The sequence below is a fragment of the Trachinotus anak genome, unplaced genomic scaffold (assembly GCF_046630095.1).
Source record: "Trachinotus anak isolate AG129_WGS33_773 ecotype Australia unplaced genomic scaffold, CSIRO_AGI_Tana_v1 ptg000010l, whole genome shotgun sequence".
NCBI classification, from domain to species: domain Eukaryota; kingdom Metazoa; phylum Chordata; class Actinopteri; order Carangiformes; family Carangidae; genus Trachinotus; species Trachinotus anak.
In genome coordinates, this window is record NW_027273861.1 from 10998600 (window position 1) to 11521510 (window position 522911).

The 522911-nt window shown below is 41.1% G+C and overlaps 19 protein-coding genes and 1 non-coding gene across 55 annotated transcripts; 11 read left to right on the plus strand and 9 right to left on the minus strand.

Moving 5' to 3' along the window:
- Positions 1-14167: 14167 nt before the first annotated feature.
- On the plus strand, positions 14168-28526 carry rgmd (RGM domain family, member D). The gene is made up of 5 exons (XM_071487511.1): positions 14168-14260; positions 18767-18807; positions 20514-20662; positions 23930-24441; positions 26848-28526. Exons 2-5 carry the CDS (start codon positions 18770-18772, stop codon positions 27544-27546), a joined length of 1398 nt encoding a protein of 465 aa, XP_071343612.1. The 5' UTR covers positions 14168-14260; positions 18767-18769; the 3' UTR covers positions 27547-28526.
- Positions 28527-32064: 3538 nt separating this feature from the next.
- Positions 32065-212467, minus strand: celf5a (cugbp, Elav-like family member 5a). 13 transcript variants are annotated; one of them, XM_071487508.1, is made up of 12 exons: positions 211989-212467; positions 195639-195721; positions 115976-116024; positions 68630-68758; positions 65746-65825; positions 57962-58108; positions 50577-50712; positions 42429-42644; positions 42035-42121; positions 40716-40859; positions 38089-38252; positions 32065-37573 (listed from the first exon to the last, which is right to left on the minus strand). In XM_071487508.1, the coding sequence occupies exons 1-11, from the start codon at positions 212344-212346 to the stop codon at positions 38125-38127; spliced, it is 1557 nt and encodes a 518-aa protein (XP_071343609.1). In that variant the 5' UTR covers positions 212347-212467; the 3' UTR covers positions 32065-37573; positions 38089-38124. The 13 variants fall into 13 exon arrangements, with proteins under 13 accessions (XP_071343609.1, XP_071343604.1, XP_071343605.1 ...); XM_071487503.1 differs by having other exon boundaries at positions 42029-42121; positions 42429-42641; positions 50556-50712; XM_071487504.1 differs by having other exon boundaries at positions 50556-50712.
- Positions 212468-213215: 748 nt separating this feature from the next.
- On the plus strand, positions 213216-223338 carry LOC139626945 (uncharacterized). Its single transcript, XM_071487513.1, has one exon. It carries the CDS (start codon positions 219774-219776, stop codon positions 222924-222926), a length of 3153 nt encoding a protein of 1050 aa, XP_071343614.1. The 5' UTR covers positions 213216-219773; the 3' UTR covers positions 222927-223338.
- A 179-nt stretch (positions 223339-223517) lies between these two features.
- LOC139626948 (uncharacterized) lies at positions 223518-263501 on the minus strand. Of its 4 annotated transcripts, XM_071487517.1 has the most exons (8): positions 241407-242348; positions 239392-239460; positions 239093-239168; positions 235029-235706; positions 234498-234653; positions 233790-233882; positions 232240-232524; positions 223525-224934 (listed from the first exon to the last, which is right to left on the minus strand). In XM_071487517.1, the coding sequence occupies exons 4-8, from the start codon at positions 235128-235130 to the stop codon at positions 224605-224607; spliced, it is 966 nt and encodes a 321-aa protein (XP_071343618.1). In that variant the 5' UTR covers positions 235131-235706; positions 239093-239168; positions 239392-239460; positions 241407-242348; the 3' UTR covers positions 223525-224604. The 4 variants fall into 4 exon arrangements, 3 of the variants coding, with proteins under 3 accessions (XP_071343616.1, XP_071343617.1, XP_071343618.1); XM_071487515.1 differs by lacking the exons at positions 233790-233882; positions 234498-234653; positions 235029-235706; ... (1 more) ...; positions 239392-239460; positions 241407-242348 and adding exons at positions 247567-247851; positions 255366-255958; positions 262983-263501 and having other exon boundaries at positions 223518-224934; XM_071487516.1 differs by lacking the exons at positions 233790-233882; positions 234498-234653; positions 235029-235706; ... (1 more) ...; positions 239392-239460; positions 241407-242348 and adding exons at positions 247567-247851; positions 255366-255650; positions 257610-257703 and having other exon boundaries at positions 223518-224934.
- On the plus strand, positions 250292-254036 carry LOC139626944 (uncharacterized). The gene has a single exon (XM_071487512.1). It carries the CDS (start codon positions 250490-250492, stop codon positions 253640-253642), a length of 3153 nt encoding a protein of 1050 aa, XP_071343613.1. The 5' UTR covers positions 250292-250489; the 3' UTR covers positions 253643-254036.
- Positions 258289-261812, plus strand: LOC139626946 (uncharacterized). Its single transcript, XM_071487514.1, has one exon. The coding sequence runs from the start codon at positions 258289-258291 to the stop codon at positions 261439-261441; it is 3153 nt and encodes a 1050-aa protein (XP_071343615.1). The 3' UTR covers positions 261442-261812.
- Positions 263502-274984: 11483 nt separating the features above from the next.
- On the plus strand, positions 274985-281231 carry creb3l3a (cAMP responsive element binding protein 3-like 3a). 2 transcript variants are annotated; one of them, XM_071487518.1, is made up of 10 exons: positions 274985-275144; positions 275561-275677; positions 275873-276116; positions 276816-276949; positions 277798-277899; positions 277998-278104; positions 278838-278906; positions 279142-279226; positions 279828-279921; positions 280456-281231. In XM_071487518.1, exons 1-10 carry the CDS (start codon positions 275124-275126, stop codon positions 280770-280772), a joined length of 1290 nt encoding a protein of 429 aa, XP_071343619.1. In that variant the 5' UTR covers positions 274985-275123; the 3' UTR covers positions 280773-281231. The 2 variants fall into 2 exon arrangements, with proteins under 2 accessions (XP_071343619.1, XP_071343620.1); XM_071487519.1 differs by having other exon boundaries at positions 274995-275144; positions 275857-276116; positions 280456-280919.
- Positions 281232-290837: 9606 nt separating this feature from the next.
- Positions 290838-293036, plus strand: rxfp3.2b (relaxin family peptide receptor 3.2b). Its single transcript, XM_071486687.1, has one exon. It carries the CDS (start codon positions 291122-291124, stop codon positions 292322-292324), a length of 1203 nt encoding a protein of 400 aa, XP_071342788.1. The 5' UTR covers positions 290838-291121; the 3' UTR covers positions 292325-293036.
- Positions 293037-322280: 29244 nt separating this feature from the next.
- Positions 322281-329482, plus strand: LOC139626950 (elongation factor 2b-like). Its single transcript, XM_071487520.1, has 13 exons — positions 322281-322412; positions 323722-323936; positions 324157-324338; positions 324591-324802; positions 324982-325160; positions 325416-325521; positions 325835-326087; positions 326204-326399; positions 326536-326902; positions 327046-327399; positions 327570-327752; positions 328016-328148; positions 329119-329482. The coding sequence occupies exons 1-13, from the start codon at positions 322410-322412 to the stop codon at positions 329310-329312; spliced, it is 2577 nt and encodes an 858-aa protein (XP_071343621.1). The 5' UTR covers positions 322281-322409; the 3' UTR covers positions 329313-329482.
- Positions 325677-325744, plus strand: LOC139627281 (small nucleolar RNA SNORD37). Its single transcript, XR_011692550.1, has one exon. It is a non-coding gene; the product is annotated as a small nucleolar RNA SNORD37 (small nucleolar RNA).
- Positions 329483-331367: 1885 nt separating the features above from the next.
- On the plus strand, positions 331368-336489 carry hmg20b (high mobility group 20B). Its single transcript, XM_071487521.1, has 9 exons — positions 331368-331502; positions 331849-331974; positions 332696-332896; positions 333268-333388; positions 333513-333565; positions 333665-333731; positions 333930-334145; positions 334435-334567; positions 335839-336489. Exons 2-9 carry the CDS (start codon positions 331894-331896, stop codon positions 335849-335851), a joined length of 885 nt encoding a protein of 294 aa, XP_071343622.1. The 5' UTR covers positions 331368-331502; positions 331849-331893; the 3' UTR covers positions 335852-336489.
- A 1148-nt stretch (positions 336490-337637) lies between these two features.
- On the plus strand, positions 337638-384660 carry unc13a (unc-13 homolog A (C. elegans)). 5 transcript variants are annotated; one of them, XM_071487522.1, is made up of 43 exons: positions 337638-338045; positions 343034-343063; positions 343178-343277; positions 345084-345201; positions 347894-348017; positions 348685-348755; positions 348998-349052; positions 349746-349775; positions 350351-350546; positions 351818-351937; positions 353482-354288; positions 354851-354944; positions 356045-356091; positions 356287-356365; positions 358272-358346; positions 358447-358666; positions 359669-359896; positions 360169-360310; positions 360819-360988; positions 361143-361258; positions 362438-362601; positions 362701-362854; positions 363087-363155; positions 363490-363579; positions 363801-363935; positions 365620-365753; positions 365954-366039; positions 367185-367311; positions 367453-367549; positions 368357-368500; positions 368662-368739; positions 368988-369065; positions 369213-369301; positions 369445-369591; positions 370179-370302; positions 374043-374072; positions 375394-375450; positions 375562-375642; positions 376663-376810; positions 377573-377629; positions 380994-381086; positions 382819-382978; positions 383076-384660. In XM_071487522.1, exons 1-43 carry the CDS (start codon positions 338024-338026, stop codon positions 383362-383364), a joined length of 5475 nt encoding a protein of 1824 aa, XP_071343623.1. In that variant the 5' UTR covers positions 337638-338023; the 3' UTR covers positions 383365-384660. The 5 variants fall into 5 exon arrangements, with proteins under 5 accessions (XP_071343623.1, XP_071343624.1, XP_071343625.1 ...); XM_071487523.1 differs by lacking the exon at positions 377573-377629; XM_071487524.1 differs by lacking the exons at positions 374043-374072; positions 377573-377629.
- Positions 384661-386193: 1533 nt separating this feature from the next.
- On the minus strand, positions 386194-401163 carry LOC139626954 (unconventional myosin-Va). The gene is made up of 35 exons (XM_071487527.1): positions 400892-401163; positions 400053-400163; positions 399772-399940; positions 398840-398984; positions 398517-398673; positions 398258-398401; positions 397986-398067; positions 397724-397831; positions 397449-397561; positions 397043-397311; positions 396879-396960; positions 396320-396460; positions 395904-396035; positions 395641-395724; positions 395428-395544; positions 395222-395319; positions 395031-395117; positions 394060-394380; positions 393443-393599; positions 393002-393241; positions 392687-392896; positions 392453-392546; positions 392162-392310; positions 391847-392062; positions 391534-391634; positions 391313-391427; positions 390952-391057; positions 390441-390557; positions 389460-389611; positions 389061-389150; positions 388774-388906; positions 388387-388687; positions 387502-387676; positions 387338-387418; positions 386194-387250 (listed from the first exon to the last, which is right to left on the minus strand). The coding sequence occupies exons 1-35, from the start codon at positions 400916-400918 to the stop codon at positions 387089-387091; spliced, it is 4986 nt and encodes a 1661-aa protein (XP_071343628.1). The 5' UTR covers positions 400919-401163; the 3' UTR covers positions 386194-387088.
- A 134-nt stretch (positions 401164-401297) lies between these two features.
- Positions 401298-409477, minus strand: mbd3b (methyl-CpG binding domain protein 3b). Of its 4 annotated transcripts, XM_071487540.1 has the most exons (8): positions 409327-409392; positions 406395-406463; positions 405564-405723; positions 404120-404257; positions 403943-404033; positions 403570-403747; positions 402865-403017; positions 401298-402631 (listed from the first exon to the last, which is right to left on the minus strand). In XM_071487540.1, the coding sequence occupies exons 1-7, from the start codon at positions 409338-409340 to the stop codon at positions 402870-402872; spliced, it is 798 nt and encodes a 265-aa protein (XP_071343641.1). In that variant the 5' UTR covers positions 409341-409392; the 3' UTR covers positions 401298-402631; positions 402865-402869. The 4 variants fall into 4 exon arrangements, with proteins under 4 accessions (XP_071343641.1, XP_071343642.1, XP_071343640.1 ...); XM_071487541.1 differs by lacking the exon at positions 406395-406463 and having other exon boundaries at positions 409327-409477; XM_071487539.1 differs by lacking the exons at positions 406395-406463; positions 409327-409392 and adding an exon at positions 406790-407099.
- A 421-nt stretch (positions 409478-409898) lies between these two features.
- Positions 409899-412421, minus strand: LOC139626959 (cytochrome b-c1 complex subunit 10-like). Its single transcript, XM_071487543.1, has 3 exons — positions 412263-412421; positions 411114-411255; positions 409899-410079 (listed from the first exon to the last, which is right to left on the minus strand). The coding sequence occupies exons 1-2, from the start codon at positions 412322-412324 to the stop codon at positions 411135-411137; spliced, it is 183 nt and encodes a 60-aa protein (XP_071343644.1). The 5' UTR covers positions 412325-412421; the 3' UTR covers positions 409899-410079; positions 411114-411134.
- A 313-nt stretch (positions 412422-412734) lies between these two features.
- On the minus strand, positions 412735-440141 carry tcf3b (transcription factor 3b). Of its 11 annotated transcripts, none has more exons than XM_071487535.1 (21): positions 439614-440141; positions 436472-436568; positions 434534-434606; positions 429037-429110; positions 428271-428343; positions 427716-427756; positions 427348-427480; positions 426524-426570; positions 422127-422226; positions 421932-422032; positions 421480-421603; positions 421276-421334; positions 420478-420553; positions 419961-420022; positions 419542-419739; positions 418599-418707; positions 418185-418329; positions 417790-417843; positions 416686-416921; positions 416417-416565; positions 412735-416295 (listed from the first exon to the last, which is right to left on the minus strand). In XM_071487535.1, the coding sequence occupies exons 2-20, from the start codon at positions 436544-436546 to the stop codon at positions 416423-416425; spliced, it is 1923 nt and encodes a 640-aa protein (XP_071343636.1). In that variant the 5' UTR covers positions 436547-436568; positions 439614-440141; the 3' UTR covers positions 412735-416295; positions 416417-416422. The 11 variants fall into 11 exon arrangements, with proteins under 11 accessions (XP_071343636.1, XP_071343630.1, XP_071343631.1 ...); XM_071487529.1 differs by having other exon boundaries at positions 416686-416951; XM_071487530.1 differs by having other exon boundaries at positions 416686-416951; positions 418599-418710; positions 421932-422029; positions 439614-440140.
- Positions 440142-455225: 15084 nt separating this feature from the next.
- Positions 455226-473565, minus strand: zbtb7a (zinc finger and BTB domain containing 7a). Of its 3 annotated transcripts, none has more exons than XM_071487545.1 (4): positions 470661-470795; positions 460479-461042; positions 458499-459385; positions 455226-456386 (listed from the first exon to the last, which is right to left on the minus strand). In XM_071487545.1, the coding sequence occupies exons 2-4, from the start codon at positions 460962-460964 to the stop codon at positions 455951-455953; spliced, it is 1809 nt and encodes a 602-aa protein (XP_071343646.1). In that variant the 5' UTR covers positions 460965-461042; positions 470661-470795; the 3' UTR covers positions 455226-455950. The 3 variants fall into 3 exon arrangements, with proteins under 3 accessions (XP_071343646.1, XP_071343645.1, XP_071343647.1); XM_071487544.1 differs by lacking the exon at positions 470661-470795 and adding an exon at positions 473443-473565 and having other exon boundaries at positions 455810-456386; XM_071487546.1 differs by having other exon boundaries at positions 455810-456386; positions 460479-461038; positions 470661-470716.
- A 658-nt stretch (positions 473566-474223) lies between these two features.
- map2k2a (mitogen-activated protein kinase kinase 2a) lies at positions 474224-483798 on the minus strand. Its single transcript, XM_071487548.1, has 11 exons — positions 482893-483798; positions 482487-482697; positions 481070-481216; positions 480843-480920; positions 480384-480435; positions 478158-478282; positions 477340-477553; positions 477074-477138; positions 476859-476920; positions 476171-476216; positions 474224-476063 (listed from the first exon to the last, which is right to left on the minus strand). Exons 1-11 carry the CDS (start codon positions 482979-482981, stop codon positions 475953-475955), a joined length of 1200 nt encoding a protein of 399 aa, XP_071343649.1. The 5' UTR covers positions 482982-483798; the 3' UTR covers positions 474224-475952.
- A 3653-nt stretch (positions 483799-487451) lies between these two features.
- pias4a (protein inhibitor of activated STAT, 4a) lies at positions 487452-501059 on the minus strand. Its single transcript, XM_071487547.1, has 11 exons — positions 500909-501059; positions 498196-498577; positions 497985-498069; positions 497832-497873; positions 497446-497536; positions 495945-496073; positions 493451-493556; positions 493164-493237; positions 492901-493061; positions 491109-491260; positions 487452-490977 (listed from the first exon to the last, which is right to left on the minus strand). The coding sequence occupies exons 1-11, from the start codon at positions 500933-500935 to the stop codon at positions 490703-490705; spliced, it is 1524 nt and encodes a 507-aa protein (XP_071343648.1). The 5' UTR covers positions 500936-501059; the 3' UTR covers positions 487452-490702.
- Positions 501060-503821: 2762 nt separating this feature from the next.
- foxq2 (forkhead box Q2) lies at positions 503822-505719 on the plus strand. The gene is made up of 2 exons (XM_071487549.1): positions 503822-504457; positions 505224-505719. Exons 1-2 carry the CDS (start codon positions 503951-503953, stop codon positions 505593-505595), a joined length of 879 nt encoding a protein of 292 aa, XP_071343650.1. The 5' UTR covers positions 503822-503950; the 3' UTR covers positions 505596-505719.
- The last annotated feature ends 17192 nt before the right edge of the window (positions 505720-522911 follow it).

Sequence of the window (522911 nt, forward strand, 5' to 3'; positions counted from 1 at the left end):
ACAAATACAAACTTTGAACAAAGGAAGGATGGAGGAATCTGTGCTGAAAGAATGTGACTCCTCTTTCAACTGTTGGTATGCTCGCGGCACCTCCTGTCAAGAGAAGAAAAATCCCAGGAAGAAACAAACTGAAGAAATGCAAAACAATGCCAACCTCCTGCTGCCTGCCGATTGATTGATTAGGACTTGTCGCATTTCTCTCCTTTTCAAACTGCTGAAGGCATAAGGGAAAGGGTAAATTTAGATCTCTGGTGTAATTCACATGAAGACAAAACAGTTTAAAAATATAAAGTTGTAAATTTTTATATTATTTATTAACAGCATTTCAACGACAGCCATTCCAGTGTACTGTATTTAATTACCTCTCTAATTTGTGGAAGGGTCCACTATTCCTGTGCTGGATTCAAAGTGCAAAAATGCAAAAATGTCCTGTCAAATTTAAGTGAAGCTAGATATGAGCTTTATTTTGCTTGAAACAAGCAAGTTTGGCTGGCAGTGCAATAAGGGATTTTCACTTTTTAAGATTTTTTTTTAAATAAAGCTGGATGTCCAGAAAAAAACAAATTACTTAAATCATCGATATCAGCCTCACTGTTCACTCCTCAATCTTTTACAATCAATCAATCAAACTTAATTTGTATGGCACTTTTCATACAGATTAGTGCAGGTCAAAGCCAAAAAATACAAATGTAATAAGAAAGCTGACAATGAGATACAGTAAAATAGATTTTAAAAGCTACAATAACACTGACAAATAAATCAACAACAACAAAACAAAACATCCGTATAATATTATTTATAATAAAAGAACATAAGAAATAGAATAAAATACAATATAAAATATAGATACAGAAAATAAGTGAATAAAATAAAGTGTATAATGACTAAAAACATTCTTAAAAAGAAAAAACATTCTTAATGACAAGCCAGGCCGAGAGGGCCCATTTTGAGTTTATGTTTAAAGATTTCAACACTTCTGGCTGCTCTCAGGTCCTTGGGGAAACTGTCCCAATGGCTCAGAGCATAAAAGCTAAAAGCCACCTCACCAAAGATTTTAGTCCTGCACTTCAGAACAACTCGTGCCAGAGGACCAAAGGAGCTGTACTGGTTCACAGAATGTAAGCAATGTCAGAGTTGTATTAAGTGTTTATGTTAATACAAGCCAAACATTGCTGTTGCTAGTTCACAAAAACTAGATGGCGTTTATTGTGAAGCAATCACAGGTCACATTTGATTCCATGAATCAAGACAGTGAGTTTTTTTCAGTTTTTCTCAAGTTTTTGACAGCAGGTCATTTTTTATTTTTGCATTGAGCCACCACAGTGAGTTGTTAGATGATGAGCTGCAGATAACAGGATGCATAACTCCAACTCCACAGTAAGGTCATTAACATTACTGCATTCTGCTGTTGTGTGGAAAACTGGTGCTGCAATTATATTTTGAACAACAAAGTGAGTTTGTTTGGCTGCACTGTAAACAGTTGCTCTTCTGTTGTGTTTCTGACAAAGTAGCTGCTCATTGAGTGCCTGCTGCAGATTAAACCATGCTTGCTGTTACCATGGAAACCATGGGTTTCGCCAAATCAAACAGGATTGAAATATTAAGGATGAAAACTTAACAGAGTTGAAATTGTGCAAACTAAGATATAATTTAGGAGAAGTCCTGGATCCATTTAATGAAATAAATCTTTTCTAAGCTTTTTTTCAAGCATGGGAAAATCTTAGTACTATTTTCAAACCCTTTTTGTAAGAGAAAATCTGAGTCAAACACAAAGCCGTTTGTTGGCTTATTTGTTCTTTTCTTCTTGTTTTCTTTTCCTCTCCTCAAGCTGCAAATCCTTAGTCAGAGCTTTGCTTTGACAGGTGAAGATCAACTGGAGTCATCGCTGTTGGCAACCATGTGGGATTGGAGGAGAGAGGTGGTCGCGGGGTCAGCGGCAGCAGAGTTATTCTATACCTATGCAATAACACACGACTGGGGCAGAGTTCACAACATGCTTTTATCCTCCTCCTACAAACACACTGTAGCACTATTTCATATTTAACTCCAGGGGCATCAACAAGGGATCCACTACTTATTTGCTACCTGTGATTATTCCTCTGTCCTGTCAACAGGAAATGATGAATGGCACAATATAAGTACCTGTATTAACTTAACTGTGCTAGCTTTCCTTTCAAGTGTGCCATTACAAGAAGACAACTACTCTGTATCCTGTTTTCCTGTTTTGATGAATGGTCAGAGAGGAACAGTTGAGCTTTACTGACTTCCGTTACAGACACTTAAAAAACAGCGGTTGGAACGATTAAGCCTCAATCACATTTGTAATTATGATAATGTCAATTGAGCTTGTCAAGGATGAATAATTTCAGGGGAGACAGTAAAATATACCTAACAAGGCTTTTCTCAGCGGTAAACATGGGGCTTTTAAAACTGTAATTAGCCTTTTAATGTCTAACACATGGCTTACAAGCCATCCATGGGCCCAACTTCCCTTCTCTCAACCACTTTCCCTGTCTCTCTGTAGGATACACTTTTCACATAGCTGGAAATCTAACCACACAAATAGGAAGCTCTCTCAGTGGGGTCGGGGGTGAGCACAAGCAAGCGTAATTCAGCAATTGTGGGACAAATTGTTATTTTCCTGTGCTTGAAATAGACAAGCAGGAGATACATTATAACATTTCTACTGGGTTTAACTTTGGCTGCATGCACTGAATTCAATGCAAAACATTGTCTTGGGTGTTATGTGCTTTAATTAGCTATCTAAAATGCAGAGGGAAATTCTATGTATTCACTGCAATGCCTCTAAAAAGTTCTAGGCCGGAAACAAAGACAATATCTGAAACTAACGAATGCAGCACCCTGTTCCCCAACCACTAACAATGCACCCCGGCTATTTCTCTCCCACAACTGCCCTTTATGTATCCTCTCTGTACACCCACCCAAAGTGTTCAAGAATTCCCCCTTGAGAGACAGACACAGATAATTGGTCACAGATTTTTGTTGGCAGGACACAAAGGGACCTCCTATTCACCCCTGCGCAGCTGTCTACTTCCCATTCTCCCATCTCTGCTCCCCACTCGTTGAGTCCCCTCCAACGGTTCCCCCACCACCACCACTACCACCAATGGACCAGAGCTGAGCTGCTCCTCACCCCTAAAACACAGCCCCTTTCACTGCCACAATAAAGCCATCAGGACACATGCCTCTCATGACCCTGACCTAAAGTTCTAGCCTCCTTACGCCCCAAGGCCTCAGTGACATCCATGAGACCTTCGAGTCTGTTACCAACTCCCTTTGATAAAAGCTTTTCCACTAATTAGGGAGCCACTGGCCTTGATCAAAGCACCTGTGTGTGATGACCCAAAGTGTTTTCACAACCAGGATCTTATCCATGATGACACAGTGTAAATCCTTTTTTGATATGGGTTTGTGGTATTATAATACTGTATGAAGAGGACACTACTCATGTCTTTACTCATGTTTAGATGCAGGTGCATCTATGGCAGCAGGATGTTACCAACGCAATTACCATAAATTGTTTCAGCTGTTAATTATAGAATATTTATGATGCTCCAGAAGAGGTGTGGGCTCCAATCAAAACTTCTGACACCAGATCGATACTGTATATAAAAAATGGGCTGAAATACTTAAAATACTTCCTTTCTTTGTGCAGTGTGGAGGAAATACAAGTATTTATTCTTCGGGCTCAGAGAATGCACACACACTATATCCACATACTGAAATGTCTGTAGCGTTTCCACTGCATAAAGGACGTATTAATTGTGAACCTGAATTATGCCTCAGTGTTTTTCAGTACAAAAACAGGATAGAAGAACAGAGTTAGATTTACAGCTCCCTGGGCCTGTTTCCACACAGACCTCTGAGTGTGTGTGTGTGACAGGAGTCACAAGTCTATGTTGAATTAAACTTACTTACCAGGCGCGTTGAACACTACAGAGAGTAAATGTATCATACAAGATATCGCACATACTGATTATACACACTGATGTTATATAATTGATTATGAACAAATTAAATCCATTAAAATAGTCCAACAACTGTAGTTCTGAATGGCCATGTATGTATATAAATGTATGCAGTGGTGGAAGAAGTGAGTAGAAGTACCCATACAACAGTGTAACAATCTACAGCCATGCTAGCAGATCTGTGAGACTGTAGAGCGGAGCAAGGGCTAACTGCTAAAATTGGCATGCTAATATGCTCACAATGACAATGCTAACATCCCGATTAAGCAGATAAAATGCTTACTGTGTTTAACATAGTTACACATAACATAGCATTTTACCATTTGTCAATTACCACAAAATACAGGTTGATGAATGTCATCAGTTATGCAGGTATTTGGTTACAAACTAGATCAAATTTAATTAAATTTTGATCTGATGAAAGTGCTTGATGAAATGTCCTTGTCCCACAGCATCCAATAATTGTTGAGATAGTTCACTCAAAACCACAACAACCTCATGGTGGAGCTCCAGGGAAAGTTAGGGGCTCGTGAGAGACAGTGGGATTCATCCTCTGGGGAATTTGATGGCAATCCATCTAATTTTTGTTGATTTCAGTGGTGGACCAAATAACCAACCTTCAGACCTACATTGCCATGAGCCGTACTAATTTATACTTAATATATTTTATTACTTGTTAATTCAAGACCTCATTTACAAGACAGACCTGAGAAAAAATTACTTTTATACAACATTACAAGACGATTCAGCCACTGACACATCAACAGGCAAGAAGCATCTAAATGTCACAGCTTGTTGAGGAGGAGCTAATTTGAAGTAGTTTGAAGTAGTAGAGGAAAATGGAAACGCTCAAGTGAAGTACAGAAGTTATGTAGTTACATTTAGACAATATTCACTGTGTGCCCTTTAACTCAAGTTAAACCAAATGAGTGCAAAATTGTTGACCAAGAATATATTCAATAGATGTTCCTCTACTTATTTTACAGTATAGTGGCTCACTAAGAAGGAATCTGTTTGAGAATGAAAGCACATCTCCAAAGTCACTGCTGAACAATATGGCAATGATGATACATTTTGGGAAGCCTCAGAGAGTAAAAATGTGTTCATGCAGGGAAAACAGTAAAGTAGAGCAACACGTTTCAGCTTCCTGTACTTTCTCCCTCTTCTACCTACCATAATGGATTGCATGTGCAGAGCTGGTGTTGCACTGAATACTAAGAGGACTAAAACAGACACAAGACAGAAAGAAAGAGACACAAATAAGAAAGTGAGCAGTGGTGAAAGAAGGGAAACAGAGAAAAGAAAAAAAAAGAACAGTGAGAATTCAGTTTGGAGGAGACAAAGGAGAATAAAGTGATTACAATTCCAGTCACAACTAGCACAGCAGTTTGCGCAGTGATCCTAGATTTCTTGAGCAACGGAGCAAAGCTGTTCCCAAGGGGCTCATGGGAAGGCATAGGTCAACCACCCCTTTCCTGACTCACCACATGTTAAAGGAATTCAGCGGTGCATTGTGGGATATGACACTGCTAACCCCCACAACTAAGTTTCCAAATTACTAACACATACATTCTCCAACCTGTCTGCAATTTCAGGATTGGAAAAATGACAAAGGTTGATGTAAAATGGTAATGTGTCATGATTCTAGTGAGAATGCACATGCAGATCAAAACCCACGCACTGAGTAATGGAGAAAATGATTATACTTTCTTAGTTGATGTAATTCTCAGTGCAAAATTAAGACACGATAGTCTATTTCTCTTTTTATCTCGCCTGTGATGGCTCATGACGACCTCATTAATGGATGACTTACTAACACAAGAAGTCCGGTTTTAGGTATTTAACAATTGCTTATCACAGTGCTATTATTCTTATCTGTTTACCAACTGGAGACGGTACGAGCTATTGTACCAGAGAACAAAGATAAGACAGACAAACAAGATTGTTCTTTTAAATTCTCTTCTCTTCTCTTCTCTTCTCTTCTCTTCTCTTCTCTTCTCTTCTCTTCTCTTCTCTTCTCTTCTCTTCTCTTCCTAACATGAAGGTAATTACAGGTTATTAGTAATCTTACCTAAAGGTTATGAGCTGTAACTATCTGCTGCTTGGCCGGAAATTGAGTCAGGGAGATACTGAATGAAAACTGAGTCTTTAAACTTTTCAAAATCAAGGGCACAAAATTGCTCTATTACAAGCATTAATGTTGAGAAAGTTTCTTATCACATTGTGCAGTTGTATTTACCAGAGCAAAATGCAAGTCAGTGATGGGAGAGTAAAGAGGAATCACAACAAACTGTGACAATAAACAATTTTCGTAGTGCTGAAAGGAAGGATTGTTCAGATCATCACAAATATCATAACAAATGTTACAAATGTTTGGCTACAAAAAAAGTGTCTTTTTAAACAGGATGAACATCTTGACAGCTAGGACAGTGGTTGTCCATTTATAAGGCTGTGCACCATAGCCAAGTGATTGCCAGTTTCTTGTCGCATGGTGGGGCCTGGAGCTGTGTTGGGGTGGGGGTAAACGATGGAGCTGATGGACATCTGTCAGCCAGCCACAGCAAAAGGAGGTGAAGAAGAAACAAACCTGCAGAACTGACAGAAAAGAGTAGAAAAGATTGGAGAAAGAGAAGAAGTGATTACTTAGTGGTCTCTTTTGGATTAAAAAAAATTGTGAAGAGTTTATAGACAAAAAAGAGGGATCCATCCGGCCTGGCCATCTCTGACACCCACAGGCTGAATCCCTGTGAGCCCAGAGGGACTATTTGGAGCCACAACAGGCCTGAGGGAGGGCTCTGCCACAGGTGGTGTCCAGCAGCTGCTATGTGTCTATATACACAAACACACACCGCCTGCACTAATGCACATTCTCTGAACATGCTCTGTCACACACACACATGCCAGCATACTGTGTGTATATAAGAGCATGCCAACATATTTGTGTCAATGGAAGATTCATAGACAGAACCACAGGTATTTAGATGCATGGCACAGCATTCACACACACATACATGACTGATACTATAAGATAACAAGACATGTTTGTACATATGCAATATATTCTGTACGCACACAGACATAGGCACACCCATGCACTCGTGCAGATATTTCATGCACAAACATAATCCAGTGCTAAGCTGAATGATGTACACTGTACAGAAACACTCTTGCACCAGGCTATTATTTTAAATATTCTACCCACATCTGGTTTGCACACGTCAGTGCTAAGTGTGAATGTCGCTCAAAACCGATGGTTTGCCACAATGGTATAAACACACAAACATATGCTTGAAAAAGAAAAGAAAAAAAATCTACCTCTTTTTCTCTCCCTCAAAAAAGTGGAGGGTATTTTTTCATGTGCACCCATTCTCACACCCACACAGATTCCTGTAAGGAAACTCTAATGCTGCTGTCCATCTTTCAGCTGTAATGCTAGACACACACCCCAAGGAGGGAAAACCCGCAACTTTACAGTTTTACTGGCTGGAATTGACTTGATTTCTGGGTTATGACAGTCTGCACCTCAACTGCCGACATGCCTTTCTTACTGGCAATTTCAGTTTTGAAAAAAGTCAAGTATGCATATCCCGAATGTGTCGTGAATTTCACTAGCCTTTTCTTTGGTGTAATACCACAACAGTAAATTTCTACACTAATTTAATTATATGGAGTTAGATTTCCAGTTGGTGATACATATAGTAGATTGCAAATGCGATTGTGCTGAAATATGGAGTGGTTCAGTTTGAGATTCCTTTTTCCTGAGGTGCAAGCAAAATTCCTTCTGTTAAATAAGACAGAACAATAAACTCTAATAAATATGGTAAACACTCAATAAACCAAGAAAGACTAGCCATTTTGTAAGCAAGATGAACAACAGCAATTTATCCTGGATTCCAGAGCAATGAGGCCACAAATTAAAACAGGCATTAGTGGTGAATTTGAGCTCACTTACAGAGTAACAAGACACATGACTGACAGAAACGTTATGCAAACCCTCCCACAATTGTCCCTTTCATTGGTCCCAGGATTCAGACTTTTTGCCTTCCAAATGTGTGACTCAAGGAAAGAGAGAGAGAGAGAGCTACGACTAGGTGGGTGGGATTTATATTAAAAAAAAAAAAAAAATGGTAGACAGCAAATTTAACTCCATAACAAAACAACTAAGATGCTACATGAGACACATAAAACGGACATGTAGCTGTATAGGAGCTTCCGACCACCTTCACATGTTTACTTATTAGCATCCAAGAGTGTCATGTGTTTTCTCAATGCACTAAAGTGAATCAGTGCAGCCTGATGTTTCTGGTTTTTAGTGTGTTTGCAACTAGGCTTTCCTGACCACCACCCTGAACGAAGAGTCCCATCGGGCCATACCTCTTTACCTCTGATTGACTGCTTACATGCAGTGGCACAAAATCCATTTCATCAGATTGTTCTGATGAGGGGCAAAAAAACAGAGCAGGACCTGCATCAGCTGGGTTCATAAGATCCTCTATACAGATGAGGCCCAGGGAGAAGAACTGGGACGCATCGTTGCACCTAACCTCCTACTGCTCACCTCTAACCCTCCTTTATAGTTGCTATAAAGACAAGACACTGCCTTTTGACAGAGGCCTTAATAATGTCAATAAAGCATACTTTCTTTCCCAGTAACTAAGAAAATGTGATTATGATTAAGAGACTTAGATTTACCATTGCATTTCCATAACATAACTAACAATGGACAGTTTACAATAAAAGGAGCCCTGATGCAGCAGAACTGTAAATGTTGTTGTTTTTTTTTTTTCTCCATATTTTTTTTCATTGTCATAACTTGGTGCCCACATTACCCACAATGCAACCTAACCACTGACAGTTAAATTAGAGATTCAGGTGTGTTATGCCAGCAGCCGCTGGTGTAGCCTGGAGCTGAGATGAGAAGCAGGCAACAGAGGACTGGTAAGTTCACTTCATTTTTTTTTAATGCTGTTTTTTCTTTAACTCTTCTGCCACAACTGGTATATGCCACAAGAGACAACCCTTGAGGTAATTGAACATATCTTACTCCCTCTGGAGTCACAGAAGGCTGTACACAACTTGTTTTCATATATGCAGTTGTCCTCCCCAAGACCTGTAAACTGACTTAGATGTGTGAAATTAAAGCCAAAATATCCAAGTTCTGGAAATCAAGTTAGCGCTAGCATGAGGTTGTACTGGTTGTATAACCTTGAGAGTGAAGCTGTAATTTATGAGGTGTCTAGAGAAAGATAAACTTTTTTTCTATTTATCCCTTTCTTTGTTTTGGCTGAGTTGTCCAAGGTGAGTGACGATGATGGATTTAAGGTGTGTGCAGGTTGTCAGGGATTTTGACTCTACAAGCAAAGAGTAAATGAATGTGCTGAACATTTGGATCAGTAGATTCAGTAATGCTGATACATGAAAGTTAGGTGGGTGGTTATTTGTCAATACTGCAGGCCTTGTCTTGCCCGTCTGTGCTCAGACTTTATGCTGTATATCTCTCATCACAACTCCGCTGGAGGGAAAGAGTAGAGCAAGTATTCATGGGAGCCTGTTTGAAATGGTTGTTGTGCTCCTCAAGTATTTTTGTATTTGTCTTTCTGGAGGCATGGGGTAAAAGGGGAGGAGGAAAGGGGGGAGGGGGGCAACTCTAAAATCTGACAAATTGCTGAAAATTGCCTTCACACAGTCATTCCTGTTTGGACACACTTGGCACATCTGGTTGTGATCTGGCAACAAAAGCGCCGTGGCGGAGGGCTCAGCTCTCAGAGTGGTGCCACATATTATTCCCTCCTCCTTCTCCTCTTCTCTCCTGGTTTGGTCTGCAAACATACTGATGTTCATCCCACCCTGTCCCCCTCTCCACTCTCTCTCTTTCTCTTCCTCTCTCTCTCTGTTGGGCACTAGGAGCTGATGGTGTTGTGTAGTGATGCTTGGCAGTTGCCCCATCAGAGCATTCCTGAGCTCCTCTCCAGCTTTAAGGCTATCAGTGGGTTGTAATTGAGGCGTCTGCAAAGATGAATGCAGCACTGTGACACTGCAAGCAGCGCATAGTTTCAAAGGGGAAAGCTGCTCACAATCTGGCAACTATAAACGCAGCCAATAAAAAGATTGCAGAGATAAATTCTCAGTGTTTGGCACGATGTAGCACACACGCCTCCTCACACACACGCACGCACACACATACACAGATGATTAGTAGTTCAAACATGGAGCATCACAATCTGCAGAGATTTTTCTGTCGGTATGTGACTCTGATCACAGTGTGTGGTGCAGCAACATCATCCAACAGTGTCCTATAAATCTTCACCTCATTGTTTTACTGTAGTCTTTGCTAATCTCTGTGCTCTGGACAACATCTGTTGGGATGATTGCATGTTTTCCATGTTATTGCTGCTCGTGTTCTAATGTCTCCATGGAAAAACACGTGACATGACTGAAAAGTAAGCTGCTCCACTGACTCAAACTGCTCTGGAAAGAGATGCCAAGCATAACTTAAAAAAAAGGCTTTAAACAATATTTGGCATATTTCTTTGCATCATAGGCTATTCATTTTTTTTTTATCTTACCTTTCATAAAAGCTTGAATTGAGGAGATATTCTTGTATATATTCTGTTGTAACTTATGTGTCAAATAAACATGCATTGGATTGTGAAGTAGAGGAGAGGTCATGGGTAAATACTTGCAGTATTGTCAATTCTGCAGCTGTGTGGCTGGGAGAGGGAAACTGAGTGCACAGCTGCAGACTGAGGCCTCAGCTTCTCAAATTGCTTCTGCCTCAGTTTCCTGCCCTCTTTACCGACCAGGCCAAACCAGGCCCTTATTAGACCCACCCCCACCTTAATAATCCATGATGTCACCTCAACATCACTTTTTTGTTTTTCTTGATTTTTTTTTTATCCTGACTGCTGGTGCTACCCCCATTGTTTGTTAAATATTAACAGGTGTTGGAGCAGGGGAGGAGGAGAAATCACCACATTCTGCTACGGGCCTTCGGTTCCATCCGTCCGTCTATCTGTCCATCTACTGCTATCACCACATCTGCTTCAGTTTTGACTTCCCCTGGTTTGTTTGTCCATCTGTATTTGTGTTTCTTCCCCCTCCTTTTCCTCTGTCCCCCCTTTTCAGTGGAGGGAGGCTGAGGAATGATCAGTCAGGCTTTGATGCCGCTGGCCCCTGCCCTTGCTTTCCACAGCACATGAGCCCGGGCAATTACGAAAGCGCTCCTAGCCGACTGTTATTACTCGGTAATGCTCCTGTCTGGAGAAGGAGGAAGAGGATGAGGTGGAGTAGAAGATAGATGAAGAGTAGGAGAAGGAGGAGGTAGCAGAGAAAAAGAAGGAGAGGGTTAAGGAGGAAGAGGGTGTTTGATTTGATACAGCACCACAAACTCTATATAACATTTTATCAATACAGAGGATGCATTTCGCAGGTAAAGTCCATACATTTCTAAATATTTAAATTAACAATAAGGAAAATTCATCCTGGCCTGCAACACTGTGATTGGCACCTTTCTCACTCAACCACTGAGAGAAGAAAAAATGAAGTATATGGACGTCTGGATGCTGCAGCGCACATGTGGCAGACAGGAAGTATGTGGGGGGGTGAACAGGAAAGATGATGGCCCCTTTATCCCCAGCAATCATTAGACAAGACTCCAGAGGAAGTCAGAAATCACCATCCCATATGATCCATACTTCCCGTCTTCTCAGAATATAGGACCAGTGCTTTTCAAAAAGTGAAGTGTGTGTGTGTGTGTGTGTGTGTGTGTGTGTGTGTGTGTGGAAAAAGTGAGTCCACAGCTGGTTAAAGCCTGCCATTCAATGTACATAATGGTCTGTCTGTGCACCATCCATTACAAATAAATCATGTGGATCATCTCTTTGGTTAGGGACAATTATGCACTGCTCTGACAGAGTGATGGCATCTGCTGAGGAGAATGCACAGAGAGGTAGAAAGAGCAAAGGAGAAACAAACAGAGGAGCAAACTTTATATATATAATGGTGGTAACTATTTCAGTTTGTGGACGGTAAACAAAAAAACAAGGCAGAGAGTTGTTTTAACTTGAATCCACCACATATCATAGATTGAAATTTATTTAATTGGAACATCATCAGCTTAAGGTGAAGATATAAGGAGAGAGGTTTGGGATATAATTCAGCCAAACGTTTGATAGTTGTCCTGAAAACGAAATACATTTTGTGCCATAAATGGATGATAATCCTGCCACATTTCAATTAAAGTTGTGCAAAATAAAATCAGATCTCATTCTGCTTCCTGAGAACTGAGAATGAATTGCAGTGATAAGACTTGGCAGCAGCAGGGATGTTTGCTTGTCTGGAGAGTAGGAAAATAATAGCTTGTTCAGCATTTCACATTGCAAATGAAAAAAAAGCTTGGTATTGGAATGCTATTGTTATATTACTCAGAATATCTTCTTTCTTTTCTATGAATTAGTTGTTTTTTTTTTTTTTATTCCAGCATCTGAGTCATGATAATAACTTGGCTCATCCTCGATGCAAGATTTCTGCAGGAAAGCTATATTACATCTGTAATTTTCTGACACAGGACACTGCTCTTCTGCAGCCCAGCTTGACTTCTAAATCCAAGTCAGTGTGTCTTCTCATCGCACCACCCTCAGCTTCTGCTCCAGCACCTACTGTTTGACTCTGCCAGCCTCTCGTTGATTTGTTGAATCTCCCTCTAAAAGAGCTTGTCCTTTTACCCAAGGCCCTCACTCTGCAGTTGACTGAGGGCAGTGATAGTTAAACCAGTTTGGCACCATGGATGTTTGTTGCTCTGTTTACTAGTATTAGAAAATGTTAGAAAAAAAAACACAACCATCAGAATGACTCTTTCACATATGGCAAGTATAATTCTATCATGCTTCATAAATGAGTATGTATTTGTGGTGTGCTGGAAGCCAAAGTGCATGGCCAATGGTTTAATCCCATTAAATTTTCTAAATCATTTCCAAAAGAGCACACACATTTGAAACAATAGAAAAGCTGTTCTTGAGACTGCAGATCACCCAGCACAACACCCCCGCCCAGCCCAGCTCCATCACACCCCACCTCACACCTGCTGTGTGCCGTGAGAGGAGGGAACAACTGGAGGCATGGTCAGTGTGCGAGTGTGTGTGCATATGTGTGTGTGTTTGGAAGACAGAAGCACAACTGGGCACGCAAGCTCTTGTATGAATGTATGTGTTTACGTGTGCGTGGACACATAACAATGCGTCAGTGCTTGTGGCACAAGGCACGGCCTCGGCTCGATTTAACCCTCAGCTGAATGCCACTGTGACGCCAGGCAGACTTTGTGTGGCCGCATACCTCCACTGAAGAAGATATGGAAAAAATCTGTGGACCAGTAAGTCTTGGAGATTACATGGCTCCTCTCGGCTCTGCCCTCAATAATGCCTCAAATCCGACGGTGCCATGTCACTGCAATTTGGGGCTTTTGTCTTTAGAAAAAAAGGGAATGTCCATACCATCTCACCATCATCCGTCCCTGACACTCTCGATGGGGCTGTTCATAAGCATGTGCGTGTAATACGCCTGAGAAAGAGCTGGTGTGTGCGTGTGTACGTAAAAGAGAGGGGAGGCATGAGAGGGGGGGATTATATGTAGAAATAGCAATGGATCAACTGAAACACAACATTGGCTTGATTTTTTAATTGCCTCTCGGCTGCAGTGAATGGCCGATTGCAGCTGTCAGCGTGAACAGCTGCTTGCCTAAAGAGATTGGACAGAACAAACTCTGGGAGACAGGAAAGAACAATGCTCGATGAATCATATGCAGCCTATGAGGTATTTTGCAATTTCACAACTTTGAAAAATGCATGCAGGATTAAGAATCACTTTTATTGGAAATTCACATCTGTTCCAAGGCGCATTTCCCAGGGTGCTTGCAAAGATACATTTTCTATGCTGTCTGGGCAAGACAAAAACAGTATGGTGTATTACTGCAAAGTAAACTTAAGCAGACAATGTTTTTTTTCCTTCTTTCAGCTTTGTTAATGTGGAATCTGTGAGTTTACAAGTTGCAATTTACAACTGTGGAAGAACCAGGGGGTCTGAAAGATTTGATGGAGCAGTCTGTATGGATTTCCTGCAGAATATTTGTCAGACTTGCATTAAGTACTGTTGTTTTGCTCTCTCCCTCTCTCTCTCTCCCTCAGCCTGAGGCCTTGTGGCTGACTACTCCACATCTATAAATCACCAGGAACGCATGCTTATATCCCGGAGCGAGCACGCTGAGTCAGTCTGGCAAGGTTAATCACATTCACATCTCTTCAGCCTGTTTGCAGCAGCCAAATGATAACCAAACACACATTATGGGGCATGATCCCTCTTGCTTATGAATTCAGCTCATATCATGCTTTAACAGTGACGCCACATGAAAGAGCTGGATGGAGGTGAAGCTGTGGCTCCACAGTGTTTCGGTGTTTGAACAACAAAAATAAAGCTGAAATACAGAAAGAATTTGTTGTAGAAGGACAGACACCGTAGGGGTGGGGCTGGGGTAGGAGAGGATGAAGATCGACCATAATAACACACACACGTCTCATTCACGTTGCACACTTGCTCATCGGTGTGGTCGCCTGCGCTCATATCCTTCTGTCTGTTTGTTTGATGGACTTTTAGAGAATATGGGAAGCTTTCCAAGTGTGACACATGGTTTCAAGCCCACGAATATCTATGAATATAAGTAGTATAAGTGTAGTATAAGTGTGGGTGTGCATGTTTCTGGCTATGCACGCATGTCATTGTGCCTTCAATCTTTTTTCCATTCAATGCTTTCACTTTTTTTTTTTTCCTCCTCTCAGAAGTGCCCTACCCAGATATGTAGGAATTAGGCCACATCGCTCACTACCATCCTGCTCTAATCAAAGTGCCGATTCTTGAAACAGACAGCTGTTGTCATGTGCCTTGGTTCCAATGGCTATCTGTCCCTGTAGCTGCCCAAGTTCTTAGTTGGCCAGCTGAAGTTGTTGGGGGAACGAGGGTTCACAGCGTCTGCCAATTCAAACTCCAGTTAGAGCAGTGCTCCAATTCACAATACAACATATACCAAGGTAATCCAAGGTAAGTTTCTTTTTTCTCCTCTCTGGCATGACTCAGATCATCCTCAGATTCAAAAATGCCTGAAGATGCTAATCAAGATTTCCCACTGATAAGATAATGTGAAAAGAAAACCTGGCTGTCAGTGTTATTTTTATTGTGTGTCTAATCACAATTCTTGCATGATATAAAATACACTAATACAGTAGTAAAACTAATATCTATTAGAGCGTAACAGCGTGTTGATGGCAACTCACAAACAGAAAACGTAGCAGGTGATTTTTTTAATACTAGGTTGTTTACGTGTGCGTTCTGTAGTGTACGATATGTGTGATCCCACAAAACCAAATAAGGACTGACTCTATAGACTAAATGTGAGTGTGAGAAACATCTGCTGTAAGGCAAAACGGCGGGGAAAAACAGCCATATCAATTTCCTAAAACTTCGTGCAGACGTTTCCCCACCAAACAGATCTGTGCTCAGAGTACTGTATATAACAGCGAGTCAATCAAACCTGACTGTGAGAAGTGTTCAGCCTTTCCATGTTCCTCCACATTTCACTGCCTTAAAGCAACTGAAGCAGGAGGGAACATTCTCCAAATGCCTTCTTGGCTAAAAATTTGGTAGATCAAAATGGCTAAATTTATACTCTCATGAGTTATTGTCTTTCCTTCTATTCCTGGTTCAGGGCAGTTGTCTGGGTGGGCCAGGGCAGAAACAATACCAACTGTTGCAGACTAACTGAAGGACACGCTTTATCGCAAACACATCTGCAGATTAAGCCTCAAGCTGTCAGGTGTAAAGGGCAAAAAGTGTATGTGGAGGAAAAACCTAAGGCAGCTTTTAAAATACCTGGCGTTAGGCTTAAGATTTGAAAAGGGTCATTATCTCTATGACCCCTAACATGTGAGAGTTTAAAGTAAAGAATAACTCCAAGTCTATCTCAGTCTACAATTGAAAGACGAGAGAAAACCCTTCCATGAAATATTAATCCACTGCTAAAGATGCGTCTGTGAAATGTACCAGTGAAAGATTGAAAGAAAAAATAAACCACATTTTTTAAATATAAGAAAGTGTATTTCCCACACTGCGCAAACATTCTTTCACACCTTTGCACAAACTGAAAGGTGAAAAATATTGAGTATTCATTCTTGAGCTGGCGGGTGCAGAGGCACATGAGCTTTTCAATTTCTCAGAGCAAAGAGAGTTGTGATAGGTCATTACAGAGCAATTTGTTCCCTGTTTCCATGATGCATCATGGCTGTAGACTAAAAGCGAGGGAGTGTTGTCATGAAAAGAGAAAGACGAGGCATGTTCAAACAAAGTTATGCATTGGAATAAGCTTCACAGGCTGCTCAGTGAAGCCGTACATTGAACTGTTTTTGCTACTTGATTTATTGGTTTAGAATAACTTGGCCTAGAAAAGAAAGACAGAAAAAATATTAGTGAATTCAAGTTTGGGGAGAGGTTTAACACACACACAAACACATAAGCAGGGCTTAGGTCAGGGGTCAAATGGCCCTGAACTCTCTCCCTTTAGGCTGCGGACATCAGAGGTCCCTCAGTGTGCTGCTCTCCATTTATTTTACCCATCATCCCTCATCAGTGTGGGATGACCCTGCGACCCCACAGCTAGGGTTACCTGTCAGTTGACTGTCTATTCATGAGCACGGGGCTTGACGCTGTGTCAACATTTGCTCTGTGAAAAAGGAGGCAGGAAGAAGAAGAGAGGAGTTTGGTTCAGTGTGGTGAAGACAAAAGTAACAAACAAAAGCAAGTGAGACAGAACTAGTTCTCTAGTTGTTAAAATAAGTGAATAAAAATCTATCTTCCCTCATGAGTTCAGATTTCAGGGAGTGCAGAGCCCTGACCAGCACCCTCTCTGCACAGATGACACGCATGTGCGATAATTTGTGTTTGCTCAGAGACAAAGATCCAAAGGAACACAGCAAACAGATGCCTGCATGGATGCCTACTGAGGGGTACCTACGAAAACACCCCCAAAAGCCCTCCCCTCCATATGCTGTCAGCTATCAATCAGGGTGCCGTAAGTGGGATCCTTGAATGGAGATGCTATCAGCGCTGCCCCGTATACACTCACACCACAGTTTCCCTTATCTCTGCCGAGATAACAGATCCCCTCTAACAGCGAGAGGCCTGAACCAGAGACACTTGCTCTCTGCATCTCTCTCTGTCTCTCTGTCTCTCTCTCTCTCTCTGTCTCAGCTGTGCTATAGGTTACTTCATTTCAGACAGGGGTCCTCAGAAAAAAAACACTCAATTTGCTCTGGTTCCTGTTTAAAATTCAATAAGTGTGTCTCTTATATTGCAACCGTGTGGTGCTGGTGGAGGCTACAGAGGACGCGTGCTACTTCTGATTCCAATCTCTGATGTTATCAGAGCTTGAAGAAACATGATACATGTCTCAGTTGACAAATCTAGATGGGCATGAAATTAAACAGAAATCAGAAGCATGAAACATGAACAATTTCCTGCAACTGTACTTTTTTTTATGGTTATTTGGTAAACATTGTATTTCCAGAAAAACTAAATTTTTTAAGGTTTATAGTCTTAATAGCCAAAGAGAATGGATGGTTCAGGGTTGTGTAGTTAAGTGGCATTGTATTTACAGGTCCATCAGATTTATCAGATTAAATCTGAATATGAATTTTCCATGCGTATAAATGGATTCCCTGCAGGTTGTGGAAATACACTGCATTTTCACCATGTGGCCATACAGATATGTGAAGTCAGTGGCGTTATTTTTTCCTCGGTTTGAGGACAGTGAGCCGAGGAGATGGTCCTGAACTGGCCCTGTTTTCAGGCTTCCACCAGACCACAGCACGTTAGGCCTAATAACAAAAACAAGCATCCCGGTGTGGAGCTGGTCCCGCAGTGTGAGGACCTTAATGAGGAACATGTGGAGCTGCCCAGACTCACAGTCAGAGGAAACCCAATCCCTCACTCCCTCTTTTTCTCCCCCTTCCTCCTCCCTTCCCCCCTTTCTGCCATTCTTTCTTTCTCACTCTCTCTTGCTTCACTCTCTACATTTTCTGTCGCTAAGACTGAAGTTTTAGTGACCAAGCACTGCTTTTAGGTCTTCAGTTCTTCTTTGTGTTTCTGTTTCTGTTGATATTTTTAATATTTGTACAAAACTCAAAACTCAGTCCCCTTCTTGCTGAGGTTGATAGAAAACCGGCTATTCAGACTTTATTTTTCTCGATTGTACCAGAACAAGTGACCCAGTGTCAGCAGGAGAAATATGCCGGCCTTGTTTTTTACCTGATACACAGTTTTGTAATCCACCCACAACCTGGCTCTCTCAAACTTGTTTCAGAGTTGGTAGTGTATACATATTTGCTGGGTCATGCAATGCAATATGCTGGTAAGGAAACGTGGGAATAAAGAGGTCTTTCTCCACCCATCAAGCCTGACAGGCAGTCTCAGAGTTTCTTTCATGTGCTGAATTCATCCTTACCATCCACCTGGATCAATTAACTGTTTGCTTCAGTGGTCATCGGTGCTGCGGTGTGTAACTGCAGTTCTTCTAATAGACAGCAGCTTATTGAGTGAAACTATGGCTTTGGTTTTGTTGTCTTTTATTTAACGCACATTAGGCGAACACATGTATTTTTCCACCACTGCTACTAAAACTGAGCATTTTCTCATCTCCAGCTGTTGTAAATTGAATTAAACAAAGTGTTTTCTTTCCCCAGGAAATGTCATCAGTTTCTTCTGAAGGCAAACACTGTAACAGGTGAGACACGCATTCACAGATCTCCCTCCGCACTGCGTCACTGCCCTGTCTCCAAGTTGTCATGGGAAATACGAAGTGTAACCTGTTTGAATGGGATTTAAATGTGACCATAAAGCACAGCCATAAAGCAGATCAACCAAGCAAGCCTCCAAAATTAGCTGGACAAACAGAGTAAGGTAGAGCCCTCTGGGGGGATAAACTTGGCACACTGGATCCAGTGTGACAGAGGCCCCTCTGGCAGCTCAGAACAATCCAAACGTTCCACTTGGGTTGAGCTGTCTTCGTTTCCCCCTCCACTATATATATCAGCCCCACATCAACATGGGCCTGTGAAGACCTTTCACAAGACTGACAGGCCACCTGAATCACACAATTGTGTGGCCGGAGGAGCCTGCATGTGTATAGAAAAACCAGTGATCCAATAACTGTCTGGGTTCACTTCTCTCTCATAAAGTCAGGAGGAAGGCGCAGAGGGAGACCCACAGCTACAAACCAAATGTCCCATCAGCACCAAAAACAAAGCCTAAACGTTTCATCTAAATCTACAAACTACACAAACCGTTCCTGTTGATTTTCTTAATACCAGTGTTTTATTCAGTAATTGGCTGTTGCATTAAAATTCTTTATTTGCATGGCACAAAAACCGCACAGTGTGTCTCAGGCAGAAAGGCTGAAAGCTGGTGAGTCTGTGTGCCTTGCAGATGGTCTGGCCTCACAGCAGCTGTGCAAATGAAAGACGGAGTGTCGCTGAAGGAGTGAGAGAGATGGAAAGTTGGCCACAAAAGGAAAAGAGTAACACACAAGTTGCTAACTGAAAATGTAATGGAAAAATGAATAGCACACTGAGATTTGCTGAGAGAAAATAATCGAGTCAGAGGATTTTTGTACGTGACAAAAACAGACAACAGCCACATTTTTGGCAACAAGGATAAAGGGACTTTAGGGGGAATTTACTGCCCCCCAAATAAACTACTATTCAGTGTAAGGCAGAAAACCCCACATTATAGTTTACCTCTCTTCACTCTCTCCCTCTCAGTCATGGCTTTTTAGTCATTAATGTCAGGATAATGCCAACTCTAACTTCAAAATAAGGGTTTCAAGCTCTTCATTTAACATATTCACTAGATAGACTCGAAAAGATAAGTTAGTTCACACCCACAACTGTCAATCAAAGCCCATTATTTTAGCTCGAAGTCTGGAGTGAGAAAACAACAGGTGACAAAATCCTGCTTAATGCTGAAAACACACAAACATTTGTCCTCAGGAGGAGGAGGAGGAGGAGGGGGGGGGGGGGTCCAAACAGGACAGATGCCCCTGGGTGCTTTGTAGTGCAAATAGTTCAAATTTAGGCAGGAGAAAAGTTTTATTACTTCTGAATATATGCTTTTAACCTCAGCTCAAAAAACACACTATGTATTGTCCATGTGCATTTACTACCAGTTGTGTAACTATTCTTCAATCACAATTATAACTTCTGGCCGCCCCCCACTGCTGCTGAGGACACACTGTCCACATCCCCCAGTAATTGCCACTACATGTAAATATCAAGCGGTTAGTGAATAATTAGTATTTCATTGGCCAGCAGTCACCTCTGGGCCCCGTCTACACTTTAGACCCCTCCCTCGTAGAGCCGCCCTGAAGACAGGGGCCCCTTTTGAATGACAGCGCTTGGGAAAGAAGACGAATTTTTGTCTGATTTCCCGCAGCCGCAGCGTCGATGAGAAGCAGCCGAGGGTCTCCCATCTAACTGCATGGCTGGGCATGGGGAGAAGCGGACCTCACACCACGGCTAAGCGGCAGCTCTGGGACTGTGTAACGTTGACGATGGTTTTACTTTCGCTGCTGTTTCGACCAGGTAAGTGCTGCCTTTTTCAATCCGTGCCCCTCCGCTCCTCTCCTGCATGCAAAGCCGTGTCCCGCACTCCCCGAAATGGAGGTGGAGGTGGAGGTGGAGGTGGGGGGGGGGGGGGGTTAAAAAAATAAAAAATAAAAAAGTTAGTAAGTGTGGCTAAACTCAGATTCTGTGAGGATTTTACGTTTTCTCGCGGATAACTCCTGCGGTTTTAGAGAGAGGGAGGACGAGCGGTCGCTGTAGCTCAGCGGCGCCGCGTCCTCAGCAGCAGGCGGGGACGGAGCCTCCCAGCCCGCAGCGCGCAGCGCAGCACCGGGGTCGCTGCCGGCCGAGCGGCACCAGTCAACTCACGGACCTCTCTTCCGTCCGGTCTGCCGCGTTTCTCCCCCCTTCGCTTTCACAAATGTGTTGCCAGCCGCTCAGCAGTTAACTTATTTTGACCAAACACATGCATCGCTGCTGCTAAGTTTTCACCAAGTTGTGTGCAGCCTAGCTCTCCGTTAGCATAGCTCGCTAGCCTCTGGCGTCCAGTCAGACCAGGAGAAAACCACCGAGCTTGTTGCTTTTTCTTTTTTTTTTTTTAAGCCAGAAAATACCGCAGATAGGAAGCCAAACTGTTACATGTAGTGCGTATTTCTGGGCTGTGGCTTTTACATCCAGTGTGGGGAGTGAAAGCTGTCGTCGAGCCTGCTGGGAGCACGATATCCCCCTGCTCAGGCTCCATGTATGAACTTTGTTAGCCACCATGCAGGGGGGTCCAACTTCTTGGCCTCTGAGCGTGTGGGTCTGTCCGAGCCGGAGACCAGGACCCGCAAACCCGATCCACATTAAATCAGCATGTTTTCTTTGGATTGTGATTTTCATTTATTTATCATGTTGTGTCCAGTTCCCCTAAGGTGCTGCTCAGTGTTGAGTTTTAAAGTTACCACACTGGAGACGCACACTTCATTAGATTTTTTATTTATTTATTTAACAGCTTTATGTTTGTTTTCAGCTGTTTATTTCAACAGTTGTGATGTTACACTTAGTGAATCAGTAAAAACTGTTTATATACACCTGGCCTCATCTATGGCCATTAACGATATGCTCATTATTAGTATTAAAAGTATTATTTGATAAGGATATGTTTAACATTAAATGTTTAAACGTACATGAGAAAAAGCTGTCAGGTATTAAATGACATAATATAATTGTATTTAACTTAAATGTTAATTGTTTGCATAACTATGCTTTGATTTAAGAAATCAGTCCTGATAACATTATATGTAAAGATGATAAACCGTACTATTGGAGCTATGTCTTGCAGCATTTCTGAAGATCCTTGGGGCCCTCAGGTTCCTCTACATTGTTGTGGTACTTTCTAATAGCTTGTTGTAACTTGATTTTCCTCTCAAATTTATTTTTAAGTAGTGTGTGAGTGAAGTACTGTGATGGTTGAATACACTAAAATGGTTACTGAAAGGCATTGTAGAACTTGGTTATACAAAAACCCCCTATATTGCACATACACACGAGGTCATCAAGATAGACCTAGGTCCAAAACATCTGTGAATTTCTTCATGTTTGAGTATTTGATTTACACATTGTCAAAGTTTAATCACTATGATTTCACTGAAGCCACCATATTTGTTTTAAAACTATTTATCTATCGATTAGAACCATGTAAAAGTTTTTTTTTAGCATTGTTTTGTGCTGATCTTGAGTTATTACTAAGCCACACATAGTGGCTATGTTGGTACAAATACGATTTAACACTTGTTGCAATGCATCCCTCAGACTTGGCCGAAACCACTGAAAAACAGTGCCTTTTTCTCCCTCTATATCTGGGTAACTGTAATCTTCTAATCTATAATATACTAATACCAGCGCTGTTTGTGTGGTCAGTTTGTATTGTCCTTTTTCTGCTCTCACGTTTCCCCCATGGTCCTCACACTTGTTGGTAGCTTATTAAGTGCCGGAGCAAAAAGACCCTTTAGGGAGATGCATGGTTGTTGATGGCCTCACAGGCAGTGATTGTCAAAAAGTGTCAATCACAGCAGAGTTGGCTGACCTAGCAGCGAGACGGGGGAGCCCTGTTGGAATTCAGAGGAGGGATGCAGAATGGCTCTAACTTGACCTCTCACACTCCACCTCAGTTTTATCAGGGCTGGTGCTGAACTGCAGCGACTGAGATGCATTAATCATCTGCCATGCTGCCTTGGTGCATCAGATGTAAAGTGAAAGTTAAGAAATGATTTGAAAAATATTCATGAGCACTTGGTGTGAAATATCCATTCTTATCTTGTCGTCTCTGTTTGGGCGGTTGGGAGATTTGACAGAGCTTTGGAGTAAACAGAAGAATCCTCTGTTGCCATAGAAGAGCAGTGTGTTGCAACCGACCCCGGTCTTGCAGTGGTAGTGATGTATGTGTTGTGGATGCTGTCTGTTGAAAATGGAAAATGAAATCCATCCCAGTCTGCATATGAGACATCCCACCCAAAAGTAACAAACAACTGAAATGAACTCGATGAATATCCACGCTCTTATTTCCCACAGAAGTAGTTGTAATGCTTTGCTTTGCTTTGCTTGGAAATGTAATGATAATATCCCACATGGAGTCCTAACTCAACCGGAAGCCCTGTGTTCAGGCAATACCACCCAAATATCACATGCTGTGTCTGCAGCCCCCACCCCCGCCCAGCCTCCAGCTTGGACCCTGCATTGCTGAAGAAGCATCATTCTTTATGATATTCCTCTTGTGATCCTCTTGAAGTTAGCTGCCCCTTTACACCGAGCTCTGCTGTACCATGTAGAGTAGCTTAATGGATTTCAATTACTTCAGCAACAGCCAAACCACATTCAACACCCTCAGGCAAACTAACACAGGTTGGTTTCCTCCTACAGTGAGGCTACATGCTATTTCTGTGAGGGCTAGTTGGGGGAAATAAGTTCTGACTGACTCTGGAGCACAGTGTGGGATCATGGCCTCGTGAGCTCACGCATTTGGGTTTTAATGGCTCTCCTGATTGAGCTAAACTTGATAGTGGAAAAGTTTTGACTCTGCTGCCTCAAGCACCGAGCTGAGGTAATGTGTTCGTAAATGTCAGACAGATTTTTAGATTCTTATTAGGAGTAAACTTTGTTTTGGTCCAGACTGGAGGATCTGGTCAGCATCATTTTTGCAGGGAGGGAGGAAACAGAGGAAAATGACTAGACAAACATTTTCATAGTGATTCTAACTTCTAGGTATTTCAGAACAAAATGCTGATTTTCATTGTTTTTGTTTTTCAGCTCACTGCCAGCAGTGTCGAATTCAGCGCTGTAATGCAGAGTATGTGGCTTCTACCTCACCCTCTAGTGGCCTGCAGGAGGACGTGGCTCTGGATGTGGACTACTGCATCGCCCTGAGGGCCTACGCCCTGTGCACCCGGCGGCAGGCACGCAGCTGTAGGGGTGACTTGGTTTACCACTCAGCTGTCTTCCGCATTAAGGAGTTATTCTCTCAGCATAACTGCTCCAGCGAGGGGCCCACCTCCTCTGCCAAGGTCCCCAGCACGTCTCGGCCGGCCGTGTCAGAGCTGTGTGACTACGAGAATCGGGTCCTCTTGTCGGGCTCAGCGGGCCAGCAGAAGAAATACGCCCACTGTGGATTATTCGGAGACCCGCACCTACGGACTTTCCGAGATGAGTTTCAGACCTGTAAGGTGGAAGGGGCGTGGCCTCTGATCGATAACCGTTTCCTGTCAGTGCAGGTGACCAACGTGCCCGTCGTCCTCGGCTCGAGTGCCACAGCAACCAGCAAGGTAAGAATGGTTTTATACCAGGGGTCCCCATATTTTTTGGCCTGTGATCCCTTAAAACGAAGAAGTGTCTTCTTGCAGCCGCTGTCACAGTTTGTGTCTCCCTTATTCTGTAATTGTGTTTCAACCAAAAACCACTTTCATTTCTTGTATAGTTTCATTTGAATACATTTTGGAGGCACGAATAAATAAATATATTCCACATATCGCAAGGAAAAAAGCAAAGATAAAAAAAAAATTTAAAAAAAGACACCTGGGAAAAATAAACCTAATTGATTTTTCATCCTACAGATTTATATTCTAACACTTTGGGGAGGTCCCAAACCCCATCTAGGGAACCACCAGTTTAGAAGGTGCAGTGGATTTAGCATCCTGTATAATGTGATCACAGTGCTGGTCATTGTTGTTTTTAATGTAAGATTTTCAGCATTATGAGTGGAAATCTACATCTTTTTTCACTAGAACCATCTATGTTAGAAGTGAGCACACATTATACAGAGTGTGAATCTCATGGCCTATATGAGCAGACTGTTTCTGGGTGCTAGCTTGCGAGCTCAAGCATTGCCATAAAGTATCAAACATGTGAAGTTAATCGTCATTCCACGGTGCCTCTCGAGCCTCCAGCATTCCTCTTGTCTTGGAGCTCCTTCAGATCTGTGAGGGGAAAAGAGAGGAGGGGAGTCCTTAGTGGTGTTGAATCACAGACATGCTTGAGCGCTCTACCTTTAACACATGGGTGGTCATATGGTAGTGATTAACGCTCACTCAAACATTTTCCTCCACCGCCACGATCTGGAATGTTTTTTTCACCCCTCTGGTCAAATAATTAACTGGGCGCTTTTTGTGTAAATATGGAATAATGTGGAAAAATAAAGGAATAATTGGAAAGCAGCAAGCTTTTTTTTTTTTTATTGTTAACCAAGTAGGCTGACCTTTAAAGCTCTAGTTTTTTTATTGTCGAAACCTTCATCATATCGATATCTTGAAGTGGTTCTGAAAGTCTCATTGGTATATAAGTCTCACTGTGCACAGGCTGTGTCTATTAAAATAGGTTCAATAAGCTGCTTTTACGTAAATTTTATGCTTAAATGGTAAAGAATTTGTTTCCCACCATTAGGTAGTGTCCCCGGCTTTCCTGAACTTAACAATTCTCCTGTTTGTCAGCAAACCATGTAAAACAATAAACTGTGTCATATTGCACCAGGGATTTCAGAGCAAATGTTTTCAAAGGCATCTAATGCAGCCTACTGCAAACCTGTAGAGTGCGTACAGTCTGCGTGTCTGTGCCAGCACCCGCATGGACCCATCATGCTTTTTCGAGTTGTTTTCAACTGCCAGACTTAAGACAGGAAATCATCCATCAAATACAGTATCCCCGTAAGTGTAAATGTAACCGCAGCCACAGCTTTGTCAAGATGTTTTGAAGAAACAGAGGTTAGGCCCCAGTTTTTCAAAGCTCAGCTGGAATACAAATCAGTCAGTCACTGAGCAAAAACCAGCAGTGCCGGTGTGGAAGGGATGGAAGATAATGGATAATTGAGCTGGTTATGAAACAGTGTTTTTTGATTCGACATCTAGTGGAGTCATTGGTGTTAGTTTGGTTTAGCTGTTTAGTGTTTGTTATTTGGTGTGTGTGTGTGTGTGTGTGTGTGTGTGTGTGTGTGTGTGTGTGTGTGCTTGTACTTGCTACATAGTAAGGACCAAAAAAAGTATTTTACTAACAGAGTGAGGACATTTTGGCCGGTCCTCACTTTTTGAAACACCTTCAAATCACATTTTGAGGGTTAAGACTTGGTTTTAGAGTTATGGTTAGAATTAGGTTTAGATTAAGGTCAGGGTCAGGGTTAGGGTCAGGGAATGCATTATGTCAATGAGTGTCCTCACAAAGATAGAAGTACAAGTGTGTGTGTGTGTGTGTGTGTGTGTGTGTGTGTGTGTGTGTGTGTAAGAAAGGATGGATGATTGTAAATACAATTCAATGATTTTAGTTGTCATTGATGAGAGGAGTTTGGTTGGGTTCAAACCAGTAGACGAGTGAGAACAATCTGCTTGCATCCTTTGCTGTAATTATGAATAAATTGGCATAAGATTATATCAGAGAGAAATTCACTGTTACTCTATGGGGAAAAGTCAGGGAGGCCCATGAACATGCGCCCCAGTCTTTTTAAATTTGTGGTTTCCTGCTGCCACCTTGTGGCTTTAATCAATGCTGCTCTTATTCAGGATTTATCTAAGCACGCTCTCTGAGTGAATCATTACTTTCAGGCAATGATGTGACCTTTTCGCTCAGTTATCAGTAGCTTTATGTATGGAAAGATATTCACACTATAACATAAAATACAAATTTGTCTTGTCAGATGTTTAAATATGTCATTTGATACAGATTTTATTTGTTTCTCCACATTTCAGATCACAGTGATCTTCAAGTCCTATCACGGCTGTACAGATCAGAAGGTGTACCAGGCCACAACTGAGGATCTGCCGTTGGCTTTTCAGGATGGGACTCGCAGCGGTGGTGAGAGCGGCAGCCTGACCATCGTAGAGCGCGGCGGCTCCGGAGTGGGCCGGCAGGTGAAGATTCAGGCCCGTTACATTGGCACTTCCATCATCATCCGGCGAGTAGGCAGCTACCTGACCTTTGCCATCCGCATGCCAGAGGACAACCTGGACTTTTCGGAGGACAATGGGGGTCTGCAGCTCTGCCTGCACGGCTGCCCGCGCAACGAGCTCATCAAAGAGCACACCCTGGCCCGGCAGAGCCAGCAGCCCCGCCTGCAGGGCACCAACACAGAGCTCGGTCCTCTGCGGCCTCCTCACCAGGTCTACACGGTGGAGCGGGCCACGGCCAAGTGTAGAGAGACTCTGCAGGTGGAAGATGTGTACTTTCAGTCCTGTGTGTTTGACTTGCTGACCACAGGAGACCCCGAGTTCTCTATGGCAGCCTACGGCGCTCTGGAGGATTTAAAGGCCCTGCCGCCCAGTAAACTGAAGCAGAACTCCCCGAGGACTCCTCATCTTTACAGCCGTGGGGTGTCACAGACGTCGGCTGCAGCAGCGGCCAGCAGTCCCCTGCTCACACTCCTGCTCCTCATTCTGCTGCTTTTGTAAAAAAATAAATAAATAAATATAAATGATTTTAAAAAAGAGAAACATGGAAGCAAACAGAACGTGGAAGCATTATCAGCTTGAGGAAAGAGTGACTAGAGCTCAGACATATATATTTGTTTTGGGGTTTTTTTGTTTTGTTTTTTCTTGGAATTTTTGAATGTTTTCTGTTTTTGTCATTTGAAGGATTTTCACACTCATGAAAGATGACGTTTGTTCCCACTTTACATTTTCTGTGGATTAATACGTGGATCACATCATCGGAAGAAAGACACATATACATACAGTCATGTGGTTTGTTCACCATTTTCACATACTCACTGTTCATTGGTTTACATCAGTCTTTTCAAAGGTAAAACTCGTAATTGTTTGCTCACCTCAATGAAGCTGAAGAGAATAAGTTTGTTTTTTTTTTTTGTAAATATTTCATTTTTACTGAGAAAATGCACAGTCTCCAAACACTCCACTATGTATGGAGCTGCATAAAATGCCATAAACTGAAAGCTGTTCCTATATATGGCTTCTAGATCCTGTATTATCCAGTAATATCAATAGCACTTACAGGTTTTAACAGCAAGTTGTGTGTATTTAAATGTTGTTTCTTTGTCTATTTCAGAAGTCGGCATGCTAAATACACAGGATCCAACAACTGTATGTAAAAACTACCTATCCATAATATATGATGTGTCAGTGTGATATTCTCGGCAGTTCTCATCTTCTGTGAAACACTCCTCTTCAAGCTGTTTGGCTTCCAGTTTTAAAGGTTAAAAAAAAACAACAAATCTTTATATAATAATATATTAAAAGAGTGTATATATGTGTTTTATATTGTGTACATTTGCCTGTGTATAGATGTTTTAACTGTAATATGTTTTACATTTGTTGTGTTTAGTAGGTTATTTTGAGACATTGTAAGAAAAGTAAACTAATATTTGTTGTGTTTTATCTGTAATTTTCGGTATTAAAGTGTTGGACACTCTGGACCAAGGACTGTTTTTCCTCCTTTTTGCCATTCGTTTGTGAACATTGCAGTTATTGTAGTATTAATGGGAAAATGTATGCAATGTTTCTGGGTTGAGACTTCACACAATCATAAAATGACAAGCAAAACATTTCAAAAAGTGATAGTGTTTCACAGTAATGGCATTTCCCAACTCTGTGCCTGTAATGCCACTTGTGTCCTGTTGGGGTCCTCAGTCTATAAGGCCTGACAGCGTGTAGTATAAAGACAGTTTTGACAAGCTGGCTATGTAGCTGTAGGGATCCACAGTATGTTCTCAGTCTCCTGTGTAAATGTTACCTCCGAGTGCTGAGTTGGCTGCTGGCTTTGCTTTTGTCTGCCAGAGTGCTGCACGGCTCCAAATAGGATTTAGTCTGTGGTTAACACCAGGTTAGAGTCAACAACAGCAGCACACGGTGCTGATATTTGCACTGTATATGAACAATGAGTGCTGTGACCAGAGAGGGATGTGATCAGCTTTTATCACCATCAAAAATGCAATTAAGAAAGCTCCTGCATACTCCTTATGAAGACATTAAGAATTAATGCTCTATAATTAGTAGATGTAGATTTCATTTTTATCTTGAACTGAGTTAAAAGTGACTCTGAGTGACAGTATGTTTCGTCACACGTGCAGTCATACTTAATTCCCATTTAAATCCCATTTCTTCACATGAAGACGACACCTCAGTGAGTTGCGTGGTTTGGGAGACGGCTGATGAAACGTGGACTCAATTTAAGATGTTTACATGTGAAGCCTATTTCAGACGGCCTGAATCAAGTTCATCACCTCCCGCCTAATTTTAGGAGGAAGGAGGAAGGTAATTGTGGATCGGTGTGGTACATTTACTCAAGTACTCAACTTAAGGACAGTTTTGAGGTACTTGTGCTCAATTTGAATCTTTACACTTCCGCACCACATTTCAGAGGTAAATATTGTACTTTTTATTCCACTACATTTATCCCTGATATAGATTAAGATTAAGATTAAGACAGACTTTATTAGTCCCACAGTGGGGAAATTTGCAGTTACTGGTTACTTTTCAGATTTAGTTTTACATTAAAAAGACAAGTTTATAAAATACAAAACATTTTAAAAGATTAAACCAGTGGTTCCCAGTGTTTCAGCTTGTGACTCCTTACAAAGGCCCTCTGTCATGTCCACGACCAAAAGAGCTACAGTGCCAAAATTGTTGTCAAAAATGTTCCAGATTATTTTTCTGTCGATCAGCGCAGTCCCCTCAGATTTATCTGGTGACCCTTTGGAGGGCCCCAACCACGAGGTCGGGAACCACCTAACTTGTTTAAAGTGGTTTGATCCAGCTGCATGTAACCAGCTACAACAGGGAAATGCTGTAGACGGTGATGCATCAGAACTGACAGTCTAATAAATGACATATGTATCAGTCACAGGGAAAACTTTACTTGATTGTAAGTACCTTTACTTTTCACATTTTGCTGTACTTTTACTTACATTGGAGTGCAGCACCTTTACTTGTCACAGAATATTTTTACACTGATGTTTTTATTTGAAGTTAATGACCTGAATAATTCTTCCTCCTCTGGGCTCACTTTACCACCTTTCATCTAAATACATCGCTGCTGCTCTGTGTGTTGCAGCTGATGTTCCTCCAGCCTATGTGCTTTATGGTTTTAAACAAAGCTGAAAAGCTTCAGGCCTTGTCTTGATTCATGTTACCTGTTGACATGCTGCCATCTGACGGCTCTGTCAGACAGTACCAGCCTTATATAATAACCCCAAGTGAGAGCGCCCTCTCTGTCTGCTGCAAGGTGATGAGTTTCTTGACAACTTGAGGACGTTTAAAATGTGAAAAAAAAATTACATTGACATTGAAAACTTCTATTATAAAAAAAAAAAAAAAAAATCAGAAATAAAGAATATGTAAAAAGTTCAACACTTCACAGACAGTGGAGGAGTCCTGACAGGTTTGCAGTAAACTGCTCAGGCCTGTATAGATTGCTCGTCCACCCTCTTTGAGCCATCCTGTCTTGACTTTCCCCTGTAAACAAGGACAATTACCAAGCTAATGAGTTGAGAAAAAACTGCTTGAGTGATTGATTCTCTCAATGGGGAAATTAATTTGATATTAATAGAGCACTTGGCAAGATAAATAGATAGTGGTGTGTGAGTCCTCTCCTTGATTGATAATGGATAGATTGATGGCTGTCTTAACGCAAGATCTTCCTTATACTTAACTGAGGTGGCCTTGATGAGGAGACTTTTGTATCACAAGATGATCAAGTGTGGAAAGCATTATGAGGCTTAAATTTACTTTGATATTGATATTTAAGGTAATACCTCAGGTTAGAGAAGAGCTTGTAGACCTCAGATACATATTATATGACAATAACATAATAAAGGATCATGTACAGGCTGAATAGTGATTCCAAAAATATGTAGAAAACATCTTCAATGAGTTGAATTTTTGCAGTTTATACTGTTGCTTGATTTATTGGTGCTAAATGACGCAGGTGTCAGTCAGCCACAGCTTTAAAACTCATTCAGCTGCTCTTGTGAGATTGTGTTTGCCTCCAGTTTCACAAGTGGCTCCTTAAATGATCCCCTTGCATCATTCCCGCAGCTCCTGACGACTCATGAGACCCTCTAACCCCCTCTCGGTGAAGCATTTTGCTTAATGATGCACTCAAGAGGCTGATTTTTGCACCGAGCAGAAGACGTCCAGCGTGTACATACATTACACCCTGTTACATGGGTCACTGCTGCAGAACAAAGAGCAAGAAGTTACTCATTTCTCAGGGAGTTTGTGTGTGTGTGTGTGTGTGTGTGTGGTTTTCAGACAGCTCTAGTCGCAGCGATTATACAGCTATCTCATACCACAGGCTTTCTCATACCTGACCAACCCAATCTTTCTGTGTCTCCTCAATAATCAGAGTGACAGCAAGCAACTAGACACACCTCACCCACTGGCTCACTGCAGAATGGGTATTGACCTACATATCAAATCATATGCTCCTGGCTTGTGTGATAGAGATTTTGGAGGGGGTGGGGGGTGGGGGTAGCACTGTATGATTGGCAGTCCCACTTTAGTAAACACATTGCATCCCCTGGGTTTCTGCCTCATCGTATGTATTCTCTGTTGCAGGTAAAACGCCACGTCTAAGGATAAATCCTACAAGCTAGGAGCTCCTGCCATTGCAGCAGCGTTTTCCCTGCTACTGTAACAGTAGAGAACAGCTGAGAACACCTGGCTGTCTGAGTGTGTATTTTTATTAACGAGCCTGTGTCACCAAACTTTTAACAAATGGCCCCCCGGCACCCTGACGCCCCAAAAAACCCAGCTCGGAAATTAAGCATCTGCATCATAAATCTTGGAAAGTTACAATAATTTGCAATTCACTCCCTCATCAAAGGCAATATTACCCTAATTTATTATCTCCCTGCACGAGGGGCGCGCAAAGGCCGTGGAGATAAGAGTTTATCAGGAGGGGGATTGATTTTCATTAACTGATTGTAATAAAGATGAACTGCCTGCCGTGCACACTGACCAAGAGCCACACTTTATTGTAATTGGGACAATTTATTTCATGAGCCAGTGGCTCTACTTTTTTGTCCCTCCCATTCTTTTTTTTTTTTTTTTATCTCATATGCTCTTCAAAACGTGAATGCGGTGTCTCAGCTGTGCTGCTTCTGTTGCTACAGCCAGTGTTGATGTATGAAGACAATGATTACAAAGTGTATGTGCAGACGCAAGTCAACTGTCAAGACGTTGCATCAGATTTAGCTTCTGGCATCAAAGCTATGCAATAGTTATGTAAACTTGACTGATACTCAGCGCCTTCCTTATATCAATTTACTGCTTGTCAAGTTGATAATGTTATTTGTTCCCGTCTTTCTATTACAGCTTCTCCGTGACACCTCCCAACTGAGATTGTCTGTCTGTTTGTGTGGATGTCTGTTTCTGTTTTTGTATTCTTTTACTATCTTACACAATGTGTCCTGACACATATTTCAGTTGTCTCTCTGGAGCAGAGCAGCATCAGGTGACTTGCTAACTGGAAAATCCTTCAGTCTCCACAATAATAGGTAATCTAAATCATCCTACACATGGAGTTTCCACAGGAGGATGAAATGGGTACATTTTCACCACTGGAGCGTCCAGCATTTTAAAATGAACTATTTTTGCCACAAAAATATGAACTACAAAATGTTTTTTAGAAAAAAGCTGAAGGGATGTGTAGAGTGTGTAGCAGTGACCCTGGTTATCCTTTAAAGGGCCATGACCCACAGTTTCATCGCTCAACATGGATGAGGTGTCAGTAACAGATTCCAAGGTGACGAGCTGTAAGAGGTTGCAACATCTGCACCCTGCAACTTTCACGGTCCTGGAGGGGAGCAATTCCTTGTGCAACAACTCCCCCTCTCTTTGCGTTGTGGTTCAACACTTCATTCAATATTAGTGTGAGAAACAAAACATCCAGTTTGAATTTTTATTGTAAAATTGGAAAAAAAGGAGAGAAAGAGAGAAAAGCCCCAATAAGCATTTCTTTTTGATACATATCTTTATCTTACCATAACCAGAAAAGAAAAAAAATAAATAAAACTGGCTAAATAAATAATAAATAAATAAAAATAATAAATAAATAAATAAATAAATAAATAAATAAATAAACAAACAAACATCAAGTTACATACTTGAGCCGATAATTAAATATAAAATTATTAAATCATTAATCATTAATATGAAGTAATCTAAGCAGCAAGTATTAAGAAATTTCAACAGGGGGAAAAAAGTTTGGTTTCTCAGGCTAATACAGAACACATAGTTTTGTTTTGTTTTTTTAAATATTAAGGTTTTTTTTATAAAAAAGATACTGCTTTCCCTGTCAGTTAATCCATGCTGTACTGACGCTGCCACAAAAACAGGTGGCGCTCTCCTTTAAAAAGAAAAAAGAAAGAAAAACAAAATAACCTGTAAACAGCATTTTCTCCTCCAGGTTTAAAGAATAGTACTGAGATTCCTCTTTTTGCGCCCTGTATGTCAGTAAAGTCTACTTCACAGACTCCATACTGCTGTTTATAGGCTATGTTTTTGTATGCTTTGTGCTGAGAAACCAGAAAGTTAAGATCTTTATAAAGCGAAACCCTCCCCCCTCCCCAGCCCTCCCTCCATTTCAAACCCTAACCTATATTTACCCAAAGAAAGGTCCTGTGCTGATTTTCCATAATATACAGATTTCATATTTATAATAAGCTACTATCCTTAGCATTCAACCATAGTTAAAGAATCATTTTGTTAATACGAGTAGTACCATAATCATAATCTTTAACCCTCCCTGCCCCCATTGAGCATGCTCAGAGATTGAAAGGGCACCATGGTAGGATGACAAACATTTCAAAAAATGATAAAAATGAATGCAAGAGTGAAAACAATGTAAGAGATAAACTTCAGCTTGACCACATGCAGATTATGTATAACACTAATGGAATCATTACCGCCATTTCCTTTCTTTTTTTTGTCGGTTTCCAGTCAGTTCTGATGATTCGTAAATGTTAAACAGCTCAGTTCATTTCTTGGATTTTGGTCCTTTCATTACTTTCCTTCCCCTTTTTCTGAATCATATAGCAGATATGTATATCTAGGCTTATGCACTACATACACAACCGCAAACTCAATCAGGTTGGAATCTGTCTCCATCCACAAACCTTCACCGTTTTAATTGCACTCAATCAACTTTTATTCATTTTTTTTTCCTTGGCAGAATGAAATTAACTCAACATCTTTTCAAACTCATTAAATTTCAGCCACAGCTGGCATCTTTAATTTGCATTACCCAAGCTGTTGTGAAGGCCAAATTTAATTTGATTTTAATAATTTAAAAAACTCTCCAGTAGAAACCCCATAAGAAAAGATTTTTGAGCGGGTTTATAAGGCCCTGTATGGCCCGGGGAAAGGCGGGCATATATCACAGCTTCCTAAAGCTGCTGCGCCCTGACAGGAGAGAGGAAACTAACAGTAACTCACCAGGGGGGGAAAAAGCTGTCGTCTGGCAAATATATATGAAACCTACCCTTTCCACTGGAAAAGCCTATAGGTGCTATTGTATATCATAACAGCCTGAACTGACCCTCTGCCTACACTGTTATATGATATCACAAAATCAAATATTTCATTCTACTATTGAACATTTCCTGAAAATGAACACATTTATAATACGTTATCATAAAATTTCAGGAAGGAATCTGGCACATTTAAAGTCCGATGAGGAGATGCAGTGGATATGCTTGCATAATTTGGCAATTCATGATGATAAAAGGCATTTTCAAAGATTTTCTTCTTACAATATCTAAGTATTTCCTGCAACAGAACAATATACAGTGAATCAGAGTTACATTTGTGAAAGGTTTACCAATAAATGAAGCTTCCCCTCCCTAATAGTACTGATCCAGTGAAGCAGAAAAATAATAGGCATGGCTGCCCACAGTAAAAATAAAAGAAGGGATACAGTCATCAGGACCTGGGCAGTCATTTTGGTGATAACATTTGTTGTACCAGACTACAGAGGCATAGTAGTCATGTTTTCTGAAGACTCTACTTGTGTGGATGGGCCCATAGAGACAGCATTGTGATTTGATGACTGAAGCACTGATGTGTCTAAAGTTAGAGCGATGATCAGAGCGCTGAGGTCTCACAGAGTCCTGAGGGGCAAGCTGCTTCAGAGAGCAAACTGAGCACATGAACGGCTTGCTGGAAAAAAATTCAAATTAAAAGACAACTGAGAGAATGTTAACTGAGCAAATCTGATACTAAAATGGATAAATAGTTTGTTGTTTAAAAAAAAAAAAAGAAAAAAGAAAAGGTGAATCAGGAAAAGCAAAGAACTCATGAAAGGCAGATTTCATCTCGGACGTCTTCGGTAAAAAGCATCACCACAGATGATGCAAGTTTGGTTAATTAGTCATATCTGATACGGTGTGATGTGTCGTGACCACACTGTATAGGAGCCATGTGTGACCGGCACTAATGGTAAGCTGTCATCTTGTTGAAGCAGCAGCAGCTGTAGCAGCCACACTTGCAGGCCTGCTGCTGTCTAATTGATGGATCATTTTGCTCTTAATTTGACCTCCTAAGGCTGGTAATGCCAGGCTGTTCCTCACCGTGTACAAGCTCTTACTGTGCTATTATACCCTTTGGAAAAAAAATACAGCTGCTTTTCACTGAAGAACTTGTACAGTCTACTCTAAACTAGATATACAGATTCTGTTGCAGCCTTTGAACCTTTTTGTTTCTTTGCGATTATGACGTAGATTTAAGAGCTTTCAACGTGTCCCACAGGACATGCTGCCTCCGTCAGGTTTGGGGTCCCCTCTGAGACTGTGGATGATAGTAGGAGAGGGAAAAGACTCCCATCCAGCTACTGAGAGAAAAATGAACTCTGTCACTTAGTCAATTCATTCAAAATGCCAATGTGTAATTGATTGTGCATCTCTTGCCCTGCGGTGCTGCTCCCCATCTGATCAATATTATCATTATCCTAATTATGCTGTGGGTTAGCTCTTGGGCCCCCGTGAACTGATGGTCCCTATTAAGAGAGAGATATGCTGGCACTTGGAGGTGAGGAGAGAGGGAGAGAGAGAGGGGAGGAGAAAGAGGAGGGGAGTCTGCTCTCGCCTGCTGAGAGCAGCTGGAGGAGCTTGGCAGCGAGAGAGGGCACGACCTGGCAGGGACCACTGTGACACGCCGATGGAAATTTTTACAACTGCTGTCAGGCTCATTTGTATATTTTATTAAGCAGTTACAGATGCTGTGCTGTTTTACTGCTGCATATCCAGCTCAGCTGGGTGGCACTTTTACCACACTGTTTTATGGTCAGATTATCTGTAATATCAAGGTTGTAATGATGACATGGGATGACTCTTGTTTCAATTATGGAATTGCAATGTGCTGACGAGAACAGAGGACAGCACGACATGGCTAAATACGCTACAGATCTGTGATGTTTGCTTCGCGAGGCTGTTATTGTGTCACTTTTGGCACTACAGGACTTGTTTTCTTCCTCCTCTGACACAATAACACCGACAGATCACACCTCCGAGATGAAATACTGCGATAAGATGGAGCAATGAGTGGCAAAAGAACATATCTGAACATGCCCGAAACAATGTCTATCCCACATATTCTACGCCACTAAAATAGTATAGCTTTATTTTTTTATACATTTTTTTTCTGTTTTGCTTTAATATTCTCAAACCCAGTAGCTATAAATGTAAAAGGAAAAGAAACCAAAACCCCTTTCGTCTTTTTTTCAACCTGAAGCTAGTATTTCCTCTTAAGTTTAACTTGTAATATTATTAGTAGTAGTTTGTAGTATTAGTATCATTAATACTATATATTACTGTTCAGAACAATAAAAATGTTTGGTCCTTTGGTCCCTTAGGGGTGAAAGATTTGCAGTTCTACTGTTGCTAATGGAAACCTCAGTGACCTCCAAGAGTCATAGTTCTGCGCTTGCTGAGAGAGACGGTGAGAGAATAAGAGAGAGAGGGAAAGAGAATGAAAGTCTGTCAGTGGACGTACAGAATAGCTTCTTTTTTTCCACTGCTTTTCTTGATCTTCAAGTTTTAACCCTCATTTGTCCAGTACAGTAAAAGCCACAAGCGCCTCTTTCCTTATATATATGTGTATATAATATGTATATAGAAATCTATTTGTTGTTGCTGCTTTTTTGTTTGTTAGTTTGTTGCTTAATTAACAATTCAAGTCTCAACAAGAAAAAGTTCTGTTGTTCAGTCTCATCACATCTTTTGTCAGTTTCTTTTTTTTTCTCTTTTTGTCTTTCTTGCACTGTGCCATCTGTTACTGTTAAGTCCCCCGGTGAAGCGCCTCCTCCTCTTTCGCTTCTTCTTTTTCTGCCGTAACCTATATCTTCATAAGTAAATGCTGATATGTCTTCAAAAATTCCTTATGTGTTGATTTTTTTAAAACATATTTTGCTTTCAAAGAAAAAAAGTTTAACTCCTCCGAGATATCTTCATGTGTCCTCTAAAACCTGGAAATAGAAGAAAAAGGCAATTTCAGATCTGACTGCTCATTAAACTGTCATTCCAGAGATCCATTTCTTTAAACTTTGGATAGTTCAATATGGCTCTATTATATCAGTGTAATGGTCTGGAGAGAGCTAACCCACACTGGCACACCAATCAATCTTTGTCAATCACGATGATGACAGATTTTTCCATAATTAAAACGCCTGCTGAGCTGCATATGAAATCCAATCTTCAATTTCTACTTGTCTGCAGATACTAAAACCTTAAAGGATTGAGCTTTACATTCACTGAACATACGGTATATTTAATACCTATCTGTCTAATAGGTAAGAAAACTATAAGCTCTTACGTTCAGACCACCATAAGAATGGGAAAGTACACATTCTGGCCATCAACATGTCAGGGAAAATCCAGTCACCCTCTTTAAACCAGAGTTAAACCTTCAGCTTCAACAGTAACAATGCTGAGGATCTGAATGTCGAACCAGTGACGGTGCGCTGACACTTTGTGTGCTCACCTGTGCTGCTGCAATGAATACTGAAGGTAGGCTGTGTCAGTAAGGGCGGCTGGCATCCTTCGGTCTCTTTAGCTGGACTTTCAACCTCTTCATGCCAATCTGAAAGCCATTCATGGCTTGGATAGCTGCCTGTGCACTAGCAGGGTTGTCGAAGCTCACGAAGCCTGGGAAGAAACAAATTAATTAACTCTAACGAGAATAAGGTAATTATGAGTGTCACAAATGATCAATTTCAGTCAATATGTACAGATGATATTTATAATAAATTACTCAACTGGCAGTCAGAAACAATATGCTATAAAGTTGTTTGACCAAATAATCTTCCAAGTCTTTAGAGAGTTTAGTGTAAGGCAGCGTTTTAGAACTGGATTTTGACCAGTTGCTTCTTTTCATCAAGTTAAAGCTAACATAACAAACAATTGTGAGACTCTAAATGCAACAAGTGTGTGTGGGGGTTACTGTCTAAAGGCACCACTGTCCGTATGTCTCCTGTATGACAGGTTTTGTCTGGATGAGATTTAATGATTTAATATCAACGTGCTTTGTGATCCCTCAGAGAGAATGATGCAGCTGCTGATATTAAAACAAGAATAAAATAAAACTGAGTGAAATATTTTGCTTTTGTAATGAATAAACAGACTGGGATTTATCAGTATTTGGTAGAAGTGAGAGGATTAAAGAGAGCTTTTAAAAAACTTTTTTAGTGTTACATTTTACAACATTTGTAAAAATGTTTAACAGCACAGATCAACTCGTGATCTGAATTACATCAGCAGATTCTAGTCCACTGGTAACCAGTGTAGTAACCAGGTCATCCCTCTCAATATATTTATTTCAAATTTGCTGTTTTTAACTTAATAATGTCCTTTTCAGGGTGGCTTTTTGACACCCCTAGAAAGCCCAAAACACATAAATGAATGAGGACAAGTCAATGCCCAAAGTAGTTTGGGTAAAACAAGAGCAAACATAGTTCATCATGAGGAGACAGGTCTGCTGCAGACAAAAAAACCCCTCGGAGCATTTCCCCAAAATACACCCCTCCTCAAACCTATGCTGAACATCCTGTTTCCATCATGTGCAAAAATAAAGCCTTGAGAATCTAGTGACCAGAAACTGCAGTGGAGTGTGTCTCCGCTTGATGCGCTCCCCTGTGTCTGTGGTGTCATTAGGAACAGTCGATGACCCATGAAAAACAGCAGGAGTCTCTCCACGTCCACAGCCACCTGGGGGAGATGTCTGCCTGGCCTGCTCGGCTCTTGGTTGGCCCATTAGGGCCAGGGCTGGCCAACTAAGAGGAAGACTGAATGGAAGTCTGAAGTAAGTATAGAGGCAGGGAAAGGAGGTGACCTCCTAACCCACCATCGGGTTAACACATTCGAGCTGGGGAAGGGAGATGAGATGGAGAGACGATGCGAGCTTAGAGCTCTAAGCCCTCAGCTCAGTCTTGTCACACGAGTGTGCTCTCTCTCTTTCTCTGTGTTTCCCAGTCTTTTGCACACCATCAATCTAAGTTTATCCCCTCTTTCTCTTTTCTAGATTAATTACACCAGTGTGCTCCATCCTTCCCCAGGCCTAACATTATGTTGTAAATGCATAGTGTACAAGTCAATACTGCAAATAGCTCTTCTTTCATGAATTTATATGTTATTAAGTCCCCCCAGGGAGTCAGGACCACCGATCAATTTTGCCCAGGGTTCTTAGGTTCCCTGAAGTGAAAACAAATGCTGATCCATAACTGTCCTTTGCCTCCCTTTCCCCCCCCAACATCCCTGCCTACCTCCTCAAAGTTTTTATAAGCCCTGAGGCTTGTTGGTGTGCGCAGGCTGACAGCGCTAAATGGGACAGGAGGTGTGGAGGTGTGTGAATCAGCCTCAGCAGTGAAGGTATTGACAGATATTGGGGTTACAGAACGGTAATGTGGATGCTGATACAGCACCTTAACGTTTCCAGGTCACACAGCTGCCAAACAGAAACAAGGACATGGACTCTGATTGACTCCATCATGGCTAGTTTGGTCACAATGCACTCAGCACATTTTTTTCCATGGTGCCAAAACACAACAGTCATCAAGATGCAAATTCAGGTCAGTCAGTCAGGGCTAGGATCATAAGTTCATTCAGTCCTCTGAGTCTGCGTGCTCAAATGTCATCAAAATCTCCAACATTTAAGATATGTGTACATAGTTTTTGTTTTGACAATTTTAGTTTAGAAATAAAAGCTTCAATTCATGCAAAAACGTTCATTCGAATCTTCCTGTTTAAGCTGTGTCATTCACTAATATCTGAATAATTTGAAAAAAATACAGTAGATCAGATTGCAAACTGCAACTGTTTAGTTGCAACTGGTCCACTCTGTATTTACTTTGAATGTATTTATTAAAATAGGCAGTAATTCTTTTTTCCCTTGTATGGATCTCTACTCCTTTACATCTTATAAAGCAGAGTAGAGACCTGTGCATCCAAACCTGCCATCATTTCATCTTTATGTGAGAGACAAAGTATAAAAAAATCACAGTATAATCATGCCCTAAAAAATATTACAAAACAACATTCAAAGCATTTTTTAAGACGTCAGTAAAAATGTACAGAGACAGTAAAAGTCAGTGTGAGAACCAGAGAACAACATACCGAAGCACTTGCTCTGGTTGGTTGCTCGGTCCATGAAGACCTTAGAAGAGATGACAGTGCCGAAGGGCAAAAACATCTGCATGAGTTCATTGTCTCCAAACTCCTGTGGCAGGTGGTAGATGAACAGGTTACAGCCCTCCGGGCCTGGATACAGAGAGAGGGAGAGACAAAGAGAGAGAGAGAGAGGGTGTTTGAGTGGGTGAGGGAGAGAGGAACAGCTGTGAATTTGTTATTTTCATCTATGCGGTCCCTCATGTCGACTAAATTAAGATAAGTGGAAATAGATTTCCAGGATGTCTGTGACATTATCAGTGATACAGTGATTACTGTTCTTAAACACACAAGAATAAATTGAAAAGTTTTGCCTTGATTTGCTGATACCATGTGGATATTGAGAATATATTTAAAATTTCTATTTACAGTTAACCAACTTTAGATGTAAATTTAAATTTAAATATGAAGAATATGAAGGACTAAATCTAGATAATGATAACAATCTTTAATGAGTAACTAGTGTGATCTATGAGCTGCATAAGAAAATAATTAAATAATAATACATACATTTATATATTTATTTTTCTCATTCTCCTTACTCTCCCCAACCCACCAGTGGCTACGTCCTTGTACATGAAGCGCAAAACTGAGGGCTTCTGCTGCTTCCACACCTCCTGTGTGACACAGTTATTTCTAAATTTGAAAACTAAATAGCTGCTGTTACTAATTCAATGCAAAATACACGATTTCAGTGCAACCTGAATTAATATTTATTCAGCAAACCTGCAGCAGGTGTGAGCAAAAATCACCACGCTGCTTACTTTTAATATATTCAAATATGCTACCACAGTTTTCTTGCAACCTGTCTACCTACATTTTCATTTCTTTTATCCACTGCCACTATTCTCTGCTAGCTAAGAATATGGTTATATAAGCTTTAATTACTGCATATAAGAAAAAAGCATGGGCCTTTGTAGATAATGTATAAACTATTTTCAAGATGAAGAGTATAATATAGTTGTATTAACATTATTCTATCATCCTCATGCTTTATATATCTATTACCTAAGATGTGATGTGAACTGCATTCAGTAATACTGTTCTCTCAGCCGTTCCACTTTATTTATCTATTAGAGAGAATGAGATGTGTACAGTGTTAAAGTAATAGTCCTCTGTCACCCTCTCGTTCTTTATATATGTATTACACAGAATGAGGTGTGCAGTGTAAAAGCAATATCGGTCTCTCATACTCATCTTCTTTATATACCCATTACACAGGATGAGATGTGTGAAGTGTAAAAGTAATAATGTTCTCTCACCCTCACCTTCTCTCTGCTGCTGCTGCTGGATGACCTGGGGTGGTTGGGGCAGTGTCTGACCAATGGGAGTCAGCGTGGTGGCTGGGTAGATTGCTGCAGGGAGGTAGAGAGAGGGAGTGAAAGGAGGGAGGTGGATGTAAAGGAGAGAGAGGAGTGTAAAAACGGGGATCCTACAGAGAATGGTGTCAAGGATGCTTAAGGTCAATCACACAAGCATAACATGTGTAATCAAAGACTCTCTGATGTTATGTTCTAAGGCAGTGTCCTACATTATCTGAATACACACATTCTCACACTCACTACTTACCCTGCAGTAACTGTCTCCTTGCTGCTACTCATTTAGCATTTACAGCAGATTGTAAAAATACAATATAGTAAACAGAGTCTTCCTGGCTCTCACCTGTGTATTGCTGTACTCCGGTGAAGGCTTGCTGGAGGGTGTCAGCAGCGGTAGGGCTCTGGGTGGAATAGGGCGGCAGGCCATTGGTGTACACGGTCTCAACGGCAGGATGTCCATTGGGCTGATGAGGGATGCCGGTGAATCCGTTGACGATGGGCGTGACGATGCTGGGCACGGCGGAGGTGGTGATGTTGGCTGGTGGAGAACTGAGGCCTGCTGGGGAAAAAGGTTCACTGTTACTGGATCAGGAGGGCTCCATTGGCAGGGCTCTACATGACACAACAAAACAGTAATAATTTGTTCAGACATAAACAAGGTTATTGTGTACAGAGAGTAAAGATGCAAAGTCGCACAAGCAGATAAACACACACACACACACACACACACACACAAACAAAGCTCGTGACCAGAGGCTACACTGCGTCTCCTCTCTAATGCAAGGACACGCGTGCGATGTGAGTCTGTCACATATCTGCCGTTTGTCGTGACACATCCTGCAGGATAGCTGGGAAGTCAACCTGTGAAAAATGAGCCTGTCTGTAGTGTTTGTGCGATACCCTGCTGGCTCCTACTGCTCGAGATGATGAAACCACTATGCAACTTCTGAGAGGGGAAAAAAAAAAAGATCTGGACTAGATAGAAGGCGATTACAGAGGGAGATTTGCTTGAATGGGCAGGTAGCAAAAACACAACGTTGCCTGTTACTTTTATACATCATAAAAAAAAGCCAAAAAAACAACAGTTGGCAGTTTGACAAATGGGTGGGTCATCACATATATGGCACACGCCTGAAAGGCAGATGCAGGAAGGTTCATGAGTGGACTCGAAATTGGATGCTCCCTGTTCTCTCTCATTCAATGCATTTTAAAAGGACCCTCCTTGAAAAGTGTTTCCAATTATGCCAGGAACGTCAAAGTACCCATTTTGAGCAGAATCTCACTGTGTGATGGTCTCTCTAAAACGGCTGCTCCGTGGCAAAGCATCCAAGCTTGTTGAAGTACAGCTCCCCTGAGGACCACCTCTCAATCTGGAAACCCTCGTTCTGATTGGACAGAAAGCCCAGGTTGTCACGGAAACCCTCCAGCATGCCATATCCCCACAATCTGGTGCCTCAGTAAAGAACCCCCTGTGAGAGGTGGTCCAGATAGGGTAAACAATCACATCCAGAATACACATAACATAGGCTGAGATTTATGCTAATGTAACGGTAAATATGCTGTACATCACATGCTGAAACCTCCCACCACTGAGCAATATCATCTACATAGCCATATGGGATTTCTTTTCTCATTCTCCTCTCCTCTCCTCCCTTTCCTTCTTCATCCTCCTCTCCCTGTCTCAGCATTTAAGACATGAGGAGTCTGACAGTCATGCCGACTGCTGTGGTGGCCAGGGGAATTGCCCAGGTCTAGTGAGAGCTGTTGTGTCTTTTGCACTGGTTTCTTTTTTTTTTTTTTTGAAGCCTCCCCACGATTGCTTGTTTCCTGCGGAGCTGTGATGAATTAGACTGCAGCTTCAGCCCATTCTCCTACCAGGACCCAGGAGACTGCCGTTCCTATTCTGAGGACTAGAGACAGCTAGTCTGCCCGGGCCACACGCACTCTACTGTACCGCCAGATAATGCACCCTCTCCATCATCAGGCAAATTCATTTTCCAAGGCTTAGCAAGGCTGGGGGAACGTGCGTCTATGTATGTGTGGTAGTAGGAGTAGGAGTGGTAGTAGTAGGTGGTAGTGTGGACACCTTACATGCAGTTGCACAAGATCCAGGGTCAGGCAGTTGGACATGATGTCTATGGTAAATTGACAACACATGTCACAAGTAACAGATTGGGGCCACTGAGTCCAGGCAGGTTATCACTTTGGAAATGTCACAGCGGGGAATAAGCATAAGAATCACAAGTGTAATAAGGTGGCATTGATACTGCAGTGAGGCAAAGCTCTGAAACATTTCACACCCAATAACTAAACTAAACTAAACTAAACTGAATGCTGAAAAGGACAACAGTGGCTGGCTTATGCTTGTACTGGGTCAGAGAATGGGGTCATGATACAAGAAAAAAGACAATAAGCAACACCATGCCCGATAAAACAATGATTACACTAGAAAGCAATTTATGTAGCCTAGTCATCATCTTTATCCTCACTGCCACAATGGCCCAATATCCAACATGAGCAGACCCTGAAAATGTTCTCCTCAGTTGAAATGGGGAAGTATTTCCTACTATCCTGAACTAGAAAATAACAAGACATTTTCATTTTATACCTCAGTGGACATATAGTTCTTGCATTGTGGAAAATGTATTCATAGCCAGTTTACAATGCACACACAAGAGTGCAGATATACATGTGGTTGTCAGTGTGTTCTGTGTGTATTGGCCTGTAATAATGACGTGTTGTTCCTCACGCTGGCAAGGCTGAATACGAAGCTATGGGTCAGCAGATTACATATTCTATACAGCGAGCACTTAACTATCACTTCTCCCCTCTGGAAGTCTGCAATGCTAAACAGTATATATATGTGTGTATGTCATATAAATTTATGTTACAAGAAGCAGAATTACATCCATATTCTTGCAGGCTGCTTCTTAGAGGGGAAAAACTGTTGATTTGCTCCGTGCAATGATTGCCTCACTAAAGAAGTCCTCACATGCCACAGATGTATTTATTATGCTAATTATACATTCAAATCAACGAGGAATGCTATACCCATACTGGAGAGTGCAGTCATTACCAGCACAAGGACTGTCTTTTGCTGGAACAAGTAATAAGCACTCAAAACAGATGCTTTCATCTAACTGATTTAAAATGTCATGCATTTAGACTCAGAGAAAATGTCTGTCTCCTTCTCAAATGTGTGAATAATAAATCTGAATATGGGAAGGGAAGCTTCTTCAAAAGCCAGTTGGTATACCAAAAAAAAAAAAACATGTCTTTGAATACTGTCCTTAAGACAGAACTGATAAATACTCATAAATATTTGAACATTGAGCAATTAAAATGTGACATAAAGTGAATAAGATACCATACCATACCATATTAACTTTGTGCCTCTCACTTTTATGCACATTTTTCTATACATCTATGAAACATTCCAATGCACATTAAAATAGATTTTTAAAGTTGATTAATGCAAAATTTGTTCCTGCATTAGATATAGGATGAATCTTACCAATAAAGTCATGCACAGTAGTTAGGATCTATAAGGTCCTTCCACTTGAAGGCCCTGAAAACCTATTTTCTCAATCTGCTTCTTAGAACAGAACAGTGGGGAAAATTTTTGGTGTTTCATTTTAAGTTTTAAAGTTAATTAAGAACTTGTCGCCATTATAGCAAATATCAGTGATATTCACTTGAGGAAGTAGCATTGGTACCTAAATTAATCTGTTAAATTTTCTCCACTGATGAACTTATTAATGTTTGACAGAATGCACTCGTATGCCGATGATGCATGTTAACCTGAACAAATTAAGGAACAGATACCTAAGGAAGCAAATAAAAATGTTATTTTACCATCAATATTTAAAGTCTGTGATGCTCTTTGCTGCTTATTGTTACTCCTCTCTGGGAGTAACAATAAGCAGCAAACTGCAAGGTCCTAATCAGCGTTGAGGTTTGAGGAGAGTTGCAACTTAACTGAGTTGAGCCACAATCTATAAAGCAGAGGAGTCTCTGAGTGTTGTCATGCAGTTGGGAGGTACTCGCCTAAACCTGCTTGACAATATCCTGAGGAAAACTCTAAAAACAGTTGGAGCAGACCAGGACACTGCTGGTTTCCCTGCTGTTAAGGTCTAATACAAGCTGCAAACCCATCAGTGGACCTCCATGCTCCACCATATGTCAGGCGCTTCACTGCTTGCCTATTGCGATGTCTCCTTCCAGTCTAAACAAGACCTCCTTGGACAAAAGATTCCTCTATACTCCTATTACAATGTGGACAAGCTTCTCCTAGCAATGTGTTATACATACATAATATACATAATAATAACACAAGTATGTGTGATTTATTGTCAGCTGACGTTACAAGACGACAAGGTGAAACTTCAACCATCAACCTTCAGTACTAAATACAGCAACTTTCTGCACTACTAAGCCTCTAGTGTTGTCTGCTCCACTCCTGAGGCTAATGTACATACAATGCACTGACCATACTGATGTGCCTGACTTTCAGATCCCAGAGCAGACCAGATGGGCAGCTTGTGAAGCTCTGCTGCTCGTGCGGAGCTCAGTTTTGCTCACACAGACTAGATTTGGTCCAGGCGAGTGCTGTGCCTGTACTCTCTGAAAAGTACTTGCACACACCAGGAACAGGGGTACCTATTGCTGTCACCCAGCTGCTCACTTCCACTGCTGGGATTTGGTATGCTTCTGATGCAATAGGCCTGATTGAAACTGAAAGAGAGGACATTTATATCTGAGGGAAAACTGCCCTTTTTTTTGGCCCTGTGTTTATAAGTTGATATCTTTGTCCTTGAAGATAAAATTGTTGTAAAATTCATCTTGGGAAGAGTAAAGTCATAAGAAAGCAACTCCAGAGAAAACACTTTGACTGTTTGAGATGGGCTGTAAGCTGGAGGTCACATCATCAATTAAGACACACACGTGTTCATCTCCCCAGCTGTTACATCTGTAGTGCTGGTTTTTTGATATTTTGTTGTGGGTTAGTTAACATCTAACCTTATCTGCCATCAGCATTTGTTTCAGAATTAGACATTAAATATAGTGTCTAAAGAGTCAGTATGACATGTGTGATGCGTCATGGAGGGCAGGTGCACATACTGACAATGAGCTGTCTAACAGCTCATTAGTTTCATGGTGTTTGTCGCCATGGAAATGTTCCTCATCAGTGATGTAACCATGCTCGTCTCCAGCAAGGATGTTAAGACACATCCAGCCTGCCTGTGAGTGGGTTGTCTCTGGATGTGGAGCATCTGCAGTATATTTTGTGTAATGTGGGCATGTGCATGTAGATCTTCAGTGTAGAGCAGCACCATGCAACAGAACATTAGAGTGACTTTGATTACACACTTCTCACATCCTAACAAAGCATCCTTGACACTACGTGTTCCTCACCACATATACCCAGCGGGATCCGCATCTCTCTGCGTTTCTCCCTCCCTCTCCTTTCTCACCCTCTTCATCTCCCTCTCCCTCTCTCTCTATTCTGTTGCTCTGGCTCTTCCCCTCTCTCCCTTGTTTTGTTTAACTTTTATTTCTTCTGCAGCACTCAGGGAGCGGCACCTGGTGAACATTATTTTCAAAAAGCATCATCATGCATCATTGTAAGGATACATGCTCTAATCAGCTGAACCATCTGGCAAACGGCTTATGCACCATCAAGCTTAAATGCTTTGCATCTGTTGATCAAATGGATGTCTCATTGTTTTCAGAGTAACACCCTTAACCTCTGAGCCTCTTTGCGCCTCAGCTTGCTGTCACAAACAAGATTTTTTATGTTGCAGAGGTTATACTGATCATTTAAATAGAAGATTAATGCCACACATTTACCTCAGGAAGGTTTTTTCATTTATTAAATTACTATTGGAGCTTCATGTTAACACCGAGCGGAATGTGTAATTCAAGAAGACAGTAGTGTAGCTATCAATGGCCAAACACCCTCATTTTGGGAATGGGGACATTAACCTCTCTACCTTTCATTCTCTTTATTTCTACATTTGCTGCCAAATGTCAGCAGTTACAGATTTGTTTTGAGATGTAATTTGGTTGATGAAATAACTTAATGCATAAATTAAACCTCTGTCACAGCAGAGAAGCACTCTGCTCCCAGATTCTGATATTACAATTAATTATTACACCGACTCTGTGGCAGGCATCCTACAGTCTCTCTGTAGTGTCAGAGTCTCTTGCCTACTTATACAGACAGCCTTGCCAGTAATGTTATGTATTCTTTCAATGAACTCTGAATAAGTCATAGCCACAAGTGTGAAAAGGGGGAGAGAAAATAGCTTTGTATACCAAAGCAGCAAGCTACCACTCCTGCATCTGCTGGCAGCTACACTCAAATTAATGAACGAAGAAATAAAACATTTCATATTTATGACAGTCCTTGAATATTAACCAAAGCCATGCTTTCTCTGAAGGATTAATAATATATTACATTCAATAATAAAAGGTAATTAGTCGACTGTGGTTTACACAGAGGCATGTCCGAAAGCACATAAATGGCACTACTTCACACACATCAGATACACAGACTAACAGACACTCTCTTCTCATCTTCTCTTTCTGTCTCTGAATCACAGGCATAGACATGCTTTTCCTTGCCTAAGCCAAGTTGTTAGCATTGCCAACTGATATGAAATTGCCTTAAAGTTCTCTATACATGAGTAATTTTGTTTAGCTTTTGCAAAATATCCAACAAAATTCAGTAATAACTCCTTTCAAATAAGGCACCGGCTTTCAAGAGGCTACAGTTCAAAAGAAATACACAAACAATGCAATCAGGCTGGATAACAAAGCTCCTCTCTCTCTCTCTCTCTCTCTCTCTCTCTCTCTCTCTCTCTCTCTCTCTCTCTCTCTCTCTCTCTCACACACACACACACACACACACACACACACACACACGGATTAAGTTCCTTGCAATACCGTTGCGCTATCTTTCATCAGCACTATTGTGTTGCAAAATACAGGTATGCGTGCTGAAAACAAAGATCTGAATTGCCTTGCTGTCAGTGCTTTACCCATCAAAATAAGAGCTTCACAGCAATATTGAGCTCCACTTTTAATCACTGTCTGATTGATTATGCCCGCCCAAAAGTGCACACTTTGCACTGAAAACATCACCGTGAATATTTGACAAATGGTTCTCTTGTCTAGATATATTGCCTGATGTTGAAAATTATATATTGTACACCTACAGCATGTGTGTCCACTGGCATGTTCTGTCATCTCATTTTATGTACACAGCTCCTTCAGCTTTAGGTGGAGACATGCTTGATTAATAGGTTAATATTGGTCTTGTTGCATTTATTTCAGCACCTGGTCCACTACGTGTTCTGCACATTGTAACTCAAAACTGTGTTGAGAATTGAGTTAAACAGGACCAAACATTGTACAATAACACTGTACTTTCTGTGTCTCTGGATGAAGAAGTGAACAGAATGCCAACTTAAGGGAATATTTTTCTTCCCCACAGAAACCACAGTGCAGAGAGAATTTGACACAGTGCAGCAAGTTTGTAGTATGATGCTCGTTTCCTGGTGATGGCTATAAAGAAAATCTTAAATAGGCTTTGTTGCACTGATGGCGGTTCTCTCCTCATGCTGATTGGTTTAAAGTTACCAAAGTCATCACCTTAAAAACTCAACGCTGCAGTGTAGACAAAGTAGGTGAGTGGAGCACAACAAAGCCTTGGATACTCCTGTATTATTTATTTCGGCTCATGCTTTTGTTGAGTGGAGAATCTTCTGTTTCCTCTGTCTCAAGGAAAATGAAGCACCGCTGAGTAAGCAAATGTTATGCAGTGGGTAGGTATTTCAAAGTCCTTCTCTTTCCTCTGTAATCTATCTGCATAGGAGGTGTTTGTTATGGAAAACAAAACCAACTGCATGCAGATCATGTGCAAGTGGTTCAAAGCACAAGGTCAAAATACTACAGGGAAATTAGTGTCTTATCTGTAAACTTACTTATTGATATTCCTTATTCGACTGCTACTATCCCCAAATATTTTCTGCATCCACAAACAACATAAACATGCAAATCCCATTGAATGTATTTTTTCATCTTAGACTCTCTTTCTCTCCAGTGGAATAATTTTGGATTACCAGTAAGCAGGCGCTCTTTCTTTTGGCCTTGCTGCCGCTCTAATTTCTTTCTTTTTTTTTTATTCTAAAGCACACACACACACACACACACACACACACACACACACACACACACACACACACACACACATGCACAGCATTCAAATATTCAAATATTCATACAGACATTATAAAAACCTCCTACAGGAAAATTACTGACACATATAAATACATACATAGAACCTACACACTTACAGTAAGACGTTTAAACAAGAATACAACAGGCCCCTTTCATCACTAACACACACACACATACACACAAACACACAGACAGAGGAGGAAAGGGAATGAAACTGAGTGCTCACCCAGGGCTTGATGAAACTCACCCGACACCGGGGTCATGGGAGTGGGTGGGAGGCTGTTGATGTTAAGCGCCCCCATCTGGTGGATCTGTGTGGCGGGGAAAGCCACACTAGGCGTGAGGTAACCTCCGTGGCTTGCTGCCATGATGGCTGCCTGCTGCTGCATGAGCTAAAGAAGAGGGACACGGAGAGATGGGTGGAGGAAAGGAGGGTTGGATGGGGTGTGCGAGAGAGCAGGAGGGAGAACGGGGTGCGACAGAGGTGAGGGGAGGACAGATGGTAATGAAAAATATAGTAAGTTGGGAAGGAGTCAGACAAAGACGGGAGAAGGGGAGAGAGAGAGAGGAGAGAGAAACATTGCAAGGGTAGAACAGAGGGAGGGATGTATGTTGAGGTTGATGGATGGATAGTGCATGGGAAGTACAGAGAAAGTAGAGCGGAATAAAAGAAAGAGAAGAAAAAAGAAGCCTGTCAACCTATGTTTAGTGAATCTGTCTATTCTCCCAGCAGGAAGCCTGTCACCAGCTGCAGAAACAATTTAATAGCTGTCTGTTGAGCTCATACAAATCAAGGCATTGACATGTGCACATTATCTCTGTGCTTAGGGAACAGGCAAAGTTTGCAGAAGAGTTGCAATTCTTTTTCTTTACAATTGTCAAACTTCACAATATTCTGTTTGGCTGTATAGAAATGCCACAGACGTCTCCCACTCTTGCCTGTTTTCCCCTGGATTCATCTCTAATTTTTCTGATGTATTTGTAATGATTGCTGCTTATAGCCCGACATCCACCCGGAGTTTAAAATTTGCTTTGTTTTATAATTCAGTGGAAAAACCACTAGGCCTGTCTCTGGGCCACTCCTGCCAAAATAGAGGGCATTTTGCAAACAGAATACATTTGGGGTTGGAACTTAATTGTATGGCCAGAGTCATTGCTTGTGTGAAAAGCTGTTTTAGAGACACAATTTTACCAAACAACATTGTGATCTTTTATAATAACAGTACAACTCCACTATGGCTGTTTTGAGAAGTCACTGAATCCAGACCCTGACTCGTTAAATTAAATTTTTAAAGCAGGCGTAGCTAGCAGCTCACATTCCAAACCATGTTAGTAATACAGTTGTGTGTCTGAAAAAATTCAATGGCAGTTGATTTTCACCCATTGGACTGTCCCACAATGAGATAAAAATCAATATGCTTTCATTCACCCTGCACTTCTACTTAGCATGAAGTGAGAAGTGAGAGCTGAAACTATTTTCCATCAAACGCAGCCCACAGAGTGTGTATTCATATGCATAGGACATGCTCACACGCACTGTTGCCCTGCACTGTGCTCACAAACAAACACACACATACACACACAGGTACACACAACATGCATGAAGAGCTGTAGACACCATTTGAGTTTCCGCACTCAGCTTAAATTCTCCCTTTGCAAACCTAATGCTGAATGCCTAATTCAGAAGAAAATCCATCATTGTACAATGGCTTTTGCAGCTTGTGAACCAAGGGGTTTATCTGGGGAATCAATAATCTTTTGCAGGCTATGTAGCTGCCCATCAGGCATGCAGACGTGTGTGATGTAGGAATACAAACACAGATGGACCAACCTCTTGCCCCTGACTCTGCATCTGTTTAATACTGCATCGCTGCTATGTGTCAGGGGAGCTTCTGAGACTGACTCGTATAAGCAGAAATCAAACTCCTCTGCCACTGGCACTAATGCTAATGACGATATTGTGAGACAGTGCAACTATAGAATGCCACTCTGCTTGTATTTGCATGGGGACCCTGCAACGGAAAAGCCAATTATTTTCCCTCAGTGCTCCTGTCAGGTAACCTGAAAGTGTCCCGCTGTAGAGTGCCCAACACTGGCATCCCATCCATTAGCCACATGCCTTGCCATTGCTATCTATTAACGCCTTTTGTCATTTGCATAATTTTATCATCGTGACAAATGGGGATCATCCATTCCCTTCCAAATAAGATGAATTGAGCCTTTAAGGGGGCACAGCTACAAAAGACAGCAAGGGAACAAGAAACTAAACAAAAGCAATGACATAAAAAACAAACAAAGAGGTCCAGAGGATCTGGGGCTCCCTTGCTTTGGCAACGCTGTGACTGCCCCCCTATTAGGATGTGAACGGGGATGGACTTCAGGATGAAGGGTCTGACTGGGCTGGTATTACAGAATAAATACACTGTCACAGCACTCACTGTTTTTTTTGTCTTTTCTCTGGCTCCATTCACTGCTTTCAGTGAGGACTGGGGACTTAGGGTTGATTCTAATAAGCCTGCAGCCTATTCATTGTGGGCCCTGTGGCCTAATGCAAGCTGGAGGCCTGGGTGGAGCAATAATGGAGTGGGAGTGAATACTAGTGACTTCAGAATACCAGCCCCTCTCCCAATGCATGTCTTAGATAATGCAATCCTTAATGCCATCCGTCAGATTGTCATGGATAACAACTCTGGCATTCATTGATGCTTCGTTCCAAATTAAAATGCAGCAAATTGGAAACTCAAGCATGTAATTATGTCGGAATTCAGTGGTTAATACAAACTGGCTCTGATAAAAAAAATAAATAAAATAAAGAACAAAAAACAGAGTGGTTATGTTGACAGAGATATTCAAAGTCATTCCATTTTACTTTTCGTATGCATATGCTTTTTTCTTCTTTTTCAAATTTTCAAAGGCATTATATTCAAAAGCCATTCCCATTTCTTTATTTATGCACTACCCAGCAGATAGCAAATGTCTCTGGCGGAGAATGAGCACAACTGAGTCTTCATCATCATAGACACAACCTTTTCTGCTTCCTCTTGAAAAGAAAGGAAGAGGGAAGAAAAGGCAGACAGAAACAAGGGGGACAAAAGAGAAGCGCATGAGATGAAAAGGAGCAAAGAAAGTTGCCTGGGCTCCAGTAGCATTCATTTAGTGTCAGACATCTGCTTTTTTATTGCAACCTGATGGCATTACTCTCCCCTGGTGAGAGCAGGCAATCACCTCTTTATCACATGGCAATTATCTCTGTAGCGCTGCTCTGTGACTCGCTGACTCTCAGCACTGTCACATGTGACCCCTTATAGCCCAACCAGGCAGGGACGGACAGAGGGACGGGGGGAAGAGAAAGGTAAAGCGGGAGAGAGAGGGTGCAGAAGGTTGAAAAAATGAGAGAGAGGGGGAGGCAGTGGGTCATTGAGGTGAACTAAAAGACTGAAGACAGAAGACTGAAGCTCAAGGGCCTCATTTGTTACCCCGATGCTAGTAGTCTGTATCTCCACACTAAGATTTTAATAGGTTTTTTCATCTCTGCTGCACTTTGTTATGTGACTGTGTGTGTGTATGTGTGTGTGTGTGTGTGTGTGTGTGTGTGTGTGCATATGTGTGTGTGCGTGCGTGTGTGTGTGTGTGTGTGTGTGCGTGCATGTGTGTGTGTGTGTATGTGTGTCACATGCATGACCAGTCAAGAGCTAGTCCTCACAAGTACAATACAGCTAAACCAGGTCACACACATGCTTGTGTGTGTCTGTGTGTGTGCGGGCAGTTCACTGAACAGCCAAATGATGCAGTAATCTGTTACCATCATTCCTCATGTGGGCTGTGTTGCAAAAAGCTCAGTTTCGAATGTGAGTCCCTCCAACAGGGGGAGATGTTTCCTAATGTGAGTTTACTGTCGTCATCCTCCCCCTCATCCACCCACACACTGTCACTATTAGCACCAAGTTAAACCATTTTCTCTCCTCTCGTTTATCTATCTCACACTACAGAATCTTTGAGGGAGGCAAGAGGGGCACGGTGCTGGAGAAACTTCTCTCTTGTCCACGGACACGGCAGGTAGTCCTCCTCCTAAAGAGAAGCTAAAATGGCTGTCTTTACCAAGAGACATAGCTTTAGAAGGCGAGGGAAGAAAAGTGACTTGAATCAAATCTAATCATGTACAAATATGATGTTTGTGTCTTGAAGGGGAAATCCAAAAGGTAATAAAATCTGGTTTTATTACTTGCATTCAGCAATTCATGGGAGAACTATTATCACTTACCACGAACAGTGGAATGAAACATGGAATCTCACACTCTCGCTCTCCTTCTGCTTGTGTTTTATGAAATCACCTTTTTGCAAATAGGATGTCTCCTGTCAGAGCACACCGGTATCTGTGTCTATCGTGAAAATGGCACATTTCTCATTTTTGGCATATGTTGTCAGTGTTGTACCCCTCCAATTTGTGTTCAGAGCCCCCTCCTTCTCCTAAAATCCAATTTACTGGCTGTCAGCTCAACTCTATAATCCTTTCCACTGCTGTAGTGGAGAGGTAGCTCTTTGAATTTACCATTTACTGTACTCTGGTTATAGCTATATATACCATCTCTCCCCACGTCTGTATTCTATACTGCGCTACCTCCTCTTCTCTTGGCCAGTGTATATGAAGAGTAGGCGAACATGTAGTGTGTCTTTGGAGATAAAGTCCTTTTTCTGTCACTGCAGGTTTTTCGTCTTGGGGGAATATGTGTAGTTTATCTTGCCGTAAAGAAACATTCATCGTATCACTTCAGCACATTCCCGGTGGCTACAGGGGAATCAAGGCTGCACACCATGTGCATGCAGCTGGTGCCAATGACTGTAATGTAATCATAACCACTGTGCAAGCTGGACACCCACACTGAAGATAACTAATATTTGCCTTTATTCCACATTATTACACACCTAGCAGTCTGAACCAGTATTTAGATTCATTAAATAAGTCTTTAGCGTGATATGAAAACAAGACCCTTGCTGATAATCCATTACTGCTTCTTGTGAACTCATTACTTTATCAATAGTTGGGGTGAGTTTATCTCCAAGGTTGCCTTGCCTCAGAGTTGCTTGGTTTATTTGCTGAATTCATTATATGCAGGTGCATGGCATCCAGAGTCTCTGTGATTCATAATACTAATACAAGGAGAATTTCACCTTCACTACCATCATTCATGCTGTATAATCTTTGTGTCGAGAAACCACATACGTGCAATTTCTCCTCCAGATTTAATGGTAATTGATTCTCTCTAATGCTGAAGTATCCCACATGCCCTTGTTACTTTCGCTCGGAACTCAATTTCCTAGCATCATCCTGCTCTTTGTCATATTATATGTATGTATGAGAGAGAGTGAGGGAGGGGAAAAAGAGAGAAAGAAAGAACATTTGCTGTGCGGTGTGTGTACACTCTTGTGCGCGTCTGTATGAGTCGACACGGGTCTCTGCCACAGTAAATAAGAGTCATGGCCAACCTGAGCGGGGCACAATGGTCTCCCCGCAGACCGCCACTGCCTCCACCACCCCTTAAACATTTGCATTTCTCCACATTTCCTGGGAAAGGGCTGCATTTCATGAATGGTAATGAAGGTAGGAGTTTTACTGGAGAGAGCACAAGAGATGGCCTCGCAATTACTCTGGGATGGTCAATTTGCACATTTCACACTGGGTCCCATGGCTGTGATATGAAAATGAGGGAAATGGATAAGCCCCCAAGACCTGGCTAACGTCAACAATTAATCCTGGCATTTAAAGGCTGCAAAATATGTAACTTTTACATCCAAATAAGTACAGGAAAAGAAGAATTTGTGTTCCGCCTTTTCTGTAAATAAATACTATAAATACTGTCTATGTGTATTTATGCAGTGTGTTGTGACAGAGGCCCAGGTTTTTATCTCAACGCTGGATAGAAAGCTTTTCTTAAATTCATTTTAGCCTGCTTTAAGTAGGTTGTGCCCATGTGTGTGCATTTGCTTGTGTGTGTGTGCTCTGCCTCAGCAGGGAAGAAGAAAGTTTGTGTGCAGATAAGTTGCCCATGGAATATTCTGAGTCAACTGTGGCCCCTGAAGCATCTCATGGGCCCAGAGGGAGGGACGGGGGAGGGAGAGGGGAATGGTAGAGACTCAGTGATAGAGGATAGAGGGGGTGCATGGTGAGAGGGGCTGCATAGGCTGTCTGAACTCATCAAAGAGCCAGGGGTCTGCTGTGTGCGTATGGTGCCATGCCCTGGGGGGGTGGGGTGGGGGTGGGGTTTACAGTACGCGGGGGTAGGAGGGCAGAGGGAAGCTGATGAAGGGGTTGGAGGGTACAAGCCAATGTGCCTACGTGCTGAGGGTAGTGAATGTAATGGCATGGCAGCAGTGCTTAGGAGGAGAGCAGTAGAGAGCTGTGACGATAGTATGGCAAGCTAAGTTTCACTTACAACATTATCTACCAATTAGGGCCCGAAACACAAAAAGATGTGCCAGAAAAAAGTTTCTGTGTGGAGTTATAAACTGCAGTGGCAGATATTCCGTGTTAAACTTTCTGATGTTTATTTGGACCAATCCAGTATAAATATCCACAGTTAAATTGTTTATCCTGTGTGTGATATGAATTCTGACACACAAGTGGCCCCACTGCAACACTGATCACTGATCTAGAGCTCAATGGGGATTCATCTAAAATAAAAAAAAAATTTTGATCTATGTGATCTTATTCTGATGGCATATATTTCTGTTTGTAGAAAAATGAGGGAATCCAAGCAAAATGAATACACTCAATGTGTTGCCTTCAGTCTATTCATTTTTGGATCCACAGGGGGGGATAGTTTAGTACGACTGGGCAGCTCCAGTGGTATTGGAAATTTTCAAAATCTACATATGATTGCTTAAAGCATGTTGGATACATCAAATATAGCCTGCAAGACTTTTTATGTTGGTAAAGTTGGTGAAATAAAAGATATGAAAAACAAGGTGTAAACACAAACACGACATTAGCTCCATATCTGCTAGATAGGGAGCTCTGTTTCTAGCAGATATGGAGCAACATTATTCAATATTCGCTCTGGTTTGTTTTCCACCAACTCCTGAGGGACATATATGACTCTTAGGCTACTAAATGTGTCCCTATCTTCACCAGCTAGTCACTAACTTTGTTTACCTGATGTTTGGTGCTGGACAGGTAGTGTACCGTAGGGTTTAGCTGCTGCCTCCTGTGGCTTAAAATGACGCCATGAGTGGTGGGACGGGACCAAAACATGCATCCCATGAAACCAACACAATGAGCTGATAGACACTGAAACGCTCCACACTGTGTCAGATCTGAGGGAAACTGCAGTCAAGTGATAATTCTCAACGGGTTCATCACTTTGAGCAACTTTCACACATGTGTAGTCATTTGATTCATTGTCAATATTAAAATATATTATAGCAGCTTGAAGAACTCAGATAAAATGAATTGGCAGTATGCCAACACCCTAAAAATGTGAAGGTTTCAGAAACACTTGGGATGTTTTCTTACACCCATTGTGATTTCATTGGTGAATGTTTACTGTGGGTAAATACATAATGCCTTTGGATAGACAGACTCTTAATGTATTTAAATTCTGCTGTGTGTCTATGTCCATGTTTTTTCCAACTCACCGCATGTGCGTAAGAGCTGTAGGTGCTGAAGGGAAGGGCGATGGCTGGGTTGAAGATGCCAAACTGCCCAACCATCTGCTGCATACGTCTGATGGTGCGCTCCTTGTCTGTGTCGGCAAATTTGACCACCAAGCTGGAGGAAGCACCCTGAGGGCGGCAGAGGGAACAGAAAATTAGAGGAAAGACAGCAAGAACAGTTAACCACTGCAAGCACCTTTTACACTGACATGCAGTCAATCAACAGAAGGAACACAGTCTTCTGTACATCCTTGTGTACATCCTCTGTCCCCAAAAGGTTTTGCGCCACTTCAGGGAATAATTTGCTCATATGATTGTATATGATTTCCTGCATATACAAAGACAGACAGTCACAGAAGGCTTAAAAAGTGCATGAGGAATGTTCTTCATTATTATTTCTGATCTCTTAGTATGGTGTTTTCATTAGTGACAACAACTGCTGTTAACATCAATACCTAGTGAGCTCCTCTAATTGCATGTCAGTTGCACTATAGATGCAACATCATTGCACCTTTGTATTATTGCAGAGAATCGTGCCTCCTTATTTTATGGCTGGAAAACATGAACCCAGCATAGATATGTGAAGAACACAAATATTCTATTATTGTGTGAACAGCTCTTGTGCAGATGTGCAGAGAGAAACGCTCCATTCCTTCAATCAGTGTTTAACAAATGTACAAAGTCACTCAGGGCAAAGCAGCCTTGCCGTGCATGACATAAATACTTCATATCTTCCCCCAGATTTCTCCATCCAGTACAGTACATATATGTAACCTTGGTGCTCCTTCCCACAGTTAAGGTTAAAAGATCTGCCACATACAATGATTTGAAATAAGAACTACGATTGGCAGCGCTTCCTATTGACCTTGTTGAGAGTGCTCTTCAAAGAAAATGCTGCTTTTTTGGGCAATTTCCCTCATTCTGTCCTCTTTCTGTTGTAGCCTCCCTCTTCTTCTCTCTGTGGCTATCAGCACTAATACTTCCTTTCTGTAGCCCAATAATGAAACCAGCAGGTGTGTCTGCCACACACCCTTCATTAAGAATCTTCAAATGATTTAGCGCTACAGTTGACCTTTTGTGTGCTCCGCCTCTCCTCCCCTCTGCGCCCCCAAACTGGCCAATCGATCCACATAAAAGGCCGAAATATTACTCTGATCTGACAGTGTAGAAAGGTTGTGTGTCAGTCACAATAAGAGGCCCTCTGAAATTGATGCAAGATTGTCAATAACAGTGGTGACTTGTGAAGTGCCGGGACTGAAGGTTGGGGGTTGGGGGTTTTAAAGGTCTAAAAGGGTGTTTCTTGGTTGGCTTGGATCTGGGTGAAACCTGGCAGACTTGGACTGAGCTGAAGACAAGCATTTCTAGATGACAAATGTGATGATAATTTTTATAAATTGCATTATAGGTTTTCTTTCTTTTTCTTTGTATTTTCTCGTGACTGAGACTTGAGATTGTCTGCTAATAAAGACATCTACAGAGATGTCTAGAGATGTTCAAAGACAGGCACTGGACCTTTCCACTCTAACATATAGATTTTATCCTCTTCCTTTCTCTCTCCCCACCACTTTCCTCAATATTCCCTCTAGCCTTCTCCTCCTGGCTTGCTCACTGGTTGAATCACAGGGTTGAAGGATTGTAGGTGGATGGCCAGTTAGTTCAGCTGACTGACTAAATGGCTGAATGTCTAGTTGGGAGAGTGATTGACTCCCTCTGATGGTTGATGGTTGGCTAACTGGCTGACAGACTAATTGTCAGACTGTGAAGATGGCTGACATCTGTACTCTGCCCAGATGGGTGACTAATTGTTTTGATTCTTAGTGTATGCACCATCCTGCCACACTGGAACAACACTTTTCCTGGTCATTGAGAGCCAAGTTTGAAAAATATGATGCAAGCAAGAGATAGAACAACATAACCTAAAGAGATACGCTGTTTGCATCTCACTCTCTTCAGCATCATCTCATACAGTGCTGTATATTACTAGTGCACTTGGTCACTTTGATGTTAACTTTGGCACAGTTGCAGGTTTAGGGTTTATTTGTTGTGTTTGTCCAGCTTTTTACTATCTACATCGTTAAATTTATTACACAGTTTAACTTTGGTAGAGTCCTGGACAGGGCATTACACGACCAGAATACAAATACAAATGTAGAATATTGAATATTTTAACTCCCTTTCAATGGTCCTGCTCTGCCTCTCTAATTTTTAGGGAAGGCTGATTTTTATAACCTAGGGATATTAAGTTGGAAGTGTGCCTTCAACAGTTTTTTTTCCATCTAGAACTAGACGAGAGTAATAGAAACATGGTTTACTGCGAATTGACCTGTCTGGTTGTATAAGAGCCTTGTGCAATTCTCTTTCATACTCTTGCATGTATGTCTCACACTCTGCAAAGCTTTTTTCAAGGAGGTCTATACAGTGAGTTTGCTCTCCCACTGGTTCTCCTCAGTGCACCTGAATCTTATGGCTTGTCGGCTAAGCATCCACTGCCACATTTGTTTATCTACTAGGTTTTCCCAGTTAGGCTTGTCAGAATATCAGTGAGCAGAATCTCCATCACTATAAAGGGAGAAGGATGAAGTGTGAAGTAAAAGTCTCATTAAATTTTTAAGCTGCCAAGTATGAGCAGAATCTCCCTGCTGAGCGGCTCCCGGCTACCTCGAGAACCACTGAAGGGAAGGGAGTTAAACAGGGAGGATAAAATAGGGACGACAGAGATTCAGAACCACATAAGGAAAGTTTGAGTCTTTACAGTTCCTCCTCATTGCCAAGGAGGTTTGGTTTGTGTCCAAGCTGCACTCCCTCATGTGAATAAAGCTACTTCTCTAACTTTATACATATATAGGCTTTTCTCAATCTCAACACAGACTGCCAAGTTCAGACTCCTGTAGTTGGGAGTTGGACTCAGAAGTCCAGACTCGTGAAGATGAGAGAAATATTTGCAATAACAGTAGCGATATCTTCAGTGATAGTTTGCTAATATCAGCAGGTCAGCTGGTGATTGCACTTCAGCACAACTGTACCTGACTGAACTGTGACAAAATAACCTAAACTCAAGGTCCATAAACAGACTTTTTCAGGGAAAAAACTGAATTGACAGTGAGTGTAGTAAAAGGTACACTTGATAGCCAATCTGTAATGCATATAAAAAACCCTAACAAAATTCAATTTAGTCTGCGCTGCCTCTGTTAATTTTCATTTATATTTATTTTTATTCAAATGTGGTGGTATACAGTATCTGTAAATATAAAAAATGCAGTCCAAGGAGGCAGCACTGTTATTAAACTGTCCAACAAATCATGTATTTATTATGTATTCAACTTCATCTTCTCAGATCACTGGCAGCAAGAAATATCATATTTCAACTCTGAGGAAAAATTTCATCTTCCAAAAGGAATTTTATCATATATCAGAATGCTACAGACAACAGAGCCAGTGGTGAATATCCAAAGGGCTTGCTGAGATAAGATTGTTCTCCCTGAACGACGGCACACATTGAGGTGACCCTGGTCTCACCCGTGAAAAAATGAACAGGCTTTATTTGGATAAACTGACCACATATTCAAAATCTAAACTGTTACTTTCTCGCCTGAAAATACATCAAAATTCAATAAAGTGATACAATAACCCTCATAATAACAACTAGGATGAACATCAGTGCAGCTTTGAGCCTGGCACAAAATCTCCACTGGTTGGTGCGCAGCGCATTCTGGGACACTTAGCTGCCTTAAGTCCACACAAGTTAGCTCCCAAAGTATCCTTGATAAAATGGGCGGAGTGAGCAATCTGAACTTAGCTAGATGTGGACTTTGAACTGGAACAGTACTTGGGCTGTCACCTTTCAAAAATCTGCAAGAGCCCAAGTACAGAGAAGATTGCAGATTGAGAAAGGCCCATCACATACCAACTTGAGTTAGTTTAGGGTGACGCTAGAGGGAAGGTTGGTCCTGTATTAGTATGTAGCTGTACTGGTTTTTAAAGCGTCACCTGGCAAATGTCTTAATGGTGTCCCAGTCTCTACAGTAAAACAACAATTTAAGAGGTTACATCCCATTTATCCCTTTCTGATAAATGTGATTTCAACATCCTTACAACAGATATGATTTTGAAAAAAATGCCTCTTTTAATCAGCACTTTAGATATACCTGCCCATCTCTCCATAACATATGGCCTCATATTCCATCCACATTGCTTACAACAGATTAAAAAACAATTTTACATTCAAGAAGTTAGGATTTAATATGAAAAATTAATGAATTTGAGTGTCTTCCTCAGCAACATGAATGGGTAGCCTGTGCTGCTCATCTGTTTATTTTGAGGCTATGGTGAGTTTCACATATCATATACAGTATATGCTAAGACTTATTTCCATTCAAAATTGAAACATCTGTGACTGCATTTTTGTGCCCACAGTAACGCATGGCAAAGCTGTATACTGATGCTGCATATACAGTTACAAACTACAGTACATATCCCACAATTCATGCACTTTACATGATGCTATGCTCCTGACTGTATTTTAAGAAGCCATTACCACCCATTGCTCCACCCCAACTACCCACTGAAATCATACTGTATAAATACACATCGTCTTAGAGCTTGGCTAGTAAAGTAATGGATGACGATAATCTATTCGGTTATTAGGATGTAAATTCAAAAAATATATACAAGTATAAAGGCAGAACATTGTAGAAACACAACAATCCATCATCCTTGTGAAACACTGACATTAAAACTCTGCATCTTATTGAATACAAAATGAGATCATATCTGTTTTCTAACTGAAACCAGATTATATACAATATCTGCTGCCTTTTTTGCCTTTCCTCCTTTCATTTCATTATTGTTACAGGCAGTAACATGCAATCTGTCTTATTGAGTGGCACTCATGACACTTGCATGTTGCATGTTCACTCTGAAGTAATACAGAAGATCCCACAGCTGCGGAATCACATTTGGATGCTTTTTTAAAAAATCGTCTTTACTCCTCCCTTTACTCTCAATCATCAAGCTCTCTCTTCTGTGCAAACTTTACCTCATTTGCTTTCCTTTGTTCTGCTCTTATCCTTCCATCATCCTGCTCCAGTGTTTCTATCTCAGGCCCTGTGTCAGCTGAAACATCCCCAAACTCAGGCTTTGCTGAGGCGGATATGGAGTGAAAAAATCAGCACGGCTCTGTGGACCTGACCCGCATCCCCCCTCGTTTCGGTGTAATTCTGTCCCGGGACTTACTTCCTACACGGCCCTGCTGAATCACAGCAATTTGCTTTACAGCTCTAGCGTTTAAATGTTTAATTGAGCCACTCATATCCTGAACTGTAGCAGTGTGTGTGTGTGTTCATGTGCGATAGCTGAAGGAGGCTGAGGGATGGTGGTGGTGTGTATGTGGAGGCTGAGGTCTGCATGCTTAAAATATAAAGGGTTAGAGTGTGATGGAGATTAAGTCAAGGTCTTATATATGACCTGCTGATGCACGTGTATAATTCATGCACTTACTATCATCATTCATACACTGACGTTACGTGGTAGTTGGTGATTGGCAAATAATTTTTCATTTGGTATCCATCAAAAATGTACAGTTGAACACACGGAAGCATGTGCACTCCCACTCATTGTATGCATGCATAAAGTATAACTTTACATGCACTGAAAGTCATTTATGTACACATACTCCACATACGTGCACACTCTCCATGCAGATTTTCTCTCTCCTTCCCAACTCACACATACAATACATGCAAAATGCCCACTCCCCTTCTACATGAATAACACAAATGTATTCAGCTCAAGTCCTCCGGGCTGGAAAATAAGATCAGTCAGGGAGCCTTTGACCCTAGCCCGTGGCTGTACGAGCATGTGACAGTGAAACAGTGAGAGGAGCAATATAGAAAGTGAGTGTGTGTGTGTGTTTGCGTGCATGTGTGTGTGTGTGTGAGCACCCAATGCAAATGTGCTACCCATAAAGTGCTTGTGTTTATAGATGTTTATCTATTCACAAGCATGTATTCGTGTGTGTGTGTCTGCACTCATAAACTCTAAGAAGTCAGTGTTCATGCTTTGGGGGATTGGCAGTAGATCTATCAAACTGCTGTAGTTAGTCGCAGTGTTAATATTCGGTGCACTTCAACACCTCAGCTATCTCTCTGACTCTGCTCATCTGCCACAGCCTTGGTTGGGCAGCAAATATGCACACACATACATATGCTGGCTCACTTTGTCTTAGCTCATTAGAACAATTAATTGTTTCTATTAGCCTAAGAGAAGAGAGAACACAGCGATTGCTTATAACAGATGCCAAAGAGAAGCAGTGAAGGCATCCATTGATTATAGTAAGTATTGTGACTGCATTGTTGCTGTCAGTGGTCTTTCATCCTTTAGTTACTTCTTTATTTATGCAATCCCAATGTGCTGTAAACAAAAGATTATTTATTCATTCCATCTTCTTTTTGCAGCGTTGGCTCACTGCAGTCAACATGAACTCAGACAGAGGATGTATGGGCCAAGGTTTTTCCAGGATCTTTGCTTCACTGATGGACATTTTGCTCTGAATAGCACTGTCCTGCTGAGGCGTAATGGTCCACCGGTGGTCCACTAATCTCTGCGAGGCAGGCACACTGTGCCCTCTCCTCCAGCAGCCACAGGATATGAGATGCTGATCAGATTTCTATAATCAATTTACTAGAGCAGGAGGTATAAATCCTGTCCATTCACTCATTCTCCCTCTGCCCCCGCCCCTCTCTGTCTCTCACTCTCTCCCCAGCTCTTCCTCCCCTCCCTTTGGCCCCCTGCTTATAGTTAGATGAATAATTCAGCAGCCAATGTGGTGAAAGGTGGAGTAAACAAGTCTATTGCCTAATATCCCGAGAGGCTGCCAAAAAGAGACGAGCGAGGGCAGAGAGCTAGCAGAGATAGGGGGATGGAGCAATAGAGAAGGAGGGTATCTATGAAGAATGGACATCCAGAGTCTTTCCTCCTGACCTCCAGTCATTTGCACTTAGATTGACTTGGAGGTTGTGCCAAAATGGCACAGCTGGTTACTAGCGTTTCTCTCCGTGTTCCTCTCTTCGAGCCACACATTGGCAACCGTTAATAATGAAATCATACAGTGAAACACAACACCTGTGAGATAGGGTGGGCGAGAGTTCAGGTCTCTGCTTCTCTGAGGCGAGGGTTCCCAAAACAAAAATGAGGATAAAAGCAGAATATACTTCAGACAACTGAATAATATGGGACGTGACTCCTTGTCGGCTCGCCTGATGTCAAAGAGAATAACTCTATTCAGATTTGGAGTGCAGAGTAAGTAGCTTTTATTTTGACACCATCAGGTATACAGCGACCATGCCAAAACATGAGACACATACAAATGAGCAGTACAGCTTCTGTGCTCATAGTAAATCCAATACAGAGGACACGCTATGCTTACATAACAAGCAAATGTAATCTCACACTGGAGTTATATTCACTGATTATGCAAGCAGAACTACTGATTGATGACTCACCCAAAATTCAATTATCATTCTAAACAGTTTTATCTGGAAATTAGATTTGGATTTTTTTTTTTTTAAGTAGCATGTTAGGTAAAGGGACAGGGGGTGTATTTCTGGTTGTATCTGCTTGCATCTTTTTTTATAATAAACTTGGTATATTTATAAAGATTATTGCACTCTCTAAGTTTATTAGAAGTAAAAAAAAAATTCTATTTGGTTTGCGTATGTTCCTATTTGTCTATGTGTGTTTGTGTACCAGAGAAAGAGAGCTGTACTCACTGGCATGGTCTGGCTGCCGTGGAGGGCACTGATCGCAGACTGAGCCTCAGTATGTGTGGAGAACTTGACGAAGGCGCAACCTGGAGGAGAGAACAGATGCATACCACACACATACAGGTATACACACACACACACACACACACACACACACACACACAGCATTGATATACAGTAAATATATTCAATTGAGTGAGTTTAAAAGCCTACGGTATATTAATAAAGGATGTTGAATTCTATTTGACACCACAGAAATCACTGTGCAGTGAGAGGCTCTCATTGCACAGCAGGCTGCCCCACTCCGGGTATTAGGCAGGCAGACAAGCAGGCAGAAGCTTCAGGCTAAACATTGCACTGATGAAGCAGAAAAGCATGCTATTTAGCACCACATGCCTGTCTGTGCATATTAAATACTAGCTAATCTGACTAATCTCATAATGTTTTCAGATAGAAAACAACCACGTCTGAGATTTCAGTAAAGTTTATTGTTCCTTCAACAGGATGTTCTGATCAGTATTTGTGAATATGAAGAACAAACACCAGAAACCACAGAACCAACACTTTTCACTCTAATGTCCTTGAGGAAATTGTCAGAGGTAGATAAATTATAAAAAAGTTGAAGATGGCTTGTGGTTCCACAAAGTGCATTATTCAATTATTAGACTGAAGTGTGGCCCCCATTTCAGTACTGGAAAATAGATATTATTATAACTCGAAGCGTATACAATTTGATAAAATATTTAAAAAAAAAGACTCAAATTCTCATTGCCGTGGTATAAACTGCTCAACTTGAACAAAATCTTAATTCTTCTTTAAATAAACTTGTAAACATACTGTAGCACACTAAATCATAACATACTGTAAACTCCCAAATCATAATTTGATCAATTTGAAGCCAGTAAAAATACCAATATTCATTATATTTATACTGTCTTCATCCAGGTGTCTTCCTGTACGCACTGGGTGGAAGGAAGAGACCACAGGGGCACATGACCAGTTTTTTACAAAGCTAATAAATGAACACATGTTCAGATTATACAGGAGCACCCAATCTGTTGCTTTTGCATGTCTTTGTAGTGAGTTTATCAAATTTGAAGAGGGTTTAAGAAACCAAAATGAACAAAGACAACACCTTTACTGTCTACACAGAAACATATGAGGACTGAACCAGGGTCTGTTGCAGTGAGGCAGCAGTACTACTACCACTGAGCTGCCATGCCCTCTTATAATTACATCCTATTTCACCTAATTTTATTTCATTTTAAGTTTCTTTTCTACTCTTATTTAATCTTTCACACTTTATTCTGCTTATCATCTATCCTGCTTGACCCAGCCGCCCTGCCATTCTTCCTCTCTTAATGGGCTTACCCCTGTGGACACCAGCCAGTCAAGATGCCCATTCAGCTGTCAAACCACTGCCCCCTATTGAGATATGGATAGAAAAGAGCTCGAGCTCAGCATGACCTGTACAAGGACTTTGCTACAGTAATGTAAGTATAGTAAGTAAACTATAATTAGGCATTTAACTCCTGACATACTGGGACTTTGCAAGTCATGCATTGCCTGCGCTTTGAGAAATAAACCAAACAAGACTGTTGAATGTGAAATAGATAAAATATTCTGCTATCAAATTTATACTGCACTAAATTGCACTAAATTCTGCACAACTGTGAAAGCCAAGCGCAAAACAAAACTGTTTTTGAGAGGAATAGAGATATTTCATTTGTTTATAACATCAGAAACTAATACAGACACCATTAATGGACAAAGATGAATATAACAGTAATGGTTAGAGTCTGATGTTGTGAGTGTTTCAATCCTAAGACTTGACTTAGAAAGAGAACAAAATATATCAGAGCCAAAAAAGGAATGTAACTTCCCTTGGCTGCCCCCATCCTCACAGTGGGGACACTTGAATTGTTTTGACATCCATCTTTCCCTTCTACCCCTCCAAACCACTGCAGAGTCAGAACGCTCTGGCTTCAAACCCCCTTAGATATAATTCCACAACAATTTCCATAAGCGCTGGACGGGGAATAGGCTTTAGAGACAAGAAAAACCACTAGTCCCTTTGCTCTTTGCTGCATGTCAGAGGGAACTGATGTCTTCAAAAGTTTTTGGCTGCCTTAAAATAGCCTGCAAGATAGCAACACTACAGTACCTGAGTTACAGTACGGGCCTGCAGTACATACATAGGAAAAAAATGTTTCAGATTAACACTTGAGGACAGTGGCAGAACAGAAATCATGGCTTTGTAATGTAGAAGAAGGTTTTTTTTCCAGAAACGAGGTACAGTATATGCGGAGAGAGAGTTTGTGATGGCAAAGTCAGCATTTTCAAACTACTCACATTTTTTGAATCATTGCTTTGCTGTAGCTGATGGCATTACAATTGCTGATAATGTGGGGTGTCCTGTTTTGCTGGTGACTTAAGAGTGCAGTGTCCTGGTTTGGAACCTGGCCTTTGGATTATAAAACAGATTACTCCTCTGTCTATCCAAATGCTTCCTGTCTGTATTTAAAATATTACAATGTTTTAAAACTTTTGGATTTTGAGTAATTACAGCAATAAAAATGACACAAATTTCTCTAAAAAACAAGTCAAATAAACTAATTACCCATTTGACGTCTCTCTCTGTTCTCTGTAAAAGTCAGATAATATTTGATATTTCAGTCTTATTTTTTTTTGCCAAAGCTTGCAGCCATCTAGCAAATCAAACAGTGTGTTATTAAAAATGTTTGTGATAATGTGAAAATGCATCTTGACCCACATCTGATGCATGTGTCACAAATATTTTACATACCCCGGCTGTCATGGACACTGACACACACTGTCACTTCTCTGTCAGTGACCTAAATAATGCTGACAACTGTATCATGGCTCATACCTTTGCTGTTTCCATCAGGACCTCTTAGGACCGTGCACTCCTCAATGACTCCGTAGGGTTCGAAGAGGCGGTAAACATCCTCCTCGGTCTGTTGTTTGTTCAGCATCCCGACAAACAACTTCCTGTCTTCTGGAACAAAAAAAGAGACAAAAGGTTAAATTATAACTTTGACCTCAATTATGAAACTAATTTGAGAACATACAGGAGTGAAGTCTCTTTTCCCACAGAAACAAACACAGAGACACATTCCCAGAGCCTTGGTACAGTAGAGTAACTGTCTAGATTATTTAGCGCTAGTGGAACTCGAGTCACATTGTATTATCTCTTTTCCAAGACTGATCATTTTAATCTCTAGTATAAGTGGGTTTAGTCCCATATGGGCACATGTACTGTGGCTGCTGGGGGTAAGTGAGTGGTCAGGAGCCGGAGGGAAAGAGCAATGGGAAGACTAATGAAGAGGTTACACACACACAGACACACAGACACACAGACACACAAACACACACACACACACACACACACACTCAGCACAGAGATCCCAAGACAATGAGCAAGTCTTTGGTCCTTTAAAAGCACCAGGGGCTCCAGGCAGCTCCGACTTCCTACACACTGTACTGAACTGGCTAGAAAATCACGCTCTCTCTCTCTCTCTTTTACTCAGTCTTCCTTGGTCGCTCTCTCTATTCATCTGTCTCCACTCTCTCTTTTCTGCTCTTCTTTTTCTCTCGCTGATTCTACATTTTTCCCCCTCATTTTTTTCAACTGCCTCCCTCCTTCCCTTCTTCTCTTTATCTCTCTCTTACTCTACTAATTGCTGCTGATCCAGTGTTTTTTGTGTAGCCAGAGAAATATTTCAGTGTGCACTGGCGTGGCGAACAATGGCATGTCTCTCCTGCTAGCAACAAAGGCAGGGAGACATGCCATGAATAACGCTGACTTTTCAATAGATAGCCTGTATGCTATTGAGTCCTGTTAAATGCTGTGGGATCTGATCTTTACCTTGACCTGACATACTGTGTTTACTGATGTACTCTGGCCTTGTATGATTAATGCTACTGTGCAGTGTGTCTCTGCTGGCAGCAGAAGCACTAAAACCTTCCCTTTGTACAGATTGTTTCTCCAACTCTGACCTGTGAAGTCACAGTGGAGAGACCGAGTGAGAGACAGGATTGGCGGCCGCTGCTGTGAATCGGTTGAGAGCGGCATAAATTGCTGCCAGAGGTATTGCAGTGTCATGGTAACCTGTTATGACCACTGAGTATGTCGCGTTGTTGTTATTTCCTGACCCAGACACAAGCCAATACCCACATTCCTGCAGCGGGCACAGTGGCGAGCATACATGAACACGGTGCCCAGTTAGGGTTTCAGCACTCAGCCCCACCAATGATGCACCTTTAAAATAATCACCCATGTCAGAGTGTTGTCTAGGGAGGGGCGTCCCTGGTGCTGGCTCCTTATTGCAAGTGGCAGGATCAGAGGCAATGTATCAAAATGGAAGTGATGCAATGTGACATCTGTCAGGGTGGATTGGAGAGCATTTATCTGCAAAAAAAGGAAAGCCCTGAACTGGAAAATGAAAGGCCAAGATGGTCCTTCCTTTTGCTGGAGGGAGAATATAAATTCTGAGGTTGGATGGGGAGATGAGTCGAGGAGAGGGGGAGGGGCAGGCCTGCACAAATTTCTCTGAATGCCGCCAGACCACATCTTGTATACACTCCTGTATAGAGCCAGAGAGCCACACACACACACACACACACACACACACAGCACACAGAACCACCCATGCAACCACACTCATCCTTTGGGCACCCCTACTTTGGCTGTAACTCCCTTGTTCGAGTAGATGATGGGGGCTTGACAAGTTTTGAATTAATGTATGACCTTTATCAATTCCATTTGAGCTGCACTCTGACAATCACACTGTGAACAGCTCACATGTGGCCTGTTTTAAAATACGACACTGCATCCATCCCTCAGCTCAAAGACTGCAAACTGGCAAGTCACCTCCAGCTGAATGGAATAATATTTATAGGGCTCCAAGTATAACATATCATTGGCCACTATATATCACATCCCTGTGTAATATTGGTTCACAGTGAGCTACACAAAAGCATTACACACTGTAGTCACGTTCAATGTGTGGGCGTTTTTTTTTTGGATATCTGAAAATCTGAACACACATGCAGGAGTTGACTGAAATGTAAGAAAGATGTGACTTTAAATGAATTTTATTTTTACAGCAGTAGCATTTAGTCGCAGTTCTTCATCTGTGGCTGAGAGAGAGATGGAGTGCATGTTCTGAGTGTGCCTTGAAAACAAGCTAACCATGCATGAAAACAGATCATCTATGAGATCTGTTCCACAGTCTACGATTCTGCTGTGGCTGCTCTCAACTAAAATGCTACCTTGGGAATTCAGGTCTTGTGTTCATCGCCAGAAGAAACATTATCTCATTTATCTACAACACTGCAGCACAGGCAGTGTGCAAACAGACACACACAGGGTGCTAAACACCTACAGTCCAAATTACATGCACAAACTGGGATACCCTCTCACACCCTGACCTAGAGGGTTAAATATGTGAGAGATCCCTCACTATTACCACACACAGTATAACATACAACAAGTCACATCTCCCACTGTTAACTATCTCGTAACTATAGTGTATTGACTTTTTCTTCAGGGCAGCTGTTCTTTAGATTAATATTGTTTCACTTGTGTTGCTCAGAGTACAAAAGAAAAAGCTGTGGAGTCTCACAGACACAATCTTAACCCAAATGATGCATTGTTACTATCTTCCATTCACTGCCATACAAGCATCCCACCACCTCAGCCATCACCATTTTATCAGATTAACGTTATACTAATGGCTGAACTGCTGCTGGTTTCTACTGTTGCTACTGCTAACTGCTATTGCTGGTGGCCACAGCCGCAACACATCATCAATAATCCTTTTTCATCTGTTTGTTATTCTACTGCAACACAAAGATTGGTATACAAGGCATGATATTCACCTAAATTCAAGCAAAAAACCCCCCCCCCGAAAAAAACATTTGTTGTATCTCAGTGGGGGTTCCCTAACCAATCTGTGTGTTTCCACAGAGTCTGAAATCCGGGTATTTATCCTGACGCATCTTTACTGGAGTTCTGGCCTCTTTGATCTGAGCATGGCAGTCTCAGTCTCTGCAGAAACCTAGACTCCTCAATGCTCAGTTTTTGCCATAGTTAATCTGTAATTCTGCCTCATCCATGCAGCACAGTACATGCTGCATAAAATCTCTGTCCAGTGACATATTCCATATGTATGGAGACTGACCCCCCCTAACTGGGGAAACAGATCTCCACACTCTGCAGAGCAGTACAGCAACATATGTTAGCCTTCATGTACATGTACAGGTAAAACTGAACAAGAGTTGTGCCTTGGCTCCATTTAAGCTTTTCTCATTAGGGGATTTTCACTGTGAAATATAAAATGGCTTTCTGACGATAGCTAATAGTAAGTCGTGATAAGAATGTTTCTGATTGAATCATGTTTGAACCATCAGTCTCACACAACCCTGAAACATTCTGTACAGTTTAAACATTATTAGTGGGAAAGGCTGTTCTGAGTGTCTCTTTTCTCTTCTGCAGTCTTCAAAAGCAGCTGAATCATCTTTCCCTTACAGCCCGTCACCTGTGGTAAATGGCCTCTACTGTATAGATGAGTACAAAATAAGACATGAAATTAAGAGCTTTTTTTTCGCGCTTACATCACAACATAGCAAAGCCAACATTAATACCATCCTAAATTAGACCGGCTCTCTGCTTTAGCATTTATATAGTGAAATGTCATCACCTAAACCATTCAAGGGTCTAATAACCACCAGCAAGTTAACTGTGAAAACTGTGCAGCCTGCTGGCATTAGGATACATTTACAGCTCACTGTGGCAGAGTACTGTATTGAACTTTATTGTGACACACCACTGCTGTCCTGAAATTCACCCCCCATCATGTTTAATTTACTCTGAGTTATTAAACAGATGCTTGTTTGGAATAAATGCATTGGAAATTAAACTCCAGAATAATGAAATGGCAGTGTGCTGCCTGGTTATACATACTGAAGTTTGCTGGGTCCATTTGGACCCTTTCAAATCAATATAAGCTTTTCAGTATGAACGCATTGGCCTTGTGTGAAGTCTTTGAGTCACTGCGCACAAGCAAATTAAATCAGTAATATTTCATATCTCTGATCTTCATGCTGTAGCCTGACTATTACAGCACACGCACGCCAGACAACACCATTATAATTCTTATACTTATGCACATGCTCCAAATCTCTGCACAACACCATCTTTTGTTACATAATGTTTAATTCCACTACAAGTTTGAAGGATCTCCTGTCCATACAGCACACATACACACTCTGCAGCACAGTCCACTATGCTAGAGACTTATTACTGTATGTTGCATGATAACACTGCAGACTGCTGAGGATTTTGACAGTGAAATGAGACTTGCTGAATAGCAATGGGGTAGAGTAGGAGTTTTGGAGCAACAAGAGAAAGAAAGAAGAGGAGAGCGCCAAGGGAAGCAGAATTGAGAGAAAGAATGGAAGAGAGACAGAAGAGGAGAGATGGAGACAGTGAATGTGTGGGAGAGTGAGAACGATGTGACCATACTGTAAGTTGCTGTGCATACAGTCCTGCAGTCCTTGATAAGCCAGGATGGATGAAAGATGTGCACCACAGGAGTTGGTAAATCATTGTCAGGGGTGGTGGTGTTGGTGTTGGTAGATTGGGAGGGGGTTTGGGAGGAAGATGGGGGTGAAGATTGGAAGAAAAGCATACCAACTGCCTTAGGTGCTCTCTGGTTTTCAAATTTTCCTCCTCTGTCTCTTTCTTAGTCGTTGCAACAGCAAGGGAGCGGAGATGGAGGGAGCGAGAGAGATATTGTGACAGAGGGCGAGAGTGTGCTATAGAGAAAAAGCACTTGTCACAAGGATGGGGAGGTTGCTATGACAACTACTTATACAGCAGGCTGTCAGTCATGTTTCATTGGAGTTTGGAGAGGAGGAGAGGAATGGAGGGAGGAGAGGAGTTAGGGAAGGAGGGGTTGGAAAAGGGTCATTTCTCCATCTGTCTGCTGAGCCGGAGTGCAAATTTGACTGTCAGGCTTGGAGATAAGGACAAATTATGAACAATATTAGCTGGCCGATAAAAGGGAACAATAATGAATGGATAAATATATTAAAACCAAATGAGATAGCATCCAGGCAGAAACAGGGGCCCTGAGAAGCCATCCAGGTTTTCTCATTTGGAGGGGAAGATAAGAGCTGGAGAGAGGCTGTGAGGAGGGGAAGGATCCACCATATTAGAGCTAGCTACTGTAGCGTACTTCCTCGTCAAAAGGAAGAAAGAAAGAATCAAAATCACTTTGTAGCTGGAATACCATACATTGTGGCTTCCTCTCCCTCCTTCTCAAGCCTATTATACTTGTCCAATGAGCAGGATGCCACACAATAACAGTGTCAGCATGTGTTCAAGCATAAAAAACAGACAGAATGGAATGAAATTAATTAACCCTAAGAGATCACAGTGCTTAGCCAGTGGAATTTAATCCAATTTATTACATATAGGGATCTAACTAGGGTTGTGTTTGCATTAATGAGATTATGTGTATAGAAGTGTGTATGTGTGCGTGTGCATGGACAGTACATAGGGGTGTACAGGATGTGTGCCCTGTTGTGTATAGATGTGCTAAGGTCATCCTCCCACCCTGCGTACAGTAAGGGATTAGTGGTAGGAGTGGCAGAGACCAACGAGGGAGGGAGTCTGAGGTTTGGCACAGCCTTAGGGTGAGAATAGCCTGCCAAATTAACTCCTGAATAATGAGCCTTTCATGTGCTGCGTTATCACCAGCAAGAGGATGGCCACGTATTTTGTCATAACGCTGGAGCCACTTCAGACAGAACCCAGTTAGTAGGTTCCACCGGCTCACTGTCATCTGAGGAAGAAATGTGGGTTGATAGAATAGTTTGTTTACCAATTTCTAAAGTAAATGAGGACTCCTGTGCAAATGTGTGTGTGTGTGTGTGTGTGTGTGTGTATGCTGTATATGCAGCTGTCTTTTGAAGTTTGCATGCTAACCCATTGAGTTGACAGCACAAATTGTAAGGCCTACCATGCACCGGCCCTAATGAGGTAGCTTATTAACGCTGTTTCTCTCACAACTTTGGAGCTGTTGCTTAGAAACACCACTGCAAAGAAAACAATACTGTAGTTCTCACCAAAAAGCCGTCACAATTTGAACACCAAAGCGAAGCAATATGAACTTCTGTTGAAACATAAATGACTGAGTAATAATAAGTAATAATTCATTGTGATTATCATCAGGTTGCTTGTAGAGTCCACACGTGAGGTATATATTCAGCCCATGATCCAGTTTCCACATGTTCCCTTTAGTAGCTACAGCAACCTGCGTCTCTAACTCCAGCAGCACCTACAGTGACACAGGCGTGATTTCATGTCATAGTTTCATCATTCTGGTGTCAAGGCTGCTCATTGGCAGCTCAGCTGCAACCCATAAAAGCCATCAGTAAAAATGCCATAGAGCACTGCGTGGAGGGCCTTGATAGCCATGCTGCAGAAACAGCGCATCCCTCACTAAGCACTCCTCTGGGATGGATTAGGCCTCACTGCTTTCACACACGTGTAAAAACACAAACACACTCTCACAAGATTGCTCATGTATGCATGCACACTGCAAACATGTGGGCAAGTACACACAAAGTAACCATGAAATTGCATGAACACACACTCACATGCAGGCTGTCATAGTGAAATAAAACAGCTTGCAAATACAAGTAACTATGACAACAGGCATACATACTGCATAGACAACACATATACAGACTGTACTGCACATGCTGTGCCGTGTATATACAAACATATGATATCAAGAGACATCTAAAACACTTTCTACAAACAAAATATCCCTGCAGTGAGTGGGAGGTTGCGGTTGGTTAACTGTTGCATCACAAGCCCTATAGCTTGTTAGTCAGGCCAAAGAGCTTAAGACCAAACTATAATATGATGCTGAACAGCAGCCTCACAGGAGGAGAGCTTGGGCATTCTTACTGTACACATTTCCTTCACACACACCCAACGAGTCACTTTCATCTCAGAGGGAGTTCTTTCTGTACTGCTGGAGAAAAGGATGATGGATATTATATATGACACCTGAAAAACTCACCCACACTTCTCTGTAAGTGCACATATGTGTTCCTGTGCACATATAAACATGTAAAATGTACATACAACACACATGACCTCCTGTATGTCACTCACTATTCTCCAAAGATCTCCACAGATTTTATGCACCAGTGCAATCTAATGGTTGCTCTGTTATGTGCTGCTGGCTGGGGGATTTCAGCTGCATCTTGGCCCTGCTGGAAGCCTTGAAAATACAATTACAGGCTTCTGACTTGGTTCTCTCCTCCCTAAATGCTTCACGTAAAACCTCTGAGGTGTGTAAGAATAACTGCTGGTGCGCATGTGTGTTTTGTGTGCTCTTTTCACTCGCTCTTCGTATAGTTACATTGAGCTCATGGCCCAGTTGACAGCTTACACCCACCCCCCCCACCACCAGAACGAGAACAGCTGAAAGGAGAGGAACAGAAGGAGAAATTGCTTAAAATATTTTATCTTCACCATATACGTCTCAGCAAATTTACACTCAATATGATAACAAATGTGAAATATTACTCACAGCCTTGTGTCAACTACATTGTATTATGGCTACGGTCATAAATCCAGAAACTGCTGTGCAATGTGTATATGTAGCTACTGTATATAAACATTTACAATATGGCAGTGCTATTTATATTGTCTCCCTTCATAATGCCATCTGAAGGGCATTTTGGCATCCGTTATGATATGGATTTTCTCTCCCCCATTTTCCTCTGTCCCATTTATTGCCATTCTTCTTTCCCGTCCAGATTGCGTTTCCATACAGTAGAATAGGCCTTTTACCTTTGGCAGTATTTAACACAGCGCTAGCCTGTTTCTTAATTATTTTCTCATCGCTCCACTGACACTGATTCATGAGGGTAATGTTGGACACACCCCCTCGGCCAGCCCCCTCAACCAACCCCCACCTGCCTTCTTCTCCGTGCAGTTTCTCTCTCTTTCCTTCCTCTTCTTTACAGCGGAGTTGCTCTTAGCTGCTCCTCCTATCATCTCTCTGACATATTTTTCTTTCTTTGTCTGTTCGCTCATTTTTTTCACCATCTCCTTCTGCCGTACTATCTCCATCTCCCTTCTTTCTCTCATATTACCTTGTGATTATCTTGGATGGTTAATGAGTTACCTTCATGGTAACTCATTAGCCTTCATGGCTGCTCTCAAGTAATTACCTTTTTTTCTCATACAGAAGGACAAAATTGACTACAGCAAGAGACAACAAACTTCATTATACAGTGAGCCCTATGTGATATCTTCGCCCCCCTGATCGTATTGTGTTAAATATAGAGTACAATACCAATATCCTCTCACCTCCTCACCTCTGGACAACTGCAATATTATGAAATATAAACTCATGCTGGAACAAAAGCCCCTATCTTAGAAAAGACAATAGAAAGGTTGACAGTCAGACAAAGCCGAAATGGCAGAAAACTGTAAGATAATACTTAAAGGTTACGGTATTACTGCTCAATTACTACAGAGAGCAAAACAGAAATATCTAGGTGCAGATATAACAAAAGCAAAGAGAATGAGAAAATGTGGTGGTGCATGAGCACAAAAGAGAGACAGAGAAATGAAAGGGAGGAGGCTTAGGAGACAGAGAGCAAGGGGCTATGACCAACTCCAGCTCAAGAGAGAGTGAGGATGTACCAGAATATGGGCTATCTCTCTGAAGCTTTGTCTGCAAGAGCAACTGAGCTGGCAGATGACTTTGCTGCACATGGACAAAAGAGGCTTACAGACCACCCTGCATGTCAGCTTTCTCCTGGCCCAAAGTGTGAGAGCTGCAGGGGAATATAGGGTGCACTCGAGGACTCACCTGCCTAGACCTACATAGACCTTGGTGAAAGTGGATTCAGATTTGCTGTATACGTGTGACATCAGCCAGCAGCTTCATTTTTCATACACTCCAGTTTAGCACAGAGCATCTCTTTTCTGTGTAAAAAACTGCAGTGTTAACAGTTATGAGATGGAGGGAAGTGCTGCATGAGGTAAAGTTGCAAATACATAAATAAATACATAAGCCCTAAAGCGTGTCACTGGTGTACTTTTATACTTTACCATTTCCATATTATTAGTTGGCACTGATTCTTGATGGGAGGCACGATGCTAAACTTGGAGCTTTTTCACTCTCTGTGCTGTCGTGTGCTTTTTGTATGCATGGCCTCTGTAGTGCTGATGTGACTGCAGGGGGAGAGCCTAACCCTGTCAGTCACACTGACAGCCAGGCTGTCTTATCTGCTGTCTGTTGGCGATGGTGCACTTTAATTAGGCTAGAAGGTCAATCAGCACTTTTTTAGAAGATGGGATTCTACTGAAAGCTTTTCATATGTGGGACAGCCATAGTGTTTTGGTAGCCTAAGGCAAACACGCATATGAGACTCCCTTACCCTCTATTCTAACTTTTTTTTTTTTTATTCCTACTTGTCTGAATAATCAGATGTACTTGTATCACATATTTCCGCAGAGCAGTGCACTGCTAAACTAATGAACTGCTGCAACGGTTCCCACAACATCTTGTATATTACATCTGTAAGAAAAGAAACGTGTACAAAATACTGTAGGTATCTTTCCCTGTCAAAGACTACTATAGATGCAAAAATTCACAGTATATAGCTTATCTTCAAGGTTCCTGGCAAAAGAACTTGACATGACCTGCTTGCTGTTGAAAAAAGTATAGCATTATCCTTTATTATCAATGTGAGAAGAGAATGTTACAGGTTCGGCAGCATCACCATTATCACAAGAAAAAGATGTGTTGCCATTATCATTAGTGCAAACATAAGTGGACAAAAGCAAGCAGAGGCAAGTTGTTCTTTTGTAGCACTTTTCAACAATAATCCACTGTAGAGAGAACGAAAAACTATTTACATCCCGTTTTCATCTTTTTGATTTTGTTTGCCCACTTGGATAAAAACATTTCAATGTTGTCACGGTAACTGTTATGAGAAGCTGTACCATCAACTATCAAATTGGCAGGTGCATATGATTATTGACACAAACATGGTAACAAGAGTCTCACAGAAAGCAAACAAACACCTGAGACTGTGCTTAGCGAATATCATCCGTCTGCAGTGCTGTAGTGCCAGTAATATCAAAGCGGAAGTTTCAGTCAAGCATGTGCCACCTGTTGGCAAGAAAAGTCCCTGCAGCAGCAGTTGAGACCTGCATTTGCAGAGATGCAACAGCTACAGGCAATGAAAGTAATAGCTTCTGAAGGAGTGAGTGTTACAACTGTGTCGTTCATTTCTGGCCACATCTTTTGATCCAAAGACCAGCACATTGTGAGAAAGAGGATACAGACATAAAACGTATGAGCCATTTATAATCTCGCGTCATGTCCAAATGCATAATATAATAAAAACATAAATACAGGATGGGGAGAAGATTTTATATGTGCATAAACAGAAGCGTGATTGTAAGACAGAGACATGTAAGAAAACACATGCATTTGTGTTCGATTTGTTGTAAGAATGACCCCCACTATCACACATACATACACACACACACACACACACACACTGGAGGGACGGCTCACTCTGTCTCTCTTTTCTCTCCCCTCTGCCCCAGTCTTCTTGTCAGCCCATTTGTTTTCATTTCCAGGATATTTTGCTTGATATCTAATGAAATAAATATCTATATATTGAACAAATCATCAAGAGAGGAGGGCGGTATTCTCATCAGATGTCAGTTACATTTTCACGTTGCTGTTTTACCTCATGCATCAGATATATTGGATTTATTTATTGTCATACCAAATCATCTAGTGGCCTGGCACACAAAGAAATGTATTGTAAAGCATACAGTCTGTGTTGATAGGAGCATTGAGCCATAAAGCTACTTTACTTTTCAATTTTGCATGCTTAATACAATCTATATCTTGGAATATGATAGATATGTGAGACTGTAGAAATTTGGACCTGTCAGGCTAACACCTAATAGAATTGTACTGCAAAAGACAGATTTAATTCTCTCGTCAACTTGGACTAAACTATCAGGCAGATGGCCTTTTCCTCTGCCCCTCTATCTCTTCCTATCTCTCTCTCTTTCTCTCTCTCTCTGGCAAACTTTACAATAAGCATTTTAATTCCCCCTGACCTTTACCTTTACTTGTCACCCAGGCAGTTTGGCCTGTTGCTTGAAGCCAAAACAAAATGAAATTTGAATTTCAGCTCAGAATAATTTAAGATAATCTTTCTATGCAGGGAGTCTTAACTATTAATTTGGGTGCTGCCAAGTGGACTTTCCATAAGCTCTTGCCTGTGGTACTCTGGGATCATATACAGTGTGATGTGTATGTGAGAAGGGGGAAGACAGGGGAGAACGAGCGAGCATAGCGCCGCCAATATTCACATGTACGCACATGCACTGGCACACTAACACGGCCATGCTCCAACTCTTGTACACTGAGCACCAGAGGGCTTTGTGTGGAAGGCTGAGAAATGCCATGTCAGCACACACCACATGGAAGTTTAGAGGGGAGGGAGAAGCTAAATAGTATAAAAAAGGGAGAATGTGATGAAAAATGCATAGAGGGGAGATGGGGACACTGGGTCCCTGTACACAGTTGTCGGCTACGAGGCCCCTGCAGATCCGCTTCTCCTCTTTATCCAGGTGCCTTCAGTCACTGCAGCACTGACCACACATATCTAAACAGATGACTGTACTCAGATGCACAAACCCTGCAATGAATGCATGGCTACCGCCTTAGAGGTAAAGAATAAATTTAAATGATTGTCGGCTACCAGATTAGAGCCTTACTTGTATGTTAGCATAACAAATGATGGCCACTGGCTGCCATTTGGATTTCCCTTACTGTAGGTATATGCATGTTTGCATGTTTCATTTAAGTACATTTAAGTTTTTCTGCCCACTCTCTATTCTAACTCTATTCCCAGCATGCAAATCTTCAACTTACTGCAGAGCTTGCACAGATGTGCAATGAGCAACTTGAATAACAAAGTAAAGATATGGATATGATAACTATAACAGAATTAAAAGGCTTGGGTATTATGTTATATGGTTAATTGTAAATATGTAAATTGAAAAAATATGTCTATGAGAGCTTTCCTTGTAAAAGGAGTTATTAAAAGCTGCTCCACATTACACCCTAACTCCATTCCTTTCATTATACATATTGACCAGTGTAATTTACTCATTAACTTGCTACTATTACCTCTTAATGCTTTGGAAGCAAAGACTGTTGAAGTAAATTTTTAATAAAGTTTTGTTTCTACACACATCTGTGCATGTGTATAATAATGCATGAAATATCATAACTGATGTCAGACCGGTGGAAGCTGAGTCAAGGCCAGCTTGACAAGCACACTTTGGTTATAGCTAGTCAACCATCAAAGATCCCAGGATTATCCTCAATGCGCATGTGCAAACATTCAAAAAATGCTGTTCCCCCCTCTGCTTGACAAGCACCAGACTTCAGTCAACAGGACATGGTCATGCAGAATCATAGAAACGTAGATGCAACAGCTGGTAGTCAAGCTAGCTTCCAGAGAAAATAGTCTGCTGTGGCAACAAGAGGGCAGTAAAGAACAGTAAAGAACAAGACGAATGCAAACGGGCATCAGATCTTTTATGGGACAGAACACAGTTCTGAGGAGAGATATCACTTCCACTGCTTGCCTTGCTTGGCCCCAAGGCGTGCCAATGGCATACAGCATGTTGGCCACATATTGGAACTTACTGGTGAACTGGTAAAATGGAAAACAGCAGCCTCTACCATGAGAAATCAGCAAGTACTGACCCAGCACAAGAAAAGAAATATACTATAAACCCAGACCCTACAGGAAATATAATGAAACGGGTGGGATGATTTTGACTTGAGAATTAGTTGTATTTGTATTTGTATTTCTTGGTCCACAGTGTAATGCTATAGTGATGCTAAAGGACCACTTAAGCATTGTAGCTTCTAACTTTTATATCTATACATTATATATGGCCTATGCTAGCTAACTATTTTAGCTTGCTTGACTAACTTCAATCCCAAACAGTTTTATCCTCAAAGCTAACTAGATTAGCAAACTCTATTTATAAAAAAAACCCAAAAAAAACAGAAATAATAAAATAGAAACTAATTACAAACAAATGGTCATTTATAATGTGCTCAGATGGTTCTTGCCAAAAACATACCTACCTACTACCTACCTATTTACCCACAAGCAAATATAAAGTGAAAAATCCTAAAAATGTTGTTTCAAAGCCAAGCAAAGCAACATGGAACCAATGCTCAAAAAAGCTCCTAAAAACATTTCAGTTTAGTGGATTGAGAAACCTGTAGGCTGTCAATTCTCAGTCCAGCGCGAGCTGTAATCAAAGGAGCCATATTCAGCTCCATTCTCCTCAACAACCTCCACAAGACTCCTTAATCACTCAGTGGAGGTGATGTAATGATAGAGAAACACTGGTAATTAGACACCTGCAGAACAACTCAATTAATTTCAAGAACCTAAATCTTTTTGTCCAGTTGTCATTCAACATATTTCAATCACTCAAGTTCTACGTAGGTACACATGGCAACATATGTACTTGCAGTATGTGCATCCATTTTTGTACAGCAGATATTTTGGGTTCATTTCTTGTTTTCAGAAAACACACTGATGGCTGATGTCAGGTCAAGCTGTCAAGAGTTTCTTCTATTGCTATGAAAACAGCATGTTGTCCTTTTCACTCTACAGCTGTCTGACAATGTTAATCTGCAGGAGGATGCAGGACCATGTTGACAGAACACATCATGTACCTTTAGGGTGGAAAGGTTAGGCATCAACACAGAAACAGAATTTAAACTGGCTCCTATAAGGAATGAGCTTTTATGGGCAAATGCTTGATAGACGTAACCCTGTCCTTTTAAATGAATTCATTATGGCTTGTGCATACTGTATATGCAGGCCAGTAAGTGCAGTCCATGCTTTAAGTAATGTCACTGTTTATATGTTATGTGTACATAACTGTATGTGGATATGAAGGGGTGTGTTTGTGCACAGCCATGTCGAGCTGGAAAATTATTTTAATCTTGTCAGAGCTCCATCAGCATTTTATCAACTGCGCCACCTTTACCTCTGGAGGTTTGAATGTGTAGCGAAATGACAGAAGTCAGAGACGAGGGGTGTCTGCATTTTAAATATCAATTGCTGCTGTCAGCACGGTCCAGTATGGTGAAGGATTATCTGAAATTAGTTCAGTTAATTTACCATTTTAAAGGGCAGTTGCTTTGCCGCTGATTAGTTATTGTACACACTTGTCAATTAAGGGTCCCTGGAGAGTTTGCCTCATGAGGACTGAAGCCAACATCAAATACACACAGGGAAAGGAAAAAAAAGAAAAATAGTAAGTAGTAGTAGTAATAGTAAGAGGGTCTTTGGCAAATTAAGGACAGAAGAAAACACAGAAGGAACGAGGTACAGGATAGACCCTACCACAACCTAATGTATTTCATATTTGAATCTCTGTTGTGCAATGTGAAATAAATGTTTTTTGTCTATAATTAGTTAGACATGGCCTCAGATTAAATTAAAAGGAAGGCATTAAATATTTTTCTGTTTGTGTGCAGAGGTGGGTGTTGTGAGGCAGAGGTGGTTATAGATGTTGTGAATTAGAAAAATCAATGTGCGAGCCTTTGTACAAAGAGGCCAAGTGGAGGCCATCACATTGACCTCTCCACAGGTTTCTATTCCCATAGTTACTGTTGCTACGATACAGGGTTCAGCTCACCAGGCTATAAATGGCCAACTAGAGAAACCCTGGTAAAAAAGCCTGTCAGAGAACAACTGTGAACAGAAGTGAACATTATGTTCCACAACGGGCAGCTTTATAGAAGTAGCTCCTAGTTAGGATTTGACATTTTCAGTCGATTTCCTGTATTTTGAACAAATTATAGATCTAAACGTGACTTTTCTAGATGTATTCATAAAAAACAATATATTTCCAATATTCACCAGAGAATATTACTCCATTTTCTCCAGTAGTTGTTTTTTAAAAATAACTATGAGGTAAATATCTCAGCCCAAAAACTAACTAAAAAAGAACTTTACTTTTAGTTTATTCAGCACTGAACAAGCATTTCTCTGTTCCCCATAATTAATTCATAAAGTGCTTTTCTGGTTAATCCAGAAACCCATAGGGAAGTGTGAGAGACAATGTGCCAATTTTATTCAAGGATATGTAGTAAACACACTCTTATTGGACAAAAAAAAAATAGGCATTTCGAACCTGCGTGTTTCAACAGACACATTTTTGGAAAATACAATTCATCTGGGAAAAACAAACACTATGATATATATAAATTCAAAATGTTTGGGAGAAGAAGAATGGAGTTTAAAATTTGCATATCTTAAAACAAAAAAAATACAATCTAAAATGCTGATGTACATCATGTTGCAAATCCTACTTCATACCACTTCACACCTGATACAGTAACACTGTTTAGTTCATCATCGCTTTTGTTTTTCAGCAGGATTAAAAACTTTCTGAGCCACATGCTTCTAATGCCTTACAGTATACTATAAATACATGCTGTATGTTTTGTCACCACTGATATTGCACTCAACAGTGGTCGTTAGTGCTGTTCCCGTTCAGTACTGCTCCTGTTTCTTAATCCTACTAGCTTGTTGAATAAAGTTAATTACATTCACCTTTCATCCAAAGTGGAAACCAGTCCCTGATTAGGTGTTTAGAATGAAAAAGCTACCTATTTAATCCTATTGGGACTGTGGCATTGCTACTCCTCATTCATGAATGCTTTGTCCCTTTTCTTTCTCTTAAAGATCCCCTGCAGTGAAAATCGCACTTTCAGAAGTTAAAGGTGATTCTTGCAGCACTGTAACCCAACAAATACGAGATCGTTATTTTGCAGTTCTCTTAGATCGCAGAATTATTTACCAAATTAAATCTCTTTTGAATTTTTTTTAAGTTTTGATAACAATAGTGGACATAAAAGTTCCTATTTTTTACAGCAGGCATTTTTACTTGTCATAGCAGGAAAGACACATGTACATTCAAGAAACAGTGTGATGGTGAGGCAGGATGCACAATACCAGAGCCCTGCAGCTAAATGGAATTCAGCCATCACTTATTTTATTACAACTGTGCCTTTCCTACTATGATAAAAATGTCTTCTGTGAAAATAGCATATTCTCAAACAAATGTTGTGTGGTAATTTTACTTTTAGTTAGCACTGGAAATATCTGCTGTGTATGTGTAATGTTATTTACAGATAAAACAAAATGCGCAGTTACTAGATTAAATCACAACTAAAATATGTCTTGGTTGTTTGTCAAAAGATACTACATTTAATAGAGAACGTGATAGGTTGTAGAAACATTGATATACACCTTAGACATGTCATACTGAACAGCTCAGTTGGAGCTTCAGGTAATATAGCAATCTATGACACTCTATAAGAAGTAAAATTTGCTATTGAGACTTTCACTTTTATAGTTAGATACATCTTTTTTTACTTCTAGAGCGCGAGAAATTGTGTTAAGTGGGTTTTGCAAGTGACTCCAATGCAGACACTTTGCTTGAAGCCAATAAAGGGAAATTAATATTTAGAGTGAGCTATCTACACTGGGTTGCTTTCAGAAATGAAAATCAAGGACCAGAACCATTAGAATCACATGACTCTAAGCTTATCATTCCCTTTTGTCGATGTCACCATATTTATGCATGGCAAGACAATAACGTCAAACTCATGCGTCTAAGCTGCTGGAAACTTGCAACAAGAGGGAGTCATGGCTGAGAAGAACAAACGGTCCCAAGTGTGGCTTCATTTCACAAAGAAAGAAAATGACAGTACTAGCTGTAATGTCTGTGAAATGGTCATTTCCAGTAAGGGTGGACATGCCAGCAATATCCTAAAACATCTTTCTATACAACATGGGCTTAAATTCCACAAATGCCATGTATTTGACACTCCGCGTAGATAAAATCACTCTGTTTCAACTTAGGTAAATCTTACATTAGAACAATTTAATTCACTCTTTTCAAAGTAACTAATTTTTGTCCACACTCCTGTCTGAGTTGCATGCACTGCAGTCAGTGAGTGGGGACTAGAGGCTTCTCTGTGTGCAACTGCCTAACTATCCTCTACTATTAGCCTGAATGTGAGGTGCTGAGGGAACATCTGTCAATAGTAGCTACAGAAAATAACGCTGATTACACTCTCCCTCTCTAACTGGACGAGTCTCTGTATGCACATGGGTCACACACCAACCACCACAAGTAACACTGTGAATGAAAAACAATGGTTGAACAGTGGACCCTTTGCACACCTGAGGAACATGCATGCCTTTTTCCTACTATGTCTCTACACACTACTTTAATGTCAATGCAACTTTGTGCGTTGACACTGAAAACCTGTGTAGGCTTACTTTTTTTCCCCCACACAGAAAATTGATCAGGAATCATTAAGGAAATCGATAAAGAATTGGACTGATGAGCAGAATTGATAATGGCACTGGTATCAATGAAATCTTATCAATTCACATCCCTGATTGCTTTTACTGAAGACAGGTGGGTAAGGAGGAAGGTCTGCGCGGCCACAAATCTTCACATTTTCATCACACAGATATGTTAGGAATAGTGGTGAAACCTATAGAGCCCAGTTAGAAATCAAAGCTTGTGTCAGACTAACAAAACGTTGAATACAGTGTGTCATGTCAACCCAGTCGGCCTTGTTCAGCCAAGAAGGCCCCAAACTACCTTCACTCACTTTGCTGTTACTCTAATACCTCACCCCTTTCCCAAATGTAAAATATCCCAGCAAGCAGTCCAACAGAATTTGACCCAATGTTCTCCTTGTAAAAGCAGAGTTGGCCCCATGTGCACAGAGGGAGGGCAAACGGCAAGAACAATGCAAATCAATGCAAACCAATGTGGTCCAAAATCACAGGGGTGAATGGAACCTTTTGCACTGGAGGACAGTATGATTAGGGAGGCCAAAGTCAGAGCAGTCATTTACTGCCCTGACAGCTCTTCCCATTAGCTTCAGTGTGGACTCATGAAAATACAGAGAGGGTAAGAAAAAATAGAAATTGCAGAAAAACTAAATAATGGTATTTCTACAATTTCCAATTCAATTTTCTCTTGCTGACCTGCAGTAACAAGAGAAATCAATGCAGCAGGGAGTAAACCATTCTAAACTGAGCAAAACCAAAAGACCATCTTTGTTTTGGAAGATAACTCTGTGAAAAATAAATCACTCAGAAGTAAAATACTGGCACTTTTGCTGTCTGCAGAAGTAGGCTCTAACCCAGACATATGCACTCTCCTCCAAGTGTGCCCTATAGAGATGGCATTATTATATAACTGATTTTAACTTTCACTTCTACCCTGTGTAATGTGTCCAGTCTGGTATAGGATGAGTGTGGAAAGAAAGAAAGAAAGAAAGAAAGAAAGAAAGAAAGAGAGAGATTCTGCACAGAAATACACATTTATTCTCTGTATGAAGCAAAAGACAAATTAATCATAAGTGTTTCAGTGTAAGCTGCTGCAACAGAGGAAATTTGCACAAATGTCAATAAAGAAAACCACCTGCAATTTCCCTCTATTTCCTGTCACATCTTGTGTTTGTATTACCTGAAAAAAAGCAGCAAACTGAGAGATCTCTGCCTTTCTCTCCACCTAAGGCAAAACACATCCATCACTGGTGTTGTCAACACAACAATCTGGCCTGTAGGATCGTGGTGTGTACACCCTTTCCAGGTTTAAATTAAGCCCTTGATCAGAGGTGTTACCTAGGATTAATGCAGGTGCCTCCATTGAACACAGGAGGCTTAGACAAGAAATCCGGCTCAGAATTATGGCCACAATATCTCTCTATAGACATCAAAGACGAAGGGGTAATAGGGAAACGAGAAGGAGAGAATAAGCACTGTCTCCATGGCAGCCGGTGTTGGAGGTACTGCCCTCTGAGACTGTTAGTGCATCACATCTGGCCCCTTTAGTGACAGAGTAGACCTTGAACTGCACTTTGTCCTTACTTTGGAAGAACAATAGAATAAAATGACAGGCTTCATAGGTTGACAAGAAATATAATGTAGAAACCAAACACAAATTTCTAACATAGCATCGATTTAGCAAGTTTTTAATGTAAATTAATGTGACAGATATAAATATCTGTAATCATTGAGTCTATTTAATCTATCCATCTTTGGGGTTGTTTAACATGAGATGCCATTTTATAGATTTACAGTCGATGCAGAGACATGAACAATGCACAAGATGTTAGATTAGATATGAGATACACACAACACACAATATATTACTACCAGGCACATGCAACCAACAAATGATCAGGTAGCACAGGTTTACAATTGTACAAATACGTGACCTCAAACATTTGCTCATGTCCATAGTACCCAGAGTAGTCATTTGCTGTAGCAGTGTAGTGTTTGTGACCATCTTCATGCTGTAATCACACTTCGCTGAGTAACTGTTCACCTGTGAATGAGTCTGCTGTGTTATGTCAAGAGGAGTGAACACAACTACTTACAGTAGTAAGGTGATTGACTCTTTTTCTTTAACATTACGACTATGATTTGGAATTAGATAAGAGCGCACAGTCCTTATATCAATCATTAAGGTACTACACTTAAAATCTGAAACAGTAAGTGACGTTCAATGGATTGGATGGATGTTGGCTGATTGTGCAGCAACAAACGGAAGCAGTATAATTATACATGTTTTGGAACAAATTTCAGGATTTAGAACATACTGAGTATGTATAAGAGCAGATTAAGGTGAGTGGTTTGAGTAGGTTTTTGTGCAGTACATTCCACATGGCATGAATTTTGGTTGACCAAAGCCTCTCTGAAAGCCACAGACCGCTCTGTAAATAGTGAATGCAAAACCCTGGTGCAAGAAAATAATGGATTTCAATCTGAGATGAGGGAAAATGGCCTCAGTAGCATTATATGTTCACTCTAACCTGACTATAAATTTACAAAAGTCCAGTCCACTTTTGCTTTTGTGCCAAAGCACATGTATGGTTCTTCTAAACATATCTTCAAATGTGTCTTTCAACCAACACCTGTCTTCACAGCCAAAAAAGGAACTTTTGCTTTGAAAGTCTGGGAGAAAATGGAAGAAGGTGACTCCGTGACCACAGAATAGGGGAAAAAAAGGCCAAATAACTGTTGAAGTGTGAAAGTCTGAAAATTTTATTTTCCCTTTCGAGGTGCAGAGATTGTGAAATGTTACTTTTCATCTCCCTTTTCTTAGGCACAAGGAAACCTGCAAAGCCATGGTTACAGCAGTTTAGTAACCATCCTATTTCAAAATTGAGGTCTTTGTAGATGTTGTGTGCCATTCAGACCTCCTGGGATTCTCTGCAGTCTGCTGTATGAGTGCTACCATGTCTACTGACTGGATGAAATAGTGAAAAGCTTTTTACAGCATACCATCCTGTTTTTCCTTTACCAGCCATAGCTTAGGCTGGAACCATGCTGACTGTCTCCCTTGTGCAGTTTGAGGTCTGATCTGTTCTCATGTGAAGTCCTCCATCCCACCATCCCCTCCTATTGTCTTACTTACCCTCTTACATCCCCTCTTGTTTCTCTTTAGATGCATAACTTTAGCTGTACATTGATATTTAAAATTCTATTCCGCCATGTATGACAAGTTTATCTCCTGTATGTATTTTTATATCTCATCTCAACTCTGTAGTTAAGTATGTTATGTTGCTTTGGCTGGTAATTTCCAAGCTCTGAGACATGCAGTAAATGTTTGGGCTGCTAGATGCCTTATCTGCTGTGACAAATAACAGTTCAGAAGCAACAAAAACAGCAGATTGCCATGCAGAACAGAGCCTTTAATGCAGCAGCATTACAAAATGAAATAGCTGTGGAGAGGCAGATGTTATAAACCACTCACTTAATTTGCTCTAGAACAGTTTTCTTCCATCATATTAGAGCTATTAAACGGGACAGTGTTGCACAGAAATGTTATGTCTCCCCTATATAAAAACTCATCCTCTCATCACAAGAGCCTCCCAAGACTATTGTCTTCACTCATCAGTGGATGAACAATAAACCTCTGGTGCTCCAGATATCCTTGATAACCATCTTAAAAAACACCACCGGGATTACTCCTGTCAGCCGGCGTATGAAGTGTACATTATGGTAATGCAACCATCAGAAAAAATATTATATTTCTTGATTCTTACTTAACCTTCTTCCCCACCTCACCCATCCTCGGCTCCAAGAGACAATTTAGACTTGTCCTTGGCTCAAAGGCAGCACCACTTAAAATACCTTTAGATTTGGTGCACACACACATCAAAGAGACCAGAAGCTTATTTTCAAGTATTTTGCACCCGGAGGCAAGGAGCTACTTCTGAGGCTGCTGTATTCCCTGTAAATAGCTTGGTTTTCTGTTCCACAGATCCCAGCAAAGCACCATCTACCAGAGAGCTGTGGGCATGGGCCTGCGTGCTCTCCTATCACCAGGGGTAACTGGGAAAATATCACTGTGCATAATAGTTCTGCCAATTGCTTTCCTTAGGTGTTGATCAGTAACGCTCACAACAACTAAACTCAAACTAAGTCTGCCAGGGCAAAGGCGTGCAGACTATGTTGTGCTTCTTGCCTTTGAAAGATTAAACTTCTAGTGGTGCGTTTGATGGCGCGACCCTGTGATGTGCTAGAAGTTTCTGCGCATTCAGTCTCTTTTATTCTGTGATCTTGTGAGGACATAAACAACAACATACTGTACATACTGTAAGGAATAGGCCATAACAAGGATTTTACTATCTGATGCAGTTATACTGTTATCACTAACCAAAAAACTTTAAATAAGTGTACCCTCTTAGTTTTTTGTTTTTAAACTCAAATATAAATGTTTTTTTTTTATTACATAGCTTAGTTTCTGGACATTGCATGAATTAAGAAGATTAATTAAACTTAATCATAACTTTATATATGTATACAGTATATACCCACATATCTATACATTGTACATACATAAATATATGTTGTGATGTTTGATGTGACTTTACTCAATGTCTCCCCTCAGTAATCCTGGCAAAATTGGTGTGATCCAGCTCTGCTCAGAAATTGACCAGGCTGGGTATAATCATTGGAAAGAATAGAAAAAAAATAGGCCAAGACTTGAATGTCAGAAACTCTCCCTTTCCTATCTCTTTCAAATAGCATCAATCAACATTAAAGATAATGGTACCTTCACTTGGTAGTGGAAATGTGCCTTTAAAGAGAGCTGTTTCAGTCTGCTGTGCCTATTGCTTTGTCTAAGATCATCCCTTCTACTGTGATGCCCTTCTTCTTTGTAATGACTGCTGCCAGCCAGCAATTCTGATGTCTCGGAGTGCATGGCATCATTCATGAGAAGACTGCTTGCTGTGATTAGGCTTATGCCTTAAACCATATATGGAAATTCATTTTAAATGTCCTTTAAAAACCCATAAAGCATCCATATTGACTTGGGGCTGCCATGCTGTAGGGTGCTGCTAATCAATTCCCTCTATGGTCCATTTAGCCTCTGTGTCATTAAAGATAATACAAATAAAATAAGTGTTAACATGGAGGCACTTTGAATCCTTCCCCTAAAAGAAAAAAAACCTGCCTCCCTTCATCCCCTCACCAACTGTCAATAATTTGCACTAGAATATTTTTTTTTAGTTTCCCACGCCTACAGTGTATTTGTGCTGAACAAATTCCAGTTAATTACAAGGCAAAAGGTACAAAATGTGCTCTGTGACCATTACAATCCTATTTGCTATGCTCAGCAAGGATGCATCACTCATCACACCCACACAAACACTTGCACGCACAGATAAATGAAAACACAGATATGAAGACTCCAGTTAACACATGTACATATTTCTGTAAATCACACACATGCACATTGTTTTCTATCTCTCCTGATTAGACACAAGCATTGTTTTAATCTCTCAGCTTCACGCAGATGTAAAATTTCAACACTTTGCTCTACCCTCTCTTGACTTTGACCAATATTGTGAGATAGCAGTATTCCAGCAATGGAACTTTAATGAAAGGTTTTGCAACGAGGCATAGACGCTTGGTTGATCTAATGAGATCCCTAACTGTTTCTGCCATCTGCCAGACCCAAGTCATGACATTAACTATGCAGCCATGCTAAGCTTCAAACCTCTCTTCGATGAAGCAACCCTTATCCGCTCTGTGTCAAGTGCTGATGCACGAAGGCTTACCTCACAGAAATCACTGAGTGCTTTCAAGAACATTATAGGTATATGTGGCTATATAGCACGCTGTAGAACATGGTTTGAAATTCATTGTATTGTATACTCAGAAAGAAAAATGCCCCCGTGGCCTCTGTCCAATGTACTGTTTTTCTTTGATTTCACTGAGCTTTTTAGAAGTATTGATGTGCCCAGTATTTAAGGCCTTGCTTTGAGTCAAACTCATCTGCAGTTTTTGAGGGTGCCATTGTTCGCCTGGCTGGGGAGAGGTCACTGCAAGAGAGGAGAATAAATGTGGGGTGATTGACTAGTCTCTGTTGGAGAAATGAGTTCTCCATTCATTCCCAGGCTTCCAGAGGTGAAACGTCCTTCAGGAAAGTAAACACAATCTGACAGGGCCCTACAACAGAAGCAAAGGCACAGCATGCCACAGTCAGTAAGGACAGCACTTTGCTCTGCTCTCCTGTGAATCTACTTTCCTTGCAGCCCTGAGTCTCTACAGTGACCCACAACACATCGGTTCTCATTTCTGAATTCACTGCTGAATTTATAGATATATGCAATGATCATAGTCAAGCTCACACTTAACTCTGAAATAAAAATGGGATACATGAATCTTGAGGGACGGGGTGATCATTCATAACGATATTAGTGCAGTTTTCTCTGTAGGCTACCATCCCAGGTCCTACTAGATCTCAGGTCCCTCCTAGAGAGTGAATTGAAAACCGGAGTGCCCATTAGAGACCAGATTAGGCTGTTTTCCCGACATGCTTAAATTGCAGTAATCTTGAATGCAGATCACATCTGCAGCTAACTGATGGATTTGCCAAAGGATCTGAGAGTGGTTGGGCTCCACTGTGAGTTCCTGTTTATTTTCAGAAGGCAGATGCTTTAACCCTTCCCTGGCTGCTGACAGCAAGAACCTCAAGGCAAGTGAATCTTGGAGCGAGCAGCATGGCGTCATCAACTGTGACACAACTGTCCGAAGGCTTAGCCTAACATTCAGCCACAAACTGCCTGATTAGAGAGATAGATGTGCCTGGGTTTCTGGTTTACATTGGTTTTGCATGAATAATTCAAAGCACATATGGCTTACTGTTCTTCACTCTCTCTCTTGCCATTTATGGTAGAAGCTCTAGTGAGTATACAGGTGCCTGTCATTAACACTTACAGAGGAAGTGTGGTATGCAGCTCATCACAGTATGGTCACGTACAGTTCTGTTAGCTGCAGCCATGAAAGTTTAAATCATGGCTACCTTGATCAAGGTTGACGATGTCAACAGTCAGAACTGTTTAAGGCAGAGACAACTCCCTCTATTTGCAGATAGAGACACACAAAGGAACACAACGAGGCTTTTAGAGGGTCAACCTAAAACTGAAGATCTGATTCCAAAGAAAAAAGTGAAAGTGTGTGCGTGTGTGTATCAGAAAGAGAGAGGGGAAATAAAGAAATGCTGTAGATACATTTGCACGTGTAAGTGTTTTTGCATGTGATTGCACAAAAAAATGCGCAGCCACTGTATGTGTTTCGGGATGCGCTGTGTGTTGTGGCTGTGCCAAGCAATGATCTATTTTTTCCCATTACCCCACTGCATACGTGTGGTTCATTTACATTCATGGTTATCCAGATAATGAAGCTTTCAATCCGGGGGATCCTGTGGTGAGAACAATGAACCCAATTACCTCCTGCCGCCTGTGAGATGGGATGGCAGACTCTGAGACAGATGGGAGAGGCTGCACTCGGCCGGCAATCCAATCACATTCATCTCGCTTGCTTCCCGTTTCCCCCGTTCATGTGTTCTGCAGCAACTTATCAACAGGCAGGGGCCAAAGAACCTGGGATCATTACATCACACACGCCAACAATTCTGCAAACACACACACACACACACATTCCCTGAGGTCCACTCAATCCCTGCAATCCCCCGCCCCTCCGCTCCCCACCACTAACATGCACCTCAGGTTTCTCTCTTCCGTCAAGCACAACGTTGATCTGAAGAACTCACATACTTCACCTGCTGGAGGAGGAGAAGGAGGTAAGGAAAGGGTTTTGTGGGCGAGATAATATCTACCTCAGTCTTGATCTCCTTATCAGCTAGCCAGGGGTCTGACTAAGAACATCCCTAATGAATTATGTAAGATACTCAAGTTTCCTTTTTCTATCCTAATATTTCAGTTCAGTATGCTCTGACTGAAATCATTCAAAGATGTGCTCAGTGAAAGTTAGTGGCTACATTATCAACCCTTGTGTGGATGTGCAATATGATGGAAGAAAATGGAAATAGTGTTGATCAAGAAAGAAGTTAAACAAGCGTGAAGAGCATCTTTTTTGATCATGTCTCTGATGCAATCCTATGAAATTAAATGAGCAAGGATGGCTGTTGAGTGAGCTTTAGTATAACCTAGACTTGTGTCATCTGGCACCATGGGGATTTACTAGATGGTGATATCCAACATAGAAATGGCAAAAATAATAATTCAAAAATAAAAAACAAACAACCAAACTATAAAAAAAATGTAGGTACAAACTTCTTCCTTTATCTAATTCATACACGAAATAATCATATCAGTAATCCTCTTCATCTATACGTCAGGGCTGCTGTCTATACATCTCCTGGAAGTTTTAGAGGTAAGAAAAAGTATGAAGTACGTATGAAGTATGGAGTTCCTTTAAGAGAGGACTTGACATTCAACAGTATCCAGTGATAGAGAGTGTGCCTGGACCTAGACGGTGCTTGAGGGAATGTATTCCACTACTAGATAATTAGCTGGTGATTGCGTGAGAGCTGATACCAATTCTGCATAATACTCCAATATTTTCAGCATTTTTCATGCAAAATAAACCCTTATCTCACCCCCCCCCCCCCCCCCCCCCCCCCCCCCCCATATGGCCCCTAATTTTGACAAGGTGATCAATAGTAATTGCATTTGTGATCGACGTGTCTCTTGAAGTTTTCCATCAGTCTGTAATACCAACAGTTGTGTCAACACTATTGTAAGGCAGTATGGTTTGTTAGTGGGGATCTGCATGCTAAAGCTTATAGCAGCTCCCCTGAGTGGCATATAGGTGTTTTTATGTTAATGAATGTCAGGAGAAGAGCTCTCGTTGGTCATCCCTTGGTACACACAGGTGTGTAGGTACACACACTCACACCTGCCCAGCCATGCGTGTATGCTTCCTCACACTCACATACAGACACACACACACACACACACACACACACACACACACACACACACACACACACACACACACACACACACACACACACACACACACACACACAGATAGACTGAGACTGCATACCCACTGAACCCTTGGATGCATTATTGATAAGCTACTAATTACGCTTGTTGCAATTTCAGCTGACCTTTCCCGGGAACATCCCGGATCATTATAAGCTGCATTCTCTCTTGAAATTGCAAAGGTAATCTACTGTCCACCTCCCTCTTTCTCCGTCTCCCTCTACCCCCAACACCACCCCCTCGCTCTCTTTCCTCGCTCCACTGCTGGATGAAGATGTGTTGTTATATCCTGAAATAGTTGGAGAAATTGTTTAAGAAAAAGAAATGGGGAGTTAAAGCAAGGGAGAAAATGGCAAGAAAGAGGAAACACTGCAGTACAGCATGCAGCTGAATAAATGTTAACTTGAAGATCAGGTTTGCACTTGAATTTTTTTTTATATATTCAGCTTGACATCAAGTCAAGTAGAATATATCATGTGAGCAGTGACTCTGAAATGAACTTTTAGAGTTCTTCTTAACGTTTATGGTGATGCGCAGTATCATCTCATTCTGTTAAAGGTTAAAAATGACACAATCTTGGGCTATTTCACCTGTTTGCATGTCATTATGACACTTTAGTCAGAAACATTCTCATCATGGTTTACCATTATGGCAAATGCGTTAGTGTAATGGCTCTGTTTAAAGCAGTTTGCCTGCTCAGAAAGTCATCCCATATTGGATCGGCCAAATGCTGTAACGTGGGAGGTTAAGTAGCTGGTGCCCAGGAAGAGCAACTGATGATCAGCTGATCTGAGTGGTGCAAATGACCCAATATCGCTGCCTGCACATACACACAAAAGATTTTTCATAATTTGTTAAATGCTTTTTTTTGCGCATCAGCAGCAAAGATGAATTTTCTTATTTCTAAATACTGCAGCTGAATAGACTTGATATTTCAAATGAAACACATGGTCACAGTCCTCAACAATTGAGATATCGATCTAGGGGTTGGGTCATTTGCATGAATTTGATATATTACGTGTGGTAAAATTTGTATATGCAAAACATGGCATGAGTAACACTTAAGACAACATGTGCTTATTTCTTTTAAAGCTGAAACAACAACACATAACAGGAACACAGCCTGAAAAAAGTAACAAAGTCAGCCTGTGATGACAAAGCTTGAGAAACAAAAGCCTCCAGTATAAGGTGCTAAATACTGACTGCATGTTTTCTTCTATTGTTCTTTAATGACTCAGTGCATATATGAGCACTGAATAGCCTTGCTAAACCAGGCCAATGCAAATGATAATCCTCCACCTGAAAGATGAATAAATGCAGGTACGTATATAGAATAATACCCAGAGTAAACTTAGCATTTACAGAAAACAGAAAACACCACATGCATTGGTATGATGCTGGGGTACTAAGAAAGTAAAGGCAATGAGGAAAACAACTTCATCCTTGGACATTCAAGGAACACTTTCAAAGGAAGGATTTATTTGCCTGGAATCTATTAAGTTCTTTCAATCTTTCCATCTATAAAGTGTGGGCATCGTGTAGACTTGAAACATGTCCCCCAAGCCCACATGGAGAACATTTCACTACTTGCATGATATTTTCCACTAGTGGCAAAAAAATGTAGGTTTGCGGTACTTGAAGATCAATGAATGAGGGACATTTCAATTTACATGAGGAACACACAGACTTTGATTAGAGTTGAGGTGCTGCCAGCTTACCTCCTGTGTTAGTGGTTAGGGCTGGGCAATATGACTTCAAACTTGCAAACTTTTACCTTGATTACAATTAATGAACGATTACTTTGGTGCTCATCGGTCTCTGTTTTTTTGAGCCATGCACTCTTCATATTCGACAATGTGAATGATTAAAAAAACAAACATCAATGTTTTTTGTTACCTTTAGTTCCTATCCATGTTGTATTCACCGTTGTCTTGTGGTCGTGACTAATAAGGCCCAATCAGAAGGTGAAGCAGGTGTCTGCATCGTAACCTGAGGCTCAGTGTTGGCGCTCATGTCATCTGTATTGCCATCTTCGCTTTGAGTGAACACGGGCTAACAGGGAGGAGGCACATGACTGAACAGGAGGTAGTAATTTTTTTAAAGGGGATAGTTCATGAACGCACACATCGCGGAAAGTATGAACTAATGAATCAACATGAGCAAGATTAAGTCAGTGAGAGGTTCTAAATGTTGGTTTTAATATTTTTTTGGTTAATTGCTCAGTCCTTCTTGGATACGCTCTTGAATTTTCAAATTATGTAGCAATAAAATATTGTGTACAGTAAAAGGTCAATATCCCCCGAGCACTGATCTAAGACCTTGCACAGTCTAGAGTTATCTGTCCAAGATCACACATCTAATATAAGAGCATTCTGTTAAAAGGCGGGATATCTCCTTAAGGGGAAAAAATTATTTATTTTCTCAAACCAATATGTGGTAATTCAGGGCAAAGAGATTCCATGCGACTGGAGAAGATGTGTCATTCAAAAAACAGAACTGCTGTATGAAGGTTATGATGACAAAAGTCTGCAAGAATTTCACTCTGTCATCTTTACTAGTTTACCAGCTTTTATCCTCCCACCTCCACAGCTTTCCTCATTCTTTGAAACACACACACACACACACACACACACACACACACACACACACACACACACAAATTCTCACTGAAGGAGGTCTATATGCCTAAAAAGTTATTCGTATTTTGTTGGTGAAGAGAGCTGACTCGCAACCAAAATTAATTGATGGAATGGGAGAAAGGCTAGGAGCAGCAGTTTGCTAGCAATGCTGTGAACCAGGTGATCCAGTGCAGGCAGGGACGACATCAGCCAAAGGATTAATGGTCCCAGGGGAAGCCAAGGTAAGCCTGCTGCTCCTGCTTGACATCTTTGTACTTGTAAGAACACAGAAATTAGCCAGGCAATGCGGTGAGTAATGGCCAGGGTGCTTCCATCAGTCCCATTTAACAATGCATGCAAAGCCAACAGAGGAAAATGCAGCAGGAGAAAAAAGTAAATGTTCTCTCCTGGGCATGTGCGCTGAGTTGCATGAAGCAGTTTATCAGACAAGGCCTAATGCTGTGAATGCAGCAGGTGCATTACACTCATGTCCTGACTGTTTAATTACAACAGAAATATAGTGTTTTCACTTGATTTCTTACAGAAGCAGAAATTGCACTGAAAAAATAAGAAATAATGGACTAAAGAAATTAATATACATGAATGCACATTATGGTGCTCCGGTGTTATAGAGTAATTAAGATAAATAAGGTTTCTTTCACCACCCTAGTTTTCACCACCTTTGAACTAGCACTGTGCATAGAGACATTTTCATCCTACAGGACCACTATTGTGAAACAGTGTTTGAACATCAGGGTGCTTATGAATCAGTGGGAAATTAGGTATCAAAACATTCACAGAAACTTCTCAAACCCCTCCTGAAGCTGAGTCCGCTTCTGCACTCTCCACCCATTTGTTTGCTCCAGTCATTGTTTGTCAGCATTTTGTCTGACCTCAGGCATTATTGTTTGTAGCCAAAAGCAAAGTAACCACGGGCCTGTGATACTCCAAAGATCACTACAAGAACTTAATCATGCTTTCAATAAATCTTTCCAAAATTCTGTTATCATTTTATAAATTTTCTGCTTTAATTTAGCAAAATGTGTGATTAATCTAACTGCAGTTAAGGCATTACATATTTGCTCTTCGAACTCATGTTTTGTTTGTTTATCACACATTTTCTACACTTTAAAAATATCTACAAACTGCTTTTAAAGTTTTGACACTGCTCAGTGGCATGTCCCGTAGCTGCCTTTTGAAGTGTGATTTAGTTATTTGAAATGTAATGCCCTTGATACTTTCTCACCCCCTGTATATCCTTGCAACAGCTGAGTCTTCCCCAACAAGCCTCCCTTCTGCCTAATCCATAAACAATGATGGAGGAAAATGTATTATGTATGTATTTTCCAGATAGATATAGAGCTATAATAAAAACCAGGGACAGCACATCATGATGAGTGCTGACACCGGTCCACAACTATGTGGTGCTGGGCCCCTCCAGATGTTCACACACTGTATCATAGAGACACGGGCCCGCTCTCCCCACTCCACTCAGCAGAGACTTATGTCTCAGCACACACCAAATGTCAGTGACTCATAAGTCAGATGGTATCACAACATGCTCAGAGTTTGTGCGTGCAAGCACATGTGCGCGCACACACACACACACACACACACACAAATCCTCCTTTTACTAAATTCCTGGGGACCCGTCATTGACATAAAGCATTACCCAGCCTCTTACCCAAACTGTAATCATCATTTCCTCTGAACCCTAACCCTAACTTACAGCTAATTATAGCCCTAAAACCAGACAACCATATAAACATGTGGGGTCCAGTATGTTGGTCCCCACCAAGCTGTCACACCACACAGGTATGGTGTGCTCCGGGTTTTTGGATGCACAAATGTAGTAAAACAAGCACACAGACATACTCATACATACAAACAAAAGCAAAAATTAGGGTCTATGTTGAGATATGAATTTCTATCTTATCTAGATTTTATTTAGAATTTATATAGTTCATCTTTCAATTTTCCTGGCACCCAAGAATGAATCCATATTTCTACAATATTTTGTTCTTTCACAAAGAATCTATTCAGCAAAAATATTCTGGATGCAAATACACTAAAAGATTCTTGATGTGAAACATTTGTATGATTTCGACTTTGGCTGCATCAAGGTCATACTTGCTGTTAAAACAAACTGTATCAGTACAAAAGGAAAAAAAGGTGCAGTGGCACATCCTAATCCATAGTGTGGATAAGTTTGTAAGTGGATCTTGGTAAATTCTTCACAAATCTGTTTCTCAAGGGCAACCCTATGTAACAGGGCTGAAATATAACAACCAGTGGCAACAATAAAGTTGTAAACAATTGCACTTTAATAATAGCTGTCCCCTACCATTGAATGTCTATCTTATTAAATTATAGAGACAAAGGGTTGTGTTTGTAATATCAAAACTTTGTAAAAGCTAGCAAAGCTAAAATGTCCCCCTTAAACAACATATTTTTGGATAATCTGTCAATCTTTTAAATGCTCCAAAAAATGACCCAAGCTTCACTGTCCTCATCCACAGGTCACTTCCTTCTGAGTTTGTTTCATTATCAATTTGATAGAAACCGTGCACTCCCACCTTTTTTCTATTCCTAGCTTTCTCAAACACATAGCCAAAAAAAATCCCTTGTGTGAAAACTACATACTTCTCAGAAGCCCACACTGTCTTTCCTTTCTCCTTCCACACCTGCCACATGGGACTGAGCCTTTCTTAGTCTTGCATGAGAGCCAAGGAGGTTCAGAAAACAGAATCCTTCTTGGCAGGGATGTGGGAATGGAAAGGGACGCAGGAATGAAGGGATGAGGGGTGATAGAGGTCTCCCAGCTGTTTAAAACCCAGGCTTGTCCCAGCACACTGGTTCTCACTAATGACCAGAGGCCCTGAATTCCTGTGGCTCCCCTGGGACAACAGCTGCTGCCATCTCCAGCTTCTCTGCAGGCTTTGAAGGGGACGTGGCAGCAGTTGAGCTGGCTATGCTCATGCCTAGCAGAGCAGCAACTCAGGGATGGGGACAGACAGGCTCGTTGTGCCAGTAGGGTGGCTAAGCCTGCTGAAACCCCATCCAGCCAATTACTCCCTCCGAATGCCAAGCCGGCTCTCTAATGGAGAAACTGGGGACCACACACTGTTAGGTTCTCCCACAGGTTTACAGGTTTTACAGGTAAGCAGTAACACTCCCACTTCAGGTCAGGCATTTTTTCTATCCGTTCTGACAGTTAGGACTAAATGGGGAGAAAAGCTCAGTTTGATTCTCTCCAAACCAATTTGTTTAAAATGACAAATTCCTTTTAGAGCTCTTGTTTCTCTCTGTTGTCCATCCACTCACACATAGCCCCTGGTTAGGCTTACCCTTTAGACTATTTGCAGAGAGCGAGAGAGAAACTGCTGTATAGAAAAGTCATGAAAATGGCCAGGCTAGGGGGGTGGACGCCTATGGTTAGACTACCTAATCATTCTGTTCACGTTCCTGCTGTTCAGATAAGCAGCACGGTGCCTCCAGTGAGCCTTCCCTCCATCGACGGCATACATATACTTTAACACAGCTAATTTGTGCAAGTCTTGCAGCGCCTGCACACCATTTAGAGATACACTTCAGATTTCACTAGAGACCCAGTGGACCGTATGGCGGGATGGAGGTCAGAATAAATAGAGCTGCTACAACCCAGGAGAAATAAAATTTAAAATATGTATTGTTTCAGCATTCATTGTTCTCTGTGAGAGCTGTTGAAGTAGCAATCAACAGTACTGTTACTTCAAATGCAGTGTAGCAGCTGTAGGTAAATACAGTAAAACGGGAGGAGTTTTCCTGTGCCACACAACCTACACAAAACTTACATCTAATTAAATCCTCTCATTTAATGCTAAAGAAACGGCATTTTCTACCCCACAGGATCAAAACAAATTCAATCAGAGAGAAATATAGAATTACAGGCTGGGAAAATTCATTTTGTTATATGTGACAGCTTCTGGACCGTTCTTTTTTCCTCTGTGTTTACAAAACAATTTGTGGGAGTCCGCTTGACCAACTTTACTCTAACAGTGCGTTATCAGACAGAGAAAAACAAGAGAGAATCAATAGGACCTGTGGTCATGTATAATTTGCAGGGCCAGCACCTGGCTGCCAACAAATAAAGATTTTTTTTCCCCTGCACGTTGCATTCAAGGATATTGGACAATTTTGTTGGAGGTAGGCAGCTATCTTCACCAAATTCTCGCTGCAGGTCAGCTGAAATGATTGAATCTCAGTAAGCTCTGTGGGTTGCACTGTCCCCATGTAAACAGGAGGTCTGGATGTGTTCTTTGCACTTCTTTGCATGTTATGTTTGTATCCATACACAAGCTCAGCTGAGACTGACAAACTGCATCGTGTAGAAGTCATAGCCAAACCACACTGACAGTGAAATAAATCTTTTTAATTGCATGGATAGTAGTGTGTGATTCTCAGCAGTTTTTCTGTGTACAACCTTCTTAACCATGCATTGTGTGTGTGTGTGTGTGTGTATCAGGTTGGTTGGCAGGCTCTGAGGCTGCCTTGGCTAGTCAGAGAGCTCTTCTCCCTGAACCAGCTGGGCCCTCCTGCCCCCCTCCAAAGCAGTCAGTGCAGACCACATGGTCTCACCCCCACTCTGAAAGGTGCCATTCAGCCTCACACAGCTAGACACACAAGCAGACACACACATGCAGACACAGATACACTGGGCACAGAGAGAAAGAGAGAAATATTCAAAAACTTCTTCTGCCCGCACTCAGCAAACTAACCTGTTCAGCCGAGTCATCCATTCACAATAATTCTAATCTAACAAGCCAGCAAAAACAGATACATCATCCACAGTCAGGAATCACAGCAATATGAATGCAGTGTTAGTTATGAGCCACACCTCACATGAACTGCAAGGAAATGTCTTAGATGGCTATTCCACAGTGTCCCTTGTAAATATTTCATTGTATAAATATGCTTTGCATTTAACTTTTTTGTTCTAATATTTATTATTGTACATTATGTAGAGCTTCCTTATTTACTGAATAAGACTGGGTCTCCATATCGTATTGTTGCTATTGCTACTCAGTACATACACTGTAAAACTGCATGTCTGTTTCTCTTCATGTGGTTTCTGATTTTTTTTATCCTGTAAAAGGAGAATTTCCTCTCATTTCCTTTGTTTTACATTGTACACATTACAAATCCCCAAAAGACAAAGCTATGATTTTGGGCTACATAATTACATTTGACTTGGCTTAAAACATACATTTCTATGAAAAAAACATGTTCGTTAGCAGCTAGTCCAAAAAAGAATTATGATATAATAATTATTATATTCTACTATGCTTCAGCATGATTTTATACTGTGCATAAATCAGCATTTGCCATTTTTTCTTGGCAGGTTTATTTTGAATTAATGTTAATTTTTCCTACTTCCTCCATTCTGCATGACTATAAATAGCGCTAGGTAAGAGGTGATTGTAACTTTAGTATTTGGTCCCCTCAGTTGCATAATAGAAACATGCTCTGTTTTTTGTGTTCAGAAAAGGGCCATATTGGTAATTTGCATTGTCAACAGTGTTATTCTGCAAAACACATGAACCTTTGAACTGAACCATATTTTGCGGAGAAGCTGTTCGCTCTCAGAGGTCTGTTCTATCAGTCTCTCTGGATGAGGTCAGTGAGGTGGGCAGAGATAAAGAGATGTGTTGTGGAGAAAAAAGGCAAAGAGAAGGAGAAGTGCAAGAGCAAGATGTTGGGAGGTCCAGGTCACATGGTGGGCCCTGGGACCTTGTGGTGGAGGTAGCGCACTTCCCCTGAGCTACATTTACCCTTTAGCTGCAGTCAGACAGGCAGGGCGAGTGGACAGAGGTAGGTGGGGGGCACTGGGGGAATGGGGAAGAAAGCGAGATGAGTGAGCTAGAGAGAGAAATGTAGCAGTGAATTCTAATGTCAGATCAGAGCTGAGCTAAGATCTCTCCTGCCAGCAGCGTAAGAACATGCATCAGTATCGAGGGTAAAATATTGTGATCTTTGATTATTCCCTCTTTCACCTTTCATTAATGTCATCCAGATAGAAGGCAAGGCAGGTTGCCGTGCACACACCAGTGAAAAAAGGATTTCACAGACACACTGGGTGAGATAGTGCAGGATTTTGACAGAACCCTTTGTTTCCTCTGTGTTGTTGCTGTACATTACTTCTCTATAGTTGTAGGTCACATTCACTTCATACTGAGACAGCTTTGTCTGTCTGTCTGTCTGTCTGTCTGTTTTCAGGTGTTCTGTTTGTGGGGTCATGTAATCTTCTCATGTAATGAGAAAAGAAACAAGCAATTAGTCCTCATCATGTGCAATAAAGACAGAGAGGACAATAATAAGTGGGTTACTAAGTATAATCACTCACGCATGTGGTGTGACAACAAAAAGGGTAAAATATTATAATTTCTGATTGTGATATCTATCATTGTATGTTAGATACATGCAAAAACTCAAATAAAATAAACAGCTGTCCAAAGCAGTGAACTGAGTTCTTCTGTTGTGTGTTAAATGTGTAAAACACAACCCACTTAATTTTGTTAGTTTTTTATTACCGCTTTCTCTGAATAATTAATTTGGACAAAAGGAATTTGTAGAACTATAACAAAAAGTTATGATTCAGATTAAACTAAATAAATTATAATAGAGAACTATTGCAGAGCTAGGTGGGGATGAGGTAAAATTGTCATGGCTGGGTTTGTACATTGTTTATTTTAATAGAATCAAATGGTACAAATAAAATCCTGTTTCGCTGTCGTGCAGGGATCCCATTTCTGCAGATAAATAATTCAGATTGTACATGCTGGGAGGCCAAGAATAGATTCCTAAAATAACAGGAGGATGGAAGGGACAGGAGGAAAGAGGACGACAACTATCTGAGGGGGCTGACAGCCAGCGAGCCAGGGATGTCGTCATCCCTCAGCTTCTCAAACTCCAGTCTCTCCTTGACCTGCGCGAGGGAGCATCTCCCGATACCACTGCTATCATTACACCCACCATGCAGCCAAAAGACGCCGTCCTACGCCTGTCTTACGCCTGATAGGCCCAGATTTAACATGTTCCCCCTGTCATTGGCTGCTGCCCCTGCTGTCAGACTGGTCTTGTTAAACTGAGCCACTATAGATTAAGAGGCCTCATCAGATTAGGATGCCAGGATCGCCTCGCAATACCACCCCTCACTCCAACAGTCAGAGTAGGATGGTTGCAGCAGTGCTTCAAGGTTTCACTTTAACATTCAGGAATCAATCCCCGATTCCAATCCTGCATATTAGGTTGATGTGTGCCAGCAGTCCAGGCAGGCAGCTGTCGAGGGCTGTACCTTTCCCTAAAGCACATTGTGCCTGCACAGCTCCCCGATTCCCTGATAACATTAATGCCAGGCACATGTCCCTGAACTAGTCCCAACATTTTCTTAATATTAGAGTTGTAGACTGGCCTCCTTTCTTTGCGCCTACCAAATTCCTTGACAAATCTCCTGTGGCTTTTAAGAGCAACACAATATTGACCCACAATATCTTCCACATCAACAACAGCCAAGCTGTTCGCTTCCCTAATGGTAGGAAAATCAATAGGTAACGAATGGGCTTATTTATATTTCAAGTGATGATGTGTCATGTTTTGGGTTTTGTGACAAGTTTATTGCTGTAGGGAGATACTGAGGATGTGAGAAAGTGAACGTGTGATATAATAAAGGTAAAAAAAAAAAAAAACACACACACACACAACTGTGGATCTGTATCAGCTGTTGTCATTCCACAGCAAATAACATCTGTTCCAGATGGGGATCTTGTCCTTATCAAGACACTGCTCCGCCTCTGTCATTTGTCCGAGTCCAACTCAGTAGCTAATCAAGAACGAAAAGACAGTTCAGACCCTCAGATCTCACCCAATAACACCCTGCACTATCAAAGTGTTCTTTGAAGTTCATGTTCTATAAAACTGGCTCAAGTGTCAGGTCAGAGTTCCTGCAGCTGAAGGTACAGCAGCTATTTGAAGCCTCATTCTTCTCTCTAATATTCCCCAATGCAACTTTGGCTGCCTTTGTATTCTGTATCAGGGGCCCTCTTCATGTTTTGTGCAGAGACAATCAGGATGGCCTGTGTTTAGACCTGGCTAAAACCTCTTAAGAACTGAATTGTCTGGGGATGCACTTATTTACTTCTTTGTACAGGGACCCATTCCCCAATCATTCTTGACACCCCCAGTTTGCCTGATAGACTCATCAATGAGAGGGAGCCAGAGGAAAAGTCCTGAGATTACAGAAATAAAAAGAATACAGGAGAGCAAAGGCAAACAAAGCACACATTAGAGGACAGGATAAACCTGATACAAATATCAGTGAAAGCTGTAAGGGATCTAGTGAGAGAAGAGAAATATAAGGTAAAATGAAAAAAAAAAAAAAGGAGAAAATACAAACTCCCATCACAAGTTACCATGAACCATGGCAAGGCCAGGGCAGTCAGAGCATGACCACATCGACACTCGTACTTCAGGTGGCAGTGCTGTAATAATGACTCAGTCAGAAATACACACATACACACACATACACACGAATACTTATGAATAATGTTGAACCACTCCTCCTTCCTTCATGCACCAAAGCAAAGGTTACCCCAATCATCTTTTCGGCTGCTGCAGTTTTACAGCCCCAGAATGACTGCTTCTCTCTCCATTACCTCTGCACTCGTTTGACTGGCAGATGGGTGGAAAGACGGTGGATGGAGAGTGGGCGGGTGGGTAATCATGGGGCTGTGTGTCACAGTGCGTGCATGTTCGCAGCACTATTTGTCGTCTCAGCAGGTGAGACGGAAAAGGCAGGTGAGACGTGGCTGGGCCTAATTTAAAAGCCTCTTTACGGTGCCCACTGAACCAACGTTGGCATTCCCTAATGGTGCATCACAGGCGCGTCATCCCCGTCCTGTTCCTCGCCGTCCCTATGTCCTATGTCCTTGTCTGTTGTCATTGCTTTAATAGCTGCCACACCTTAAGTCGCAGACACTACATAACCAAATTTCTAACAGATTTAATATTCAACTAAGTGTTGTATTTTTGTGGCCTGCAGGTGGACTAATCTCTGTATAACCCACTGCCTCCATATCTGTGCTTGAATCATTCAGTTGGAGCAGGTGTCCTTTCCAGTCCAATGGTAGCATGACACAGTGATTTAAGTGAATGGCATGGACTGACAGTGAGAGAGACAGAGGGTGATATGAGAGGCTAATGGAGTTAATATACTGAGATAGAGGGATAGAGGAAAGGAGAGGTTAGATTGGAGGGACAGACATGGAGAGCTAGCTGAGGTACAGACACTGAATTTGAATGCAGACCTAATTTTGCATAGGTTGTTTCCTCCTTAACTTTTTTTCGTGTTTCTTTAACTGTCTGCTGCTGAAACTGGTTTATACCTGTAGAGCTGAGATGTATTCAAACATATGCTACTGTCATTGTGCATTCACCTAATGTGTACCGTTTTGAATTTATATTTAAAAATATGTATTCAAATATATGAGCTAGCATTTTCATTTATTGGGATTTGGCTTCTTGTTATTTTCACTTTTCCCACACTTAAGTGCTCCACCGACATTTTCATAGTAAAGTTGTAGTGTGCTGTGTTGTGTAAACAAAAATAAAAAGAAGTGACTGCATTGCACATATATCAAGTTCTCGTTTATACTGAGTGGAGAGGCATTTTTTTCTGTCCATATCCCGAGGTGGAAAAAGCTCTTGTTTTCTTCTTTCCTGTCTCTTCCTTTGTCATCACTTATTTGCCTCGCCATTCTTTCTCTTGTGTTTGCTCTGTCTCTCATTTTCTATTTGTCACTCATGCGCTTTTCATGTCCCCACTCACGAGAGATCCAAGGTCATTTTCATATAATAGCAACCATGGAAAACTAGAATTTCCATCTTGTGGCTGTTTGCCTCTACCAACCAGTCAAGTTGCAGGAAATATGGTCACAACTTCCCCTTCTGTTCCTGAGTTACAGCGTTGAATAACCTTTGACCTTTGACCAATTGGATGTAAAATGTCCTCACATCATAATTTTATCCTATTAGTGTTAAATTGTGTCATAATTAGCATATGAATTCTGGAGTTATGGCCAAAAAAATTGTTTTGTGAGATCACAGTGACCAAGTGAACATCTGTACCAAATTTGAAGAAACTCCCTTATGGCGTTCCTGAGATAGCGCATTTACGAGAATGGGATGAACAAACGAACAACCTGAAAAACACATTTGAAAAAGGAACAAGATTTCTCTTCTTATTAAACACACTGAAAAACAATGTCAATGTGTAAACACAGTCACACCTTGCAAATACCTCAAAGCTTATCATTAGGTACAAACAGCTATTAGCTCTCAACAACTAACAACTGTAAACTTCAGTTTGCCTTGTGCTCACCAATGCATATCAGATTATTAGAGCCTGCTGAGCATGTTCGTGTGTATTCAAATGTGCCGGCGATTGTTGCAGAGCATTGTCAGTTTTTGTACAAACCAAATATCCTAATAGTATTTGGCCTCTCTCAGTGAACAAACAGGACATTTTTTGTTCCACATGGAGTGTAAGGATCAAAGGTCCCACAGAATTAGGGCACAGAATTCAGTGCTGGGAAGAGACCAGACAGTGAAGAGAGGAGGGCAGAATCTAAAGACTATTGTTGGTCTGAAAATGTTCAAACCCCGTGAAAAATACCTCACTAACATTCAATTATCTATATGAATAATTATTCATCTGTTGTATGCTGTAAATACAGACTTCAGAAACCCAATACTGCAAACCATTACCCTTGTCCAACTTGTTTCTAGGAGTGAGTGTGTGGTGTGTGTTAATTTGCTTGTCTGCATGTGTCTCCAGTCTGCTTTAATCTCCTTCCATCTGCTGGTGGACCTCCTCTCCCTGTTCTGAGGCCTGCCGTGCCCCGCCCGATCTGCCGCACCTGACCTCACTGTGCATATGTGTGTGTGGTGGGTTGCTTGATGAGCCTGGTTCCTTATGAAGTGGTGTCATTAAAGCAGAGAGAGGGAGCAAACGGGTGATTGCAGTGATTTGGCAGAGGTTGCATAGACTATGTCCTCCAATCAGAGCCTTCGTCTGGCCTCTACAGCTCCACTGCAATCACAGAGCACCAAGTCCACAGAGAGCACACACACACACACACACACACACACACACACACACACACACACACACACACACAACAAAAATCCACACCACACTAGTTTATCAAGTAGGGGCTTGTCATTGCCATTATCTGCTTCTTGTGTGTGGATACATACACCAGAAGATTTCTCATCAGCAGGTCACCGTCAACTTCTAACAGAGATGTCAATAATAAAAGAACTGCACACATTTTATGATAATTTGCACAATTAATAGCATGTTGAATATTCTGTGTCAACACTTGTTTAAATCCTATATTTTATTTATTGAAATCCTATATTTACAAAATTCAAGTTAAGGAGTGAGAAAGGAAGACGTAGAATAAAATGTGCTGTTACAGAAGCTGTTTTTCCCCTAATGCACTGCACACAGGTTATTCGAAGTGAATGGAAATGAAATGGCCAATAAAATGAAAAAGGCTCACAAACCAAAATGTAAATAAGGCAAGTCTTAAAAAGGTCAGCTCTCTCCATGTAACTGTATACATTCTAAATAGGTTAGCATAGAAAGCCTTTTTGCTAATCTAACTTGCACCATGACTGGAAGATACTATGCAGTGTGCAACAGCGTTGCGAGAGTATTACTTGCAATCCGTCAATCATGCACAACAGGGAAATGTGACTCTGACTACTGTACAGTACAGTACCATACTAAAGACTATGTTGCATAAATTGAAGAATCACATTTAAAGACAACTCAAAATGCTAATAATGGCCCACTTTGTTACAACAAAACAATTAAGTCTTTGTCAAAATACCTAGTATCAATAATATAATGGTTTATTCTCTTTTTAGTCATACTGAGATATAAGATTATGCCTCAAAAACTGACAATTCAAACATTAAAGTGCCACATTTATGTGGTACAGACCTTAGTACTCGTCACTGTCAGAGCAATTTGGACAATTACATGTTTTGATGTGTTTAAAGGGTACAAAGAAAATCAGCATGAGAACACAGGGGAACAAAGAGAGAGAGAGAGAGATAGAAAGAGAGAGAGAGAGAGAGAATGAATTATAAAGTGTAGAGAATTGAGCACTAAATTGATCTGTAGTCTGTCTGTCCCCAAAGAGAGGTTGAGGTGCTGTAATGAGAATGGCAGACCAGATGCATACAGGGGCCGTCTCTTCCCCATCTCCGTCCCTCTCTGAAAGAAGACAAGTTTGTTTCTCAAGGTGATTGTTGCGGTGATAAGGGAGAGGGTGTTATTAAGGGTGACAGCGGAGGGGCTGAGAGGCAGTGGCTGACTGGATAACCTTGTCCCCATCCCCGCCTCGCTTCCTTCTGCATGAGCATCTCCACCACTGGCCTGCCCTGCCTGCTTGCTCGTCTGAACACAATCTGCTGGCTGGAATTACCTCCCGGCCCCAGGAAAACTAAACATGATTTCTGACCTTTCCGTTCTGTGTTCAACAGTAACCTTTGCTGATCCGCCTACGCTACGAGACCATTGCAACGAGCGAAGGACGGAGTGGATGAGTGCATTTTTTTTTTTTTTCAATAAAAATAAAAAAAAGGGGGAGAGGATGAGGATGACTGTGTATTCACCTGAATTTATGTATGTGTGCATATTCACAGAGGAGTATAGGAGCAGATGCAATAACTGCAACACTTAAAAATTTACAAAATCATGCAACAATGACCAATATACTATGTCCAAATTTTATTTTCAGTTCTTTTTGAGTTTGCAATGTTGAAAGTGCTATAATATAAGGTGTTTGTTATTTTGTCTACCCTGTGTAAGTTGCTGCTGCCTTTGTACTGTATGTGTATGTGCAGACTGAGTGTACCAAAGAAGTTGCAACAATAGTGTATTTTGTTGGAAAAAGACACTGTGTTTGCAGAAATACTGCATCTTTCAACTAGCTGAATTCATTACATCATCACTCTGCATGCTCTTCCTGTTCTTTGCAGTGTCAGCAAGTTTTGCACTGGTATTATCATCAGTAGTTTGTTAGATAAGGCTAATTGATCTCCACCTACCCAGAGTATTAGCGAATTGTTGTGATCTACTTCTTCCACTGAGTCTGCATAACTGCTACAGCCTCAGCACAATCTGACCCTCAGGAGCAAAGCACGTCCCTATAGAAATGATTTCATCATCTCTTTCTCTCCCTGTGTTTGTCTGTTGCTCTCCTGCTTTCTCTCCTCTTGTCAGTCTTCCATAAACCCAATTCACCCCACCCCTCCCCTCCACTTCAAAATAACAAACTGGTTTGTGCTGATGTGAGGGTAAATTTAAGAGCTTACAGGCAGAGTGACCTGAACATCCCCGGCCGGCTTGGTGGAGTTAGCTGACTGAACTCTGGGACAGCAAAGGCCTGTGTTTCAGTATTGTTTGTGTAAGAGCACCGGAGAGGATTTGGACAAGGAGTGTGAGCTCTGAATGTGTGACCCACAGCTGGCCTTACCATTGGATTAGCTCACCCTGATCCGCACAGCCTCTGAACATGCTACCTACTATTTCAAGATCTCTCCATTTATGCCCAGCCAAGCACATTGCGACTAGTAATCTATAGTTTTCTTCTTTCCAAAGGGAGAAGATATACTGTTCAGCTTTTTTCTTTGCCCCTGCTGCCCCTCCCTCTCGCTGGTTTATCCACACTTTTCTCTGTTTATTTTGCACTTCTCTCCCTCTGTCTCCCACTTTTAGTGTATCAGAACAAATTTCCTTCTTTCACCTCTCTACTCTCACCATCCATCTTGACTCCCCTCATTCCTTTCCCTCTAACTACCCCTCTCTCCTACATTCCTCCTCTCCTTTCGAAAGGGGATCAGTGGAGCTTAGAGGCCTTCGTGCTCGGTTCATTACTGAGCTGCTCTGACATGGGAGCTCGTCTCTCTAGTAAGAAAAGGAGAACGCCACTGATGTTTAATACATGGACCACTCTGTTGTCTTTTACGCCAGATAAATTCATCATCAAAAACTGAGCACAGAACAGCAACAGAGCATGTAGCTCTGTTCTCTCAATCTAGATTCCCAATCTTTCTTTCTTTCGCTTTCTTTTTTTTGCCCTCTCTCTCCATTTAACTTATTGCCTTTCTCTCTGTCTCTCTCTCAATCTCCTCCTCTCTCTCTCTTTGTTCCGTCACATCTCAGTGAACTGGAGCAAACCTTCTCATTGTCCTTCAGTTGGAGTAAACACACAAACACAATGCAACGCTGCTGGTTGGCCCGCAACATGAAACACAGCTCCTGAAAAGAAAATTGACCCATTCCTTCTAGCATATGTGTACATGCGTGTGTAAATATCTAACATATACTGAACGTGGCCCTCTGTGTACACACGTGTTCCTATTATCATGTACATCCAATTTCCCACTGCGTATATGTGTGTTTGCATGAGAGAAAGCGAGAGAGAGAGAGGGAGTGTGTGTGTCAGAGCCTTATGGGTATGTATGTGTTTGCCCGTTTGTCCTCTCTGTGTGGGTGTGCGCGTGGGCGGCAGGCCTGCCTTGATAATGCCAGAGCCTGTTTCTAATCCAGGCCTCCTCAGTGGGCTGTAGCTCTAGCTGTGCCAGGCAGGCCTGCTGTAACACCAACAGAGCCCCAGCTGACATCTAGCCTGCTTCTCTCTGCTTTCTGGACAATCTCTGAGCTCAAAACTTTAACAATGGGTTAAGCTGGGAAATGAGAGGAGCCATGAAGTAAGAGAAAAATGCACAGAAAAACAATTTAGCCTGCGAGCACGACATATTTTTTAAGATGAACTAAATAAAAGATGGTACAAAAGTGGAAATCAAATAAAAGGACAGCCTTCAAAAAACAGGAAACAAGCAGTGCCAGTAAGTAATGGTGGACTGCTATGGAGGGAGCTGCTAGTAAAGGGTTTAGGATGAAATCAAAGAGGTTAAAGCTGATTTATCCTGTGTAAGGATGCCAAGCTCTCTAAGGAGGCACTGAACAGCCCTTCACAAATAAAATATCAGCAGCAGTCTGTGCCACATGTGATGGAAAATCAGAGACCTGTGATGAGAAAATGCAAGACAAGTCCCTGCTGCCTCCACACTGCGCCTCTTTTCCCTAACTCCAACATCCCAGAATGGTCTGCGTCATCGGTGACGGAGACATTCATGGTGCTGGTGGCTCAATGTGTAACGGCTGCTGTTCTGCTAGATTAGGTAGGTGATTGGCCATTAATATTCATTTCACAGTGTGTCTTTGCGAGGCAGCAGCAGGCGCTGACAGAGTGGTTGAATGGATTTACTCTACCATATATTTCCTGTTAATTTCTATAGGCAAGGTAGTTTGCTTGTATGGCCTCAGTGAAGCTACCTAGTGGCTGGATGTACTCTCATTTTTACCAGTTTGTTCTTAGTGTCCAACACCGTAAAAGTTATGAAGATCTCCACTGGAAAACTGCTCAGTTTTGCTCAAATGTCCAAGAGTCATCAAATATTTAGAAGAATTAGTTGGAGGAATATGTTCTACTGTCTTCCTGTTTGATGACTATAGGCTGCTTCATTTTTTACTGCAGCAGCAACCAGGGATGGCACAGTGGTCTGGTCTGTGGCTGTCTGGTCTTAATAACAGCAGAGAGTTGCTCCTGGAGGAGTGGAGGTCCAGCAGGCATAAAACCATAGTACCAGATCTTTCCCTAATGGATGGCCCACCTGGCACAGGTGATCTGAACTGTCCTACCCATAATGAGATTAAGGGACTAATTAGTATGACTGTGTGTTGTACGGTGACTGTGCGCACTGAGGAATATATGCCCCCTATTGGACTAAAAGTGGCCCCTGAGAGAGAAGGACTGAGAACTAGGTCTGTCCCTGGTGTCCCTCCCTCTGTGAGGTTAATTAATTTTTTTTTTCCTCCGCTCTTCCAGCTCCTTTACATCATGCTGCAGTTATAGTCCTGAACTTATTGATCTGGAATCTGGCAACAGCAAGCTAATAAGAGTCAAAATAACAAAAATTTCATCTTGACAGTTTTGACAGTGTGAAATAAGGAGAGTAATGAAATGGAATCCTCTTCAGGCTTTTACAGCAAATAAGAAGCAAAGGCTTGTCTAAGTAGGCCATGGAGGAGCATCAGCAGCACAGTCCATCAGCGAACAGTAGGAAGAGCAGCTGAAGGAACCAGATATGGAGAAAACCAAAATTATCTTTGCCAGTGATTATCACAGAATACACAAAAAGAATTAAGGCCAGCAGATTAGAAGCATAGGAGAGTAGGAGATCTAAAAAAAAAAAGAACATCAGATTCATTCCCCATCTACCCCTTACATTTCTACTTCCTAACCCGTTAAAGTCACACTAGTGTTTGATTGTCCCTGCGGCGCCAGTCTGACCTGTTCATTTAAGATGATGTGCAACTCTCAGGCCTGTTCCAGCACTCATTTGTTCCTCAGCGGGGTCCCCATGGCTGGCCAATAAGAGGACCCCATACTGACCAAAGTGCCCTGGGAGCTCAAACTGGCCACTCACAACCAAGTAAAGAGACAGCTGAGTGTCATTGTTAATGTGGACACACAGCACTACAATGGCAAAATCAATGGAGCTATAGGAGACATCAATCTTGGCAGCACAAGACCCTTCTGCTTGTCTTACCACTCCTCTAAAGCTCTGAATGAATGGTTGGGAAGAGGGAGAAAGAAAGAAAGAAAGAAAGAAAGAAAGAAAGAAAGAAAGAAAGAAAGAAAGAAAGAAAGAAAGAAAGGGCGACTGACAGTGATCTTTATTGGCCTTTCCTCCATCCATCTCAAGGGGTTATGCTGTCCTTTGAAGATTGTGTGTATTTGACAGGCAGCCAAGTGGCCAGCCATCCTAATTCACCCAAAACAGGCAGAGGTTTTTAGGTAAAGCCTCAGAAGTGCAGCACAGCAGCTGGATGCAGTTGGCATCATTTATGCATTTTCTCTCTCTGCCCATTTTTCACTTCCAAATCTCTATCTGTCTCTCCCTCTACCAGGATGAGAAAGGCTGAAAACAGCCTTCCTCCTTTAAATAACAAAAAGGCACTTGCTTTGTTATGGGGTGACACATGAGATGCACACCAAAAAATAACAGCGAGGTTCATTGTCTCTGCCATTGACTTGAAGGATGCCTCCTCATCTCATTAACATATATGCAGATAGGCAGTGAGTAAATGAAAGCCTCCAAAAATGGAAGAGATCAAAGACAACAGAATTAAGGCCAAGTAATGAGGATCTTGGCAAGAACCCTGCAAATTTATTGATTGTTTGGCAAGCTGTACGTGCTCCTGCTCCATTTTTCCCTCCCTCTATACCATTTACTCTTGCGTTTCAAATGCACACAGATCAAGCAGTGTGGGCTTTGCGTGTCTATGGCTCCAGAATTGAGCCCAAACACCATCTAATTTACAGTGCAATGATAATGTACTTGGCATAGGAAACAAGAAAAGGGAGAGCGACAGCAGGAAAGCCCATCAGAGCCCTACATCCTTTCAATAACACAGACTTTTTAATCAATTACAAAGAGTACAAGGGCACAGGCAGGATGAGGAGAAAAGAGAGAGATTATTCCATAAAGCCAGTGGATTTGAACCAGTGACAAATTTTTAAAAATGCTACAATAAGTAATTTAGTTTCCACTAAAATTTGTTACTAACTTCCAAAAGCTGAGAGACATGCAGAAACCTCTTTGCGTTAGACGTCACATAATGTGTTTAATATACATTCAGACTCAGTTTCGTTTAGGTTATTTGTTAAACTTTCTTTGCAATGATCAAATTGCAACAATTACATATGTAAATCCAGCAAAATAAGAACGAAAAAGATTTGGAAGAAAGATTAAAAAAAAGAGAGAGAGCAAGACATTGCATTGAGAGCGGTGGAACAGATGAGATCAGAAGGAAAGAATGAAAAGAATAAGCCTAGATAAGACAGATGAAAAGGGGAGATGAATAAATGATGAAGAAAAGAAGACAACTACCTCCACGGCTCTCGCTGTCAGCTGGTTTCACCTGGATGGGGCGAGTCATCTGGAGGAGAGAGAAGAAAGGGCAACAGAGAAGTTAGTGCTGGCGACTCGGGCTGTCGTTGATACAACAAGAGGCAACAAACCAAAGGTGTCAGGGCCCTCTCTCCCATACTAATAGCTGCTGTGCGATACTGATCAAAGTTCCTTGGCTGGAGAGGAAATCAAAACGCCATCATGCAGCTAAGCTGACTTGTCACTATAGTGTTTCTGCTGCCTGTTATTCAGTGTAAACAAAACAACCTTAGCTCTCTCGGTCACACATAAAAGTGTGTGCGTGCGTGTGTGTGTGCGTGTGTGTGTGTGCCTGCATTTATATTTTTGTGGTTTTTCATGGCAGGTGCATGGAGAGGTTGAAGGGGTGAATATGTGTGTCTAAGTGAGAAACGCAGAGGCAGTCCTAATAAAAGTGAATCCAGCCACAGGAGGAGAGAGATCAATGCAGGCCTATTGATCCAGGCCCTTGGGCTGTGGAGAGTGTCTGGCGGGGAAGGATTCTCTGGTTAGGAGGCTCCCTCTAATCCACTGGACCCTGATAAGAATGGCATTGCCTGGATTAGATGCCTCTGTCATCACAGTTTTTGTGTCACGCTCTCCTCCTTCCCCAATTTTACCTCCTTCTTTTTTCATTATTGTTGTTCAAGCTGAACAATTTTACCAGACTTGGGCCCGATTTGTTTGGAGGAAAAAGTCTGAAAGGTGCAGCTGTGATTTGCAATCTGTTTTTTACAGCTGCAGCACCATTTTTTTTTTTTACTAAACACATGCATCCTAGTCACATATTAGCACACATATTGAATATATATACCCTCCTACACAAGCACATAATATACATATATGTACTATAACTGTACATAATGCTTACAAGATCATTCATGTTGACAAATTGGTGCCAGTGACCCTCCCCCTTTGATTCAGCCAAAAACAAATAGATTTAATAATAACAAAACACACATTTTAATACATCTGGAGCCAAATGTAGCACACACTTATAACAAGATTACTGGAACATAAAAGCAACCTCTTAGACCAGACTCAGCTATTTACAGTAACCCATTTGTAGCTGCTATTTAAGCATATTTTTATTGCTTGAAACTATATGCCATTACCTGACATCCCAGTCAAACTGTAATCCCAGTCACTGAACCATTCAGCACTGATGTTTTTATACTTTCATATGTATATTTTGTTCCATTGTCTTGCCATGTATCTTTTTTTTCAGTTCAATTCCAGAGCAGGGCTGAAAAGGTCAGATTTAAAGACAGGGCAGTCCAATAAAAGCATGACATGTTCAAGGAGAAACACCATAATGGGATTTTAAAATGTCTTAATAACATGCTGATATATGGGGGAGAGGCCCAGGCCCGATTCATTAAGTGCTAAACGTATCCATTTTCACCTTGAGGAACTGAGTAACCTTCCTTCACTGAAATTATTCCATAAATTTACCCATCGTAAATAATAACTAGCAGCGGCTAAGTCTTTGTAGGAAAACAGGGAGGATATTATGCTTGTGAAGGTTGAGGTTTTAGCTACTTGTTTCTTGGCTCGCTCCCCACCCTTCTCCTCCTCCATCTACAAGTGCTTTCTTTTTCTTGTACAACATGAGCAAAGTAACCCAACAGTATGCTAATGCCAAGCCACAGGGCACACTGCTCCACAGCATGTACGGATAGATTACAGAATCAACCGCAACGCTATCGCACACGTGTTCAAAGAAACCTCTGAGACAGAAGCACCTCCAAATGGAGGAGAAAAAAATCATCCGCAAGACAAATTCACAGTTAACTTTAAATCCTCTGCTCCTTCACAACACAGGAAATCTTTGAATTTGCCTTTGACATGTCAAACGGACAAAAGATGCTTCCATCCTGCCAGCTAATTTTTGTTTTTACATGCACGATGGAGGAGGCCAAATCTGCGGCTGAGGCTCCTTTACCAAGCTATGATCTCAGCCGTCTCTACGGGATGCCAGTGTGTGGGAGGCAGCTCTCTCTAAAGCTAGTTACTGTTCAGCCTCCGACATGCCAGCTTAATGGTCTATTTATTTGCCTGACAGCAATGCATTATGGTCCTGAGCAGTCACTACTGACGGCTCTCAGTTTGTTTTATTTCCCTTAAATACATGAAGAAAATCATGTGATTCCAGCAGAAATTAAATGCATGCTACAAAGCACACTTGTACTGTATTCATGGTCACACATGCACAGGCACGGTGACTTTTAAGTAAAATTTATCAAGCGCTGCTGTAACCATGGAAACCATTCATTAACTTCAGATACTGCAGGGTATGTTTTTACTATGTCCTTTGTGGGCTGGAGCTAATAGCTTCTCGACACACCCACAGGGACCTGAGTGATGCTGCTTTCTCTACAAATAACACACGTTTCAGTCGGGATGTTTTTCGTTATGGCAGTGGTTAGGTGAGCCAGTTGGGAAGCAGAAGAGCAAAGAGGGAGAGATTGTGGAAAACGACAACAAGAGATAGAGAGAGGGGTAAGAAAGATACAGTACATACAGAGAGAAAGCAAGGGAGAGAGCCTGCAACTCCTAGATAAGATTGCTTCTTGTGTTGAGTGGCGTTTCTACAGCTCTGGCTCCACCCTCCTGCATTTCACTTTCAAACACACACTAAAAAAGACACAGCACAACTGCTCTCTACAAATACTATATTTACAAATCAACCACCTGCCTCCCTATCGCAACGCAGCTAAAAAAGTGCTGCATTTTGCAGGACATTAATTATTAGTTGACCAAATGATGAAAATGAAAACAGTTACAGAGAGAGAAACTTTTATTGGACTAGTCTGATATTCTGTTTCCTAATCATGTTTATCTACCTCAAGGTGTATATGTGACTTAAATACCGTGATGTATTGAACAAGGTTCTCCAAACCCAGCATGAAATAACTGGTGTTGATAAAATATAAATGCATTTTTCAAAATATGAAAGGTAGGGATGTTTTCAATCCAATTGTGATATTCAGTGAAAATCAGAGAAATAATGTGTCCAATCCAAATATTTGTTGTTTCTGCATTATTTGCATTTGAATACCCATGAGGAAAACACAGATGTCGTCAAATGAAGACACTTTCTTAAAAGACAGTGTTTTTTTTTTTTTCATGTTTCAGCCCTAAAAATCATACATTGTATACATCAGCAATTTGTAAAGTGTAGTATGCTGTTGAATGTGTTTTTTCTTTAGTTTTTTTTGTCTTCCAGAAAGCCATGGGGGGAATGTGAGGTCAAGCAAAATAGAAAGACTCATTTGACAAGTCTGTGCTTTACTCGTTGGTGACAGGCTGAAAAATGCTATAGATACTATGTTGAAGAAAACAGCCACTCATGTCCATGTATACATGGGCATAGGGGGCACTTTCCTAAGGACACTAGAGACATTTTTATTTCTTTTCATTAGGATCATAACCAGGTTTACCGGTAATTGAATATGGGCTGAATGTTTTCAATACTGTGAATAAACTAGCTTATCTGATGATTCACAACATCTTAGTGGCCTCGCAACTTTTTAAATTAGTTACTGCTCTTCATTTTCCTCCTTAGTATAAAATATGTTTTGTGTTTTCCTAGTACGAGGCCCCTGTCTTTGTCGTTTCCTCACTCAACAAGCTGTGCTGCTCTGAGGGCTTTGGCAAATTTATAGTTCCATATGCTTTTCTTGAGCCACCTCATCTGCCCAGTTGAGCCTTCAGTCATTCGAATTAAAGCTCTTAGCCATAGTATGCTGCTGTTTTATATGTAGGGTGAGATAGAAACCTCAAGGCCTACAGTGCATAATGTAGTGTGTAATAGGCCTGGAATACACACACATTGTTCATTGGTTTGTTTCTGCTTTTTGTTTGCTAGTCTTTAAAACTGATCGTCTGTCATTCTTGACTGAAACTGGCTACAAAATGATCCACCTAAACATGAGCACACTGGAGCAATATATGAACACCCCACGGATGTACCATTTATCTGATTTTATTTTAGAGTATCTCCACTATTCTGGTAAAGTTTGGCCTGGCTGGATAGCAAACCTCTTTTTACTAAAACTATTATTAGCCACAAAAAGGACTAAAGGCCCTGGGCTCCGACCACAAAAGACATTCCAATGTCTTATTTCAAATTACACTGAGATAGTCAAGGAACTGTAGTCAGGACTTGGCCTGTTAGTAGTGGGGAGGATTTAGAGTCTACTTTTGGCACTATCTATGACACTAATGAGTTCATGACTAGTAGACTTTAGCAGGATGGAGCAGTATAGAGTCCCAGAATCCACACTGCTTAAACTCCAGAGAGAGGGCCAGTAGCAAGACAATAATACTGCTTTGGAAAGAATTTCAAAGACCTGGTGCAATTCCAAGCCCCAAACTTTGCTGGTCTTTAACTTTCACATTATCCAAAAAGATGAACCTCCAATACACAGGAACGCAGTAAACGGAGATAAAATTGCAGTAAATCTTGTCCTGGTTTTACAGAAGCTCATATCTCAGTAGTAAAAGTCTTTTCACAACAGTTACGCAACAGCACTTACTTACAGTGCTTGCAATAAAAAAAAACTGTAATAGTCATTCACTATGTGTAGTGCCTTCTGACTTTCACTTTTAGATTTAATATAGAGTAATGTTTGTCCTGGGATCATTAATACGTATTAGCGGGCCATCAAAGCTCATATTGCTGCGCTGCTCAGTAACAGGAGCATAAACAGCCCCCTTCTGACTGGGCCATCTATGCTGATATAATTAATATTTCCAATTATTGATCTGAGGGAGTGCTGAGTGGTAACTGTCCAGGGGCTCCAGCTTCAGCTAATAAATCTGAACTGTATACAGTAAGAGGGACACAAGAGATAGTAGGGGAGAGAGAGTTACAGTGAGAGGCAGTAAGAGAGAGAGAGAGGGAGCTAGAGGCATGGTGGAATGATTTACAGTTATGAAGTGCTTCATTGCAGTCACAATAATTGTTCATTAACAATAAAATTACAAATAAAGATCAAATTTAAAAGGCTTACTCAAGCTAGTAATGAACAACTTCTTAATATTGTACATTTAACTGGATACAAAAAGAATCTCATCACTTTTACATGAAAATGTGACAACATTATTGTGTAGTGAATAATATCATCACAATGCATTTCTCAACATAACAATGCACATTTTTAAGTTGATAATAAAACACTCTGACAATGTTAAGAGTCTTAACATTAACATTGTTTAAGAGTCTTTCTAATAAACAAATACTAGGACTTCTGCATTTATAGCCAGAAAGTGCACTATACTCAGCGTAATCTGCATGTCAGTAATTCCCCTGTGTAGACTCTTCATATGACATATATGTGGGGTATTGAAGCTGAAACTAGACAAAGGTAGAGAATGACCAGGCTTAAATATACATCTGTTCTCCTTCCTTTTCTTCATTATCTTCACACATTTAATGCAGGCTGTATATATGGAGAGAGATTATTTCGGAGTTCTGCGTACTGCATTATTTTTGTTATTGATTTATCTGTCATAAGGTGACGTTTTTAAATGGATTAGTCTTTTTTCCTAACAACAAACAACAGTCCACAACCTAAAGATATGCTGAGCAAAACAACAAATCCTCACATTTAAGAAACTGGAAATCAATTGTTGCTTGATATAAGACAGGTCATTATCAAAACTGTTAAGTTTTTGTCAGCTAACTAATTAATCAACAGTTCCAGCAAAGCTTTTCTCCAGCTACTAACATGCATTAGTTGCAAGAAATATACTGAATCAAAAGATAAAATAAGCTGTTGTATATTTTCTATATACTATATTGAAGATATTAGTATCTCCTTCACACCTCAGGTGGAGTTGTGCATTTTCTGAAATTCATGATCTGGTGAAATATACAAGTGGGTATGTGCAGGTGCATTTCTGACAGGGTCATTAGTGCACTTTTGAATTAAATGTACTCATGCTATAGCAGCCCTGCCCTGTGTATGTATTGAATCTATGTTACAGGTATATATATGCGCTTGAATGCATGTGGGATAATGTTTGTGCAAGTGATTTATAATTTACCCATATGTGAAAATGTGCTGGCGGCAGCAGTGTGGTGGTCCTGATAAGAAGCATCAGTCAGTGCTGAGGAGATGGCAGCCACTATAAGCTTTGGGATTCCTATCAGAACCAAGAGGATTTAGAGCTTGAGGCGCTGACATGGACTGAGAGACACCTGCAGACCTCAGCTAGTCAGTATCACATTTGTATGTGAGAGAAAAGTTCTCCATAATGCTCTATCCATTTCGAATAAGAAAAACCCCATAAACTTATGATTTATGATTTCCTGAAGCAGAGAGATTGCATTCTGTAAAGGTGAGTATTGTCATTCAGTGGAAACAATGCATGGTCTTGTTTAGAAAGTGCAATTAGTTTTTGCTTTGTGGTTGTTTTGCACAAGTGCTACTTTTTCCAAAGGCTGAATAGCTCCTTTTGGAACAAAACTGTTGATATCCATCTGTTACACTGAATGCTCCTTGTAATACACCAATTAGCAATGAGGCCGCAGCTAACTCACAAGCATGTGCGATCTGTAGTACCATTACTACTAGTACCACTACAACATCTCTGATTAAGACCATTAGACCTTCTGTTGTCTGATGCCATCCAAGTTCCTGTTTATCTCTTTCCCCAAAACACTAACTGCCGCCCAGACAGCCTGAAGTCCATCTACCAAATGCTTTCCAACCCTCTATTATCATAGCTTTACTAGCTGAAGTGGTTGGCCAGCTGTCTGACTGCTACAGCCCTCATTATACAGACAGCAGAACTCAGCTCTCATCAAGATTTCATGAAGGTGAATGTCACACATCAAAACTACCTCATTTGTGGCGCCCCATGACTCAGCAGAGTTGCATGGTATGAGTGTGCTGGTTCTCATCAAACTCTTTAATACTTTTGTAGAGTCTGATTAACTCAAAACACCATATAAAAATCTCACCCTCCACCTCTCAGTTTGCTTATCACTGTCCCAACTCTTCGCACAGATACTGTCACTCCCTCTCACACCAATGCTTGTCTGTTTAGTTGATTATGTCTTGTGCAGTATAAGCTCTCTACCAGTATTTGTATAAGAGACTCTGAGTCCTGCAAGACTCGTGCAGTAGACTAGGATATGTGGGTGACAGAAACAGTGTGCAATCATGAGGGGGAGTAGATAGGGGGATTGAGCTAATGCCTAAATCCTGTCCTACTGAGCCTGTAGCAGGGCGTCCAAGAGATAAAGAGAAACAGAGGGAGAGAGGAGTAAGAGACTAAGAGATGGAAGAGGGGGGAGGAAAAGGATCTTAGAGAAGTGACAGAAAAGAGAAAACTAATGAAAAGATGCTTGAGAAGAGATTGAGAGAAAAGAGTGGGTGGGGATTTATTAATAAGAAAAAAGAGAAACAAAAAGACAAAAAATCTTTTTCCCCTCTCCTACCCCTCCTTATTCTCCACTTCCTGACTTATGAGCCACACTTTGGTTATCAGGGGAAGGGCATCACTCCCAGACATCTTTGGCACGGCTGCTTTTCAAGCCCAGAGAGCTATTGACATGGCGTGTTACTGTAATGCGTGAAGCAGTGGGAGACTCATTGTAAATCTGTGTCAACAAATGCTGGAGCAGCAGCAAGCTCAATCTCTCTCTCTCTCCGTGTCTGCCTCGCTTTGCCTCTCTCTTGCATTTACCAACCTATCTAATGAATCTTATCTGCACAGCACACTGGAGGCTTAAGCTTTTGGTGGGCTCACATCTCTCCCACACACACACACAGACACTCTCTCTCTATCTCTCTCTTTCTCTTTCTTATTCTGCTCGCTGTTTGATGTGGTTTACGCTCTTCAGTTCATTTTGAGGAACTGTCCTAAGACAGATAAGATCATGACGACAGACCCAACCCAGTGGCTTCAGAAGGGCAGCATCATGCCAATCTCAGCACGCGCCACAGCGAGGGTCCGGAGTGAGCAGGAAGTAACGAAATGGCAGAGGATATGTTCCGTGACAGAATTACATATCTAGAGTTGTGTGAGGCTTTAATGCTTAAAGGTGCCCTTATGCACTGACGCCATGTTCCCTATCTGGCTGCTGCCTTGATATTTGCTTTGAAGATTATGTCCTGACTGACTGTCGGTGAGTTTCAGCTATGGTAATGATGTACAACATCACAGCACGAGTACATGCTAGCAAGTTCTTGCAAGTGTGCATAGGGTGAGGTGATATGACCTGCAATCCACCATTGAACCATTAATAATAGTAATAATAATAATAATAATTAAACATATTCTTTGTACTGACCAATAAACGAAGTTGTTCATAATAACTATATGTAACATTTATTTCTATCACCACTACATTATAGGATAGGGAGAGACATCAGGAAATGCTTGTATAATAAACTGAAACATGGAGAAGTGCGTATTTTCTTTGTTCTTTCTTGTTCATACCGTAAGACACTGTTGTGTTTCTGTTTATGAAACAAATTGCTGATGCTTCCTTTACAAAGCGGAACTATTTTGCCACAGTTAAACTGGGCACAAATGGTGATTAAAATTGCTTTAAACTTTTGGGAGGAACATTGCTGACTTGACTTCCCCGGTTTGGATTAAACCCAAAGAATTGACGCAAGAACAGTGATTAGCTTTTTGCATTTAGGATTAGGTGTGATTCACGGTTGTACTTTCAGGTGCATCAAAGAGGTTCGCTACATTGACAACTTACCAAACAGAATCAATTTACTAAACAACACAACTTAAATTAAATCTTGAGTCACGATATATGCATAATGTTGGTTTTAGTAGATTGTCTACTTGCATGGCCTTACATGCACTCAACCACTCTCACACTGGCTTATACATGGAGACACACGCACACAGAGACACACACACACCCTTAGCTGCATGTTTCCTTTACCCTCTGTGTTGAGCCCAGAATGCTCCCGCTGCTGTCACAGCAACTCCAGGATTGTGACAGATTACGGCCTGCTGCCCTGACCAATAGGAGCCAAGAAGTGTTGCCTGCCCACTGACTCATAATTCTTGGCATACCTATGCCGAGTTGACGTTTCTTTAATGGTCCCTAGACCTCCAGTAGGCATCCTTGTCCTGAGCACTATGATTGCCTATTAGCAGTTCACCAGCACTTGCACTTTTTTTTACCCCTACACTCCCTATGCCACCCCTCCTCGGAGGGGAGAGGACCAGGAGAAGAAGAAGCCAGAGGAGGATAGAGATAGACGGAAGGAGGGAGAAAGAGAGGGACGCAGCCAAGCATGTTGGCTTTAGCTTGGAGAGAGGTCTGAGGGGTGCCAGAAAGAGAGAGAAAGAAAAAAATGGAGACAGAAATGTAGATAGTAAAACAATACATCCCTCAACCTACCGCATAATTTCAAATATGGTAATTGGTTGTCTCCCTTAACTCCTCGAGTCCCTTTCACTGTACATACAATTTGCTTTCAGTCTCTACACCCTCTTCCCAAAATCTGGCTGTCATCTCTGATATGCCACTGGAGGACTTCTCCATTTGGTCTCATTAACCAGCCACATCTGCCATAGCTACAGATCAGTACGACATACTGGTTATTAATGATAGGATGATCGACCATTTGTTATCCTATAGGACTGTCATCAAGTTGGTAAAATATGGACTTGGCACTTGTGTGTGTGTGTCTGTGTCCATCAAAGGGGGATTGCGAGAAGGAGCCAGAGCTCACAGGATCGACACAGGGCCAGCCTGCTCTGTCCATCTGCTCCGAGCTTCATTCCCAGCATATCAATACCCCACGTCTACACACGCACACAAACACACGCACACACACAGCATTCTGTCACCAGTGACTTCTGCTGGTTCCATCACTCTCCCACCACTCCAGCTCTTGGCTGTGAAGCCTGCTTATGTTTCATCCTGACACTTAGAGAAAATCCCTGCTTGTCTATAAGCGCATTCAGTACCAAACAAAAGGGACAGGCCTGTCTTCTAGCCCCGTCTCTCGTCTCCTCCTCCTCCTCTTAAGTCTGACGCTGCAACACAGATAAATTGTTTGCTAAATAAACACAAAAACCCCTCTCACTGTGTCTAGTTCAACCTTGAACTGCACAGAACCTGAGGGCCAGACAAGCAGCACACCGGCCTGACCTCTCGCCATTTCTCCCAATCTGCAGCAAACACACTCTGACGAAGTGAGAACAAGAAGCACTGGAGCGGAAAACACATTGGAAGTGTCTCTGCCAACTCCCACTCCTCACTGGCCCACACTCACCCCCCCAAGGCCTAGGGTGGCTTATTTCATTGTTGGGGTTTGGAGTGGGTGAGTTAATATGGTTTGGGGCTAGTGTTTGTGTGTGTTCATGTCTAAATTTCATCAAAATTTTACGAAATAAAAGAAGTTGTGTCATGTTCTGTATATAAAAAAAAAGATGAGAATATATGTGCTGCACTTACACTGCAGAGTCATCAGTAGTTGGGACAGTAGGGGAGGGATTTGTGACTTATAAGATAAGAGAAATACGGTTTTTTAGGGGCCACGAGTACATGTAGCAGCCACACAAAGATAGGTACACAAAAATCCTGTGAAACTCTCACAACTGATTGAGGACTAAAAGTGTTTGTGTGTCCAAATCCTTCCCGTGACCCCAGTCTGACTGGGTCCAGGTAGGGTCCTGTTCTATTACTATGGGTTCTGAAACTCCTTGGTTCTCCCTCATATGAGAAAATTTATGCCTGGGTCTGCTTTAGACCTGAGGTGCAATCAAATTGCTACACACCTTGTCTACTCCACTATCCTCACCACTAACCTCAAATCATAGCAGCTTCCTTGACAGCCCATGCCCTCACCTGCCCCTCATGCCTCCCACCGTCCAGGAACATTTGTATGCATGCATGTATTCATGAGCCAGTATTAAATTTAGACATGTTTTTTACAGTCACTGATATACAGCTAATGCAGGCCAAGAAGAGAGAGAGACAGACAGAGGGAGGCAGAAAGGGAGACACTCAGTGCACTCTGTATGAACTCGAGCTAAATCACGCTCACAAGCCTCCCACACTTCCACCCCTTCCTTGTCTTAGCTTTCATTATTTATTAATTTATTCATTTTAATGATGTTCATCTGAGCACATTCGTCTAACAATTAAGACTTAAAGGTTTAACATCATGCATTATTGGACCTTAAATTGTACAGAAATTACATTTGGGATTTAAGATGCATTCTCTCTTTCTTCTCCCTCCTCCTCATCCCTGCAGTCGTAAGGTGGATGTTGTGCCTGTTGTTCCATGAGGTCAGGATTGTTTTCCTCGATTCTTTGCCTTTGAGGTCAGTCCTGGGTGCTCTAATGGCTTGTTCACACTCTCTGCTTTGCATTATTTCCTAACTGCAAATACCAAGGGGCCATGTCACAGAAAGAGCTCTCCTAAAGTACTTACCAATGTAACCCACATACACTCAAGCATAGACAGAAACACGCATACCTAGACACTAAAGCAAGAACATAAAGCACGCACGCACACACACACACCAACACGTGGAAATGGAGGATGGTGGGGGGCTCTTAACTCAAGGGGGGGGGTCACACAGGGGACACTTTATTTGCTCTCAGACTATGCCACCCACAGAGCTCAGCTAATACAGTGTACAGCACTTATTCCAAAGTAAAGAGGACAGAGAGAAAGAGAGAAATAAGATAGGAGAGTGCATAGAAAATGGAGAGGGCCAAAGAAACTGATTTTGCCTCATAGTTCATCTTCATCTGGGTGCCCTGTCCCAAACCCCACTTCATGAAATAAGTCCTGCTGAAAATCAATGGCAGTCGGAGCCGTGTAAAGGTCAGCCATTCAGCAGCGCTGGCCTTGGTGGACCAGTCAAGCCCAGGCTTGTACTGTGAAGCTCAGCTAAGTAGAATTAATGGGGGGATCGATTATTCTGCACACAACTTAAACTGAACTGAGCAGAGAATCATTTTAAGGCAGGAACTGTACCATGACATAGAATGAGATGCGTTTGCCACATAGCCAACCCCAGAACTCATTTAGCAAGCACAAAGCAAAGGGTGTGGATAAAAAAGAGATTTGAAATAAAGGATCTCACACTCTCTCCATCTCATCCCTTCTTTCTGAGTTCAACCACTGTACACTAACCTCCTGATAATACCCTGAACCCACCTGGGACTCAACTCATAGATTTGATACATAGAAGCACTTTTCCTCTTTTCTCTTTCCTCCCCCTCACTCTCTTTCCCCTTTACCTCTTTTTTTTTTTTATTATTTCATGTCACCTCCGGCACCTCATTCTTCTTGTATTTTTCCCTTGTTTAAAACAAAATCAATATGGAACCGGAGGAGACAAATCAACGTACGGTGGCACTGCAGGGGGAGGCCCAGCAGGCTCCCGTCTCTCTGTTCACATGCTCCTCGCTCGCTCCATGGTATGGGGGAGGGGCGGAATAAGTGAGGGAAGGTAGGGTGGATGGGTGGAAGTAAAGATGTAAGGTTTGACTTATGGAAGGATGAAATGATAAGAGACCAAAGGGCTGGAGAGGGATGAAAGGGAGCTGGTGAGGGATGAAACAACACTCCAATGGGAGGGCATATGGAAGGAGAAATGAATGGAGAGAGGGATCAGAGAAAGAGAGGAGAGGAGTGGGCGGCAGTGGGGGTTGTGGTGGTGGTGGGGGGCACATATCATGGAAAATTCTGCTCCAGTGACTGGAGTGCAGAACGGGAGCCCTCATCTATAATGTATATCATGGATCCGTGAGAGATTTTCATACATATAAAATGGAGCAGCACCAGGAAGTGTCTCGCTGCCACAGCATAGCCGAGAATCGCCCGTGGGGGCAATTTCAATATTCCGTTCTGTTTGTACTTTCATACTGTTAATTCATATATACCCATGTGTTCCTTAGCGTTGCTTCATACTGTGTAAGTCAAAAAGGATTAAAAGACTCCATGACTATAAGTAAACACATTTTATTCAAGATTATTCAAATACCTCCACAACGAGAGAAGACGTTTTTTATGTATTTAACCTATCTCTACTCTTAAAGAGAACGTGCTCTATTCTAACAACCAACTCAACTTAGGAAAGTTAAAGATTGAAAAGTTTATTAAACACAACAGAGAATAGATTATATAAAGTACTTATATAGCCATCACAAGCCCTTGTCTCTCCCTCTGGTCTTCCATTTCTATCTAAACAACTTGGACAGCAAACATAGGCATCATGTGGGAATCAGATAAAAATGAAATAAATAAACATGACAAGTGGCCACTTAGCCACAGCCTTCCTCATTGAAACCTGATGAGGGCCCTGTCTCTGCAAACTTCAACAAACGCTAAGTGACATGCTTAAGTGGGTTCAGGTTGCGCATCCGGGGTAATTCAGTAAAAATACAAATGAGGCTGGCTGGGAAAACAGATCACTATGCACTCATTCAAAATAGAGGAGAGAGAGAGAAAGACTTTCATTTCTTTTCTGTCCTTCAGAGGATTCTCTCAGTCTCACATTGACTGGCTAGCACGCGCACGCACACACACACACACGCACACACACACACACACACACCTTGCCCAGCCATAAACAGCACTATATAGAACTGGTGATTTCCCTCATTGGGAATCAATAACAAATAACCTCACTTTTCACTGGCCATTACAGTCGGTGTCGACCATACCCAGTTGTCTTTATCTGCACGCCAGTGTCACGCCTGACCTTGAGCTCTCCTCTCTCTCTCTGCTCCCCAGGTAGATTTCAAGCAGAGGGTTCGGCCCTGGTTTTTGGAAAGGTTCAAATTGAGCCCTATGGGAGTGAGGAGCAGGGAGCAGCCATCTCCCATGACAGATCAATGGTGGGTCTCACCACAGGGCAGGGGGCCAGCGACTCGCACAACCTGCTAATAGAATCCCAATGTCATTGCTGACACTACATCGCCGGGGCTGCTGGAGGTTAGCCTGAGGTAGGACAGTAGGACAGCCACAGTTTAAAATGCCTCCAAGGTCTCCATGTTTCACATTCCTGTGCCACGCACGTGTATGTGTGTGCAACTGTACATGTAAAAGAAAACAGAGGGCAGAGAAATTGTTCCAGTTGTTCCACAGTGTGTGTTGACATTTTCAGGATATTTGCCACAAATTCAATATATGATGCTGCATGGAAAGCAAAGCAGTCTACAACTTCCTTTAGCCTCCCTGCAGAAGCTTCGGTCTGTGCTTCTTTCCTAAAGTAAATTCAGGCTCTTGCCTTCTCTCCTTTTGCATTTTTTAAATTCTTGTCTCTTCTCCCTCGCAGTTCAAAGATAAAGTGGCAATTTTAGGCCATCATTAACATCCCAGACATCCCACCACAGTGCAGAGCAGTGAAACCCATGATTCATGGCACAAATCATTTCATATGTTCCACTTACAGGCAGGCTGCAGTGGCTGTTAAGCCACTATAAACACCTATGCACACACATACACACACAGATGTATGAGTGAGCGATGAGTGCAGGGGAAATCTTGGTCACCAGAGGAAACTTGTCTCAGAGAGTCTTAAGAGCTCCTGATGAAGATGAAGAGAGGATTTAGACCTTTGCATATTTTACTCCCACTTTTACTCTCTCTCTGTTCTACTGTGTGTCACACATACCCAGCATATATTGTATAGGACTTTAGAGACTTTTCTGCTGCTCTTCTTTTACTGGATTTTCTCTTCAACACCGTTGAAGAGTTTCAGAAACTTTGCACTGGGGCTGAAGCTACATGTCACATCTGCTGTCATGGGTCCTGGCCCATAGTGAAACAGACATTTGTGACATGTGCAACAGCCAATATGGGGTCATGTAATATGATAATGTACCAACTATATCAAGAGTCATTTCTCTCTCTAACAACCTTAATTACCCATTGACCCATCTAAGCATAGCATCTTCCTCCTGTCAGTGGGAGTCATGACATTTGCCAGTTGCATAGCATGTCAGCCCCCAGGGGCAACTTTGAGGTCCCCAGCAAACAGCTACTGTACGTTAATTAATTACCATGAAATTAGAGTACCGTCTTTTCAAATGGCTGCCTCCATTACACTCTGCCCTCCATTTCCCCATGACTTCCACAAACCCATATGCCCCTTACATTGCATCTATACAACAGAAATTCATGTGTGCTCTGTCACTCCCATTCAGGACAAAGACAGATGGACAGTAAAGACATCTGACGAGATGCACACAGACATCGACAAGCAGAGAGAAAGAAAAACATTCACAGGATTGGAACATGCTACAACCTGGGCGATGCAAGATTCTAGAGGCTGAAACCAATACATAAGAATAATAACTGAACACTGAAGACAAACCAATAAATCTGGGCCAATATTTCCGCCAGTATTAGCTTTTGTATCAATATTGACATATGTGTCAGCAAATAAGCAGCAGGACATTGCTGTAGGGAAATGCTACAGTCTGTCCACCGGAGAGCACTGAGTGACCCACTCAGTCAAAATTCATTCAAATAATAATAATAATAATAACTTTATGGTATCCATCTAAAAATGTTTGTTAATATTATCTACAAAATGAATATCAGCTGATATAACTTAATAACATAATAATAAAATATATATATCCTAAATATTGACTTTGCTATAGACTTCATTCATTGGCTACAAAAACGCATAAAGATATGACTAAATAAATGTTTTACAGAAGAACAAAAACAACTATTATCTATATTTAACCAATCTATACCAATTTATACATGCATACATAATGAGGTATGTGAAGGTATGTGTGCCTGTTACTGGTTGCATTGTGTTTGTCTTCAATACCAAAATTTCAAGAGACTTCATCATCATGTTGTTTGCAAAAGCAAAAATGGTATCTGTGATGACAGCAGCAAGCACATGGGCTCCGCACTGGAGTGATCCCATACAGAATAATATCCATCTGTAAATAAATCCAGATGGGTATGGATGGTTGGTTAATTTCAGTGCTCAGTGATGTAAACAAATTCAAATGCAAACCAACATGCACACACACACACACACACACACACACACACACACACACACACACACACACACAGACATATGCATTCACAAACCAACACTCTTGACACTTGCTTCTAGACCAGGCAAGCAGAGAGGAGTTGTGTGTGCTTCTGCCTGCATTAATTCTGTTAATGATCACAGAGGGTCAGCCTGCCTGTGATCCCTGTCCTACCATTAAACAAATAAAAACAACACTGATTACCAGGATGTTCACTGGATGCATCAATCTTGAGTAATTAGAGAGTGGTGTTTTGACTCTCTCCCCCTTTCTTTTTTCTCTTTTCTTTGCCTCTTTCCCTTGCTTATACCAAAGTCAGGCAGCAGCGACAGACTCCTTTTAATGAACTAATAAGGCTGCGTGCTTGGCTAACCAAGAATGAGACAGGAAAGAGACAAATAAGCAGGAAGAGAGGCAGCTTTAGCAGCCATATAAAGCTGGTACAAGCGCTAGCACTGCTGCCTTTATCTACGAGGGTTCATCGCTCTCCTTTCTAGAGTAGAGGAAAGTAATCCTGTATTTTGTGTGGAGATCCTCAGTTATGTGTGTGTGAGTGTGTTGCTGCCTGGAAAAGGACACAGCTGTCACGTTAAGATCAAGCCTTAATCTGCCTTGTAAAACCTTGAGACCGAGAGTACTGTGGTACTTAGGGCTATAGTGTACATAGTGTGTGTGTGTGTGTGTGTGTGTGTGTGTGTGTGTGTGTGTGTGTGTATGTATGTGTGTGCAGTCAGTGGTTGCATGTGTAAGGAAGGAGTGAGATGAAGATGCTAGTAGGGCATATGGCTCAGGATTCAGATCCAGATGCTCACGCAAACTGATGGCGTGAGTGTGTGGTATGGGAGGAAACATGATGGAGGAAGAGAAGCATAATGTGGGAGGTTGGATGTAAGATTGGAAACTGGGGTTTAAATAAGAAATAAGGGATAGAACAGAAAATAAAGGAAATGAAGAGAAACAGAAAAAAATGACAGAATGAAGATAAGGAGGTGAAAGATGAACTTTAGTGTAGTGCGGGGTTGTTGCTTTTACCGTGCTGTACTGTACTATGCTGAGCTGTGTTATTCCTTCAGTGTGATGTGCAGAGTTTGCTAAGCTGTTTGTGTGCTATGCTAACCTGACTATGCTGTTTCTATGCTATGCTGTGCAATGCTGTGCTGTGCTGTGATAAGCTGGCTATGTTGTTTCTTTGCTGTGCTGTCCTGGGTGGTGACAGCCTCAGCCACTGACAGGTCCTTTAAATTCACCACTGCCAATTAGAGTCACTCCAGACCTGGCGGTGGGTGCGTGGAGGAGGAGGGGAAGTGAAAAAACTGCTGGGACGATGGTTGCAGGCCTGACAGGCCTGATGTGGAGATGGAAATGCGGTAATTTGGAGTAATTCGGCAACTCGCTGGCGCTTGCCTTGCCTGCCTGTCTGTCTGTCCGCTGAAATAAATGGGGTCAGCAGCGTGTGATCGGCAACTTTCATTTATATGTAAATGACCCCATCGTTGCTGCAGCAGCTGCTGTGGAAGCTGCTGCTAAGTCTGTACACACACTGAAATGCTGGGCCAGAGAGAGCAAGTTGGCCAGCATGGATGAGTCCTGTCTCTGCTTCAGCTTCTTCCTTTCTCTCTCTCAGTCTTTGCTGGTCTCTTTGTTTCACTTCCTCTCTGTATACACCATAGTCAAAATAATCCACACATAAACTAAGAATAGTTCCTAACTAGTCTTCTTTCTCAGTGTTAATAAGTGATTATTTTTGCACACAGTCCATTCCACAAAGCAGTGGGAACACACATTTCAAGGAAACCCTTGTATATATTTGTATATTAAACAGTAATAGTGCAGTTAACCATTTTGTAAAATAAAGAAAAAAGTCAAATTCTTGTCAGTAACAAGAACATGCTACAAAATGTGATGATAGGCTGTGCTGAATTGGCCCGATATACTGTCAGATTGCATGCTTAATCAGTTGTTTTGTCAAAATATGCAAATGCATCATCGGAAGCCAACTTTCACAACTTCTACCGAGTTTTCTGCAAATGTAATGCAAAAGGAACAATACGAACAGGTTCTGTTTGCAAATTGTCTTGTATGTTGTCTGCACAAGAAGTGTGGCACTACAATTTATAGGTGTTTTTACAATCGCTTAATAATCACAGTTTTCCAGAGCTCAAGGTGTTGTCAACCAAAACCCCAAAATATTCTATTTCTAATTAGATTCAACAGAAATACAGCTACTCTCCACAAATGAGAAAATGGAACCAGTGAATATTTGACATTTTGCTTGATAATTAAGCCACTTATCCGTTATCAAAGTTGATGGTCATTAATTGTGTCATTCAACTAAGTGATGAGGCTGGCATTTCCTGAGATAGGTGCCAGTGGTGTAGAATAGTGTAGCAAAAAGCAACATTGAAAACAGTGGAGCAGATCAGACACTGTACTGTAGGGCCTGGAGGTGTGTTTGCTTCATTACCTAGCTAGCCATTGTGCTGATGCAGAACCGGGGTCCTGTAAATTCCTGCCTGCTTGTGACACCATAGATAATTACACTTCCATAAATAATGGAGTGTGCCTTGCCCACTTCCTATAGAACTCTCCTAATGAGATTAATATACAGGGGGCAGCTGAAAACACTTGGCAGGTAAATCTTAAATCTTTTTTCTTTGTGTTTTCGTTCAGTTTAAGGAATAATCCACCTTGAAAAATTAACAATGTTATAAACAATTACTGACGGTGTATTATCTACTCCTGAGGCAATTTCAATGCAATCTCCTCTACCACAAATTGGATTATGTGAGAAATCCACAAAGAGGACAAGTCATTTGCATCAGTCCCTAATGTGAAAAGGTTATCCGAGTGAACAAGGCTGGCATTAAAGCTAGAGTTAGGATGAAGCAGCTAAAGCATAAAGGTAAAGTTAGGTGTCTACTGTAAATGAGTTTGACCAGGTAAGTCTTTGATCAGGTTTCTCTCCAGACATCACAAGTACTTCTTCAAACTCAAGAGACCATTCTCCATTATGGATTATGATAATTGGCCAAATGTTGGCTGTGCAACATCGTGCTGGTATTTTCTTCAGTGCAGCTACAATGATGTTTAATGGGAGAAAAGTTTTCAGTTTTCAAAAACATCAATGGCTATCTGCAGGTTTTGGTGTCAGTCCCTCAGAATAAAAGCACAAAGGATTCATTTCCAGGCTCACTCACTCCTGTGCACTGAGAAATAACACAGAGAAATCTGTTTCTAAAAGGGAGATATGCAATTTATCCATCAGCAGTCTATAGAGTATGATGCAATATAGTATGTTATAAATAGGACATAACTTTTACTTTTTTTTTATGGTAATAAATGGTAATGACAGATGGGCTGGTACATAGTTACCACCTACATCGTCATAAATTACTTATTAGCTCTCTAATGGACAGTCCTGGACACATTAAAATGAGCTTTTATGTGTATTTCTGCATTGCTTTTTTAAATTTTGCCTTGCCTGTGAGTCATATTTATTTGTCATAACTAATTCATGAAAGAGATGCCTTTGATGATACGTTGATTTCATTATCAAAATCTTTAAGTTATCTTTCATCTAGAGTGTGTCTCTTATTTATGTCAAGTCTTGGAAGCAGAAATGTGTGGGAAGATCTAATTTGGCTTTCTGGACCAAACTGTTTTGGATTAAAGATGAGTGAATAATTCATGTGTTGAAATAGTTCCATCTGGTATACATAAGAAGAATGGCAAACATACAGAGGAGAGTCACAACTCTGTTGTGAAAATGAGATACCTTTTAATAAACTTGCCCCTTTTAAGAAAGAGATCTTAACATGCCCCACAGGCTGATCCAAGATCTGTTCAAAGTGTGATGATAATCCCACAGAAGATGTTTCAAAGACAACTTTCAAAAACTTTATCTGTCTGTGCCAGATCTACGGTGGGAATGTCCGTGTGTGTGCATGTGTGTGTGTTTGCATGGAGTCATCAATGAGGCCTAAAGAGTTTTATGGGTTATTATTGGAAGATGTACCATTTTTGTCACAGTGGTAAGCCAACACATAAAGTACCATTCTGCAGCCTGTGAAAATACCTCCAAGAGTGTTATGACCACCACACACACATCAAAGTGGAACAGTGGTAATGAAAGCATTCACTTCAAAATAAATCAATGCAGGGTTTTTCCTGCATAAAGCCATCATCAAATTTTGTGTTGCCTCCAGCTCTCGACGTACTGACGGGTAATTTTCTAACAAGTGACGCACTATGCAGATTTTTGACCTTTCTAACTGCAGTTGCACCATTACCCGATTTGGTGGCACTGTATCGTAAACAGCACAGTGCACCAGGAAAGGCACTGCCAAAACTGCAGAAGAAGCAGGGAGCCACAACACAAATTTCCTCCACAGAGCGTCTGTTTATTCCCTACAGCAGGAATGGGTCAGGCAGTGGCGCCCTGATATTTTGTGGCTGTTCAAACAGCTGAATATTGTTTATTTTGCATCCAAGCACGTTCAGTTTCTCAAAAAGGTTTCCTACATTCATGTTACAACCCAATCAGCCATTACTTTAAGGCAAGTTTGTGAGGAGGTGACTCATGAGGGCAGGTGAAACAGTAATGACATCACTTGATTATTACAATATGTCATGTCTGAAAGTAGAGCACGACTGCAAAGAAGTGGAAGTGACCAGTGATGGAGGGGATCCAAATCAGACTGCAAGACAGGACGAGGAGCTAAGGTGAGGGTATTCAAATATGAGCTGGAAAAATGTTTAACAGATACAGATTTCAAAAACTCCAGACACTAACAGTGAATTTGTAAATGTGACACAAAGACATGGAAATGTTTGTTGTAGGGCTGAAAGAAAATATTATGTTCATTCTTGATTGATCTGTTGCTTATTTATTTAAATAATCATTTAATTTAGTCTGTAAAAGGTCAAGAAATTGGGAAAAATCCACAAGGTGACATCTCCTAAATCTGGAAATAAAAAAACTGGAAATGCAATGTGTGCATGTGATCAGGATGGTATCACCTCCACCTCATTTTGAGACAGTAAAAACCCTGTGACCAGTCTTATTATAAGTCATAAGCTAATCACACAAAGTGACTCTAAATCATTTCAAAATGTTTGAACATTTTAACCCAGGAAGTTGAGTTAAGATGAAACGGTTAAGACCACAAGCTTGACTCAGTGCATCCTACACCAACAAATTTATATTCCTCAGGTTAAGGACAAATTAATTTGTGAATATTTTTCTTGAAGCCAAAAGGCAAATGAAGCGTGTGGTATGTCATCAAGTAACATGTGTGGAACACGTATAATGTGAATTACCATATTAATATTCTGCATCAGTATCACCTATTACATGTTTTCCCTTTTAATAGGTGATGCTGATGTGTGTGAAGGTGGATGTTTTGTGTGTAAATGTGTGTGCGTTTCCATGAAACTGAATACAGTACATGATAGTGTATTCTACACACTCCACACACACTCCTTAATGACACCACACAGTACTATTAACACAATAAACCATGTGTGCTTCAAAGAGGATAGGGACTGAGTGAGGGGGAGATGGGTGGAAATAAGGTGAGGGAGGGAAGGGGGTGGGGAGGGGAGGCTGCCTTTAAACTCAAACCACAGCTCCCCAGTATCCCATCACTGGCTTAGGTAATATTGAGGGAGAAAATAGTTCCACTGATGTCTGAACACTCAACCACAATGTCTGGCTGTGGTGGGGAAATAAAGAGAGGGCCTAATTAAAATTTCAGAGGTACCAGCTGGGTGTCTGATTCTCCCCCCTCCGCCCCCAGTGTCCTTGTGTCTGGATTGAGACACACTCACCTTGATTTCTTCATTTATTAACCTTGACAGAAACAAATCTGCATCCCCACTCGCAGTGCCACAAAGCGTGGATAATGGGGCAAGTATGCAAACATACAGTACAAGCACACACTCCCTCCTGTATCCACACAAAGCTTTGCATACACGCATACCAATGTACATACACATTTCCACTTATACACACAGAAATGCTCTTGCGGGCACCCCCACACATAGATACTGTACACACATTAATGTACCTGCGTGCACTCACACACACACACACACACACACACCCTGTAGGCACAGACAAGGCCGTTCCTTAATGAACAGCTTAATGGGCAAAGAAAGATACAACAAAGCCGTCTGGGAGGACTGTTTGTAGTGAAGTGATCAAATACACTCTGCAATGATATCCTTAGCATGAATAGTTATGATGATAAGCAGATAAGCCGATGAATATGAAATCAGGTTCATTTTCACTAAATTGAAGCATCATTCTGCCACCGGTGCAGCACCCAGGGACAAGCAGATCTACTGGAAAACTCATTCCTCATCATTTATCTAATGTAAAATGTACAGCCGATGAAAGATTTCAGTGTCACTTAGTATTTTCATTTAGTTTTGTGCTTGATTGCTGTTTCACAGCTATTCTGTCTGTACATGGAAACTGAGAGAGTGTGAGCAGCACAATGTGTTGGCATCTGGTTGTGTGTGTGTGTGTGTGTGTGTGTGTGTGTGTGTGTGTGTGTGTGTGTGTGTGGTGTTCCCCCAAGAGTTGCTAAATTGAGGGGCCACGTCTTCATTTGGCCTGCCGGATGGCGACCTTGCAGCCCTGCCTCTGTGTGTTTCGTGACTGCCTAATGAAGACTTCAGGGCCAGGCAAACAAATTGTAAAAAAATTGCTGTGCTGTGACTGAAAAGTAGCTGTTCTAGCACACACACATATGTACAAATATAGAGATACACATACTGTATACACACAGTGCACACAAAAAGATCTATTAGCACACACACACACGCACAAACACACAGGTACACACCTGCACTCATTGAATATTAGACAGTGCATTAATTCTCATCAGCTTGGGAGCAAGAGTGGATGTGACGGCGTGTCCTGTGAATGCCTCCTGTTCCAGAGCTGCTCCTTTCTCACCAAACAAGCTCCTTTAATAAAAACATCACAATCGATATCTGATATCCCAAGTGAAACGTTTAAGAAAAAACACACCCACCCATTGGCAAACCTTCAGCCAACCTTACACAAGAGAAAATGGAAGAAGTCTTCAGAATGACAAAAGAGGAGAGATACGCTATAGAGGGGGGAGAGAGAGCAAAGGAGTGAAAGGGTCAGGCATGTGTGAGAGCTAAATGTTAGTTTGAGTTTGCACCTGCATGTTTGTTTTTCTGCAGAGTGTGTGTATGTGTGTTGGGAGCGGTAGTTGTCACCACAGCCATGTCTGACCTTTAACGGTGCTCCGAAGTTAGGTGAAGTTGTCTTTCTTCTTCACTTAAAGGGGAGTGACATTTAATAGTCCCCACAGGTCAAAGAGGGTAACAAACACCAAATAAAGGCTGCCAGAAGCCTAAAAAAGGAAAAATCTCACTCTGTGTAGTTGAGTGCAAATGTCTGTGCCTTTTTAACATATTACAGTGTAGGCCAGCCATTCAAATAATACTCCTACACTCCACCAAGCTACATCATTCCATCTTGTCATCCCTTTTCTCTCCTCCTAAATTGTTCCTCTTCTCACTTTCACTCAGTACTATTCACATTTCTTTCCCTTGTTAACCCCAACACTTTTCCCTGCTACTGTACTTATCTAGCCCCTGTTCTGTTGCAATTAAATGTAAGCAATGGAGAGGCGGTGAGATGGACGGACAGAGAGGAGTGATGGCCCAAGGCATGCCATGCACTCCACCAGACAGACCCTGTTGCCATTGGTCACTGTAACAGATCCCAGTCTCGAGAGTTTTAAATGATTCAAACATTTGCCCTTCGCTGTTCCTGTGGTGGGCAAAGATGTGTCTCGTCTCCTCTCCTGCTCCCACTCTCCCTCCCCTCCTCTTTTTTGTCACTCAGTTTCTCTGCCACTTCCATCCATTTATCTGTCTGCATTTGCAACTCTGTGGAACACACTTTTTCTTGCAAGAAGGTCACTGGTTAAGAAATGTACTACTTTCACTTTGTGTTGCTATAGTCTTTCTCATATATATTTATCTTCATGCTTTGTTCCACTGCTAAAGCCCCAGCTGTGTTGCTTGAGGTTAAGCATATGAATTTGAAAACAGCTCACTCGAATTTCCTGGATACCCATAAAGTTTTAAATTCTTCTGTCCAGAAGAACAAAATGATCCTTCTACAGTTGTTTTTGCTGGATGTACAGTCTAATAAACATCCATATGCATTTATACAGCATATACAGTACAACAAGTTCCAGGTGGACAAAAGCTTCTTAAATGTTTGATACAATATAAATTTGGCTACACAACTACAGACTAACAGGAGACTGCAACAAATAAAGCAAGACCATCACCTAATGACCCTGAAATAATAATAACCCACACCTTGAACTCAGAGCCTGGAAATGAGTGAAATATATTTATATATAATTGGCAGACTTTCTCAGTTCTTGGCAGGCACGATAGTGGACTAAAAATGAGATGAGAAATGTACTGCGTTGAGTTGACAGAGCTCCAGGGAGGTAAGTCGTTCATTCCCCAGAACTAAGCAGCGGAGGTGAGCAGATGAGGGGAGCCCAAGGGTGCAGCAGGGCAAACAGCAGCGCAGCAGCGCAACAAAACTCCCAAGCCCTAATGACTGACAGACCAAGAGCAGATGAGCTTGCAGTAAATACATTAATTACACAGACCAAGGTCAAGCAGAGCTGAACTGAGCCGAGCTGAGTTGAGCTGAGCCGGGCTGAGCTAGGCTGAGCTGGGCCGAGTTGTCTCTCACTAAGCTGAGTTAGGCCTCAGTGCAGGGCTAGTGGAGGATGCTTGGTCTCTGCGGAGCGTGCTTTGCAATCCCCGGGCCTCATTAGGGATGCAGAGAGGTTCTGACTCCCATCACCTGTGAGCTTTTTATATCTTGCATAATCTCTTAGTAGATATTTCTTACATCCAATAATGAGCAAGTTATTACTCCATACAACGGAGAGAGGGAGCAGAGAGGGGAGCAGGGGAAAAGGAGAGACGGAAGAAGGGAGGAGGGAGGGAAGGAAAAAAATAAAGTGAGCAAACATAAAGAGAGCTGAAATAGAGAGAGAGATGGAAAATCCACTCAGATTTAAAAGGCAGTAGCGATAAGGAGGCATCCCTATTCAGTTTGGTTGTTAACATCAGTGCTGTTTACAGCATTATGACCCTGGTGAAATCAAATAACTTGACAGCCCTTCTGCCTACTGCCTAGTTGGGCCTCGGAGGGAGTGGAGGGAAAAATGGGAGCACAGAAGGGGAGTAGCACGGCCTAATAAATACATAAATAAGTGCATAAATAAACAGAGCATCAGACCTCTGCCTGACATGGCAGAGACAGCACCTGAAGCACTAGAAGACAAGTCATCCCTCTCCCTCTTTCTCTTCTCTCTGCTGTCTGCATTGATTGATGTGAAGGAGGAGGATCAAAGGCTGCTGAACGGTAGTACTCAGGAAGATGGAGAGATAGAGAGTGAGGGAGGGAGGAGAATGGAGGCGAAGGGGGGAAGAAGGATGGCAGGGGAAAGGGGGGAACAGATAGAGAAGTTCAGGGCCCTGCTGTCTGTCAGTCAGCTCCACGAAATGACCCTCTAACTACAGGGCTAAGTCAGACATTAAGGCCTCTGGAGTCAAAGAGGATTCACTCATTGTCATTCTCCCTCTCTGTGTTCACCTCATTCCCTCCCTCTTTTCTCTCTCCCCTTTATCTTTTCTCCTCTATGTCCCATCCTGAAGAGGAGGAGCAGGGCCAAGCACCATTAATCTCCTATCTAATAACACTGGTAATGTTACACATTATTGGAAAGAGATGGGCAAAATGAACCAATAAGTTATCTGATATGGGTCTCCCTTCTCTACGCACGCTCCGATCCCAAGGACATTTAGGCAAAAGAAGAGACACAAATGCAGTGACTGGGGAAGACAGAGAGAGAGAGAAGGAGAATCAGTGATGGAAAAAGGGTGGGCAATGTGAAATATTTCCTGCTATCGACCTCTTGGCCAGGGACATGCATAGATTTCTGTATGTGGAAGATAAGTGTCTTTGATAAAGTAGGTTAGCATTGATTAATCCATGAAATCTTGGGGCTGTGGACTTGAAGTTAATGAGTAAGGTTTTCTATTTTCTCTGCAATCTCTCACGACATACGTTCTCAGCACAGCCCGGGGACCCCGCTGCAGCAGCACACCAGCCCCCCTCATTTTAAACGTCTGTTATTTTAGCCTAAGATGGCCAATCAATGAACTTGGCATTTGTTACTGTGAAGGATTCACAATGCAATCATGGGATAGGGGTTGTAAGGGCCTGGTAGGTGCATATAGAAGGGGTGGAAAGGTCGTGGCTAATCTAAAGGGAACAGGAGTTATTTATCCATACACACCAGAATAAAAAGGAGATGAGAGACGCAATCTATATATACAGCCCCTGGGGGGTTATGGAGCCATCGCACACACATACAGGCACACACACATACACACACAAACAAAGCATCCTATCTGCTGCAAAGTAATTTCCCCCCCTATTTCAATTGGTAATAAACACTGTGCATCAAGTGACCTATCTCGCAGCCCATAACTGAGTTTTGTAGCAGCGTTCAACAGCTCACAAGGATGAGAAAATTTGAATACGCCATTAAACACTCACCCCTATATGAGGTTAGGCTTGAGATAACCCTGTTTGAAACGTCCATCGGCATCATTTGTGCTGCGTGTTTTTCTGCCACATTTAATATGGCATGACATTCTTTTTGCATGCAGCTGTAGTGAACGAAAGCAAAGCAAACAGCACATTGGCTGTACACATCAGTCACATTTAGAACAACCTTGAAACAAATAGCACTATGGACGCATCCTCAGGCACGGGGTGCTTGGAGAAAGAAATCAAGGGAGACAGACAGGCGGGCATTGCAGGAAGGCAAACAGTCAGCTTTCTCTTTCTTTCCCTCCCTATCTTTCTCACTGACTGTACATCAACACCTCTGTTGCCCACACTCTTTTCACATTCTAGCCCCCCCCCACTCACATTAATCCATCTCTCTCTCCGCTGTAAATCATCCCTCTCTTCCTCAACCTCAGCAGTAGCTGTGCGGAGGAGGTAGAGTGGATGTCAAAATATTTGGCAGCCATCTCTTGTGCCGGTGTAGCATTTTAACCTCCGTGGTTATTACACATACACAGGTTTGTCTGACATCCCCCCAGGCATTAGCCTTGAAATCTCTCTCTCCCTCTCTTTCTCCCACTCTCTCCCTCTCTCCATTCATCACATCATTATCCTTACAGCAAGGATACACAAACAACAAGCTCACCCCCACCCTCACTGCTCAGCGCTCTGTGAATGGCTGAAGCTTTACGCCAAACACAGCATGCCCCTAATCCACCAGAGTAAAAACTGGAGTAAGGCAGAGGGCTCACCTTCTCAGCTCACTGCAACCACTAGATTGAGGATGGACAAGCAGAACGCATGCACTCAATCTTAGGTCTTGTGTAACTGTACGCCACGCCCCCCACTGCACATACACACACACATTACTAAATACTTCATGGTTCACTCTCTCTCTCTTACACACACACACAAAGATATTTTCAGCAGCTAATTATCTAATTCCTTCCTTCAGCATTGACACAGAGTGTGTAAATCATGGGTGTTGCAGGAACTCTCACCCCCAGGCTCTGCCTCCACATACATACACACACACACACGTGTAGCATCTCCACCCTTAGGTCTTTGTTTCAGAGGAGGTGTAGGTTATTCCAGGAAGAGAAGACAGGCCCACAGGGCTCTTGACAGCCCGTGTAAATCAAATGTCATAGAGAGATCTAATGGTACTGCATGGACCTGATATACAGTTCTGTAGTGTGCTGACAGTTGCATGTACTGTGTGTGCAACATACACACACTACACACCAATATACATGGACACACACAAGTGAATTTATACACGTGCACAAAAAGCACGCTATATGTACGCTAATGCAGTACATAACGTGCAGCTTAAATGTGACTGACAGTTGCCTTGCTCAGCAGTACAATGGCCGTATGTTGCCTTGACTCCACTGAATGTGTCTTTTTATTGCACACAAAGCTTTGAACACATATACACAGGTACACATGTTCATACAATACAGCATGTTTGAGCAAACTGTTTCTCCTCAATATGAAATATGTCCAGCTCTACTTCACTTCACCACTGATTGGGTAAAAAAATATTTCACTAATCCCTTACAGCTTATTTTCCATAGACCAAGAAAAATGCTACACTAAACTGAGGTAATTAATTTGTATTTTCACTGCAGTTTCCCCTATTTCAAGGATCCGCTTGAGATAATTAGCAATAACATGCAAAAGGGAAGGTCAGTGCAATCAAGATTACCATTCGATTCAAGAATATCCTGGAAACAAGTTGTTTTGCACGAAACGAGTGTAATTATTTCACACCATTTTTACTTATCTAAAAAAAAGATGTGAGGATTAGCAGAGGACTGAAACACGCCTTATTAAAATAGATGTCCTCCATGTACATGTACGCATACAAAGGATCTGCAAACACACATATGAATATAAAAAAAAAGAGAGAATAAACATTATTTTTGCCCATGTTTGTCTGTACAGTTTTGTTACAGTAGATCAAGGAAAGCGCAGGAGCCACTGATGTTATTATTGTGGTTAAGATGCACAAACATATCTCCTCCTTTCTGCCCCATTAAAACCTGTTCTCCTCTCCTGTGCCCTATTATCGCCAATCCTCCTCGGTTCTTTTGTGTACCATCAAAGATATTTCCCTGCAGTGCGTAATAGACTAACTAACCATAAAAAATACACTTGTTAGCACACTTCTTAGTATACGGTGACACTACCACAACACACTAAAAACACAGTGCGACAGTAAAGCAGCCACAGATTCACTGCTATGGAAGACAGGCTAACAAAAAATTTGGCACTATGCGCTGAAGTGCCTATATACAGCCAGTACAAGGGTGTATGAGGGCATAGTATTTTGAAGTGGATTATGGAATGCCCCCAGAAAGGCTTAGGCTGAACTATTGAGTGGTGTGATTTAATGCAGAATTAAATATATTGACTGATTTTTAATGTAAATTGGAGTCTGATAAATTTTACATGCGCAGCAACCAAATTTCACAGTGTAACACTCCCACTAATCTCTGTTCCAGCTGTGTTCACACAGCACAGATGACTATACACGTAGATACATGATGGAATGACAACAGGTACCATTTAACAACAATGCAGATAAAGGGTTAGAGAGAAAGTAGACAAGAACTGTGACACCTGAGATGTTAAAGCTTGCAGGTTCACAAGTGCATGGCTGTAGCTGTCCAAGTTAAATTTATAATTTTCCCCATCTGCCTGATGCTTACTTATGCACATCATGCTTCAGCCTGACAACTGATTTGACAGAGGAACCAAGCGCAGAACGTGATGACCTGTAGGCTCACCACCCCAAGCATAAATATTTATAGAGAAACCAGGAGGCCAAGGAGAGTCATTATAACCTTGAATACAGCATCCTTGAGTCAGAAATCTTGTTTTTCATCATCTTCAGATAATAGTTACTTCTGCTGGTGTCATTAGGAAATTATAAATTGAAAGAGAAGCAATGATAAAGTAGGAACAGTCTTGATGGCCACAGCAGAGGCTTAGTATACTACTGAGGGGGGAGAAAGCCACACTTGGAGCAAGAGAGTAAGTGTGGGGGTGTGAGATGAAACAGTTGGGGTGAGGGGGGTGAGTGACGATGATAATGAAGTATGAGTATATGGAGTTGGGCTGTGAGACAGAGCTGGATGCAGAAAGCAGCTTACTCAAACTGGTGGTGAATCATTGTGCCCTGCCTGATAAGCTCTGACTCACTGAGAGGAGGGGAGAACAGACGAGAAAAAAGCAGAGTGTAGGTGGAAAACAAGCAGTGTGTGTGTGTGTGTGTGTGTATGTGTGTGTGTGTGAGCCACATACTGTACAAGCTACGCCTGCAAGAACATGGAACCGAGTGAGTGCATGGATGTTTGGTGTGTGTCTGTGTGTGTGTGTTTGCTGCTGTGGTGACAGTGAAGGTCAGTAGCGTGGGTGTGTCTCAGGCCTCCCAGCTGTGGCCCGGGGCTAAGGAGCCATCACTGTCACATCTCTGTCTCGCTGCTGTGTGCTGCTGGCCCTGCACTACAGCAGCGCACTGACTCACAGACACACACACACAGCCCTGTGGCTCTGAGCACTCTCACACACACACACACACACACACACACACACACACACACACACACACACACACACACACACACACACACACACACACACACACACACACACACACACACACACACACACAAAACCCTCCCCAGGATACATAAGCACATGGAGACACACAAGAGTGAGATGTCATATGAGCATATATTGCACATGCTCATTTATAGCAACTTTAGTTTAGCTACAGTACGTGAGCACACACATACACACAGACACACATCATCAGCACACCCCCTTTATATTCCTTTAGACGAAAAGCATAAAGCATGTCCCTTCTCTAATATCTGAACCTGAAGACCTTGTCCATGCTCATTCAATCACCAGTGGAGAGAGCACAATTAATCCAGCTGTGAGCTCTGTAGTCTCTGTTGTATCACCCCAGCCTTCATCTACAACCTTGTATGGAAGTTGTATGCTCCATCTCCACAGGTTTGTTTCTTTTCTTTGAAAAATAAAACTCTTTTTAAAAGAGTCCACCTTAGATCCTCTGCTGACATGTAAGTTCAAACAGATCAAAAGGAAATGAATTCCAAATCGTCCTTGACTTGAAAATACGAAGCGCTAGATGTAAATTTGACATAGTAACAGTAAACTATGACTTACTATACAGCATATACGTATAGGCATGCAGCCAGTTAAAGTGACTGCCTCTTTCATTAGCCCTTTCAGAGAAATACAGAGGGGGGTTGGGCCACTTCACTCCCCTTCAAAAAAGAAATATATGTGACCTCTGGCCATATTGTAGCTCTGAAATGGGCCGATGCTATAGCTCACACCTCAGTGTCCCTCTCTCCCAGCCATCCTCACGCTGGCCTCTTTATGGCCCAATGCATGGCACATAAAAAGAGGAGCACATTGCACAATTACTGGCTAATTAACTGGCCGATATTTTATGTGGTCGGTGAGGCCGCAGACAGACTGCAGATCATTTGCCAGGGTTTTAGAGGATGTGAGTCTTACTGGACCACTCTTAAGGTGATTTACTGACCCTCACAGCTAATGCATGCGTGTGTCTTAAGTGTGTATGTATGTGTGTGTGTTTGTCTACATGTGAGCTTGCTTAAATAAAAGAGGGCACGTACTGTATGTCTTTGGAAGGAGTAGGCTATTTGTCTGAGTCATGGTTTATACTCTACTCCGCTCCCCAACCTCCTCCCCTTTCCTCCTTCCATCCCCACCTCTCTCCGCCCTTAACAGCAGCAGGTTTGCATTGGGATTTGAGGTGTAATTAAATTCAATAAATAGGCGAAGGTGAAGAAATAAATCAAGCGGAAACTGATGAACAACAGGAGATTAAATGCCACTGAGCCGTGCAAACAAATATTTCAATAGAATTTTCAACAAAGGGCACTCAGGGCCCCCCTGCAGACCTCGAAAACTTTTTAAACTCAAAGTCAGCTCTCCGAAGCCGCCACTGCTATAATTACATTTGACGCCACTGTCCTCATTGACATCATAATATCGCACACAATAAGGGAATAAATAACTACTTGAAGGACATAGATTGTAGGAGTTGACAGGTTATGTTCTGTGCCCTCTGTCCCTCACACACCTCATCATCCTCCTGCATCATCGTTTATTCAGAGGCCAGCCAACTCTTTATTAATGACTATTGAAGTAGCAGTTAATGCTGCATAATACATGAACTACAGCTGTGCAAATCTGAATAAAGTCTGATTAGGTTCTAAAGAGGACAGGGAAAATACTTCTGGTGCATATTAATGCCACCAATTTAAAGAGGGAGGTGGGGTTAGTAGGGGGCAGCTCTTGGTGCCGGACCGGACCAATGAGGCCAACAAAGCCCAGCCAGTCCTAAAAGGCAGCCACCTAGCCAGTCAGTAACAACGAAAGGGAGGGAGACCATAGTACCCATGCTGCTGTTCAATTTTAAGCAGTGTGAGTCACAGTGCCTTGGTTCACACACTGATTTGCTTGCTCTACTCTATACCACACCATACTGGCCTCCTGGGCATAACAAGCCTAAGTGCTTAAAGTCCCCTGAATGGAAATGAGGTCTTTTTTTAACAGGCATCGTTCAAGGCCACACCTGGTGCACTGAAAGCACCCGGGTTCACTGCTTTATGAATTAATGAAGGATCCTAGCAGCAGGGAGGACAGTGTCTGACTCCAGCTATTCATTCACAGACCTCAGACCAGGTATAAGAAACCCCAAAAATATCTCTAACGCTAGGTAGGTGTGCGTGTTGCTTGCCTACTCATTTTCTCTCCATCGTCTTCATTGAGACATTGCTGTCCAACTCCCAGATTAAAATGACAAGGACAAAAGTGCTTCTACTCAGGCCTTTTGAAATGATTAGCCATGTCCGTTCTTCTCTCCAATCTACTCTCTCTCTTCCCTTCTGCTCTTTGGCCACTCAATAAATCTTTAATTCCTAAAAATACAATCTCTAGTCTTCCCGCAATCTCCCTCTCTCCCTCTCACTTTCTCAGGCTCCCTCTCCCACTCTTTCCTTCTCTTTTCTCCTCCACTCTTGTCCTCTTTTGAACAGCTGCTCTGCCTTTATTATGTTGCGTTCTCTCTCTCTCGCCCTGCCTGGCCTTTCACTCTAATCCTCCAATGGCCTTTCACATGCACAATATTCCCCCCTGAGCCCCCATTCCTCTGACAGGCTTTCACATATTAGATTAGCCTTTGCTTTGTTTATTTACTTATTTATTTATTTATTTAGTGGAGGCCATTGTCTCTGAAATATTTGCCAACCCCAATTCTCCCAAAGAAAAGCCACTGACTGTAATTTTAAGCTTGTTTCTCTGTTCCAGCAGCATCATTCTGTTACATATCAATCTGGCTTGTGTGTACAATACTGAAATCATTCTTTGGTGCTAGTTTTTGCCAGTGAACATGGCAGCAGAAGCAGAGTGTTTTAGAAGAGGCTGTCTAATGGAAGCTTGCAGCATTTTGTGGTTTCCGATCATTCGGTGGTAAAATACATGGCAGCAAATGGGTTGAGCGGTCACCCATTAAGCCAGTCACCAGCACCTCAGTCTAATTGCAGTAATGAAGTCCAGGCTGACCCTATAATGCAAGGTCCATGCATACTGTCATTCTGACGCTTTTATAGACCCGACCTGAGTTATGATCCTCTCTCTGATAGGCCAGTAGAGAGAAAGATGGAGAGAGGGGTAGAAGGAGGGCGGGAGAGGGAAGAGGAGAAAATAAAACAGCATGGGAGAGCACAAGAGAGAGCAATAGACTGCTAAAAAGTCAGACAATGACAGGCAGGACAGGAAGGCATTTCCACTAAATCATTATAATGAAATGAGTCATTTACCTAAAGAACAGTATAGCTCCAAGAACTGTTATTGAAGAGCTCCATTCTGGCCTGGACCAAACCTTCAGCCTTGCCCCTTTGGCCCATTAGCCCTGGGGCTGGCCTTCCATCTCTCTCCCCATCTCTGTAACCTCTCTAGTGAGCCGGCCCAATCAGGAATCAATAGCCATGTCACAGGGAACCAATGCTGCTTTGACACCAATGGATACGACAAAAAAGTCTATTACACGGCAGTTATCTCCATTACTGCTGAGCAACTTGGTCTCGAAGAGGCATAGAATGGAGGATGGCAGGCTGAGGAAATCAGTGAGGGTGGTGGTGCTGACGGGTTGTGAAACTCTAATTCAGAGCAACATGTCTGATTAACCTGCATCTCTCCTTTGGGATCTGGTGTGCGTGCCTGGCAGAAGACAGAACACAAATGCTCCAAAATGGAGAGACTGACACATTTATGTTCACTAACTCACCTATTCCCCCCGTTCTGAACATGCATATAATGTCCCTTACCTTGGCTTAATAGAGGAGGGAGGAGCCACTGTTTCAAGAAATATTCTGAATTCCCTTTTCAAATTTTTCTTTCCGTACCATCCTCAGTCTTACTCAACACAGAAATATAGCGGTCTCCTGGACAATGTAAAGATCTTATAATTATTTCAACTTTGTTTTTGAGAAGTCATGTTTTTTTAACACCAGCTTGCCATGGTAGATGGCTCTAAAAACTACAACATCCATGAGCCTTGGCCACTGTTGCTATGGAGAAAATGCCAGTTATAAGTGTGAATAGGTAAGAAAATTAAAGCACTTTATCATTGCAGTTGTGAGCAAAACACAGAACAGTTGAATTCATCCAAAACTGACCCTGAATTGATTCAAGCTGCAGATTGTATTATCAGTTTCCTCCACAGTATAATCTTTAGATTCTACCAACTGTTAGCAAGGCACGTTAACAGGATTTTAAGCTCTGTGATGGGAATTCTCTTACTGAAATGCGCCTTGGGAGTAATTTCTTGCATTTTTTTATGTACATAGATTGTGCCTTCAAACTTTTATCAAATGCCGCCTTTTCTAAGCAGCTCTTGATTTTTTTGTACTTATGATTCAACTAGGAGAGTTTCATGCTCATCCGCACCATGAAACTACTCTTACCTAATATTGTCCAAAGAGGTAAGGGGGCTTTTCCTCATATCTAAACACCAAAGTAGATAACTTTTGGGATAACAATTGGTCATTTCAAAAATGACAAATGTCCCATGGTCATGAGCCTTTTCCATTCTGTTGCCCATAAGGTTGAAGTGTGCTACTCTTATAAACAGAGGTATTTTGATAAGGATATAAAAATATAAAAGATACCACTACTACATAACAAAACCCAGTAACTGTCTGGGTGTTATATAGTGTATAATATAAAGGTTTCAAATCTTGCTTGGTACAACTATTTCCACATTTTCTACTGAACATAAACTGTTTCAAAAAACAAACAATGTTGTTCTTTTTCTAGAGACGACAGCTCTGTGACCACAAGACACTGCATGTCAGGAAAACATACAGCTAGACCATTTTAAGAAGCACCAATGTTGACATTTTTCTGGTGAGGATAGCGTCAATGTACAGAGTGTATTAGTGCCCCACAGGGTCCATGCTGAGGGAGACCTATGGGACAGAAACCATAAAGCAATGTGACACTGTTCATTGGGCTTCACCTTGGCCCAGTAACCTTGATCAGTCAGGGCATCAGTCAATGTTTAATTGCTGAAATGTTATGTGTGCGAGGTGGGTAGGGTGGGTTGGTCTATTCCCAGAGGGGGAGACTGTTTCCTCAGTGGGTTTCCTCTGTGCAGCCCTCTGTACCCCCTCTTGCCTCTGGCTCGCTTTATGACACTCATTTGCCTGATTAGCTAAACAAACGCTGACTGCTCCACCTCACTCACATCTACAAACATGCTCGTGGACCTTCACTCTCTGTTCACTGCCTGTGTCTGCAGCATGTGCATGCAAACCACGCACACATGCGTTTACTCACATATTTCCACGTGCAGCACTTTAGAATGAACAATGTGCATGAAGAAAATTATCAGCTGTAAAAGTGCTCATAAATCATTACAGGGTCTGAATCAGCAAACAGTGGCATTAATAAGTGGCTTTAGCACGGACACTATACGATTAATGCAATCTATTTATCTTCATTTAGTATGTGTGGGATGAACATACTGTACAAGCTCTGTGCTTTATTATGTATGATTGGTTCAGAATGAACTAGAAAGATTCTAATGTTTTTATCCAGTGCTTTGTGTACGCAGCATGCCTGTATAAGGTATGCAAATGACCATTCAGACCCTCCCACCTTCGAAGAATCACGACATAACGTTTATCTTAGTAAAATATAGCCTTTGATGCACAGAGCTTCGGTGGTAATGAAAGCAATAGGTCTCTGTGAGTGGAGATTGCTTTTCCAGAGCTTCATTTTACAGCCGGTTGTTGAATACACTCCTCTGGCAACTCCTCTTGAATGTTTCATCACAGACCAGATCCCAGGGGTTGGTAACACCCCCTCATCACACATACACACTCACTATGAGGAGCCTTCACATCATGCATGTGGAGGATATGAGAGTCAACTGGATGCCATTTCATCTGCTAGGGGAGCGATTTGATTGCATATTCAATGTGGGAGGATACAAACAAGATAGAATGTCAAGCCAGGCAGCTACAGTAGCTACACTCGCCCTGGTGTGTCGAAATAGCTTTTGGAGGTGTCAAATTATCCCTTTTTATCTATGGTGGAAAGCTTAAATACAACTCTCACATGGCCACACGCACATGGTCACATTTGTGATAACATGCTATTATAACACTATAACAGCAATTTCTGTGCTGTCTTATAGGTGGTTTGATTTTCCTGTTTGACACCTAGTTTTGTGGCCCATTAAAACAGCTTTAGACAAGAGGGAAACTACGTTAGCTATAACTTAATAAGTCTGTTTATTTTCTTGCCAAATACTCAGTCATACAATCTTAATATAATTATGCCATCCATAAATATTAGCCACTGCCAAGAAGATGCCAGATGGCGTACTGAGGGATTGTGACTGACGCATCCCTGTACAAAAACACTGATTTTCTTCTACTCAATATTTCAACAGAACTATACAGGACATTCGTCTCCGAGAACAGACAGACAAGAATGAAACACAGCCAGTGGAGACTAATCTTTGAAGAGTGTCAGGACTGTGTCTTGATTAAAACCACCTACCTGGGGGAAAGCCTGTATTTTGGTGTTTCTGCGTGCACGTCTGTCTGCATGTATCAGAGCATGTGAATGAGTGTCTGTGTAGTCTTTATGCTTGTTGTGCACGAATTCCAGCGTAAAGCATGTGGGTGTGGGCACAATGTTTGTGTAGTGTCAGATGGAAGAATTTACGTTAGTGAGCTGGAAGCACATGTATGCTGCTGCCTCTGAACTAGTCTTTAAAGGTACACTTGGCAGCTGCTTTCACTGCGCTGCACACTGGGCCATGACTATAACCCAGAGGTGTGTGAATGGCAGTCCTTCACCACTAATACACACATACACCAACATTAAGTACACAAACACAGATGAGAACATCGATAGAAAAGATTTAAATTCATATGAATGGGAAATCCTAAGGCATGCATAAATAGTTGTTTTACTGTCCTGTCCTGTCCTGTCATGTCATGTCATATGTGCTGTGAAGGTCTGCACGACTGGTATAAAGACAAATCTACAGGTCTACAATTTTGTTAATGATTAAAATACTGACTTGAAAATCATGTGCTCTGGAATAATATTCCCGTATCAGCTTGTCAGACATCAAAATGTGCAGTAATGCACAATACTGTTAGAACTTTGTTAAGGAGGTCTAGTGTTGTATTATTTCACAGTATTCCATATTAACCTGATGCCCTTTTCACTAAAAAAGGGAAAGAAGTCAATAGTCAGATATTAGTGGGTTACATGTGCATGATGGATTAGAATATCTGCTACACAGAATCTGTGTGAACACTGCTGTCACGGTTAGAATTGAACACATTGCTCACAGGCCAAAGACTGCAATTAACAGCATAAACTCTGTCTGCACTGAAATCCCATCCTAAAAAACATAAACACAAGCAAGTGAAAAGTGAATCAGTCTGACCCTCAGCATATATGCATATATGTTGGGGCCAAATTAAATGAGAAGGAAATGAATAAAGAAAGAAAGAAATGAGAGAAAAGGGTCTGACGCTTCAAACATAAGCACACAATAAAGGCTAAAGCATTCAGCTTTTAATTAACATTAGTCATATCAGCATGGAGTAATTTGAAATTGTCTTTAGGACTTCAGAGAGAAAGAGTGAGAGACAGTGACTTTAAACCATTAAGCTCAGCTGATAAACCATACCGGTGGAGTCACTATCTCTTGCTATAATTTGATCTCTTTCACTTTGTATTTTGCTTCTTTTTTAGAAACACATGGTACTTTCCTTCCTTCCTTCCTTCCTCCCCCTTATCTGTTTGATCCAGCCCCCTTTTCTTTCCACATTTCTCTTCCTTCAAGCTTCATCTTTTTTTCCACATTCTTTTTTCCCATGTTCTTTATTTCTTCTTGCTCTCAGCTTTTCTCTTGCTTTCATCTACACTTCATACAGAATAACTGTGCAGCTTGGTGAGTATAATGAGGCTGTTCCTCTACAACTTCAAACCTTCCCTTCGCCCGTTTGCCAGGGTTCTAAAACAAACCCGGAACAAATATTTTGACATTCAGACACAAGGGTAGACGTGTGCAACGATTCCAGGCATTCTGATTCATCTCCTACTAAAACAAAAAAAAAGTAATATGGAGAAAAATCCTTTAAAATACCGTAAAGTAAATGAGAAAGAGAGGCCAATGAAATGCTGATGTTTTTTTTTTCTTTTCAACTGTGGTGATCTCTTTGATCCTGATATTAGCTGTCCACTGTGAAATTAGTAAGCATGATACTGGAGCTTATTGAGAGTGAGGGTAATTAAAGCCAAGGCTCTGTATGGTATACTGTAAATGATGTAGCAGGCCAGCAGTCTACCACATTGTCATGTATCACAGTAAACTGGCCTGGGCAGTTTATTGTGCAGACACACAGTCACTGTGGCACGTTTATAACAGTAATTGCTGTGAATGAAACGTCTACGGTACTGCATAGAACGCCACTCCACAATAAACTTGATTATTATGGTAATTATATAAGTATAAAACACTTTAACATGAGGGCCTAGATTTATCATCACAATTGCTTTAAGTGCATTTACAGAGATGGGAATTGGGACTCTGGCAATTCAAAGGCCAAACCACTGAGTTGATGGGAGTTTAGCATAATTAGAAATCCATCTGGAGAAAAGGAAACTTTCTTACCATTGTGATGCTAATCATTTTTCTTGTTCTTCTATTGATTTAGCTTTGGATGCTCTGGTCGCTTTCTCAAAAGGACAGCGAGGAAAGGGAGTGGTTAAGGCGGGATGAAAAGATAGAGGGATGGTGGGATACGGGGGTGGAGGAGGAGGGTCGGTGATGAGTCTAGAGCTGCCCTAAGCAGTAATGAGGAAGCAGTAAAAATGAGATGGCATTGTGTTGTACTTTAAGGTAGTTCATCTTTAAAATGAATAGTCCCTGAAGGGCCAGGTGGTTAATGCCATTTATTAATAGACAGACAGGGCTAGCAGTTTGGGCTGTGGCCCTCTGAGAGCCCTTAGTCAGGACGGAGAGAGTGTGTGAGTGACTAAGAGATAAAGAAAAAGACTTTCGGATGGGGTGGCAGCGATGCAACTCAGCAAATGAAGGACAGAATGGTAGACAAGGATCGTGCTGAGCCTGCCTATTGATTGCAAGGATGAGCAACAAAAGATGTTAGGGTGTTCCCAACTGTCAATAAAGAATATTTTGATTAAAAGGTGATGGCATTATCAACTCTAATGCCAGCTAATCATTCGAGACACATTTCATCTCAGTCCTGTTAGCCAAGGCCAAAGGGTCAGAGGTCAGGGCTTATTTGGGACTTGATTATTAAAAGAGCATTCAAGCACTAATGGATGATATGGGCGAATGAAAAATTAACAGGTCGCCAGGGAGCAGAAAGGAAATACAAGAAATTTGTTGTAACATTTCCATTCTGTATTTGTGCATGCATGCTTTTGTGTGTGTATATGTATATGTTATCTGTGCATATCTAAGAGACCAGTGTATCTGTCCATCAGCTCCAGAGCGAGGAGCGTAGAGCAGTGTATGTCTGGTCCTGAGCCCACGGTGACCTATCCTGCTAATGAACCAACAGGCATTACCTCCCTGTTAGCCTGCTTAGCGCCCCACCATTTGTCATAAACCGGGGGGAGCTGTCACAGGAGGGCTGAGGACTGAGGAGATGCACCACACATTGGCAGGAGCACTACAGCTGCCTGAGCTGAGCACTGAGCTGTTTTCAACATGAGCCAGAGCATTTTTAGCTCCCTCCCAGGACACCGCATAGCGACAGCTCTTTCCAAATAGCTTTCATTACATGGGAAGTATCAGTCTTGATAAAAGATCCAAACAAAGGAAGGGAGGTGGATTTACTGTGCTGCTCCACCTGGGCTCTGATAATATTGTTGGTGTCTGGAGTAAAATATCACTGCTGCCATTTGCACACATCTAAATCTTTGAGTGTAGACAGTGTCAGTGTGTAGCTAGCTACAGGCCATATTGCTATTGATTGGTGGAATGATAGAACAATTTCTTACCTGATGTTGGAGATGCACCAGAGGCGAAGGCATGGGGGAGAGCAAGAGAGAGAATTTGATTAGTGGTGGCCTTGTACTGTATACAGTACATGCTCAATAGGGAAGTACTAAGGAGGCTGAGGACACTTCATTATGACACTGTTGCAATCAAAGTCTGCAAACTCCACCCTTAAAATCAATTCAACACTCCTACTGTGGTTTTATTACATGAAGTGCAATCTGACACTTTTATTTAAAACATCCTAAAGAATATTTCACTGTTTACTTCTCTAAGTGAAGAGCAATACCACAAGATGAGTCAAAACTTATTATGTGGTTTGACTATTACTATTTGCTTATTTGTGTGTTGACGTATGTCTCAGTGTCGCAACTGCGACTTACCCAATTGACTGAATGACTTTATTATAATTTTTTAAAATAACATGTCACTATATACTGCATTACTAATATTGTTATCTGAGTTCTACTTATGCCATTTTTACTGTCCTACTCTTTGTCTATTTACTTTACTGTATTATAAATAAAATAAATAAAATCTAAAAGAAAGGTATACCGTCCACTTCCTTTCACAGAATATTTGAATTGTATATTCATGTTCCAGTTCCAGTGATAAATACAAAGACATTTTAAGCCATAAAGCCAGCTGAATAGAAATCCTCATCCCCCTAAGCCACACTCCAATGCCCCTTACACCCCCCTGACACTCACTAAGGCTCTGAGTCAAAGTCTTGTTCTCATATCCACAGGAGCCTCCCACCACAAATGTGCTTTAAACACATAAATATTCATTGGCATTGCACATAAACCCTACCCATACGCCAGCAGAAACAGCCATCTGCATTAACAGGACCCAAGCTGTGAGCTAGGCTCCATCCACCAACCTCCTTCATACGTATAGACATCACTGGGAGCATGGGCAAAGCCAAATCCCAGCACCCAATTCCAAAGCAACCTACACTTGGCAGGTGAGATGGTGAAAAGTAGAGCTCAACTTCTGATGGTACAGTAGCCCTCTTCCATATATAGCTGTTCCACATGATCTTAGTTTGGAGTGTTTAGTGGGCGAGTGTTACTTTTATGTTAGTTTTTGAAATGCCTCCACACAAAGCTGTAGTTTGAAGACTATAGCGTTTGGTTTTGTTTGTGTACTTTGTTGCGTGTTGGCAAAATATGAAGACAGAGAACACTGATTATGTATAGTGTTAAATCTGTTTCTGCCAGTTCCTGTCCTTTGTTTCTCCACCCACTTTACCGCACACTGTGTAAATGGCAGCACTTTACCACATCGAAGCAGAAGGCTCTGTAGATATTCTCATAATGCATCTTTGACTAAAACCACTGGATCTAGTTTGAAAGTCAAGGCCTTGTGGCTTTATTAAACATTAGTTAGGAAAGCAATTGAAGACCTGTGGGAAAAAGTTCACCTTTACCAAAAAAGGTGTAAAAATGTGAAATTACGCAATTTTTCAAGAATCACCCAGCCACAGAGAAACCTAACCTCTGATCTGCCTAAACTCTTAAGTATAGATCATCCTCTTTTTTTCAGACCCTGTCACTCAGGGCTCTCTCAGCTGACAGATTCCCCTTACAGATAAAGCCTGGGGATCTCCAACCAGATACAACGTCACTAGAAAGCTGTTTTTCCCACAGATTACATCAGGCTTGGTTTTAAACAGCCAGGAAAATCGACATGGAGACACACAAGATGAACACAGCTTCGCCTATCAGTATCCTGCTTTAAGACGGCATAAACTGCTGCACGGTGAAGGGGTTATATTTCACTGAGCTCTCGGTTCCCATTCGCCCACTCTGGAGGACTTCTGTGTGTAATTATTTAAAGGCCTTGTATTACAGTCTACAACAGAAGCGAGCAGAGAGAGGGAGGGAAAGATAGAAGAAAGGATGGATGGAGGGATAGGGGGAGGGATCAGGCGCCTGCTGAGACAGAGTAAAGCCTTTCAAGTTGGTCCTATGCAGAAATAGGGTGGGGGCGAGTTATATGATGTGTGTTACCTCCATGTTGCCATGCTGTGAGGCTGCAATAGCCTACAGCCAACAACTGGCTCCTGGGATCAGCCACAGGGATGAACTAACTCCCTCTGAAATTAGAAATGAACCAACAGCACCACTGCGCACGCATGCGCACACACACATACACATCGGCACTAGTCAGGCTGCTAATTCTGATGCAACAACCTGGAGCTACACTGCTTCAATGATGATAAACAAACAACATTTTGGATGGGGAGGGACGGATGTAGGGCTGGATGGAGAGAAGAAGAGAGGGAGGGAGAGAGTGTGGCAGTGCTGGGCAAATAAGACTCAGGGGCTTTTTTTTTCTAACATGAGATAGTTTCGGTTCTTTTAAAATGTATGTTTGAAGTTGGAGCTCAGCTGAACACAAGCTGTTTGAAAAGGACTGATGCAAGAGTGAAGCAGGAGATGAGAGAGAGGCCAAGAAAGAGGGATAGTGAAAGGGGGTTGGAGGAAGACAGAAAAGCATCCATGAGAAAAACATGCCGGACACAGTGGGAGAAAAATATGGAAAGTGCATGAGGTTCTATTCCAGGACAAGAAAAGAGAAAAGAAAGGAGGCCTCCAGTGGTGCAAGGTGGATGTTGCAGCAGATTCAAAATGCAGCTGATATGAAATAAGATGAAAAATGAATAAAGAAATTAAGGGCCAAATAGGAAAGTGTGAGTGAGGCAGGGTCAGCCCCTAGAGGCATTATTATACTTTCTAAAAATGTTTTTTAAAAAAGGCAAAAATTGATAAGTTTGAGAAAGAAGTCTATCACATTGCAATAACGTTACATTTGATTCAGTAGATTGTGCATTGATTCTGTTCTTGTTAAGGAGGACTCTCGTGTGGGAAGGTCAAAGATGACAGTGTCTTTTTTCTTTTCTCCCATCCAAAACCTTTCTACTGTCCAAGAGACACACACACACACACACACACACACACACACACACCCATTTCTGCGACACTTTAATCAGAGCGTGGCATGCTCTCAGTCCAGACAAAGCCCAATCAGGGTGGTGATAATTTGGCCTCTCCTTCAATCAGCAGCACCGTAATTGCATCAGTCACAATCTCCATTTCATCTTTCATCTCTGTGTCAGGGTGGCAGACAGGAGACAGAAGGACACTCTGAGGCTCAGACCTATCATTAAAACAGACAACCAGCAAATCCAGGGGAAGAGACATGGAGAACAATACAACAAATTGTTGTAATTTCAAAGAGGCTCACTCAAGTCCTCCCTAGCATCAACATTCATGGTGAAAAAGTCTACAACAAATGAATGATTGTATTAGTAAGTAAGTACTTGCTTCACAAGTGTACAGTTGAAACCAGAAGTATACATACACTATATAAAAAGGGAAATAACCTTTTTTTTCTCACCATCTAACATAAAATCAGATTAAACTTTTCCTGTTTTTGGTCAATTAGGATTACCAAAATTATTTCTATTTGCTAAATGCCAGAATAATAAGAAAATAATTTTTTTAGACAATTTTTATTACTTTCTTCAAAGTCAGAAGTTTACATACACTAAGATTACTATGCCTTTAAACAATTTGGGAAAGCCCAGATGATGATGTCATGTCTTTGGAAGCCTCTGATAGGTTTATTGACAACATATGAGTTAATTAGAGGCACACCTGTGGATGTATTTTAAGGCACACCTGAAACACACTGCTTCTTTGTGTAACATCATGGGAAAATCAAAAGAAATCAGCCAAGATATCAGGAAGAGAATTGTGGGCTTGCACAAGTCTGGTTCATCCTTGGGTGCAATTTCCAGATGCCTGAAGGTGCCACGTTCATCTGTTCAAACAATTATACGCAAGTATAAACACCATGGGAATGTCCAGCCATCATACCGCTCAGGAAGGAGACGAGTTCTGTGTCCCAGAGATGAACATGCTTTGGTCCGAAATGTGCACATCAACCCAAGAGCAAAAGCAAAAGACAAAGACAAAAGTGAAGATGCTGGCTGAAGCTGGTAAGAGTGTGTCATTATCAAGAGTGAATCGAGTCCTGTACCGACATGGGCTGAAAGGCCACTCTCCCAGGAAAGAAGCCATTACTCCAAAAGAAACATAAAAAAGCCAGATTACAGTTTGCAAATGCACACAGGGACAAAGACCTTAATTTTTGGATACATGTCCTGTGGTCTGACGAAACTAAAATTGAACTTTTTGGCCATAATGACCATCGATACATTTGGAGGAAAAAGGGGGAAGCTTGCAAGCCTGAGAACACCATCCCAACTGTGAAATATGGGGATGGTAGCATCATGTTGTGGGGTTGTTTTGCTGCAGGAGGGACTGGTGCACTTCACAAAATAGATGGCATCATGAGGAAAGAACATTATGTGGAAATACTGAAGCAACATCTCAAGACATCAGCCAGGAAGTTAAAGCTTGGGCGCAAATGGGTTTTCCAAATGGACAATGACCCTAAGCATACTGCCAAACTGGTTACAAAGTGGCTTAAGGATAACAAAGTCAATGTTTTGGAGTGGCCATCACAAAGCCCTGATCTCAATCCTATTGAAAATCTATGGGCAGAGCTGAAAAGGCATGTGCAAGCAAGGCAGCCTACAAACTTGGCTCAGTTACACCAGTTCTGTCAGGAGGAATGGGCCAAAATTCCTGCAAACTATTGTGAGAAGCTTGTGGAAGCATATCCAAAACGTTTGACCCAAGTCATACAGTTTAAAGGCAATGCTACCAAATACTAATGAAATGTATGTAAACTTCTGACTCTCAAGAAAGTAATAAAAAAAATTATCTCTCTCATTATTCTGGCATTTAGCAAATAGAAATAATTTTGGTTATCCTAATTGACCAAAAACAGGAAAAGTTTAATCTGATTGAGAAGAAAAAGGTTATGTGCCTTTTTATATAGTGTATGTAAACTTGGTTTCAACGGTATATAAAAATTAAAGACAATAAATTCCAACCAACAATTGTAGAAAAAGTAAATAAATAAATTACAAACAACGTAAAACAATCGGCATAATATAAGTAGACTTTAGGTAACAGTTATACCAATAGTCCTTCATCAGTGATATGTATAAACTAGCAGTGGAATACATCAGTCAAACAGAAATCATGCTGTGATCTATCAAATCAAAGCCATCTGTTTCAAAATTTAAGTATGATGATGACAAAAAAAAATGTATGCAATGGCACTCAGGATAAAGGCAGAGCGCAAGACGGAGTGATGGAAAATGAGAAATGGGGAGTGAAAGGACAAAAAAAGAAAAATAAAGATGAGAAAGAGTGTGTGTGATAAGTGAAGGAAAATGTATGACTTCTCATTACTTTTTTTTCTTTTGGCAAAATTAGTCACATATATGTTTTGCATGTAGCATAATGTATATGTCACATAAGTGAAATGAGATCATGAATGATTAATGGGAAATTTAAAATTTTCATAGGGAGCACTAGGCATTGAGAACGAGGAATCTATTATATATTAGAGAGATCAAGGTAGGCCTGTGGATCTATAGCTATTACCACACATGTTACCCATTAATCTGTACAAAATTAGCATGAAATGCTAATTATTAATTTCACAAAATATTCCAACAAGTAATTAAGACATTAAGCCACATACAAAAAGGCTGGATTCAAGTTTAACTTCACTAGACCAAATTATTGGAGCCCCGCTCTGAACAAAATGAAGGGATCCATTATTGGTGTGATGGAAATACAGGTGATCAGTGTCCGATGTACAATGGCTTCCATGCCCAACACACACACATCCTCCGCAAAACACAAGTACATCTGTCCCGTCTTGTCTATACATAACCTAATACACAAAGAGCTTGTGTGTCACTCCAAACTAATGGATCCATGGTGGGCAGCATAGATAAAAGCAGACAGAAGGATCAATTTAGATGATCTATGAAAGTTATTAATAATGACATTTATGAATATTTTATGGAAGGTAGAGAATGTCATCATAAATTTTTATATAAGGAAATGAGGCAGGAATATAAAACAAACAGCATTAAACATTGAACGTGGCCCCCATGTCAAAAGGATTGTGTCCAGAATAATGGGTGAGTTGACAGGGAAGAGGGGGAGGAATGAAAAGAGAGACGACAATCAGTCGTCCTGGATATTTCTGCTTCTTTGTAGATGGAAAGGTCAAGCCAGTGCACCTAACCACCATTAGAGAGGACGCCAGGAAGAACCATGTTGTACTGGTTTGTGTGTGTGTGTGTGTGTTCAGGGGTTCCTCGAAAGTAAGAGCCATCATCATTTATTCATTTATTGATTTGATCTGTCCCCACCAGTGTATTGTCCCTTTTAATGTATTGCATTCAAAATAAAAGGCAGCAAAATGTTTTACACTTAACATGCCTCGCCCGGGTATTAACATGCATTTGCAGCACTTTCATGTACTAGGCAGAGCGAGAGAGGAGCCAGTCAGGACATTATGGTTCAAACAGCCTGGATATACTCAACCATGTGGAGACAAGAGACACCTGATCCACCATTTCAGACTACACCACACTAACTCAGAGGACTTCTACTGTCTTGTCTATGTGCTCCTGCATGAACCGGCTGTATTAAGGGAGACGCTTTTTCCTAAAAAGTTAGTGCTACTAGTGCTTAAGGCTTCCCAGATTCTTCTCTGTCTTCTTCCCACCTTGTGCTCACCTTCTTCAACTCCATATTTACATAAGAGTGAGTAGACCGGTGTGTATCCTCCTGCGTATCCCTGTCATGTCAGATGAGGTCTATTAAAAGCACAGCTGATCCCTGGCACAGATGGCCAGGCAAAAGTAGAAATAAAGAGATATTGCTCATTTTTGTTGGGATGGCACTCAAGCAAAGACAGTGAAATGCGCTATAAATTCAGGTAGGGGACCTGACATTTTTACTCCCAACCATAGTCAAAGTGCAGAAGCCAAGGTAGTACGCACTGATGTCCTTGCCTCAGTTAGTGTATATCACTTTAAAGAGGCTATATTTTGCCATTTAGTGCTGACGTGAGCAGATTTCGTAGGGACAGGAGAGGCATGGAACATCTGGACAGCGTTTAGGCTGTTTATAAAGACAGGAAGTCCTCTCTGACCTGTTTTTCACACTTCATTTAATGCCATGGATTGATGTCAAATCTGTGTGTGTGTGTGTGTGTGTGTGTGTGTGTGTGTGTGTGTGTGTGTGTGTGTGTGTGAGAGAGAGTCTGCTCTTGCATTTCTGTGTATGCAGACTAAGCTCATCTACACACATCACCATAAGGAGGAAAGGATGCCATGCCATAATTCACAAATATGCCTACATATACACACACACACCCCACTGTACATGCTCAACAAAATCTCTACATTTTAACTACACTTGACATCCCACAACCTAACATCTCTGGGCAGCCTAATTATTGTCCAAACGCATGCAGCTCTGAAGGAGTGCGCAGCTTTGGAGTGTCTTTCCTTCTGCCAGTGACAGTTGGTTTGTCAGAGGCCAGGCAGAAGAATAGCATGCGGCCAGAGGGAGGGGATTAGCATTCACATGGCACCTGTTGCCAGCCAGTGTGCCCATGCAGGCTACAGATAATTACAGTGATTTTGTGGGGGAGAGGAGTGCAGGGGTAATTGTAGTCTTGGCAGAGCAAAGAGAGAGGAGAGAAAGGAGGACAGCACTTTCATTATCTCACGCCACAGAGCTGTTGACGAACACACCCGCTCGTGTGTATGTGCACATTCATACACACACAGATATAACGCTGGCTAAAGCTCAGGGCCATGTGCACACGCACGCCAACATACAAACACATATAAAAACCATAATTAAGCCTTAGTTGCCATAGCAACTCTTTGCTGGACGGATGATAGTGTTAGGCTAAAGCGGCGCAAACATTTAGAATGGTAATCAGAAGACCTAATGGCACTGATGTCTGTGGGGCTACTGTAAGTAGACCTGCCAGGACTCTCAGCTCTCCGCCATAGATCTGCTTTAATAAAAAACAACCCTCAGCCATAAAACACTTGCCTCTGCTCACTCACTTAGCAGGCATGTTGTGTCATCACTTCAGCCATTACAAATTATGTTATTTAGTAAACGTCTGCTGCGACACCCGAGGGATGGCAGCGGGGGTGGAAGTAGGGGGTGGATGAAGGGAACATATAATATTACATAAAGCGTTAGCACGGTGTAAAGCTTCAATGATTGGTGTTAAGGTTTTCATTACACAAAATGAGTAATTGCTTGTCATTTGGAGCTGGCATATCCCACAATCATCCTCACTTCTGTGCCATCAATCAAGCGTTTAAGTGCTGATGACTCTCCTCACATTTAAAGCAGGGCAGCCGAGCCACAATGCACTGGGGAAACTCATTGTTTGCTTCGTTACTCCTAAAAGCTCAGCTACTATGTGTGTGTGTGTTCCTGTGTACGTGTGTCTTTGTCTGTATATGTAGTTAAGTGTGCTTATGTGTGCGGAGGAGAAACGAGATTGGGATGTGGTCTTGCGCTCCTAAGTAGCACTTCATTCCTTAGTCCGTAATATGCCAGGCGATGCTGTGAAGTAACTCACAAAGCATACCTAAGGGCAAAGACAAAAAACTGTTGACTCACAGTCTACAATTTATATTTCTGACTGTGCATGTGTGGTCTTTCACATATGTGTGTGTGGTCTGCGAGCAAAAGCAGGAGAAAACTTACTGGGGCTAACTTTAAAATTTCATAAGCTCCTCATTGACTGTAAAGTGGGACAATCCCCCCAACCCCCCCCCCACCCACCCACCACACACACACACACACACACACACACACACACACACACAGCAACACTCACAGACACACTTCATTTGGATTATGCTGCTGGAGTGGGGCCACAAATTTGCCCTATCTGTACCCACACAGCTCAGTGATCTAGAAGTTGTGGTGAGTTATCATTACTTATACCTCTGCTCATGACCAGCAGGACATGGGGGAAACAGCCTCCCCACCCCCAACACATAAACACACACCCTTCTCCCCAATCTAGAGGAGAGCGGCAGAGGGCAGAATGGGACAGGAGATGAGTAGACAAAAGGTGGAGGAGGGGGTGGGGGGCAGGCACCACGCCAGTCAACCAAATGATTTGCTCAGTAAAGTAAAACTCAAGTGGAACAACAGCTAACTCTCCAGTCAAGCCTGAGCCATCATCTCTGTCTCTCTCCTCTCTCACCTCTCGTCTTCCTCCCTCATTCTCCCCTTTGCTACCGATTCCCCCAAATCTCAAGCTTGGTTTGACAGCAATAAAGAGTGCTGCTCAGGCAGGGAAAGCTAGTAATATTTCTTTTTTCATACAGATCATTTTGGACTGCGATATAGCCAGAAGGCAGAAGATTAATATAGTATACAAAACGATGACAAGGAATGAGTCAAAGATAAAGATAGATGGAAAACAAGGGACCTTCACACCAACACATGAAATCCTTTAAATGGTATTAGTACAAAGTTATAAGCATGCAGATTCGATCTAGTACTCTAGACTTTGGGCAATAAACAATCACATTCTGAAAAAGATGATATATTCTAGTTGTATCAGAAATGCAGCTACCTCTTTTGCAGTAACCAGCTCAGTCAGCATCTCTGTTTTGTTGTGCAGTGAGCAATCTGCTCCTCTTTGTTTATCCACTATGCACTAGCACCATGTTGAGAGATGTCTGAAAAGTTATTCACCCGCTGTAACAGCAGAGGATAGACGGGCAGACGGACAGACAGCATGAGCCCAGGGCCTGGGCAAAGTAAACAGGTATTCAAAGCTAGTACAGGGCCAAAAATGAGGCAGAGGGAGATCAATAGCTTAATGGAATTAGCCTGGCTTTGAAACATGACTGCCAATCATATTTACTGAAGGCTGTTTATGTTTGCTATCGAGTCTGGCTCAATATTTAAGAGCTAAGCACAGAAACTTGTCCAAGCCGACAACAGGAAGAACAAAATCTTCACTGGTTCTTTAACACAACAGCAGCTGTCTGCAGTCATTTATCTCTGAAGGAATAGCAATGAGATATGAGGCCACATTAAGCTCAAAGACATGTCCAAGGCTGTTTCACTTGGATTTCATGTCATTTCATGTCTAATCTATTGTACCAACAAAGAGGTTCAAATCAAATTCAGTAGCCCAGTCTGGAGCCATAAACACAGAGGCCTTTATCGCAGGACCATCATCAATAACATTGTCCAGCTTACTGTATAACAGTGAAGTAGAAGAACATCATAAAGAACATGGACATACCCAACCCTGTGAGAATGACTGCACATGTTAACCTAAATCTGTTTGCTCATGTTCCTTGTCAATTATCTATAAGAAGCGATGACGGTCTGATTTTGTTGACCCTGCATGACACAGTCAATAGTCTTACATCTTCCTCTGGTTAGGATAAAAGATGTTTTTGACTTAGTTGCATTGCTGTGAACAAAAGGTGGCAACCAGTGACTAAGCTTCTGTACTGCAGCTCTCTCCTAGTGTGGCAACCCTGTCTGTAGTAAGCCTGCAGCCTGCAACAACGGAGCAAATCCCTCTTACCTCTGACTGAAGGTGGCAGAGAGATGACCCACCAAGACACCCATACTGTACACAGATATAAATACATCTCTCTACTCAAACACACACACATACACACAAAAAGCCAAGCTCACCACAGGGATGGTGGGTGCGGCAAGTGATTAAGGGCATGGAACAGATGCCCACCTGCTCCCCCTGAACCTGGCCATGCCTCAGCTATGCCAGGGTGCCCAGGGTTGCCCCTGGGTGCCTTAATACACTGTTTCCATCTGTTGCCTGGAAAGTGAAGGGCAGAGATGTCCAAGTGCATGGGTATTACCCCCCTCTCTCACTGTCTCTCTCACACGCTTTCTTTGTCAACCCTTCCTCTCTAAGCCTGCTGTCTCTGTTGCATCCACCTACCAATCCGCTGTGAGGGGAAAATTGTACATTATTGGAATAACACAATGTCTGACTCTTCCCTTCAAGCCATCACACCAAGTAAGCAGCGTCTTCAGCTTTCAGCTGACAGACCAGTTCTGTACATTTAGCATAATGATGGTATGAAGGCAGGGAGGGAAGAGATGAAGAAAGCTGCCCAGCATGTCTTCTTTGATTTAGCTCAAACTCACCCATTTATCAACCAAAGGCCTGTATTTGCACACTGAACAAAACAGCAGCAAGATGAAAAAAAAGGCTGCCCATGAGCAGAGAGCAGTGTGTTTACAGACAGGATAAAACATTAATAACTACATATAGTTTGCTGAACTGCCTGTCCATCAAATAATAGTGATTCTGGATTTTTTTTCTCTCTTTTACTGCAGTTGTAAATGATTATTATCAGCACAAAGCCTGCCTTTATTCTAATTACCTTGTAAATAAACTTGCTTGTCATTACTTTTCAAACCAATTACAGGCTGCCTAATGGAAGCGCTTAATTAGCAGACACTCTACCGGAAAAAAAAGAGAGAGACAGGAGGAAGAAAAGGAATGAATACAAAAAAGAAAAAGGAAAAATGCTGGTGGGGGGAGGGACTGCATTCACTATGTAATTATACAGTCATCAGATGTTTTTTTTTCATCTCCTCTGCTGTTTTGCAACGCTGCCACAATAGAGGTTGGACCTCTCTCTCCCCTCTGTGTCTGTTAAGCGGGCAGCTGACAATGGAGCGCTCGGCAGGCGGTGACCCGGACCCCCTAATAGTGCTGTGGCAGCCGTGGCCCTCACAGCTGGAGGACAGGAAACAGCAGAATACTGCATGTTAGCCAGCCCACCCGCCCCCACTGCTACTGCATGCCTCTTCCAAACTACAACCCCCCTATATATCTCCAGTACACCATCCTCAACACCCCATCATCACCCCTATTCACAATGATGCAATGCCTACAACTAAGGACATCTTCTTCCTGCATAATAATGTCATCAATGCCATCTGAACACTAGTCCTGCTTTGTTTGATTTTGGAACAGAATTAACCGTTTTCCATTTAACTGCACTATCAATTAACAATTTAGGATTGGGATTGTACTTTGGGTATTTTGCTGTCCGAAAACCTTTAAAAAGCCGCCTGACATTATACAAGACAAACAAAATAAAAGTGATTTGTTCGCTGACAATGATATTGCCATGTTTAGGATAATGGCAGGCTTTTCTATTATAATTAGAGTCCATTTTCCTTGACAGAGAGCTTTGGGAAAGGAGAATGCCCCTCTCTCATTAGCAGAAGATGTTCCAGCCCTAGTAACTGCCTCCTGAAAGGGTCGTGACTAAGTAGCTGAAAGAACAACTGTCCGGAATTTCCACAGCATCCCTTAAGCAATTTCTAATGAATAAGGCAGAAGGTAAGGGAATATAAATATAATCTATACAGATGAAAATGGAATATGACACTATATTCTATACTGTTGGTGGGCTAGGAAATGGGAGACTCAAAATAATGTGTGCTGCTGTTAACTGTGACATGTATCCCCCCATTATAACCTCAAAGATGCTCAGAGTAAGTGTGAAATGCATTAAGGAAGAAAGAGGAAAACAGCTGTAACTATCGCCAAGCTGACAGGAGCGCTGGCCTATTCCATGGAGGGAAGAAAATGTTTCTTCAGCGGTGCCGTTATCAGGAACAGTACATCTGACTGGGGGGGGGGGGCTGGGGAGGAGAGGGGGGAGGCTGGGGGAGAGAGAGGTGGCGAGGGGTGTGATTACAGCCATGTTAAGACCTGAGAGAGAGATCTGTACCCACAGAGATTAGACGCTCTTCATTCACAGAAAGGTATGGATGAAAGGATAAAGGGATGAGGGGTGGAGGAATGGCGATGGAGGTGGCAGCAGTGTTATACTGGTGTTTGCGGTTTAATATAAGAATTCTGCCAGCATAATTGCGTTTCGGCCCTTATCCTCAGCTGCATCAGGCCTCGTTTGGCGACAGTTTCGGGCGCCTTATCTGCTGCCATTCTCTCCCTATCCAGACCCAATCAAATTTGCTCCGGCTAGCTAGGGACAGGCAGAGGAGGGAGGAATACAGCAATGATAAGGAGTTTGGGGAGGTGGGGGGCTGAGGGTGGGTGACGACTTGTATTTTTTTATGTGTGAGGAGATTTTTTTTTTTTTTTTTCTAATTTGAAATGAACAGTTTGCTTGGCATGCTTATCTTGCTTTCATTAGTGGGCTGTCACACTGTGAAGGCAGCCACAGACTAAAGCAGGAGTGCAGGCAGGGGAGAGAGAGAAAACAGGCAGACAGGCTGTTCGAGGAGTGTGGAGTCATGCAGGTAAGAAAGGAAGACCGGCAGGAAGAGGAAGAGAGGCAGACAGACAGCCCTGGGAGAAGGGATGCAGGCAGGATATAGACTATAGACAGGATAATGTAAGGCCCTTAACACATTCATAGTATCTGAACAAGAGCTTCTTAACAGCAACATGTCATAAATGATGACTGAATGATTCAGTAATCTAATGAAGTCTGACAAAGGAATTTAATCTCTATTTGTAAATATGCCAAGAAGCGTCACTCAGAAAGAGAAAGAAGATGGACCTCCAGAAATTTCACAGCTATAGATAAGTTCCAATTTATGTCACTTAATGGCTCAGATCACAATTATCTAATAATTTTATTTGGCAGTAAAACCAAGTGTGTGGTAATAATGTTACTATACAACTCTTTCAAATACTCTTCCAAAACCAAAAACTCTTTATGTTGCGGTTCTCTCATCAATGAACTTGGTGAGGACAATGTTACTATTCGCAATTACATTCAGGTTGTATGAAACTCGAATACTATCATATAAAAAGTTTTACATTATAGTATCTACACTATAGTGGTCTGTATCTGAGGCAGAAGATCAGCTGCATTAAACCACAATGTTGCCTGATGTCCATTACCAGTCATAATATGATGTATCAGCCACCTACTAGGGGCCTAGAGCAGCCCATAACTGTGCACCCACGCAACACATGTGCGCACACGTACACACATGCTTTACAACTGTGCTATTGTGTAGGAGGTCTGCGATCTGCCTGTGCAGTTTCCATTTTAAAATGTATTCTTCCTTGGACCATAAAAAATTGTCTCCTCCATGCTGAAAATATTACCTGCCATTTTCCTAGCATTTGTCATGGTGCCGTCTGAGAGAAAGGTATGAGGAAATCACATAGGGTGGCAATGTAAATGCCGCATGTACTGCATGACTGTGTATGTTTATGACAAGTCACAAAGAGGTGTATGAAATGTGCACGCATGTGCATATGTGTGTCACTTTGCTACTGTACTCACCATAAAGAATAAGCAGTTCTGTCCTCATCATTTGGTTAAATAATTCATTTAAGTGTAAAAGAAAAAAGAAGCCCTTTGAATACAAAAATTAAATAAACACACATTGATAAATTCTAATAAGTAAGGGAGAAGCCCTGAGGACTGAGAGATGGGCTTGAATTTTAAGGTTAATTTGTGCAAAAGAAATACAAAACACAATTACACTGGCCTTGAAAAAACTGTGTGCATTGAGATGTACAGTAATATAAGTGAACATGTTCAGCAGTCTTGGGTGTATCCCCCATCATCATGATATTAGCTCGGCTGATTGCAAATGAAAAGTTGGTGTGTGTACAAGCTTTAATTAAAAAATAAATTGATTTCTGTCTGCATCGGATTATTACCTTCTGAATGAATTTAACATGAAAGAATAATATACAGGTATATCATGTAATACTACAGTACAGAAGAGAGGGCATATCTGCGAACAACATTATTATTTTAATGGCACATATTTTAATGATGTAAAGTTGTCTTATTTACTCATATTTTACCTTGAACTGTGACACGCATTTATGCCATGGTGCTGCTTAGGATACTTTGCAGAGCCAAACCTGTTGTGAACAGTAGCTGCAAACCTTAAATAACTTATTAATTTCATAGTTCTCCAAGTGAAATAATCTGCAAGTTGATGCAAGAGCTGTTCAACAAATACAAGGGAAAAATGTGCCTGGCATGTTATCAACAGAGTGTCAGGGGGCACATGCAGCATAGATTACAGAATGAATTAAAATGAGCTGAAATGAGCATGAAGTACATTTTTGTTCCTAGCCCGCAGTTTGTCTATATTTGGGCATAGGAACATTTAATAATGCAATCACGTTACGCAGTTGCACTTCAAAGTATTTACTGACTCATTGCCTGGGGTTAGGATTTAAATTCTGAATAAATGTGTTTATGGATGAGGCAGGTAGCAGTGGATCTAATCTGACAGATTGGAACAGAAGAGTAGAATGTATGCTCGAACCAGGTGAAGGTTAGCATAGCCCCACAAGGCATCAATCTCCATGACAGAGCACGACAGACAGATGGAAAGCAAGTGGGGCCCAGGATGGAGAGAGTAACTAAGGAGAGACTGATAGAGGAAGGAAAAAGTGAGAGCGAAGTGAGAGTGAAGGCGAATGTAAAAGGAGATGAGGGCTGGCTAGATCAATAGAGAAGTGTTGCCATGGCAACAGGTCACTGAGAACCATCATTGTCATGTTTTTTTCCCCTCCTTTTTTCAGCACCATTTTAACAAAAGAAATCATGTAAAAACAAAATATATAAACGAGGTGTCATCTTAAAAAAACGAAATAGGTGTTACAACACAGAGACTATGGATACACAAGCCTGAAGTAACATGACAGACATTTATTTGAGAATGTTTGATTGCAGGACTAGGAGCCATTTTCTGGTAACAATGTGTCTAGGCTCAAAGTGGGACTGCTGTTGGTAAACGAAAAGGTGGATGGATTAGATTGAACAATGTCCAATCAGACTAAAGAGGCCTCTCCTGCAGGTTCAAGGGGAAATTTCAGTATGTAGTAATCACTCCTCAGACACTGACAGCTAAACTATACATAAACACAAGACACAAGTAACTCTTACTACTCCATCCCACACATCTCAAATCAACTGCTTATTCCCAAAAACATCAGACAACTGCACATAAGAAAAACCTTGAAGACATTCTTTGATCAACCACTGCAACTTTTGTTATGTGTGGAAGGTTGAGACGCCCCACTGTTACTTATTGTAGTTATTAGCTACTAGAATTCATTCTGTGGGTAGGTCGTGTACAGTTGATGCTCTAATCGCCCTGGATCTATGCGATCCATTTTTCAGCTGGAGAGAAGCTGCCGTCTTCCCCAGGCCCAGATGGTGTCATTACTGTGGTTGGGCTGAGTGATTATACACCGCTCACACTGGGAGAAACAATAGTTGAGAGTTCTATAGGCATCTTTCCTGACAAATACTCCCCCTCCTCTCTCTTTCACACCCGTCTCCTCTCTTCTCTCACTCTCTCTATTCTTTGTAGTTTGCTTTATCATCTTATTTTCTGTACTTTATAATACCTCTATTTCTACATTTTTTTTGGTCCTCTCTCCATGCCACACTTTCACTTTCTCTTACTTGGATAGAAAATTAATATAAGGAGTCCAAAAGGTTATTTGGGTTCACACACATAAATATGAGCTTGCCCACATGCACGCACACTCACAGCCAAATCTCAACTCAGTGGCAGGTTGAGATAGGGGCAGCTGACTGGAAGCCGACAGGGTGGCATGGTCACAGCGCATCAGCTGGAGCTTTTGTTGCCAGGCAATCTTGTCAGTCCTAGCTGGCAAGGAGAGAGCTGTGAGCGGAATAATCTCTAAGACAAAGGTCAACAAGTTGAGAGAGTGGCGGAGAGAGCCGTGACACACCTGTCACACTTCTGACAGACCAGGGGTCAGAATGGAGGGTGTGGGAGGACGGAGAAGGGGAGAGAAAAGAAGGGGAAGAGGGAGGGAGGATGCCGAGAGCAGGAAAGAAGAGTCGAGAGAGCAAGGCAACGAAGGAAAACATTACACCCCCAAAATCCCCCCAAAAATATATGAAACGAAATAAAAGATAAAGGGAAGCAAAGGGAGCCAGTGGTTTGAAACACAAAGGAGTGGAGTGAAGAAGCGAGTTAGAGCTGCAGTCTGTGAACCGCTGGGAATTGGGGAGTGGGGAATGGAGGGGAGAGGGAGGGGGTCAGATTTTGTTATTTTTCCCTTTCATGGTCTATTTGGTTTGCCAGACCATGCAGCTTAAATACCCTCCCTCCCTCCCTCCTCCCCTTACCAGCAGCAGTGCAAAATTTATGATTGAGACCAACACACTCACACTTCTATAGACGGCAGATACAGTGTCATGCATGTAAACACACACAGATGGATGCATTTGACATGCACATACAGTACCAGCCACCTCAGAGGTGGACAGTGCATGCTTCAGAGTATTACAAGATATCTAAATTATTAATAACACACTGGAGTGACACTTATCGTGTCCTGAGTGGTTTGGAACATGCTTTCACACGAGGTTACACTTGTGACATAAAACACACATACAGCACACAAAATCATACAAGTATAGACACACTTTCCCAGTTTTCCTTCTAAGCCATTTAATCCCTCATCGACCCACTCGCTTTCTGGGACTTCCTGACTCTCTGTTGCATGTATACTGTACTATATTCTTTTCTCAAATGCATCACTGCCTTTCACTCATCTCTGCACTCTCCCCAGTCTCCCCTCCTTTGCCAGCCACATAAGACCTTCCAGTCTGTCTTTTCAGAACCATCCAGCCTTTGACACACTCACTCTAATGTTTTCTTCTATATTTCTTTATGTCTCTCTCAGTATGTCTGTCTGTTTTTTTATGTCTTGTCTATCTCCCCTCTGTCTGTCCCCTTTCCCTCCTTCCGGTGACAGAGAGCCTTCATCGTCTCCAGCAGAAGCCCACAGTTCCCTAGCAGCAGCATCTGCTTATATAACTCGGTTAGTTTGTGTATTTCAGTTGGTGGTTTGCTCCTGGTAACCCTCATGTCTTTCCTTTGTTGTTCTTTGTCTCATACCTTCCCGTCTCAGTCGTTCCCACCACACCACATTCTTCTCCACCTGTGTTTCCTTTTCACACTTTCTCATTTTAATGTCTTTTCGTATTACAATTTTCTCTTTTTCTTTCCTTCAACCACATCTCTTAGCCTTGCTCCCCCCCTCACTCCCCCCCTCACTGTGCCCCCACCCATTTGCTGTCTGCACTCATTTTCATTCTCTCTTGTTCATCTCCACTCTCTTGCTCTCTTCCTTGTCACACTCTCTCCTCTCTTTTCCCTTTATTTCCTTTCTGTCTTTTTCCACCCCTCCCTCTCTCACATGCTCTCCTCTCTCACACCTCTTTCAGCATGTTGAGATGGGAATCGCACCATGCCAGTGAGGAGAAAAGGGTGCCATTTCTACATAGTATTCACACTTCTACCGGTGGGGACGCGAGAATGCTGCAATGTTTGGAAGATGAAAATATGTGGCAATATTTGACACAACTAAAGGTTATTCAGTGCCACTGGTTCACATTGATGTAACTGCAGAATATTCATGAGTATAGATTAAAGTGCATTTGAGCTACTGACAAACAATTTTGTATCCTTAAATCCAAAGTTTGACTTACACACTCTACAAAGCAACCAAAGCCATAATTTGGTGCCATCCAGGATGCAGTATTGCTGAGAATACGGCGTCTCTGTCTCTACACGCAAACATGGCAAAGTGCCTAGACTTCTCATAAGGATGTGAGGAGCGAGGAGCAGCGCGGGGGGACAAAGAGGAGAGAGAGAGGGGTAGAGAATTGGTAATGCACTCCCCCAGCATACAACGAGACGCATGGAGGAACCAGATAAGACACCCTGGCCCCTGCTCTGACTGCTGGAGTAAAGCCTCTCCACCGACACAAGCGATGACTGCAAGGCTTTGGCCGATGCTTCGCTCTATCCATCTATAGCCCTGTGATGCCTCTATTACAATGGCTGCCCCAGAGCTACGTGGGCCCACGCCAGCTGCACAGGATTATAATTAGAGGAACCATGAAGTGCCCTGGACACTGGCAATTGATCTGACTGACAGTCCAATATTTCCACCAGGGAAATAAACCTTAGTTTGTGACTGAGACAAAGTGGGGATAGGGGGTTGGGAGTGGGAGTGCTGGGGGGGGGGTGAAATGGTAGAGAACTGGAGGGGTGTTTGGGAAATCTTTCCCTGCTGCACTCTTTGAGTTTTCAACTCTCACTTTAAGTTTCTGACAGAAATGGAAGTTTGATTGAGTACACATGAGCAAGTCTATGCACAACAGTGTGTGTCAGTGTGAGTGTGTGTGGTGGACCCACTATGGTGCTCATGGTGTTATGATTGAGTCTGATTCCTATTCCCACTTTAAATTCAAGTAGCGCCTTCTCTTGTCTTTAAACAGCAAAGTCTCATGTGTTGTAGTTACTCTTGCTCTTAATAAAGTCTAGCCTTGACAAGGGTCTTCCAGAAGATACGTGAGGAGGTGCAGCAGCATCTGAAGAGGGGAACAATGTCAAACCCATCTGCTTTTCTATCTCTCAAAAAGCAATATGTTGTGTGGTGACAGCTTTCTATGGTAAGACTGAATGCTGTTTTGAGTAAATCCAGGTCAGCCTGACAAATACACAGGTTTGTGTCGACATTTTGAGGTTGTTCTAATGTTTCCTACTGTTGTTTCCTCTGAGACTCTGGGGAGGCTTTCAGCTTGACAGCATCACTACAGTTCCCACAAGTCTGCTGCTAGGTCACATGTCCACAGAGAGAGAGAGAAAGAGAGAGAGAGAGAGAGAGAGAGAGAGAGAGAGAGAGAGAGAGAGACAGCTGGAGAGTGGAATCAGAGAGAGAGAGAGGGAGAGCAGCAACTCACTCCACAAAAATGGAGGATGATGATAACTTTTGACAGGTTTTAAGGCTGTGAAATGTTGTGGGGATACACACTGGTCTTGCTTTTTATAACGCTCGCCTAACTACTTCATAAATATAACTATTCCTGGTCTAGCCTACCCACACACAGACAAGTGTGAGTTTCTGTTTCATAATGAAATAGCTCACATGACCATCCACACATTTGGCTTTTCTGTCATTACATCCCTTTTCCCTGTATTAAGCCAGATGGAGCTGTAGGAGGTGTGCTTTTCAAAATGGAAGCCTCTTTTATTAGCATACTTACAGTATCATACACATCAAACTGAATTTTTATGGCAACCCCATCATTCATTTACTTTGATTTGTCACTAATAACTACTTTTGTGTAACTATGTTTTGTGTGTAGCATAGTTAAAATTTGAATAACGTTTTGAATAATATTTTTTTTTACAGAATTTTAAAATCTGAGTTCTAAAAACTCTCTATTTACTTATAGAAACAAACTAAAATAAATGATGAATATAGCCTGATCATGAAGAGACACAAACTGAAATATTAAAGGTAAACAAAATTTTAATGATATATGTTAATATTTTTTAATTGTAAGTTTTCCAGGTACATATTAAGCACTGTGGAGTTTATACCAAAATGAGCAATTAAATTAGATCCCATTTTATCTGCTCTCTGTCAAAGCATTATTTACTATCAATTTTGAATAAAATATGAGAAGCAAGAGAAAACAGAGGAACCAGTGATGCAAACAAGAGCCTAAAAGTCTGTTGCTCAACCAAATGCATGTGAAAAATGAAAAGGAAGATTATAATAACAGATTATATTTTTTAAGATAGAAAGAGGACTAGAGAGGTCGGCACATTAATTGAAAGGATTTGTATGCTGTATCCTTTTCAGCAGAACCTCTTTCTAAAGTCTGTTGCACAAACTGATGTAATCCAATATTGAATAGCTGCAAATATTTGGATCACAATTTTCAAAATTTTGAATTCAAATCATTACAGACAGTACTTTTATTCCAAACTCTTGGTTTGCAAATTTATTTTGGGTCTAACAGGACAAATGTGCATTTACTTATAGTGTCTGTATTTATAAAACTGTGCCGCTTTCAACCAGAATCTCAGATTTAATACTTCTTGACTGCAGCAGAAACCAATCTTTCTGTACTGATTTGTTTACTAACTCTCTCAAGGAGAGGCTACGGACAAGCATGCAGTCGCTTTACAGGATATAATAAATATTGTGCTTTTTCTGCATCTCCTTTGTGGCTCTTTGTTTTGTGCTATGCTGCTCCTTTTTGTTCTACTTTTCTTTTGCTTCATTTCTTTTTCTTCTCTAAATTTACTTTGATCAAACTCAATTACTCATCTCTTACCTCTCTTGCTCTTTCCACGTTGCCTTCCCCTCTTCCCACATTTCTTCCTCCATTTTTCTGTCTTTTTTCCATGCCTCTGCTACCCCTAGCACATCAAGGCTATTCAAAGCAGGCACCCGGTGAAAGCTTCATGTGTCATCTGCCAGGGTGACAGTAATGCACTATTTCTTTTCATCTTCAAGCAATGCCACCATTATCAGTGTGTAAGATGTATGGCAAGACAATATTAATGGTCTCTTTCTCCCGTGCGAAATGAAGGAGGGCTCGGCAAAACAAACAATCTGCTCTTTCTTCTCAAGGCAACTGAGCAGGTATATCAAAGGAGAATAAAAAATGACCACTATGTGTGCTGTTTGTCTCTGCTGGGTCATGAGAGGGATGGCTTTCTGCAGCAAGAGTGAAGCCAGTGAGCCTCTGCTCACAGCCTCAGCTGTACTTTAGATGAGCAGGATCCTATTCTGCATGGAGCCGTGAATGAGCACTGACACTATATAAGATGATAAGGCTTTGAGAGTAATGCTTAGCAAGTATCAGAACTCTCAAGTAAAGCAGAATGTGATGCTGACAATGCAGAATATTAATAAGATAAGTAATAAAATCAATTGAATCCTAAGATTTTGTGTTACTGTGCATTGAATCATACAGTATATCACCAGTGTCAGCATTATGCATTCCCCTCTCTGTCAGAATCCATATCCATTCAGAGTCCATCTTTAGTGGTATTAGAGTACAAAGAATCTGAACGTACTAAAGGTAGTGACTTTTTTTACCATGAAGCTTATGCACATTGCAACTGGCTCTGTAAAGCTCGGGGTCTATTTGTCAGGAACAGGGCATGACTATAAAGGACAGAGCTGTCCCTCTGCATTAAAAACAAAATGTACTAGTATAGGGGGCTTTCTACGTGAATGAGTAGGCACAAAGTGTCTTAATTTCTCATGCAATGTGGTGGATTGAGTAAAAAAAAATGGTTCAGGGGCAAATGAGAGGCAAAAAGGATTGAAATTAAGGCATGGAACCCTTTTGGCTAATTATAAAGCATAAGCTTAATTGGAAACCAAAACGGTTATTTCATATCCATAATCCAGTGAACGCATTTTTTTGTCTATTTTTTCTATCTGCTCTACTTATGCAGATCTAAGTTTTAATGAGCCTCTCTTAAAAATTATGCACAGAGAGCAAGCCAGTCTGATGGAGAATAGGTTAGGAAAAGTGCATTAATAAATTACCCATCCTGTCTGTATTCATTCTTGTCAGGGTCTACTTTGCCTCTGCTGATTCTATGCCTTCATTCCAGCTTAGAATAAGATCTAAACAGGAAGGCGGGGTAGATTAAATCCCTTTTATTTATTAGACATAGACGTTTTAATATTATGGTGTTATTGGAAACCTAGCGCTGTATTCAGCTGCTTATAAGTGCTTTCACACACTGGTAATGTATGGAAGGGCTATCTGCTGCTGAGGAGATATATTACAGTGGGAGATACCTCCCAAGCAAGTTATTAAAAACACTAAACCATTAACTGGTGGAGCTCGGGCTCACTCCTCCTTCACTCTCTTGATCTCCTCACTGCTCTCTTCTCCCGAGAGCCCAGAATTAGACAGAACATCCCTGACACACACACACACACACACTGTCACAGCAACACCCTAGCCTGCACACACATCCACAAACACACACACACACACACACACACACACACACACAACTATTTATAGTACATTACCATAACAGTGACCTATTTGTTTGATTTCTAAACTGTCTGGGCTGCACATTTTGTACAGTACATTTTAAACACACTATGTGCTGAACATTTGAGATTCAATAAGAAGCTGCATTATGAGGGGCACGCCAGTTACAGGAATTTGAATTTACATCAACTGGTTTTAAAAATATTTTAGACAAACTGGTATACTGCAGACTACTTTGCCCTATATTGGAGAAACAGATCCTTTGTCTGCCGTCCATTGATACAGAATACAAATACTGGATGGCTGTACTTTATTTAAGCAGGACTAATACAAAGGAGTCCTGTCTGGTCTTAGACAGAGTGTTTGTAGGCTACGCTCTGGCTCCAGGGAAGCCTGCGGCGCTCTAGCACCCACGATCCCGAGAAGAGTGCCACCACCGCTGAGTGTCGAGAAAAATGGCTTTGGGACACAGAGAAGGAAATATGAAGAAAAGAGAAGAGAGGAAGACACAGAGGGAGGACGAAAAGGTGAGAAAAACAAGGGAGACAGACGAGAAGGATGATGAACAGAGGATAGGAATGTGCAATCAGACAGACCCCTAAAATATTTGTCCTAAATATGAAGACATAAAAGACAAACATACACAATAGCATACAGCACTTAAGTAGGTGGTAAAATGCAAAGGTGTCATAACACTCATTCATTAATTTAGCAAAATAAAACAAAAAAGATGACTATGCGGACGAAAATGTTTAATCCAAAATGTTTAATCCTTAAACAGCTCAGGGAGTGCTAAAAAATCCCGTTACAGCCAGGCCCACATGGGTTCAAGTAATTCAAAGGAGTTTGGCAGCATGACAAAAGACATAAATCAAAAGGTATGCATTTTGGTTTATACAAAGGCTGAGCTAAAATTACAGGTCAGAAAAGCAATTACTCTTTTCTGAGGCTGTCAAATCGAATAAGAAATGTGTTTTAGACAAAAGACGGAAAGCAGTCGACTAGATGGGTGTCATAACACGCTGCAGTTTTGCCCTGAGGTGGTAAGAATTGTTTTGCCTTGCAAAAAATATTTTCTTTTACGTGCATTTTCACACCAGATATTCTATGGCTCAAAACACACACATTTCATTCAGGTCACATGTATTGAACTGTGGACTACTGTGCTTCTACTACACACTGTGTCTCTTTATTACTACAACTAAACGCCAGATAGATATCAGAAGGACAAAAAGAGCTAAGTTCATATAATTCACACTAAAGAGAAACAGACAAGTTCATATGTAGAAAACAAACAGTGCCTATGCCAACAGCCATTTCAGCACCATGGACAGCACCACAGGCAGCAGAGTGCAGTCCTTTCTTGTTGCAACGGATGCTCAAATGTAATGTTACACTGTGGTAAGCAGTAGGATTCACCGTTTGTGTCATAGTATAAGCCACCAAAATAACTTTAAGACGTAAAAACAGCAGCAACCATAAAATATTGTGTCAGATGCCACAGATATTTGATTAGGAGCTTAAACCTATAGCTACATGACAATGTAATTGCAGCTCCACCATCATCTGCGCACCCTGTGATTATCCCGCTGCAAAACAACACATAAGCAAACAAACAAACAAGCAAACAAACAAATTAAAATAGCAGGCTACAAAAGCATATAGGCCTGATTTCAGAAGCCAGCACTCCAGTTAAAACCTCCATCTGTTGAAATGAATTCCCGAGGTGCTCCTAGAAACTGTGAACGCCCACACACTGAAAACTCTGCCAGGAGAACAAAGACAAACATTTCAGAACCCCAATGCACCTCTCGCACCACAGCGCATGGAGAAGAAAAAAGCTTCTCCCCCTGCTAAATATATGGGCTTGACGTGGGAGCGTGTGGGCTGGTGAAAGCTCAAGATGCAATGCTTTACTTCAACACAGATCTGCAATATTAAGACAGCCGTATCTCTCATCATTTCTTCTTACTCTGAACAGTACTCACATTCCCACAACACGTAGCCTGGTTTTGTAGGATACATTTATGTCACAATATTTTGAGAGGAACAATGAGAATGTGCTGCCATTGATGATATAATTAATTTTCTAATAGCTTTGTTGAAGTAGATTTCAATGAGATTTAAGAACACGGAAGCCTTAGATTTTATGTGCTTAAATCTCTTGATAATCTGTGGTCCCCTGTTGTCAGTGTTCCTCTCCATAAACATCCACAAACAATTCTGTGAAAAGATTTCTATACAATAATAACCACAGCCCCCAGTCCATTCATATTTATAGTCAACATCAAAGGGAAGATGCAATGCATTAGAGCCCATTTTGGCTCAAGGGGAGAAGGCATTTCCACAGTTTCTCAACAGGAGAGTAAAACTGCTTCATCCTGTAACCCATGGCAATCCTAAATAACCCAACCACTGTGATCAACAGTCAAACAAATGATGTTAATTTGATTTGAGTCTGAACCAGTAGTTCTTAATCAGAGGCCCAAGAGCCTTAAGATTTAACTCTCCAAGCTCAAAGACACACAAAGGACACACAAAGCCCTACAGACAGGTACCACACAGGGTTGAATTTGCCTTTATGTCAGCTCTGCACAAACATTTGTACTTTCCATGAGCACACATATACATGAGGACACAAAAACCCAAGTAGGCGTCAAATTGTAAAGGTTTGTCAGATATATGTCAAATCAATGTCAAAGTAAAGGATGAAATGTGTAAAGGGCTAAACAATATAGTTCAATTTAATTATAACCAAATCATTACAATTTCTTCCCAACATTGATAGTTACTGTATATCCAGATATTTATGCTAAATTATAAAACTGAACAATATACACAATTATTATTTAAAAAAACAGTATGTTATAAATGCTGAAATTTTATGATCATTTTACTAAAATACAATTCCACTGACTGTCAAATATATTATTGAATCATCACGCAGCCCTAATCACTAGACATATTCATGAATCCTTGTATAACCCACAGGAAGCAATGCAACCTCAGATCAAATGCACAAAACCTTAGTGACACTTTAAGAATGAATGCCAATCCAAACATATTTCTTTCAATTAAATCTAAATCAAATTTGAAAACCAAGAATGTGTGAATTTATACCTGTTCTTGAGTCAGAATAAGCTACAGCAGCTGAGCAAGTTTTAAGATAATCTGAATGATATGTTACAACGTGCACATGTACTAATAACTTCTGTCCACCCATTGTTGAGGATGCACAAACTTAAAATGGACCTCCATTTTGTTTGTTCTGTTTGCAACTCACAAGGGGACACTAAGAAATCCCATCCACCTCTCTGTGAGAAGAAATCAAACCAACACTGACACTTAGTGTGTCAAACACACAAGCAGCACATAATTTATTTCACAACAGTGTGATAGCTCCAAATGGTGACTGGTGAATAATTTCTGCTTAGTGTAGAAATATGCACAATTTGAAATCACCGGAGGGGGGATATTTAAATGATTGTGTTGTCTTAAATCTCAGGAACAGTTTTTGCCTTTGGTGATGATTCCTGTGTGCATCACTCACTGTGGGCTTTTGTGAGTGAGACTGCAGCCACAATACAAGATCTTTTTTTATTAAAAAAGTAATCATTTAAAAAAAAAAAAAGTAAGAAGAAACACATTCAGGGACATTACATCTGTGACTAGTAAAATGTTTTGACAACACTTGAAACACGAGAAACCTATCAACGTATTTCTATGCAGATGTTTAAATTGGTGTTTTTGAATGCCCTTGTTTCTGAGTCAGTCCTGTCTCTTCCTGTCTTCCGGGCAATAAAAGAGGATGTAGCATCCAGGGCTTTGTTGTTCTCCCTAATGTGAGTTAATCTGGACACTGTCACATCAAACACAGGGACATCTTAGGTGTTATGTAGATAGTGTTAATAGAAACTTAGCCCGGCTCTGTCCCTGCGGGCCCCTCTCTTGCCTTTTCATTTGGATGGAGGCAGAGAGATAGGCCATCTTCAAAGCCCTCTGTGTCTTCTCTGTATCGACCACTCTCCTCTGTAGCCCTAGAGGCTTCCTATTAGAAAGGATTTGTTTTACAAGCTCAGTGTGCTGCCACTCACGTTAAAGAAATAAAATAAAAATTGAAAGAAAAAACATGTTAGTAGGTGTGTTGCTCAGCAGGTCGATCTTATTCCCGAATTTCAATATTACACCTTACTGGTCTGCCAGCATACACTACGCCTGTAGAGACATATCTGTCATGGCAAGATATCGCTGTGTCTGACCGACAGACCCACATCCTGCTATAAAACACACACTTAACCATCATTGCTCCATTCGCACATTCATCCAGGCAATGTGTCATTGTTCTCATTTATTGCAAGAGGGAATAGATCTTTCTGCCTATTTGGTTTAAACCAAAAATATAAGCCAGGATTTACAGCTCTGTGATCCTGTCTTTTGATAGGTGTAGGTCTGAGGGGGGCCGACATTCTTTGATATTTGTAATTTCTTATTTTCTCTTTAGCTGCGCTCTATGCTGATCCTCAGATAACCTGCCATCTCTTCTGCCTTTATTACTGTATGTCCTATTTCTGTAAGCTATAGCCAGACCACTATCAAGCATCTTCAATAAAGGGGACTGGGCTGCAAAAGATAGCACTGTTGACAGAGAAAGAAAGTGCAGGAGAGAAAGAGTGAAAGAGAGAGTGGAAGAGAGAGAAAGAGAAAGAAAGGGCTTTTATTTTCTCTCTTTTGCCAAAACCTGAAATATACTCGGGCAGTACAACTATACTGGCCACCCTATATCCACAGGGCTCTCACTATGTACCGACACTATAATAAATCTGGCATTATCAGATCCTGCTCATACAGCAAACACAGCCTAAGTGCTTCTAGATGTGTAAGTGGACATGACAGACTTTCACTGCCCCACCGATGACTTCCTATTCATCTAGTGTTAAATTAGTTAACAGTCCCCTATAGAGCTTTAAATGTTCATAATTCTGGTTTTCTTTATACACAGCATTTTTCAACAAACTGACAAACACTGAATGTATTTTCTACTTCATGACGCAAACCTGCACTGTTTGCGTCTTCTACTCTTTTATTCGCACACTAAGAAGGCATTACCAACCCCAACTTTCAGCGCCCTCCACAGGCAGCAGATATATGTATCATGTCAACCCCATACTCCTAGTATGGCATGTGCATCATTTTAGAACATCTGATTCAAATACAAAAGAGACATCACATCAAACCTTTGGTACAGAGCACCACTAGTGGTCAAAAGCTCTAGAAAGTAGCTTTGAACTCGTTAACTGGTAGGACAAGAGAGGAGTATGGAGAGGATATTGAGGAGAAAGAAGTAGTTAGAACTGCAGCAATGGAAGAGTAGATGAGGAAGTGGGTTGGACACCATGCCATGTCCTTTCCGAGTCTTGAAAGAGGGGCACTGAAGAGTAGTCTTTCAGGAATATATTAATAACACTGCAGTAAAAGCACACCCATGGGTACAAGCTGAACCCATCAAATTAATCTGAGATAAATTTGCAAGTCATCATCATAATTTAAAATGTTTTAGAGACGGAATAGAAGATCAAAGAATAGAAGGAACTAGTCTGATGACAAAGATGTACGATAGAAAGAGATGAGAGGCAGAATGAAAAAGAAAAAAGTGAGAAAAGGAGAAAGAGAGAGTTTGATGGGCAAAGAGGAGGCCCTGTAAGGCCAGACAGGCAGACAGACACATAGAAACTGGCAGATGGGAGAAAAGGTGGGAAAGCAGCCAAACCCTATATGCTGCTGCAGTGTCATACAGACTGATAGATTCATAAATAATTAATCAAGAAAAACAGGTAAAATAAACTCTGTAAATAAATGTGCTGTCTCCTCCTCTGCCCTGGCGCCTAATGGATTGTGCCTGTGCACATCTTTGCTTCAGTCTACATTTATGTGTGTGTGTGTCTCTGTGCATGTACACTCATTTCAGCAGTATGGTGGCCCTTGCTGCCATGGCAATCATTTGCCTGAGCCCCATTACTGATGTTGTGTGATGATGATGAGAGACAGCTTTAGCATACCTCATAGAAACACTTAACAGACACATGTGCATCCTTATGCATGTCTGTCAGACAGCAAAATCCATGCACTCATATTCATGTGATGTTTTCTGTAAATAATAAAATATACAGCCAGATTTAAAGAGACACTTCATATACTGTACATCATAAAACAGCAAAGAGGAGTATGTTTTTTCGGATATGGAGACCGAAATAAAATCAAAACAAGGCAAATTCAAGATCATTCACCACTAAAAATTCCAGGTATTGCCATTTATATTCAGAGTGAGCTTCATCACCGCAACAGCTGTGCACAATCAAACAATCAAACTGCAGACGTGTGTAAACACTTATTTCCCAGTAGGTAATTTGAGCAAGCCTGGCAGTCCCTTATTAAAGAAAACTAAATTACAAAATGAAGTACCTGCTTCCTCATATTTTAAATATATTTCTTTAAATTCCTGAGTTTCCAGGGGGTTTTTAATGCAAAGATGAGAAGTGGCATGAAAAGCTACTGTTTTCATATGATTTGTAATTATCAGTGGGTGGATATCAGTCTGCTGTGGAATAAGGTATGACCTATCTGTCCTACACTGCAAATGTAGATGAAACAGAAACAAGTTCAAACTGCACATTTTTGCCTGAATCCAAATCCATCAACATTTAATTCACACACTTCTCTTCGGTAGCCAGTGTAGCTGATTAAATTTATCATTATACACACAAGCAGAATAATTAAGCATACCAGCATTAAAATGGCAAATTTTATATAACCAATATACAGTGGCATATTGTTGCATAGACTGATTCCCAAGTTACCACAGTTATTTGGTGAGTAAATACACTGTCATAAATTTAGTACACAAGCAAAAAAACAGAGGCACAGTAGTAAGTGCTTTGGGTCTGTGCTTTATTGAGAGAATTGCTGCAAGACGTTTTATGGGCCCTGTCAATATCATATATTAATATATTGACAAAACAGAGCAAACAATGGACTCTGGTTCCACATGAAAAACATGGATTATCAAGGGGATGTGCAGGGATCAAAGCTGGATGATTGCCTTGATTTATAAGTATTTTGTTTATTTTGATTTCTCCTGCCTTCTTTTCTCTCCCTTTTCTCTTTATACATATATAGGCAGTGCATATTCAACGAGTGAGCACCACACTGTCAACTAATGATTGTCTACTGAACCCCTTTGGGCTCTGTCATGGGACTCAACAAAAGAAAAGACCACAGCTGTGCTGATTTTTCTCCTGTTTCATACCGCACAGGTTAAAACCACCAGTCCTTATCAGGCAGTGAGGCCGTCCATCAGTACCTCCCACTCTCCATTTCCCTCTATCCCACTCCCTCCATCTCATTTCTTAATCTTCACAACTCAGTGATTCAAATATCTTTCCTCTTACTTCTCATTTCAGTCTCCCCGTCTTTTTGACCCATCCCCACTCTTTCTCCTGTCTCTCTCTCTCTCTCTCTAATCCACACATCTACATCTTTTTCTCCCACTTTTCCATTTTCTCTTTTCTATCTCCAAGCTGACTTCACAGAACCACCTTCTGTCTGAGAACTTTCAGAAAGCACATTAAATGATGCACACTTGGCAAACCCCACAGAGCAGCGTGACTCTAAACTGCATCCTCCAAAACATGCCACACGTACATGTATGTATGTGTGCCACCACTGTGCAGGGAGCCACGAGGCCTGACAATAGTGAACGACAATGCAGTTTCTGTTCACTGCACACTCACTCTGTCTCACACAGAGTCACTCTTACACGGATATATAGACACATGCAAAGCTCTGCACAGTGCCAAAAAACTCCCTATAAGCCCTCCACAGGTATGGGACTCAGTCCCGCCATGGTTTTGGAGTTGTGGTGGGAGTGAGGGGTAGAAGGGAATTTAGTGTTTCACCTATACATGAGCTTGCAGCCTGGAAGACATCTAGTATACTGTTTTACTTTAAATTATTAAAAGCTGCCTCTTATTGCAGCTGAGGCTGAAATAGTTTAGAGGTTGCAGACTATAGCTGTTGGCAATAACTATAAAATTTATATTCCCAGCTATTCTGAAGTCATTCAGCTTATTGTAATTTTCTATATGAAAGGCTTTAAGGCTGCCATGATGGACAAAACAGAACCACTTAAATGAAGTGTCAGGTAAAAGCTAAGTTAATGAAAATGAAAAAAAAAGATGCACCAAAAAAACTTGCAGAATCCACACAAGGAAGTTTATAAGAATATGTTTCATCTTGCCAGTGCTAGTTCAGCTATATCCAGTGACTGCAGGGCAGATGACAGAGGATTTCACTGCTAGCGATCACCCTGACACTGGCTCTCTGAGCAAGCTCTGCTGTCAGCCCTCCTCTGCAATGCAAATAGCCACTTCCACATGAACAGGCCCATCACTAGCACTCCCCATACACTTGTATTCCATGTCATTACCCCCAGGGACCCTCATACACACTGTTCCTCTCCTCTACCCTATGCCTCATGCTGCTGCCCTTATCTGGGATGGGAATGGGGGCTGGGGCTTAAAAACAAATCAGTTTGCCTGGCTGATATGTTGGTAGCCATGATGGAGGGCTACCACAGGCTGTTTCCACTCAGGCCTCCTGTCAGTCACATTCCTCTCCTTGCCCTCCAGCCATGTGTACTGTATTTCATTAGTCCTGATTTTTGCTGACAAATGTTGCCTGTCATGCTGTGCAGCCCCCTTACCCTCTCTGTGGACACTACACCAAAGCACGGCTAGATCTGCCTTACAAATGAGCTCCCTCTGGTTCCACCGCACAAGTGTGCCATTTCAGTCAAGCACAGAGATACAGCACATGCTGTGTGTGTATACACACATACAAACACACACAAAGACAAGGGACGGGTTGTTTTAACTGTGAAGGTATAACTTCAGGCTGTCAACATGACCCTGTGCCATCTTCTCCCTCTTTTCGTCTTTTCTCAATATTTCAACTATTCTTTCACTTCATCTCCCTCTAATCTCTCAAACACTCCTTACTCATCCCCCTCTCTCTCCCAAAGGCACAAGGTCCAGCGAGTGAGATGTCAGCTCCGATTAGCCACATTGGGTGATGCGTTTTAAGTGTGCCCTTCATTACTGAGTAAAGTGACATGTTCTCAGCAACATTTGCCTGTACGCCCTAAACTGTCGTCTTGTCTATTTAGATATCAAGTTTTTGTAAGCTAATTTTTTCTCCTCTCTCTTCAAAATACACACAAGGACACCTACACACCAACACTTACACACACCTATATTCAGGGCCATAGTTTATCATCCATGTGCACTCACTCCTACTCTTTCTCTTTGTGTCTGCAGGCACTGACACACCTGTACAAGGCTGTACAGGGACCCACAGATGGATTGTCAGTCGGTATCTGGGCCTCTGCACAGCCATGCCTGCCGGGCTGGAATAAAACCAGACTCATCTGCTCCGGCCCCGCTGGTACAGGTGATGCTTCACAGTGCCAAACTGACATTAGATCATCTGAAATGCACGTTAGTCTGGTTTACAGGCAATGACAATCAAAGTCAAAAACAAATCTACCTACACACTTACACAGTTTCCCCCATTACACACAAAACCTAGCTCTATAACCCAGATCACAGTCGTGTCACATGATTGAATCTCACAGACAGACAGGCGAGCAGTCTCCAGCCACAACCAGAAATAGGTTAAACAGGCTAAAAATATCAAAAACATTAATAATTCAGCTTTTTTGCTAACCTGTACCTCAGAAAAAAATAGCACACTTCTCACTGTGAAGTGGCTTAATGGGCGGGGTGTGCAGTGGATTATTTTGGTATTTCAAGCAACGTCTCCCCCGAAGAGTCGGTTAGCAAGATACCCTGAGCAGTGAGAGGGGGAGCGGCACTGTAATGTCATCAGTGCTAATGTCACAGATGGGGTCAAAATACGGTCATCTCCAATTCTCAAAAAAAAAAAAAAAAAAAATACAGTTTTGGTAGACTTTTCATATAATGGCAATGTATATTTTTACTGTATGTTATTTTTGCATATGAATGTAGTAAATTATGTATGAAAGGAAATTTCATGATGAAACACATTTTCATTGTTTCAGTGGATGTTTTTTTATTCTCCAAAGGCAGGAGCAGAGTGCAGATCCTGCTCTTTTTTCCAAACACCCTTGGAAGCCAATCCCCTGGGGAGAAGAAAGCTTCTCTAAATATGTGGCTAATCTACCACATGGAAAAACGAGCTGAACAAAGGAGATGTGTGTGTGTGCGCATGTATTTTAAAGGGGGTACCAGAGGAGCAACAGCGAGACAGATAGACAGAAGGTGGAAAACAAGTAACATTGTGATGGCTCCAACAGTTACCCTGTGTGTTTTAGTCTATTTCTAGCTCCTCTGCTTCAGGGGTGTGTATATTCAAGTGTAAGTGTGTGTGTGTGTGTGTGTGTGTGTGTGTGTGTGTGTGTGTGTGTGTGCGTGCACACACGTGCGAGCATTAGTGCACATTCTAAGGGTGTGGGGATTCAGTTCCCATGAGAGCACTCTGGTACAGCATTTCTTTACTGTGTGTACATTACACCAATATGCCATTACAGCAGACACACACACACACATACAGACTGAGAGAAAACGAGTTTTGTTGAGCTTACATACTGTTGCTGGCACTATAGTAATACCTGTAGCAACCTATAATAAGTAGGAGTCACAATGAAAAATGTCTACTCACAACAGCTCCAGACATTTTATGATACCACTGCTCCTTCTATTCATCAGTGTGATTTGACTTGGGTAATCAGTTCAGAGATAGGTCACGTTATAGACATAAAGCCATTTGAGTACCAGGATCTACAAAGCCCTCTTTATTCTCATCTCAGTGTATCAACAAAGGTTATAAAACAGAGACATCAGAAGCAAACTTTTGTAGCTTCTGAGATCAGCTGCAGCCATTGAACTTGTTGTAGTGCTGAGGTCGGCTGGTGGTTTTTTCCTACGAGAAAATTCCCACCACAGGGTGCTGAAATGTTCTTACATATGTGTTTGTTCATCACAGAGGCACAGAGATCTTATAAAAGTGAACCCCAAATAAAACATCTGAGCACCCAAGGCTAGGATTAAAAAAGGAATAGCATAGTATAGGTTTGGTAGTAAAAATGCATCACCATTTTACTTTAAACTCAAATGTTAAATTCACTGCACATTTCCTTGTATAATTCATACAGCAGAAAAAAAAATTTTTTTTAAAAAGAAAAAGACCTTGATCATGCCTGTTTCAACTTCCACTCCACTGTGATCTTCTTCCTGACAACACACACACACACACACACACACTTGTGCTACCCATAGGCTAAATTCTAATGAGTCCCCTCTCCCTGACTACAAGGCCTCCAATCCTGCCAGCACCGATTGGCTTCACGCTGACCGGTCCGCTCCACTCCCGCCCCCACAACACAGGCACATACAGTACACACACACACAATCATAGAGTACACTACACTCACACACCGCCAACCTTCACAGAGTGTAGCATTGAATTATTCAGCCTTTGCGGCAGCTAGGCCAGCACACGGGAAAGCTTGGCTGTAGTTGATAAACAGGTGGGTAAGTACACACGCATGCAGAAGTATGGGTGTATATGTTTTGTTTGCATGTGTGTACATGTGTGTGCCCAACTGTGTGCACAAAGCCCAGCGGAAAAAGGCTGGGCGTTTTACGGCATGTTGAGGAACGGCTCCGTGGCACGCCAGCCTCATTTCCACAGCACAAGGTCGGCAACTCTCCACAACACAGCCAGGCTCTGCTTCTCGCTCCTCATACATCTTATTATGGCTGAGCTGAGCCCTGGCACATGCACACAACTACACATACTAATCCATGCAAACACATGCACCCCACATGCATACAAACACACAAGCATCTATGTGCACTCACACAGCAGACTAACAGTGCAGGTATGTGTGTAGCAAAGGCCACAGCACAAGAGTGAGAGAGCGGGAGAGACAGAAATGGAGACAGAGGGAGACGGAGGCAATTGAGAGGGAGGGGATCTACTTAGAGTGTTGACATTGCAGGAGCCCACATGTGTGTGCCGGAGCATAATCTTCTCCCTGCTCTCATTGGGTTTTTAATGCGGGTGCTATTTCCATAAACCTGCCTCCTGAATCACTGCCAGCCTCTTACACTCCCCCCAGGTCGAGCTGTACTAATACTAGGAGTAAATGCATGCAGCAAACACATTTCCACCAATGCCTCTCCAAGACAATCACTGTTGAACACAATGCTAGCATGACAAAAAGGGGAGGGTGGTATGTTTTTCTGTGCTACAGCAAATAGACTTGCTGCAGCAACTGAGATTATTTCTCGGATCTGCTGGATTTGAGGAGTGGCAGTGAGAGGACAGAGAGTTGGGGGGGGGGTCAAAGAAGGGGGATGGTCGGGTGGATAGTGTGAAGGATGCAGGATTTTGTCATGATGCTGAGCTGGGTGGAGTAAATCTCCTGCGGACTTGTATAGAGAGCTGTGACACGCACAAGCACACACACCAACTGCTGTAGAAACAGCTACCATGGGCCTTAACTGTCATTCTGTTTCTGTTCTCTGTTTTTCAAGAAGTATGTCATAAAGGGATCATCAGGAAAACATTTCAACAAGTCATCAGGGGATGCTCAGATTTTACTTGGTGAGAAAAAAAAGACTCACACTCAAGTTTTAAAGTTAACACACACAAGCATATTCACATACACAGAGGCACTTGTGTGGTTACGTAACAGAAAAAGTAGTGCATCTCCATCAGCAGCAAACAAGCACGAAACAGCACACAAATAATATATTCAAGCCTCACTGTAGTGGGTGTTGTGTGATCACGGCAAGCTGCCATGTGCACATGTTTTTCTTCCCACCTTTATACACTGCTATCTGTATGTACATAGGGCTGGCTGCAATGCAAAGCCAGCTTACCACATGCGCACAAACACACACGGCTAATAGAGCCAAGCAACGCACACCTGGTAAACTGTCAGAGCTTCTCCTATTCAGTGGCCAAACTTATGTCAGGCACTCATGTCCCCAAGGCTCCCATCACACTTCACCACAGGAATCTATATTCCAGTCCAGTACACTTCCATTAGGCCATACTGTTCCTTTCAGCAGCTAATGTGTAACAGGGGGACACGGATAATAACATCCAAAGACACCAGCGCTTCTTTCTAATAATAAGAGGGCACCAGGTTGTGTGTGTTGCAAACAGTGCCTCCGTGCTAGCATCTAGGTTTATGCAGACATACAGTATGCATAACAATCATGTGCATTTCCAGCATAATAATTTTAAAAAGAAATACAATCCTTAAAGTTTGAAACCTTAAGATTTTATTCATCAAGCCAGATTTTCATTATAATTTATAGCCAGAATTTTATTTGTATTATATATATATATAATACAAATTCAATGTATTAGCATTTAATATTTGCCTTTCTGCACTGTATAGTAGTTTTCATTCCAGTCATTCTTTCCTGCACAGGATTCAAAGTGCACACACACACACACAGGCAAACCAAAGGAAACAATCCATACACATACTGAAAGTGATGTGGAAGTTACAAGCCAACTTCATTTAATCATGAGTTCAGCAGTAGAAGAACAGATTACACAGTCAACTGTGTCTTTCAATATATTAAAACATGACTCAACCCACAACTTTAACTTTACAACTTAAACCCACTGTTTATTTGTTTGCACAAAGCAGATGAACAAGCTGTTCATGTTTCTCTGACTATGTGACAAAGTAACATGTTTGCTGCCTGAGGGACCAGTACAACTGTCATTTCTGGGCTCTAAAATGTACTTGCCACTACCACCAGTAACCACAGGTGATGCCAAATCAACCAGGACTGAAATCTTAAGGATTTAACATTTAATGTAATTTTCTCTTGGCTGCCTTAACAAGGCACAAGTGAGGGATTCAATGCTTTGCCCAAAGACATTACAGCAGACACGATGTGAACCCAGGCCCTCCAGCTGGAGACTTTCTCAGAAATGCTCCATCTCATAAATTCAAGTATGTTTCTGTGTGTGTGGTAATGCTGGTATCCATGTGTATGCTGACATGTGTGTGTGGGGGGCTTGTTTTGTTTGTGCTCAGTGTTCAGCAAATAGCTGACCTTGTTATGTGGTACAATTTTCAACAATTTGCAACAGAAGGATTTAGGTGGTTTGACATGAATTCTGATTCAAAAATTTAAAACAACACATACAGATGAGTCGCCACGCCTGCAAGAGAACAGCCATCCAGGGGTTAATAACAAAACGCAGACATTAAAAACTCATAACTCATCTCTGGAGAATTCATAGTTTACATTAATTACACCATAGCCCCTGGCAAACTGCATATCAAGCAGGATTCTGCAAACAAACAACTGGCATATCTAGTTACCATCAAGCAGTGAAGCAACAGGGGTCATATCGCAAAAGATTTAGGAGCAGGGAGGCTCAAGAGAGAAGGACAGGAGAAGCAATGGGAGGCAGTCGAGCACAAAAACACACACAATGCAGCATGTATTTTCTATCTTATATTGTTGAAAATTATGCTTCCAAAAATTTACAGTTTTTATTTATAAATCCCTCCTCAGCAGTTGCTCCATCAGCATGTAAAAAAGGTCTGTAAGATAGCTTGTGAAGCCGGCAAGCTACGGTGATTAGATGAAGCCAGTCTTGTACCTGCTTGTGCTATGTGTGGCTACAGTATTACAGCACGCGCTGCCTGCGTTTCCTTGGCCCACTGGTGTTTGCCTGTGTGAGTGAAGTTGAAGGGAAGGGAACAGCAGAGCAGCCTCGTCTGTGAGGCCTGACACCCATCAATGTCTGCCTGTTACATTTCTATGACATGCTCTGTCTCAGGAAGAGCAGCGGCAGTGGAGCAGTGGGAGAGAGGGGAGACAGGCGGAAGTGGGGTGGACAGGACTGGGTGGGGTAGAGGTGAAGTCAGCAGGAGGGTTAAAGCAGGACTGAAAGGTACAAGAAAAGGGTTTCATTTATCACAAGCGATAGCACGGCAACTTTCAGAGACACTGGATGTATATGCATGTGCACGCACAAAACTAAAAGCTTTCAGAAGGCACGTGTGGAAAAATGCAACATGCAAGGTTGCATTTGTTCATTCTGTAAATACTCTATGCATCAAGGCTGTACATTCATTAATGTTTTTTTTTCAGCAAGTGATGCTGCTTATACCACTCCATTCAGATGATTGTTAAACCTGTCAGAGTCCAGATTTAGAGATCTGCTATTCTCTCAGAACACACTAAGAAAAGGAGGAGGAGCAATGGGTGATAGCAGAGAAGAACACTAGAGACTAGTTGGCTTCTGTGACTGTGCCCTCATGCCCCTTGTTTAAACATTCAGGGGCAATATTAAAGACTATGAGACATGAGAGAGAAACTTACTAGAAAGCCAGACCCCACACAAAAACAGAAAAACAAATCAAATCCTCCTTTTTTAACACATTGCTAACTTCTCTTGAACACATCCTCTGGCATTATGTGAAATAACTTTTTTCTTCTCCCTCCGTCTTCCATCTTATTATTCAAATGCAGAGGAAAAAGAGAAGAATAATGTCCTCGAGCCTCACGCTTGGCTAATTTGCAGGATAAACGAAACAACCTGTTTCTCAAGAAAGCCACCAGAAAAATGTTCAGAGTTGGCGGTAGTTGTATTTGCATGTTTAATATGAAACATGAGGGACTGGGTTTCTGGGCTCTTTGTCTTCCATCGGAGGGCGGCTTGTGGTTGAGGGGTAGGGGGTGAGTTAATCTTTACTGATGTTTCTCCCTGGTGTGGACTTGGTCTGACCACGTTAAGCCATGCTGCCTCTATGGGGAGCCACTCTTTCTTTCCCTCTGTCATTGTCTTGACACTAATAGGATCTCATACAGACACTATGCACAGAGGTGTACATACACAAAAAAGCATAGACACCAAACAAATGACATAAATATAAATAGCGATGAATAGTACCTCAATAAACACAAATTAAAGAGCAATTCAGGGATTTTCTCTTCATCAAATTAACTGAATGAATCTAAACTCTGTAAGACATATTTTCTGCTAACATCAACTCTCCAGAATTGCAGAGCTTTGCCGCCCAAAAAATGTCATTCTATGCTACTGCTTTAAAAGTATGAGGCAGAGTGAGTCGGATCAATGCTGGCAATATCCCCTAGAGGACAGGCACATGGAAAAGTTGAAACCAGGCCTTCAAAAGGCTGAGCTATTGATTGAATTGCTTTCCAAAGTGTTTTTCATCTCTGGGACTATACAAGGAGAATGCCGGCTGGTGTGCAGCCGGGTGCAGATGGCATTGCTGACCACCATAGAGAGAAAAGAGGGAGAGAAAGCATGAGAGGGGGAGGCAGGGAGAGACAGACAGAGAAAGAGAGAGAGACAGATTCTTACCCCTGGCAGTGTTTTCTGTTCATGGAGGGCATTCTGCGCTTTGATGGCCGACTCTCGGGCGCAGTAGGTGAGGAATGCACAACCTGCAACAGAGGTACACAAGGTGTAAATATCATAAGATTCATATACATTTAAATGAGGACTAAACAAAGTAAGTAATGTACAAAACATTTCGAAACATGACAAAATCGTGTAGTTATTTAAGAAAAATATCAATAAGGTATATTAGGACAGTAATTAAAATTGAGTACAAAGCTATTGGATGATTACTGAGCAATTAAAAACACTAAGGAACCAGATCTGTATAAAGGACCTCATGAATTAATGAAAATACGTTTCATGCAAACATTTCTTGGAAATAACTGAGCAAGATCATGAAAGCAGGCAACTGTGCAATACAACAAGCTACATGTGGACAGTTTTCTATGGTGGCACAGGGAGAGTAGCAAAAAACAACACCACAATATAAATGTAGGAGATGAGCTGAGAATTCTTTGGATGAATTGCCAGGCCTGTCCAGCCGCACCATCCCCAATAACATGTCCTGTCCAAAGCTCCTAGCAGCCTGGCCAGTGTCCCCACCCTCAATGGTTGTGACAAGAGCGGAAGGAAGGAACAAAAGAAACAGGACTGGGGGGGGGGGTGAATCTGTGTAGGGATGGAGGAAGGATAGAGATATTCACAAACAAGAAGGAAAGACAGGATGTAATGTTAAAATGTTAAAAGTCTCCAGGGTAACTGCATAACTGCAAATTACAAGTATGCCTCACACACACACACACACACACACACACACACACACACATACAGACACATACAGACACATACAGACACACATCACATCACACACACCCATCTGTCAAATTCATTGGAGAAGAGAAGAGAAGAGAAGAGAAGAGAAGAGAAGAGAAGAGAAGGCAGGGAGGACAAGAGATGGAGAGAAACCAGATGGAGTATTGAGGCAATCATTTTCCCCCTGACTGTCTGAATAAATAGATTTGCTTGTGTTCTATTAATGAGGTTCATATGGGTTACCATGCATCATATTTCTGCCACTCTGAAGATAGTTTATTAGCACCACTGCATTTTGGATCTCATTTCAAGAGCCGCATGTATTCAGTGGGTGGTGATGTATTAAGTGTCTTTTCACGGACAATATTCCTACCCGGTTTCCTTGTTGTGTATGAGATCACTTTTACCCACAGAAACAGTGTGTGTGTGTGTGTGTGTGTTTGTGTGTGTGTGTGTGTGTGTGTATCTTTTTAGCAATTTCAATAAATGTCTCCACTGTAACCTCGGCAGGACTGCATCAGAAAGCAGGGTTAAAATGTCACTCATTGATCCACTGATTGACCTGTAACCTGTTTTGTGTTGCTGTTCTAAACCTAGATGACTGCACATATGTGTAAGTCCTTGTACATCTGCACATTTACATACAACTAGTGATTGACCTTTCTTACTAAAATCAAATTAAACTCCCTATGTTCTGTTTCATGAAGCTCTTCCTTCTGTTTGGGACAGTCCATAGACAATCCTGCCTTCCTTAAAGTATAAGGACAGTGATTGACTCTGTCCAAGGTCGTGACCTTTGAGGTGGCTGACTGTTGCATTGGTGTCAAGGTGCAGCCCTCCCTATAGCCTTCCTTGTCCCAGCACCCCTAACCTAATGATTTCCAATGGCCACCAAACAAATCATTCAATCACTCACACAGCTGTCTAATTCCCTTTCTCTTTTCTGTGTCAGCTTGTAAAGAAATACTATGACTGCGAAAATGTCATTGTTGTTTCGGGTCTGTTTGTTTGTTTGTTTGTTTCTCAAATGGGTGAGGGTAATGGGAGGGAATGGCTCAATTTTTGTGGTTGTTTTTCTCCCTCTTTCACTCTCTCTGGGCTTGTTGTTGGTTTACTTGACAAATGCTGGCCCCATCTCTGAATAAGAAACAAGCATTTTGCATTACAACCACAAACACGATTTATTTGTTAATGTGCAATGCACTGGGCATTGAGAATAAATTAATAACAAACACAACACTGGCAAACAAAAGAGAAACATGAACTCCATTTAAATGTGATTCTGTGCTCTTTAATGTATGGCTTAATAAGAATTTGCAGGCCACAGGCAAAAAAGCTTTAACAACTCCATAATAGGAATCCAAACACGTACAAATTGCTACAGCTGCATTGCATACCAAGTGCAAAATTGGGGGGGGGGGGGTGATGAAATTGTTTGAAACACAACAAAAAGCCACTGTAATCAGAGCCTGCTGACACAGCAGTGGGGGAAGCCTTCCCACTGTGAGGAGATGATCCTCTGCAGCATCATCTGATAGAAACCTAAAACAGCCTGATCTTACGCACTGATTTCTGCTCCAAAGAGAAGAAATTCCTGCTTTCCCTTTTGCTCCCCTTCGTTTTTGTCTCCTCTCCTTTCCCGACTTCTTTCTTTTCACCGATGCTAACTCTATTCCATTCATCTCCTATTTCTTAATGATAATTTTTAAGTGTGCACAGTGTGTGTGCTCGGAAATAGGGCTGAGTCTCTCCATCTCCAATGTATTGAATTGGCATGTAATTAAAGAGTCTTACATGGAAGAGAGAAAATGAGTGAGGGAGACAGAACGGGAGTGCGCAGTGGAAGGTATTGTATAGCTGCGGTGACAGCAGTCGTTTAGATTCACCATGGCCCAGGTTCTCCATTACCAAAACTGTGGCTCTGTCTCTAGTATGTGTGTAAAGTTTACAGGTGCTGTAGGTTAGAACACACACACATCTGATCCTGGTCCTCTCTCTTACCATGTCTAAGCACTTGGTTTAGGCACACAATTAGCACACTGACTGACCCAAATCCATATTACACACTAAACATATACAATGTACTATGTACTATACAAAAATGCTCACAGTATACCAATTTGTAGTTGGTTCATAGCAAGTGAACGTACTGCTCTATACTAACAGGAAATTATACTTGCGTCGACAGACATCGCCTCTCCACTGCCAATTTAAATTTTATAAAGAGGAAGTAAAATGTTTACTTAGATTTCAAAATGTTTAGATTTCATACTTAATTTTGTTTTCCGGGTGCTCCTGGAGCGGTATCCCTTCCATACACAATTTGTTTTTCTGCAGCTGTGAGCAGCTCCTCAATTTCCTTTGAGCAATGCTCTGTGGGACATTAATGTCAGTCAGCTTCAGAAAATCTAGCTGATTTCGAATGCAAACTGACATCTTTGATTGTACTTTATTTTGTCATGCACTTAGTGCATTCACACTAGAAAACCGGCCCAAAATGACTATGCAGTATCATATGAATAGACACAAACACGGGGCGTATACACTCAAATGGTAGACACGGTCATTGATATGAACATTGATACTCCACCTACTAATACATGTTTAACTGGAGTCATCCTCTTTGTTGCACACACAAAAACCAGAACACTGATGAAATAGACACTTCAAGTCAGTCAACTCTATGAACAGAATGTCAATATTGGACAATTCTGCAAAAGTCTTACCAATATTTGCAAGACACAATATTGGTAAAGACGTGGTCACAGATATGAAAATGCAACTCAGCTCCTAGAGAAAAGTCATCATCATCACTGTTACAGTACAATACAGCCAACACTGACATCCACACTCTTTTCTCAGAGTAGCACAAGGCTTCTACTGGTGCTAACAATGGGGCATGGTGCTTTTTTGGGACACATCACCAAGGTAAGTGAAACCTTTTACAGTGTCATTCCTATTATACGGAAAAGCATTCAGCTCCGCATTGTGCGCTCCAATCAATTGCTTACAATGCAGCTACACTATCCCAAATTTGGCACATAAGTAATGAACTTTATTAAAATCAGTGTTAAAACTACTGATATTTTGACCTCAGAGCGAAAACATACTGTCCCATAAATAGAACACATAATAAGATAATAGAACATATTATCCTAAATTATCTTGGAAAATATAAATACACAGCATATCAATCGAAAAAAATCACCTTCCACTGCAAATTCTGCAATCTTTAGCTCAAAAATACACAGATGGCGTCACATTAAGTGTAAAGAAGATTAGGGTTATATAATTTAAATTATTTACAAAAACAGTTTTCCACTTATCTTTTTTTCTTTTGTAAATCAGAATCACTACTACTAGAAGAAGTGGTAGTAGTGGTCTGACAAAACCTTCATATAGTTACCAACTTACCAAGTTACAGCTAAACACTGAGAAAATGCGCACACACATAGGAGCTACATAATGTAAACAAAATTAGCATTTAGCATCAACTCAGAAACAGTTAGCTAACTGCGCTAACTGTTTAAGGTTTAAGGTTTGAAGGTTTACGAATAATGTATGGATTTTTTTTTTTTTCATGACTCACCAAGTTCAAAGAGCTTTCGGCATTTTGGGGGAATAGCTCCTCCTTAGCGCACAGCTGTCAGCTCCCAACCAAGAAGAGTCTGATTTTACATATTTAAGGAAAGTGCAGCGGATTATTTTCTATTGCTCCGTGGCAGTCGTGGTCCACAGTGACACCGGTAACGGTCAAACGCTGCTGTCATCTGATTGGCTAATTCAAATTCAAATTAGTTTTATTGCCAAAAGTGGCACTGCCAAAATTGCTTAACTGGACATTGTTGAATAATTCAGTTTTACACAAGACAACAAAATAGGTAATTACAAGAAATAACCCTTGTTCCTCTCTTACCAGTCAATGATAAGAGTGCTGAACATGTTGGGGTTAACAAAGTTAAATTAGCAGCACAATTGGCAGCTTGTTTTTGAACAGTGAAATGTAGATATGTCACTAGCATGAGTGTGTGTTTTACTGTAAATTTACTGTCTTGTAAAACAACTAAGTCTTTGTCTGAGGTAAAGTTGCTAACACTTACTGAACAGCACTAACATTCATAATAAATATCTAAATCATTGTCTTTCCTGAATATGTTATTACAGTAATGTCCACTTGTCTCAACTTAGCTCTGAACAGCTGGAAGGACAGTTGAGATGTGTGTTATCCCTATATCCTATACAACCTGGTGAATATCCCCCAACATTATTGAGGAAATAAAACAATATCATTAAAAAATTGATGAAACAATTCTGATATAAATTTAAATAAATACATTTGCTGTATTTATATCAGTTACTAACTTCACTGAGTAACTTTTATTTCCCAACTCATCGTGCTAACAAATCCATGAACTGTTTCTGAAAGTCATTCATTTATCACTCTAACCTCTGCGGGCTCACAAACGGTCTCTTCTTTTATTTGCTGATTTCGTTAATACCCATAAATATAGTGTGCAACAAAATGTAAAAAATCATTTCTTTTTTTTTTCGTTGTGTGTATGTCTGTATCGTTTTTTACATGGTGTCTGACATTGTGTAAATTTTCTTTGATAACATTTCACAACAACCTAACTGCCTCAGCAGGTAATGAAACTGATATATCCAAGCAAGACCACGAAGAGATTAATTTGTGCCCGCCACTATGGCGTCTGACTGCTACGAGCCGTGACGTCAAGTGCAGGAGCTCAATGTGAACGTACTACTTCTTCATTGGCATTGGGCATAAATCATGTACTGCAGAATCGTCAAATATGAATGCAATGCCTAGGAGACCTGGCTGCTTTAAACCACAACCTCTCTCCTTTCACTCCCCCTTTCATACCCTCTTTGCTCCCTTTTCTCCATCTCCTTGCCCCAGAGGAGCCAAGCTGCCCCAGTGTAATGAAAAAGTGTGAACTTGCTCTCAATGTGGCATTTCCTTGGCCAGAAAGTGTAAGGGTAGCAGAAACCGAGCCAGTCCTGGCACCAGTCTTGCCTGCTCCCTCACACATCATTTGCACTCTTTGGAAAATGCTATCACTGTGGGTAGATTACTTGCTTACTTCATTTACTGCCATGTGGGGCTCCGGGGGAACTGATAGCCTTTTTCAGAGGGGTCGGAAGCTGAAACACACATCATCAGCACTGATACAATGTGATTATGACCTGAATCATTGCCAGCCAGGGAGGCAGGGGGCTCAGTGGCGCAGATTGACCGTGAGGGGGGTAATCAGTCTGGTCTCGGAGAAGCTTTTAACTCGTATAATCACTCCCTCACCTATGAAAAAAAGACCCTCGATCTGTTCACACACTCAAACAATCAGGGAGAAGGAGGACAGACAGAGGGAGGACAGACAGAGATGTATAATAAAGAAGAAGAGCTGGAGCACAGAGTTGGCAAGGACTTTCCAAAATCCTCTCACTCATTGTTCTGACAACAATATTTTCTCTGCCCAGGGCTAATGGGCTTGTAATGAGTGCTGTAATATAAGCAGTAGCCTAGCGTAACCTGTAAACCTTAATTAAGTCAGACAGCCACCTTAAAGTGAGCCAGCGACTGTGCTCAGTCACAATCTCCTGATCCTGAAGCTAACTACACTCTTCTATCACTCTTTCATCAATCATCCCATCCTTTCATCTCTGCTACGTCCAGCTCCAAATCCTCCTCCATTTCTCCTTTCACTACCCCTCCCATCATCCCTTCACCTTGAGCAATGGCTGGGGGAGGATAAACGTTGCAGAGCACTAAGGAGCATCAGTGTCCATCATGAGGGCAAGAAATAGTCCCCGGACCCTCCCTGGTATCCTCTCTGACCCCTGAGTAGGAGACTTCAGCCATTGATTTGTTGCTACTTGCTCACATAGACTACACTAACCTCCAAGCAGCAGTCAAACAGATCCATAGGCAGCACATCCCAAAGGACTGCCTGTGTGCATGTGTGAGTGTGTATTTACAAAATGTATACATGCACATGTCATTGTGTGGCTTGCATTGCCTAATGAGTGTGACAAATGCAATAAATTCTTTCTGAAATGCTCGTTCCATGTTGCAGGATCAATACTGGGGCAGAGAAGCCTTCATAACAGTGCAGGGAGACAGACTTTGACAACTTCACACTTCACCATCTATTGTGTGGCACTGAGGTTAAACAGTTCTCTCAAGGCATAAGTGGTGCTTCATATATAATCCAACTGTGGAGTATTTCTCTCAAAAGCTCACATATATACTTATGACTATACACTGTAGGCGCACCAGCATAAAGAAGACTGAAAACAGTAACACAGTTTCAACTACTTCCTGATGAAGTTCTAGATTAATGCCTTTTGGCAGTAGGCAGTTTTGGGAGGTGATGTGATCGACTGCAACCGACCATCCATTCCCAGTTTGGCCTGAACTCTGTTAGTACAGTATGTGGCTCCGAATAACATTTACAACACTTTGGCATCTCCCACTGTGCTGTAGCCGTTAAAGTCGGCCTTGGCTTTTGTAGACTATTTGGATACTTCATCCCCTCTTCTGCTATTACAGCCAGAGCCAGATCTATAAGTACATCTAGTGGCCTGCATCCCTGATGAGCAAGCTAATTGACACTGTTAATGGATGGAGTTTCACAGAGCTGTAAATAATGTGTAGGTTCACACTTACTGCGTCCTGCTGTGTTACTTATGGAAGGGAAATAGGAGTTTACCTGCCAAGTCCTATCTCTCCAGCCCGTTGTCCCTCCTCCTTCAGCCAAGTCTACTTGGGCCAAGGGATTCTCCCAGAAATCAATAGAAGTTTCTCTGAACCCCCCCTCCCCAGCCCCCCAGCCCCAGAAAGTCAGATAACTGAATCTCCTCCTCTCCATGTACTGAAACAACCTCTTAGAAAAACAAGCAAGTCCAGGCAAAGGGAAATAATAAAATTACTTTCACTTGGCTCACACCCATTTCCTCCTGCTATATTGTACAGTACAGAACACTAAGTTTCCACTGATGCAAAGTCTTCATGTAAGGCACCTGACTGGCATATTTAGAGCAGTACTCCTAACAAGGCTTGCCCACTTTCGAAAGGTGAAAGGCATTTAAACCTTTGAGACAGACCAATTGATCATGCAAAGCCACAATCATAGATGACTGGCAGCTGCAAACTGACTGTGGACTGAGAGACGGATCAGGTTTTCAGTCACTTTGATTTTACAAATTGAAAGATACCTTTAAAGACAGAGCTTCAAAGGCCCAGAGGTTGCCTGGATGGAGTGATTGAAAGAGGAATAAGGAAGAAAGACGTGAGGTGGAGAGAAACCATTACCCGGCTGTACCACACACTCACATTCTTCTTCATTATACTGCTATACACCTAGAGAGGAAACACTAACACATATTTTCAATTATGCTTTGCATGCCAAAAAATACGACTTTGTGTCCTTGTCCCGGCTTTCTTTCATTCTTTATTTATTTCTCTCATGTCACCACTGAGCTGGAGAAGAGTAATAATTAACACTAATGATCTGACTAACAAGCAGGCACCAGGGTGTTAATTGAACTGACGTATATTTCCTTGTAACTACATTCAGCCTAGAGGTTTCCAGAAATACTGTTCTACTAATGACCAACCAAGAAATGATAGATAGATAGATAGATAGATAGATAGATAGATAGATAGATAGATAGATAGATAGATAGATAGATAGATAGATAGATAGATAGATAGATCAGAAAAATAAAGAAGACAGTACTCTGATTTGAATCCAAAGAGCAGACAAAATGATATGAAAATCCATCAGCCATTAATTAATTTGAGTAGTCTTTTTTTATTAAGCCAGATCTACTGTTGAATAGTGAACCATAGATCGGGTGCCATGTTGGAACTCACATTAAGTCCACATGCTCTGCTCATTCAACCAAATTAACATTTGATCATCAAAAAAGGAACACAAATTCCATCTTTCATGTCTCTCTTCTGCACTATTTGGCTTTCAATTTGCTTGTATCACACTAAAAAAAAAAAAAAAAAAATTGTGGACGCCGATACATCTCCAGTACAAAGCCCCTGACCAGTTTGTGTCTCTGGCAATAAAGCACAGAGACTGTTAGCTACAGCGTTGCTCCTTCAGTGGGAAAGATAGATGGAAGGAGCGAGGGGAGAGATGGCTGCGTGATGGAAGGGACTGGGCGTGAGGGGAGGGGAGGAATGGCGCGTGAGATGAGGGGGACACGGGCCTACAGTCGCCCACAGATGCTCCCTCTGTCTCTCCCTCATTCTCTCCCAGCACAGTATGGGAGCAGTCTTTTGGGGGAGGCTGGCAGGCAATCAGTGATGTCACGCCAGCAGTGCAGCGATGGCAGCTTAACCTATTTTCGGAAATACCACAGAATTTCTATTTATAACCGTGCTGAGCAGCATGTATCTTCGCACATCCCGCACGGACCTGAGCATTCATAGACAGTTTCCAATCTGAAATATGTCTTCATCATAAGAAGGGGATAGCTTAATATCTCTAAGAAAATGGTCTTAATGTTGATAGTGCTGTTTACCATTGTCATAATTGCCATTTAGGGAGGTAATGTGGAGAATTATTCATGTTGTCATGTTGACATCATCTTCTGTTTTGTTGTGTCAACTAATAACAGTAAATCACCTCTAGAGCCAGTGGTAGAAGTAGCAGTATTAGCAGTAGCAGCACCAGAAATAATATTGGAATAACTATTACTAGTGTTACCAGAGGGATTTTCTCAAGAAAACAGCTTTTAGGTGATTATTTTATACATCTACCAAAACTTGGCCTCTGCTTCTCCTCCTCCACCCTCTATGCATCCCACCCCCCTCCCTCCCCCGGTGCCCAAACAGCTCTCAACCTGTCAGAGGGATCCTCCATGTCCCAAGCTGAGCCATCACTCTATTCTCCCACTGCCTTGGGATAAACGCAACCATTTGTTTCTGCATCTCTGACAAACACTTCATCTTTTCCCCTCCACTTATCCATCTGTCCATACATCCATTGTTCTGTGCCCATGTGTCTGTCTGTCATTCGCCTTATGGGCCCTGCTGCATACACGTGCCATCCTCCCTGTCCAATTCCTCTCTGTCACAGTGGGCTGTGTGACAGAGAGGGATCGAGTGACAGCGCGAAGTCATACCCGTTCAGTTTTGTGTTCACCTGCACTCTCAGGCAGATACATGTACATGACATTTATGCATTGTTCATTCACACCAGCATCAAGGGCTCAACCATTTGGCAATCAGAGAGATGTGACAGCTTGACTAATCTGTGATTGTTTTTTGGCCAAAACATGGGGGTTAGCGAGCCCTCCAAGGGCACAGTACTATAAGGCAAGACAAATAACTTATTATTTTCCAGGCTTGTACAAGGCTTTATCGCATGAGTTGTCCTGAACCATTCCAAAATGGAGAGGGATTATCACAAAACATTGCATTAAAATCTCCTCTCTCCCCTCTCCCTTGTTATTTCATTTTCCTTCTAAAATGAATCTGTGCCCAGTCAGGCTCAAACACAACATTAAAGAGCTCATGCTATTCTAACAGAAACCACCAACCCCCTCCTCCCTCGCTCCCTCCTTTTTCTTCCCGTCTGTGCCTTTAAAACCCCCCCTCAAAAGAGTACACTCTGCTCTGTAGGCAATGGCACTCTCTGCTAAGCTGCCCATACAAAATAGATAGGCTTCTATCCCTCTATTTAGACTAAGGAAATAGCTGTGACCTTTGTGGATGAACAAGAAGGCGGTACTCTTCTAGCGACTCTACCTTTAGAGGAAAAATTTGACCTGAAACACACCAAAAATAATTCAACCAGACATCCTCTCTTTAGAGTTTGAAAATAATGTCATCACAGGCAGAGGAAAGTACCCTGACAATTTTCTAATGAATTCAAATTTACTTCCTTTCTATATCAATAATATTTCTAATATCAATTATTAGACCTCCCAAAAATCAATACATCTGCCAACAATGTTTGGTCTTTTTTAAATTCTTTTTGGACCAGTGCTACAGTCTGGGCTATATTTATTGGTATTAACATATAACAGCAACAGCATCATCAAAACCTTTGCATCAACAAACTCTAGAGAAACACATAGTAAAGAAAGTATTACCGGTGAATTTACTTTCAGGTAACCGAGTACTGAAAAACACGTCTTCAAACACGAGCACATAAGCCATTAATCTCATGTCTCCAAATGTGACACTGTTCACAAAGCCCACAATCAAACTACCACAGAGCTTTTTTTAGTCCATTTAATGAAATATTAGGAAATACACAGGTGCTGTAGGTAGTATCTCTGGGATAACATTGGTCCATGTTTTCCCTGAAACCTCACAGTACATCCTCTCATGCCTATCCCAGCTCCAGACGCCCATTAACAGCAAACATATTCCACAAAGGTCAGGGAGTAAACGCGCTTCCAATATACTGAAAGCAAAATATACTGCAAGCCATAATGAATGTTGCATTGGTGCAGGAAATCAATCCATCTGAAAGGCTCTCTTGGGCAGGGATTAAGGGGAAAGAAACGGAGACACAATAACAGCCAGGTGAGTTTGGCGTGCGGACACTAACCTCCAGCAGAGCGCGGCCTTGTCGGCATCCTGAGATTGGCAATCTCCTTGGAAAACCAACAGAAAAGTGGAGAAGAGAGAGGGAGGCAGCACTCCTCATCCTGAAGTCAAGGCCCATAGCGCCTGTCAGTACCAGTTGAGCTGCTGCATCTTTTATGAGGAAAGCCCTGTTGCTTATTACAATATTTACAGACGTTTAAAGATTGCGATGCGAGTGTTGTTACTGCATTAGCTTGGCTCGGTGGCCTTCGCTCACTAGCCCTGACAGAAGATTTTATTCCAGATTTGTTAAATCGAATCACTGCACAAAACTGCAAGGAGAGTGATAATTGTTTTTCCTGCCACTCAGTGTTCCCATACGCAGGTGGAATGGAATTTATTTTTTCTTAAAACCTTTATGAAATTGTTTAGTTTCATTACCAATCACACAATGGACTTATGGTCAAAAGCCCTTTGCTGCACTGATGTCTGTATGATGAATAATATCACAGTATGTTTATGTATGTATGTATGTATTATCCATGTCACTTCTACAGCTCTGTTTATGGTCCATAACTGAATTTAGTCCATCTGTTTCCTCAGGGGGGATGCTGTCCTGCAGCAGTGCCGTGATCTTTGACACTTCCCATAAGGAACCCACAATATGGAGACGTGTAGATGCACTCACACTTCATCACATCAAAGAGGAGAGAGAGGCCTCAACAAGCCAGAGCTCACTTTAATCAATGCTAATGCCTTTCAGGTTTAATTATATATAGGAAAACTTCAGTCTCGTATTAATACCGTGTCATTTTGGTTTGATGCATATGCTACGTTTCAACAATTTCTATTTCCTGCCTTGTCTCCTTTTTATTGGGAGGACAACCCACAGAGGAATGCTATCCATCAGACTGACTCCGAGGGAGAAAAAATAAAAACTTGAATAAATATTTCATTAGATTATTCTGTGATTTACTGTGCTTCTGCTTGGCTGAGGTCTACGGCAATATCTCTGGTCCATTTATAAAGGCATTAACACAATGATACCCGACACTAGCTTAATATTGATACTGGGCTGCCTTTTGCCAGCAGATTGGAGCAGCATAGGGATTGTTTTTTCTGCCTGTGCTGAATCACACCTGCAGGGAAAAAGTATTTTTTCCCTCCTCTATCTGTCTCCTTTAGGTGCATGTTAACTTAACTGCATGAGGGAAGATTAGTCAATCTCAACCAAACTCATAGGATATAATCTGTCTTGACAATTAGAGCAATTCAACACAAATCTACACTGAAAAAGATTCAGCATTGAGAGGTCACATCCAGTTTTTCATAGGAGAACTGCCAAAAAAAAAAAAAAAAAAAGAAAAGAAAAGAAAAACAGCCACCTAAACACATGAAACAAAATACAGAGTATCTTTGGTTCTGCAGACATGCATGTGCATAAACAATAAAGTGTGTGTTCTGCATGTGCTATAAGTGGAACCTAATTAGAGCCAAGGGGAGAAGTTTTCACAGTCTGTGATAAATTCAACATCAGGAAATCCTCTACCTATTAATACCAATTGGGCGACAATAATTGGCAGGCCATCGACAGCGTGGGCAGAATTAATCATTTGAAGAGGCAGACTAGACTGAATTTTTAATTGGCAGAGGCAGCCACTGTTTAGGGAGGCAACCAGCTGATCACCCAAGAGACTGCTGCTTCAGACAATGCACATTTGCTAATCCTCTTGAGTCAAGTTATTATGGCCATGCATTATTATCACGCTTTACAAACTAATTCCATGTTTTCCCTCATGGATTACCAAGGGAGAAAAAAACAGTTGCATAACAAAAGAGGAAATAATAAACACACAAAGCACAATGTGGATGAAATGAAAATCAAAATGACAGAATAAGTGCAAGGACTACAAATGCACAACACTTAGTATGATGAAAACTCTGCGTGTGTGTGTGTGTGTGGTCGTTTATCCCTTTGTCCATCAATGTATTTGTCAGGCTGACTGTGCCTGTTTGAGGGTGCTGTTCCACTGTTTCCATTGGGATCCATATTCATAATCCTTTCTGCTTAATAAAACGATTAACTATAAAATAACCTCATCAGAGATCATTGACATATTAGGGTTTGATTATGTATTGTTAATTGCGTGGTCAGAATTCATTACATTCTAAGCCATTTATTTTTACAGACTTATCTAAAATTAATTAGTTGTTTGTAAATTAATTATAGGGGGGTAAAAATTCACTTTGAGAAGTACATTGTACATTCAGAATTAACTTTTTATTATATTTACTCACTTTAGTGAGATGAGCTCATACCTGCATTAATGTTTTTTTTGTTTGTCTTTTTAATCAAACTGAATGGTAACAAAATTTAGGATTGACATACAATGCATATCAATGTCCACTGGATCGTTTTTGTTTCTATTTTATACACTAACAAATAGGATTGTGCTTTGTTACAAGCCATCTTTTGCATTTGCATTTCAAACTGACAAGGGACCTGAGGACGAAATTTGTCTACTTCAACACCCAGGTAATACTGATGTAATAAACCAATGATAGTTATAATAATAATACAAAGAAAATGTAAAACAGCTCAGCAAATAACTCACTATTCATGCTAAACTATACTAATAATAATAAACTCCAGCATGTATATCATAGCTGTAATTAAACCTGAATTAAATGCAGATTTATCAAAGCTCTATTGTCTCTCCATGGACGCACATCTAAGAGCCTAAATTGTCTTTGCCCTGACACCATGGTGAAGCCACAATGACTCAAGAGCTAAATACTGCAATCATTATGCAACATAGGGCAATGACATTTTAGTGTATGTATGCACACACATGCACAACCTAACACATACCGATGAACGCCAAATGAGCGCTATAGTGAAAAACTGTCTTCCTGTCTACAAGCTGACAATATCAACTTTAAGATCAGACAGGAACAGTTGCCATCCAGGCATGTGGCTTCGTGAAATATGTGGCACACTCTAATGCTATAGCTGTGTCTGATATGAAACCTTCACTAACTTTAACATTTTGTGATCCAAACGTGATGACAAACTGAAAAAAAATATATTTATGTATTATGTTTATATATGTTTATATATTTGTTCATTTATCTTACTCATTTATGTCACTTAAATTCCATTAATGATAACCTCACTCTAGTTTCTTTGTCTGTTTGGTTGCTGAAAAACTGTGTCTTCTGTCATTTGTAAAGGACTCGATACATGAGCTTTATTACAGTTGTGTGTAATGCTAACAAATTTCATATCTTCTGATGGTGATTCCATGTCACAGAAGACACGACATTGTTTGCAATGTTTGCAAATGCCATTTGCATTACTGTCACAGATTGTTATTTGTCTTCTCTAAATGTCACCGCAATAAAATGCTTATCTTCTGTACTAACACCCCTCACATATCAACATCAGCTCGGCAGGAGTGCAAGAAGAAGAATCCAAAATGGCATTCAGACAGAGCAGTACTGTGACAAAATGACAGTCGTGGTTATGTCTGTGGTCTGTAACATCTGTGGGGCAGTTTTAGAGCCACACATTAAACCATAAATGTTACACAAAAGAATAAAGCATGTCACAACTCTTGTTCACACAGTGTTTTTTTTTTTTTTCGTCCTTTGAATCATGGGTATGGTGTTGCAAGCAATATCAATATACTGACCCAGTATGTTAAAATTATGATTACAATGAAAGCAATAATTGTGATAGCTAACTGGTTTTCATGAAAGTCTCCTTAATGTCCCTGTGTCGTTTTTTGTTTTTTTTTTTCTTGCCAACATACAGCCCTACAGTCCTCAATGTGCAGATACAAATGAAATGTAATTAACAAATTTGAAGTTGGTTGCAAATGTTGTGGTGATGACAGATGATGATGATGATGATGATGATGATGATGATGATGATGATGACGTCTACACTGCGAGGATCGACTGTGTGTGTGTGTGTGTGTGTGTGTGTGTGTGTTGGGGGGGGGTATTGTGAAATGGTTTTTCCCACCCAGGCTGCTTGATCTCTAAACCCGTGTATCCTTGATGACCAACTTCATTAGGGAAGGTGGAAGTTGTCAGTGTATACAGTGAGCCGGGTGGATTTACACCCTCTCTGCCTCCCTCTGTCTTCCATTTCAGCAGAGGCAGCGCAGCATCACTGCCCACTCTCCGTGGCGACGTCCGTCATCTTGTGACAGTTCTTGCGCCCTTTGGAGACGCCGTAGTACTGAACTGATTTCGCTGTGTCGGGTTTGCACCCAGCCCGGCTCCGTGGGAGATGTTAAAGAAAGCATATGGATGAATAAATGATGCCGTCCCTCCGCAAGAGATGGGACTGGCAAGGGAAGGCTCTTTAAAAATGCATCCTCTCCGAGCGCCTCTGCCCCACTTAAGAGCGCCTTCAGAAAAAATTCTTCAATTGCAATAAAATAAAATTAAAAAAAAAAAAAAAAAACACACACACAACACAGTTTGTCACCCTATCATTCGTGAGACGGAGTGGACTCATAATATTTGTGAATCTCCCATTTTTATAGCCCGTGTAATAGAGAAAAGTGTCATTCTGAAGATGGAAATACAAAGGCTCGGGCTGATATCCAGCCGCCCTCAAACATCAGAACTTAAAATAACAAACAAAACAAACAGACCTGGGTCAAAATGCCAAACCTCACCACTGTTGGATGAAAATATGTGAGCAAAGATACACATGATGACACTGATGAATGTTTTTTTTGGAATATCTAGTAGACTGACAGCCGATTATTTCTGGATAAAGCCTGATAACATGTTTTGTTTTGGGTTTTATTTTTTAAAAAAAAGTGACATACATCCGCGTTTTCCGAGGTAGGCCTACTATTATTATTATTTTTTTTCACACAAATCCGTTCAAGAGGCACAGGTAATAATGAGCGATTATTAAGCTGTATACGGGCCTCGCAGCCATTCGAGGGGCGACACGTTACCTTTGTGCATGCCGGTGTATCGGTCCTTGAGAACTGTCAGTTCGTGGATTTTCCCAAACTGTTCAAACAGGGGCTTCAGGTCTTTTTCTTCCAAGTTCCGCGGTATCTGCCCGATAAACAGCTTAATGGCATCTTGGTCTTTCATGTTGCCGCTCTCCGGATGAATTGAAATGGGTTCTGACCCGTTCATGGGTTTCGGAAATGTGATCTGAGGGTACTGGTGCTGATGTGGGACAAGTAGTAGTGGTTGTTGGGTCGGCGGTGCCCCCGGTCCGGTGAAAACCAGGCTGGAGTGAGCGGGCTGGGGCTGCTGTGGATGGTGCTGCCTTCTTGTTTCAGTCTGAGTGAATCTGGCCATTCTGAGCTGGGAGCAGAGTGGATAATAATGACAACACACACACACACACACTGTGAGAGAGCAAGCACTCAGCTGGAAACCAGGCTGACTTTCTATCCGACACACAACACACACACGCACACACAGTACAAGGCAGAAAGGGGGGGGGGGGGGGGGGGGGGGCGATAGAGGCGGAATAAACGCACAGGAGCGATATGAGACGCTCTGGAGCGCCACCCAGTGTCCCTTATGGGGTACTGCAACTCGGACAGCTAAGAAGTAGGCAGGTGTTGACTGACATGTGGGCTCTGACCAGCTTCCAGAGCACGACCTTTGGACCTTTTTTCCTTACCACACATTTTGACTTGTTATAGCAGGAGACGTGCAGGTGTCACTAATGACATGATCATGTCATCCACGTCAGCCATGACAGCCGTCATTAATTTAGCCATTTCTGTTTTTTCTGAGACATCAGAATGAATTTCTTCCATGAAAAGGCTGATTGCAAGTAAAAGCCCTTCATTTAAAATGAAAGTAAACAACATTGAGTAGTGAGTCATACTAGGTTGTTTCAAAGCCCTGATGTTTTAATGTGTCAACAGTATTTCGGCGTAGGTCACATGGGTCGTGCTGAGTCTTAATAAGTACAGTAAAGGAAACTCTACAAAGTTACTGCTGTGGTTGGATAAAACTTAACTGACAAGGACAGAAACATTGTAGATAAATGAAGCAAAGCACAATATTTCCCTCTGAAATGTAGTGGAGAAAAGTATTGCCTCACAAAGTTTGAGGTGCTAAAAAAAGCAGTAGCCTACTTCAGTAATGCTTGATCTCAACAGTACCTGAATCAAGTGGGGTTTTTTTTCTAAAGATGCGGCCTTTTTACAATATTCCCTCTTTGTGTTAGGCGGCAAAAACACACGGGGGGATTTCCAGGGCAAAGCCACTGTATTTTAGCAGACAACCAAACAATTTGTCTAACTCTAAACTTCTGAATCCTAGTATTAGGTACTGAATTTTATACTGTAGTTTTTGCACAGAATGAGGCCTGTGGATTTTGTCCCTCAGTTTTCACCCTGTTTTTAGTTACCAGTAGTGAGCAGAGAAACTACTGCAATGATCAGTAACTCAGTGCTTTCAGTGCTTTCACTGAGTTTTATTAAGTGTACTGTCATGTGACCATTGTACAGAGATACTGCTGAAGAAACAACTGTATCCTTCAATAGCCCCTATTTAGCAAAATAACTGATAAGATATAAAGTGAGGTTGGAGGCCCATTTAGATGATTATGCACCGCATTGTCTGAAAATTACAGCTCAACTAGTTAATGAAACAATGCTCAAACGAGAGGAAAAATGTTATATTTTAAAACTTACTTTGTCTCTATGATAGAAAAGAGACTCATTCCACATTTTTCTGACTTTATAGCTCCTCATCTCTACTTTTTGCTCTGTTGCCAAGATAACTGGACCAAGAGATTTGCTGGAGAGTGGGCCTGCATTCAAAGGTTTTAGAATACAATGAAATAATGTTAAATGTCTTTCTTTAACTTTAAGAGATACAACTAATATGGACTACTGCATATGCATTTAACTTAAAAACTGAACATTGCTTTATTATCTAAGATATATATCTAAAGATTTGACTTATAGCTGGCATGTGCCTCTGCTAACACAAAGGTAAAAAAACGCTTGGTGAACAAGTTGTACAGTAAATGCTACTGGTCACAAGCACACTATTTATAAGGCAGGTGGCATTGTACTCAGAAGCCGTTCATTAGATTGAGTCAAGAGACCAGCAAATATTAACCACAATTAGGGGACTTACGGTAAGTAATTTTCAAATAGCAAGGAGGCTAATCCCCCAAGAGAGGGTTTATTTGTATCATTTGCCTTCTCAGCACTCAGACCCAAATCCATCATCTAAATAAAACACTTAAATGAGGACAACACTGACAAAACTAATGTTCAACAGGCAGTGCAGTTTGACTTACAGCTTGGCCACAAACCAACCTTTAGCTAAAACACATCTGCTGGACAGCTTTCTAATTGCAGCCTATTTAACAGTGGATTAAATAAAGTGATATACTCTCTGTGACAGCAGGCTCAAGGCTGCAAGGTGAATCAATACTGCTGCTGTTTCTCCTACTGTGGAGAAGTGGCACTGCAGGGGTCGCCCAGAACTTCGACTTACGTATGGCTGCATCGCTGTGCGAGAGACCGGTCCTCTGCTGCCTCTGTTGCTCTGGATTCAGCAGCAAACCTGTAAAATGAGGATAGGCTCACATCCAAAGGGCCATGGTTTAGAGTGAGAACAGATTGGTCAACAAAGTTCAGTGTTGAGAAGCTGTCCAGAACAGATGGTTGTTTTCTTTGGAAGCGAAGTGGGGACAATTTCAGCTCTATTGAACTGTGCTCATAATATTTCTTTTTGCAAAGTTCAATAAGTGCAAGTGTGGAGGGAAAGACATGAGCAGGCAGGGGTACACATTGACATGACCAGTCAATAAAACAGTGGGTGGTAGCTACACAGACGGGCCTTTTTTTATTGTAAACTTGTTCTATTGAAATGTGAATGTAATTCTGTGAAGCAGTAGGTCTCAGAGTGCAGAGTAAGATACAGCTGCTGAAACTGCTGTCTGCTTTCGATTTGCGCGACCAAGTCACAGCGTTATTTTATGCCCAGTTCATCGTGTTATAAATTTATTGATTAAAAGAGGCAGGGTACTCACTGAATGTGGTTGGCCATCTGAATAGGAGTTGGCAGGGACAGGGGTCGAAGTAGATGTGTTTGGCGGATGCCTCAGCATGTTAGCCTGCTTACATCTGCAGTGAGGAAACAAACAGTGCAGCTCATATTGAATAAGAGCACTGAGCTGTCATGGCACTGGCTCACCCGCCTCTGAGGGAGGTTGAGAGGCTATTTTTAGGGATGTGGTCAACACAGGGGGAGGGGTATTGAGAACTTCCACTTCATGGTTCTTTATTGACCAATGCCATTAGTGTTTTGCCAAGCTGAAGGCAGAGACAAGAAATCAATAAAGGTCACACTATTAGTGCGAACTAAAAAGTTACATACAATTTAACTGGCTGGCGTTTATTCTGCTGCTTGTTAACCAGTCTGGACCCAGAGAGGGAGGCAGCCTGGCTCGATCTGTTCAGCTTGGGAAGTCTGGGGGGTCCAGAGGGAGACAAAGGCAGCAAAGGGAGTCATTTTGCATTCTGTGTGCACTTGGAGCCACACAGTCAAGACAGTCTGACAGACACACTCACACACTCACACACAAACACACACACACTTCCTAATTACTCAAATTCAACATTATACTTCACATCCAGTACCTCACTTGCATATTGTGCAAACACAGCAATGCTCATAGGCAGAAAAAACAAACACACATTTTAACTTGCCATATGCCATCTAGTTATGAGCTGAAGTCAGTTAGGAACTTGACAAAACAAAAACGTGCTGCACTTTGCTGTTAAGGGAAAGCTTCTTCTCTGCTTGGGCTGGCATGGTGAAATTCTGAAAATGCAGTGGTGGTTTAATAAGCGGTGAGAGATGGAGGTGTCCCCCGGGGTGTAATTCACCATTGCACTTTGGTTATGCATTGCAAGGCATGTGTGTTCAACTGTAAGGTGTTGTTCAAGGAAATTAGGGTGTGATGTGATGATGGGATATCACACTGGAGACAGTTTTTGGACCAGTGACTTAACAGGCTGATGTGATGTGATAAGAGCCGGCTGAACTGTGGCGTCAGCGTGCCGCACCTTGCTCCTCAGGCCTCAGGTTCCTGGTTTAAAAGTAGAGTTGAACTGTTTGATATTGATCAGAGCTTTTCCAATAAAGAACACTGCAGTATGATGGTCCTGTTGCAGTAGGCTCTAAAACAGGCTCTTTGGAATATGATAGAGAGAATAAACAAAACTTGCACTTACATACCTGAAACAGTTATTGTTCAACAGGTCCTATAAAATCTCTGTCCCTGTCTGTGAAGTGTAAATAATCAAAAGAAGAAGATGAATACAAAAGCGCACAGACTAGACAAACATTTATGCATCTCAATGTCATGCATTTCATTCCAACAAGGAGGGAGCATAAATGTAGGCAGAGAACTGGCTCTTGCAATTGGACCCACTGTAACTAGCTGTCTTAATAATAATTTACTAAACTATGATTACAACAACTTTGCTTCAACCGCAATTCATTAACAAAATATCCTTTTTGAAAATATTACACTTGAACTGCATCAGGGGAATTTAAAAAGTGTCTCTTTCTTCAGATTTACCCAAATACCGTGCCTGATAATCTTTTACCATTGCAGATTTAAATGTTTGAATGTAACTGAAATTCCTAGTCATCCCAGCCTATTTTGGATATTATTTGATTCTGGTTGGTTTATGGCAGCAGGTGGGTTCAGCGACAGCTCTACACAAATCCAAATACCACGTGTACCTTCCTCCTACTGAACAGGTTGTTCTCGGTCCACAGAGAGGCTCCTGCACCAGGTCTCTTGCAGTGCGTTATATGGCTTGCGTGATAAGAGAAGGGCAGGAATCATAGGAAAAGATGAAGCAATTTTGACATTTTGAAGATTAATTTTATCATCCAAAACCCTGCCTGTAAAAGAACCATCTCACCCACTGTGGTTGTTACAGCTTTGTTGTACAAGAAAGAAATGGCAAGCCTGCAGAGCAATCTTGTTTTTTTTTTTGTCACTGCTGTGATCTGAGAAGCCTCTACAACTGCCTCAATTTTAAGATTATCTGCACTGCTGCTGTTTTAGTATTATTACAATTATCTCTTGAGAAACATCATCATAGCAAAAGACTACATGGTGTTCAAACTCCCATGTCGTCCCTTCCAGCATCCTAGGCTCAGTTTTGTCCATTTTATAGAAAGAATATTTGTCTATCCCATTAACAAGACAAAACTGAAAATCAGTATCTAAATCTGATGATTTAGAGGATGTACACAAGTTACTATGTGAGAATGATAATGATCCAGGTTCCTACATATGAATCCTCATCTATTTCTGAGGTTGTTTTTTTTTTACCTTACATTATGGCAACTATCAGTAATGAAAGTCTAAATCCTCGTCGTAGCCTTAACACGCATCTTCAGAGCACACAAGTCACAGTGATTTGGGGAAAGTGGTTTTCTGATGATCTTTGATTATCTGGATTATATGGTCATTCCATTGTAGGCTACATTCAACACGACAGCACATCAACATAGAAGGAAATATCAGTGACTCTTCATCCAGTGTTGAATTTATACTTACAGTTTCTAACCACCAGATGGAAGCTTTGTTCCGTTGTGATTTTCCTCTCCAGTCCTACCAGTCATGTAAGGACACAAGAGTCTAAATAATGACTAACATTTAATAAATTGTTGCCAGTTCCCCTGAGGCTGTGTCTTAAATATCACTTTTGCTGTTACTAATCCATATCTGCAGAAATCAAACCACAAGCCAAACAAGCATGGCTTAGAAAATAGCTCTGGATATTTGGCCTCCTTTGCTGATTATCTCTCTGCTTTGGCACAGTGTATGCAGATGAGGCTGTTGCATAACTTGTATACAGTGTTACTAAAAGCAGCTGTGGTGGGAAAGTTTGTTATACTGAAGTCTTGTGTCATAATGGTAGCATGGCATTTAAAGGTGATGGTATTTATGCAAGTGATAGTGTGGAAATGTGTTTGGCTCGGTTGAATTTAGGTAAACTGAGATGGGGCTGTTTCAGGATCACTGAACACTGCTATTTGCAGGCTTCAAGGAGACATTGGCAGGTGCCCCAAACACTCCGCCCACACAAATGTCAATATCAGACAGCATGTTTTTCAGCCCTCATTATTTCTATACCAGTCATTCAAGAAAGTACATTTGTGATTACTTTAATGCCTCCACAAATAACACATATACATGGAATTACAATGGTCCTGAGATGTAAAACAAAACTGCTAAGAGTAACATAAGTACAAATGAGAGGTACTTTAAGTATTTCCATTTCATGATGCATTGTTTTAAATGAAACTACTTAACAAATCCAATTAATAAAAAAGTTAAAATCAATGCCACCTTGACAACACTAAAATACCATGTACACATGCATTAGCATTAACAATCTGATAATACATCACGTACCAGGGTAACACTCTGTCCCCCTGTAAAAAATTACCTCAAGGGGTCACCTGTGCAGGCAGCTTATTAAGACCCACAGTTACATTTTATTGTTCGGTGACCTCTAATGGCCGTAGTAACTGTGATGGGAGAAAAGAAGGAAGTTTGCCACGACAACGCACAGCACTCACCCAAGAGAACACTTTTCATTTTCCATTTACAACTCATGTTGCAACGTTGCTTCTTCCGTAGATGACCAGTCCACAAATTTAATTAATAATAAACTGTGTGTTTATTATTGTTACCCAAAATGCCAAAGGCCTGGTACACTTGCTACACTTGCCACTTATTTATTTGTTTGTTTTTTAACTGTGGGAGAAAACCGGTATGTATCTGGGCATAGGGACAAGCGATAAGGACAAGCAACCTGTTGGTCAGAGGGGCCATTATTCTGCACCGAGCACTTTTACTTTTTATACTTGTAGTTTTGATACTATCCTTTAAGTAGACCTGTCAGGATAACTATTTTTGGCTGGACTGCAACAATGGTGCAAGCCCTATAATGGCGAATGTCCCTGACTGACTGACTGACTGCCTGACTGACTGATCATATTTCCACCATTGGTCACCCAAATTCCATGTGACTGGACCATATACAGGTCCCAAACATGGGCTTAGGGCTACATTTCTTGTTACAGGAGGTCACTATGGGAGGAATGACTAAACATCCGACACAGGGAACAAGCCAGAGCAGGACAGTGGGAGGGAGAGAGAGTAGCCATCAGGAACAGCTAAGCTAAAGAAACTGCCAGAGGGCTTTTAATTTGAAAAGATGAAAGGAAGTGTCATCATTATAGGAGTCTGCATGGAATCCAGTGACTTTATCACGACCAACAGGAGAGACTCAAAATGAGGCTTCATACTAAAATAATGCTAATGCTATCACATGAAAATGCTTGTTAATGTCTGTGGAGAGGAGTCACGAAGGGAGGAAAGGTTTCACAAAGCTGTTTTAAGAGTGAGAGCGAATTCATCTGCCAACATGGCAACCTGCAGCGGGGTGGACACCTATTGCTCATGACATCACATTGTGATGCCATACCATTGTGATATCACACTGCCACAGTGTGTGACATCACAACTTCAAAGTGTTCCATGTAGTAAGAACTTCAAAGCATTCTATGATGATGTCATCAGGATCCTCACAAAGTGTTGCTTTGTGAGTTTGTCATTCACATCTATTATCACTCAGTCTGTTTAACAGTGCCATGCATTTAACTTTTAGTACATTCTAAAATCTGCTGACAGAGAGAACAGACATTTTCAGATGGATGCTAATCCCAACCGATTTGCAGCTGTTGTACAAACAGCTGCTGAGAAAGATAACATACCACCTAACATGAACGAGGCAACTTTACCTGCCTCTATTCGTTTCAGGAACAGACAACTCCAGATAGAAAAATATGATGTTCTGTCTGGTAAATTAGGCGATTACCTCATAGAGGAACTCCTAGGAAAGGGGTCATATGGACAAGTTTTCCAGTGCATTAAATTGGACACCAAAGAGAAAATTGCAGTGAAAATTATGGGCAAAGATGTGGGCTGGGCTGGTAAAAAAGAAGTGTCCATTCTTAATAGTCTCAAGAAGATTGACCCAGACAAGAACAACTTGGTCAGGTTTACCGACCATTTTGAGCACAAAGGACAATTTTGTCTGGCATTTGAAATGCTGGACATAACTATAGAAGAGCTCATAGAGAATATAACTGTCAAGCCACTGCATCTATCTCAGATTCGAGTAATGGCACAACAGATGCTGGTGGCTCTGAATGCCCTGAAGAGCATAGGTCTGGTACATGCAGACATCAAGCCAAACAACATTATGTTGGTCAATCATCACCGGCAGCCTTTCAAGGTGAAACTGATTGATTTCGGTATGGCTATTCCAGTCTCCAAAATACGAACTGGCACTATAATGCAAATCACTGGCTACAGGGCCCCTGAAGTAATCCTGGGCCTTCCACTGAATGAGGCTGTAGACATGTGGAGTCTTGGCTGCATTTTGGCCTTTATGTACCTTGGCCGGGACCCTTATCCATTACACTGTAAACATGAGGTAATGAGAGTCATCATACAGCTGCTGGGTCAGCCTGATGATCGTATGCTGAATTCAGGAATTTATACTAAAGACTTCTTCAGCAAAGACCAAGACTCCCCTAGTCCTTCATGGAGACTGAAAACAGAGTGCGTGTTCCCATGTTGCAAGAATGAAGACTCCATTACCAGCCAGCATATGGGTGCTTTTCACAAGTTTAACAGTTTTGATGACATGGCAAAGACTCGCTGTGGGGTGAACGATGCTACCGAGTATGAGGACACGCAGGCGTTTTTAAGCCTCCTCAAACGGATGTTACATGTAGATCCCGCAAAAAGAATCACCCCCAGCGAAGCACTGGGACATCGTTTCATTACCATGAAACACTTTCCTGCTGATGCTAACCCCAACGCTTATATGTCATCAGCATATTTAACCATAAAACAATGCGAACTGGCGGAATCATCGGTTGAATTCAAGCGCTTTGTAACGTCCAGTGAAGTTTTAAGCTGGAGTGGAGAATCCATTACTAGCTTGGATGACTCACTTTCAGCTGACGAAGAACCTGTTGTTTGCACCAATGATGAATCACCACCAGCAGATGGCTTAGATGAAGCCAGCAACACTTGTTTGAATTATGGAACCCCAGCTACAGCTGACACAGCCACTGCTGACAATAACACACCACCAGGAAAAGCTCGCTTAGATAACACCACCACTGCTGAGATTGCTAAGAAACCACCTGGAATGACTCAGACAACTTCACCTGCCTCTGTGAGTCATAAGTGTGACAACAGGCTTCTCCAGATAGAAAAATATGATATTCTGTCTGGTAAACGAAGTGGCTACCTCACACAGAAGCTCCTGGGGAGGGGGGCATTTGGGCACGTGATTCAGTGCGTAAGATTGGACACAAAGGAGAAGATGGCCGTGAAGGTTCTGGGGAAAGACGAGGCCTGGGCTGGTAAAAGAGAAGTGGCCATGCTTAAAAAACTCAATAAACTTGACCGAGACAAGAACAACTTGGTGAGGTTTACAGAGCATTTTGAGCACAACGGACATTTTTGTTTGGCTTTTGAAATGCTGGACGTAAGTATCGAACATTTCGTCGAGAAGATGACTTCCAAGCCACTGCATCTGTCTGAGATTAGACTGATCACAGAACAGATTCTGGTGGCTCTGAATGCCCTCAAGAGCATAGGCCTGGCACATGCAGATATCAAGCCAGACAACATAATGCTGGTCAATCATCACCTGCAGCCCTTCAAGGTGAAACTGATTGATTTCGGTTTGGCTATTCCACTGTCCAAAATGCACCCTGGCACCGTGATGCAGGCCATTGGCTACAGGGCCCCTGAAGTAATCCTGGGCCTCCCATTGAATGAGGCTATAGACATATGGGGTCTTGGCTGCGTTTTGGCTTTCATGTACCTCGGTCAGGATCCATATCCATTACACTGCGAACGTGAGGTAATGAGAGTCATCATGCAGCTGCTGGGTCAGCCTGATGATCGAATGCTGAATTCTGGTATTTATACCAAAGACCTCTTCAGCAAAGACCTAGACTCCCCTGGTCCTTCATGGAAACTGAAGCCAAAGTGCACGTTTCCCTGTTGCAAGAACGAAGACTCCATGACCAATCAGCCTAGTGGTGTTTTTGATATGTTTACCAGTTTCAATGACCTGGCGAGGACTCGCCCTGAGGTGAACCATGCCACTGAGTATGAGGACACACAAGCATTTTTAAACCTCCTAAAACAAATGCTCCATGTAGATCCTGGAAAAAGAATCACCTCACATGAAGCCCTGGGGCACCGTTTCATTACCAAGAAACACTTTCCTGGTGAAGCTAACCCCAAGCCTTGTATGACATCAGCCTATTCGACAATAAAAGAATGCAAACTGGGGGAATCATCAGTCGAGTTCAAGCGCTCTGTGACGTCAAGAGAAGTTGTCAATTGGAATTTAGTATCCATTACTAGCTTGGATGACCCACCTTCAGCTGATGAGGAAACTGTTGCTTGCACTCACAATGAATCACCACACAAAGATGGACGAGAAGCAGCCAGCAACACTTGTTCAAATTCTGGAACCCCAGCTACAGCTGACAGAACCGCTGCTGACATTAATAACAGACCACCAAGCAAAGCCGTCTTAGATGATGCCACCACTGCTGAGCCTGTTAAAAAACCACCTGGCATAAATGAGGCATCTTCACCTGCCTCTGTTGGTCATGATTCTAATGGAGACAACACCAACACTGACGGAGAAACTACAGGATTTGTCGAAGTTAAAACCCGGAAAAAGTATTTGAAGAGGATTCGTCGATTCTTCTCACAGCTGTTCAAGAAAATAAGTTGCTGCAGTGTAGATGTTATTGACTGAAGACACATCACACTTGATTTAAGATACAGTGGGGTCCAAAAGTCTGACATCACAAAGTGGTCTCAGACTTTTGGACCTCAGAACAGCATGGGCATGGGCAGCACAGCAGTGCAGTGGTTAGTACTGTCACCATAAACAGTAAGACGGCTCTTAATCTGGACCTGTCCCTCTATGTAGAGTTCATATTTTCTTCCCATATCTGCGTGGGTTTACTCCGGGTGCTCCGGTTTTCTCCCACAGTTAAAAAACAAACAAATAAATAAATAAAATAAATGAAAACTTTAAATTTCCTGTTGATGTGAGTAATTGTCTAATTGTGTTTGCCTAATGATTAGCAGTTTACCTATGTAGACTCAAATTATTGATCACAAATAATTCCAAATGAACAATATCTACACTCAAAAAATTAACTTTAAATTTATTTCTGTATTAGGTTAGTTAAAAACAAAATTGTTAAGGTCATCTAATGTAATGAACTTGTATTAGTTACAAAATGATTGTACATTGAGCCAACTTAAAAAAATAAGTTCTGTTCAACAAGAGATATTTAAGCTTACCCAAAATCAGTTATGTTACATGGACTTAAAGAATATATGTACAGGCTACCTATCTTATATTTGTCATTTCAACATATATCTTAATCGTATTAGTAAAATAATAGAATTAAGTTAAATTATGTAAAACATTAGGTTTTCATCCAATTTATGTTTTACTAATTAGTTTGACATAATTCTAGTTAGTCAACAGGTTCCACGCAAATTAATTTTGTACACCCAACATATTTTTATTATTTCTTTTATTCACCAATGCAGCACTGATTCTGGTAACATTTTAGTGGTCCAAAACACGATCCAGTAACATTTTTGGGACCGAAAGTGTAACGCATATACTTAGAGTTGCAACTATTAGTCCATTGATACATCAAAATAGTTGGTGATTCATTTTCTGTCGCTGATTTTGACTTGTTTTATAAGAGGGAAATAAATGCTAAAATTCTTAAATGTGAATGTTTTCTGGTTTCTTTAGAACTCTATCTCCCAAAACCTCAACATCTAATCGCTTAACAGAAAAAATTAATTGACAGATTAATCAATGAAAACAATTGTTAGTTACAGCCCTACATAATAAACCATACAACAGCGTGGTCTAACACTAACAGTAAACTGCCTTAATGCAGCATAATTGTCAATATTAAAGTCTAACAACACAACAGGTTGGCAAATTTTGTAGCAGCATAATTGTCTAACAATCTAACGACAAACTTGCCACTATCAACTTTTATTTTAGCATTGTCGGGAAAAAAAACTGAGATGTAAACACTCAAACACACTTGAAGCATTTTTTTAAAGTAGTCTTTGCTTTTTAAGTTGTCAGTATATGCAAAATGGTGTGACAATCCAACTGACTTGCAGTAGTGTTTTAGGTGCAACTTTGTGTTTAAAACAGCCGCAAAATATCAAATCAGCTGTCAACAATTTAGGTGCAGCATGGTCTCTCAATTCAACATCCTCTGACTTTTTACTTCGTAGTCCCACTAAAATACCATTTTTCATTTATGGTAGTAGTTTTCCTCAAGTTTGCAAAACCAATGCTTATTTTTCTGAAGTGTAGTTTTTTCCTGCTCTGCTTCTTTCACACAGGTATTCATTTATTCAGTATCAGCCAGAACACAGAACATTCATTGGTTAGCTGATTCATACAGTTTGTTCTTGAGCATCTGTACCTTGGTTGAGAGTCTGCAATCATCCAGCTGTAGGAAGAACTTCTGAAGTACTTCAAAGAAGGCTTTCAGTTCCTGGGGATAACTGAGGTTCAGTGCATATATTACACCCATTAAGAGTGCACATGCAGAGGCGACGTCTCCCAAGTCAGGCAGAACCTCAACACCCTCGATCACTATTCCAACATCGGCTGGAGGAGTGGTGGCATCCCCTCCCTCAACACTGACGCTGTAGATGCCAAAGATGAGTCGTTCCAGCTCCCTCTGAACAGCCGTAGCATCTGAATCCTTTACATAGGAGAGACAGAAAGGACAAAACCAAACGATGAAATCAAGAAACAGATTCTTCAGAATTCCACAGAATAAACTTTGCATTTCAGATTTCCTTTATATAACAATTTGATTAAAATAGTGTTAAACTTAAAAAACAGTGCTATGTGTATAAAAATGACAAGCTAAAGAGATATGATGTTACATTATTTAATATACAGTCACAAAGCACTTTATAAGGAACACTGCAATCTATTGAAATCCAATGCAACAAGTTGATCAACTTGTCTGGTGAGACATATCACCTATCCTGTGTTTTGTGCGTGCTGCTGACATTGGACTGCCAGTCCATTAAGTGTCTCCGCTTGTGTTTGGACTTGAACTTTGAGTGTTGTGACGCTCACCTCGGTTTCTGTTTTCATCGTGGCTATTTCCGTTTTCAGAAGGACTGAAATGTCCATGATCTGTTAATCTGTTTTAACCCAAATACCAGTTTTCATTGTGTACAGCTCTGAATCTAGAGAGGCTATTGTGACTAACACGACATTTTCATTTGTGTCACATGTGTTCTCTTCACTAACTTCATCCCAAGGCAAGGCCATGGTTCCACCTGGGCCTTCTTTGGCAGAGTCACTCTTTGGCTTGTTTCCCTTTTTTGAAGTCAGCATTGTCTGGTCCTAAGCATAATTTTCTAACTTACACACCCTGGATGTTAGGCTGTCATAAAAACTACATTGAAGGTGTCCTTATTGTGATGAAAATAAAGTGTTAGGTTGAAATCATTGAGAGCTACCATAAGGCACATCCTATTCGGTCATTGCTACCCCAAATGTCGAACTGTTATTTTTCTAATCTTGATAATTAACCTGTGACAACATTAACTAAGGATGTAAGGACCATGATAGTGTACAGTACTTGTTGGTTTTGTTTAAATATGCCAAATTGTAAATTTCTAATCTATTGTTGTTCACAGAATTTAGCTAAACCAGCTAGTATAGTCTAACGCCAGGTCACTTGATGCCATAGCAATGACAGTTGCATAGGATCAAGCTATAAAGTAAATAAAGATAAGGTTTCATTTTATAATATTTATCTTTGAAGTTATTGGAATCTTTGGGTTAATTCTTTTTTATAAAAATATAGAAGTTTTAAGAATTGAAAAGATGACAGGAAGTGTCATCATTACAGGTGTCTGCTAGGAATGCAGTGACTTTAACACGACCAATGGGAGTGACTCAAAACGAGGCTTCATAATAAAATAATGCTGATACTGTCACGTGAAAATGCTTTTTAATGTCTGTGGAGAGGAGTCATGCGGGGAGGAAAGGTTTCACAAAGCTGTTTTTAAGTGTGAGAGCGAATTCATCTGCCAACATGGCAACCTGCAGCGGGGTGGACACTTTTTGTTAATTTAGTGACTATACACTCAGATACAGTTTTTTAATTCTTCCAGCAATATTAATCACAAGCACCACTGAAAAAAGAATGCCTTTGTATCTTGCAAAGTCAGTATAGGCTGAAATTCCCTCTCTTTTTCCTCTTTTTCTAACTGGAGGCGAGCAACATGGACTTGTTACTGCACATTCAGCTTAGAACCAGGAGTGGACTCAACAGAGACGGGATCCAATGTTTTTTCCTCTGCTGCACCACATGGATTGTGTAAAACTAATCAGCTGGTGCTCGGGCTGGCTCCTCCACCAGAGGAGCAGAGCGACTCACAGTTGAAGACACTGTGGCCATTGGCCTTAGCGTAGGATCAGCCACAAATCATTTGATTGATATCCAACATAATATGTAATAACTCAGAATTACAGAAAAGTATTAGCGACTAAGCTCACCTGTCACTTACTACTCTGAACAACTTACCTGCTACTACCAACAACCTCACATCCACCAGTGGCAAATAGAGCTCGGCGAAACAAACTGTCATGCACACTGTACGAATTAAACCACTACTAGACTTATTAAAAAAACAACAAACTTCTCTGAGCATGCAAGGCTTGGGATGACTTTGTTGTTTCTTAAACAGCGATGATGTGAAGATGATGAAGGAAACTCCGCTGACACCATCTTGCTTGTATATAAAGAGGTTTATTACAAAGAAGTCCAGCATCAAATCAGGCACTCGAGATTGCCTGAGAGAGGAGTTGAAGCCAATATGAATCTCCTCTGAATATCAGCTCTAACTACTCGCTTATAAAGGTTGGTGTCATGAAGCTGAGACAAGATATATGGTCCATATCTAAATGGACCTCATTTTCTAAGACACAGAAACGCTCATCTCCTATGTCCTTTTGATCTAGGGCCCCTAATTAAATGTACCAGACCCAGGAAGTCACATAACATATGGAAATTAAGACATTACAACATACAATACCCAGGAAGTCAAATAGCATATGGAACTTAGGACACTACAACTTCAACAGCTGAACCTCAGCGGCCAGGGAACTTTGTCCCCACCCACAATTACTCCTAAAACAAGAAAGGCAAAATGATAAGAGGGCCCAACAGAAAGGCTGAACACAGCCCAGCTGGACACTCACCTGTGTATACACACTTAACAAGGCTAGATGCATGTCTTGTAAGGTAGCATGTATTTTAATGTATTGTGCCTATTGAGATAATAATTACAAATATTTGATACAAAATTATGTGGCAATTTAACTTCCAAGCAGTGCCTGAAATATATCAACTAGCGTCTTCACTTATTCCCTGGTAATTCTTCAATTATGGAAAACACTGTATAGTGGGTGAGTGACAGACTGACTGGACAAGTGGATGAAGTGACAGCCACAGTTTGTGACATCACAGTGTGATGTCATCACACTGTGATGTCACAAACTGCCACACTGCCACAGTGTGTGACATCACAACTTCAAAGTGTTCCATGTAGTAAGAACTTCAAAGCATTCTATGATGATGTCATCAGGATCCTCACAAAGTGTTGCTTTGTGAGTTTGTCATTCACATCTATTATCACTCAGTCTGTTTAACAGTGTCATGCATTTAACTTTTAGTACATTCTAAAATCTGCTGACAGAGAGAACAGACATTTTCAGATGGATGCTAATCCCAACCGATTTACAGCTGTTGTACAAACAGTTGCTGAGAAAGATAACAAACCACCTAACATGAACGAGGCAACTTTACCTGCCTCTATTCGTTTCAGGAACAGACAACTCCAGATAGAAAAATATGATGTTCTGTCTGGTAAATTAGGCGATTACCTCATAGAGGAACTCCTAGGAAAGGGGTCATATGGACAGGTTTTCCAGTGCATTAAATTGGACACCAAAGAGAAAATTGCAGTGAAAATTATGGGCAAAGATGTGGGCTGGGCTGGTAAAAAAGAAGTGTCCATTCTTAATAGCCTCAAGAAGATTGACCCAGACAAGAACAACTTGGTCAGGTTTACCGACCATTTTGAGCACAAAGGACAATTTTGTCTGGCATTTGAAATGCTGGACATAACTATAGAAGAGCTCATAGAGAATATAACTGTCAAGCCACTGCATCTATCTCAGATTCGAGTAATGGCACAACAGATGCTGGTGGCTCTGAATGCCCTGAAGAGCATAGGTCTGGTACATGCAGACATCAAGCCAAACAACATTATGTTGGTCAATCATCACCGGCAGCCTTTCAAGGTGAAACTGATTGATTTCGGTATGGCTATTCCAGTCTCCAAAATACGAACTGGCACTATAATGCAAATCACTGGCTACAGGGCCCCTGAAGTAATCCTGGGCCTTCCACTGAATGAGGCTGTAGACATGTGGAGTCTTGGCTGCATTTTGGCCTTTATGTACCTTGGCCGGGACCCGTATCCATTACACTGTAAACATGAGGTAATGAGAGTCATCATACAGCTGCTGGGTCAGCCTGATGATCGTATGCTGAATTCAGGAATTTATACTAAAGACTTCTTCAGCAAAGACCAAGACTCCCCTAGTCCTTCATGGAGACTGAAAACAGAGTGCGTGTTCCCATGTTGCAAGAATGAAGACTCCATTACCAGCCAGCATATGGGTGCTTTTCACAAGTTTAACAGTTTTGATGACATGGCAAAGACTCGCTGTGGGGTGAACGATGCTACCGAGTATGAGGACACGCAGGCGTTTTTAAGCCTCCTCAAACGGATGTTACATGTAGATCCCGCAAAAAGAATCACCCCCAGCGAAGCACTGGGACATCGTTTCATTACCATGAAACACTTTCCTGCTGATGCTAACCCCAACGCTTATATGTCATCAGCATATTTAACCATAAAACAATGCGAACTGGCGGAATCATCGGTTGAATTCAAGCGCCTTGTAACGTCCAGTGAAGTTTTAAGCTGGAGTGGAGCATCCATTACTAGCTTGGATGACTCACTTTCAGCTGACGAAGAACCTGTTGTTTGCACCAATGATGAATCACCACCAGCAGATGGCTTAGATGAAGCCAGCAACACTTGTTTGAATTATGGAACCCCAGCTACAGCTGACACAGCCACTGCTGACAATAACACACCACCAGGAAAAGCTCGCTTAGATAACACCACTACTGCTGAGATTGCTAAGAAACCACCTGGAATGACTCAGACAACTTCACCTGCCTCTGTGAGTCATAAGTGTGACAACAGGCTTCTCCAGATAGAAAAATATGATATTCTGTCTGGTAAACGAAGTGGCTACCTCACACAGAAGCTCCTGGGGAGGGGGGCATTTGGGCACGTGATTCAGTGCGTAAGATTGGACACAAAGGAGAAGATGGCCGTGAAGGTTCTGGGGAAAGACGAGGCCTGGGCTGGTAAAAGAGAAGTGGCCATGCTTAAAAAACTCAATAAACTTGACCGAGACAAGAACAACTTGGTCAGGTTTACAGAGCATTTTGAGCACAACGGACATTTTTGTTTGGCTTTTGAAATGCTGGACGTAAGTATCGAACATTTCGTCGAGAAGATGACTTCCAAGCCACTGCATCTGTCTGAGATTAGACTGATCACAGAACAGATTCTGGTGGCTCTGAATGCCCTCAAGAGCATAGGCCTGGCACATGCAGATATCAAGCCAGACAACATAATGTTGGTCAATCATCACCTGCAGCCCTTCAAGGTGAAACTGATTGATTTCGGTTTGGCTATTCCACTGTCCAAAATGCACCCTGGCACCGTGATGCAGGCCATTGGCTACAGGGCCCCTGAAGTAATCCTGGGCCTCCCATTGAATGAGGCTATAGACATATGGGGTCTTGGCTGCGTTTTGGCTTTCATGTACCTCGGTCAGGATCCATATCCATTACACTGCGAACGTGAGGTAATGAGAGTCATCATGCAGCTGCTGGGTCAGCCTGATGATCGAATGCTGAATTCTGGTATTTATACCAAAGACCTCTTCAGCAAAGACCTAGACTCCCCTGGTCCTTCATGGAGACTGAAACCAAAGTGCACGTTTCCCTGTTGCAAGAACGAAGACTCCATGACCAATCAGCCTAGCGGTGTTTTTGATATGTTTACCAGTTTCAATGACCTGGTGAGGACTCGCCCTGAGGTGAACCATGCCACTGAGTATGAGGACACACAAGCATTTTTAAACCTCCTAAAACAAATGCTCCATGTAGATCCTGGAAAAAGAATCACCTCACATGAAGCCCTGGGGCACCGTTTCATTACCAAGAAACACTTTCCTGGTGAAGCTAACCCCAAGCCTTGTATGACATCAGCCTATTCGACAATAAAAGAATGCAAACTGGGGGAATCATCAGTCGAGTTCAAGCGCTCTGTGACGTCAAGAGAAGTTGTCAATTGGAATTTAGTATCCATTACTAGCTTGGATGACCCACCTTCAGCTGATGAGGAAACTGTTGCTTGCACTCACGATGAATCACCACACAAAGATGGACGAGAAGAAGCCAGCAACACTTGTTCAAATTCTGGAACCCCAGCTACAGCTGACAGAACTGCTGCTGACATTAATAACAGACCACCAAGCAAAGCTGTCTTAGATGATGCCACCACTGCTGAGCCTGTTAAAAAACCACCTGGCATAAATGAGGCATCTTCACCTGCCTCTGTTGGTCATGACTCTAATGGAGACAACACCAACACTGATGGAGAAACTACAGGATTTGTCGAAGTTAAAACCCGGAAAAAGTATTTGAAGAGGATTCGTCGATTCTTCTCACAGCTGTTCAAGAAAATAAGTTGCTGCAGTGTAGATGTTATTGACTGAAGACACATCACACTTGATTTAAGGTACGGTGGGGTCCAAAAGTCTGACATCACAAAGTGGTCTCAGACTTTTGAACCTCAGAACAGCATGGGCATGGGCAGCACAGCAGTGCAGTGGTTAGTACCGTCACCACAAACAGTAAGACGGCTCTTAATCTGGACCTGTCCCTCTATGTAGAGTTCATATTTTCTTCCCATATCTGCGTGGGTTTACTCCGGGTGCTCCGGTTTTCTCCCACAGTTAAAAAACAAACAAATAAATAAATAAAATAAATGAAAACTTTAAATTTCCTGTTGATGTGAGTAATTGTCTAATTGTGTTTGCCTAATGATTAGCAGTTTACCTATGTAGACTCAAATTATTGATCACAAATAATTCCAAATGAACAAAATCTACACTCAAAAAATTAACTTTAATGAAATTTATTTCTGTATTAGGTTAGTTAAAAGCAAAATTGTTAAGGTCATCTAATGTAATGAACTTGCATTAGTTACATAATGATTGTACATTGAGCCAACTTAAAAAAATAAGTAAGTAAACTGCCTTAATGCAGCATAATTGTCAATATTATAGTCTAACAACACAACAGGTTGGCAGTTTTTGTAGTAGCATAATTGTCTAACAATCTAACAACAAACTTGCCACTATCAACTTTTATTTTAGCATTGTCGGGAAAAAAAACTGAGATGTAAACACTTAAACAAACATGTAAACACACTTGAAGCATTTTTTTAAAGTAGTCTTTGCTTTTTAAGTTGTCAGTATATGCAAAATGGTGTGACAATCCAACTGACTTGCAGTAGTGTTTTAGGTGCAACTTTGTGTTTAAAACAGCCGCAAAATATCAAATCAGCTGTCAACAGTTTAGGTGCAGCATGGTCTCTCAATTCAACATCCTCTGACTTTTTACTTCGTAGTCCCACTAAAATACCATTTTTCATTTATGGTCGTAGTTTTCCTAAAGTTTGCAAAACCAATGCTTATTTTTCTGAAGTGTAGTTTTTTCCTGCTCTGCTTCTTTCACACAGGTATTCATTTATTCAGTATCAGCCAGAACACAGAACATTCATTGGTTAGCTGATTCATACAGTTTGTTCTTGAGCATCTGTACCTTGGTTGAGAGTCTGCAATCATCCAGCTGTAGGAAGAACTTCTGAAGTACTTCAAAGAAGGCTTTCAGTTCCTGAGGATAACTGAGGTTCAGTGCATATATTACACCCATTAAGAGTGCACATGCAGAGGCGACGTCTCCCAAGTCAGGCAGAACCTCAACACCCTCGATCACTATTCCAACATCGGCTGGAGGAGTGGTGGCATCCCCTCCCTCAACACTGACGCTGTAGATGCCAAAGATGAGTCGTTCCAGCTCCCTCTGAACAGCCGTAGCATCTGAATCCTTTACATAGGAGAGACAGAAAGGACAAAACCAAACGATGAAATCAAGAAACAGATTCTTCAGAATTCCACAGAATAAACTTTGCATTTCAGATTTCCTTTATATAACAATTTGATTAAAATAGTGTTAAACTTAAAAAACAGTGCTATGTGTATAAAAATGACAAGCTGAAGAGATATGATGTTACATTATTTAATATACAGTTTATAACAGCCGTTCTCAATAGGCGGCCCCCGGGACGAATACGGCCCGCCGGCCACCTATTTGTGGCCCCCGAACTGTTATTTCTTCAGTATGTGTTTTGGTTGGGTCAACACGTATACCTATCGGGACTTGTCTCCATGCCAACGATACACAAACAGCCTGTTAATGGGTCGCGCTGCGAGCGCATTTTTAAGTTTCACTTTCGCTTTTGAAGCCGTTCGCATTGTCACTTTGCCAGAGAGCAGGGGAGGGAGCCTCGATTGCGCACGAAAAAAAAAAAAAAAAGGTTGCACGAAAATGGCGTGTTCCAAATTATCATCAACCTACTGCTGCGAATCTGCGTTCTCAACAATGAACGAGGTGAAGAACCAGCACCGCAGTGCACTCACAAGTGAACACTTGCAGCAGTGTGTTGGCCATCACACCATTTGAGCCAAAGTTCCAAAGACTGGCAAAAGACACAAGATGCCATTTCTCTCATTAAGCTGTGTTTCACACTGAAACACTTAGAATGTAAAATAGTTTTTCATTATATTTGATTCCCGAGATCTTGATATGTTTGTTTGTTACCTGTTACGACTCTATGGAGGTGCTGATTTATTTTTGTTAAACTTAATGGTAAACTGGCCTGACCGACCTCAATAAATGAACTTTGAGTCACTGAAAATCATCTTTGTGGCCCTTGAAGATGTGTATTTGAGTACACCTGGTTTATAAGGAACACTGCAATCTAATGCAATCCAATGCAACAACTCTGACATAGATTTGAACTTTTCCTAAACTTTTTATTTTCAGTTTTTGCTTACATGGTGTTCCTAATACTTTGCCCCTTCATTACATAAATGGGGTGGACACAATATTAGGAACTCTCTTAAATATAATGCACCCCAGTACACCACCACCACCACCACCACCACCTACTATGACCTCAGTAATCAACATAAAGTGAAATTATTGCCTTTCTGACAATGTCAGCAAAAACTGAAAATGTATAAGCTTAACAAAAGTAGAATGTATGGCAGAGTTGTAGTATTGGACTGCAAGTAAGAAGAATTACCGACCAGGTATTCCTTGAAGAGGATGTTCAGGTCTTCATTCAGGTAGATACAAAGTGCCCTGAGGATGCATTCCCTCTTCTTTTCAACAGTTTCATTCTGAAGTTAAAAAAAAATTACAGAAATACTTTAGGACTACACATGCAAACACACTACACCTCACATTTCAGTGGAATAGATGACATCAGAGACAGACAGGTATACAATAACCAATTAATCATCCCATGGACATTAATGGCTACTTGTCAAACAAAGTTACCACCACTTTATAGATGTCCACATTAAGCAGGGAAGAGAAATTAAAACCAGTAAAGCATCTTCCTATTTTGTTTTAAAATCTCTTTCAAGTCCAAAAATAGAACTTTTCAACCCTATCGTTTCACAACACTCACTAATAGATCAACCTGAAAACAGAGGCCTTGATTTTATAATGTGAGCCAGGGAATTGTCATCATGCTGTATCTTGAGAAGCAAACTTTCTGTTACTCATTCCAAATGTCAATACATCTGATCCCTAAAAACAGTTATGGTCACAGATCTGCTGTTAAATTGTGAGGTGACTGTAAATAAAAAAATAGTAATTTGTTTGAAAGAAGCATAGGTCTTGTGAGCAACCATCAAATCACAATTTTCTGACTGTTTACTAGTCCATATAAATGTCAAAACAGACTAGTCAACATCAATTCATTGTTTTCTACCAACAGCAAAACATACCTGTGCAATTGGGACCAAATTTAAGCTAATTTTCCTCCCTGCAGAGCCTCCTTTCTTCTTGAACACTTTGATGAGCTGGGCAGAGTGTTGGTCAAGTTGTGCAAGGAACTTTGAGAAGAGGGGAGCAATTCTGATCCTCACAAATTCTGCCTCCACCTGCAAACATAATGTCCACAAACAAAAAATATTATTGGTACCTACTAAAACATTCAACCTCATAGTTAGACCTCATAAAAGGTTTTTCTATGTTTTGCCATATTTCTAAATTCAGAACAACTCTGTAACTGCCCCTAGTACTAAGAGACTTGAACAGAGATGCTCTCACAAGACTATATAAAACCAGACTGTGCTCTATGCAAGTCAAAATGTGCCCTGGTTACATTGGACACAAAATGATAAACATTCCCATATGCTACTGAAATTCTGCAAGCCATTACAGCTGTTTCACATTGTCATTTGACACATTCTATCAAATGTATGAATCCAATGACAAAAATGTCAATTATAGCCAGTTTAAGAAGCCATTCATACCTCTGCCACAGTGAACAGTCCTGGCCATCTGATCTTGAACTCGGCGATCATGGGCTTGTCTCTGACGACCTCCTGCCTCCTGTATGCAAAGGTCTTGGCCATCTTCTCTTTCACAACTTTATCATTATGTCTCTTCTTGCCAAAAATAACAATGCAATCAATACAATCTTTCACCTTCAAGGCTCTCCTGGGTCTCTCCAGCAGGATAGGAAGGACAAAAATTTACCTCTGCCTTTCTGGGTTTTTTGACCATAGGCATGATAGGCAGGCTTACATCTATCTGCAGGTTTGTGCTTGAGGGAATTAATGCTCAGTTCTGACGACCCCAAGTTTCTAAGCTTTGTTCTGTAGTTTGCCATCTTGTACTTAAGGCTTATCTTCCATCCATAGAAACCACTGGAAGATCCTAGTTCTCTCAAACATGGGTGTGCTTTGATTAAAGCTTCAGCAACAGATTTGAAGGGTATGCCTTGAACTTGATGATTTGCTCAGCCAGACTCTCCAAGATGTGTGATTTAAGTTTGTGACTACAATTCAGAACAACTCCATTTGATATGAAGGCCTGGTTTGCACTGTGAAGTTGCATCTCCACATCATATGGAAACAGTTTTTCAGCATTGTTGGCACCAAGGATAATCCTCAGTTTTACTGGTGCAGCCATCATCCAAATTATTCAGTCTAGAAAAGACAAAAATACAAGTATAAAGCCATTAAATATGTATAAATCAAAAACATTAAAATTGGAAAGTCAACAAACATCTTTGATCATATGTAAACTGATTTTTTAATGTCTGAGTATTTGACAGTTGTTTCTGGTGTTACTGGATTGTTCTAAGTTGTCTTAGTGACTTAAAATATAAAATTGGTATTTACTTTTGGACCCACACTTTGACAGGCCAGTATTTCCTGATATATAAACAGTGGCCACTTTATTAGGTACATGTGTACAATCTAATGCAATCCAATACAGTGGCACTGCTGTAAAATCTACCTTTGTTAAGCTTATAATGTTCCGTTTTTGTTGAGATTCAAAAATCACAAACACCTCAGTTTAAAGCAGAACATATACACATCTCAGACTGAATGCCATCAAAAATTATATTAAAAGTTCCTCTGTCTTAAAAGTTGTACAGATGTACCTAATAGACCGATCAGATTCAACCAGTGCCAAGGACTTCGTGCATGCACAGAAACACATTAATATACAGCCAAGTGGACATAGATGATGGGTGTTATGTTAGTATTAGGTGCTCATGCTAGTGAGAATAAATCGTACACTTAGTAAGCTATCAATTACAGGTGTTTACTTACATATTCAATACATGCTTTTAATATCAGGATATCATTTAAACATAATCAGTCGAAGGGGCCCAATGAAGTAGTCATGTAATGGGTACTTCTCTGCCAGTTCATCATGTGTTATCAGGGACATTTTGTCAGTTGGACATGGTTGCAGTTCAAAGGCTCTGTAGTGCTCCCTAAACCAAGCTGAGAACATCCTGACAATGAAATTCAGTGTATCCTGAAGAACACATATCCTTATTATCTCTGCAAATTCAGGTAGCCCATCAGTAAATCCACAGATGACTATCATTCCCTTTTTATAATTGATCCCCTTAAAATCTGCACTTTTAGCCATGTTTACTTCTGCCATGTTTGGGTACATCTGATGGATAGGAAAAGATACATCATCTTTCAGCACCTCAAGAGGAACTCTTGATACACTTGACGCTTCAACTCCAGGTTTCTGTGCATGCAATGAGTGTAAGTGATAGGCAATCATCAGCTGGTGCTTCCTTGACAGTGTTAGAGCAACATTCTTGAAACACTTGGTATGATGAGCAACTTCCCTAAAAAAAACTGTGTTTACCCTCAAATCGCATGGTCCAGACTAGAGGGCCAAAACATTGGATCATGTGAGGGTAATGCTCTAAGTAGTGATGCTTTGGCAAAAGTTTTTGGTTAGGAAATGCTTCTTGATATTTCTGTCTGTGATCAGAAATTTTGAACCAAAGATATCCAATGGATTCTTCAGTATGGATCTGGGCAACGGCAAATTCAACTATCTCTTTTAAATCCAAAAGTATCTCCCACACTGGTTCACCATGAGGTATAACATCTCCAATCATGAAAGGCAGCAATCTTAAGAGAGTCCAATTTTCAGCTGCATTGCCACCTATTGTGTTTTTGCTTAAAAATGTTTGTGGCTCAACATGAGGACGATTTGTTTTATCATCTCCCTTGTAGGGAAAATTGAGAATGACCTTATTTAAAGTATCCAAAGAGAGGTATTTTTGGGATATTAACACACCCAGACACTATGCAAGTTCCACTGGAACAATACCCTCTAACAGATCATGGAGTATGTCCAGGGGATATCCAGTTGTTACATCAAAATGAGAAAGATTTTCTGTCAGCACACATGGCCTTTTCACTCATCTTTGGATTGGACACTAAACTCACGCGACATAACCTGCTTGGACTGAAACTCAATGAAACGTCCTGTGCAAAATCGACAAACGTACTCTCCTGAATAACTCTCCACAAAGGGCTCCCAAATTGTCAGCGGCTACACATTGTACTGTGCTTTTAATATTTTGTCCAATCTGTGGTACAAATACACCTTGCTCTTCCAAGACAACCAGATCATGCAAAAGAGGTTCAAGCACTTTTCCATATCCATATTCCTTGATGTAGCTACTTTTACACATTACTGCCAAGTAGATGGAGGACAAAGAGGAGTGCTGGCCTGGAGATAAGTTGCTCAAAATCTAGTACATCGCGCAAAGTTTGTGCTTCTTTCTGGAAGTACCCAGAGGGTTGCACACTTCAAACTCATCAATATAAAGGGTTACTCTTATTCTCAATTCTCCATCCTGTCCATCCAGAAATGATTTGTATTCTTGTGCACATTCATTTGAGTGAGCACTATACTTTTCTACTACATCATCAATCATACCATCTTTGCTCAGGAGCTGCTGCAATGACTGCAATAGTGGTATGTATTGGTAGGTATGGTTGCGTTCCTTATCTAAAAATATATTCAACTGGTTCAACTACTTGGAACTTGTCGTTGATGTACCTCCAATTGCACCAATCACCAGAACAAATTCCTTGTATGTGGAAACATACTTGGCAATAAAACTGATTCTGATTCTGATGTACTGTTTCCATTTAAAAGCAGTGCCAAGTGGGCCCTGATCTCCAATTGTTTTTGTCAATGGATTTGAGATGCAGACTGCATCTGTCGCATTAAGACCAACATTATGCTTGGTACAAAAATCTGAGACAATTGCATTTATAGTAGTCAGCGATGTAGAACTCATCAGGAAGTTCAAGTCCTGTACAAGCTCATCGACAGCACTACTGGGAACGTGGAGTATGTTTTCCAGCTTAAGCAACACTGCTGCAAATTTCTCTTCTATCATCATTTTCTGAGCTGTCTGTAAACTAGACTGCACTTCTAGCTGGTCTTCTAATACTTCACTGTCTCCATGTTCAACTGAAAGACTTGGAGTTTCAAAACTCTCTGTTACTGCAACTATCCCAGGTTTAAAGTCACTGTAAGAATAACCAAGGGGCTTTCTGTTTTTATGTGATTTAAATGTCCCATAGATGTTTGTCCTAAATGTACACCCCTTGAACATGCAGGGGACTGTTTCATTGGCTTTGAGATGCAAATTGATATGAGTAAAATACTCCTTTTCAGAGGTAACTTCAGAGAATCCACAAATATGACAACTGAATGTGGCCAATGACAATGTTTGCTGTGATGTCTCTCTGTTATGGAATCTACAAAAATGAGACCTGAGCACATTCCATGACTTAAATGTACATGGACAACTAATATGTGGGCAAGGATATGGTACCTGCGCCCATTATGTGGATGTTTTAACCTATAATGTTTAAGTAATTGGCCCCTTGTTGAGGTCTTTGAACTGCAACCTTTACGCTGCCACATTCAAATCAGGAAAAAACAGCAACAAAGGAAATTAGTTAAACTTAACTTAAAACTAAAAGTTCTCTTCAGAAAAACACTAACTAACTAATAACTGTTAACTTACCACATGCAAGCTCAGCAGTGCCACCTACACCACATCAATGACGGAGGTAGCAGATAAAGGGTATCACAGCCAGGATCTGAAATTCAACATGTTAACAGATGAATTAGAAATTGAAATTAGAAAACAAAATTAACTAATGAAATGTATTACTTGCTCTTAAGGTGAACTATAGAGCTAAAAATGAATAAGTTATTCAGAATGAGAGCAAGATAATGAAGCTGTCATCTAATAAATGTTTCTAAAAATAAAAATGCTGACAACCTGATTTGCAGTAATTAAGTAGCTAGTTGTGATCATACCTGTTATGAGTGCAGTGCCTTGGCCAGACAGGAGGGAGCATGAATCATCAATGAACAATCATTCAGGACCTGAAGTATTGCAACGATGATGATTACAAAAACGGATAAGAAATAAACTAAAATAAATTTATAGAGATGTTAACAGATTAATTATTGGTGCACTTTTCATTTTCCAGGGTCTTTTAGAGCTACAATCAATTTTTTTTTTTTTTTTTTTTTTTTAATAATTCCTTGCCCTGACTTTCACAGACTCAACCCAATTAAAAAAACAAACAAACTAAAAAAAACTGTAGTGAATGAGCAGGGGACAAAGCAAAGTATTTTATAGTCTAACAAATGCATAAAGTAAGCTTTCAAATTCACCACAATTGCGTGGATGGATTCTGCCCTACTGCTTTGAAATAGAAGATGAGTGCCATGCATTGTTGCAGCTAACCATGCTTCAGGTCCACAAATGTGTACCTTTCCTAGTGTTTATCTGTGTTGAATGCAGAAAGATGGCTTCAATTAGTTTATTGTACTATGAATATGAACAACCTTCCGTCTGGCTAAAGATACATTGACTTTATCCATATAGAGTGAGCACAGTAAAATACCACAAGCCTGATACAGTATATCATTGCTGGACCAGTAAACACATTCTTCTGAACTGCAAATCATAGGTTCACTAGAAATGCCACTCAGTGATTCAACCTGCTCAACATGTATTTAGGTATGATTTCATTCATTCACCAATGGTGAACTGTAGCAATGGCAATTCATAATCTTCACTGACATTACAACATTACAACACCACAATACATAACTTCTCATTAGGCCTATGGCATTAACGATCTGTGTTACACTTGAAAAATAAGCCTAAATCCCCTTTAGCTAAGCATAAAAATAATTTAAAAAATCAATTTAAAAAAAACATTGTTGCACCTTTAAGAAAACATAATACAAAAATAAAACGGTAAGTTTACAGTTAATACACTTCCATATAACGTTATGTGCTCAAAGAGATTGATGGACAGCCTTAACTTATGTCCTTTACCTGGAAAGGGGAGAGTGCGATATCTAAACAGAAAGATTTAGATATTGTAATTTGCAGCATTAAACTGAGGCAGGTCTGCTCCCTGAGGCGCCACTCTTTTTTCCATGTATGTTAGCATATAGCTTTCAGAACTTTACAAGGGTTGATTCAAGTTATTAAACAATAAAAACGCAACATATTGGCCGAGTATAAGACAGCTCTTATTTTAAGATGTGAGTGGGATGTGAGACGTTACCTCAAGCCCACAGCCACTTCCCATTGCTTTTGTTTCACTGTCATGTTTCTGTTGGTCCGCCAACCCACCAGCCCAAAACATCTGGTTGTTTAAAATTACCTGTTCTACTCTCATGCAGACACGTAGCATTTCCTGTACTGTCCTTCATAATAAAAGCCTCCCGCTAGTTTGCCGTAGTGAAGCTTTTAATATGAAGGAGCAGCAGGAAGGTGGTGGGTTTGTATCAGCGGTACATTCAACAGCTCTGAAACGGCTGACGGATCAGGCACCGGTAAAATAAGGCAGATATCAAAGTGGCCCAGAGACAGGAACACCAGACTCAGACTAATGAAACCGCAGAGGCTGGGTTACAAAAGCAGCCAACTCAGAGCTAAACACAGGCATGTACAAACACAGCTTCCTCTGTGGTCACAAGCACAAACTCAGATTTTGAATGGCCTGTAAAAAGTTTTGCCATCGCCTACAGTGAGAAACATTTATAGACTGAATATAAAGTTATAAAATGACATTTACATATCGGCTATGGTTTCACAGTGGTAATGTGCTCATGGATCGGCGGGGCTCGGCGGGATAAAGGCTGATGGACCTGAGTTCATGCGGCTAAGTTAGCAAGCTAACATGTCCAACCTACAAAAGCACGCCAAAATATAGAGCACGTCTTATATCAAAAACCCAAAATACAATCATGCTCAACATTGAAACACTACAAAAAACAGATATGGATGAAAAAAAATACCCTCTTACCTTTTCCAACTCAGGAAACAAAAACCATCAGCAACTTTTCCGCCAAAATTAACCAACGGACGATCTGGGGGTCAAGTGTCCTGACGCATGTGCAGTCCGACTCACCTTCATCTACTTCTGAGTTTTATGGCAGCTGGCGTTTTATTACTGCCACCTTCTGGATGTAAGAAGTGTCTCAATCCTAATTCACTTAAATGTTTTTTGACGAAACCACACATTGATATTTTGTAAAGATAACAAGAGACAACATTAAATGGACTTTATTAGAAAAAAATATTTTAACTTAACAAAAACATGTATTTTAAGTAAACTGAACATTTAAAAAAAATGTAAAGCGCACAACCCCACTGATTCATTTTTTTGAACGTACTATCCCATTTTAGTGTAATGTTACATAACTCCACGACTAATATTTTCTGGACACAACTGTCAGTAATGCTTAATTCCTCAGTAATCAAAACTATTATTTTTCTTGTCAGAAGTATTTGTATTGTGAAAAGTAAATTCTTGATCAAACATGGCATTCTTATCTGGATATCATGCCATGTATCACTTTTTTTAAGTACACAGACATACCTCAGACAGATACATATCACAGACATTATCTGTGAAGTACAACATTTATCAGCCATCAACAAAGAAAATATTCTTCACAACACCAAACAACAGAACAAGAGCAAAGCTACTTATTGTGATGAAAATAAAGTGTTCAGTGAGAGCTACCATAAGGCATGTCCTATTTGGTCATTGCTCCCCCAAATGTCGAACTGTTATTTTTCAAATCTTTATTTAACCTCAATTAACCTGTGACAACATTAACTAAGGATGTAAGGACCATGATAGTGTGAAGTACTTGTTGGTTTTGCTTTAATATGCCAAATTGTAAATTTATGATATGTTGTTGTTCAGACAATTTAGCTAAACCAGCTAGTATAGTCTAACGCCAGGTCAATTATGGCAAACACTGTATAGTGGGTGAGTGACAGACTGACTGGACAAGTGGACGAAGTGACAGCCACAGTTTGTGACATCACAGTGTGATGTCATCACAGTGTGATGTCACAAACTGCCACACTGCCACAGTGTGTGACATCACAACTTCAAAGTGTTCCATGTAGTAAGAACTTCAAAGCATTCTATGATGATGTCATCAGGATCCTCACAAAGTGTTGCTTTGTGAGTTTGTCATTCACATCTATTATCACTCAGTCTGTTTAACAGTGCCATGCATTTAACTTTTAGTACATTCTAAAATCTGCTGACAGAGAGAACAGACATTTTCAGATGGATGCTAATCCCAACCGATTTGCAGCTGTTGTACAAACAGCTGCTGAGAAAGATAACAAACCACCTAACATGAACGAGGCAACTTTACCTGCCTCTATTCGTTTCAGGAACAGACAACTCCAGATAGAAAAATATGATGTTCTGTCTGGTAAATTAGGCGATTACCTCATAGAGGAACTCCTAGGAAAGGGGTCATATGGACAGGTTTTCCAGTGCATTAAATTGGACACCAAAGAGAAAATTGCAGTGAAAATTATGGGCAAAGATGTGGGCTGGGCTGGTAAAAAAGAAGTGTCCATTCTTAATAGTCTCAAGAAGATTGACCCAGACAAGAACAACTTGGTCAGGTTTACCGACCATTTTGAGCACAAAGGACAATTTTGTCTGGCATTTGAAATGCTGGACATAACTATAGAAGAGCTCATAGAGAATATAACTGTCAAGCCACTGCATCTATCTCAGATTCGAGTAATGGCACAACAGATGCTGGTGGCTCTGAATGCCCTGAAGAGCATAGGTCTGGTACATGCAGACATCAAGCCAAACAACATTATGTTGGTCAATCATCACCGGCAGCCTTTCAAGGTGAAACTGATTGATTTCGGTATGGCTATTCCAGTCTCCAAAATACGAACTGGCACTATAATGCAAATCACTGGCTACAGGGCCCCTGAAGTAATCCTGGGCCTTCCACTGAATGAGGCTGTAGACATGTGGAGTCTTGGCTGCATTTTGGCCTTTATGTACCTTGGCCGGGACCCGTATCCATTACACTGTAAACATGAGGTAATGAGAGTCATCATACAGCTGCTGGGTCAGCCTGATGATCATATGCTGAATTCTGGAATTTATACTAAAGACTTCTTCAGCAAAGACAAAGACTCCCCTGGTCCTTCATGGAGACTGAAAACAGAGTGCGTGTTCCCATGTTGCAAGAATGAAGACTCCATTACCAGCCAGCATATGGGTGCTTTTCACAAGTTTAACAGTTTTGATGACATGGCAAAGACTCGCTGTGGGGTGAACGATGCTACCGAGTATGAGGACACGCAGGCGTTTTTAAGCCTACTCAAACGGATGTTACATGTAGATCCCGCAAAAAGAATCACCCCCAGCGAAGCACTGGGACATCGTTTCATTACCATGAAACACTTTCCTGCTGATGCTAACCCCAACGCTTATATGTCATCAGCATATTTAACCATAAAACAATGCGAACTGGCGGAATCATCGGTTGAATTCAAGCGCTTTGTAACGTCCAGTGAAGTTTTAAGCTGGAGTGGAGCATCCATTACTAGCTTGGATGACTCACTTTCAGCTGACGAAGAACCTGTTGTTTGCACCAATGATGAATCACCACCAGCAGATGGCTTAGATGAAGCCAGCAACACTTGTTTGAATTATGGAACCCCAGCTACAGCTGACACAGCCACTGCTGACAATAACACACCACCAGGAAAAGCTCGCTTAGATAACACCACCACTGCTGAGATTGCTAAGAAACCACCTGGAATGACTCAGACAACTTCACCTGCCTCTGTGAGTCATAAGTGTGACAACAGGCTTCTCCAGATAGAAAAATATGATATTCTGTCTGGTAAACGAAGTGGCTACCTCACACAGAAGCTCCTGGGGAGGGGGGCATTTGGGCACGTGATTCAGTGCGTAAGATTGGACACAAAGGAGAAGATGGCCGTGAAGGTTCTGGGGAAAGACGAGGCCTGGGCTGGTAAAAGAGAAGTGGCCATGCTTAAAAAACTCAATAAACTTGACCAAGACAAGAACAACTTGGTGAGGTTTACAGAGCATTTTGAGCACAACGGACATTTTTGTTTGGCTTTTGAAATGCTGGACGTAAGTATCGAACATTTCGTCGAGAAGATGACTTCCAAGCCACTGCATCTGTCTGAGATTAGACTGATCACAGAACAGATTCTGGTGGCTCTGAATGCCCTCAAGAGCATAGGCCTGGCACATGCAGATATCAAGCCAGACAACATAATGCTGGTCAATCATCACCTGCAGCCCTTCAAGGTGAAACTGATTGATTTCGGTTTGGCTATTCCACTGTCCAAAATGCACCCTGGCACCGTGATGCAGGCCATTGGCTACAGGGCCCCTGAAGTAATCCTGGGCCTCCCATTGAATGAGGCTATAGACATATGGGGTCTTGGCTGCGTTTTGGCTTTCATGTACCTCGGTCAGGATCCATATCCATTACACTGCGAACGTGAGGTAATGAGAGTCATCATGCAGCTGCTGGGTCAGCCTGATGATCGAATGCTGAATTCTGGTATTTATACCAAAGACCTCTTCAGCAAAGACCTAGACTCCCCTGGTCCTTCATGGAGACTGAAACCAAAGTGCACGTTTCCCTGTTGCAAGAACGAAGACTCCATGACCAATCAGCCTAGCGGTGTTTTTGATATGTTTACCAGTTTCAATGACCTGGTGAGGACTCGCCCTGAGGTGAACCATGCCACTGAGTATGAGGACACACAAGCATTTTTAAACCTCCTAAAACAAATGCTCCATGTAGATCCTGGAAAAAGAATCACCTCACATGAAGCCCTGGGGCACCGTTTCATTACCAAGAAACACTTTCCTGGTGAAGCTAACCCCAAGCCTTGTATGACATCAGCCTATTCAACAATAAAAGAATGCAAACTGGGGGAATCATCAGTCGAGTTCAAGCGCTCTGTGACGTCAAGAGAAGTTGTCAATTGGAATTTAGTATCCATTACTAGCTTGGATGAACCACCTTCAGCTGATGAGGAAACTGTTGCTTGCACTCACAATGAATCACCACACAAAGATGGACGAGAAGCAGCCAGCAACACTTGTTCAAATTCTGGAACCCCAGCTACAGCTGACAGAACTGCTGCTGACATTAATAACAGACCACCAAGCAAAGCTGTCTTAGATGATGCCACCACTGCTGAGCCTGTTAAAAAACCACCTGGCATAAATGAGGCATCTTCACCTGCCTCTGTTGGTCATGACTCTAATGGAGACAACACCAACACTGACGGAGAAACTACAGGATTTGTCGAAGTTAAAACCCGGAAAAAGTATTTGAAGAGGATTCGTCGATTCTTCTCACAGCTGTTCAAGAAAATAAGTTGCTGCAGTGTAGATGTTATTGACTGAAGACACATCACACTTGATTTAAGATACAGTGGGGTCCAAAAGTCTGACATCACAAAGTGGTCTCAGACTTTTGGACCTCAGAACAGCATGGGCATGGGCAGCACAGCAGTGCAGTGGTTAGTACTGTCACCATAAACAGTAAGACGGCTCTTAATCTGGACCTGTCCCTCTATGTAGAGTTCATATTTTCTTCCCATATCTGCGTGGGTTTACTCCGGGTGCTCCGGTTTTCTCCCACAGTTAAAAAACAAACAAATAAATAAATAAAATAAATGAAAACTTTAAATTTCCTGTTGATGTGAGTAATTGTCTAATTGTGTTTGCCTAATGATTAGCAGTTTACCTATGTAGACTCAAATTATTGATCACAAATAATTCCAAATGAACAATATCTACACTCAAAAAATTAACTTTAAATTTATTTCTGTATTAGGTTAGTTAAAAACAAAATTGTTAAGGTCATCTAATGTAATGAACTTGTATTAGTTACAAAATGATTGTACATTGAGCCAACTTAAAAAAATAAGTTCTGTTCAACAAGAGATATTTAAGCTTACCCAAAATCAGTTATGTTACATGGACTTAAAGAATATATGTACAGGCTACCTATCTTATATTTGTCATTTCAACATATATCTTAATCGTATTAGTAAAATAATAGAATTAAGTTAAATTATGTAAAACATTAGGTTTTCATCCAATTTATGTTTTACTAATTAGTTTGACATAATTCTAGTTAGTCAACAGGTTCCACGCAAATTAATTTTGTACACCCAACATATTTTTATTATTTCTTTTATTCACCAATGCAGCACTGATTCTGGTAACATTTTAGTGGTCCAAAACACGATCCAGTAACATTTTTGGGACCGAAAGTGTAACGCATATACTTAGAGTTGCAACTATTAGTCCATTGATACATCAAAATAGTTGGTGATTCATTTTCTGTCGCTGATTTTGACTTGTTTTATAAGAGGGAAATAAATGCTAAAATTCTTAAATGTGAATGTTTTCTGGTTTCTTTAGAACTCTATCTCCCAAAACCTCAACATCTAATCGCTTAACAGAAAAAATTAATTGACAGATTAATCAATGAAAACAATTGTTAGTTACAGCCCTACATAATAAACCATACAACAGCGTGGTCTAACACTAACAGTAAACTGCCTTAATGCAGCATAATTGTCAATATTAAAGTCTAACAACACAACAGGTTGGCAAATTTTGTAGCAGCATAATTGTCTAACAATCTAACGACAAACTTGCCACTATCAACTTTTATTTTAGCATTGTCGGGAAAAAAAACTGAGATGTAAACACTCAAACACACTTGAAGCATTTTTTTAAAGTAGTCTTTGCTTTTTAAGTTGTCAGTATATGCAAAATGGTGTGACAATCCAACTGACTTGCAGTAGTGTTTTAGGTGCAACTTTGTGTTTAAAACAGCCGCAAAATATCAAATCAGCTGTCAACAATTTAGGTGCAGCATGGTCTCTCAATTCAACATCCTCTGACTTTTTACTTCGTAGTCCCACTAAAATACCATTTTTCATTTATGGTAGTAGTTTTCCTCAAGTTTGCAAAACCAATGCTTATTTTTCTGAAGTGTAGTTTTTTCCTGCTCTGCTTCTTTCACACAGGTATTCATTTATTCAGTATCAGCCAGAACACAGAACATTCATTGGTTAGCTGATTCATACAGTTTGTTCTTGAGCATCTGTACCTTGGTTGAGAGTCTGCAATCATCCAGCTGTAGGAAGAACTTCTGAAGTACTTCAAAGAAGGCTTTCAGTTCCTGGGGATAACTGAGGTTCAGTGCATATATTACACCCATTAAGAGTGCACATGCAGAGGCGACGTCTCCCAAGTCAGGCAGAACCTCAACACCCTCGATCACTATTCCAACATCGGCTGGAGGAGTGGTGGCATCCCCTCCCTCAACACTGACGCTGTAGATGCCAAAGATGAGTCGTTCCAGCTCCCTCTGAACAGCCGTAGCATCTGAATCCTTTACATAGGAGAGACAGAAAGGACAAAACCAAACGATGAAATCAAGAAACAGATTCTTCAGAATTCCACAGAATAAACTTTGCATTTCAGATTTCCTTTATATAACAATTTGATTAAAATAGTGTTAAACTTAAAAAACAGTGCTATGTGTATAAAAATGACAAGCTGAAGAGATATGATGTTACATTATTTAATATACAGTCACAAAGCACTTTATAAGGAACACTGCAATCTAATGAAATCCAATGCAACAAGTTGATCAACTTGTCTGGTGAGACATATCACCTATCCTGTGTTTTGTGCGTGCTGCTGACTGTGGACTGCCAGTCCATTAAGTGTCTCCGCTTGTGTTTGGACTTGAACTTTGAGTGTTGTGACGCTCACCTCGGTTTCTGTTTTCATTGTGGCTATTTCCGTTTTCAGAAGGACTGAAATGTCCATGATCTGTTAATCTGTTTTAACCCAAATACCAGTTTTCATTGTGTACAGCTCTGAATGTAGAGAGGCTATCGTGACTAACATGACATTTTCATTTGTGTCACATGTGTTCTCTTCACTAACTTCATCCCAAGGCAAGGCCATGGTTCCACCTGGGCCTTCTTTGGCAGAGTCACTCTTTGGCTTGTTTCCCTTTTTTGAAGTCAGCATTGTCTGGTCCTAAGCATAATTTTCTAACTTACACACCCTGGATGTTAGGCTGTCATAAAAACTACATTGAAGGTGTCCTTATTGTGATGAAAATGAAGTGTTCGGTTGAAATCAGTGAGAGCTACCATAAGGCACATCCTATTCGGTCATTGCTCCCCCAAATGTCGAACTGTTATTTTTCTAATCTTGATAATTAACCTGTGACAACATTAACTAAGGATGTAAGGACCATGATAGTGTACAGTACTTGTTGGTTTTGTTTAAATATGCCAAATTGTAAATTTCTAATCTATTGTTGTTCACAGAATTTAGCTAAACCAGCTAGTATAGTCTAACGCCAGGTCACTTGATGCCATAGCAATGACAGTTGCATAGGATCAAGCTATAAAGTAAATAAAGATAAGGTTTCATTTTATAATATTTACCTTTTTTACCTAGAAGCTTTAAGAATTGAAAAGATGACAGGAAGTGTCATCATTACAGGTGTCTGCTAGGAATGCAGTGACTTTAACACGACCAATGGGAGTGACTCAAAACGAGGCTTCATAATAAAATAATGCTGATACTGTCACGTGAAAATGCTTTTTAATGTCTGTGGAGAGGAGTCATGCGGGGAGGAAAGGTTTCACAAAGCTGTTTTTAAGTGTGAGAGCGAATTCATCTGCCAACATGGCAACCTGCAGCGGGGTGGACACTTTTTGTTAATTTAGTGACTATACACTCAGATACAGTTTTTTAATTCTTCCAGCAATATTAATCACAAGCGCCACTGATCAAAAAGAATGCCTTTGTATCTTGCAAAGTCAGTATAGGCTGAAATTCCCTCTCTTTTTCCTCTTTTTCTAACTGGAGGCGAGCAACATGGACTTGTTACTGCACATTCAGCTTAGAACCAGGAGTGGACTCAACAGAGACGGGATCCAATGTTTTTTCCTCTGCTGCACCACATGGATTGTGTAAAACTAATCAGCTGGTGCTCGGGCTGGCTCCTCCACCAGAGGAGCAGAGCGACTCACAGTTGAAGACACTGTGGCCATTGGCCTTAGCGTAGGATCAGCCACAAATCATTTGATTGATATCCAACATAATATGTAATAACTCAGAATTACAGAAAAGTATTAGCGACTAAGCTCACCTGTCACTTACTACTCTGAACAACTTACCTGCTACGACCAACAACCTCACATCCACCAGTGGCAAATAGAGCTCGGCGAAACAAACTGTCATGCACACTGTAAGAATTAAACCACTACTAGACCTATTAAAAAAACAACAAACTTCTCCAGCTCCTGCCGTTGCCAAACTTAACCTGCTTGTCTTCTCTGAGCATGCAAGGCTTGGGATGACTTCAACAGCTGAACCTCAGCGGCCAGGGAACTTTGTCCCCACCCACAATTACTCCTAAAACAAGAAAGGCAAAATGATAAGAGGGCCCAACAGAAAGGCTGAACACAGCCCAGCTGGACACTCACCTGTGTATACACACTTAACAAGGCTAGATGCATGTCTTGTAAGGTAGCATGTATTTTAATGTATTGTGCCTATTGAGATAATAATTACAAATATTTGATACAAAATTATGTGGCAATTTAACTTCCAAGCAGTGCCTGAAATATATCAACTAGCGTCTTCACTTATTCCCTGGTAATTCTTCAATTATGGCAAACACTGTATAGTGGGTGAGTGACAGACTGACTGGACAAGTGGACGAAGTGACAGCCACAGTTTGTGACATCACAGTGTGATGTCATCACAGTGTGATGTCACAAACTGCCACACTGCCACAGTGTGTGACATCACAACTTCAAAGTGTTCCATGTAGTAAGAACTTCAAAGCATTCTATGATGATGTCATCAGGATCCTCACAAAGTGTTGCTTTGTGAGTTTGTCATTCACATCTATTATCACTCAGTCTGTTTAACAGTGCCATGCATTTAACTTTTAGTACATTCTAAAATCTGCTGACAGAGAGAACAGACATTTTCAGATGGATGCTAATCCCAACCGATTTGCAGCTGTTGTACAAACAGCTGCTGAGAAAGATAACAAACCACCTAACATGAACGAGGCAACTTTACCTGCCTCTATTCGTTTCAGGAACAGACAACTCCAGATAGAAAAATATGATGTTCTGTCTGGTAAATTAGGCGATTACCTCATAGAGGAACTCCTAGGAAAGGGGTCATATGGACAGGTTTTCCAGTGCATTAAATTGGACACCAAAGAGAAAATTGCAGTGAAAATTATGGGCAAAGATGTGGGCTGGGCTGGTAAAAAAGAAGTGTCCATTCTTAATAGTCTCAAGAAGATTGACCCAGACAAGAACAACTTGGTCAGGTTTACCGACCATTTTGAGCACAAAGGACAATTTTGTCTGGCATTTGAAATGCTGGACATAACTATAGAAGAGCTCATAGAGAATATAACTGTCAAGCCACTGCATCTATCTCAGATTCGAGTAATGGCACAACAGATGCTGGTGGCTCTGAATGCCCTGAAGAGCATAGGTCTGGTACATGCAGACATCAAGCCAAACAACATTATGTTGGTCAATCATCACCGGCAGCCTTTCAAGGTGAAACTGATTGATTTCGGTATGGCTATTCCAGTCTCCAAAATACGAACTGGCACTATAATGCAAATCACTGGCTACAGGGCCCCTGAAGTAATCCTGGGCCTTCCACTGAATGAGGCTGTAGACATGTGGAGTCTTGGCTGCATTTTGGCCTTTATGTACCTTGGCCGGGACCCGTATCCATTACACTGTAAACATGAGGTAATGAGAGTCATCATACAGCTGCTGGGTCAGCCTGATGATCATATGCTGAATTCTGGAATTTATACTAAAGACTTCTTCAGCAAAGACAAAGACTCCCCTGGTCCTTCATGGAGACTGAAAACAGAGTGCGTGTTCCCATGTTGCAAGAATGAAGACTCCATTACCAGCCAGCATATGGGTGCTTTTCACAAGTTTAACAGTTTTGATGACATGGCAAAGACTCGCTGTGGGGTGAACGATGCTACCGAGTATGAGGACACGCAGGCGTTTTTAAGCCTACTCAAACGGATGCTACATGTAGATCCCGCAAAAAGAATCACCCCCAGCGAAGCACTGGGACATCGTTTCATTACCATGAAACACTTTCCTGCTGATGCTAACCCCAACGCTTATATGTCATCAGCATATTTAACCATAAAACAATGCGAACTGGCGGAATCATCGGTTGAATTCAAGCGCTTTGTAACGTCCAGTGAAGTTTTAAGCTGGAGTGGAGCATCCATTACTAGCTTGGATGACTCACTTTCAGCTGACGAAGAACCTGTTGTTTGCACCAATGATGAATCACCACCAGCAGATGGCTTAGATGAAGCCAGCAACACTTGTTTGAATTATGGAACCCCAGCTACAGCTGACACAGCCACTGCTGACAATAACACACCACCAGGAAAAGCTCGCTTAGATAACACCACCACTGCTGAGATTGCTAAGAAACCACCTGGAATGACTCAGACAACTTCACCTGCCTCTGTGAGTCATAAGTGTGACAACAGGCTTCTCCAGATAGAAAAATATGATATTCTGTCTGGTAAACGAAGTGGCTACCTCACACAGAAGCTCCTGGGGAGGGGGGCATTTGGGCACGTGATTCAGTGCGTAAGATTGGACACAAAGGAGAAGATGGCCGTGAAGGTTCTGGGGAAAGACGAGGCCTGGGCTGGTAAAAGAGAAGTGGCCATGCTTAAAAAACTCAATAAACTTGACCAAGACAAGAACAACTTGGTGAGGTTTACAGAGCATTTTGAGCACAACGGACATTTTTGTTTGGCTTTTGAAATGCTGGACGTAAGTATCGAACATTTCGTCGAGAAGATGACTTCCAAGCCACTGCATCTGTCTGAGATTAGACTGATCACAGAACAGATTCTGGTGGCTCTGAATGCCCTCAAGAGCATAGGCCTGGCACATGCAGATATCAAGCCAGACAACATAATGCTGGTCAATCATCACCTGCAGCCCTTCAAGGTGAAACTGATTGATTTCGGTTTGGCTATTCCACTGTCCAAAATGCACCCTGGCACCGTGATGCAGGCCATTGGCTACAGGGCCCCTGAAGTAATCCTGGGCCTCCCATTGAATGAGGCTATAGACATATGGGGTCTTGGCTGCGTTTTGGCTTTCATGTACCTCGGTCAGGATCCATATCCATTACACTGCGAACGTGAGGTAATGAGAGTCATCATGCAGCTGCTGGGTCAGCCTGATGATCGAATGCTGAATTCTGGTATTTATACCAAAGACCTCTTCAGCAAAGACCTAGACTCCCCTGGTCCTTCATGGAGACTGAAACCAAAGTGCACGTTTCCCTGTTGCAAGAACGAAGACTCCATGACCAATCAGCCTCGTGGTGTTTTTGATATGTTTACCAGTTTCAATGACCTGGCGAGGACTCGCCCTGAGGTGAACCATGCCACTGAGTATGAGGACACACAAGCATTTTTAAACCTCCTAAAACAAATGCTCCATGTAGATCCTGGAAAAAGAATCACCTCACATGAAGCCCTGGGGCACCGTTTCATTACCAAGAAACACTTTCCTGGTGAAGCTAACCCCAAGCCTTGTATGACATCAGCCTATTCAACAATAAAAGAATGCAAACTGGGGGAATCATCAGTCGAGTTCAAGCGCTCTGTGACGTCAAGAGAAGTTGTCAATTGGAATTTAGTATCCATTACTAGCTTGGATGAACCACCTTCAGCTGATGAGGAAACTGTTGCTTGCACTCACAATGAATCACCACACAAAGATGGACGAGAAGCAGCCAGCAACACTTGTTCAAATTCTGGAACCCCAGCTACAGCTGACAGAACTGCTGCTGACATTAATAACAGACCACCAAGCAAAGCTGTCTTAGATGATGCCACCACTGCTGAGCCTGTTAAAAAACCACCTGGCATAAATGAGGCATCTTCACCTGCCTCTGTTGGTCATGACTCTAATGGAGACAACACCAACACTGACGGAGAAACTACAGGATTTGTCGAAGTTAAAACCCGGAAAAAGTATTTGAAGAGGATTCGTCGATTCTTCTCACAGCTGTTCAAGAAAATAAGTTGCTGCAGTGTAGATGTTATTGACTGAAGACACATCACACTTGATTTAAGATACAGTGGGGTCCAAAAGTCTGACATCACAAAGTGGTCTCAGACTTTTGGACCTCAGAACAGCATGGGCATGGGCAGCACAGCAGTGCAGTGGTTAGTACTGTCACCATAAACAGTAAGACGGCTCTTAATCTGGACCTGTCCCTCTATGTAGAGTTCATATTTTCTTCCCATATCTGCGTGGGTTTACTCCGGGTGCTCCGGTTTTCTCCCACAGTTAAAAAACAAACAAATAAATAAATAAAATAAATGAAAACTTTAAATTTCCTGTTGATGTGAGTAATTGTCTAATTGTGTTTGCCTAATGATTAGCAGTTTACCTATGTAGACTCAAATTATTGATCACAAATAATTCCAAATGAACAATATCTACACTCAAAAAATTAACTTTAAATTTATTTCTGTATTAGGTTAGTTAAAAACAAAATTGTTAAGGTCATCTAATGTAATGAACTTGTATTAGTTACAAAATGATTGTACATTGAGCCAACTTAAAAAAATAAGTTCTGTTCAACAAGAGATATTTAAGCTTACCCAAAATCAGTTATGTTACATGGACTTAAAGAATATATGTACAGGCTACCTATCTTATATTTGTCATTTCAACATATATCTTAATCGTATTAGTAAAATAATAGAATTAAGTTAAATTATGTAAAACATTAGGTTTTCATCCAATTTATGTTTTACTAATTAGTTTGACATAATTCTAGTTAGTCAACAGGTTCCACGCAAATTAATTTTGTACACCCAACATATTTTTATTATTTCTTTTATTCACCAATGCAGCACTGATTCTGGTAACATTTTAGTGGTCCAAAACACGATCCAGTAACATTTTTGGGACCGAAAGTGTAACGCATATACTTAGAGTTGCAACTATTAGTCCATTGATACATCAAAATAGTTGGTGATTCATTTTCTGTCGCTGATTTTGACTTGTTTTATAAGAGGGAAATAAATGCTAAAATTCTTAAATGTGAATGTTTTCTGGTTTCTTTAGAACTCTATCTCCCAAAACCTCAACATCTAATCGCTTAACAGAAAAAATTAATTGACAGATTAATCAATGAAAACAATTGTTAGTTACAGCCCTACATAATAAACCATACAACAGCGTGGTCTAACACTAACAGTAAACTGCCTTAATGCAGCATAATTGTCAATATTAAAGTCTAACAACACAACAGGTTGGCAAATTTTGTAGCAGCATAATTGTCTAACAATCTAACGACAAACTTGCCACTATCAACTTTTATTTTAGCATTGTCGGGAAAAAAAACTGAGATGTAAACACTCAAACACACTTGAAGCATTTTTTTAAAGTAGTCTTTGCTTTTTAAGTTGTCAGTATATGCAAAATGGTGTGACAATCCAACTGACTTGCAGTAGTGTTTTAGGTGCAACTTTGTGTTTAAAACAGCCGCAAAATATCAAATCAGCTGTCAACAATTTAGGTGCAGCATGGTCTCTCAATTCAACATCCTCTGACTTTTTACTTCGTAGTCCCACTAAAATACCATTTTTCATTTATGGTAGTAGTTTTCCTCAAGTTTGCAAAACCAATGCTTATTTTTCTGAAGTGTAGTTTTTTCCTGCTCTGCTTCTTTCACACAGGTATTCATTTATTCAGTATCAGCCAGAACACAGAACATTCATTGGTTAGCTGATTCATACAGTTTGTTCTTGAGCATCTGTACCTTGGTTGAGAGTCTGCAATCATCCAGCTGTAGGAAGAACTTCTGAAGTACTTCAAAGAAGGCTTTCAGTTCCTGGGGATAACTGAGGTTCAGTGCATATATTACACCCATTAAGAGTGCACATGCAGAGGCGACGTCTCCCAAGTCAGGCAGAACCTCAACACCCTCGATCACTATTCCAACATCGGCTGGAGGAGTGGTGGCATCCCCTCCCTCAACACTGACGCTGTAGATGCCAAAGATGAGTCGTTCCAGCTCCCTCTGAACAGCCGTAGCATCTGAATCCTTTACATAGGAGAGACAGAAAGGACAAAACCAAACGATGAAATCAAGAAACAGATTCTTCAGAATTCCACAGAATAAACTTTGCATTTCAGATTTCCTTTATATAACAATTTGATTAAAATAGTGTTAAACTTAAAAAACAGTGCTATGTGTATAAAAATGACAAGCTGAAGAGATATGATGTTACATTATTTAATATACAGTCACAAAGCACTTTATAAGGAACACTGCAATCTAATGAAATCCAATGCAACAAGTTGATCAACTTGTCTGGTGAGACATATCACCTATCCTGTGTTTTGTGCGTGCTGCTGACTGTGGACTGCCAGTCCATTAAGTGTCTCCGCTTGTGTTTGGACTTGAACTTTGAGTGTTGTGACGCTCACCTCGGTTTCTGTTTTCATTGTGGCTATTTCCGTTTTCAGAAGGACTGAAATGTCCATGATCTGTTAATCTGTTTTAACCCAAATACCAGTTTTCATTGTGTACAGCTCTGAATGTAGAGAGGCTATCGTGACTAACATGACATTTTCATTTGTGTCACATGTGTTCTCTTCACTAACTTCATCCCAAGGCAAGGCCATGGTTCCACCTGGGCCTTCTTTGGCAGAGTCACTCTTTGGCTTGTTTCCCTTTTTTGAAGTCAGCATTGTCTGGTCCTAAGCATAATTTTCTAACTTACACACCCTGGATGTTAGGCTGTCATAAAAACTACATTGAAGGTGTCCTTATTGTGATGAAAATGAAGTGTTCGGTTGAAATCAGTGAGAGCTACCATAAGGCACGTCCTATTCGGTCATTGCTCCCCCAAATGTCGAACTGTTATTTTTCTAATCTTGATAATTAACCTGTGACAACATTAACTAAGGATGTAAGGACCATGATAGTGTACAGTACTTGTTGGTTTTGTTTAAATATGCCAAATTGTAAATTTCTAATCTATTGTTGTTCACAGAATTTAGCTAAACCAGCTAGTATAGTCTAACGCCAGGTCACTTGATGCCATAGCAATGACAGTTGCATAGAATCAAACTATAAAGTAAATAAAGATAAGGTTTCATTTTAAAATATTTACCTTTTTTACCTAGAAGCTTTAAGAATTGAAAAGATGACAGGAAGTGTCATCATTACAGGTGTCTGCTAGGAATGCAGTGACTTTAACACGACCAATGGGAGTGACTCAAAACGAGGCTTCATAATAAAATAATGCTGATACTGTCACGTGAAAATGCTTTTTAATGTCTGTGGAGAGGAGTCATGCGGGGAGGAAAGGTTTCACAAAGCTGTTTTTAAGTGTGAGAGCGAATTCATCTGCCAACATGGCAACCTGCAGCGGGGTGGACACTTTTTGTTAATTTAGTGACTATACACTCAGATACAGTTTTTTAATTCTTCCAGCAATATTAATCACAAGCGCCACTGATCAAAAAGAATGCCTTTGTATCTTGCAAAGTCAGTATAGGCTGAAATTCCCTCTCTTTTTCCTCTTTTTCTAACTGGAGGCGAGCAACATGGACTTGTTACTGCACATTCAGCTTAGAACCAGGAGTGGACTCAACAGAGACGGGATCCAATGTTTTTTCCTCTGCTGCACCACATGGATTGTGTAAAACTAATCAGCTGGTGCTCGGGCTGGCTCCTCCACCAGAGGAGCAGAGCGACTCACAGTTGAAGACACTGTGGCCATTGGCCTTAGCGTAGGATCAGCCACAAATCATTTGATTGATATCCAACATAATATGTAATAACTCAGAATTACAGAAAAGTATTAGCGACTAAGCTCACCTGTCACTTACTACTCTGAACAACTTACCTGCTACGACCAACAACCTCACATCCACCAGTGGCAAATAGAGCTCGGCGAAACAAACTGTCATGCACACTGTAAGAATTAAACCACTACTAGACCTATTAAAAAAACAACAAACTTCTCCAGCTCCTGCCGTTGCCAAACTTAACCTGCTTGTCTTCTCTGAGCATGCAAGGCTTGGGATGACTTCAACAGCTGAACCTCAGCGGCCAGGGAACTTTGTCCCCACCCACAATTACTCCTAAAACAAGAAAGGCAAAATGATAAGAGGGCCCAACAGAAAGGCTGAACACAGCCCAGCTGGACACTCACCTGTGTATACACACTTAACAAGGCTAGATGCATGTCTTGTAAGGTAGCATGTATTTTAATGTATTGTGCCTATTGAGATAATAATTACAAATATTTGATACAAAATTATGTGGCAATTTAACTTCCAAGCAGTGCCTGAAATATATCAACTAGCGTCTTCACTTATTCCCTGGTAATTCTTCAATTATGGCAAACACTGTATAGTGGGTGAGTGACAGACTGACTGGACAAGTGGACGAAGTGACAGCCACAGTTTGTGACATCACAGTGTGATGACATCACACTGTGATGTCACAAACTGCCACACTGCCACAGTGTGTGACATCACAACTTCAAAGTGTTCCATGTAGTAAGAACTTCAAAGCATTCTATGATGATGTCATCAGGATCCTCACAAAGTGTTGCTTTGTGAGTTTGTCATTCACATCTATTATCACTCAGTCTGTTTAACAGTGCCATGCATTTAACTTTTAGTACATTCTAAAATCTGCTGACAGAGAGAACAGACATTTTCAGATGGATGCTAATCCCAACCGATTTACAGCTGTTGTACAAACAGCTGCTGAGAAAGATAACAAACCACCTAACATGAACGAGGCAACTTTACCTGCCTCTATTCGTTTCAGGAACAGACAACTCCAGATAGAAAAATATGATGTTCTGTCTGGTAAATTAGGCGATTACCTCATAGAGGAACTCCTAGGAAAGGGGTCATATGGACAGGTTTTCCAGTGCATTAAATTGGACACCAAAGAGAAAATTGCAGTGAAAATTATGGGCAAAGATGTGGGCTGGGCTGGTAAAAAAGAAGTGTCCATTCTTAATAGTCTCAAGAAGATTGACCCAGACAAGAACAACTTGGTCAGGTTTACCGACCATTTTGAGCACAAAGGACAATTTTGTCTGGCATTTGAAATGCTGGACATAACTATAGAAGAGCTCATAGAGAATATAACTGTCAAGCCACTGCATCTATCTCAGATTCGAGTAATGGCACAACAGATGCTGGTGGCTCTGAATGCCCTGAAGAGCATAGGTCTGGTACATGCAGACATCAAGCCAAACAACATTATGTTGGTCAATCATCACCGGCAGCCTTTCAAGGTGAAACTGATTGATTTCGGTATGGCTATTCCAGTCTCCAAAATACGAACTGGCACTATAATGCAAATCACTGGCTACAGGGCCCCTGAAGTAATCCTGGGCCTTCCACTGAATGAGGCTGTAGACATGTGGAGTCTTGGCTGCATTTTGGCCTTTATGTACCTTGGCCGGGACCCGTATCCATTACACTGTAAACATGAGGTAATGAGAGTCATCATACAGCTGCTGGGTCAGCCTGATGATCGTATGCTGAATTCAGGAATTTATACTAAAGACTTCTTCAGCAAAGACAAAGACTCCCCTGGTCCTTCATGGAGACTGAAAACAGAGTGCGTGTTCCCATGTTGCAAGAATGAAGACTCCATTACCAGCCAGCATATGGGTGCTTTTCACAAGTTTAACAGTTTTGATGACATGGCAAAGACTCGCTGTGGGGTGAACGATGCTACCGAGTATGAGGACACGCAGGCGTTTTTAAGCCTACTCAAACGGATGCTACATGTAGATCCCGCAAAAAGAATCACCCCCAGCGAAGCACTGGGACATCGTTTCATTACCATGAAACACTTTCCTGCTGATGCTAACCCCAACGCTTATATGTCATCAGCATATTTAACCATAAAACAATGTGAACTGGCGGAATCATCGGTTGAATTCAAGCGCTTTGTAACGTCCAGTGAAGTTTTAAGCTGGAGTGGAGCATCCATTACTAGCTTGGATGACTCACTTTCAGCTGACGAAGAACCTGTTGTTTGCACCAATGATGAATCACCACCAGCAGATGGCTTAGATGAAGCCAGCAACACTTGTTTGAATTATGGAACCCCAGCTACAGCTGACACAGCCACTGCTGACAATAACACACCACCAGGAAAAGCTCGCTTAGATAACACCACCACTGCTGAGATTGCTAAGAAACCACCTGGAATGACTCAGACAACTTCACCTGCCTCTGTGAGTCATAAGTGTGACAACAGGCTTCTCCAGATAGAAAAATATGATATTCTGTCTGGTAAACGAAGTGGCTACCTCACACAGAAGCTCCTGGGGAGGGGGGCATTTGGGCACGTGATTCAGTGCGTAAGATTGGACACAAAGGAGAAGATGGCTGTGAAGATTCTGGGGAAAGACGAGGCCTGGGCTGGTAAAAGAGAAGTGGCCATGCTTAAAAAACTCAATAAACTTGACCGAGACAAGAACAACTTGGTGAGGTTTACAGAGCATTTTGAGCACAACGGACATTTTTGTTTGGCTTTTGAAATGCTGGACGTAAGTATCGAACATTTCGTCGAGAAGATGACTTCCAAGCCACTGCATCTGTCTGAGATTAGACTGATCACAGAGCAGATTCTGGTGGCTCTGAATGCCCTCAAGAGCATAGGCCTGGCACATGCAGATATCAAGCCAGACAACATAATGCTGGTCAATCATCACCTGCAGCCCTTCAAGGTGAAACTGATTGATTTCGGTTTGGCTATTCCACTGTCCAAAATGCACCCTGGCACCGTGATGCAGGCCATTGGCTACAGGGCCCCTGAAGTAATCCTGGGCCTCCCATTGAATGAGGCTATAGACATATGGGGTCTTGGCTGCGTTTTGGCTTTCATGTACCTTGGTCAGGATCCATATCCATTACACTGCGAACGTGAGGTAATGAGAGTCATCATGCAGCTGCTGGGTCAGCCTGATGATCGAATGCTGAATTCTGGTATTTATACCAAAGACCTCTTCAGCAAAGACCTAGACTCCCCTGGTCCTTCATGGAAACTGAAGCCAAAGTGCACGTTTCCCTGTTGCAAGAACGAAGACTCCATGACCAATCAGCCTAGCGGTGTTTTTGATATGTTTACCAGTTTTAATGACCTGGCGAGGACTTGCCCTGAGGTGAACCATGCCACTGAGTATGAGGACACACAAGCATTTTTAAACCTCCTAAAACAAATGCTCCATGTAGATCCTGGAAAAAGAATCACCTCACATGAAGCCCTGGGGCACCGTTTCATTACCAAGAAACACTTTCCTGGTGAAGCTAACCCCAAGCCTTGTATGACATCAGCCTATTCGACAATAAAAGAATGCAAACTGGGGGAATCATCAGTCGAGTTCAAGCGCTCTGTGACGTCAAGAGAAGTTGTCAATTGGAATTTAGTATCCATTACTAGCTTGGATGAACCACCTTCAGCTGATGAGGAAACTGTTGCTTGCACTCACAATGAATCACCACACAAAGATGGACGAGAAGAAGCCAGCAACACTTGTTCAAATTCTGGAACCCCAGCTACAGCTGACAGAACCGCTGCTGACATTAATAACAGACCACCAAGCAAAGCTGTCTTAGATGATGCCACCACTGCTGAGCCTGTTAAAAAACCACCTGGCATAAATGAGGCATCTTCACCTGCCTCTGTTGGTCATGATTCTAATGGAGACAACACCAACACTGATGGAGAAACTACAGGATTTGTCGAAGTTAAAACCCGGAAAAAGTATTTGAAGAGGATTCGTCGATTCTTCTCACAGCTGTTCAAGAAAATAAGTTGCTGCAGTGTAGATGTTATTGACTGAAGACACATCACACTTGATTTAAGATAAAGTGGGATCCAAAAGTCTGAGACCAATTTGTGATGTCGGACTTTTGGACCCCACTTCATCACAGCATGGGCATGGGCAGCACAGCAGTGCAGTGGTTAGTACTGTCACCATAAACAGTAAGACGGCTCTTAATCTGGACCTGTCCCTCTATGTAGAGTTCATATTTTCTTCCCATATCTGCGTGGGTTTACTCCGGGTGCTCCGGTTTTCTCCCACATTTAAAAAATAAATAAATAAAATAAACAAAAACTTCAAATTTCCCATTGATGTGAATAATTGTCTAATTGTGTTTGCCTAATGATTAGCAGTTTACCTATATGGACTCAAATTATTGATCACAAATAATTCAAAAATACCAAAATCTACTGTCCCATTTTAGTATCAGTGTAATGTTATGTAACTCCACGACTAATATTTTTTGGACACAACTGTCTGTAATGTAAGTTCCTCAGCAATTGAAACTATTATTTTTCTTGTCAGAACTATTTGTATTGTGAAAAGTAAGATTCTTGATCAAACATGGCATCCTAATCTGGATATCATGCCATGTATCACTTTTTTTAAGTACACAGACATACCGCAGACAGCTACATTTCACAGGCAATATCTGTGAAGTAGAGCATTTATCAGCCATCAACAAAGAAAATAGTATTCACAACACCAAACAACAGAACAAGAGCAGAGCTTCATAATCTCTGTGGCCGTAACTAAAATGGCCCAAACCCACCCCAGGAAGGCTATCTATAACATTGCCTTCAGTACGGGTTATCGTGTATACAGGATTTGAGATCTTTTAGCCTTTCAGTTATGAAATCTTCTCACAGTTCATTTTTAAGAATAAATCTAATTCTCTCTAATTGCAAAGTGTCCGTCAACTAAGTTGACCAAAGTTTAAGTGGAGGCACTTTCCTTCTTCCAAACTAGAAGTATGAACTTCTTAGCATCGAGAATTCTGTAAGAAAAGAGGCGCTGTTGGGCCGCTTGCAGTCTTTCTAATATACCTAAGATGATTAACACAGGGTCCAGTTCTATCTCCACACCCAATAACTTTGAAAATAGTTTTAAGTAGACAACCCAATATAACACTAAGAAGAACATCATCTTAATTTAAGTCATAACCTCTGTGGCCGTTACTAAAATGGATAGGCCGCATATAAAGTAGAACCAGATAACCGTCCCATTTTCTCTATCCTGGTCAGAAATCACTTTCAGCATAAGGAAGATCCTCCTTCAAGTCAATGAACAACCACTGAATTTTTAGAATCAGGTGCGTTTCAGGTTCATCATCTTCCGACCAGTGCTCTCTGGGCACGGTTGATAATAGGTTTTTCCCGAAGTTCCAAAACTTCTTTTAATAAACCTGCTGCGAATTCGATGGGGGTCTATCAATGCTCTGTCCACTCTTTTAGACCACCAATTGTCAGATTCTGCTGCTTTGAACATCCTTTCCAGCTCAAGGCATTTTCCATTAAGTTGCTCAACTTGTCTGGTGAGACATGTCACCTATCCACAACAATGTGTTTTGTGTGTGCTGCTGACTGTGGACTGCCAGTCCATAAAGTGTCTCCGCTTGTGTTTGGACTTGAACCTTGGTTTCTGTTTTCATTGTGGCTATTTCCGTTCTCATGATCTGTTAATCTGTCTTGTCACAAATACCGGTTTTTATTGTGTACAGCTCTGAATGTAGAGAGGCTATCGTGACTAACACAACATTTTTGTCACATGTGTTCTCTTCACTAACTTCATCCCAAGGCAAGGCCATGGTTCCACCTGGGCCTTCTTTGACAGAGTCACTCTTTGGTAACTTACACATCCCTGGACGTTAGGCTGTCATAAAAATTACACTGAAGGTGTCCTTATTGTGATGAAAATGAAGTGTTCGGTTGAAATCAGTGAGAGCTACCATAAGGCACATCCTATTCGGTCATTGCTACCCCAAATATCGAACTGTTATTTTTCTAATCTTGATAATTAACCTGTGACAACATTAACTAAGGATGTAAGGACCATGATAGTGTATAGTACTTGTTGGTTTTGTTTAAATATGCCAAATTGTAAATTTCAGGTCACTTGTTGCCATAGCAATGACAGTTGCATAGGATCAAACTACAGTATATAGTAAATAAAGATAATGTTTCAATATGTAATATTTACCTTTGAAATTATTGGAGTCTTTGGGTTAATTGTTTTTTATAAAAACAAGTTTTAAGAATTGTACTGGAGAGAATGACCTTTAACACTCTTTGATTATTCAAATTAATAATTCCTGATACCTTGTTATATTATCACTTCTTTTTTCTTTTTTTTTTGAATTCCAATAGTTTAATGATGTTATCTAGAGAATGAAAAACCAACCTTCTTTTAAAATCTGTTCATCCTGAGTCCGGTGTGATTTGTGCATGCAACACACCCACACTATGATTCCCAGTTTCAGTGCTAATAGTAGCCATTTTTGGACATTTCCAGAAGTTTAATGTAAATTTGTAAATACAATTTTGAGGTATTTGTACTAAACTTGAGTATTTATTTTATACAGTACTTCTGTCATGTACTATATTACTTTATTTCAGTTCAGTACATTTTAGAAGGAAATATTATTCATTGACTCAGTTTTTACATTTACTTACAGCTACAGTTCCCATTTATGCTGAAGATTTTACATACAAACACATTAAACAGATAACTAAGTAAAAATCTAAATGCTCAGTCCACCACTTGTTAAGCTCAAGCTCATGCTGTTAGACTCAAATTTCATCAGCCTCAGTTGTACTCTGTTAGGCTCATCTTAGCGGTATTTTGAACCTAATGCTTATTTTAGCATGCTGTATTTTCTTTTGTTACCACAATAATTCAGTCCAGCAAATGTTTAGGCATATTCCACTTTCATTTCATATTGTAAAAACGGCATACTCTGCCTCCACATCAGCCTCCATCATATAATTATTTATTATTACTTATTAACAAACACTTTAATTAACACAGTCACCCACTAATGAGACTACATTCATTAGTGATTGTCTATTCACACTAATTGCGCCATAAATTAATAATCTCACTCTCACCCAATGCATCACCCAGTTAAAACTCAAAGAACAATAATGTCTAATTTTCAGAGATCTTACTGCTAAAACAAATCTTTCTCCTAATCCCCTCTGAGGCCTTACTGAGGTTGTCAATATTGGGTATGACAGTGTTTCCTCTCTTCGCGTAAGAAGCTCTAAATCCATCCTCTGACAGCATGATGAGTGGTGGACACACAAGCCTGCACACACAAAGTCAGAGGAGGAAAACAAATACTGTTATATGAAATTAAAGTGGGAGAACCCAGTTCAGTCCTCAGCAATCAATTTAGATATGTGGCAGAGAAAACAAACTACACTGTGGAGAAACTAGAGAATGTCCCCAGCTAGGATTTTGGTTGTAAAAAAAAAAAAAAAAAGAACAGCGACAACAAAAAGGACAATATTTTGAGAAAAAGTGAAAATTCATGACCCTGGGAATCCCAACTACCAGCCACACATCATAATATGCTACTTGAAGACCCACCAGCTACAATACAGCCAGACCCCCAGTTAAATTGCCCAGCAGACCCGGAGTCTTCTATTACCTCCCCTGTTTTGGTGAGGCATTCCCATAGGACTGCATCAGGCCCAAACCCTTTACTCAGACACAATTCGTATGGAGGCCATCTGCAAATTAGAGGCATAACACTAAAAATAACATCCCCCAGAGCTTTATTTTTCTGCCATCAGGACGGTGAACTTGTGGTTTTGAGTGAAATATCTGGACATTGGATGGACTGCCTAGAAATCTGGTTCAGACATTCATGTCTCCTCAGACTTTACATCACCATCATCCAGTCAAATTTTCAGTTTCTCTACCTTAACGCTCCACCTTAGGCTACCAGAGAAAACCATGATTTTTATTCGATATTTTATATTTACACCACTTAACTATGTTGGTGTCAGTTGTCAGTCTGCTGCTGCTGCTTAGATGTCAGGATAAGTGATAACAAAGACAAAAAAAGTGAAAAACAAGTTTGTGAATAGACACATAACCAACTTAAAAAGAAAAGGTATTTACTACTCAATGAAGTTTGCATAATACAGTTTCACGCTTGCAATAATAACACAAATGATTACTGAAGAGTGTACCTCCATGGTCAAAGTAATTACATAAAATAAATAAAAATAAAAAACAAAAAAACAGCAGAGTGTGGTTGCATGGTGCCGCAGTTCCACTGGGAGGATCCCATCCTTACTGTGGCTATATTTTAAGTTGGAGGATGAAGATGGAAAATATCAAAGCTCTATTTGAAGAAGGGGTATTCCTCATTTTACCAGGATTTCACCACTGTGTTTTTTGTTTTTTTATTATTATTATAAATACTGTGAAAGTGCTTTCATATGGTGCTCCTTTCTATACAGTATATAGTTCAGTCCAATCGTGGAGGTGGATAGAATCCTTATTAAATCTATAGCAGTCATATCAAATCCAGAGAATTATATCACTTCACAGTTTCAAATAAAAGTACATCAAGTCTCAGCTGATATGTTGTCTACTATTCAATTCAATTCAATTTTATTTGTGTAGCGCCAAATCATAATATACATTATCTCAAGGCACTTTACAGGGTAAGGTCAAGACCTTACTTTGTTAAAGAGAAAAACCCAACAGTTCCCACAAAGAGCAAGCGCTTGGCGACAGGGGGGAGGAAAAACTTTCTTTTAACAGGAAGAAACCTCCAACAGAACCGGGCTCAGGGTGGGCGGCCGTCTGCCTCGACCAGTTGGGTTTAAGAGAAGATAAAAAGAGGGGGTGGGGGGAGGAGAGAGGAGAGAAGCGAGAGAGAGAGAGACCAGGAACAGCTGTGTAGGTAATGGTGTTATCAATAATTATGACAGGTAACAGTGGTTAATAGTAAAGATGAGTAGTGGTGGATCTGGATCCTGCTGCTCCCAAGGCAGAGATACCTGCAGAATGAGGACAGAGAGAGGGAGAGAGAGGAGAAGCACAAACTACGGGAGAGAAAAAAAAAAACAAAGTTAATGGCATAAAGTAATCGAGAGAGAGAGAGGGAGAGAGACAGAAATAGAGAGAGAGAGAGAGAGAGAGAGAGAGCCCAGTGAATCATGGGAATCCCCCAGCAGTCTAGCTCTATAGCAGCATAACTAAGGGATGGGTCAGGACATACCTGAGCCAGCCCTAACTATAAGCTTTACTAAACAAGACAGTTTTAAGCCTGATCTTAAAGGTAGAGAGGGTGTCTGCCTCCGGAACCCACACCGGGAGCTGGTTCCACAGGAGAGGAGCCTGATAGCTGAAGGCTCTGCCCCCCATTCTACTCTTACAAACATCATTCTACTATCACATCATCATTAGTGACAGTATATCTCACAGCTGCATGGGTAATAAGTCAACAGCCGTGGAAGTAAAGAGTTCCATTTACTCTGTAACAAAGTTGTGTTACTGTGTAGTCTACTTTAGTGGTGTTTTTTTTTTTAATCAGTAACTTTACTAGTAACTTTACCAGCTGCTTTAAGAAGAAGCTGCTGATTTGGACTGAGGAGTGACCGACAGGTGCACGGCAGGGTCTGGTTAAATGTTAAATGCTAAAATACTGACGGCGGATTCTTCAGCTCAGTGTTTGAAACCTTGGAGGAGCTCGGTGGCACGGAGAGCCTGGGTGGACTGCTTATACTCTGCAGTGAGAGTGAACTAACAGAGGAGCTGGATTCAGAGCAGACTGCAGAGATGAGACGTAGTGACGTTCAGACAGGTGTGACAGTTCGCCCTACAGCGTCAGCAGTTGCAGTGTTGCCTAGCAACGTAGCATTTTGTCTGTGTCTGTCTGTGATGTCCTGCTGGTGTTTGTGTAATACACCTGAACAGCAATACACAAGACATTAATTAATCAACAATTTGTATTCGACTGCATTAGTTTTAGGGTGTTAATTTAGGTGTTCCCAATAAACTTCCAAATGAGTGTATATTTGTAATTAGTTAATTAGTTAATAATTAATCAGTTGTATGCACAGACTGCAAAGGGCCTCACTGGAGCTTTGTGGTTCCAGTTCTGACCTGAGAACAGCAATGAAATACCAATGCATATATGCCTGGTAGCCTAAATATATTATCTAATTTAATAGTTTTCTCATTATTATGACCATATATTATTCCCTTCCCTCTTCTAAAAATGTAAGGCAGTAACATATACTCAGTACTCATACATTTTAACTGACATATTATTGTACTAATACCAAGAAATTGAACTTTTACATGACTAAATTTCTTTTAAGTAACAGTAATTTTACTTGAGTACAATTTTCCAATAGCCTGCTCTTTCCTCCCCTGGTAATCAAACAGGCACTGAAACAATTGTTCAAATAATTGATTAGTCAATCTAAAAAATAAGGTGGTAAGGTGTTGGTAACTGGATGAATTGTCTTAGACATTTTCAATTCAAAGAATGCTGCTAAGTTGCCCCTCTGCAGCTGAGAAGATTCATGGTGAGTTTGATAATGAGAGAAGCTGCTACAAGAAAACAGCATTTCTGCCACTTTTTTCAGGGTAAATTGTAACCACTAGAGAGCAGCCATGATTCACTGAAATACCTTGAGTTTAATGCCAGTCCTGCTTGAGTGTCCGTTTTCCCTTAGACGTGTGTTGTTTGTCTTCCTCACCGTGTTAGTGACAGTGGCACCGTGCCTCTCAGCAGGCCAAGAAAGTGTGCCTACTCCATGTTTCTCCATGATTTGTTATCAAACTAATTCAAATCAGTGGTGTAGCAGCATAGCAAGATTGTGATCTCTGTCACATTCAATGTGTTTTCCTGGTGCACAGTGAGATAATGGTCAATTGCAGAGACTGCAAAGTGAATGTGGTAGGATAATAATCAGTCACCACAGGAAACACTTGTGTTGTAATGTTGCTGTTTGTCCATCTTTCTCTTTATTCTGTATTCTGTCAGCCTCCTTAGAGCGAGGTGGGGCCCAGCCTGACAGCAGCAAGACAGAACTGCTAAAGGAATTCAGAGAACTGAGACAGAGGCTGGAGGCCAGAGCCAACAAGGCCGCCTCTGCCCCCTCATAATCAATCCACTCACTGTCTGCTGTCTCAAAGTGACCACAAACTGCTGTCCATCTTCATAGCATCACAAAAGCATCAATTTATTTCAAACAAGCTAGTACTACCGAAAAAAAGAGTTTATCCATTCAAACAAGTTTAATATAATCAACCATTATCTCATGAAAACCAATCTATTCCTTTAAAAATATAGTACACACCTCTGAATTTATTATCACACCAACTTCTATTTAATGTTAATTTGCATATGTTCATGTTTATCATTGAGATTAATATGGATTTTGTCTTACCTGCAACATGGAGGTTAGGATTGTTTCTTGGTTTGTTTGTCAGCACGAGTATTGAAATGATTTGCACCAAACTCAGTGGAGGGATGGGATATGAGCCAGGAAAGAACCCATTAAAGTATGATGAGGATTTTTTTTTTTTTGTACTTATCTAAACATTGCTAGATAGGACATTTTTCAACATTTTCATCAATTTCCCAGCAATGAATCTACAGATGTAGATGTAAAAAGATCAGAAATATTAATGGCATTGATATCTGACTTTATTTGTTGCTGATCCAGATACTTGATCTTGATCTCACAGACTAGTGTAGAGCTTGTGTTTAGCCTTGGTGGAATATAGGTATGCATTTTACTGAGAGTCTTCTACTGTTCATATTCCAGTGATTATCTACTGTCGTACCTGCAGGTAAAGGCTTAGTTCCTCATGATCATCTTAAAGAAAAATGTATGGTTAAGTTTGTTAGCATTCATCACCTGTAACTCTCACTTGGCAGAGCTTTTGTTGCTGCGACTCACTGAAAATGTTCATGAATACCAACAAAATAACTGAATCTTGGTTAAATAATGGCATATTTGTTCCTATTGTGTCTCATAATACTTTGGACTTATATCGACAAATGCCCATCGCTAATTACCAGATCCCAAAGTGATCATATAATTGCTAATTTTGTGAAACAATAGTAAAAGGCTCAAAGGAATTCATTTGATATAAATGATATGATCAGAGAAAAGTAAGCTAATCTTAAGCTTAGTATTTCAAATGCTTAAACCAGCAAAAGTTTTGTATTTTTAATTCATTAATGACTGTAACAATTAAAAGACGGTCACAGTTGTCTATGAATAATTATCTGTTGATCATATAATTGACTCATCTATTCAGTGCTATTGGCAAGTAGTGCTGAACTTAAGGTGTTAATACTTGCAGCTGTTTCGTCGTGCTATGACAAAAAGTGTCTTTTTTCTTCTTGTTCAACACTAGAAGTGACGGGGACCCTCTCCAAAAAAACATGACATCACACAGAGTCATTCATTCAGCCTGGATGTGGACCATATCTCGCACAAGAGAATAAATGCAAATGAGCCAACTGTCACATAGCTGGTCTGATAAACTAATGATATCTGTAGAGTCAGACCTTGAGTGGTACTTTATATGCCTGTTGCACTATTAGCTGCCTCCGTGGTGTATTAGTCACAAGAATTGTTTGTCCCTCATTTATTTAACTACTCTGGCAATAGAAGAATCCTCAACATGCACAACTGTTTCAAAAGGAGTTGATAAAGAGGATATAGTAATATCCAAAAGTAAAATGCTGCATCAAGATCTTTTACCCTCATTGTTAAACATATACCAGAGAAAAAAAATGAATGACTAAAATGTAATGTTCAGTCATACAGTGGTACTTCAACACAACGTTCAAATACAGTATTCATGTATGCACAAAATGTTTTAAATAAATGCATTCACCAAATATCACATCTGTCAGCCAAGCTATTGTGCCATAGTCAGATCATATTCCGTAGTATTTATTACAGTATGGAGCTTAGTTTTCTTCAGGAGAAATTAGAGTTTACTGGGATTTTTATTTGAAATTATGCACGGCACCTGGGAGGTCTCGCAGTGCATCAGCTCTTGTCAGACTGGCATTTACTGTAATGATTGGCATTTGGCCTTCAGGATCTGTAAATCTCAGTGTGGTGTTGTTTTCAGAGTCTCATTAACATATTTTTTCCCCCAACTTTCAAATAGGAATATGTTGTCATCTGACCCTCATGGATTATGAAACACAACAAGAGAGTAGCATTCAAATGGGTAATTAATAGGTCTATGTCAAATGTCATAACAACTCATCAGCAACAGGCACTATCTGAGCACCTGTCTATCCAATTAAATGTATTTATTATGCACATTTAGCTTCTCTGCAGGGTTTTCATCGTAGCAGAAGGATAGCAACGATCAATCCCAAAAACATCCCTTAAGATTTGGAAGAGAAATGATCTGACATACAATAAATTGATTTAAAAAAAAAGAAGTTGTAGTAATGGTAAGTGAAGTATCTGACTGCATCCCTCCAGACACCTTCAAATTAATATTTCACAGTGCTGTCAGACTGCTGACCTTGTAGTTTGAAGGCAGTGTCCCCTGAGCCACAGGTGAAGGCATGCGCATGGCAGTACAGTATGCTCTTCGCATTTATACATCCCACACAGCAAAACATGCAGTTCTAAAAGGAATAAGTAGTTTAGCTGGAACACCTCCATGTATTCTCTGGTTATTCTTGTTTCTTTGTTGGAGAAGAAAATATTTTATTTTCCTGAGATATTATGTTACTGGCCTACAATGACCTTGCAGAAAACATTATGATTGTACAAAGTTTCATATTAATTCATCCAAGAATTGTAGGCTGACATTGCCATTCATAGAGCCGGCACGCTGCTAGCATAGCAAAAATCTTCACTTACTTCAACATTTAGTACAGTATTTCATAACACACCTTACAATATACATCACATTTGTCTTTGCTGATACTATTGAACAATTACCACTGCATTTTAAAATAACAATTAAAAAAAATGTATAACTGGAAAGGTATAATTGAAATAAATGCCCCATCCCCCTTTGATTGAAAACACATCTATCACAGATTGAGTGAGGTTATAAATTCCTGGACTCAAAACACAAGTAGTCAGTGAAAAGCACACACACGCAGTGAGAGATAAGTGGGTAGACACACTGGTGGCACATTAAACACATCTGTCTCTATCTGACAATGGTGCTGATAATGAAGACAAAGTTGAGGTCATGACACAAGACCATAGTAGTTTCTTACTGTACATAACTCTGTGTTTGTAATAGATACTTCTTTTCATGGAGATTTTTTTTAAAGCTGACAACCTTATGAAGTAATTAGGCCTACAGAGCTTTTGGACTTTGTAACCTTCCTTCATTAGATAACAACGTCATAATGATTAGGTAATGCTTCTTTTATGAAAACCCAATGGACTAGTCTTGGCAAGACACTCTAACTCTGTAATGTGTCAGCTGACAGCTAGCTTATCATACCTGTGAGGGACTGAGCTGGAAGGCATGAGGAGTCACAGGTGGATTTTCAAAATAGGGGTTTTATTTCATCAAAAATGAGAAAAATGATCTAATAAAAACACAAGCAAGTTCTGGGCCCTTAAAAAATGTCAGATGAACAGAACTAAACTCAGGCTATGATAATAAGTTAACTTAACAAACTTATTGAACCAACAAAACTCAACTGACCTAACAGTCAAAGAACAAAAGGGACATATACTGTATACTGGCTGATCAGACTAAGTATACACAAAAGGGGATAACAAAACACTAACACATTAACTAACACTGAAAGAAGCAAAACAGAATAGATAGTCTATAAATCGAAATAAACATCCTATTAATCAAAGCCAAAAGTATCCAAATACCAAAATTAAGTCTAATGAAATACACAAAATAACCCCAATGTGGCAGCAACTTGGTACATCCTTACTGGCACTTCCTGTTTTTAGAACCATACCTTCCTGCGGCCCATCCTTCTGCCCAATCCTGACCAGATGATAAGATAAGATAAATCAACATAATGTTGAATACACAAAAGTACAACAAGTATATCATGTACAGTCTACTTAATTTTGTTTTGCTTTACTGTTGAAATGGGAGCTGTCCCAGCAGCAGATCTGTACCACCAAGGCAAATATATATATATAATATATATTATATTTATATATAAATATTTGATGATTACTGGCTGTGACCTCATTCCACCTTTCTACCTGGAGGTGAGATCAGAGAGGATGTGGGGGTGGGATTTTAGTGGAGCAGAGGTGGTTCTGGAATATTTTGTGCCTCACGGGCAAGATTATGACGATATGACATTTTTTAAATAACTATTACAGCAATTCTCCCATAAATTCATTTGTAGTGGTCAGACTTATGGAGGGAGTTTCATATAAGAAGCATGGTAAGAAGCAATGGGATTCAAAGAGATAGTCTGACATTTTGAGAGTTATGCTTACTGACTTAGTTGTTGAGAGTTAGATGAGAAGAACTGTGCCACTTTCATGTATGTAATACAGTAAATGCAACTAGAGCCAGTAGCTGGGTAACCTAGCTTAGTATAAAGACAGAAAACAGGGGAAACAGCAAGCCTAGCTCTGTCTAAAAATTAACAAATTCCATCTAAGAGCACCTATCAATCTCACAAACTAACACTTTTTTTTTGTTTGTTTAATCCATACACGATTAAAATGTGTAAAAACGCCACATTGCGGTTTAGAGGTGCTGGTAGGTGGATTTTATTATCCTTGGTTTGAGCAAGACTGACCATTTACCCCTGCTGTATAACGTCATATTTGCCGAGTTTTAAGCTTGGCTGAAGAAAATAACTAGGCTCTCAAACAAAGACGGTGCAAATTGTCTGTGTAATTATGTTTTCAACCAGCAGTACATTCATGTTTTTAAGCCTCTCAATGCTTTAAAGGCTGATTAGTGCTTTAAGCGGCTCCAGAGAGCTTTGTCTTATTCTTCTACAGATAAATTATTCCCTTGGTAATCCTATTTCCTCAAACTGTCATAACACACCAATAAGCAAACTATGTGCATTTCTTTAATTTATCAAACAACTTAATGTAGATTTTTTTTTTTTTTGGTACTCAATATTATTTGAGACACACATTTCCAGACTGTTAACACCACTATCTCTCCTACCACTAGAAATGGTATTATGATGGCTGCAGATGATGGGAAATGCTCTGCTTTTGATACCATTGCTCAACGTATTCTATTAAATAGGCATAACTTTCTGCGTCCTATGTTGTTCTCTTTATACATGCTGCCTCTTGGACAGATTATTAGCTATTACAGCAGCATCTCTTATCATTTCTATGCCAATGAGTCCAGCCAGCGTAAGTTCACATGTTCTCTCCCATTGAGAAACCTGGCTAAATTACGATTTGCGATGACCAAGATTGAGATGAAGATTATTATTCATGCTTTTATTTCTTCTCATTTAGATTATTGTAATGCTCTTTTTTTAGGTTATGTTTTGGTTTGCACAGTAAGAGAGGGACAGGAAAGTCAGGGAGAGACAAAGAGAGGGGATGACGAGCAGCAAAGGGCAACAGGTCAGACTCTGACCCCGGCTGCTGCAGTTAGGAATTAGACTATACTTGCTCTAAAAGGTGAGCCACTGGGACGCCCCCTGTAACACTCTTTCGACCTGTTAGAATCAAACTTCTTTGAACTGTCTCCAAACCAATCCAAAATGCAATTACTCACCTTATAACTAGAAATAACAAGAGATAACAGACAACAACAATTTTATCATCCCAGCACTGGCTTCCAATTAAATCCTCATCCATTTCAACCTTGAGAGCTTTGCACATTCAAACACCCCATTATATCTCTGACCTCTTCCTCCTTTATACAGGCAATCAGGCTCTAAGGTCTGTTGAACAAAAATTACTGTCTGTCCCTCAACCTGGCTATAAAACCTGAGGTGACCATGCTTTTCAAGCTGTTGTATCCAATTTATGGAATGCCCGCCCCTTATCACTGCGACCCTAGACTCCTGTGGGACATCTTTTTGAAGCCACTGAAAATGTTTTTATTCAGACAAGCTCTTGGTTAATACCTTAATAGCTGCTCCATTTTTATTTTATTGCTTTTAATTTGCCAATTTCCTCTTATGTATTTGGAATTTTGGACTTATTTATTGATCTAAAGCACTTTGGGATGTAGTGCCTATATGAAAGGTGCTATACTAATATACTTTACTTACTTACTTACTTTTTAAAACCAGTGTTGTTGACTTTTGTTTTCTACAACCTGGCCATTGTATGTTTATTGCGTTATGAATATATGCCAAAGGTCAGAGATATCTTTGTGTCAATATGCTATCAAAAAAAATAAAAGGAAAAGAAACAACAGACTTTGACCTCTCTGATGTTTTACATCTTTGTGGAGACTTCTTGTCCTCTGTCTCCAGATAGACCAATTTGTGAAGTTCCTTAGTTGTGTGCTCCTGGCTACCAATCAGATTATATCTCCTCATAGCCAATGGGGACAAAGCAAGCTGGCTGGCTGGGTGTGTTGAGTTGGAGTTTAAACTTTGGACCTGAGAGAAAGAGCTGAGAGATACAGTGGAGACTCTTTAGGAACTAGAACAAATCCACTGCACAACACAGTAAATTGGATATTTTGACTGGATCCTTGTTCTGTTGGGTGAGCTTCTCTGGCGTGCCCTACAAACAGAAGTTATGGAGCACTACCCAGATCAGGTAAATAACAAAATATTTTTTAGTTGTTTGTTTTCATTGTAGTTAGCCAGATATGGGTTATGGGGGAAGTCCCGCAGAGCAAAGTTCAGGCTTGAGAAGAAATTTTAAATATATCTAAATATTAAATCTACCTAAATCTACAGACAAATGATGGTTTTAGAATGGCATTAAAAGAACATAACTATTAAAAGTATTATTCATGAAAACTGTCCTATCGGTGACAGATATCTACACAGATTAGGGAGAACATATTGTACAGTACAGTGTGTTCAAGAAAGACTCATGACTTATGGCCAGTAAAAAAGGAGTCCCCAGCTGTGATAGTGTATGAAACCTTTATTGTCTTTTTGTCTATGTTTCTAAAAGCATGAAGACAGTCCTGTGTGTTGTCATTAAATGTTACAATCTCATCTCAGGGGTGTGACGGCATCGAGCTGCTCGACTGGCTGTTTGATCAAAACGATGGAATTCTCCGTCATGAGGAAACAGAACACCATGGCAATCAGCACCCCTGGCCAATCCAGGACCCAAATGTGCGTGAGACTGTGGGCTCTCCAGTGTCACTCATACATGCTACAAATACCCATTTTCTTTCTATCTACTGTATAGTTCATGCTTGGCATACTTTATAGGTCTTTATCTGTTTTTAAAAGACTGTCCTGTCTCTCGTCATGTTGTCATCTCACACAGACAGACTAATGATAGCATTTAGGGTTGTCACCCAGCAGATGCTGCCGCCGCCCGAGCAGGCAGATGATGACTTCCTCAACGCGCTCCTGAGTGGAAGTGATTCTGTGTCAGGCTCGCCTCTCTGGTCCCCATCTCCCAGTGACAGTGGCATCAGTGAGGACCCTCCCTCAGACCAGATGGACAGTCCACAGCGCCCAGAGAGCCCGCCAGGAGACGCTCAGTACTTCAGTAAGAGGCCACAAACAAAGGCAGACCTGGAAGCTAACATCTCCATTGACCTCAGTAAGTCATGATTATCCGCAAGAAAAACATTCATAAAGGAAAACATTAATACATCTGGGGCTGCAACTAAGAGATGCCTTGTTTTGTCTTAACACCCATCCCACAGATATTCAGTTCACTATCATAGAAGAGTAAGAAAACCAGAAAACAATCACTTCTGAGAAGCTGGAGCCTGTGAAATGTTGCCATTTTTGCTTGAAAATTGCTTAAATAATAAAAATTGATTTGCAGATTTTGCCAATAAATTTTATGTAGATCAACTAAACTCTAATAAAACAATTTTTTTCATTCTGATTGCACTATGTTAAATAATGTTCTCAGTCATGGTTGTGAGCAGGGAATTATCATTGACAAAAAATGGTGAATTTGGAATTTCACTCAAAGTATCTTCTGGCTTCGTTCCTGCACATGAATCTCAGTATCTCAGAGGAGAAAGTAGGTTATCATACATTATTTGAGACCGAGTACAAGAGTATTCAAACTATCCGAGACACTGACGTTATTGCAAATGAAAAATCAAAGTACACGTGTTAGGGATCAACCAGACTAGTTGGTATTTGAGCAATGTTCAAGCTCCAAATGTCACGTCTTAGTATTTTATTATTATTCATCACAGAATCTAAACAATGGCACTTGCATGTCTTTTTGGTGTCTGTTTGCATGTACTTTATGCGTATCCTTGTGTCTGTGTGGGTGCAGATGGCTGGGACCCCAGCTTCCCAACGGACAGGACGAGGATTACACAATATCCTTCTGATGCACATAGACCACAGCTGTCCTCTGGATTCCCACTAACTGTCAAAGACCTACTCCTGTCTGGCACACCAGAGCCAGTAAGTGTATTCTGGTTGTTATGGCAGTTTGAGGCAGTGTGGGTGGGACAGTAGCAGCAAGGAGGGGTGGCAGTAATGTCTTCTGTGTGTTTGCCTGACTGACTCATGCACAGAACCTGTTGTTTACTTGTTGTTTGCATTAGTGTGGGAGTGTGTATGTGCACTTCCCTGAAAACAAGTGGGTGATTACACTGGCCGAAATCATGGTTATTACAAAGAGGTGGGGCCTTTGGAAATGCAAATGATCAACAGCAATCCACTTTTTATGGTGAGAGAAGGAATAAATAAATATTTTGTTAAAGTTGATATTTTTCTTCAACTTGCCCATAATTTGTTGATTCTTGAGATAAAACCACTTTAAGGTGTGGGGAGTTTCTACATATTTAAGATTGCTAAAGTTCTATGATGCTAATGGGTCCCATTAAATACTATTTGTTACAATCATTTAATTTCCAAAGAAAATACTCCTAAAAGTGGAGGTCAACAAGTGAATATAGAAGATCACCACAAGCAGAAAGTGTTTGTGCCTCAGAAATTTGAGGGTATAAGTTGGATTTCAGCACACTCCTGGTATTGATCCCATCTTCACAGCCCAGTTTAATAAGATGGAGGAGACTGGCAGAATGCAACTTAGGTTCCAACACCATAATTGCTTTAAGGTAGTCATGAAATGAGAGTGATGAAGGTGGCCTGATAGTCTGCATTCATGTAACTACTTCCTGTGTAGCTCTAGGGAGAGAGGGTGTGGTGGCAGAGAGGGAGGAGGAAGAGCTGTGGGGCCAGAAAGAAAATTTCATCAAGCAGCAGTGATGATGTTTCAAATATTAGTATTCATATCTCACCACCAGCCATCCCAACCATCTATTCAAGAGCTGATTCTGAATGAAGATGAGAAGAAGCTTTTAGCAAAGGAGGGGGTGACTCTACCCAGCCAACTACCTCTCACAAAGGTAAACTGCTATCACTACCTTAACAATGAAAACAATTATGGGCTTCCTGAGTTTATCCTGTAGAGGCACACAATGAAAATGTTCTTTCCTTCAATCAGTATGAAGAAAGGATTTTGAAGAAAATACGCCGAAAGATTCGCAACAAGCAGTCAGCCCAGGAGAGCCGAAAGAAGAAGAAGGAGTATATTGATGGACTGGAGACCAGGTGAGAATCTAACTTATACAAAAGTAACAAGTGAAATGACTATAGATTTAATATGCTTTCCATTACTGTTTTCCCACTTGTACCCTCAAGGCAGCCCCTGGTCAATTTATTTCAGTATATTATGAAGGTCACCTTGTGGTATCCTGATGGGCCAGTCGTGCCATATAGCTCTGACTCCCCTGTTTGTTTGTGGCCTTGTTTGATGCACCAGATGGTTTGTTACACAGAACCATCTGGGAATACTTTGTTGGAAACAGTCTGGAAAAGGGCAGACGCTTTCAATAAATATTTGGCAGTTGATTGGATGAACCATCCGTCTATCATCTTCTATCACTTCTATCATCTAATTCTCACTTGCGAGAAATCCAAATTCCTTGCAAGGTTATAGTATATTAGCATAGTATGATATGTACTTGTGAGAAGAGACTGTTTAGAAATTTCGTCATACATGTGATGTTTGAAAGTCAGCTGCTAAAAAGGCAGGAAATTAATGTAAGGTATGGTAGCGTATGCTTTGGATAATATGTGACAGTAATCCAAAGAATAAAACATCTGTACTCTCAAAACAAAACTCTTCCTGAACAGGCGGCGTTCTCTTGGCTTTAAATTATTTGCTTAATGGGACTTTGAAAAGTTGTACTTTTTTTTCGGTGTCAGAAATAAGTTTTTGTCAGTGAGGGATTTCACCTTGTCCTTCTTCTCCTGTCTCTCTCCTGTGTGCTAACTCCTCCAGGATGGCTGCCTGCAATGCACACAACCAGGAGCTGCAGAGGAAAGTGTCACAGTTGGAGAAATGCAACATGTGAGTGGTTTTAAAATAGAGTTTCTCTTCCATTCTGCAATCTCCTGGCAATGTTTGTTATGATATTTCTTCACTCAGAAATTGCCTTCAGCAATTTGCCTTCCCTTGTTCCCTCAAACCCTTGTTAATCCAATCCAATTTTCTTTCTTGTCTTTTTTGTTCCACTGTCTTTCTTTAACTCTTTCTTTAACTCTTTTTGTGTTTGTCTTTCCTTTTACCACCATCCTCTCTGCAGGTCATTAATGGAACAGTTGCGCAGGCTGCAATCTCTAGTCATGAATACATCGAACAAGCCAGCCCAGACTGGGACATGTGTACTGGTACGTACGTCCTCTGTGTGTGTGCCAGGCAGATAAACAAGCTGCCCAGACCCTCCAAATGACTCATCATTGAAACAAAATTCACCCTCACAGGTGGTTCCTCAACAGATGGATTAGCCATCAAGAACGGCCTTTCTAGATATGTACACAATGGACAAGCCAATGCAAAGGACACAAAAAGGCACAGTCCCCATAAAGAGAAAAGCATAGTTTGAATAGAAGTCATTTATTCACTTTCATCACTGCAATGGAATAAAATGCAAGACCTGAGGCAACATGAGTGGACAAGAATTATAAAAATTGAGTTTTGAATATATAAATCTGAACAAGTCTCAGTTCCCAGTAACAGAATACTTTATTCCATCGTAAGATTACTGTTTCTTCTGAAAATAGCAATCTGAATGCATATTCACAGAGGGAATATATGAGCCACTAGCCATACAAAAGTTCAACTTTGTTGAACAAAAACTTTCAAATACCAACTTGAATGAGTTGAATGCAGCATGAATAATATAGTTTCCACCTATTCTGATCATCTTTCTTCTAACTATTTCATTTTCTCTGTCCCTTGCATTTGATTCTTTTTTTTTTACATTCTTAGGTGCTCCTGCTCTCCTTCTCCCTAATCCTGTTCCCCAGCCTCAAGCCCTTCTCTGACACCAAGGTCAGCCAAGGAGACTTTAGTCCAGTCAGAAGTGAGTATCCTTCAGCACCAAACAGATTTGTGCATGTCCACCTACTGACTAATCCAGAACCTTTCTGTCACAGCAGCTGTATCAGTTCTCACCTGCAGAGCCTCACAGCCTGCTCTGCCTGTCTAAGGATTTGTGTCAGTTTAAAAAAAAAATCTAAAGACTAGACCACCTACATAGAGAACCATGTATTATCATTCCAGCAGCTTCTGTTTAATTACCAGTAATTATTACTTTATCATCAAATTGGCACAAACCCACACACAAAATGTCAAGTTTTAATTATGAGGCAAGATGAGGATTTGCACAGTAGCAAGGTGTATTTTTTTTTTACCAATATCTGTTTGACAGCCTTGAAAAATCTGAACACTTAAGACTTTGTAACAAGTTTTCAACAAGAGTCTTAACTATCTTTGAATTTGAATATGATGTACTCACAAGGAAGACCATGCACACACAATAGACAGTAGTAAACCAAGCTGTATGTCTACAGTGGCGTGAACTTGCTTCTTTTCTCGATATCTTTTTCTCACACAGTCCAGTCACGGTCCCTCCATAACCTCCAGGCTTCCCGTGTGCTGCATGTCACTGACGCCCCGTTCTCAACTGAGGATGAATCAGAGCCTCTGCACCAGCATTTCCCAGGAGGGCAGGCATTGAAAGATATTACCGCACTGATGGGAAAGCTGGGAGTGAACCAGGAGCAATCCAGTCTGGAGACCATGTCTCTAAACAGCAGTGAGGAGGAAAGAATCGACCATTTCCATGTCGACCCAATTACTGGTCATATAGCCACTGTGACCCTGGATCCTCACCGCTCTGCCAAGCTGCGACCACATGCTGATGACATGTAAGAGAGATACCGAAATTATCACCATATGAATTCCCCAAATATTCCTCCTCCTACGACAGAGCAGGGAATTATGTGGGGCCGCTGTTTACACAGACAGGGAAATAAGATTTTAATCATTCCTGTTTTGCCTTTAATATATATTCAGTCTGTATGCATTTGTGTTTTTTGTTATACTGTTTTATATCAGTATAAGGATTTGAATCTTACATTGAAATTGCTTGTCAAGATAAACTGTGTATCATTTGCCTTTGGCTTTGATAAAATGCCAGTGTAAATTAGTGTGTTTGAAACTGTCAGAAGCTGGGGAAATAGGGCTGTGATGATGTGTACAGTTTTGATCTCAATGCATAATTTGTAAAAATGCTAAAAGATTTTGAAAGCATGTTATCACTGAAGAATTGAATGGAACTATTTAGATTTATTCATGGATCAAACTGTCTCAAATAAAAGACGTCAAAAAGAGATTGGTGGGATCAAAACAGCATGGATTCATTTTCTCTATGAAGTTTCTGAACTTCATTCATTAAAAAGTAAAAAGCAAAATTTTCCTTGACAGTGCTGCTTGAAAATATGTGAGCCATCCATCTAACATGTAAGGTCTGACTTGTTCAGATCAACGTTTTCTAAGATTAGCCAGGCTTAACTTCAAGGGAGAACTGAGATTCTGTTCTGTGACTGATTGACTCCCTGTAGAAACTGACTGGTCATTTTTTGACTGAACAGAATAACAAAACGGGAACAAACCACCACTGGGGTTCACATTAAAACAAATTAATCTCAAAATAGAAAGACTTTATAAAAATATCCCTGACACAAGGATTTTGGAAGTCTTTCTGCCCTTTTGTTTGGACAGAGAAATCAAAATATGCAACTTTAATTGAACCTTAAAAAACAGAGTGTTTTTTTAAAAGATGTTTCATATTGTATCAAAAGTGCAAAAGGGAATTTTATATTCCTAGCAACCCCACCTAACTTCAGCTTCTTTTACTTCTTTATGAAGCTGGCACATCAAACCAATGGTAGGCTGTCAGGCACCCTTAGGCTGTCTGTAGCTAACCAAATCAGCTGTCAGCTGATAATTGGCTGAAGCTCCTGCAGTGTGTTCAAGTGAAATTGTAACATAAAGAAGTGAGGCAACATCAAGTGACGAACCACTCGATCTTTCCTGGCATTATTCTTTGAAGTTGGCGTGTTAGGTACCTGAAGGCTTCAACTTAAGTACTTGTCAGACACTGTATGTTTCTAAAACTGGCGCTTCAGTCATACCAACTTCACACTGTAACTAGCCAGGTAGGCAGAGGTAAAGAAGACTTTGAGTTTACAGCCCCGCAAGTGGCTGTGTGAGGACGTACTTAGGCATGGCAGTCCTAAATGCTAATGTCAGGAATGTTAATATGGTCACAGTGACAACACTGCTATCATCTTCATGACTAGCAGGTATGATGTTTAAAATCTTGACCGTGTTAGTTTGACATGTTAACATGTTAATGTTATCTTATTAGCAGTAAACACACAGTCCTGCCGAGGCTGATGGGAATGTCATTAGCTGTGCATGTATCTGATCATAAACCAGAGTACTGGAAAAATTCAAAGTTTGACATGATAATGGGGCTAGAGGAAAAGTCAGACAATCACAGGAATTGATGAAATTATTCAAATGAATTCTTAATTTTATGAGCATCCAATAGTAGTTGACATATCTGACTAAGATGAACATTTCCACCCATGACACACTGCAGCCACTCTGCTTGCATGGCTAAAAATTGTATAGAAACAAGTGCAAGAGTATTAATGCTTTCATGGAAAGATTGTCCAAAAATGTGAATCGTTATCCCAAAATCTGAGTGATTATCTCTTTATTGTACAGACTAATCTCCTAACCACACGGTATGTAACCTCTGCTGCTAGTAATCTCTTAATCAGGGGTCTATCAATTAAAACAATAACCAAAAACAGCATTTGGGGACTTGGTAAAGTAGCGTGGGATCATGGGAGTTATCTCCACCACCATTGCTGTAAGCTTCTCCCAGTTTGGATTCCTTCAGTGTCAGTCGTTCAGGAGGTTTTTACCAGCAGTCAAATTATCCACAGAGGTCTCCTCCTCTCCAAAACAAACAAACCAGGTAATTATAAGGTAAAAACACTGAATAAAGCAGTTTCACATGAAAAGTCTGTGTTTCACCGACGCTGTACAGCAGACACAGGACATCAGGGAAGGGCTAGGAGCTGAGACTGCTGACCTTTGTTTCGATTGTTTCGCTGATAACCTCCAAATAGATTCAGGAGGTTTTTACCAGCAGCCGAATTATCTGCAGATGTCTCCTCTCCATTACCAATGAACCGGGGGATTAGAACTGGCAGAAACACTGAATACAGCAGTTTCAAAATCGTTCAAAATCAGTGATTCACTGATGCCATTTGGTGGACACAGGAGGTCTCAGCGGGGCTGGGAGCTCAGTTGCATAATATTTGATTTTTCTCTGATAACTTAAAATCCGGGAGTCCCAAGACCAAAATCCAAGGTGTAAAAAGTGTATATTGAAAATGTGCCTGAAAACTGGATAAAAAGTCAATTTTGACCACTTCTAGCAGGCAACCACTACGCTGACACATGCACGTAGGGCGTATGACCCCATTGACAGGCGACCAAATGATTGAAATCATGGTCTCAGGAGGTTTGCTGGAAACATTTGGAATAAGTACACAACTCAAAAAATATACACACAGTTGTCTATGTCATGGTCGAGTCTTTTTTAGACATTTCAATGTTACATATTATAACTTTAAGTTGACTGAAATAAGTCACAGCTGTTGATTTTTATCTGTTAATAGTTTAACTTTTGTGGTTTTATACACAGAACTAGAAAATTAGTTTCTGCCAAACATCAAACCTTTAGTGGGCATTGTTATATGTTTTTATTGGTACGTATAAATAATGAAGGATTATTCTTTGTAGCTGGCGGCTTTCTTTCCTCCAATCTCTACAAAACCGATTAATTATCACCTTTTGATTTCTAAATGGCTGACTTTGCTCTGGGCTTGTCCCAAGTTTTTTATTTACATGCAAATTATGATCAACTGTCTGCATAGAAGGATACTGTGACTGTGTTTACTCTGTAAAACTACCAATTCAGTATGTTCCAAATGTTATATCAAAGTAATAAGTACAATTTATGTGCCTTTTATATACCCATGTGTTCTGTGTCATCATGGATTCATGATATATGAGCTGGTTGACTCATCATTTCTCTTTCTCTGATTTCCATCTGTCTCCTGTCGTCTTTTATCTGACTCTATCTTAGTCTGTCTTTAATCAGGGTTAAAGTCCCTTGACCATCAGCATCTCCAATCATCACCTTAAGACATGTCTTTGATGAACCAAATCCCTGTGGAGCCGAAAGGTCTATACATAGATCTGCACCCACTGAGTTTGGTTAGCCATAAGGGGATGATGGTAAGACTGAGTGAGCGAATCAAAGAATGCCCTTCTTCTCTTTTATCTACAAATGGGCTTTTTCTTTCAAGGTGTGAAGCTGACCCAGATAAACTTACTGTGTTACTTGTTTGGTGGAGCTCCAAACTTTCTTATTAACAAAATTGATTTTCCAATTTCAGAGAGAGAAAGTGGGGATTAAAACGCAGAACCCCATACTGCACACTCAGACTTGAGATGTGTGGGACCGATTAAAGTTTTACTTCTTCGGTCTTTTTTCGTGTTGTTTTTTAGGCATGGTGCAATGGGCTTTTCGGTTAAAGCACTGATCTGAAAAATGTGCTCAGCTAATAGGACTCCAGCTGCAGCTTTTTTAAACATTTTAAAAGTGAAAGTTTTTTGCATATACACGTGTTGTCTGTCAAAATGGTACCATACACCATTCAATAATATCAAGCAATATATGGGATATATGAAATGTCAGTAGGCCTGCAGGATAAAACACTATTGTACAATGTAGCTTATACTTCCTTTGGTTGAGCTCATTTTGTTAATGAATTAGATTAACCTTTGTTGTCACAGTACTGCTGGTATTAACTGCTCCTCATTTTTCAGCAACCTCTTAATGCCACTTATTTTCATCTCTACTAGACACTGTCAGCTGTCCAAATATCAGCGCTTGACTCTCGATCCAAGGCACACATCAGCACAGGAAATTATCAGTGACGTTGCCCTGGAATAGATTAACTGCCTGATAATGAAGGTCTCTATGAATTACATTTACACTGAAACTAGGTCTATTTCATCCTAGTAAGTGTTCCTCAATTACACATTATTTATACATATGGTTAGCATTAACTGTTTACAACTATTTATAGCAAGGGTGCCTTACTCAACATGAGTGAGGAACTTGTGAATAAGAACAAATCCATGTATGAGTTAATTGAATATGCAGACATCAGACATTGGTGCAGCTCAACACGAATAAGGAAATGACTCATACTCTGGGTGCCATTAGTTTGCCGTCGCGACTTTATATCTTTGCACATAATGATTGTCCATTAATTACCTGTGCAGACTAGAACATTTAATTAAAGTATTACTTAAACTGTGGGATTTAAGAGTGCATAAATGCAGTTTCCAAGGCACAGAAATTTATCAGCCAATGGGGACATAAAGTGTAAATTCATTGAAACTGATTAATGTATTAGACTATGTTAATCTTTAAGGTCAGAAGTCAGGGAAATTTGCTGTTTTCTTCTCCCAAATCTATTATATAATAATGAAGTACAAATTAAACAAGCACTGTATGAAACTATAATAGAATACAAGTAAAATAAATATTGTACAGGTAAATACTATAATATATAGGACTGCAATCTTTTATTCTCTCTCTCATAAACTATGATCCCCACAGATAAGTTGCATAGCTGTTGGCCACATTTTAATCAGGGTAAAGGGCATGCTATTCCAAACAGGGCTCATGTAAAATCATATGGTGGAAGTTAACTCAGTTGAATCAAAACCACTGAAAATTTGCTAGTTGTTTTGTATCAATTTAAATAAATTAATGGGATGGGTTAAGGTTCTAGGACTCTAGAAATATAATTTATTCATTGGTGTACTTAATTTATGTTTATAAAATGTATTTATATAGCCTCATTTTACAATGTTAATATATTTTGAAGAGGCAGTAAACTGTGCTGCATGAGTCAGATTTTTACCCACAGCTAAATAGAAATGTGAGAGGGTGTTATGTGAAGAGCAAAACATACTGTTCTTGTTTGTTTGTCATTAAAGTTACTGTGATGCAATTTTCTAAGCTGTGTAAACAGACTGGCCTTGGCAAGACTGGCTTTCAGCTTTAACTTGACAGAATGACACATTAACTTTCAGTGCAGACATGCATCCAAGGATGAACCAAATACAAGTGATCACCAAATAAATAAAACAACAGCTGTCCCAAAAAGCAATTGTCATCTTTACACAGTTGGTGCAGCTGCTTTTTTTTTTGCCCAAATTTGGTCAATGCAGATAAAATTACCCCTGACAGCAATTTTTGCAAAAGGCTTGGATGGCAGCCTAAAAAAAACAACAACAGTGAGTTGCTGTAAAAAGCTCATACTGGACTGGATGGAGACATGTAAATAGACTGTGAAGGCACAGACGGTCTGAAAATGACTCAAAGTGACTACAATTACATCAGCCTCTGATCACTATGTCAGGACTGTGGGCAGGACGAGAACTGTAAAATGTTAACAGAGCAGACACCTCGCTGTGAGTAGTAGGCATTTTAAATCAGCTTTGGATCCAGTCCCGTTCTTCAGATTTTTGGCAGTTTTAGAAGTAATGTGTAATCGGTGCACTCCTACACTTAACAGGGTAAGCTAACACATAAACAATATTTTTAGCTCTTACCCTCTGAAGAAGAGTGATGAAATTTTGACTGGCTGGTTGAATAAATAAATGAGACTCCTGCATAAAGTTTTGCTCTTAGAAGGCTGTTTTGCATCAACATATCAAAAGTATATGAACTTATAACCTGTAACTTATAAGAATTTCCCTTTCAAGTTGCCCAGTGCCTCGTGGGATTTGGAGTAGTTAATGAAATGCAAAAACACAAAATTTTCTAATTGGGTTTTTCTTTCTTCTGATTCTTCATTTAAGTAAGGGACATGTTCATTTATCAAAATGGCCAATTTCTGCAGGGTTTTGAGGTAATTATTGCCCATTTTGGAGATGACCTGTTGAGTAGAATACACAGATATTCTTCTAGGAATTTAGTTTCCAGTGAGCAAATGACTCATTACAAATAAAACAGACTACACCTCAGTCCAGTCAGGCCAGCTGCAGCATGAATGACAAAGGTGCATTTGGATGCAGGTGTGCGATGTGGTGGTGAGGTCAAGGGTGAGTCGACACACACCTACACACAAACACACACACAGTGCAAACAAATGAAGGTTTCCTTGACCTGGCACTGTGTCACCCCAGAAATGGTGGCTCCACTTGACACTAAAGGTCATCCTAAAAAAGGCTCCATAAACAATCCTGTAACACACTTCAAAAATTCAAATCCATGTATTTGCAAATGCTAAAGGTACAAATATCAGTGTAATCTCCACAGAGAGATGTAATGGCAGCAGAAATATACCAAGGAGCAGAACAGCAAGACTGGTACTCTGTTTAAATGCGAACTGATTCTGTGTATTATTCAATGGAATTATATTAATTATTTTGGAGAATAAATAAGTGTAATCTTACACTTTTATGTTCTGAACAAAGGACAGACACAGTTTAACTTGTGGCTCAGACTGGTGGACAGAGTGTAAATGCATTTAAGCTGTCCTTAAAGCACCACTTGATGTGGTGTCTGGTCGTAGATGAATGTTTGACAGCAGAATTGCATCCCCAGAGTTAGGCCTACACCAAATATTAGCCTAACAGATGACAATCTTAAATTGCTCTCTTTAAACGAATCATTCTCAAGGTGATCCTGAGAGTGAGCCCGAGGCCAGCTCTGTTAACTGGTAGCCATATGCGTCAACATAAGATTTTTATGCTATCAGAAATCAGCCCTCTGGGACAAGATGTAATGTTTATTCATTCAGGGAGACAATCAGAACCTCAGACACACTGATGTTAAAACATATCCATCTAATCATTTTCTCATTTCTTAATGATTCTGTCACATGGGATGAAAGAACAGTCAAAGACAGTCTACTAGGTCAGATGGACAAGGGTCACTGCAGAATCATCAGTAAAACAAAAAAGCTGTGTCGCTGAGGTGCAGCTTTTCGCAGTTCGCTCACTCATTACATTCAAACTTGCATGATCAATCAGGACAGGTCCAGCGACCCCCCGTCATGACTAACCTCACATTCACTACATTGCAACTTCTGTAATTTTATAACAATAGCAAGTAAAGCTGACGCTGACCTCCCTCTCCTAAGGTGAAATCAAACTCATTGCGAACATTGCCTCACTGCATCTTCACCACCACACCCTGATTTAATTCTCTTGTGTGTTTTACATGAGCAGGACCTTCCTAGTCTACCTGTCTGTCTGTCTGTCTGCCTGTGGGCAGATTTTGTCACCATGATGGCATCACAACAAGATACAGTCACAAAACATCTGTGTAGTTGAAATCAAAACGAAAGCTGTGTGAAGATGGGTATGGTCCGACCCATGAGTACTGAACACTCATGTAATACTGTAATAATGACTACTGGGTGCTCATGGGTCGGAACCTCACGATACACAAACTAGCTCTTTTCTACTATATCCCAGCCCTTACCCTGGACCACTTATTTCAAGAGCCTTTTAGTTGAGTTTGGCTGTTGCAGCCCCTCTGCCACTCTGTCCCTCCTATCAAGGATAGACGTTGACAGATTTGACACGAAGCCTCCAAAAAAAACCCTTCTGAATCCAGGTCTTTCCCTGCAGAGCAGTCCACCATGCAGTGCCCTTTTCCCCCTTTACACACACAGCATTTAAGCACATAGAGAGCAAGTTGCTTTCTCATTAGTAATGTGTGTATAAATCAGCAATCTGTGTCTCTTTCCAGCATTTTAGGTGCCTTTGTGCCAGGGATGGTCAAAATCCCAAGAACAACAATAATTATCTTCTCCACAGACATTTATTCACACCTCACTAAATTTCCTGACCCACCACAGTGTCACCTTTTCTTTACTGGTTTTTACAGCAAATCACTACAAAGCTGGTGAATTTCACTCTCATTTGCACATTTCACCCGACAATTTATCAGATTTCTGATCAACCTCACTTTATCTAGTGTCCCACAATGCTCAGAGAGGCAACTTTGCCCCACATCACATCACACCTCTCATCATATGAGCACAGCTGGTTCCATGCTGACTTTGTGGATGCCAGCAGTGAGTAAACAGCCATACAAAGAATACAAAAAGCACCTGGGGAAATATGGAGTCCATTCATACTTCACTGTGCAGAAGCAAGCCTCTAGAGTCTCATAAAGCGCTCTGCCTGTGGTAATGGGGAGCTGGGGTTACAGGGCAAAACCTTTAACACACACACAAGTAAGGGACAAAAATGAACCGCAGTGTGCTTACTGACATGTTAAGGATGCTACTTTTCATCAGCTCCAGCAATTAGTGATGGCTTTATCCACGTTTGCACCTGCATAATAACTCTGAGTGGATGAAAAGTGGTTTAGTGTGCAACCTGTGAAATGTCAGGTGCTTAGTGAGCAGCCTGTACATCGCAGATTTGAGTTCTTAGAACATTAAACCCAGCACACTGTCAGTGCTTACGTATTTTGGAGTTTTAGGGATTGTTAAGATGACAAGAACTGGGTCCCAACGGATTAAAATGGCACAGATTAATTTTTTTTACACAGTCATGTATTTTTAATTTGCTCAAAAACCTATGGGGAGGCATTACCTACAGTCTGTCTGTGGACAACTGCATTTTGTTTAAAACTGTTTCTACCCTTATTCTGAAGTCTACATGGGTGTTGCTGTTGGAAAACATGGCAGCAGCTGCAACAGGCGGAACAGCGCATTTCCCCACTGGGAACCAGCTGGCAGCCAAAGAGTTCTGAAGAAAAGCTACTTTTGATAACAGCACATCAAGTGAGAGAGGAAGCATATTATTACAGTTTTTGTGGACGGAATAGGAAGCCTCATCTCATCGACAACAACAACAACAACCATGATGCAAAATAAATCAATTCAGAGCCAAAAATATTTAATATTCAGTCCTTATGGGATTTTATTCTAAGAATTTGCTTAAATGTTTTGCTGTAATTAACTCCATTATGATTTAATTCATACTATATTTACCTTTGGTGATTTGTGCGGAGAGTTTGTGCAAAACTCCATCCACTCTCCTGAATGCATAAAACATGTAAACAAAAATACAAATCCTCTGTTCTGAGCTTGTTTTCAATATTCATAACCTGATGGGATTTTACTGGAGTTAAGTAGGATGCTCAATTCTTTTTTTCTTTTGTGTGTGTGTGTGTGTGTGTGTGTGTGTGTGTGTGTGTGTGTGTGTCAGTAGATAGCTATTAAAAGCTAACATGTTTGAAAAGTAAAATAAGTATTAGCAAAATAATTAAAATTTGCCATATGTTTAGGTTCATTTGTAATGTTTAAAAACGTACACACATACACAATAGAATACATACTTATGTATAAACATTATTTCTCTCCTGCTCTAGTTTTCTGTCTCCTTACAAAGTTACAGCAGCCAGGGGATTTGTGAAAAGCACATATACTCTGCAGGGAATGCGTGAGACAGCTTCATGCTATTGACATTTACTGTAGAGGCTCATCCGGAGGTGGCCCTTTGCAAAAAGGCTCCGGTAAGATTCACTGTAGCGTTTTTATGTTGTCCTTGTGCCGTCTCCTGCACCTCCTCATCAGATGTGTGGAGTGAGCATCTCATATACGGACTGTGTTAAATGTACAGTGGGAGTTCAGCAGAGGCGTCCTCTCCACACTTAGGAATAAGCTATTTTACGCGCACCATTGTCTCCGCGTAATTTTTAAAAGCGGCGCAGCACAAACGTGATTATCCAGGAGTCCTGTCAAAATACATTAAGCTGCATCCCTGACGGACTTTGATGTGGCTGCGGATATCAGAGCGTCGGTGGCTCTGGTCCAATCATCCTGCCGGTGATGAGAAGAGCGTGACCGCGCAACTGAGCTGCGCGCGTTCACGTGGAACCTATAAGCGGACGTGGCGCGCAGAGCTTGTGAGAAGTGTGAAGGGAGGAGAAGAGGATGATCGTGGTAGAGGACAGCATCTGTAGCGCTGTGGCAGGAATGCTTAATGTGACAATATCACAAACTCTTTTCTGTCTTTTTTGTCACACATAGCCCAGCTGTCCAACTTTGCTGTCCAAGGTGATATGTGAGCAAGAGAGTCCAGCCATGCAGCAGAATGAGACTGGGGTTCAAACACTGGCTCCAGAGCCATGCGAGCAGCAAACACTACAGGAGGACAACCCTGGAAACTGTAGCGGAAGTCCCACCAGCAACCTGTCGCTGCACTGCTGGCTGCAGCTCCTCACCAAGGAATCTATCATGGAATTTCAAGGAGACAGCTCCAGCCTAGTGGTGCGCGTGATGATAGCATGTGTCTACTCTATAGTTTGTGCGCTCGGGCTGGTGGGAAACTCACTGGCTCTGTACCTGCTGCACTCACGTTACAGGCAGAAGCAATCATCCATCAACTGCTTCGTGATGGGTCTGGCTGTCACAGACCTCCAGTTTGTTCTCACTTTACCTTTCTGGGCGGTGGACACAGCCCTGGACTTCCGCTGGCCATTTGGTCGCGTGATGTGCAAAATCATCAGCTCTGTTACCACAATGAACATGTACGCCAGTGTATTCTTCCTCACAGCTATGAGTGTGGCACGCTATTACTCTATCTCCTCCGCACTGAAGATGCACAGCCGGCGTGCAGCAGCCGCCAGGGCAAAGTGGACCAGCCTGGGCATCTGGGCTGTCTCTCTGCTGGCTACTTTGCCTCATGCCATCTACTCCACCAGCGCCCAGGTGTCAGATGAGGAGCTATGCCTGGTGCGCTTTCCAGACTCTGGCAGTTTGGATCCACAGCTTCTTCTGGGTCTATACCAGCTACAGAAGGTTCTGCTGGGTTTCCTTATTCCTCTGATCATAATTACCGTCTGCTATCTACTGCTACTTCGCTTGATCCTCACCCGACGCATAGCAGGTGCAGCAGGCCCAGAGATTGAGCAAGGCCGGCAAAATCGGCGCTCCAAAGTCACCAAATCCATTGTCATTGTGGTTCTGTCCTTCTTTCTGTGCTGGCTACCCAATCAGGCGTTGACTCTGTGGGGAGTGCTCATAAAGTTTGACCTCGTCCCCTTCAGCAAGGCTTTCTACAACGTGCAGGCCTACGCCTTCCCCCTGACTGTGTGTTTGGCACACACCAACAGCTGCCTCAACCCTGTGCTCTACTGCCTGGTTCGCAGGGAGTTTCGGGCAGGTCTCAAGGAACTTCTCCTCCACGCCACTCCATCCTTCAGGAGTCTGACTCATCTGCTGCATCGCAAGGCCAAAGTGGCTGAGGCGCCACCTGTTCTGGTGCTGGTCCAAATGGATGTCTGAGTGGATGACTTGCTCACTGTGACAGAGCAGCTGATAGAGCGGATAGCTGTCACGCAAATTAAAAACTGTCAGCTGCCTACAACACTTTTCATTGGCTCATCTGATCATCTCAACCCTGAACACAGAAAATCAAATATCTCTTTGGCTTCTGAAAACAACATAATCATAATGGACTCCCCGTGGGATGCGCCCCACTTGCACTTCGTGCCCCAGGATTCACTCTGCCGTAAATGTTTATACTTGTTATACAGCGACTCTTGCTGTTCATCTCTCTTTCTCTCTCTACCCCTGACAGGCAAGTACTGCTCTGTAATAAATTCTCATGAATATGTATAGATGTCAATCATAAATGAGATTTAAATTGTTTCAGCTCTCAGACATGCCTGACATGAGCACAGCTAAATCTAATTGTGACCCTCAGTTAGTATCTGCCACTGCATCACTCACGGATACTGAAAACTACCAACACTATCAACAATGCTCGAGCACCTCACTGATGAAACTCTCTGACTGTGAACTGCTGAGGGATTCACTTTGATAAAACAAGTGTAAATTATGAACAAGGTGCTTTAGAAAACAGAGAGAAACATGAATAAGATGTGGATAATGGGTAGGTTTCACAGTGTGCTGGCCAGTTGCTGTGTTTGTGTCTGTTCTACGGTGCAGTTGTGTACATTGCTTGAAATTGTAAAAGCAAAAAAAAAAAAAAGAACGTGGAAGAAAGCATTTAAAATGTAGGTTAACAGTGTATTTGCTATATCCGAAAGACAATAAAGAGCAAAATAATGAAAAGCCTATTGGTGCATAATTGTTTTAAAAAATTCAAGTACTGTTCAGCATCAATGCAATTTATTTTTCGAGGAGCAAAGAATCGTATAATAGTTGTTTAGTGCATTGTTTGGGTGAAAAGGTTCATGCCTGAATTTGTGACCAAATAAAAAGGCAACAAAATCAATAGAAGGTACAAGAACTTTCATCGATTTCTTTTCCAAGGTAAGAAGATACGACGCAGTTCATCAAAGGGTTCAGTATAATGAGTCTACAGTCGGTGGGATGAATGCTGTCCTTGTGGAAACTTAAGAGGAGTTGGGCTGATTTAAATGAGACTTATACACTGCTCCCACGTAAACTGAGCACATAAACTGTATTGTCTGCACACTGACAGGAAAATGTATGCTCACTACTTCTCTTCCTCTTTCTCTCAGTGATGATACACAGCCACACACACCCGCACACACTGGGTGCATAGATGTACAAGATGTGTCACAATGAACAACACAATTAATCATTTAGAATTTAAATTCAGTTTGCAGATTTGTATGTCTTTGCAGCACATTGAAACCAGGCCCCGTGCATTCATAAAAATGAAGCATTTCTCAACAGGACAGTGCACTGATGCAACACCAGCCGTTCCCTCTCTGTTCAATTACACAGTTATGTATTTTGCAGGAGCACATAACCAAGTGAAACTGATTTGATAATGTGATCTGCCGTAAATGTGTTGCATTTCTGTATTCTATGACTGTGACTATAATCATGATCTTTTATGGATTTTATTTGGTGTTTCAATGGAAAATCGTACGAACTGACAATGTAAATGAAATGAAGTAAATATTTAATTAAAAGTCTTCAACCTGAGTTGTTTGTAGTAACTGTGCCAGGGCAAGTTAGAGTAAAGAGCAAATACATGGGAAGAGGAATTAGGCAGCTGACGCTGAGCAAAGTGGCACCTGACAGGACGACATCTGACAATAGATAGATACTCATTCACTCCTGTTCTTTTATATGATTTGATTTTCTGTTTCAGTGTTTGCACAGCACCTTTTCTACGCTGCACAAATAAGCTATGAAACAAAGGTGCTGATGAAAAATGCTGTTAAAAAGAATTGCTGTGAGATAGAGGGAAAAACTTCTCTTTTTCCTCTGATGAGCTGGGATGAAATGAAAGTTTGATTTTCACTTTTGAGAAAAACTCCAGTAACATTCAGTGAACTTTTTGTGTTTTGTTATGTATTTGGTTAAAAATGTATCTGCTTTTTTTTTTTTTCTGCGACATTAAGGTCAAGATTAATATCATCTTTAGACATAAGAGTTCCTGTGGTTAGCAACTGGCTAAATTCTGTGCATCGTCATTAAGTATCATATGCAACTGTTATAAAAGTGTAACAATCTTCAACCTTGGAATTGACTCATAAGCAGAGATCACGCAGGAGATCAGGTGAAAGCATCTCTCCTTGAAGCCAATGGTCATACACAGGAAATCAGTCAGCGTGACAAACAGTGCAGACATAAGGCAAAATCCAGAAGTGGTGAGAGGTCATACACAAGAAACCACAGGGAAGTAGTGATGGCTTGAAAGCTTGAGTCAAGAGTACTACAAAAACAACTTTGAAATAGAAACAAGGAAGGACTTGACTATACAGAAACTAGTTGGCTAACAAGACACAGGTGACACAAAACACTGGTAGATAGAAAACTCAAAGGCAGGAAGTAAGGCACCAATGAACATATCAGGTAAGTAACTTTTAAAATGAAACAGGAAACGACTACACAGTCCATGCCGGGCGTCTCAAAAAGCCATGGAACTAAGGCTTGACTGGACAAAGGAAGCAACTGCTCCTCAAAAGCCCCGGAGCCACTGTCACCACTGCTTTGCAGTAATTTTATTAATTGCTCATTTGTCTGGGAGGATGCCCCACTGAAGAGTGGCATGACAAGAGCATTAAAGGTCCTGTATTATGACCTAATCCAGACACATATTGTGCCTCTGTGTCAAAATCTACATAAAGACATTAATTATTTCAATCAGCAAACAGCTAACCTGGAGTATGACAATTTTCCAGCTGGGAGGTGGCTATTGCTTGGTTTGCTTGGTTCTAGGCAAAATATAATTTATCTGCCATGGGTAGTCTGCTGTGTGCGCTGTACTTGAGGGCAGCCACAATTCACAATGAACCTTCACAATGCACAAAGAGTGGGAAGAGGGGGGTCAACAGGAGCCCACATCTCATTTTTACCCCAGGGCCCCTAGCAGTTTAATCTGGCCATGATGGGAGCAGAATTATTATCAGAAAATACCAGATTTGGTGACTTGTATAACCTTGTGTTACTCTGGATCTCAAGGACCTTAATTAATGTAATATTGAAACACAAATTCGAAAATAACTGTGTTTACAGGGAATTCAGATCATTACAGATTTTGCAGATTTTGAGTTTTTCTTTAACAATGTTGCACACTGCTTGATGTATAAAGATCACAGAAGTTTGCTTAATTTCATTTAGCCTGATGAATCAGTGTTAGACCAGATTCTCTGGCCTGATATCAGTAGATTTTTAAATGGGTATGCCTGACAACATCTATGAGTCTCCATTAAAATCACCAATGTTAAACCAGGGATTTATCTTTATACACTTGGTCCAGTGCTTTCACTCTCTGCTGTGACGGATCACTTTTGTATTTACCCATACCTGCATAACAGAGATTTGTAAACTCAGTGCATACATCTTTTAAAGCCTGCTGCACGGTCCTTGTTCCAACAACTGGTAGTCCATCTCGCTTACAGTCAAATGGCCAGCCATGAAAATCAGCATGCGAAACTAATGATAATGAGCAATTGTCATGCAGAGAAAAACTGTTTGTTTGTGTGGGTCTGCTATCCCCTGACAGCTGCCTGAGGCAGAAAAGAAGACAGGCTGAGCAAGAGAATAGATTTAGATTGGTGTAAATATTATATATATATATATAATATATAACTATAACAATAAAAGTCAACACCTGAGAGGAAATGAAGCAAAGACTTCTCAACCCTCCAGCAATAAAGGGAGAGAGATACCTGTAGTGCAGGACATGGAGGACTGGCACTAAGCCAAGGCAGCAGAGAGACTTTGAGCTCTTACTTTATAACAGTACTGTGAGGTTTATCTTTTATACTACATTACACTATGCCTTGGCTGTAATTCAAAGAACTGGGCAATTATCTTGCACACGCTCCGAATGCACTCACACCTGTGTTTATGAGATAAGACAGGGTCATACAGAGTGTCAAAGCATCTTTTTTCTCCTTTTTTGTCTCCTTTTCTTCATTTCTTATGAGACAAAGTACCACATCTAACACACAGACGTGTACTGCTACATCAGGAGTTACACGGAGTTTTAACAATGAGCTAATAGACTTATCAATATGCACTTACCTACCCTTCATGTCAGGCTGTTTGATCAATACTAATTCAAGTTCCCCGCAGGACAGGAAGTGGTAGTAGAAGGTTGCACAACAGCCTAGGTGCTGACCTTTCTCTAAGGCCTAATGAGAGCCTGATGACATGTTGCGTCTCTAGAATATTTAATTGTCCCTCATTAGAGGTACACATGTGCAGACTCAGCAGAGGCGGAGTTGACTTTTTCAACCACAGATGGCATTATTTAGAAGCAGGTGAAACATGTAGCATGTTAATGGCACGTAGTTTCCATCAGAAGCTCCTGAGGTGAGAGATACCCCATACAGCTAAACTGATTATCTGTACATGTCAGGCAACAAACTGGGCAGCACATGGAAGATCTGACAGGCTGGAGATGAGGGATCCTCATTAGTTAAAGGGGAACTATGCGTTTCTTTATTTTCTGTCAGATATGTTTAATGTTAAAATGTCAGATGTCCATATTAAAGGGGGCCAAAGTTTCAAATAATAAGGTAAAGATACGTGAAAGTAATCCCTGTGAGACAAAAGCTCAGGCTTCAGGCTGCTCTAAACACTAGGTTTCCAAGTTTTGTGATGAGAATTGATTGGAAATGGCAAATTCTCAAATCATGATATGTTACTTAATAGTTTTACACTTTGCTTTCAGAACCTCCAAACAAGGAAGAGAGGATTAGAGAGTGAACCTGTGCTCACAAGCACTGGGTGCTGCCCCACAGCCAATCAAAAGGGTGCTAATATTATCTGTTTCAGTCTGAGGGTCAGTTGAGGGGTTACATGACAGGCAGAAGGAAATTTTTATGAACTGTGAATCATCCAAAGCTCTAGTAGAGTGACAGAATAAAAATATGGAAGTCCAGTTTAACGATTAAAAAATATAGCACAAGGTGGTTGTTATTGGAAATACCTGAAAACAAATGAGACCACACCCACCGTTCATCAATGTCACTAAAAGAGTGCACAAACTCTCTTTTACTACACAGTCCCCTTACTTCTCCCTGTCATTTTAATCCTCTGCTTTGTCTTTTTGCCATCTTGTCTCTAAATGATTATAATAAGTCCCCCTTATCTATTAATTTAAAGTTATTGCCCTCTTGCAATTTAATTCCCTATTCATGGGCATTTATCTCATGTACACTTTTAAGTGGAAATCTCATTCCCCATAAATAAAAAAAAACCACAAACTATCCAAGCCACAGTTTACTTGGGTCTAATTAATCATTCACAGCGGCACACTTTCCTCAATGGAGGTTTTTTATTTCCTTGATATGTATTTTCTAACTTTAGGGGAAAGAGTTTGAAGATTTTCAATGAACACAACCACGTGTGGCTCTATTTTTCTGCTCTTATCCATTTGCTTACACCATATCTTTAAAAGTCAATCAATCAATTTAATGTACTCTCCTAAAGCATGAGAATGCGATTGTCACTGAATATTATGAGGCTTCAAGTGCTGAGCAGTAACACAGAGTTAGAGGCTGACATTATCCTTCACACTCTTCCCATCTTCTCAAGTAGTTTTGCTAATGACTCCACTTGTGATGCTCACGTGTCACAGTTCATTCATACACCATTTCATTCTCTGCCTGCCTTTTCCTTATGAAGTCTTTTGTCATTTCAGACCCTGCCATTCCCCCCATCCAGCGGTGACCCCAGTTTTCCCGTCCACCTACTCACCTGGTCCCACGCTTTTCTGCCTTTCTTCCCTGTGTTGCCTGTTTTTGACGACCTGCCCGACTGCAGGAGCTGAATGTAAGTGGAGCCAACTTTGGAGGTTACTTTGGAGACCTTACCTGTCCAGAAAAGGCCAGGGCTCCCCAGTAACAGGGAGGGTGCTGATGAGCTGAATCCTAAACCCCCTCTCACACTCTGCTGATCTCTCTAATGTTCCCCCCAAATCCGGACATTAAGGAGGTATTCAACAGGGCCTGATCCACCTCTCTGCCTCCTCTCATTCAGGAGGAGAGGAAGTGGGGGTCTGTATATAACACTCCCAGTGGTAATTAAGAATATTCGGTCATGCCCATTGGCCTGTTCCTGCAGTTTGTCAGGTTGTTGTCAATGGTCTGCTCTGCTGAATGAGTTCTGAATATATTCTCCAGAGGCTGCTAGAAAGACACTCACTACTTACTCCTTACATGTCACGTGTCATTTTGTGCCTGAGGGTTCTTCACCCAGTGTGCATGCCTGTAATCTTGACTGTGATGTAAGCGAGAAAACACACTTAATACCATTTTTATCTGGCAAATGTTGGTTGCTCATTTTGCTGCTGCCCACTTTAAGAGTTTGAGACTGTGTTATGTGGCTGACTTGTGACACATGGTTCTGTGTATAATGTGTATAGAGATATATATGATGAATGAATCCTGCTGATACCTCTCAGTAAAACCTTCTCCTCTCGTCACTTGTCTGACTCTTTACTTGTCTGAATCAATCAAATGTCTTAGCAGCTTTGAGCCCTGCATTATGCCGATATGCCACAGAGAGATAAGGCTCAAGAATCCTGATTTCTTTCACTGTTGATCAGGGGAAATAAGTCAATGTCAAGAAACTCCTCTGTGAACCTGAAATCACTGCAGATTATGGTGTTGCTCAGCGAGCATCCTGAAAATAGATAATACTGGAGGTAAGGAAGAGGTTACATACACCGCAGAGTCTTAGGCTCAGCATGAAAGACAGTGTGTCAGCCAAAAAGATGCAAGAATCACACATGCACTCAATGTTACTAAAAAAAAAAAAAGATAGTAGAATGACAACATGTGTATTTATTTTAATGTGGAAAAGCGGGGTTAGTCTGGGCCTGTCACTGAAATTGTCTTGTCTTTTGCAATAAAACAAAGTGAATTAAGTTTTGAGTAATGTACCTTAAAGCAAGACAAGAGCTGTGGCCAAAAAGTCAAAAAAAAATTCCTTTCCTAACTACTTCTCCAGACCTCAGTGGAAAAGGTCAGGAGATACAGAAAAGATGTGAAGGAGAATTCAATAGGACTTAGGAAAAGACTACTGCACTGACACTAGACTCTCTTTTACTTTCTAACCAACTTTATTAATAACACATTGATGAAAAGTACTCCTTTCCTAACCACAATAAAGCAAATAGTGTCAGGTGCTCTCTTGTTTCAACATTTACTTGGGTCAGCCGTGATAAAATATACAATGCTGCATCATTTTGATTAAGTGATTAAGGGATCACCATAGTTATTACACTTCCTCCACAGAATGACATGAATGTCTGTACCAAATTTCATTTTAATCCTTCCAACAGTTGCTGAGACATTACATGTAAAACTAGAAACATCAATTTGATGGTGGGGCCACAGAAAATGCCAGTGGATTGCCAGAGACATCAGATTTCATCTTCTGGGGACAATGAATATCAACCAATCAATAGTTGTTGAGATATTTTAGTTTGGACCAAGGTGGTGAATTGGCAAATACATCAGAATATTGTAATACCTAATGGATTCAAGCTGTTTTTATGCTGATCAAACCTGTTTCAGTGACCTGCACTCACTTCACAAAAAGTTTTTGGTCACTTGCAAAAGGCTCCAGGGATTAACTCAGCCTCACTGGCTGCTGTAGTCTTTCTGACCTTTCGCTGCTGAATATGATCTTGCCCGGCCTTGAGGAACAATAGATCAGCTAAAATACCAGCCGGCTTTTCAAGCTTTATCTCTTTTCTCTTGCCATATAATGAAGCCCAGGTCAAGAAAAGAAAGCAACAGAGTGCGACAAATCCTGTCATCCATGTCTGGGGACATTATTATCACACACACCAGGCGAAGCTGAGGAGGCAGGTGGAGTGATAGCAGAGCAACCTCATTTGGTTGGAGGTGTGGTTGTCACGTATGAAACAGGAATGTTAATTTTTGACACCTTGTCATTTTGGCATCTTGTTTGTAACAGTGAATAATAATTAACAGATGTTGATTTGCGTTGATATGGTGAAGAAAGATAATTAGATTTATGGATTGTTATCCACGCTACAGTCAGTCCATCTGTTCAGACCACTTTGGTCTTGGCTAAAATATTCATTTAACAACCATTGGATGGTTTGCAATGAATTTCTGCACAGGCATTCATGGTCCCCAGAGGATGAATCCTAATGACCTTGTTGATCTCCCGACTTTTCCCTGGACACCGAAATCAGGTTGACATTTCTGGTTTTGAGTAAAATGTCGAATGCCTGTGACAAATTTGATTTCAATATATACATGTTGTTCAGTATGATTGTAGGCTCTTACTCTTGTCATTAAAAAGATGGGGCGGCTTTTTAAGAGCAAAGAATTGTTAAGAGTGAGATGTGATGATCATGGTTCAAATATCTTCAAAAATGAGGACAATTACCATGCAATTGCTGTGCAGTTGCTGCCTCTGTTCATGTTGATAATGATGACTGCCACCACTACCATTATCATCATCATCATCATCATCATCATCATCTGGCAACATCAACATCATCATTATCATGATGCACCATGGGTCACTGCTACCCCTCAGAGATGTGTAGAAATGGTGCAGTGGTATGGTTGTGTTTTCTACACTTGAGAATGAAACGCTGATGCTGCAAAGCTGGAAAACTTTTTAAAGTACTGCACCACTGTCATGTTCCTCAGGGCTCTGAACTATTTCAAGAACTCTAAACCGGGATCAGATAGACATTAAGCAACTGGGATTAAAGCTCATTCAACAAAAGCATTGTCAAAATCATTTGTGAAACTACAGTCAATAAACTGTACAGTAAACTACAGTCTTATTTGCTGAACCAGACATAAACACAACACAGATCACTTTCAAGAAGGCAGCACCAGTATAACTACCTGAGAAATATACAATTTTATAATGTGTAAATATTATCTATGTCAAATTATGTCCCTCAAAAGCCCAACATGTTTTGTTGCACCGATCAAATATAATGACTGCTTTTTTTTAAACTGTAGTTCTACAATCAGTAGTAATAAATGTGATTTGCAAAATATACTGAAGGTAATGTGAAGTACATGATGAAGAAGTCGAGGTTCAAGTACTGACTTTAATACTAGATGCATGCATATGCAGACAAACACGCACGCACATACTGTATACACGCACTGCACTTTGGTGTGAGTCCCTCAGCTCTCTCTACTATAGCATGTTGAGTGAAAGCTGAAGGATGAACATTTGAAGGTTATTTTCAGTCCTTCAGAGAAGCATGTGTCGTTCGCTGCCAACACGTCTCAAAGATGTTGGCCTACTTACTGGCTCAGTCTGCAGTTAGATTTTCAACAAACAAACAAGCAAAATGACACTGACTGACAGATTACAGGTAAATAAATGTAGAGCATGTTCTTGCCAATCTCAGCCTTACCGTATGTTTACAACATGATGGACTGAGGTGTTGACAGAATAATGAAGTATATCAATGCTCCTATCAGCACTGAGACATTCTTGGTTTTCATATGAATGTCATAATAACCAAACTACAAATTAGCTCTCAGAATCATGAATATCAATTGGTAGCATTGCTGACAACCAATCTGCAATGTTTTCCCCTTATAAATGAATGGACGCAATGTTCAGAGGCATCACACAGAGAGTAGGGGAAGGTGTTAATCTGCTCAAGAAAATTTCAGTTTAACACGTCCTCACGGCCACAAATTTCACTCTTCACATTTAATTTTTTCCAAAAATGTAGGTGAATTTGTCTCTCGTACAATGAAAGACTGTGACTCACAGAATTTGAACTATGAGCAGGTGTACCATCCAACTGCCCCATTCACTCCAATGTAAACAGATCAGTCAATCGGGGGGAAACAGGAAGTGGCACATTTTTAAAATTACTGTTCCTCCCACTTTTTTTTTTTACACCACAAACAAATACATTACATCACTGTGTTCAGCAGAGTCTTCTCTCTCAGAAAATATATAACTTCACATGATAGCAGCTACAATCTTTTACTGGTAAGCCTGAATTCGAGTGTATCTTTGATCTGAATCCACGTCTCACTCAGAAGAAACTAAGCACCATGATAACCTCTGAGTGCAGCTGATTCAGATCAGCTGATTAGACGACTTCTGTGGCGTTTATCAAACACTTGACTGACATTTCTGTAAAAGCCCTGCTACATACAAGACACATACAACTAATATGTTGTATGTATAAGACAGACATAGACACACAATCATGTTTAGATCACATCAGAGGACATAATGTTGACTTGCAATCATTGGTGTGACACACTTTACCACAAACATACACACACGCGGACTTGTAATACCTTCAGATTGCAAGTGTGCAATACTTCACACCACTGATCTAGTTACTAATAGAGTTAACACATTTCCCCACTTATCCTCATCAAGGTGAGACATGCTCATGTAGCTCTGGTCTTTGAAACTGACAGACAAGTGGGTTGGTTAATTTATATTGATGCAGATAATACTGAGCTTCCTAACCTTCACCCTGATAATGTTTTTCAGCCATTCAACAGAGGATAGGACCCTCTGTAAGGTTCTTCATGGGGCATCTCGAACAATTCACAAGTCAGAGTCCTCCAGAGACTGAAAACCCTGCAATATAGATCTGACATTTTCTTGGGGTGAATCAAATTTCAGCTATCCTCGTGGAATCCAGTGATGGATGGGTGGATGGATGGATGTCTATCAATCAATCACTGTTTCTGTGAAAATGGTTCAGCTGTGAGAGAGAAATATTTCTCTGTGATGTACCAGTGTGTATTGCTGAATTAAAAGTCACCTCAAGGATTCAGGCACATTTGTCACTCATGCTAATATTAATAAGCAGGTGACTAAGCAGCCGAAGTGAGTGTCAAATAGAAAAGTCGGTGAAAAAAAATATAAAGCTTATCTGCAGACTACACCATTCACTACTGGAAAATAACATGGCCATTAAATGAAGAAAAATAATTATTTTTAAAAAACGGCTAAGCAGTTTTTCAGTGGGCACGCTTCAGTCAACTAAGTTTGCTATTGTTGTGGGTTTGTTCGTTATCTCTTAAGAGAGACTTCACAGAACGCTGGGACGGCGCCTGGAGAGCTCGCTGTTTTATCTTCATTCACTGAGAGAAAGCAGATCAACAAATTATGTTGGCCCGTATTATCAGGGGAGATTCAACACTGACTTGCTAGAGAGATGAAACAAGGCCACATCGAGAGGGAAAATGATGTTAATATGGATTGAGATTAAGACTGGGTATTGTTCTTTTACAGAAATGCTGATGGTTACTGTGTGATGTTGATAATATCATTGTCTATATCTCTATATATAATCTATATCTGTAAAGAGAAAGTTCTGTGAGCTGTTTTTGTGCCCTTATTAATACAAACAAAAAGGCCTAAGAAAGTTCAAATTTAGAAATGTTTTGCATTCTGTTACAGAAAGTCAACACTGTCCCAATCCAGTGGGAGCACTTTGAATTAAACAACCCAACGGGTTTATGAGTGTAAACATTCAAAAATGAGTCTTATGATTTTAGTCAGTGTTTAGTGAAACAAAAAAGAGAGGAACATAACCAACCATGACAGAATCCCCTCCTCCTCCTCCTCGGTCTGACCTGGTCTATATGAAAATGTGGGCAATTAATTTTCTAGGCAAATAAGGTTTCAGAAAATTGAAGCAGCATAAAAAGTTGAAAGAAGGAAAATAAAGAGAAGAATGCAGAATTAGAGAGCAGGCAGATGGGGAGGAGGGAGGGCTGCATGACTGATCAAAGAAGATTTAGACACAATAAAGCATTGAACAAATGGAAACCAATTTTGTGTGGTGTTTGTATGGTTAGTAAAGACAAGATTCAATTATCTCTACTATTGTGTTGGGTGGGGTTCAGCTTTTGAAATTCATGGTGCTGGTTGAAGCTGAACATGAAACAAGATATAATATTGTAGGATGAGAGCTAAATAACTTGACGTTCACTAAAACGATTATTAGCCTCTGGAGACATGACATAAAACCTAGTGAGAGCTTAAACCTTTTATTTTTACTTTTTTAAGCTTTATTGATTTTTAAAAAAACAATGTTGTTGAACATTAGGAACAATTTACAATGAAGGTCTCAAATGATATTTATTTCATCTTCTAAGTTATTGTTTTTGTTGTTTTCATCCTGTGTTCTGCTTCAGCAACGCTCCCCTCGCTCAGGTCATTAGCTATTGTCTGAACCGCAATGGTAAAAACTTTATTGTGGGTTAAAATCCCTAAAAAAAACATAATTTCTCCTTCCTGACGAGAATTTTAGCTAATCACAATGCATTTCATCAGTCACATGTCTAAAAAACAACATAATCATATACGACGCATGTACGTCTCATCCGGTCTTCGAGGGAGAACGACACATATGCCACATCTGGTCTTAATGAGTTAATTTATGTGTTTGGTGACGTCACAGTTATAAGGTCAGGATATGATCATAGGCGTTCCAGCCATGTAGTAGGTTTTAACCAAGTCTTGTTCCCCCAGGTAATCTGTGACAAGTAACGTGCACCGCGTTAATGGGTGTAAGTTACGACAAGTGACAGGACCCTGGCTCAGGCCTTAGAGATTATGGCTCTTGGTGTTGGTTGTTGTTTTTATTTAGAAATAGCGTATTGTAATTTTATTATTCATTGTTAATACGTAGGCTAAGATAATATGTAGCTTAACCTGCACCTGTTGCCACGGTGACAGTAAACATTCATTTTGTGGACTTGGGAATGGATAAAAACACTAAAACACAATCTGTAGCTCACTGACCCTATTTTATCTGTGTTCCAGTTTTCTGTTTGATGTATGTTGATATCTCTGCAAAATATAAATTAGTGTTCTTGTGTACATCAGGTACAAATACATCCTTGTGACTTGAAGCCACAGAATTAATAGTTGGTACCTTCTGGCTGCTGTTGATACCATAGTTGGCTACTGTAGGATTCAGGTCAATAAATAAAGAAAACGCGATGTGATTGGAGTGGAGCCCAAAGTCGCCACTGTTATCCCTGTCAGAAAGATAACTGATAACTGAACTGAAGATAACTGAGGCCAGTTCTAGCCTCCTCAGAAGCAACATTTTAACCTTTTCCCATAAAAGCGGCTGCTTCTGTGGCGAACTCTTGCTGTGATTCTGAGAGAGGGTGTTAATTAAAGCCTGTTTAAACTGACAACATCAGAGTGCTGCCATGTCTGACCGATACCCTGTTAGTAGAGACACTTAATAAACAGCTGTCATGGTGTCCAGGGATCAGAAACATTACCATTTATCAACAGCAGCGCTGCACATTTCCACTAACTCTAAACCGCACAGGCATTCTCATGACAGTATTTCTCACAACCTCTTATATCCTGCACTTTAAGAAAAACTATTTTGTCTAAAGGCAAAGGGGTTGTTATAGATAATGGAATCATTAGAGAACAGAATGAAAGAGCCACGAAAGAGCCAAGAGCCATGATCACCGGGAACAATATCGACCGTGATTTATCCTGTCCTGCTTCTTCTTTGTCAGTGTTACTGGCAAAGAAGCAGCATGTCAATCTGGCTGTCTAGTGATATCATTTCCCAGAGTGTCTCGCATGACAAAATTGAAATTTCTATGCGTGTACAGCCTTGTATTGGATGCTATTTGTTATTCATAGAAATCTACAGTCCTTGCTGAGTCTCTTGTAGAAATAGTATTTAGACTGTCAAGGATGGTGTTGTTGCAGAGATCGGCTGGCTGCCTAGTGGCTGGGTGAAAATTGAACCCACCGGCTATGATAATGTTTGAGACCAGTTGAGATCTTGTGCACCCATACCCTCTGCCTCACAAATACCGACATTTGCCTGGAACTATGTTGACCAAAGAGGAGAAATGTCAGTGCTAAAATTAAAAAGGATAGAAGTCATGACATTCAACAGTCATGACATTCATTTTAGAGCTGCACAGTATTTTTATATTAACCAGGAAAGCCGATTAAGGACTGCTAAATGTGAAAGATGTTGCTAATAGCAGTGAACCCACAGAGACTTATCACCTGACTCAGCAGTTACCCGTAGCTCTACGTGGTGTTTAAACATCTTTCAGGCCATTGTTTCCCAGCCCGAGGTCTCGGCCATGCCATCCGTTCTTTCCTTGTGTTTAGTGTTTCTCTGTCCCCCTTGTTCCCTGTGCTCTCCTGCCTGTCTCTCTCTCTCTCTGTAGGTGTGTGTGGTTGGCATGGCGTTTCTCTCACTTCCCAACTTCCCTGACTGCTGATCAGCCAGCGCATCTGCGAGCCATCAACACATCACCCAGCAGCATATCAGCCCCCAGTTCATCATCCACTCATCGCCCGGTCATTGTCTCAGCCAGTACATGTTCAAGGCCTCTTAGAATTATCTATTCTAATTTTTATTCCTCACACTTTTTTCGCAAAATTAATCCTGATTTCTCTAGTCACAGGAAAACCATCTGCCAGCCTGCTCTCCTGCGTGTCTCCCTGCCTGCCAGCCAGTTACACCGTCAGGTTCGCACTGCAGTTCTCCACCTCCTTCAGCCCTGCATCTTCAGCCTCCAGCTTCCCTCCAGCTGCCGGCCTGCTGCTGGGATGCTATTTAGCCTGTCAATGGGATGTAATCCTATCTGGATTATGTACAGAGGCATCTTTTTTTTTCTTTAATCAGTGAAGATTGATTAGATGCAACAGAGTCACCAGGAGGTGGTCTGGGTGGAGACAAGGGTACAAAGCACATGACTGTCATCTGGTGAAATGTAAATAAACAGGTTGTTGACTGTGGACTTTTTCTGTATTAAACTAAACTACAATCTTTCTCTAACCTTAACTGAGTTCTCCCAGTGCCTAAACATGACCATGAAAAGATTTAATATGCTTTAGTCACTACAAGTGATATTGTACTGGAAGATATTTTGGTGGAAAATGTCTTACTAATTAAGGTTAGTATCAACATATTTGCAACTTGCAAAATGACAATTTACAACAAATTAACAGCATTCCCTCATTACATGAGTATAAAACATAATTGGCTGCAGTTATGTTTCCTACCAAATGTGTTTGCAGTTAAATATTAGTTGTGTATAAATATAATTTCTAGTCAATAAGATTTGTTTAAGACACTCTTAACACACTTAAAAACAATGATTCCATCCAGCTCTGAAAACCTATTGTTGCTACCTGCCCAGCACCAAACAGCTGACAAAGTTAGAGCCCAACCCAGAGTTAAACTAACTGTGAATGCTGGGCTTATACATTCATCAGGTCAGAACATAAAGACTCCAAATAAATGCTATTGTTGCTCTGTGTCACCTGGATGTGTAATAGTTTGATAACATGTTAGAGAACTGTCGTAAAGCCGTATACACTAGGGTCATTACATGTCATTGTTATTTTTACAGCTTGTTGCATTGCCCCTGTTGGCAAAATAAGATGGTACAGCTTTCAAGTCTACACAGTAAATATGCAGCTGGAGCCAGCAACTAAGCTTAGCTTAGCATAAATTTAAGTTTATTTTATGTGTAACATAACAGTACATTTTTTTGTGGTCTCTAAGAAACAGTCCCACAATATCCCCCCCATCTTCTCATCTTCTGTAACTCTCAGGAAGACAGTGGATAAAATGGCAAACTATTACTGTAAGGGAAAATCTAAATCAGACACAAGACAACTAGTCAAAATTTAAATGTGGATATAAAAAACCCACATCCTACACACAAAGAGCAGCTTAGCTTTTTACAGGAGGTGGACTGTAACTCACAGAGCTCGTATATTTCTGGAGAAGTAAAAGTATGAAATATTATGCAGTGGGGACTGTGGAAAACTTTCTTGACCTTGATCTTACTGAACTAAGAGGTGAACTGGAGATGCTGCCATCACTCGGCTCAGTCTCCCTCTAAGCACCTGGATGGCCTAAAAGTCTTTACAGCACCTGTGTATGTTGGCATTTCTTCAGCTTTTAATATGGTTTAACCTTGTATCCTGGCAGAGAAGCTACGAAGTGAAGTGGGACAAAGCACAAAAACCTCAGGCAAGTCTAAAGCCCCTAAAAGGACTTTCTGAATCTTCACTGAGCTTAGCAGTCATCGTGAAAGACATTGGTGATAACATTTCTTAGGCAAATGATTGCACGTTTGCATGTTTTGGAGAAAAGACAGTTGTTGCAACAAGATAATAATTATAATATAATAATAATTCTGAAAATGTGCTGATCTGTAGGTTGCTGATGCATGACATTGCAGTTAAAACTTTCCCAAAAATCATTATATTCACAGCTTCAGCAGTGCACAATGGGACCCTGACGTGCTCAGAGGCTGAGGCAGAAAAGGTGTGTCAGGAGTGGCTCCTTCTGGCGAGGGACAGACTGCACCCAAGGAGGTGTTAGTTTCTTGATGAATTAGTTCTGTTGGGAAATGTTTGTTCGTTTAACAATGCTTGATTTGTTGATTAAAATAATACAGGTTCATTCATTTAGAAGTTTCATTTGTTGATTGTTGAATGTTTAATACATTTGCAGAACTGATCAGCTTGTTTATTTGTCAACTCACACTCAATTTAAGTGCATTAGGCAAAATGATATGTGTAGGATACACAGCGTTCCTACGTCGGGCTGTACTAATGAAGATCACGCAGAGAGCGGTGGCCTGTAGGCGAAGCAGCGGTAAGTGGGGAGTGGAAGAGGCCTAATCCAGCTCTGACTGAGACTATCTCATTCATATTTTGTACAGGCCAAGTCAGTCATGGAGAGACCGGTTCCGGTGCAGAGTAAAATGCATCAAAACATGAAGCCCATAAAATACAGTTTATTACATAGTAATGATGGTCTGATAATAATCAGTTTTTTTTCCATGTTTAGTTTTCAATATGGTGACCAAATAGAGAAGAGAGAAAATGCCACAGGGCACATTGTGTTCCATGTTGTTCAGATATCTTACAGGCAAGTAAATCAATTTATTCTCATGGCGGCAGAGAGTGATAAAATTGTTATTGAGTTTGAGCTGATTCTATCTGCTTTTTCTCCATATCGACTTGCTATTAATCAATGTCTCGAATGATTTCTTATCAGGTGTCAGAGACCACAGGCCATAAAAGAGGCAATTTCACTTAAACTTGATATTTCAGACATAACAGTGTTGCATAAAATGCTCTCCAGAGCAGTCAGAGAACCTTTCATACACTTGAATTCAGATGACAAAAGGATTTTAAGTGCAGGCTTTCAACAGTTAAACTGCTTCAAATATTTCATTTTCAGATGCATGTGTTTGCTCAATTGGGAATGATAATAAATAAATTGAATAATTAATAAAACAGCCACCTTCTGGTTCAAAGAAAATTAATGAATACCATGTGTGCCATCCATAAATATCAGCCTTCCATCTCTATTGTCTGGTTCTTATTCTATCTTCATACCAGCTTTTAATGATCATTCTTGGCATTCTTGATACTTCCACCCACAATTCATTTATTCTCAAACGTTCCATTAATACATTTCTGTGTATCACTGTACTGCAGTTTAGGACTTTGAATTAATCTGCTGAAGCAAAATGCTCCATCTCACCAACAGAGGAAACTTCGTTGTCAAAGTGCACTGTCCAGGGATGAAGTCCAAGCTCTCAGAGCACAGTCCAAGTTAAAACAGGCCTGGTTGCATTTTAATTATCAAATGGAGAAGGTCACAGACATATTTATTGTTCTGTATCTTTTAAATTATTGACAGAACTACAGGCTGTAGCATAGATATCCTTCCATGCTGAGTGAAAAAAAGCATCTAGTTACTGTGGTTACATGCTTGTTTTAATGGATAATTTAGCAAAACAAAACAATTTTAGTTTTATTAGACTAAGCAACATTAGAGAACCCTATGTCAAGTAATGTTTATTCAGTTTGTGGCGTGACAGAGAGCAAGTGTGATAACAGTGAAGTGAGACCCTGAAGTAGATTAATTCGTTCTTGTTCCTTGAAAGTCTCCAGATCAGAAATAACTCATCTCGTTGATTTAACCAGATACTGCAAAATGAAATGGAAATGCATTTTACTTGGCAGTGCAATTGTACTCTTGGGTATGCCCCCTGCAGAAGTAATGAAGCACAACAGCATGGAATACACAATGTAATATATAACATGCAGGCAGCATTGCAAATACTACCTCAATGGCAATTGACTTGGAAATGAAGATCCAACAGGGTGCATAGAAAAATACTGGAACTGAAACAGGGATGTTTCAGTTCAAATATGGGATGGAACAGCTCATATAAGTGTAAAGAGACAATACAAGCATGAGGACCTATAAAAATTCAGGTCAGCAAAATGTGATGGGTGTAGCAGGTTTGCTGTCAACTGACACAGCATAGCACGACATCAAAGCCCCTTTCAATGTCTACAAAAGGTGGCTTAAAGTCAGCATGTCAGCAGCTTTCAGTGCTGTATGAAAAGCTGACCCCCATCACTCCAATAAGCCACCTTCTGGCCATGGATCTGGCTCCAAGCCGGCTTATGGATTTGAAGCCTAGTAAGCATCATTTATATTGTGATGACACACTACAAACACAATAAAACCAACACGCATGATTTCTCTTCCTTAATTAAATTTCCCTATGATATAACTGTATCAGTAACCTGCCCCATAAAAGTAAACTTCAAGCTCTTTGTCATTTAAAGCAATACCAGCTGTTCAGCTCCCTATTATTAATGTTTGATCAACGAGAAAGATAGAGTTTAAGTAAACAAAACTTTCTACACAAACAAAACCATCTTTAATGCCGGATCAGTGCAAACATAGGCTTTTGCATGCCCATACCATTGCCTAGCAACAAAAGTAGCAGTTGTTTGTGTGTAGAAGTACATGATGGCAAATGAACTTTCTGCAAATGGAAGAGTAAATGTGAGCATAGATAACAGTGCAGCATTTCAATAAAGCCTTCCTGCTGGTGTCTCTAAGAGCCTAAGAGCTTAGAGTGTCCTGCCAGAACTGGACTGTTAGTCAGCTTGATTTTTTGAGCTCTTTTTCAAAATGCCATTGCCTTTTTAAGGCTTTTAAGGCAAACTTCCTGTGCACAAACATAAACAGCAGGATGAGACAAACTGCTGTCAACCATAGCCAGGTGCTGCTATTATCCTTAGAATCAGCAGTCTGATTCCCTTCTCCCGGCACACTTATCGTGACTGGTAGCATCTGTACAGCATTACAACAATGCACCAACTGCTGTTGTATTCTCCCACCTCTCCCACCTGCCTACACTACCTCCCCTACTTTACCTCACTTTCTGTTCCTCTCCCTTGTCTCTGATCCTGTCTGTCTCTGTGTTTGTCCCTGTCTCCTTTCTCTCAAAAAAAAATGTTTTAGACAATATGGATAGTTGAAGTTAATGCATTAAAAATGAATTGGAAGCAGTGAAATTGATATCTTATGTGAGGGAGGAGCCATTTTAGTCTATCTAACACTGGGCAATTGTGTGTTAAAAATTAGTTAAGTTAGTGTAGTCCATTCTATTAGTGCTGTGACAATTCCTTGAGAAACTCGATTAATAAAAGTCATTGAGGCAGATTCTTTCCATCGAAGCTTTATTTATTCCATAGGACAGCTCAGTAGTCACAGTTAGAAATTAAACAGTTACCAGTTTCATGCTAAATCACAGAAAAATGCCAGACAGTTAGTATCACTGTTCAAATTAAAATGTTGAAATGATCACTGTAACCGTGGCCGATTACCGTGGTTAATTATCTTGGTTAATTTAACTCACATTAGGTATCATCAACCAGCAACAGTGTCCCAGACGTATGTGCGGCAAGGAACATGAGTTTGTTTTTTTTCAGTCACAACATGGCGGAAGGCAGTGACAGAGCTGCTCTGGAGATTTTGTAGCCTTCTAATACCTTTTTACACCAAAGTTAGCTAAGTGTGTTATTTTAAACGTGAGTAGACTCTGTAAAAAAGACGATCATTTTACACTGCAACAGGAGTTTGTCATTCTGTTTGAAGCAATGTCATCACATGCACACAGAGCATAATATTGTGTACAATTTAAGCAATACAAACTTAGATTTTTCATAAAAGAAAACCAATTAGTTGTTCATTTTAAGATACCTGTGTTCTTTTCTCTTTTTTATATTTTTAATATATTTTTTATATAGTCTATGAGTTATTCTTATGTCTTACTCTTTAATAAGTACAAAGTTGTTCTAATCCAATTACTAGCTGGAAAAATCAGTGGACTACTCGATTACTAAAATAATTGATAGCTGCAGCCCTACTTTCCATTAAGCTGCTGAGGCAAAATGCACCATCTCACTAACAGAGGAAGCTTTGTTGTGCACTGTCCAGGGATAAAGTCCAAGCCTTCAGAGCACAGTCCAAGTTAAAGCAGGCCTGATTGCAATTTAATTTCCAAATGGAAGAGGTCACAGACAAAACACAGAATCAAAGCCTCTACCTTGCAAAGGCATTAAGTATCAGGACATGCTAAACTGCCTGTTTTGAATAGTACTCATGTTTTGTTGTGTCTTGGTTGATCCACTGGACCTTTCAATCCCACAATCTTCCTCAGCAAATGGAGCTGCCCAGTGATTTTGATTTCTGTTTTTCTGAAGCATGTCTTGGTTTAAGAGTTGCAGTTGAAAGTTCACCCTGGACCTCGGGCATCTAATTCAATTTTTTGTTTACACACACGGATCAAATAAATGTAGTCATACATAACCTCTGTGACCTTGTCTACACAGCAAATTGCATGAGGCTTTTGACTCAAAAGCTGAGAAGATATTTCATCCAATTAAACTTGCACTGTATGTAACCTGTTCAGTCAAAAATCCAGACAAGGGAACATTTAGACAAACAAGCCACAGGGCTTGTTGATGGGGACTTTATTCAGCGAGTGAGAAAAGAGAGACAGAAAAAAAAGAGAGGGATATAGTCCTTAGCTGCCCTCTCCATTTGAAGTTTTAAGACTAACAATACTGGAGCATGAAAGATTACGGCTGTTGGATGAAAGCCACCTATTGTATCTCTCAAAGGAAAGTTTCTTGGTGTGACTGACGACTGGATGGTGCCTACACATGTGTTCAGAAAGCCAACTCGGGAAGTGCTCCAAGAAAACAGTCTATTTCAGCTATCTGACTTGCAGTGTTTGCTTTTTCCTCTCACTGTGTTTACTGTTATGCACCAAAACACCAAAGCAAATTCCTTGTATGTGAAAACCTACTTGGCAATAAACATGATTCTGATTCTGACAAACCAAAAAAGGCTAAATCAATATAGTGAAGATATAGATTAATATATAACATGATGGGGCTGGCGCTGGCTTAATCTAACTATAACATTTGAGAGTGACTTTGAATTCATTGAGTGAGTTTTACGGGGCCCTGACTGCAGCACTGTTTACAGGCTAAACTAGAAATTTTCACACCAGAGTAGCTTCATAAATTACTCCAGTCAAAACATTCATGGGTGTATAATTTTGAATCCACAGCTGGTAGACGTCAGGGGAACTGCTCTAATCGGACAGCTGCTGGTGATTGTCACATTGACCCCCCAGCCAATAGAATTGACTTTTCAACAGTTGGATGGATGGAGTAGTCAGGGGACTTCAGCAGTGACATGGAATGATTGAACTGTTTTCTGCAATGTCAGCTGAGAGACAATCACATATACTCATACACAAATATTTTTCTAGACCACTAAACTGTAAAAACAGTCACATTGTCCTTTGCAGAAACAGCTTTGTTGTTCAAACGGACTAAAAGAGCCCATGTTTACATTTTCCTGACAAGTGCCAGCTTGTGGCTGTGTCAATAATGACTGTCCTCTACAGATAAAAAAGGACAGTACTGGTTTATTGTTCAATCAACTTAAGCATTTGAAGTGGGAGGTTGGGGTGGATGGATTCATATAGAGTAGAGAGTCATCTGGCTTTGACACCAGAGACCAGAATCTGTGTCCTGTCTCCTACCAGAGATTATCTTCCCCTAACCTTGATCAAATGGTTAAGTCTTTTTTCCATTGTTGAAGTCTTTGTGGTGGGGTGGTTATGTGCTGGTGTACCTTTGTGTACCTATTTTTTAATGACATGAGGATTTGTGGATTATGAGCTCAGCTAAATCTGGACCAATCAGCATCCAGTATTGCAGCAGAACTTTTTTGCATGCCCAGTCAAACAGACCACAATTAACTGCTGAGTCTAAACCAAGTTACAAGTATGTTTTTACTAGTAAATTTCCCCTTAGGTTAGACAAATGGCCTTGTGGTCTGAAGTTTGACTATTTGTTCCCTGGATTGGCAAGAGAAACCTGGGTGGGGAAAGTGAAAGAACAGTGTTTTCTTCTCCCAGATCAAACTGTCTGTGCTGCGAATGTGTATATCTCTGCAAGAGTTTTTGGAAGAGTGCATTGAGCATGGTAAAAAAAAATCCCTAGCTAAATGTAATGTAAATGTCTAAAGGCAAGAGAAGTTTCAAGGAAGTTGTTGGGTACAGTTGCAAGTGCATTTAATTCAGTTCATGCACTCACCAGAACCACACAGTATAGAACAGAGGATGAGCTTAGAGTGCAATCAACAAACTAATATGTACCTTTTTTAGCTCAGCCCTTCTAGACTGTTGTCATAGTGACAGCGGGACACCTAAAGAAATATAGGTCATATTGATCCTGTGTTCACAACCTGACATATTTGTTCTTCTATTGAATGACTTGCTCCCTGTGGCCATCCAATTATAATTCCCCCCCTTCTGCACATCTCCATCCGGGCCCGGATTAAGAATGCAGAGGCCCCTGGGCACAAAATCTTGGAGGCCCCCCCCATCTCTAATCCATTCCCCTCACACTCACAACCCTAGGTTTTGAATTATTGGTTCACAGTGGAGGCTACTATCTATTGGAAACACCTGTTGCTTACACAGGATTTACACTGACAGGCTACAGCCTATGATCACAACCTGAAGGACAACATCAACACCTCTAGATATAGCATCTGCGATGGACTGGCAACCTGTCCAGAGTGTACCCCGCCCTTGCCCAATGTCAGCCCGTTCTATGATTCAGATTCTTCCCACACACACACTACACAGAGAGAGAGAGATATCGATTCATGCTGCTCTGCTTAGGTGGACCCATAACAAATAATGTATGTAACCTGTATCATACAGGATTTCCAGGATATCATCTAGGGTTACACAATAAATTGAAATCTAATCGAAATCACAATATGGCCAAGGGCATCAACCAAATCATGGGAGCTGCAATTTTTTTTTGATAAAGGTAAAATGTGTCCGAACATACCATAAATAAGCACTGTGGTGGTGCAGACATGCCCATGCCTTCAAACACATTCTCCAGATATAAAAGAACTTGTTTGGTGTGTGACCCAACTAATATCACATCATCATCATCATTTAAAAAGTATTTTTAGAGAAAATGAAATGCAAAAATGACCATTCCAACTGAAATCGTGACTGACTGCAATCGCAATATCTACCAAAAATAATCGCAATGTTATTTTTTGATGCATATTGTTCAGCCCTAACATCAACCATCTGGTATAGAGATGCAATTATAGCCTACAATAGTCAAATAGGTTTTCCAAAACCAACCAAGATCAACTGCTTCTCATTGCTTAAACAAAACCTTGGAGACAATACCTTAAATTGGGATAGTCCATAATGTGTAAATAACAATATGAGAAAAAGCCTACTACATGTGACGTCTTCTTTCTGGCCTTTTTTTTTTGAGAACTCCTCCACTATATAATTAAATCAGTGATGAGCTCTGTACTTGCCAGTACTGATGAAGAGTTCAGGCGTTAATTGTTGCCTCATCCTTGTTCACGGGTCATTTTTAACTCGCAAATGTGGGAAAACAGGTAGAAAATGATAAATTGTGGGGCTGCTAAACTGGCCACCTGCTCAACCCACTCAGGTGGAGCTGAGGGTGGGACAGTTGAACAGGTGACTCTCGCAGGGCTGTAGCTCTCTACCTCTGCTTCATGCTGATGCTCAGCTGTAGCTGCTGCTGCTCCTGTGATGTTAGCAGGCTCGCTGCTAAGGCTAGCAAGCTGAGTAGCCGACTTTTAAAAAGATAGATGGTATGTTTGTCCAAATTTCAGCTTCTTTGATATTGTTTATTTTGTCTCTTTTGCAACTAGTTGGCTTTGCTGCTAAATTCCCACAGTTAGCACCTGACCTCTGACCTTACTCGTCATCATCATGATACAAACACAGCCAGAAAATCTCTCATAATATTTTCATTTGCGAAACAGAAACTCCATATTGATTGATTTGTTTTTCAACGTACACACACTCAATTTATTACATGATTTACTTAAAAAAAATGCAGGATAAGGTTGGGGGGCTTGGAGGCCCCTTAGAGGGCGGAGGCCCCCAGGCACCTGTCCAGTCGCATAGACTGTACTATATAAGAAGTCAACCATCCTTATTGAAGGAATTTAAGTTTGAGGAGGTTAAGGCAATAAGGAGAAGATATATTTCACTTCCTCTCCCTCCTAAAGTTAAAGAGGTGAACTTTAAAATCCTAAATAAGATTTACCCAACAAATGAGTTGTCAAGACTGAGGTTTAATCTTGATGCGAATAACTGTGTTCTTTGAAAATGAGATTGAAAGCTTGGATTTATTTAAGCATTGTTATTTATTCTTCCATTGTGGATCAGTGCAATCTTTCGGGAGCAATATATGGAGCTGGCTACAGTCCAAGAAGATCGATTACCACCTCTGACTGTGAAAACAATCAGGCTCGGTATATATATTGAAAATGGGAATAGAGATTTCCTGCTGAATATTTTACTGTTAATAGAGAAATTTTTCATACATAAAGGAAGATACTTTAAAACAAAACCATGTATGAACCATTGGCTGAATGAATTTAATTTACTGGGTAAATCTCTGAATCTTATTAAGGATGATAAGAAAGCCCTGAAGTTTATTTAAACTTGATTTATATAAATTAATCTGAAATAAGCCCCTTTTTCTTTTCTTTTTTTATGTGATGTGCTTTTTTGTTATCTTTTTTTATTATTTTTTTTCCTTCTTCTTAAGTTTACTAATTATTCATTATTAGTATTTATACTTTTTTTTTTTTACTTATCTACTTCCTCTTTCCGAACTGAGTACTGAGCAACTGTAACAAAGAATTTCTCTTTGCGATCGTTAAAGCTTTGATTCTGCTTTTGATTCTTTTATACCACATGCATTTTGTCTAGCCCATTTCACATAGTACTGCAAACCTGGCTATGATTATGGAGTGTTTACTAAAATTATCTGTTGTTATAGAACACAAATCTGTTAATCAATTCATTACTGTACCCACTTATCCTGTGCAGCATTTAGGAGGCCTGGAGCCAATCCAAGCTGACAATGGACGACTTGCAAAACTTTTAATCCATAGTGAGATGACTTGGATGGTGTTGTTTGCCCAGTACTTTACATTACATGCTTGAGGGAGCAGCACCTGAAGGAGACTGGGATTACTAAAGGTGACCTTTAGCTGACTTCAAGCTACTCTTAAAAGGCACTTGTACACAGGTTTCATGGTCATAAATATTCTGGTCTCTGCACAACCTTGTCCTTCTTTCTGGTTCTAGGTCATGTGGATTATTCCCATCAATAATGTAGACAAAAAATTTTTTAAGATTCATAATCTCTCTTTTGTTAATGTGTCATATTTCTATATTTCTCTTAATGTATGAGTAGCAGTGCTATCAATCAGTGCTATCTATCAGTATTTTACATAAGTAATTATTGAACTGTGTGAATGTCTTAGACTTGCTAGTAAGATTTGAGAGACATACTTCATGATTTCATGATGAATGATCCTGGATGACCTGAGGCTCAGCGTCAACTTAAGCATTGTGCAGAGCTATGTTAGTGACTTAGTGCCCTATATAATCACACACATATAAAGCCCATAATACTTCCATGATACCTATATGCTCGCTTTGTTATATTTGTTAAGCTACCTGTCTACAGTATATATATTCCTGTACATTTGTTCTTGTTGCTATGTGTTAATGTTGAAAGCCACTAAACTCAAATAGCTTGCATGTGACAACATACTTGAGAAATATTCTCTGATATACTCTGATATTACCATAAATTATTAAAATTTCTAGCATCCATACTTTTATATTCTTTTTGTAAAAAAGTGTTTTCTGTCACAAAGAGTCAAAAATGACATTTACGTAACAGTGGCTAACACGCTGTCACTTGGTGACAAAACTGTGTGTTTATTTCTTTCATCTATTATTTATAGCATATGCTTGCTGTTTGCTATAATGATACATTGGAGCAGCTCCAGTAGACAGGGTGCTTGTGGTGTCTTTCTGAGGTGCATTTATAGTTGAGGTCATGCAAATGCATTTCGAATGTATTTGGGGCTCTACAGCACATCAGTGCTGGGATGTGACACTGGAATATGACATTTTTTCTTTTTTGATGAGCTTCTTCAAAGACCAACTATTATCAAAGGTGAAAAATATATTTCTGAAGTTAGATTTTTGACTTTAAACTAATTAAATAAATAATTTTCTCTTAACACTGCATTTAAGATCACTGATGTCTTTGCGTGATGGTCAGGTACATGAGAAGAAAATGAGGGCAAGGTTCAAGGCAAGAGAGTGAAAGAGACAGGGGGGAGACTGGATAAATGACAGACCCTGAAGACTTTCAAGCAAGCATTTTTGAGGATCAGACTGAAGCAAATATGGAGAATTTGGTATGTCAGACTAATGTTTCTTTCTGTCACACGAAATACCGGGAGAACATGAACTCTTCTTGGTGTAAGTAAGCAAAACAACTTTGAATTTTAATAAGACACATCCCCAGAGATAGCTAAAAACCCTTCTAAAAGTTTGGTGTCATTTCAATCTATGGTCAATTACTCAGGCTGAGCTGCCTGCCATTTGTCTCTGTCAATCATTTTGTGTGAGTGTTTTCAGACATGACAGCACACTGAGAGCCGCAGCACACAGCTTGACAAGCAGATCAGGTGCGATGGCGTTAAATGAGAAAATTTTACACAGTTTACTTCCCATTCAAACAGGTAATTAACACTTTCAGCTTCATTCAATTTACATTGTTTGTTCTTGTTGCGTTTGGGTGTGTGTATGTGAGTGTCTGTGCATCTGTGTCCATGTTATGCCTGATTGTTTTCTAATTCTGTTCCTTATAGCCCCCTCCCCACCCCCAGTTTCCGCCAAGCATATGAATCATGGAATGATTTTATGCTTTTTAAAAAAGCGCGTTTGTGCCTCTAGCATGCCTATACAATTTGCCAGATAATGGTATCATGTGAATCTTCAGCTACACCATTTTCTGCACATGTTATCAAACCAACTGTTGCCTTTGCAGAGAGGCAGAAAAAATATAATTAAGCGTAGGATGGGGATGGAGATGAATCCAATGTACTGTATGCCTTTAAATATAGACTGCATAACACTCAGCGTTCACCACTGTACCGTCATTAAAATAACTACAATTTTAAAACCAGGGTTACATTTGAGGCACCGGAAAGCTTAGTTTTAGTGAAAATTTGCACACCTGAGTAAATGGTCTGGCATTGTGACAGATTACCGAGAGCTTCAACAACCCTCATAAATAGAAAAACAAGCTTATATTCTTGCAATGAGCTCAAAAGTAATGTAGTAAGTAAAGTGATGTATTACTATTGAATGGTAGGCGGCGTTTAGTCAAGGACCTTCCTCATGTATGTATCTTGGAGTACTATGCAGTTATTATTCAGTAACCTTGGCTGTTGGTGAAAATAAGAGATCCTTTTGTCTAGGTCTCATACCTCCAATCACTCAGAAAATCAATTATACAAACAGTAGAGCTGAAATATATACATGTGTGAAATTCATATAAAATGTTTCTGCCTTTAAGTACTTGGCAATACCATTAGATGCACTTATCTCTACCTGACTGAGATTATTCTTGGCTGTGTCGTGTTATGAAGGAAAATTAAAGGGCACTTCTTTTTTTGCTAAAATGCTGTAATATGACCTTGAGACTATGTGAATTGAAAAAAAAGGTCCCTGAATGATTTTCCACAGAGAATAATATTCTGCATTAGTCATCATTCACACTCCCTTTTTTGATTGTCACTGAGAGTTTAAACAGCTGTCAGTTATTTCCCTCTCTACCAAACTGTTAGCTCTCATACATCTTCTCTTTCTGTTTCTTCCTCACCTTTTTGTGTCTTTGCATATGTACCTTAAAGCCTTAAAACATGTTTATAAAGCATTCACAGGGTTTAGTTAAATCAGCAGAAGAAGAAAAAAGTACAAAGTATAAGCTTAGTTGGATTAGTCTAATCAGAAATGAGTTGGTGCATTAATTCCAGTGCAATCACAGACACCAAGGTCCATCATTCGTGCATGAAGACATTCATTCATGACAACATTAAACTTGTCTTATAGCCTGTACAGCATATTATTGCCTACATAGAGTAATTTAACCACTTCTCAGTTAAGGATGGCATGAAATGATCATGATAACATGAACTCGTTTGAGCATTACTTACATTTTATGGGACTGTTGTGCTGTAAGCTGCACTGTCTGGATGTGAAGCCAGGACGCCATCTGCTGGAACAATTAATCAAGCAACATGACATGAACAATCTGACCAGAGGAAAGATTTCTACCTTAACAGGACCACAAATCCAGGAGTCTCTTGTTTGTTTGTTTTTAAAGACAAGCATAAAGGTCAACATTTTGGTAGTAACAATAATTACTTGATACATTTAAATAATCAGTGTCCAACTACATGTTGTCCATTGCTTGGGAACTGTTTTATGCTGATAATAATGAGAGATTTTACAAATGCTTATTTGGTAATTTTTATTTTTGTTTGTCCTTTTGCTCAGAGAGATCCAATTACAGGGATTAACCCGCAGAAGGTGCGGTAAACTATCAAAAAGAAAAGACTGCTTGATACAAGCATTTAATCTATTCAATCTGTCATATTTGATTAATTGTATCGTACAAGAACTATTATGATTATATTAAATGAAAAACCAGAAAACAAACCAGCTTCTCTGATTCATCTTCAAATGTTGCCTTCAAATGACAACTTTCTGGCTTTGTGGGAATAATTTGAAGACTCCTGCATGTGGCATTATTACTGTTAAGATCAGTCACAAATAAAAATTTTGCATATAAATACCAATTTTATACCTATTCATGACACCACTGAGATTTGTTTGTCAGCAATTCATTGAGAAAACAGATCTTAATTATCATAATTATCTTCATTTTAAACTGGATTGAGGGACTTTGAGTTGACTGGTCTAACAAGTTCATTTGTGACACAAATATCTGACATATTTATACCTTTTGTATAAAGGCTATTTAAGGGTTTTTATATTATTTTATGATGCTATTAGTTTCCCGAGAATGAACCACTGGAAAATAGGGGAGGCTACAGACACCGGGTGGAGAGAAGGAGGTGAAAAGCAAAACAGGTAGACTTGGAAAGGCAAGTGAGTTTATCAACGGGGAAATGTATATAATATTATTTCTATGGTTTCCATTCAGTAAAAGAACAACTGTCAAGCATATCTCTTCACTGTGTTACATTGTTGTCATCATAACATTTTTTTAATAAATAAAAATCAAGATGCTACGCTTATTCCTTTCAACTTCATGACAGTCTATTTATAAAGGTAATGAAGAACCGAACAAAACTAATTATTTCATAAAGCTCCTGTGACCCTTGTTACTCCACAAGCAAACTTGATGCAGCAGCAGCAGCAGCCCAGTCAAGCGCAGCACTGAGCCCATGGGATCACAAGGTCTTCAACGTAACGTCGGTACGTGATGACGCACACGGTGGACGCACGCCGTATAAATCCCTGTCTTCTGACGTCAGCGGCCTCTTCCCTGCCTGTGCCCTCGTGAGGTGGGCAGTGTAAAATTTCCTGTCTCTTTTCTCCACCAAGCGAATCTAAAACCATCCGTCAAAATGGTGAGTCCCTAACATTTCTTTGAGCCATTGATAAGTTATCGGACACACAAAGTGTCTTTAGAGTTAATATTGATCTTTTGATGAGCACTTTAATGATGCTATGCTACTTACATATCAATCCGGATTGTGCTTTGATCAAAATGGCAACCATTTTGTCATCTGTACCGTTAGCAGCTAAGAGGGCCCCGCCACTCTGGAAAACCGGATCCGTTTTGCTAACTTGCTTTCTTATTTGCCTAAACGAAATTATTTATTACCGGTTTGAGTGGTAATATATCGAAAGAGCTTCAAAATGCTAACTTCAGGCGACGTCAAAGTGTAGCGGCTAACTTTGACAGCGGCTGATTTTGCTCTGACGTTACCTGTTGTTCTACTACAATGTTGATTTTCGTGTTGTTGAATTAAAGTAAGTTTGGCTTTTAAACGTGGTTTATGGTGAGGGGGGACGTGCAAAGTCAACAAAACATTTCGCTCTGTATTTCGAAGTCGTACCGGGTTGCAGGAAGAATTTGCCGGCATTTCATGTTCCCCCGGCTCGGACGGCTATCAAGCTAATGTTAGCATTTAGCATAGTGTCAAAGTCTGTACACGTGGCCTGTTCATGTCGACATATTATGCCGGGTGCTGCTGCGGTGAAGCCCTCCTTCAACTGAAAATGAATCCTTAGCATTATTAGTTTATGAAATAAACACTGTTATTTACCAGGTGTGCTGACAAACACCAGTAACGGGTTGTTGAAATAATCTGTTGAACGTAGACAACAATAACGTCAGAGCTGTGATGGCGGATACCCAACGCCCTGGGTGGAGGTGCATAACAGTTCGCGTTGAGTCAGCATCAACTTCCTATAAGCAGAGGGCACAGTTGCTGTAGGGTGACATAACAAAGACCGTGCTAGCTAGGAAGTGAATGATCTATTAAAGACACTTGCATATATATATTGAAAATGAAGTGCACGAAGATATGAACACCAGTGGCAGTAAATTACTGAAACAATGCTCTTTTGCCATGTGTGCACTTTTCTATGGGAGTGCACATCAGTGGGTTCAATAGCATTTTAGCAGATGAGTGCTTGGCTTGCAATTGTCCTGTTTCTCCCTGGGCAGATTGAATACCCTTATCACCCATTGCATTTCAATGCCATACAATAATGGCCAGGGAAACAGAGCTCATTCACAGATCAGGACGACAGTGTCAGACTTTACACCTAATACACCAGAAGGCTATGCAGCCACATCAAAAATGTTTTTGTTTACTTTTTTGTGACTTATTTTTAAACTTTTTTCCCTTACCTAAATTTTCCTCTCAGGTGAACTTTACCATAGACCAGATCCGTGCCATCATGGACAAAAAGGCCAACATCCGTAACATGTCTGTGATTGCGCACGTGGACCACGGAAAGTCAACTCTGACAGACTCGCTGGTGTCGAAGGCTGGCATCATTGCCTCAGCCCGTGCTGGAGAGACTCGTTTCACAGACACACGCAAAGATGAACAGGAACGTTGCATTACCATCAAGTCTACGTAAGTATATTGCCGCATTTGACTTGCAGTCAACACTTGTTAAGCCTCTGGAGTCATCCAAGAGTGATTTCACATTGTACTGAGCATTTGTTGTGACATGTTGAGCACTTAGGACTATATATAGGACTGTATAAGAACAGTCGCTTTGAAAATAAAAATCAGCTGGTTGAGCTCGTTAATTTATGCTAAATCTGTCATCTGTCTTTTTCTTAATTTGCAGTGCCATCTCCATGTTCTACGAGCTGAGTGAAAATGACTTGGCTTTTATTAAGCAGACCAAGGATGGCTCTGGCTTCTTGATCAACCTGATTGACTCACCAGGACACGTTGACTTCTCCTCTGAAGTTACTGCTGCTCTCCGTGTGACTGATGGAGCCCTGGTTGTTGTGGACTGTGTGTCTGGTAAGGACATGTCTGAATAATCCTCAGCAGCTGATGTGAGCTCTCCAAATGGATTCTTAAATTTTCACTTGGGCATTTTCTTTTTGATAAAGAAGCAAATTAAAATGTACCCATGCTACAGGAAGACTTCATGTACAAATGGTATCCTCCATGATAAATATTTACCTTTTTATAGTACTTATGTGAAATCAGATTTATAACTTGATCTGTTTCTCCTGGGTTACATTTGATATATTTGTGTACCCCTATCAGGTGTTTGTGTGCAAACTGAGACCGTGCTTCGTCAGGCCATTTGCGAGCGCATCAAGCCAGTCCTGATGATGAACAAGATGGACCGTGCCTTGTTGGAGCTGCAGCTTGAACCAGAAGACCTTTACCAGACTTTCCAGCGTATTGTTGAGAATGTCAACGTCATCATTTCCACTTATGGAGAAGATGAGCGTGGACCTATGGGCAACATCATGGTAGGTGACAGTCTGAATCTTTTATCTTCAGTGCAACACCCACTGGCCCCATTGTGCTTCTAGTATTTGTCTCTTTTGTCAAGTAAAGTCATATTGCGTCAGTATAACTTCATTCAACTTTCAGTGAAACATCTCTTAAAATCCAGTTGTGTCCTGATATATCATGTCAACTGTCCTAGGTTGATCCAGTCCTTGGTACCGTTGGCTTTGGCTCTGGACTCCATGGCTGGGCTTTCACCCTGAAGCAGTTTGCTGAGATGTATGCAGCCAAGTTTGCCGCCAAGGGCAACACCCAGATGACACCAGCTGAGCGCTGCAAGAAGGTGGAGGACATGATGAGGAAACTGTGGGGTGACAGGTAAGTCTCTAAATGGCAAGCTTGATCTATTAAGTGAAGTGCCTTTGATTGGATAACATGGGTAGCAGTAACAAACAGTGACAGACACTTGCTAGAGGAACAGGAGCACGCAAAAGTGGCTTCTCTTGAAATGTTTTGACTTTTTTATAAATTTCAAACAATCTCTTTAAATCTCAGCATTTAGGTCTGTTATCAATGTAGCTCTCTCTTTGACTATTGTCTTATTAAATCTTTGCATCTCATCTATTATTTTAGGTTCTATGACGCTGAAACTGGAAAGTTTAGCAAGTCTGCTAATGGACCTGATGGCAAAAAGTACCCCCGCACCTTTGTTGCTCTTATCCTGGACCCCATCTTCAAGGTAACCAGATTTAACAAGACTTTAATTAAATATTGAGGTACAGTACATTTACCTCAATGCTAGGGCTTGATTTGACTTCAGAGAAGTACATTTTATATCAAGGTAATTCAGTGTTGATAAAACTGGACCATGATAAACAGTTGCTTTGTATGCCTGCAAGTGATGACTTGATCATTCTTCACTTTGACCTGATTTACTAGTGATGATAACCTTCAGTCTGAGCAGGGCACAAAAACTGGTTTTTGCCAACATCTTTGTCTTGTCCGTGTTAAATGCATTCTGCTAATTCCAATCAACTGCAATCAACTTTTAGGTGTTTGATGCCATCATGAACTTCAAGAAGGAGGAAACTGCCAAAATGATCCAGAAGCTGGAAATCAAGTTGGATACGGAAGACAAGGACAAGGAGGGTAAGCCTCTCCTGAAGGCTGTCATGCGTCGCTGGCTGCCTGCTGGTGAAGCCCTTCTGCAGATGATCACCATCCACCTGCCTTCCCCTGTCACTGCCCAGAAGTACCGCTGCGAGCTGCTCTATGAAGGACCTGGAGATGATGAGGCTGCCATGGGTATGAAACTGATTTAAATTGTGTGGATTAATAGCATCTAGAGCCCATGCATAATATCAACAATGGCTCATTGTTCTTGGATTTGTACTGATTGTCGGACTAAATTGTTTACCCAGGTATCAAGAACTGTGACTCTAAGGCTCCCTTGATGATGTACATCTCAAAGATGGTCCCCACCAGTGACAAGGGTCGCTTCTACGCATTCGGTCGTGTGTTCTCTGGGTCTGTCTCCACTGGCCTGAAAGTGCGCATCATGGGACCAAACTTTGTCCCCGGAAAGAAGGAGGATCTCTACTTGAAGCCAATTCAGAGGTTGGTTTCAACATCTGGCCAGTTGATTTGATTATTTTTTTTAATGTATTATATCATACGTTATGATGTATTTATCAAGTATTGATGACTTCTGAATTGTCTTTCTCTACAACTCATGTACGTTGCTCTTTGTCAGGACCATTTTGATGATGGGTCGTTACGTTGAGCCCATTGAAGATGTGCCATGCGGGAACATCGTGGGTCTGGTTGGCGTGGACCAGTTCCTTGTCAAGACCGGAACAATCACCACCTTTGAGCAGGCACACAACATGAAAGTCATGAAGTTCAGTGTCAGCCCTGTCGTGAGAGTTGCTGTGGAGGCCAAAAACCCAGCTGATCTGCCCAAGTTGGTGGAGGGTTTGAAGCGTCTGTCCAAGTCTGATCCTATGGTGCAGTGTATCATTGAGGAGTCTGGAGAACATATCATTGCTGGAGCTGGAGAGCTGCATCTGGAGATCTGCCTGAAGGATCTGGAGGAGGACCATGCTTGCATTCCACTCAAGGTAAACTTGACTTATGAAGTAAAATCTATTTGCTCTAATAAGCATAAGGATCCATGAAAATCAAATGGATGTGTCATTTTGATATCCTCAAAGGGGAGCATTTCCACATTGAAACTTACTGTTCTCTTTTTTTTTTTTTTTAGAAATCCGAACCAGTGGTGTCCTACAGAGAGACCGTCAGCGTAGAATCAAGTGTCATGTGTCTGTCAAAGTCACCCAACAAGCACAACCGTCTGTTCATGAAGGCCCGTCCCCTCGAAGATGGCCTGGCAGAGGACATAGAGAAGGGTGAGGTTACCGCTCGGCAGGAGCTTAAGGCCCGTGCCCGTTACCTTGCTGACAAGTATGAGTGGGACGTCACTGAGGCCAGAAAGATCTGGTGCTTCGGACCTGATGGCAGTGGCCCCAACCTGCTAGTGGATGTTACCAAGGGAGTGCAGTACCTTAATGAGATCAAGGACAGTGTTGTGGCTGGCTTCCAGTGGGCAGTCAAGGAGGTAAGCAGGCCATCATATGCAATAATTAAATGTTTATTGCACTCAGCTAAAACGGTCTCTAGTTCACACAGTATCTTTTATTGGGTTATTAGTTTAAAAAATAGTAGTGCTGTTTTTTTTTAAGAGATAAGTGGGTTAAGTTGTTCATCTACTGTTAATCTCGTCCTTAGGGTGTCCTCTGTGAAGAGAACATGCGTGCCATTCGCTTCGACATCCATGATGTGACCCTGCACACAGATGCAATTCACCGTGGTGGTGGTCAGATTATCCCCACAGCCCGCAGAGCTCTGTATGCATGTGAGCTGACAGCCGAGCCCAGACTCATGGAGCCTGTCTATCTGGTGGAGATCCAGGTAAGTGCTACATGTACTCTGTATTGTTTCTTCTAGTTATCTGATATACTTGAGGAGTTTAGTGCTGTGATTAATCTTTTTACTTTTAAAACTTGCTCATCAAGTTTATCACAGATTTTGAGGTTTGGCAGGACACAATTGTTTAGTTACAAAAACTTTTACTTGACACAAGTTTTTACCATAACTGAGATTTTATAGTTGCATGTCTTTTCATAGATTAGAGTATTGTATGTTGAACCAAATTCTTCTTGCCTACTCTACAGTGTCCTGAAGTTGCCATGGGCGGAATCTACGGTGTGTTGACCAAGAGGCGTGGTCATGTGTTTGAGGAGTCCAGTGTCATGGGAACACCTATGCGTGTCATCAAGGCCTACCTGCCTGTCATGGAGTCATTTGGTATGTCCTCTTTTAAAAATTTGCAGAGCAGCAAAAGTATTTGTTCTCAAAACAGTGGTCATTTTGATTTTATATTTAGTCTTTCATTAGTGTTTTTGCTACATATTAGTGACTGAGGCAACAAGATGTAATGACATTTTTGTCTAAAGTTGACATTAAAGTCATAGGTTGTTACGCATTTCAGGTCTGAGGTCACAAGTCTTTGTGTGCAGTTAGCATGGACCCATGTCCATGTTTTCTCTCTTGGAGATGAGGAATGGGAAAAGGCTCAGCTTCCCTGTTCATATCAGACTTCAGTTGTGTACACACTGCCTATTTCACTGTTCTGTTCTGCAGTCAAGAGTGCAATACTTTTAGTAAATACAGTTGTCCACACTCCTTTTTGCACTGAGTACATGAAGTAAGCCAGTTTAGTAATTTTCACATGACATGGTGTACCTCCACTTGTTTTGTTAATTTTCAGTTGGATAGTGTATTTTTCTAGTTACTGAAAGGAACAGTGGCTAATATATAATACATAATGTCACTGAAACCCAAGATACTTCTTTTTAGTACAATTCAAATACCGAACTTCTGAAGAGGAGATATTTGTGGCAGCTGAGGATAATTATTTTATCTTTAGATGCATATAGTGTATGATTCTGCATATGCAGGTAGTTGGGTGTAAACATACCAAAAACATAGTGAGCTATACATTGTGTTTCACATCAAATCAAGCCCTAGCATACATTTCTACATGGACTGTTTAAAAGTGCTATTTAAATTCTTGTTCTTATTTTAGATATATAAATTGTATAGTATAAAATCCAGGCTAACAAAATATTGTCCAGTGTGTCCTGGTCCACTCTGCCAATTACACAAACAGGATAGAGCAGCATTGTGCATGATTTGAAAGCAACAGTAACAGGCAGGTGCTCAATATAATTTCACTTACACCTATTAAAACATATTTTGCCTTGTCCATTCCCAGGTTTCACAGCTGACCTTCGTTCCAACACTGGTGGCCAGGCCTTCCCACAGTGCGTGTTCGACCACTGGCAGATCCTTCCAGGAAACCCAATGGACGCCTCAAGCAAGCCTGGCGTAGTTGTCATGGAAACACGCAAGCGTAAAGGTCTCAAGGAAGGTGTCCCAGCCTTGGACAACTACCTGGACAAATTGTAAAAGCCTGAATCCCACCTGGCTCATTCCTCGCTTCCCATCAAATTAAAGTCTACATCATGGGACCGGACTGTACAGAACACAGTGAGCACTAATGTTTGCCAAAAGGATCGACAATAATGAATAAACAACTACAAAAATTGTAAACGATAATAAAAGAAAATAAAAACTTTTATGGTTCAGGGTGTTTTTTTTGTTGTTTTTTTTAATGGGGTTGATAATGTGGGTGCTATGAACTTATTTCAACTTTTTCCCACTGCTGCTTAATCTATAGTTGCCACAATTTAGACTAAAGGGGTGCAGTGCTCAGTCATTTTTTTTTTCATATTGCACAAGTCAGATTTTCAGGTGGAATTTCAGTTCTAATACAGACTATTTTTAATTGTTATGCTTACAGTTTAAAGATTTTTTTTTTTTTTTTTCTTTTTTCCCTCCAAGAGTGCAGATTCCTTGTCTTAATCCTTTTCTTACCTTGACATGTTTATGGTTTACTGTCATGTCTGGGTGGGTGGGGGCAGTAATGTGCAGTATGTGTGATTTGATACACGCACGCACACGGTTGCACAAAGTTGCATCATATTTCTGTAATGCCTTTTTATGTACAAATGGCAAAGAGACAATCTTAAGTTTAAAAGGGGAAATCGGCTTGTTCTTGAAAGAAGTACAGTTGTACTAATGAGGTGGGATTGTGCTCTGGTGTCAGTCTGGTCAGAACATTTAAACAAGTTTAATACCAGAGCCACAAAGAATGCCTGACATGTCAGAATATTTGCCTTATATGCAGATAACATTGATGGAGCTGTCATTTGTAATTATCGCTGGAAGTTGGCAGCTGAACAAATTTTTATTGAAAGGTTTACAATGTTTCCACAATACATTATTACTATTGTAACACTGGTGTATTACCCCAAAATGGTAATTAAAACTTTGATGTGGCAGTAACATGCAACTATGTCAAGGATTTATAAAAAAAAAAAAAAAAAAAGGGGCCAAGACCAATTTTCATAGTGATCTTTGAAGTAAAGATACAGATTCAAGTCAAAGTGACTGGGCAGTCATACAACTAGAGTAGAAACTGAGTACCTTTATTAGTACAACAAATTTATCTGGATTTTAGTTTGTCATGAATTATGTTTAATTCCCAGAACTTGAAAACCATGAACAGATTCCTCTATCAGTTGTATTTGGAGCCAACACAACACTAATGTATGCTCTCCAAGAGGTTTGACCCAAATAAAATACATTTTGAGTTCTGGTGGGGAAAAATCAGGAACAGCGAGGAGACTAATCCACAGCTATATTACTGCTCTGGGTTTTAGTAACCTATGAAAGTGGTGGATGTGCATGTAGCTCTATTTGTACGCCAAACATTTTTTAATAATTTGCACCAGTCTATGCAGAGAAATGTTCACTGAGATGAGTGATTATGCCGATCCTTTCATGATATTTACTTCCGGTTGGTTTGTGATTATTATTTTTTTTTAAAGTTTGGTCACCGTATTTTCCAAACCGGATGTTAGTGTGCCGTCATGAGCTTTCATTGACTCTGGCTTAATGAATTAAACATTTAAAATCTAACGTTGCGGTTCCTCGCTATAATTATTACTGGAAGGTGGTGAACACGATCCACATCCACGGGTGGATATTCTACGCTTCCGGCCAACACTTTCAAAATAAAATTTAATAATAAATAATAATAAAAAAATAAATTTAATAATAAAATTAGGCTTGATGAAACGACCCTCGCGTCTTGCTTTATGATTTAACTTTATACAAGTTTCATATCAAGCATGGGAACATATACGCTTTATTACAATAGGAAAGTGCATAACTTGTATAAAAACTATATAGTTTTAGCTCATTAAAGACTGCCAGCTGTGGAAAATAACTACACACATTTACTCAAGTACTGTGCTTAAATACTTGAGTAAGTACTTGTATTGTGCTTGAGTATTTCCCTTAAGTGCTACTTTGTACTTCCATTCCACTACAATAATGACAGTCCCTAAAGAAATGCTATGCAAAAAGGGAAAACTTTGAGGATCCATCTTTTATGTAGCTCACTGGTACATACACTATCAGCACACGCACACTAGTAGGGACTCTCCAGTCAGCCAATCAGGAGTCTCCGCACCGACCAATGAGATGGCAGGCAAGCGTCTCTTCCTGTTTGGCCAAGGGATTCATTATCGGGTGAGTATTATAACGTTTATCCTAAAAAGTAGAAACAATTGTATAAAAGCGCCACTGTCCCGACTCATTAAACATTGTTGACTGTACAAATACATATTTAACTGTATATTTTTTTCCCTCGGGAGAGTGAGCAGTTTGGATTACCTTTGTGTCCGTTGTGTGTGTGTGAAAACAGTGCGGCCAGTTAGCCTCACTGAAACTGCTAGCAGGCAGGTTAGCATCAGAAGCGGCAGCACTGTGGGGACATTAATGCTGAAATGTACAATTGCCTGTATCTTGTTTTTTTTTTTTTTTTTTTTTCAATTTGTAACATGGCTTTCTGCACAAACACCTTCCTACCACATAGCCCTAGCGGATAAAGCCCTGTTTTCACACTTGCACGGAGGAGATCATGGGGGGGATCAAACAAGAGCAGAGTGATGCACCCCAGCAGCCCAGAGCCTCACATTCAGCGGATCAGCCGCCAGAGGAGGTGAGTACCGCTACATCTAAACACGACAGTCAGGGTTTGCAAATAGATTTTTTATTTGCCTCCTTGTTTGCACACAAGCTTGTCCAGTTTCCAATTTCATTGAGCATTTTGTTAAAGGAGTTTTAACCTCACTCTTTATCACATGCTCAGTTGCCATTGTTAGGTACACTAAAAGTTATTCACACCATTACACAAACCTGGTACAAATTCTACTTTTACAAAGGTTATAATTTAACAGGAAGGGACAGAATATCAGGATTTTGATAGATTTTTTTTGTCTATACAGGAGAGGTTGACTGAACACACATGCTCTCTCTGCATGGAAACTTCCAGTCAATATATAAAATTGAAAACTAATGGCAAAAATACCTGTTAGTATAACCCAATACAATTTGACAGCACTACAAACTAAAGTCTCCTAAATGACCACAAAGTAGAAATAACACTGTTTGTATTAGTTTATGTAGTTGAGCTGAAACAGCTGACTGTTAATCAGTTAGTCAGTCAACATAAAATTAAACCATTTTGAGAATGGGATTAATAAATTGTCATTTTTTAAGGAAAGAGGCCAAAAATTAAATATGAATATTTTCTTTTTTTCTTAGTCTTATATGATGCTGCGTTACATATCTTTGGGTTGTAGAGTGTTGGTTGGACAAAACAAGCAATTTGATTATGCTGCATTTTACTGACTGGTCAGTGCTGTTTCCCCTCTCTGCAGCCTAAGAAGAGAGGTTGGCCAAAGGGAAAGAAAAGAAAGAAGGTGCTACCAAATGGTCCCAAGGCACCGGTAACGGGATATGTCCGCTTCCTGAATGAACGGCGGGAACATATGCGGGCCCGATTCCCTGACTTACCTTTTCCAGAAATCACCAAGAGACTTGGAGCAGAGTGGACAAGATTAGCCCCAAATGATAAACAGGTAACTTTTCAAATTTTCCACATGTACTACTGTATTAATGATGCTTCATTACTGGGCCACAATGACACATGGAAATCCAGTCAAGAATATAATAGCAAGCGATATTGCTGTATTTGAGTTTTGCTATTATCATGAGCATAATTATTTCTCTTGTTCACTTCCATAAGGATTTTGCAGGAATCAAGTCTTGTAGATTTGATTTAAGAAGAAGTTTATAATAATTTGTGTTTGATGGTTTTTAAATCTGTGCGCTGACAAAATATTTTTATAATAAAATGAACCACATGATCAATTTTCCAAAAATATGTTTTTAAAAAAAGTTTCGAATCTTTAAACAACACATATTTTCTACATTATTTGTGTACTGACAGCGCTATCTGGACGAGGCAGAGCGGGACAAGATGCAGTATGCCCAGGAGCTGAAGGAATATCAGCAGACTGAGGCCTATCAGATCACCAGCGCTAAAATACAAGACAAAAGGATCAAGAAAGGTTACAATGTTATCTACTCTCACAATGTTACTGCCCTAAAATAACCAAAATATCACCAGGACATTTGTTATTCCAGTAGTTTGTTCCGTCTGAGCCGTATTGGACGTGTATTTTTCTCTTTCAGAAGACACTCCATCTGTCATCATCAGTACTAGTTCAGGGTCATCTTTAACAAAGGTACACATCCATATCTTCCTCAATGTATATTCTTCAATGTCATTGTTATATAGATTGCACACAGCTAAAATGTCCATTTTATCTGATTTTATCCTTCAGGCTTCTGACCTCTCAAGCAGATTTGACATCCCTATCTTCACAGAGGAGTTCCTTGATCAGAACAAAGGTAACCAAGGAGCTACAAACCAAAATAAATGTTCAACACGACTGGGCACTAATGCCAAGACAGAATTGTGCCTTTACCTTATTGGCAAATAGGACATTAACTCTGTAGGTTATATGTTCCATCTAAGATTAAGCATCTGAGACAGAATCTTGTACTCTCATCATATCCTTTGATTTACTCAACTCTTTCTGGTTTCAGCTCGAGAGGCTGAGTTGCGACGGCTTCGTAAGGCCAACATTGAGTTTGAGGAGCAGAATGCAGTGTTGCAGCGGCACATTAAGGACATGTACAACGCCAAAGAGCGCCTGGAGGCTGAGCTGGGGCAGGATGAGAAGCGCACCCAGGCTCTACAGCAACATTTGTTGGCCATTAAACACACACTGGTCAACAGCCTCTCATCAGTCCCACTGCCAGGTCAGCAGCCAGGTGGCTACATTTAGTCAGAGGGAAGACACAGATAGTAATAATCCTAAATGATATTTCCTAGTATCAGGTTATATTTTCATGCTGGGCTCATGTGGTTTTATCTTGTATTATAAACACACCGATAATTTTAACCTTCCTGACTGATTAATCTGCTTGATTTTTAAATATCTATAATACGAACTGGATTATCCTGGGAACTGCTATATCAGTGCTTATATTGCATATTTCCCGTGAGATGACGTGTAACTGTGACTCTTCTGGTTTTCTTTCCAAACAGGTACAGGGGAGACGGCCTCTCTTGGCAACCTGGACTCATATCTGAGTCGTCTCAGTGGAGTGCTGGAGGGAAACCCCCACAAGCACCGTGCTCTGCTCACCCAGCTTTGCGAGGTCCTCTCTCATCTTGACAGGTAACTGAAACCTCTTTAACACACAAACCATATATGTCACAGCAGATTAAATATGGATTTAACCTGTGTTTGATCACTGATACCACCTCCTGGTCACTGATACAGGACGACCAGCTACACATCAGGCAGTTCTGAACACATCATTCTTAAAATACAGCGTTATCTGGATACCAGAGGGTTGTATCTTTTAAATGTGTGATTGTAGAATAATTTAATCAGTATATGTGTCAAAGCAACCCTTTGCCTGATCTGTAGAATCAGTATTTTTACTGAAGATTTAAAACTTAAAAAGGGTATCACATGGATTTGTTTCCTCACTGGAGTAATATGCAATAAAGACAATTACTTGCAAATATATTTATGCATCAGCAAGGAATATATTTGAAATAATTTACAGACTTTAATGTTACTTTAAGCCATTTTCTCACTCATCCATGGTCATTAAAGGTTAGATGGTGAAGGTTAGATGCAACACAGCATAACGATTTGTTACCATAACAGCAGCGGTGCATAAATTACTTGTTCAGCCTGTTAATAATGCCAATATATCGTGCTTGGGGGATAAAAACTAAACAAAACAGTGCCGTCTTGCTGTTGCTGCGTCTTTAAACAAAGTGCTCCAAGATGCCCCTGCATAGCTATTTTAGCTCTTATGTCCTGCTGCGATAAGCCAGCTCCAATTTGCAGAGCTTGGGTCCCTTTCTAAAATACTCCCATACTTCAGATGATCCTGTGCAGGTTTTGTAGCTGCAACTTGCATTCTTTGACTGGGCACGGCCAACTTGGTGATGTGCCATTGTAATGATGACGTCGGCTACATGGAAGCCTCGCCCCAGCCCTAATCAACTGTCATTAAATATTTCTCTTATTATATTTCTTGAGAACTGCTTATCCAAAAAAAAGGATTGGATATCCACCCACATTCTTTTCCTCTGTCACAATACAAGGCTATATTAGACTTTGTATATTGTTAAAAGTTAAGGAAGCGCTTACACTTTACCATCATGTTCAGTGTGTTTTCAGTCAAGTAGAGCAGAGTTTATTATCAACTCCAATATATTTATTTTTTATAGTAATCCTTGCAGTTATGACCGGTCAGCAGAAAAAGAAGCAAGAAGAAAAAAAACATTGTATTTCATTAAGAGTAGCACAGCATTATTGGGACTTTGACAGACATGACTATCCTTGTAATTCTCTTCTCTCAGGATTTGAATAATATATCTAAATTGCATGTCTGTTATCTCTGTCTGCACACTTTAATTCCTTGACAGTGAGAAGTTATGAGGAGACTCCATCCAGAGACCTTTTCATTCCTGCATCAGAGGGACACTTGACGAGCTCAGTGGTATAAGGTCAAGTCAGTGCCATTCAACAGCACATGTGGATATCTCAAGGATAGTAAAGGCAAGGGTACAAACACTTCAAAACACCACACAGAGACCATGTCCACATGCCTCTTCTTTATGAATATGTGTATTCATGCACAGGATTTTTTGTGAATGTAACTCTGTGTGGCAGTGTTCAGGGGTTTTTATAGTTGAGGCATTTCATTAAATGTTATGTGATTTTAACTTCTCAACTGCTGTAAGTAAATTTGGATTGACCCTCACTCTATTGTATAGCTTTGTATCAGCATTTTCCTACAGGCCCCTGACCCTTCCAATAAAATAAGCCTAATAATCAGTTTACATTAAATGCCATTTGGCCTGTGGTGGGTGGGGAATGTGTATGTAGAGTTATTTAGAAAAAACTGGAAAGGATGAAAATAAAATCTAAACGTATACATGTTTGAATTTACATTGATAATGGCAGGTTGTGGGATGGATAGGCAGTTTTACATGTTGTCAGAATATTATATATTTGTGTACACTTGTATTTTTTGAAATGTTCATTAAACGATACCGAAAATGTCTCCAACAAAACGTGAATGTATGCAATGCTGCATTTTTTAAAATTGTGTTGACACACGCCTTATTATTTAAAGCCATCATATTAAATTTGCATGTGTATATACACAAACTAAAGGTAAAATGTGATTTTGGTGCACTGACCCTAAAGGAAAGACTCTGAAGATGCAAAGCATGTTGTGTTCCAATAGGGGGAGCTGTTGCAACACAGGAGGAAGTTGTGATGACTTGAATCTTGGACCAGAGTTTAAGGGTATATCAGGCCATTTGTATATGGCTAGATTGTGTCAGTGGTAACTCAGTAAGACCATGAATCAAAGATGAATAGCTCATGACAGATTGCACATTTTTCTTTTTCTGTTTTCTGTAAATGTAGGCACCAATAGCTCATCTGCTTTCGGTCAAGTGTTCACCTCACCTAATGGCTCCAACTAATGAATATCATCACTCCAAGCTAATCTATCAGTTTATTTTTCCTTGATAAGTCATTTGAGTTATAAAATGTCAGGAAACAGTGAAAAATGCCAATTACTATTTATTACTACTATTTATTTATATTTTTTTATTACTATTACCAAAAGCACAATGTGACCTCATCAAATAGTTTAGTTGACCATCAGCCTGAAACCCAAAGATTTACAATTAACTGTAATGTCAAACAAAGACAAATGGCAAATCTTCACATTTTTGAACCCGGAACCATGAAATTTGTGACATTTTTGCCTGAATAGCGTAATTAATTGATTTTCAGTTGATCAACGAATTGATTAAATGACTAATGGTCTCAACTCTACCTACATATATACATTCACATATATGTCTGTGCATGTGTGTATGTACTTGATAGCAAGTTGAATTTGTGCATACAGTGCAGAGGTTCAAGAGACACTGTATACAGGAATCCATACCTAACCATACCTCTACATAACAGAAACTCGGGGTGTGTGAAGATGAATGTCCATTAACTCGCTCACAGTAATTATCACCTGGTCAGCATTCCTCTGGAGTTCTACTGTTTCCTTCAAAGCAAGACTGGTTAACACTGTCACAATATTTTACACTGGACACCTTCATGTTGATAATCTGACATTATTTGACGATACCAGTGAAGCATTTCCTGGATAAATTTTGAGAAACATGTTGAAACCCCCCCCAATGATACACACCGCCGCCGCCCTGACGTCACTGCCAGGAGCTGTCCACGCAGCGGTGGTGCTGAAGCTGAACAAGATGGCTGTGTGTTGGGGAGCGAGGAGCTGAGAGAGAAGGTGTAAGGGTGGGGGGGGACTCTCAAATTTAGACACACACGATATAAAAATAAAAAAAAAGACAGAGAGGTTTGCGACTCTGGCGTTCACCCTCAAAGTGCAGAGACTTGTTTTTGAGCAGCGTAACGAGTCCTGCCAGGCCCCGTCTCTGCGACCGACGGCGGGCTTCTCCGCCTCCTGCCAGCCCAGCGAGTCTCTCCCAGGCTGCCCGCGGCACAGATTGGCTCCGTCAAGAAGGCTGGTGAAGAAACTGGACCCCGTACTAAAGGCGCATATAAGAAATGTCATTGCTGTGCGTCGGAGGTAAGAGAAAAACTAATAATCTATGTCTTGGCACGACTTGCTGTCTCTTTCCTCCAGCGGCTGGTGTGAGAAGCTTAAATAGCTCCAAGTGGCATCCTCACGGCGTTAAGGGATTTACCTGAAGATTATGATCCATCCATCAGTATGTAGCAACAGCCGTTCTACACAGAAACGCTATTAATTTTCCACTACAGTGGGAGTTTAATGCACAACCTATCAATGAAGCGAATACTTCCCATCACATTTGGCGATTTTTCATCTTTCCAATCTATTTTCGTGTTTGACTGTCAGTCACCCTGAAGTATCTCACCGTTGCTGTCTTCCATGACAGCCTGGATTTATTTTACAAAACCTGGCATTGCTACAGGAGTATTTATCGATTTATGGAGTAGGTGTATGCTTTCTGGCAGCCGCTGTCAAACATAGTAAAACAAGATGTAATCCACTCTCAGCGTGTCCCTGTGCAGCAGAAGCGAAGGGTGTCTCATGTCAGGAAGCAGATGGCATTTGGATTAAAAATGATCGCAAGTGTAGACGTTGCATCTCAGTTTTCATGCGTTATTGCACAAGCAAATAAAGGCGTGTGCAGTAGCCTACAGAGTTTCTTTAAACCACGTGATTGAAGGCAAGATTCTTAAATTATCTTTCTCCCATTGATTGAGCTCTATAATGACCTGCTCTGCTTTTGAATAATTCAAGATGCCTCAACTAGTTTTCAAATTGGTTTGCTACTGTATAAAGAGGCCTGACTTATAACATTGTGCTGTATAATGACAGCTTTTCATCTTTCTTCAGTCGTTGGTAGTGTATGTGTAATGTGTTTTTTTAGTTAAGTCTGTGATATAGTTTAGAATCTATTATTTCCAATAAATAAAAAGTGGATCCAAATGAGAAGTAGTCTTTTTTGCATGTAAGAGCTTATCACCAATTCTATGATAAGCCTTTAAATGTCATTTGGTCACTGTAATAACTGGACCTTAACAGGTAGAGTTGACCTGTGGTCATATAAAAGATGTAAAGTTATGCTGGTTTCACCTGGTCAGGATGGGGATTTCGTAAACAAGACTGAAGACCTCCATTTGCCAAGACTTACTTGCTTTTAATTAGGAGACCTTTGCTCTTAGGTATGATTTTGTCTGGGCAGACAGGTTTTATAAATGTCAAGGGGATTAGATGCTATTATCTCGGGGAGCTTGTGTAACCCTTGTCATCGACAGATCCCACTTTGAGAACCAAATGTTTAAAGCATTTGACACATACTCATAGCCATCAGCAGATTTAAGTATTTATCAAGAATCTCAGAGTACGTCTATGAAATTGTACTTAATGTTTTGTTAGGATTAAAAATACCTTACCTCTCAGAGTAGTTATTTAAAGGTTTTTTGTTTGTTTGTGTGTTTTACAGTACTTCTTAGCAAGAAGTTGTTGTTTTTTGTTTTTTTACAACATTTAGAAAGCCATGTCATCATGGATTTAATACATTCAAAAAACTGACTAACTGACTTTGACTGAAATTTGTTGATATCACAGCTGTCAGAGACTCTCAAACCACAAGTTTATTTAATCCAATCCAAGAAAGATTTACATGATGGTAATTCCTGCTGAAATGTGTGGACATCATTATCCTGTCATTTGTCAATTCCTGGGAACTCTTAATCAAGTTTGAACAGAACTCTTTGCAGCTCTCTAAAATCCTCAATGAACTGATATGTCTCTCCCTAGTTGTGACCGTTCATAAAAGCTCCTCAATCACCTCTAAACCTAGAACTAAGAACACATTTGAACCATGCACTCTGAGAATTATGGGCCAGTTTGAGCAGATTTATTACACTGACACTTGATAAATGTGGAGCCTGATTTATCCGGGAGCGGTGGCTGAAAAAAAATGAAAAAGCGATTCCCTCAAGCTTCTTGTTCAGACTGAGGGAGAGGTTGCAGCAGACATGTAGTGTTTTTGAGGAGGCTGCTACTGCATGTTGTTGACACCAGTCCTAGAGCTGATTGCACAGATGTCAGGATTGAGATTCAGGCTCATTGGTGGCTCCTTTATGTCCTGAAGCTTTGTTGGCATAGCAACCTCAATGGTATTTTAGGCCTCCGCTGGCATTTTCTCATTAGTTTCTACACACTGTTATAGGCCTGAAGCTAGGTTTATATTGATATTATATTTTTTCACAGTGGCTGTGAGCAGAGCAGAGTGAAGTAATAAAGGGGATGATGGTGGTACCATGAGTTGGGCCGATACAAATATTGCAGTGGCATTGCCTGGCCAGACGTGTGCATGTTCTACTCTACATCATGCCTCATGATGTTAGATGTAGTCTTTGAAATGATATCCTGTGTCACAGAAGCTGAATGAGCATATTCAGATGTGGCAACCTTCCTCTCAATGTCACCCCCTGTAGAGAGATGCTAGTTCATACGTTATAACTTTATAACAGAGCGAGCCATGAGAGACATCCCCATTAGTGTCACCTTCTTTCATTAACATCTACTTAAGATTATTTACATATGTATTCAGATCATTAGGGAAGAATCTTGGTGAAAGCAGTCAGAAAGTCCAACATTAGAAATGAATATAATTAAACACTAAACCATCCGTAGCCAGTTTAGCATTTCAAACAGGCTGCTGCATTGCTGCAATAATGACATGGCTTATTGGGAGTCTGGAAATAGTTAGGTGCAAAGACCAAAAGGAAATAAATATATAATAGATACAACATAGCATTTGTGTTGTGTGGTTAATGATGCCAGTGCTATACTGTATACTGTGTTTATATTCTCTCAAAGTAGATTGCTTTGCTTTTTCCATCTCATCTTGGACTTTAGCTTGTCTTTATGAAAGGAGAATTCAGTCAATCATGTGACAAGATTTATGTAGTTTTATGACACTTATACTCTAATCAACATTATTAATATATTCCCCCAGGTATACAGCAGATGTGTGACTGTGACTGACAGTTATGAAGACCTCTCAGTCTTCATAAGTCTTCTTTTTTACTTAATTGTATAATTTAGTCATTTCTCTTTTTTGCCTTTTTTTTTTTTTTTTTTAGAAATTTTTCCACTGCATTTCCTGTCTACAGGTTTATGTTGTTGTTCCTGGTGTCAGTATAATTGCTCTGAAGTGGGGGCTCTTTGAAAGCTTTTGATTGCAAAACCTCAGGAAATAAACGCCCTTTTAGCTTCTCTTCAGCAGGGCATGAGTGACTGTACTAGTCAAATTTTCCCAAGCAAAGAAAGAGAAAATGAGATCCTGTAATTACTGTGGCAGGGAATCAACATTTTCTGTTCAGGGTTTGCAGAAAATATGTGACACCTACTCCCTTTCACTCTTTCCTCTGTGCTGTAACTGCAGCGATGGTGGTTTAGTCTTATGCCTGTGAGCTGTAAGTACCCCACCCCCCTTTCCAGCACCCCCCCCCCCACCCTTGTCACACTGAAGTGGTTATTTTTAGTGTTGGGGATGCAGCTCGCTCTGCCCGCATCCGGCTGCACAGAGAGATTAATGGAGCACGAGAGAAAGAGATAGAAAGGGAGCACACGTGCATACTTGCCACATGGCAGGGGGAGCTTGTAGGAGCGAGTGATGGAGAGAGTGAGAGAGGACCGATGACTGGCTGATGGTGAGAAGAGCACAGTGTTTGAGAGAGGAGAGTGTTGGCAAGGGTGCAGCCAGGGTGCATCTGTCATTTACTGTCTGTTTAAAGCAAAGAAATAATTCATTTGAACGTCTCTTTGTCAAGTGTATATTCAGTGCCTCCATCAAGATCAACCTTCCTTACCCCTTATGCGTGACTGCCTTGTCAGCAGCTAAAATATCAGGAAGGGGATTTTACTTTGAAGTTGGCTAAGAAGCACATGCTCCACCACACCACTTACTCCGCCACCTGCCTCATGAATCAGAGTGATATTTAAATGATAAGCATTATCCCAAGGGTTTGCTGGGGTTATACTATTTTTAGAAGCAAATTTGTCCACGATGATTATCATGCCTGCTCTGCTGTCACTGACAATGAAAACGACTCAGAATGTGCGTCTTTGTCAGCATTATAATAATAACCATAATTTTGGGGCTTTTCTTGTGTTTATTCAATGTGGACTGTAGGTCATACATTATAAAGTCTGTCTTCTTGCAGCTATTCACACATGCTCAGAGGATTTTTAATGGCTTGTTGTTGAGGGCCAATTAGATTGATTTTAAATTGTGCTTATTCCCTGTATTTCTTTCCTTAAATGTAACATCAATGGAAAGAGGCAATCAGCGGGGATTAAAAACCAGAGCTCTGAATATTAATACCTCACTGTTGGACATGGGGATGCTGGGCATCAGCAGGGCGCAGGATTGAATGAATAATGAAAAGGCTTTTGACGTCACTGTGGTTTTAAAAGTCAGTCTGGTACCTCCAGAGGTCCCTGTGTGGAGGAGCTGGCAGTGGCATCTCAGCAGAGCCTCATGTATTGTGTTAGACAAAAGGCAGCACTACATAGTCTTTTATCCACCACCCCCTGTTGACAACCATGCAGGAACACGCACACGCACACACACACACACACACACACACACACACACACACACACACACACACACACATCAATCAGAGAGGACGAGGCATGTGGCCGCTCTCCTCCCTGGCATCACCTTTTACTGTCACCTGCACAAACTGTCCTTCTGGCCCAGTGACTCAGAGACCCTGACACCTCCCGATGAACAGATGCAGTCTTTCATATTGAGATCCTGGCATTCTGCCCAAAGAGGATAGACCCCTCTCTCTCTCTAAAATGCCAAGCTCCTGTGAATCACCAGCCAACCATACTTTGATGCACAAAAGCTACAGGAAGAGGCTTGACTGGACTGTAGGGTAAAGTCACTTGGCACTGACAACATAGGCATCTCAGAGACTTGCTAGCATGTTTGAAAATATGTTTTCACTCACTTTTTCCACAGTTCGACTAATTTCTTGATTGTTTTCTAAATTTGTTCACAGTGAAGAAAGCCAAGCTTGATGGACCCCAAGGTGAGTAATGACCTGTGACTTTTGGAGATCATCCATTTGTTACTTATTTTGACTGAAACGCATTAAACACACACAGTGGCATAACCAATGCTATTTGTATTTTCCTTTTTACAGAGAAATTTAACACATACGTGACCCTGAAGGTGCAGAATGTTAAAAGCACAACCATTGCTGTGCGCGGCAGTCAGCCGTGCTGGGAGCAGGACTTCATGTTGTGAGTGCTTCTTGCCCTCTCCCAAGTCTTCCACCCCTCTTTTATGGCAGGACGTCTTTCACCCTTTAGCACCTGTCTTCTTTTTTGACTTTGCCTAAGTTGGTTATTTATGGGACACTCCTTGCCGCACACTTTTGACTCAGGATTTCTTATTGTATTTGCTATATTCTTCAAAGCTACCTGTCTTCCTCTCACTGCCTCCTTCTTTAAAGAACGCCTAGAGTGTAATGATCCTTCTCTCTTCACCATGGTCCCAGAAAGTTATGATCGTGGTTGTTCAGATGCCTTTTTCACACAGTTCTCTGGTTGACAGAGAATTGTTTTCTTTTGCATACTCCCCACTGAAGTTAGGCAAGCAACTGCATGCATTGCATAGTGGGTAATGTAGGCAACAGTTTTTGACAAGGAAGAAGAATTTGTCAAATATAACAAGACGATATCTCTGGTTTTATCTTTCTTTTTTCACTTTTCCATGGTGAGCCTGACAGTGTTATAGGAAGGAAATGCTAAATCACTTTCAAGTATGAACCTCTGTTTACTTTTCCTCGAGCTTTGGCTTTGCTGGCACAGTAGCTTTTTGATATCATCTGATATGCTGCACACTGAAGGAGTGAAACATTTATTGAATAGACTTTCATGACATGATCAATAATCTAAACTACACCTAGTGTCACTATGAGTTGGCAGATGCAAGTCTGTAGTTTGTATTAATAAAGAGAGTTTCAAACTATAGGCATTAAATACAGTATGGATACTGTTAATTTACATGGATAGAGATGTCACATCAGGGGCTTGATTTTTCAGGACACAGATGTTGTGCAAACACAGGGCAGCAGGGTCAGCTGTGACATTTCTACTTCCTAAAAGCAGATATTTGTGCCCTCTTCTCTCCACTTGCTTGTGTATATGTCTATGACATAACACCTGTGAGGTCTGAGCTACTCCAGCAGAGTTCGACACTCAGTCGAGAGGGTTTCCAGGCCCATCCAGGCTTCATAACACTTCGTAACTACTAATGCTAACAAGAAAAAAAATTGCCAAACACAACCAATGAAAATGGCTTGTCTTGCCAGTCTACTGTTTTTATGTTTAATCTACTATAACTACAACTTTAAACATGCTGTCTTCCCTTTTTTAGACCCTCACTCCTCCTCTCCTCTTATCCCTTATTCTCCACTTTATAAGGTAGCACCCCTTTCAGCCATTTTCCATGGGAAAACAGATAGATGCATTTTCGTATCAAAGCTGTGGCTATTATTAGGTTTTGATTCACTTAAGACAGCCAGTGGGCTTGGGAAGAAGCACTGCTCAACGATGAGAGGTGCTTAGCGAGCTGATTATGTGCCAGTCAGCTATGTAGTCACATTACAAATCCTAGCTATATGAATCTATATGTTTTCATATACTCTTTATTACTGTTGTTTATTGGAAAAATGAGGGAAAGAGTTCACTGTTGTCTGTCATACAGAAATATAGATTGTCTCTGTTGTTATCCTACCTGTGCTCTCTTATATTTTGCCAGCGGCCTGGTTGACGATCACCTACTCTTTCCATCCTCATGCTGAGTGACTCATTTCCCTTAGAAGATTGAATCACAGTGCATATCCATCACCAGATTTAAGTGCAGCTCCTGATGGCATAGACAGCATTTCTGTTGTAAACCCTCTGTGCAATCAGATGTCTACATACAACCCTGTCTCCACACAGCTCTTTAGAATATTCTCTGTTTAATCTCTTTCCTCTGCATTTTCACTCGCTCATTTCTCTTTTTCTTTTAACTGGCCTCTTCCTCTTTCTGCTGAGCAGTGAAATAAACCGGCTTGATCTGGGCCTGACAGTGGAGGTGTGGAATAAAGGGCTGATCTGGGACACCATGGTGGGCACCTTATGGATCCCGCTGCGCAGCATACGGCAATCCAATGAGGTACACTGCTGCCATCTCTTTCTGTTTGACTCTTTAATTAGGTTTCACCGGCCACACTTACTGTACATGTATAGTGATGATAGATGAATTAATGCAATTATTAAATTACCCAAATCAACATATGGGTTATGAAAACACATATCTTATGTTTTATGGTCATTACGTGAGACCAGGAGAGTGCTCTCAACTTTTTGGATGGACTGCAACAGCGGGGCCAGCCTTATAATGGAGAATGGCAGACTGACTGACTGATTGACTGACTGACTGACTGATCATATTTCTACCATTGGTCAGGCAAATGTCATTTGACTGGACAGTGTATGGGTGCCAACCTTTGGTTTAAGGCTACATTTCTTGATACAGGAAGTCACCCAGCTGTTCTGCCTACCTGGCAACTCCAAAGCTGCAGGGTAGCGAGTGGAGGTCCCAGTTCACTGAGCCTCGCCTCCATTACGACAAATAAACTACGTTCATTACATGTATTATCATTACTATGGAAAGCAGAGGAATGACTAAACACATCGAACAAGAGAGGGCAGGAGAGTGGGAGGGAGACAGAGAAGCCCTTGGAAGCCACTAAATTAAGGAAAGTGGCAATAAACAGAAAAGCCAACAGCTGGAAATGAGACGCTTTACGCATTACACTTACTGCACCACAGCAATAATTAATTTGAAACAATTAAAGGAAGTGTTGAGTTTACTAACGCGCAATGCAGTAACTTTAACATGGCAAACAGGAATTACTCGAAAGGAGGCTTCCTGCAAAACTATGACAAGTTAAACATATCAAACAGAGGGAATTTGAAGTAAATTCCTGTCTAAAAAAAGTCTGTTACCTTCCTCAGTTGAAGTAAAGAAAGTCTCTGGTCACTTTTTGAGGAAAAACAGTAACCTGGTTGAAAACTGTTGAGGATCACAGAAGGAGGCTGCACACTGCATGAGAGACAAAACAAGAAAGATATTCTGTCCCTTCCAGCTTTATCCCTTCTAACTTTCTCTCTGAGAGATCATTTTAAAAGTAAATATAGCCGAAATCACCACTCAGTCTTTGTCTTTGACTTATGTGTTTGGTGTCTTTTGTCAGACGAGGATTTTAGCAGCAGCAGAGCAACAGCTTGGAAGTTAATATGTAGTCTCAATGGGCTACCTTTGGCCCAAACAGAAAAAAAACACGAAAATGGGAAGAGCTTTTTTTTAATTCACCGGTAGTCTATTAAAATACAGTAGGCCTCTATGTGAGCACAGAGAGTAGGAGAGAATAGGACGTGATGATATCAGGTTTTTTTCTATGGTTCCACAACAGTTTTCAATTACATCCTCAGTTTGGCACATTGACCAAATGCAGTCATGCCATATACTCAGGTTTGACCAAGTCCTGTTTAATTATTGGTGTGATCTCATTTCTTTCTTCCACGTATTGTATTTTGAATTAGTTGAGTTTTATATTTGTTTGTGTCATCTTTATATCCCCCTGCTCGTACCTAATTAAAATAAATGGAAAGTTAAATGAGTGCAACATAAAATACGAAGGTACACAAATTGGGCTTTTCACACAGTGCTCACTTCTATTTTCCTGGAGTGGACAACAGTTGCGTAGATGTGAGAAGTATTCAAACAATAAGTAAACAGTAGGCTATGTGTTCAATGGCAAGTGATAAGGTCTTAATCACGGAGATAATAAACAAGTCACAGTGGAAAAGTAGGTTTACCACTACATAGCAAGTGTGTATTTAGTTTTAAAGTGGTTAGTATTGGTTACCAGTAAGTATACTAGTACTAGTTTGTTTTCCAGTTGTATACTGCTATCATTTAAAATGGTGTCCTGCAACATAATATAGCACAACTGCTGCCTTTGTGAAATATATTGTGTTTGGTATAAGCAAGAAGAAATTTCACAAGGCATTGGAATTTGTGAAATGAGCCACTTGATGACATGGTGAACACATTTCCTAATTTTTTTGATGGAGCGAGTGGTTCTCATCAGATTTCTGTCGAGAGGTGTAGGTCAATATGTGTTTGGCTTGAGGCTGATGGTTCCCAGTGGTGATAAAGTTCTGGGTGAACTGTGAGCAATGAGGTGATGAGGAGGTGGGTAATTTTTTTGCCAAATGAAAGATGCCTTTTCTTTTTTTCCATTTAAAGAAACAGTTTAACATTTTGGGAAATATGTTTATTAACATTCTTGCTGAGAGTTAGATGAGAAGATCAATCAAGTATGAAGCTACAGCCTGGAGGGAATTAGTTCAGCCTATGACAAATACTGGAAGTAGGGAGAAAACGCTCTGTCTGACTTTTAAAAATATGTCTACCGGTACCTCTAAAGCTCACTAATTGTATCTTAGTTCTTAAATCCTTATACAAACAGAAATGTAAAGATAACAAGGTGTGGTTTCATCAGGGCAGTTTATGTGCCATAACTAATTTTTGGTGAACAGCAGCCTGGTGTCAGGAGTCCTGTCGTCACTGTGAGGCTATTAAGAGGTCTGCACTTCAGTCAAGGAGTGACATAGCCTGATAATCAGACTGAATTGCCACTTTGTTTTCACTTCATTAATTTACATTATATTTTTAGACAGACAGATTCAGAGGTCTAGGACCAGGCTTGGAATGACAGACTGCACAGACTAAAAAGCCATTTATTTATACTGCGGGAATTGTCCTAATCATAGTCCTCGTCCCTTTTTCCTGTCAGGAGGGTCCAGGTCAGTGGCTGACCCTCGACTCCAATGTGATCATGGCTGAGAATGAGATCTGTGGAACCAAAGACCCGACCTTTCACAGGCTGCTGCTCGACACCCGCTTTGAACTGCCACTAGGTTTGGCCTTTCATACTTTCATTTATTCTGCCGTGTGCTTTGTTCTGTATATTTCTTTTGTTATGTTCAGTCTTTCATATACAGTATTTCAACTGAATATGAACAATAAGAAATAATGATTACTGCTACAACTACAGTACAACAGTACAAGTAGTATAACTATGACTGTCTCTACCATTAATATTATTAGGACCATAAATAGTACCACTAATCCTAATACTATTACCTTTACTTATATTGCTGCCCCTACTACCAGTACTACTACTATTACAGTACTAATGCTACGTCTAATGCTATTACTACTACTGTTAATATTTCTGCACTGTAACCCCCACTATCAAAGCTGCTAACTATTGTCATGAAATTTAAAGAAGAAAGTCCTTTTTGAGTACAGGACTGTACTGTACTGACTCTACTCTAGCACCCTATGACACCACTGCAGGGTGTGGTTACAGGTGCCACAAAACACACTTATCTCCTAAACATACCCAAACAGACCAAGTAAAACTGAGGGGGCAGTAAAAGACGTGGTAAAAGAAAAGTTTTTCAGCCTGGTGTGAAGCTACACTTTGACTCTGTGATTACACTTTCTGTCTGGACCTAGAGAAATAGAAAGAAAAGGTTCATAGTGTCTTATTATGTTGAGTGTTTTTGTTGTGCGCTGCAGACATTCCAGAGGAAGAGGCCAGATACTGGGCCAAGAAACTTGAACAGCTTAATGCCATGAGAGATCAAGATGTAAGAACTTTATTCTTTGCCACATTCCCATCACTCCTTTTGCACCATCTATATTTCCCTCATCTATTTATTCCTTCCTCTTTATTGGATTTTCTTTCATACTCTTTTCCTTCACTTCATTTTATTTTTCCATGCACCAATTACAATCAATGGCTCCCAGTGACAGCAGAATTGCCGGAGTCAATATTTTTTACCTCAGAGGAAGTCCATTTTCTGAGATGTCTGTTGTTTTTTTTCGCCAGTATGCCTATCAAGAGGAACAGGAGCAACCACTACATGTGCCCTCCACACAGTGCTGTGAGTGTCGCCGGCCTCTTCTGTGCCCACGTCCTCCCGTGCTGTCCCCTGCTGTGTCCTTTTTATGCCTCCAGTTTTTCCTCTCACCCACTCCCCCTGCTCCATCGCCCTGACTTATTCAGAACAGGACTAGACAGGAGGTGGAAATGGGGCTGATAGATGAGGCTAAGGATGGGTGGAGGGAGGGAGAGAGAGGGAGGAAAGCTGATGTGACGAATCAAGCATGCAGGCCTGTCTGAGCACTAAAATGACTTATAGGTGCTAGATGTGTAATGAATGTGAGCTGACAAGTACTGGGTTGTCAGACACACACCAACCTGCCTGTCTGTGTGATGATGATGACACAGGGAGCCAGTGGATAAGTGTGTATAATATAACTCTGGGTATGTGCAGAGATGATAGAGCATTTCAATGTCTTCTGTCCTTAGTTACTTAGCAGCATCAAGGCCAGCAGCATTTAAACAAAAGCAGATTTTGATCTAAAGCTTCTCTAAAGACCTTGTGCGTTTCTGTACATGCACACTCATTTACCTCACTTATGAGCACTCTATACACAAATATACATTTTGAAATAATTATTTCTCAGGGCTACATATCTCTACATGTTTGTTTACCTGGCTTTGTGGACGGTTGATGTGTTTGATTTGTGGCCCATACCTGATTTGGTTTTTCCAACCTTTTATCTCCTTGCAGGTAATTGGAGTCTGTGGGGAGATCAGCAAAGTAAGTTTCTTTCATGTGTCTCTGCTAATGACTTCAAGTAATTTTGCATTTGTTGTACACGTCTCCCTTAATGTAATGATCTTGTGCAGTTTTCCTCAGAAACCATTAGCTGCCATGTACTTTTTTTTTTTTTCTCCACACATCCGCTCTGAACTTCCTTTCTGCTTGGATCTATATTCTCCTGATGGATTTTCAAACCAGGCTGTTAGAGTTAAATTGAATAAAGTCACAGTGAAAGAAATTGTGTGCTGTTTATTGAAGATACATAGGACCACATTTTCCACCTGTCACCAGGCCACAATAGCAGATTATTTGCATTTGTTTGTCTGGTTTGTCTCATCTGATTTTGCCATGTGCAATGACAATCAAAATATGAGGACACAATTATCATTTGTTCCACTGAAGACACCTTGTCCAATGTTACACAGATTGTGCTATAAATCCCACCTTTGTAAGTGAAATTCTATGGAACAGCATTAAAATTATTAGCAAATACTGCATAATACAATTTTTGAGCATCATTCTCGTCTCGCCCCCTCATTTTGTTCCATCTCCTACTGTGTTTGTGTGAACAGACGAGGACCCAGACAGCGCAGTGGACGACAGGGACAGTGACTACCGCAGTGAGACCAGTAACAGCATCCCTCCTCCCTACTACACCACCTCTCAGCCCAACGCTTCCATGCACCAGTATCCCATGAGACACCAGCACTACAGACACTCCTACAACGACGACATCCATGAGCTGGACTATGACCACAGAGCCATGAGGTAACACGCACGTTACAGCCACTACATAGCCACAGCTAAGGCAGAGGGGTTTCTGTTTTTTCTTGAGTCTAACTGCTTATGTGCGCCCATGAGATTACCACGGGGGTGTTGTCAAAATGTATCAGCAAAAACCTGAGATGGAGAGACTGTTTAATGCTGAGAATGTAATATCACACTCTCCACCTTAACCAAAATATTCCTTTGTAAATAAATCCATTTGGAGTCTAGCATATAGCCCTGAGACAGCGGAGCCCCTGCGGCCTTGTTTTGTATCACTGTGTTGTACATGGTAACATGCTGTCCCACTGTGCTCTCCTCCTCTAGAGAATAACCCTGGCCTCAGTGTATACAAGCATGCTGAGGCACACACTTCTTGTATACAGGTCATGTATGAAGTGGGCCTTTGTGGTTATCTTTTCTGTGTGAATGCGTGTGTGTGCGCGCCTGCATCTTTGTGTGCATGTTGAGCGTGTGAGCATCAGAACCCCCACGTGATCTCTTCTGCGCTAACTTGTTCTGCAGAAAATAAATGATTTCTCTCTGGACATCACAGTATTTCTGACCATTTTTGGACATGTTTTGTGAAGGCGGCAGATGATCAAACTCATGCATTGCTCAGAAAAGCTGAAACAGAAAGTTTGACCTTTAGATGGATAAAATAAATCTTCAAGTGCTCAACCTCAGTGAGAGGTCTTTGTGCAGAGGCTTAAAGGATAGGTTAGCAATTTTTCAAGTCTGTCTTAAAACCATTGCTTGCAGTAATCACATCTCCTGTTCATAACGGCCATTAAGAGATCCCTTCCTGATACACTTCTAATGAAGGTGACTGGGTCCGTACAAAATTTGTTCTTCCACACACAGTGTTTCCTTGTTACTTTGCAGTGCGGAGCCTGTAACACAAAAAGGAAATTTCACACTAAAAAGACAGTAATTTTGGAATATACCCCCTTGATTTGAAGAGGCCAGACAGCTGAAGCCTTATAGTGGCTTTGCCCATGACTTACATTGGAATTGCATTAAGAATTGATCTCTTGATGTCCAATGTGAACAGGAAGAATGATCACAGCAAGAAGAACTTTTTAAATGTTCATACAAGCACCTGACTCTTGTTTTAAGACGGACTTGAAAAACTGTGAACCTGCCCTTTAACCGGGCAGTGCAGAGGCTCAGTTTGGTTAGAGCTTTCTTTGAAAGATTTGCACTGAGCTCTACTGATGCTCCTCTCCCACCTCTTCCCTCCTCCCTACCTCCCTCCCTGCTCCTCTTACCAGACGCTATGATAGTTTAGACTCGGCCACCAACGGGCGCAGCGATATCGACTCAGGCTCAGGGTCGAGCCGGCGCACCAGTCGTCAGTATTCTCTAGACAGTAGGCATTCACTGTCCGATAGGTGGGTCTCTGTACCTCCTCTCCAAATCCTCCTCCTCTTCTTCCTCCTGCTCCGGCCTGTGACTCCGTCTCGCTGTGACGTCAGTGGTGGACTTGTCCCGTCCTCCTCGCTCGCTGTGCTTGCATGCATGCGCTCTTACCCTGTCTCTGTATATGTATATATTCTATATTTATAATAGAAAACTACTGGTCCTGCATCTATCGTTACTGTGTCCCTGGTGAAGAATCACAAATCAGTATCACCAATAATATATCATGATCATCTGCTCCATTTTTAAACCCTTATAAGTTCTGTGCAGTTTTCTGTTTATGTGTGTGGGTGAGTGATTGACAAGATGTGTGTATGTGTGTGTTGTTTCGTAACAGTCAGAAACAGAGAGGTTAATTGTTGGTTGGAGTTTGTGGAAAAGCCTGTGTGAATCAGTGTGTATGTGTGTGTGTCTGTTGTCGTGGCAGCCTGTTATTACCACCTCATCCTGTATGTGAGACCTTAAGGAGAGCCTTGTCTTATTCTGGGTGTCCAGTACTTGGTAATTATACACATTTAATTTCCACTTGTGAGACAGCAGAAGGCCATCAACCCAGTAATGGGGCCCTAGCAGAGAGGCCAAGACAGATTATGTTCATTTTCATCTACATTACAGGATGTTTTTTTTTTTTTTCTGAGAAAGAGGGCAGACATGTACTTAGACTCAAGCATTATACAAGCATTTGTCACTGTCTGTGTCCTTTCTTGTGTTGGATGAGATTGTGAGATACAGGATGAATAGGAAAGAACAGGGGTGTTGTAATTGAGTGTTTTGGCGTCCATTCATCCATACTTGTGTATTCCCTGTGGCTCCCAAAGTCATTATATAGTTCTCCTTTACTGCTCTTGCACTATGCATTATTGAACCAAGATGACTGTAATCAATAGAGACAAAACAATAAAGTGTATGTGTGTGTGTGTGTGTGTGTGTGTGTGCGTGTGTGAGAGAGAATCTGTTTTCGTATGTGTCTCAAATCTCTCCCTGACTCATGGTCCGTCTCAGTGTCTAATATCCTCATTCATCATTGTGAATAAATATTATTCACTTATTTATCTACAGAAAGAGACTGTTTTTCTTCTGCCAGGCTAATAAATTACCCTCAACCTCTCCAGGTTCACTCTCTTTCATTTGAATAGGCCTATTCAGATTTTTGAAAACTGTGCCCTTATGCTTTTTCTAATCATGTGCTTTTGTATGACGTGTGTGTGTGTTTCTGTATTAATTTGCGAGTGAACTAGTATCCATAGTAACCTTTCCCGTTACTAAAAAGATGATTCCCCCAACAGTTACATAGATGCATCACTAGTCTGATCCCTTGCTCTAAGTTTCCTGATTGGTTGGTTTAAAGTCACTCCTCTTTTCCTATTGGTTAGCTGTCTCCCTCCCTGGCCCCAACACAAGTTCCTTAAGTGTCCTAAACTCCTTATCATACAGCTCTGGGAACTCCTCTAGTTTACTTTTAAACCTGTGTGGGTGTGCTTATGTAACTTGTGTCTGCGTCTCCCCCTCCCTGTAGTCCCACAGACAGTCGATACGCCTCATCAGGCGAGCTGAGTCGAGGCAGCTCTCAGCTCAGCGAGGAGTTTGTTCCTGAGGACGGTGAGAGCTTGCGAGGTTCGGAGTTCTATGATGAAAACGACTCCTACCACTCCTGCCACTCCTCGGTCAGCTATGGCAAAGAGGATTCCCCAGACTGGGATGGTGAAGATCCCCAAGGCGTCTACAGCGACGAGGGAGGCTACCTCAAAGACGGAGGGGAGGAGGGGGCGCTGTATGATGAAGACGAGGGAGACATGTATGGGGAGGAAGGAGAGTACAACTACGAAGATGAGGAGGAGATGCCATATGAGGAAGATGAAGATATGTATCCACTCGACGGCACACTCAGTGAAGACCAGGAACCGCCCTACACCCCCACACCCACAAGCACTGCCCCTACCCTGATGCCGCCCTCCGACGGTCTGTCCACCACCAGGCCACCACTGGAGAAGCAGGCATCACTGCATCAGCAGCAGCGCCCGGCCCCTGATCAGCTCCAGCCCCCAGCCACAGCTCCTGGTCTACCTCCAGTCTCCCAGGATGACACATTACCCCCTTTCAGCTCAGACACCACCAAACCTACCTTTGTCCTCTCACAGCCAGATATGTCCACCACCACCACATCCACCCCCACAACCACGTCACAGGTTCCAGCCCCAGACTCCAAACCCCTGGAGGCTGAGCCCAAACCTGAGAAGGAACTTCTACCCTCCGAGGAGCCTCCAGCTGCAGAGAGCGTCCCACCAGCTCCTGCGGAGAAAACAGAGGAGCCCCCTGCTCCAAGGTGAACACTGCTCATACCCTGACAGCTTCATAGAGGGAAGAACCAGATATAAGCTCTCAGAAACCACTGAAATAGCTACATTTTGGTACAAGGATATTATCATGGCTCTTGATTCAAGTAACAATAAGCACATACAGTATAGATACACAACAACCAACAGTTAATTATCCAAAAAAATACACTTAGAAAAAACACCAAAGGAGCAGAGATAGGGAAAAAATTGGACCCAGATGAACCAGCAGGAGCTCAATAAAATACCCAATTTAAAAATGTAAAAATTATCTGCATTTTTTAATCTTCTCTGCACCTGTCTGTTACAAATATTACGTTTCTTTGAGACTTCAAAGAGGATAAAGATATATCATAGATAATCTTCCAGTTAAAGGGCTTCTCCAGAAATTTGGTATTGCACCTCCACATAGTTGTGGACTAGATGATCAATAATCTAAGAAGTTTACTAATATTTCTTTATGACAGTTATCTCCATAACAACCACAGTACATTAGCCATTAGAGCACATATGAGTGCATATTAATAACTCCTTCTTCAATTATTGTTTTAGCTTCCCAAAGAGAGAAATCATGGAACCTGGTCCTGCCAGAGCCAAAGCCAACTGGCTTCGACTTTTCAGCAGAGTGCGACTGCAGCTGCAAGAGGTACAGCCTGTGTGCGTGTGTGTGTTTCTCAGTGTATCTTTGTGCACATATGTGTGCATTTGCATCCGTTCATGAATGCTCTTGAGAGTGGGTAATCCAGTATGTTTCTCTGTTGTTGCTCTGCTTTAATTCATAAGTCTAATATTTTAGCCCACTGACTTGTTGCATCAGCCCCTGCATGTCCCACTGTTACTGTGTTGTTTTTTTCCAGTTTATTGTTGACTGGTCCACCATTTTCCCCAACTTTTGGTTATTGCTGTGGATTACACTGTATTGTCTTGTGTTTATTTGATAGTTTCTGTTTACCCCTTGTATTGTTTTGCCATTTCATTATTTTCTTTTCAGTTGTTTGCCATCCTCGTAGCGAATTTGCATGTAGTCCATTCTGATTACCCATGGCTGGAGCAGACTCTCAGGTGGGTGTGGCCAATAGTGTGTTAATCAGTCTCATTTATGTTGTATGTATCCTGTACAGCTCATAGATAATTTATGGAGAGCCAAGCAACACATAGGAAGCTGCTGTAAGCCTGCTAAGTGTCAATTTAAAAGCCAGGTGTTTCTGCCAATCATGACTATTTCTGTGCCTCTGTGTGACGTGAGCATCAGCGCTGTGTGTTGTTCTCTGAACAGGCAGGCAGACAGAGATCGTGTCTTTTGATAATAGAACAGATAGAATTAGACGAATAATTACACAGATAGCCATCTGGCTGTAATCTACTTTTACTATGATCCTCCAACACAGAGAAGCCACTGCTGATGTCAGTAGTCACCACAATCACTAAAGAAGACACAACTCAGCCATACCACTTTCCTCATCTCCCCTTTTTCTTTCTATCTCCCACTGGTACCACTGTTGTATAATTCATTTGTGAGTTCTGGGAACACTTTCCGTTATTGTGGCAACAGCTACATGTGAAACCCACCATGAAATATTGCTTTTTGCCAAGGAACACCGTGCAATATCTCTCGATTTAGTTTTTCTCAGTATAAAGGACAATATATTTACAGCGCTATAAAATGCTATGATTCCCATTTTTCCAACCACAGCTCTAATGGCACCCTGCTTGCCTTTCTTTCTCATCTCATCTCTCTCTCCACAGGCCCGAGGAGAAAGTGTCGGCATCGCCTCTCTGCTTTTATCAGCAGGGTAAGTAACCATGACGCTGTTACTACTACGGTCATTGAAAATCTATAACTTCCCAACCCAAAGCCAAGCCCATGGTCTTAATGTTTTAATTCATTTATTGTCTAATTGAGTTGTTCTTCTCCACATTCAAGTTAACAACTATAGCTACAAAAATAAGGGATGTCGAATCCTTTTATGTGCATGTTTTGTCTCCAGGATGGGTGGCGCTCTGTATAGCATTGACAGCATGCCAGACCTCAGGAAGAGGAAAGCTATGCCTCTGGTCAGAGATCTGGTGAGTTTCTGTGCTAATCTCTTTATATTCCCTGACTAAAGTGTCTCACATCTGCCTGGTCCATCTATCACTCAGCCCAGCAGTCAGCCCTCCCAACTACACACATATATAGATACTCCTGTTCTGTTTATGTTCTGACTCTCTGCTTTCTTTTTGTTGTTTTCTTTATCTCTCTATTGTTCTTTTCTTAAGTTCTCCAGCACTTTCCTCCTCTTCCTCTTTGTCGTTTAGCACACTGCACTACATCCACTGGGCTTACAGACAATACATTTTCCTGCTGTTACAGCAGCTGCAGGGCTGAGAGGACACTAGGAAGGTCATAGGTTTCCACTGACTGACACTGATGTCTTCCAGATGCTGTCATATAACAGACCTTTTCATAACCCCACCCTGCCATTGTCGCCATGCTTCCTTGCTACTGCTTCATTAGTGACACAACTATGAAAACTATAAATCCACAGGAGGAACCTGTAACTCACATGTACAAGTCACTTCTGTCTTTGTTTGAGTGTCTTATCACCAATCTAAAATTTCTACCATTCTTAAAATGACAGGAGGCTCAAATTCTACTAGCAAGTACACGTTGATACACATCAAACTCAGGATCTGTATCTGTGCCATTTCTTTCTTTTCAGAAAGAAAACAAAGGAACACTTTGGCATTTGCAAATACACTTGTTTTCTTACTCGCTGAGAGTTTGAAGAGAAGATTGTTGCTATTCTCCTTTCCGTCCATTCAGGATATGAAGCTACATCCAGCAGCTGGTTAGCCGAGCTTGGCATTAAGACTGGAGACAGGGTAAAGCAGCTAACTTGGCCAACCCCCCATAAAACCTCAACTTGTCATTTTTACATGTTGATTTTTGTATTGATGAAACTATTGAAATATTATGTAATACCCAATGAGCTTTAGAGGTGCTGGTAGGTGGATTTTATTACCTTCAGGCATAACCAGGCGAGGTGCGACGTTTCCAGTCTTTGTGCTAACTGCCTATAGCCTCATATTTACCGCACAGCCATGAGAGTGGCTTCAATCTTCTCATCTTGCTCTTGGCAGGTATAACAAATAAGTATTTTTCCCATTATGTTAAACTGCTGCCTTAATACAAAAATACATAGTGCAGTGGAGGCAACAGAAGGTAGTCTGGAAAAAGGGCAGCAATTTGGCTCTTAAAATCAACTGCCAGGCAAAGCTCAGTCTGCCATTTTCCTAAACACACCGTCCAAGCGTTACCACACATAATCTCAGATGACTGTCTTCATTAATAAATGCTGCTGTCACACAGCAACAGCCACTGGGCAGTGACAGACAGTTACAAGCAGGTGCACCTATGTTTCTCTCTCTCTCACACACACAACTCACTCAACATGTCAGTGAGTGTGTCAGATAATTGATCACACAGGGTGGGGATCTGAGCCGTGATCACAGGCTATTTCATTCAGATACTCGAGTCTTGTTGTTAGCTGTCAGTGCCTCGCCCTTCAAGTCTCATCGGTCACATCTGACTGTAGATTCACCTTGCACCCCCCCCACACTTTCTTGTTAAATCACAAAGACAGCAAATGCAGAATAAATACATCAGCTTCTCAACATCTCTGGCATCTTTAATGCTCTGTGGAAATTCTTTCCTCTTTTTTTGCGTTTGTGCTAATATTAAATCTCTCCCTTCTTTCTCCCACCTTCACTTCATTGCCACAGGCTATGGTAAGTAACACTCACTAAGTATCACTTTAAATTCTTCAGCTGTCACCTCCAGCTTGTTGTAACTATTCAGGAAAACATTGCCAGACAGACTGTAATAATGCACATCGTCTCATAGGTTGCACTGAGATTTGATTAAAAAAAAAAAAAAACATATTAAAGTGGGAGCTGAGAGAAATGACCCCTTCTCTATCCTGTCACTCAGTCTTTGGTCCAGAACTCCAGGAAAGCAGGTATCACCTCGGCCCTGACGTCCAGCACCCTGCATAATGAAGAACTGGTCAGTGCTCACTTTCACTATTTGATTGTAATATTTCACATCACATTAAAAAGCTTTTAACTCTTCTGACCCTGCACTTTTCTCCTCTGTACCTCTGTAGAAGAGTCATGTCTATAAGAAGACCCTTCAGGCCCTCATATATCCCATCTCCTGTACCACCCCGCATAATTTTGAGGTGTGGACGGCCACCACCCCCACTTACTGCTACGAGTGTGAGGGACTGCTGTGGGGTATTGCTCGCCAGGGCATGCGCTGTACCGAGTGTGGAGTCAAATGCCACGAAAAGTGCCAAGATCTACTTAATGCTGACTGTCTGCAAAGTAAGAGAAATGTTTTAAAACATTATCTCCATTTTAGCCCCTAAGGCACTGAGCTAGAGACTAGATTAAGAATATGATGAGTTAATTTAAATTTCGCAATCCAGAGTATGTTTATCTATATGTTTATCTTCATAACTATAGACATCAAGGATAAATGAGGATGTATACTGAAGGCTGTAAATGTATTAGGAGATATATATGAAGTCATCTAAGGTGAATTACAAAAACAAAACCTTATTTTGCTCAAATTGGCTTCTGTAAATCATTGTTTTTATTCATTGTTTTGTTAATCTACATCAGTTAATGCATTGTTTAAAGGAGTAGTCTGAGTTGGATGAGAAGATTTATACCACTCTAATGTCTGCATGATAAATATGAGCAGCTGGTTATCTAGCTTCTACTTACATTTAGTAAGTAGAACAATAGTGTCCCACAGTTTCCAGTGTTTATGCTAAGCTAAACAAACTGGCTGCTATTTAGGATGCTAACATAGAATATAAAATATTTACAAGAGCTTACTATTTGGTGTCTTTGTTTTAGACATCTTTCTGTGTCAGTGTTGCTTTTTCATTAATAGAGTAAACTATCTCGTCCATCTATTTTCTCTTATCTCTATATGTCATTGCCAACCTCCTCTTCCTCCTCCCCTCACTCCTACTTTCTTACTTTCCTTGTTTTCTTGAGAGGATATTAAAAGCCATTTATCTTTTGTTGTCATCCACCTCTCTTTTCCATCTCTCTTTTACACAGCATTTTATAGCTCCGCAAATGTGCCCACCTCTCATGAAATATAACCAAGTGTCCAGTCTTCTCCTCTGCTCTGAATTAAATTTCCAATTTTCAAATCATTCTCTTATAAGTTGCAGAATGCTATCCTCCAGGCAATAATCTTCTCTGTTATTGTCATCATTAATAACTGTATAGGCCCTAGATTTATCACAGCAAATCATTTTTATATGCTTTTACATATCTAATCCTTCCCTTAATTGTACCACTAACCAGGGGCAGCAGAGAAGAGCTCCAAACATGGTGCAGAGGACCGAACCCAGAACATCATCATGGTTCTTAAGGACCGCATGAAGATCCGCGAGAGGAACAAACCAGAGATCTTTGAACTCATTCAGGAAGTGTTCACTGTCGTCAAGTCCACTCATGTCACCCATATGAAGCAGATCAAACAGAGCGTGCTCGATGGCACCTCTAAATGGTCAGCCAAGATCAGCATCACAGGTGAGAGGGGAGTAGAGTACAGTAGCTTTGAAGGGAAATGGCCAACACTGTCAACATCAAAGTCAGAGGAGACAGAACTTGTCAGGTGTTCGTGTCTATAAAAAGAGACAAGCTGCCGTTTGCATGGAGAGAGCACAGGTGGCGTTTGTGGGGCAATAGAGCAGACGGTCAGATAAGTTAAGAGGCATCTGTTTGCATCCAAACACACACACACATAAACACTCACACACACAGAGTGGCTGACCAGCTTGGCCTTTTTTCCCTCTTGCCAGTGTTGTGTGCCCAGGGACTACAAGCCAAGGATAAAACCGGTTCCAGTGATCCTTATGTCACCGTCCAGGTGGGAAAGACCAAAAAGAGGACCAAGACCATCTACGGGAACCTCAACCCCGTCTGGGAGGAGACATTTAATTTGTGAGTTGAAGAAAAAAAATTTATAAATATAAAAAATCTAAATATTCTTGAAAAAAATATCGAAATCTTTGATAGTTAAGGTTTCAATTAACGATTTTCATTACCTGTTAACATCTTGGTCATTTTTTCCACTAAATCAAGCCCAAGGTGAAATCTTTGCTTGTTTTGGCTAAAAGAACAGTTGAAAAAATATTTGATCTACAATTATATAAAACACAGAGGCTGAAAAAAACAGCAGATGTTTGGCATTTTTTTGCTTGATGAATGACTTAAATTATTGATCAGTGTTGCTGATTATTTTTCCATCAATCCAGCAAACCTTTCAGCTTGTTGTTGAAGTATCGCAAATTTTGTCTGCTCTCTGGTGATGAAATTTATTTAGATTTGTTTGAGGTTAGTTTTTGTGTTTACAATTTCCTATTTAATGACTCAAGATAGTAATCCATCTGGTCATCTTGGCCAACTGTCAGTGTAAACTGTGGCTCATTCTCTGCTTCTGTCTATGTAGTGAGTGTCACAACTCTTCAGATCGGATTAAGGTGCGAGTGTGGGACGAGGACGATGATATTAAGTCTCGTGTGAAGCAGAAGTTCAAGCGGGAGTCAGACGACTTCCTCGGTCAAACCATCATCGAGGTCCGCACTCTGAGTGGAGAGATGGACGTCTGGTACAATCTCGGTCAGTTGAATTTATAGTCCACATCACTCCTACTGCACTAATCCAGTAATCAGCTCTCATGACCCTGCAGTGAGATGACTATTGACACCTGATTGAGACTTTTTTAGCAGTGAGTTTGATAACTGTGTTGCTGTCTGTCTTGTGCTCTTTACAGACAAGCGTACAGACAAATCAGCTGTGTCTGGAGCTATCCGCATGCACATTAACGTAGAGATCAAAGGAGAGGAGACGGTCGCCCCCTATCACGTTCAGTACACCTGTTTGCATGAGGTAAGCTCAGTGTGTGTGTGTGTTTGTATGTTTGAATAGGCAGGAAGTAATAAGATGCATCTATTCAAGAGCTATACTTAAAATACTGATGTGCATTTTCTTGAGAATTTATATCTTTACTCCACTGCTATTACTACTATCTTTGTAAATTTTGGAATTCTTCCTCCACTACATTTATCTATGAAACCTTTTATTGCAAAATAAAAAGAAAGAACCTGCATAATATGTAAAACTTTAAACTACCAAACAAATAGTAAATATCCATGCCAGCAAAAACAAAAACAAGAATATTAAACTATGTTGATGTACTACTAACTTTTACCACTGAAAGGGCCTTTTCTTTTACTTTTGATACTTTAGTCCAGTTTACTGCTGATACTTATTCCTGTGCTCAAAGTACTCTGCAGTAGTAGTCCACTCTGTAGTAGTGTGCAACAGTCAGTTCATTGCACAATATGCACAACATTATGCAGACCATTTATTTGAGGCTCTACAGTCTGTATTATATGTGAACCTGTACACTGCACACTAAGCAGATTAAGCATTTAAATAAAACATATGGATTTATATTACTGTTTCAGCCCTTTGTGTGTGTATGTGTCTGTGCATCTATCTCTGGGCCAAGTCTTCCTAATGAACCGTGCCATACAGGTTAATTTACTTGACTGATGTTCACTTCCATAATGGATCCATTCCAAATTAAACTTAAGTTAATACTCCGTGAAGTTTGCTTAGCTCTGGTAAGGTAAAGACCTCTTCCAACAGCAAAGACATCAGACACATTTCTAGTCTGCGCCGCTCTGTGCAGAGGACTTTGCTGATTGATTTGTAGGCCAATCACATCCTTGTATGGAATCATTACTCGGCCCATTACTCAACAGAGCACATTAGCTGAACCTTAACCGACAAATGACCACTGTTATTGCTGAAGATAAGTGGCCATAAACCACAAAGCCAACTCAGGATGTTTTACAACAGCATAACGCTTTATGGCCGAGTACGAAGACAGCACCTTGTGCTGGCCTCATAATTTAGTTTAATGGCTAGTTTAACCAGCACAGCCATTTAAAGATAAACAGGTTGAGAGGTTGAACTCTGCTTCATTTTTGCACAGTGAAATGTATCTTCCAACATCTCCTTCAATGTTCTTTCTAACTCCTTCATGCTTCCTCTCTGTAGAACCTTTTCCACTATGTGACAGACATCCAGAACAACGGTGTGGTAAAGATCCCTGATGCCAAAGGGGATGATGCATGGAAGGTTTACTTTGAGGAGACTCCCCAGGAGATTGTGGATGAGTTTGCCATGCGTTATGGAGTGGAGTCCATCTACCAGGCAATGACGTATGTTACTGTCAGAAACCCGCTGGTTTGCATGCATCAAAGCTCTCTGTAAGCTGTTAGTATCCAGTGTTTGTTTACATGTCTGTCCATCATTTGCAGCCACTTTGCCTGCCTGTCATCTAAGTACATGTGCCCAGGTGTGCCGGCAGTAATGAGCACCCTGCTGGCTAACATCAATGCCTACTACGCCCACACCACCCAGGCAACTAACAACGTCTCTGCCTCTGACCGCTTTGCTGCTTCTAACTTTGGGGTGAGTCACTGCAGAAACAGGAAATTCAACAGCTGGCACAGTTCTGTTCATCAAATAGTTTCTTTCTCCCAAATTTATCCAAAAACCACAATAACATAACTCCTGTGCTTACTGAACACTTATTTGTCATGGTGCTAAATTTCTGGATCTTCATATATAACGCAGTGTAGTGTGTCTGCTATATGTTTAATAATGTTAAAATCTCTTATCATATGTGTTGTAATACCCACAGAAAGAGCGATTTGTCAAGCTTCTAGATCAGCTGCACAACTCTCTGAGGATCGACCTGTCCATGTACCGAGTAAGATGTATCTCCATCTCACTGTTTATACTCATGTGTTATCTTCTATAATATCTGTTATACTTCTCTTCCTCCTGATTCTCTTTGTAAGGAACAGTAAAACAAAGCAGTCGGATGTGTTAATTAGAGTGACAGCTCCTCTGAAACACGCATAGACACATTCGTCAAACACTGCACACCCACACAGTAACAAGTGTAAGGGTTTGGTGGTAGTGGAAATTGTGTGACTGTGCCGGATCTTGCCCATGGACACAAAAAACACACTGGACAAAGATGGGTGTGATATCATCTGCTGCTGCTGGCAAACTGTTTTTTTTTTTTTGTCTGACTGCAGAACAACTTCCCAGCCAGCAGTCCTGAGAGGCTGCAGGACCTCAAGTCCACAGTGGACCTCCTCACCAGTATCACCTTCTTCAGAATGAAGGTACAGTCCCGTCTTCTCCCACTTTCCTCCAGAGACTTATTGGTTGTCAACTGTGTTTCATGTACTCATGAACTTTATTCACAGTTTCCTCAGGAGTATTCTTACAAAGTATTCTTTGTCACCAAGAACACGCTAAAACCGTTCTTAAACGCCATAATCTGGTGAATTAATGAGGCACTTGTTTAGTTGAACTGTCTCTCTCCCTCTCTGTGTGTGTTCAGGTTCAAGAACTTCAGTCTCCACCCAGAGCCAGTCAGGTAGTGAAGGATTGTGTCAAAGCCTGTCTCAACTCCACCTACGAGTACATCTTTAATAACTGTCATGAGCTCTACAGCCGCGAGTATCAGACAGACCCGGTAAGAAACAGCAACGAACTGGATGTCTGTGTAGGTGTGAGTGAAAGTTACTCTCTCTCTCTCTCTGTCTCTCTGTCTCTCTCTCTCTCTCTCTCTCTCTCTCTTTCTCTCTCTCTTTCTCTTCATCAAAATTTTAAATGACCACAATTAGTGCAATAAGTACAGCATTGCCAAATGTCATTTAAGAATAATAATTTGTGTAAGTGTAAGAAAATAAGAGACACACAAATGGCTAGCACATTGCTGCATAGTGCACTATAATAAAAAAACAAGTTATCACAAACAATTTAAGAAAAAAAAAGAAATACTTGATCAAAAAGACAGGGAAGATTTTTAGGGAGCTCAGTATTTCTTAATGTGTTGTTCTGTTGGTTTTCCCTCAGACTGACATCACATTGTGTTTTTTTTTTCCCTGAGTAAATTTTTTAGATGTTAGTATGTGTCAAATACTCTGTGTTTGAGATTTCTTTTGGTAAATAAAACTTTTTTCTAAAGCTCTAAAGGCTACACTATAGCAAGAAGTGTTGCTCTGTCTCTACCTCTGGATGTTGGCAGCATAGACCCAGTCTGTTTTCTCTGGGTTGCCAGGTTTGTCTATGGACTTATGGTCTGCTTGGTGCTAGACATTATTGGAATTAACTTTTCTGTTGCAAATGTCCAAAGACTGATGTACTTTTCTTTTTCTTTGGCAGTAATTTGGTTCAGAAGAAACAAACAGGATAAACCAGTGTCTAACTCTAAACTCACTGAAAGAGATGATTTAGTAATCATTTCAAACTTGACCAGCGGTTTTCTTCAAGTGAACCTTTGAAGTCCACCCTCTCCGCTTGATTTCTGCATTGTCCTCAGTGATGTGTAAAATGCATTGTGACTCTGGTGTCTGTGCACACACGTACTTTGTGTCTGTGTGTGGAGAGTCCCCATCATCCTCTCAGTCTGAGTAGGCCAGGCTCTTCCATCCATCACTCCTGCACCAGATTTCAACAGGGATTTCTAGAACTTGCTTTGAGTCCTCATTAAAGCACCAGCCCCATTCAGACTCCCTGGTGAATTTCAAATAAGCATTTTTTCCCTTTGAATAAAACATTTCATCCTGAGGGACGTTGCTATATTTTGTTGAAATCTCTGCAAGATCATTCTTCACTTGTCAGCCCCTGCAGGGCTCGGCTTAGTTTTTTTTTTTTTTCTTCCAGCACATCTTCAGCTATTTCAAAGAAGTCGTCCAGACAGTTGACATTCTGTGTCTGTTTAAAGCTGTTTGAGCAGCAAGAGTTGAATATGTATGAATTGTTGAATTAACAACACAGTCAAGAATCCCCTTCAAAAAATTGTCTGTCTGTCTTAGACAATAAAAAAATAACATTAGTAAAACTCAAATTAAGAGTACTGAGTGGTCACACAGTTACACAACTTCACTACTTTTTGGAAGAATTGCCCCTTGGTTATTTTATTAATATGTGACTAGAGGTTTAATATGTGCAGCGTGGCCTAATGTTTATATCATGATGATGAGAATATTGGTCAAAAAACAGACATGCTTTGGCTTTAAAACACTTTGTTTTAGAAGAACACAATTATCTGCAGAGCGTGCAAGTTGATAGTTCTTTTGTTTGCCATATTTTAAAGCAAAGTGACCAGCAGGCAAAAAGAAAAAACCTCTGTGTTCATTTTGTTGTGATTCCAGGCCAAGCAGGGCGCCGTGCCTCCTGAGGAGCAGGGACCAAGCATCAAGAATCTGGACTTCTGGTCAAAACTCATCACACTTATCGTCTCCATCATCGAGGAGGACAAGAACTCCTACACTCCCTGTCTAAACCAGTATGTTTCTGTATTGTCTTTCATCTCTGTGGCCTCTCTTTTTCAAATTTGATCACATTTCCTTATTAATGGTAGTTTACTTCTGCACTGTTTACCCTGTCTCTTCTCTTAATACCTTTTCAGCCGCACTACTAGGCTCTTATCTATTTCCTTTCAAAGTGCATATACAGTAAGCCTTCCTCCTTTTCTCCTCCATCAAGATTTCCCCAGGAGCTGAACGTGGGTAAAATCAGTGCTGAAGTGATGTGGAACCTGTTTGCTCAGGATATGAAATATGCAATGGAGGGTGAGTGCATATAATTGATACTTTGTGCCTTATAAATGACAGAGCCTTGTCAAAGCACTGATTACTTGTTCGATAAATGTAACCACTATAACAGTGATTTTGTGGTTCAAGCACTAGCATTTGCATTTGCACTAATGACCAAACACAGAAGACAATATAGTGCATTTGATCTGCACTTCATAAAGATTATTTAGAGGGTTGAATGGATATTATTACTATACTATTTCCAGTTGTTTAAATGTAAATGCTGTAGATCATTCAAGTGCTTTCATTAGTTTAAATGACATTTATCAGGTCTGTTCAAAATCAGGCTTGGAGATTTTATAGCAATCAAACAATCACAAGTAGCTTTCCTCATCCCATAAAGGGCCAAATTTCATGAGAGCTGGTCAAATGGGTTATGAGCTACAGTTAATTGGCCCAAATGGAGCTCCCTATTAGAAAGACAGATTTTATTGTCCCCAAGCGAGAAATTAAAATCCAGCTCCATTACTATATATGGGGAGTCAAAAAGATTAATTCATAGCAGGGATCTTGTGATTAGAAGGCCATGGCGCTGAGAATGGCCATGGCAGGGGGGACAAAATTTTGGTCAATTTACATATAAAATGGATATTGACAAGTTCTTCATCATTTGTTGAAGAAATACTCAAAGTATCGTACTGATTATGCACAAATTGTTTGATTTATGGTTGGTTTTGTGTTACCAAATGCACAAAGACAACTACATTATTGTGGCAGACATACATATATTTCCCAGTTTAAAAAAAATATCAGAAAATAAATCCTAAATGTCCCTGCTCACATTTTTTGATGAATGAAAAACTGAAAAAGTTAAGTTTTTTTTACAGATTATGCAAAGCCTGAAAGATCCTCAATTTTAGGTTTGATTAATGTTTAATTTTTTCAACAAAATTGTGCGGCCCTCTTTTTGTAATGGGATTAGGCTGTGCTATGATAGCTACGCAAAAGGTGGCTGTGTACTTAAAGCATTGATTATGTTCAACAAGTCCATGAGGATGTGTGTTTGACACTGGGCCGACGCCTCTGTATGCGCAGAGGATCTGTGGTGACTGCAGGTGGACTTAGCTTAAACACGCAGGAGAAACTCAACACGGATTTGTTTCCTTTATTCTTTCCCTCAGAGCATGAAAAAAATCGCTTGTGCAAGAGTGCAGATTACATGAACCTGCACTTCAAGGTCAAGTGGCTGTACAATGAGTACTGCAAAGACCTGCCCTTCTTTAAGAGCAGAGTGCCTGAATATCCTGCGTGAGTAACAGCTTGACCATCACTGTTTTGCAGCCTCATACACAGACATACACATCCCCTGAAAACAGAAAATAAGAATATAGGATTAAATATTTTTTTCCTTGTGTAATTTTGGTGTTCTTGGCTTTCTGCTCTCCGTAGGTGGTTTGAGCCATTTGTTATCCAGTGGTTGGACGAAAACGAGGAAGTGTCTCGGGACTTTCTGCACGGTGCTTTGGAAAGAGACAAAAAAGATGGGGTAAAAGTTTGCAGCTGTTCTTCTCCTTATCTCCCCTTCACCCCTGTGGAAACGCTGAGTTGTTGTTCAGACAGAATTACTGTAATCCATCCTTTGTACTTCCTCTGTCACACTCAAAGTAATCAGCCAAAGTTTCCTCCTCCCTCCCGCGCTGCCTTCCTCACTTCTCCCCTCCTCCCCTGCATTCTTCAAAGGCAGCAACAGAATAATGGACACAGCAGCGCAGACTCACAGCAGAAAGTGTGTTTGGGCTAAGAGGATGTTTCCGTAGAAGTGCTTCGTCGTGTAAAGAGATTCCTCGGAAGTTGAAAGCAGTGCGGATGAGACGTGCATGTGCTTGAGGAGGCAGATAACTCTGTGACAGCAGGATATTGTGAATTAATGGCCTTATTTCAGAGTTTTGACTGCAGGAAAGCTGTTCTCACCTCATTACTCAGACTCTCTGGAAGAGCACCTGCACACTCACCTCTAGCCAATTAGAGACCAGGCACAAACCAGCAGCCAATTACAAGGAGACAGACAAGAGCTCCCCCCTGTCAGCGGATGGCTGTCTAACTGGCAGTGTGGTTGAGGCTCTGTACATGCAGTGAAGGATACCAAAGGTTCAGTTAAATATAGTGTCAAACAGTCTTTCTATATGGCCGCAGGTGCCCAGAGGTCACATCTTGCTATCCTCCCTTGAACCCCAGCTTCTCACCTGTTACCCCTACTCATCCCTTTCCCTTAGTCTTTTCCCTGCCACACCTTCTCCCTGTTTATTTCCTTCCCCAGTTTCTAATTTTCTTGCACATCTTTTCTGCCACACAGTTCCAGGTCACATCAGAACATGCTCTGTTCTCGTGTTCGGTGGTGGACGTGTTTTCCCAGCTCAACCAGAGCTTTGAGATCATCAGGAAGCTAGAGTGTCCAGATCCTCAGATTGTAGGACACTACATGAAGCGATTTGCCAAGGTAGATTCAGAACAATTGCAATTTGCAGTAAAATCATACCTTATAAAATCAATATACAAGAAAGATGTCTTTAAAGACAGTTTTAGTAAAGGCAACATCATTTTTAAACATTATCCCCTGATGACTGATGACCTGTTGCTCTTTCTTGTTTCTGTCTCCAGACCATCAGCAATGTACTTCTCTCCTATGCTGATATAATCTCCAAGTTGTTTGCCAACTATGTCACCATGGAGAAAGTGGTAAGTGGCCAAAGACTTGATGAACCCATTTAGATTCTTGCAGAGGAGTCAGCTCAGCCAACTCTAAACAGTTTTTAACTCTGCTGTTTTTTCCATGCATTAAAATCAGTTGATTCTATGAAACAGTTGTGTTCAGTATATTTGTCTTTCTTTGTAAGCATTGTTTCTTTGAATCCTGCACCATAAGAAGGATGATGCATTTTGAATTTGGAAGTGTTTCAGACAGACATATGCCATCTTGTTCTCAGCCCTGCATCCTGATCAACAACATCCAACAGCTGAGAGTTCAACTGGAGAAGATGTTTGAAGCGATGGGTGGGAAAGATGTAAGTGTTTCCCCCTCTCTGTCCAACCCCCATCTGGTATTATTCACAGGCTAAACTTTATGTGCATGTGTACATTAGTGACTTTATTACTTCCTAATTACTCTAACCAGCTCTGTGTCTGTGTGTGTTTCCCTTTATGTGCTTCAGCTGTGTGTGGAGGCCAGCGATATCCTGAAAGACCTGCAGGTTAAGCTCAACAACGTCATGGATGATCTCAGCAGGGTCTTTGCTGTCAGGTAGAAACTCACCCACACAGTCAGTGCCATCCACACTCACCTCCCTGGAGAGATCTGCACTGCAAACTCCTCAACTCTGTCATTAATGTGATGTATATTTCGACAGTTTTCATTAAAATCTTCCTCTACTTCTTTCTCTGCAGTTTCCAGCCTCATATTGAGGAGAATGTGAAGCAGATGGGAGACATCTTGGCTCAGGTGAAGGGAACGTCAAATGTAGGAAATGCCAGCAGCGTGGCCCAGGATGCTGACAACGTCCTGCAGCCCATCATGGAGTTCCTGGACAGCAAGTGAGGACATCTGCCTTTTAGTGGCAGTCTAAAAGGATTTTTCAGTTTTATAGGCATTTTATTATTCAACCTATTTATGCAAAGTCGTCAAACCTGTGGATGCCTTGTTTTTGTCTCAGCAAAAGTCAAGTTAGCATAATTTAAAATGATGTGTAAATGTGTATGAGGTTAAGTTGCAGCTCAAGGGGAGTTATACCAGCAATCCACACACAGAAGTTTAATATCTGTATGTAATTTCCCCACTTTTGAGAGGGATTTGCACTTAATTTCATCGTCACTTATAGATCTCGTCAAGTTAATGTTATTACTCAACATCCAAACTGTTCATAGAGACATAAAAAAGTTTATTTGACTCTGGATGAGAAGGATAAGTACTGAAATTCCCTAAAGTCTCAGCTTTTGTGCTTTTTATCTTTTTGGTCATGAGGGAATTTTTTTAGCAGCCGCCCATTTCAGTTCCATCTTCTTCTTCTTCTTGTTTTTAAATTACTTTCTCTTCAACAGAACAGTGTTTGCCTTGTTTGGCTGCTTATTATCCATCTCTCCACCCCCACCCCCACCCCCCCACCCCCCACACCTCTTGCCAGCCTGACTTTGTTTGCTAAGATCTGTGAGAAGACTGTGCTGAAACGTGTGTTGAAGGAGTTGTGGAAGCTGGTGATGAACACCATGGAGAAGACCATCGTCCTGCCGCCACTCACAGACCAAACGGTGAGAGCACGCAGACCTACAAACGCACATACAGAGGCATACAACCATGCAAATACACACAATACAAATGCCAAACTACTTATATTAACACTTATACATGACTGTGCACATGCAAACACATAAACACATACACGTGTCCAGAGTCTACTCCAAAAAGCTTATTGATTAATGTGAGTGTGCATGTTCCTGTGGGAAAACGACGTGGAATAGAAAGATTTGAGTATTGTATATGTTCTGCTGATGACCACAGTGTAAGGTAGACAGCAGAGAGCTGATTTACAAAACATGTAACACACATGCGCCTACACATTCACAAACCCACACCTCCAACTGCCAAGGCAGCATCAAAAGAAAAAGGAGGAGGAGGTGGCGAGTGAGGGAAGGGAATAATACAGAGGCAGACATTTTGTGCGTGTTGCGATTCAAGATGGCCCTCGTTTAAAACAAATGCCAGAGGAGGATCAAACTGCTTTTGCATCACATCTACATGGCATCCTATCCACTCCTCAACCCCTGCACACATTATATTCAACATCGCCCCTGGTACCTTCATTCATCCAAGTAAACAAAATGAAACCCTTAAAAAAATAATAATAATAAATAAAAAAATGAAAAGGGAAAGGAGTGCACCATATCATTATAACACCGGCTCATGGCTGCTCTCCAGTTTGTCAGCTAACAATTATTTGGAGCGATTCCTGATTTATGAGTAACGCACAACAGAGTGGCAGAAAATGTTTGCCCGAAGGATCTGGCCCACTTCCAAAAAGACTCATACATTTTGGAAAGCAGCCACTTGTTTTCTTTTGTTTTGGATATATATGTTCTTATTTGTGTTTGGTTATAAACAAAAGAGCCTCATATCACTATTAATAAGGTGATTATTAATCTCTGTTTATCATGTGCAGTGCTCGCCAGTACTGTCTTATCACGACTGGCTCAGCCTCAGATGCCATATGTCTGCAGTTAGCCTCTGTCCAATTGAGCAGAGACAGGAAATACGACCGATAAAGATAGTGAGCTCTGAATGTGTGAAAGAGCCACTTGATCATCTCCAGAAAGCTGTTTCCTCATTTGAAATTGCTGTTAAAAGCTAAAACACTTCCATAGTATTAAAGTCACTTATTTTCGGACCCTTCTCAGTTGTCAACCCGTCCTTAGTCCAGGCTTTAGACAGGTGTAAATTGGTTCCTCGTCCCTCCAGCCCTGAGGCCCAAACTTGTGTTTTTGATTGATGTGGGGCTCTTTGCAGCTTGACTGACCCTTCTCTCTGGTTGTTGTTGTTGTGATTACTATTACATCCTGCTCCCACCGCTCTCCCTCCACAGATGATTGTAAGTACAGCACTCCTGCGTGTGTGTCTGTCTGTCCGTCCACGGTGGTTGATTCTCTGCTATATGTGGCTGCGATCTTCCCCTGTTTTTTGCCCCACATCACATCCTCTCCCTCCTCACAGCCTCGCCTCTCTGATCTGTCCCATCGCTCTTCTCGTCTCGTCTCTTCTCTTCTCTTCTCTTCTCTTCTCTTCTCTTCTCTTCTCTTCTCTTCTCTTCTCTTCTCTTCTCTTCTCTTCTCTTCTCTTCTCCAACTCTGTCTCTCTTTTGAGAAGACAGAAGCATGGTGCATTCCTGACTGGTTCTGATAGGTCCCACCCCCCTCAACAATCTCCACCAATCAATGCCCCCCTCTTCTGCTGTCTCTTCTTCTCTGAACACTCTCCTCAAACAGGAAGTGGTACTCCTCTCTTGCGCCTAGTGTTGCCTTGTTTCTTCTCATGCATTGTGTCCTTTTACCGGGACTCTGGTGGGGTGACTCTGATCTCTGGGTGGCTTGGTATCCGGTGTCCTGTCCCCACCTCCAGCCCCTCCCCCTTTCTATCCCCCTCAACCGCCCCTCCCCTACCCCACCTTTCTCTCCTGTTTGAACTGTGTCCTGACCACCCCACCCCCCCACTGTGGGTTTGTTGCTTGCATCTGATCTATTTCAACACTGCAGTCTTCTCTCACTATACTATACAACACTGTACTGTACTGTATGTCTCTGCAGACCTGTCATGTTGGTCTGTCCTGGTTTGGTCTCATGTTCTGTCGTCATATGATTATTGTAATGCTGGTATTATGTTGGTAGTCCTGATGTACCGGCTGCTGTTTCTCACCAGAGTTTATTGGTTCTGGTTGATGTTCAGTCAAAATACAAGATGGATTCAATGAACTGTGTGAAAATACTCTGAAGTATTTAAAGCTCTATGTGGTGACTTTTTCAAAGTGAGCTAACCATTACTTTTTATTTTAATGTTTTTGTTGTAGTTGACTCTTATGTATATAGAAAAGCAGTTTGCTTAATTAAGAACCTTAATTGTTGGCTATTTTGATCTGGCACAAAATTGAAGGGCTGAAATGTGTGTTTTTTTTTTATTCTAATGAACAGGAAAGATGTGTTTCTTAGTCAGAAGGTGTGAATTCTGACCAAGTTGGAAAGTCATCACATAGAGCTTTAATTTAATGAATTCCACGATATACTGATATTTTCATTTTTGAGCAGAGGAGTTTAGTATAGGCATTTTGGGAAATACGCTTTTTTGATTTATTGCTGAGAGTTAGATGAGAGGATTGATACTCTCATGTCTGTGCATTACATCGGGTTTGATAATAATAAGTTGTTGCAGGTTTAAGTATAGAGATGCAGCTAGTAGTCGCTTAACTTAGTATCAAGACTGGAAGCAGGAACACCTGGTCTGGCTGTGTCTAAAGCTCAAAAATACATATACCAGCAAAGTCCTGTTTGTTTAATCTGTAGATAAATGGAACAGGAAATGATGGTTTTTACGTGCTGTAACTATTTCTTGGTGATCAGCTGTCAAACACAGTCACTTCCTAGAGTTTGCCATAGGTCTGACACACAACTGCTGTAAAATCAAAACATGTTGTTTTTATGCCTTCGTGCCGGCAACAGCCAGGGCTGGAGGCATATCGTTTTCAGGTTGTCTGTCCATCCATCCGTCCGTAGTTACATTCTGTTGGCGTAAACACACAAGATGTGATGTATTAATTAGTGACCTTTGGTGGCGCTGGTTTGGTGACTGTCTCCGCCCTTCATGCTAAGCTAAGCTAACATAGAAAGACAATTTTCTCATCCAACACTTTGCAAGACAGAGAATAAGTGTATTTCCCAAAATATCAAACTATCTCATTGTCTTATATTTATGTAGTATATCTTATTTAAATGATAGAAAAATATTTATTGCGATGACATTTGATGTCATCATATGTTAAGTTACATTAGGATTTTTACTTTACAGTATAACGTTTGCTTCCTGGTACTGTGTTTTGTTTTTGTTTTGAATAGCATGTAAAAGTGGCCCCAGTATCAGACTACATAGTGTGGTACCATTGCTGTATAGCCTCTCCATAAAATAGCACAGTAATGATCATCAAAATGGATTTGACCACTATGCAGAATAAGCAAATGTCACCTGAATATTTCTGAAGAAGCTTTTTGTCACATCCCTTTACTCCTGTCACATTTTTCTGTGTCTGTTTAAGACAAAAAAACATACTTGTGTTTGGAGAGCAAAACAAATAGCTAACTGAAAGAAGGTGACATCTCTGGCATCCTCAAATTTTGTTTACATTTTGCGAAGCAACATGTGCACTTTTAATTGCGTACTAATCAATCAGAGTGAAGTCAGACTACAGAGACTGGCCACTGCTTGAAGTATTAACCACATGCTGTCTTTCCAGGGGAGGCTGAAGAGTGCTTCTCACAGTGATGTAAGGACTAAACCCCTTCAGATCAATGTGTCTTGTCTCTCTCCTCTATGTCTTCTCTCCGTGTCTCCGTCTCTCTCTCCTTTAGTTCCCCAGTCAAACAAAGCAGTGGAGATATTGATTTTTCACTTGTTTTTACATAACATTCCTCTATAGTGTTGGTTATATGCAGCAAAAATCCCACTATCAGATGCTGTAGCGAGTAGCTACCTGCACTCCCAGCCTCACCACAGGTCACAGGTCATACACTCTAATCTGCATTTGTGCTCAAACACACCACAAACCCCAGGTCAGAGAGTTCATATAATTTAATATGAAAAAAACACACATCATTTTGTATTGTGATGGTCTATCTACATCTACAAGAGAAAAATAGGGCGTGGTTCAATTACAGAAACACATGTCAGAGTGGCTGAGCTCTGTGAGCCAAAGCTACAGGCCAGTGAATGTGAGCCCCTTTACCCAAGGGTTTATGGTGCATTTGAATTTGCTTGTAATTTGGCAACAAAAGGTTCAATCATCTATTACTCCCACATGATCTTGTCACACATTGCTTGCCTGAATCTTAAGTATCTGAAATACAGCTTAAATGACCAGACACAAAACAGTTTCAAAGCTGCATATTTATTTTTCTCTATAGTTCTTATGATATAATGAACCTCCTGTGCACCGATTTGTGTATTTTGTTTCATTTTCTGGCATTACTGTGACGTTTGTGAGATTATTAAAACTTCCACAGGCGGTAGCCACCTACAGTACATTGTAAAACTATATTTCATGTCTAGAGCTGTAACCAAAGATAGGATTTGAAGGAGCAGTCAGTAGCACTCAGTGATATATCCTCTTACCAGAGTATTGCATTAGGTTGGGCTTCCTGTAAATACCTGCGTACACCACAGTGAAACTGCAGAGCTGCTAGGTGTGTCTGTGTGTGTGTGTGTGTGTGTGTGTGTGTGTGCATGTGTGTGTTCCTGAGTGCATAAGTATGTCTACTTTCTTGCCCTTGCCACGAGCTGAACCACTTTCCCTTCTCTTCGTACTGAAATGTCTCAATCTGTGTGTGTGTGGGTGCACAGCGGAGTGTAATGTTTTGGAATAAAACACAGATAAGTATGATAACAGCACTTGAAGGAAAAAGTACCTTGACATCTGTAAAGTGGCTTAGAGTGACTGTTTATGAATGTGTGTGTCAGAAACGTTGCTGTCCTCAGTGTGACACTAAGCCGTTTACTGCTGCCCTGTTTTGTCATGATAATAACGACACTCTTCTCTCTCTGCCTGTCTACCTTTCTTCTTTCTGTCTTTCTCTCTGTGTCTCTTCCAGGGCACTCAGCTCATCTTTAACGCTGCCAAGGAGCTGGGACAGCTGTCCAAGCTGAAGGTACAATATGTTTTTACACCACTGATTCTAATCGCTTAGAAAATATGAGGCGGAGTATACGAATGGACAGATTGTCATTCTGGCCTGTGCTTCTCTCGCTGTTGTCTTCAGGAGCACATGGTCCGTGAGGAGGCCAAGGCACTCACACCTAAGCAGTGCGCTGTGATCGAGCTGGCTCTCGACACCATCAAGGTAGAAAGTCACCTTCATATGTGCATGACAAGTGGAAGAGTAGTAAATCACATATCACGCATATGCTTTTTACCAAGACAAATCTGCTCTGTAGTGTTGTCTACAAGGACGGATTGTAAAACTTTTGTTGCTTTACAGCTCTGTGATTTATTTGTTTAAGTTATCTGTATGTTGGAACATGTGATGTACTGGGAAAAGCATTTTAAGTTACAGCAGAGAGCAAAACCTTCCACTGATTAAATAGATGTAGTAGTTTGTTTCCTCCTGCACTGAGGCTTTAGTGATGTCCCTCACTTGTAAGTCACTTTGGATAAATGTATCTGCCAAATGAGTAAATGTAATTGTAAAATGAGAAAAATTACTATTAACTGCATGGGTGTTTCTATTACATGCAAATAAAATCAGCACCACCAGAGGTAATATACATATTTAATTAATACTTCAATGCCTCTATTGAGCTGTTGCTACATAGACATGAGTGTCAGCAATGATTTTGCAATGTAGGGCTGCAATTAATTATTATTTTACATTGTTTAATCCTATGCCAGTTTCTTTGGGTTTTTTTTTAATCATTTTTATCATTATTCTATAAAACACCTGCAAACAGTGAAAAATGCCCATCACAATTTTACTACAGCACAAGGTGATGACATAAAAAGCTCTTTTTTTGTCCAACGGTCCAAAAGCCAAAAATTTTCAATTCACTATAATGTGAGTCAAGATAAAGCTGCCAATTGTCCCATTTTAGAACTAGGAGCCATCAAATGTTTGGCATTTATGCTTGAAAAATAAGGCTTTATCAATTATCAAAATAGCGTCTGATTTTCTGTAGATCCACTAATCAATTAATCAACTTATCATTACAATTTTAGAAAGCTAACATTGGACATCACAGTATTTCATGCTGTCAGATATCTCTCTTTAATTAAAAAGTACCTTCTTTTCTTCAATAATATTTTGCAGCAGGACATTAATCAACTTCTGTTTTCTTTTTTTTCTGTCTGCCTTTGTGTATGTTAGCAATACTTTCATGCTGGTGGTGTCGGTCTGAAGAAGACTTTCCTAGAGAAGAGTCCTGACCTCCAGTCTCTCCACTACGCCCTCTCCCTCTACACACAGGCCACAGACAAACTCATTAAGACCTTTGTCCAGTCACAGAACACACAAGGTAACCTGATGGTCTTTTCTCTCAGTGACGCTCCTCCCTTTCTCTGTCTGACTTTTGATTCTCTTTACCTTTCAATATCTTCATTTGCTAGATGCAAACTTATTTTCCAATGTTACGTAATTCTCTGATTCAGATCATCATTATATCCCGTTTTTTTTGTTGTGCTCTCCGAGGAGCCACTCTACTCAGTGTCTCCCACTCCTTTGTTGACATTAGGGTTCCCCAAACGCTGAGCTTTATATCCTGAAAATGTCTTGCGTGCTTTGTAGAGCATAAAGCCTGCGGAAACATGTAGACTATTCTTTACATGATCTGACAGCTATTTGCAATGAGAAAAATAAATACCCACCCCCTCTTTTCTCTCGCTCTTTGATTCTGTTGCTCAGCCTCCATCCCACCATCAGATGGCTACAATAACAGCCATCATCTCTGTGGAAGCGCTGATGCTGAGCACCGCTGGTAGAAATGCCATTTGAGTGGATGATCGCTTAAAATTTAATTAGGCAAGATGCCGTGTGGTTTTTGGAGCATACGTGAAGTACCTTTTACTGCAGTAGATCCGTGGCAGCTTGCTGCAGGACCATATTCACACTGCAGATCAGAATAACAAAAAAAGACCTGGTTCAGTAGAAATAACTCATTAGACAAAAGACGTATACATGTTTGTTTGTTTTTCTTCTCTGTAACCTCTGCAAACCTCATCTTTCTACGTGTCTCTCCTTTCTCTGTCTACTCCCTTCTTCTGCCCCGTCTGTGGGTCAGTGTTCGACGGGAAGGGGGTGAGGTTCACCACTAGTGAGGATGTTTACCCAGACAAGGGTATGTGGCACTCAGGCTCAGAGCCTGAGATATCCAGGACTACCAGAAAGCCTCCAGACCAAAGCCCAGCTCTCTCCACCCTCCACCTCCCTCCCCATGTGCATCCTGAAACTCCCCTGCCTGCTCAAACTCATCCCAGCAGACAAGTGCAATGCACAGACTGAACATACTTCCTCTCTTTTTCTTTCTATCTCTGCCTTTTTGCGCACACATACATGCCCACCACAACAATAAGAACATGGACTTTATGCATTCATGCATGTAACATACACACTGATGTCTGTATGTATGGAGCTGCACTGAATACATACGAGATGGACTGTATGTATGAGCAGACACTGAAGCATGATGTGCGGACATCAGACAAAAAGAACAGAAATGCATTAAAGTGTGGAGGAATCCTGATCCAGCATGATGTCACACAGAGAGGCCGGGGGCCGAGCAAGTGTGCGCTTGTGTGTGTGTGTACATGTGGGTGAAAGGCGAGTGACTGAGCAGAGCAATGTGACTGAGTGAGACTGAAGGTTATTGAAGCAGAAGCGCAGTGTATTGTGAAAACAGAGAGGAAATCCTCTCCCCCCACGTTACCGCCCCTCCCGCTGTGTCTGAAGTGAAAGACGCTGATGAAGAGGAGTAGATTAAGAAGACGATGATGGCTGTTGGCTCAGTTTGTCTGGGAGGGTCCTCTGTCCCTGCCTGCTCTGTCATCACACACAAACACAGACAGAGACACAGGCACACACACACACAGAGCTCCCACGTGCAGCGCGGCCCTCCCTGCAGCAATGATGAGAAAAGGGTGCTCAATCCCCCCCCCCCACTCCACAGACTGAGCCAATCAGAGGCAGTCCCTCAGGTCATATGTTCTGATTTCTGTCACTTTAGATTTGTATCAAAAGATTTGACTTTTTCTCACAAACACACACACACGGAGGATGATCCAGGAGCTGTAAGCATTCGGCTAATTTAGTGTCTGTGTATTGACCTCATTTGCTGCTGCACAAGCTCCAGCACACTGACAGTCCTCTAACATGGACGACACTGGAATGGAAAACAGTAATGAGTTAGGTTAAGAGGGACTCTTAAAAATATGATGCATCCCAAGTTGTGTTTTCTTTTTCTTTGGATGTGTTGACTAAATTCCCATTTTTGAAATCTCCATTAGCTAAGTTCAAGTTTTTGAAATTGCAAAATTGAATCTAATTCAAATTTAATAGAGGACAATTCAAAAAGATGCTTTTTGAAGTAAAATATTTCAACACTTTCCATTCAACTGAATATAATTTTGAGAATGAAGTTTCCAGAAGTTTCATAATTAGATATTCAGTGGCTTATAAAATTCATATTTTTATTGTGGTCTTTCTTAGCTTCCATGGTGGAGGTAGATATAGAAAACAAGCCGTCAGCTGCCAGACATCCTTCACTGTAGAAGGGGTTGTAAATTCAATTCCAGGCAGATTTCACCAGAGAGTTTTCCCAACCATATTAGAGTAGATGATCAGAGAAGGATGAATGAGAAAAGCACAGGAATTTATTCCTGTAAACTTGGCTGCTGCTGAAAGAGGACTTTGATCCGTGGTGACTGTCATTCTTACACGCTGCAGGCTAAGAGCTGCATTATTTGTAACTGAAATAATCAAGGACCATTTGTGAATATGCAGTTAAATCAGCTGGTGCTTTAGTGCGATCTCAGCACAAGTTTGAGATTTAACGTCTATTCTGGTGAACATTTGCAATATGGTACAAAATATGCACCTCTGATTGCTGTGCTTGTTTAAGAAGAAAAGCCTGCACTTTCCTGGCAGCATCTTCCTGCGTACCCAGCCAGCAAAGTTTCTTTCTCATCTTTTATGGACGTCCTCCACAGTGTAGACAAGGCCAGATGGATGACTGCTGCTCTCTTTGGTCCTGTTGGCAGCGAGACCAACAATCCCATAATGCTCCCCAGAGAGCTGCATGCCAGGAACACTCTGCCGTCTAACTCCCACAGACACCTTGTTTAGTGGGCGGCTGGTTGAAAACACACGCACACAGGCTGCTGGTCGTCGCCACAAAGATACCGTTGACAGAGCGAAGACACTAATTAAAACATTGAAAATTAATGTCCATCTGTCACCACATCCTTCTGGAGTTGTATGTGGAATTAAACCACTTGTTCACAGCAGCAGCACAAAACCACACTGAGACACTGAGGAAAAATCTGTCCACCATCTCCCTCCCAGACAAAAGAGTTGGAGCCTGAGTGGAGCCATCTAGAAAGGTCATGCTCCTCTTCTCTCTAAAACAGCCCTGCAGCTAAAAGTATAGAACCCAGGACCCCAAAACCTGAATCGGGCCCTCGTCCAGAGTTGAGCTATTTTGTGTAAATGGTGCACACATAGACTAACTTAAATATATGTGGTATTTTGGCTTAAAAGATAATACTCAGATTAGCTCCATCTGCGTTCCTAGTTATATTATCTAGAACTTTATGAATAAAATTTGTGTTGTCCAAACACGTCCCTCTTCACACTGTACAGCTTTATTTTGTGAGCTGGGTAAATCTGAGAGGTTAAACTACTCTCTCCTATTAGCTCCTTCCCCTCTCTTGTCCCTCCTCCTACCATGCTTGGGTAAATGTCTTTACCGAGGAATGGGTGTGTCCACTTGTCCAGATCCATCTGAGCATGTCCCAACCTGATCTGTGTTGGGGGAAGCACACTGTCAGTTTCTCAGCCTCTCTCCTGTCTTCTTCTCTGCCTCTTACTAAGAACCCTGCATCCAAACAGACACCATGCATCTATGAGTGGGCTCAAATTACTGTCCTCACTGCATCCAAATTGTTACCTCTGAGTTGCTGAAGCTGCACAAAGGCCTCTCAGTCAGTGTCTAATCACAGTGCACAATGACTTACTGAAGGAAATAATATGGATATTTTAGGTCAGTAGAAAATTAACTTACTGTAGTTGTTTAGAGGTATTTTGCCACTTCACGAGGACTAATCCCTTCATCAGTAAACTTACTGCAGTACAACCTACATTAAAACACTCCTGCCCACTCATAGCAGCTTTGTCTGATTGTCCACCTCCAGATCACAACATATACAAACAGATCACTATGCCCTATTTTAGATTTGCCTGTTACACAGTAATTATTTTTGGTATGAAGAAACATTTGCCTAGTCAATATTTTGTGTAATATCAAAAAAGTTATAACCAAATCCATTTCAATGTTCAATTTAAGAAAATGAAATGGAATTGGTCTGTGCCCTTGTTTTTATAAAAAGGACACAGTGGCTTGTGTTCGTGTTTGGTCAGTGACAGGAGCACAAAGATTTGATCATGGGTATTAATGTACCCCCCTCACTGTCTGTCTGTCCTGTCAGGCTCTGGGGTGGATGATGCTGTGGGAGAGGTGTCCATCCATGTGGAGATTTTCACTCACCCCAACACTGGAGAGCACAAGGTCACAGTGAAAGGTAAAGGAAAATAAATGTTTTCTACTTTTTTTTTTTCACCTCTTGAACTTGAAGAATGGATCAGTAAGCATGAGAGTTTATTCTTGACACTGGACATAGTATTTTGACAAACCACTTGCTTTGTCCAGAGCTTGGTCATCCTTGCCCATCATATGCTGTACAACTATATTTTTATTGTCTCTCTTATGTAATCATGTGATACAGTTGAAAACTAAAAAAAAAGCTAGTAAGTTGACCTTGAGTTGGGATAGTTTTGTCATTCAGTATGTTTAAAATGTAATAAACAGAAACAAAATATTTTTCATTAGTATTTCACCATCAAACCAGTCGACAATACAATACTGTAATGAGCCAACAGCCTTAAATAAGAGTTCAAGTCACCAATACTCCAATTTTAGTTTTAAAAATAGTTCAATGAACTCCAGGTATCAGAATTCCTCTCACCAAACGCCTTCCTTGATCCAAATCAGACAGGCTTTAAGAGCGGCCTCTCCACTGAAACCACCACCTCGCACAGCTCCTCAGATCACTGCTACGCAAACGACACACAACTATACCTGTAGTTCCCACAAGATGACCCCATGGTCTCTGCAGATCTCAGCTTGTCTCTCTGGCATATCCACATGGACGAAGAAACACCGCCTTCAGCTAAATCTCTCTAAGACTAAACTCTTAGTCATCCCAGCCAGTCAGTATCTCGATCACGACATCAATATCAGAATCGCCTCTTGATCTTTTACCCAGCCATGGTTGAGAGAAACCTGGGTGTCAAGTTTGATGACCAGCTATTCGTCTCTGACCATGTTTGCATCTGTTTCCCGGTTGTGCCACTTTGCTCTGTACAACATAAGAAAAATTACCTCACCACATGTGCCACCCAACTCTTGGTCCAGACCATGGTTATCTCTCTCTCCTGGACTACTGCAATGGCCTTCTGTCAGGCGCCCATTCAACTACAGTGAAACCCTCTACTTGAACTCAGTCACACACAGGCTTACACTCCTTCTTGGCCACTGCATTCCTCCAAGGAATGTCTGTGGTTCCCGGGTGGTGGAACAAGCTACCAAATGCTATCAGAGCAGAGGCATCCCGCACTTTCAGAGTCACTTTAATGTCAAATTGGACACTGATTTCTACAAAGTGATAGAAATTAATTACAAATAAGTAAAATAATCACCCCCTTTCATAGGTCACATCCAGATCATCACTAAAGCAATCACCTGGTTTTAGAAGTTACATAATTAGTTAAATGGTGATAAACTGTAAGCAGTCAAGAGGTTTCAGCTGGCTGCAGTATAGTGTAAGGGCATAAATGATCAGCAAGGAGACCAAGGATGATCTTACAGAAAATAATTAATGAGTGACAGCTTTACAGTGAGTAATAGATGTAACTTGTAGTTCAAAAGGCACAAGCCAGTGCAGTGTACATAAAATATGTATATACAGTATAATATATTATATGGCCATGATAAGTCATAGACATAAAAGTCAGCGCCCAATTGCTTTTCAGCTGCCGAAGAAATATATTTCTTTCTTATGTAGTATCAAATTCCACCTACCTTCACTATCTTGACAGGAAACTGAATATGAGGCCTGTGAGAGAACCAGTATTTTTTTTGTTCTGAATTTTCTCTTCATTCACTCTCTCTCACCAAATTTTCACACATTTTCTCCACATGAAACTCTCACCCACACCTCCCCACTCCCTTTCCTTTCACTTCCTCTGTCTCAGTGGTGGCAGCCAATGACCTGAGGTGGCAGACGCAGGGAATATTCCGGCCATTTGTGGAGGTCTATATCATCGGCCCTCACCTCAGCGACAAAAAGAGGAAGTATGCCACAAAGTCAAAGAACAACAGCTGGGCTCCCAAATACAATGAAACCTTCACCTTGTGAGTAGTTGATGATGATAATAATTTGTGTTTTGTTTTGAATTGTGGAACAACAATGTGGAGATGCTTAGATAACACTCTCTCTTCTCTGCCGCAGCACCCTGAGCAACGAGGTGGGTCCTGAGTGCTACGAGCTGCAGGTGTGCGTGAAGGACTACTGCTTCGCCCGAGAGGACCGCACTGTGGGCATGGCCGTCTTGCAGTTGAAAGACGTGGCCTCCAAAGGCAGCGTTGCCTGCTGGCTGCCACTGGGTAAACGTATCCACATGGACGAGACGGGCCTCACCGTCCTGCGCATCCTCTCCCAGCGCAACAACGACGACGTGGCCAAGGAGTTCGTCAAGCTCAAGTCTGACCAACGCTCTGCTGAGGAGGGCCGCAGCTAAAAGGCATAAACAGAATTTAAAACAACCCATCCGAAGCGTAATCAGATGTCGTCACCCACTGCCCTGGAGCTCTCCCGAGCCACTGCTAGCCACTGCCCTAATAATCCAGTGTTGTAAAAGCACAGATAAGACAACAGTCACCACACACCCAATGCTGTAAATACATTCATTTCAGTGGAAAAGACACAGCAAAGTATCACTTCAGTTTTCCTCAGAAAAGCACCAATGTCTTTATTGTTGCAGATATCAACCATCCTTATGATATGAACACTACATACATTTTAATCATAGAGCATATACCCACTTTCCTCTGTCTGCAGAGGTGAATCATACCATTCAATAACCACACACACACGTACAGACACACTTCTTTTGACTGGTCAGGGTGAGAAATATCTTATAGCCTTTAATGTTTTTGGCTTTTTTCTCACTGTGCTTTGCCTTTTTACTTACCTAACCCTAAGCCCCCCTCCCCTTACTCTCCAGTTCTTCTCATCCCTTCCCTGGCCTGAACCACTAAGACAAGGGACCAACAGATAATCGCTGAAATATGACCAGCCCTAAGCACAACAGGACCAGCTGTCCAACTGACCCATGAAAAACAACAACGGCTGCACAGCCTCAAACATTCCAGATATCAGGGTGGGGAACACATATTGGGAACAAAGCACTATTTAGTTATGATACCTTTATATTTAATTACTTATTTTTTCCAAATCATATTTATATTTGAATAATTCTATCATTATAAGTATAGTATAATATATGAAGGACATATGTAAAGTTATGCAGGATTATTCAGTGGACATGTGGTACTAGAAAGATTGTCCTTGTCCGTCTTTATGTCTGTCTACCCTGTAACAGAGCACACTGCCTGACACCCTCAATGCCTTCTGTCGTGTTGACCCTCGTACAGTATGTCTGTCTCCTATATAGCGACTGTATAGAGAGATCAATCTGATGAAGCACTGTCATTCATCAGAGTGTGCGTCTGTGTGTGTGTGTGTGTGTGTGTGTGTGTTTGTGTGAGAGAGTGTGAGAGAGAGAGAGTGTGGAGCGTGTAATGTGCGAGTGTGTTTGTAATATGTTCTAATGTTGACCTCATGTAGCCGCCCCTGTTGCCTGTTACCAAATGTAATCACAGAAAGCCATCACAAACAAAGAGCATCAAACAGGAGGGGGATAAAATATATATCTTCTGATGGTTATTCCATCTTCTTTGTGTTACTGTAAACATTCCACGACGAGACAGCCCTAAAGTGGGTGTGTGAGAGGTGCGGGATAGAGGGAGAAAAACTCACCTACTTTTCTTAAAAAAAAAAAAAAAAAAAAAGAAAAGAAAGAAAGAAAAACTTGCGAAATCGAAGTTTGCATGAAAGGAGATGATAAAAAAACAAGTCACTGAGTTATTTTGCAAAAACAACCCGTGGGTTACAAAACCACACGGCTTGCGCCCAAGGGAGAGCAAAAAATTGCTAATGATCTACTAACCATAATTCCCTGATGATCCAGCTGCAGGTGCTGCAACCCTGATCCCTGATAACAAGAAGTCAGACCTCCGCTAAAGGGCTGCAGATCCAGACCGCACCAGGTCTGGCACTGACACGAAAAAGAGGGCCTACAGTTTAGTCTGTTACTGTGTTTGTCAGTGTCGAGAACGGAGATGTAGTATGAAGATTTAGAAGCACAGGGTCTTTACTGCACCCACAACAGCACATTTATACTCTGATCTCGCTTAGTTCGTCCTTCATCAGTTGTTTATGGAATTACAGGAGTTACACATCAGTTTAATGTGGAACCAAATGTTTTGGATTAGCCATTGACTGTCCAGCATGTCTCTTAATGCCACACTGAATGCCCTTTTTTTAAAAGACTGATTGCTTTATTTATCTGTATGAGGTTTTTATGCTTGTGAACAAAAAAAGCATCCAGGCGAGGAAATGATGTCGATGATCGGGGTCTTCAATACTCCAAAAATTCATAATGACAGTCCCCCAAACGAATCCCCCTGCACTTGATTATAACTGAATAATTTAAATGACCCCCTCTTTTGAACAAGGTGTAAGAACAGAACTCTATGCATCTAATCTATAAAAGTCTATGTAGATGAGTCATTTTTGAGGCAGTCGTATAATGTTTACATTGTGGATTATTATTCTAATTATATCAGCACAAGTGTTTGTCTGATATGCTGTAAAAGCTGTCTCTATTGTAATGGGCCAAATATCAGAGCTGTAGCCGAGCTGATTAGAGGCTGAAATTTGTTTGTACAGCTTTTCAGCACAGAGGAAAATAATCTGGGACAGATCGGTCGGTGTCGTTGTTGGGCATTGTAAATAGCTCGGATGTAACAAACACATGTCAAACTATGTGAAGTGAAGTTTGCTGCTCTTTTGTAGACTTGAATTTTGCTCTGGGTGACTGGGCAGTTGGGAATTATGTGTGTGTGTGTGTGTGTGTGTGTGTGTGTGTGTGAGAGAGAGTGTGAGCGTGCGTATGTGGGTGGGTGCCTTTTCTGGAAATGTAGCTATTATTGGAAGATATAGGAAGACTGTGTACACACTGATGAACAAACAACTTATACAAATCTGATAGTTTAATGGGTTGATTAACAGCTAAATAAATAAACGACCAGTCTCTGACCTTTACACTGGCATTATATACCATCATGCTGCTAAAGGATAAAGTAGTGAAAAACCAAAACCAAACTGAATCTCAGCATGTTGTGTGACTCTTTGGTGTGTACACGATCTTTTATTCTAAGGGGACATCTGCACACTCTTTTAATAACTTTAGATAACAGGTAAAGAACTGTCACATAGCTGGAAATGCCACGAAAAAAAAAAATCTTTATTTATTGCTGTTGACAATGATACTTTAGTCGGGGAGTTTCCTCCTCATTCAGAGGCTCAGTTTGCGTGTTGGGGTATCGGGCTGGCATGTGAAACAGAATGCACACAGAAGTTAAGGACGAAGGATACATGTAGAAGCACAACGAAAAGCACAGAGACACCAAGCGGACAGACATGCATGATCTGTCCTGTCCTGTCCAGCTGACCAGGCCACACAGACAGACACGTGCACAGCGACGCTGGGCCCTGTACTTCCAGAAATGGTGCATGATGGGAACAATAAAACAAAAAAGAAAAAAATGTATTGTGCCAGCACGCATAATTATTTGATGTTAATTGCCAATTGTTGTCTCCTTTATTTTGATATTTCATTATTGTTTTCTATTTTTCAAATGGTTGTGAATATATAAATATGTATTACTGATGATGTGTAGTGGTACAAAGTACTCGCATGAGAATTTTTTTATACACGAGATGTTTCTAATTTTTTTTTTTAATTCTGGTTGTTCTTATTGGGGGTTGAGGTTACTGGGACTGCAGTCTCATTGTGTTTCTGCTTCCAATAAAATATGAAAAAAGCATCTTTTTGTTCCTTGTCTGTCAAACTTACACTTTTGCTATTTCTGAGTACATAACTGCCTGATTTTAAATGAATCCACTTTAAAATAAATACTTGTTTCTTTTAGCATTCATGTCCTTTTAAACTCACTAGTTAATCCACTGATAACTAACAGGTTATTTAAACAATTTAATGCCCCAAGAAATCTAAGAGGGGAATTAAATCCACAGCACATCCTGAAAGTTATTTAAATTTCAAAGGACTAAATTCAGTGAGTTGTGATTTACACTGAACTGAAGAGACGTCCTGTTTTCTAGGCTCGGCGTAGAAAGGAGATCTTGAGGGAGTCTGGGATGACTAACTGCTCAGCATATAGGGCAGCTGGAGGCAAGTAGGGGAACGTGACAGGAAACACTCGCCTCACATCCATCAGGAGCTGTGGAGGCTGACCGTCAGAACGGCTTTTGAGAAGCCCCTAGGAGAGCAGAGACAGACCACTTACATGAGACACATTATTTTAAGTTGAAACAGATCATACAACTGCAGACCTGGACTGTGGTACCTGGACAGAACGGATGAAATTCAGAGTGACTCTTTCATCAAGGTCACTGTGGGGAGTGTAGAGGGTCAGAATCTTCACAATCTGTTGAACAGAAACAAGAGACCAGCAGGCAGTCACACACATGTTCTTTTTTCCTCTTGAGGACACATGACAGATGGACCCACCTGCTGGCTGGACAGTGCAGTGCAGGTCTGAACAAGGGCCTGTGCATCCGCCTCAGTTTTTTTCCCAGCCTGCAGAAGCTGAACTGCCTGGATGAGGGGTTCCAGTGTGGCCACAGCGCCCCCTGCCTGCAGACCTCGGCTACGCAGCCACTCCTCCAACAGGCTCACATTGTAGCTATATGATAGAAGAACGACAGGCTGATTAATAATCTAATGCTTGTACATATAACACCTTAAGGGAGAAGATGCAATAGTATGAACACAAGTACACTATCCATTGTATTAAAGCCCCCTTATATTACAATTAATCAACTGAAAATTAATTAGCAACTACTTTAATAATCAATAAATGAATCGTCATTTTTTTAATCAAACACTCACAAATTCAAGGTGTCACCTTGGGCTCTAAATAAACCCCAGGCATAGAAATGACCATTAAAAATCTGACCAGAAATCTGATCAGAAATTAATAAAATCCAGAGCTCTGGACAATCTCAGAGCCGCCAAATTTGACTGGGTTTCACATTGCAAGGAAACTAACAGCAGCTTATGTCATTGCGACACAGCAATAATGTTTAATGTAATGATAAACATATAAATTGGATTTGACCAACTTCATTGATATTGTTTTGGAGCAGTGAAAGAAAGACAGTGCTGTACAAATCTGTAGATCAAAACAAATAATGGAGATGTCTGTTTCTGGCCACTTCGGTGAATTAAATACCTGACAAAACAACATCATCAGAGATATTAAAGAGACAGCTACCTCAGTATAAACTAGCAAAAATTATGTCAGTAATTTGTCTGTATAGTGCAAATAAAGTTGCAGTTGACCAATGGGAAAATGCTGCATCTGTATGAATGTATATCTGTGAGTTTTCATACCGTATTTGCATGCCTCGACTCCAGCAGCACATGTCTTTGCGCAGCAGCAGGCTGTTCAGAGCCGAGGCAGAGATGAGGTAGGTGAGCTGGTGGAAGGCCTGGTCCATCAGCGCCGGGGGCAGAGCCTGATGGGACAGGGCGGTGTGGAGGGTTCCCAGCTCCCTCAACACTGACGCCATGGTGGGTGTGGCATCACCTGTTACGGTCCTGGGGTCTGAACCTGCTCGCTTCCTGGACGTCCCCAACTTCACTGCTGAGCCGGACAGACCGGGGATGGTCTCAGACTCCAACAGGGCGGGGACTGAGGGAGAGGGATAGGAGCATGAGAGGTAACGGGAGCACTTGAGGGGAGAGCAGCAAAAACATCAGTATCATCTTCAGTGTTACCTATGATGTTTTGTAGGCGTGTCTCTGTGATGGAGAAGAGCTGCTGATAGGCCTGGATACAGAGGTCACTCAGGGCCCGAATCAGGTCACTCAGGTCGGTCGTCAGTGGAACCAGTTCATCTGAATCGAGGGCCTGCAAAGTAATCAATCCAGTCATATTTTCATATTGGGAATTTCACTAGGAAAGTGAGAATAGCACTATGATCTTTTTTTCGCTGCTTATTTCAGGACATTAGATGTTCAGAGCCAATAAGATGTAGATAATAACAAATGAATGTTCCTCCCACCTGTTTTGGGCAGTGCTGGGTCAACAGGTCATGCAACACACAAGCGTTTTTCAGCCACAGAGCTGTCATATCTACATCGTTGCTATGTTTCTGCGAGGGCAGATAAGAGAGAGAGAAGTTTATGTTTATATTGTCACATGGAACACTATTATGTGTGTATGAGAGAGAGAGGCATATGGACATTTTATCGTGGTTTACTCTCCTCTTAGGGGCCAGATTGTGGGAGTTGGACACACACACAGGATAAAACAATCATTTGCAATCACAAGAAAGTGTTCTCAAAGTTAGTTGTGTCCACCTCTCTGTAAAGTGGCAATCTACCTGACATGATGTGAACTGTCCTTAATGCATTAATCCTCAACCATATGGCACACCAAACAGGTTCAGATCCCGGGTTACCTTCAGAGCTGCCTTCATAGCAGTGACAGCAGCGCTACAGAGCGAGCGAGCACGAGTTTGATCTCCACTGCAGTCGGCCTGGCGGACACACAGGAAGAGCACGCTGGCAGGTATACCAGGAGGCAGAGAGAGGGCACTGTCAACACGGATGTCTGGAGCAAAGACAGAGAGAGCAGACATGGCAGAGTGAGCATGGCCAGGTCATAACTGTCAGCTGTAGAGCAGCTAAGCAGAGTAAAAGTTTTTTCTTGTGAGTCTATGCCACAAAGGTGTGGTCTCCTGCTAAGGTCAGACCATCACGTACAGGGCTGGAGTCCCAGTTACAGTATCCACACAAGTTCAAATCCACTCAAATCAAGTTACTCAGGTCAGTGGAACTAGCTCATCTGAATCAGGGGTCTGAAACGTAATCAGCCCAGTCAAACATTCATTTAAGAAAACTGAAAGAGAAAATATCTGATATCTAAAGAGTTGCTGGGATACATAGCATCCTCTTATTTTTTATTTCTAATCCTTAATCAGAGGCTGCCAGTGGTAGCTATGGTAGAATAAAATGACCTGAACTAAAATTATTGCCATTTTCCCCACAATAACCTGGATAAAATATACCAATATAAAGTAAAATGAAATCTTTATGTTTTTACATACAATATACTTGTGTGATTTTCTGTATAAAGTTGGAGTCTGGTTTATTATGCATGCTCAAACAGGGCCTGCCGGCACGAGGGCTGTCAGTCGAGCTTTCTGTCGAGAAAAACATCTGAGAACTATATAAACAACACAATACAATGAATATGTGAAGAAGTTCATTCTGGTATACGCTGTAAAATTATTTAAGCTTTTGATCATTCCTATCCTTCTGATTCCCTGAAATTGGATCGAATTCTCTCCTGGTTTGGAGGAGGTAGAGGAGGTAGAGAGAGGAAGATGAAGAAGACGGCAGGATAGAGGCAGGAAGATGAAGGCAGGGGTCAGTCTCACCTGTGATGAGGTTCTTGATGAGCTTAGTTTCGTCTCTCTTCCTACATTCCAGCAAACCAGTGACTGCTGCTGCTGGCTTCGGTCGGGGCGGACAGGACAAGGTCTCTGGGGTCAAAGCTGACGGGACAAGTGAAAACAGAAACTGAAAAAGCAGCAAAAGAAAAAAACTACAGCGATGTATAATAACTAGGAAGTGGATATTTTATGTTTTCTAAGTTCAGAAATAAACCTACTGACTGGAAACCTCACTGGACTAAAGACTGCTTTTCTACATTTGATCTAATGTAGATATTTTTTAAGACACGTTAACGTAACTTACTTAACTGCATGCTGTAATGTCAAGTGAAAACCTCATATTCAATAACTATTGTCTTTCCAGAAAGGCAGTGAGAACCAAACATTTTATTCTGAAAGCTATTTAAACGTTTTAAAACAAAAATCACCAGGAAATAATGAGATAGAGGAGCGGAGTCATGACAGACTTTGTCGGTGATGTAAAATGAGATCTCACCTTGAGTGAGGAGTCGTCGGAGTGACACTGTGTTTCTTAGCTCCTTCAGCTCTCTCCTCAGTTTGACACACTCCTGCTCCCTGGCCTGCAGTAGTTCCTGCAGTTCCTTTACACACAAACACACTTACTTTTTGGATTTCAACCAAGGTGACTCACAGTGAGCGCAAAAGATAAAAAACCTTTTAAGTAAACAACATTACAAGCTGAACAGTTGTGAGGGCGGCTACACTCCAGAGGACACCGACTTCCACTGTGTAGACTGTAGTGGTTATGTAACAGAGAAATACCGGGAGATGAGAGAAAAAGGAGGAAGCGAAGATGGGAGCATAATACTTCATGCGCCACAGATAACCGTCCATACCTGTCGCTGTGCAGCAGAGGAAGACCCAGAGATGGCTTGGCTGAGCTCGCACCTCAGAGCCTCCAGCTCCTTCTCCCACTGACTGCGCTGGTTACGCAGCTGACTCTCCAGAAACCTGACACAGACAGAGGGAGAGACAACACAGGACGACAGAGGTGATCCACCACATAGAAATCACAGTGTAATCACGGCGCAGAGTGAGTGAGTAGTGTCACACTGACTTGTTGGCCACTCGTACAGCGTCGTAGGCGTGTGCCAGGTCCTCTCCTCTCATCTTCACTACCGGGTCTTTGGCCACATCCATCTTCTGCATCAGCTGGTCCTGTCAGAGCAAACGTGAACACAGTGTGACGCCATGTTTCCTGACCTTATGAGATCACATCAACAGCTGGAAAACAGGCAGGCATAAACACTCCCAAAAGTAATGTGATCATTAGATATAAGGCAACATAACTAAACATCAAAATGTTTTTGAACATTTTCTGACACTCCCCTTTGAGCTTTGTTGTTTTTCCAACTCCTACTTTCTCTCACCATTGGTGTTTCTGAGCTCCACGCTGGGACTCTCCTCTCCAGGGAAGGAGATGTCACGCTGACCCTGCGGACCTCCTCCGGGGAGGGGAAGGCAGATGGGAAGGGTGACAGGGAGAGTGGGGTGAGAGACTGGGGTGACAGCGGGGTGGGTGAGGGTGAGAGAGGCTCAAAGCTCAGACTCTGGGTGGAGTCAGTCCTTCTGTGGCCTTTGGTGCGCTGTCATGAGGAGGAAAAAAAAAAACACTCTCATCAAACCAGGATGGAGTTTAAAACCAAAAGTGTATTTCTGAGGGGCTTTCAGGTGCAGTTATGAACCTCAGTGAGCAGACTCATCTCCCTGAGGTTGTCATATCTCTGCTCCAGTCTGGTGAACTCTCTCAGGAGACCCTGGTACTTTCTCCTCTCTTCATCCAGCTCCTCCCTCAGAGCTGCACTCGCCTGAGACACAGCCTGATGCACGCACTCTGCACACACACACATACACACACACACACACACACAGAGGAGGAAGAAGATACAAATATGAAGGAAAGAGTGAAAAAGACAATTAGAGTTAAGAATTTGAAAGATGAATGCAAACTGTGATGCTGCAACATGAGAATTCACCTTCTTGTGCTTTTTCCTGTTCAAGGAGGCGAGCAGAGAGATCCTCTCTCTCTTTGTAATAACTGTCCTTTTCCTTCTGCAGCGCTTGCAACTCCTTGAAAATGAGAAAGAAGGAGAATCAACAATTACAACCCCTGAAAATCTGAATTAGTAAACAGAAGACAAGGGAAGGAAAATGTGCATTGCCAGACCACAGACAGCAGCTTAGAATGTGTCAAGTTATTCTAGGCCTACTTGTGTGAGTTGAAGGATCTCCTGGGCAGCTTTGTCCTCAGCTCTCCTCCTTTTCTCCACCTCCTGCTCACTGATGGTTGGGCAGGGCTGAACTTTCTCATGTTTGTGGCTCTCCAGCCTCTGTATCGTCGCCCTCAGAGCCTCCAGCTCAGCACTGGCGGACTCTCGCTCTGCATGCAGGGTGTCTCTCAAAGCAGCTCGCTCCCTGGCCTGGACACATGAAAAAACAACTTAAGAATATAAAATCAAATCCCCTTTCAACACAAACATTTCAGCACTCACAAGGATCAAGCCCCTCTGAAACCCTTCACCCACCTCCTGGTCGGCTCTTAACTGCAGCTGCATCAGTTTGACTTCCATGCCCTTGTTGAGCTCTCTGTACCTCTCCACTGAGCGGGCCTCGGTCTTTAGTTTCAGCAGCTCTCTCCTGGCAGCCCTGCGGCGCACGCAGCACTGCATGAACACCACCGCTGCACGCACCCGCCTGTACGCCTGCCTCGCCAACCACCCGCGCACTCTCGCCTGAAGCAACACAGCAGCACGCTCTGCCACCAACTGAGGGAGGAGAGCAGAGTTTAAAGTTTTCACCAGTTCAGGTTATGTTTATAATACTTGCTCCTCTCAACAGATCAGAATAAGTAACAAATAAATTCACTCCAGATGGGCTGGAGGAGGTTTTTCTTTTTTTTTTTTAAGATCTACGTTTAAGATCTAATCAAGGTAACAGGATGGTTGAGGCTGGTATTAAGTGCTGACCTGTCTGTATCTGCGGCGTGCCAGTGTGCCCCTGGTGAAGGCCTGGATGGTGACGGTGGCTTGGCGGATCATGAGGAACAACTGTCTGACCACCACCATGCGGTAGGTCTTCTGGATCACTAAGGCAGCCTTGGTGTAGCGCAGGGTCAGGGCCAGTCTGCAGCCCCAACCACAAAGAGACAATAAACATTCAAATAAGTGAAGAGAACTGGCTGCGTCAAAGAGTATGGATTTAGAGAGGATGTACAAAATACAGAAGAAATATTTTTCTAGTTTCCACAGTGAGTAAAATTGGAAACCAATGGACAAATGGTAATGATTGTGCAGTATAAAAATGTATGTAGTTCGCCTGACATAAACCTGCCTACTTTAGCTATGCTGACTGAAAATTCAACCCTCTTAAGTTGGATAGTCACATTTTCATTTGAACCCGGGGGAGGACACATCACCAACATGTCGGCCAAAAAATCTGGCACTTTCATTTAAAGTAGTGAGGCTATACTGTCATATAGAGGGAATACAGAAATATTGTGCAACAACTTGTATACTGAATAAAATATATTTCATATTTCTCTCTCTCTCACACAGACAGACAAACATCTTGTTTCTATCCTCACCGTCTGGCCAGAGCTCCTCGGCAGTATCTCTGTATGGTGACAGTTGCCCAGAGGATCCTGGTGTATCTGATGCGTGACAGCCATCCTCTGACCCGGCTCTGGATGATCACAGCAGCCGCACGCAGCCTCTCGGCTCTTAGCCTCTCCAGAAGAGCCACCTGACCGGCCCGGAAAAATACTTTGGTCTTTCCAAAGCAGTACTGGTCTGGGTCTGAGATGAGTTCAGGCAGGGTCCGTCTGCACAGGGCCTGGGCCTGCTCCTGACCCTGAGGCCCTCGTAGAAGAAGACGGTACCTGCTGAAGAACTCCTCATACGTCCATCTGGAAGCAAAGATTTAGTGCGGAAATCTTAAAGAAAACAGCTTCATAGTTGTGTTCAGATAGTTTGTGTCTTCAATTTGTCTTTTACTTTCACCCTGTACTTCTATTTTTGTTAATTTTTCATACTGTGCCTGCAGTGAACCTTTACACCACTTTATACTCTCACCATTAAACAACACTGTTGTGTTTCCCATAAGGAAATGTTTTGATTTCATGTAGGAGTGTTTGATGAAACTTGGACATCTCAGACTTGAGACTTATTCCTCCCACATCACAAATGTTTGTTTATTGTTTATCCTATAGGTTCACTCTCAAATACTGGACACTGAAAACTTTGACCAGTAACTAAGTTAATTGTCATTCTCATGGATAAACTTCTAAACAATATACTAGCACAAAGTAAAACAAAAGCCTAAAATATAAAAAAATAAATCTAAGACCTTATTTTATACAAGGTACACACAATTTGAAGTTAAAAACACAACAATCTAGTCCTGTGGTGTCTCTTTCATCCATAACATGAATAATTGTAAATGCAAATGCTGACATCGTCCTTCATATGACTGTCTACATGACGTTTAAGACTCAGCTCTCATACTGTATGAGAGCTTTGTAGGGAGTGAGATGAATGTCCGTGAAGCACTCATTACCTGGATGGATAACCTGCAGCACTGATACGAATAGTCTCCAGCACCCCACAGGCCCTCAGCTGCTGGACTGTCCTCTTGGGGTCAAACCTAACATGGGTTGTGCGCACACAACAATATCCAGTGAAACACATCTTTAATGCAGAATCACGCACAAAGACTAAACTGTGACGGCAGGCCCAGCGAGGACTTACATAAACGGCTCTTTGAGGTTGTTGGGTTTGATGCAGCGGACGTAGTGAGGAGTGGTGCTGTTGAGGGTGTCCATCAGCATCTGTAAGGACTGACGGAACTGACAGGCACAAATACAGTCCAACAGAGAGAAGCAAAATCAATAGAAAAACGTATCGATAATGATCTGCTCACTCAAGATACGAGGGTGCCCTAAAATGAAGCTCACCTGGAAGCCCACAGTCAGTTTGTGTTCCCTGGTGGCTCTTTTCCCTGAGCGAACACTTCCATTGGCCACAGCGGACACACTCTCTTGCTGCTGGAACAACTCAGCCACCAGCTCAGACTGACACACACACACACACACACACAGACAGACACGTTTTTGATTCCCTGCTCACATAGAAATTAAATGAACTTTGGAAACATTTGTTGTGTCTACCTGACTTGCTTTGAGAATGTTAATAAGCTCTTCAAAGACTGTATCTCGATTCTTGTCTAAAAAGCCGTCACATTCATACTGCACCTGAAAAAAATACAACACAAAAACTGTTAATACAAATGCAGCGGAGAATCACAAATTGCTTTTACACAGCACAGTCAACTTCAGTCAGGGATGATGATGAATGTCCATACAGAGACTCGCTACAGTTCACATCCAGTTTTTTGCTAAATTGAATTGCATGAAGTGTGTTCATCAGTCACCGTGTCAGCAAAGTGCAGAATGACGAAGGCACTGTTGGACATGCGAGGTTTCTGGAAGTGAGGGTGGCGCTTGCTGGTCAGGTGTTGGTTGTACAGCTTCTGTACCCAGCTCTCATCTGAGCCTTTAGGCATCTGTTTATAAACATTTATCACAGAGACTACAGCTTGACAGATTATCACTAAAGTCAAATGAATTTCAAATGGACTACATATATTTTACATTTAACATGTGATATTAAATGTCATTTTTCGGTAAGACATGTCTAACACAATCACAGTACGCAGTAGCTTCCTGTGAAATTTCACTGGACAGCATGGAGATAAATACATGATGTGGGAGAGAGAGATGGTGAAAAAGAGATGTGAAAAGAGACACAATTAAAATAAGAAAAAACAGAAAGAGGCAAGAGACTGACCCTGCACTCCTCATCTAGCAGATCAAATAGGCCTAGTTGTCCCTCTATGAGACTGATGCACTGTTGATTGTCACTGAACTCAATCCTGCTCCAGGCCAGCTCCTCCCGGACATATTCCTCCTGCTCCAAGTGGAACACATGCTGAAAAAAAACACATCTTAATTTAGAAAAATTAAAATAGTAAACATTAAACTAACACAAAACAACAAAAAAATCCATCAACAATCCTGATGATATATAAAAAAAAAACCCTGTTCCCAGAAAAATCAGGAAAGAGTGGATGATACACAGGTCTGAAGTAACCTGTAGAACTGAAGACAAGATCGACACCAACGCTGAAGCAAAATCATGCACGCTCCATCAGCGTTGGTATTAGGATCAGTGGACTAAACAGCACAGGAGTTCGTGTCATGAAGCAACAGGGTGAATCTCCTGAAAATGGTGACACTGAAAATTATTTTGCCACTGGCACATGCAAGTACAATGCCTCTGGTTGTAAATACATACACACCAAAACACCTCTGGTAGGGGAGACACCTCTGCCTGTGTCATGACTTACCCTGTTAAACTGCTGCTGGAGTTTTTCATTTGCGTAATTTATACAGAACTGCTCAAAACTGTTCCGCTCAAAGGTCTCAAACCTGCTCCAAGAGAGAGACTTGTCAGTTCAGCTTGAGGACACATTGAAAATTTCAGCCATATACTTGCAGATCCATCACTCACCCATAGATATCGAGCACCCCTATGAAGGATTTGACCTGTCCCCTCTGGGTGCGCAGGGCAGAGTTGAGTCTCTGGACAGTCCATGTAAACAGCTGGCCATAGATGTGTTTAGCCAGTGCATCTCTGGCTTCTACTGCCTGCTGACCAGACATGGGTTTGGACAGCATCTCTCCCCCGACAGCCAGCCTGCGATGACACAGCCAGTGGGCTATCTGAGGTCCTTCAACTCCTAGTAGTTTGGAGAAGACAGCCAGAGAGCGGTCGTCTGCCTGAGAAAAGACAAGGGGGTCAGGTGTAACTGCTACAGTATGATGCACCGATGACGGTTATGTGGAAACAAATGAGATTATGGAATAACTAAGGGAAAGGTGGGGACATAGAGTAGCATTAGAAAGAAATTTCTTACATCAATATAACCCCTATCTGAACTTCTTCCACTGGCTTGGATGTTGACATTTCCTAGATGCAGAAGAGCTGAAAGGATCCTGAAGAGCTCCATCTGTTGGTCGGGCTGCACACCTGCAATTTTGACAAGTATGCCATCATTTTTTTTTATTTTTATCTACACAACCAAGAAGTTGATTCAGCTAAATAACTGTCCTACCAATGTCTGAGCATTTGCATCCTCAAATGTCTGAAAATGTACACTGTGTATGTGTGAATTCTATATAATAATACTACCCAGAATGGTAAAAGCGTTGCGAGTGCGCTCCAGGTCTGACACATCATCAGTACCAGGTATCCGCATCTCTCCTCCCTGGTTGGTGTAGCGGAAGTGCTCAGGGGCATCTGCAAGAGAAACAGCAACAGCAAATCACTGTCATCACTCTCAGACTGCATACAACAACTACATGATAACATACAGTGCATTATGGACAGAGTGGACAAGCTGGGGAGGGTGGGGTGGGGGTGGGGGGGGGGGGGGGCTGTGATTGAGTCTCACCCAGTTTGAGGGATCTCATTTCAGGCAGCTCTCTGGAGGCACAAAGCTGGTAGAAGATGTGGTAGTTTCTCTCTGCTGACGCCTGGTGATACATGCGCACAACAACAATCAGGAACATTTGCATAATAAATATTTGACATACTATGTGGCAATAAATCTTTCAACAATCAGAGATTTTTATGTGCAAAAAAACAACCCTAAAACATTAAATGCCTTTTTGATCTGTGTGGTCTCAGGTGAATTGTTGTAGTGACCAGTGAATGAGAGTCTACCTGGAAGACGACCCTTGACTTCTCCAGCAGATACGTCCTCATGTTTGCCCCAATGATGTCCCCCTTTCTGCCAAAGCCAATCTCGATGTATTTCCCAAAACGACTACTGTTGTCATTTCGAGTGGTTTTAGCATTCCCAATAGACTGTAGACAAGAATTAAACATTTATTATCATTATTATTTTGTATTGTATCTACACTGTTTTTGTCACTTTATGTTTATATAACATAACTGAGAGTAACAAACACAAACCCCTCACCTCCATGATCGGGTTAGAAGCCAGAACTCTCTCCTCCACGCTGGTCTGCTGTGCTGCTCCGCCGACCGCAGCAAAGTATCGCATGGTGAATTTGGCTGAGACGGTTTTCCCTGAGCCAGACTCCCCACTGATGATTATAGACTGGTTTTTCTCCTCCCTACGAACACAAAGAACAGTGGCTATCATACCCCTCACAGTTGCTGCAGGTTTAAAATACCCCATTAGTAAGAGAGTATATGATGCCATTACATTGCAAAAGGCCAACATACCTTCACAGTTGCTGCCAGTTAAGATAACATGACCTCTACTGTTTGAGCTCTGACCTGGTCATTGTGCGGTAGGCTTCCTCTGCCACTGAGAAGATGTGAGGTTCCATGTCGGCCATGTCCTGACCACTGTAGGCATCTATCACCTCTTCTCCATATATGGGCAACTGGTCATAAGGATTGATGGCCACTAACACTATACCTGGAGGGAGTGGAAAACACAAGAAAACACTCATCAGCATGAGTGTGAGGACTCAATCATATCATACAGAATTTCAACATAAAACACTGAATAAGCAAATCTAACTACAAATCCAAATGAAAAGCATTTTGCCTAAACCCGGTCTGTTTTGTCAAAATCAAACCAAGCACTCAGAATTATAATCAACACAAACACACAACCTCTCCCATCTTTAGGAATTCAGGTCTCACAATGTAACTTAACACCCGGCTGAAAGTCAGTGTTTAACTGCTTTTTCTCTGAAGCCTGCTCCACCTCTGACCACCCCCAGCCTGCTTGGTTGCACCTCTAACAGCATCCAACAGTGATGTCCTGACCACAACCTGGAGTACACCTGTACATCACTGCAGCAAGGTGAGGCCAGCAAAAACAATGATAAATTGCTCTTTAAAATGTTCATTTTCATGAGAAAACTAGACAAACTAAAAAACTGATTTTGTCAAAATGGACCGTGTGAGTTTTAGAAACCTTCTTCAATAAAATTTGCATGATCTAGTCTGCAGTGGAATCTTCAACCAGTGGCAGTTGCCTCTCTCAACCTTTGACCTGGTGTAATTGAGGTAACATTATGAGCTATAATCATGCAGACAGAAGCACTCAGGAGCTGCCTGTCTCTGGAAGCTTGCCAGTCCACATCTTGAAGGCCTTCTATCGCTTACATATATTTTGCCCCTCTTTTAGTATGATTGTCATCTTTGTCTCAAAAGTAACTTCCTTAAATCTCACACTGCTTTCACACGTTGCTCACCACAATAGGTGTAGATGCTGCTGTAGTCCAGGAATCGAACCCGGAGGTTGTGCAGGACAGCGGGCTCATGGAGGAAGCTGAGAGCTGTTAGATCATTTTCCCCCTCCAGGATGTCGGGATTCCCCAGCGGTGGGAGATCAGAGGGAGAGCCCACTGGGTAATGAACCCTCTATCAACACAGGGAGGAAGATGGAGCTTGGCATGGTGGTGTTTTATGAAGACTATGAAACTTGAGCATTCACATTGATTTCTGGACAATATAACAGCGTAGTGTGTCTCACATTTCCATCAGAGAGCTGTAGCAGTAGTTGTTTCTCCCCAGGATTGTAGTCCTGGAGGAGCTGGGCTGATACCCAGACTGCATCTGGGTCAGGAACCCACACACTTGCTCCCTAGCAAAGAAAGTATTGTGAAACAGAAAGAAATCACATTGCACAGTAAAAGGGGAAGTAGATACAGACTGCAGGTCGAACACACGAGGCATATGCTGCGCCAATCTGGGAGAGAGGAGGCTTTCGTTTTATTTTCTGTCTGACACTGATCAGGTACATGTCACATTGCCTGGCCCCACCCTGGCAACAGATTTGTCACCCATCAGCATAAAAGGCTCTTAAACTGTTAAAAATTAACACTGGTCATCCTTTCTTTAAATTGCCTTACATGGATTATTCATTATCTAATCCCAACAGGCCTAATTCAGTCACTAATGTTTGTTTTACAAACAAGTTTTCATCCACTTTGGTCATTACAATTTTATAGATTATTGATCACCAAGTTTACAGAAATAAGGATAAAAAATAAAAAAAAGCCAAAGTATTTGCAGATTTTATCACAGCAAATCCTATTGGCTCAGCAACACACAAAAACCAGGAAAGGTCACGATTTGGACACTAAAACACATTTTATGAATAATTACACAACTGAGAAAGGCTGACAAACACATACCAAACATAAATAAACACAACAATACGCAGAAACCCTTAGTAATGCTGTTTCTATATCAAAATCATTACTCTGTTCTAAAGGACCCACAAATGCTAGAGAATGATAGAGAGCGCATTGTTTTAAAAAAAACAACAAAAAAAAAAACAAAACTTAAAGCGATTCAATTCTGTCTTACCTTGCTGTATAACTCCAGTGTTGCCATTTTAACTACTTTAAAGCCCGAGGGGAGACATTGTTTAGAGCGTCAGAAAGGGTAACATGTAGACATCCCTCCTAAGGAGCAGCTGGTATCCTCTGCTCATCAGCAGAGGTGCTGTGTGTGCAGGTGACAGTATGTTGCACTTTGTCCAGGCTCACATAAAGGACAGTCAGGTTAACTGTTAATCTGTAGGAGGATGCAGGGGTTTGTCCAGTTGAATGTGCAGTTTCAATTATTACTGCCGGGCAGGTGGGGCTCTTAACCTACAATCTGGGGTGTCAGATACCTTCAAAATACAGGTTTAACCACATTAACAGATGCAAAAGTACAGAGAGTTTTTAGTGCTTTTAAGAGAGAGAGAAAAAAAACAACTAGCAGAAGACTGAGTGACATACTGACTCGTTTTAATAAGTAATACAATCAAATTCATTTCAGCAATCAGCCTGCTGATAGAGAAGGGAATTTAATGATGTGAAAGACATTATTCACCATCAAAGCTCAACATACAGGGATAAAAAAAAATTATTATTATTCTTCCTCAAATGAACAAATGAAAAGACATGAAAACTAAATCTTAACTGTCATTTGCTGTGTCACCAATTTTGTGCGTGGGTTTACGAGGAGGCAGCATGTGTGTGGTAACATTGACACATTTAAAAAAAATAAAAATAAACTATGGACTGAAGCTGTGACAGAAACAAAGCCTTGGCACTAAAAAGCAATGTTTCACAACATCAGTAAGCACCTATATAATGATGACGAGTTACAAACAGTAACAGTTGTACAATAGAAAGAGGTTTCAAGTCATTTCTTTTCCACTGTGCTCAGCCCCATAACATGTACTTTTTTACTTTTCACATACAGACAAAAGTCAACAACCTTAACGCCTTTCAAAATGACATGTCTCCTCTTTGGTCAATACTGCACATGACTCACAGGGTAACACAGCTGACATGAAAGATAATATTTCCTTGAAATTACAACAATAAAAAGTTGACTCAGTCCTCTGCAATGGATGTACATGAGCTTCAAACCACACCATCTGCATTAGTAATATCAGCAGCCTGCAGGTTGGCCCTGAAGCTGATTCAAATGAGTTCGACTCAATGTCATAAAACCTCAACTGGTTCCACCAGGAAAGGGAAGTCTGTGTGTTTTGTCTAACTACTCATGGAGTGCACCATAAAAAAAAAATAAATAAAAAAAATCAGGACAGAGACATGTCAAAAATACAAAACATTCATTTCCAATCTGCCCAAAACAAAAGAGCACCCAAATTGACTTTTTGCTGACATAAAATGTTTGGATTTGACATGATTGTCGCAAAAAATACAAACCCATTCAAAGCCTTTTAGTAAAAAACACGCTCATCATCAAACACTGAATTTGACACACTGTAGATAAGTTATTTTAATGTTTGCAAGTTCATTTCATGTCATTTGTTACGAGAATTAAAAAAAAAAAAAAACAACTTTAGTCATAAATCAACTTTCTGAGTCATTTCATAGGTATTGAAGTCCCATCCAGTGGAGTTAAAGTTGAATGGACGCATTAGAGACTCAGGTCTTTCGGTTGTACTGGTGTAGGTCAGGTTTAGGTTGAAACTGGATGCAGATACTGGGGGACAGTTCTTCTGGGCTGGACTGGTGTAGGGCTCCTACTGCTCATGGTCATGTGTGCGCGCAGACGTTGAACAAACCTAGACTTTACAAAACCCTACAGGAGAAGAGATCAACGATTAGTTCTTTGGGTTGCATTTCAAACTACTTCATTTCATTTGTTCATGCAAATAGCTTGAAACTGCTACAAACTGGAAAGAGCAGGAGACATTATTTACCAGTTAAATTTGAGGTTTGTTTTCTCTGTGAGCCACAGGTGGCATAGAATTATAAACTATAAATTCATTTTCTAAGACATTTGTTGATTTCCTTTATTGTCCCCCAACCAACCTATGCTATACGCTCTCCATGTCTTCACTGCCGTTGCCCTCCTCCTTCAGAGCCTCCCCTTCATTGGCAGCCTCCTCAACATGGGCCAACATATCAGCCATCAGTGCCTCCTCCAGCCTTTTCCTCACACTGTACACCAGCTCCTCCTGTTTCCTACACATAAACACAACAGGAAGCTGTTACAGTTGGCAGTTACAGATGCCTATAACAGCCACTGAATCAGCACAGAACAGATGGTGTATCTTTTTTTTTTTTTTTTGTACAAAGAGCAGGGTCACTTATTGTTGACTGTGGAAATTTTCAACAGACTCAACTCGTTTTTATCTTTGGGCAAATAAAAGATGAACCAACTGGCAGCTTCATTATTTCTCTGCCTTTTATTAGTTGTTATAGTGCTTTAGCAAATTAAATACAAGTAAATATCACAAGAACTGGTTAAACAGATAATAGATATGACATTACTCAAACTGTCTGAGCAGTTATTTCCTGTGAGCAGTTATTTCCACAGTAAAGATCTGAGCGAGATTTGGAACACATCTGTTTCACAGGCACATGTCCCAACAAGGTGCAAAAACTGGTTTGAAAGTTTGGATCTGACTTTTTTGTTTTTTTTAATATTGGCTCAAGCAATTCACAATCAGAACCTAACAGTTAAAAAAAAAACTACTGGTTGTCCATGTGTGGCAATGTTCAGTGTTCACCCACCTGATGTCCTCATCAGTGACTATAAAAGCCTTGCACAGCGGCTGTGCCGTGTTGAGCCACACGCCCGGGTTCTTCTCCACAGCTGCAGACAGTTGGCCAGTGATGGGAGCAGCGCTTGTGTGGAGGGCGCTCGCAATGGCCGATAAGAGAGTCTTGTCTGTGCAGCCTGGACCAACGCCTGAGGGGCCGACAGGGTGGTTATTAGACATTTTTTTAAGAAACATCAAACTTGTAATTGCACTTAGGTTTAGTTATATATATTTTTTTTTTTTAAATGTAAAAGGTGCTGCTGAGAAATACTGCCATGACAAAAGAAAACAAAAACAAAAAGAAAATAAATTCAATAAAAATCAATGTTACACTGGTGCATCACCTTGCAGGCCTTTAGGCAGTTCCATTGTTTTCACCAGCTCCTCTGCAATGTCATAAGCATTCAGACCGCTGAGTTTCTTCTCCCAGAATAGCTGTGGGGGAAAAAAGTTATTGTATCAGATAACATGTGTTTCAGGTTTGTGTGGGACGTTAACGGTTATAGGCAGAGGCTGTTTACCTGTCTGGGCTGGTCGACAGCTTTCTGAGGATCCGTCTTTACTTTGTTGTTGGGATGGTTGGTAACCTTGGTAACAGGCTGCTTAAAGATGGAGGCTGTTTGTCTAACTGGCAATGATGTGTTCAAGTCAGGTTTGCCCTTAAAAACGAAAGACACGCAGGGAGGATGAGACCAGGGTGGATGGGAGAGAAAGGTCAGTACATGAGGTTATGTATGTCACAATTATTAAAGCCTTTATTTAAAGATGTCGTCTCATTGAGATCAGGATCTCTTTTTTAAGAGAAACCCGTGTAGAAAAATATACATATCAAGTTCATGCATAGACAGACGCACAGAAATTCACAGGCATTAATGTAATGTAAGGGGACATGTATGTTATTCAGAGGATTACGCAGTTTCTACAGGCCTGCTGTATGTCAGTGCTCGAGAGTTTACTGAACTGATCTGGTGTAAAAAATCAAGTCTGAAAGGAGAAAGAAATAACTTTACAGTTGCTGTCTTTTGTCAGCACAGTGCCACCTGCTGCGCTGGTGAAATACAAATCAAAACAAATGTAATCAGCTGTTATATACGGTTATTCATTGAACTATTTATGAAAGGCTCACCTGAGACTCATTGTGTATTAGAAAAACTTGCAAATGGACATTCAATTTCAATTTAGTAAGGCAAGGATTAAGAACGAACTATTTCCATACCAGATAAACCCTCTCCTACAGTAGAGCTTCTCCGGCTCTGAAGGTTTTTGCCAAATAAATACTTCATCAGCTCAGCAGTTTTCTCCCTTATCTAATCTGCATGGACATTCAGATGGATTTGATTCCCACTGACTGTCTGATAAGAGGTTACATTTATATTAAAGGCACAATAAACTCTTGGCACATGCTTAACATTTGCGTTGAACAAATGTTTTTGAAGAAACCTGCCACCAAAATTTCAACTCCAACACTAAATGTCTGGTTCTCATCTACACTGAACATTTATATGAGCGTGCGTCACCTGTAGAGCTTTAACACAGTCGGTGCAACCTGCAAAGAAACTTTTTCTGCAGGTTGCACCGCCTACCTCATTCACCTCTCCCTGTATTATAGACACTCGATGTTTTACTCTATAATGAGCGGTAAAGTGAGATTTCAGACCCAAATTAATCATCATTTTGTTTCATCACCGTCACAGATGATTAATTTGGGTCTGAAATCTCACTTTACCGCTACGTGACTGTAATTTTATTTGCATCTTTTAAGTGTGAAATATCGCACAGCAGGTACATGTTATGGACACTATGAGTTTTATGGGCACTACATGGTACTGATGTTGAAATAAAAAGTCAACAGCAAATATAATGCACGGTATAGTAAACAGTGTAAGTTGGACAAAACTTCAGTGTCCTGGCCACCATCAGTTGTGACTGTCAGTGGGCTGGCCGCCTGAGTCTGTTTCCTCTCACCTTGTTCTGGTTGTTGTTATCGTATCGCAGTCTCTGACGGTTCTTGTTCAGCTTGCTCATAAGCATCTTCCCTGTGCGGAAATCGAAGGAGCTGAGGTCCATCTGGTTACCAAGGTAACGGGCCAGCTGAGGCTTGCTCCGAAACTTCTTCCCAGACGGACTAGCGGGTGGAGGCAGTGGTAGGACATGAGAAACCACTATATTAATATCACCAGGCCAGAACAGAGGATGTCAACACCGAAAACTGATCAGCGGTGAAGGCAGAGATACAAAGCGGACAGGTCACATTTCAAAACACGTACACAGCAGACAGAAAAGTACCAACGAGGACCACAACATGCAACAAGTCAAGGGCAAACAGTGGCAGAGCACATTCAAATGAGAAATGATGCTGAAATCACATTACTTTGTGAAATGGGTGCAATCTTTGATGATTTCTTGACTTAAGCCCTGGTGTCTATTAAAAGCTGAGCACATCTTTAGTAGAATGAGGAGCAGCTATACATATATATATATATATATATATATATATATATATATATATATATATATATATATATATTAAACATATTCAACAACATTGCATGTGCAGGTCTAAGAAATAGCCTCTGAGGATCAGTGAAGACAATGTAAACATGGAAATACTAACACTTGATCAAATGTTTCGTGATGGAAACATTGCAGCTCCACTTGAGGGAACAACAGTATCTTTAGACTGAGCAATGACCAACAAAGGCACAACTGTGGGTGGATACGTGCTAGTAACTCATGCAAATGTATCTTACATCACACACCACAGTTCACACCAGTATGATTGTACAGTTAGCCTACCACAAACTATACAACCGACCCGCCTCCCCCCTCTCTTGCCTCTGTTCCTCATCTTGCTCTTCTCCTCTGCTAAATGAAAACAAACCTGCCGTTGTTGATTCACTTCAATGGCAAATAAAGAGTTTAAACCGAGGTAACACTGTGTTTTATTCACCCAAGGCCTCGCCAGGCGTGAGCTGCTGCTACCACCACTAGCCTGCACGGTCGGACGGGCTCCTTATCCCAACAACTGTGAGAGGAGCCGGCCTGGCTGGCCTTGTTGGCCCCCTCCCCTCCCTCCCACTTCCCATCCCAAACTTTATACCGACCGCCGTCCCCACACCCCCCCACTTATTATCCTCCAACTCGTGTCTTGTGCACCCAGAAGTTTTGCAAGCCCCTCGTTGTGTCAGTACCTAAAATAATAGACATCGCTTTTTCCAGCGGACAAACCCGACTTTCTGGTCACTTCTTCCATTTTCCAGCCCTTGGGGAGAGCAGTGCAATCCCATCTTTTCTTCTCCATTTCCAAGCGAGTAGCTAATAAATCCACTAAAAGTTAGTGCGAATAAGCGGACTGGTTTGAGGAAATGTGTCGATTTTTGTACGGCAGGCCTCTCGCTTCTTACGCTTTTGTTTCGACCATATTACTACATGCGTCCTCTGTAATGGGATCTCCCGGCTGCTCACAACATCTCATCTCTTTGTCGTCGCGCAGATCGCTCCGCCTCGGACCTCAGCCGCACCACTACCTGCTCCTCTCGCCGGGGCAAGAGGGCTACATCCGCAAGGAAAACATAGGACGGCGCGGCTAAGTCAAGACGCCGAGAGGCAGTCGGGACACGACAGGAAGTTAAGGAATTATGACTTCAGAGTAAAAGCGCAAATTAGTCTGAGAGTAAACCACGCAGTCTGTGAAGTGAAGGCATCAGTTGTGGCAGAGGTAAAAAAAAAAATAAAAGTTTGATTTGTCCAGTTTGGTCTGAAGTCTCAGGACAAAATCAAGACCTCAGTCAAGCCCCGGGGCTTTTCAAATTTCAAAACAGAAAAGCAAATCATGAATATATTGTTTCATTATTCTATTTTAGGATCTCCAACTTATAAAGATCTATTAAGATATAATAAAATAAGATAAGACAGATGAGATGAGAAATACACAATTTGCAGTGCAATAAACAGGCAGGAAACAGGTATATGTTGTTGCTGTTGTCTTTTGGCTGCTTCCATGGGGGGTTGCCACAGAGGATCACCATCTGCATATTTGATTTGGCATAGGTTTTATGGCAGATGCTTTTCCTGACCAACCTGGGTTAAGGTGAGCCATGGACTGAACAACCAACCCAGTGATCAGCAGCCAACCTGCTCTGCCGCCTAAGCCATGCCCCCCAAGAAAATAGATAAATAACTATTTCAGTTAAAAAACACACCACAATAAAAAAAGTTATTAAATAACATTCAAAAACAATACACATTATTTATAGCACTTAGGTTATATACATAATTTCTGTGTTATGCAGATATTTCTGTGTAAAAGTAATGAGTCTAGTTGTGTAACTTGTGGCTTGCACATTATTGTTTTGTATGTCCTGTCATTTTTACAGACTCAGATTAATCTTAAAGTTACTAACTTACCTCATACAAAAGTTTTATAACAAACAATGCTGCAGAAAAAATGTAATAACTATATAAAATCATAAGGGGATGATAAAAACAGAATTTCAGCTCTAATAAATTAATGTCATGCCATTTTCATTAAATTAGATTATATTAATCAGATAATTGTATAAAGTCATCAATTTACCATCTTCCTGAATTACAACAGTTTAAGGTAATTCTATAAGACTACTTACATAATTCAATATCTATATTTAATCCAGCTCTGGTTGATAGTGAAGTATCATATGTTCTGTGGTAACTCTTTGAAACCTTAACTCATTTCCCACTTTCCAGCTTTAGTTGTTAACTGCATGTCACAGTCCTCATGTTGATTTTAACAAAACTTTGAATATGGTTTGAAGTTTTTTTTTTTTTTTTCCCCACCTAAGCTTCTTAGTTATTTCAAACCATTGGGTTGTGAAAGTTAATCTTCTTGGACAACAGGGTGGAGTCAGGCTTAGGTGACTCCCGTGGTGGCACGCCAACGTTTAAGACCCATTTTGGTTTTTAGTCTTTTGTTTTGAAGTGTTTTACCGGCAGTGTTGCTTTATAATCGGTCTCTCTTACCGCTGAGTGCGAGCTCCACAGCAGCGTTAACCTATGGGAAACATAAACCAGGCTGCTGCTGCCAGTGGACCCTGGACAGTAACAACGCAGATGCAGTGACAACAACCATAGACGCGGCCGGGTAATGAAATCCAGCGGCTGCAGGGAAATAAAGGCTCAAACTTGCAGCATACAGTAAAATGTGAACGTATCATGTAAGCTACGTGAAACTGAGCCATTTCACCACGACAATGCCCACCGTTGTCATCCAGCGGACTTGGAGCCGGCTTTTATGAATGAACAAAGTAGACCTCATCGAATAAACAGACACCATTTTTTAAAAAAAAAAAAAAAAAAAGCATGTCACATATTCTCAGAGCCTCTGTGTATTTAACAACCATGCAGGCGGAAAAAAAACATGATCTGCTTTGTAAGATTAAAATCTATGTCGAAACAGCACAGGGCGCACAGTCGACGCACTGTGCCGATTTCATGCTTAATTCAACATTAGCTGCGAATATCAAGGAAATCAAACCGTACAACGCAGTGATGCTAGAGAAAAGACCGACATCCTGGCTGAAGACCTCAGCGTTGCTATTTGCAAATGCGAGACCACCGAGTGCATTTGCCCAGTCGATGGTAAACATACTTTACACATGTATTATGAAAACGACATACGGCCAATAACGCGCTACAGTTGTAATTAACAGCCTGGTCGGTGGTTTTATTGCCCTTCAGATGAGGTACTTACTCGTTTTTATCCATCTTGAAGACTCTATCTCGCTTTCTCCCTCTCGCTATGTTAAATCCCTTCTCCCCTCTCCTCTCAGTCCCCTCCCCCTTCGATGGGAGAAATGAAAGACATTATCCACGCAAATTTCGCAGTCTGGCTGATAAAACGAGTCTAATGTCTGGCCCGAAACCGGCGCATTGTTACCGTGCAGCTGGGCCTGTAACACTTTTGTGAATATTTGTGAGCCAGCACTCATTATGAGTTATATCATCAGAGACTTGTCATATGCATCCTCTGGAGTACATTTTTATTTTCAAACTACTTTAACAGTAGAAATAGTCACGGGCACTTGGCAAACATCACATCTGCAATCACAACTGCCTCATGCAACAGAAGGCTTTAATATGTACAGTTATATTATATATAGGCTATATATATATATATATATATATATATATATATATATTGCATATATACTGAACTTGCATATGAAGCATTAAACACAAAAGGCATTTAAAAGAAAAACCTCTCACCAAAATGTTTAAACACATTGTAGTTGGAAATGTGCAGAAAAAAAAATGGAGACAAAGTTCAAATTAAAGATTTATTCACATTAAATAATACTGGATCAAAAACAGCATTCATACATAGTGCATCCTGAAGTCCAAACTCCTAACAAGCCCTCAGTGACTGATTGTTGAGCCAGGGCATCCCACTTAAGTTTGCGTTGTGCAAGTAATCCACCCACGTGCCCATCCCCAAGCTCTGGTCCTGCAGGCAGACACACAGCCCATTCATTAGTAAAAATGCACATAACCACATCTGTTTGAATGCATGAGAAGCACATCCTTCCTCTCTCTCAGACTGGTAACCTGTTTCCTGTCTGACACAAGTGAATTTCTGACATTACCATATCCTAATAGTGGTTTCAGGGTGGTGACGATTGGAGTGGCAGAGTGTGGAGGACAAAGGTCTGTTAATATTAACAGGGCTGGATAATATCTATATAATATTAGTAGCATGAATTCAGAATGGATATCATGGATATTGTCAGGGATTTAGGTTTCAATTCTTGTACAATAATACCAATATTATACTTGATTATTCATTCATTTATTCATTATCTATACTGCTTATCCCTACAGGGTCGCAAGGGGGCTTGGGCCAATCCCAGCTGTGAGTGGTCGAGGGCGGAGTACACCCTGGACAGGACGCCAATCTATCACAGGGCTGACACATAGAGACAAACAACTATTCACAATCACATTCACTATTAACCTAATGTGCATGTCTTTGGACTGTGGGAGAAATTAAAATTAAATTTAAAATTCTAATGATGTACACAGTCAAAAATATCTTAATTAATTATTTCATAATCAAGGTCTAATTGCTACATCACGAAAAATACATCACACTTGAAATCTGACGGTCCAGTTCTGCTAAATACATAACATTTCTAAAGCTTTGTTTTTGCCATAAACTGACTAATTTTTTATTTTAAAACCAGTCTGACCCCTTTGTGAAGCCTTGGGTTAGACAGAAGGACAAAGCCTTGTGGGTGCATGAGTAGAGTTTCCAACAAACTGCCAGGTGTAAGCAAGGCAGTGACAAAAAATAAACCATGACTTAGACTTTATTTGAACATTCAGGGCAAACACCTGGCATAGCCTACACCTGTCTGCTTCTTATCAGGAGTACATGGGTGTGGCTAAAGCTAATCAACAATCCAACTGAACATTACAAACAAAGTGTGTGGAAGAAAGCTCAGTTACAATATGTGCCTGTTACAAGCACAATTCACTCACATTTTAGAGTTGTGTGAGACTTTACTCATCCTTGTTGAACTTCCCTTTAATGTATGGCACATAGTCTAACACTAATCGCCAGTCTGTGAAGTAAACGAGTGTCACTCCGCCCACTGTTCCCCAGGCGGCCAAGTTTGGTACCCTAAATGGAAGAGGAAAAAAAGAAAAAAATCAATGGCATTTGTAAATGAAACAGAAATGTAACAATGACACAATCAGTCCACTGCAATACACATACATCAACAGCAACTTGGACAATGATGATCTTTGTCAGGACAACAACCAAATTCATTTTCTGAAGATCTGTGTAATGCAGCAGTTTGAACAACAGATTTCATTTTGCATAGACAGTGGTGGCAATTATCATCAATTAAGTTCATTTTGTTTGTGATTACTGATGACAAGAATCGAAGGAGTTAACTTGAACTCGGGTTAAAGTGAAATATCTATCCATGCACTCAAAAAATGATTAATAACTTTTCATAAATTACTGATTGATCAAAGGATCAATTAATAAGTCAACTGACAGAAAGAAAGGCTCTAAGTTGGTACTCATTTTTATTTAATAGCTAATCAACATATTTCTGGATTATACATAACCTTTATACATTTCTGGCCAGCAGTGGATTCCCTGTATCTTACAAGGTCAAAGATATTGCTGTGCACTCAGTATATTTCTACTAAAACAAACAGCTGTCAAGAGGTCACTGTGAGGCAAACTATGATAAACACACACATCTTTACACACGAACTGAACTCTAGAAATACTCATGAGTAAACTCTGGGATAGGCCCCACTACATGTTAGCAAAGGAACGTATGGCTATTTAAATCACTTCAGTCTCCAAATATTACAATGGTTTTGATATGGTTAATTAGCAGTTAATCAGCAGATCTGAAATGGCTGTGACTGACACACATCTGTTCGCCTCCTTCCCTGTCCAGTTAACTCGGTCAGAGGACGATGCTAACTAGCCCGGCTAGCTCAGCCAACAGGAAATAGACGCGCAGGCTAAGCTAATGTTGGCTAGCGAACCGGAGGGTCACACATAAGGACACGGAGACGTCGACAGATTCATTTTTAAGCAACAAAACGACTCAAAAATAGTTTCCAGTACCATACTCCACCTCTGCTATTGACTTGACTCACCAGGCCCTCAGAATAGAAACATACTTGGCACCGACGAACTTATTAAGTATTTTCTGGACCATCCTGACCTCCTTTTGGTTGTTGTTCTTTACTCCATGCAATGTTGTTTCGCTGATGGCTGTTAAGGACCCTGGGCTGCCTCTTCTTACGCCTGATAGAAATAAACAACGGCCTGCACTGGCTGCAAGAGCAGCTCAGGGTCGCGTCAGGCCACAACCTCGAAAGGTCTCCGTTTACAGTAAATGATTTGAAGAATCTGTGTGCTCTGCCTTTGACAACCATCAAGCTATGATTGATACTCGAGTCCTGCGCTTACCGACGCTGTGAAATAAATAGTATTAGCTGTTATCTTGCCTTGGATTAAATGTGGTGCCTTAGTTGCATACGCATAAAACTGTCATAAATGCATTTGTTCCCTATTCGGCTATTAACGATGGAAAATATGAACAAATTCATTTTCCGAACTACAATAAACCCTTTATTACAATGTTTTCCTTTATTTTCCTTTTTATGTATACAATATTCAAAAGCCAGACATTGGAAAAGGTATAATCTGTTATTAAAAATGGCACATTTATTGCTACATTACTGTTATATACAGGACAGTTCTCAACTATATATATTTATATATATAAAAAAAAGAGAGAGAGAGATTGAGTGAGGCACTCTGAGGACCTTGCTGGAGTCATCCTCACTCCCAAGATGGCAGGCTCTGTACCTGTGAATGTATTTAACACTCAATAGTCTCCCCTCCTTTTAGTTCAACAAAGATATGACAAAATTGTTGAAAGCAAGCGTTTTATTACTGCTTTCTTATACCAAACAAGTCCAAGCCCGTCAACTGAACACTTTCCATCATAATATTGTAATTTTCTGTTGACATGTGCTCCTGCAGTGGTCAGGGTTGCTTTTCTGCAAACTGTGTCCGTCAAGACTTGTGTCAAGAAATAAAGTTCCCCCTAACAAAAATTTTAGTATATAGTTTGCAGGCTAATGGGATGTTCACAGAATACTAATTGACATCAAGTCAGATTTTCCCTTGGAACAAATCGACAATATTCAGTACACTTATTGATCTTGCAATAATAATTATAGTAAAAAAAAAAATTTTTTTAAAACCAAACAAAAAAAAAAAAAAAAAAAAAAAAAAAAAAAATAACCCCCAAAACTTCAAATACAACTTTTTGAAAGAAGTGATCATAACTTCTCCCAAAAAGTCACTGTCAATGTTACCAAAGAGCTGGATGAGTAAAAGGTCAGGGGTGAAAATTGTCACTGAAGACAAAATATACCAAAAGTCACTGCAGCAGAGGGCTTGCACTCTGATATACAGAAATTTTAAATGCTCCAAGTCATTAGAGACTCTAGTTACTATGGAAAATAAAACTTACTCCCTACATTGAAAGTGAAGCAACACATACACTGAAACATGTTAATGTGCATTAAAAGCCGACAATCAGAGCCAAAAGCATCATCTCTTGAACCCTGTTATGTCAAGTGATTTAGAAATGTAGGGCAGACAGAAAGAAAACTCATGACCTGGACCCATGACCTCAACTAAAACAGCAGTTTGGACAATATAATCCAGTTGAATAATTAGAAAAAAGGAATAAAAACTAAACAAGATCTATGTAACATTTATTTATTTAACTAGATACACTGAAAGAAAATCTCTTTATACCATTTAAACTTCTTCCTGAAAATTGAAAAAAGCATTAGGAGAAGGGAGGGTGGGGGAATGAACAAGTACCTCTTTAATCTCCATGATAAATGAAATGATATGGTTCACAAAATAAAACTGTCTTAAATGAAAATACAAGTTCAGGCACTGATAAGGTATCACTCTCCCATCATGACATCTTAAGTCTTGAGAATGAAAAGGCCACACTATTGACTTGTATAGGTCTTTTTCGTCATCTCTTTTTGTAGAAATTAAACACACAAAATGCTCTACCTCCCATTTGTGATTACACGTTGGTAAAATGCAGTCAAAACATGACATGACATGGGATTAACATCACAATAACACTGTTTTGTTCTCCATATTATCCATTACCTTACACGCAAATACCGACGTCTGCCTCCCAAATATGTGCAGGATACTAAAAAAAAGTGAGCTGCACACAGAGCCACTTAGTTGAGGGCAGACATTAGAAAAAGATGAAATGAAAACTATTATACTGTACTGACAAAACCCAGGAACACAACTTTGAAAATGAAGGCGATCCACATTTGTATGGTAGCTACATTCAAAAACCAGTTGCATAATTACTGTTAGAGACAAAAATCCCTTCCCACATTTTCCTCGGCGCCTCACTGTTAAAGTCAGACCACTTTAACAAGATTGCAGCACAAACTCTGTTCACATACACCCAAATGGAAAGAAAGAATTCATCTGCGTAGCTGATATGCCTTACAACTAAAACTGGAATAAAGGATACACAACGCTTTCAACATTTGTCTTCTATCATCTGTTGACCCTTCTTCTCTGCCATCTTGGTTCAATTTTGAATTAATTTTTGAACAAATTCATTTAAATGTCAAATCCCCTTATTCAGCTCATCTACAATACACTCTAAACTTCAAACTAATATTGCCATTTATGTAAAAAATCTACAATGTATAGACTAACAAAAAATATATATTTTTATATATATTTAATTTTGAAAAATGAAACATATCAGAGTAATGTATGAAGTGAATTTACACATCACACTTCTCTAAGTAAGAAACGTGAGAACAAACTTACTCAGGAGATAGGTGACGGGCTGTAATTCAGTGGGAATGCTCGCTTAGGAAAAGAAAGCCTTCGTTTCACAAAGACTTGTCTGCTTCAACAACTGCGCACTGATGAGATCCCTCCATCACAGGAACCCAGATTTTTTTGTCTTTTACAGAAGATCGATTAAGGGGGAAAAACTTGGAACTGTTAAGTCTGCTGGCATTGTCAGTGAACCATTTCAAGAAAGTAACAGCACTGAGTGGTGCTCATCACTTAGCAAGAGTCTCAAATGGCTTTTGTAAAGGACTTTCAGGGACTGAAACGCACTACAGGTCGACACTTAACTTCCAGTCTAAACCTATACAACTGTGCTTTGTCTTCTCTATGAATGCTTTAGTATATAAAGCAGTACAAAAACCTGAACCTATGACAAGGAACTACTGGAGTAATACTAGAATTTGTGGTCAACACAGGAAGAACAGTTTTGTCGTTGACAGATTCTACCACTTGGATAATTCATAACCTTCAAGGAAGGAGTCTCCTATTCCAAGTCTCCAGATGCCTTGTGGGATGAGACCGGGCTCCAGTCAGAGACTGCCTCTAGGTCAGAGTTCCCGTCTCTCATGTAAGCTGCATTTGAACTGTAAAAACTTTGACCTTCCCTTGTGACCTTTTCACCACCCTCCCCGAGCATTTGCTGATAAGATCAAGGAAAAGTCACAGAATTTAGACAATTCAACTTCAACTATAGGTTTGGTTACATAACATATGTAAGACTGTACCATCACGCTGGGAATGACATACATTAAAAATAATTGCTCATACATATAAGCAATCCCTTACAATAAATGTTCCTCACATGTAAAGCAATTTGCTTAAATGTCAAATAGAAAACATGTAACAATTAGGCACAAATCCTTGATTCAATTTGTGTTTGTTTAGGTCTCCTTTCTTTCACCAGAGCACCTCTCGGCAGTGTGTGAAGTCCCAATTTGTGGCAGGACATAAAGTACTCCGGCGTTCCATCATCATGTGGAAACCAAAAAAGGAAAAAAATCTTAAATGTATAAAACAAAGCAAAAATAAAAAAAAGTTCTTCACATTTGAGCTTGTAGTCATGGTTGGGAGTGCGACAAACAGGCTGTGTCAGTTTTGGCAGTATGCATGTGTGTACGAGTGTGTGAATGTGCATCTTGAAACTTGAACGGACAATACACAGACATGTCCACATATACACACACACTGAGAATAATGGGTGGAAGAAATTTGTTAAGGCCACATCCTCTGACAGCCAAGGAAACACCACCAGGTCTGTAAAAAGAAAGGAACACAAACATTATGTTGACTGCTAAAAATGTGTAAAGAATTCCTTTAAAATCTTCTGGTTTACATTCTGAACAATCACTTTAATTAGCAGATCCTTAAGACCTACCTGGTGTTACATGTGGCCAACTGGATTGTGGCCTTCTCCTCCCATACTAGGATGGCCTCCTGAGAGCTGCATGGGTGCTTCACCCACCCCAGACACCTTCTCCTCCTCACGGCGTTTTAAACATGCTGCCTTGGGGTTAAGGTTACGCTCTGCCAGAATTGGAAGACAGAAACAGGCCTCATCAGTATCAAGTAATGACAAACTGCGTATTTTAACAGAGCTAAACGAAACAGTGCTTCCCATCCATGATGTGCTGCTTTCAGACTGACCTCTGACTTGTTGTTCTAAATTGAGGATGACATTGACGGCTTGGTGCAGGATGAGAAGTTTGGTCTGAGGTTTGTCATGACTGAGGTGCAGCTGGCACATCCTCCCAAGCTCCTTAAAAGCCTCGTTGATGTCCCGTACTCTGAGACGCTCACGGGCATTGTTAGCCACTCGCCGTTCTCTCTCACGCTCCATCTTCACCTCAGGGGGGACATCCTCATCATCTTCATTGTCCTCACTGGTATCAAAGAGATGAAGAGATGAAGCACTGAGCAGGAAGAAATTAAAAAGAAAAGCATCAAACACTGAAATACTGAACTTTGTGCTGAATGAATGTGCCACAAATTAAACAGCTGAGCAGTTAATACAATATATAAGTGAATACTGCAAGAAGAAAGATCTCCCACTTCAGAAGATCAATTTGATCAAAATGTTTACCCCACCAAAGTTGGACAGGTGAACTTTTAACTGTATACTACACTGTGTTTGCATTATTTTCTGCTGCACTTTAAATGATGTATTATAAGAAGGGAAGGCATCATAAGCTGGAGCTTGGACTCGCACCATTTTAGTCATCAAAAAATCTTGATGTGATTTGATGTGTTGTGTTTCTACAGTTCTAACAGTTTGATCAGATTAAGTTCTAGAATATATATGGGTATGGTTCTAGAATGTTATGTGAAATGTGACTTTCAAAGTTATAATTGCAGAATGTGAAGTTACCATCCAAGACAGTTTGAGCTGTAATATTCTAGAACTAGTAACCCGTTACAATTTTAGAATGCTAGATGACAACCTCAGATTCTGAAGTTCTCGGAGATTCAGTTCTAGACTACAGGGGTGTGGTTCTGACAATACAACACATCTGATTTGATGTGTTCTATTGTTTACTGCTTGATGGTTTGATCAGAAGTAAAAGTTTTACATATCAACTCTCAAACTCTAATGCAGCATATGTACAGAAATACAGCAAGTCAGCTATAGATAGTGAAGTTCTATAATAATATTTTACTACAATGATTCTGCCAATTAAATATGTGCTTTGAGTGAAGTCTGGCAAGAGCCCACAAAGCACAAGACATTGATTCTCTAGTGGAGAAACTTACTCATCTTTCTGGTCTGAAAGGCCAGAGAGCATCTGGAGGGTCAACGCCTCCTTTCTGAAAACGTGACATGAAGGGAGGGGGATTTTGACATTGTTTAACATCTAACATAGATTGAGCTATCAGTGGGACATACAGGAAAGAGTAGATGACTAATTACATTATCTTTTAAAAGTGACCAACAGCTGACATTTGCAAACTTGCAGCGGTATATTCACAGTATCAAATTGTTTCCTTTTTATTCTCATACTGCATTTGGGACAAGAAAATCTCCACCTTTGTGGGATAAAATTGTTTGCACTTTATAAAACTGTTAAATCATGCTGTTAAATTAAAGTTTCTGGTTAAAAACACAAATCCAGAGTGAAAATGTTATGAAACAAATAAGGACAGCTTACCTTGTTCGACTACGTGCTACCTTGGAGTCCTTCTTTTCCTCCTCTGACTTGTCTGCAACAGAGTTTTCATCATCCTCTTTGTCTTCTCTCTTGATGTCTGAGCTGCTGGAGGAGTGTGTGGAGCGTGTCATACCACCAGGGAGACCTAGGGACAACCACAGAAATGTGAGGATTCAATTCTAAGGCACTAAAGCCTTTAAATTTTAAATTTCAAAGATGGACTTAATCAAAACTCCCCTTTTCTGGGGAGGGGATTTAATTCAAGTCTTAAGGTGGAAAGCTAATAAATCAGTGGAAATGTACACTAGCACTTCCAAACCGGTGTTTCATTTCAGTACCATTACACTACAGAATACAAGACATGCTATAATGTAATGTCACTTATCATACATGGTCTAAAGATATCAAACTTACTGGTAAAGCCTTCTGGTTGGCCAGCTGACGGTGTGGGTCCGGATGCGTGATGACCGTGCAGAAGAGTACTGCTGGGAGGAAGGCCTGTGGGCTCCTCATGTTTCCCTCCCTGCTGATGAAGGTAGAGAGCAATGATGTGAATCTCACAATGACACACACAGAACCGCGACAAAACAGATTGCAAGGTTTCCCCCCACAAAATTTGTTGGTCCAACTTCAGCAGACAGCATGGCTACAAAGAAAAATTCTGGGAAGAGGTACATGTCTGCAACTGAATGAAAAAAAAAATTATATAGTTCACGGCGCAGCTAATTAACGATGTTAATCATTTTATTTGCAAATATTTCTGTTGAACCAAGACTACATAACTCAATGAAAATTCTGCATGAAAATATTCTCTACTCCTAATTGCCTGAAATGTTATTTTTGGCCAGCAGGTGGCACAAATAATACTGTATTTGACTGGTATTGTTCCTCACAGAAATAAACTCCCCATTAATGTAATTTAGATTTTTTTCTTTCTTTTGTTTGTTTTTTGCCAACTAGGACACGAAAATTATTTATTTAAAAGAGCAATTTGTTGTGCAACATAAAAGTATGGTATAGAATCAAGATGCCCATAAGTCCAAATTTCAGTGACATCAAAAAAAGTATATTGCACATGCTATGGTTATAGCCATGTTCTAAACAACATATAGTGTATTTTTCTTAACTCTGATACTGACACAGTTTATTCTGCAAAGTCTGATGGAATGTGTATGTATAGAATTTCCCCTAACAAAACTAAATCTCCACTGTGACCAATATACAGCTTTTGTTTGTGATAAAATTAACCAAAAAACACAAATGAACAACCGTGTTTGCCTCATGTTGTTGTCATACACCATCAAAAGTCGCTTTCAAACACCAAAGACACACAATTTGAGCCGAGTGGGTGACTCACCATAGCAGGATGTCTGTTGCTGAGGGCAAGGCTAGCGTTGGGAAAAGCTGGAGAGAGGCCTCCGAGGCCCCCGTTGTGTACTGAAGACAGCAGGCTGTGCATGTCAGAGTGGGCGCCCTCTAAGCCAGGGCCTTGGCCCACAGCATGGCTACGCAGTACATGGATGGCCTCCTCTAAACGATCCTCCATTTTATTTTGCTACATAAACACAAGAAACTCACACTTAAATAAACATAACAAAATACAAGTCCAAGAAACAAATCATAAATATACATAGAGTAATTCTGATTTAATGATTTAACAGTGCATTTGTGCCACACTGAACTAGTAAAATAAGAATACAAAGGCTAGTAGAATATACTGCGGCAACTCTATGCTTCCACATAACTTTGGAGTAGCAGAAAAATGTTTTAACATACCAGTGCGTGTGGTTGCCCTTCATAGTTGGGTGTGGTTGGTCTTTGCCACTGAGACTGAGCTCCTGCAGAGAGAAATATTGAGATAGTGTTTAGTGTTAATTTAACTTTACACCAGATGGAGCTGCAGACACATTTCTGTGCTAAAGAACATACAACACGCAGAAGATCATTTTTGCTCCAAGAGGCTCAACTGATTCATTTTTGTGTGCCAAGAAAAAGGTTGCAATGAAAGTGAACAAATTATATGAATTGGTCTGAGGTAGGTATTCTGTGGCTGCAATTGATTATTATCTAAAATTCATGTTTTCATGGCAGAGTTAAAGACAGGAATAAAAGAGGAAAAACCCCCAGTTTACCAACCTTTTCACGCTGTCAAGAATCTTACATCAAGACCAGATAGTTAAGATCTTTTGCTGCCTCCACAATACAGTTGAAAAACAGCATTTTTTTGACTTTTCATATATGAGGAGTAATAATTTGACCCTTGTATTATCTATATGTGAGGACTGAACTGTACCTGCAATGGCCTGAGGAGATCCAGGAGTAGACGGAGCTGAGGAGAAGTTATTACTGTTGTGGTCCGATGGGTAAATCTGACAGAAACAATCAAAACACAACATTATTTACATGCCTTTAGCAAACACAGCAATGCTTTCCAAGCAATTAAGTCAAACAATTCAAACTATTGCTGGGCAATATAACAAAATGTGTCACCACAGTAATATTTCCTACTTCGTTCAATATTTTTCAAAAATCAGTCATATACTGTGTCATAAAACTCTAACTCGTAGAATGAAAGAGTTCAGACAATTAAATATGTCATATATAAGAATCAATTACAAAATACATTTTACTAGCCAAATGTTACGTTTTCATCAACCTGAAAAAGTTTGAGATCCTCAGTTTATTTGTGGTAGATCTGCCAAACTTGGATTGTTTGTAGAGTTTAAAACCAAATACATATCCAGAGATATTGAAAATACAATGCATGATATAATGTTTTAAGTATTCAACAATTATTATTAGGTCTCTAGACTTCACTGTTTTGCTCTTGTTGGGATGTGTCTTCAATATGTTTTAAAACAGACTTTCCTCCGGTTTCAATTTAACAAAAAGAAAACAAGAAACAACTGATGGAATATTTTGTCAGTATCATAGCCATCCTTAGTTGAATTCACACTAATTTGTTTTTTCTTCACAAGAATCACCTGACAATATAACATCATCTGAGAAAATAAAATCCTGGTGAAAACTGTCATAAATGTTTTATTGCCCAGCACTAATTTAAAAAACCAACAAACAGAGCACAACTCACTGAGGCAAGAGCCTTCCCAATTTCATCTCCTGAACTGCCAGCTGTGGTGCCTCGGTTGGCTGTAGAGACAAAATATGTAATGTGAGTCAGATGACCCGTTAATTTGTTTTTGAGAGGGGAAAAAAAAAACCAAACAAAAAACAAATGACCAGGGAGTTGAAACAGTGACACTTGTGTGATGAGTTCAGTTTAGAAGTTCCTTACCCATGATGCCTTCTCCATTGATGGTGGGTGTGTGGTTGTAAGTGGTTGGGGCTGAGTGGAAGCCGTTAACTTCGCTGCCGTGCAGAGGATAGTTCTGTGGGGACAGAGGCAGGGGTTGACGCTTCTGGAGGAAGAATACAAGTAGCTTCATAAGGCACACACACCACTCACAAAAAAATGAAAAATGTAATGAGCCTCATGATGGAAGATTAGGTTTAATTAAACATTATGTGTTAAGTGTTAACAGATAAATAAATTCACACATCACAGATGTATGATCAGATCTTTGCTAACAATGTTAACTTATGCCTTCAAGTTCAATCCTTAATTTCCTTACAAGCAACATTAGAAGATATGAGCCATTATTAAGAAAACAAAAAGGTAAAGATGAAATAGGAAAAAAAAAAAAAGACCAGAAAGACTAGAATAGGACTGAGGCCGTTTCTACCCACCATCCTGTCTTGCGGGTTAATTGCAGAGAAGGAGCCTGGCTGTCCAATGTGTGGAGAGTTGCCCAGCATGGCTGAGTAGCCAGAAGATGACCAGGGGTCTTCTAAGAGAAGTGGAGACATATTTGTAAATAGGACAGCTTGACAAAAAGGATTACATTAAGAAAATCATTCTTGTGAAATTTTGTGAAAAGTTACCTTGCATGTAGAAAGAGCCAGGGTAGACAGCTCCAGGCTTAGCACCAGGATATCCTCCATTGTCTCTAGTGTACTCATCACCAGATGTGGAGGCGTACACCTAGACAAACATGCAGACAGTGCACAGTAAGTCCATGATTTCTACAATAATTACACATACTTGAACATAGATATTTTATGACTGGATGAAAAAAGTGTTCCTATATAAGCCCTGAGCATCATGAGAGACAAAATAGAAATGCATCGATCCATCCTATCCTTGCTATTGAGTAAACACTAGCTCCAAGTGGCCACAAGATGGCAAGAGGGAGTCTGCCGACAGTTTAGGGAGGCCGGCTCCTTGCCTGTGGAGGAGAACACAGCGGCCATGGCATGCTGGGCACAGCGACGGCTTGAATCCCAGTGCACAGTGAGCACTTCCTCTAGCTCCCAGGACCCCAGTGACATCGCACTGCCTGGCCTGCAGCCCCTCCCTAAAACACATTCGGTATCAGCTCGCACACATACCATGCATTCAGTGAGCCAACACACACCCATGCACACTCCACTAGCAATACCCTCAAACTAGCACTATCACATTCTCTATAGCATCAACAGAAAACTGGAAACATGGAAATGATCAGCTCTGATGAAACGGGATATTTTATATTCACACCTTAAAGAGTCACACATCCTTTCTGTATATTGCTATCAAAAATAGATGCTGTGCCTCCAAAGCCACAGACTGAGGATGGACATGAGAAGCCCTCAGCTTCTCGACACCATCAGTCGACACTCAGTTCGTCTTTTTCTCTCCTCCTCTGTAGTACATGGCAGATAGAGGAAGAGAGAAAGAGAATTGAGGCTATGCTGCAAAGAATGCTAATCCAGAGAAGGGATTTTTTCTGTAATTTGATTTAACAGGGAGAAGTGGAAAGGGAATGGAGAGATGCACTTCTAATTACAGAGCCATCTGCCTGTTCCTGGACCATATCCAACTCCACAGGCAGCTGGGCTGAGGAGAGGGAGCGAAGAGAGGGAGAGAGATGGGGGCTGGGATCCAGTCAGCAAGAGAGAGCGAGCAAGGGAGAGATGGAGAGAGAGAGTGCAGTGGGTAGGGGGTGGTAAAGGGGCAAGGGGGAGGATTGAGGGGAAAAAATGAAGGCCCTGATGATTTATGAAATGGGTAGAGAGATAAGGGGTGTTGACGGGGGACAGGAGAAGGTAATCTAAATGACTTAAACAAAGCTTGATATGGCCAGGGGAGTGTGAAGGAAACAAGGGATTTAAAATGATCACGGTTAATTCAGGGGAAAACATGACGGAGATGGCTTCATTTAACAATAGGCTTTGAGTTGTTCTTTCACGGGGAACAATGTCGAGTGAATCCTGCTGCTCTAGATGGGAACAGAGAACTACACAATGACTGGTGCCGCTGGATAATTGTATTCTCAGGAAGAAAGGGGATTTCTAGGGTAAAATCCTCAACTAATAGGGGTTTAATGTAATTCAGGTTATGACCATGTAAAGGTCCCTACACTAGAAAAACACGGGTTGTGGCAAGGGGTGGGGAATAGATAAAGATTAACATCAAACTAACCTCAAAGCGCTTTATTTAACCACGAGGGTTTTGTGGTTAGTGTGCTGGACAACTAGGGGGCAGAAGAGAAGTTCCTCCATGTGTTTAATCGTTGCAGATGAGGGGGGTGAAGGTTCACAGGGTGGGGGCAAAGATCTTGTGTACAGGCATTGGTGGGTTACAGAAGTCAGGCAACTTGAGGGGAAACGGGAAAACGGCCTTTACAGTGCTGCGATTAGTCCATTTACTGATTTACACTGGCGTGATTTAAGTGACAACGATAGATAAAGAGAAAAAGAAGAGTATGTTGAAGGGGCGGTGAAGAGAAGCAGGAAGAGAGGGAGTGTGGGAGGGAGGACAGACCACAGGATCATCATCAGCAGTCATTAATCTGGGCTCAGACACAGGGCTAAGAGGCCTCGCAAGCACTGCGCCTCACAACTGGGTCACTCACAGGGGGAGGCCCACACAGGCCATCATGTGGTGAAGCGTAGGCGGAGGGCTGGGTGAAATGGGGGAGGGGGGTTCACACACAGACATCTCATTTGCACTAAAACCACGCGGCCATCGTTCACACTGTGGGGAATGGCTGAGATTCAGACAGTGAAAAGGAGAGGGCTTCGACCAGGGTATTCACGTTCACATCTCTGAGGTTGTCACCATGGTGAAGTGTGTCTACACGCAGGTGTCAGCAGCCACCTCAACACAACAACATCCGCAGGTAGAGGACAGCATCGAAGTCTGCCGACCCCCAATGCGAAAAACAAAAAAGTCTTCGCTTCATCATTGTACAACGAATCGAGAAACAGATTAAGCAGATATTTCAACCGTTTCAACTGTGATCCGTCTCTCACTGTTGCTCAATCTGATTTGAACCCAACTAGTCAATGTAGCTCGCTAAAGTAGTCGCATCTATTGCAACTTTATCTCAAACTAAGAGTCAGAATGCAGTGATATTAACACGTGATTTCATTTTCTGCCACACAACACATCCATGGCTCTGATTTGGACCTACTCATCCATATAAATCATCTGAATTTACTTCATCCATGCACTGAAAAATACATACATTAACTTTTGTAAAATCAAAATTTGCGCAACATTTACTACAACAATGAAATCATGGGGCAAATACAGGTCTCGTGTGCAGGTATTTGACCGAGGCAATCTTACAAGTCTTTAACTTTCACAACACAACCTCCACAAGCGCTATTTACAGCTGGTCAACAACAATTTGTCTTCGTCTTGTTTTCTCCTGCTTGTGTTGCTGGTGTCCTGCTTCAAGGCACCGTACTGAAACACAGACGCCACAAGTGCAGAGACGCAAAGGTTCGATACTCAGTTTATTTTTTGGGTCAGTCGTGTCACCTGAGAACTACAGTAGTGCGAGGGACTAGGTTACAGAAAATGTTTGTGCAATGGCAGTATTTCATATTGATGACCCAGTGGCAGCTCAAGCAGCAAGACTGGGCTCTTATAGCAACAGTAACATAGGCAACTGCCTGGTAGGATCCTTCTGACATGAAATATCATGTTTGTCATTTTATAAAGTAACGCATCACTTGTTTCACGTATATGAAGGACAAAATATTGAGAGCAGTTAGCGCTGTGCTGAAAATGCTATGGGGTCTTCAAATAGACCAAACTGCCTCTGAGTCATCTATGATCTACTTGCTGAAACTGTATGGAAGGACGAGCTGGTAATCAACACACAAGACTCAAATTTAGCTTGTGAAAATAATCTATAAATGGGCATGATGGTGGGCAACTGCAGACTTATTCAATTCTTTGTCAAGTCACTTTAAAACAACAGTGAGATTCATTCAGTACATACTCAAACATGTAACAGTGACTAGTGTTTCCAGCTATGTGTGGTTGCCATCATCAACACACAGGCTGCATCAGCTGCTGGGAATTCTGGGCCCACTGACAAAATGTGACACTTGGTACAGTAAATCAAAGGATACTTGAAAGTGCTTGGACCTAGGATTGGGGTTCAACAGCGCTCTACTGAATCCTGTATCAAATCCACTTAAATTTAAATCTGACTGAATCTATTTAATTTCAGCTTTAAACAATTTTAAGGAACACACATTACAAATAACTAATATTTAGGAACTAAAACTACAAGATTGATATTCAAAGAAGTGAAAGTTTTACCAGACAGAAAACATATGTGCTATTCCGTCAAACAACTTCCTAAACGTTCTCTACATTGTCCTGTGCTAATGAAAAACAACAGAGAAGAGACAAAAGATCCAGTGGGAACTTGGTAAAACTCTGGACTTAACAAATCCAACTTTGACCCGGATCCAAAGTTGATCCAGCTATCAGAACTAAACCTACTTGGGCCTCTTGTACATTAGGCTGCCTGTAACATCTGCACCTTTATTCCACAAATGCACGACCTGTGTTCTCCCAAAACTTATAATTCCAGTTACCAGGCTTGACAAAGTAACTCAAAATCCAAGTTGTACGTCTACATGACAACCAGACCCCGAACGCCACTTGAAACCACTTGAGTGTAGTGTAGAGACAACCACAGTGATGATGTTTATTGGGGCCTGAGTTGCTTGACTGTCAGCTCAGAGTTTGACTGAGCAGAGGATCTTTACCCCTGTCTGTCACAGAACTGCTCAAGCAGAGTGGGGAAGGCAGTGAGTGTGAGTGTGTGTGTGTGTGTGTGCAGCAAGTGTGTGGAGAGAGAGAGAGAGAGCGAGAGAGAGCGAGAGAGAGCGAGAGAGAGAGAGAGAGCGAGAGAGAGAGAGAGAGAGAGAGAGAGAGAGAGAGAGAGAGGACTGGCTGTGAGCTGTGAAGGCGAGCAGAAATAAGCTCTCACCGAGGACGGCAGGCCAGGGGGTTTCCGAATCTTCTTTGGCTGGGTGTCTACATACAGGCGGGTGGAGAGACAGAGAAAAGGTGAAAGAGAGAGAGAAGAGGAAAAAAAACATAAAGACTCAGCAAAGCCACATATGCAAATATTATGTCACTTCAGGTCCGTTTTTTTTCATGTGTTTGCACTAATTTCAAATATACTGTACAAAAACGGAAAACACAGAACAGCAAGTATGTGTCAGTATGAATTAAATGATGCTGAGCAGTCACCTATGCACAGCTCTGTTTTTTTTTTAATATTTGTCATATGTAGACAAAAATTACTTGACCAAAAAAAAAAAAAAAAAAAAAAAAAAAATCATACATAACTGTCAAATGTACAAAAGAGGAGAAAAGCATGTTTGGTCTAGTGGCTCTATTTCATAAACTGCAGAGAAAAGTACTGCTGAAACAATTAGTTATTAGTTGAAAAAATTAAGTGACAACTATTTGATAATTGATTAATAGTTTAATTCTTCTTAATTCTTCAAAAGGGCCAATAATATGCTGCTCCCAACCTCCTAAATGTCTTTATTTGTTGGTATTCATAGCCACAAAAATGAACATCTTTGGATTTTGAACTGCTGGTGAGGCAAAACAACCAATTTGAGGACATCATGTTGGGCTCTGGGTAATTATGGTACATATTTTCTGCCGTATTACCGATCAAACAATTAATCGACCAATCAAGAAAATTATCAACATATTATCAAGGTGGGGGAATGGTGGAAAATAAAAAATAAAGAAAGAAAGAAATTACTGGTGCCACATGCCCCATGTCTGTCTTACCTATGCCTCCCTCAGGCGGCCGTCTCCTGGGGTTGTTGGGGTATGACGGGTAAAACTGGGAGCCAGACTTCAGGCCAGAGGGGGACATGGCATCTGGGCTGGGCATCGCTATGTCGCTGGGAAGAAAACCAGGCTAGGACAAGACAGAAAGACAAGGTCTTACTAATAATACATACAGGGGCGTGGGAAAGCACAGCACAAACAAACAGTGTCTGTTCTAGGAAATGAAGACGGTTAATTCAAAGTATTTAACCTGAAAACAGAAGTGAGAAAACACGGCTTCCTTTACACCGACACATTACATCAAATCTTTGACACAGGCATAACCCCGTAGTGAAATAAAAGGAATCAGATAAATGGTAACATACCTGGCTTCCAAAGGGAGGGTATGGTGGCCTCTCATTTTTACCTGTAAGATGAAAGAGAAGATTGTTTAAAAGGGGTAAAACCCTGGGTTGTATGCACACATTAGGGGCATTGATGTGTGCTAAAACAAATGAAAACTAGGTTTTGTAAAGTACAGAAAGTCCAGAGATGCTCTCCCCTTTTTCAATACGCTCAGCTGCATAAAGCCGCCTGCCAGAAAAAACCCTAGGGAAGGTTTCTGCTTCAGTGCCCTAACATCCCCAACACTCAACGAATGAACACAGACACACACACATGCACATACATGCATGTAGACACATACACATTTTGCCACAAAGAAAACAATTCTGTGGTCATAACAAGTATGCACAACAGTCGCATTGGCCATTATCAACATGTTTATTTTAAAACTGGAGTGTGACAAAGCAACATTTCCTCTGGCACTGAGGAGTAAATTTACCCAATTTACATACCCATTTTGCTCAAGTGCTAAAAAAAAAAAAACTTCATCAGGACATTTTTACCACATAAGAGTCACTTGTGAAAAAAGAGCATACCTGCAATCCCTGAACTGATGAACGGAGAGGACAAGCCCTCATGCTCATTGTAGTGGGATCCTTCTCCATAGCCCTGTAGGAACAATGGCATACACAACACAACATGAGTAACCTTAAAAAGGCAAAGAAACAAGGAAATAAAGAACATGCAGGCATTAACATTAGGTATATACATTTAAAAAAAATACACCAACCTAAATGATAACCACTTTTTAAGGCCATCCCCATCTTGTTAGCACACCTATATGGCTTAGCAGTTACCCTCCCTCTGCTTTTCTGTCTAACTAACAGGATCCATGCCAAACAAATCTGCATCAGCTCGGGGGATTCAAACCGACTTTCTTAATTATCAACTTGTGGTAATCAAAGCCCGCTGCATCTATTTCACCCCCTGTTCCTTGTATTTACACAAGAGTTGTGCCAAGACAGTTACGGCGGATGTGAAGCTGCAATTACTGGTGGGCTTCCACAGAGGTTCTGGACTACCAGAGAGCTTGCCAATGCAGGATCCTGAGCCAAGGTTATTAGGTAGAAAGTAAAACTACCACTTCAAATCAAACATGGCACACGGCAGGAAAACAGCACAAAGCTGTTGTGGTGGCTGGGGGAGAGGGTGTATGTGTGTTCATCTATGGCAGAGTGATTAACTGAATACGTGTGTGTGTGTGTGTGACAATATCATGGCATCTGGTGTTAATGCTTAGATCTCCAAACTTAAAATCATGTTCAACTTCAGAGTGCGAATGTGTGTGTATTCAGATCTTACCCGTCCTTGGCTGAAAGAGGGACTGTTCTGTTCTGCCGAGCCCCAAGACCCAGAGCCACTGCGCTCATCTATTGCTGAAAAAAGAAAAGACGATGGTAAGATTGACAGGTGGGGACACCAGCAAGTAAGTCTGAATTAGCTATGATAGGATCAAAAGGCAGGTTGGGCTCATACTGTGAAAGAATATTAGCAATCACCAAATGAGAACACATAATTATCCTATGTGTCACTGCAATATGTAGAAATGCCCTGATGCTTAAGTCATATCAAGGGAACGTGTCACAATGTCGTACTCTCAACATTCGATATCCTTAAGTGGCCACAATGGGCTTGCTCAAGCCAGGAGAGAGCATCACTATTGATCAAAGACGTTGCTGTCGCATTCAAGATGCAATGCAATGTTAAACCATTTCTGGGAAAAACCATGTAGGAAATGCTGCTCAGTGTACCCATTAGTGTTCATTACGGTCACTGAATATCAGAAAATTAACCATTAATATCCCTAATGTAATCCAAGAGGATATAATGCCATCTAAACCACATTTAAATTCCACTCACTCAACATGACACATACAAAACACATAAAATAACACAAAACAAAATGTGTAACGCCAAAACATGAAACACTATGTTTTAGGTAAAGAAAGAATTGATGTGTGGCACAAAGGAAAAACACAGCCAAAAGACTGGTGAAGCAGAAAACTCCAAAATACCCCCATCATCCCCTTCTCCCTGTCTTATGCACTAATGCTATCCAGGCTCTCTGGAGACACAAGGCTTAATTGCATGCTGATTTGCATAATTGTGCATATTAATGTGGTTTCCTTATGAATATTCATATTTAGTCTTTGATTTTTGCCTAATTAAAAAAATGTGTGTGAGAAAGCAAAAGAGAGTGAGCGGGTGGAAGGAGAAAGCAAGGGGACAAGAGGGGGAGGGAGTGAGGGAAGGAGAGAGGGAGAGAGCAAGAGAGAGAGGGAGAGAGGGAGAGGGGAAGGAACAAGAGTGAGAGGGGTCTGGGCGAGATCAGCAGCCTGGCTGACGAGTGAGAATGAGTGATGAGACTAACAGAGCGGTGCAAGCACCTACACACGCTGCGACAGCCGTGATCTATGGAGCTGATGCCAGTGGCATGGAGAATCAGGCAAACAGGGAGGAGAGGGGACCTCAAAAAGATCAGCCTCGCTCACTGTCAGGTCGGCCCTGCTGAAAGGCCGCAGCACTAATAAAGCTCTGCACCACCATCAACCATGTCACATGGCACAGGACACTGGTGACGGGCTCGTCACTAAATAAAAATGACAGATTTTGTATGAAGACACTTTGGCCAAAGCGTGGTGCCAGGAAAAGTAATACCAAATTCGCAAGATATTCTCTACCTCAGAAGAGACATCAACAATGAGGTAGTCCGTTTCTAGCCTAGCTATGAATTAATGTATTCCAACTCAAACACCCTCATTTCTCCACTTGAAGACACTCTAGCTTCGTCCAAAACTGCTGGAAAACCATCAATATTTGCTTATGTACTTAACACATACAAATGCAGTACGCAACAGGCAACATCACATATTATCATTGTCAACAATAACCTGCACTAAGTAGGCCTACCAAGCCAACAAGTAGAGTTAAGACAGTAAGTTCATAATCTTCACAGCTATTTTCAATGCACCACTCATACACCTATGCAGCCTCCATTTGGCCAGTGGGGGTGCAGAGGAGAGAGTGAAAGCACGGCTGTGCAGGAGAAGTCTGACAACATTGTTTCACACTTACTGGAGTAATTAACTCGAAGGCAATTAAAACAAGGTGGAGAGCTGCTGAGGTGACACTGACGCTCAGCCAGCGTAGAAGAGCCCAGCTACGCCAGAGGAGGGATCTTTCTATTGTTGTTAATCTCTTGTCATGTGTAATACCAAATGCAAATTGACAGTCACCACAGGCAACCAAAATGATAAAATAACGTATAATGGTCTTATAACTGACCCGCCATGCCTCACAAGCTTTTAAAAAAAAAAAAAAAGAAAATCAGTTCAGTTGGGGTCACATGCTACACTGGCCACTACATTTGAGATAACATTTGGCTTCTGGGTATGTTGCTATTTTGCTCTTTTACAAGCAAGTTTTAAAATCCAATTGTAAAAACAAGATATGTACAATTTAAAGTGGGTCAGTGATGTACTCCTACATCAATTATTTTGGTCAGTAAAAATATTTTTAGTACTTTGCTTTAAAACAACCCTTTTCCCGTGACCTAAAAAGTTTGCTCTGAACATTTTCTTTATTTTGTCCTTATTTCATCACTTCACTCTTATAAAAAAAATGAAAAGTGGGTTTGCCTTTTTTTGTTTTTGTTTTTTTAAAGAACTTGAAGCTATTACACTGTAATTATCAGCTACTGTAGATTCCTTTTAAATACCTGCAATTCATTACCTTGACGTACGATAGTGTGATACATGTGCAGCAGTGGTAACACACCTCTTTGGGTACATTGACAGCTCGTAGTTTTTTGCTGTGTTTATATCACATTGATCGAAGCAGAGAAGAAGCTTTCAGTGCCTCAGCAATCTTTCATTAACCATAGATAAAACTATAAATGGTTTGAATTTATGAACATTAAGTATCACACTAGTAACAGTGAAACCTATCATTCCAGTGCCCTTGATTACAAATATTGGTGAATGCGTTAAAATGTTTACTGTCAGTACTGACACATTTCCACATTTTTTTATGCTGATTGTGAAGGAAAAAAAGATGCTGTACAAAATCTAAATGGCATTTACCACTAAATGATTAATGTCAATGTGTGCTCTCAGTATGCATTTCATACTTACAGGCCATCCAAGATTACATGAAGAGTATTTGACCACTGAAGCTCATGCTAACTAACAAATATCAAAATTCATGCCATCTTCTCACAACAGACAATTACGAAAATGGGCAAAGAGAGGAGCATTACTACACTGAAAAAATAAACTGAATTAATCTGTGGCTCATATGTTGAACCCTGCTGGTGCTTTAAGTAAAGTAAGTGATTAACTTTTGAACAGTCGGTGGGAAAACAAGGTTAAGACTTAAAATACACTCAATTATCCACCAGTTAAATATACACATTGTCTGGAAGTATATCACATCCAGCTAGAGTTTGACATGGCTACTGTGAATGAAGACAAATACTGACTCACAACCAGAGCCCAGAATAATATTTATTTTCTAAGCCATAAAGCCTTCTTACGGCTGCAGGCTCTGAAAACATCTAATTTAGCTGAAGGAGGAAGCCACTCTCCTTTGAGATTTCCTCTTTCGGAGGACTTAGATTTTCTAACTACAACTCACCAATGCACAGAGAAATATATGACAAAGCTGTGGCTGTGTGGAAGTATACAACTGAGAGTGCAAATGTCAAACACATAGCTAGTCAGCTAGCCACCGGGGGAGACCACATGTGTAAATTCACAGTGTTGTTTGTTGTGATCTCAGGGAAGCGTGCATGTCGCGTCCTGTGTATTTGTGTGTTTGTATGTGTGTGAGGGGGGTTGGAGACGTTGCCAGCAGCTGCAAAGGTGACAGAGGGGACGCCTGCCTGAAGGCTTGTGGGCTTGGCCAGCTCCCACCACACACACCATCACACTCTGCCACCCCTACTTCTCAAACATCCCACACTTCTTGCCAATCCTCTCCTCTTTCCTCTCCCCTCCACTCTACCCCCCACCCCCCTCCACACACACACAGGCCACTGAGGAAGGGAGAAGGACGCCTAATGCAATTAGCACCCCTCTGAGCACTTTTGTGTTGATGAATAGTGGTGGTCTGGTGGGCCACTAGGCTGCCCACTACCGTTCCCGCGCTGCTGGGTCCTTGAATATACAAGCCGCCTAAGTGACGTCATAGATGGACATTGTTCTTTAATGGTCATCATTTCTGTTATAAACAGGTTTCCTTGCCTCCAGCCATATAGTGTTGTATCCAACGTTCGGGTTGGGTTTTTAAAATACGATCCTTTTGACACATCCGGCCATTACCAAAAAAAAAAAAAAAAAAAAGATCTTCCCCAGTTTGACTATCCAGTTATGTTTCTTCTATTTTCGTCCTCATACAGACGGACTATATGCTATGTACTATATGAGTTATAACATGACACAGATCTACAAGAAACCCCTGGGCAGATGTCAGCATTTTGACTACCAAGTGCTATTAGAGGGTACCTGCAGATCTCCCAAAGTTAAATGTGACAGCTTGAAGTATCGCATTAAAATGGCAGAGGGCCAAGGGCCACACTTTAGGACACGAGGAGGGGGGAAGGAATTAACTCTTCACTGCTTAGTAATTGCCTGCTGTAATAGAAACAAACAGAATCCTGCCTTGCACGGGCTGATCCCTATTCAGCAAGCTCTCTCTTCCACTCTGGCCACTCTCTGCATGCTGGGCCAGTTTAAGAGGCTGCGAGCTGGGGGTGAGGGACATTGTCTCGGGCTCAAGCCATTTCCTGCAGATCAGTGGGGGTAAGAGCCCTGTGCCGTGTTGGGGGAGGAGTGTTTTACACTTCAGGGTGGGGGAGTCGTTTCAAGTCCATAAGCCCCCTTTTTTGTCTTTGTTCCTCAGTGGCCAAGTTCTCACTCTGGGGAACACTGAGGAGTGTGACTCGATTTCACACGCCAGGTTGGCAGGGTGACAGAGGAACGAAAGTAATACAACTTACTAATAACATTCAGGAGGAGAGAAAAGCTCACTCAAAGGTTTCAGGTGCTTGAGGGGGTTAAATGGCAGCTAGTTTGCACTTTAAAATAGTGAAATAAAGACGATGTTAAAATAAAGCTCATGTAGACATATTAAAAAATGTACCCACAGTTTCAATTCTTCATACAAAAATATTCCTGGTCTGGAAAGATTTAAAGCTACAGTCTACTCTTTTCTGTTGCTCAAAGATGTGCTACATTCAGGACAGTTAAAAGGCCAAGAACATGAGTCTGAAAGTATAATTTTTTTCTATATAGATAACAATCATGGAATCACCATATGAACAGGCCGAGAGGAAGCTGCAGCACATTGCCAAATGGTAATTTCTTCAAAAATTACGAACACTAATCAATCTATTACAATCAGTGTATGATAAACTAATACAAGGGTGACCATTTCCTCAATTTTGTAATGCTTTGAGCGCCACAAATACATTTATATCTGCTATAAAGGCATGGGCAGAGCTCCTGGGCAAACACAACTCAGATTGTCTGTATGTTAGCTACCACAAGGGTTACGTAGAAAAATATTTTTTGTGATTTGGGTAACCTGACCTTTTAATGCTTAAGATCATAGATTTCTTAATATTAAAATTTGTGTATTGTTGCTTTTGCCAAAACTTACATTCTGACACATGATTGTCAGATAAAATCACATTAGTTAAATAAATTAATACCCAACATTTGCCAAAACAAAGTAAATACAAAACAACCCCTGCCTTGAAATTTAGTGTAGGGTTTGTGCATTGAGCTGAAAAACTTACCTGATCCACCAAACTGACTGCTGGCAAGTGTCATTGTCCTGTTCTTCCCATTTGCTACTGGAGGCGCGAACATCTACAAGACAAAAGAGGAAAGATACTGTAACTAACAAATCAAATGATGGCACACTTCACACATCCTATTTCCACTAATAAATGACATCACACACACATCGCTCAGCTGTTTTTGCCAAAACAAATATACAACATTTTGAAATGAAACCTTTCAGATATATCTGAGACATAAATACCAGAAGTATATTGTACTTTAACTTCTAAAACACTTTGAGGCCATGGGCTCTGTCAGCAAGCCACTGTGGGCTTTTCCACGCTGTGGTCTAAATATCTGCTGAGTGGTATCTTTCAGTGATGTGCTCTACTGTACAAAGCAAACCTTTTTGAAAGTAGGACACCATAACACAATCTGCCACTACCACATATGATCTTTTTTTTTTTTTTCTCTGAACCAGTCCAACAACCAATTTGGAAGCCATCTTTGTTTCCATTACAGTTGGTTGCAGATAGCTCAGACATGTTTAGCTTTATTCCACATCAAATCAAGCATGCATTTTCGTGACTAGCCAGCAAATAAACACAGAGGAGGAAATTTGTTTGTACAGTGTTTGACAATTCCTCACCCATATTACGTATGTCACATTTAGACGAACATCTGCTGATACAACCTGGCAGCTGATCAATCTGAGCTTTTCTAACAAAAACTCAACTGTCTAATGAGAACCTCCCACAAACCCCTTTCACAACGAGGAGTGTTTTTCTTTCATGGGGTAAGATTTCCTTTAAATACATATGGTGTGGCAGAGTGACTACATTAACGAAGCAGCTGACTGAATCATGCAAGCCTTTATATTGGAGGTCTAACAATAATGCACATCAATGCATCCCCCCCCCCCAAAAAAATAAAATAAAATCACTAATATAAGCTAGTCTTGTTGGTCCCTAGTGTTAAAAACCTCAACGACTTGGAATGACACCAACACTTCAGCATTAATCAACTGTAGTTTATCAAAAGAAATCTCATGGGACATTAATTCTGCTGACAATATTTATTAGGAGTCACAGTCTGGAATTAGCTATTGTGTCCCATATATAATAATTACCCAGAGCTGCCAATTTAGCCTTACCAGCTCTTCAACTTATTTAGGAGGAAAAACTAACACAGCTCCATTGGGCCTGTGAGATGTTTATGTCAGCGTAAAGCTCAACAAAGAGCTTCACAACAAAATGAAACACAGGTAAATAAAGCTGAACAAAATACCTCTATACACTTTGTAGATAATGTCTAGAGGATAGCTCTGAAAGAATCTCTGAGAAAATGTCTTCCTAAGGACTAAAAATATGACAAAATAAAAATGCAGAAAGCATTGCAGAAACTGTCTCTTCATACATCATGTTACCCCCCCTCAGATTCTGTTAACAAGACGAACAGGGGTGAAATTATTTCCACCGTCTCCTGCAGTCGTTCTTAATTTACTATTTACATTTTACAGTGGACACCAGTTCGTTTCAGTAAGGACCCACTTCCTTGTTGCTGTATCTCTGCATCACCTACATAATTGGGTAACCTATATTTAAAACCTGAATTCATTTTCACCAGTCACCCTGAGGTATAGCAATATTTTACCTGCCATGCTTTGATGTAATCAGCACTACCTCTGCATGCCAAGAGTGAGGGATGGAAATAACTTGAGCTGACAAGCTATTGTTAAAAAAAAAAAAAAAAAAAAGGTTTCAGATTTTGAAAAATTAATCTTCCTACTGAGTTTCTTTCCACGCCCCTTTCCCCACTTCTCTCATTCAGACCTCCAGCTCCCTTCTGCGCCTACCCTGACCTGTATCGCACTCTCTTTAGCGCTTTCTGCAAGTGCCACCCACCTACCACTGCCACCCAGAACCACCCAGACTGCTCTCCCACTCTCTTACCGCACTGAAATCCAGGAGGTCGCTGAGTTCCTTGTCAGTTCCCACTGCAGCCATTCTTTGCTGCTGTTCGTTCATACCCTTCAGTCTCTAATAAACCCTATGAGAGAAATTTGCAGATACAGGATTTTAATGGCACTAGCAAGCACAAAGAGAAGTTACATGTAGTTCTTAAGAAAAAAAAAACAGGGAGGATGATGGTAATGAATGATTCAAACTATGGCTTTGCTATATCACAACCCTTATCTTAACCTGTCAGATGATTCATGTTGGGAAGTCTCCCATAAGACACCAGTGCAGGGGTGCAGTATGTCAGCATTTTTCTTAACAGCAGTAGCAACATTCTCACTGCTAATGCATCAAATTTATTCTTGTAATTCAAAAATTATATTCAACATAAAAATAGATCCTATTCATGGGCAAATCTTGTGTATTGTGTATTTGGGAAGTTATAACATGCCAGAGATCGTCTATTGAGTCTCAGCTGGCCGAAACATGCAGCTCAAATTACTAACCACGCTGAAACACAGGCTGATGAGGGTAAACAGACAACATGAGGCTACTTAACAAAAAGACTTTAGGCAGGGCTACTTAAAAATTATAATTTCTCTGAGACACTGCCTTCACATTCAACCAGTACAAGAGACACTGCCAGTAAATGATGAATACTCTGCCTTCAGTCAAATCACTACCAAGTAATGACTTAAAAAAAAATTGTCTTTCATTTTACGCAACCCTGGCAAATAACACAGCCATATGTCGATCATTGCTACATAAGAGAGAATGTAATGCATTTACAATTACAGACATAATTGGGACTATTGTTAGCCCAAGGAAATAGTGGTGAAAGGCAGAGCTAATGACTATATGCAAACACGTCATTACCAAATTACCATATGTCAACTCAGAAACAACCTTGTCAAATGACACAGTAAGCATGAATACTGGATTTACCCTGTGTTTTGCATTCCAACGCAAGCCCGAGGCCGCTCTCTGATGCTGAGCGGTGGCTCTGCAAGCTTCACAGGGAACTAGTGGTAAGAGGAGCGAGTAGAGGAATAGAGGCACTTGGACACCAACAGGTGGTGTGCTTTTACAGCCTCTTTTGTATCACAGCACTAGCATAAATTGATGCAGTCCAAAAAAAAAAAAACCACAACAAAAAAGATGTATGTCTTTCGAGGAAAATACAAGTTCTAAAATGTAAACAAGGAAACTCAGAACATTGAAATTATGTCAAGAAATAAAAACATCAATTCAGAACCACTTGTGAGCAAAACAAAAAAAAAAAAAAAATCAAAAAAGTTTTAAATTCAATTGATCTTTTATGAAAACAACACAAGTCACTTCTTGTGTTAGAAACAGTGCAATCCAACTCAAGTGAACTCAGGCAAGCAGAACCAATTTAACCTTGAGACAAGGAAAGGAAGTGAACACACACCACACATAGCCCCAAGAGTAAATAGGCTAGGAACATGGCTGTCATGCCTTTTTCCAAACTTCTGGATAGGATGGCCAATGAAGGACTAATTAGGTCATACACACCCCTAAAATATGCTTTACATTCCCAAATATCATTTAACCACTGAGTTGAATGGAGTAGAGCACATGGAGGGGCTTAATATAACAAAATGGCATCTTCAGCTAGTGCTGGATCAATATTTGAAGCAAGCAGATTAGGGGTCTTTGTCACCCCACACAAGGCAGGGAAGGCAGGTCATTCACCACAAAAGAGCCTGCACTCTCAGAGAAACAAACCACTCAGCTCAACAGATGCCTGAAAAAAACTTAATATGTACCATAAATAATGTAAATAATATAAACACGACTCAAATTTTTGGAGCCTGCGTTAGTTTTTCATCATGACTTTCAAAAACATAATTACGGACCAAATTAAGTTCCTTTGAGCTATCTAACAAACATGTAATTACTTGAAGATAATTGTTTTTTTTTGTTTGTGTTTTTTTTTTTTTTTTTTTTTTTTTTTTTTTTACATCGGAAAATTTTAAAATTGTACTTTAAAAAAGTACAATTCCGGGCGCACAGGTTGTGCAGTTGTTCGTCATTAGTCATGTCAAATGTTGACATAAACGCAAAATAAGTAACTATAACATATGTTTAAGTCAATCCTATAACCACTGGAACAACAAGGCTGCCGTACTGAGCAGAAAAGCCATATTCAACTGTTGATTCAAACACTGCCCGAAAGACACGGATGTTAATGTCTTGCGCCAAAAACACAATTATAAATAATAACCGCTACGGGTCAAACAGTTTATAACAATGACAGTAAACATCTAGGGCACCACAGGATGTAGGCTGTACATTATTTGATCATCTCCGCTAGGCCACATCCAGGGCCAAGCTGCTGCTGACAACTAACCCATTCACCATTTATTTTGAACTATGTTGACATCATCCTCAAAACTAACAAAACCATAATCTCCAGTTGTGACCTCCCGGGGAAAACATTATGCGTAAAACAAGTGCAACGGCCCTGACCCCGAAGAATAAAGAGCAATGGTCCAAACTTCATGCAACAAAATACTGAGCCCTTTCTTCCACATATTAGGGTTCAAGTCGTGCATTATGAGGGAGCTCGGTGGTGGGGACGGTGGGGGTGGGAGCATGAGGAATTTCCTGCCAAATGTGTAATAAAATAAAGTCTAGCTGGTGGCCAGACACTTCCACAGAGGAATGTTTAAAGGGCTACCAAATGGGTTTTATGGAAAGTTTGTCTCGGGCTCGTATGGAAAATAGGCGCAGGCCCACAACACAAAGTTTAGCTAAAATGCTCGCCGACGTTACACAACGTAAAGATTTCATATTTCCACATACTAGCTGGAGCTAGAGGCGGACACACGGTGAAAAACAACATGAGGCTTGTTAGGCAGGACGAACATTTCACGTTACTGGAGTCTTTTTGCAGAACAAAGGAGTAATTTCCTCCTCTCCGTGGTCGATGCGGAGACCATCACACACTTAGCTCGCCACCTCAAACCAGACAAAAACTTACATCCCCCGCTTTAACCACACATTCCCAAAAACTTTTCGAAAAATTGCAGGCGTCGAAACGGGTGTCAATGAAACACATCGAATTCATGCAACTTCCCCCGAAACGTGAAGTGAAAGAGTGTGTTTTTACCTCTCCTCTCCAAGTGTCTGATATCCAACAGTAAAAAGAAAAGAGACTGGCGAGGGGAAAAACATAAAACTTCAAGAGAATTTCGACCTCAGTGCATGAAACGCATTGGGGCACTGTAGATGTCTTCCTTTTGTCCCCGTAAGCCCGCTTTTCACACAGCGCCCACGTGTTTGCTTCAATGTAACAAGCCTGTGTGCAAACAAATCTATTATAGTAACTAATGTCGCGTCTTCCTTTTTTGTTGTTACAACTGAGATGATTTCATTCTTCTCGTAGACATCTTCACCACCTCCGTCCACATTGTCAGACGCAACAACGTATCCCTCCGCACAAATGCGAGGGCCTCAAACGCCAGCGGTGTCCGATTTCAAACGCCTTTGAGAGAGGGGGTGTTTTTACAGAGGAAACGACTGCAGCTGCAACGTCGTCCTTTGACCAAAACGGTGGAAATGTCTAATCCCGGGGCTCGGTTTTGAGTATTGTATCGGGAATCCTCAAAATGCAGGCGCGCTGAGCGGACTAGGTCGTCCAGCGGAAGGCTATCGTAAGAAAGTTACCTGCGATCACACAGCAGCAGCTTGACGAGATGGCACGATAAATGCAAAGGAGCTTAGCCAATGGGAAAGCGTGCTCGGTTGATTGACAGCGACACAAGCCAGAGGACGGCTGGACATTGTACATTGTTCCCGCCTTCTTCTTGACGCTCACTTTCCCTGTGTGCTCAGGGAGGCTGGCTGAGGGGGGCTCCAACATGCCCGCTGACATCATTTTATTACTGTGGTTGGTGTGTCCGCTCTTCTCTTTCTTCAAAAAAAACAATATACTCAATCTGCGGCTTGGAATTATTTCGTTTTCGTAAGAATTACAACAGAGACTGTAAACTAAATTATAATTTAAATGTTACTGTAAAATCTTTATCTCAACATTTAAATGACGCTACATGTAGCACTAGCTTCATTACTAGCTGTTTTTGTGCCAATATAACTGTATGATATAGTCCCCGATGTATGGGCTGTAAAGAGGGGGCAAGGCAGGGACATACTTTTTGTTTGTTTTTACCTAGCATGTACATACACACAGGAAATTAATGTTTTGTTTTGATCAAACGCTGTAATCATGAAATATTATTTCCACTTCAAGGTTGCCGCTAACAAAAATTGCTATTACTGATTATTTTGCCGCTTATTAATGAATCAATTCATTGTTTTGTCTACAAAATGTTACACAATAGTGGGAAAAAAGTCATCATACTTACAGCTGTCCAAAACTCAAAGATATTCAGTTTTCCATGTAATATATCAAAGAAAAGCATCAAATCCTCACGACTAAGAAGCTGGAAGCAGCAAATGTTTGGCACTTAACACACAAAAATAGATTATGAAAATAGTTCACTTCCTCTCAAGCAAACAATCAATTAATGAACTTATCCTTTTTGCTGTAATTTCCACATAGCTAGTCTTTTTGTGAATGAGGTGATAAACATAAGACCAACACACCCCTAGTAACTGCCCGCTCCAGAGCAGAGTGGAGAGGAAGGAGAGCAGAGAGTATAGGATCACAGAGGGGGGGGGGTGGGGGTGTTTAGTGGGGGTGGGGGGGTAGTTAAGAGAAAACAGTTCAGACAGGAGGGCATACCGGATGGTCAACATAAATTTGTCAGAAATTTTGAAATGCCGCTTTTACTAGTTAACAAAATGAGTCGATTAATAATTTTAAATTAACTATCGTTAAGTCACTATGATAATGATGAACTACTTAAAATAGATTATGTATAGATGACCCTGATATCTTTAACTAATATGTTTTCTGCCTTTATTCAATATGCACACCACATCCCTGCACAACTGCATTCACACGAAACCACACAATAACCACTCTATTGAAAAGTATACGTAGGTGTTAGACAGCTGTTGTTTGTAACCTGAGGGCAAACCTTGTCATAGAAGGGGGAAGTTAAGATGACCCTTCTTTGTTTCCTATCTACAACCTTCAAAATTACCATGTTATACATACGTTCAACACATACGTCATTTTAGAAAGGCAGAAAACAAAAACCACACAAATCTGTCCTCAACATCTTAGCACACTGTTATCACTATAAACCACTACAAAGATTACGGTGACTCAAGCATCTTTTGAGTCACCATGTGGGCAGGATGGCCATGTCTTGGGTGTGAGGTGTATAACAAAATTAAGACATGGCAAATGCAAAGTCTGCATAGCTGCTTAGCGGTATGATACCCCCCTAATACCCTGAACTGTATTTGCATAGAGGTTACCAAATGGAAGGGGGATTTGCTGTCAATAGGACATATAGGTAAATAATCCATTGGGTGTCCCCAGGGTAAAGGAGAAGCCTCGGCACAGAACATTAATTAGTGTCATGGACTGTCTTAGGAATGTAATGGGGTTACTGCTCGGAACAAACGCACATATGGGCCATAAATACCTTCACAAACATACCATACGCACACTCACATTTGGTTGCACATATGCAGACATTTACGGGTACTCATATAAACACACAAAAATGAAAAGACAGCCGTGGCATCAGAAAATAATCACAACTATCAAAGAAAGGGCATCTTGCGTTATTTATCTCACACCTATCTGGAATCCTTTCAGTGAGGAATGTATTAATCAAAAGATTAGTTTTGAACAGATGGAAACATCTGTTTGGGGAAATGAATTTCTAGCGGAGGCAGAGAAAATCCCTCATATTCTCGCTTTTTCCAGTAGACGTTAGGCCTTGAGTAAGAATAGTGCTGTTGTCAGTATTAGCAATGAGGCTTGTAAGCCCTCCAAGTAGTTTGTAGTAACAGCTGGGTCTGACATGGAGAGCATGTACAAGGGCAGCCAGGCTGAAGAGAGGGAGGGGGTGGTAGAAAAAGAATAATAATTTAAAAAAAAACATATATACTGAGGGTCCTCACCGTAATGAACACAGAGTGCTCAATAAGGTGAGTGACACCAAGATAAACATAGATTAGTTGTATAACATGCATCTGAAGACAGAGGAAATGTGTTTTAAAACATTGTCCTCTCGGACTATATTAACGTTGCATCTACAATTCTTATTTACAAGTGAATTAGGGTGGTGCAACTTTCTCATTGGAGCCAAGGGCAAAATCTGGTTAAATTTCTTTTATATGTTGATATTAAACAATCCAATTTTATATTCGGCTGTTACAAAAGGAGTAATGCAGCTGGGAATAGGTGATATATAATGCTATAAAGCTACAGAGACATTATAATGCTGCTGTCCACTATTTTGTTTGTTTCAATTAACACTCACTCGCACGCTGACAATTAACACAGCCGTAATAGGACACATAATGACCTCTAAGAGCTCAACTTTTATGCTAAAATTCTTTCATTATCCGCAGTCACTATGGGTAATCTACCACATGGCAGCCTCAAAGCTTCCAGCGTCATTATACAGGAGGGACCAAACACAAAAACACAAACATGTCATCGATAATCTCAAAATACATTCACAGTACAATGGACAGTTACAGGCCGAGTGGGGAGGGATGCTGTCACACATGCCCCCAATGATTCCTTCAAGCTATTCCCGTCGTCATATCTGTAATTAACGACAGATGCACATGGAAAATTAGCATATGTTTGGTACATTGGTGCTAATCGGTCATATATTTGTGCATATTAATGAAATATTTATCTATGTACACATATTTTGAATTACATAAATTCACACAAGAACTAACAGCGTGTAATAACGTGTAATAATGTGTACTAATTAGTTGATCCTCTATGAATTTTTTTAATCCACCGTGCCTTGCTGAGAGCCAATAAAGAGGGCAGTCCAACATCAAAGATACATTACATATGTTACCTTCGATTCTAGCTGTTTTAATCTCCAATCAAAGAGCAATGTTTTGCTTCCGTAGTCTCACAGCTGGGTTTAGTGTTTATACCTCAACACTCTCACGTTATATGCATTTGTCCCTCATTCCCATCCTGCTCCGTTCATATGAAGCCACTCATGCAAGCCAAACCACATCACCACGTTATATCACGTACAACGTGATAAGCCCGTAAACATACAGTATAGGCAGCACACATCGCGCACGCAGAGCTCACTGGTGAGGCAAGCTGCTCACCTCGCTCCATACTGAGCCCCTCACAGCCTGTAATAGTAGAGGCTTAGGTTTGGGTGGGGGAAGGGCAGAGGTGCACAGGTTTCTGATCAGACAAGAAAACTAGGCCAAGACCAACAATCCCTCTCCCTGAGCAGCCTCAGCCCCTCCTAAACGCTACAACTTTGTTACAGGGCTGTGACAATCACTGGAGAGATTGTCATTAATGGCGAAGCAACAGAGTGATTTTGAGCTACAACACGTGTATTTAGAGGCATAACGGCTTCTCATAGCCGGGCTATGATTCATGCTTCCTTGCCCCTTTGGAAGCTGTCCTCCAATAAGAGTTAGAGGCTGGGGGTAGGAGCGGATAGATTGATAGTGTTGGCTGAGTGCCCATGCTCTGAGTCTATCTGTGCTGAAGGGGAGGAGACAGGGGGAATCTATCTGTTGTGCTCTCTGTGCTCATGATAAACTGACTCCCGTCAAGCTTCGTCCCCCTATTACAGCTGTCCTGGCCGAAAAAACACCCAAACTCGCACTGACTTCCAACATGTTAAACAACAATAAAATGTGTGGAGAGTGGAGAGAGTGATTTAAACAAGGCAGTAATCCGCAAGGTTATGGTATCCCATTTCAGCGATAGTGGGAAAACATGAGTGAAACAGAGCAATTGTTTTGGAACAAGTGAGGACAGCATATCTTCCTGAATTCAACCAACTATTCAAAACAGCCAAACATAAGGGGACACAATGAACCCAGATTTCACTTCATCACAAAATGGGACCATCATCGGCAGAAAATGCAAAGTCTGTCTCCCTTATCCTGAAACTGTAATTCCCACAGAGCTCCAGAGTGAGAAAGAAAATGAGTTTGAGGGATTGTCCATGACATTAATCCTCCCAAACACTACACTTCTAGACAGGATCCAATACACACAGACAAACACAAAGCAAATCAACAATCTATTTACTAAAGGAAAAACTAAATCAACAATCCTTTTGGCTTCTGTCTGCTCTCATTTGACAATGGCTTTCCTGCGTGCCGCCTTCCTCTGTTCTCTCTGGTGATTTTATGGGACCCCTCCCTGCCATCTTGGATTCCCATTATTGTGCAGTTGCATGGGTGCCCCTGTTCTGCCACCCACGCTTCAGGTACAGTGAACAGAACACCAGCTTCCTGTTTACAAAGCTGGGCAATTGAGAAGCCCACCGCCAGACTGTACAGCTGAGGGAGAGAGCAGATAGGAGACACCAGTGGTGGTCGATTCTGAGATGGTTTTTTTTGTTGTTTTTGAGAGATGAATGGGAAGGTGAAAGATATAAAGAAACAGAGTGAAGCAAGCAGACAAAGTGCCAAGAAGAGAGAAGAATTCCTACCTGAATCAAAAAAAAAAAAAATCTCTATCCCAATCTGAAAATAATACAGTAGTCATATATTGAGGGGGAGGTGTGCAAAAAGTCACATGATAACAATCAGATCAGAGGCTGAATTGACTCTAAATCAATTGAAGTAGGCATGTCAGGGCTGCCCAGGACAGGAGGGGGAAGAGACGGAGTGAAAAGGGAGATAGATGTGAGCCTGTGTGGGGGAGGGAAGCAGCGATTGTTGATGTAGTGGGAGCACTGCAACAACAATAACAGCAGTGTGTGCATGCGTGTGTGTGTGTGTGTGTGTGTGTGTGTGTGTGTGTTTGTGTGTGAGTGACAGAGTGAATGAGTTAGAGTGGAAGTGGGGATGTGTTATGGCTCACAAAAGTGATGAAATGACATCTCCTTTACCTCAGCACACAGCTGCTGTTGCAGCAAAGAGCACACTGTTGAGATATCTGACCTTCTATTTTCTTTGGTAGCCGCTGGTCAGAGGTGTCTGCTTGCCTGTCATGTTCTCCTCTAATTAGCCATATCTACACAATTACTGCACTGTGTCCATTACAAAGTGATTTCTTTCCCATTGATACCCGTGTCATTAGTGTAATCTTATTTTCATGGGTGTTCACTAAGCAAAAATATAATAAAATTCCATCTCTTAAGTTGATATAAATGTGTTTTGAAGGCTGTTCATTATACATTTATATTCACCCAAATGTGCATGACCTGTATACATATCATCAAGTAATTGTCTCAAATAACAGCTAATAATTCAGATTGTAGTCTCCATATAAAAACAAATCTGATGTGAAAACTTATGGATTTGACTAAATTTGGGTTGAAGCTTCTCTTTTTCGTTGTTTTCTCTATTTCTTTCATCTCTTTTTCTCTTCCCCTCCCCCCTTTCTTTGCAGATTAGAATTCATTAGCAATCAAAGAGCCTCCAGAGAGCTCCAGCTCTTAATTACCTACTCATTTGCATTTTTGCATATTAATGACTGCAGGGTTTTGGTAGGGTTTTTGCCGCAGTGGTTTAAAGGCACCTCAGTCCTCTGTTCTCCGGGGAGGAGGAGAGATGGCTAGAGGCAAGGCTCCAAGCCTGTCCAATCCCCCCTCTATCCTTCCTGATGGGAGCTGGACAGAGCAAGAAGAAGGGGGGGGGGTGTTGGCTGGGGGCATATGGGACGGGTGGGATGTGGTGGTGGGGGGACCACAGGGGTGCACAGGTTAAAGGTCAATGTCCCTTATCAGCATAAGAAAGAACGTGTCTTCTGTGCTGCCTAATTATTGTCATATTGAGCAGTTTAAACACCTGATCTGAACAAAATATACCCTGAGAGAAACTGGAAATCTATACTGCAGAGATTGCTCACGTGGGTTTTTATTGAGGACGGCAGCTAGTTTGGATGAAACTCATGTCCCACAGTGTGCAGAGGCAGGGGCATTTTATATCCCTAGAGAAAGGTGTGTACTGTTGAAAATGAGGCTAGTGTGCGTGTATCACTGTTTTCCTTTACATTACAGCCTGTCCCCAACTGCTCATTGTGAGTGCAATACGAGGCTCATTTAATGTGAGGCTTAATGACGATGGTATGCATGCACATGTGCACCAGCAAGCAAGATTATAAAACCACACCTTTGCACATAAGCATACAGACAAACATGTCAACAGAAACAGTTGCAGGCACATACATACACACATGAACGCACATTCACATGCACAGACTGAGGGAATAGTACCACTAGAGACGCCAGACAACAGCTCCCAGGCATCTCCTAGCACCTGAAGTGCTGCTGTTCCTCTTATCCAATATGTTTTGACTGCAACAATGATGTCTGAACATGGAAAATAACACCATATCCCACTGTGTTTTTCGATACCTTACAAACATAACAATTAATGACTTGGAGCCCCGAGACATCTGGCCAACAGGTTCGACAAGACTGAATAAAACATCTCATCCTCTAATTTATCACAACACACATACACTGTGTGAATGCAGAAGTAACACATTTTTCATAGAAATAATGAATATATGAGTGTGTCACATTTACAATGACTGACAAGAACATATTAAGATGTAGTGATACGACATACAACATGCAAGACACATATGTCATGGTGTATGTCTGAAAGCATACTGCTCAAGGAGTTGGCTTAAGTCGACTTAACTGCTATTAGTGGAGCATTATAAAATGTGTGTGTGCGTGTGTGTGTGTAGCCAGGGCCTGAGGACTGCAGCAATGTGTGGGCTGTAGGGGTGGGGTTAATGAGCTGTTCTATGACCTCTGTCACCCCACAGGATCGCCTCAGGGAGACAGACTGAGACAAACAAGAAGACAGGGTGACAACAAGCCAGTGGTTGCAGTCTACCACTGGACTTCTGGGACGAATCAGATTTAAAATAGTACTGGTGGCTTCAGATCGATAGATATATCCGCACACGGGGCCATGGCCTCTGTGAGTAAATAGCCTTCAGAACCAAACCAGTTCACTATACTGCTCTTGATGTCAGCCCAAAACACACAGTGTCTGCACTCGAGTGTTGGTGATGCTTCATTTGTAATTTATGATTTAAATGTAAGCATGTGTGTCCATGTTGACGCGCCAGACAAAATGTAGACATTAACTCGGTCTTTGCTGTCATGGTCATTAAATAGAGTGAGTACAGGCAAAAGAAGGAATGCAAGAGAGAGAGCGACACACACACACACACACACACACACACACACACAGCAGTGATGTATGGCAGCATTTACTGATCACCGCATCCTCAAATGATTATAACAGTGATAATACTGCCACCTTCTGGTCGGTATAGAGAACTGACTTGTCCTAAGTGTTCGAATTATGTACAGCACAAAAAGACTGTGTAATACAAACATCAATATGTCAAGATGTTATATATTAAATTAGTTGTAACAAGAGACAAAATTATCAACACAAAACTTTGCAACCATTGTTTTTAATAGAAAGATTTTATATTCTTTAAACCAGACAACCAGATGCCAGACACTTTTGGATATATTAAAAAAAAAAGAAAAACAGAACAAAAAAAACAAAAAAAAATGACACAAAATGGAATTATATGGTTTAGACTGTGTGGATTTAGTGGTCTCATATACAATACAATTTCTTTTCGTCACCAAAAAGTGCAAATTCTCCCCAAAAATTTCACCTATACTCCTTCACCCACCCCCAACCCCCTGCAGCTTCCAACAGATATGGACTGACAGACTGCTATGCTGAGAAAAAACCTTTGTGATGAGGAAGGGATTATTTAAAAAGTAAATCCACACAGAATCATGTAAGAGGAGAAAACGGCTGCCGCACTCTGCGCGTTCAAATGCTAGATGATGTTGCACTTTCTGGCCAAACTCTGTTCAATTAGTGAATTCACAGCAGGTATCCTGCCTTTGGGATATACTTGTTGTGATACACAGTGAGTGTGGGAGGGGAGGGGGAAATGGGGTGGGGGTTGTCCAACAAGCATGAAAGTTTTAACTCAGAAGTGGAGCAACAGTTTTCTGGTTAAAGTGACTCTGTGTGCATTTACAATTGTACATCCAGATTTGAGAACTGGGACGTATTCCACCATTTTAAATGTACAACAGAAAAAACTCTTTAAAGAATTTTTATAATAATCACAGTTACAAATCAATCTATCATAAATAGTAGCCTATTTCTGTCTCACCCAAGTTAAACCATTTACTGAACTATAGATTTATTGAATGTTTATTCTGATCAATATTATTTTTTCCACTCTACTGCAATAATCTTGATTTGACATAGATGTTAAGGCCCAAAAAAAAATTCTGTTCTGATTTGCAAAAGTGCATGATGGTCATTTGGCCATTTCATCCATCTTCCATAATCATTTAAGCTCTATATGGATACCAGATCCAGCCTTTCACTGCACAGACAGGGCGTTATTGCAGACAAAGAGATTCTGCAGTGGATACAACACTGCATGTTTAACATTCAGCACAGCTAGCCTTCTCAGAAAGCTTTGCAACTGTTATACAGGTTTCTTTTCCAAGAAAAGGAGTCTCCCAAAATGAGCTCAAATGACCTTTCTCCCAACAAGATCTGAGACAGTAAGCAGAGAGCAGGTAGGGGGAGATCCATCCTGTACCCCCTCCTACCATTGTGTGACTATGCAATAGGCTGCATATAACAGGTATGGTGGTAGTATAACAGAGATGTGTTTGTTTATTTTCAGATGATGTGGTAGCTCAAACCACCTTCTATCCAGATACCAAATATTCAAGTTTTTTTTCATTTTCAACATATTATTTTTTGCATTTAAATAATCATTTGCACTGAGAAAACAAAAAAGACATCAACAGGAAAAACAAATTTATAACAATAGTGATAACCTTAAAATAAAAGCACACAAAATTCAGGATGGCCTTTCGCAAAGTGCTTTTGTTACAATCGCAGAAGCTGAAAAAAGGCAGTTGGATAGCGGTACACTAGGGGCTTTCTGAACTGTCTGTCTACATGTCTGTCTGTCACACAGTAGAGGGATAGTGATGCTAGACAGACTGACTGAAACAGCCAACTGCAAAATGTTGACTATTTCCTCCTGCCATCTCCAGCTCACATCCTTTACACCTGCCAAAAACTCCAAAGTGGGAATCACAGTATGAAGTTATGGAATGTATCCTAAAATTGGTTTAGGTGACTGAAAACTGAAACTGTGTCTTCCTCCAGACATTATCCAATCCTCTCTCTCTCTCCTTTCTCTCCTGCTGATTCCCCTGCTGAGGGTGTGTGATCTTTGATCAAAGGCCAGTCAGCAGCAAAGATGTAGACTCTGAGTCCAGAGAGAGGAAGAGCAAGGGGAGAAGAAAGTAGGAGAACATACACCTCCCCGCCTCTGTGCTTTTCCAAACCCATCTCCTTTCAAAAATGTTACAGCCTGACTAATAAGACTCAATCTCCAGTGGCTTCCTTCCCTCCAACAAACAATTCACTGGATCAATATTAGACGGAGAATTATACATTTTACTTTAATAACTTTACAATGAGGGAACTGTTCTTGCTTTTATGTTTCTGGGAACTATTATGTTAAATATTGGTATGAACAACAAAGGCAAAGACAGAGAAGTAACTTGGGGGGTGATCAGACATAACCACAAACTGAGCAGACATTGAAACCAATGCATAGCAGTGTATTTTCCACCTGAGAAGTACTTACATAGAGACAAAAGAGATCAGCAACATTCTCCTTGTTGCAGTTCAACAGTGTGAAATCTGTGGTGACCTCCTTTGTATTACAATTCTTATCATATTGTGGCCATGCAATTCCTACCAGCTTAGAGGACCAACACTGAACCATTGCTCAGCAAATAGTCCATCACCTGGGCTTTCTAACCTCATCCCTGAAAACAACATCCAGCCTTCCCCTACCACCCGTATTTAATCCTCCTCCCTGTATGCCAACCTTTGTATCCCCAGAGACTGAGAAAAACTCCAAGTGCAAACTGTCCCCACTTGGCTGAGAGCAGCCAACAGACAGCAGGCTGCCTCTCTGAAGGACCCAGGGCTGTCTGTGCAAGTGCCAGAGCCACGCTGTGCATAGTGCCGTTCTGCATATGCTGCGCTCAGCTTGCTGTGCATCAAGAGCCTAATGGAAAACACAAAAAAATCAGGTGTGCAGCAAAATGACGAAGCAAAGCAAACAGTCCCCCTTCTGCTGTCACGAATTGCCGTAATAACAGTCACTCTGTCCTGCTTCGGCTGATTATTTACAGTTATTGTAATCATAGTTATTGGTCGTCTTGTTTTATGGCCTTCTAAGATAGATTCAACAAAAATCTTTGATAACAGCATAGAAAAAAACCATCAAGGTCAATTTTTGAAAACACTTGCAATGAAGTTCTGAGACTGTCTCAGCGTAGCCTGTGTCAGAGTGACCTTGGTCTGGGGCTGAGGCTGCGGACACACCAGTTATAGAGCCATAGAGGCTGATAGAGACATGGCTCTGATGTAGTGGCTAGTGCAGAGACATTATTATGAATTCATTCAAGTATGGTTTAAACAGCTAAAAGATCAATTTCCGAACCAATCCAATTGGCTTTTACAATTTGGTCTTAAATATGGGCAAAATAACAAAGAACAAAATAAAAAACAAAAGGAGAAGGTGTGAGTTTTGTCAGTCCCTGCCCACTTAAGGCACACTGAGGCTCATGATGTTGCATTGTCCACCTGGTGGGAGTGAGCCTCAGCCCCACACTGCACAATACGACTGTCTGGAATATAAAAATAATAAGCTTAGTTCTGCTCAGGCAAGGCCACAAAGTCCCAGTCTGCTTCAATTAGAGAACATTTAAATTCAGGTCAACTTTTTAAAAAAAATTAAACTGAAATCATCCAATTCACCGACGATCAAAATAACAGTGTCAAACAATAGTTTTCATTATCATTTCTAATTATTAATCAGTTCACTGAACATGAAAAAAATTTTTTGATAAAATCCTATCCCTAAATTTGAAGAGAAGTGGAATCAATATCTCTGGCACCTGCACACAGTACATCTCAGCCATCAGATTCAGAACTCTGTTTTGAATGTTTTCAGAAAAGCTTAGCTACTTTTTAAGTGCCTAAATGTTGTATATTTGGAATATTTTTTTTTAATATAATGAGCAAATAGGATTTGCTTTTTTCAGACAATTTCTAGTTTCCATCAGAAGTTACATCCAGAAGCTCTTTTGAAGAGCTTTATGGTTCAACATAAAACTCCATTAATCCAACATTAGATTGGTAGCTTAAAATGTCCAATGACTTGAATGCAAGCCATTTTTTCTCCTTTGGTTTTTGTTGTTGTTGGACGTCTGTGTATTTCTTAATATACTGTACATGATTATTTCTATGGAGGGGTTGGATGGACTCTTTATGAGACCATTGAGTATTAACCACACTGCTCTGTGCTCATGGAAACTCGCAGGCCTTTCTGAGGTCTTCTGCCCTTCTCCCATAAGCAGGACAAGGACATTTAACATTAGTGCAAACTTTTGCTCTCTCAGCTAAAGCACCATTTCCAGTGCTATCAGGCTTTATATCCATAACCCCACCCAAGCACCCATTTACCCCACCCTCCTGGCACAGCAACCCAGAACCACGATCCCAACCCCCACACATACATACGCATACACACATAAACACACACACACACACACACACAGAGCCATGTAAAATTGTTAGAAAAAAAAATAGCTGTAGCACAACACGTTATTTTAAGAAAAATGAGTGTAGACAGACAGAAAAACTATACAACCTTAAACCTCTGATTCTATAGTCCACAAGGATACAAAGAGCAAGAGAAAGCAAACTCAAGTAAATATCTGTATGACTCCACACACCTTTCTGCATATGTATTCAAGAGGAGGGCATCTGTGTGTGGCTAGGTCAGGGAGGCCAGTCTAGATAAATAATAGACATACTTTCAACATCTCTAGTCTACTTTAGACTAAGATTGTGGGCAAAAGGCTTTGGTTAATCAACAAGCAACATAAGACGTCTGGGGAAATATTGAGGTCCAGCAAAACATATGTTTAAGATGGCTCACAGGTCTCAACAGGTAAATCGTCTGCCACATCGAGACTAAATGGGTGTAAAAGGAGTCCATACCGAGTACCACTATACATAAAGATCACAAACCAGGTCGACATATCCATCTTACATTGGTTGGCCTGTGGAAGTCAAACTGTGCAGTTCTAAACCCCATCTACATCATAACAGGGAAGCAAAAATAGAAACTTCAACTCTCAAGACCTAGCCAGCCCCTAACAATGACCAACAAGAGTAAACGAAGAGTTATGCAAATCTACACCAAGAGAGCTGTGAAGTAAACAAGCAACTGTCCAGTGAGTTGTTTAACAATATGGTAGTTTTGCTTCTGTGGTATACCGTGGACCTATTATCACTGTGGTTCCTCAGAGAACATGTGTAGTTATGAGAGTAGCTGGTGAACAGATGGGGTAGACACGAAGTTTGTTTATCCAAGCTTGTCCTGAGACCCTCCAGCCTGCCAGCCAGCAATGCATGCTTGTGCACACAAGAAATGCACACACACACACGTACACAGACACACACAGACACACACAGACACACACACACACACACACACACACACACACACACACACACACACACAGTGCCCTTTCTTCTTCATCTGTCTCCTGTCTCCGTCTACCCCCTTTCTTAACGTTAAGGCATAAAGACAACTCATTAGATTTCTTTTAACAACTTACTTCAAGTGTATGGCATAATTTTGTCTTTTTCAATGTCACAATGCCCAAAACGTTTGTATCTGAACTTGCCTAGCTTCTCTTGTTGAGATCTGAACTCGCTTGCATATTTCCGGTTAGATTTTTTTTTCTTTTTGGCAGCTTGTCATCAAAACCTGAACAAAACCAGTGAAGGAGCTCAACTTCACCACCATGGACAGAAGAAAGGAAGGACTGATCTCATTTGCAACTGGTTTGTTTCAAAGTACCCGTTTTGTTGACAAAAGTGCCCTCCTCAGTAACAAAGTGCATTCACAACCTGCCTCTTTCCAATTAACGTGCAAAAGGGACTTATTGTCAAAATACAGAACTACTGCAGAAATTATGGGGTGATAGTAAGGGGGGGCTAAATTATATGCATGTTCTCCTCTTTCAAAGGCTCGATGTGCTTGCTTGGAAAATAACATTGGATTTGGAGGACAAAACACAACTTGGATATTTTAAGACTAACAAATCCAGATGTATGGAGTCACTGACAATATTCAAACAGATATGTCAGCTCTGGTGTTTTCCTCTTCTCTACAGAATACTTGGACTCAATGAGCATGAGTGTGTATGTGTGTGAGTGTGTGTGTGAGAGACAGAGAAAGTGCGTTGGGGCTGGCAGCTCAGGGTGCATGTTTGAACAGGCTGTGGCTGACTCTCACAGTGATGATGTGGCCAGAGGGACCCTGGCTGCCATGCACACATGCACACATGCACACAAACACACGTACATGTAAACACACACACACTAAACTGCCAGCACCAGGCGTCCTACCCACAGTAACACCAGACTCTAATATAATAATATCCCCTCCAGTCTGGTTCGGGGGCATTAGAGGACTACAGAGGGAGAGAGAGGGAGAGAAAAGGCCTGATTTGATCCCCTCCTGCCTGGAAACGTGGCTGAGCTGGGGGAGATTATTTTTTGGAATGCAACAGACATTGTGAGATCCCCCTCCCCTTCCCTTGTTCCCCTCCCCCCATCAACCAGCTGCAGCTGCACTCCTATTTGGCCTCCCAATTTCGACAGGTATTTATTGCTCTCTTCATCATACAGGTTGCCTCACGGTTGTGTGGTCCCCAGGGCAAAACGATTGGAATAAGCATGATACATAAACCTCCTCTCACTCCCTCCCCAACACCAGCCCACTTCCTTTAAATATACCTCTCTCTCGCTCTGTTGGATATCTTTAGTAAAGCTGTGCAAACATAGAAAAAAAGGTGCTCATCTATCTCTTCTTCGTACTCTTTGTCACTCTCTCACTCGGGCTCCCTGCCATTCCTTTAACCTGCGATTGGTTAAATGCTACCCGCGCCTTGTCATACAAGGACAGATTCCGAAAAACTGCACAAAGTTAAGCACATTCATTCAATCGACCTCCTCGTCCTTTGGGCAGGAACTATAAATGTCAAGTGTTAAGTTTAGGACAAATGGGTGATTCAATGTTTTTTTGTTTCATTAAACATTCATACAGTTTTTTTCGTTCACCCACAAGTTTCACTCTGTGAGAAATATGACATCAAGCCTAAGAGGAAAAACCCGATTGGTTAAGTACACCTCAGCATTAAGAGGGGACCAATGTCATATCACCACCTGCTGTATATACATGTATACAATTATAAAGTGTCAAGTACCCGAAGCAGTCAACAAAAAGGAACAACAACAAAAAATTTAAGACAAAATCAAAAGGGAAAACAGAAATGCTGAAATTGCAGAATTGTGAGGGATAAGAGGCAATGTAGTCAAGCCAACAGATACATTGACGATGGTAGTGCTTTAAAAACACAAACCCTCCACCCCTCATTTTCCCTAGTCCTGCAATTGATGAGCCCCCATTAAAGTGGATTTGACTCAACATGAATTTGTTTTTCAATAAGACAAACCATATATTCTTAAAATTCATTTTATAGAGTAAGTAACACTTCAATCAAACCCTTGTCTGATTCTTTCTGGAACATTTAGAGAGAAAAAACTGTTGCATCAAAATTGTGGTGAGTTTTCCTTGCATATGCCATATTGTGGCAATGTTGTTTCTATGGTAACTGTACATTTCAGACCTGCAAAAGAATAGAAAAAGAGTTGTTTTCACTGGGAGGATTTGTCCTCGCTTCACCCGTACAGCAGCCAGAAGGTGCTTGACAGACACCTTGCTTAGAGCTTGAAGGCTGTGAGGACAAAACCAATAAAAATCTAAATCAACTGCATAGTTGCTCAGAGTTTCTTTGTATCTATTATACATTTGCCTAAGCACATATGCCAATGTATAAAACCCCTAATATTATACAGAAAGAAATGGCCCAGAAAGTGGACATCATGGGTGTATGATTTGAAGCGTTCTTTGCTCTTTAACAGATAAACCGACCCAAGTGCTTGCAAGTCAATCTGTTTCCTAAACTAAAAGGAGAAAGAAATATAAAGATTAGATTTTTGTGACACCCTGATTTGGTTTATAGAGGAATAGTTAGTTGTTTCATTTTTTTTTTAAGTTTGCCTTTGCGTGTTTCTTCTCCTCTGTTCACTGGCCTGTCTCACAGGCAGTGCAGAGTGACTCTGGTGTCCAGCAGTGTCCTTGTTGCCCCTGCAGTCTCAGGGCCCGGCCTCCCCTGCCAACGCCTGCAGCTGAGGACTATGTGCATGGGCTCCTGCATCCACCCCCACCTCCGCTGCTGAGGTTGCCTCAGAACGCCGCCGACCCCTGATGGTACGAGGCCCAGGGCCTGTGTCGGAGCTGGGGTTCAGTAGGCCCAGGGGGGGCTCAAGGAGCCCTGGCTCTCGCACCCGAGGCTTTCGACCTCGCCGAGAGGGGATGCCGTTGCAGCCGTCCTTCTTGAGGTGGCGGTGCAGGTGATCCGAGCGCACGAAAGTCTTAAAGCAGCTTGAGCACTGATAGGGGCGCAGGCCGGTATGTACGCGCATGTGGTTCTTCAGGTCGTAGTTGTGAGCAAAGGCAGCTCCACATTGCGTACACAGGTAAGGCTTCTCTCCTGTATGCTTCCGCATATGAACCTTGAGCTTGTCCTGCCTGAGAGGGAGAAAAATAAACAAGGTCAGAATCAGAAATCAATACACAGGTTGAAAAATTCAAATGAACTAGAGGATTGACTCACACCCATTTTAATACACTCAGGATGCATAGCTGGCTTCAGGTTTTCTTTTCAGTGTCAGTTACAGGGCTATGTAATATCATGTACAAAATATATAATTAATTTAAAATATATTATTAATTCTTATATGTACCAGTGGTAATCTTGATATAGTTTGGATGGCTTTAGTTCCTACTTAACAGCCGTCTTTTGGATCTCTTCCAATAGAATTATTCTGTGAGGGCAGCCAAACCAACTGAGGAGAAGCCATAAACTTTACATCTTTATCTGTGTAATTGCACACAAGAGCACAACTGTGGACTGACAAGGAAGCTCAATGTTCCCTGTGTCAGTTAGCATTTTTATAATTTCTGTTAACATTTCTTTAAGGAGGACACCGTAACAATTGACAGATTCCAAAAATGCTTGTTTTTTGTGAATAGAAAATGAAGATTTAACTGTCCTATGAAAATGAACAATTCCAAAATCATTTTGAAAACTTGACGTTTATTGTTTAATAGAACGGAAATATAAATGAGTCTGTAATACAATGTCAGTTTTGCAGCCTAGTTCTATGCCTGCAAGCCGTATTTTCATTTAATTTCGTACAAGAGTTAGTGTTCTACACATGTTGTTTATTGTGATGTAAGACTTACTTTCCAATAATTTATAAGTTTTACAAAAATTACTCTCTGGTCAAAACAAGACCAAACTATGACTTGACTTCTCTAACTCTAACGTCATCTCTTTATATCCTGGTACAATTTTTACTTTGTACTGATACACTGCCAACTACACTTTATCAGCCTGCCTTGGCCTTTATCTGACTCTTGTCCCTCCCTCCCCCCTCTCGCCCTTACTATCTCTCTTGCTCCCAAGCTCTTAAATCGCCGAACCCTTCTGCATCCAGGCAGAGGGCTTCTACATAAACAAGTCTAGTGACAACAACTACTATTTAAACACACACACACACACACACACACACACACACACACACATACACATACACTTGCCAGGTAAGTGGATTAGCTGTCATACACACAAACAAATAAACCCACTGCAACCATTATGTGTCTGTACAAACAGTGTCCCAAATATACAAATTAACAAAGAAACACATATACAGGTGGGGAGAAACACACATGCACGCATGCACACACACTGGGTGAAGCCTTGGAACAAAGTGGCATACTGACAGAGGTGAATTATTTAAAGGACAGGAGTGATTTATTACCGTGCGAGGCACACTCTTAACCCTGATCAAACAGGATTAAGATTACAATACCCCCTTCCCACTGCAGGTCAAATTTAGCTAGAAGGCAAGTTCAGATTGGTCTTCCCTACCTGCCATGCCAGCAGAGTTTCTGGGTATTTCTAGTCCACTGCATCTATTTCCAGCACCAGTCCACTGATTAATTAATTAAAGGAATGATTTCAAGGAAAATGCAGGACTCCTAAATACAGGGAAACCATGTGCACTCAAGTCCCCTGCTGTAGACTAGCCATATTTATCTGAGCGGCACATGGCAGATTTCATTAGAGAGGTAAAGGAGTGACAAAGAGGAGGGGGGTGGTGTAACTACTCTGCCGTGGGCAGTAATCAACATAACCAGAGATCAAAAGTTCAAATTACTGCATTGGAGAACATAGAGCACCATTCAGGGCCTGTGATCCCCCTCTGTATCAGAGCACAGCACTTTATAGCAGCCCTCCACTAGATAACACTGCCATGGCACAGCCTTCTTTTATAGGACCCCTATGCTAAAATTCCAGGACTTTGCTATGAAGGCTGTCATAATAAAACAGACTTTTATAACCTCTGACCCCTCTCTCAGAGCTGGAATATTCTACATGTAATTTTGATAAGCATTTGGCTTAGGATTCAGTCAGTCCACGACCAAGGTAAACATTTAGATTTACAAACAGCACTGCCTTCTTAATGCAAAGCTAATTGATTAGTGCTAATACTCCTGCTCTTGGCTTTGCGGTATTTCCTACAGCGACTATTAGTACATGTGACATGGGGTAGTCACTTCATTAATTGGGCTTACCTTGTAAAGCGCACTTTGCAGATGGCGCATTCATAGGGTTTCTCTCCCGTGTGCGTTCGGATGTGGCGGGGTAGCTTGCCTGCTCCTTGAATGACCTTGGAGCATATGGGGCACTTCTGGAAGGCCTTAGAGCGCATCTTCCTCTCTCCTCCACCTCCTCCTCCTCCACCCCCACTGCCTCTCTCTCCAACAACCCTTTCTCCTCTAACTCTGTCTTGGCCTGTACTGCCCCGTGTTAACCAGAGCGGTGGCACTCCCTGTGTCACAGCAGCAGAAGCTGTATCCTCATGCTGCGTGCTGTTAAAATAATTCAAGTAAAATTCCATGTCTGGGTCGTCCCCATCTCCCTGTTCCTCCCCGGTCGTTGCATGCTCCTTTTGCCTCCCGATGGAGTCCATCATTTGCTGCAGAAGGGCACTGGCTGAACCCCTCTCCCTTGCCATCACCTCCCTACCCCCATCCTCTACTTCTGTCTCCTGCTGCCTAGACTCATGGGGGAGGTAGAAGTGCCCATTTTGGGATGGAGGGTAGTAAGATGACCCCAGGCTTGCTCCATTCCCCTGCACCGCCTCCCCATCCTCCTCTTCCTCTTCATCCTCGTCCTCTTCCTCTGGCTCCAGCGTTGGAGCCTGGGCCAGGGCGAGGGCCAAGGGGGAGTAGTACTCACCAGGGCCACCAGGAGCCCCATTACTGGGGCCATTGCCGTGGTTAAAGTGCAGGTGTGTAGGCAGGTCCCTGAGCTCTGGCGTGCTGCAGCTGCTGCTCCAGTGCGCCCCTCTCTGGAAGTACTCCAGATACTCCCGGGCCCGCACCCGGTTCCCCTGCTCCTTGCCCCCTCTGCTCTTTCCTTCTTCATCTTCATCTTCCTCTCTTCGCTCATTGCCCGCCTAGTGAAACATGGTGGGGAACAAAGAAAGCGAGTGAGGGATGATATTAAAGTCAATGTAAGTTTGTGCAAGTGAAAGAGAAAGTGAGAGATAGAAGGACAAAAGCAAAGTGGAGCAGAAATACAGTACATTAGAAAATCTAATTCAGTTAAGTACATCTGCTAAGGAGAAGGCTGACTAGTAAGACTTACATTTACAACTGTAAAACCCATCAGCATGAGGAGATCGCTATCTGGGTATCCTGGATGCACACCCAGGGACTCAGTATGCTCATGGGTACATGCATGTGCAATGAGAAAATAAAAACTAATTGGCAAAACACACTGCCAACTGCTGTGTGTATAAAAAAAATACAGCAGCACCGAGTCCCATGTATGTTTTCACTGACACATTCACCAACTCATAAAAAGTGTCAGTGTTGAAATCTTTATGGGTTGTTCAGAGAGGTAAACTTGTGCTGAATGCAACATTAGATAGTTAGAAATGTGGGGCACAAACTGCAGTGTTACAGGTTGGGACATTAAACATACAGGGACCCAAGACATTTTTTTACATGCCCAGTACAATGTGGTCATGACAGCAAAGCAAAGCTGTAAATTATCACATGATGTAGACAAATATGTCTTCAGACACAGCATATCACAGCCATACTTGATGGTGTTGAAGTGTAGCTGCAATATGCTGTGTCTGTAGTCTGCGAAAGAGCATGCTGTCCTTCCACACACGCTATTGGCTCAGAATGAGTAAGTGCTGAACTAACCCCAAGGCTGTGGGCGTGTGTTTGGCATAGTGAGAGAGACTGATAAAGGCCATGATGTAAGCTTGACTATGCAGACTATTTAATGAAGGGGATGGTATGATGACCAGACACCTCATTCCCTAGGTGGCTGAACCAAGAGAACTAGATTTTAATAATTAGTTCCAGTTCCACAACACATGAATCACACTGTATATTTGATGGTCTTTGTTTATCAATAAATTAATTCAGCACTTATGGGGTCACTAACTCATAAAGGCAGGGCAGATCAAATCTCATCTCAAAGCTTAAATTCGACTTTAACACATGTCATTTAGTTCAATAATGATCTTGTACCGGCGGGGAGAGCACTTTGGTGTCCAGCAGATGTGTACAGACGTCCTGGACAGGTGAGATTTCCAGGAGGCATGCAGCGGCAAGGATGTCAGCCACGCTGCTGTGACTGACTGTCAATGTGGCTGTGTAGGCAAAGTCCAGCAATGCTCCCAGAGCCTCTGCTGCCACAAAGTCGATGTTGTAGATGTTCTGTTGGTCAGCAGCGGCCCCTGAAGTGAAGAGCTTGTGGAAGTATGAGCTGCAGGATGCCAGGACGGAACGGTGAGCCGGGAATTCCTGGTCCTGAGTAACCAGGAGCACATCACACAGCTGGCCGCTGAGCCGCTGCTTGTTCAGGCTGCCCAGGATATCTGCGCTGTGCTCAGGGAAAGGGATCCCCACAGGGCCTTCCTCTGCTTCTCCCGCCCCTCCTCTTCCTCCTCCACCCCCACTGCTTGCTGTCCCTCTGAGCCGCCTTCCACCCCTCCCACCGGCTCCTGACGACATCTTCCACCAGCCTGCCGCCGAGCCGCCTAGCACAGCCCCCACCCGTGTATCCGTCCTGCCGTCTGTCCGTCTGCCTGTCTGAGGAGAAAAGAGTTGGATAGAGGGATGGGATTGAGGAGAAAGATGGAAATAACAGATTAGTTCATGATATTCTTTATATGGATATAGAAAGAGAGGGGAATATTGATAAATTCAAATTGTTATCACCTATGAAATGGGTTTTGCAATTTGCATTTTGCTTTGAGATTTCAAAGCAAGATGTGATAACAAAATGATTTAATATGTCAAAATCAGTCTTAATAATCATCAGAATCAGAATCAGAATCAGAATCAGTTTTATTGCCAAGTATGTTTTCACATACAAGGAATTTTTTCTGGTGATTGGTGCAATTGATCAGCAACAGTGGGGCTCTCTAGCCTTGTTGATGATGATAGCCTTGTTGATCATGGCAGCATCTAGAAAACACAGACAAACTGCAGCAACATTGAGAAACTGCTAACTAACCAGTATATAGTATAGGGCACTGATATAAAAAAAAAAAAAAAAAAAAAAAAAAAAAAAGGTGAGTGGTCTGCAATCCTCATATGACCCAACTTTGTAGCAGTTCTTACAACAGTGACAATTCAATTACAATTTGAAATTGTGTGTTTACATATTAAAATGATTCACACTAACAAGTCATCGTTATTCATTAAAATCTTGGGAATGCAAAAACTTGTTCACACCAATATGTTGACAGTTTCTACGAAACTGTATTTATACCAATGTCAAAATCGCTCACCATGATGTGTTTCTTGCACGCATAAAGCACTATTTAGAGTTAAGAAAGTAAATTTGTGCTATGAGTGCCTGATCTGAAGAGAGAATGCTTTGCCACATGTGTTGAATACTTGATAAACCTGTTTAGTAAGCAGCAGCTCACATAGGGACCCAAAAAAAAAAAAATTGCAGCCAATACTACCAATTCAAACATTTTACTCCTTTCCACAGGACCTAGAAGCCCTGAGAGAGTGTCTCAAATAACACAACAGTGCTGCACATTACATCTGCTTGCAATTAATTTTAAAGTAAATTTACTGACACGACAACTGCATATACTAATTTACTATAAAAGTTGTACAATGGCACAAGTGTGACAATGTGTGCAACTTTAATGTGCAATAATTTCATTTCTGATGGCATTGAATATGGAGTGACATTTGGCCAGGTTTTTTGCCTGCTAAAACACCATGAGTGGTGCATAACTAAGTGAAGATGTTTATGTACTACATATGTGTGTGCAGGTGGCTGAGCGCATGTTTCCTCATGTACACACCTACATCTACCGGTGCGTGTGCATGCACTCACGCTTGAAACCATATAAGAGGTCGTGGAGGACAGATAGGCAGAGGGCAGTGGGGATCAGGGTGCATGCTGGGAGCTGGGCTGTGCAGCTCATGTCAGTCGAGAGCCAGGGAGGGAAGAGAGGGAGGTGGAAGCGGAGGGGCAGGGATGGTGGTGGTGATGGAGGTGGGGTGGGGGGCGGGGAGGTTGCCAGAGCAGACCCTGTGGAAGAACTCCACGGGAGGAGGAAGAGGACATGCAACAAGCAGCGAGGGAACAGTATTAAAAAGGGAGGTTGTCAATCCGGTCTGAGCTGGTTACCCCACCCTGTGCTGTGTGCCAAGTTTCAGGAAAGGCTGTCCCCTCGCTCACGTGTGGGGGGAGATTAAAATGATCGACTGAAGCCTGCACAGTTGGAGGGGGGTTTCGGCAGAACAAGCCATCCTCGATTTCTCCATTAACATACTCACACACAAGCAAATACTGTAGCATCACATCGACATCAATAACGCATGAAATACACGTGCACATAAACACACATATAGGACATCCACCCCCGCCAACCCTCCTACCCCCTTCTCCATCTGCCAGGGAGACCCAGCAGGGGGTGAGGTTAAGGGGTGGGGCGGGGCGGGGTGTTGAGAGTACGCAGAGTGTGTTCCTCGCAACAAGAGCAAGGTATTCAAATGACATTCCTGCAGACCTGCCCTCCTGGTATGTTTGTGAGCTACACCTCACTAACAAACCTGCCTAACCTGGCTGCCTCTCCTCTTTCATACAAGTTCACCTGTGTTCACCTCTCCTTTTCTCTCCTCTGTTCTTCCCTGAAAGCAACGCCTATCTGTCTCCACACCTTGAGATCTGGTAACATGTCAGAGTTAGGTAAAGCCTTTAGAAAAGATCACTGCAGAGAGGCAGGCAAGAGAGGCCAGCAAACATTTTCTTCTTCATCTTCTAAATCTGTCAATAATTGCTTTCATCTAGGCAAAGCATTATGATAAAGAGATCATTTAAATAAAAGTTTGTGCATTCAAATAACACCGGCTATTTTAAAGTACTGTTCTGTTTCACACATGGTAAAAATGGCTGCGCCGCATCTTGCTCCGTACCGTACATCTCCCTTAACTCAATTCAGCTTTGATAGGCAGCTGACCACAAAGCCAATAGAAACACTGCCAATGTCTTTCACAACGCTATGATGAAAACAGACTGTCAGACATGGCATGAGCAAATTTTATTATCCAGCCCCTCATCTGAATATGCTGAGAGAGGGCAGGGCAACGACAAAGAGATATGGCACAGGAGGGAGAGTGGGAAAGAGAGAGTGCAGTGGAGATGGAAGAAAGAGCAAGAGAAAGGGCAAACACACAGCTACAGGTCATGTCCTTCACAGGTGGAAATAGATCTCTGTGAGCCCATCCAGACTCAAGCCAACTTGCTTTTCGCTAACACAAACACACAGCACCTGCACTTGACCAGGCTGTGCTGCAAGCTTGTGTAGCGCGTTATCCCCGGGACATACACAGTTGACCCTGGGTCACGGCTTTGTGGGTAAAGACGCTGAGCTGAGAGGAGATAAAACACACACACACAAACACACACACTAACAAACTCGATTCAGTGCCAACAAAGCATGGAGGGACTACTCTGCATGCAGGAGCCACCTGTCCCCGAATAACCCGCAAAGAGCACTAAGAAAGAGGAAACACAGTGCAACAAACCTGATCCTGACACCTCCTCATGGCTTGAAACATTCCTTATCACTAATTCATGCCTGTGGGTGACAAGGCCCGCAGCCCAACACAATACAGCGCAGCAGCTGTCCGTGTCCCTGGCGTTCCACTTCCAGGGAAGGGCCTTCTCTCAATGCCCAGTCCGCGAGCACCCAGGCCTGCTTTGCAAGTCAAACAACCGCTATAACACAGAACCTACCCATCCCATCTCCGCCCTCATCACCTCCATCTAGTCCGTAACGTCACTCTACCCCTTCCCCTATATCTACACACAGCAAGAACAGATATCAAAGTTACGCTTCAGGGACAAAATAACCAACAACGGTCTTCCGTTTTGCTGTTTCTTCAGTTGACTGTGCTGTGTGAGTGTGTGTGTTCTTAATATCTATGCCAAGACAGTCACACCCAATCTGCTTGTCATTCAAAGACAAACACGTTGAAATCAGGCTGTGGCTGCAGTCAGTAAAAGTAGTTTTATTTTGCCTGACATGTATCATCTACGGAAGGACTGCAAAATTTCCACTCTCAAAGTATCTCCGTCTTTGGCTGACACATACCAGTCATTCCTAAATACAAAGGAACAAACTGTTAACCCTGTGCAACCTCGGATGTTTCTTAGATAGACAAGAGAATAAATAGCTTACTAGCACTTTTTAAGAACTGTACACAGCCACATTTTTTAAATTTTACCAAACTCAAGGGAAGGATATAGTAAAGAGAATTACTATCAGGCTATCAAAAAAGTAGTATTAGTTATTCCAGTGGGTAGTGAATGTCTACCTTCCATTGTAGGTAACATTTTGGTTGGACTGACCTTTAAAGCCAATATCCTCCATTTGGTCTCCTTTTATCCAAAACTTTCAGCTACTAGTTTCTTAAACGCTGGCATGTAAAAAGTGAGTGGCTCATAAAAATAATGCACAATTCAAAACTACTGAGCAACCCATCTTTAAGAGGTAGCAATCAGAACAAACATAACTGAATCATTGATCCATTGAACCATAAATGTTAATGGAGCACAGATGCGCCACCTTTTAGTTCTAAAATACAGAGCAGTTGTTAATTTTACAACAAACATCTTGTGAAGTGTTATTAGCTTATTGACTTTACAAGAGAACAATTCTATCAGGTTAATCCCAATTTTGCTCAGGTGAAGACTTTATGCATTCAGTATCTTACTTGCTATCAGAGTAATTCATATATTTAACCAACACAAGTGTTTGTATTAAGATTAGAGTGCAAAAGAAACAGAGCAGCAAAGCCAAAACCAAAAACAAATGAAAAATCTTGATATTTTTGACAGCAAGTTGAAGAATTTGGTTGGCATTTGCTCTTGTCTATGCTTCCCTGACTCTTTCTTTATCATTTCTCTTTTTCCTATCATGTTGTCATTTCACTGACTATCTCAACTGGCCTCTAAGACAACAAGCCTGCCTAACCCGCCCTGCTGCAAGGGAATCACTTCCCTTAGGTCAAGAAAGTTCAAGGTTGGACCAAGAGCATATTTCAAGATAATCAGAATGGGGAGGGGGTGGCAGTTCCTTGGAAAAGTGGATTTTGAACAAGTGCCACTGCAGCCAAATGACTCACTGCTGCCAGTAGTGAAAGGAAACCTGATTGGTCATATTGGGAGTGAAGCAGGAAGAGGGCAAGTGACTGATAAAACTGAAGTTGCGAGGGCTGGTCTAGGCCTGGCAGTTTTCACTAGAAACTAACCAGGAAGTGCTGCCAAAACACAGACACAAAGCCAGTGAAAAGGTAGTGGGCGAGGCAGGGCGTTAAACTCACAAGCTCGCTCATAACTCCTGAGTGCATGGTGGCCTAAGAATCCGGCTCAGATGTCAATGATAAACTCAAGGGATCTCATTCAGTTACCTGGTGTAACCTGCTTTAATAAGAGGAAAGGTGACCGCCCATAGGTTGGGCAAAGTTTAATGTGAGGAAGCTAGCAGGGGGTTTTATGATGTCCTTATAAAGATATGCGTTTTGGGCTGCCAGATAGCAAAGGAACAGGAAGAGTGAAATCTGTAGCTAACTAATATAAGCTCTTATGCAGATCTAAATTTGTCTGTATTTTGTTTTCTTGCTTGTTTGTAACTGTCAGACCTACTCCATAGCCACAGGTTAGCAAATATAAAGAGTGGCCAGAAAAACTAAAAACAGCATTGTAATTCAATCCAGTACAACAGCTGTGAATTACTACTTTTGCAGAACTTATATTTAATTGTTTTTGACTCAATGGAAGAAACATGGTGATTCATTCCTGAGGTCATTTTTTGAGTCTGTAGTTTATGGTTCTGTATTAGATTGCAATATACTGTATACTTAAATGTGCTTAAATGTGCTCCTCCATATCAAAAATTACAGTAGAGTTGAGACAACATACAGACAACTGTAGTAGTAGTCCCAGCAAAAAACGATTTTTTGTGATCACTGCATGTAGAGAAATACAACAGTGTGATAACATGTTAAGTGAATTCATTCATTCATTCCATAATGTTAGTTCCTTATTAAGTAAAGAGTATTAAATCAACATTAGCTTTAAAAACTATAAATAACAGCACTCTTTTGTCTTTTGGTGGATATTTCATTGTAAAGTCATGAGTCTTATAACACATGTTTTGGGACAGTAGCCTTTCTCAAGCTGCAGTGTAATAAAACCACATCCACAGTCTGAGTTCCTTTTAGCTTGAGTAACATGCTCTGACACTGCCATGCTGCCAACCAGGAAGTGTAACAAAACCTATCACATGGCTTCAGACAGCCACAACAGCACTACACCCCAACACAGCGTCGTCCAGCAGAACCTAAGCTGGCCAGTTGGTCAGTCCGCAGGCCCAACGTGTCCTGGCTGCGCCACTCTGCGCATGCGCAGCCCAACAGGGAAAGAGGACTTCCTGTGAGTCTGTGGCAGGCGTGTAACAGAACCCGCTCTGTTATCAGATGACCAGCTCTCTGCTTGCTTGCTCTCTCTCTGTCCCTACTGTCTGACCCTCTCTCTCTCTCTCTCTCTCTTCCTCTCATCTGTCGCTCTCATCTCATCATTGCTCCATCTCTGTCTCAGACTCTGTACTGCACAGTACCCACCACACCACCCACTTCCCCTTTCCACTGCTGAGGAGGCAAAGCAGCACAGACCCACCCACCCTCCTGTGTCTTGCCATCCTATAATACAACCCACCCATCTTCTCTTCTGTTTCATCCCAAACCAATTCACTAAATCAACATGCAGACAGTGTCATATTGGTCACATATCCCCCTCCTGCTCAGTTGGCCTTTCTGCTTAATTAAAATAAGTATATGCTTTCTGTAGTGCCGTTCTTAGTATCTATATAACAATAAATTGTACTGTTGACAAAGGACTATCCCTTTAAATAATTCATGTTTTTACAGTATATTGGAAACATGTAAAAAAACCCCAGTTAACAAGTCATCAAAAGCCATCATCTCACTCCAAAAGTGTGAAAATTCAAGTCTAGCTTTACCCCCACCCTGATAAACATCCCAGCCTCTTACTCTCCCACTCTAATTTGATCAGGTTGTGTTGGCCTCTCCATAATAAATGTCCCAGAAGAGAACAGAAGAAGCCCCTTTACTCCCCCTAGACTTCAGCACAACAACAGAAAAACAACAGAGAGGGGTCTGTCTGTCTGCCTAGTCAGGCTGGGAGCTGTGGTATACTGAGCAGCTGACCAGGAGAACCAAACATTAGGGGGAAGTGAAGCTGCATTCACCAAGAGGCTGGTGAAAGTACTTAAACTGTAGATAAATGTGATAAACATACGCATAAACATAAAGAGACAGAATAGCAGCACAGAAATGATGCTGTTTGGTATGAAGTACAAAAAACTCCCAGCATAGAGGCCACAATACATAATTTCACCACATCAAAAAAAACTTTGAACAAACATAACGATTATTACATGTAGTATATTGTATGCAGCCAACATTTCACTCTAAAATAAAGCCTCAAACTGCCACGGCGACATCACGCAACCTGTCTTCTCAGTCTGTCTGAACCTGCTAGTTTCAGGCCATAGTGGTGTAGGCACAAACATACAGGAATATCAAACTGTATTCAGCCTCACCGCCAAATTGATGGGTGGTGTCTTGGACCTGCCCACAGCCACTGAAGTCCCCTGCAATTCCCCTGGAGTCTATTGTTGGTAACACAGACGCAGAAGCACACACTCACACACAAAAACACATATGGCGTCCTAGTTTAACCTCTTGCTGGAATTTACTTGAACTAACTATACTTTTCTTCCATAGTGGCATCTAGCAAGTGGCATAGAGGATAACATCGGGAAAATAGTTACTGTAACTAATATTTTCTGTGACACTGAACTCAATAATAAATGTAATTAATGTTGTCTGTTGACGCCTTCACAGAAGCATTCCAAACACTTTCCCAGCATCTGGGCGTCTTCACCTACTGTTTTCTTCTTGTACCCTCACCATGCCCACACATTTAAAAAACGGGTTCAACAAGTATGGAAAGCCAAAAATTATGCATCTGGTTATCGAGTAAGGCAGTTAGGGTTCCTGTGAAGTCTTAAAACCACGAGCCACAAGCAAGTAGGACATGACAGGCGAGATTAGAATCTACTCTTAACAAGACGAGGGGGAGGGAGGTGGGGGGGTTGTGGACTGGAAGAAAAACATGACATGAGATGACCAGTGTGAGTATCTGAGAAAAAGTGAAATCAATCAGCAACCACACAGGTTCTCCAGTATAGTGCACTGAGCTTAAATTATTTTTTAATATTGCATAGATATAGCTGAGGCAGCTTATCCCACCAGTGAAATCGAGTTGCCTCAAGATGTGTTGCATATTTCCCTTCAGCAAGAAGAGATGTCACTTACTGAGGTTTTTCAAATAAACTGTTACTCAACACTCTACCTGTACTCTGTCAGATATCAGCATGGTCGCTCTGCCATGGCCTAGAAAACATTTGATGCAGTGATTTTTGTGGAATTACTTCATCCTAAAGAAGTAGCAATACAGGATGTGCCACTGTCTTCATCTTTTCACTCTTCTAATAATAGCACCAGTGCCATTTAATCACAGAAGTAGATGAAAGCATAGAAGAATGCTGTGCCTTAATAGGATGAAAACAACACTGATGCACAATGAGCTTGCATGCCCCTAGTTAAAAAGTGTGAACAAAAACTTTAAGACAACTATTTCTCTGAGCACTGCACCTTACACTTAGCACTGACCTATTTGCCATTCCCTCCTTTATCTGCAAGTGGGTCAAGAACTCTGAACTCTATCAAGCCCCATCTCTCTCACTCTCCTTCACACACAACACGTTATGGTATTTATTTCCTCTTTTCGCCTCCCTTCTCCTCTCAGTCACAGTCTAATGGCACAGTGTGTGTGTATGTGGATGTTTTTGGCATGCTTACCAAATAGGCAGAAAATGTTTCCCGGGCCCTATCTGCCTCCCCTGCCTGTCAGCCAGCTCTACTGCCTCCGTCTCTGGGCAGGGCTAGAGCTTTACCAGACAGGAAACTTGCAAGTGGCCCTAGTCATACAGGCAAGCCCTTGCCTGATCCCACACAAACAGACACCTACCACCCCCCCACCCCCCACCCCCCCCACCCCCCCAAACCACCACCACCACCACCCCCCACCACCCTCTATTTTCAGCCCACAACTCTGCTCTGCATCCCCTGTTCTCATTGGCTTAACAGCTGCTCACTCACCACACCTCCTCGTTGGGATAGGCTGGCGGCTGTTCACTTTTCTGGATGGCCAAGGGCAAGGCACTCTGGGATATAGAGTTCTGAAACCCCATTTGACCTGCTTTACAGTCCCTGCTGTGGACTACGAGACCCAGCTCTCTCTGCCCTCACCACCCCCACTATCTCCAAGCCTGCTCTAACGTAAGCACTCAGGGCTGAATTATACACTACAGTATGTTGCTAGCAGGCTGCCAGGTATTAAAGTACAGACCAGCCATCAAACAGGGCCGAGCTTCGCATGAAAAAAAAAAAAACATTTCAGCCTCAACTGTCACAGCCGTAAGCAAACATCAGAGGTGGATTCTTTCATCAGCTCACACTCTAGTGACATTTTAGACACACTTAAAACTCCTGACCTAAATTATGAGTTATTCCTATTCCAAACAGTCTAATGCCACTACAACATGCCCTGCGTACACAGCACCCAACTTGCCCCGCACTGAGCGATTCAATCGCCACTGTCCCAAAAAGTTGTTGCGATTGCTTGTACCTGGTCCAGTAGAATTATTTTTGGTTCCTGCTTCCCCTCGTTCAGTACCCCCCACCCTCTCTCGAGAGCCCCCATCCCCCTCCTCCTCCTCCTCTAAGTGCTTCCACCTGCCTGAAAAGTTAATGCCTTGAACACATCCTATAAACTTTATCTCAAGATTCCCCAGAGGTAAAGAGCAGTACAGAGGAAGTACTTTAGGAGGATTAAAAAAAGAGGAACCTTGACTGGGGACGACTGCTGCGACCCACCTCTCCTCTCCGGCCAACCCCCCCACCCTGCTCTCCTTTCTGTCCCCCTCCCTCATTCCTCCCTCTCTCCTCTCCTCCTCTGCCCTGCTCCCCTCTGGTCGACAGGCCCAGGGCAGACAGCGCGGGGATGGCAGGGTGCCTTTAGCTCACCTGCGATGGCCGTGGTGGTGCTTATTGTGGGTTAGCTCAGCCCTCTCCTCTCCTCCTCTCCGGAGCTCTCTCTCTCTCCCTCTCACTGTTGTGCAGCTTAAAGCCCCGTATGCGCTAACCAAGCAGCAGCAGATCAACTCAATTCCCTTCCTGGTTTCTGGAGGGCAAAGAGGTCCCTCCCTTTCTCTCTCTCTCTCTCTCACTCACTCTCTCTCCCTCTCTCTTAAAGAAACAGCATTCTCCCTCTGTCTCTCCCTCCTCCCTCTGTGAAGCAAAAGTAAAGTGGAAATTTCTTTGCGCTCAGAAGTGGACAGTTGTCAAAGCCATAAACTCAATCAGAGATGATACAAATCATTAACCCATACCTTCCCACTCTGTGGTTTCACAGTGAATGTCAGCCAATGTTTCCCTCTCTGGGTGCTCAAATGTGTGGTTTAAGGTAAAACTGAGTTGTAACTCTGGTCTTTTTTCACATGCCTCATCTCTCAGTACTCCTTTCCTTTTCTATGTGAGTCAAGTCACACCCACCCATCCTATTGCCTGAGGTCATGGTGTCCCACCCCAAAAGCAAGCCATGGCACATTCCAGCACATACAGTAGGGGCTGCCAGCAACCCCCTTGATACGCTCTCTGGCTCGGCCCAGTCTCTGTACATAATACCTGCCAAGCTCCAACAGGTGAGGCATCAGAGAAGACATTACTAAGTCAAAGAGTGTCTTATCCACGGTTGGGAATGGCAAGTTCCCATGTGTAAATTTACAGCTCATGCACTTGATGTTGCGCCACTTCCAACCGCCCACCACACGCCCCCTCAGTGAATGCAAGCCAGCCATTGTGCCATGGAGTGGGATGAAGCACAAGATGTATTCAATGATTCTGTTGCACCATAAACCATCTCAACACACCTCTGAATGCACTTTTAAGTCATGCAGCACGTGTAAATTTACTATACAAAATGTTTCTGATTGAAAATAGCTGCCTTTTGCCAGTCTCGTAGGAGGTATGTCCGACAGTGCAGCAGGGCTTGACACTGGCTTTGCACTGCACAGAAACCTTGCAGGGGAATGGAGGGGCTATTTGGCAGGGAGAGGCAGTGACACTATCTCAGCCTAGAGGGCAGTGTTCAGCACCGTCTCTGCGTAGCATAGGGGGGTCAAAGCTTTCAAATTTATAAAGTTCACATGAATTCTACCGTTTGGACTTTTTGGTGCCATCACTTGCTATAATTTTCAATGCTAAGTGAGGAATATGCAGGTGGATAAGTTGTAGCCAAAGGGAAATGAAAACAGCTGAATATGCACTTTCACATAAATACATAATATTTTCACAAGTTGCCTTCTATTCAGTTTTGCCCTAATTACCCACAGTCAGAATTAGTTGTTGTCAGCCCATGGCAGTCTGAGATGATGTCAGACACTTTTATGGCAGTGTCGCCCTTCAGTCCAACATAAATTAGTCCTCTCCAACTCCAGACACCCGACATCAAATCTGTGTTTGTCATTACAGACTGAATGATGGTTTTGATGAAATCTAGCTAAAAAAAGGAGGCAGTTAACAAGAATCCCTCAATACAGATTGCTGCTTTCCCAACTAACAAACAGTGGTGGCCAGAGTACAGCAATATACATCAATGTAAAAATACTCCATTACAAGTAAATGTCCTGTATGAAAAATCCTTCCTAAGAAAATGTACATGAGTATTAGCACCAAATGTAGTTGAAGTATTAAAGTTAAAACTGGTTTGGTCTCTCTGACTGACATATATCAACATTACACCATTAGATGATTAATACTAATACTGAATACACTTACTGTGTAAGTAACATGTTATTGTTGCAGCTGCTAGAGGTGGAGCTAGTTTTAACTACTTTATATACAGTTTTATATACAGAACTAGTCATAGATATAGATATTGTGAGGTGATTAATGATCATTAATGGGAGAGGAAAGAAGCAAAGTTCTGACATAAATCTGTTTCAGTTTTTGGACTTTTTCTCTAATCTTTATTTTTGGTGGGATATTTAATCATTTGAATGTTTACTGAAATGAAACCACGTGAAACTTTTATGGGGAAAAAAGCACTATTTGGGGGAGCTATTAACAACTCAGATATATTAATGTGACCCCGACTACTCACTGCTTTATGTAAGACGTCTGAAGTCAAAAAGTTTTGGAAATCACTGGTTAGGTCTTTGACAATGTGTTGTACAAAATCTTCATCTTAAAAGTAACTACTAACTTAAGCTGTCAAATAAATGTAGTGGAGTGGAATGTACAATATTTCCCTCTGAAATGTAGTGGATTGGGAGTATAAAGTAGCAAAACAAAAAAAATCTAAATACTCAAGTAAAGGTACAATTACCTCTAAAGTGTACTTCACCACAGTATTTGAGTAGATGAACTTTGTTACTGTTCACCACTGCTAACAAGCGCTGAGGCAGCGAGCACATGCAAAAAAGTGTGTAGGCTGTAGGCCTGACGAACTTTTAAATGGGCCAGGAATTGCGAGGAAATAATGGCGATTTTAAGGTTCACAGTGATTCCGAATTTGTACCTATTTTATTGGTAAGGCACAAACTGCGTCACCTTGCTGTGTTTGTAAAGGTCCAAATGTTTTTTGTAACTTTAAGGACTCTTTCTTCATGAACCGGTAAGCTAATGAAGAAAGAGTTAACCTAAGAGTTTAACCCTGACGTTACCCATATCGCCGCTCGAAAAAAAAAGATTATTTTGACAATGTATCAAATATGTAATGACAAGAAATATTAAAAGGTCCACTTACCATTCTAAAATTAAAATAGTAAAAAAAAATTCAACTCGCGATTCATCTCTCAAACTGTGTAGTCCGTTTATTGACAGTTGGCTAGCTGGTCCAATTAAGCTTAGGTGCTGTTGCCATGGTTATCTGCTCTAGACACCTGCTAGCCAATCGATAGCGACTGTCCCCGAGTCTGTGACGTGAGGACTGTGAACATAAGGTTCAGGCGGTCAGGTATGAAAGTGAGTCAGTACAGTAAGATAAATAAATAAATAAATACAGACTACAACTAGGAACAGCATTACTGAGGTCATGAGTCCAAGTCCCCCCCATCACCCACTGCCCGCCCCAGAAAATGTTGACCTGACTCCAAAAACATTCTCCAAATTTTTTTCTATTATTCAGATTTTTCACATTTGATTTATGTTAATCATTTAATCAGATTTTCTCAAGATTTAATTCAATTTTCATCATTTTAATTTCAAGAATTAAGTTTTAGTGGCACAATATTGAATGTTTTTATTTCTATCTTATTACTAAAGAATTATCTTTCTAAATACTCACCATGTGTGATATAAGGTAAATCTACCCTTTCTAAAAATCCCTAATTCCCAGGAAAAACAGAGGATGGCTGTTCTCAATATAGATAGCTATGGCCTTGACATAAATTAATGAACAACTCTTAAACTCTTTAGTCTGACATTTGCATACTGGTGGTACAATCTGTTAAATGTGAACTTCGTCTATCAGACGGAGTAATGGCAGTTGATATCAACAGACCTCATGAATGAGTAACAACTCACAGTACATTCACAAATAAGTTTTATTTTCATCTTTTTATACACTATAACCATATCCAACACATTTTTATATTATAATAAAATGACTCTTCTCCCTTGTCATTTACATAAATCAAAAATTTGTATATTAAGACTGCAAAATAGTACTCCTGTAATTTTTGTATATAGCTTTGTACACATACAAGTGACAATGCATCCAGTTTGCTCTGAACGAATGCACATTTTTGGGGGAATAAGAAAGGGCAGCCATAAGCAGAGAGAATACAAGAGCTCTAGCAAGACGGCAGGCTAGCATGTAACACCACCACCATGTGACCAACACTGACCTGGGTTGAAATTTTGCACTCAAACCCTTTGTACTAGTGAAGTTCCACTTGCAGTCAGTTTGCACTTTTATCACAATTAATTGGGTTAAATCACAAGGAAAGGGTTTTCAATAATGTTTAACCGAAGCCTTTTCCTAAAGCACACCTCTCTTCAGGTTGTGTCCCAAGAGAAAGCTTGGAGCGCCACACGTAGCAGTACAGTGAAAACATAACCAAATACACTTCAGGGGAAAGTACAGACCAACAACTAAGAAAAAAAGTTAGATTAGTCAATGTGATTGAAATTTCATATTGACATTGCAGAGATTCAGGCTTTTGATAAAAACACCAGCTAATCATCCCCATCATGATATTGGGAAATAAAATACACATACAATATAAGAAAGATAATAAACCATGCTATATCATCCCATGAATACATTTTGATCATTGTTTTCACAATGTCAATAAAGACATTCTGGCATATGTCAGGCCTCCACAGGATATGCCTCCTGGTATGTGAGACACACAGTGTGGGATGTGATTTAAAATGTTTGCTGAGGAAACAACGTCAACACAATCAAAGTGTAAGTCACTGAATGAAAAAAAAAAAAAAAAAAAAAATTCAAAACATTCAAAGTACACTGATATACTGTTCATGGCTGCATACATAAAAAAAACTGATCAGTCTTTGAAAAACTTTAGTAGTCATGAGTACCCTCTTTGGTTTGTGACACTGTTCACAAGGTGATCTTTAGCGTGATCGCTCATTTACCTAAAAGTAAAAATGACTCCTTATTGGCCCATTTGTCCTGCACTGTCTACTCACAAATTTGATTATTATATTGGAGGTAATTGCAAGGTCTCTTCAGACAATGTTTTAGCATGATTAACTTCGACAAAGGGACTTTAAATCAAAGTAACTGCATTCACCTTCAATAAAACCAATTTTGAATTTGCAAGTAGATAATTTGTTTGGATTTCTCTCTGGTCATTTTACGCCCAACAAATCCCTACAGCAGGTTTTTTTTTTTTTATTAAAATACAGTCCCACAAGCCATCAACTGTTGCCATAGAAAAGAGATTAATACAGAATATTCAACAATACAAAAGAAGTTTGTCAATCAATGCAAATTCAGCTGACACACTGGCAGCCCTTCAGTGCTTTACATCCTCTGTAGCAGTGTGGAAAAGTGAGCTGTGGCTACTCTTGACACTGGCATGGTGAAGCTGTGGTCTTACAGTACAATGACTCAACAGGCCCTGCTGCTGGTGAAGAAATAAATGAAGGGGGAAGCCGAAACGGTTTTATCCAAGAGCAAGATGAAAAAATTGCCAATATGTGTGATGGCTTGTGTACGTGTATGTACAGTATATGTATGTGTATGCAAGCAAGACCCAGAGGTGTGTCAGGGCAGTGGGGGCCTGTTCACTCAGTGCTGCGGGTGGGAGTGCTGGGTTGGTTGAGCCCCATGGTTTTGCACAACCAGCCAGCAAAGTCCACTTCCTCCACTTCTGATCGTTTGATGAATGTGTGACTCTGAAAGAAAACCAAAAGGGAAAACATTGTATGTGCTGCTAGAATTGTTAACAAAGAAATCTGCAATCAAACAATTACATAAATGGAAATGAAGCTCAGGTACGCACCATCAACATCTTCAGATCTGCTCTCTCAGCTGGGTTTTTGATCAAACTGCAGACACAAACGACACAAAGATTACTGAGATGAAAAATCCTTAAGAGAAACAGTGTCATTAAAGTCTCCTTTCACTCAAAAAAGTGTTTTGCTTATTGTTACTTCACTTGTATGCTTGTGCTTCTTCTACTGTAGAGTTTGACACTAGAAGGTTGTTTTCACATTCACTGAGAATCTGACTTTTCAGTGAAATATGAGACATCATGCGTCTAGTGTTAAACTCTTAAAATAAACAATATTTGCACGTTTATAGTATGGATGTATGAATGACGAAAAATTGTATGTTTTTAACTAGGTAACTTAACTTAGTTGTGGCTAAACTGCATCAGAAAAAAAATGTTATTCTGAGTATTTTGTTCTCAAATATGTATGGAGGGGACCTTTAAGGAATAAGCTGGATTTTATCTTTTTTTTACCTCTGCACTACACACTGCAACCACCAAGCATAAAATAAAACTTGTGCATTTCAATCAACACTAACTGTTGCATTTATGTTATTGTATAACACTAATGACAGATAGAATTAATTTCAGCTTTTACAGTGCTCTACCTGATTAACTCTGATTATTCTTTCTTGTTGAAGAGCCAGTAAGAGCAGTCTAAACATAGCTCCGTCAAAAATGTCACTGCATTGCTCACCATTTTGTCACAAAGTCCTGGAAATCATTGGTGAAGACACCGTGTGGCAGTTTAGGAGGCGGCTGAGGAAGAAACAAGAAGCAAAGATCACAGAACAGAACGATTAAAGGAGACAGGTACAGTACTGTGTGCTTGTTCAAGATGGAGAGATAGAAAGGTGTGTGTGTGTGTGTCTGTTTGACACAATATGTTGTGCAACCTGGGATTTCTTATACCTCATTTACAATGTAGTCCAAAAGTTCAAAGATTGCCATGGCAGGTCTACTGTCCATCCCATGTCCTGTGAACAAGTGAAATATCATTTGCACAGCACAACAAACAAACAAACATTTATGTCACATATTAAACAATGTTTATAATCAGATTATATTTCAAAGCTTTTATCGTGCAAACATTAATATAGAAATGCTGTTATTGCTAAGTCTGGACAAAATGTATGAGTTTTGTTTTATATAATTGTGTACGCCTTTGTGTTTCATACCGCTTGCGGGCCTGCCTGGTGGTCTGGGCCTCTGTGTGTTGGTGTGAGGTTCTCCCTCAGCTCCGTCCATAACAACGCGTCCAAAGATGGCTTCCAGCTCTTTGGCGTCTGGTGGGGGGATGGGGTAGCGGCCAATCGCCAGCTCCACCAGTGACAGACCCATGCTCCACACGTCAGACTGAACCGAGTAGTGAGTGCCCTGCAGTCTCTCCGGCTGTTGAGAAACACACAATCTACGTCAGAGGGAGCAGGTAGAGCCAAGATGCCAGGCAGGAGAGAGGGTTGGGCAGAGAATTGGGCGGAGAAGGCACAGGAAGTGGAGGAGAGGATAATGGAAGGGGAGAGGGAGGGGGGGGTGTTATGGCAAGGAGAGGTGCGGTTAAGGCAAGAGGACAGAGGACGGGAGGATTTGGCAGGAAGTGAAGAGCAGCTTTGGACTGTCTTAGTTATAAGGGTGAACAAGGACAGATGTGTGTTGGGACTTATGATGAAAGGGCAAGTGTCTCTTCACTGCTGGTGCTTTGTGGGTACGGGGTGGGTATAGGATGGGTAGCTTTCGGCACTGCACCCGCCAGGTGTCTTAGAGTGAGTGGAATGGAGGACGAGAAAGAGTGAGCACAGTTGCCTAGCTCTTTGCCAAAGAGTCCTTTCCTGGGCACAGCCCTCGGTTCTTGGCAGGGAAGTGAGGGAGGGCCAGAGGAAGGGAAGGCAGAGGGTGGGACTTGTGAACAAGAGCAATGTGAGAAAAGAGGAGAAGGAAAGTGGGGATAGGGCCAGAGGAAAAGGGGTGGGGGCGCAGGCGTGCAGAGCTGACTCACCGACATGTAGGAGCGGGTTCCAACAAAGGAGTTGGCCATGGAATCTATGAGCTGGCCGCTTACACCAAAGTCGCACAGCTTGATCTCCCCGCGAGAGTTGACCAGAATGTTGGAGGGCTTCACATCTATGTGGCAGAGGGGATGTGGACAAACATGTCAGTTTTAGTGAGGCTCTTCTTGCTGTATCTCAAATGCCATCCATTCTTAACACCTCACGATTGACTTAGGCAATCAGTCTTTGTAGTCATCAGGATGAGAATAGACTGCATACAATCACAAATTATGACTAAACAGATAGCAAATAAGAACACTGCCACGCTGGTGTTTTAATATATATATATATATATATATATATATATATATATATATATATATTTGAGGATATACATAAGGGCATGAATGTATCTGTGTATATATAACTATGTCTGCTCTATGCTTTGTCTGTAGATACTGTGTCGAACACGTGCAAGCTTTGAAAAAAAAAATTCCCTCCAAGGACAATGAAAATTATAACATCTGATAGATTGCAGATATCTTTCGTACATTAAAAAGAACAAAATCCGTCGTGAAATACAATTATTCGGGGACAGATATTTTGAGCAGGACTACACTGTGCCACGAGGGCTGCGGGTGGCACACTCAGTGCCCCCCAAGTTTTGTTTGTGGTGCTGTGTTCATTGAGCAAGGGAGAAAATGGCTAACCTCTCTTGCTGAGCCCCTGTTATAAACAAGCCTGGTCCTCCACATTTCCCGCTCATTCCAAAAAAACATCCTGCAAAATAATGGGGTATGACTGAGCCCTGCAATCTGTCCTCTGTGGTGACTGACCCCCTCCCACCGACCAAGGACATGTGAGAAGTGACTGAGAAGGAGGTGGCATGAAAAAGCGGGAGAATGATGGAGGGAGACATGGAGGGAGGGGTCGACAGGGCGCGGCTGCTGTATAATCACATCTGAGAGGCTGTAATTACTGCCTGAGCTCGCAGACAACTCTGTCCTAGAGTACCACCGACCCTGTGAGACTTCATTGCGCTGCACTATGCAGGTCTGACCGCTGCCTTCACCAGTACTTTTCATAACAACACACCCATGGTTCCTCACTGGCATGCTGTGGAAAACTTGGCTCCCTTTACCTTGCTAGGATCCGACTTTCAATTTTGTTTGGATGCAAAGATAATGGTTTTTATTAAGCCTTTTTGGTTTATGTTACAAATTTCTTTGACCGGGAACTTGTGATATTTCCAAATAATAGTCTGCCTTGTGGTGAGCGCACTAATTGTCTTAAGATGTTGATGCAGTGCATACAGAGGAAAATGCATGAAGACAATTAATACAAATTTGAATGAAAAACTACATGGAGGACTGGAGCTGGTCTTGTTAGTGTGGCACATTTGAAGTGGTTTCACTAACAAAAAAAAGTTCATAGACTTTTGGAAATAGGAATCATACTTTAATGCTTTTTGTTAGTGTGTTTGAATCTGTTTCAGAGCAGGAAGGATAATGACAGTGGAAAATTATCCTGCATTTTTTTTTTAAAATCTGATGTTTAGACTTAACATTCTCTGCTGGTTGCCTCATCAGCATAAGCACATTTTAGCCACCAGTAACACTGAAAGGATGGGAATCATTATATTACCCACAACAACCGTCTATTAAAAAACATTATACATTGCTACATTGTATTATTACTAAATGAGGTCAACTTTTCTGTAATCTGGCCAAGCTGCCCTTATAGGTTGCCCATTTCTATACATTTAATGGCCATTACCAGACAAAAAACAGTGTGCTTTTTTTTTTTTAACAACTACATTGTTCCAGATGAACTGAATATCATATTAACAAAAAAAAAACTAATTAAGAATTAGCTATAAGAAACATGATGACGTGCTTTAGTTGAACACAGCATAGTACTGGTTAGCTGCTGCAGCAAGGCAGTAAGAGGTCAATGTGCTTTATAACAGTTCAGTTAAAAAACTGAATTGATCAAAATAACAATTGTGTCATTATTTCAAATTTGCAATCAAATACTTTTGTGTATTTGATAAAACTTACACTACACTCCACCAATACATCGTGATTATCATTCTGAATTACTCTGATCATCAATCACCTATAATTTGATTTTGTAACCTCAAAACTTAGAATCTCTTGTACTGCAGTGTTGAAAATGTTGCACAACGGATTTTAAAAGAAATGTAATTTAGTGCGACTACAGAACACCCATACCTCTGTGCATGATCTGGTGCTTCTCCCGCAGATAGGCTAATCCTCTCAATACCTGCAAACAAGAGAGGAAAACATTTAACATTACACACAAAAGTACAGTGCGTAGATAAACATACATATGAAAAATAAGCTTTCATGTGTGCAGATATTAATTCTAAAAAAATATTATAAAAGAAAATCCCATTAATTTAGCAATGCATTTTTACACTTGAGTTATTTAGACTTGAAACAAGAGCAAAAGATAAGTAAAACACACTAGGCTCTGTTGTTTGTTCAGTACATGTGCAAAAACATGTATAATAAAAATCTGCAAATCTGCCAAATTTGAACAGCAAATGTTTTTTAAATTAAAAATTAAGCTGCAAAAATAAAATTCTGAAAAGAAAAAAGAAAAAAAACAAACAAATAAAATGGAGAACATATACTTTTAAAAAGTAGTAGCATTAGGGAACTACATACAGCTATGCTAACTTTTCCCAGGATTTCTTCTGGGATTCTCCTGGCTTCCTTCAAGACCTGGTCCAAGGATCCACCATCCTGTAGCAACAAGTAGCACAACTGAAAACTAATATAACATTTTAAAAATCAAAACACATGCAGGAACAAATATTTTGAACAAGAGAAAAATACTCAGAAACGCTGTGGTAACCAACCACCTTACACATCACTGAGTCTTTGTTTCTCACCATGTGCTCCATACAGATGCTGATCTCCCCATCGCTGTAAAAGGCCCCATAGAAGCCCACAATGTAGGGGGAGTTGCATTCATGCAGCACCTGCAGCTCTCTGATAATCTGGTTCCTGATGGCAGGCTTGATTTCCAGGTGGATCAACTAAGGAGGGTAAATATGAAACCATGAACTGCTGCTGGTCTGACAAAGACAGAAGCATTGGATGCAGTAATACCATTCACTGACCACCCTATATCTCAAAGTAACATATTTCAGAGGTGCTAGCTGGCATAACTAATATTTTGCCTTGTTAGAAATGTCAACACACACTATTTGGAATTTCACATTTATCTTTTTAAAATAATGTTCACTGCAACAAAAAAGACAAGTCATTACACAGCTTGACAGGCTACAAGCTTGGCTTGCTTGACTTGCTACTGCAGAGGCTGTATGCAGTCCTGGTAATTTACTGTCTATAATTAACTATTCACCCTGTGCTCTGATCAAAATAGGGGGAAAACAGACAAACCAATTTGGTGAAAGTATACAACACTATACAAGAGTAGCTTCAAGTGTTCATCAAATACTGTTTTTTTCTGGAACATACACATAAATATATTTGAAAATATTAGAGAATATTCTTCTTTTTTAAATAAAACCATAAAACAGTATAATACTTTTGATGAGGACCCTTGTTAAATATTATGACAAGCTAGACAGAGGTAAATAAACTTGTCAGTGTTCTCTGATAAACATGGGAGAAACTACATGATTCAGGCACTGAATGTAAATGACCTTTGGCAGTTATTCACCATAATTTCTTGTTACTTGTGGGCAAACATGTACAATGCTAACGATTTATCTACGATAATAATGGCGGATATTCACTCGGTTGTCAGTTTATTATGAAGGCCAGGCTAAAACGAATGCAGTCTAATACAACAGTGCTGCAACAAGTCCTACCTTCATGAAGGATATTATGTTCTGTTTTTTCCTTGAAATTGTTAAAGAGCAGTTGATTCAAGCTGCAATCGGTGGTGCTGTTGAGCTGTTGACAGGTGTTCCTATTTTTTTCCACCCCATTTAAATCAATGAGGGTAGGCTAAACAACAGGCACACCCTTTTGTGTAATGTTTATAGCCCTTCAAAATTCGTAGTTATGTTTAGAATAATTTAACTATATATTCTCCAACTCATACTTATGTGAATATTGATGTTTGTTTATCGTTGCATTCAAATAATGATGTGCAGTGTGCTTTTCTCAAGACAGTAAGTCATTGGGGTCCACGAAGACATGAAACTAAAACAGCATCAGCGCTTTAGTGCAATAACAAAATCAAAACTGAACATGTCCAGACTATGTTTTGATTCAGCTCCCTCCACGCATCACACTTCACCTGTAAGAAAGCATTGAACAAATAGTAATTTTCACCTTCCGGGCCATGACCAAACCCGAGGGTTTGTGGCGGACCTTGTTGACCACTCCTCCATTTCCAGCACCCAACTCACATATGGGGTCAAAATCCTCATCTTTGAGCTCCCCAACCTGAGCTTTCTGGGTGAGGAAGGCTTCCAGTCGTTTCCTCTGTTGCTCGTCCAAGTCTAGCTCACCCAGTTTCTTTTGTAAGGCCTCAAGATTGGCTCTGTGAGGACGAGACAGGTGGTAACACACAGACAGAGAGACAAATGATCAAACAGGGACATTTTAAAACTGTACATGAAGAGCAGCGCATGGGTCTAATGTTATACAGTGCTAATAAATAGGGACAACTTCTAAGTCATTCTCTCTTAAAACACAGGTACTACAATTGATTTTAACACAAAGTAGTGCCACTCACTCAGATGCAGCATCAATGGTGTTAGAGGTGGCCTGTCCCTCCCCAATGGGCGTTATGTTCAGGGGCACGGGTCTTCTTTTGGGAGCCATATCGATAACTACCCTAAACGACTTTCTCAAACAATGTACCGACCTGTTATGAGCCGAGCAGCTGCTAATCTAACCTCTTCCTTGTTCGAAACTCGAGTCTGAAAAGAGCAACAGGGTCAGCTCTATGTGGCTAGTGACTTAGCTGGCTAACGTTAGCAAAATTAGTATACTTTCGGTAGCATGTCACTCAGCCAGTGTGGAAAAACCTATCATTCCCAGGTGCTTCTTAAATGTCAGGTCATTAGCCGGTGCATCTATGGCGTTTGGAGTAAGCACATTTCTATTTTTCTGTCCCTTCTAGGTTGTCTACCTGCTGCTACTAGCCATTAGCCACCTAGCTGCTATTAGCTAGCACCAGCTCCTGGAAAAATCGTGCCCTGCCTCTCTCGGTCCTAAAGCGCAGCTCCTCGCCTCTCAGCCTCCACAGGACCGCGGGCCGCCGCGGGTTTACCGGCCGCTACAACGGGAGACCGACTCTGGATGGCTTCCCTCCGCAGGACGGCAGCGTCCCAGCGACAGATTCCTCCGCGTTTCAGCTCGGGGTGTGGGGCTCTGAAGCGAAAAAGGGCTTTGGCTCTGGTCGGTGGTGCTTCAGTACAGGAAGCGGCAGCTGCAGCATCAGACCTGTGTGACACCCACAGGGAGAGCCCTTCATAAATAGCGCGAGAATGAGACTGTGCGACAGGGCTGCAGAAATCTCATGGGAGATGCACGACATCTGCAGGTTGTAATAACACCTCAGGTTTGCTGTTTTTAATAAGGCAAAAGCCCACTTTAACCATGTCTTATCCACCCTCTGCCGCTTTCTTATGCGTTTAATGGCAGTTATTAAACAAGCTGCAAAGTACATTACTTCCACCCAGTGGTAACAAGAGGGAACTGACTTACTAAAATATTTTTTCATCGTTATTAAACTGTAAACTCGATTAAAAACTCAGAAATTAAGACATTTCTAACTCAAAATAAGAATACACCCCCACCCCCCACAAGGTTGAGGTTCAAATGTTTGCAACAGTAGTTTAAATTTGAACTCTCCATCTGTGATAGATCTGTATAGTGGGCCTGTTTTAGCTTGGCAAATGTCTTAATGTAATCAAAATCTGATGTAATACTTTTCATTTTTATTTATTGATTAGTTTGGCATAATATAATGTATATTCATCCATACCGGCCCACATTGCATGTAGCCACACTAGCCACAACTATCAAATAGATAAATCAAAGTTTCATTGTCTTTGCCTTTTCTACATCTATACACTAAATCTTTCTATGCTGAAGTAGAAGGGATGCATCTACTGCATAATATTTAGGTTAAGGCATTTTAGTTTAATTGGTAATTTCTGTGGAAAAAAGCTAAATTTTTTGTAGGTATTGTACTTCCATACAAACATTTTTTATGCTGCCACATGCTGGTTTCTGATCTCAGTGGGATTTTCCTAATTAAATAAATGAATAATAAATAATACATCTTATGCTGTAACATCAGGTGTAACTGTTCGCTAAGTGTGATAGAATGACACTATGGTAGCATACATTATACCAGTTGTCACCATGTTTATTCATTAGTACTTCCCTTCTGCTTTCATGCTATAACCAATGTGATAAAAAGCAAGATGTTCTCCTCATTCAAATCAGTACCATGGCGCTCTGTTCTGTAACTGCATGAATTTCTCTCCCTGAATCCCTTATGCATGAACTTGGCTACTGAAACTATGTCAGGATTTTCCCCATAATGCAAACGTCCTACATGTACTTTCAGCAGCTCTCAAATGTACCTTGATTCTACAAAATATGTGGATAACCTTGAACAATCTAGCCGTGGCTACAAACCCACATGTATTACATAACATCTTTTCAGGATATACACCACCTAAACCAAGTTTCCTCACAAGCTCGTCATTCAGCAAGACACTTAACACTGTCTGGTACAACTCACGACTTAAGTTCCTCTTGTTGCTTAAGTTGTTGATGCAACACTGAGCAGTGAAAAGAGTGAGAACTGTTTTTTGCAGACATTTACAAAAGACAGTCCTCTGACCTTTCCCGAAGTCACAATCCTCAGTACCAACCCTCTGTACTGTTGTAAGAAAAATTACGTTAAAAAAATGTCCATTTTATGTATAAATGATTCATCTCATTTATCATCTTCTGTTATTGGAAATCAGAGTATTTCTCAGATCTCCTTTCTTCTCAAATATAAATGCATATAAATGAGTCTTCTCAGAGTCTATGGGCAATTTACCCCATTCATTGAGGCAGATCCTCTCAAGCTCCATCAGATTGGATGGGAAGTGTCTGAAGTGCCAACTTCAGGTCCCTCCACAGATGTTCTATGGTTAGAACATGGCTGGGCCACTCGAGGACAAACAGACTTGTCCTGAAGGTCATGTGCACTCTGGAGCAGGTTTTCCTCCAGGACCTCTCTGTCTTTGGCTGCATTGATTCTTCCCTCAATTCTGACCAGACTTTCTGTCCCTGCTGCTGAGAAGCCCCCCATAGCATGGTGCTATCATCACCATGCTTCTCATTAGGGATTGTTTTAACAAACTGATGAGCAGTGCCTGGTGTTTGCAAGACATATTGTTTGACATTTTGCCCAAAGAGTTCAATATTTGTCTCATCAGACCAAAGACTCTTTCCTCATGCTCTCAGAGTTGCTGCTTGGCAAACACCAAGCAGGCTCTAAATATGCCTGTAGTGACCTACATCTACCCACTTGACCATAGATGCCTGGTTGACAGAGTGCTGCTGAGATGGTCGTCCTTCTGGCAGGTTCTCCTATCTCTGCAGATAACTTCTGAAGCTATATTACACTGACCGCTGGGTTCTTCTTGCCCGTTATTCTCGGTTACTCAGATGGCCAAAGGTACTCTACTGGATTCAGATCTGGTGACTGGTGAGGCCATTGACATACACTGAACTCAGTGCCATGTTAATGAAACCACTTGGAGATGACTTTTACTTTGTGACATAGTACATTTATCATGCTGGAATTAGCTATTAGAAGATGGGTAAATTGTGGCCATGAAGCACATGATCAGCAACAAAACTCACTCTGTGGCATTCCAGTGCTGACTGATTGGTATTCAGGGGCCCAAACTGTGCCAAGAAAACATTCCCCACACCATTACAACACCATCCCCAGCCCGGACTTTTCACACAAGACAGGTTGGGTCCATGGATTCATGCTGTTGATGCCAGATTCTGACCCTACCATCTGCGTGCCTCAACAGAAAACCAGATTCGTCAGAGCAAGCTACGTTTTTCCAGACTTTGGCTGTCACCTGTGCCCACTGCAGCATCAGATTTCTGTTATTGGCTGGCAGGAGTGGAACCTGACGTGGTCTTCTGCTGTTGCAGCCCATCTGCCTCAAGGTTCAACAAGTTGTGCGTTCTCAGAAGCTTTTAAATGTTAACAGTATAAATAGTATCCTTGACCTGAATATGGGATGTGCTATTAACAGAAAAGTAAAATTTGTCAAACTTTTGAAACACGGTATATTTGTTGTTGTTAGGTTATAGGCTTTTTGTCTAGTTAGATACAAGTTAGGTCCTTGTATTAAGCATGCTGGCACACTGTTATGACTTACTGGGACACTAGGTGAACTATTTTTGATGTCATTAGTAAACTCTTCTTTTCCTACTAAGAAACAAAAAAACAAAAGCATTTTGCAGATATAACATGTCATATAAAACAAATTCTTTTTGTCTTCAAAATGTACAAAAATTCTTACATTTCTTATTAAACAGGCCTGCCATAACCACTGAATTCCTAGTTTAGGAATCTCTCAGTGCCTGGTTCAGTCCCACTTCACGCTTTAGTTCTAACAGGCTAAATTCAAAATAAAATGTTTAACCTTTCAGGATTTCTGGCACTTGGGAAATGGGTCATATTATTTCACAAGACATTTGAATAAATACTGTGGACTGATTGTTTGTAGCTTTGTACAGAAATCATTACGCTGAACAGCACAATTATCTCTGTACTCATACAACCCAAAAAAATAAATTGAACTTACTTTGGCACAAGATAGGTTTATAACATGTTTTTTTATTTCCTTTCTTGACATAAAAATGTAATCATCAGGCATTAAAGACACTGACAAGGTAGTCATAGTGACCTCAGAGCTTTTTTGCATGTCACTTATCTCTCCTTCCCCTCACATTACCAATTGTCTACTCTAATGTCTAATAAAGGCAAAAGTGCACCCCATAGCTCTTTTTAAAAAGTCTTATGACATCAACAAAGCTGCAGTACATTAGTTTTATTCTTAAGACTAAATTTCTTTGAGGCAGACTCAATTGACTAAGTTGGAAAAGTGGATTCTGACTTTTTAGGAGTGCACCTGCAGACATGCTGAATACTGAAAACAAAGTGTGATGCATTTGTCCCGAGAGGATTTAGTTTTCAAAAGTTGCTGTCTGTCTGAATGCATACAGTCTATTTTCAAAATAAAACGACAGCAGACAGGTTTTTAAGAACTGATTTTAATTAATTCCACACGTCAATAACAGCTGTTAGAATACGATCATTTTAAATTTTACAATTTTATCCTCAACAGGCATCAAATGTGTCCCCAGATCTGAGCATTTGGTACAGGACATAACAATCCACACTTCAACCAGTCCTCCCAGTCCTCACTGGCATCAGCTTCAGGTGCTGCTACCCTCAACAGTTTCTTATTGTCTGTTTGCCTATAGGAACAACTGGAGGCGATTCAAGGCTTAATAAAATATTATTTAAATTTTATTGTCTTTTAATATGAACATATAAAAAAAACACAACAAACAAAACATTTACATCATGGATTGTAAGCCTCTGCCCATGCTACCTTATGCATTATAAGAAGAGATGCCACTACAAAAGACCAGACCCTCAGCTCTCTTCAGCTCCCAGACAACCTGCATACGTATCTGGCTCAGATCCACAGAAGCAACCTGCACCATCTCTAACCTTTAACCGCAAGGCAAAGAGAAGGAGATCCGTTCAAATAATGACCGTCTATATCTAGCAACAAATGAACAATGTCATTCATATGTATAGCAGTTACTTACAAATACAAATTGCCTAGTTAAAGACAGGTATTAGAGTTCTTTACATTATTTTGCTTCAAAGCGCCTTACATAAAATATCCTTTTCAGGGACAGACTCTGATGTAGTACAGGCAAAGTGCCATGAATCAATTTTGTGTGATTACCAAATATTTTTCACCACTACATTGATTTTGTAACCTATGTCAATGTGTCAAAAGAAGGAGAAAAACGGAAGACCAGATTTGACCTACTTTTTCGATCATCAACCCTATCACAGGATGCACTTACCAACAGCGGGGGCCTGGATCAATATGTAAATGCAGTTTCTCTGTGCATTTGAGCAAGGCAAAAGAAAACCAGATTGTGTGCTGATCAAAATGCAACAAAGAGATGATGAGAGAAAGAAACATACCATGCAGAACCTTCCATGTGTCTTACAGTGGAGTAGGACTGCTGCCTTTCTAGTTTCACATTTTCTGATTCCCATGCATGAGATGGTTGAGGAGACAGGGTCACAAAGGTCATTGATCCTTGATTAAAATGGCTTTAAAATAAATAAGCCATAAACTTAAGATGAAGTATCAGATGAAAGTGCAAACAGCTCTACCAGCACAGCAACACCTTTTTTCTTCAAGCAAAAGCTGATGACCTTCCTGCAGGCAAACCTAACGCCTGCACATGCAGCCCCTGTATCTTTACCTAAGGAACAGCAATCACATACTGACAATACTAGTGCAGGTGCAGAGGAATATCAGTTGTAAGCCTACAGCATGTAGCAATTAAAGTCCAATTCTATTCCAGCAAATAGATATGACCTTATCTACATTGAAAACAGGTCGAGGGGGATCATTGGTTGAAACAGCTCCACTTGTCCCAGACAGGACAATTTGTAATCCAATCAATGACTTTAAGCTTGGTGGGGTTGCACTTACTGACACTTCATTAAGTTTTGTTGTGTCAGACATGTTGAATCCACTACAGCAAAATACTCTGAATGCTTCTTTGACCCAGGTCAGATTCATTCACAGGAAAAGAAAAGGAGCGTTGATCAACAGCACAGCCACGAGCCTCTCATTACCCAAACCACTGCGGCAGAGGGGTCCTGCTTTCTTCAACTACAAGCTCCTCTCTGTACAGAACTACAGCCAAAGATTATGTAGATTTATGACAGATAACTGTTAAGAGAACATGAAGCAGTTAAATAAATATGATACTTGCAGAAAAGGATGCCAAAATGTGGAAAAAATGACAGCACATCTGAATCCCGTTCCATAACTGTCCTTTACCTCAGATTTTTTTTCTGTGTCTCCGTCCATTTCTTGAACGAGAAAAGTCTACGTAAAACATAAATGAAATAAAACACCTCTCAGACTGGGGTTTCATCTGCTGGCCAGCTCAGCTAGTCTTAATACAACAGGCTCCCATCTTCACCACTCAACAACAACAACAAAAAAAAAAAAAACAAAAAAAAAAAAAAGGCACAAAAATCTCGTAACCGTTTCCTGTCAGTGAATTCTTACATCTGCTTTGGCACAGCTGCCGAACAGAAATTTTGATGAGTTATGTCCATTTGCAATGCTAATTTATCAAGCCTAATAAATCATGTTACAAGAAGATAACTGCTGAAATGTTGTACAAAGTGGCACAGCTCCAACCATCACTGACACCTACAGTTAGCTGGGTTATCCACAATCTAACTCGCCCTTAAAAGAAGATTTTGTTGCTGCAGAGGAAACAGAGCTGCATGGAACGATGGAATTAAAAAATAAAAAAACAAAATGTAGGAAAACAAAATCTCCAGTGTAAAATTGGCTTCAGAAAGACTCATCAATTCTTCTGTCCTCTGCTTCTTTCTCAGCTACTCTCTGGTCAGTCGGCTAAGTTTTTATGACTGAGGTAGGTTCTCTTATCTAAGGACAAAATAAAAATGGAAAGCATCACACATTGAGGCCAGTATTGTGTTCTGCCCTTTCATAATTAAAAGGATAAATTCCTGAAAAAATCCTTTCAAGCTTTGTTTTCATTCTCTGAACAAAGAAATAACACAATAGGAAAGGTTTCAATTTGCATCACACTCCACGTACCTCTGCATTGTCCTCCCCCAAATTATTAATGCTCTTCTCCATTAGTTTTCAACCTTTTACCAAAAACTGTTGAGGAGCCTCCATTTTCAACTTGCCTGTTCATCACAAATGTGACAAAAAAAATCAGAGATGCAAACATTGAACGCCCATGGCTAAAAGAGCCTGTAATTCAGAGTCAAATACAAAGAGAGATGGGGTGGTGGAGAGGAAATTGTCTGGAGAGAGAGGAGGGAAGGGGATGGTGGTGGTGATGGTGGTGGTGTTGGGGTGCTTGATCCATTCAGTTTCTTTAGTAGAGGCAGGACGGTACAGATATTCACTGCAAGGTGACGGTTGGCCAAAAAGAGTTAGATTTGCTTCCAGTGGTGTACAGTACAAAGAGGAATCCTAATCAATCTAGATTGAAGATTCATTAACAGTGCATGTTTGAGTGTGTTTGTTTTGTCTGGATATAAACCAGAGCTGCTAAAAGGCTCTGATATTTGGGAATAAGGAAGTGTTGTTGCATCTAGTGGATTACTGTTTTCCTGTCCTCAAGTTTGTAGCCCCCTGCCTCTCTGTCTCTGTGTGTGTGTCAGTCTAAGAGGGGACAGAGCTGTGGGGTCAGTAGGCAGTGACCAAGTCCTTGTCGTAGTTGTATCGGCCCCTCTTTGGGGCGGGACTGTCAGCGCTGTCCTCTGTGTCCTCACTGTCTCCTCCTGCCCCGCCCCCTTCCTCCTCTGAGGAGGAGTCAAGAGTCAGATCTACCACTGCACCTCCTCCAGGTGCCACAGCAGTTCCTCCTGTGACCCCTGGCATCCCCACGGAACTGCTTCCAGATTTGCCCGTCAGGCTGGTGCTGCTGTGAGCCGGTGAATGACCGTTTGCCTCAGGAACGCCTGTAGAGAGAGATGCCATTTGAAAAAAAGATGTATCACAAAGAGAATAAACTCTAAAAAAGTTGAACACATTCAGATGAAAATGAACACACTCAGATGAACAGGAAGATTTTACAAGGTTTGACACTTACATATATCAACAACAGGGTACTCTGGTGTGTTGCTGCGTTCTCTTTCCCTGTCCCTCTCCTTTTCATCTCTGATGGGTCGCCAGGAGCCATCGGTCAGGTACTCAATCTCCTCAATGTCCTCACTTGTCTCTTTCAGAATCTCAGAAAGCAGCCTGAAATACACAATGCTGGTTAGAGTTGCCTTAAAAAAAACAACAGAAAATGAAAAGCAAACTAAACTGCAGGAGCAATGCCTAGTTGAGGTCTGCATGGACTCCTGCTGTTTGCAGATTATGTCTATCATTCAAACATGGTGGCCATTCTTTATAATTTTCACAGTCCATTTTCATTAAATAGTAAGATATACTCCATGAAGAAAATCAAAAAAAAAAAACAACAAATCCTTGGCTTTTTGTTATGAACTGAAAATTGTATTCATTCTGTGAATTTCACAGCCTCAAAACACCACTCTATACACCTGACTAGCAATTAGGTCATTTAAACTGAAACTTGGATCAGGTATCAGTTAAAGTAGGGACTTTCACACAAGCTTAATTTAAGGAATGCAAATATACGTCAAAGCCAAACTGTGACAATGCCTTTAGTGTTTGCGAAAGTAAGGGTGTGCATGTGGGAGTTGCTTAGAATTTGTGGATTTAAAAAAAACTTTTGATAAAAATGAACTGCAGGCTTATCTGTGTTCATCCTATTCAATAAATTTTATGTATTCCCCTTGTGACAAAACACCAGAAAATGTAAAGACAAAAATGTATTAGAGGTACCGTGTGGTTCACTTGCAGCGATGACTACTGTAAAAAAAATAGATGAATAAAACTTTATTGATCTCTCCAGTGTCACTATTACATGGTTCACTGGTTCCAACCAGTCAAGTTGTCGTGGTCATCTATTACGAGACTCATAATATACACCGGTCAGCCACATCATTAAATCAGGTAAGTGATTTTAATGTTACATTTAATATTATGTGTAATGTTAATGTCGCAAGCAGCGTAATGCAGGCCCTCGCCCTGTCAGGCTGCTGCCAGGAGGACACATATTAGCATTAAGGTGTCATCAGTGAGGGACTGTCCTCAAACATGTGAGGTTTGGAGCAGATTGAATAATGTATATTTGAGGTATACCAAACTTTCAAACGATGTTTGAAAAAACATCAAAATTCACCACACTGCCACAGCCCAATCATTCAATTTTCACAGAGAAGCATCATTAAAGTCTCGAGCATTTTCTAACCAAGTTTGATGAGAGTGTGGTCAACCCTGTAGGAGAAGTACATCAAAGTGTAAAACGTGACATTTCCTGTTGTTATGATTATAACTGAATATTCCCATGTAGATGTCTTCAGGCCAGCACTCTTATCAAACATGCTAAGTTTGGGCCTGGATAATGTGTGCTGGAGTTATAACAACTTCCTGTTTCATGGCAAAACATGGAAATTTGCCGTGCTGCCAGAGCCATGGCGTTCCGCGAAAAGTCCTAATTTTCACATTGAAGCATCATCAGGGTCTTAAGCATTTTTTCTGACCAAGTTTGGGGTTGACAGGATTTATAAATACTTACTGTTGCTAAATTCACCACACTGCTACAGCCACACTCTTCAATGAAAACTCAGTTTCACAACAAAGCATCATCATAGTATTTTACTTAAGACCCCAACATCTGTGCAGCTTTGATTATTTTCCCCAGACTGGCTTCAACTTACCAGGTCGTTAAAATTACACAAGTGTAAATTTTCAGAATTAATTGAAAAGATGTTGATGCTTGGACAAGTCAGAGCATGTTTCTATCTCCTTACCCATCAATTGTGAGCAGCTCAAAGGGAGCAGGCTTGTCACAAACTGGGCAAGTCCACGTGGGCTTCTTCTCATTCATCTGCAGGAAGAAGACTGCGTCGAAACACTGAAGATGGGCGCAAGTTAAAACTCGACATGGCACACCGAGCCGCATCTTCACCAACTGGGAAATGGTAGAGGGAGAGGACAAAGCATTAAAGATATCAAACTTTTCATTTAGGAGACTTGTCACAGCCGTCAATTGTTCTCATGTAAGTATACTCACTGGACAGATGAGAGAAACCCGGAGTCCTGTAGTTGCAATTTCACTCTCTGGGTCAAAACGTAGTTTGTCTTGTACTGTGGATAATTGGTAGATAATCTATTATCACACATCATTTTCTATCTATGTTGTAAACTATAACAATCAATGCACAATCAGGTCCTACCAAAACAGTGTTAAAAATTTTATGATTAGCAGAAACAAAAAGTTAAATGAGTTTCTTTTAGGATTTTAAAGCCCTAAAACTAACAGAAAATTAAAATTAGGCAGATTATAAAAGTAACACCTACTGCGTTCACGACAGCGTTCTGCACTCTCAACAGAGCAGAGTTTGAGTTGGCTGAAGAGGTCTGCTGCAGTGAAGACCCTCACTAAATACACTGCCACGGAGTACCGCTGAAAACACACCAATTCAGAGGTTGTGAGCACTGAGTTCAAAAGACTACCAAACTAAAATAAAGCACATAGTGTAGCTTCAAAGTATTGCACGCTTCGTTGTTTTGTAGATTTAAATATGTTGCCATTTTTTGCCCAACCACCAACACTCAATAACCCAAAATGACAAAGTGAAAACTGATGGGTTCAGAGTTAAAAAATATTGCATACAATATAGGAGATAGATACCTTACAACATGAAGTCAGAGAGGAGAATCTTCCAGAAGGAGGGGCAAAGTTCATAACTTATAAACAAAGTTGAGGACTCTGATTGGCCCTTTGCCCAAAAACAACTTGATAATATCCAATTGGCAAGAAGCACAAGGTGTCTACACGATAACATGAACTGACCACATGAATCAGATATATTACAAGGGGGCCCTGCCTTCTGAAAACACAGCACATCTGGTTTCATTTTATCATCCCTCAGCTGCTCCTCTTCTCAAAGCATAGAAACATGAATGAATAAATGATTCATACCAATTTCACTTTCACACAAGTATACAGAGTATAGAAAGTCTTAATTCAGTACTTTGCAGATGCCCCTTTAGCAACAATTACAGCTTTGAGTCTGAACTACAATTACCTGGTATGGTGTTTCAATCTGGACTTTGGCTGGGCCACACAAGGACAGAGACAGTCCCCAGTCCACTCCAGCACTGTCATTGACTTTATGCTTTCAAACTGAGAGTTGAACCATCACCATAGTCTCAGGTCATGTGCATTCGGGAGCAGGTTTTCTTTAAGGACCTCTCTGTATTTGACTGACTTTATCCTCCTCTCAGCTCTGACCAGTCTCTCTGTCCCTGCTGCTGAGAAGCCCTCCTATAGCATGCTGCTCCCATCACCATGCTTCACTGTAGGGATGGTATTAGTCAGGTGATGAGCAATCCCTGGTGTTTGCCAGGCATAGTGTTTGGAGTCCTGCCCAAAGGAGCAAGTCCTTTAAAAGCCATTTGGCAAACTCCAAGCCACTCTTTGAACTTCATGGCTTGGATTTTGTCCTGACATGCAGTGTGTATTGTGGGAACGTCTATACCTTTCTAATCTATGTCTAGTCAATTCAATTTGCCACAGCTGAATAATCAAGTTCTAGACACATCTCAAGGATAATTCAAGCAAACAGAACACACCTGGGAGCGCCAAAGCAATGGGGCTGAAGATTTCACCTCTTTAAAAGCATGTTTTCACTTTGTCCTTATGGATTATTGATTATGGACTGATGGGCAAAAGGGCAATTTTATCAATCCAAAAAAAAAAAAAAAAATTTTTTTAAATAGGCCCAAATCAAATCTGCATGCAAAGCACGCAAAAAGTGAAAGGGTCTAATACTTTCTGAAGCCACTGTACACAAAGAAAACCTCAAAAAAATGAAGCTTTAACTCACAAACATTTTTTATGGGAAGAGAAATCTTGTTATCACCATTTTCATCTCGTGTTAGGAGAAGAATTAAGGCAAATGTGTCCTCTGGAACCTCCCTGATTATATAACCATATTTAATGCAAGACCTGCTCTTATGTCATATGGGTCTATTACAAAAGTCAGACATCTTAGGAAAACCTAGCACAGCAGATTCTTTCTATCAAACAAAGTCCACTTTTCTACCTAAATACAAGAAAACCTTTGAAAATATTTTTTCTAATATTTCAGTTTGATATGTTCATCTCACCGTAAGAAAATTTTTTGAAGGACTGAAATCCCTACAAACTCCTATTGTGGGCCCACCACAAGGCTATAAATTTAAACTGAATTCAGTTCTTTATTACAATGTTCCACTTCTCCTGTTTTGTCTGTAACTGTCAAAAAGAAAAAGAAAAATTCCAAAAATATTCTGTTTGTAATTGTAGAACAAGAAAACCAGCAAATAATCACACAAAAGCTGGAATCACAGATTTTTTCTTTTAAAATGACTCAAAATGATTCATAATCAAAACAGTTGCCGATTATTTTCTAACTGATCAAGTAATTGTTTCAGCTCTAACTGACACACAAGGAAAACTGCATACAAAAACCTGTCTTTTTACTGTGTTTGCTTAGTTTCACCTTTCACGTTGCTCATCCCTAATTGGTTTACACAAGAGCTCTGAAGGAGAAGGTGCCAACAGAGGTAAGAGTGTATTCATCAGCTTTCCAGCTGCTTAACAGGATCAGGACTGTGGAGGCAACAGTCAAGAAGCCAGCTGAAGCAATTCAGCACTTGGCCCTCTCGAAAGCCTTCTTTAGGAGTTATACCATGCAAGGCTGAGTGGGACCAATGACAAACACTCAGCAGGAGATCTCTGCTCTACCTGCCATGTTGCCACAACGACCCTGACGCCATAATATGAGATTCAGCATCACACTCTGACCTTGCCAAAGTTTCCCCAGGTGATGGTGACTCTGTTAGTGACACTGGAGAGATGCAACCAGGGAGTGATGTTTACAGGTCGACAAGGACGACGGGGTTCCACACCAGGCTTATTAGACGGGTAATAGCCCTGTAAAGACAGACACACACAAATGCCCATGCAATATGTAAGTTATCAAATATTTTGTCCAGATAAAATAGTTTTATTTTCTTGAATCACAGGTATCTAAATCCCTCTGAAGCGCTTAGATACAGTTTAAAAGACTAACTGATTGCGTTTATTGTGCAGTCACTATTTTAACCAGAGGCACAAAATCACAAACAGCTTCTAATCCTTTCACTTTTGTACAGACTTAAAATGGAAGAAAGAGCTCAGTTCTCCTCTTCTGCCAGAGGAGCACCGAGGTCCAAGCAAGTTGCACATGAAGGTTTGATTACAGTCACATGTAAGACTTTGTGTATTTTCCTCTGTATGCGCGCGTGCTTCTGTTTATTTAGGCGTATTTAAAGCAAAAAGAAATCAAGTAGGGGAACCATTTTGTCCAATGTTCAACAAATTGATAGATTCTAACAGAAAGTCAGTCTTACTGCATTTTACTTATTTTCCTCTATAGAATTGATCAACTTTAATCTTGTTACAGGCATTTCCATCCACCTCCTTGCTAAAGGGTTCTTGATGGTGGTAGTATTTTAATATTTTTCACTGGCATCAGGTTTTGTCCGTACATTACCAAATATGTTTTACTAGGATCAAAATGAATTTCTAAACTACATTTTGACATTACATCTGGAGCTCCTACTAACTACAACTTTTCAAAAACAGTTTTTTAAAAAAAAGGATCAGGCTATGAATTATCACACAATCTCGGGCAGCTTCCTTTTCCATCATTGCTACATTTGCTCTGAACAGTCCGCTGTGTGGTGCTTCCTCTGCTCGGTGTGAGCTCAAACGTGTCGACAGCAACCTTTAGAATGCAAATTCCCATTACTGTTTTCATAACACTGATTTTTGACCATTGTCTTTCAGGTTTACTTTTATGACTTCATGGCTTGTGAACACAACAATGCACCAAGCATTCGTCTTGGAGGTGAAAACTTCCCACCAGCTCATAACGCAGAACACCGCAACAGTTTGGAAGGCACACAGAGACTGCTGGCTGCTGAGTTTCCTACTATAAACTTGCCAGTGTGTTGGTGGCTTCAGACTGGCGAGCCAACACTGGATCTGTACCTGGATATCCTTTGTCTTGTCTTATACAAAATCTACCTGTATTAGTATAGCTAATCCATCACTACTAGATATTATGGAGCCAGTTTGGCTATGAGTAGCCAGTAAGTCTATCACTGGTGCCCAAACTAATGACTCATTGACTGCATTTATAAACAGATGGCTTACTGTAATCACTGGAAAAATTCTTTCACAAGAACAGAAGATCTTCACTGCTTTAGTCATGTTTGTGTTCTCAGTGTGTGGCTTATGTCAAATCAGTGAATCAACCCACCGGCACATGACAGTAGGACTGGTTGACTTTGACAGCAATGTTGGGGGGATACTGGTCCTCCTGGACACCAATGGAGTCTGTGTAACAGATTCTGCAACAGAGAGTGATATGAGAGAGAAAGATTACTATCATCAGAATGGCGGACTGTTCAAGCATGACTGTCTCTGTATCTGTCAAGTCTTTGAGTACTTTAGAACTTGACTGTTCACATGAATCAATATTTCAAAAGAGGATTATGGGGGTGGGGGGGATCAAATAATGTTTGTCCATGCATGGTAAAACAATTTTTCCATTTACATTTTTATGCATCTGCAGAAAAATTTCTGATCCAGATAAAAGGATTGTGAGATATCTATTGCGTTTAATGGGAATTTCTGGGAACTTACCTCAGAACCACTTGGATCGATCTGATTCCTGGACGAATCTCACTAAGAAAGTAAAAGGTCACAAATTAAAATGAGCATCAGTTACATACATTTACATTAAGTTGGTGTTAACTGAACAGTATAGATCTGGGAGAAAATGTTGGATTTTCTTACCTTGCATTTCTGATCTGGTCTGCTTGGTTTGGTGTTAACTCAAATATGCATTGACTGTCCTGCAGTTTCTCATTGTTCTGGGAAACTGTAAACAAGTGCAGGCAAAGTCATTACAGCACAGTATGTAACTGAATATTTTAGGAGACATAAAATTTCTCCAAAAAGAATAATTCAAATATAAGGATAAAGAGACAAAAAAGTCTGCACTTACTTAGCTCTGTTGGTGGCAACAGTGTCTCCAATGTTTGGTAGAAGGGCAGTGGTACCAGTTTGACCTCTGCTGCAGGTGCGGGGAGCGGTTTGGAAATGCCATTGAGGTAGTCTGCGCCCTGAGAGGTGGCAGTGGGGGAGGAGCTGAGGGGTGAGTAGGCAACTGGGACGCCCTCTGGACGCCGTGCTGCAAGCCAGCCAGATGTTTTGGGGAAGCGCGACTCGTAGAGCTGCCGGACATTCTTCAGAAGCTCCGGGCTGTATTCGGTCTGTACCAGCCGCAGTGCGCGCCCCACCAGGTCCTGCTTCAGCCCACTTTTGCTGCGACCCATTGAGGCCAGCAGCGTCTGCAGGTCTGAGACCCGGAAACTTTTGACCATGTTCTGCAGGAAGGAAAAGACAAAATTTGAGATACAAAATACAGAGATAGTGACATTTGTAGACAGCAGAAGTTAGAGTTACAATGCTATTAACTTACAAGTCATTAGACTCATTTTAAGAACCATGTCCAGTCCAAGGAATATTGATACTCGACTGAAATACAAAGCCATTTACCACGACAGCGCTAATGGCTTTCAATTTCTGCTACTTCTGACTTTTTCAAACAACTCTCAACTTCAAATATTTAATTATTTCCAAAGATGTTTGTTGCTCTTGCTTTTCTGGAGGTATTTATGGTCTGATTTTCTAAGGTATGACTTGCTGTGAGAAAAATTCACTAGCCTCTTTTAAACACAGATCCTGCTATATTGCCATTAAAAAGACCCCTCATTATGCTGGATTTACTTGTTTACACTGTACCAAACAAAGTTGGCATAATACAGCCCCAGGGTGTGACTTTAGATAGCTGTGCAACATAACAGTGTTGGGGTCCATCCTGCTCCCTTTTACAAGTTTGGAAATGTATTCCAGTACATTTGTGTTTATATTTTGTGAGTTTTTCCAGGGAATGTTTCAAGTTCCTAAACATATTCTGTCTAAAAAGTCTCTCTAAGTAAATCCAAGAATGAAATGCCTTGTTGGATTTCTTGCAGAACACAACTGCTAAATTTGCCCTGACAGGCTCCACATCCTTATTTAATGAACTTCTATGTAGCATTTAACATGACATAGGAGATCTCTTAAACCGTTTATTTCCTGCTAAAATTACCTTCTGTACTTGGTCACTTTAATCCTACAGAGGCATTAACCCTGGCTATAGTAAGAAGTCACACCTCTCCTCATTTAGACCGCTTGCATTTTGGCCAAGTCATTTAAATCATTCCATTCTTAATCAAACCATGATACCACTGAACAAACTTGAGAAACCTGATTCTGCAATACCAGTTAAAATGTATGAATTCCCCTCTGCATTTCACTATTACACTACATGTCTGTGACAACATCACCCAGCTACAGCATGAGCCTGACAAAAAATGGCATGAACACTTTGGATTGTGTTTAGTTTAAAGATTTGAAACAATGTTACAATGTTCAAAGGGAATCACAAAAATGTACAACACACAATAAAAAAATAATAAAAAAAAAAAAAATCACAACTAAAATGTGTGGTGAAAATCATTTGACAAATGATGTGTACAGGTTACCTTGTTACATGTATACCATAATCTGTTTATGGTCCCAAGAGATAGAATACACCTTAAAAATAAAACTAGCCCACTTCTACAAAATTCACTTTCATGAGAGTATGGCCCATTACTGATACTGGCATATCACTAATCAATCAATGAAAGTATGCATTGATGGCTTATAGATAATAGATAAACACCTGTGTCCAGCACCGGCAACCGAACCTTTAGCAGAAGACAAACCACAACAAGCACACGTTTCCTCTTTGAATGCACTGGATTTCAGTGGAGGAATGCCAAGTTTAATATTACCAAGGTCTACTATGCTCTCTATAATGGGTCCAAATTTCTGGTAGCCACACTAAACTTTTATGCAGTACCTACTGAATCAGTAGAATCGGTTATCTCAGACCACAATAACAAATGGCCCATGAGGATGTTTATTTACCGGGAAACAGTAATTCAGAGAACCTGACTGTAGGGCAACACACGGAATGTTGTTGTGAATGGAAAAACCTGACTTGTCCGACATGATTTAACATCCAGCTTTGAACCTACGCTAAATCTGCACAATAATACGGCTGTCCATTGAGCATTTGATGGACGAGCTGCGCAAAAACAGCAGCAATAAAGTCAGTAACGTTGCAGTGTCTTCAGCCTCACTTGAACATCATCAACATAGCCTCCGCTATCGGCTGGCTAGCTTGCTTGTCTAAAGACTGTATTCAATTATGGCAACTGGACATTTTGACAGGTGCACAGCTCTATAAACTAAGTGGCTAACTACAGACAGACTTCGCTGTAAGATCAATAACATCACGTATTAACACGGCGGGAAGTATGCTAGCAGCAAACCCCCAAATGTTTGTATGGGCTCATCATTCATTTTCGGTGTCTTCCTTCAGAGTCAGCGTGATGCTAGCTAAACCAACGCACTTGCCTAGTTAACACCACCTAGCAGGCTAGCTAGGTTAGCAGCGCAAGCTAGTTCGTTTCGTCGTGAACGTAATACGCCACATTTCCAGGAGTACAAACTCATAACCACATTCATACAAAACCCACAGTTTCCCCACGACTGGGCAGAGTTTTAACCCGTACTCCAGTGCCCATCTCCCATCAAACCAAAGCTAGCCAAGCTCTACTTGCCATCGCTTCCACCAGTTCGGCCGCCATCTTCGTGCAGCAATACCGCGAGAGTCAGAGTCGACGGCTAGTCTTTCACCAATGAGACGCAGAGTCTGCGTTGATGGACGGGTCATCTCAGCCAATCACAGCGCGGGTTTACCCAGCGCCTGAAGCACTGCATACAAAATGGGCGGGATCACCGCTTTTTAAAGTTACAGTACAACTTTTTAAAAACACTAAGAGACAGGTCTCATTTTCCAAAATAGGCCTCAGTGTCTATTAATGATACCACGTGTCAAAGTGTTTTGATATCCATGATGTTTCGGTTTTATAGTTGTGAGGTATTGGGATCGTGTGTGTTAAAAACGGTTTAAATCCAACGTGAGCGTAAAGCATGGCGTGTCAAGTGGATTCGGTCGCATGGTCTCCTCAAGTCCCCTCCGAGCAAACTATTCCGTTTCGGGTTCTGCGTCCAGCCTTGAGATGAGGAGTTAATGCTTTGTCTAAGGTATGCTCATTATTCAATCAAAATGAGTAATTAACAAAATACACCTACACATCAAAGTACAGACCAGACACGTCATGTCTAACACACAGATGCCAAGTCGTGTCAGGCTTAAAGCAAAATGAAAATAAGTATGTACGGGATCCCTTAATGCGCCCTGTGGTGATCCAGCCCAGATTTTCCAAAAGCTCCTCATATGTGGCAAAGACTAGCCTCATGGAAACACAAAAATCAATTGAAGGAATTGCAGTATCATGTAATAACATGGTGTGTTTTGTTTTGGCTTTACTTCGGATTGTGAAACATCAATAAAACAAGGCTGTACGTTCAAAGGGACAGTTGGCTTTGCCACAAAGCTTGTTGATGGGATATATTATCTATAATTAGAATTTATGAATTTGTGAAAAAGATATAGGTAATATAGGATTCCGTTATTTCAATGCACCTGTCTAAATTTATTTCACAAATGCCGACCCAAATTACAGAACGGTATGTTCTACACAATACAGGCAACAATTTTATTTTTATTTTTTAAACAATTCTAATATTGGTTCCTTTCTTTATTTTTTTATCAAAAGAGCACAAGTCCATATATTAATTAATATAGCTGATTACAATACAAAAGCTTGCTAATTTAAAGTAAGAATAGTGCTCCGTGTTGTGCATGTGTTTCATGTTCCATTATTTAAACAGAAGAGGGCAATATGGTCCCTGATTTGACCTAACTGTTTATTCATGCCCTCTGTAAAACTGACTGAATGATGCTGTATCATTACTGTACCCTAGACTAACCTGATGACTGCTGTGGAGATGGTGTGGGACAATTAATATATCTGCTGTGCAGTTCATGGTCCATCAGTATAAGCTTGTTCACGCTGACACTGTGAAAAGTAGACTTTTATTTGTTTCACATCACAGACACTTTAAAGGTACAGGACATGAAAATATGGGACACTTACAATTTTCTATTTGATGTCAACACTGTAAGTGTGATATGACTTTGCTGAATGGTTAGAAGAAAAAGATACAGAATGCATGAGCAATGTGGTGTTGAACATGTTTGAAATGCTTTGATGGATGGTTTTGGTTGTGCTTCAGTAAGCCTCATAATTGGTCAAAAAGACTTAAAGAAACTTGGCTTTTCTTCATTATAAAGTTTTTAAATTTTTTTCATTACTCAAATTTCAGTTTTACCTTAGTCTGATGTGCTTGACGTGAATATCATACCATAAACAAGCTAATTGGCTGTATTTCAGCATTAAAGCAGAAAAAACCCTATAACAACATTTAATTGAAACAACATTAAAACATCACCACAATCAAAAAACAGAATATAAAATTTAAGAAATAAAGTTTGATCAAATGCAAAGATAAGGTCAGTTGTAGAGGCCTAACATCATGATAGAGCACTATGCAATGATTGTTCTTCAAATTGAGGGAGATTTACTTTATGAAAAATAAACCATATTCAGCCTTTAAAATACTCCTTGTACTATTAAAGATCACAATATACTACAATACAATGTAGTGCACAAGCATTTCAGCTTAAATCTTTGAGAAGGTTCTTTAAAAATATCTAAGATTATACAGTATTTGCTGAATACATTCACAAGCAGAAAAGAAATATTTTATATATTTATATAATATTATATATTTGTGCAGTGCATTGCGGATGGAAAACATTAACATTGCCAGCTGTTAATAACAGGGAAGTCTCATTTACAATAAAAGTTCATGCCAACAACAGTAAATGTATGAGTTCAATTTCTTCTTTACTGTTTGATTCAACTGAATGTGAATCTGTTCTCTCTAAAACATTGAGCTTGAGCCATTAATTACTGCTCTGTGGTAATTGAAGTAATTCTTTGGACAGCATCCCCTTGGACAAAACAACTTTAACAGGATAAAACTGGCATCTAAAAGGCCTTTGATTCTACAGCATCCATCCTCTGCACACCATGTCCTACTAAATCTTGAGTGTTTAATCTCCCGTAATTACAAAGATTTGCTTAGGTTAATAAAAATAATCCGCCTCAATTGAGACCCCCTACCTGGACCACCCCTGTGCCTTCTTTGCCCCTTTCTGTGAGGGATAAATTCACAGTCATATAAATAGAGACACCTTCACAACTGTGAAGTACAGCTCTTCGATTCAAGAGCAATAGGCAGTTGGATCTTGAGAAGGAGGTTTTGATCAGGTCAGATTTATCAGAGAGGCGAAAACGTTTAATTAAACTTTGTTGGCAAACCGGCCGCATTTAGTCTTAAAGACTGACGTCATTTCCACAGGTTGAGGTTGTGTCGCTCATGAGCGAATCGGGGTTAACAACAGTTGAGAGGCTCATCTTTATCTGTGATCCTGTCAACAGTAAGACTTCGGCGAAGACGCGAGGGGCATCGAGGAATTCAGTTTATGAAGGGTCCTAATTTTAAAAGAAAATAGCCATGCTGTGAAACTCAGAAACAGTTCTGAGAAGGCTTTTGGGAGAAACGCTTTCCATTTATCACCAGATTATTGTTCAACTCTTAGTCAGTTTGGAACCAATAAAACCTCCGTAATGAGTCTGAGATATCTTAATTCAGAAATGACAATGGAGGACAGAAGCAGCCGCTCCGGCGTCAGAGAGAGGCTGGGACTGAGCTTCACTATTGACTATCTTCTGTTCAATAAAGGAGTCAAAGGTTCTAAAGAAGAAGCGACAGGAAGTCGTACGGCAGAGCAGACAGCGAACAACATGCTAAATCATCAGAATCCTAAACCCGTAGAGGTGGGGATTCGCTCTGAGATACAGGAGACGCAGCTACAGAGGTCAGGGGTAGACACTGAAGAAAGGAAAGTCAAAGAAGAGAAGGGGGATGAAGAGCGACGAAAGGAGGGGGAGGAGGAAGTGACCACCACCATGTCTGTCAGCAGCGATCCAGAGAAGTCTGACAAGTCGGACAAACCCAACCAGTCGTACATTGCGCTCATTTCCAAGGCAATCCTGGCGTCTGAGCAGAAGAAACTGCTGCTATGTGACATCTACCAGTGGATCATGGACCACTACCCTTACTTCAAGAGCAAGGTACGTTCACGTCTGTGTTGTTGTGTCTTTCTATTTACGTGGCATGCAGAGATCAACATATAGGGCACAGTCAGAACACAGCTATTGTAGCAGTAGAGGAATTTAGAAAGTAAAGTAAAGTAAAATTTGGTGATAATGTGAAGTAAACACTACGAAACGGGTGATTACCGTCTGGGGGAGTGTTTTGAAATGGATCATGTTGTATAACTTTGTTAACTCATCACACCTACTGGTGAGACAGTCATGGGACAGATAATGAGAACACGTGTTCACCCAAAGTCTTCATCGGCATTGTGTTTAATTTAGTTGCTGAAAAATTATGTGGCAGCCATTTTCACACATGAAGTGACCTACTTGGCACAGGTAATCTGTCTGTGTGGTTAGGCAATTAGGTGCTTGCAGGGACACTAGATGATCTTCTTGTTGGCGAATTCACAAATAAAGTAATCCTGTTGCTAGGTTGCAAACTGCCTCTGCCTTTACCAGGTGCAACAACAGATTGGACGTAGCCTAGTGGATTAAAGTTGATCGCTGGTTTGACGTGCTAAAAAGGTAACTCAGGGTGTTGTGTCTTACTGTGATCATATACAGTCTTGACACGCCATCCCACATCCTGCCAACAACAAGACGAGGTGACATCCTGAGGAGATCAGTGATACTTAACAGTCACCTATGTTAATTTTCAAATGGGGTCACCCACAGTTTAACTCTTACTTGCTTTGAGGTTTTGCTTTTGGCCTAACATTTCTTTTTCTTGCTCCAACAGGATAAAAACTGGAGGAACAGTGTGCGTCACAACTTGTCCCTGAATGATTGCTTCATCAAAGCAGGCCGCAGTGACAACGGTAAAGGCCACTTTTGGGCGATTCACCCATCAAACTATCAGGACTTTTCAAATGGGGACTATCACTGCCGGAGGGCGCGGCGGAGGGTACGCAGGGTGGCAGGACAGCTCCCCCTTTCCTCTCTAAGCACCCCCTACCACCCTGCCCTCACTCGCCCCCACAGAACCGCCTGTTGGTGCTGTCCTCAGGCCCCGGCACTCCCTCTGTCCTGCCTGGCACCCAGACTCTACTGGCCTTGGTCCCGTGTGCAGCCACAAGTGGGGTTCCACCCAGGCCTGCATGCCTCTATGTGAACAGTTTATATTCCTGAGGTATTCTGTACTTATAGTTTGGGCCTGAATATTGGAGAAAAGGGACATTTGAGAGCCTTTTTTGCTAATGATTATGTCTTTGAGTGATGTTAAAACTGAAATGAAGTTGGACATTATTACATTATATTCAGTGATTTTAGTATATTCAATGATTGAAAGAAATGTATTAACTTTTTAAAGATATTGCACATCTTTAATTTGTATTCTGAACGTTTTTAAAACACCAGAAATACAAAAACAATGTTTTGTTATAATCTCATTAAATCATATTGAATTTAACTGATGTTTTTTTATCAGCTGCCTCAGGTGTGTTTTGTGTGTGTGCGAGTATGTGCGAGTGTCTGTGCAAGTGTGTGTGTGTGTGTGTGTGTGTGTGTGTGTCTGTGTCTGTGCGCGTACTTCCCTGTGCGTGCAGATAGTATTAAAAGTGAGCCCAGTGCTAAAATACCACTTGGTATTAGATGCTAATTAGTCAAAGCTGTCGGGATGCAAAATCTTCTGCCTAAAGAGACTAAAATCAAGCTTCCCAAAGCCGACTCCCAAGGATATGAGGCCAGATAATCTGAGCAATCCCAAATAGTTTCAAGAAATAGGAAGCTTATCACACAGTGTAATCTGTAACCGCTGCTGCAGAAAGAGGGGAACCACAGGAGGTCGGGGATGAAGGAAGCAGAGGAAAGGGAAGGAGCCAGGGAGAGAGGGAGGGGAGGCGACGCTGATTTATTGGAGAGAGGTGGGAGGGCTTTTTTAGGGGCTGAGTCCAATTTGTATACAGAAACCAGTCAAAGCAGAAATGTAGGGCAAAAAAAAAAAGACAGATATACTTGAATTCATGCTGAACACAAAGTTAGTGTCAAAACAAATACAGTATGGCTGGAGTAACATTAGTGTTATATATTGGCTTGTTGTATTACATATATATTATATTGTTAAATAAGGATGATTTTCATAGATTCACATTCTCATAAATGGAGCCTAAAAACAATAACTAAAACTGCCACTAAAATAGGAACAGTTAAATTATAAGATGATGAAATATTGCCATAGGAAGAATCAAGTAAATTTCGTACCTGTCCGGCTTTTACATCAATAGTGAAATTTCTCTCTGACTTGCAAAGGTTGGCATTTACATCCCCAGTGCTCCAGCCAAAGAGGATTAGGTCATACATTGACTTTTCTGAAGTTTGTTTGTTTCAGCTCATGTGGGCTTCTTATTTGCAAATTATTGAATATTTGAATAAGGCAATATTTGACATGAAATTAGATTCTGAACAGACAAACAATATGTCAGAGGGATAGAGCTTAAGAGACAGAGAGAGAGAAGGAGAGGGTGTTATTCACAACAGTTATGTTCTGGTAATGTTCATTAGAACAATGACAAATCCATCTAATTAATTTTTGTTCACCAAATCTTCTATTCAATGTCAGCAGCTAATTGGAGACCTAATTTGCTTAATTCCCATGAATTGCTCTCTGCATCAAATCCTCTTCAATTCACCAGCTTTAAGGCTTTAATTTGGTTGCATATGTTTGCTGGACACACACACACACACACACACAAACACACACACACCCACACGTGTACATCCATGTACAAAAGTGTACAGTTCACACACATAAAACTCCTAAGACTCTTGCACACACACACACACACACACACACACACACACACACACACATTATGTGTGTAACAAAATTAGAAAAATGTGGTAGATGCCAAAAACTGTTAATATACTGTAAATAACAATATCAATTATAATCAACAAAATCACACAGAATTGCGATTAACTACCTTTCTAGGGGAGTGAGATTGAGGTCATGAGCTGTCTGTGTGTGTGTGTATGTGCATGTCATTTTGTTAATCTAATGAGATGAGCGGAGGGGTGCGGGGGGCCGTAGATTAAGGCACAAAGATTTGTTCCTGATTAGCAGAGAGTGAGGTAAGAAGATCAGTCCTGCTGAGATGGCGATGAAACATTATGGCCGTGTTTTAATACAACACATTTACAGCAGCATTCCAAAGCTGATTCCCTTTGGCTTACATGTATCTCATTGATTTGGCTATAGACTCAACATGCAACAGTTCACACAACATAGGATGAAGCCTGAACCTGTACATGCTCCTAGATCAAAGAGACACACGGGAAAGGGGGGGATTTTACCATCAATTCAGTGCAGGTTACACTGGTGTTCCGCTTGTAGCCTCTATTGTGTGCAATGCAGTATATTTCATGAGCAGCACTGGAGAAATGACTGAACCCAACACATGGTTTAATAAAATCACCTGAAGAATTTACTTGAATCATCTATATCTGTGCCTCTGTCTTCATGATTTTAAATTGATAAGACAATAACTGTGGCTGAAGTAGCACAAATTACAGTTATGACTTAAGATAAATCCATTCATTATTGTCTATAAACTAAACTTTAAGCTTTAATTTATAGCCTCATTTCCCCAGAAAAAAAGCATACACAAATGTTTGAAGTTAAGAAAAAAGAATAGTGATTGCAGACAAATTTAAATAATTTAAATGTCATCCTTGACATCTGGGAAAGCACATTTTAAATCCTACAAACCACATCTTTTCCATGAATTGATGTGGTTTTTGGCTGATATTGAGACTAGACTTCATGTAAACATGACAGCTGCAGACCTCAAAATCTTATTATAATAAAGCATCACTGAATATTGCTATTATTCCTACTTGCTACTATTCAACGTTTTCTTTCATATCCAACAAAAAAAAGTGACATAACCTGTTCAAACGTTCAGCACAAATCCTGATTTGATTGGTCAAGCTCGATCTCATTTGTTTCTCTGCCATTTGTTCATTTTGACTGAGATTTTTTCCTGTCGTTTAAAAAGAGTAAGACACACAACATTTAAAAATAATTTTACTGCTATCTGAACCAAAAGGATGAAGAAAGGTGGCCCACAGTATGAAAGCATGTGCAAAAAAAAAAAAATAAATACTCATCTTAAAAAATCATATTTGAAGTTGATGGTCTAAAAGTAATTAACAGACAAGTTTGTGAAATTTAGAATTGAATATTTACTATTTATTTGAGTTTATTCACTTAATCATTTGCTTTTCCCTCAGAGGTTTCGTCGTGGTGCGACTGCAGCTGAACGTATGAATAACTCTCAATAGGCCAACAGCCCGGAGAAGCCCAAATTGCAAGTCTATTAAAAAGCATGATTGCATAGAAGTAAGTAGCATTTGAAGCTTAGGAAGCGCTATAGTTGAACCAAAACCAGCTGCTATTTTCTGGTTGTGTCCCACCATGAACAATAGCCTGGCGTTACCTCGGCTTCAAAGGCTCCATAATAGTCAATCGATCAGAATGCGAGGCGCTATTCTGCAGATTACTGTTAACAATAATTTGCCTCCCAGTGCACCGTTGCCATCTTTGAAGCAATGTTTTATTGCCTTCTTTTTTTTTTCATCTGCATCTGTCATCCCCGAGGTCCACTGTTTGATCTCTCCCCACCAGTGTCTGCCTCCCCGGGGTCGCGTTGACCTGTTGATTGGCAGCTGCGATCAGACATATGGTGGGACGAGGCATCGACCGGAGCTCCCCGGAGACAAAAGCCGACTAGTGGGGTTTTCCCCCCTCTCTCACCGCGCTGAGGAGACGAGCAGCGGCACCGAGGGAGAGATCTGCTCTGACCACTAGATGACGCAAGGAGCAAGCGAATATTTCCAGCGGGGAGTATGGATGAACCATTTAATGTATGTGGCAAAGTTTTTTTTTTTTTTTTTTTTTTTCCTATTTAACCCATCTCCATTTTCTGTTAATAACAAATACTCGTTTCATATTGTGGCAGACTAATTTACCATTAACACTTTACAATTTACATATTTTAACTTATTCTATGGAAATTTGCATTTACCCCACTGTTATTATTCATGAACATAAAGGATTTCGCCTCACCACATCCTTCCTCTTCCAGCAACATTTTCACCCATATAACAGAGCATAATGGCAGAGTTGTGCAGATAAAATATGGCCTCTGTAGCAGGACAATATGATTAATACGGATGTGACAAAGCAGTGTGCTTGCTTGGTGTTCAAGCCAGGCTTCTTTGGATTTTGCCCAGCTGTGCGTTGCTTCACTGGAAACCAACTGGGGGAAGCTCGACTCCCAGCGAAAAAAAACACACAGATGTGGTGCTCAACCTGGTGTGCATGTGTAGGTGTGTGTATCTGTGTGCATGATTTCAGCATACAGAATGCAAAACACCCCCATCTCTCCTCCTATAGTGAGCAGAGTGTTGCCATGGTGATGCATCCCTGGCCAGGGTCTTGCAGTGATCCCCACTGACCCTGGTTGGTGACCTTTGACATTTAGGCCATGGCCAGGGTCAAAAGGTCAGCGATGGCCGGAGGGCAACAAGAGCACTTCCATGATTGGCACTCTGACATGCTCACTGTCCTCCTTCATCTGCAGCGTTCACCTCCCTCCCAGTTTTCACCCCTCATTTGCATTTGTTACAGAGCGAAGACCATCAGCTGGAGGAGGTTGATCCCGCTGTTTTGCACACTGCACTGTAGCAGGTAGCCCATGCATTCAATGCTGCTACACGTTCTACATTTCTCCACTTACATTTTTGTGTAAATTGTGATGATAAAGTGCAATCTCCAGCAGGCTAACATCCTGTATCATGAAGGTTATGATAGCAGTAATGATCACCAGTATTCCCATGGTCCTTGCAATCCACTGTATGTGAGGATATTTATAGTTTGTCATGTGATAGTGCGTGTGTGTTTGTTCATTTCTAGGGGGAGGGGGAAGGGCTATGCACCCACCACGTTTCTTCTTGTGGGGAATAATTACAGAATCGTGGGTACTAAAAGTCATGTGACCCGAGCCTTCTGCTCCCAAATAATTTATCCCCCTGGCTGATAGCTCGTCAATATCAATTTATTAATTTAACAGTTCTGGACTGATAAAAGGTAGTGCACACAGTTAGCTTGCTGAAGCGGGGAATAAGGATGAATTTTACAGTGCAATGGTGTGAGAGGAGGGGAAGAGGGAGAGACCGGAGGACAAAGCAAGAGGGAGAATAACAGCACAGGAGTGATCAATGGCAACACAGAGCAGGGAGATGCATATTCGCTGTGCAAAAATGGGCCACCATCACTCATATTCCAAGGTTATTGAATGAAAGTTATGAAAATTAATACACTTATTATCACCATATTAAAAATTAAGATTGAAGACAGGGCACTCATTGTATTGATATTCAAATGTCTCCAATATATTGATCTACACAACCCAGTTTTCCCCTAACCTCTTCAGGTGAGCCTGTGCTGCAGTCTAAGAGGAAAAAAACATGTTTTTCCAAGAAGGGCTTTTAAAGATTTAAATTTGCAACACATAAAATCCTTTTGTGTTAGTACACAACTTGAGAACCCTCAGAGGTGTTTTATGAGATGATCGTTTCCTGGAAGGTGCATCATCCAAAACAAAGGTATATCAGAAAAACACATAAATGTGACCTCTTACATGTGACCCCTCTTGACCTCCCAGCACTTCCTTTGCATCCTGATTTTTTAAAAAGGGTAATGAATATACATCTGGCATAAAGCAGAGTACATATATCACCCAGTCTCCACCACAAAACAGTCAACCTAGAACCTAACCTATTCCCAGAGCCATTACATAATATCCCTGAAGGAGGCTAAAAGGTATTTTAACAAGACCCACTGCTCTATGACCTTTGACCTCTTCTTAGTTGACCCCGAGCTCCTGACCCCACTTACACTAGCCAGTGACAGTGGTGGACACAGAGCCTGTACACTACTTGGTATTAGGAGACAAAGACAAAGAGATTAATTTACAAATTGATGCATGTGGGGATTCTGAATTTTGTGTCAGGGGCTGACAGTTGGATTCAGTTTGATAATCTATCATTCTCTCTGTAATTTTTCCCCTCTGACCATTCGGAAAAGTCAGGATAAGAAACCAAACAACCACTAAATCCAATTGCGTCTTGTTCTGTATGTCGCCGCATTATATAATCCTTTCTTCTCTGCAGGCTCCGAGGCTCCCCTCACATAGACAATCACTGTAGTGGATTCTCCTCGGGTCTTTGGAGAGCTGCGGGGTAGCGAGTGTCAATAGAAGTGGAGTGTGTGAGTGTGAGAGATGATAGACTGAGGTTAAGAGGTGTCAACACAGAAACAGAGAGCAGACTCAAGGACTCTTCACCGGAGCCAGCCTGACACTCTGACACTCTCCTCAACCTCTCCTCTGATTATCCACTCTAAAGACGCCATGGAGACACAGACGCTTGACACAGAAACATACATGCTCATGCAGACACACACACACAGCATGCCGATTCTTGGGCGCACTCTCTACGAAGCTTAATCTCTTCCCTCAAAGTCACGCACTTTTGTGTGAGGCTACATTTCATCTGTGTGTGTCTGTGTGTCAGACACACATCAGCTCTGAGGTGTGGAAACCTGGAGACGTGTTGTTCACAGGCACAGAAACTCTGAAAGGTTCTGGCAGTCAGGAATGGATTTGTTACACCTCTGATCTGCTGTATATGTTCAGCCAAGTGTAAGATACAGCAGTGCCATCCCACAGGGCTTTGCACCTGTCAGGTGACGTAGTGCAACATACAAACCGCAGAACACACACTCGCATACATTGTCACTCACATGCATGTGCAGTCACACCGAAACAGTGCTTAAGTCAGACTTTCTCTCAGTGTGATCATTAACATGAACACAACAGATTCTAGATTTGTCCTTCTTTAGAGCTGCACTCATCTCTCCTATTGACTCTGGTCTTGATAAGACAGTAACCACACAATAGATAATCCTCATTGTGTCAAATCCGTGCTCCACAGTAATTTACAGTGTCACAGTTAATATCCTGGAAAACAATCTACCTCCTACAAACTGTATAACAACATAAGATTGAGCCATCAACTAGATTTGTGTTGGTTCAGGGAAGGAATTTTCTTATTGGCCTCACGTCACAGGTGTACAGTTTGGTTTGGGTCTGCTACAGATTATTTTTTGTAATTAGGTCTGATTTTGATTTAGTAAGGTGTTTTTTAAGGACAGTCTGTTTGGTTTATGAGAGGAGAAAAACACATTTTTCCCTATTTTTCCTATTCTAGCTGTGTGAGGTAATTTTGTGTGATTTTTTGTGTTCAGATTCTGAGATACTATGCTGCTGTCAACCTAATGTAATGGGGGTGAATGGATTTTCATTTACAATGTGGTGCTCATGGCACTGAAAGAACATAACATATAGAAAATTCATCAGCAGCATGTCTTCACAAACCATTTCTTATTTGCAGAACAAAATGGTTTTTTATACATATATACCTAACCCCAACTCACATCCTCCATCTTGGTGGTGTCCTGCTTAACAACCATTACAATGCACCCTGTCATAATATGTCTTTAAATTTATGACATTAATTTGGCAAATCAAAAGCGACTTACATTTGGGGAACAATTTTTTTAATTTTTTTATTTTGGGAACAGTGTCTTGCTGAATACAACCTAAAATTAATTTGTTCATAGTTTTGCATGAAAGATATATGACCGTCTGATTTCCACAGAGAAATCAGACAGCAGTTCAGAAAGTAGAAAGGTGTCTTAAATAAGACCAAACATGTCTGCATGGCTTCCTAATGTAAAACTAGAGGTAAGGGAGAAAATATATAATCTGTTAAAAGTCCTGCTATTACTGACCTTTTCATATATTTGATGTGTTCCATGTCACTTCTCAAAAGTTTGATATGAACACTGGTGGGTGATGTTGACTTTGTCTTAACTTGGTTTGGTTTAGTAAAGTGGGTTTGGTTGCGTTTACTTATTTAGGGAAAGCTGGAACTGATTTTCAGTGTGGCCCAAATCAATACTACATGCTAATTCTGTAAAGTATGTACTACATAACGTCACAGTGCACTGTTATTATACAAAAACTGTTTAACTGGGTTTTACGGAAATTAGGGGAATTACGCAATACATATGACATGAGATGTCCATCAAACTGCACTCTTTGTTGCATTGTTGGAGAGTCCATCGACAGCACACTGAAAAAAAATCAACCCTCCTTAGCATGAATATATGCTATGAGCACACAGTATTTTATGTTGTCACTTTTCAAGTATTAACATACCACATATTTATAACTGCATGAAATGAGTATATAGTGAAGACTTGGGCTTTAAAGATGCTTTTAAAAATTCTTGGCGTTTGAATTTCATTCATATGGTTCTTCAGTGTTTATGTTACAAAGACTAATGTTACTTCAGGCTCAAACCTTCTTTTTTTTGTCCTACTTAATGTTCAACATTAAGCCAAGCAGCTGAAGAGATTCTGATGACATGACCTCCCTCTCCATCATTCTTCAGCATCAAGCAAGTAGCAGTCCTCAAGTGACCAGACAAAACTGTACAGAAATAGAGATATAATACACACACTGTACACGGCTATAGATTGCAGAATGTGAGAACACTGCATGAGTCAATACCCAAATGAAGAAAAATGCTGATGTGAATGTAGATATATGACTCATATCTGTAAGAGTTGACATGCAGGCAGGCAGGTTCATGAATCTTAATAATCAGAGATGAGAAGCAAGAAGGTTGAGTGGTATTAGCAAGATTTGTCAGTGTAATGACATGTGAGTATTTAAAACAAATAGTCATGTTGACAGCAATGGATATAAGATCCTGACCAACTGGTGCCAAACCACTGCTTCTCTCTCCCATCCCCTCCCTTTCCTCCTCAAAACCTGTGAGGTAGAAAATAGGGAGATATGAAGAGGTGGGGATGGAGGGAGATAAGCTGAGGTGGAGATAGAGACAGGTGAAAGAGGTAAGGGTCACAGCACATGCTCCTCTTGGCCTTCTCTCGCCAATGTTGTTTTATTAGCCCTGTCAGATTGTAATTTGCCCAATGGTAAACATACAGAACGGGCTTAATTAAGAATTTTTGAACGGGGATACGGTCAAGTCCGGAAACATTAGAGAGATGCAACCGGGTGTCGTAAAGATTGATTGAGACGGAGGATGGAAGGACATGGTTAGAAACAGAGGGTGGAGGGAGGAGGGGCGGGAGTGGTGTGTATGCTACAGCAGAGGGGTATTCTTGTGTTGCTCAGGGCAGTAGGGTGAGATAAGTTTGGAAAGATAGGGACAAATGATTTTTAATGCATTAACAACCCGGCTGTGCAAGGCAATAACAAGGACAAGATCGGCGTTAAAATGTTTGACATCCTGCTTCGAGATCAATGCATCCCGGACAGGGCACACAGACATAGGCCGCATATTCACCTCAACTACCGGCACAGATAACACACACACACATACACACACACACACACACACACACCAACCTTAACAGGGCACAGAGCATGTGCGTGGGTGCATGAGTTAACAGCCTTCAAACCTCAGGGCAATGTGCAGAAAATAAAAAACAATACCTATATCCATAACAATATCCGCAGGTAAAAGCATCTTTAAATCAAAACAGAGAGAGGGGGAGCATCTGGAGTCGATTTTTGAGAGCTGTGTGGACTACCTAAAAGACCAACAAACTAAAAGAGTAATGAGCCTATCCATATCTCCCTGTGGACCTTAAGTTTGCATTCAATACATTATTTACAGCTGAATTTTTACTGAGGTATAGGTTCCTCTCAGGGGTGTTTACAGACTAGTGCTCTAACTGCTTTCTATTGCCTGCAGTTGAGTTGGGCAACCTTCAGTAGTAATGATTCCACCTTATTTCCCCATGTTTACAAGCCTGTATGTGTAACATGTATAAATGGCGCTATTGGATGTTCTTATGAATGAAGAGCATCTGGGAGATAGGAATATAATGTGCACTTTGTGTTGCCAAACATTTATTTATAACCATTTAACAAGCACTTCATTTTGTACAAAAGCCTAAAAATGGCACCAGAAATAACTTTGTTCCTGTTTTTGAAGCCTTTTGGTTATGAAAAGTACCTCTGGAGATTTCTATGAAAAAGTATGACAAAAGTCGAAGTGATAGTGGAGCAATTTCAAAGAGGCAGAAACATGGGAAGAAATGTAAGTTTGTACTGTTGTTTTTTTTAAATTTTTCTTTTACTGCTCTGTTCTGTTTGCACTTCTGATACTAAATAACCAACTATTGTAACAGTGATATTCGCATATTGAAATCGCCTAAACAGATAGAATTTGTGCTTTCAGATGATCCACACTTTGTCACGGCTGAGTGAGGAATCAACCTCATGCCATCCCTACAAAGGCAAACTCCCCTCCCAGTCTGCATTCAGGCTGCTGCTTAAAACGTAGATAGAAAATTCAGAAGAGGAATGCATGTATAGACATAAGTCATGCATGTATCGAACAGAAAAAAGGATATTGAAATTTACATTTTGAGGGAGAAAATCTGGTGTGAGTTTGATAGCTGCTGTTGCAAAATTTATCTAAATGCACAAACAAAAATGTTTTGGGTTTCAAGCTGCAGGGGGGTTAAGTCATATTTCAGTTTTTTTTTTTTTTTATGGTGCCCACTAGAAATAACAGTTTGACTGCAGTTTGTTAGTTTTACATCCGAGGTTTGGGTGTATGACTGTGAATGTTAACTCTTTGGAATAGCTCACTTTAAAAATAGACATTGGCAAACAGTAAGAACTCAAGACCAGTTGTAAAATTCAGAACACATGATGTGTTTAAATGTAGCTTGAGCTTAGATTTGGTGAGGTTAAATGTAATGTCAGATGCAGGATTCTGGTGTGAATTATTTGTCTGTGTGCTCCTTTTACAACACTGTCTTGTAGATCTGAAGGATTTTTTTTATAATAAGCCTCCCTCCCCCTCCTCCTCTTGCAGCCAGAATCCACAAGCTACTGTAGCCTGAGAAGTCCCTGCTTCCTTTGTCTTTGTAGTTCAGCAGCTCCTGTCCAAAAAACTGTAACTTGTGGGAAACGGGGAGGTCTCAGTTCTCCGCTCAGAGAACGCAACAAGCAGAGACTCTCTCTCCATCTCTTTATGACGCTCTCTCCCTCTGTCTTTGTTTCCCTCTTTTCAAATAGACTATTTGTCATCTCTGAAATAGAGCATTTTAAAAATTCAACCTGGAGCCAACCCCCACCCTAACTCCCCTCTATTCTCACTCTCAATTCCCCAGACTCTGGCCAGCTACGATCAATAGCCTATTGATCAACTCTCTCCATTCCCATTACACACCAGTGCCAAAAGAGCCAACCATTTTCCCTGAAAAGCTGATCTGGAACATATTTGCAATGGTAAGGTTTCTCTAATTTCAGTGGGTTATTATTAAATGCGTACAGTGTGTGAGTGCTTCGGCGGTCTGTGAGGTTGAGTGGTGAGACCGGCTGAGAAAGAACCACAGTAAATGCAGTTACCATTTAATTGAAAGGTATTGCACTGAGGTAGAGAATGGTTCTCTACTTAAGTAAAATAGGAAAGGTAAGAGCATTACCACATACGTAGAAAGTAATTCTTTTCCCAGTTGTTTCTACTTCTACTTCTCTCCCCCGCCCTCTGTCTTTCTCCTTTCTCTCTCTCTCCATAGACAATGCTACAGGCAAAATCAATACTGGAAAGAAAAAAAAGAAGGCATATTTTTAGCCTGTTATTATATGAGCTGTATGAGGAAAACAGTGTTTGTGGGAAAGACAGAAACACCAAGGTGCTGATAAGAGAAAGAGAGGGTGGAAGGGATTCAAAATAAGTGAAGGAGTGAGAATGATGGTGGGCTGTATAATGGAGAGTCTAATGGAGATGGATCAAACGAAGGTGGAGATAAGATGGGGTAACTGTGAGAAAATGGCTGATGTCTTGACCGGGGATGAAGCTCTGCAGCCGGCAGGAAAGGGCTATGAAAGATGTGTTGATGAGGTTATTGAGGATGTTTGATCTGTAAAATCAAGAGCACACCGATATTATCTAAACTCTCATTTTGACCAATTTGATTTGCAGTTATGTGGTGGTGTTTGTCGAGGTGTCACATCTTAAAATGAATGCTTCCTCAATCTGTGTTTGCGTATAGAGGTAGAACCTGAATCACACTTATTGTACAGCAGCACATCGATGGCATTAATACTGTCTTATGCAGCTTAGCTCCGCCTCTGTGCATGTTTGTTCTCTCTGCGGATTGCTGTATACTCTGACTACACCACAGCCCTCACTTTCCCTCCTGCTACCAATGGCTTTCTGATGGACTCCCTCTCCCTAACCTCTTTTCGGGCTCACCTCTGTGCCGATGTCAGTCAAACCCCAGCCCTCCTCCTACTGGCTAGAGATGCTCTGTTGATCCAATGGTGAGGCCGTCCAATTGGCCAGAGAGCTCAGGGGGGAAGGAAGGAATTGATTTATCTGTGGTATTAGGGGATCAATTAATCCCCATTGTGTGTGCCAGCACAGATAGTCCGATGTGTCTTATTTGGTATGGCTTGTTTCTGCTCGGCCAAGATAAGAGTCTCTCCCATCACTTCCCTCTATGAGCAACAAATCAAATCAAATCGAAAAGGATGACGGCAGGCAGAGGGTTCCTCCCCAGGCTGTGGCTGGCTGATCACAATAAGGAAAGGCCATCAATATGAAGAGTTGTCTGTGCAGAATAAATGGTGCTCATTTGAGGACTGAGATGTCTGCCCTGTTGCCATGACAATGCAAGGTGGGGATATAAACATCCTAAATAACTTGAGTTGTCTCATGACCCCATTTATGGCTGATCAATGGCATTTAATTCCAGCACCGAGTAGATACAGTTAGAGCTGCAAATAGTCAATTAAAGGATAGATTTACATTTTTTCATGTCTTCCTTAAACAATCCTCCTATGCCCAGATGTGCACTGAGGTGATTTTCTGTCAATTTTGAACTAAAAGCAACTCTAGTATTAGTTTTGGCTAAATTTTAAGATGCATTTTAGCAGAATGAGGACTGAAAATTTTGTCTCTCATCACTTACATTAGAATCTCTTTAGGGATGGATTTCTTCACATCCACTATGGGTAGGAGGGATTACTGATTACAGCCACCGATACCTCTTATAACAATCACAAAAATTAAGACGTCCTGCCTTTATTTGTCTCATATGATTGTAAGTTGAACTTACAGCAGTATTGGTTGGATAAAACAGAAAATTTGAAGACATCACCTTAAGCTCTTAATGGCCATTTTATAAACCAAACTCATAGTCGATCAATCAACAAAGTATAAATCAGATTAAGCAGAGATGGAAATAACTGTTAGTTGGAGCCTGACATGCGGCATCTGTTTTGTATATGATGGACTGAAAGCACACAAAACGGTAAGGAACAAGGAGGAATGCAAGTAACATACTGTACTGCACCTTTCTGAGTGGGAAAGCAATCATAGCCAGGGGAGGAAGAGAGAGGGGTCAATGGACTGATACTTGCCGATACTCACTCTGAGATGACAGTGAAAAGAAAAGGTAAGAGAGTCTAGGATAGAAGTGGGTGCTAATTCCTACTTTTCAGTTTAAATAAAGATTGGAGCTGGATAAAAGCCATTTAGGGAGAAATCAGACAGGGCATGCTATGTAGGACAAGAGCTGACTGCAGGGAGGTGAGTGGTGGGATCGATACTCAGTCGATGCGCTCAACACCCAGCTCTGCACACACACATATACACACTTGCACACACACAGAGGGGTATGTGGTATTGCCGGGCATCTGCATGTTTGTGTGTATGTGTGTGTGGAGCAGTGACTAATGGAGAAAGGCAGAGAGCCGGAGAGAAAGAGTGCATGCAATATACACTTAACTCACTTTTGAGTGAGGGAATATTAAACACAGGCTGCTTGTGTGGACTGTAATTTGTAGTGATAAAAGTATTAAAGTAAAGCACTTGGACAAAGATGGAAGGGTGGACAGCTTCAGAGATGGATTTATTTTCGGAGGCACGATACAGTTAACAAAGATAGATGTTTCAAAAGAGCGTCTTCAGCCCAAACTGGAGCCTAAATACGACTGCAATCACCCTGCATTCTGTCCTCCCCTCCTCTCCTCCCTTTCTCTTCTTCTTCTCCTCTCCTTCTTTCTTTTACCTTCTCCCTCCCTCCCTTCTCTCTCTCTCCTCCCTGCCTCCCTTCCTTTCTCCCTCTCTCTCTGTAGAATTGATCGACTATGTCTCCTCAATCCATCTCTCCCTCTGTCGCTTAGCAACGGGTGCTCTATCGGGTGTGGAGGGTGGGAGTTTCACTTGGGGAGGGGAGGTGTGGGGGTGAGGGGGCTTGGTGGGGGTGGGGGGGTAGCGATGGTGGGGGGACATGTATTGGTGGGTGGGTGGTTGCCGGTGGTTGGGGGGGGGGGGGGGTGTTAAGCAAAAGCCAATTGTACTTGATTCTACATTTATTCTGACTGATGCATGTTTCGCTTTCATACTGTGTGTGTGAGGTTTTACTACTTGGCTGATGAATAAAAAGAAAGATTTACTAGATAACAAAATGATACTGGCAGAGAGTTTCTTCACCATTTATTCCATGTAAAAAAATAAATATATATATATTTTTTTTTTTAAATCCAAAAAAACATCTGCTGCAGTTGTAGCACACCAAAAAGATGTTTGATATCAGAGCCAGGATGACTAGTAGTGGGTCACTGGCTCTGTTTTACAAATCTGACCGAGCAGTCCATCACTTTCCCTGAAGCTGTGTCACTGTTTCATATTGTGAGCCGTCTCTGTGAAAATACAAAAGCATATTGGTGTGAGCCTGCACTACAAATTTATCTACGCCTCCTCTTTTCTGTCTCTACAATATGGACAAAAAACGAGAGAAAGAAAAAAAAAACACTTCCAGGGTATTTTGGCTCATACCTAAAATACATTTTTGGACAATACACATCTACTGATTACAGCTCAGTCACCTTGAAAAGATGCAAAATTATAATAACAACTTTTTAATGTTATACTACCCCAAAGCTACTCAGTTACTTTGGTGCAAAATTAATACAATAAAAGCTGGGGAGCAGAATAAACCCCTCTGGCCATGAGAATTATTGTTGTGGACGAACACATGAATATAATTTGAAACAAAAAGCTACTTAAACTGGTCTATGTACAATCCCTGAATTAACATGCATAAGGGAATAAGAATAAGTGTTGTGCAAGAAGCATTGTTCTGTTTTTAAGACCGTATCCTTTTGATCTACACTTAATGTCTGATCCCCTTTGAGGAAGATGTGTAGGCTATTCTTTAAGCCTAATAAATCCAGCGTTAGCAGTGCTTAAGAGGGGAAAAAGCTGTGTGGTTTAAAACCAGGAGGGCAGGGGGAGAAGAACAATGAGTAATGCTCTTAACCAGCTTGTGAGATAACACACACACATTACAATCTATAATCATTCTAATCTGCAATCTATGAAGTGGAATAAATGTATACATATTACAGCCTAGGCCTATAGGCTATGTAGAGTAATATGCATCCACATTAGAACCTATGATCACTTTAATCCAGTACACAAGTAAAAAGAAGTGTGTGTGTGTGTGTGTGTGTGTGTGTGTGTGTGTGTGTGTGTGTGTGTGTGTGTGTGTGTGTGTGTGTGTGTGTGGAATCTAAAATTTACAATATACAGCATGAATTCCTACACACAACTCTGCAGAACAACATACACACACACTTTCTCTCTCTCTCTCTCTCACTCACTCACACACACACACACACAAACACACACACACCAGCATTTACCTCAACATCTATAGCTCACAACAATTACGCTGCACTTATATCGTCAGTCAAACACAGACAGTCAATGGATTGTAAAAATGAATCCGCAGCAGTTTCAGTTCATTTGCATCTATTTACAGTTCGAGTCAATTCACTTTCCATTCAATTAAAAGAGAGAGCTTCTGTCAAATATGTACATTATTTATCTATCTGTGTATCTGCACATCTGCCCATCTCTGCACTGACATAAATACAATTTTGAAACAGCTATCTATGCACAGTACATGTAACTCTATGTTGCCGTTTATAACAACTAAAACAAAATAGCACACAGAATAATGGCAGCAAAATATAATCCAGTGACTACTAGTTTATAATACAACACCACAAACACATGAAGCGTGTTATTCAGAGTCACAGAACACAGTCAGTAACACATCAGAATTCACACCCAAACGCTCATTCATACACTCATATTAAAATATAATCCAGGGTCCTTTAAGATTTTGTCTTTGTGTGTGTATATGTGTGTGTATGTGTGTGTATGTTTGTATATACACACACACTACACACACACACACACACACATATTTAGATGAGCCTAGGCTTCACTGTAAACTATACCTCCATCATAAACAAAATAAAATAAAATAATTATTTGGTCATAAAGTCGTTATCTTATTCTAACCATAGTATTTTATTTGAACCATGTCAGGTGCTAACATTACATTTTAAACACATAAAGATGGACAATACAGAACCTGAATCTCAAGTTTTATTTCTTTTATTTACCATTTTTGTCGACAAATATCCAGTCGCCTCATTGTGACTTTGAGGCCTCGCCAGCTGAAGCTGGAGGTGTCCGAGAGAGAACGAAAAGGCAAAATTAATCCGTATAACATTTAGTAATCCAGCCCAATCGGATCGATAGTCTATTGAATGTGTTTGTGATTAGTAGCCCTATTGATTGCTGTGACATCATGTGAACGCACCTGAGTGATGGTTATTTTGCTAACCGCGTGTCAGAGCCCAAATAAATCTGTGGGGCTTCAGTGACCTTTCTGACAAAATTTTTTTTTTTCAAATTGTTGTTGTTTCACATTGCGTTTCTTTCCGATACATGGCAGCACACAGACATACGAGCAGCTTTGTTTGAAGACATTTGTCCTTTGACAAATTGGGCAAATGATGGATAACTGAACCCAAACAGCTTTATGAAGGATACAGATCCACAGGAAATAAGTGTAAAATGCAGTAAACTACCACAATAAAAGCTGTAGGCCAACACCTACAATCTCTTTCTTTTAAATTTTATTTTGCATTCATGTTTTTTCTTTCATCAACAAATATGATTTCTTTTTAAAAACCTGTCCTCACAGAGTATTCTGTATAATATATAGCTCATTTTAATTTATGACTTATCAAAAAATCTGCCAAGACATATCTTACCGTATTGATTATTGATTAGTCTTCTGGTGGGCATGCCGGGCCTGCTTTGGCACCTGTTGTCCTATATTTTTGGAGCCGATCCTCATTCATGGCCTGCTGTATTTAAGTGTCCATTTCTATATAAGTTGACTTTCATTTTGAGTGAAACCAAGAGCAGAGAGGAGATG

What these genes read in the sequence shown, in the direction of transcription:
- LOC139626954 (XM_071487527.1), bottom strand. Translation starts at nt 400,918, where the DNA reads ATGGCAACACTGGAGTTATACAGCAAG. An exon ending in AACTGACTGTGGGCTTCCAG is followed by an intron (nt 395,320 to 395,427) that starts GTGAGCTTCATT and finishes TGTGCCTGTCAG; the next exon opens with TTCCGTCAGTCCTTACAGAT. An exon ending in GGAGCTCAGAAACACCAATG is followed by an intron (nt 391,635 to 391,846) that starts GTGAGAGAAAGT and finishes TTGCTCTGACAG; the next exon opens with GACCAGCTGATGCAGAAGAT.
- unc13a (XM_071487522.1), top strand. Translation starts at nt 338,024, where the DNA reads ATGTCATTGCTGTGCGTCGGAG. An exon ending in CCGCTTTGAACTGCCACTAG is followed by an intron (nt 348,018 to 348,684) that starts GTTTGGCCTTTC and finishes TGTGCGCTGCAG; the next exon opens with ACATTCCAGAGGAAGAGGCC. An exon ending in TCTGTGGGGAGATCAGCAAA is followed by an intron (nt 349,776 to 350,350) that starts GTAAGTTTCTTT and finishes TTGTGTGAACAG; the next exon opens with ACGAGGACCCAGACAGCGCA.
- creb3l3a (XM_071487518.1), top strand. Translation starts at nt 275,124, where the DNA reads ATGGAGCACTACCCAGATCAG. An exon ending in GGCCAATCCAGGACCCAAAT is followed by an intron (nt 275,678 to 275,872) that starts GTGCGTGAGACT and finishes GTCACCCAGCAG; the next exon opens with ATGCTGCCGCCGCCCGAGCA. An exon ending in CAGTTGGAGAAATGCAACAT is followed by an intron (nt 278,907 to 279,141) that starts GTGAGTGGTTTT and finishes TCCTCTCTGCAG; the next exon opens with GTCATTAATGGAACAGTTGC.
- LOC139626959 (XM_071487543.1), bottom strand. Translation starts at nt 412,324, where the DNA reads ATGGTCCAGAAAATACTTAATAAGTTCGTCGGTGCCAAGTATGTTTCT. An exon ending in GTTTCTATTCTGAGGGCCTG is followed by an intron (nt 411,256 to 412,262) that starts GTGAGTCAAGTC and finishes TCTTCCATTTAG; the next exon opens with GGTACCAAACTTGGCCGCCT.
- zbtb7a (XM_071487544.1), bottom strand. An exon ending in CCAAAGTGCTCTCCCCGCCG is followed by an intron (nt 459,386 to 460,478) that starts GTACAAGATCAT and finishes ATGTTTCACTAG; the next exon opens with GCGGGCAATGAGCGAAGAGA. An exon ending in TGCAAAGTGCGCTTTACAAG is followed by an intron (nt 456,387 to 458,498) that starts GTAAGCCCAATT and finishes TCTCCCTCTCAG; the next exon opens with GCAGGACAAGCTCAAGGTTC.
- LOC139626948 (XM_071487515.1), bottom strand. Translation starts at nt 255,737, where the DNA reads ATGCAAAGTTTATTCTGTGGAATTCTGAAGAATCTGTTTCTTGATTTC. An exon ending in ATTGCAGACTCTCAACCAAG is followed by an intron (nt 247,852 to 255,365) that starts GTACAGATGCTC and finishes TCCTATGTAAAG; the next exon opens with GATTCAGATGCTACGGCTGT. An exon ending in ATTGCAGACTCTCAACCAAG is followed by an intron (nt 224,935 to 232,239) that starts GTACAGATGCTC and finishes TCCTATGTAAAG; the next exon opens with GATTCAGATGCTACGGCTGT.
- rgmd (XM_071487511.1), top strand. Translation starts at nt 18,770, where the DNA reads ATGTCATCAGTTTCTTCTGAAGGCAAACACTGTAACAG. An exon ending in GAAGGCAAACACTGTAACAG is followed by an intron (nt 18,808 to 20,513) that starts GTGAGACACGCA and finishes GATTTCCCGCAG; the next exon opens with CCGCAGCGTCGATGAGAAGC. An exon ending in TTCGCTGCTGTTTCGACCAG is followed by an intron (nt 20,663 to 23,929) that starts GTAAGTGCTGCC and finishes TTTGTTTTTCAG; the next exon opens with CTCACTGCCAGCAGTGTCGA.
- hmg20b (XM_071487521.1), top strand. Translation starts at nt 331,894, where the DNA reads ATGGGGGGGATCAAACAAGAGCAGAGTGATGCACCCCAGCAGCCCAGA. An exon ending in TAGCCCCAAATGATAAACAG is followed by an intron (nt 332,897 to 333,267) that starts GTAACTTTTCAA and finishes GTGTACTGACAG; the next exon opens with CGCTATCTGGACGAGGCAGA. An exon ending in GTTCCTTGATCAGAACAAAG is followed by an intron (nt 333,732 to 333,929) that starts GTAACCAAGGAG and finishes TTCTGGTTTCAG; the next exon opens with CTCGAGAGGCTGAGTTGCGA.
- foxq2 (XM_071487549.1), top strand. Translation starts at nt 503,951, where the DNA reads ATGAGTCTGAGATATCTTAATTCAGAAATGACAATGGAGGACAGAAGC. An exon ending in ACCCTTACTTCAAGAGCAAG is followed by an intron (nt 504,458 to 505,223) that starts GTACGTTCACGT and finishes TTGCTCCAACAG; the next exon opens with GATAAAAACTGGAGGAACAG.
- tcf3b (XM_071487528.1), bottom strand. Translation starts at nt 436,546, where the DNA reads ATGAACGAACAGCAGCAAAGAATGGCTGCAGTGGGAACTGACAAGGAA. An exon ending in TTAACCCGCAAGACAGGATG is followed by an intron (nt 421,604 to 421,931) that starts GTGGGTAGAAAC and finishes TTCTTCCTCCAG; the next exon opens with AAGCGTCAACCCCTGCCTCT. An exon ending in CAATGGAGAAGGCATCATGG is followed by an intron (nt 421,335 to 421,479) that starts GTAAGGAACTTC and finishes TTGTCTCTACAG; the next exon opens with CCAACCGAGGCACCACAGCT.
- pias4a (XM_071487547.1), bottom strand. Translation starts at nt 500,935, where the DNA reads ATGGCGGCCGAACTGGTGGAAGCGATG. An exon ending in AGTCCTACTGTCATGTGCCG is followed by an intron (nt 496,074 to 497,445) that starts GTGGGTTGATTC and finishes CTGTCTTTACAG; the next exon opens with GGCTATTACCCGTCTAATAA. An exon ending in GAGCTGCTCACAATTGATGG is followed by an intron (nt 491,261 to 492,900) that starts GTAAGGAGATAG and finishes TGTGTATTTCAG; the next exon opens with GCTGCTTTCTGAGATTCTGA.
- LOC139626946 (XM_071487514.1), top strand. Translation starts at nt 258,289, where the DNA reads ATGGATGCTAATCCCAACCGATTTACAGCTGTTGTACAAACAGCTGCT.
- rxfp3.2b (XM_071486687.1), top strand. Translation starts at nt 291,122, where the DNA reads ATGCAGCAGAATGAGACTGGGGTTCAAACACTGGCTCCAGAGCCATGC.
- map2k2a (XM_071487548.1), bottom strand. Translation starts at nt 482,981, where the DNA reads ATGGCTCCCAAAAGAAGACCCGTGCCCCTGAACATAACGCCCATTGGG. An exon ending in GTTTGGTCATGGCCCGGAAG is followed by an intron (nt 481,217 to 482,486) that starts GTGAAAATTACT and finishes TACCCTCCTTAG; the next exon opens with TTGATCCACCTGGAAATCAA. An exon ending in GCACCAGATCATGCACAGAG is followed by an intron (nt 478,283 to 480,383) that starts GTATGGGTGTTC and finishes TCTGCCACATAG; the next exon opens with ATGTGAAGCCCTCCAACATT.
- LOC139626944 (XM_071487512.1), top strand. Translation starts at nt 250,490, where the DNA reads ATGGATGCTAATCCCAACCGATTTGCAGCTGTTGTACAAACAGCTGCT.
- LOC139626950 (XM_071487520.1), top strand. An exon ending in GACCTATGGGCAACATCATG is followed by an intron (nt 324,803 to 324,981) that starts GTAGGTGACAGT and finishes CAACTGTCCTAG; the next exon opens with GTTGATCCAGTCCTTGGTAC. An exon ending in TCCTGGACCCCATCTTCAAG is followed by an intron (nt 325,522 to 325,834) that starts GTAACCAGATTT and finishes ATCAACTTTTAG; the next exon opens with GTGTTTGATGCCATCATGAA.
- mbd3b (XM_071487539.1), bottom strand. Translation starts at nt 406,899, where the DNA reads ATGGAGAAGAAAAGATGGGATTGCACTGCTCTCCCCAAGGGCTGGAAA. An exon ending in ATAACAACAACCAGAACAAG is followed by an intron (nt 404,258 to 405,563) that starts GTGAGAGGAAAC and finishes TTCGTTTTTAAG; the next exon opens with GGCAAACCTGACTTGAACAC. An exon ending in GTCACTGATGAGGACATCAG is followed by an intron (nt 403,018 to 403,569) that starts GTGGGTGAACAC and finishes GTTTATGTGTAG; the next exon opens with GAAACAGGAGGAGCTGGTGT.
- celf5a (XM_071487498.1), bottom strand. Translation starts at nt 212,346, where the DNA reads ATGGCCAGATTCACTCAGACTGAAACAAGAAGGCAGCACCATCCACAG. An exon ending in TGAGTTTCATCAAGCCCTGG is followed by an intron (nt 42,645 to 50,555) that starts GTGAGCACTCAG and finishes CTTTTTCCCCAG; the next exon opens with CAGGCCTCAGTTCTCCACCA. An exon ending in GCAGCAGAGAGAAGGTGAGG is followed by an intron (nt 40,860 to 42,028) that starts GTGAGAGAACAT and finishes CTCTGTATCCAG; the next exon opens with GCCCGGAGGGCTGTAACCTG.
- LOC139626945 (XM_071487513.1), top strand. Translation starts at nt 219,774, where the DNA reads ATGGATGCTAATCCCAACCGATTTGCAGCTGTTGTACAAACAGCTGCT.